General features: G+C 41.4%; 4 protein-coding genes across 9 annotated transcripts; 2 read left to right on the top strand and 2 right to left on the bottom strand.

Moving 5' to 3' along the window:
• Positions 1-46,007: 46,007 nt before the first annotated feature.
• RNF152 (ring finger protein 152) lies at positions 46,008-107,999 on the bottom strand. Of its 6 annotated transcripts, none has more exons than XM_074944978.1 (4): positions 107,154-107,347; positions 106,529-106,652; positions 102,974-103,505; positions 46,008-53,427 (listed from the first exon to the last, which is right to left on the bottom strand). In XM_074944978.1, the coding sequence occupies exon 4, from the start codon at positions 53,252-53,254 to the stop codon at positions 52,643-52,645; it is 612 nt and encodes a 203-aa protein (XP_074801079.1). In that variant the 5' UTR covers positions 53,255-53,427; positions 102,974-103,505; positions 106,529-106,652; positions 107,154-107,347; the 3' UTR covers positions 46,008-52,642. The 6 variants fall into 6 exon arrangements, with proteins under 6 accessions (XP_074801079.1, XP_074801080.1, XP_074801076.1 ...); XM_074944979.1 differs by lacking the exon at positions 102,974-103,505 and adding an exon at positions 85,050-85,082; XM_074944975.1 differs by lacking the exons at positions 102,974-103,505; positions 107,154-107,347 and adding an exon at positions 107,764-107,999.
• Positions 108,000-188,827: 80,828 nt separating this feature from the next.
• Positions 188,828-334,369, bottom strand: PIGN (phosphatidylinositol glycan anchor biosynthesis class N). Its single transcript, XM_074944973.1, has 30 exons — positions 334,289-334,369; positions 308,608-308,867; positions 306,108-306,229; positions 303,156-303,254; positions 295,497-295,603; positions 290,596-290,720; positions 285,857-285,987; positions 281,332-281,448; positions 268,681-268,721; positions 265,913-265,972; positions 262,362-262,454; positions 260,672-260,727; positions 252,661-252,741; positions 242,478-242,556; positions 236,797-236,976; positions 231,924-232,063; positions 230,883-230,982; positions 230,670-230,762; positions 228,930-229,021; positions 225,316-225,427; positions 219,674-219,782; positions 216,539-216,641; positions 215,418-215,520; positions 213,127-213,213; positions 209,867-209,922; positions 209,273-209,348; positions 207,703-207,776; positions 204,031-204,073; positions 200,719-200,771; positions 188,828-189,479 (listed from the first exon to the last, which is right to left on the bottom strand). The coding sequence occupies exons 2-30, from the start codon at positions 308,832-308,834 to the stop codon at positions 189,356-189,358; spliced, it is 2,883 nt and encodes a 960-aa protein (XP_074801074.1). The 5' UTR covers positions 308,835-308,867; positions 334,289-334,369; the 3' UTR covers positions 188,828-189,355.
• Positions 334,370-335,044: 675 nt separating this feature from the next.
• Positions 335,045-455,139, top strand: RELCH (RAB11 binding and LisH domain, coiled-coil and HEAT repeat containing). The gene is made up of 29 exons (XM_074944972.1): positions 335,045-335,537; positions 350,834-350,923; positions 368,325-368,396; positions 368,507-368,562; positions 368,677-368,790; positions 372,229-372,429; positions 372,525-372,616; positions 374,530-374,835; positions 381,990-382,065; positions 382,418-382,513; positions 391,787-391,899; positions 397,084-397,174; positions 401,347-401,418; positions 406,345-406,485; positions 407,347-407,511; positions 408,283-408,430; positions 411,752-411,908; positions 412,480-412,603; positions 413,869-413,917; positions 414,854-414,933; positions 418,775-418,881; positions 419,460-419,559; positions 427,577-427,659; positions 428,691-428,754; positions 430,580-430,718; positions 431,334-431,450; positions 432,283-432,371; positions 440,429-440,499; positions 453,163-455,139. Exons 1-29 carry the CDS (start codon positions 335,045-335,047, stop codon positions 453,281-453,283), a joined length of 3,627 nt encoding a protein of 1,208 aa, XP_074801073.1. The 3' UTR covers positions 453,284-455,139.
• A 15,343-nt stretch (positions 455,140-470,482) lies between these two features.
• On the top strand, positions 470,483-510,394 carry TNFRSF11A (TNF receptor superfamily member 11a). The gene is made up of 10 exons (XM_074944971.1): positions 470,483-470,723; positions 487,932-488,013; positions 488,821-488,946; positions 489,899-490,042; positions 491,383-491,476; positions 493,826-493,920; positions 494,841-494,948; positions 496,897-496,949; positions 498,543-499,386; positions 506,589-510,394. Exons 1-10 carry the CDS (start codon positions 470,664-470,666, stop codon positions 506,999-507,001), a joined length of 2,019 nt encoding a protein of 672 aa, XP_074801072.1. The 5' UTR covers positions 470,483-470,663; the 3' UTR covers positions 507,002-510,394.
• Positions 510,395-517,568: the final 7,174 nt, after the last annotated feature.

Genomic DNA, 517,568 nt, shown 5'->3' with positions numbered 1-517,568 from the left:
CGCCAGGGTCCCTTTTCAACTGGGCGTTCCGGTCGAAAACTGAACACCTAGTCACCCTAGTTAGAGGTCTGAATTCAGAGTAAAGGCAGAAAGATATTTTCAGCTCCTCTAACTTAATGGCAGCTCATAATCCTCATAGTTGCATGCACATCTCTTGCCTCCCAATTTACCCTCTCCCACCCTCAACCTGGAAGGTTTCAAGGGGCACAACACAGGGCCATTTACAGCAACTCTACCTTGTATATGCACTGAGGGATTCCTTGAGTCAGCTGCAGGACACTAATGGCACCTTTAAATGATATAGTGCATAGCTGGTCCAGAGCAAGGACAAAATATATCCTTCAGTCTGTCTGTGTGCCTCCCCACTGCATTGCAATATCCACTAAGCTCTGACAGCACAGTCCAAACACTCTGCCATGTGCTGTTCATAGGACAGCAGAGGGCCGGGGAAGAGGAAGAAGAGATGAAGATGGGGGAAGGGAAGGAGGGAGCAGCTACCTCAGAATTCTGAATTCTGTACACCTGCAAAAAATTGTATTAGTGCATTTATGTACAGTAGTAATACCCTGAAGGACTTTAGTCCAAAATCCTTTCACAAACATTAAACTTCACAGCACCCCTGTGTGGGGATACTGAGGTACAGTCTTCAAGATCCCATTTCAGCTAAGTACTTAGGCACATATGTAACTTTAAGCACAGGAGTAATCCCACTGAACTCTATGGTGTCAAGTATCAGGGGGTAGCTGTGTTAGTCTGTATCCACAAAAACAACAAGGAGTCCGGTGCACTTTAAAGACTAACAGATTTATTTGGGCATAAGCTTTTGTGGGTAAAAAACCACTTCTTCAGATGCATGGAGTGAAAATACAGACGCAATCTGTACAGAAAACGATCCCTCACTCTCTCAGACTTTGGGAGACAGGCCAGCCCTCGCTTACAGACAGCCCCCCAAGCTGAAGCAAATACTCACCAGCAACTACACATCACACCACAGAAACACTAACCCAGGAACCAATCCCTGTAGCAAACCTCGTTGCCTACTCTGTCCCCATATCTACTCTAGTGACACCATCAGAGGCCCCAGCCGTATCAGCTACGCCATCAGAGGCTCATTCACTTGCACGTCTACTAATGTTATATATGCCATCATGTAACAGCAATGCCCCTCTGCCATGTACATTGGCCAAACCGGACAGTCCCTGCGTAAAAGAATAAATGGACACAAATCAGACATCAGGAATGGTAACAAAAAAAAGCCAGTAGGAGAACACTTCAATCTTCCTGGACATTCTATAACAGATTTAAAAGGAGCTATACTTGAACAAAAGAACGTCCGAAACAGACTTCAAAGAGAAACAGCAGAACTAAAATTCATTTGCAAATTTAACACCATTAATTTGAGCCTGAATAGGGCTGGGAGTGGCTGGTTCACTACAAAAGCAGCTTTACCTCTCCTGGAATTGACACCTCCTCATCTATTATTGAGAGTGGACTACATCCACCCTGATCGAATTGGCCCTGTCAACACGGGTTCTCCACTTGTGAGGTAACTCCCTTCTTTTCATTTGTCAGTATAATAATGCACCTGAAGAAGTGGTTTTTTACCCACGAAAGCTTACGCCCAAATAAATCTGTTAGTCTTTAAGGTGCCACTGGATTCCTTGTTGTTTTTACTGAACTCTATGAGACTACTCCTGTGCTTAAAGTTACAAGCATGACTGAATCTGTCTAACATACTCCTATTACCAGAATATCCATTACCATAATATCTCAGCATCTCCAATCTTTAAAGTATTTTTCAGCACAACACCCCTATAAAGTAGGGTATATTTACCCCATTTTACAGATGGGGAACCAAGATGGAGAGGCTAAGTGACTGGCCAAGGGGATACTAGAAGTCTGTGGCAAAGAAGGGAACTGAATCTAAATCTCTGAAGTCCCAGTTTAGCTCCCTGACTACTAGATCATCCCCAATCATAGGCGGAGTAATTTGCCCAGGGTCATACAGCAATTAGTAGCGGAGACAGGAACAGAAACCAGGAGCATCCCAACCTACCTGCTCAGTAACATTTCATTTAACACAGTTCAGTCTGAAGTAAATAAGTAACTATTCTTCCCACTAATTACAAATTTACTTGCTTTGGAAAACATATTTTGTGGTACCTACTGTTTTTCATATTTTATTTCAAACAGGATTACTCAAAAGCATGTGCATTTGTGTTGGTTGTAGCCTAGTAACCATCAAAACTTCACAGAAAAACTACTTTCATGTCCCCTAACTCCTCATTGAGATCTGACTGCTAACTGTCTTCTGAGGGGTGTTTTATTATGATGATGATCGAATGTCTATAAAACAGAAAATGAAAGTCACCTGTATTTTAGGAACTTGTATGACCCTATCAGCATAACGTAACTCTGAAATTTGTATATTTAAACAAAAAAAAACAAAACAAAACAAACAAACGATCTATGACGTTGATGGGCAGACCCCTGTGCAGATCACTACAGGAATCAATGAGGCTCTGAGAGTGAAGGGATCTGGACTCCTGGACCTCTTTAGAGGTTTGCCACCCACAAACATTCAAAAATTATGAGCTGGGGCTTTAAGAAAATATCAAATAGCATGAGATGTGAATAAATTCCTGCGAGATGGCAACACTGTGACATTGCAGGATCAGAGCCTATGTAACCTTGCACTGTGATGTGACAAACAAAATCTTTATTGTTTTCATAAATGTGACTTTTACATTTTAAAAAAGTGCCTTGAATACTTATCTTATTGCACAGCTTCTCCTGCTGTCTGCAAATAACTAACCATTTTTAAAATTAATTATTCAGGTTAGTCATTTCCCTGCCACAAAGGGATATTTTTTCTCAAATGGCACTAACCCCTACAGACTTTTAAACAAAGCAAGAAATCCTATTTTATTTGATTCACTTTGAGATGACATGAAAACCACTTCAATATTACATACTGAACAAACACAAAGAAAACCTCACCCAATGGAAAATGGCAAGCAAGGCAGTGCCAGTCTCATTTGCCTCCCAGTGTCAGACAGAAAACTCAGCGTGGCAGTGCCATCAGCACCAGGGACATATGTCTAATTAAAAGGTTTTTTTTTTTATTTAACATACAGCTAGCTTAGCAGAATTCTAAATATAGATACGGTCATAGATGAGTGAGCTAGGGTATAAATGGAAATGGCCAAAGGCAAAACAACTGTTAAAGTAGCAGGATTAGAACAAATCAACATTTTATTCCCTTTCTATTAATAAAACTTCTCTGCAGATAAATCACTGATTAAACAATGAAGGTATTAGATTAGACTGCATAATTAATGGAGAAGTGAAATGCACACAACAGCCTGTTGTCCCTGTGCACTTTGGGAAACATTCTGCTGGTTTGAATGCAGATGAATAAATGGCTGAGCATATGCGTCGATGGGAGGGCTTTGGCTTCCTTGGCCATGGGATTCTGATTTTGGAAGGAGAGAGAGGTCCACCTGACCAAGAAGTGGAGGAGGGGTTTCAACTAAGTTCAAAGCAAACAGGTAACTAAAGTACAGAGGTAAGCATAAATAAGGTGAATTTAACAGAGGGCTAGAAGTTGGTGGAGGAGCGGTTAAATCATAGGGTCACAGAAGCAATAAGACGGAAAAATCACTGGGGGAATCTGCTCAACAACTTGGATGTCGATACACAAATGCAAGGAGTATGGGGAATAAAAAGGAAGTATTAGTAGATAAGCTCAATTATGACAAATTAGACAATTGGCTTCACAGAGACTTAAGGGGGCTAAATCTTGTGACTGGAATATTGGTATAGAGGAATATAGCTTGTGCAGGAAGAACAGGTAAAGTAAGAAGGGGGGAGATGTTGCATAAGGCATATATACAGTTAGGGTGACCAGATGTCCCAATTTTATAGGGACAGTCCTGATATTCAGGGCTTTTTCTTATATAGGCGCCTATTACCCCCCACCCCCTGTCCCAATTTTTCACATATGCTATCTGGTCACCCTATATACAGTCACGTGTTCTGAGGTGCAGAAGGAGGCAGACCAGTTCAAAGTCCCTGGGTAAAGATAAAATGGGGAAAACTATACGATGATGCCATGGCAGGGGTCTATTATAGACCACCAAATCAGGAAGAGGAGGTGGATAAAGCATTTTGAGAAAAAATAACAAAAATATCCAAAACACAAGACCTGGTAATAATGGGGGACTCTAACTATCCAGACATCTGTTGGAAAAGTAAAGTGGCAAAATATAAGTTCTTGGAATATGTTGGAGACAACTTTTTATTTTAGCAAGTGGAGGAAGTAGCAGGGGACTCAGCCATTTTAGACTTGATTCTGACCAACAGAGAGGAACGGGTTACAAAGGTGAAGGTGAAAGGCAGTTTAGGTTAAAGTCATCATGAAATTATAGAGTTCATGATTCTAAGGAAAGGAAGGAGTGAGAGCAGCATAATATAGACAATGGACTTAAAAGGCAGAGTTTAACGAACGCAGAGAACTGGTAGGTAAGGTCCCAGGGGAAGGAAATCCAAGAGACTTGCAGGAGAGCTGGCAGCTTCTCAAGACAATATTAAAGGCACAACTGCAAACTATTCCAGTGTGAAGGTAAGATAGGGAGAATAGTAAGAAGCCAATATGGCTCCATCAGGAACTCTTTAATGACCTGGAAAATCAGAAAGGTATCCTACAAAAAGTGGAAACATGGATGAATTGCTAAGGAAGAGTACAAAAGAATAGTTGTATGCAGTGTTGTTGTAGCCATGTTGGTCCCAGGATATTAGAGAGACAAGGTGGACCAACTTTTCTTGGTGAGAGAGAGAGAAACTTTTGAGTTTACACAGAGCTCTTCTTCAGGTCTGGAAAATGTACCCAGAGTGTCACAGCTAAATACAAAGTGGAACAGGTAGTTGAGCACATATTTCAAGGCCCCATTCAAGGTGAAGTGGCTTGTTAACATACCTGTTGTCCTAGGACAAAAAGGGGGATCAGCTGGTTATAGGTTGTTGTAATAAGCCACCTTGTCTCTCTAATATTCTGGGATGAACATGGCTACAACAACACTGCATACAACTATTCTTCTTCTTTACTGGGATCATGATTTTTAGTTTCTGGCAAAGTTATGAATTTAAGCTCCCAGGCTCATCTTTTGAAAGTGTTGTGAGGATGAGGACTGACAGGGCCAGATATAAAGTGATCACTTTGTGAAAAGTGTTCACCCACAGGTGATAGGGTGTTTTTGTCTTATCATTCCCGTGTGAATTCATTCGAGAGCAGAGTAATTGTCTAGTTTCACCCACATAGTATTTATTGGGGGCATTTAGTGGTGTACCTCATCCAGAGCACATGTTGTAATAGGCATGTGTGTTATGAGGAGCAGCTGTGGAGATATGTCTGTAGGTTTTGCACCTGTTGTTCTGGTAGGGTCTGGTGCTGCTCTGAGTTGGTGCTAGGAGTTGTTATAAAGAGGATGGTGATCAATTGTGCTTTACCTTCGGTGGATATGAAGTAATGGGCTTAATCTGCAGAAAAGGAGATTTAGGTTAGATATTAGAAAAACCATTCTAACTATAAGGATAGCTTCCAAGGGAGGTTGTGGAATCCCCATCACTGGAGGTTTTTAAGAACAGGTTAGACAAATATCTGTCAAGGACGAGCTAGATATACATAGTCTTGCCTCAGTGCAGGGAGCTTGATTAGATGACCTCTCGAGGTCCCTTCCAGCCCTACTGTGACATTCTGTACCTCAGGGGAACACCTTACACCCCATGTTCATCCTTATGATTGTGTGGTAGCCAATGCAAAGTTTGTCATGTCAGGTGTCTTCAGAAGGCTCATGATGCACTAAGCATTGTTGTTATAGTAATGTTATAGGTTGTGATTTCAAGTATATAGTTATGAGGCTGACAATGTGTCCTCATGTTTTAAAGCAAGCCCAGGCAAAAACTCTCCAAGAACAGAGGGGCAGTTCACACCTCATCAGGGCATGTATGGGACAAACCCAGCCCAGTCTCACAGGAACAGAGGACACTGGCCTAGGCAGTAACAAAGGATCTGTTGGACTCTTGAGTGAGTCACCCTCCTTCCTTTGGTCAGTTTGGGACAGCGATGAGGTAATGCTCACCTGACTCTGAAGGGGGGAGGCAAAGCCAAGAGGGAAGAAAGGATATGATAAAAGGGAGAGAGATTTGCCATGCACCCTCTCTCTCTTCCATCTCCATCTCCAGACATCACCACCAAGCAACTGAAGCACTGATCAAAGGGGAGAGCCTGGGTGAAGGGCAACCAGCCTGCCTGTGGTGAGAAGCATCTAAGTTTGTAAGGGCACTGAAAGTGTTAAGATCAGCTTAGAATACGTTTTGCTTTTATTTTACTTGACCAAATCTGACTTCTTGTGCTTTGACTTATAATCACTTAAAATCTATCTTTGTAGTTAATACATTTGTTTGTTTATTCTACCTGAAGCAGTGTGTTTGGTTTGAAGCATGTCAGAGACTCCCTTTGGGATAACAAGCCTGCTGCATATCAATTTCTTTGTTAAATTGACGAACTCATATAGGCTTGCAGCATCCAGTGGGCATAACTGGACATTGCAAGATGGAGGTTCCTAGGGTTGTGTCTGGGCCCAGAGATATTGGCTAGTGTCACTCGGTTGTACAATCCAAGGAGCAGCTTACATGCCAGAGGCTGTGCATGAACAGCCCAGGAGTGGGGGTTCTCACAGCAGAGCAGGGTAAGGCTGGCTCCTAGAGTCGAGGATTAGAGGGACCTAGCAGATCACCGCTCCAGATAACACCAGAGGGGCATGTCACATCTACATTTCTAAGAGTCTATTAATCTAGCAGCCACGCCAGAGCCACCCAATTCCTGAGTAACAGCTGTGTCCTGATATTGATGATACATGAAGAGTACATGACTAAAATCTTGGCTGCAGTACTGATACGTTGTAAATCTCATGAAACAAGTGTGTCTGAGGGGTACTTTGTACAGGAAAAATTATCTAAGTTACCAGTGAAATTGGATGATGATAGTCATATGTTGAAGCTAATCAGTGTCCATAAACATATGCCCTCTGTGGTATATATTTTTGTCTTTAACTGTAAGATGTCTGCCTGCTTGTCTGCTAGTGGCAGAACTGTGAAGAAATTGATGATGGAGCAGCTTACAGAATGGAAGACAGTCTGCTCTCTCCCCTCGGGACTTTATAAACATTCTTTCTTTCTTTGTTGTTTTTCTTTCTTAATCTGAAATAGAAACCCCACATACATGGTACACATTTTGCTCCTTGGAGGGGGCTAACATTTCATGTGCATGTGACAGTGACCTGCACTGCCAGGATAGTGGACTAGGTAATCTAATAGATTGTTTCTATCTCAATCATTCTGAGACTGGAAGGATAGCCACATGGCTAAAGTCATAGACTTGAACTTTGGAAATGTGGGTTCAGTTTCCAGTCCTATCCCAAATTTTCTACCTGATCTTGGGCATCATACTACAGCTTTCCCCGCTGCCCCTCCCATCTGTAAAATGGGGACAATTATATTTCCTTTTCTCTATCTTTGAACAGTACATAGCACAATGGGTATAAAAGTAAGCTGTCAAACATGTAGCTTAAGTCTGTTAATATGTGCCCAGCATCTAGCACGGACTATGATTAGGGCCCCTATACACTATGGTAGTACAAGTTAGCACCTCTTGGGTGGGGTCTGTGCTAAGTGAGCAAACCTCTTCAAAAGGCATTTTCAGGTCAAGAAAATATTTAATCATTAGTTTCAAAATATGCAATGTCCTACAATCTAAGCAGCACATTTTAAACACGGGGATATGCAAATAAATCCAACATTTGCATGTGTGTTTGAGCCTGTGTAGGGGATTCAGTGTCTTATACAGAGCATTGAGAACCCGATATGTTTACTAAAGAATCCAACATAAGCCCTGAAAAAAGCAGACATACTGCAGTGCCTGCAGAATATGTGCAACTGGAAGATATGAGAGATTGCAGAATACTTAAATAGGTGCCTCTCAACTTCTGAAATGCCTGAGCAGCAGAGCTTCCATAACTGAATTATACATGTATTTCATTACATGTGAGCACACTTTAAAATGGAATAAGATTTAAAAAAAAGAGATTGCAACGGGCAGTTTTTTCAAATCAGAAGGAAAAGCAGAGGGTGTCACCCAACCACTGAAAATCTAAAGATTTGCCATTCAACACATTTCTAATTGTTGTCATGCCTATATGCTCCTTTGACTATAGCAATAAAAATGAATGGTGCTCACCTTTGTGGTGATGGAGGGTTTCCTTCCCTTCCTTATGCTCTAGGGGCCTGGCAAGACCTATAGAATAAATAGAGATAAATACCACTCCAGGGATGGACAGCACACTTGGTGAATCAGGAAGGGGTCTGAAGTGTCTTTACATAATCACCAGATAGGGTCTCAGGGCTTAAATACATTTTTATATACTTTTTATACATTTCTATACACTTCTATATACATTTTTATATACTTTGCTCTGATTTTAGTTCTGCTGTGGAAAGAATTTAATTTAAATGGCATTTCATCACAGCAAATTTGCTATTACTACCTGGAGCCCATAGTTAATTAATGGCCATTATCTATAACCTTTCCATTTACTTTACGGTGAGTTCTTTGTCTTTCTAAATTAGATTCTCACCCCCATTGCTGGGGCCAAGGAAGGCAGCATAAGTTAGACCCCATAGCAGCTTCTCTTCTTCAGGGGTGGCAGAGTGGGAAAGCGGGAAGCACATATATTGTCTTAAATGCACATTGGCTCTGATATTTTCAGCCTGGCACAATTTATAGACAATTTGCACTGCCAAATGGAAAGAAATTGGTTGACAGTCTGCATATTGACTTTTAAGGAACGCAACACCTGATCCGGTCTCCCAAGTCATTCACAAGCACAGTTGAGACCAGCATTTCATTACTAGTGTCAGAATTATAGTGAGTGACAACTAGAAAACCTTGTTATGTATTTCAGCAAGATTGCAGCTAAGCTTTGATTAATATTATTTGCTTTTAAAATGCTTTTGATATTATAGCCCAGAATTTATAGAGAGGTATTTTTCTACAAGATGCTTCCCCCCACTTTAATAATTTATGTTTTGTTTTGTCTTGGTTTCTGCCAGATGAAAGATTTTCCATAACTTTGTGAAAATTCTGAAGCAATTTTTATGCACACAGTGATCAAAGTTGGACTGCTGGATTGATGCAATTAGCTGCTCATTAAAAGCCATGGGGCTGATGTATTCCCATTGATTTGACTAACCTGATATTTTGTGCATTATAAAACTAAAAATACTTATAAGTCACATAATATCATCTAGCAATTTACAATATTCTTCAAGTTCACATTGTACTTGAACATGTTCCATGTAGGTCCAGCACGTATGTACTATGCCACTCTATATATGGAATAAGATATGCATCTAAGGCAATTTCATGGCATTTGTGGAATTCAAATAATTTGTGTTGGAGTCTGGCACCTTCTGCTCTTTTTGCTGCTGCTGCTCCTTGCCTTTCAGTTTGGTTATGTTTTCCACAAGGTTTCAAACGATAACATGATCTTTACGGTCTCTTACCATTAATGTACAGCATGTGTTTAGTAAGTTCATTTATTCTCTCTGCTGTGTGGTTCAATTTCCTTATCATGTACAGAAGCTGCCCCAAAATAATTCTATTACCCATTTCAGCAACCGCATTTCCAAGCTTATAATAAGATGGTTTTACTTCTATGGTTGGTGTTGAAAAAAAAAAAAGGAAATAAAGGAGTCATTTGAAAACTAACCAAGCCAGTGAACTCTTTATTTTCTTCAAACTTGGCTTGCTTGGTTGATCTCACTGAGATATTTTAAGTCATATACAGATATAAGGCTTAACTTTCAGCCTCAATTCTGCACTTCCTGACTTGAATTTTTGATTCCACAGCCTTCATATTTAATTTTGACTTTTGAATGCTTTTTTACCCAACCTTAATGTTGTCATTAGTTACTTTCTTTTAAAGCCTTGCTTGTTTAATGAAAAGAATAAAAAGTAGAATGTGCAAATTCATTAATCTCAATCTATTTAGTATGACGACTTTCAAACAGGATCATTCTTAACAAAGGCCTGCCCTGACATATCCACGTTTAGGTCAGCAGAGAGTTTAGATCAATCATAGCTAAAGACCTTCAGAGTTCCCCAGTATTCTAAGCTGCTCTAGGGTTTTTCATTTCAAAATTATTAAAACAAAACAGACAATTCTACTTTCTCCATGAAATTTTCCATTTTCAAATCTTAACCACTGAACCGATTTTCTTTAGACTTCTGGGCTTGTTCTTTATCTCTTAATTACTTCTGTAAAACAATCCAAGTTTGAAAAAAATCATTTCTACCACTTTTTAGTTAGAATTTTGCCCGCACAAAATTTCTGATGTATACCTCTGAGCAGGGAGGGATGGTTATTTTAATATCTATTTCCAGAACAAGTCAATTGATTTTTATTAGAATTTCATTTCCACCACTCAAAAAAATGGCCTATGGACCAAGACCAAATGTGGAAAAAATTAACAACCAAGTAGGTTGCTTGAGAAAGTTATGAGCCACTGAAGAAGAAAAGTTAGAATGGGAGTTGGAACTACTATGCCTCCTCCTCATTTGCATAGGAAGTAATTCAGGGAAGTCCCATGGCATGTATTGTACTGGAAGTCAGAGAAGATGACCACAGCAGTCCTTCTGGGTTTTATAATCTTATATTGTGGTGAAAACAAAAGTTATTCATCTCCACAACCCCCCTGGGCAGTAGGTAAGTATTACTGACCCTGTTTCACAGCTAGGGAAACTAAGGCAGAAAACTTAAATGACTTGCCCAAGGCAATCAATATCAGAATGAGGACTGGAATGTTCAAGCCCTTTGCTTTCAATCCCATGCTTAGAGCACTAGATAATGTTACATCTCTTGCCACTTGAGCAGCCCCCTGGCAACATACACGGTGTCCACTGGCTGCTCAGCGGAAGAGCCACAGCTGAGTTGTAATCATTGGCAGGTAGCCATGGAGGAGCTTGCGGTATTTCTAAGTCCAATGATAATAGCCCAGGCTGTACTCACTCACTCTCACAACTGTGAATTGCTCTGAGGTCCCTTCAGCTGCCAAGGGACCTGTAGCCATGGGTTTTACAAATTTTAGGGGCCTGCCTTGATTATCTGTGAGTGAGGGGATTCAAAGTGGATGACTAGGCAGTGATTTTTCTGAAGAATCACACCTGCAAATTTTCAATTTTCCAGATAGCTTTTTCTTTTGTGGAGAAAGCCTCAAAAATGTGAAAAGACCTATCAATTTTCTTTTTGAAATGAACACTGAAGTTAGCTGTGACATGTTCAGAGTCCCAAAACTCAAGCAGGGCCCAGCTTTGTGGTTTCGAAAGGCCATTTCTACCTAGGATAAATAACAAAGAAAGGCCTACTTATATGCAAGGGAAAACACAACTAATGGATTTCAACTGTATATATGTTACACTTTTATTACCTAAACAACAAAACTCTTGTTTCTCTTTTGAGTAGCACAAACCAATTTGAATTAATCAAGACTTAGAGGTCTCTTCTTTGACCAGCTCTTGCATGGACCACTTCCTAATGTTAATGGAATTATACATGCATGCAGTGAGAGGGAGTCTAGATATCTGAGATGTTGGGACAGATCCTCAGCTGGTGTAAATTGATATCTCTCCTTTGATGTCAACAGGGTAATGTTGATTTACATCAGATGAGGATCCAGCCCTTTACCTGAAGGTGAAAGCATGGCCTAGTGGAGAGGGCACTGACCTTAACTCAGACACCTGGGTTCTACTCCCTGCTCTGCCATTGGCCTGCTAGGTGACCTCAAGCCAGTCCACTTCCTCTCTCGGTGCCTCAGTTTTCCCATCTGTAAAATGAGGATAATGATACTGACCTCCTTTGTAATACATTATGAGAGCCTCATGAAAAGCACTAACTACAAGCTAGTTATCTTCACTACCTCTATTGGGACATCCACAAAGTAGGATCTAAAAAGGTCTTGAAAGATTAATCTTCTTAATGAAAGAATGGGCTTTCTTTGTCGCAGCTCTTATCTGCTTTGCCTTACATCTGCCTTTGTCTACATCTGGTAAATTTTCCAAGTGCTCTCTGTGTATTGGCCCTTGCATCCAGGAACTTGAAGCTGCTTTTTTTATATCTGAAAGTGCTGGGCATTACTGCTCAAATGGCAGGTGAAATATAAACAAAAATCAAACCATGATGAAAATTGTGCTATTTATCCTGAAGCTATCACTAAAGCACAGGAGAGCATGTTACTGCCAGACTACACACAGCAAAGTGCAGAGATTATAAAGAGAATTAAGTGGCTACCTATGAATATGAATCATATCTTGATGGAAATAAAGCAGAGGGAGCTTCATGCCGGGAAATATTCCATGAATGAGTCCAATGTAGTCATTCTGTATGATAAAGGAGGTGCCAGTTTGTAATTCATAAGGCTCTTCAGTTCTGAGAGCCTTAAATATTGAGCCAGAAAAGGCTTCGTTAAGGGTCCTACAAGTCTTACTCAGGCAAAATAAAATGGAGTTTTGCCCAAGTAAAGAGTTCAGGATGCCGCCATAAGAAGGAAATATTGCTCACTCCTCAAGAAGAGAGGGCCTTAGAGACCAAGGAGCCAGTGTAATTCAGTGGTATGAGTAGCACAGGACTTCTGGAACTTGTGCAGGCATTAGCGCCTCTGTCATATGCTCCACCATGGAGAAGGTTAGGAAGGAGACCATGGAGGGAAAGACGATATTGTCCCCACTGACCCAAGTCCAAGTACACAAGCTGGTGCAGAGGGGGGTTTACACATAAAGCAATAACACACTGAGAGACAGACAGACTGTGTGTGTGTGTGTGTGTGTGTGTGTGTGGAGAGTGTGTGTGTGTGTGCTCCTACCTTCTAGCACCACAGAAATTGCTCGGACTCCACTGGTTGTCTATCCTCCCCATGCTACTTATTTACGTTCCCTCCACCAACACCTTTAACAATCCCGTGCAGCAATACTGTGTTTTCGGCCCTTTGCCTAGGGCCTGTGAGGAGCAGAGGTCTCCCTTCTCCAAGATCTCTGTAGTTTGGGCTCAAATATCCCTGTTCCTCTCTCCCCTCACTTCCTTCCTGTGCCCTCCTTATCAGTCTTGAGTTGGCTCTTTAGCTCACCCTCCACACACACACACACACACACACACACACACAAACAAACAAACACACACCCACCCCTGATTAGATAATTAACTTCAATTCCCCCTTAGAAGGCTAATTGGGATAATGGATTGGTGTCAGAGGGATCAGAGTGGAGCCTCACCTTTTAACTGCCAATACTCTGGGCAAGTCTACACTACCAAATTAAGTCAACCTAAGTTATGTAGACATTCAGGCAGCACAGTAATTGAATCGGTTTTACACGTCCACACTACGCTCCTTGTGTCAGCAGTGCACATCCTCACCAGGAGTACTTGCACTGATTTAACTGCCAGTGTGGGGCATTTGGGGGATGGTTTCTGAAAGGTAGCAACAGTCAACTTAAGCAATGACGTGCCTACACAGACACAGCATCGGCCTTACTCACGGAGTTGGAGTTATTAAGTCGGTGTAGTGGGCGACTTACATGGGTGGGTGCTACATTTTAGTGTAGATGCTTACAGAGTTAGGTCAACATAAACTGCCTTACATCAGCCTAACTCTGAAGTGTAGGCCAGGCCTCTGTCTCACATCTCTCCTCCTTGCCTAGCTGTGAAGCTGTTCCTTCCCCACGCACTCCCTTCTTAAAGGGGGCATTAGGCTCTTTGTGCTCACGCTTGCCCTACAGGGTGGCTGTCCATCCTGCACCCACAGAAGTCACATTTCATGGGTGGGGAACATCTGCATAACTTTCTTTCTTTCTGGTGGCAAGTGTACCAGGGATTCGCTGGCTCTTGTCTCCACAATAAGGATACTCTTTTCCCCTAAGCCTCGTTCTGAATTACCATTTCCTCCACTCCCTGTTCCTAGGGAGGTCCCATTTTCCTCCTGGCTTGTTTCCTTTGGTCTAGGATTTTCTGATTCTTTTATTTCGTGTCCCATTTCCTCATTGCCTGTTGAGGCAGTTTTCTGCCACAGGGGACCCCTGTTTTCCTCTTACAAGGGAAGGGGCTCTAGTCTGTCCTACCACTGACTGGATGAGGTAGCCTACTGACAACTCCTACCCACTTCCATTTGAACTTACCCATAGAGGTACAGGGGATCTCAGCCATTGAGCAGAATCTCCTTTCTCCATGAATACCCTCCACCTCTAACCTCCCACCTGGCAGCATTCACTGAGGCGTCACCAAATCCTTCCAGATAAATGAGCATCCAAGACAGTATCCACAAATCTCCTCTGGAGCTTCCACCCCACTTTTACAAGGATGGTGGACATTTTCTTGTTCTGCCCATTCCCTTTAGTTGCAATATACCTGCAGAATTCTGTGAACCCACATTCCATGACAGGACAGTCTTGCTTTATGTGCTGCAGATGCCCACATTGGTAGCAAACCACTCCTCGGTTCCCTGAAAGAGTTCCTCTCATTTCCTGTTCCCTCCCCCACCTCCTGTTGCCCATGTAATCAAGGTATCTTCCCTTTTTCACTAAGTCCATTCCCTGAAATGGCTGGACTTCTTTCTTGGGAAAGTCCACTTCCACAAACTCTTTTGCATGTTTAACCGCTGCCTCCAGGGTCATTGGCTAATGCCTCCAGACCCAAACATGCATTTCTGGGGAGGCTCTGGAGAAATTGTACCAATAATATGCCATCTGTTATTTCCACCCTGACTTTGGGTGCCTGGCCTTAGACAGTGAGTAGCCCAGTCAGTTAATTTTTGTGTAAGTGCACTGGGCCACACCCCTCCAGTCCATCAAGTGGCCCAAAATTTCTGACTTAATTTTTCCTCTGAGAAGCCTACCCACTCCAGAATGGCTGCCTCTACCACATCCTAGTCCTGGGTCCTCACTTAGGGCCAGATAGCCCAGGTGGCCTATCCCTGACAAATAGGGTTCCACTTGGATGGTACACATCACAGACCTTATCCCATCTGGTTTGGATTGGTACCCTCTAAAGGGTCACTAAAAAATGCATCAGGGTCTTCCGCTGGGCCCATCTTGCACAGGCTAACCCCCAGGGTTCTTCCACCATTCTCCATTGTGGAACTCACCAGATTCTGTACCAGCTGCTGCTGGACCGGCGTCTGTTCCTTTATGAATTCTTGTAGGCTCTTCTGCTGTTCACCCTGCCATACGAGGAATGCTGTCTTTCCACACGATGGGTGTGACGTTGCATCCCATAATGCTTTATAGAAATATGCTTATGAATGTAAATATGACATAACTGGAATATGCTTTATGCTACATACGCCATGTAACATATCTTTGCAAAGGTTATGTTCTACTGCATGTATTCATCCTATCTGTATGCATGTACCATTTTTATATCTGAAGTTAGGAGTGTTGGCTCTATGCTTGTATTTAAAGTGTTTGCTGCAGAAAGCACCTAAGGTAGATTTGGTCAACATAGTGTAAAGGGGTTATTCAAGTAATTGGGAGTACTTGGCTAACAATGGACCTTGATAGACACCAATCCACATCTGAGCTTTCCTGGGAATGTTCGGGCTAACATGTGGGCAATGGCTCGGCCTGTAGAGAACTAAGTCATGCAGGGCATGTGACTTGCCCATGTGACTCCAAAACTGCATCTTGTAGCTGTGATTCTACACAGGGGGAGAGAGGGGTTTCCACCCACAAGAGAGAGACTATATAAGCCCCTGGAAACCCCAGTCTTCAGCTGGCTCAAGAGATAGCCTCTCCACCCCCAAAGAGATTCCAGAAAGAAACTGGAACAAAGGACAGTAACTACAGGGGTGTGAGTGATTGCAGGACCCAGACCAGGAGAAAGTCTAGTCTGTAAAAGAAGCTTATTGGGACATCTCTGAGGGTGAGATTTACCTGCATTTAGTTTCTTACTATAGTAAGCTTAGAGTTGAATGTTTTTGTTTTATTTTGCTTGGTAATTTATTTTGCTCTCTCTGTCATTACTTGGAACCACTTAAATCTACTTTTTATATTTAATAAAATCACTTTGTACTTATTAATTAACCCAGAGCAAACAATTAATTCCTAGGGGAGCAAACAGCTATGCATCTCTCTATCAGTGTTATAGAGGGTGTACAATTTATGAGTTTACCCTGTATAAGCTTTATACAGAGTAAAATGGATTTATTTGGATTTTGGATCCCATTGGGAACTGGGTACCTGGGTGTTGGAGACCGGAACACTTCTTAAGCTGTTTTCAGTTAAGCCTGCAGCTTTGGCAGGATGTGGTTCAAACCTGGGTGTCTGGCACAACCAGGCAAAGTACTAAAGTCCCAAGCTGCCAGGGAAAACCGGCTCAGAAGTACAGTAGTTCCAGCACATCAGGTGGCAGTTCCCAAGGGGGTTTCTGTGACCGTCACAATGGGACTCCTGGAACAATTGCATGGTCTTTTGTATTTCCTTTTGTTGTTCTACTAACCATTGCAGAGTCTGCTACATTGCCTGGACACCAAATATTCACACCTGCTCCACCCCATCTGGTTCTCTGTCACCTCTGATGGGGGAATCAATCCCAGAAACGCCCCATGTAACAGGGCGGCACTCTGCCCCTGCTCTCTTTTGTCATAGAAATCTGCTCAGACTCTGCCAGTTAGGTAGCAATGTTGTACAGTTTATTTATGTTTCCTCCACCCACACCTTTACAGTCCTATGCAGCAATGCTATTCACAACATCTCGAGGAGCAAAGCTCTCCCTTCCCTGAGATCTCATTCAGTCTAGGTTCAGCTAGCCCTGTTACTCTCCTCACCTCATTTCCTTCCTGTGCCCTTCTTATCAGTCATGATCTGATGGGCTAATTGGCTCTTTAGCTCACTCAGCCCTAGCCCCACCTGATTTGATAATTAACTTCAATCACCCTTATTGGGGGGAATTGATTGATGTCAGAGTGATCAGAGTGCAAGCTCACGTGTTATCTCCCAGCACTCTGTCACAGTTTGTGTATAAAATAATTAAACCCTTTTAAATGGATATACTATGTATTAGTTCTAAACACCATGCTTCTAAACATTAGGAAGGAATCAATTACTTTGTCTGCATTTATAAGCTGAAGTATTTGAGTTTATATATAAACCCATAGATCGAGATCCTTAGTTTTTACAAATCAGCATGGTTCATTGATGCCACTGGCTGAGGGCGAGGCCCTTTCATTGTATACTGAATTCAGACAGAATTCAATGAGAAAATTAATTCCAAATAAAAATGAATAGCCAATGGAGGAATACACCTACACCTATTGGAGATGTATTTCTAGTGCACTAAAAAGGTTATATATATATATATATATATATATATATATATATATATATATATATATATATATACACACACACACACACCTGGAAAAAATAAATTTGAGAAGACAGAATAGCAAAATTCAAGATCCAGGTCTGTATTTGAACCCCAGGAAAGCTGAAGGACCCCACCCAGGCTCTAGGATTTCAGTTTAGCCCATTGTACTGGCAGGGAGAAGGACAGCCCAGTGGTTAGGGTACAGCCTAAGATTTGAAGTACATGGGTTCAGTTCCCTGATCTGCCCTGATTCCCTTGTGGGAGCGAGTCTCCAAGCCTCAATAGACAGACTTGTGCTAGCTTGTATTGAGCTAGTGTGCTAAACATAATGATGGGACGTTACTGCTCAGGCTAGCCTCCCAAGTTCTGACCCACAGGATCAGGTGGACTTTGAGAACCCAAACTACAGCATCCACACTGCTATTTTTAGTACACTAGCTTGAGCCAAACTAGCACAAGTCTGACTACTTGACCTGGGAGGCTCTTTCCCAGCTGCAGAGTAGACTTACCCTTAATGACCTCGGGCAAGTGTAGCGAGGTACATGCTGGGCCCCTCTACTTTTGGCCCCTATTGCCCTCTCCAATCAGTCAGGAATGCCTCGGCTTGATGCAACACCAGTGTTCTTTATTTACAGTTGTTTTCCTGCCACCACTTTCCATCTATGTACAGGGTCTGCAGCCAACTTTGCCAAGAGCAGGCCTGGCCAACAATAGACCAGGTGGCTTCCTACCTCTCTCTGTGCCTGGCCTTTCTCTTCCTCCTCCTCTCTAGCTTCCTCCCACCTTGGTAGCCCCTGGCTAATGAGGCTGGCAGGTGCTGCCTGTTACCAGGTAGGCACAGGGCTATCCAACAAGCCCCAATCCATTCCCCTTGATTGGGGCTGGAATGGCAGGAACTGATAAAGTGCTTCTCACTCAGCACCCTGTCACAGCAAATCACTTCAACTGATGGGGCAAAATGGGGATAATAACTCCCTACCTCAAAGGGGTGCTCTGAGAATACATCTCTTTAAAAGGATTGGGAGACGCCCAAATAAGTATGTTCCTAGGATGGATAGATGGCAGCATTAATCCAGGTCCTCCCCAGTCCTGCAGTTTTGTGAGTACTGGCTGAAAGCGGGGACTCACTGACAGTTCAGCTCCATCCAGTCTACAGGGCCAGGGAGCCAGGACGGAGGCACTCAGCCTCTATACCAATCTGCTTGATGTCCTGAAAGTGCAGTTTGTCCTGAAATGTGCTGATTGGCTTGGGGAAGTACACAAACTTTTCAAGTCTGTGTTTTTAACGATATTGGGTAGTAACTGAAGTACTATAGTTTTTTTTTTTCCTGTTGAGTAACGGCAGTGTATGTGAATAGGAAATGAATGATCTACTCATTTTTTATGTTGTCTGTCTATATTTTTTTCCAAATTTAAGCATGCAATAGTAAGATGAAATGGGCAGTGTTAGTCATATGGGGATGATAGTAAGTGACCCAAGTGCATATTAAATTTCAGTTGGATCATATGGGGTTGGAGACAGAGCTAAGGGGAAGTAAAACCTTCGGTTTGCAAGGAGAAGCTAGCTTCTTTCTTATCTACAAAGCAGCTACTACCGCTGTGTAGTCAGAATTTGAAATTGCTTGTGCAATTAACCTCAAACTTTCAACAAAAAAATTTCCTCAGGGCTACATATAAAAAAGTTTATACATAATGGAGCTTCCACCCCCACCTCCCCTAGAATATCATAGGGGAGGTAATTATTCGGTTTATAATGGAAAGTGTCTTACAATCTTAAATAGAGAGACTCTGCTGTGACTCCATAATATTTTTAAAAGATTTTTTCCATTGAATTAGCCATTAAACAGCAGCAGTCCATATTTTTTCTGTCCCCCCACATGCTTTTTGTAAGTTGTTCATTTTCCACAATAGCTAATCAGCAGCATGCATGTTATATAAGCCTATCCACAAGCTTGTTTTACACTGTTTTCTGAAGTCATTAAAGACTCAATATGTATTTTATTGTTAATATTGAATCTCTATCCTATGTACAAGTTAAGTAAGAATAAATAGTAATTATTCCTTACATTTATGTGGCATTATTAATCTCAAACAGTCTCAACATGCTTTGTATCATAGCCAAACCACATTCAAATCAATAGGAATCTTTCCATTGACTTCGGTGGACTTTGGATCAGGGCCTGTGATAAACGAAGATGGGGGGGGGGGGGGGGGAAGCTCCCTTTTATGGACCCAGCCAGCTAGCTATAAAATCCCCTTAGCAGCTGTTCTCTACTTGCTTTACCTGTAAAGGGTTAAAAGTCCCACTGTGATGCATAGGTAAAAGGCAGTGAGTGCGCACCTAGCCAATGGGAAGGCTAGAACTTTTTAAAATTGAAACAAGACTCCCCTTTTGTCTGTCTGTCGTTGTTCTCAGGGAGAAGCAAACACAATGCAACTATGCTGTAAGATGCTTGGGGCCAGGTATGAAAACTCATCGGTCTCATACCTAGAAACTACTCATTTGAAACACCAGATATGTAAGTAGATCAGGAAGTGTCTAGGAAGACACGATTGGGTTTATCTCCTTTTATTTCTTTATGGCTTGTGGACTCCTCTGTGCTAACCCCAAATGCTTTTGTTATGCTTGTAACCTTGTAAGTTATTCTTGATGATTAATCCTTTTTTTTTTTAAACTAGCAATAGCCTGAGTTTCCAGATGTATTTTTTTTGTTTTTAATAAAATTTACATTTTTTTAAGAACAGGATGGGGGTTTTGTATCTTAAGAGGTTTGTGCACATGTTGTTTAATTAGCTGGTAGTAACAGCAGATTTCCTTTATTTTTCTTTCTCAGTTCTTCCCCAGAGTGGGTGTGTGTATGTGAAAGGGCTTAAGGGTACCCCCACAGGAAGGAATTCCCAAGTGCACCTTCCTGGGTTCTCAAAGGGGTTTTGTACTTGGGTGGTGGCAGCATCTATCCATCCAAGGTCAGAGAAAAGCTGTAACCTTGGGAGTTTAATACAAGCCTGGAGTTGCAAGTATTAATTTTGAGAGTCCTTGTGGGCCCCCACCTTTTACACTCCAAGTCCTAGAGTGTGGAATCAGCCTTGACAGGGCCTTTGTCAGGATCCCTTACCCAATACTGAAATTCAGACATCTGAGATGGAAAACAGCCCTAGTACTTAGTTTTATGGTAGGGATAAGAAAAAAAATTGCTTCTCTAATTGAATCTACAAGGCACAATTTAGACAGGACAGTGTCCGAGTATACATATGAATTTCTATTTTCTGGAAAAGGAGACATGAGAGAGAGAGAGAGAGAGAGAATGAATGTATGTATGTGTGTGTGTGTCTATATATTTTATATATATATATATATATATATATATAAATAAAATTTACATACAAAAAAAAAACTGTGTTCAAGGATCATGATTAAGGACTTGTCTACACACAAACCACTATAGCGGCAACACTGCAGCTGCGCTGCTGTAGCACTTCAGTGAAGATGCTACTTATGCCAACGGGAGGGCTTCTCCAATCTGCGTAGGTACTGCTGGCTGCACTGGGGGCCAAGGAGTAGGTTGGTTTAACTGTCACTCAAGGGTGTGGATTTTTCATACCCCTGAGTGATGTAGTTATACTGATGTAATTTCCAAGTGAAGACCAGGCCACAGGATGCAGTCAAGCCCTCCAAAGTTAAGAAATGCCAGAATTATGGTTTCCTGTACAACCTTTAATTCATCCCCCTTGTACATATGCATTCCAATATTACTTTAATTATTCTGATAGTCTTTAATTACATGATCAGCTGCTACTTTTAACACAGAATCCGTCTCAGTCAGTGCACAGAACAGAACTGCTCTGAGTAGGAATCAGGGTTTGTGTAGCAAAGGAGACTTTCTGTAGAACTACTGCGTCAACTGTTATAGAAATTGGAAGGCTTATAGTGAGTAAGTCAGGGCATTGCAGAAAGAGAGGATATGTAGCAACCTGCGTGAAGTTTGGCAGGAGGCGCACAGGTTGTAAGAGAGAAGAGTTTGGAGGAGGTCCCAGGAAGTCAGTCTGTATGCACATGGCTAGAATGCTAACTGCGGTTGCATATTTCTGTAAATAGTTCTCTTCATAAAGAGCCAGTTTAGTTTTACTAGCATGGAGTCATTGTGTGATTACCTAGCACATGGTACATGAGACAGAATGGTCCCATAGTTAAAGCAATTGAACTGAGAGGTGAACAGAGGAGAGTCCAACAGAGGGAGTTTGCCTGGGAACTATGGTGAACACTGCATTAAGGGGGCTGTGTTGTCAGCTGGTGGGGTGAATATCTGAATATGGCTGCTGTGACCATTTGTTTGACAGTGTGTCTGTTTGAAGCTAGCTTGAAAAGTGTGACTGTGTGGTTGTTCCAGATGGGCCTTGAGTGGTTGATTAGAGGGAAGGCTTTGAGCCAGGGCAACTGCTTTGAGTCAGCAGCCTTATAAAAAGGCAGCCAGTTGTGAACCAAGTGAGCGGCCAACCAAGGAGAGGCTAACACAGGGAGTTTGCCAGGGTGGAGTTCCCACAGAGGTTTTTTGTTGTTGTTTTTGCCTTTCAGGCTTCTATGAGCAGTAAATACAAAATCTGAAGAGGCTCTTAGAAGGAAGACCATATGGACAGTGAGCGATCAACTGTTGTGACCTATACAGGATGTGCCATGTTTGTCTTTCTCCCAGAGGATACGAAGTGACTTTGTCTATATGAAGTGCAAGCTGATCTCGATATTGGAAGAGAAGGTTAAAGAACTAGAGACCCAAGTATCAACCCTGTGTTGGAGAAAAAGACTTCTTTCTGGATAGAAGTCAGTGTTTGGTACTGCAGGCACAGCATGCTGAAGAATCAGAGAGGGAAATGCAGAATGGGAAAGAAAATTGGTAGTATATGACTTCCAGAAGGAGAAAGAGGAGAACCCATGTACCCCCAATGCAGATGGAGGTAAGAAACCGTTCAAGCTCTTTGCACACATACTACAGCAGAGAATGGTTTCGAAGGGATCAGAAGGAGATCCCATCAACCAGAAGGCATGGGATGCATTGTCCTAGGGATGGGGGTTCCATGACCACCACTCCCAAGAGGAGACGGGTGGTGGTCGTGGTTGGGGACTCCTTCCTAAGGGGGACAGTCATCCATTGGACATCCAGACTGGGAAACTCGAGAAGCGTGCTGCTTCCCTGGAGTTAGAATTCAGGATGTGAGGGACTCTATGCCAAGACTGATCAAGACCTCAGACCGCTACCCTACCCCTTCCTGCTTCTCCACGTGGGCGCCAATGATGCTGCCAAGAATGACCTTGAGCAGATCACTGCAGACTATGTGGCTCTCAGAAGGATAAAAGAGTTTGAGGTGTAAGTCATGTTCTCATCCATCCTCCCTGTTGAAGGAAAGTGCCCAGGGAGGAACCATTGAATTGTGGAAGTAAATGCATGGCTACGCAGGTGGTGTTGGAGAGAGGGCTTTGGATTCTTCGACCATGGGATGTTCTTCCTGGAAGAAGGATTGCTAGGAAGAGATGGGATCCACCTAATGAAGAGTGGGAAAAGCATCTTCGCAGGACAGGCTTGCTAACCTAGTGAGGAGCGCTTTAAACTAGGTTCACTGGGGGATGGAGACCTAAGCCCTGAGGTAAATGAGATACTGGGAGGAAACAAGGAGGAGGGTGCAACAGGGGAGGCCACCTGATTCATACTGAGAAAGCAGGGCAATCGGCTAGTTATTTTAGGTGCCTGTCCACGAACGCAAGAAACCTGGGAAACAAGTAGGAAGAATTGGAAGTCCTGGCACAGTCAAGGAACTATGATGTGATTGGAATAACAGACTTGGCGGGGTAACTCACATGACTGGAGCACTGTCCTGGATCCATATAAACTGTTCAGGAAGGAAACGCAAGGGAGAAAAGGTGGAGGAGTTCTACTGTAAGTAAGAGAGTAGTATGATTGCTCAGATCTCCAGAATGAAATTGGAGAAAAGCCTGTTGAGAGTCTTTGGGTTAAGTTTAGAGGCGAGAGCAACAAGGTTGATGTCATGGTGGGCATCTGCTATAGACCACCAGACCAGGAGGAGGTAGACAAGGCTTTCTTCAGACAACTAATAGAAGTTTCCAGATCACAGGCCCTGGTTCTCATGGGGGACTTCAATCACCCTGACATCTGCTGGGAGAGCAATACAGCAGTGCACAGACAATCCAGGAAGTTTTTGGAGAGTGTTGCAGACAACTTCCTGTTGCAAGTGCTGGAGGAACCAACTAGGGGCTGTGCTCCTCTTGACCTGCTGATCACAAACAGGGAAGAATTGGTAGGGGAAGTAGAAGTGGGTGGCACCCTGGGCAGCAGTGATCATGAGATGAGTTCAGCAGCCTGACTAAAGTAAGAAAGGAGAGTAACAGAATACTGATCCTGGACTTCAGAAAAGCAGACTGAGTCCATCAGGGAACTGATGGGCAGGATCCCCTGGGAGGCTAATATGAGGGGGAAAGGAGTCCAGGAGAGCTGGTTGTATTTTAAAGAAGCCTTATTGAGGGTACAGGAACAAACCATCCTGATGTGCAGAACGAATAGCAATAGCAAATATAAATATGGCAGGTGACCAGCCTGGTTTAATAGAGAAATCTTCAGGGAGCTTAAACACAAAAAGGAAGCTTACAAGAAGTGGAAACTTGGACAGATGACTAGGGAGGAGTATAAATATATTGCTTGAGCATGCTGGGGTGTAATCAGGAAGGCCAAAGCACAACTGGAGTTGCCACTAACAAGGGATATCAAGGGTAACAAGAAGGGTTTCTGCAGGTATATTAGCAAGAAGGAGGTGGTCAGGGAAAGTATGGGACCCTTACTGAATGGGGGAGGAAACCTAGTAATGGATGATGTAGAAAAAGCTAAAGTACTCAATGCTTTTGCTTCGGTCTTCACAGACAAGATCAGCTCCCAGACTACTGCACTGGGCAGCACAGTATGGGGAGGAGGTGAGCAGCCCTCAGTGGTGGAAGAACAGGTTAAGGACTACTTAGAAAAGCTGGGCATGCACAAGTCCATGGGACCAGATGCAATGCATCCGAGGGTGCTGAGGGAGTTGGCTGATGTGATTGCAGAGCCATTGGCCATTATCTTTGAAAACTCATGGTGATTGGGGGAGGTCCCGGACGATTGGAAAAAAAGCAAATATAGTGCCCATATTTTTAAAAGGGAAGAAGGAGAATTCTGGGGAACAGACCAGTCAGCCTCACCTCAGTCCCTAGAAAAATCATGGAGCAGGTCCTCAAGGAATCCATTTTGAAGCACTTGGAAGAGAGGAAGGTGTTCAGGAACAGTCAACATGGATTCACCAAGGGCAAGTCATGCCTGACCAACCTGATTGCCTTCTATGATGAAGTAACTGGACCTGTGGATATGTGGAAAGCAGTGGATGTGATATACCTTGACTTTAGCAAGGCTTTTGATATGGTCTCCCACAGTATTCTTGCCAGCAAGTTAAAAAAGCATGGATGGATGAACAGACTATAAGGTGGATAGAAAGCTGGCTAGATCGTCAGGCTCAACAGGTAGTGATCAACGGCTCGATGTCTAGTTGGCAGCCAGTATTAAGCGGAGTGCCCCAGGGGTCGGTCCTGGAGCCGGTTTTGTTCAACATCTTTATTAGTGATCTGGATGATGGGATGGATTGCACCCTCAACAAGTTTGCAGAGGACACTAAGCTTTGGGGGGGAGAGGTAGATATGCTGGAGGGTAGGAATAGGGTCCAGAGTTGGAGGATTGGGCCAAAAGAAATCCGATGAGATTCAACAAAGACAAGTGCAGAGTCCTGCACTTAGGACAGAAGAATCCCATGTACTGCTACAGGCTGGGAACTAACTGGCTAAGTGGCAGTTCTGCAGAAAAGGACCTGGGGATTACAGAGGAGAAGAAGTTGGATATAATTCTAAGTCTAAATACTAAACACATTCTTATAAGACTAATACCTGTTTTGAGCAAAACTAACATACAGGTGCAGTGGTCTAGTCCAACTGTGAGTTAGTCAGTTCTTAGCTAATGCCTGCAATCTTGGGAAGAGCTGGCACCTGGCACAGAGTATGGTTCTTGGGTTTGTTTTCTGTTACTGTTTTTTTCCTGTGTGTATATTAAACTGGTTTTATTACCTATTCAGCACATGATTAGTTCAACTTGTAGGGTTGGATAGGGCAGGAGTCCCGGGGGGCCCCAATCAGGGGGTGAGAAGCAGGGAGGGGTGGTGGCCGGGCCATGCCTCGCCATTTGGGGAGACACAGCCTCCCCTAACCAGCCCTCCATACGATTTCCAAAACCCAGTGTGGCCCTCAGCCCAAAAAGTTTGCCTGCCCCTGCCCTAAAACAACTCAGACCGCTACACTGCCACCTCACTGCCACTCTTTTCAGAGCGGCATCTAGCTCTCTTTGACTAGGTCTGTAGCTCCTCCATCTAGTTACCCTTTATGTACTACCAGCCCTTATCTTTAGCTCCTCTCCCAGGTTGGTTAGTAATAGTGCTGCTATGGAATGCCAGCTTCTTCTCAGGGTCATCTGTATTCAGTTCTAGTTCCCTTCTTTGTCAATGTTTCTCCACATGCCTAGCTCTTCTTCCCCACTTTCTTCACATGCTCCACCCCACGTTGCTCCAGTTCCCCCTGCCCAGAAAGTCTCTCACACTTGCCACTATCCCTAAGATCCCCCTTCAGGAAACCCTCTTCTACTAGTTACTCTACACCTTCACCTCTGGATCTAAAGTAATTGGATATCACCTATTGGTGAATATAGCCCTGTACCAAATAATGGTAATGCAAAAGTTCTATGAGAGTTACACTTTTTTAAAGTAAAACTCTAATATAGAAGTCAGGTTTCATTGTATAGGACATATTTCAGAACAGAAATTGCTGCATTATATTCATTAGTCACAAGACACTGACATCTAAAGTGTAGCGCTCCAGATCATAGTATTTTGGAATTGTGAGTGATAGTAAGCGTGTCAGTCATGGAAAAAAGCTACAAATTGTTAAGCATTGTTTAACATAAAACCTGGGTCTGTGTGACAGGAACGCTGACTTATCTCCAAAGCCAGTGATAACATTCACATCTGTAATAGAAATACTTCATTTAAATGATGTGACAGTAACAGCAGTTACAGGCAGCATGACAACCCAGTGCCCAGAGTTTCAATTCTGGGCTCTGGGCCCAAAGGAAAGGGTCCTGAATGCTAAAATAGGCAAAGAATATATGTCAGTTTTTTGTCCAATATGCATGATTTATAAGAGGAAGGCTGGTCAAATAGTCAAAATAATCCTACCCTGATTGATGAATCCATTTGTGATTAAAGTTCACCAGGATTCCTGGTATCATGCTATTTGTTATTTGCAATTATTGAAACAATTGGAAGTCTTGTGAAAGCTTGATGAATTTACCATATGTGGATGATTGTTCAAAAATCCATGCATTGCTTGTTATTGAATATTTGTTACACAGGTGTTATTCTACCTAAAATATTTCCGTCACGCAATCAAGGAGCACAAACAACATCATGTGGCTTACATCAGGTGCCCTACCAGACAATACAAATAGTCAGAGAACAGCTTGTGAACAACCCACAATCTGAAAATTAGTAAAAAAATATGAAGAACGATTACACTAGAAGGAAATTAGGATAGATTCACTAACTGTTAACTAACCAGAAAAACAGGGCTAGACTCCTCACAAGTGTAGCCATGACAGATAGTAAATGTCTCCTGAGCGTTGAGCAATACTGGAGATCTGGAAGAATGTCAACACGGCTTAACACTGTATACAGCCAATCAAATGAATTGTACAAATAACTGCTTCCCAATTGGCTGTGCTGAGTTCCTTGAAAGCTATAGTTTCACTCCTTACAAGGAAATAGGGTTTTTAGGCTTCTTACTTAATCAACTGATTTTTAGAAGTTAATTATAGGGGGAAACCTGCTACTTTCTGCCATTAGCTGACATGCTGTCCTAGCTACCTGACCAATTCCAATAATGAATTGGTGTAAGAATGCATACAGTAACCTATTGTTTTGCTGAAAATCAACATTTAATATGTCTTAAGATAAAGCTTCACCCTTGACGATATTTCTCAAGTCAATAAATCTTGATTTAGAGCTCACTTATAGTGGTATAAAGTAGAAAAGGACTCCAAAGTCAATGGAGCAAAACTATAGAATAACTGACAGCAGAATCAGGTGCAATCTCTGCTTATTACTTTGATGACCAAGCTTCTCCTGTTCTTACGTTTCTGTCAGTGATAATGGGAGTGTATAGCAACCATATCTATTGATGGGAGTTGCTTTTAAAGGCTTGGAAGTTTTGTTTGAATAAGCACCGCCTAAAGTTTAGATGTTTATAAGCCTGATCCTGCAGTTTTACCATTAATTTGGATGGACGCAGGGCCGAGCCCTCTCTGAATGAGCACGAAAATTCTGAACCCCTTGAATCGGCAAAATTCTCAAGTTTTCTGATATTTAGTGTGTCCAATTGTGCTGGAAATACTTTAATAGCCTGTGTACTGATGCTTCAGCAGAGGCAGAAATGCTGAAATACTGCAAGCAAACTGATACAAGACTTTAGTTACATTTTAAAAAGAGAGCTTGGATCCAGATAAAAATGTAGGGAACTTTGGATTTTATCTGAATGAGTTCACCCATCTCTTCTGATGTCTGAAAGCTACAAGTACATTTGATTTTTGTTGCTGCTGTAATTATTCTTTTGAATATTTCACTCAAGAAATTAAAAATTGGAACCAACATGTTCCATACACCACAGGAAGGAATGAAAGGATATCAATGAGAGCATCTGAGTCTGCAGCCAAGCCCCTCAGAACCAAGCTCTTGCTGTGATCTAATGTATTTATTGACTTTGTTAAACAGGACGAAACTATTCAAATATAAAAGCTCATTTATAATGTCATCCCCAGATCAGCCTTCATCAAACAGTGCAAAGCCAGGGCACTTTTCTGTTCAGTGAATCACGTAGTGGGTTTTGAATATGGAATGTGAATAAGCTCATTATGGAGGGGAAAGCAATGGGCAGGAGTGCCAACAAATGGAGAATGTGGTTTGAAAAATGAGATTGGTTGTGGATCCGGTGTAAGGACAGAATAGAGCTCTAAGAGGAAGCACTGGGAGAGTGAATGCTTAGGAGTATTAAAAACAAACCAAAAAAAAGTGATCACTTGGCAAAGAAGAATTTATTTTCTACAACATGCCAAGGTTACCACCTGAATGGCAGTCTGTGTACCCTGCATACTTGACACGCACCATTTCACAAACTCAGGGTTGGTAAGCTATCAGTATGTAGAATGCTACACTCTTTGGCCAAGATTTTCACAGGTTGTAGTAGGGACCTCCATTTTTGGAGGCCCAACATGATATACCTTAAAGGGGCCTGATTTTCAGTGACTGGAGCACTTAGGATTTTCTGAAAATTGGGTCCCTTTCATGCGTCTCAAGCTGAGCCCCCTCAGAACAGTTGTCACTTTAGAAAATCTTGGCCACAATATACTGCGATTACAACCAGATATTAATCAAGCCATAAAACTCCTAAAGCTAACAGCTTTGTTATGTGAATAAACATACCTACTATATAGCCAATAAACAGCAACCTCATTACAGCAAGGAAAGTTATTTTTGTTTTAGAACTAAGCCCATCATCCAACATTAAAGGCATAGGACTAGATGTTCATAACTGTACATGCAATTGCAGCCATTATGCACACAAACTGCTATTGTGCTTGCAATTGTGGGAGTTTTGCCATTGACAGGAACAGGAGTAGAACTGTGCCCTAGCTGCTAATTCTGATAACTTGCTGCTTGAGGGGAATAAAAAGGTATTACCCGAGTAGCTTCACTGATTTGACTTGGGGAGTACAGTGCTTCTCAAGGTGAGCAAGGGTGCCAGAGTCTGGCCCTGAATATTTTGTGATCCATCCACTGAGAGAACAAACAATGGTAAGATTTTCTAATACTACAGAGATCTGGCATCTGGCCAAATCCCATAAAGCTGTCAGTGCAGAAGACTGGCAGATATGGCTGAAAGTCAATACAACGAAGTCAGGCAGGTGAAAAGCTGATAGGAGGGTAACTGTCCACTGGTTCAGAGATGGGAGGGAACGCTAGCATCCCCTGGGTAGGAGGTTAGTTTCTAGGCAGCAGCTTCTCTGCCTCTTTAAAAGCTCGAGGGGCTTGTTTGTTTTTGCAAATGCAGTTTAGTTTTATAATCACTGATCTGCAGAGCAGCATAATACACATGGTTCTTTTATCTGGAGGTAAACGTATTTCACTATGATTTCTGAGTCTGGGGTGGGAGAGGTTTATCAGAGCCTTGAGTTTTTTGAGTGGGGTGTTAACATGATTAGGTCTATGCCAAATTACAAAAGGAATGAAGTTCCAGCACTTGCCAATGACAGAGACCATGCCAAGATTCCCAACAAGTTTAGGTCTGTGTTGGGAGGAGCCATGAAAGCTTGAAGTGAGACCAAATAAGTATTATGGCATAGTGGCATTTTCTGACAACCTGACAGCTTGCTTATAGCAGCCCTCTCTCCATATCCCCAGTGCTCCCTGGGTCCAGGCTTTTTCCTAGAAATGAACACTGCAGCATGCTCCTGCAACCGCTCTCCCAGGTGACTATCCCTCCCCATTTTGGCAAGGGGTGGGGAGGCAGTAGTGGGAGAGAGGAGATTTATAGCTTACAAGTAGTGCCTTTCTGTCCAGGCTAGGGCCATTTTGCACTGATGCTGAGAATGCATGGGCAGGAGAGCTCAGAAATTGCACTTTTCTTCTCACAGGCAGCTGCATGGGAGGGCAAGTCACCACAAGGAAAGGTCACATAGTGCATTGTGGGTGAGGAAGAGCAGCTTTCTTCATTTTTGAAGTAAGAAGCCTGCAGAGGGATTCAAACAGGGAGTGACATGATCAGAGAAGTAGGAGAGGAAAGTTTTTTCAGCAGCAGCAGGATTTTGGAAAGGCTGGAGAGGAAACAGCTAAGATGCACTACAGCAAAATAAAAGATTACATTAATCAAGGAGCGGCCTGCCTGTGGACAAGAGCTTACACATGCACACAGCTTGCAGTGGGTGAAATCTGCTGACAAATTACCATAGACAGACATTCAGTTATATTTGTAAATGAGTTCATTGCTAAATGCTTGCTTTAGTTTGCTTTCCTTGAATACTCCAACACACAAGCTTAATCACGGGAATATTTGCAGAACCAGCACATTTTAAGAGTATATTTGTGGGTGACAAGTGAATTTTGTATCTGTATTCAAAACCAGAACCCTAATTTTCATCTAACCAGGGGGTATACAAACATTATGTGACCAACTATATATGCCAATCAAAGCTAATCGCAGTCTGGGTTTCTAAACATCAAATACATACAACTAGCTATTTGTAAACAATGTCTAGACTGGAAATTGAGCAAGTAATCACAAATACATCTGAAAACAAATTGTGGTGTTCAAAGATACTACATGATAGAAGCGTTAACCTTATTATGTTAGATTAAAGGTTTTTTGTGAGATGAAATTTTTGTATCCTCATGAACACACATTCTTTGCCAGTGAAGTTTCCCAGAGAATGTTACAACGAATTTTACAACGTGCTTTGTTATAAATATTATCAGTTTGAACATAGCTTGCTGGGAATGCGAAGGAACACACGACATTCTTTTTGTAATAAGCAGTAACATTTGGATAAACTAGGCTGTAACTGTTAACAACATAGGCTTATCTAATGTCTGATATAATACCTCTCTCTTCCTTGCTGTCAGATTAAAACTGTGCAATCATAAGGAAAGAATAGTCCATTAAGGCTGATACCTATATTACTAAAGGGAATAACAAAACTGTGTTTGGCTGAAGTTTTTTTTGTTTGTTTGTTTTTGTTACTTTTTACCTGTGTAATCACCAAATATTAAAATACGCTCACAGGTGATGTGATCCAGTTCAGTTCATTAATATACAGTTTGATTTTGCAGCTTATCATATACAGTCCATATCCCAAAATGCTTTACAATATTGAATAATGCATGACAATACTTTAAGCAGGTTTTAAGCAGTTCATTCAGAATTCACCCATGTATCCTCCAGTGGCCTACAGTCAGTCTTTATTTAAAAGCAAAACCTGAGCAAGTTTAAAGTCAGTATTTTAGGATAATTCCTGCAACAGATCTAAGATTTAGGTTGTTTTTTTGCTTTTGCCTATGCTACATTTTAAAGAGAATAAATCTCATTGAGATGTCACATCCCAGAAATCAAAGGCAAGTTAGCTGGTGTGGGGGGGACCACATATTTGTAATTACTTCACTTTACAGACAAAATGTGTTGCCAGGTAGTGATGCTTCTCAGGGCACCCAGGGTTGAGAGTCACCTTGTTACCACCTATCTCCAGCACAAGGCAGTCTTGCCTGTACTAGCTGGGTGTTAGCTCCCTAACTTAGAGTGACTCATACTCTATCCTCTGGGCTACACCAGCCGTGTCTTTGCCTTGCAAATTGATAACAGATGCACCCTGCCCCTTCCAAAGCATCCCTGTGTGGTCCCTGATCACTGGATACACACAGAGATCCTCTCTTGCCAAAGGAACCATGTACTTTAGACCACTGCTCCTGTGACGTACACAACACGTAGTTCATTTAACAAAAAGGAAACTTAAGAAAATTGAGATTCAAATACAAACCAGTGAGAAAGATGGGGACAAATGGTTTCATATAAAACATAACTCGTTCTAAAGCCTGAACTTAACTGACAAGTTATCCTCCTGCCTATAAAAAGTTTCTCACCCAAATTTCTCTTCAGTGTTTTCCACCAACCCTGGTGAAACCGCTTCTCATAAGATCAAGCCTGCTGTCTGCTTGTTCTCATAGACTGAAGGAATACCAAGGGGATCAGCTGTAGCCCAGATACAGTTCCAAAAGTTCATTGCCTTTCCCCTAAACAGGATAATTCCTGCTGTTTACTAGTTCTTGTTAATTTCCTCTCTTTGAAGATTTCATGCGCCTTCATTTGCATTAAACTCACACTTTTGAATGGATGACCATTGTGAACCATAAAATTCTCAATCTGTATATGACCAGGAAGAGTATATATGCCGGCCTGTGGATTGCCTTTTGGTGAGCTGTTTTACCTTGCAGACCTAGAGAACATATTTTTTAGTACATCTACATAACTCTTCATATATTTTCCATACAAATATCTTACAATGATTATGATGACCAGTGTGACAGAGGCTTTCATTAGAGACATTACATGACATTCTTTTGGTGAAACCAGGGAAACTCTGTGTCTGTGTTGCACTCTGACTGTTGACTTCAAGAGGTCCTTGGAGCACACGTGTTTGCATTCCCTCTAGAGATGCCATTTCCAAACTTTGGAGAGAAGAGCAAATGAAAACATCCTGTCAAGGTGGGGGTCAGATTAATCCAGAGCTGACCCAGGCAGAAGAGCAGCAATTAAATCAGGAAAAGCTGCATGATCCTGGAATGATCTGAGTAGAGGTACAAATTGGAACCAGAAGGATGAGAGACATTTGGATAAACTGCTATAGGAAAATCAGTGAAGGATCAGATGATCACAGAAGGCGAACATCCTATCTAGGGTGGAGGATGTTGCGGAGAGAGTAGATTGGTTAGTAGAGGGTGTGGCCGACAGTGGGGGTTGAAGTTAAAGTGGCCATGGGGGAGGGAAGTTAAAGAAAGGGTGAACTGTAGGGAGCCAAAGCAGTGCTGGTAGAGGAATTAAGAGACAGGACTAGGCTCAAGATGGCATTAGTCAAGAGGTGCAGGGATTCAGTACTGACAGAGTAGGATGAAGGCTGAGGGGAGATGCCGAGGCAGAAGAATAGGGAGCTGCCACCCCAACAATGGGGAATGCTTTAATCCAAGACAGTTTCAGTGTGCTACGACAGTGGTGTCACCTATGCAAGAAACTGATTGTTGAATTTTTATTTTATTTTAATTTTTTAATTTTTTTAAGAGCTACACTGATTTACATCAGCTGATGATCTGGTGCAATTTTTAAAATTTCAACAGGTCCCTTTAAATTGTCCCCGGGGTGGTTTGGCTTAAAGAGTTGTGTTTGCTTCATAACATGTTTTTCTTGTTCTAGTTTCCCCTGGAAAAGTAATTCCAAACTAAGCCATTGCAAATTTGCTTTTTTGCCTTGATATGTTAATACTTCTAGCCTCACTGAAGACAATAATAGCTTAACGACTTAAGTGTTGAACTCCATCCAGTTTGCTTTTATTGTACTATGTTACTCAGACCTTATCCCTCCCTGTTTAAATTTCCTTTTTATCAATATTTGAATACAAACACACAAAAAACAGAAGACAGAAATGGGCAATTATTTGGAAACCATAATCTCAGGGTATTAATGGTATAAAATGCTTAATTTTAGATAAGAGCTTGGCATCATGTATTAATCCACTAACAAATGGCCCAGTTCAGTCACGCTTGTGCCAAGTTGTGTTTTACTCTGTAATTAGTTTCAGTGGTTTAAATAGATCTCCTTATACAGCAACCTGTTCAGTATGAATGAGGGTGGCAGAATTGGGCCTTAAATGATTTATCCACCACCATATGCTTATCGGCTACACAGCAATCTGCCAGTTGCTCCGACTCTTATTGGTAGAAGTGACTACAACCAGTTAAAAGTGATATATTGTTGCCATTAATGTTCTAGCCTGCACCTGCAATCCATTAATTAGTCAGGACACACTACTTTGCTGAAGGGCATCGTGGGACCTGTTTGTGTAAAACAAATAGTTGTAGTAATGAATAAAATCACCTATGATTTTTATTTTTGCAAACATTCTAAATCAGTGTGTTTCTGGATTTACTTCTAACCTTCAGAAGAAGGAAGGGCCATGCGCTCTAGTGGTTGGAACGAAGAGCTGGGATTTGGGGGGCTTCATTCCATGTAGATATGGGCTTCTGGTCCTCCCAGATAAAGTTTTTTTTCCCTCCTGCTGATAATAGCCCAGCTTAATTGATTAGTCTTGTTATAGTGTGTATGGCAACATGCATTTTCTCATTTCTGTGTATATACATCTTCCTACTGTATTTTCCACTGCATGCATCTGATGAAGTGGGTTTTAGCCCACGAAAGATTATGCCCAAATAAATTTGTTAGTCTCTAAGGTGCCACAAGTCCTCCTCATTCTTTTTGCTGATACAGACTAACATGGCTACCGCTCTGAAAAGTAACCTTAGAGAATTTTTAGCTGAATTTTCCATCCCAGATTCTCAAGCTGCAAAATGGTTATAGTCTTACTTATCTCATAAGGGTGTTGTAAGGCTTGAATTCATCCGTGTCTGTTGAAAGTTTTGATATCCTCAACTCTAGGTAAAAGATAGCAAAGAAGTGCAAAGTGTTACTGTATTGTATGTGAGCAGAACATTCACTAGCACTGCCAAATATGGCAGATATATTTGGGAATAGTCGTGCTTGGAATAATACCACCATTTTACTCACAAGGAAGTTACACCAGTGATTAATTTGGTCCATTCTGGTTTGTAATCAATCCCCCATCCACACACACCATCACAGACACATAAATTAGCTCTCTCAATTGCTGGACAGTACCAACATGTAACAGGAGAGGGAGAGAAGCAACCACAGACTCTAAAACTAAATAACCTCTGATCATCATCATGTAAGCAATAATGCATGACATCTAAAACCAGCCCAGGGATTCCATTTGAATAATATTGACACTAAAGCAAATCTGTTTTATGTTCTCTCTTGCAATCATCCCAGCCTGTTCGCAGCTATGCAACTAAACTGTGCAGTGTGCCTCCCCCCGCCCTGCTTCTGGCACTGTAGAGAATATCTCACAGGAACAAAAAGATTAAAACAGTGACTGCTGAGCCTAAAATATCAACAAAACATTGCAATCCTAATGCGTCTACCACAAAGGCAGTTTGCAAGCATCAACATTCAAAGGAGCCTGGACAAATCTTCCCAACATCAGTAACAAACAGCAAAACAGAAACTCAAGTGAAATGAGAAGCAGACACTTCTCTAAGGACATTTAAAAAAAAAAAATCATCCAGCATAGGAAGCGAGGAACAATGGGCAGCATGAGGAAGCATGCTCAGTTATTAATACACAAAGCAATTCACCCATTTGGGTAAGGCTTAAGCATTCAGTAGATAATACAGTAGACAGCTGGGAGTAGATCACTCCTTCCAAATCAGTAGGAAGAGAAACTTTTGAAAAGCTATCAATGTGGCCACAGTGACAAATTTACTCATGATGAAAACAGTGATTGGCTGGACCACTTAACTCACTGGAAATTCACTTGGGGGCCTGACTTGCAAAGGTGGTTCCAACGCCACAACTCCATCTGAAGTCTATGGGAGAAGCTGATGCTCAGCAGCTCTGAAACCCTGCATTGCCACTCACTTAGGGCCTAGTTCTGAGGCCCTTGCTCATGCTGGCTAGTACTTACTATCCCAAATCAGTGGGATGACTCATGTGGCAAGGCACAACTCATCCTGAGTAAGAATACTGGAATCCAGACCCCAGTGTTTTCATTCTGGATGTGTTGACACTGCAAATCACCAGCAAGTGCCTTTCAAAAGACATTCACTCAGGTTTTTGTGAGCCAGTTAATGGACGGCTGTGCACTTTGGGGCAGATTTGCAAAGGCATTTAGGCATGTAAAGATGCAAATATGAGTCTACTGGGATTTACAAAAGCACCTAACCCGTTTAGATGCTTTTTGTGAATCCCATTAGGTGTTTATTTGCATTTTTAGGAGCCCAAATACCTTTGAAAATCCATCCCTTAATCATGTGTTCAAGTGGAACCTAGAGAGGTAAAGTGCTGCAGTTGAAATGCCATACCTTTTACAACCTTGAGCCCCACCACAATTTCACACCAATCCAGCACACAGCAATAACTCCACTTCCTTCAGTGAAGATACTCCTGACTTACACTTGGGCAACTGAGAAAAATTCAGACCTCTAACAAAGACCCATTTCGTTTTCTTACCTAGTCGATTGTTTTCACTGGCCTTTCATTTATCTATACTGGTTGCATTTTATTTGCCTAGGACCTGGATTCTCTTTTCAATTGATCATATGGTTATACCTTATTTCATTCAATTCAATTTGACAGAGAGGCAGCATGATCTAGTGGGCAGGCCCCTGAAGTGAGAACCGGAACACCTGGATTCTCTTCCCACCTCTGACAGTGACCTACTGGGTGATGGCAGGCAAGTCATTTCACCTCTGTACGCATCAGTTTCTCTTCCTACCCTTTTGTCTATTTAGATTGTAACTTCTGGGGGAAGGGATAGTGTCTCACTATGCATTTGTACCTTGCCAGCACAATTTGGAGTATGAATTTTGGCATGATGCAGTATAAAAGGCTTCTCCACATTAATACAGTATATCACGGTCATGAGCCTGAAGCAAATCTCACTGATGCTAGATTTACACCAAATTCCATTCACTGTAGTGGAACTTTTTCTGATTTATGCCAATGTAAGCGAGTTCAGAATCAAGCCAGGTGTGTCTAGGTCAAATGTCACAGTGGTAACGGGCCCTGAGTCTCCCGTCAGAGAAATTTCTTTTCAGTAGAGATATATTAAAAATAATGTGATGGAAGCACTGAGGTTGTGTTTTAACTTGACCTTCCCCCTGCTACAGTCAAGCTAAAATATGTTTTTAGTTTAGTGTTCCAGAATTTGCAATAATTAAAAAGTTTTAGCTTCCAAATGCCCCATATCCCATCCATTGATTGCACAGGAAAAGGAATGCTTCCTACCTACCAATCAGGCATGAGTGACAGCTCATTGGAGCCCATTTGCTTTGGTAGCAAAGCTTCCCTTCTTAACACTCTTCAAAAGGTTACTTTTCCTTCACAACTTTCCTAGAGATTTACATTTTCTGTTTGATACATCATATTAGATTGGGCAAGCCATGTTTAATTATGTGAAGTTGCTGAATGCAAAGTGACACACAAAAGCTGTCATGACAGCGTTACAGCAGCAATTCAACCTCTGTACATGAAAGCAAAACTCATCCTTAACTATGGAATTGCAGCTGGTGTCTACATAAAAATGCCAAATGGGAGGGGGGGTGGATTAATGTTGCAAATGACAGTTAAAAAAATCATTTTTGTTCTTATCTACTGAAATCTCACTCATTTGAAATTTAGAAACTTTTCAAATCTCTACAATGCTTTTCTATACATGCTAGGCCAGCTCCTCAGCTGTTGTATATTGGCAGAGCTGCCCTGAAGTCACTGGAGTTACCCCCCCATTTACACCAACAGAGGATCCACTAATTTCAAAAAATGTATAGTGAATGAATGTGTAATATGAAGAGACTCCTTCTACGTGGTCAGGAGTTTGGCATTTGCACCTGAATCAAATATGGGTTAGGTAGCACTTAGTTGCATGGAGGTTACCCATGAAAGGCAAAGGAACGGGAATTGCATTTTGTTGGAGAGATTTCCATATCTTTCTTTTACGAATGCATAAAGAAGGCTTTCTTTGGCCTATCTGATGGTCCACTTGAAAGTCACCTCCACATACATAAAACTTGGCTGAGGATCACAGTTCTTTTATTATTCTACAAAGCTATTAAAATGCTCAGTGAAACTAATAAGTGAGAATCCTGGCCAATTTTTTTTTTATTATTATTTAAGAACACACATGCACACACACACCCCCCAGTCTATTCAAAATCATTTTAAAGAACTTTAATCATACCAAATGTGTCAGAGCTGTTCTCAACATTTCCACATATACAAAGGACAAGACGCCAGAGGTCAACATACAAAAATACCATATATTAAAATTGGGACCAGTGGGAGAAAACCAAAACCTCATGGACTTTCTAGACACCATCTAGGACAGGAGGAGCAAGGAAAGAATGGTTTTTAAAACATTCAGCAGCTTGATATCCCCTCTGAAAAGTCAATATTTGGCAGAATTTTGACGAGACAGCCCTACAGCTCATATCCGAAGGGCTATTTAGCCCTTTAAAACAAAGTTTGAGCTAAATTATACACATTATTGCAAATGAACCGTGTCAAGGACTTTAACTACTGAGCAATATCAACCTACCATTTGATTAGATTATTATTAACCTACAGGGGGAGGTGGGGAGAGAGTTGGAAAGGGCAAGGGAACATACCTACTTAGCATAATACAAGGAGAGAAGCTGGTGCTGCAGCTATAGACGAGCCATGGCAATACCCTGGGTGCCTCCAGGCTAAAATCAACCTTCACAACATCTCATGGACCAATTAACAAGACTGAAAGTGATTTGAAAATGTATTGGAGGGGGTAGGGATAAGAAATAAGGAGTTGCAAAATATAACTGAGTGAGGCTTCTTACTTTGATTTTAATTGAAACCAAGCACATTTGTCTTTACAAAAATTATATATCACGGCCAGTCTAAAGACTTAGAAGTCTTTGTACTGGCACTGAGAGTTACTTCAGCTGTCATGATGCTGGATTGTTTTGTTTACAGCTCCTGAAACTTGTCTGTACTGATCAGGACAAGTATCCTCACTCCTTCCTGAGGAATTTGCCAATACACCAATCTTTGCTAATAAGGTTAGTTCAAAATGCAAAGGAACTCCAGCCAGGACTACTGGATTTCTGAGACCACTTAGTTTACAGTTTGCTTGAAACACTCCTGGAGGCTGGAGCTATTCGCAACAGAGTAGCTGAAGCAATAGGATCTGAAATCAATTGCAAGTTACTTGGACTAATGTTGGAATGCTGACAATTGACTTCCCTAGAGCACATATCTATGTGAACTTACTCCATCATTACTCTTTTCAATGTGCTTCCCATACACCCTGGTAGACTACTGGCTTCTGTTTTGATTGTCCCTTGGAAAGGTCAGCTCTTGTATGTAGGGGAGTCACCTGGCTGGATCCCACAGCTGCTCCCTTTGAATTTTCCAGCAAGTACTCCACATCTGCAGATCTCACCACTTTACTTCCAGGGCTTAACACACACGCACGCCAGTCAGGTTTAGTTTCTGCAACAGGAACCCTGCTGGCACTCATTTGAAGCACAGATGAAAAACAGGGCAACCACTGCTTTCCTGTGACAATATTTAAATAGCCATAGAACAGATGGTGCAAACATGACCTGCATTAACAGCTTTACTCTTCTTTGTAGCTCTTGTTGGACAAAGAAGAAAACAAGTTAAACCAAGGAGGGGAAAAGGGGAGGGGTTAGAAGCCACCACAAAACATTATGTAAGCGGCACAATAACCTAAGACTGCTCAGAAAAAGCAGCAGCATTTGACAGGTATTCTGCCTATTTCTGGGCTACTTTTTCCATGTCACATGAAGATGTATAAAGGAAAGCGGTCCCTCATTTCTTGGAATATTGAGGTATAAGGAATAGGTCTAACTACTTGAAAACCTGGAAGAGGAAGCTTATGGCAAGGTTCTCACATTTCTCTTAAGTGCTTCCCTGGAATAATTTTTATGGTAACCACTAGGCAACAAAGCATAAGACTGCAAAGATGTTATCTCAGATGTATTTGACTATCCCAGCTATGGTAGAACCTATAGTATGTCCTTACAGATTGATTCTAGAGAGAAGGAAAAATTGTAGTAAGAAAGTTCATACTTCATTTCAGCACAACAATGGGCCAAATCTTTTTGTTTGTTTTTTTAACCACAGGTAAGAAGTCCAGTTGAGCCAAATCCTGTAGAAGTGAATTAAGGCTCATCTACACAGGGACTCAGGAAAATTAATCCTATTTAACTATGGGTGTGAATTTAAAAGGGATAGGATAAATTGCATTAAACCCCTGTGTGGACACATTCATTTGGAATTTAAATGGTCTTAATTCAATTTAGCTTGGTTCACGTTCCTGAGTGTCCGAGTATAAAGTCATTTATATAAAATGTCTTTTCCTCAGGCAAAATCCAGGTCACTAAACTGAAGCAAAGATTTAACAGTCTTTTCAAGAGACAAGGAATTTATTCACAAACCTGGCTGATCTGCAATGAGTAGCCATCTATCGATAAAGATTTATAAAATGATAGCTACCTTTACATATATTACACAGCATATAGATTCTCATTAGCTGAGCCAATCAAATGGCATAATGAAGCAAAAGGCCTGATTACTGTTGTGACACAGGTGAGACTCAGGACTAACACCACAAAAATCATTACAAAGGCTCAAAGACGATAAAAGCTAAGTTGTCCTGTGCCATAAAAACTTTCCTACCTTTCAATAAGCATTTTAAATTTAATTGGCAACATATGAGATTTTATTAAGATTTTTGGTGTCACAGTTTCCAGCTGTTACAGTATTTATGATGATTTATGATTTACAGTATTTACAGGATTTATGATTTACAGTATTTATGATTTATGATGCAAACAGAAGCACACATGTACACCTGAAACTCATCAAGGACTGTGTAAAGGAGCAGACTCACCCCTGGAGCACCTCCTGCTGGTCATTGGGAATTAGCTCTTTTCCAGCCTGGAGTGCCCTCTACAGGCCAGTGATCCACAAAACTCTAGCCCCCATGTCCCTGACAGACCCCTGTGCCCCTTTCCCTGGGGTTCTGCCCCCTGGCAGTACCCCCACACTCTGCCTCTGGCTCTCCCCTTCCTGGGGAACCCCCAACTCACTATCCCCACCTTGCCTCCCTCTGGGCTACTGCCAGTCATCACCAAGCCCCCGCTCCCTGGGGCAGACTGCAGTGTAAAGAGCACTCATCATAGGCAAGGCATTTGGACCTGTTGCCTTCCTCTGCCTCCCAGTACCTCTATGGGCCTTGGAGCAGGCCTTACAGCTTGGGAAGTTGCCAGCCTGGAGCACCCTGCTCAGCCTGCTCCTTCCCCAGCCCTGCTTCACTCCCAGTACCCAGGCAGACCCTGCTCTCTCCTACCCCAGAGAAAGACTCCTTGGGTCTCTGGCTCACAGCCTTTTTATACAGGCCAGCTGGGGCCTGATTGGGGTGTGGCCCAGCTGCGGCTGCTTCCCCAATCCGCCATCCCCAACCACAGCCCTCTCCAGGGCTGCTTTTAATCCCTTCTATTTTAGAAGCAGGGTAGCCACCCCGCTACAGACTGAAAATCCAAATCATGAATTTCTATTTGTTTACCCCCCAAAAAAATTTAAATTAATTACAACACTTTTACCACTGATGCACTGGCTTTAAAAAAATTCAGTTCGTTTTCAAATTACAGTTCCTATACTGTCTTACTTTTGAAAAACCAAATGTGAAAATAATATCTTGTTTTCTTTTTGTTTGTTTTTAGAAAAATCAGGGTCATTTCAAGGGTGAAATACTGCAATTTATCCATTTAAATAGATGATGAGACTGGTGATGGAAATAGCAGACTGATAAAAAATACAACTTTTTAAGTGTGTTGGTGAGGTTCCATGTTCTGTAGTACATTGCTTCCACTGGTTAGCCTTATTATCATTCAGAATGCTGCAGCATAAAGGTGTGGCACTTATTTATGAGTAATTTATCATCAGAGAGGCAAATTTACAAAGAAATCCAGGGCCTAAACACAGGTCAGAAAACGAGAAAGGAGACTGCATTCATGTAATGAGGAAGAATATTTTTTGTGCGTGCTGTTTCTATTGTGAAAGATACAATCAGAAGGACCCAAACCAAAAAAAAAAGCCAGATGGATCAAACATCACTAGCAACAAATACAGACAGTATCTGGTTGTTTTGTTTTGTTTTTAAATTATCCGTTAATCTTGACAGTATTCCACAAGATACTTGACCTGCCTGGGTGACTGACCAAAGACACTAAATGTTGCAATAATTTGTATACCACAATATTACTAGTGGTCACATTTTACAGCCCTTATCTCCCTGCTAAATCCAGACATGCAGCAGGCCTGTCTTGTCTTGTCTAACCCAGATGGGAAAAAACAAAAAGCTTGCAGCTTCAGTGTAGTTAACTAGTTTAGCAACTATCAGCATTAAGCGGAGACTCAGCTATATCAACCTATAGGTTTAGTAAGTGCCTTAGCTCATCTCAGCAGGAAAAAGTCATTAGAATCTCCAGAGTTTTGTTATTTTTCTCACTTAAGATTTTTCTGTGAGTTGAGCAATCTACAGCAGTGGTTCTCAAAGTCGGTCCACCGCTTGTTCAGGGAAGGCCCCTGCCGGGCCAGACTGGCTTGTTTACCTGCCGTGTCCGCAAGTTCGGCCGATTGCGGCTCCCACTGGCTACGGTTCGCCGCTCCAGGCCAATGGGGGCTGCTGGAAGCGGCGCGGGCGAATGGATGTGCTGGCTGCCCTTCCCGCAGCCCCCGTTGGCCTGGAGCCACCATCGGCCGAACCTGCGGACGCGGCAGGTAAACAAACCGGTCCGGCCCGCAAGGGGCTTTCCCTGAACAAGCGGTGGACCGGCTTTGAGAACCACTGCTCTACAGGATGCGTATAGTGGGCAATTAAACATAGAACTTACAGGAAATTAAAAAATCTTTAGGTATGTTAGTACAAGCTTCTATATTCAAAGGTTTGAAAATAGTGCTGGTTGGAACCCAGAATTCCCATTTGATGGGAAAACCCCAAAAAATCATTTTTTAAAATTCTGTTCTGCATCAGAACAAAAACTCACAATTTCAAAGTTTTCCATGGAATCCAGGGGAGTCTGAGATTTTAGTTTAAAAAAAAAAATCAAAAATTCTATCTGGACTTACTCAAAACAAAATTAGTGAGGTTCCCTAAGCTGCCCAGAGCAGTCTGTCAAGAAGCTGGGGAAGCCTAAAAACCAGGCTATCAGAGTCCTGGTTTTGCAGCAGCCCATGAAGCAGGCAAGCTGGATGGAAACCAATGGACAGGTTCCTGAAAAACATTTTAATTTTGACGAATCAGTATTTTCTGGTAGAAAAATGTCTGATCAGAAAATTTCCAACTAGTTCTACTCAAAAACAGCTGTACTATGGGATTTACAGTCACAGAAGCATCTGCCTGTTAATCCTACTTTTAAGTTGCAAAATAAAGTTTCTTCAAGGCAAAGCTACTTTTCATATGCTTTTGAAAATTATTCAAAAGACTGAGCATGATTCAAGAAAGCACCTAAGCCCATGCTTAAATCCATCCCTATGCAGAAAGCACTAAAGCATGTACTGAATTTTAAGCATGTCCCTAAATCCATTTGATTGGCTTAACTCAATGCATAAGAGCTTTCTCAGATAGGGATGTTTTCCTGACTCAGAGCCCAACTGTTTAAAGAAATAGATTTCTTAAGCAAATTTTAGAATTTGAGAAGCATTCATGTCCATTATACCAAATTATTTAAATGTGAAACTATACATAAGCAGTTCAGCAGGTAGATTGACTCAGATGCTTTGAGAACTGGGCATTCCTTTCCCGTAGTGGAAATTGGAGCCTTACTACTATGGGACAAGTTGATTTTAAAAATGAACTAACATCAACCTATCAGCTCCACTTTCTTAAATTCCATATCATCTTTCTCTGGAGTGGAACCACAAACTTTCTCCCCCCAAAAATAATAATTTATCACATTTATTCCATCAACAGAGGTAAAAGGACTAGCTACAACATTTGTATGTTACTGAAAACTGACCCATGATCTCAGAGATATGAAATAAACAGAATCTAGTTATTCATAGTAATAGGACAATCAATTTCCAATTCTTTAGGGACTACATACAACTTAGATTTGGAACTGAGAAGTGAAATTTGAATCTGAAGTCAAGCAACCTGACAAGTTGGACAAGTTCTCAGATATTGATCGGTTTCAGAGTAACATCCGTGTTAGTCTGTATTCGCAAAAAGAAAAGGTGTACTTGTGGCACCTTAGAGACTAACCAATTTATTTGAGCATAAGCTTTCGTGAGCTACAACTCACTTCATCGGATGCATTCAGTGGAAAAGTAAGCAGGCTACCTTAAAGTCTAGGGAAGAAGCTAAGCCACGATTCAGAGGGGATAGGATAATAGTCTTGAAAAGTGAAAACACCAAGGAAGGAGATGAATTATTTAGTGCAATAGAGAAATTAAAATACTCTCCCAAGGGTAATGGTGGAGGCCACATCACTCGGGACTTTTAAGAATAGACTGGGCAAAACACTTGAAAATGCACCATCAAGAACAATTTTGCAGGGCTGGAGATGGGCTGAAAGACAGCGTCTTCTCCATCTTTAACTTCTGTGGTGCTGCCTCTATAACCATGAAAATGATTGAAGTTAGAGCAGTGCAAAAGTTTCATAATGAAGCCAGATGACGCTTACCTGTTTTGCCTAACAAAAACCTGCAACTCAGGCCAGTTGTGCTAATACGTGCAAACTGGGGCCACGTTTAGACTGAACCAAGGATAATTTATAGTTACTGGTGGGAACCAGACAGAGCTTAATAGTTTCACATGGTTTTGATCCATGAGTAGATAAAACTCTGAGTGAATTTGGCTTTGAGATTTTGGGCTCATGTGAACCTCAAAAAATTGAGGTGACACTCGGGGAGCTGAACACACATAAACTAAAGCCAGAAAGGACTATGTTAGCATAGCTAACCCCCAAGAACAGACATGAAAGTTGCTATATTACAACAGAAAAACTTCAAATCCAGACTCCAGCGAGAAACTGTTGAATTGGAATTCATTTGCAAATTGGATACAATTAACTTAGGCTTGAATAGAGACTGGGAGTGGCTAAGTCATTATGCAAGGCCTCTAGAAAGTTTCCAGTATCCTCTGAATCAGGGGGCTCAGAAAAGAGCGTGCTGATATAAAGCTGAGAGAGCTCTGTATGCTACAGAAGAGAGAACTGGCCCAGATGCTTGGAAACAGCTGTTGGTTTCAACTCCATCTGTATAGAACTGGATTGCTTCAGTTCTTGGGGGTTAGCTATGCTAACATAGTCCTTTCTGGCTTTAGTTTATGTGTGTTCAGCTCCCCGAGTGTCACCTCAATTTTTTGAGGTTCACATGAGCCCAAAATCTCAAAGCCAAATTCACTCAGAGTTTTATCTACTCATGGATCAAAACCATGTGAAACTATTAAGCTCTGTCTGGTTCCCACCTGTAACTATAAATTATCCTTGGTTCAGTCTAAACGTGGCCCCAGTTTGCACGTATTAGCACAACTGGCCTGAGTTGCAGGTTTTTGTTAGGCAAAACAGGTAAGCGTCATCTGGCTTCATTATGAAACTTTTGCACTGCTCTAACTTCAATCATTTTCATGGTTATAGAGGCAGCACCGCAGAGTTAAAGATGGAGAAGACGCTGTCTTTCAGCCCATCTCCAGCCCTGCAAAATTGTTCTTGATGGTGCATTTTCAAGTGTTTTGCCCAGTCTATTCTTAAAAGTCCCGAGTGATGTGGCCTCCACCATTACCCTTGGAAGAGTATTTTAATTTCTCTATTGCACTAAATAATTCATCTCCTTCCTTGGTGTTTTCACTTTTCAAGACTATTATCCTATCCCCTCTGAATCGTGGCTTAGCTTCTTCCCTAGACTTTAAGGTAGCCTGCTTACTTTTCCACTGAATGCATCCGATGAAGTGAGCTGTAGCTCACGAAAGCTTATGCTCAAATAAATTGGTTAGTCTCTAAGGTACTCCTCACTTGCCACAAGTACTCCTTTTCTTTTTGCAGATATTGATCGAGACTCAGATCCCTCTTTAATGGGTCCCACCACAGAAATTCAGAACCATTCAGTGCATGCAACTGCGGATAGGTGATGGAAATTTTCAAGACTGATGCAATGACATAAGACACGCTTTATAATTCTTAAAATAGGCAGGTAAATACTCTTGGGCAAGTAACTACTCGACTTTCTCAATTGCCTTATTTACATCAAATTGAAAAACAAAACAGAAAAACCCAACCCTCTTATATCATCCTAATTTTTTCTTACATACAAATGTGAAGTACAGCAATACTGCCTTTGTCTTCAACTAAACAACTTCTTAAATCAAACAGGCGTGACAGTGACATTAACATGGAATGCCTAAAGAGCTTTGTGGAGTTTTTCTGGGCTTTTCTTGCCAATTTTGTCAGTGAAGTTTATTTTTGCACTGGGATATGACCATCTCCTTTCCATACATTTGGCCTTCAATAGAAGCATGCTTGTAACTCATGCTATTCCCAGGATTTAAGGGCTTCTCAGAACCTTAGACCAGCCCATGCACTTTGCAAGTTTCTTAATTAGGCAGAAAACTTAACTTCCAAAATACTCAGCCTCAAAACTCAAAGGGGTCCAAGATCTGAATTAACCAAAATTTCAAGTTGCCTGGCCAAACCATTCTTGAGCTATGTTATAACAAACCATCCAACTCCCAGGCATCAGAAATAACTAATCTAATTCTTCTCAAATTTGCCGGATAAATGTCTCCACTCACTGCAAATACCCAGTTCTAAGACACTGCCTAATCATCCCTCCATTCAATTTTGCCCCTCCTCCACATCTCTTCATCCCAATCAGTTCAATTCATGACACTTCCAGCTCCCTGCTAATTTCATGAGCCTCTATCCAGGCCCAAATACCCTTTCCTCTTGCTCATTTGACGAACCCCTAATAACTCTCAAATCTAACCTTCCAGCCCTGCTCATTTCAGGGCTTCTCATCCCACCTCAGGCAGAAGCCTCTGTACAGTGCCCAGGCAAGCAGCAGTTCAGAGGCTCCTCACCTGAACGCCAGGAGGGCAGTCCCAACAGGATCCAGGAACTACAGTGTTTGGGGAGAGGGGCAGTTGAGGGGGCAGCAGCCAGGGCACAGGTTAAGAGGCAGCTTATCACAAGGAACTGAGGAAAAGGTGTGGACTCCTCCACAATGAAGAAGCTGCCTCGGGGGTACGACATCCCCAATATAACCATATAGCATTCGTCCATTCTTGGTTACTTATAATCCACTCAATCCTAGGTAACAGAGATAATCTTCTGAGCCTTGCTGTGTGAGTGCTATGGGTTTGGTATAAATAGTTTCTTCCAGCTGTGAATCCTCTCTAATGCCTGCTTCTGGTATTTGGGAAAATACTTAGTGAAAATTCAGCTAATGTTTAGATCTAAAATAAAGAGATATTTACTGAAGCATTAATTGAATGCTGTAAAAATGCATTCCCTGGACATTTATGGGGCTTCAAATTTCAACTGCTTAGACAACACGTAAGTGCTCATTTGCTAAAGATGCTAAGGGCAGGTTGAGAAATGGCAGCTAACGTTCAGAAGCGTGAAACAAGCTGTGTAGTTTGCGTTGGGTCAATACTGGCATGCAAAATGTTAAAGTGACAGAAAGAAAGAAGAACAATCCCAGCTGTCAGGTCTAAGGACACTGTAAAGGAAAGGAAAGATCATTAATATGCTGTAATTCCATTGCAGCATTCCAGTAGAATCTTGCCCTGCTAAATACTCAAACATAAAGGTCTTTGCTTTAACTGTATATAAAGCCTTCTTATAGCCTCCTGGGTGATGTTTGGATTCATTTGTCATCATGCATTCCCCCACAAAAGAAAGAAAACCCCAAATTTAAACCCACATGCCCTGGGCAGCTGGCAAGAGGAAACATTTTAAAGCCAGCATTAGACTAACTATATTTACTAGACATATGGATGTCTCCTGTACGAATTACTGTGTTGTAATACAGCTTGAATTCACAGAAGTGTGTTTAGATCTGGGATTTTTGATTCTGGCCAATCACTGAGGAACAGGTCACAATGTTACCTTAGTGCAATAGGTATTAACACAAAAAAAAAAAAAAATCAAGATAAAGTAGATTCAAATCATGTATCAGTCACAAGTGAAAATAAACTGTTTGGTCTCATCCTCACCCTGTTTGCTTATTTTGCTGTGAATTTGTTACATGTATAATCTCCATTCAGTAAAAGCCTCATGCCTGTAATACTAGCGGGGGAAGGGGGTTGGCTGATCTGGATTAAGGAGCACTGGCATGATCTTTTTTTGGCTGGGGGAGTGGACGGGGGGAGGTGACACATACCTGCCTGAACAATACATGCTCAGGCTAATGCCAGTAATATCTCACTTGTGTAAGGAGTAAATTCACTCACAAATTTTAAATCACTTGAACCAGAAGAGAAAATCTTTGTAGCTCTGTGGTCATCAGATGTAATTTCTACTCAAAAATCAACTATTTAACAACAACAACAACAACAAAACCACTACCCCCCAACACGCACACACACACACACACACACATTTTAAAAATGTGCCACAGCCCATGCTTTAAAAATTTGTCTTGAGGAAGGCAGCCAAATGCTAGCTTTGGTTACACCAGTGTAAATACAGAATAATTCCACTGAGTACTCACTGTGCTGTTCATTTTAAGGTGAAGGACTAGAGAAACCATAATTCACTTGATGTATTCATTCTATTCCTGCTAATATTTTATTCATACCAACCTTCATTAATAAAGATGAAACTTTAGGCTCACAATTGCTCCCTGTTTACAAAACCACCCATGCTTTTTCCATATCATTTAAGCACAAACACTTAATACACAATTTTCTAAAAAGTCGCACATACCAAAATTGCTTATTTTGAATTTGTAAAATTCACTGAACAAACTTTCACAAAGTGTACCCTATTTCTGTCTCCCAGCAAAGCACAAGCTAAAAACTGAAGCTGAGACCTTTAAAATAAAAGAAGCTGTACTCTCCATTAAACAAACAAATAATACACCTTCATAAAGGGTATTTGTTCAAAAATGCAGGTGCATAAATAACTTCAGACAAGATTTAGTATAAATAATGTTTGCTCAGCTAGTACTTATGCCATAAAAAAAAAAAAGTTTGTCTTCCTTTTTCAAGAACTGAGTAGTGATCAAAAGAGTTGCTGATATACAAGGATTAAGAACCTACCCAGGAGCTGATCATTTTGGCATGAAATTGGTGCAGAAGAGGGATATTATGTGAGTTTAAATGTTTTTCCTGGGAATAATTTTTCTAGCACGTTTTGCAAAGTTATAGCCATAGATAGCTGTCTCCTTTCTGAATGCCAGGTATGGGACTGAGGAATATAAAATGGAATAGAGCACACTGCATTTTAAAGTATGAATATTAACCTAATTGAGAAATGGTCTAACACTGTCTATTGCAATATACTACAGCTCATCAGCATAAAGCTATGTGATCTAACATGATATGAAGGTTGCAAAATTTAAATGAGTCGCACTGCCTAAAGCAAAGAAGAATGTTCCCCCATAAAATTATATTTTTGAATAGGCGCTAACCCACAAAAAATCTTGAGGTTTTATTTATTGCACTCACACAAAGACTGTAAAACAGGCAAATGTCGGAATCAGAAATTAGGTCAGCCGTGCATTTCAGCAGGCTCTTAACAGTACAAGAAACTCACACTAACAAAACAATGCACTGTGTTAAGTAATACAATATGGCGTTCTGGTCAGATGATGCCTACATCATTAATACCAGATTAAACCCCATATTTGCCTGTTGAGTAATGTGTTATACGGTGTAGCATTTTAACCTAATTTCTGGTTTATCCTTCCAACTACACTCTTCATGTGGGGAAGTAAAACCAGCACCTTTTAGGAGAGACATTATTTGAAAAGATCAAGAGAACCTGCTTTGTCAAGAGCTTCGGTTAGGCATTTTATGGTCATTCCAATGTTAATATTATTAGTATTGTACTCTCAGGGCCTTCTACTCTACTGTCTTGCACCTTGTCTAGTCATTTACACTTGTGCTCAGTGAGTGCAAAATCGGTGTCAAGTAGCTGATCTAGTAGCATGTCACGCCCACGCCCCCCTCACGTGCCACGAGGGTAGATGATTACAAGGGGCGAGGCAGTAGAGCACTATGTCCTCTAACTGTACACTAGCATGGAGCCTTACGAAGGCAGAAATATTAGCGGGCTACAGTTCCATTACATGCTAACATGTAACATGGATGGAAATTGAGTTTTCCTTACAAGACGATGCTGCAGATTAACAATTTTAATACCGCATGCGTTTGGAATTAATATTCCTTTCTATTACACCCCACTTTCACTGATGTCCAGGAGCTGAATGTTTATAACAAGAGTTTGTAAACCAGGTTCTCTGCATATTGCATATGGTTCTGCATGTGCTTTTCTTAGTGGAAAAATAGGAGGTATCAAATGTGTCACCTCTGGGGTATTTTCTTTGTTATGCCCACGCAAATTACAGTAGATAAAAGCAGGCACAGTGCACCAGGAGCTTTATCTTCACGTGTAACCTTACATATACTAACTATATATGCCATTCTTTAGAAAACAGACATGGGGGGAGGGAGAGAGGAGAGAATCTAGCACAAAGGAAGATATGTGCTCTGTATTGTATTTTCGAACGAGAATGGTGTTCATAATGAGCCAATTTTTCCTCAGTTGCACTGGTGCAACACGACGGACTTCTTTCATGTGCCTAACTCAGTTGGAACAAGGTTCTCCAGTGTTATTACACGGGACTGAACTATCTCAAATTAACTATTAGAAAGCATATTAGTAATAGATTAGAGGTCATTGTTCACTGTGCTTACACCTGTGTAATTGTCCATTCTTCATACTAACAATACAAATCAGGCAAACCAATAGTTTTTTTCTGCCACAAGTCCCACTCTGACCCTTAAAAAAATAAAAAAATCAAACAAATCCAGACTTTCAGCCAGATTCTGATACCCTTACTCATGCTGAATACCTTACTCCACAAGAAGTCCCACAAAAGGTGATGAACCTTCTTATTAACTGAGGTGTTAGCATAAGTATCCTAATCTGGCCCTTTATGAGCAATGAACTGCAGTCATGTGGGATTTGTAATATCAACATGCAGTAAAAAATATATCATTTTCTCTTGGTAGTTTCATATTTGGCCCTAAGAGGAATCAAGGTTTATACTACTGAAAGGAGGCACAGGGCCTGATTATGATCTCACACAGGTTTTACACCAGTCTGACTCCAGGGGGTTAGGAGAGGCAGCATGGTCAAGTGGCCTGGGTTCTGTTCCCAGCTCTGCCACTGACCTCATCTGTGACCTTGGGTAAGTCCCTTTCCCCTCTCAACCTGTTTTCCATCATTGGTCTGTCCTATCTATCTAGAGCATGAACCCTTTCTGATGAGAGCTGTCTCTTGCTAGATATTTGTACAATGCTTGGCACAATGAGACCTCGATTTCTGTTTGGTCATCTAGGCATCCATAGAGTTACTGTCAATAATGACACAGCTACAACTATGACTGAACATGGAGGCGAGGCTGGTCCCAAATTCTAAAAAGTAATTTGCTATCCAGTCCTTGCAGGAAGAATGTCCAGCACTTCTATGACCCATCCCTTCACTAATCCCCAGGCAGGCCAGAGCCTTGAGAAGCCCGCCTGACAGACCAGAGGTGAAACAGCATGTCCACTGTTTACACTTCAAAGCCATACTTCATGACAGGGCTTACACAGCAAAAAAAAAGTGTGCTGCACTTTTAGGTAGCCCTACTTCTTCACTTTCTTGCTCCTCTGCTTGGATCTTGCTTTAACAAAACACTTGGAAAGGACACTTCACTACAGGTGGAAACAAAATGAAAGTATATGACAAAACACACATCACATATGAAACACAATCGCTTGTAAAATGTTTCCTTTTAAAAACTATTATGCAACTTTCAAACTTATTTTAATTAATGTGCAATTTAAAGTATATAAAAAGCCTTACCAACTAAATGAATTTTTCTTTTATACAGTTCCCCTTCACCCCCCATTAAAAAGAATATGTATGGACTGGCACTGGAATATCTTTACTGAGTCTTACACTGATTCTCATGTTCAATTCTACTTATACATATAGCATTTTGATTTTAATCTACTGCATTTAAAGACAGAGTGATCGTATCATATACTTTTACAGTATAACCAGCTAAATAGATGTCTTTAGTCTCATAAAATGATAAAAATCATTAGAAGTTACAGTCCATTTGATCAAAGAGGATGGTGACACATGCAGTCTTCCTCAATGCTGTTACCATCAGATGCTCATTATGATTTTCTCTGTACTCTGCTGAGAGGTCTCACATTTCGCATTTTAGGATTGCCTTCAGACTGTCAAACAGCTGTCTGGTGTCAAGCGTTCTGTAGTAATTGGTCAATGTTGCAGTGCATCATCTCACTCAAGCCTGTCATCACCACCACCTTCCCAACCCCTAAATTATCCCATCGGAGTATTCTGGGAACAGACCCTTTTCAGCCGCAGGAAATCACAGTGAAACGCTTGGAAATGCAAGACATATTGTGGAGGACAATACCAAGGAGAAAAACCAAGACACACGCCACCAAGATCACAGTGCAAACACCTGACCAGGTGGAGCTTTTCACAACGCCCCTCCTGTCTTGCTCCTCCTCTCCGACTTCCTGTGGGATCCCTCCTTGCAGGGGCTGCTGCTCAGCTGGGATTGTCATCACAGTGACTGACTTTTGCTGACTACCTGGCAGGAGGCGACAGCCAATGTCTCCTGGCAACAGCGCTCTCTCCTTGGAGATGGGCAAGGGCAACATGTAGCACCCATTGCTAGGAAGTTTGATGAAGACTGGAGTGTGCTCTGAAGTATGGGGAATTGCAATCACAGCAATCACCTCTGGGTCATCGGGCAGCTGGGATACAGAAAATCCCGGTGGCAGTTTAGTGATACCTCGGCACCAGGGACATCTCAGGTCCTTCTGGCTTGTTCTCATCTGCTGAAGGCAAACAGAACAGCAGGTATGCTTACAGTCCAGCAACTTGGGCCTCCGTCTGGGGCTGTAATAATTGAAACAAATTTGACATTCCAGCAGAGAGTCCTGGGACAGTGTCTCCATTGTAGCACTAATGGAGAAAACACCCAAGTATCTTACAGAGTCTTGCTGTATAGTCCAAAATCTGAAGCCTGGTGTAGTTCCTCTCTTCCTGCGACTTCTTCCTTTTATCTCACCAGTGAAGGACGATGGTTAGGCAGTTTGTAGATGAGTATCTGACTTTAATCTTTTGGTATCTGAGCAAAACAGAAAATTCAAATGAACCAGGTTAATTGGGAAGACCAAACAAAATGCAGAGAAAAAAAACAACAGATTTTAAAGTGCAGGAGAATAGAATCTGCATCTCTTAAGATGATTAATAACTAGTGTCCTTTTTTAGATCCAAATTTTCAGGTCAGTCTTTACTGGGCTTCCATTTTTGTAGCTACATGTAACCACCAACACAATTTTGCAACGGCAGTTTATGCCTGCAAAAATGGAGGCTAGAGTCTGAAACCCTGCCGCTTAACCCATCTTTCACTTAACACATTTTTAGAATTTCCCAATTCTAAACATTTCTGCACCGTAATAATCATTTCCATTTAAGCTTTTAAACCCTTAAGAATTTTTAGCTTTTCCATCCACGACTAAGTCTGTACATGAGATAAGAAATGCAAATGCTTAAAAAGAATAAGTTTTTCTAGGCACCTAAATTATGCCAGTAAAACATATGCATGAATGAGCAAACAACTAATTTCACTGGTGTGACCCTAAAAACCCCTCAGTGCCAACTGACAAAGGGATCACTGTTCTGTAACAGTAACTCTTGACAGGCCTGACAAACTCACTACACCTAACACATTGCTTTCATAGCACTTACCGAAAAAGGGTCAAGTGAGGTTTCTAATAAGAGCTTATGTCATACTGATACTCATAATCATTGTGAGATGTACTTACAGATTATATTTAAGGAGTTGTGTGTGTATGTACTGAAAATATGTTTTAGAGACTGTGTCCCAGGCTGGGTAGGCCAACAGGTTTTTGCCAGACAAAGAGATGTATCTCCCTTAGTAGATTACGCATTGTAAGCCAACACAGTGAGAGCCCCATTTTGCATACAACATGGAGCCAGCACACCAGGGAATGAACCATAGGGGATCATCCTGACTCTGCGAGCAACACAATGAATTCTGGAGTATATAAGGAGCGGGGGAGGGGGAATGACATTTTGTTATCCTTCACTGAAGAAGCAAAAAGTACAGCACTTTCTGCATGCATGAAATGGAGGATCCCAGCCAGGTTGTCTGAAGAAGCTGGGGAATTGCTTTAGGTGAGATAAACTACTTTAGACAAAGGTTTTAGCCTGATATAGTTAAATTTAGGCTCTAAGAAACATGTTATACTTTTGTTTTATATGTAATCATTTGTGTTTCCATCATTGTCTTTATTCACTCCTCTTAAGTCTTAGCCTTTGAAAATAAACTTATGATTGTTTTCACTGTAAACACACCTCAGTGCTGTGATGTTATATTGGAGCTGATATTCATTCAGTTGAATCAAATAAGCTGGTGTGTGCACTGTTTCTCTGGGGACATCTTAGGTGGTAATTTCTGTGAGTGTCCTGTGACAGGGGCTGGACTTTACAAGAGAACACTTCAAAGGGGATTGGGGTGCACCTCCTATTAACCTTGCAAGGCAAAGCAAGAGCTGAAAGAGCCCTCAGGACATTGTTTGGGTTGCTAACAAACTGGTGGTGTCAGGGAGTGGACATCCAGTTAAGCACAAGCAAATCTTCCTCTCATTGAGGCAGGAGGATAACAAGGTAACTCTCCTGGGCACCCCAAGAAAGCATCCCAACTGAGAAATGCATATTTATGTGCAAATAAAAGGGAACTACCTGCTTTTCAGTAACATTAATTCTTTGTATAGCTACAAGAATACTTTGTGGGCAGAGCTGGAGTTCTTTCCTTTGAAAATTTAGCCCAATAACATCAATTGAAATTGAGCTCAAGACTGTAAGCAGAATATGACCCAAGGATGGCAAAAAGCCATTAAGTTGTGTATAGTGATATAGTAATGCACTATATTAACATATTAAAGAACTAATATTTATTAATACTGTTCTCCAGCATTAATAATTGTACTAGTTCTATGTACTTTTCAAGATGATTCTTTGATGTTTCCACCTATTTCTTAGTTCAGTATTTTAAAGATCATTTATTTCCTTCACTATTGTTCCATGGGGTTTTTGTTTGCCTATGATTTCGCAGGGATTGTGAGGCATGGGGTGGGGACATTATATTTTTCATAGATTTAATCCCAGAAGGGACCACTGTGAGCATGTAATCTACTATAAAATACAGGCCCTCGGACTTCCCTGAATTAATTCCTATTTGAATGAGAGCATGTCTTTTAGAAAAACATCAACTCTTGATTTTAAAATTGCCAGTGATAGAGAATCCACCACATCCCTCAGTAAGATGCTCCAATGGTTAATTACCCTCACTGTTAAATAACTGTACCTTATTTCCAATCTGAATTTGTCTTGCTTCCTTTCCCCAAAGGCCTCAAAATGTGATCACAGATTTATTTTGACAGACCAGCTGGAACATGCAGTTAGTCTAATTCCAGGAGAAGATTGCTTAGGAACATCTAAGAATGGGTTAAATATTAGCCTCTGTCATCTAACCCATTGGCCTCTACTGAAGTAGAGCTCCTGACATCATTTTGGAGGTGCAACATTTGACATAATGGCAGCACACTGAGTAATTTTGCCTCAAAATATACTGAAGCCCCACAACACTCATTCCTTCTGCCATAGCTCAATTTTAAAAAGTAAGTCATCACCTGTAGTCAGAATTAAACAGGAAAACAGCTACCACCCGTTTGGCTCACTGTGTGTTGGTGAGGACGGAAGGTAAATCACATGAGATCTTACAAAACTTATGTACCATTTCAGTTTAATGAATGTGTCAACAGTTAAGTGTTCCAACTGAGAGCTTCTTTGGCATGGGATTACCATCTATCTCCATGCTTCCTAAATCAGACAAAAGGTGCTGAGTTATTCAACATGAACAGCTGGTCCAAAGGTTTAGTCAGGCTGGACTCTTCCCAGAGCAGGGGTTCGCACAGCCTGTGGAGCCAGTCAGGTCTCATATGAGGGCATTGCTGACTTCAGCAGCAGTCAAAAATGTTGTTTTATCATTAGTTGCTCCGATTATCAAGTGACAGCCAAGAAAAAGTTGCTGACAGAGAAGAGCCAGTAAAGACTGTCAGAGTATCCATAGGGCTCTGAAGGAGAGGGGGAACATGACAATGAAATCAGACATACAGACAGAAGCAACTGGAATTATGATTAATAACCCTGAATGGTGCAGATCTGACAGCAAGCTCTGCAGGGCTGAGAGACAACTAGTAATATTAATAAAAACTAATGGGGTAAAAAATCCACAAGCACCAAAACAGAAGTGTCAGAAAGGTGCAGAAGCAGATGAGAACCAGAGAGGAATACGTAAAGCAGATGAATCCTGCAATGGGAGATCAAAGTGAAATGGAAGAATGGACGGCTGAGAACGTGACAGAATGTCCCCCCACACACAAACACACCCCAAGAATTCAGGCTGATATCTGGAATAGGTAACAGTTTTTAAGATTTGAGAAAGGATGTGTGATTAGAGAGCAATAGAAGAGGAAAAGCTCTGAAGATGCTACAATAAATAATTGCAGTTTGCCAGGCTTGACATCTGCTCAGCTAGTGCGATGTCAGAGACCTAGGCTGGTCTCCAGACCATCGTTCCTTGGGTCAACAGGAAGTTAGAAATGATAAGGCACCAACTTCCTGTTTCCAGACAAGCAATAAGGAGGGTCTAGCATTTCCCGCTCTTTTTGCAGCCAGTTGCAGTGTGGGATGATGGTATTGCACAAGATAGAGGTAAAATTCATAAGGTGTATGTTGCAGCTAGTGCAGTATATCTGGAGGAACTTGATAAGAGAACATGGAATAGGAATGGCAGATCAGAAGAAAATGAGGCTTACTGCAGTGAAAGATCTGCAAGAACCATAGTTAGACTGGCCCAGAATTGACCCCAGCAACAGGATCAGGTGGATCTTTGGGTCCACTGCAAAAAAATGAAGAGATTAAAAAGTCTCGTGTCTGCAATGAGATTTGGTCAATCGGTAGAGAATACAATAGTATTTCTTTGCCTGTTAACATAATAATCCTGTCATGTAAGCATGATATCAATGAAATTGGGCCACTGAAGTCAAGGACAGTTTTCCATTAATTTTTTCAATGGATTTTGGCTCAGGCCTACAGTTAAGAATTATTTTCATGCACAGTTCATAGCTTAGTCAAAGTTCTAAATTATATTAACTTTAAAACCTGTGAAAAATAAATTAAAAAAAATACTTGTAGAATGAAATACAATATGCAGAAGATTAAATATAACAACACATTTCAAAGGCTGATTTATGGGCATGGATATGCCACTGACAGCTTCAAACTTTGGACAGATTTATGCATGCACATATATACCATACAGCAAGGTTAATATCAAACTTTTAGCAAGGGAGCATATTATAGCAGTTCACCTTTATGAAGGAAGGTTCATTATGTAAACTCCCCAAACACAGTAAGCATTCTTTGAAAGCATTACAGAGTATGTATGATTTATGATGAAGAGAGTTCCATTAATTTCAGGTGCCCTAAGGCTAGAAAGCAGATATGGGGGAACAGCCTTTTCTCAACAGGGGAACTAATTGCTAGAATCATCTGCCCTCAGATATGAAAGGAAGTGTCTGTTGGAGTCTCTTCAATTTAGAAAAGACGGAAAAATTATATATTAAAAAGTTTGGCAATGTTTTCACATTTGTGCATGTTTCAAATAATGTTATATTATAGCTTTGCTGTTGTTGTGCATGCTCGGTGTTTACTATCTGATTTCCTCAGATCTTATTTATGTAACTAAGTAACTGAGAGCATCACAAACATTAATGAATTTATTCCTCCCAGCACCTTCGTTAGTGAGTATTATCCCCTTCAACACCCAGGGAATGGAGGCACAAAGAAAAGAAGCAATTTGCTCAAGGTCACATAGTAAACCTGCAGGAGTAACAAATGCAACCTGGATTTCTTGAGTCTGAGTCCAATGCCTTCCCCACACCACCACCCTTCAACTCATGAACCATGTCTCAGACAGAGGTGGCAAAGTTACAAATAGAATCTTTGGGGCCAGATTCTGAGTTGCAATCTGGAAGCACAAATAAGCTGGAAGCAGATGGATTTTCCCAACCACAAGATTCCCTGAGCATGGGGGAGTCCCCAGCTGAAAGGGAACCCATATAGCACACCGGGCATTTTCCATTGCTTCCAGTGCACACATGAGCTTTCCCATTGACTTTGAAGTCAGGGTGAGCCTGTGAGCTGGTACTTTACAAAACCTGCCCTGAAACACAGTTCACACATGATACAGAATCCTGTGGTTTGGTTTTATGAGCAAATAAATTAACAATGAGACAATAAAGTTTATCATACCTTGTCCCTAGACGTGGCTACTCCCAGGGTTGCTCCCTCCAGATCACTCAAGCCCACACCCGAGATCCTCCCTCTCTGCATAGTTATTCACTCTTTTGTAGAGTGAGTATAAAGAGGACGCAAAATGTGCTATTCTGATTTGGTGTCATTTTACACTTAATAGGCCAGATTCTTGGCTGTTTAATTGTCATAGCTCTATTGACTTCTACTGAGCTATGACAATTTAAACAAGTTGAGGCTCTGGCCCAATTTCCACAAGTGTATATGACTTCGCTAGGTGGAAGGTACTGAAAAACCAAGCCCACTGAAACTGTAGTACATGAGACTGGACATTTCTAAGGGCTAGCTACATCCTGGCTTTTGCTCCAGATGATTGGTGCTGAAGAAATTTTGGCAAATATGCAAAAAATTTCCCCCTGCATGGGGTGACTGGAGTAGAAGCTGACCAGAACAGTAGGCATGGCCAGCAGAAAAGGGGCATGGTGGAACATCTATCCTAGCCAGTGTAAAGCTCTCTGAAGTTGCTCTACTTTGCCAGTAACCGGGGGCAGGGGCCTGAGGGTAGCTTGAAAGTGTAGCTCAGACATAGCCCAAGGTCTGGGCCTAGAAGTTTCCCTTGTGGAGAAAAAATGAGACAAAAACAAACTCTGATGTTTACAGCTGCAGTCAGGATAGCTCAGTGATTTGAGCATTGGCCTGCTAAACCCAGAGTTGTGAGTTCAATCCTTGAGGGGGGGCCATTTAGGGATCTGGGGCAAAAATTGGGGATTGGTCCTGCTTTGAGCAGGGGGTTGGACTAGATGACCTCCTGAGGTCCCTTCCAACCCTGATATTCTATGATGCAATTTTTTCTATTTGCCCTCACTGACCTTTTTCCTCCTTCCTTTTATCTGCGAGCCTAGAGAAACTCTCAAAATGTTCACATTCCCTGGTTCCAAGAGTTCATTTTGGTTAGTCATCACTGAGAGTAAGCAGCACTATTCTAACAGCAACAGTACTAGACACCTGTTACATTCCTGTTCACCAAAACATTGATATGCTTATGCCCATGGAGTCAAAACACCACAATTATTGCTGGATGGAAATTGTCAGACAAAATATTGTCAGAAAATGCCAGTGTATCCAAATCAAAACATTCCACGAGAGCGTGCAGATTCTGAGGAAATTCCAACAGAAAACAGGCAGGTTTCCTGCCAGTTCACTCACTAAACTTCTCAGCAGCCTGGTGAACTGCTGGGGAGCCCCAATTCCCAGGCTCCCAGCTCCTTGGCTGCTTGGGTTCCCAGGCTCCTCAACAGCCCTTCCCGCCATCAGACTTAGGGCTTCCTTCCCCCTCAGGAGCAGCACGGGCAGACGGAAACCTGGGACAGGTAGCAGTGGCACCAGTGTGTTGCCAAACTGGAATATTTCCTTCTGTGCAAAATTCCAAGGTCTGAGGTTCTGTTCCAATTCAAAACGAAACAAAATCTCAAATCCTTGCAATTTCGCTCAGGACGGATATTGAATTTTTCAGCCAGCTCGAAGTAAACCCATACGGTTTTGTTATCATTCTCCGTCCTTTGTTGTCGTATCTTAATTATGTCCTAATCACTCCAAAAAACACAGGAGAGAAGAAAATCATCTCCCCCACAGAATCAGAAATTCACTTGATAATTCTGGTTAATTTTAATAGGAATGATTGGGAGTGGAAGGGTGTGAATTTATTCCACAATCATCAGAAGTAATTTTGGTCAAGACATCAGGAGTAGGTGACCAATAAGAAATATTTGGAAGCTGTTCGAAATATACTGCCACAGTCCTGCAGTCGGAGATTTGTCTGAATAAGGACTGTAGGATTTGGTTATTTTGTGCTCTAAGTTACAGCTTTTGATTCCAATGCAATATCTTCTTCAAGGAGCTTTTCATGTACACCACTAGAAGGCTGTAGCACTGAAAGCGCGAAGGCTGTTTACTGCAAGACTCTCTATTGTTTCAGAACAAGAAAAAGACATACCCACAAATAAAGCAGCCTCTCTCACCTGTGCTTTAGAGAACCTTATTAGTTAGATGACAGTTCCCTCTCCCATTAGAGCTCTGTGCTTTGTCTGACATTGACGGAGTCTTTCTGATACCAGAAGAGAAACTTAATTAAATGCGCGCTCTCTCTCTCTATCTCTCTCTCACACACACACACATTTTGGTATTTTACTTACAAATACCAGTCCACGCCCCAATAAATCTAAAAGGGAGAGCTCTAATTTAAAATAAATCTATGACACACATGTACCTCACCAATATAGGTCAGTGGGTGGTTGAGCTGGAATCAGCTTGAATTAATGTATAAGACAGTCAGTCTAATACATAAGAGAATTCTCCAGCTCTGGGGTTATTGAATGACTTATACTAAAACTAGGTCAAATCCTACCTGCAAATAAGCCCAAACAATGGAGCAAAGAAGGGATTCAACGCTAACGTAAAAAGAAAAGGAGGACTTGTGGCACCTTAGAGACTAACAAATTTATTTGAGCATAAGCTTTCGTGAGCTACAGCTCACTTCATCGGATGCATTCAGTGGAAAATACAGTGGGGAGATTTATATACATAGAGAACATGAAACAATGGGTGTTACCATACACACTGTAACCAGAGTGATCACTTAATGTGAGCTATGACCAGCAGGAGAGCAGGGGGGAAAAAACCTTTTGTAGTGATAATCACGGTGGGCCATTTCCAGCAGTTGACAAGAACGTCTGAGGAACAGTGGGCGGTTGCGGGGGGGGACATGGGGAAATAGTTTTACTTTGTGTAATGACCCATCCACTCCCAGTCTCTATTCAAGCCTAAGTTAATTGTACCCAGTTTGCAAATTAATTCCAATTCAGCCGTTTCTCGTTGGAGTCTGTTTTTGAAGTTTTTTTGTTGAAGTATTGCCACTTTTAGGTCTGTAATCGAGTGACCAGAGAGATTGAAGTGTTCTCCAGCTGGTTTTTGAATGTTATAATTCTTGACGTCTGATTTGTGTCCATTTATTCTTTTACGTAGAGACGGTCCAGTTTGACCAGTATACATGGCAGAGGGGCATTGCTGGCACATGATGGCATATATCACATTGGTAATGTGCAGGTGAACGAGCCTCTGATAGTGTGGCTGATGTGATTAGGTCCTATGATGGTGTCCCCTGAATAGATATGTGGACACAGTTGGCAACGGGCTTTGTTGCAAGGATAGGTTCCTGGGTTAGTGGTTCTGTTGTGTGGTTGCTGGTGAGTATTTGCTTCAGGTTGGGGGGTTGTCTGTAAGCAAGGACTGGCCTGTCTCCCAAGATCTGTGAGAGTGATGGGTCATCCTTCAGGATAGGTTGTAGATCCTTGATGATGCATTGGAGAGGTTTTAGTTGGGGGCTGAAGGTGATGGAGAAGTCACCTACTACAGGACAGGCCCAACAAAGAAAATAACAGAACGCCATTAGCCATCACCTTCAGCCCCTTAGGTACAATTTCACAGGTACCTAAGGAAACAATGCTTTTCAAATGAGAGTTTTAATGTGGCAGTTCTACCCTGTTTTCCTGTCACTTAGACTACTACACTTGCTTTCACTCACACAAAGCATGATTTCCTGAGGAAGTGATTGGTTCATGTCGTTATTCTGGTGTATTTGTTTTCTTCAACTGATAGGAAATGAAGCAATAGGACTAGGGGCACAAAAGAAATACATTTTTCCCCACCCAGCTGATAAACACATTAGATAGTACCATGATAAGAGCATACTGAGTTATAGATTTCATGACGATAGTTAAAAGAATTCTCTCTCTTTAGATCATAACTAAATGAAATCATTTATCAGTAGGAGTTTTTCTTTTTAATGTATTTTTCCCCCCTTTTTCTTCTGCTTTTGTGTGAACTTAGTGCTTGTGAACTGTATTGAGAGCCCGAGAGATCAAAGTCCTCTTTTTACCCAGAGAACAGATGTAGCATGAGCTATAACCCTCTAGGAGTTTGTCTTTAAAAGAAAATTATATATAGTTAGGGCCCTACGAAATTCAGGGTCCATTTTGATCAATTTCAAATCATAGGATTTTAAAAATCATAAATTTCATGGTTTCAGCTATTTAAATTTGAAATTTCAGGGTGTTGTAACTGTAGGGATCCTGACCCAAAAAGGAGTTGGGGGGGTGTTGCAAGATTATTATATGGGAGTTGCGGTACGGCTGTCCTTACTTCTGTGCTACTGCTGGCGGCGGCGCTGCCTTCAGAGCTGGGCGGCTGGAGAGCAGCGGCTGCTGGCCGGGAGCCCAGCTCTGAAGGTAGAACCACCGACAGCAGCAGCACGGAAGTAAAGATGGCATGGTAGGGTATGGCCACCCTTACTTCTGTGCTGCTGCCTGCAGAGCTGGGCCCTCATTAAGTGGGCGCCACTCTCCGGCCTCCCAGCTCTGAAAGTGGCAGCACAGAAGTAAGGGTGGCATGGTATTGGCATTGCCACCCTTACTTCTCCGCTGCTGCTGGCTGGGCGCTACCTTCAGAGCTGGGTGCCTAGCCAACAGCTGCCGCTCTCTGGCCACCCAGCTCTGAAAGTGGCAGCACAGAAGCGAGGGTGGCAATACTGTGACCCCCCCACCCCTAAAATAACCGTGCGACCCCCCCTGCAACTCCCTTTTGGGTCAGGACCCCCAGTTTGAGAAACACTGGTCTCCCCATGAAATCTGTATAGTATAGGGTAAAAGCACACAAAAGACCAGATTTCATAGGAGGAGACCAGATTTCACAGTCCGTGACGAGTTTTTCATGGCCATGAATTTGGTAGAGCCCGTATATAGTTAACTAACATGAAATCTTAAGGTTGTACTCTAACATGGTCTAATTTTCTAGTGCAGACAAGCCCGGGCAGTGAGTTAGTACTTCACTCTCCATGCCTTTTAAGTCCCTAACACCTCTACTAATATTGCCAGCTAATACCAACTGCCGTGGTGGCTCTTGTGATGTACAAACTAGCTTTCTGCAAATTGGACTGAGATCAGCAAACTTGTTTCCCGCTGGACAGCAATTGCCTGGTAACAACTTTTGGCACTTGATATTATTAATACTCTGCTCACTTTCTAATTTAGGGTTCAGTCCAACTCCTGCTGAAAAAAATAAGAATCTTTCCCTGGATTTCAATGAGAGATGGCGCAAGCCCTTGCTGAATAAGTATTTACTATCTCCAATTTCTGAGTGATCCGTTATCCAGATTTCTAAAACCATCTCTCCCCCAGTAAAACCCCTTTAAAAAGCTCTCGTGGTATATACCACATATACGAATTTATTTCACATTTTACAACCAAAAGGTGCCTACCCTGGCTATTGACATTCTATAAGGTCCCAATTCAGCCACATCCTTAAGCACATGCCTACCTTTAAGCATACAAGTAATCCTAGTGAAATTTGTGGGACAACTCACAAAGTTGCTCAAAGTTAGGCACCTGTGTAAGCACCCTGCTGAGCTGGGGCCCAGAAGCATGATCAATTAGTACAACAGTAATACCCAGTAATCACAGAAGAGATAGATTAATAGATACTAAGGTCAGAAGGGACAATTATGATCATCTAGTCCGACCTCCTGCACAACGCAGGCCACAGAATCTCACCCACCCACTCCTGCGAAAAACCTCTTACCGATGTCTGAGCTATTGAAGTCCTCAAATCGTGGTTTAAAGACTTCAAGGAGCAGAGAATCCTCCAGCAAGTGACCCGTGCCCCATGCTACAGAGGAAGGTGAAAAACCACCAGGGCCTCTTCCAATATTCCACTCTCTCCCACAGACCTGTGCCCCTCTGAAAACATGCACCCCAAGGCAACTGCACCTTCCCCAAAAAAGCTGGAGCTAATAGGGTGGACTTTGCATCGTGCCCCACAATTTAGCCATTTCAGAGCAAAGAGAGGGGAATGAATGCCAAAACTGAGAGGCCCTCCCAGAAAATCCCAACACAGTTTGATCCAAAGTCGACTGAAAGACTTCCATTGACTTCAGTGGGCTTTGGATCTGGCCCAAACAGATGGGGGGAGACCTCTAGCTCCAAGCATCTCCACTGATCTGCAACTGAAGCGGCGTCACATGTGAAGAAAGGCATCTCTCAAGTATGCAATATAGCACTCTCCTGTTTGTGGCCATGACTAAAGGCTAAAGACTGTTGGAGACAAGCCTGCCATGTGCATAGTATCACCATTCCACTGTCAGGAAAGAGAAAGATAAATTAGATACCTGAAGGCTAAGCTCAGAGCTGCAAGCTCTGACAATCATGTTTGAAGAAAGCCAGGCATTCTGAAGTTCAAATTCTAAGGAGCACTAAGATAAACAATCCCTGTAGGCATCACTGTAAACCTACAGTTGCACGGCTTCCTGGATACTGTATTCGATTCCAACATTCATTCATTTGCTTTAGCCCACAGATGCTTTAGCTGCAAGGCATTTACCAGAACTGCCAATGTTCTCCAAGTCGTATCTCATTCTCTACAGAGAGTTTCAAAGTTCAGGATAGATGATGCTCACTGTATTTCTTTCAATCAGATGCAATCAATGCTTGGCTGCTTTCAAAATCTCCTGGTCTGATATATTTAATTTGGCTATATTTACCCAACTTCACTGGATTTATACTGTTTGTGAGAGGGACATGGCATGAGTGAAAATATTGAGAAAAGGTTGTATTATGCCTGATTGCTGCAGGAATCCTAAAACAAACTAATTCCCTTACCTCTTGTTTTGGGGCCTAATCCTGCAGTGTTGACAGATTGGCAATTTACCAGCACAGGACTGGGTTCTTGGCTAGCCTGAATAGTATAGCAAAGGAAGTAATGGATTTAGAAAACATAGCAAAAACAGATCCTTTACCCCCAAAGATCCAATGTGCCCCAATTTACCAATTTTACTTTAAACTACCACTCCTGGAAACCACACAGCACTTGTGAGTACTTAGCTAAACAAACTTACTTTTGATTTATTTTAAGAAAGGGTAAAGATTTAACTAGAAATGAGAGAAAGTGGTGGAAACAAATGGTTACAATATAAAACAAAATAATAACACACACACACCTGGGTCTATACTTATTAATAGCTGCCTTTCCTAACTAACAAAGTAGGTTCCTCCCTCCCCCCCAAAAACGCTTCATCTGTTGAAGAGTTGGCTGGTTTCACAAGAAAAAGGATCCAAACATTCATGAAAACACCGCTACTCTACAAGGGTTTGTGAATGGATCCAGAAGATCTCTCCCTCCTCTGTGTGATACTGAGTCTTTTTTCCCTAGTCGTATTCAAAGTGATCCTCTGTTTTGTAATGTTCCTTTTTTACTTGCAAGTGGTGTCGATTGTTAGCAGTTGCCTCTGGTGATTTTTCATTGAAAGTCTAAGGGCTGGTCTACACTAGGAACTTACATTGGTATAGCTACAGCTCTGGGGGGGTGGGGAGGGTATGTGAAAAATCCACACTCCTAGGAGAGACATAGCTATACCAACCTAACCCCTGGGGTAGACAGCACTAGGTCAGTGGAAGAATTCTTCTGTCAACCTAGCTACTGCCTCTTCGGGAGGCTGAGCACCTACACCAGTGGAAGAACCCCTCAGGTCAGCATAGATAGTGTCTACACTGAAGCACTACAGCTGCACCTCTGTAGCATTTTAAGTATACACTTAGCACTGTGCAAGGCTAAACAATTGAGCCTTGATTTGCATCACTAGCTAAACAGGGTGGGATGACAAATCCTTCCTGCCTGAATGTGCCATCACCAAGACACATTATTATCCCCCAGTGATTAATTTTTATTCCCAGTCCATAAAGCATACTTTCATATACAAAAAGAAAAGGAGTACTTGTGGCACCTTAGAGACTAACCAATTTATTTGAGCATAAGCTCTAAGGAGCCACAAGTACTCCTTTTCTTTTTGCGAATACAGACTAACACGGCTGCTACTCTGAAACCTTTCATATACAAATACATTATTCCTCAAATAGTATCCATACATTCATCGCACAATGATTAGGAATCTCAGCAAGTTATGAGCTTTCTGTAGATACGTTATATGTTACTCTCTATGGAGAAATATCCTGTAAGATGTGTTTGGTGTGATGAGTTTGTCAGGTCTGAGACGAGGGTAGTTTGCAAAGAACAGGAGACCCTTCTCTTAGGAGCATCTGTGTTGGAATCATCCCCATCAGTTTATTTGCTACAACTTTCACCTGATGTAAACTTGCTATTGTTTTCTTTAGATCTGTCAGGTCCCAGAGATATGAGATCCAACTAGAGAGGGCACAAAATTCCAGGCTATGAGCATCACAAGTGAAAAATGATTAGTTCATGAAGTCAACTGAAGTGGTCTTAAGAAGTAAAGAGTGATCTCTGTCCTCGAACTGGTTCGTGTGCCTTTAACAGTTACAGGTAAAGCCCAGGCTGGCATTTGGTGCCTAAACTTGGATTGTAGCAGTATGCCTGTCTGGAGCAATACGGGTGAGGCCTTTTTTTTTACCCATAATCAAAGCATTATATACAGAAAATGATCCTTGCTTTAAATAGCATTTAAAAGTTGAAGGCCCTTCAAGCAGGCTTTGCAAACACGTGTGGGAGTGTAGGAACTCAGCCAGTATTCGTGATCTGAAGCTGAAAGCTGCTCCTAATAAATCCATACTATTGCGTTAAAGAACTGGGTCAACACATTTTCACTCTTATGCTAATAAGTGATGCAGTCAATGCAGGGGCGTCCTGGGAGTACTAACACAACAAAAGAGGAAGAGACAGAGGGCGTCCATACATACAGTGCTGCAGCTGTACCAATAGAGCTGAGCCACTGCAGCACATCTGGTGAAGACGCTCTCTGTTGACAGGAGAGAGCTCTCCTGCCAACACAGTAGCTGTGCACATGAGCACTTATGTCAGTGTAACTTATGTCTCTGAGGGGGGTGAAATATTCATACCCCTGAGCAACATAGGTTTTACCGATGTAGGCTGTAGTGTGAAATAGCCAGAATGTGTCCACACACACATGCCCATGGAGCATATACAACAAAGTCTTGTCCTTGTAGCACAATATGATTAACTGCAGCACAAAGTGTTTATGGCTTAACAGACAATGCTGAGATCTAACAGTTACCACAACCAAGTCGTAAGATTAAAGTGACTTTTCAGTGTGGCTGGGTAAAATAATCTTAAAGGTGAGCTGTGGAGAACAAAAACCCTCCATTTTGTACCCTTTTTAGGGTACAGGGGCAAAGGGGAATCTTTATACATCATGAAAGAGCAAAAAGGAAAAAAAAAAACCCCATACCTTTTAAAATCTTCTTTATAGGTTGCCTAGTAAAAGAAGTAATCAACCATATAATTTACTGGTGATGTCTGCAACTAACTCATAACAGTTATATAGATTGGAGCAGGAGGGGAGAGAAAAGGTTATCTAAAAATGAAAACCCAAGTAGCTTTGACTTGCCAGTGCCTTAGTGTCTGTGGAAATCTTCTTACTACATGGCAAAGCAACTGTCATATCCAACCAGTATTACAATTATAATTAACAATTATAAAGGGTGAAATCCTGCACAAATCCTACCAGTAGTTATTTAGAAACTAAAGTGATGGGTGCCTAACAAACAAACACGTGGCCAGATCCCATTGTCGTCTATATAGGTTCTTATACTGCACTCATCACCATAGTATCTGAGTGCCTTCCAATAGTGCAGGGAGCTTAGGTGGTATAAATTCATGTAGCACCTCTGAAGTAAAAGGCTCTATCTACACTGATTTTACACTAGCTAAGCTCCTGGCTTACAGACAGAAGCTCAGCCGGGTAGAATGAAGTTACAGACACCATTCCTCCCCACAGCCACAACATCTGCCTGACCCAGCTGAAATATTTCTGTTACAGAATTAGAGTTCCGTAGTGAATTTAACTGCGTTCTAGTCAGACAGGTTGCCAGGCCATATCGATTATTAGCCAGCTTTATTGTTAACTGGTTGAAATTTTCAGAGTTTTATTTTTTGCTATGAAATTTTTTGTCAACTTTTTGAACTTCAGAAGAAATAAAAAATCAAGTATGAACTTTCTGTGAAAGATTCAACTTGGTTTTAAACTAGCTACTGAGCTGGCCAAACTAGTTTGAATTTCAAATTGTCAACACAAAAAATATATTGAATTTTGATGGGAAAAAATGAGGTCTTGTGGGGGAAAATGTGCCATATTTCAGCTATTTCTATTACTGATCCATGATCTATATATTCCTTCAGTAGTAAGCTTTGGTGGCCAGGGACCATCTTTATGTTCTGTGTTTGTACAGCATCTAGCAAAATGAGGTTCTAGTTTGTAACTGGGGATCCTAACTGATACTGTGATACAAATAAAAAATAATAATCTATATTGATCATTATGACAACTATTACTCTGATCTGTGATTTTAAAGGGTGATTTCTTGTCCTGTGGAGGAATAGTTATGAGGGGTGGGGGGGAATGAGGATCTATAAATAACATGTCTGTATAGATGTAAACAGCTAATAAAGTGCCAATTGATGAGACTCAGGAATAAGTACCATTGTTCTGGGGTTTTGCAGGACCATTAACACTTCTTGTTCGGCACTGCAAATGGTTTGCTCTGATGTCTTTACATCAGCTCTAACCAGGCACCACACTGGGAGCAGAAAGCCAATCAGTACCAGTCATGCTTCTTTCTATCACGTCATCAGGCCGACGAAGGGTAGGATGGCTCCACTGCATTCCCACTGCTAGGTGCATTGTACTTTTCCTTTTCAAAGGAGCAATGGGTGCCCACAGCTGGCATATGATGTTAACCACAGCCAAAGTGCTAGCCAGCTAGTCATGCTCTGATTGGCTTGGGGGCAGCATACTAGGCAGGGTCCACCCCACCACTCCTTTGAAAGGTAGGTAGAGAGCCTGACCGGCTGCTTGTGCTTGGAAAGTCAGTGCTTCCTACAATCTCTTCCACTCACCAATCTCCTATATTTCCCCCAAACCAAGTGCCGAGCAAGATGTAGCCCAAAGAATGTTATTTTCTTTCCTGCTTAAGAAGAAGAAGTCAGTCAATTTCCCTTCCCACTTGATCTTTAGTAATACCGCACACACATACACCACTTTCCTTGCCTGTATGGTTCCGATGTCTCTCTGGAGACAGCTCATCAAACTCCTGATAAAGATTACCATCTTCCACTGAACCCCCCACAGGCATGCTTCCAATAGCAGATTCAATCAAGCTGACAATCCTTCCAATTAAAACCTGGCTGTCAGTGGCAGTCTTTACATGGTAAGTTTGACAACTGAAAGGGGAAAAAAACCCAACTCAGAAGGCTCTGCTTCACCCTCACTCTTTATTACTCTCAATCCAACCACAGTCAAACCAACTGTGCTGTGCTGCTGTAAGGTCTGTAGTGCAGACATAGCCCTAGTTGTGCTACTCGCTTAGAAAACAAGATTAAAACCATGAGATGCAAGAATCAATTATTTTGTTCAGATGTCATACGCAGTAGTTAACATTTAGCGAGGTGATGAATTTTGCCCACGGGAGAAAGACATGGTCTTATCATTCCATCCACTGCTGGGGGAAATTTGTGATATAAAGCATTAAAGCTCATGCAATTTGATGGAACTGCATTTTATACACACCTAGGTCATGTGATACTTCAGCTGAAATATAAACTGGCAAGAACCGTTCTGTGAAGAGTTAATTGCCCTTTCCCTCCATTACAGTTGAGTAGATCACCAACGCTTTTCCCCCATCCAAATTGACTCCAGATCATAAGTCAAGACAAAACTTTAAAGTTTAAAATCACCTTTGGGTGTAAACTGAACTAAGGACAAGAACAATGCTGACGAGGATTTTACTCTGATTTTACAATGTTGAAGAACTACCAAACAGACAAATGTGGTTTTCATTGCTTGTTATGACATTTTTTGCATCTATAATACTAAAGCTTTTTCATAACCAAGCAATGAAAATCACATTTGTCCATTTTAGTATGTCTTCAACATTGTGTACTGAAAGAGTAAAACACATTAAAGTCCCCATCCAGCCCAATGTTTGTGTTGTGTACAAATATGTTTGCTGCAATATATGATTTTAGAGTCTAACTTAAGTCCACAAACAAAGAAACAGCAATGGAATGCCGTTCTTGCTTACTCTGGCTTCCTATCAACTAGCCTGATGCAGATTTGTGCAAAAAAAAAAAATATTCACATGCAGTAAAGCAAGTAATAAGAAATGTAATTATAATCCACATCCATCTTCATGCTGGAAAAATGCAAGAAACTAACTGGCTGGTGATCATCATGAGACATAAATATTTCCAAGTTATGAAGTTACTGCTTTAAGGTCTTGTTCTGATCTCTTTTTCCCCATGGATCATCTGTGTTGCTTGATGTGTGTGTTCTTTTCATGATATGCCACCCACCTGACATGAAACTAGTATAGAGACATCTCCTTTCAATCCCCAAAGCACTCCTATGGAACAAATTTCCTTCTCTAATGAGCAACTTCTCTTGATATGCCAGACCGCAGCTGGTAGGACTCTTGAAAATCTATAGAACAAGACGTAAGTAACATCCTGAAACTCCTGATTGCCTTAGAGGGATACTTTAGAGTTGCATCCCAGCATTTGGGAAATGTTCACTCACAACCTGTTTCCCCATCTATTTCATACATAGTCATCTTTTATGATTAAGACATCAATCCAAGTCAATGCTCTACGTCAGTCCCTATTCTGCATCCGATATATAGGCATAAACATAAAGAGGAAATGAGAATAATGTACCAGGCTGCAAGAGGTCAGCTTCCCAAACAAAATGCCGTGATGTATCTTGAGTTCTTGGCTTCTGGAGTCTCCAGTGCTGCAATACAATACCACGTAGACAATATGTTCTCTTTTTATTGGATAGAAGCATGGTCCCCATGTCTAAAGTGACTCTAAAAAGTGCAGTGTTGAGATTCCATGTTTACTATCTCCCAATTACGTCCAGGCTACAAGGTGGCGTTTCTAATGACTACTCCCACCAGCCCAACTTGGGTTCTGTAAGTAAAGAAAGGTTCTTTCTACCTCAGGCCAGTTCCTTGTGAATGGGTATCCATCACAAATGGCACTAATTGGCTGTATTAGCAGAGAGGAAGTGGATTGAATAGGTGTGGCGATCAAACTGCTTTTCACCCTGAGGCACATTAACAAGGCAGCATGTGGGAAATGCACTACCACTGTGGGCACTGCAGTGGTTATACAGATAAATAAAGGGATTCACTTTTCTTGCAAGCACTTCCTTCACATTAAACCATAGGGGAGACAATATTTATTTTAGTGGGAGGAATGAAGGAATGCTAACAGGCCAAAAGTTTCCTTCTTCAAGCTGATCATTTCAGCAAATTATATTCTCTTTGAGCCTGATATTCAGATTTGGAATATGCAATTTTGGGCTTGCATTTAAAAAAGTGTGTCCTCAAAACAGATAGTTAGAAGTCTAAATGATACCATTTCTAACCACATATATCTGGAGCAAAACCAAAGGCCTGTTTGAAGCCCTGTTTTAAAAGTCCATCCATAATTTTTTTCCTACCCCTATTTCTCACCACAAAACCCCCTGCAGTATATGAAAAAGGTCATTGACATGTACGTGGATTTGTTGATAGAAAAATGGTATTGTGCCTTGTTTAAATTACACAAAAGAAACAAGCAGAATAAGGTTTTAAGGAAGCAAATTTAAAGCTACACATCACAGCTATTTTCTTATTTAAAAATTGTACCTTCTAGAGTATTGCATCCTCACCATCTCAGTTTTATTTGAAAAAGAAAATTTTATCACCTTATTAAAGGACAAAGTTGTAGATCCCTGTTGCCTTGGTAGATTGGCTGGTACTTTTCCTTTTATGTTTTGTTCTTTTTCTAAATCTACATAGCATAAAGGGATAACATTTTTACTCAGACATGGGGCCAGATCCTCCCTGCCTCCTAGAAGAGAGTAGGACCAGATGCAGGCACTCAAAATATCATGAGGCTGGTTACAAAAACCACAGGACCTTAAAAATTAATAAACAGTTTTTAATCCTTCTTTAATCTACCTTCTGGTTTTTGAGCATTTGGGTGCATGTTTTCAAGCTTTTCTCTGTAACCATTAGGGTTAGAAACTTGTGTTTGTTTTAAGTGAAAGCTGAGAGCCTCACACAACTCCAGGACCTGGAGCTTTAAGACGCTCACCAAATATTGAAACACTGCCTTTCTGAAGATTTATGCTAGTTAGGGGCAACTTTAATCCCTATGATGTATACCAACAAAGGCTCCTAGGGAGGGATACAAAGATTTAGCAAATCCTCAACCACCCTTCACCAGTCAGCACGATCCATGTTCAGGGCTGTGCCAGCTGCGAGTCACTTGTCAGAGGATATTTTGCATTGCAGCAACTCTCCCTCAGTGGAATTTGCACTGTCAGGACAGATTCTGGATAAATTTAACCCACTGACTAATGTTCCTTCTTCAACCTGTAGAGCTTCTGAAGTCAGTACATTGAACCATGGATTGAATCAGAAGAGAGATGACAAGAGTTTAGATTAAGAGATTTTAGGAGGAAAATAGGGAACTTTCCTTATTTTTTCTAAACCATTTTTAATCACTGGCATAAAATCCTCTTGAAACTCACATTCCCTTATCAAAATCCTTTTTCTCCAGCATCCCTGCACGTTACTCAGCTAGTTCATGAGTATTACAATGCTGTCAAAATTACTTTATTTTATGTAGAAAAATAATTTTACAATTTATTTATATGACTTACATATCTACACACACTTTGGAAATAGGTCGGTGGAGGGAAGTAATTAAATCATACCAAACTTGAGGTCTACCAGTTTTGACTGTGTTCCTTTAAATAAGAAACAGATTTTTTCAAATTCACTGGAGACAGTTAAGGCTCAGTTCTGAAATGATTTGTTGGTGTCAGTAGTCCCTACCCAGCCAAAGGTTCCACTGACATCATCAGCATCATTTTCCTGGAGTAACAGTTTTCAGGGTGGGACTCAGGGCCAGATTTTGCCTGAGGGTAGCATTTTATAGCATGAGTAGTCTCCCTTATGCTTAGTATTTTTTTCCATTGAAATCAGTGGGAGTACTCATGGAATAAGATACTATTGCATGGAAGGAGTGTGGCAAACTCTGGCCCTTACTTTGTAATCTAGCCCTGGATTAATTAGCCACCTTTGATATTATCAGTCTGTTATATACGACATTTGGAGGCAAATGTCCCTCTTCCTGTGTATCAGATCGCCTTCCTCTCCTTCAAATCCCACCTCCCAACACACTTCTTCCACTCAACTTTCCAAAAATGGCTACCACTGGATTCTTGGAGCATCTCTAAATCTTCCCAGAATGGTCTATATTGTACGTCTGATCGATTTAAAATGCTCTCTGAACTAGTATTATTTATTGTTTCTATAGAAGTCACAAAGATAAAGAGAGTGCCAGCTTCAAAGAGTTTATAATCTAAAAGACAGAGAGAAAACATTGGGAAATTGATAGAAGGGAATAAAAGGATGGTGTTTTCTCTGTACTCAGTACCTATAGAAGAGCATCAGCTCCTTTGGAGTCTGTCTTATATCCTTGGTTCTATGCAGTGTAGTTGCAGACATGTAGGTCCCAGGATATCAAAATACTACAATCCTGAAACCCCACTTCTGGTCTTCAGACAACTCCCCAATCTCTCCAAGCTCATCATCAGAAACAAGCTCCCCAAAGACCAGGACACATCAACTCAAAGCAGCACCAGATCCTGACAGAACAACAGATACAAAACCTGCAGACATATCTCCACTGCTACAATAATCAATGCCCCACCCCACTCCCAAACACACAACACACCTTTCAAGATTTATGGGTCCTACATGTGGTGCACCTCATCCAGTGCACTAAATGCCCAATAACTATGTGGGTGAAACCAGTCAATCACTTAATTCTTGAATGAACTCACACAGGAAAATGATAAAAGACAAAAACACCCTATCACCTGTGGGTGAACACTTTTCACAAAGCCACCACTCTATAGCTGACCTATCAGTCCTCATCCTCAAAGGGAACCTGCACAACACTTTCAAAAGACAAGCCTGGGAACTTAAATTCCTAACTCTGCTAGACACCAAAAATCATGGACAGAACAGAGACACTGGATTTATGGCTTATTACAACTACCTGTAACCCATTAACCCCCCCCCTCTTTTTTTTTTGTCCTATGACTGCAGTGATGTTACTGGGCCACTCTACCTTGAATGGCCTTTTACAATATGTGCTAATTACTTATGCTAAATAATCTGTTCCACCTTGCCTTTTGCTGTGATGCTGAGAGAACCTTTCCCAGACGTAAAGAAGAGCTCTGTGGGGCTTGAAAGCTTGTGTCTCTCACCAAGAAAAGATACTACCTCATCCACCTGGTCTCTCTTTATTTTTTGGTGCATGCTCAATATACAGCATAGTTTCAAAACTGTCAGCATGATTAATAGAAAAATTAATCTGGGAGTGATATTACTCCTTCAACAATTTCTCACCAACTCATTATTACTGAATGTTTATTATCTTCTAGACATACTTCACTAACTTCACAAACTGACAGGTCCTGCTCATTAGCCTTCGTGTCTTGCACTCCTCAGTCAGTGTAACCCCAAGCGTCTATTTAAAAATCTAATCTGTTTCAAAAAGGTAGAATTGTATGAAATGTACTTTACATCTTAGAATTGTATGAAATGTACTTTACATCTTGTTTCTTTTCCTACTCCATTTTCTTGCCCTGCTACAGAAATGGTGCTTGTTTATACCATAGAAGCACCCACTCCTGGTACTGAGATATCCCCTTTTAAGGCAGGCCAAGTTTTCATCTTCACGTTCCTTACCCTGACCTTATAACAAATTCCAGAGTTCTGCAGTTACATTAACTATTCTAGGCCAAGCCAGCTAAAACCAGGCATTTTGCTGCCAAGCAAACTAAACCAATACACAAGAGCTGGTCAAAAAATTCAGTCAAAACTGTTTTTTGGTAGAAAATTGAGTTTTCAACTAAAACAATTTTTTGTGAAAAGTATCTGCTTTCTGAGGAAAATTCTCACTTTTTATCAAAAAACTAAATATCAGAAATCCAAAATTTGGAAATGTTGATGTGGTACCTCAGGGGAGTTGTAGTTTGGGTACCTCATACTCCCATTCTGCTCTACAGATTGGGTTTCCCAGCTAGACTATATCTCCCGTGATACATCAAGCAATTGGACTTTTATGACACACCATGGTGGATCAAAAAGGAGGAGAAACAGTGATGAATCATGGAAGATGTAGTCCAGCCAGGGAGCCTGGCCTATGGGGGCATGAGGCACCTCAATTACAACTCCCATGAGGCAATGTGATAGCATTTCCAAATAGAATTTTTTCAGTTTTAGATAAGTTTTTTTTGCTGAAATTCTTAAACTTTTTTTGTGAACGTTTTTGAAGAATACATTTTTTCCTAGTTTTGTCAAAGTTTTCCATTGGGGGAAAATGGTTTTCTGATCAGCTCTGTGGCAAACCAACTGTACTTTAGTCCAACAGCAAAATTACTCACCCCACTCCCTCAACCTCCCAAAAAATTCCTTCTTTAGGAATGTTCCTGAAGTGGCAAAGCAATGCCCTGTTCTGTCTACTATGGGCTGTGCCCTTGTGGTACAATCCAGCCCTTTGTTTAAAAAAATCCAAAACCCCTCACTGCCAAAAGGCCCAATTCTGAGGTCTTTACCCAGGCAAAACTTCTATTGACTTCAGTTGGGTTACACCAGCGTGGCTGAGAGCAGAGTTTGGCCTATAACTTTAAAATTATCTTAAATTGCTTGACACAGAGGTGAACCAAGCAGAATTAAATGGGGTTCAGGTGTTCTGGATGCCAAAGAAGGCCCATTTCTCAAGTTACTAACATCTCTTTCCAGAACTAGAACATATGTGAGCTCATGGGTTGATGTTTGGCAGTGAAATCAAAACACAGTGCCTTGTTAAAGAGAGAAAAAAGTAGTCCCTTTTTGTAATCTTCTGATACCAGTGCCACCTCCCTAAAGTGAAAAGACTCAAACAGGCAACTAGACCGTGGGCTTGTCTACCCTTACATTTTATAGTGCTCCAACTTGCTGACTCAGGGGTGTGAAAAGTCACCTCCCTGAGCGCAGCAAGTCTGAGCGCTTTAAAGTGCTAGTGTAGACAGGCTCTGAGTGCTGAGAGCAGTGCTCCAAGCTAATCCCCTCATGAAGGTCTCACACTTCAAAGCACTGCTGCAGGAGCGTTCCCACGACAGTGCTTTGAAGTTTCCAGTGTAGCCATGCTCACAAACATTTCAAACACAGACCCCCACCCCCACTTCTTTTTTTGTTACTTCCAATGGGCTTGTCTACACTGGCAAGTTTTGTCGCCAAAAACTGCCTTTTGGCAACAAAACAGCAAGAGTATTCACTCCAATGGGACTTTAGTCATGAAAAACGCCCAGTTTTGGCGACAAAAAACTTCCACCCCTAGGAGAGACTTTTGTCTTTTCCCTCCCTTTATTGTTAACAAAGAGCCAGTGTAGACACTGCTGATTGTTTTGTCAACAGAACTGGCTTCCTCCAGTATCCCACAATTCCTGCCCTGATTGCTCTGCTCAGTGTTTTGATCTCTGCTGCCCTACAGGCATGCGCCCCTCCCCTTTCAAAGCTCTGGAAAGTATCTGTGGGCTGCTCCAACAAACAAAGAGCACATCATTGGAATGCTCCTGTTCTGCCCAGCACTAGGAACACAGCAGCTGCTGCAGGGGTTGGGGGACAGACGGCTGCGCTACTTTGCGGTTCCCCAGCATGGAGAGCTCATAGAGCTACTCATGATGCTGCTCTCGGCAGCTAAGGGGGCTGTGGGAGAATTGAGGGAATCCCAAGATGCGCGGCGATCAGTTCTTCCTTCCCACAACACTGCACTGTGGGATACATACCCACGGTGCATTGCTCACCCTCTCAGTGATGGTGTCCCTGATGTGGACATGATCTGTCGACAGAGGGAGCAAGTGTGAACCCCATTGGCGATTTTTGTTTTGTCGACGTTTGGATGTCGACATAAGTTTTTGTGAACAAAACTTAGTAGTGTAGACAAGCCCTATGACTGGAGGGGTGTTAATGGGCCACTTCACCTTGTGCTTATGCTAAACAATCCATTCCATCTTGTATTTAGCTGTGACACTGAGTATTTCCTAGACTTGAAGAAAAGCTCTGTGTAAACTCAAAAGCTTGTTTCTCTCACCAACAGAAGTTGGTCCACTAAAACATATTACCTCATCCACTTGTCTCACAAACATTTCAGATTGATTAGAACTCTCATTTTTTCAGCATAGTTCAATACAATGAATTCTTGTAATGTTGACTATGAACTATTCTGAAGGTTGCTTTGTCCTTTTCTTACATACATATATGACTCTAGACTGAGAAAAAATGTGGGTTTTGAATAATCAGGTATTCAAGTAATGAGTAATGAAGGTCTTCAGGTAGTCTTCTCGTAGCAATGGTCCATATGAATTATGATATTGCCCAAGGTCATTAACTTACAAAGCATCACTGATTTTTTTTCTCTCATACAAAACCTTTCCAACTGTCACAATCAAAAACCGGAAATAATATATTTGCTGCAATGCTTTGGCCCCATCTGCATTAGGAAAAGTCCATTCTGGCTGATCCCGTTTTCGGAAATACATTCAGTCTAACACAGGGTTAATTCTCAGGGGACCGGGATTTCCCAAACTCCTTGCCACAGAAGGCTTCAGTTGAGCTAGGCAGCAGAGGGATAAGGTCTTAAAGCTAGGGCAGCCCTGCTGGAAAGTATCATTACAGCTGCCCAGGCTGAGGGAGTCTTCACTAGCTTTGATGGGCATTTACATAGTTTTCATATTTATACTCAATGAATGGCACACATTCAGTGAGATCTACCCTACGCCTCAGTGAGATCTCCTCCCTTCAGGATAACTTCCCAGAAGGGTTTCCATTTGCTGTAAGGTTGGCCTGAAGAGAGTAGGGTTACTTAGCCATTCAAGTTAGTCTGATTAATGACTGGAGTTTTTCTTTAAGTAAGGTAGTTATTGAAATAGATGTGTTTTGTCTGGTTTTCCCCACAGCAGCTATGCTGTTGTGACAGACAGTATTCAGTCTGACCCGCATGAATTTTATCTGCAGTATAAATATTGATGATCTTAATAACTGGGGTTCTGTATATATGCTCCTTACAGATATAAATTTCTCTGTCTAGACTTCCTGCAAAGTGCTCACTTTCTTTTGTATGGTAATGAAGTATTTCTAAAGGTGTCATTTAAAGTTGTTAGCCCTGCACAAGAATGAGTAAGAGCAGCCTCGGGGGAGGGAGAGTGAACAGGACACCAGCTTGGACTGTGAGTCCCAGAGAATACTGACTTGCTTGGAAATGAGGCAGCCAAGCTGGTATTCAGAAAGCAATGTGTTTTATTTTGCTAACATGAGACATCATACAAGAGAAATCACTATCTTGGGCCTACTAATGAATACTAATGAAGAATACTAAGGATACTAATGAAAAACCAATGACATGTAAGGCCAAATTCAGGCAGGGTGTAAGCAAGTCTGTTACACCCACTTAAGGCATTATCCACAAAGGAAATTTTTACTGGCTGTACGGGTATAACCAGTGGTGAGCTGGAGCCGGTTCACGTGAACCAGTTATTAAATTTTGAAGCCGGTTTAGAACCGGTTGTTTAAGGGGTGGGCAAACTCCAGTGGCCCTGCAGGACCGTCCTGTCCGGCCTGCCTGAGCTCTCGGCTGGGGAGGCTCCCCTGAGAATCCCTTTTTAATTTTTACTCACCTGGCGGCACTCCGGGTCTTCGGCGGCGGGCCCCTCACTCACTCTGGGTCTTCGGCAGCAGGTCCTTCAGGGTCGCCGAAGACCCGGAGCAACTGAAGGACCTGCCGCCAAAGTGCCGCCGAAGACCCAGACCTGGAGTGAGTGAAGGAACCGGTTCTTCAGCTTTTGGCAGCTCATCACTGGGTATAACTACACTGGTATTGTTATACCAATGTAATCCCCCACGTGAACACTCTTACTTCAGAATAAGAGTAGCTTTTTTTCAGTTTAATTTAAACCGCTTCCCCAACGACAAACTAAAGCCACTGTTATACCAGTGTCCACATTGGGGATTATACCAATAGAACTGTAAGGTTAAATTTATACTTTAACTCTATGGCTCTCAACTTTTCCAGACTACTGTACCCCTTTCACGAGAGATTTGGCTTGCATACCTGTGGTGTTTAGATGCCGCTAGTAATTATTAGAACTGGGAACACTGGCTGTTGGAAGTCTGAAAGGACAGGAAACAGGAAGGAGGGGGGAGGAGTTGAGAGGCTGGGAGAAAGCTACAGAGGGTGCAGCAGCAGCTTAGATTCATAGATACTAAGGTCAGAAGGGACCATTATGATCATCTAGTCTGACCTCCTGCACAACGCAGGCCACAGAATTTCACCCACCCACTCCTGCGAAAAACCTTTCACCTATGTCTGAGCTATTGAAGTCCTCAAATCGTGGTTTAAAGACTTCAAGGAGCAGAGAATCCTCCAGCAAGTGACCCATTCCCCATGCTACAGAGGAAAGCGAAAAACCTCCAGGGCCTCTTCCAATCTGCCCTGGAGGAAAATTCCTTCCCGACCCCAAATATGGCGATCAGCTAAACCCTGAGCATATGGGCAAGATTCACCAGCCAGATACCCAGGAAAGAATTTTCTGTAATAACTCAGATCCCACCTCATCTAACATCCCATCCCTATTTACCATGAATATTTAATTACCAAAACCATGTTATCCCATCATACCATCTCCTCCATAAACTTATCGAGTTTAATCTTAAAACCAGATAGGTCTTTTGCCCCCACTGCTTCCCTTGGAAGGCTATTCCAAAACTTCACTCCTCTGATGGTTAGAAACCTTCATCTAATTTCAAGTCTAAACTTCCTGGTGGCCAGTTTATATCCATTTGTTCTTGTGTCCACATTGGTACTGAGCTTAAATAATTCCTCTCCCTCTCCGGTACTAATCCCTCTGATATATTTATAGAGAGCAATCATATCTCCCCTCAACCTTCTTTTAGTTAGGCTAAACAAGCCAAGCTCCTTGAGTCTCCTTTCATAAGACAAGTTTTCCATTCCTCGGATCATCCTAGTAGCCCTTCTCTGTACCTGTTCCATTTGAATTCATCCTTCTTAAACATGGAGACCAGAACTGCACACAGTATTCCAGGTGAGGTCTCACCAGTGCCTTGTATAATGGTACTAAAACCTCCTTCTCCCTACTGGAAATACCTCTCCTGATGCTGGTAAAGAGGTTTCCACTTTGAAAATAAAGTCCTGTTGAAGCTTGTTAGTACCTTGCCTGGTTGATACAACAGTACCCCAAGTTTCACCTCACTTAAAAACTACTTGCTTACAAAATCAGACATAAAAATACAAGTGTCACAGCACACCATTACTGAAAAATTGCTTACTTTCTCATTTTCACCACTTAATTATAAAATAAATCAATTGGAATATAAATATTGTACTTACATTTCAGTGTATGGTATATAGAGAAGTATAAACAAGTCATTGTCTCTATGAAATATTAGTTTATACTGACTTCGCTAGTGCATTTTATGTAGCCTGTTGTGGAATTAGGCAAATATCTAGATGAGTTGGTGTACCACTGAGAAAATCTTTGGGTACCCCTGCTTGAGAACCACTGCCTTCACTTATACCAGTATAACTTGCCCATGCAGACAAGGCCTAATGCCAAATCTGAATTCTGCCTGTGGACTTCAAAGGCCCACAGTGTATAAGACTTGAAGGCTTCTCCTTATACGGACATACTTTTTTTGGTATATAGGACCTGAAGTATGAACAGGGATAAAGTGATACTTTGGAGTTGTGAGTCAGGAAACTAAAGGCTATTCTATACAGGCAAATTGACCAGAACAGCTATTCTGCAATAGCTCTTCCACAATAGCTCCCTGTGTGGACATTCTTATTCTGGAATGAGAGCGTCCACACAGGAAGCTATTCTGGATTAGCTACTGCACTTCAAATTCATACCTTATTCTGGAATAATTTAACGTGTATTTAACATAATTTAAACCCCTAAGATTTTTCTGCCATGTGAGATTTTGAGGTAAATTATATGACAGAGTTTAAGTTATATTTATTATAATATGTATTCCTAGGATATCCATTCACCGTAGTATCTTGGCAGCAGTGCTTTATAACTGGCTGTGGTTTTAGATTATTTATATTATTTTCTCTCCAATATCTGTAGCACTTAAAAAATCATTCACCATTAACTGAATTGCACACAGGACCACTCAGGGAGGATGCCAGGGTATAGGAGGTGGCATAAGAAAAGACAGTGGGTGTAGTAATATCTTTCTTGGATCAATTTCTATTGGTGAGAGAGACAAGCTTTCAAGCTACACAGAGCTACTTCTTTCAAATAGCTTGAAATCTTATCTCTTTCGCTAATAGAAATTGGTCCAATTAAAAAAAAAATTACCCCCTCTCCCCCGGTCTCTCTTCCGACACCAACATGGCTACAACAGCACTGCAAACAAAAAACACAGTGCCAGTTATGGGGGCAGAAGACCAGGGAATCAATAATGTGAGTGCAATAGGTACTGGCAGGGCTTGAGGAAGGGGTTAAGAGCATTTAGGGATGAGATGTAGGCAGGGCAGAACTTTGCAGGGCCTTGAAAATGAGAGTCAGAAGTTTGTGTTTGTTGTAAATAGAACCCTGGAATCCTGCTTTCCATTCTCCTGATCAAACAACTACACAACCTTTCCTACTGACCAATACTGTCTCGTTATTTCCTTGTACTCTTCCATCTGTCTATATCCATCTGTTTTCTCTCTCACCTTATGCATAGACTGTAAACTCCTTGAGGCAGGAACCGTCTTTTTGTTCAGTGTTTGCATAGCACTTAGCACAATGGGGTCCTGGCCTACAGTGCTAGCTACAGTGGCTACAAATAATAAAAATATCCAATAAGCCATTCTGCAGTTGTATGTGTGTGTGTGTGTGTGTGTGTGTGTGTCCATATTTATATACAGATACTCAACATTCACTATACTTAGTACTGGTGTGCCACATTGTATCAGCATGGCATCCAATATTAAACTATCAAAGGTTCTGGTACAGCCCTCATCATCATAGCAATGTGCACAATTAATTTCCCTTCAAGCTTTCTGTAGCTGCTTTTCTTCTTCCATGATTTATATGGCACTATGGGATTTAATATGTTACAATCTTTAATGACAACTACTGTATATCTGAAACTTGACAGAAATTGCTGCTGGTAGAAAATTAAATGCTGAACTCTTTCCAGTAATTTGGAGCATTCCTAAATGTAACACTAATCCATGCAATATATTCTAATTACAACAACAGGTCCATTAAAAAAAATCTTCCACCTGACCTGTTAGTCTGTCTGTTGTGCTGAAACATTTTGGAAACCATCTGAAACAGAATCCTAGAGAATACTTTGCCATCAGTGCTGAATTACGTTGCATCGAGAAATCTGAATCTCTATTATTACAACCAATTACAAAACACCTTAATTTAGGATGACCAGGTGTCCGGTTTTCGACCGAACGCCTGGTCAAAAAGGAATCCTGGAGGCTCTGGTCAGCACCACTGACCGGGCCGTTGACTGTCCAGTTGGTGGCACCACACAGCGGGGCAGGCAGGCTCCCTGCTAGCCGCTGTGCTGTGCGACTCCCAGGAAGCAGCCAGCACGTCCGGCTCCTAGGCCCAGGGCGGGTCTTTGTGCTGCCCCGCTCCCCGCCCTCAGGCGCAGCTCCCATTGGCCGGGGCAAGGCAGGGCAGGGGACAAACTAGCGCACCTAGCAGGCAGCTGTTGAGGGGTTGTGGCACGCGCCTCTCCCACTGCTGCTGGCCCCCTTCTCCTCCTTGCGCTCCTCCTGTGGCTGGGCTTGAGCTGCGGCACGTGCCCTGCGGTGAACCGCAGTCTGTCGCCCCATTGCCCGCACCCAGGAGTTGGAGATATGTATCCCTGTCTCCGAGTGCTGGGAATGGGGCTGTATTCCCATCCCCCTCACTGCATCCTTCCCCATCCCAACCCCCTTCACCTCCATCCCTCCCCGTCCCAACTACATGCCCCTCACTGCAGCCCTCCCCTGTCCCATCCCACTCAAACCTCCACATCTGCCCATTCCAGCCCTGTACCTCTTACAGCGCACTCCCACTCATCCTCTCCACCTCCCAGAGCCACCACGCCCATGTCCCTCACCCCCCACAGCCCTGCAACCCATTCACTTCAATACACTGCTGCACCCCCATTATGTCCCTATAACCCCTGTGCCCCCCCACATCCTCATGCACCTGTAGCCTTCTGCTGCCCCTTGCATCCCCATCCACCCCACATACCCCTCCTCTCTCCTTCACTGCCCCCTCTCACCTCCACCATGCTCTCGTCCTTGGCCTCTTTCCCTACCCATCCTCTCTCTTCCACCCCCACATTTTCCCCTCCAGCCCACCCTCCTCCCTTCCCAGTTGGGTGTGTCTGTGTAGGCAATGTGTGCATGTATGCATTGTATGTGTGTAAGAGACTGTGTGTCTTTGTGTAGAGAGGTGTGTGTATTGATGCATGTGAATAAAATTTGCAGCCTAACTCTTTGACTTTTGTTCCTTTTGCTAGCTTGCACACAAAAAAATGTATGACATAAAATATGTGTGTATTCATTTTATAACAAGTTTAAAATGAAAGAAAGAAAGAAAGAAAGAAAGAAAGAAAGAAAGAAAGAAAGAAAGAAAGAAAGAAAAAGAAATTATTTCTTAAAAAGTGAATGTTGTTGACAAGTAAATTGCAGAAGAGCCAATGTATCATACATTTCTCCCCACCTTTGACTATCTAGATCATAAACTCTCTTTTTATGTGTATGTCCAGCACCTACCACCCTGGAGCCCTGGACTTAGTTGGGGTCTCTAGGCACTAAACAATAATTGTAATAATAAATATTGTGGAAGTATGTTTTAGTGCAAGCCAGATGTGTACACATGAATACACATGTATATCTGCATGTAGGTGTGGGAGTCAGTTTTTACAGATTTATTTATATAAGTATATGGACAGGTGTGAATTTATGTGGTTGTGCTCTATGGATTTGTATTTGGGCTTCAGGAGTGGGCCTTTAATGGATCCGTTGCTGCTGTGATAATGTGTGTGGTCCTAATTCCACACATAAAGTTACAATAAGTTTAGTGAACAAAACACATGGAGCTGGTTACGAAAAATGGGAAGAGGATAGGGAAAGAATCATAAAAAACTTTGTGAAAATGTCATTTTTTTAAAAAATTACCCTTTTGACTCTTTTGCTGCCAGCTCCAGCGTCCTGTAACAAATAAAACCTGAAATTAGCATAATACATCTGTCAAAACAATAAATATGCCTGTTTGGGCCTTACGGTGAAAATGAGCGTATGAGCAAGGGTGGGAGAGAGCAAGCAACAGAGGGCGGGGGGGATAGATGAGGAGGGGCGGGCTGTCAGGTAGGGGTGGGGCCTCAGGGAAGGGGTGGGGCAATGGGCGGGGCAAGGGTGTTCAGTTTTCTGGAATTAGAAAGTTGGCAACCCTTCCTTGATTTAAAAAAAGAATCAAAGAAGAGACAATCTTGTGGCTTCTACTCAAGAGCCAATTTTCCAAAGTGGCCTCTAAGAGCTTGTCCACACTTACAGAGCTGCACCGCTGTAGCACTTAATGAAGACGCTGCCTATGACAAGGGGAGAGCATGTCCGGTCGGTGTAGGTACTCCACTCCCCGAGAGGCGGTAGGACAGGAGAAGCCCTCTGGTCAACATAGTGCTGTCTACACCGGGAGTTTGGTCAGTATAACTGCAAGGTACCTTTACGAAAATAAGTTTGTAGCGTATACCATGGCTGTGTCTACATGCGCATTTTCCAGATCTATGTCATTTGCATGCATTTGTTGAAATGTTCTCATGCATCCAAAAAAACCTGGCATTTGTAAATTCAAATATTGTTTAGTTAGGCACCGAAGACCTGGTCTACACCTAAAACTTAGTTTGACATAGCTCTGGCACTCAGCTGTGTGAAAAATCCACACCCCTGAGCACCACAGCTATGCTGACCTCATAGCTAGGTCAAAAGAAGCACTCTTCCATCAAACTAGCTGCCATCGCTCAGGGAGGCGGAACAGAACCGCTTCTTCCAGCTTTCCATCAGTGGAGAGTTCTTCTCATAAAGTGAATTCTCCACCAAACTATCCCTGGCCCTTTTAAGGCCTCTTTGCTTACACAGACCAGTAAATCCAGTCCCAGAGTGAGTGAAAGTGTGGACACAGAATATTCTACTCTAATCAAATCCAGTTACATTATGTTCTCTTGAATGGAGATATGGGGTACCAAATGCATTGTACAGTAACTCAGAAAGGCCTAGTAACCAACTCCTATTTAAAATTCCAACCAATCTTTCTGCAATTCTGCTACGTTCACAAAATGCTGTTTCTTCTAGCTCATCGTTGCAAAAACTCCCAGTACTTCCATCACTGAGGAAGTTGAAAAATTGGGAAATTTACAAGTTTACAACAGAAGGGAGACTACTTAAGAGAGTCTCTCTCAGTAAAAAGAAAAGGAGTACTTGTGGCACCTTAGAGACTAACCAATTTATTTGAGCATGAGCTTTCGTGAGCTACAGCTCACTTCAATTGGTTAGTCTCTAAGGTGCCACAAGTACTCCTTTTCTTTTTGCGAATACAGACTAACACGGCTGTTACTCTGAAATCTCTCAGTAAATAAACCTGTGATGTTTTCTGTTCAGAGATAAGTTTAACAGCTTCCTATTGTGCACAATGTGGAAGCATTGCTTCTTTCATTTCATCCGCGGGTTATTTAAATAGTTCTAGGGTGGGCTAAAAGGTTTATCCTTTCGCTAATATTTAGCTTTCTTGACAATCTTTACTTTGGTAATGTTTTCCTACGATCCAAAGATTAAACATAACTGCATTACACGGGGGGAAAAAAATCCATATTCACTGGATGCCCTTGCTTTTCAGAAAAAGCTGACCCCTGACTGACTTAGTTTAAAAACAACAAAAAACCCACTAAAACAAAAACCACCCAATTTATGTAAATACATGTTTTATGAGTAGGAATAAGGAAGAAAACTGATGGCTTATAGTGAAGCAAATCAGTTTAGTACTGCCATTTTAACTACTTCTCCGTAAAGCATTAAGGAGCAATTCTGATCTTACTCCACTGTAAAACTGGTGTAAGTAACTCCACTTGTGTAACTCGAGTCCCTCCTATTTACACCAGTGTGAGAGAAGAATCAGATGAATAGCACCTCAGAAATAGCCTTTCGCTTATTTCAGTGTTGTGAACGCTGTCGCTTGCAAGTTTCCATCTACATGGAGAGTTTTGAATGGATGATACTGATATACCTAGCTGTTTGGGGCCAAGTTGTACCACTAGTCGCCTGCTGAGCGAAGATCGTAAAGCAGACTAGCAAGAATCAGATGAAGACAAGAAAGAAGTGAGGGCATTACAGAGTGCTGCAGAAGGCTAATTTTATTAGGGTCAGAGTAGAATCTTCTTGGGCTAGGCTTTCTAGTTTAAAAAGTTCTCTTTATTTTAAGAGCAGTGGTTCTCAAACTTTTGTACTGGTGACCCCTTTCACATAGCAAGCCTCTGAGTATGACCCCCTTATAAATTAAAAACACTTTTAAATATATTTAATACCATTATAAATGCTGGAGGCAAAGCAGGGTTTGGGGTGGAGGCTGACAGCTCACGACCCCTCATGTAATAACCTCCCGACCCCCAGTTTGAGAACCCCTGTTTAAGAGGTATGTTTACTTATACAAAGCTTCACAATTTCTATTCAATTCAGAATTATACAAGTGTTCATAGATGGTATCCTTGACCTAAATGCTTGCATACGTTTTCTGGAGTCCTTTTTAAGTACAAAAAAGACACGGTCTTTTTACCACTGCATGTTGTCCTCTCCTAGTCAGTTTGAGAATTGCATCTCAAGAGTATCTAAAATATTGTACAAGTGACTGCAGATCTTCAACAACAGTGTCTGGCTATTGCCTCAGTCATATCCTGCCAGCTTGCTTTGGAAGTAACCCGATCTATTTTCTTTGCGTATGGACAAAGTTGTGTATCATTAGAAACTGCAGATTTATGATACTCTACCCACGCTGAAAGATTAGCATATTGTAAATTTTAATGCCTTTGAAGTTACCACTGTAAAAATTACAGGGCAAATTAGAGCAATCCTGTTAGCACTAATTCACAATCTTTTAGCCAGATAAGCATTACTAAACAGATATCAGAACTAGAAACAACGTGAAATGAAACTTTTAAACACATATACAGAAAATATGCCTATTAGTACATTTGTACGATCATTTAAAAGAATATCGCACTTGATTCTTTATTCCATCCAGGCCCGCCGACAGAAATTCCAGGCCCCAGGGCCAGGGCTGTCCCTGGGGGGGACAGAAGTAACAAATCAGTCACTTCTGGGACCATCTATGCTGGCCTGTGGGGGTCCCCCAAAAGTGCAGGGCCCGGAGCGGTCTCGCGCGCCTAGGTGCCCTGAGGCCCACCGGGCCATTTAAAAGGGCATGGGGCTCCTGGCTGCCACAGCTACTGTGACAGCAGCCAGGGACCCCGGACCCTTTTAAATCGCCCGGTCCCCTGGGAAATTGCCCTCTTTGCCCTCCTTGTCGGTGGGCTTGATTCCATCAGACCAGTTTTACACCAGTGTAATTTCCCTGAAGCCAATGGTGATACACATGTAAAAGCCAGGGTAAGAAAGTGGAGAAGCAAGCCCATTGTTTAAACCACATCAGAAGTTACTCATGATGAGAGCTGGTCAAAAAAAAACCCAGAACAAAGTTTGAGAACATTTTTGAAAATTTAAACGTTTCATGAAAGTTTTACTGAAAATGTTTGGATTTTGATATTTCCTGCTTCCCCCTTCATTCTCCCCACCCCCAATTTTGCCATCAAAAAGGATGCAAAAGGGGGCAGAAAGAGCAGAAAAAAAATAAAACAAGTGGCAAATTTCAACAAAAAAATTGGGTGGGTGGGGAATATGAAGTTTTCATTTTCAGCAAAGGCCAATTTCATCTGAAAAATTTTAGCCAGCTGCATCCATAACAAATATTGGAAAGCATCAGTCCTGGAGCAAAGAACTTGGCTGTAAGTATGGCATACATCAGCTTTCCTTTTAAATTTCACATATAAAATAAGAATATAAAAGTCACGGAAATCCATTCAACATTGAAGATGATCTCACTTTGCATTTCTCCTACAGGCAGGGGCCACACTCCATTGCCAATCAACAGGGATGCTAATAACGTATGAGTCTCAAATCACCTTACTCTCATTATGCTGTAGATTCCATTCTATGCAACTGTTGACAAAAGTCTACTAAACATGTCCATTTATCTTAGAGCCAAGATAAGTTCCAAATGCAATGACAGATGATGGGCCCTTTCCATGCCTTCATGTCCGCACGAAACAAAGAAAAACTGTACAGTGCTTAGATATTATCTTAGAAACATTATGACGAAATGAAATGGGAGTTGTTTCAGATATAAGAAAATAGCTTTGTGTCTCTCACATTGTATCTTTAATAAGCTGTGTGGCCTAGTACACTGGTTCTCAACCAGGAGTACGCGTACCCCTGTGCTTATACAAAGGTCTTCAAGGCGGTACATCAACCCATCTAGATATTTGCCTAGTTTTATAACAGGCTACGTAAAAAGCACTAGTGAAGTCTGTACAAGCAATTTCATACAGACAATGACTTGTTTATACAGCTCTATGTACTATACACTGACATGTAAGTCAACAGGAGCTGCAGGTGAAGAGCGCCTTTGAAAATCCAGCCATTGACTTTAAATGGGGATTGCTGTAGCAAGAGTAAGAAAATACATTTCAAGTGCTTGAGAAATAATATAGTTAAATTTATTAAAAGTAGATTCCCTGTTAGAAGAGAGTGAACAGCTCACAACTTCCTATCCCATTGATATACTATGTTATGGAAATACAGCAGCCACCATTAAAAGTTAACATTTTCTTACAGGTATCACAGCTATTTCCTTCACTAGTTATATGGAGAACGGTAGTGTCGTGAATGCCACGGCTGGCAAATTTTGACGTTCTAATGGCTATCATTGTATAATGGAACTCCTTCTATCAGCAATACCATCTGTGGCCAAATACCACATCTGGCAAGTAACAACATACTGCAACACCTTAACATTTCTGTATGTAAACAGTATATTTCCAAGAAAGACACTGAGAATATTGTCAAAGTAAACAGTACAAAGATTTTCACCATCTAGGACATCAGAAGGCAGGAGTGATTTGCCACTCATTTTCAGTGCTTACTGTTTACAGTAACTCCTCACTTAAAGTCGTCCCACTTAATGTTGTTACGTTGCTGATCAATTAGGGAACGTGCTCGTTTAAAGTTGTGCAATGTTCCCTTATAACGTTTGGCAGCCGCCTGCTTTGTCCACTGCTCGCAGGAAGAGCAGCCCGTTGCAGCTAGCTGGTGGGGGCTTGGAACCAGGGTGGACCGACAGTCCCCCTGTCAGCTGCCCACTCCCCTAAGTTCCCTGTGCAGCAGCCACTCAGCAGGCTATCAATTGCGGGCAGTTCAGCTGTCCCTCCCCCCACTGAAATGTGCTGCTCTTGCCCTCTGCCTTGGAGCTGCTCCCCAAGCCTCTTGCTTGCTGTGCAGGGGGGAGAAAGGGGGAGACTAATGTCAGCATGTCCCCCTGCTCCTGCACCCCGCTTACCCCTTCTCCATATACAGCAGGGTGGGGGGACGGAGAGAGACAGAGAGAGCTTGGGGCAGCAGCTGCTGTCTCAACTTCCTGATCGACTTAAGAAGACAATGTACTTAAGAGTAGGGTCAGCGTACTTAAAGGGGCAATGTACATCTCTCTCTCTCCGCCACTCACAGGGTATGTCTCTCTGTCTCTGTCTGCTATGCTGTCTCCCCTCCCTCCATTTGTGCTGCCTTGTAGAGTGTGAGGCTACATTAACAACCCTTAAGGGCTCAGCCAAAAGCTAGTTCATCATTTAGCAGTAAGGCATTCCCTGGGAAATATCCCACCCACCCTCTTCCACCCTCTAACTTCACCACCTCAACCAAGCTTCACAATCATCACCACTGCATATTAATTCTTATGGGGAAATTGGATTCACTTAACATCGTTTCGCTTAAAGTCGCATTTTTCAGGAACATAACTACAACATTAAGCGAGGAGTTACTGTACTCGACTAGAAGCTTCTGTAACTCAGAGAGACCATGCTACACTCTGCCATCTGTCCCCCATCTTAAAAAACAAACAAACTTAATTTTGGAAATGTTCAGATAACCAGCTAAGACCAGAATGGGAAATACAGAAGGAGAAACTAGAACTAAAATACAGCAAGTGAGTCTGTTCCAACCAGCTTGATCTATAAGCACAGAAGGTGGAAACCTTTCAAGAAAACCTATTCTTACAGAATTTCCAGACCAGTTGCACAGAGACAATGTTTCAAAGCTGATTTGCCATCATCATGTGGCATGCAACCACATATCGCAACTAAGTGAGACCAAGAGTATCAGAGAGGAGAAAATAGATGGGCACGAAAACCCTCTTATTTTGGGGGGAGACGGAAGGGGCCAATTGCGCAATCTGTGTCAATATCCCTACAAGAAATGCTTATCTGTGCTGTACCTTATGAGCAAGACCACTGAAAAATCCTGAATGCAATTAAAACATTTATGTTTATCTTCCCTCTGCAATTTTATAATCCTCTCATCCACCAGTTTAGAAAGAATATTAATACTGGCAATGGCTGCTCCCAACCTGTTCTGCTGAGCCTGCTTTTCCAAGCTGTCCCAGCCTTTCAGCACCAAGCCATACCTGCTGAGAGGAGAGGGGACTCTTTGGTTCAGAGTAAAGAATGGAGAGAGGACAAAGTCAAGCACAGCACTGGAGTTAATCTACAACAGGGCAGATCCTGATTCAATGGAGCCGTGACAATTTACGCCACCCCAGGACTTGTCCAAAGATGTTCAACTCAAGAAAGAAAAAGGAAAAAACCAAGAGACACAAATGATACCAAACTGTCAGCATTAGAGATACACTAAAGTCAAACGATTCAAACCTGGATCTGACCTTACACCAAATTCAACGTGGTCAGGCATGCAGCTTTGGTTCAAGCCCATCAAATATTTAGAATGTCAAAAAGTTTTAAAGCTCCTGTTGGTAATTCTCTCTTACTCAAATTCATGGAGTTACAATGCTGAAGTACTGCTCTTAGCATGACATCATATGAGCATCATAAAAATACATGGCAAATTGATTTATGCAAGCTTAAACACCTGTTTCATTATTTTTATAAGTGTGTGCAGCTTGTTGAGTCAAAAAATGTTCAAGACATTCAGTTCTATGGGGCTCGATATTCTATGATATAATCTACATGTTTTACATCAGTCATGGTCCTAAATTAAGCCAAAACGCCTCAGCCATACAGGACTAGTTAAAATGCAGGGTTTTAGTGTGATTATTCCATTTGTGGCCTAGCTAGTCTTTTCTAATGGTGGTGATTTTTTTTCCATCCGCATCTCCTCATGCATCTCTATACTCTGAAACAACAATGCACAAAGAGAAAACCAGCTGTTATGTCGACTTGATGAGAATCAGAAATTTCCATTTCCCTTCCTCCCAATTCATTGTGGGGTTTATAATTGCTTTTGTTTACAACAAAAGCATCAGCAACTAAGTCAATCAAGGATTGAAATTTAGACAGAAGAACACCTCACAGCTTGTTCTGAAAGAAGCAAATGTGGCTCGTTTACAAAACAATGTGCGCTCCAATAAGTTGTTGGCGCTTCATTCAGCTGGAAACAAAATACTCAGTCCATGGGATATGCACAACATTGGTAGGGTTATCACTTTTTTTTACTCAGGCCAATACCAAATAAAAGGAATTTCAGCACCTTGCCCCAATCTGTCTCACTCTCCAGCTAGACTCTCCAGCTAGGTCTATACTACACAGTTTAACACCTCTGAAAGATAAAGTTTTGTCGTTCAATTGCCAGTGTAGACATAGCCAGAGCCTATTTTAAACAAATCACAGCCATAAAGGTGGCATGTTTAACTAGGTTCCACTGTAGAACTGGGTATGTGAGACTGAATACTGGAAGGAAAGAAACTTTAGAAAAAAGGGTAGAGCACAAAATATTCTTTAGGTATAAGCCATTTTTACAGAGTTGGTCTAAAGCTGTATGACAGGTTTCAGAGTAGCAGCCGTGTTAGTCTGTATTCGCAAAAAGAAAAGGAGTACTTGTGGCACCTTAGAGACTAACCAATTTATTTGAGCATAAGCTTTTGTGAGCTACAGCTCACTTCATCGGATGCATAAAGTGGAAAATGCAATGAGGATGTTTTATACACACAGACCATGAAAAAAAAGAGTGGGGGGGGGGAGAGAAAACCTTTTGAAGTGATAAACACCCATTTTTTCATGGTCTGTGTGTATAAAACATCCTCACTGCATTTTCCACTTTATGCATCCAATGAAGTGAGCTGTAGCTCATGAAAACTTATGCTCAAATAAATTGGTTAGTCTCTAAGGTGCCACAAGTACTCCTTTTCTTAAAGCTGTGTGGTCATTTTTATCCATTGCTTGATCTCATAGAAAATCTCAGTAGAGATGGCCCTAAAATATGAAGCAATGGGTATCAAAACCCACAAAGATTTTGGTTTAAAGCAGCACGAAATTCAGATCAGGATTTGAGTTCAGGTTCCACACAAACCCCAAGGAGCATCTTCAAGGGACCTTCAAGGCCATCTCTGTTGACAGATATTTCACATTATAGGCGAAGCTGGTAGCGCCACCTCCAGTTAAGGTTTCCCAACACTTCCATTTTCAGTAACTTATAAACTTTGTTAAATTTTTAACTGTTCAGGTTAAAATTTTCCATGCTGGCTGTCTGCCACAGGCTGAATTTTTGAGGAAAGTTGTACCCAAAATGGTTCTTCCATTTCTGAGAATGTGCTTAGGGGAAAATAGGTCATTTTGTCCATGTCAAAAAAATTCTTACAATCCTTTTGTTCTGCGGTTGTAAAACCCCCTTTTCCAAATTCAGCCAGGAACATTGCAGCTAACATATGCTCACTTCTTGGAATTTTGCAGCTAAATTCCCCAAAGATTCCTTTTGTACTGGGTATGCACCGTCCCCACAGAGCAACTCAGCATGCTCCATCCTGGGGCTGCAGTAACTGAGCAGGACTTTCCTAGTTGCTGCAGGTTACTGTGAAACCAGATGTTGGAACACAGTAGGGAGATTCTCTTCGGTGCTCTTAATCCCCTCCTGCCAACCCCACGCAGCAAGAGAGGAAATCTACCTACCATATTGACATGCAGAGGGCTGGGAATTGTGATGGAGGACAGGGTGAGTAGGCGCTGGGATGGTGGTAAGAACAGGAATCAGTGGGGTGGAAAGATGGGAAGGAGCAGAGGAGGTGGATAGGAATAGGGATGGAGCCATTGTTGAGAGTTTGGATTGTAACAGAGCACATGGAGGACAGAAGCAGAAGCGACTATAACCACTGAATATTCCCCTCCAGAGCCTGGAATGGAACCCAAGATTCTTGTGTGTGTCTCTCATCACCCACCTCTAGTGACTGCTCCACATACAGGATAACAACCTACTACTACCAGTTACTCCATTAGCTCATGTGGGAGAAGTCTGCTATGGATCTAAAGGTCTGAACCCTGCTTGTGGCCCAGATGGAATATTATTTTTTCCAGGGTGTTTTGTTTTGTTTTGGTTTTTTTTTTTGGGGGGGGGGGCAGTGGAGTTAAGAAATTATATTAAAAAACCCTATGTTAAAAGAATGCTAAGGTTGCACAGTCAAGCATTCAGAGGTTAGGAAATACCAGAATTAAGGTTTCCTGTTCCACTTTAGTTCAGCCCCCTTGTGTGTATGCATTGTGATGCAGTCTTTAATTACTTGATCATAAACTATTTTTTCCAAAGGCTGAACCTGCTCTGGGGATGAATCAGGATTGTGCCGTAAAAGACAATGTTGACAATGTTCCTTGCAGAAGTTGAAAGTCATGGAGCGAATGCGGCAAGGAAATGCAGGAAAAGAAAGGATGATCTCCTGGAATGTCACCCCAAGAATCAGATTCTGTCCCTGCCTTTGCCACAGAGTTTCTATGTCTTAAACAAAAATTTTCACAGGTGGTTACTAATTGTGTGTTCCTCATTTTCTGAGAGCCGAGACACCTGGAGCCAGATTTGCCAAAATGCTGAATGCTCAGAGCTGCCATTGAAGTTGATTGGAGCTGTACTACAAAACATATGAAGTGCTATGTAATGCTAAGTACTCTAAAATGGTCAGGCTCTAGGCATCTTAAATTGGGTAACCAAAATTAGTGAACTCTTAACAAATTTAGCCTTAATCCCCAGCTGTAAAAATGGGGACAGTAATACCTCTTATTGTCACAGAGCTGTTATGATGAATTTATCAGTGTGTGTGAAGCACCATATACTATGGTGAATTCCCATAACAAAATCAACAAGGAGTCCGGTGGCACCCTAAACACTAACAGATTTATTTGGGCATAAGCTTTCGTTTATTTTGGGCATAAGCACTTCTTCACCCACAAAAGCTTATGTTCAAATAAATCTGTTAGTCTTTAAGGTGCCACCGGACTCCTCGTTGTTTTTGTGGATACAGACTAACACGGCTACCCCCTGATACTTGAAAATCCAGAACAGTATTAATAATTTTATATTCAGGGCTAAGTGTGGATGATGTGGCATAAATAAGGTTTTGGGCCACACATTAAATGTAGAGGATAAAAACAAATATTAAATAACTACCCATTCACTGAATGAGGCAGGAGTCCTGTGGTAAAAAAAATGAATTGCCATGTAACTTAAGATGGTGTCAGAATGCACAAAGCGGCTGAATTAAGATAGCACAGAGACCTTAATTCTGGCATTCCCTAACTTCTGAGTTCATGACTTTGTAACCTGAATCTTATGCTCAAATAAATTGGTTAGTCTCTAAGGTGCCACAAGTCCTCCTTTTCTTTTTGCGGATACAGCCTAACACAGCTGCTTGGTTTGGGGGGGGGGGAGAGGGGGAGAGGGGGAGGGGGTGAGAAAACCTGGATTTGTGCTGGAAATGGCCCAACTTGATTATCATACACATTGTAAGGAGAGTGATCACTTTAGATAAGCTATTACCAGCAGGACAGTGGGGTGGGGGGAGGTATTTTTTCATGCTTTGTGTGTATATAAAAAGATCTTCTACACTTTCCACAGTATGCATCCGATGAAGTGAGCTGTAGCTCACGAAAGCTTATGCTCAAATAAATTGGTTAGTCTCTAAGGTACCACAAGTCCTCCTTTTCTTTTTGCGAATACAGACTAACACGGCTGTTACTCTGAACTCTGAAACCTGACATTTAAATATAATGTAATTACAAACTCAATTACATCATTAATAATGTGTGGAATAACTAACACTGTGCTTCCAGGGTGATTGTCATTCACAGCCATATGCTGTATGTATCATTCTTTTTCTTCCACTGGGATGCAGAAAGAGGTATTTTAATTATCCTTTAACTTTATTTTCATATACAGAAATGCTATTTTTTTTCTAATGAGTAAGCCAAGATTGAGTAAAAAATCAATTATATTTAAATCGGTAATAGCAGATTGATATTCAAAAATCAGATTTTAAAATCAGAGTTTGCAGTTTTATAGCACCTGTAGAGGAGCATCTCAAATCACTTTACAACCAGGGGTAGGTGTCATTATCCGCCTTTTACAGAGATGGAAACTGAAACAAAGAGATCTGAGGTGTCTTGCCCAAGATTAGAGTGGGACCTCGTAGGGAGTAGAATCCAAATGCCCCACAGAGCAGCCCTATATTTAACCCACTGCGCCATGCTACCTCCCATATTTAGACTTGTTTAAATATAATTATTCCCTTTAACTAGCAATTTATAGTCATATGACATGGAAAATACAAGTACAAGCAAATGTAATGGGTGTGCACATTTATCTGAATAAAAATAATTTGTTATGCTGGTTTTTAAAAGTAAATTAAACAGTGGACGGAGGACTTCAGGCAAGCTGCCAATGTGGCCTCCAGAGCTGCAGCAGTTGGGTCATACGACTTCAAAAGGGAAAAGAAGCAACAGCAACAGCCTAACTCATTTTATTTGTAGCTGATCTGAGCTGGCAAAAGACACAGCATCTACTGGAATATTCACTGTATATTACTTTTTTTTTTAAAGGATCAAATTTATCAGTCACTATTCAGAATATAATGTTTAAAAAAATCACTTAGATAATAAGGCAAAAATATTAGTTAACACAGTGGTTCTCAACCAGGGGTACATGTACCACTGGGGGTGTGCAGAGGTCTTCCAGGGAATATAACAACTCTTCTAGATATTTACCTAGTTTTACAATAGGCTACATAAAAAGCACTAGCAAAGTCAGTACAAACTAAAATTTCATATAGACAATGACTTGTTTATACTGTTCTCTATACTATACACTGAAATGTAAGTACAGTATTTAGATTCCAGTCGACTTATTTTATAATGATATGGTAAAAATGAGAAAGTAAGCAATGTTTCAGTAACAGTGTGCTGTGACACTTTTGTATTTTTATGTCTGATTTTTGTAAGCAAGGAGTTTTTAAGTGAGGTGTAACTTGCAGTACACAAGACAAATCAGACTCCTGAAAGGAATACAGTGGTCTGAAAGGTTGAGAGCCACTGATCTAACAGGTGTAGTCAGCAATTGTTGCACGCTATACAAGCTCTTTTGCCCTAGCAAGGTAAACTTAATTCCCATCATGCCTCATCATCTGAGAGCAGAGCTTGCAACTACTGGGGTTACTGAATAAATCATCATCTTGCTTTCAGCCAGTGGGATCCTGTTGAACGTTCCAAGCACTCGAACCTTGCCATCGTTTTATGATTTAGTCATTTTTTAAGTTCAATTGTGGAGAAGTAACTTGATCAGAGCACTGCAGTGTTTGCTGTTTTGGTATCAGACTCACACAGCTTTGTGTAGAATGTACTGTGCAGAGCAATATGGTATTAATAGCGCTACATTTATTTATAATGATAACAAGAACATCGAGTTACAATAACAAAGAATTAAAAACAGCAAGAGTTTTGGAAGGGATAGAAGAAATCTGATTTCAAGGCATACGCCAGTCTCTAATAGATTAGGGTTAGGAAGGAGCTTTCCCTGTGGGCAGGTTATCCCATGCCTGCCTACTTCAGGATTTCTTGCACCTTCCTCTGATGCATCTGGTACGAGCCACTGTCAGGGAAATAACTACATAGAACATTGGTCTGGTCCACTGTGGCAATTCCTGTGTTCCTATGTATAATATAAATACACTAGATGAGAGTATCCATGGTATTAGTACACAATAAAGAAGTGAAATAAACTAGTAGTTTTCCCACCTCCCACAGGGTACCATACACTTCCCAAATCCCCTACACGCATACATGTGTGACCCACTGGTCAACGTGTCCCTCTCTGTGCCCAATCCACAGAAGATGTGAGTCGCTTCCAGCTTGACAGCCTAACTCTTTAGGTCAAGCTGAAGAAACTCATACTCTAGCTGTGGAGGACCCCAGTTCAATCCCTGGGGTCAAGGTGGCATCTATCAAATAAGTAGGGGCTCTCAGCAGTATGAATCCTAGATGAGCTCCACTTATGTGACAGCTGCTATCTTGACACAGATGATTGAACCAGAGACATCCAAATCTCAAAGTCTGAGTTTAAAGCTGTAGCTGGGGCTGTAACAAACATATTTTCTGTGAATTGGAGTACAGACAGAGGATCATAATACACCCTAATCCATGGGTTCCACATACACCCCAGGTTTGCCTCTAGAGTCCCAGCACACTTACATCCTACTCCTAGGTCTGAAAGAATCCCTCACTTTCAGCTTAGCCTAACGCCATGTGTACACTTGAAAAGGTTTACCAGCATATCTACCAATATAACTATATTGGCAAGCCCTCCCAGTGGGCACAGCTTACCCCAGGGGAAAAGTACTTTTGTCAGTATATCTTATACCCGTCCCCCAAACAAAGTAAGCCATACCAGCAAAAGCACATTTATGGCAGTATTACTGTGTCTACCCTAGGGCTTTTGTCAATATAGAAACATCACCCTAAAATAAACAAACAAACACACAAACAAACCACCACCCTGACATTGCCATACCAGCAAAGGTTTCTAGTGTAGACTTGGTCTAAGATAATGCTGTGGGAAGAAGGGGGTGGGTGGGAGGAACCATGTTCTCCCACATTTCCAACTTTGAGAGAACATTTGGAGCTTAATCCCATCTTCCCAGAACATCCCAGATTGCCATTGAAATCAGAGGCCAACATCTGTAAAACATCCATGTGGCCAAAGCACCTGATGCACACATGGGTTGGCACACACCAACACCCTTGCACAAATCCAACCCCAACTTATACATGCACTTTTTCACAAACACTTTTCCTTGTGCATCCAAAATACCAAGGCCTAAGTTGGGAAAGTCGGTTCTGGACTGAGATGGTTTGCCTGCCACCTTTCACAAAAATTTTAGGAAATTGAACTCTATTTAAACCATAATTTAGATAAAATTTGGGAATCAGATTGGCCGATGAAGATTCCATGTCCTGTAATTATCTTCCAGTTAGCGATCTCTATAACAGTCTCTTCCCTGATAAGGTCTCTTCACCATATATCATGCTTTTCAAATTAATTTTATACCTCTTATGATTTCTTCTCGGCTATTTTAATGACCCTGGGGTAGCTAGTAGGAAGGGACAAATTACAAATTCATTAACAGTACTTTGAAGAGCAAAAAGGCCAGGTCAGGAGCTAAGTATTATTACTCAGCTTTAACTATGAAAGCTGCTATTGCGTCTCTATAATACATTTTTGTATCATCAGTTCCTCAGAAGTTTTAGGCAGGGAGCTGATCTTATCCCAGAAACTTTCTCTTCCTTTTTCCCCCTGCTGTTCTCTAGGGAGGCTTTATGAAGCCATTTCTGTTCTATGCCATGCCTGCTCTCTGTTAACTTCACTCAAAGAAACTCTAGTGAGACAGGACTCAATTCCTCACAAAACATTCAGGGCTTGGCTACACTTGCGAGTTACAGTGCAATAAAGGAGCTCTGGGCGCCCTAGCTCACTCCCCGTCCACACTGGCAAGGCACGTAGAGCGCTCTGACTCTGTGGCTACAGCGCTGCTGGTACTCCACCTCGGCGAGTGGAATAACGTTTGCTGCGCCACCGCTGGAGCGCCTCAGCACCAGTGTGGACACCCTGGTCTCTTAGTACGCTCTGATCGGCCTCCAGAAGTGTCCCACAATGCCCGTTCTAGCCACTCTGGTCATCACTTTGAACTCTACTGCCCTTCCCTCAGGTGACCAACCATCAGACCTGCCCTTTAAATTCTCTGGGAATTTTGAAAATCCCCTTCCTGTTTGCTCAGCCAGGCGTGGAGTGCTCTCAGCGAATCTTTCCAGGTGATCAGGCCTCCACGCGCCAGGCGATCCCAAGTCTGGAGCAATGGGGAGGAGCTGGACCTCATCAGTGTTTCGGGGGAGGAAGCTGTCCAGTCCCAGCTGTGCTCCAGCCACAGGAATTACAGTATCTTTGGGCAGATATCAAGGGCCATGCTAGGAAGGGGCCACAACCGGGATGCACTACAGTGCAGGGTTAAAGTGAAGGAACTGCGGAATGCCTACCGCAAAGCCCACGAGGCAAACAGCCGCTCTGGTGCTGCTCCCGCCACCTGCCATTTCTACAAAGAGCTGGACGTGATACTTGGGGCGACCCCACCTCCCTGCCAAGTACCACCATGGACACCTCAGAGGCCAGTGCAACAAGGCAGGAGGAGGAGGAGGAGGAGGAGCAGCAGCAAAGCGGGAGCGAGGGTGCTCACCCCAGAATCGCTAGATGCATGCAGCCAGGAGCTGCTCTCAAGCCAGGAGGAAGGTAGCCAGTCGCAGCAGCCAGTGCTTGGGGAAGGACAAACACCAGAGGAGGTGCCCAGTAAGCGGCTTTTATTTTGGGAAGGAAGTTATTCCGTGTGGGCTCTTGGGGCGAGGAGGTTATGGCTGCATGCATGCCTACATGCGGAATAGGGTATTGATGTGCTCTCTCACATCACGGTAATTGGCCTCAGTGATCTCTTCAAAGGTCTCAGCCAGAACTTGGGCAATGCACTTGCACAGATTTTTCAGGAGAGCCACTGTTGTCCCCATCCCAGTAAGGCTAACTTGTCCACGCCACTGTGCCGTGAGGGGCAAGGGGACTATTGCTACACACACGCAAGCTGCATATGGGCCAGGGCAGAAGCCGCATTTCAGTAGAAGACCCTCCCTTGATTCCCTGGTCACCCTCAGCAGCGAGATATCTTCCAGGATGAACTCCTGTGGAAAATGTGGGGACAGTGTTCAGTACAGGGGCCCCCTGCAGCTGTTTGCTCTCCCCAAGGCACAGAAACCCAGAGGACAGTACAGCCATAAAACAATCAGTCACGCTTGACTCTGTGCTTACTCACCATTTTGGGGCTCCCGTGCATTATGTGCGCTCGCTTTGGGACAGGCAAATTATACTATTGTGTAGACCGTGCTTGCCTTTGAATATGGCGGAATCATTGCTCTGTCTGGTGTGAACAATGCTGCCTCTGTTAAGTGTTGCATTTTGCCTTTACAGATGCAACCTTGAGATCTCAGCCGTCCATGTTATCAACAGCCGAGAGGCTGCAAAGAATCGGGAAGAGACCATGTAGAAGCAAAGAGGGCATGCTGCATGAAGTCATGCAGCACTCCCTTAATGAAAATCAAAAAGTGCAGGAGTGGTGGGACAGTGAAAGGAGGGTCCGCCAGCAGAATGCGGATCGCCAGCACCAAAGCACAGAGCAGCTGATAAGCATCATGAAGCACCAAGCGGACTTGATCCAGGCGCTCATAGCCATGCAGGTGGAGCACTACTGTGCCCGCCCCCCCGCAGCCCTTGTCCCAAAACTCTTTCCCTTGTGCCACCATGCCACCTCCAAACCACTTTCCCCAACATCTGGGTTCTTACCGCCACCCACTGCCTCCAACACCTGTAGCTTTACCACACAGCCCTGAAAACTACGACCCTTATCCACTGCACTCAACCCCCATCACCATGCAGTATAGCCATCCTGAAGTGCTGCACGCATTGCACAGCACTCCAGACAGGACATACGCAAATCTGTGACTGTACCATTCTCCACCTCACCCACCCCCTTGTCCTTTGTGTTTCCCAAGCAGTTGTGTTGTGTTTTTTTTTCAATAAATTGATTTTTTTGGCTTTGAAAACATTCTTTATTATTGCATAACGTAAAAGAAACCTTAGCCCAGGAAAGCAACAGGCACTGCAAGTCAGTGTATCATACATAGCAAACACAGATTCCTACCACACTTCACTCCCGTGCAGGGCACCACACCAGACATTACTGTTGGCTTTCAGACTCAAATTGCTCCCTCAAGGCATCCCTAATCCTTGCAGCCGCACACTGGGCCCCTCTAATAGCCCTGCTCTCTGGCTGTTCAAATTCAGACTCCAGGTGTTGAACCTCCGAGTTCCATGCCTGAGTGAATCTTTCACCCTTCCCTTCACAAATGTTATGGAGGGTACAGCACGCGGATATAATTGCGGGGATGCTGTTATCGGCCAGGTCCAACTTCCCATGCAGAGAGCACCAGCGATCCTTTAAACGGCCAAAAGCACACTCCACAGTCATTCTGCACCAGCTCACCCTGTTGTTGAACTGCTCCTTGCTGCTGTCAAGGCTCCCTGTGTAGAGTTTCATGAGCCACAGCATCCAAGGATCACAATGGGCATTTCAACTTCCCCTACCGTGATCTTCTGGTCTGGGAAAAAAGTCCCAGCTTGCAGCTTCCTGAACAGGCCAGTGTTCCGAAAGATGCATGTGTCATGCACCTTTCTGGGCCAGCCTGCGTTAAGGTCAATGAAACGCCCATGGTGATCCACAAGTGCCTGAAGAACCATAGAGAAATAGCCCTTCCAATTAACATACTCGGAGGCTAGGTGGGCTGGTGCCAGAATTGGAATATGCGTGCCATCTATCACCCCTCCGCAGTTAGGGAAACCCATTTGTGCAAAGCCAGCCATAATGTCATGCACGTTACCCGGAGTCATGGTTCTTCTGAGCAGGATGCGATTAATGGCCCTGCAAACTTGCATCAACACAATTCCAACGGTCAACTTCCCCACTCCAAACTGGTTAGCAACCAATCGGTAGCTGTCTGGAGTTGCCAGCTTCCAGATTGCAATAGCCACCCGCTTCTCCACCGTCAGGGCAGCTCTCAATCTCGTGTCCTTGCGCCGCAGGGTGGGGGCGAGCTCAGCACACAGTCCCATGGAAGTGGCTTTTCTCATCCGAAAGTTCTGCAGCCACTGCTCGTCATCCCAGACTTGCATGACGATGTGATCCCACCACTCAGTGCTTGTTTCCTGAGCCCAAAAACAGCGTTCCACAATGGTGAGCATGTCCGTGCATGCCACAAGCAAACTTGAGTCGTTTGCATTACTCGAGTCGATATCATCGTCGGAGTCCTCACTGTCACTTTGGATCTTAAGGAATAACTCAACTGCCAAAAGTGACGCACTGGCGAGACTCGTCAGCATACTCCTCAGCACTTCGGGCTCCATTCCCGCAGACTGAAAGGGAAGACAGACCGCGCAGTACAAAGACTGTTGAAAGATGGCGCCAAATGTGGATGGAAGCAAAGGGAATGCTGGGGTGCGAATCAATGCATCACGGCGCGTTGGGACAGGACCCAGAATGCCCTGCACTCCCCGCCCCCTTCCCACAAGCCACAGCGCCAGAATAGGAAGAGGTGCTGTGTGGGATAGCTGACCACAATGCACCGCTCCCAATGCCACTGCAAGTGCTGCAAATGTGGCCACACCAGTGCGCTGTCAGCTGTCAGTGTGGACAGACTGCAGCGCTTTCCCTGCTGCACTCTATGAAGGCAGGTTTAACTCACAGTGCTCTACATCTGCAAGTGTAGCCATGCCCTCGGTGTGGAACCTTCCTCGGGTCTATATCTTCTGCGGCTTTTTTGGTATTGTTTAGATCTGACCCCCAACCTGCATACCTAACCCACTGATGGAGTTTTCACCCCATAGAACTCTTAGTGCTTGCTCTCAGTTCTGGTGCAGTGAGTGGGTGCCTTGGAAACCATGGCTGGCAATCAGAGTCACAAGCATTTTTTTTTTTTAAATCACCTGTTTAAAATGTTAGATCCTGGATAATCAACTTAAGAAGATGAAAGCTGAGAAGGTTTTTAATGCTGTTTTCTTTGACAGAAGATTGTGCAACACAGTCACATCCGTTTCAAAGGCTTCCACTCCCCTCCTCACAGAGCTGAGCAGCAGAACAGCGATTTGTATAGAAAATGGCATCAGCAAAGAAGGCAGGCAACTTTTGATAGGCTCAAAAACAGCTGTGGAATTTCTGTAGAGGATCTATATACTGTGGAGGGGGAAAGGTCCAGGCTCAGATCTAGTCTGCAACCCACACGATAGCAGCAGCTAGAGGTAGAATCTTAAAAACAGTACAGAATTTGAGTTGTGCTGGGATCCCATGTTTCTGAAAATACTCCTCATGTTCTGCCAAAAGCAAAATCAAAGGGCCCTACTCTGCAACCCTTACTCAAGTTGGCTGCTAAATAAATGGTTTTGTTTGCTTGTTTTAAATAAGTGTCAGTTATCCCCGTGTCACAGATGGAGGGCCCGGTCCTGAAAGCATTCTCTATTACTATTTAATGTTTATATTACAATAGTGCCAGAAACCCTAATCAGTATCAAGGCCCCATTCTGCTAAGCACTGTACTAGTATAGAAATAGATACAGCCCATGCCCAAAGACTTGCAGTCTGTGGTCTTGACCCTGAAAATACATGAGCACAAGATCAATTTTACACAATTTTGTATCTCCCTACCTTCAGTGGGACTATTCACCTGGGTAAAGTCTTAAATGTGCTTAAATGTCTAGTAGATTGGGACTTATGAAAGACCCTGCTGAAACGCCATGCAGAATTACCAGTAGCAGTCCTACATGAAGAGCACTTCCAGGAGCAGGCCTGGGGGAACTGAGACGCAGAGAAGCTAGCAATGTTGAACACACAAGTGAATCAGTGTCAGAGCCAGAATTAGAACACCGAAGTCCATGCCTCCCAGCTCCAGACTCAGCTGGCTAAGCCTTGGATTCTCTTATGATGAGCAGCCTGTTCTATGTTATTACATGATCCATATAATTTACACACACAATGCACAGATTGAAATAATATTTATTATCCTTCATGGCATCAGGATACCTAATCTGGACATTCCAAAGCACTGGCCGATGCTTCCAGGGAAACTATTTGATGTGCAAACCATACTTTTGTCTGGTGTGGCTGAAACAACTTTTCCCGTACAAAATAACGGCCCCCATTTTTCTTGCCAGCTGTACCAAGTGTCACCTTTAAAAATTGACGGACGTTACAGGTGAGGCACTGAACTCTTCATTGAGTTCTTTACTTTTATTGTAAATGAAGGTATGTGTGTGTGGGGCGGAGGGCATTTTCCACATATCTATGCCCTGACAATGTTGTAAATGGCAACAATACAAAACGGTTATAGCTCTGCAGTCCTCAACAGTGGTTCCTTTTATATTTACCTTCTCATTCAAGTTAGCAAAACCATAATTACAATGCTAAGGACAGCATTTTCAAGAGCAGGAGAGGGAAAAAAATGTTGTCATTGTCCCATGAGTTATATATTATTTCAGTCTCAACAGGCACTTCAGAAAGGCCTATGACCTCAACCTGGACATATAGGTTGACAGAAAGACATGTGCATATATTGAGTCTGAAGGTTACAAATATTTTTAAATGGCTTACAGACAACCCCAACACTTGAGCAAATGTCAGTCAGAACAGAATTACTGTGCTCGTTTGAAAAGGAGCAAAACAGAACATGGACCGTATTTCTGAAAGGGAGAAGAAGAGATTTACTGAGAGAACAAGGAGCTGATGATGAATTTCAGCATTTTATAGTTGAATTAAGGGGTCTTATCAAAAGCCTGCTTTCTTTGTTCTCTTTCTTTTGCCACACACACAACTAATAGCTCCCCCAAGAACAACTTATTGCATACAAATCTTTCGCTGTGTTTTAAGCAAAACCACAATTTAATTTTTTAAAAGGCAAACAGTGAATTACTTCCAAGAAAAGTCATGCCAACAAATAGAATAGCTGAAACAAAGCACTTTGGTGCTAGTCCTTGGTAACGTTTGTAGACCATATTTTTGGCAATGCTGCCTTTCCAAAGAGGCAATTTCTAATTCGACAAGAACAAAGCCAAATTCTGTCACCATTAACATATTTAACCTTTTATTCTTTTATTATTATCCGTTAAAAAATAATGCTTAAAACCCATCAAAACGTTTTAATAGGAATGATGGGTTTGAGTTACTGAATATTTTCTCCCCTAACTGGCATTATGAGAAAAATAAAGGAAAAAAGAGATCAGTCTCTAAAGTCATCTGGATTTTTTGCTCAGCAAACCTCACTTAAACAACGTTGATGCAACCACAGACATCACCCAGACAGAGTTCAATACAATCTCCACGCATTGCACTACTCCACAGACATGAGCATTGACAGTTACCGATAGCGAGCGTATTTTTGGTGTATTACCTGAATCTCTCATTGCGTCTCCTTTCTCCCTTTCTGCAGGATGATATCAAGTGGAAAATGTTCAGTGGTTTGCAGGCAGGAGGCGACAACCAGGAAGCACAGTTGTGACAGAGCTTTGTTCTGCCTGCAGTGAATTACACGCAGCAAGGGTTAGACAGCAGCAAATTCTGAAATCAAAGCATCCTTTTAGCCTGGATCTAGAACTATGTTTCAGGGGTGCAAGGAGGCGGGGTGTGACATGCTTCCAGATTCATTCAGACTAGAAATAAAAATAAATGAAAAAAAAAATCGATTCCCTGTCTCCAAGTTCCCCTTTTTTGAAAGCAGCCTCCCCTTTAGCAACTCCCTCAGTGCCGAAAAGGGAAACAAACACCCTGTGGCTATTACATGTGAGAGTTGTTGGGTATAGGAAACAGTTACACAGATAACACATGCACGCACACACCAACGGATCAGCTGGCATTTCAGACATCGCTTTACCATCCCTACCACTGTCCCTCCCCTCTTTCAACAGGCTAAGCCCCTTTTTAAAGCCTCACCCTTCCCGAACGCAGGAAACATGCAAAGCCTACCCCCTCCCCCCAAATTGCAGGGCTTGTCTCCCCCCTAAGCTCCGGCTCCTTGCCTTGCCCTTCCAGCGATCATTTCACCCCTGCCAAGCAGAATCGGCCAGATGAGAAGCCCTAACCCTCTGTCTCTTCTCCTCCTGGAGGCCCCTCCTCGGGAGAAAGGGCTGGAGATAGAAAGTCCAGCTGGCTGGAGATAACAACCCCTCGGTGAAGAAACTATTTCTTTAGGCAAGGCCCGGGGGGCAGGAAGGAAATGCAGCCCCCCGTTCCGCTAGAGACGAGGGGGAAGGTGGTGGGCGGAGGGGCTGGCTTCAGCCAGGGCTCAAGGAGGCATCTGAGGACACCACCGACTCAGCCAGATGGCTGTCACCCCACGCCAGAGCCGGCACTCCCCCGCCCCATCACCCCCCTACCCCGACACACCAGCAGCCCGACCTAGTTCCGCCCGCTGCTGAGCGGGGCGAGAGATTCCCCGCACCCTCCTTTGCAACTCCGCTTGCCAACACACACGCACCCCACACACACACGCTGCAGCCGAAAACCAGAACCAGCCCTGCCCGTGAGTCACGGGGGGTCCCCTCGGAAACCACTAGCCGGCGGCTGCTGGGGAAGGCTCCCTCGCACACACCGGCAGGAAGAAGACGGGGGTGCAAGAAGCACACTGACCTGCTTTTGTTTTATTTCGGGCTGCTCGCCCGGCGACAGAAGCCGCGTCTGCCCCCTCTGCGCCCCTGCCCGCGCCTCTGGCGGTGCCCCGCGCTGCCGGGCCAGCCCCGGGCACCCTGCTGGCGGCGCGCTGGACTCGCAGACGGCCGGGAGCAGCGCTCACCAGGCTGGGGAGGGAAGGGCAGGGGAGCGGCTCTTTGCTTTTGAAACACACTTGGGCTCGCACGCCCGATCGCAGCCTCCTCCCCACAGAGGGAGCGAGCCCCCCTTCCCGCTCCCTCGTCAGTCTCACAGCGGGCACCAACCCGCAGCGGGAGCCCTCCCGGCCTTACCCCACCAGAGGCGGGCACGGCGGGGGCCGAGGAGACTCCGCCCCTAGGGCCCGCCCCCTTTTTTCCCCCCCTGCCCCGGCAGCCTGTGGTTGGCAGCAGCGATCCCCCCCCCCCCCAGGGGTGGCGGGGGAGCGGTCAGGTGTGGCAGCCCCACGGGCAAGAAATTATAATGGTCGCCCTGTGAGCCATTCCTGCCGGGCGATGCCATAATAAAATCCTAGCGTGCTGAGGAGCAATCAAAAGCAAATCACCCATCTCCTAAGACAGGCTTTTATTTTCCCTGGCAGGCAAGTGTGTCTTAAGATCCAAAAGGTACCAGCAGCCTCAGGCGGGCTTGTCTGGCCAGTTGCCGCTGCAGGTTGTGTTTTCCGGCTGTGTGTGGGGGAGGGTGGGGCTGAGCAGCAGCAGCGGGGGAGCCCCGGCCTGGGCAACGGGGTATGTGGGGTGGGGAGCCCGGGCTGGTACTTCTGTCTCCTCTCTCCAAAGCGCTTTGCAGGCCAGGGAGAACTTACCCAGGCTACGGTAAAAGTACAGTACCCTTCAGCACTGCTGCTCTCAAACAACCCCCTGCCTAAAAGCCTGGGGGGAAGAGTCATACAAAGGGAATCCTGGGCCCCACTGTGCAGACGAGAAACAGAGGGGTTAAGAGGCCTGCTTCTGGTCACACAGCAACTGTGTGGCCGAAATAGAAAGAGAACGCAGGGGTTCTTTCTCTGAGTTTGCTTCTCTGGGCAATGCTGCTAGGCAAAGTGCAGGGGAGGAGAATAGAGCGGCCAGAAGGGCTACTATTTATAGGGGCTATTTATAACTTTTTCGCTTGAGGAATTGTAATAACCTGAGGTTTTAAGATATATTTTTATTGCTTTTTAATAGGGAAAGGATGATGGCACTTTCTAAAAAAATACTAGCCAGTGTGTGTTAGGTATTCCCTTCAGTGCCTGATCTACAGAGGGTATGGGTCTGCTCTAGCTCTCAGCTTAAATTAGGCTCTCACATTATAGAGTCTATTGCTTTTCACTTTGGAGGTCGCCAGCCAACATGGCAGTCATCACATCACTGTCGATGTACATTAAAACAACAGAAGAAACAGATACAGGACCCAGTGCTGCTTACTCAGAAAACAATCCTATTTCCACCAATGGCTGAGGACAAATGTGTTCAGATGTCTTGGCATCACACATGAGGTCAGCTAGTGTGAAACAAGAAAGATCCATAAATTATCAGATAATTAATTAAGATAAGTTTCTCCTCTGTCCGTTGAAGAAGTTCAATATTGTGGAATACATTCATCTTCCAAAGACAGAGTTGCTTCTGATGTGATGATGGCAAGTTCCGGGGAATTGGATCTACATACATATTGGTATGACCCCAAGAGCACCCTACTGCCAGAGGTCAAGGGGTTCCCTGGTATGTAGCAGTGAGTCTCAGCTGGCCTGACCAGTCCAGTGCACCCCACGCACTGTCATGATATTTATTTAAGAGGTGTCTTGTAATGTATCATTGGGAGACTAATAACTCACTGATCATTAATATTCTTGTGTGAAGTACATATGGTTCACATGCAACAAACTATAGAGATGTGCTGGAATGGAAATATATTCCTCCAATCTGTTTGGCAGATAGTGCCTAACCCCAGATGGCCCTAAAAAAAATGCTGTTTCACAGACAACGCTGTGTCTCTTATGTAAATTAAGCAAGGTGTGACCAAAGATAATGAAAAGCACATTTACATGCAAAGTAAACAAAGCAAGAAAGTGAGGGAAAATGACTACTGAACAATCTCCATGGGGGATGGAGACTGCACCCTCCAGGAAGCCTTCCTGTCTCCTTTGGCAGGGTCTATGAACTTGGAGAAGATGAAGAGAAGACAAAAGGTCATTTTGTCATCCTTCACCTGAGGAGACAAAGAACCAAGCAATTTGGGCTCCGTGCTGGATCCTGGCTAAAGGCTCACCAGCCATGCTGGAAGAATGACTTTGGTGAGAAAACTACTTTGCATAAATGACGCTAGTTTGTTAAGTGAGATTTTAGTCTTAGAAGTGTATTTTTACTTTTGCTTGTTTGTAACCATTTCTATCCCTAGCCCTTCTACTTGGTATCACCTAAATCTGTGTTCTGTTGTTACTAAGCTTGTTTTACTTTGTGTTAACTTTAGTTAAGCTAACAGGTTAACTGTTACTCTTTAAAGGTTAACTCTTTAAAGCTAACAGGTTAACTGTTACTCTTTAAAGAACCAGCAAACTTGATTAGGTTTTGTGAGTGTTACTAGTGAGAGGGGCTAAGCGCTGCAGGTAAACATTTTTGGGGAGAACCCGCGGCTGGAAGGGTTGTGGAGGTCCCCCCTGAAAGAAACTGGGTGATAGAAGTCAGGGTGAGACCTTTTTGCTCATATGCTGGCTCTTGGTGTCAAGGCTGTGAGCCACAGCTGCCTAGCATTTAAGGCATCCAGAGTTGCAAGGCAGGTGTTGATTGAACCCCTTACTGGCCTGGGGGGGGGAAAGGGTCACATTCAATGTTTGTTTTTGTTTGAAACAAACTCTTCTCTCACCTTAAAATTTTGCTTACAGCGCCACTCTGGAAATGGTGAAAGTGAAGCAGTAGAACCTCGCAAAAAGAAAAGGAGTACTTGTGGCACCTTAGAGACTAACAAATATATTTGAGCATAAGCTTTCGTGAGCTACAGCTCACTTCATCGGATGCATTCAGTGGAAAAGACAGAACCTCGGAAATTTACAAAACGAAACATTCTCACAAAAATCACTTCAGTCTCACTCCGCTCCTCAGCAAGGATTTAATGGCAGAACAAGGTCTCATACAACTTAGACGTCATTACTTTTACTTAGCATATTCTACTGTATGTTCACGAGTATACCATGAAGTTAAACAAATAATTAAAACTAAGCTACAGTTTTTAGACTAAGTGACCAAAGCACATTGTGATTCATTAGGCTTTTGTTTGTTTGCTTTTGGGTTTTTTTTTTCTTCCTTTTTCTTAATTGAATAATTGAGCTTTATGTGGGTGAAGAGTACAGAAGTCAAATAAGCCAAATCCAGCCACCGATCTGGGTTCAGGCTGCAGGGACAATGACATAGCCTTCTCTTCTTTCTCCTCCCTTCCCCATCCTGGCCATAAATGAGCATGAGTCCAGAGTTAGCCTTACTATTTTTGCGAGCACCTCCAAAACCAATTTTGAGCATGCCCTACCCCAAAAACCCAACTGATTCCTGTCCACCTGATTGCACCACTAGGCCCACAGGCAGTCAGGGGGATCGAAGGAAGAACAGCAAGATGGCTATTTGCAGCACTCACAAAGTTAATGGACTTATTTTATTTTATAAGTGTTGGAGTTTGGGGTGGAGCAGGATCTTTAGGATACTGTCATCCTCCTGCATCTGGACAAGTGCCGGTCAGGTGCTTGTGCTGTTCATTGGTATCATAAAATTATAGGGTCCTGGTCCAGGACAGGGGCTCTTTGGCACTGCAGAAATACAAATACGACTAATAATTTTCCAAATAAGTCTGGGATGTCTGCACTGGCAACTATGCTGGTGATGAGTATGTTTGTTTCTCTCTGGAGAATTTCATTAGCCTGAAGGCTGGAGGATTTATTTCACAAACACTGGCTTAATGTCAATTGGGAAGCTTGCTTTCTCTTCGTTCTCAGGGAAAACCATGTACACAACGTGACCCAAGTATTTGCACCACAATAATTCAAGGTTCTCTAAGGGCTGTTCATAAAGCCTTCGAGATATTGGGTTGGTTTTACAATTAAAAAAAGAACCGTATATAGAGTTCACATCAGGAATTTGTGCTACATCCTATTCTTAAAGGGATACTTCAAAGTTGATGGGCACAAAATTTTACACAAATCTATGTAATTGTTTATGTATTAGTTCCCTCCTTTTCTTATTTTAAAAAAACTAATGCCAGCTATGGTATTGTAAACAACCCCACCATAACAAACCAGTGTGGATACAATGGAGGAAAATGGAAACAGATTTCCATCCCTTCTAGCACCCGTTAGCACCTTTGTTAGCAGAGAGGCCAAGCACTGAATGGTTAGAGACTAAACTGTCATCTTACTGGTCGAGATGGTCCCTTGTAGGTCAGGACTGAAATACGGTGGCATTATTATGTTTTTGGTATTGGTATTACAGTAGCAGTTAGAAGACCCAGCTGAGATGGAGGCTCCATCCCGTTAGGAGTTGTACAAACACATAGCTGAAGACAGTACCTGCCCCAAATAGCTTACAGCTGTGGCCCTAATCCTGCACAGACTAATCAATATGTTTAACTGTAATCATCTGACTAGTTCTACTAAAGCTAAAGGGAATACTCACGTGCTTAAAGTTAAGCATTGGAGTGAGTCTTTGCAGGATCAGGGCCTAAGTAGGTAAGAAAGACAAAAGATAGGGGAAAGGAAGTATAATAATTCCCATGGACAATCTTGCACTGCTTCTGTTACCACCTTCGCTTGCCATGAGAATAGGAGGATTTGAGTCTCCAGGGGTGTCAATTAGTACTCTTGAAAAGTTCCCAACAGTTGACTTAAAATAAAGGAAAGGAAATAGATTTCACCTTCAAATGCCTCTGTAGTGTTGTTGGGGGGGGTTATGTTTTTTTCCAGGGGATGTTTGTGTTGGTTGGTTAGTAGGGTTTTTTTAAATGCAGTATTCTGGAAAAGTATTCAGATTTTTAATATGGTGAAAAATACCTTGGCGTGACATAGACCACTTGACTATGTGGTCCCCTGTTCTTTGCAAAAAGCTCTCACCGGAGACAGGGTAAACTCACTACACCAAACTCATCTTACCTTATATATACTCTTTATGGATAAATATCCTGTATCTACAGAAAGCTCCTAACTTGTCAAGACTCATAGTCATTGTGAGATTTATGTACAGATAATATTTAAGGAATAATGTAACTAAATGGAAAGTATGCTTTATGGACTTGGATTAGAAATTAGTCCCTGGGGTGTCATGATAATGGCCCATTCAAGGAAGATGGAGTTGTTACCCCTCCCCACTCAGCTAGCAAGGTAGTGCAAAGTTCTATTGTCTACCCCTGCCACAGTCAATGGAAAACCATCAGACAACGACAATCAAAACCATTTCTTTTCTACAAGAAGGGAGGAGTTCACCCTGGCTGTGAATAGAAGACTGCTGTAATATAATAGGGTATAGGGCAAGGCACTCTGGATCCATTCACAGAAGATGAAGTGAGCTGTAGCTCATGAAAGCTTATGCTCAAATAAATCGGTTAGTCTCTAAGGTGCCACTAGTACTCCTTTTCTATTCACAGAAGAAAACCCCTAGCAGAAGGGTATGCTTTCATGAAGGTTTGTATCCCAAATCTTGAGAAACCTGCCAGCTCTGCAAACTGAACTTTGTGGGATAACCTACTTTATTAGATAGGACAGATAACTATTGATAAGTATACACCCAGGTTTGCATTTTATGAATTTGTTTTGTGTTGTAACCACTTGTTTCCACCACTCTCTCATTTCTAGTTAAATCTTTATTCTTTCTTAAATAAACATTCTTTTGTTTTATTATAAGTGCTCACAAGTGCTGTGTGCTTTACAGGAGCAGCGAGTGATGGTAAAGCTGGTAAATTGGGGCACCCTACACCTTTGGGTCAGAGGATCTGGAACTTCTGTGAGTAGCCAGCTTCAGGGGCTGGGTATCACAGGGGAACAATTCAAAAGGATTCAAGGATTGGGGTGCACCTATTGTTAACCTGCAAGGCGAAGGAAGGGCTGGTATAAACCCAGAGGAGAATGCTTGAGTGGCTGAAGGGCTGGCAGTGTCAGGGAGCTGACATCCAGCTACCACAAGAAAGGCGGTGGTTAATAAGGTGCCTTATAGTCCTGGGTATGCCAAGAATCACCACGCTTGGCAATGACGTCTTAAATACATTGCTAATGCAAATAAAGTAAACTGCAACAAAAAGCAGGATAAGGGTTGTTCCCTTTTGCCTAACACAGTGAGGGCCTGGATTTGTTATTTCATAGCAGCTGTGTGTTCTCCTATTGGATGCTTAACATTCCCATCACATTGGTTTGGCTGAGTGAATTTCCAAATTTTTTTTTTTAATAATTGAACTAATTGTGGATAATAATTTATTCTAAGAAATAAAATCAGGCCGTTTGCTCAAGTATGGTTAGTATTGATAGGGCATGATCCTGCAGGCTGTTACTAACCGAAGTAATACTAACTACCATGAGCTGTCCCAACAATTTTCAGGGCCCTTTTCTGTATGTAACTGACTTTTGTCCATCATGAGCATGCCACTGATCACCACTGGGACCACTCGTATGCACAACATACAGTAGTAAGGCCCCAAGCCAACAAAGCAATTAAGCAGGTCAGTATTGCTAACGCCAAGCTTTCAAAATCAGGAGTCAGGCACTCAAAGATCATGAGACTGGACTGAAAATCACAAGATATTTTAAAAAATAGTAAATTAGGGGTACTTTTTCTTTGCCGTCTGGTTTTTGAGCCATAAGGATGCACTCAGGTTATATGTTCAAGCTTCTCTTGGCAACCATGAGGGCTAGAAAACTGCTTTCTTTTTCTTTTTTCATTTTAATGAAAGCTGAAATTTTGTCATGATCACAGGACTCTAAGAGCTGGGCCAAATACTCACAAGAGAGTGAGCTTGCATATGACATGGTTATTTACTCATTTACTCAGCTAAAGTGCTGAATCAGGGCCTGCAAGTTTGTAGGGTCAGGCCCAAAAATATGGCTGAGGTACGGAGATTTTCTTTCTGCAATAATTCCTCCCCTACTAGCAAAAGCCTTGCTCCTGTAATGAGCGCTGTGTAGGCAGTCCCCAGGTCTTGCATGGTGCCTCATTAAAGGACTGGGCTTAAAATTGTGATAAAAATATAGCCTATGCACCCAAAATTGCTTGTACTGAAATGAAGGATGATATTCCTAAAGACTTCAGTGGAAGCAGACTCAGGCCCCATTGGTTACATATAACTGTCATTTGTACATACTGATACCTTCTGCTAAAAATTATTATGAACATTCTGGCTCATCAAAATATGACAGACACATACACAATCCCTTGGGTTTTTTTTATATCAAACACCTTTTTATTGCGCACTTTAAAAGTATTATGCACTGTGAGCTTTTTTACAGATTGTTAACCTGCAAATGTGCTTGTAAAAAAGCTATGTATTCCCAGTAACTCAGTTTTATAAAGTACCTAGGATCCCCACCCCTGCCTGCAAAAAACCTCTCAAATTTAGGAAGCGTCTTTTCCCATGTGCTAACAGTCCTAGGCTTCATGATGGAGGAAATGTTTATTACTTGAGAGTTACAGGCCCAAAATCTGCATCATATGTAGCCTCCTTAACTGCTGTGGGGTTGAAAGAGGATGAGTACAAAGTCAATGTAGAATCAGCCTCGAATCTCATCTCCCACAGGAATTCATACGTATCCATGCACACAGTAAACCCTCTAAAATAGATATTTATGCCCTGATCCAGCAAAGCATTGAAGCATGTGTTTAACTTTAAGCAAATGAGTAGTGCCACTGAAATCAATGGGGCTGCTCATGTGTTTCAAGTAAGACACATGGGCGAGCCCTCAGCTAAATCAAGGCCTTACTGTGGAAACACCCAGCAGGATGAATAACTACAATCGCACCATTAAAGGGAGTGATGTTCACTCCAGGACAGAGATCCCAAACAAGGCCATATGAACCACTCTAGCCCTGTGTTAAGGGCTTATGTGGGTAGATAGGGCTTCCCACAGAGTGAGTTTTATGGAGAGAACACTAGAGGGATAAAAGCAACTTGACCCAAACAAGTCAGACCATGTGCTGTTAGTCCAGAGGTACAGTTATGGGTGCAAATGCCAATAGAGGTTGGACAAAAAGCCCAATATCATTGCTGACTCCCACAGGTCAGCATTTGCCCCGGGTCTATGCCATCTGTGTAGTCCTAGCTACTGCTTCCACTTCTGCTGCAGGCAACAATGACAGCAACAACAAAAACACATCAAGAAGGGAAAAATGAGTGTCCTGACAGAGCCAGATGTTATACCTTTCTAATCTCCCACTCACCACGTGTGTCACCACCTTGCCATGTGATGTTGAGAAGTACAAGCTGACATGAATCAGAACTGGCTGTTTCCTTATTTTAAGTGTGTCAATATAGAACCCTAACTTTATTCTTTTATAATTAATATTTCCTTGTACACTAGACAAAACACATCTAATGAAGGGTATTTACACACAGGCAAAGCTCAATTACCAAACCTTGATTATTCACAATGCTCTTTCCTCCAAAGCAACACGGTGTTCCTTGATGTACATTAACTATATCGAGAGTCCATCAGTTATACGAACCCTCATTCATCCAAATTAATTCACTGTCCTCCTCTCAGGTAACTGAGGTTTGACTGAATTGCAAAAATAATATACAAACACAACACAAGATCATGACATGGAACTATTTCACCATAATTTACTATACAACAACTTCTCTTACTGTTAACGAGTTATATACAGGAGTACCAATGTGGTGCTGTGCCATGGTACAATGGTAAATAACTGGACATAATTATATTATACGCAAAAAATTACATTAAAGAACACTATTAAGGGTGCAAAATCAGGCACTCAAAAGTTAGGAAATGCCAGAATTAAGGTGCCTCTGCAATCACAATTTGTGCATCTGGATTATGATACAGTTTTTACATCACATGATCACATACTGTTTCTTCACAGGCTCTTGGGTTCCATTCCAGACTCTGGAGGGGAGTGTTCTCTAGTGTGCACAGACCTTTCTGTCCCAGTGTAGTGCCCCCAATCTTGACCCCTTCTGGCGATGGCCCCTCTAATCTGTCCCACTCCCATGTCCCCCTCAGCTCCTCATCAGAGTCCCCCCAAGCCCTTAACTCCTCCGGCTCCTTCTCCCAGTCCTAGTCTTCCCTGCATATGGCCCCTCATTCCTGTTCCAATCTCCTCACTGAGTTAATTGCAGTCTCCCTCCTCCCTTCCCCAGACTTGTGTCTGATCTCAGTCCCCATCCCTCAACTTCCAAACCCCAGTTTCCCTCCCCCGACCCCACAGTCTCCTTGTCCAGCCTGTTCCAGTATCTTTCCTACCCAAGCTCACAATCCTAGTCTTACCCCACACGCTCCTTTACCCAATCTACTATCCTCCTCTTCCAAACCACTCCACACCACCAAGACCCCTGTGCATTTCAGTCAGCTTCCTCCTACACACTGCCTGGTGCCAGCAGGGAGAGCATTTATAGCACAGGTGAGAAACTCTCCCTGCTCTCAATTTTTGGGCTGGCACCCAAGAGTCTCTCCTGGTGGCCAGGAGAAGCAATTGCAGGGAAAGCCCAATTCAGCACCCTCATCCCTAGGTTGCAGCAAGCTCAATGGGATGGAATCTTTGGAGAATTTAGCTGCCAAATTCTAACAGCGCTCTACTGAACACTTGCAAACCGAGACTTTTCAAAGACTTACGACTTGACCAAACGTGGGCATTTTTTCACAGGGATGGCAAGCAGCCCATCGTTGACACCAGCCCCACTCCTGCTAAATTTCAAGTCCCTGCTCCAAAACATTGCAATGCCAGAGCTTCTCAAGGAGAAGGTTGTAAGAAACTTTTTAACATGGGCAAATCAACATATGTTTTCCCTTATTTTCTTCTCAGAAATAATTGAATCATTTTATCTGAAATTAAAAACAAACCGAAAAAACAAAAACAGCCTGAGCCAAACACCAGCATGGAAAATTCCAACCTCACCTGTTAAAAGATGGCAAACTCATAAACAAATGAAAATAGATTCTTGTACTGGCAAGTGTAAGGCAGGCAGTGCTATTGGCAGTGCTTCCAGCTCCACCTATGATAAAAGACAGAGTGAAAAATTCTCCTCTTTAAATGCTAGCACAAGTATATACGTAACTAGTACAGTAGTGTGGATCCACCAATGAGTTAATTATTCACATTACAGGTCCTGAAATGAGGAGATCATACTAAGGAAACAGAAAAACTCTGAACATAGTGCTTTATGATCAAGCAATACTAAGTAATATAAGGCTTTTAATATGCTCTTTTTAGTGCAGTAAACTATATGATAACTGTACATACAAAGCCCAATTCAGCTCCAATGGAAAACTCCCATTGACTTCAAAGGGAGAGACTGGGTAGTATGTTAAGAGAGAAATGTTAAGAGAGAAAATAAACATTTTGTAATACTGAGTGTGGTGTTAGGAGAATGTTTATATTGTACACTTATATACTGAAGTTCTGATCCTGAAAACACTTATGCATATAAGTAAAGTTACTCACAAATAATAGCCCAACTGAAGTCAGTGGGACTACACATGTAAGTAACTTTACTCACATGTCTAAGTGTTTGCCGGATCAGAACCAATAGCTGGAAACATCAGATAATAGTCTAGGGCATGCATGGAAAAATCAGCACACCAGTGTGTTTGCTTTCCTGAGAACATTGTTCCTTGTGGATGCTTCCTGAATATGACATCCTTCATGACAAACACTAGAACTTCAAATGCTCCAGTAGCCCCTGCTTTTAAATTTATTAAATAACAAAGCTGTGTGGAGAATTCCATGGGTCTCTCAGGATATAAAATATGGCCATTTACCTACATGAATATGAAGTAAATATTTTTCTTCTTCAGGCTTCTGGCACTCAGCCCCACACAAGATCAGGCTCTCAGCAAAGGCTATAACATTAGGCTAGTGCTTTGGGTCCACAGGTGTCAGCAGGCATATCTGAAAGAAAGAAAGAAAGAAAGAAAGAATCTTGGACCAAACAACAAGTGTCTGATCTAAATGAGACAAATTACACAATTTTGTGTTGCCCTGTCCACCTCCCACATCTTTTTGATTGAACATCATCTAATGTAGGGTCTGATCTTGTGAGCCTTACTCACACAAGTAGTCTTTACTCATGTAAGAAGTTTCAGGGACTTCAATTAAGTCTAATTTGAAAATAGTGGGACCCTTGTGTGACTACATGTTTTCAGGATCAAGTCCTTTGATTGTCATTTTTTCAAGGCAGGGACTGTGTCTTCTTATATTTCTGTAGACAGTCCATGCACACATATGTTGCTGTGTAGGGAACAGTGATTTGATATTCCCACCCTCCAGAATGTCTCACTTTTACTTGTAAATTTCATTCATAAAACTGGCTAAAGCAAAAAGAGGCTGTACTCCTGACAGTATTTTTTTTAAAAATCACCATTTTCAGGCCTTTTCTTCAAGGAGGATTTTAGGAAACATCCCTCACCGTTGCTGTAGTTCCCATTCAGCAATCTGTGCTAGCAATGCTGGGAGACCTAGTGAAGACCAGCTGATGACATTTTGTCCGGGCTTGCTCTGAGCAGCATTAACTGTCACAATGGTAAAAGTATAGGCAGCCGTTCTACGTAAGAGTCATTACTAGCACAACAGAGCTATATAAGTGCTACGGCAAGGGTGGGAGATTTTTCTAAAATCCCCCATTCCACAGCCATACTGTGTTATTATATACTTTACATGCACTTAAGGAGGATATAAGCTTCCTATTAAGCTGATAAACCCATCACATCTATATTCGCCCTCCTAGGCCTACTCTGCTCCTGTAAATTTTGTACTCATTTTCCAGCAACAGACCCATTTTATCTTGTTTAGCACTGTTGCTGGAAAATAGGCACAAATGTTTCTAGTGTAGATGAGACACAGATGAGTCAAACACTTTATACGCACTTAATGTTAGCCATGTGACATGTCTTTTATGTTAGAAGAATATCAATTTAATTATTGCTATTGTTAAAAGAATATTATGCTATTGTGAAAAGAATGTCAAGGTAAAATCTTTTTTTTCTTACATAATCCCTTCCTCAAGGAATGGCAAAAGATTTAAGGGGAAAATTTTGAAAAACACCTACACATGACTTAAGAGCCTACATCCCATTTTCAAAGTCAAATGGGAGTTGGGTGTCAGGTGTTGAAAAGGGGACTTAGGTTTCTAAATCACTTTGACAGGTTTCAGAGTAGCAGGCGTGTTAGTCTGTATCCGCAAAAAGAAAAGGAGTACTTTTGGCACCTTACAGACTAACAAATTTATTTGAGCATAAGCTTTCGTGAGCTCACTTCAGCTCACTTCATCAGATGCATGCAGTGGAAAATACAGTGGGGAGATTTTATATACACAGAGAACATGAAACAATGGGTGTTACCATACACACTGTAACAAGAGAGTGATCACTTAAGGTGAGCTATTACCAGCAGGAGAGAAAAAAAACCTTTTGTAGTGATAATCAAGGTGGGCCATTTCCAGCAGTTGACAAGAACGTCTGAGGAACAGTAGGGGGCAAAATAAACATGGGGAAAGAGTTTTACTTTGTGTAATGACACATCCACTCCCAGTCTTTATTCAAGGCTAATTTCATGGTGTCCAGTTTCCAAATTAATTCCAATTCAGCAGTCTCTTGTTGCAGTCTGTTTTTGAAGTTTTATTGTTGTAATATTGCGACTTTTAGGTCTGTAAGCGAGTGACCAGGCAGATTGAAGTGTTCTCTGACTGGTTTTTGAATGTTATAATTCTTGACGTCTGATTTGTGTCCATTTATTCTTTTGCGTAGAGACTGTCCGGTTTGGCCAATGTACATGGCAGAGGGGCATTGCTGGCACATGATGGCATATATCACATTGGTAGATGTGCAGGTGAATGAGCCTCTGATAGTGTGGCTGAATAGATACGTGGACACAGTTGGCAACGGCTTTGTTGCAAGGATAGATTCCTGGGTTAGTGTTTTTGTTGTGTGGTGTGTGGTTTCTGGTGAGTATTTGCTTCAGGTTGGGGGGCTGTCTGTAAGCAAGGACTGGCCTGTCTCCCAGGATCTGTCAGAGTGACGGGTCATCCTTCAGGATAGGTTGTAGATCCTTGATGATGCGTTGGAGAGGTTTTAGTTGGGGGTTGAAGGTGACGGCTAGTGGTGTTCTGTTATTTTCTTTGTTGCGCCTGTCCTGTGGTAGGTAACTTCTGGGTACTCGTCTGGCTCTGTCAATTTGTTTCTTCACTTCAGCAGGTGGGTATTGTAGTTGTAAGAATGCTTGATCGAGATTTTGTAGGTGTTTGTCTCTGTCTGAGGAGTTGGAGCAAATGAGGTTGTATCATGGAGCTTGGCTGTAGACAATGGATCGTGTGGTGTGGTCTGGGTAAAAGCTGGCATGTGGGTAAGTATAGCAGTCAGTAGGTTTCCGGTATAGGGTGGTATTTATGTGACAAATGCTTATTAGCACTGTAATGTCCAGGAAGTGGATTTCTTGTGTGGACTGGTCCAGGCTGAGGTTGATGGTGGGATGGAAATTGTTGAAATCATGGTGGAATTCCTCAAGGGCTTCTTTTCCATGGGTCCAGATGTTGAAGATGTCATCAATGTAGCGCAAGTAGAGTAGGGGCATTAGGGGACGAGAGGTGAGGAAGCGTTGTTTTAAGTCAGCCATAAAAATGTTGGCATACTGTGGTGCCATGCGGGTACCCACAGCAGTGCCGCTGATTTGAAGGTATACATTGTCCCCAAATGTGAAATAGTTATGGGTGAGGACAAAAAGTCACAAAGTTCAGCCACCAGGTTTGCCGTGACAATAATGTACTCCTTTTCTAAATCACTTTGGTGCTTTTGAAAATTTTATTGTAAGTCATTGTCTGGACTGATCAGAATGTCCTGTAAGAGGAAGATGTTTTCTTGAAGCATTCCCATGGGTTGGAAAAAGTTAACTAAAGCAGTAGGAAGAGGTTAGCTCTTTGCTCTGGAAAAAGGCTTAATGGCTTGAGTTGCATTCCCAAATTTCCCATTGATTTCACTGGAATCAGAAAAGTTAAATTCTATGAGGCGTTAAATGGGATATTTGGATGTGCAAGTCATGCAGGGCTGGGCCCTAAGGGCCTGATCCAAATCCCATTAAAGTTAATGGAACGATTCCCATTGACTTGAATAGGATTTTGGTCAGGCCATAAATACAGACTGCTACAGACAGATACTACAGGGTAGCATATGCACCGTACATATCAATGACAAGTAAACCCATGGAAGAAGGAATGGGAAACGTCACCATTTCTGACAAGGACTGTGAGTTAATCTGAATCATGGTTGTTTTAGCCAAACAGGGTTGGGTGGTTTTTTTAATATTCAGTACAAGAATATCACTAATAGGCAAGTCTATAAAAGGATAGCTCTGGGGAGCCTACATGTAGGTTATAATGGAGCTGCCAAGTTTCAACCAGAAAGGCTGGAGGGAAGCTGTCCAGGACTAGAGGGGGATTTGGAGAGCACTTTGTTGAAGCCTGAAGTGCTCAAGGATGTTTTGCATATTTATTATCCTCAAAGAAAGCACTTGGCTGCTCCCAGTATGGGAAGGGGTTTGTGTAATGGTAATTGTGCCCTCAGTGGCTGCCAGGGAAATATAATCATCCATTACAGTGGTTGTCAGCCCGCGGGCCACTTGCGGCCCAATCAGCACAGAGATGCAGCCCATGTGACAGCCTCAGGGCCATACAGACATTATATATATTGTGTGGAGGCAGCCCAGATAACACATAGACAGCAATATATGCAGCCCACAATGGTAAATCGGTTGAGAACCACTGAGCCAGAGGAACATGAATAAGTTAAATACTGTTTGCTAACCTATGATGGGTCTTTCTTCTTCCACCTTCCACTTTCATTCTCTCCAAACCACATTCTTGCTGTCACCCTCTCTGCCTATTGTTTTCTATGTTCCATTTGTTATTTTCCCTTCCCTACAAATCTCCCTCTTTTTTCTTTCTTTTCTGTCCTCTCATTCTTTTTGTTGCCTCTTTCCCATTGTCTCTCTCAACTTGTTCATGCCATAATGCATGATTCAGTTACTGCTTGCTTTCAAACTCCATTCTCAACCTCTTTCTCTTCTCCTGGGTACCTCAGTGCTCTTTTCTGCCCTTCTTCATCTCCCTTCCTCTCTCCACCTTCTACTGGGTTCTCTGTTTCTCTTTGAGACATCTTTCCCACCATCTCCAGATCTCTCCCCAACATTTCCCAACCCCACAGCTCCCTTTCAACTTTGGCATCCCATCCCTATCTCGTTTTAACTCCCAAGTTTTTCCACTGCTTATCCTCACACCCTTCCACCCTTCCCTTTGCCTTTGACCCTCTACCACCGCTTGTGTTCCAAAGATAGGCTCCTGTGGTCTAGGCTAGGGGACTTGGCTTGTAGCTAACCTTCCTAAAAGTGGCCAGGTCCTCTCCCCGCCCAATCCAGGCTTCAGGATGGGATCCTAGATCATGAGGGATTTGTCTTTGCCCGCCATATGGGGAATTGAACAGAGAGTTCTGCTGGGGGTTCAGCTGGGAGAGAAATGTTATATCTCTCCTGTCATAGTTCAGGTCAGATATGTTCCAGGACTAATGTGGATACAGAAGTTACTTGATAAGGTATAAATAACCAAGCATATAAAGTATAGAAGTCAATGCATGTTTAGGAAATCCATTCAGGTTCACTTATTTCTTCTAAAATCCTTGGGTCTAAGCCTCAATAAAGGTTGCAGAATCTGGCCTTTTAACATTGTATCACACTGATGCAAAACCTAAACACAGGGGTACATAAAGAGCATATTTGTACCTAACACTTTTTAAACTCAGGATTGAAATGGGGTACAATGACTGCCTTGCATCCTAAGGTTATGAGGGTTGATTTGTTTGTTTTTTGTTGGGTTGGGGTTTTTTTTGTTGTTGGTTTTGTTTTTTGTTTTGTTTTGTTTTGTTTTTTTGAAGTCTTTGAATTGCAATATTTTTAAATTATAGATAATAGGAGATATATATTTTCTACCTGTCAGATTACATTCTTTGGTCTTCTTTGAAAATGTGAGACCTTTTCAAATGTTTCAGGGAAGAAAAGAGTTTGCTCTCTCTTTCATCTAACTGTCTTAAACCTGTGTGTTGCAGTCTTTAAAAAGTGACATTTATTTTGTGTTGTATTAAGTATTGGTGTTGATTTAAGTTTAATCCTCAGCTGTTAACACATTAAAATCCAAGTGGACAAATCCACCCGGTTTCATTCCATTGATCTAAATGGGGTAAATCTGGCCCGAGTAGTTTTGAAGTTGCTCAGCTGCAGCTTTGTTTCAATTTTGTTACGTGACACCATTCTCCATCACTAGGGTTTTTTCTTTTACCTCATACCGCAGAGAATTCTTTCACTGCTGCTGTTAGGGGATTATTTGGCCTGACCTCTTGAAACTACCTTCCTCATCTTTGATGTGTTATAAATACAGCACCCAATTCCAGCCAGGTACAGCCCTATTTGCCTCAAGCTACCTTTTGTTTTACTCGGGAAACTTCTCTGACATATGATGGCAGCTCCAGGAGACTGCCAGGCAGCTGTGGGGAAGTGATAAAATAAACTAGAACCAGACTATAAATCTGAGATAAGTAGGGAATTCAGCTGTCTTGCTCCCACTTCACTGAAAGTAGCCAGTCTGCTCTGCCCTGTTTTTTAACTGTGAAAACAGCTGCAGTTGCAAGTTGCTGCTTGCCAGAGATCCATATTTGTCATACCTGTTCAGACATCCCATAGAACAAGAAAGTGCTGATGGCAGCAGTGCATACCTTCCCCTAGCTCTCACTGTTCAGTCACGGCCACATTTTAGATCCATACTAGTCTCACCAATGATTTTTTTTTGTCACAGGGTTGGAAGTTGCTGGAGTTCACTGATGATAGTCTAGCTGCTGAAGAATGAAAGTAAAAGAGGTTGTCTAAGGAGTGGGGTTTCCTTAGGGTCAGTGTCTTACCTCTGCAGGCCTCTTGCTGTTCTTTAGGTAAGAAACAAGTGCTGCCAAAAATAAACTTCTAGGATTTACAGTCTGTGGCACCTCTCATGTGCCCATCAACCTGCTATCTAGGCAACCGACAACAGACCCTTCTGTTTCCTTTTCATATCCATTTCCAGTTATGAGTTTCAGCTCATGGAGTTTCCTCTATTGATGGGAGCCTCCAATTTTATTTGTCTGTGAAGCACCATGCACGCTTATGGTGTTGAATACATAACAACAGGCCCTCCACTGAGTGATTTGCCCCACCCTCACGCATCAAATAGGCAGGGGACCAGTCACCTAAGCACCCAGATCTTGGGATGCTCATAAAGGTCTACTGCTCCCAGCCCTCTTATCCCCATAAGTGTCTGCAGGAAACATCTGACCCTGTGGCCCCACCAGCCACTCTCATGCTTGGGAGGGTTTCACGCAGAAGAGGAAGTCACCACATAATATTGACAGACTCAGCAAAGATGATATTACTCTGCATAATCTCCATGATGACTGAGGGAACTGATGTCCCATTGAGACGCGGCCCAACCCTTCCAGGTTAATGAAGCCCATTTCCACAGTGCACTCACTGAGAGTTTTCTTGGGACTGGCAGGAAACGGGGGACACTACAGCAGAGTCAGCACTCCCCTTTTTGCTGCCCTGAATATTTTTTTCATCTGTCCCCTCACTTGAAACCTCCAAACTGCAGCAACGCACTGTTGGACAGTAAACCAAAGCGGTGTCCTTCTCCAAAGCAGAAGTCAAACCCACCTCATGGAGTAGCTAGCGAAAGACTAATGTCACTTATTAACCTTCCCATTTCCACAATCCCCTGGGGCACTAGGAGCAAGGGACAATACCAGTGCAGTGTCTTGTGCATAAGCAAATGGCACAGAAAGCGGTTACTTCCTGTACATATATATAAATATACTTCCTATACATATACATATAAATATATATATATTTTTTTAAATGTCCATCCTCTTCTAGGGGTAGTTGGACAGAAGCAGCATCTTACATTGGCTTTCACTAACAACTGCAGGGCTTTGGCACGTTAGTCCACTGTAAATTTACGCAGCTACATTATTTTCACAGTTTATAGTAGTGCATGTTTATAGTAGTCTCAGTTATGAAATATACACAGCAGTTACACATATGGCTTTATTATTTTCAGCACTCAAAGCACAATTAGTAATTTCATCAAGCTAACGCTGTTAAAGCAAATGAGTCACTATATGCTGTATGCTATATGCAGCCACCTACGATTTACAGAGCTGCATAGATTTACATAATAAGGATAGAGAAATTCAAACAGTTGAATTTGGGGCCCTGCTTACAAAATGTTGCCAGAAACATTAGGTGAAATTCTGTGTCACTGCCTCATGTTATAACAGTGGCTCCAGGTCTTAAATTATATCTGGGATGCATCTGGCTCTATTTTTCATTTCTGGGGAGAACCAGAAATGCAGCGTGTCCGCTAGTAAGCAAAATTCTGCTTAATTCTATTTCCAACCTGAAAGAGATTATATAAAACCAAGCTGAGCAGACAGTGAGGGTCTGATTTCCAAGACTTAAGCAGCCTACTCAGATAGACCACTGGTTTCAGTTGGGCTTATGAGACATCTTTGCCCCTAATCCTTGTGTTGAATCATTTGCTGGAACTGTAAATGAGTCTCAAAATCAAGGATCAGTTTCTCACGGAGGGTTTTTATTTTGTTTTTTGCCAAAAAGTTTGTTCCAGGGCATTGCCATGGTCAAAAAGAAAAGAAAAGAAAAATCTGTATAAATGTCACGTTCAAGCTTGCAAACCAAAGACAAACTGAGCCTGATTTCAAGTCATTGATCGTTTACTGTCCTGACCCATCTAGTGTAACGTAAAATGGATTTACAGTGTAAAGCAATAATGGTCTGACCATCAGGAGCAAATGTTTTGCACAGTGCAGAAAATCGAATCTATGGTTCTATGGCCAACTCTGACACTGACTAACTATGTGACCTTGGGCAAATCACTTAAGCCAACATTTTCACACATAGGGGCCCAAACTTAGGCAACTAACTCTATATTTAGCACCTAAATTAGTGGCCTGATATTGAAAGCTATTGAGGAAGCTTCAACAGCTGTTATGCAGGTATTTGATACTTCTGAAAATTAGGCCTCATATTTCGATGTCTAACTTTATGTACCCAAGCGTGAAAATCTTGGCTACCATCTCATCTGCAAAATGGAGATAATGAATCCTACCTCACAGGCATGATGTGAGGCTTAATTATTATTGTCTGTAAAGATCTCTTAGATCCTTGGCTGGAAGGTGCCATAGAAGTGTGAAGTACTTTGACCATTATAGCAGCTTCATTGTGGTTTCATAATTGCTCGTGAGATTATCCTTATCCTCCAACCCCAAAATTGAAATTACAGCTTTCCCTGTTTTAGCGGCAGTTTTGTAACTCTCTTCCATCACTGTGCCATGAAATAACGCCGCCACCCCCAGCACTGAGCACAACTCCTTACGGCCCCTGAATAAACATAACACAAAAATGAAGAAGAGGAAATAGTTATGGATTACGTGGTAGAATTCTTCCACTTTTGGGACTCACTCTCCTTAGCATCTTGCCAAAGCCCAGACTGGCAGCCTTCAAGACACAATGGAAAGTTTATTTGTATGTTTCACTTTCTGGTGATTTTGGGTAGGTTTATTTTACCCTTCCAATATAGTTGACAACACATTGCTAACAGACACAGTGGTAATTTAATGCCACCCACTCGGGCAATTTGTGTTTTAATATTTGTAAGTGGCACTTAGGTGCTAGGACTAAAGGTACTATAGCAACCCATATATAAAACTTGCTTAGAAAGTATGCCCTTTTCACCTTCAGATAGAAATTTCCAATCCTGGGACCAAACCCAGTCTAAGTTCCCTTACATTTGTGCAAAGAATGGCCTGTGATCAGTGTTGGCATTTCGATTTGTGAGGGCCCTCCAGAGTGCTCTTGGTCCTGCTTTAATCCTCCCTTCACCTGTCTTCTCAGAACTTTCCAAAATCTTCTCAAGGGAATTTTAGCTCAGCTTTCTGGCTGGCTGTATTTTAAAATTCATTTTGTCTCATTAAAAGCGATTGCCACATGCCCATTTGATCTCCTTTGTAATGAAACAATGTGATTTATTGCAGAATAGGAATGCAGCCCTTTCAGCTCTATCACAAGCCTCTAGTTATGTTGACAGGTTTTAATGTATTATTACATATAGCTCGGTATGTGGTTTTCTAGGCTTCAGCTGGTCTGTTTCCTTCCTGTTCCTCTATTGACTCATTTCCTCAAATATAATTTCAGTTTGTCATTGCGTTTGAGCCTCAGATAAAACATCATTGGTATCCATTAAAATCCAGAAGTAAGAAAGGCAGTTTACTTTCACAAAACAGAAGTACAAATGATTATTTTTCTGGCAATAAGGACAGGCATGGAGTAGACTATGTTTTCATTTTGGAGACAAATTAATCTTAAGAGTTTTACACTGCCACTCATCACCATAGTATATGAGCCCCTTCCATGTAAAATCAACAGAAACTGTGAAATCCCCAGCAGATTTTGTAGAGTCTCCAGCATTCCTCCCTTTTTAGGGTCACAGGAGGTTTTTAAGAACAAATTGGGCAAACACTTGTCAGGGATGGTCTAGGTTCTTGGTCCTTCCTCAGCGCAGAGGGCTGGACTAGATCACCTCTTGAGGTTCCTTCCAGCCCTACCTTTTTATAAGGGGCAAAGTTCTGCTTGGGGCACGGGGTTTTATTTTGCTGGGGGGGGGGGGCTTAGGAAATTAAAATAGAGGAGAGCTACTTTTCTGAAATGTCCCCATCTTTTCTTCACCTTCCTTACAACCATGTATAATCTAGAGGAGTATGTGTACTGTCCCACTTCAATGCACTATGCTTTATACCCAAGTGGAGGTGAGACTTCAATGCAATTACTCCACTTTTACACTGGTGTAACAGTAGAATTCAGTCCATTTTCAAAGGGACTAAATACCTACAGTCCTAACTCTCAGCACCACAGATGTATTTCAAGGCAAATATGATCATGACCAAATTCTGCATGTTGCACCTCAGGCAGATACTTGCTCTCAGTAAAGTCTGTGGTTACCAATGAAGTGTAAACAGTAAGGATACTGCAAGCATTCTTGATTCAAAACCACTTTGATGCTAGCAGCTTTCTGACTCCCTCTTAACTTTATTCAGAACATGTGCAGGATTAAAGTCATTTTTGTTGAGTGTTTGCCCATGGTTCCCTGTTAGCAAGCATAAAGAGCTAAGTCTAATCAAAAACCTCTATCTATAGGGCTGGGAATACCACCTGGTTGCTTACCTTTGGTCCCTGATTTTTAGCTGGGTCTTATCCCAGCCTCCAGCATCATGGACAGAATTCACTGTGTCTGCAAATGCACCAATTCAGACATCTAACTACCTGATCTGAAGATGCAAGAAAGTGTAGTAATCAGTGAAATAAATAGCAGCTGTTGCAAGTGAAATTAATTAACCTTTATTTACAGCTCCAACAGTGCTCACAGTGCTCTGCCAGTTTGGTGCCCACACTGAATTACAGGTGCAATATTAACTTGTAGGTGCAGTAGTTGGGACCCACATTTCATTGCATGTGCAATGTCAAAATTCCAGCCTTGGTTCTCTGTGAGTTTCAAGTGTTAACTAGCAATTCAGAATGAAGTGAAAGAAAACAGCAGGTTGCATTTTCAGTAGGAGTGAAGGAACTCAAGGAACTTAGGAGTTCTAGTGGCAAAAATACGTCTGAGTTCCACCTGTAGCATTTAGCAAATGCTAGCCCAGAAAGGCCTAGGCTCTAACATGGGTTTGTTTGTTTTTTGCAGGGTCTTACCTAATTTGACATCAGACCCAGATGCTGCCTCCCTTTCCCCTTCTTAACCTTCTAAAGAACTGCACTCAGCCACTTGCAGGTCCCCTTCTTGAGAGGCCGTTAATTAGAAAAACATCACAGTACAAATGTCAACGTAACTCATAACAAGTCTTTCCCCTGCTACGCAGTTTCTTCAGCCCCTTGCTGGGCTCAAGAGTTTCTTCCAAAATCTGCCTGGCATTTCCTCAAGCCTCTTCCTTCTTGACCTTGTTGCTTCTCTTAAGGTGGGTGCTCAGACCCCTCACTACAGGCAGCTCCAGTCAGGCCTTTCCACCTGGCTAGAATGGAAAGCCCCTTCTACAGTCTTCCCTGAGCCTTTCCCCCTGCAAAAGCAAGGAGCCTCTCAACAACTCGATGGATGGAGCAGGCTCTCTCTTCTAGGATGTCCCACCCTGGGAATACTATGAGGTGACCCTTGCCACCTGACCCAACCCAAACCCAAATCCATTACTTGGAGTTGGATAGCTAGGCCCAGACAGGGCTGAAGCCAAATCCTTAGAAGGGCTGGCCCAATGTGTGATGTTTTCCCTGAGCACAAATTCTAACAGGCTTATTTTTACATGCTCACATTTCCTTAGTGAGTGTAGGGACATTTCTGCCCCCTGCTCCAGCCCTCATATGCTGCTCTGGTAGCATAGAGGGGCCACAAAGATGCCACATTTGGCCAAGGGAGAATTCTCTCAGTGCAGCAGCAGCTTAAAGCCACCATATGCAGCCTGTACTACCCTCTTTGCAGCCTCCATGATAGGGAGCATATTGGGCGGTTGGGAGGGAGTGTCAGGGTGGGAAGGTCACTCCAGTACTGAGCATTACAAAGATTTTGGGTTGCTCTGAACTAGGAGCAGCCTGTCGGCAGCCTATGTAAGGCTGCTACAAATTAGAGCAGACTCCAAGACTGCTCTAAGGCCCAGATTCTCAAAGGTTTTTAGGTATCTAATGTTGTAGGAGCAGCAGTGATCCGTATGCTCTGTATGACTATGCACTGTATAACCTCTATGCTCAAAAGGTCTGTTACACTCCCCACTCCCCACCCCTTTTGTCTCCTCTCCCTCTTTGAATACATGTGAAGTGGCTTCCCCTCCCCCCCCTTCCTGGAATGCTTATGGGATGAATGGGCTGCTTCAGAAGAGCTCCAAGGTAGACAAGGTGTCTGGGACTCTAATTAGGGCAGCGATCACACACCCAATACATGGACACTGCATGGACACAACCAGACACGGCCAAGTCATCTCGAGTCGCAGGCCATGAGGAGCAGTCCTTAAAATGGGAAGGAGCCATGTGCTCAGGAGTGCACTCACAAGCTTGTACCTCCCATGAAGGCCCTTTGCCTGGACAGTGGTTCGCCTCGTTGCATTCCATCGTGCCTCGGGAAGACTTACCTTCATCACACTGTCCATTGCTGTGCTGTGGAACACTTACCTTGAAGGATCCTGACATCTCGAGTGCTGTGCCTGTCCTGGGAGCATGAATATGTAAGTGAGTGTGACCTCCCCCCCTTCTTTTGAGCTTAGCTATCAGTATAATTAACACGCTGCTTTCTGCCAAACTCTGGTGGGTCATTAGTCCTCCCCAAGCTTACTAGCTGGCCCAATTTTGGGTAACACCTAACTCCCATTTAAATCAATGGTAGCTAGGTGCCTAAATACCTTTGAGGATGCAGGCCTAAGTTATTACAATGACCACCCAGACCCCAAGCCAGGCCAGAATCCAGACTGTACATAGATGGCTTAAAGGCACCTTTACATCACCTGCCCCTGGCAATGCTTTCTGAGCTGCATCTCTCAGGAGGCGCAGCACAGAATTGGCCTTGGTACATTTCAGATTGTGAGCATCTTGGGAAGAGTTTGGTCACTCTTGGTTGTCTATAAATTACTATGCACATCTTGGCCAAAGCCTGTCCCATTGGCTTCAGCAGGAGTGGGATTAGGTCCCATAAAATTGATTTTTTTAAAAAAGAAACAGCAGATAAATAAAATATATAATGGGCTGCCAACACAGAGCTACTTTGGGCCTTGTCTCACAGAATTCTACAAAGAAAGATTAATAATATTACTTAATTTGGCCTTAGGTTTTCCCCCAGTTTTCACTGGTCCAGCCCCACTTCACTTCAATAAGTGTCGTGCTGGCATAACGGAGAGGGAAATTTGGCTCTTAATGTTTATAGCACTTCTCATCTACAAGGCATTTTACAAACATCCTCACAACATTCCTGTGATTTAAATAAGGTGTTATTACGTTGTCTGCTAGTAGATAAGGAACCAGAGCCAGAGAAGATAAATAACTTGCCCAAGGCCAGAGAGAGTGTCAAAGCCAGGGGTATTCAGGACTTCCTGACTTCCAACATTGTGCTCAGATGGCTAGCTCTCAGCTCACATTCATCCCTTCTGACCCCCACAGTGCCCGGATCCAGAAAGGAATTCTATGAGACCAGACTTGATTGCTAGATGGGAAAAAACAAAAATTGTCCCAAGCCAAAGTGTGGCTACAAACTTTTTGGGAAGAGCTGGAATGCAAACTTTTATCCAGTCTCAATTTTCATGGGTGACTCTTTCTGAACCAAAAAGAAAAGGAGTACTTGTGGCACCTTAGAGACTAACCAATTTATTTGAGCATGAGCTTTCGTGAGCTACAGCTCACTTCATCGGACGCAGCTCCTTGTCCAAAGGAATCGTGGTAGGGAACTTAATAAAGAAAATGATTAATTATTGTCCCTGAATGAGCCATAGTTTGCTAAGGAATTTTGTGATGTTACCAACGCACAATGAATTACAATTGTCTAGCCCAGATATTTTTATAATAATAAAGGTGTCATTTACAGTCCCCATGTCAGCTTTGGAAAGAAAGGGGTGTCCTGCCGCAGTGTTCTTGAGATGTTAAAATATAGTCTGCTTGCTGCTTTTTGTTTGATTCAGTAATATTGGGCCCATTTCTGTTGAACCTGTAAATCAAGACTAACTGCACTGGGGAAAATGAAGTTACCATATACCAGTGTAAATGAGAGCACACTCGGGCCCATTATGTGTAATGGACAGTATTTATCAGACACAACAGCAAACAAATAAAATAATAAAAAGCACAAACCACAAAGAAAAGAAAACCAATAATTTAATGAACTACTCAAACTTCACATTTTTCAAATTAAATATATATGTAAAGACATGTAGGGGGAGCTCCTCAGTTGAACTAAAGCAGCTTAGCTTCAATAGACCTATGCTAGTTTACACCAACTGAGGATCTGGCCTGAAAGTAATGGATGAAATCCTAGCCACAATGATATCACTCAAAACTCCCAAAGACCTCACTGGAGCCAGGATTTCACCCAACATGTTAAAGCCTGAAGGCGCAATTCTGCTCCCCCGTACACAAGCACACACATTGTCAAGTAGCCCATAGACTCGGTGAATCTTCAACAGTCGATTATGCAAGTTATGCAGCAACATGTGCTTCCGCATAGGACAGCAGAACAAGTGTCCTTGATTTGTAATCAGACAGTAAAACTCTGAATAGCAGTTAACAACTGCACTGTTGCTTCATAAACTGAGATAAGATGATATTTATGACACATAATGTACGCCTAAAAATAGTGGCCACCCCAGGTATTTTGTGCTGATAAACAATTGGAAGCAGAAAATGTGCCTTGTTTCGTTTATAACAACCTTGGGCCTCCAAGACTCATAAACACTTTTATTTTTAGGAAAGCTGGAGGGGCGCACTTTAAACCCTTCTTTGTTAGTCTATAAACATCCTGAATCGGCCTCTTTGCCAGAGTATATACAATACTTCTGTAATTAAGCAATTTTACATCTGCTGTAGTGGTTTCCTAGCACTGTTCTCAGGGCAACTGAAAAAAATCACACTGCAACAGATAAATTACATGAGAATTCTGAGAACAATGGGAAGTCAGCAGTTTTAGCACAAGCCTCCCAATCAGTCCCATTGGTTACACTGAGGCAAAACTTGCACCATATAATACATAGTGAGGTATTCACAGTCTTTTAGTGCCCTTGAGCAAGCATAGGCCAGTGGAAAGTCTATAGGATACTGGCCTACAGATTCCATCTCAATCACTGACATACGGTGTGACATAAGACAAATCACTTCAACTTTCTATACCTCAGTTGCCCCATCTAGATAATGCCCATCCATCTTTGCTTTGAGATTCATGGAAGAAAAGACCATGAAAGTAGTATGACTATCATCTCCCCCTGAAGCTTCTGCCTAGCTAGTATCAGCAGAGAGTAGTGTCCCTGGATAGTTGTAGGGCGATAGTGCTTGCAGGAGATCGTGTTTAAAAGAAGAGTATTTTTGGAGGTTGGGGAAAGGAGGAAGCAAACAAGGACATTATTACAACATGACGTTGAAAGGTGCTTACTGCAGTGGCCAGCAGCTGTCACACAACAAAACTGCATTGGGGAAAGCTGTCAACCGAGCCAGTCCTAGCCAGGTCTGAAGGATCTAGCTGAGCAATTGAGATGATGATCTGCAAGGCTGGGGGTTTTAAGATTTTAAGGAAACATCTCCTTGAACGGGATCTATGACAGTTCTGCCTAGTTTCCTCACACAGTAGATGTGGATGGCTGGTGTTAGTTGAAAGCTCTCACGTTCTTTGGCTTCTAATGCCTTGGGGAGAAACATTACATAAAAGACTGGTACTTTCCACATCAAAGGACAACCGAGATTTTTTAAAAATTACTCACAGCTATATTAGGCTAAACGTTTTCATAAGCGAATATCAATTTAAAAACCACTCTGGATCCTTTAACCGTGTTTCAGGAATGGGGGAGCTAGGAATCAAGAAATGGCTTAAATGAAAGCTACATTTTAAAAAAGGGACTGATACAATATATATCTATTACTTAGGGTATTTATTTTTTCCTTTTGAGAGACTTTTTCAGTTACTCTAATGTTCAAGGACCGCTCAGCTTGCAAAAACTAAGTGTCATTTCTGCTTGTCCTCAGAAAATTAAAGAGTTAAGAATTAAAGAGTTTTCATTCAATAACTGTAAAGCACGTCTGTGAATCTGATTTGCTTTTAAATTTCTTAATTAATACAGTGGGCCCAATGTGGTTACTTAAGTAGAATGCACAACCCCCAAATCTGGAAGTTTAATTGGCATTTCGGTATGTAAATCAGGCTTTTATGTACCTATGTGTAGATATGAGCACCCAGATGTGCATTTAGAGCCAAGCTTTTCAAAACTGACAAGATTTGGGGTGCAGTAGTTTTTGGGTACTTGAGACATCTTAAAAGGATCTGGTTTTCAGAGTGTGGATAGTCAATACTTTCTGTAAGCCAGGTCTCTTTAAGGAGGCTCAAGCTGGGCACTGAAAAATTAAGGCCCTTAAAATAACTTGAAAACCATGGCCTGAAAGGACAATTTAAGAGACCACGTTTGAAAATTTGACTCACAAAGAACTCAAACTAAATGGATTAGATATAATGAAAGATACCATGAGGCCAAATTTTGCCCAAAATTTAAATATTGTTCCAATCGTTTAAAAAAAATAGTATAAAGATTCCCTGCAGTATTTTCAACCCAAAAATTGCAGCTTCATACGAGTGCTTGCCAGCCTGAAAGTGAAAAAGGGTAATCAGTTTCTAAACAATTTGTTGCCAATCTTCCACTGGCTGACTCCAAGCTGAGTGAAAAGCAAAATTTAAACAAACTGTAAATGGTGAAAGAGGAATTCAATTTTTTTCTAAATTCCTTCAGTTTTAATATGCTACGGTATTATTAAGAACACAGGAAAGAAATTATTTTTAAAAATAAGCTATTATTTTTAATCTGCCAATGTTCCTTTAAGAATAATTTGTAGTGCTTGTCCAAATGGGTGTGGTTTTAAAAGGCTGCTTCCTGAGCTTTGAATTGTCTCCAGTCTTGAGCAGGACAGGATATAACATATTATTAGCAGGATGCACCAGACCTCAATGAAGTGACACTCTTGCCAAGTCTCTGGGGCAGCTCACACACAGAACAAAATTACTTTCCAAAACAGCTTGAAGCTAACTCAGAGCTCCCACTCCCAAATGCCAAGCAGTTTTCAGTCTTCTCAGTTTCATATATAGAGATCCCATCAATGAACAGAGCACTCCTTCCCTATTAGCAGCTGTTGAGATCACCCTATTCCAGCAGTCTGGAGGGTAAGGCAGAGTAGATCCTTAAAAAGCATATTGTTTGCATGAGGACTTAGGGTATGTCTACCCTACGAAATTAGATTGATTTTATAGAAGTCGGTTTTTAGAAACCGATTTTATACAGTCGATTGCGTATGTCCACACTAAGCATGTTAAGTTGGCGGAGTGCGTCCTCACTACCATGGCTAGCATCGAGTTACAGAGCAGTGCACTGTGGGTAGCTATCCCACAGTTCCCACAGTCTCCGCTGTCCATTGGAATTCTGGGTTAAGCTCCCAATGCCTGATGGGGCAAAAACATTGTCACGGGTGGTTTTGGGTACATGTCATCAGGCCTCCTTCCCTCCCTCCATGAAAGCAATGGCAGACAATCATTTCGTGCCTTTTTTCCTGGGTTACCTGTGCAGTCATCATACAACGGCAAGCATGGAGCCCGCTCAGCTCACCGTCACCATACGTCTCCTAGATGCTGCTGGCAGACACGGTACTGTATTGCTACACAGCAGCAGCTCCTTGCCTTCACAGCAGATGGTGCAGTAGGACTGACAGCCATTATACGTCTCCTGGGTGCTCCTGGCAGACCTTGGTGAGGTCGATCGGGGCACCTGGACATATTTGTCTATTCTCCTCTTAGAGCAAAGAATGGGAGCCAGAGACTCCCGGTCATTCTCGTCTCTAAGTTTTGTCTCATGGAGATTCAGTCCTGCCTGGAATATCATGTGAGCTTGAGGCTTCTGCCTCAGGCTGATTTCCCAGCCAGCAGTACCGCGCAGTCGCACCTACCCCAGCCTACCCCTTGCTCCCATGGCTCATGAAGCCTGGACAGTAGTAAGGAGCAGTTCAACTATAGTCTGAGCAAGTGCAGAATGGTGGTAGAATGTGCCTTTGGATGTTTAAAAGCTTGGTGGCGCTGTTTGCTGACTAAGTCAGACCTCAGCACAACGTAAAAGAATAAATGGACACAAATCAGATGTCAAGAATTATAACATTCATAAACCAGTCGGAGAACACTTCAATCTCTCTGGTCACGCGATTACAGACATGAAAGTTGCGATATTACAACAGAAAAACTTCAAATCCAGACTCCAGCCAGAAACTGCTGAATTGGAATTCATTTGCAAATTGGATACAATTAACTTAGGCTTGAATAGAGACTGGGAGTGGCTAAGTCATTATGCAAGGTAACCTATTTCCCCTTGTTTTTTCCTATTCCCGCCCCCCCCAGACGTTCTTGTTAAACCTGGATTTGTGCTGGAAATGGCCCACCTTGATTATCATACACATTGTAAGGAGAGTGATCACTTTACATAAGCTATTACCAGCAGGAGAGTGGGATGGGGGGAGGGAAAACCTTTTGTAGTGATAATCACTCATTTTTTCATGGTTTGTGTGTATAAAAACGTCTTCTGTACTTTCCACAGTATGCATCCGATGAAGTGAGCTGTAGCTCACGAAAGCTTATGCTCAAATAAATTGGTTAGTCTCTAAGGTGCCACAAGTACTCCTTTTCTTTTTGCAAATATTCCCATTGTTATTGCTGCTTGCTGTGTGCTCCATCATATCTGTGAGAGTAAGGAGGAGAGATTTAAGGCGGGGTGGGAGGTTGAGGCAAATCGCCTGGCATCCGATTTTGAGCAGCCAGACACCAGGGCAATTAGAAGAGCACAGCAAGGCATGTTGTGCATCAGAGAGGCTTTGAAAACCAGTTTCATGACTGGCCAGGCTTTGGTGTGATAGTTGTGTGTGTTTCTCCTTGATGCAAGCCCACCCCCTTTGTTGATTTTAATTCCCTGTAAGCCAACCACCCTCTCCCCTTTGAAATAAAGTAACTATTGTTTTGAAACCATGCATTCATTCTTTATTAATTAAAAAAAAAAGAGAGAAATAACAGACAAAGTAGCCCAGGTGGGGTGCAGGAGGACGGAAGGATAAGGCCATATTGCTTATTGTAGCCACACTAAAAATCAAACTGTTTGAATGACAGCCGTCTGTTGCTTGGGCCATCCTCTGGAGTGGAGTAGCTGGGTGCACGGAGCCTCCGCCCCGCGTTCTTGGGCGTCTGGGTGAGGAGGCTATGGAACATGGGGAGGAGGGTAGGCGGTTATATAGTGGATGCAGCGGGGGTCTGTGCTCTTGTTGGCTTTCCTGCAGCTCCAACAGACGCTTCATCATGTCCGTTTGCTCCCCCAACAGACGCTTCATCATGTCCATTTGCTCCCCCATTAGCCTCAGCATCGCATCCTGCCTCTGCTCTTCACACTCACTTAGTTCTTTCCTGGCCTCTGCCACTGAATGCCTCCATACATTAAGCTGTGTCCTATCAGTGCGGGAGGACTGCATGAGCTCAGAAAACATGTCATCGCAAGTGTTTTTTTTTTTCGCCTTCTAATCTGCAATAACCTCAGGGACGGAGATGATAAGGGGAGCGTAGAAACATTCTACGATTCTGGGGGGACTGCATGGTCACCTGTGCTGCTGAGTTCGCCATGCTGACCAAACACGAAATGAAATTCAAAAATTCCTGGGGCTTTTCCTGTGTACCTGGCTAGTGCATCGGAGTTCAAAGCATTGTCCAGAGTGGTCACAATGGAGCACTCTGGGATAGCTCCCGGAGGCCAATACCATCGATTCGCGTCCACACTACCCCAAATCGACCCAGCAAGGTCTATTTTTAGTGCTACTTCCCTCATTGGGGAGGAGTACAGAAGTCAATTTTAAGAGCCCTTTCGGTCGATGGAATGGGGTTGGTTGTGTGCACGCAGTCATTTTTAAATTGACTTAACACGGCTAAATTCGACCTAACCCCGTAGTGTAGACTAGGCCTTAGACTTGGTCTACACTAGAGTTTACTTCAGTATAATTTACATCACTCAGGGATCTGAATAAGCCACCCCCTGAATAACATAAGATACACTGATCTAAGCACCAGTTTGGACAGTGCTATGTCGGCGGCAGGAGAGCTTCTCCCACAGATATAGCTACTGCCTCTCATGGAGGTGGAGTTATCATGTCAACAAGAGCTCTCTCCCATTAGCATAAAGTGTCTTCAGCAGATGCGCTACAGCTGTGCTGCTGTAGCATTTCTAATGTAGACGAGCCCTAAGCCCTGGTCTACATTACAGAGTTAGGCCGATCCGAGGTGGCTTATGTCTAGGGTTGCCAGGCATCCATTTCTTTACTGGAACGCCCTATCGAAAAGGGACCCTGGTGACGCTGGTCAGCACTGCTGACTGGGCAGCTGAAAGTCTGGTCGGCGGCACAGCAGGGCTAAGGCAGGCTCCCTGCCTGCCCTGGCTCCACGCTGCTCCTGGAAGCGACTGGCATGTCTAGCTCCTAGGTGCAGGGGCGGCTACAGGGGCGCCATGTACTGCCGCCACCTCAAGCATTGGCTGGGAACTGCGGCCAGTGGGAGCTGCGGGGGTGGTGCCTGCAGGCATGGGCAGCACACAGAGCCCCTTGGCTGCCCCTGCACTTAGGAGCTGGTCATGCCAGCTGCTTCTGGGAGCCGCCTGAGGTAAGCACCACCTGGAGCCTGCACTCCCTCCTGCACCCCAACCCCCTGCCCCAGCCCTCATCCCCCAGCCTCCTCCCACATTCCAGACCCCATGGCCCCAGCCCAGAGTCCCCTCCCGCACCATGAACCCCTCATTTTTGGCCCTACCCCAGGGCCCACACCCCCAGCCGAAGCCCTCACCCCTTCCGACACCCAACCCTTTGCCCCAGCCCATTAAAGTGAGTGAGGGTGGGGGACAGCGAACCACAGAGGGAGGATGGAATGGGTGGGGGCGGGACCTCAAAGAAGGGGTGCAGCAGGGGCTGGGCTGCAGGGCAGGGGGTGGGGCAAGGGTGTTCAGTTTTGTGTGATTAGAAAGTTGGCAACCCTACTTACGTCGACCTAATTATGTCAGTGTCTACACTAGAATGCTGCTTCCGCCAAAGTCCCCCATTTCACCAGCATAATAACTCCACCTCCATGAGAGGCATAGCTCTTATATCCATGTAATTAGGGTGATGTTGTGTCCATGGAGACACTGCGTTACATGGTCTGTTGGCTGTCAGCCAGAAGCGGGGCTCACCCAGGGCCCAGCTGACAGCTCTGGCTGTCAGTGCTGGGAGGGGAGAGAGGACCCAGCTGTGAGCCCCACATAGGGCTGACAGCTGAGGCTGTCAGCCGCAGGGCTGCTGGGCTCCAGCTGTCAGTGTCCCCTAGTGCCCCACTTCAGTCAGTGGAAGCGCTCTGTGGTGAGGACGCACACCGCCAACAGAAGGACCAAGTGTGAACGTGAACCACCACTTTAATTACTGCAGTGGCTATACGTTGACTTAAGTCAAGTTAATTTCCGTGAAAGCATTTCTGTGAAAGAATTTCTGAGACAGTGTATATTAAATACACATACACCATATGCTAACTTGCAGAACCTTGTGGTAAACGTGTATCTACAAGATAGGGAAACAATATCTAAGTGATAAATTGCATCAGTATCTATAAAAAGAAAAGGAGTACTTGTGGCACCTTAGAGACCAACCAATTTTTTTGAGCATGAGGTTTCGTGAGCTACAGCTCACTTCATCGGATGCATAAAGTGCCTGTCTTCACATCTGGATATGGGACAATAACTCACGAAAAATTAATGCAACTTGGTCCAAATGCAAAACCCAACTTTTAATCCTCATAATTTACAGGACAAGGTTAGTAGTAGAAGTAAAAGATTCCAAAGTTATTCTATGAATGTCACGAGGGAGGGAAATTAGTCTGAACTGACACACATGTCATTTTTGGTTTGGCAGGGATATGACACCCATTTTTCCCCTGCAAAGATCAATAAAGTTCATAGCAGGCAGTGTTCCTAAGAATTCCTGTGTCCCAGCCGTGCTACTGTAAGCATTTCCATGAGAAGTCATTTTAAATTTGACATTAATTGATTTTCCATACATTTCATTTTACAATTAATAACAGTAACCATTATCTCAAATAAAGGCTATTTTGCATTCGTGCCATTGCGGAGTTAAATCCTTGCACTTTGCACTCACTGTTAGCAGAGTCTCTTCTAAAGTAGAATCTTTTTCTTGCAGTCTGAAAATACGTGGTGCATAAGCCTCCAACTTGGCATCGATGCAGATGCCTAATGCTTGAACTCACTGCAAAATTCTAGGGAAGAGTGCAGATGATGACAAATCAGGATTTAAAAGCCAGATTTTCAAAAAGTATTAGATGCCTAAAGATGCAGGCAGGCACCTGGTGGGATTTTCAAAAGTGCTTTGGTTCTTAACTCCCATTGATTTCCTTTTGCTGTTTGCCATCCACACAGCTAAAACTCTCCTCCAGGCTCTCACATCATCTCACATCTTGATTTCGGCAACATCATTTTCTCTGGAATCCACAAATGCCATCTGGTCCCACCCTCATCCTTTCAGAACGCTGCAGAAAGATCATTTTCCTAGGTCGTTGCTTTGACCATGTCACTCGTCTCTTTGCAGCCCTTCACTGGGTTCCCCCTTCTCTAGCATATCAAATATAAGCCACTTGTCTTCACTTCCAAGGCCCTTCATGGCCTATCCCCATTCTACTTACCATCTGTCATTCAGTATGAAAAGTTGACTCCCACCTCCAGTCAGCCCACTTGGTAAACTTTCAAACAAGCACCTTTGTGCTTTCTCCCATGCTGTCCGCCCCCCCCCCCCCTTGGGAAAAGCTCCCTGTAAACACCTGCAGAACTAACTCATTATCTTCCTTCAAAACCTTCCTAAAAGTTCTCCTTTGCCATGATGCCTACAAAAAAATTGACACTGGTTAGGCAGCTGGTGTGTTGAGACACTGCCTACCATACTGACCAATATTGTCTCTATTCCTCATGCTGCCCTGTTGATTTGTCATCTCTTGAATTGTACTTAAATTGTAGGCTCGTTGCGGGCAGGGATTGTCTTTTTAATTCTGTGTTTGCACAGCTCCTAACACAATGGGGTCCTGATCCAGGACTAGCACTCCTAGGTGCTATGGTAATACAACTAATCATTAATAAAAATAGTAAGCATGCATTATGCTGAACTAAAGTAGAACCTCAGAGTTACAGACACCTCAGGAATGGAGGTTGTTCATAATTCTGAAATGCTCGTAACTCTGAACAAAGCATTATGGTTGTTCTTTCAAAAGCTTATAACTGAACATTGACTAAATACAGCTTTGAAACTTTACTATGCAGAAGAAAAATGCTGCTTTCCCTTTACTTTTTTAATAGTTTACGTTTAACACAGTACTGTATATGCTTTTTTTTTTTTCCCGGAGCTGGGGATCTCTGTTGCTGCCTGATTGCGTATTTCCAGTTCCAAATGAGGTGTGTGGTTGACTGGTCAGTTCATAACTCTGGTGTTCATAACTCTGAAGTTTTACTAGTCTGGAGGTATGCATCCGATGAAGTGAGCTGTAGCTCACAAAAGCTTATGCTCAAATAAATGGTTAGTCTCTAAGGTGCCACAAGTACTCCTTTTCTTTTTGCGAATACAGACTAACACGGCTGTTACTTTGAAACTAGTCTGGAGCTGAGCACAAGCAGTAATGGGAATGAAATGTATTTTGAGGTGTGACCTACAACTGAATGCAAGCCTGCAGAGGTGAAAGGTTAGTGCATTTAAGCCAGTTACCCCCTGTGGGTTTTCACTTTAAATGGTAATTGAGTCAAGTAAGGAAAATAACTGTTTTCCCAGCTGACCTGCTTTTCTGTCTTCAGCCATGGCTCCAATTTTTCTCATCTTACATTAGTCTCTGATTAATTTCTCACATTTTATATTTAAAAAAACACTAACAAGCCCTGGCTTGTACAGGGGAGTTGGATCATCATTATCACCTTCGGCTCTGAAAAGCACTTTACACTCCAGACTCTGCTGCCAGCATAGCTATAATGAGATCACAGGTTTCAAAGTAGCAGCCATGTTAGTCTGTATTCGCAAAAAGAAAAGGAGTACTTGTGGCACCTTAGAGACTAACCAATTTATTTGAGCATAAGCTTTCGTGAGCTACAGGTCACTTCATCGGATCCATAAAGTGGAAAGTACAGTGAGGAGATTTTATACATACACACAGACCATGAAAAAATATACATTGTAAGGAGAGTGATCACTTAAGATGAGCTATTACCAGCAGGAGAGTGGGGTGGGGGGAGAGAAAACCTTTTGAAGTGATAATCAAGGTGGGCTATTTCCAGCACATTTCCAGGAGTTAACAAGAACGTCTGAGGAACAGTGGTGGGAGGGTGGGGGGAAAGAATAAACAAGGGGAAATAGTTTCACTTAGTATAATGACTCAACCACTCCCAGTCTGTATTCAAGCCTAAGTTAATTGTATCCAATTTGCAAATTAATTCCAATTCAGCAGTCTCTCCTTGGAGTCTGTTTTCGAAATTTTTTTGTTGAAGGATAGTCACTTTGAGATCAGAAATCGAGTGTCAAGAGAGATTGAAGTGTTCTCCAACTGGTTTATGAATGTTATAATTCTTGACATCTGATTTGTGTCCATTTATTCTTTTGCGTAGAGACTGTCCAGTTTGACCAAGGTACATGGCAGAGGGGCATTGCTGGCACATGATGGCATATATCACATTGGTAGATGTGCAGGTGAACGAGCCTCTGATAGTGTGGCTGATGTGATTAGGCCCTATGATGGTGTCCCCTGAATAGATATGTGGACACAGTTGGCAACGGGTTTTGTTGCAAGGACAGGTTCCTGGCTTAGTGGTTCTGTTGTGTGGTGTGTGGTTGCTGGTGAGTATTTGCTTCAGGTTGGGGGGCTGTCTGTAGGCAAGGACTGGCCTGTCTCCCAAGATTTGTGAGAGTGTTGGATCATCCTTCAGGATAGGTTATAGATCCTTGATAATGTGTTGGAGAGGTTTTAGTTGGGGGCTGAAGGTGACGGCTAGTGGTGTTCTGTTATTTTCTTTGTTGGGCCTGTCCTGTAGTAGGTGACTTTTGGGTACTCTTCTGGCTCAGTCAATTTGTTTCTTCACTTCAGCAGATGGGTATTGTAGTTGTAAGAATGCTTGATAGAGATCTTGTAGGTGTTTGTCTCTGTCTGAGGGGTTGGAGCAAATGCGGTTGTATCGTAGAGCTTGGCTGTAGACAATGGATCGTGTGGTGTGGTCTGGGTGAAAGCTGGAGGCATGTATGTAGGAATAGCGATCAGTGGATTTCCGGCATAGGGTGGTGTTTATGTGACCATCGCTTATTAGCACTATAGTGTCCAGGAAGTGGATCTCTTGTGTGGACTGGTCCAGGCTGAGGTTGATGGTGGGATGGAAATTGTTGAAATCGTGGTGGAATTCCTCAAGGGCTTCTTTTCCATGGGTCCAGATGATGAAGATGTCATCAATGTAGCGCAAGTAGAGTAGGGGCATTAGGGGACGAGAGGTGAGGAAGCATTGTTCTAAGTCAGCCATAAAAATGTTGGCATACTGTGGGGCCATGCGGGTACCCATAGCAGTGCCGCTGATTTGAAGGTATACATTGTCCCCAAATGTGAAATAGTTATGGGTGAGAACAAAGTCACAAAGTTCAGCCACTAGGTTTGCCATGACATAAAATGTGAAATCCTGGGTGCCCCATCATCTCAGGCATTGGCATCCTGACAGCAGGATTGTCTGGCTATGTAGACTCCCTCCTCAGGCCCTACGCTACCAGCACTCCCAGCTATCTTCGAGACACCACGGACTTCCTGAGGAAACTACAATCCATGGGTGATCTTCCTGAAAACACCATCCTGGCCCCTATGGATGTAGAAGCCCTCTACACCAACATTCCACACAAAGATGGACTAGAAGCCATCAGGACACTATCCCCGATAATGTCCTCACTGTACTTTCCACTTTATACATCCGATGAAGTGAGCTGTAGCTCACGAAAGCTTATGCTCAAATAAATTGGTTAGTCTCTAAGGTGCCACAAGTACTCCTTTTCTTTATAATGAGATGGTCACTTCTCCCCGGTGGAGAGAAAGCCACAGTTTCTGTTGCACAAAGGCACACTTTGGTCTGGTCTACACTTAAAAGTAAGATCAAGATAAGTACAGCAGTCAGGACTGTGAAATATTCACACTCCGGAGTGCTGTGATTAAGCCAACCTTACCCACTGTGAAGTCGCAGTTAGGGTGACTGAAGAATTCTTCTGTTGACCTAGTACTGCCACTCGGGAAGGACCCCTCCCATCAGTGTAGGAAGCATCTATGCTATGGTGCTATAATGCCATAGCTATGACACCATAGCTGTGCCACTGTAGCCCCCATAAGGTAGGTATGACCTTAGGGTGGGTCTCTGCCTAAAACTTAGGTCAACATAGCAATGGTGCTCAGAGGTCTGGATTTTTCACAGCCCTGAGTGCTGTAGCTATGTCAGCCTAGCCCCCAGTGTGGATGCAGCAAGGTGCTTGGACAAGTGGTGGTCCTACAGCAACAGGAAATCCTCTTCCGTCGCCATAGGCTGGATCTGCACTATGAGGCTATGATGGCAGAGTGATGCTGCTGTAGTCCCTGTAGTGTAGACATAGCCTTTGTGCAGAGTGAGAGTGTCCAAATGAGAAGCTGTTGCAGAACAGGTTATTTCCCTGTCATTCCCCAAAGATTCAGAATAAATAACTGAACCTGACCTAAGTTCCCTGTAAGCTGCAGAAGCCTATTAAGCGCTGCACAGGCGCTCAGGGCTGTGGTGGGGAAAGATTCCTCCCCCCAAGCCCTGGACCTGCTGCGGTGGGGAGAGGCACCCCTCCCCGGTCCCAACCCAGCCTGGCCAGGACCGGGTTTATAAGGGGCCCTACCGGCCTGGCACTCCACTTCACTTGCCCTGTGGCCCAGTGGCCGCAGGGCTAGCGCCTCTCTTCTCCGTCCTGTCCCCAACACTCCTTTAGGCCTGCCGGCCCAGGCCATCTCTCCGTCCCCAGTGCTCCCCATCCGCCACTCGCTCCCAGCTGGGGACTCCTCTCTCCGCCCCTGCCCTCCATCACCAGCAGGCAGAAGTCACCATCTGCCTGCCAGTGATGGGGGCGGGGAGCGGAAAGGAGCCCACAGCCGCTGCCACTCCTCCAGGCCGCCAGTGACAGACAGTCCACCACTTTGGGCTCCCCCAGCTGAACCCTCATCCCTGGTCACACCCCAGAGCCCGCACCCCCAGCCGGAGCCTTCCCTTTCTCCCACATCCCAACCCTCTGCCCCACCCCGCCACATGAACTTTGTTATGTCCACCAATATGGACGTGCCCCCCCCTCGACCCCAGCCCAGCCCAGCCCGGACCTGCCGTGGCCAGATGAGAGGCACCTATCCCATGGCCCCAACTCCGGAGCTGCCGCGGCAGGGAGAGGTGCCTCTACCCCCCAGCCTAGGTGCAGCTGCAAGGAGTGAGAGCTGGGGGGGAGTCCTTTCTCCCCACTATGCCCCAGGGCAGTCCCAGAGCCTGCACCCCCAGCCAGAGCCCTCACCCCTTCCCAGACCCCAACCCTCTGCCCTAGCCCTGAGCTCTCATCCCCGGCCCCACCCCAGAGCCTCCCACATCGCCTCATACTGGTGCACATAACAAAATTCATTCTGCATACGCATGGGGAAAAATTAGAGAGAACACTGAACCTGACCTAGCAGAAAGACTGGGGATCTGCCAGACCTGGGATTCTTTTGATGAAATGGGAAGGAGTTTGCAAGGCAGGTCTTAGTGGTCCTAGTAGGTCATGAATTGGATTGAGGGGAGAGGCAATGGATAGTCATGGACCAGAGATGGAAGGAAGAGTCGCATAGGACTGTGGGATAGCTGGGAGGATGGGAAGTGGGGGTAACACACAACCTGGTTGAGATCAGCAAATCTCCATAGGATAAATATGCAAAGGTTAGGATGATTTCTATATTAAATCTTCACCCACTCTCAGACTGACCTTTCACTAATTAATTTTTCCATCAAAGTGTATGCATCCAGGCTGCAATACTGTGGGCTATTAGCCAAAACAGAGAGGAATTACACTGTGGCCTTTTCTGTGCTATAAGTACACCCATGCTTTTGTAACCAGGTCAGGGTAAAAGCTGTTTTAAAAAAAGAGGGTGACGAACAATCACACAAGAAAAGACCAAACATGTTCCCCTATTTTTTCAAGTTACAAGCTGCTGATCAGCTGTGTAGCTGGACCAAAAATGGGGGTGGGGGAATTCTACAAAACTTTCATTGGAAAATGTCCCCATTTTTTCCCAACTCAGTTTGCATGTTCACAACTATCATGTTGCCTAGCTGTGTTTGCAACTGTGCATTCTGGGGGCAACTCCCCCACAATGCTTCAGTAAGGGTCAGCATGTCTGTAACACAGGCGCACAGAGTAGCACCAGCAACATAGGCAGTCAGGAGTGCCCTACCACCCAGGGACTTTGAGAAGAACAGCAGCTCCCAACTGGGTGCCAGAGTAGCCATATATGGATAACAGAACAATTAGGGTGTCCCATCTACTCTGCAAAATAACAGTGTTACAACTTGACAAACATGTGTCAGCCTAGGCTACTGGCAAGGGCAATGCATGGCGTATGTCTACACAGCAATTAAACATCCACAGCTGGCCTGGGTCCGCTGACTCAGGCTCGTGGGGCTTGGGGCTTGGGCTACGGGGCTGTAAAATAGCTGGGTAGATGTTCAAGCTTGGGATTATGGGACCCCACAAGAGCAGAGGATCCCAAAGCCTGGGCTCCAGTCTGAGCCAAAACCTCCAGACAGCAATTTTACAGACCCGCAGCCCAAACCCTGTGAACCTGAGTCAGCTGACCCAGGCCAGTTACAGGTGTTTAATTGCTATGTAGACATAACCATGGTCTGTATATGAACTGCCACAGTTACTAACTGTACAAATGCAAACTAGCTTCACAGCCAACCATGTGTCCCAACTGTTAACAAACTCAGTTAAAAGTTTAGTGTAGACTGGACCAGAGACACCAGTAAAAATTGCTGGCAAAGAAAGACCATAAAGAAACAAACTGAAGGAAAAGTAGGGAATTGGTAGAAGATGTTTCTAGACCAGTGGTGGGCAACCTGCGGCCCATCAGGGTAATCTGATTGAGGGCCGCGAGACATTTTGCTGACGTTGACTGTCCGCAGGCACGGCCCCCCAGCAGCTCCCATTGGCTGGGAACGGCGGACCACAGCCAATGGGAGCTGTGGGGGGCTGTGTCTGTGGACAGTCAACATCAGCAAAATGTCTTGCGGTCTGCAATCAGATTACCCTGATTGGCTGCATGCGGCCCACGGGTTGCCCACCACTGTTCTAGATTGTAGGAGGTAGACTGTAGGACTGTAGTTCTGTAGAATGGGGCCCAAATCCAGGGGACTCTGATTATATTATGGTTATGAACATTAGTGCCAGTAAAGGTGCAGATTTGAGCATATGAAATGAAATGTGAATCCCTGAGGTTAGAGTAAAAGCTCCTATTAAATGTAGCGAGAGATAGAAATCATCCCACCAGACAATTCTTCTTCAGAGTTCCAGACAGGGCATTTCCTTCACTAAATGAAAATCAAAATTAAATTCCTAGAAATCTGTTAGCAATTCTGAGTCAGATGGAAGTATCGCAGAATATGCTCAGCCCCACCAAGAAAGGGCTTGTTTTTCTCCTTAACTTTTTATTTAAACATTTTTCAATAACTGCAGCATATTGTGTGTAACACAAAACATAAGAATGGCCATACTGGGTCAGACCAAAGTTCCATCCAGCCCAGTATCCTGTCTACCGACAGTGGCCAATGCCAGGTGCCCCAGAGGGAGTGAACTTAACAGGTAATGATCAAGTGACCTCTCTCCTGCCATCCATCTCCACCCTCTGACAAACAGAGGCTAGGGAAGAACTTCCTTTTATTTGTTTTAAACCTGCTTCCCATTAATTTCATTTGATGGCCCCTAGTTCTTATATTATGGGAACAAGTAAATAACTTTTCCTTATTCACTTTCTCCACACCACTCATGATTTTATATACCTCTATCATATCCCCCCTTAGTCTCCTCTTTTCCAAGCTGAAAAGTCATGCCCAGGAGTGCATGTTGCATGAGGAACTATGTTTACATTAGGCTCGTGGCAAGGATATCCGTATTCAGCTGAGTATCTCAGGGTATGTCTACGCTACAAAATTAGGTCGAATTTATAGAAGTCGTTTTTTTAGAAATCGGTTTTATATATTCGAGTGTGTGTGTCCCCACAGAAAATGCTCTAAGTGCATTAAGTGCATTAACTCAGCGGAGTGCTTCCACAGTACCGAGGCTAGCGTCGACTTCCGGAGAGTTGCACTGTGGGTAGCTATCCCACAGTTCCCGCAGTCTCCGCTGCCCATTGGAATTCTGGGTTGAGATCCCAATGCCTAATGGGGCTAAAACATTGTCACGGGTGGTTCTGGGTACATATCGTCAGGCCCCCGTTCCCTCCCTCCCTCCGTGAAAGCAAGGGCAGACAATCGTTTCGCGCCTTTTTTCCTGAGTTACCTGTGCAGACGCCATACCACGGCAAGCATGGAGCCCGCTCAGGTAACCGTCACCGTATGTCTCCTGGGTGCTGCCAGACGCGGTACGGCATTGCTACACAGCAGCAGCAACCCATTGCCTTGTGGCAGCAGTTGGTGCAATACGACTGGTAGCCGTCCTCGTCATGTCCGAGGTGCTCCTGGTCACCTGTGTGAGGTCGATCAGGAGCGCCTGGGCAGACATGGGCGCAGGGACTAAATTTGGAGTGACTTGACCAGGTTATTGTCTTTAGTCCTGCAATCAGTCCTATTGAACCATCTTATGGTGAGCAGGCAGGTGATATGGATTGCTAGCAGTCCTATTGCATCATCTTCTGCCAGGCAGGCAAGAGATGAGGATGGCTAGCAGTCCTATTGTACCATCTTCTGCCGAGCAGCCCTGAGATGTGGATGGCATGCAGTCCTTCTGCACCGTCTGCTGCCAGCCAAAGATGTAAAAGATAGATGGAGTGTATCAAAACAAGAAATAGACCAGATTTGTTTTGTACTCATTTGCAACCCCCCTTTCCCCCCGTCTAGGGGACTCATTCCTCTAGGTCACACTGCAGTCACTTACAGAGAAGGTGCAGCGAGGTAAATCTAGCCATGTATCAATCAGAGGCCAGACTAACCTCCTTGTTCCAATAAGAACAATAACTTAGGTGCACCATTTCTTATTGGAACCCTCCGTGAAGTCCTGCCTGAAATACTCCTTGATGTAAAGCCACCCCCTTTGTTGATTTTAACTCCCTGTAAGCCAACCCTGTAAGCCGTGTCGTCAGTCGCCCCTTCCTGCGTCAGAGCAATGGCAAACAATCGTGCATCTGAGTTGAGAGTGCTGTCCAGAGCAGTCACAATGGAGCACTCTGGGATAGCTCCCGGAGGCCAATACCGTCGAATTGTGTCCACAGTACCCCAAATTCGACCCGGCAAGGCCGATTTAAGCGCTAATCCACTTGTCAGGGGTGCAGTAAGGAAATTGATTTTAAGAGCTGTCAAGGTTCCTCCCCCACTTTGAACTCTAGGGTACAGATGTGGGGACCTGCATGAAAAACCTCCTAAGCTTATCTTTACCAGCTTAGGTCAAAACTTCCCCAAGGTACAAAATATTCCACCCTTTTGTCCTTGGATTGGCCGCTACCACCACCAAACAAATACTGGTTACTGGGGAAGAGCTGTTTGGACACGTCTTTCCCCCCAAAATACTTCCCAAAACCTTGCACCCCACTTCCTGGACAAGGTTTGGTAAAAAGCCTCACCAATTTGCCTAGGTGACTACAGACCCAGACCCTTGGATCTTAAGAACAATGAACAATCCTCCCAACACTTGCACCCCCCCCTTTCCAGGGAAATGTTGGATAAAAAGCCTCACCAATTTGCATAGGTGACCACAGACCCAAACCCTTGGATCTGAGAACAATGAAAAAGCATTCAGTTTTCTTACAAAAAGACTTTTAATAGAAATAGAAGTAAATAGAAATAAAAAAAAAATCCCCCCTGTAAAGTCAGGATGGTAGATACCTTACAGGATAATTAGATTCAAAACATAGAGAACCCCTCTAGGCAAAAACCTTAAGTTACAAAAAAGATACACAGACAGAAATAGTTATTCTATTCAGCACAATTCTTTTCTCAGCCATTTAAAGAAATCATAATCTAACACATACCTAGCTTGATTACTTACTAAAAGTTCTAAGGCTTCATTCCTGGTCTATCCCCGGCAAAGACAGAATGTAGACAGACACACATACCCTTTGTTTCTCTCCCTCCTCCCAGCTTTTGAAAGTATCTTGTCTCCTCATTGGTCATTTTGGTCAGGTGCCAGCGAGGTTACCTTTAGCTTCTTAACCCTTTACAGGTGAGAGGAGATTTCCTCTGGCCAGGAGGGATTTTAAAGGGGTTTACCCTTCCCTTTATATTTATGACAAGAGCCCTTTAAGTCGAAATAAAGGGCTTCATCGTGTGGACGGGTGCAGGTTTACATCGATTTAACGCTGCTAAATTCGACCTAAAGTCCTAGTGTAGACCAGGGCTCAGAGTCTCTGTGGATTTAAACAGTCCTTTCTTTCTGGACAGCCTTAGCCAAGGGCTGAGATTGTTTCACCTTTCTGTGACTCAGCTCCTCCAACTGTAAAAAGAGGAGAAGGTTACTAACCGCCTTTTTTAAATGTTTTGAGACATATGAATGCCAAATAATAGCTAACAGCTCTAATTGGGTGAGTCAGAGAACCACTAGCAAATATGCATGGTTTTCACATTATAAACTTATTCAAACATGTGCGAAGCATTAAAATACTTAGGGGCCTACACATATTAGGCTCACGTATGCAGTACAGAGAGGGGAGCAAACTCAGGCATATTAGAAAGCAGCTCCATTGCTTTCTCCCTCTTGAGCCCATCATCCTGGTGCCCTTGCTTAATCCAATGGCTCCATAGCTTACAGAGTGTTGGCAGGCAAGGAACCAGGAAGCAACTCTGCAGCACACGCCACTTGGGTCCAAGCACCTTTCCAATCAGAATTCAATCTGGAAGGTACTGCTGGTTGAACCAGTAGTGAATCCTCTTTTGTGGCTCACACCCCTCTCCCCCAATACCCACTCAAAAAGATTTTGGTGCAGCTGCAGGCAAGAACCTTCAAAAGTACAATGGAGGGAACTACCACAAAAGGTCAAATTTAAGGAAAGGCCATGCATCATTTATCTGCTATCATGTACAGTGCCTAGCACAATGGGGCCCCAATCCCTGATTAGGGCTTCTTGGCAGGTTCAACTACAATGTGAATAACTTGGAAAGTTTCTTAGCTTTGGAAAAGTGCAGAGTTTCTTAGCTCCAACCGGAGACTTTCAGCATGAGGGAAGCATGCACCCTCCTAATCTCTCTGTTTGTGTGGTCTAATGGAGTTATTTACATACTTTTAGAGGAGAGTATAGTGACAGGATCCAGATGCCCTGCTTGACTTCTACAAAGCGGCAAATTAATCCCTGCTTAGACTTCACACAAGTGAGCAGGCCAGAATAACAAGGCGGGCTAGGCCAGTCCAAGATGCAGGAAACCCTAGAAAAAACAGCTATTTGTTAATCAAATCAGAAGGTGGGAATGCCTTTTGGAAAGCAGAGCTCTGTTCTGCTCACAGCACTGGGCTGCATTCCCGAGCTCAAGAGTTCTTCTATTTATGTTCTGGGTCTGTTAGAACATTGTATTTTCTCGTTATGTTTCTTGTGAGTGTTCATGGTGATGGGCATGATTACATAGATAGATAGCCTTTAACCATCATGAATAATGCAATGAAGAAGAGATTTTACCATTTTGTTGTTGAGGCGTTGTCTGCGCTTACATGTGTCCTGTATCATTTGTTAAGGATACCTCTAAACAGGCTACTGTTCCATTACACTCTTCAAAGATGTGTTTGGTTTCTAGCATATATGAAGTTTTAATCGAAGAGCAAAGAAGTGACCAAGGAAAATATTATGCCATGGGGCATCACATCTCTCTGGAGCAAAATCTTCCATGGTCAGATTATGCCACCCTTACTCTTGCTGACTACTCTTGAAATCAATGGGGAAAATTATGACTCTAGATTTATAAGGATGGCAGAATCTGGCCCTTAAGAACAAGAGATCTTTGTAACACACAGAGGACAATGGTTATTGCTAATTTGATAGCACCTTGGAAATAAAAGAGAATGTTAATGATTGTATATAATGATAGTTCCACTCTGGTAAGATTGTAAGGTTCACAGGCTTTTAGTGTGAGGAAAATGAGATCTAGAGCTGAACTAGGTGTTCATTAATTCAACTCATGTATCAGCCAATGGCACTGAAGTTCAAGTGCACATCTTCTGAATGCACTTGAAGCAAGCCAGCCTAATACTTTATTATGCTTTCATTTTTTTCATAACAGTAGTGATGGTAAATTTTGGTCATGTGGAAGTACCAGTCAAACTCTAACACAGAGGCTTTAAAGGCAAGAAGAGAGAAAACAGAAGAAACATGTTCTTGGGAAAGGGCTGATGTATGGATGCCGCTGTGACATGCCATGTAAAAACAGCTGCAAATCTCCATATAGAGGCAAGCTGTTTTATGATGTGTTTATTATACATCTAGACCGATATCTCTTTATACATTTATGGAAAACAAATATTCACATAAAACACCCCTTTGCGAGAGCTGCGTTGGCATTCATTTTGCAAAGGGATTGTCACACTTGGGAAGAGAAAAATACTCAATGAAAAATCATAAAGTGTTAAGATCTGAGTGATCAGCTGAGTGGCCTGACCAGCTCAATAAAATTAATGGCATGTGTACTTGTGTACAGTACAGCATTGTCCTGTGTTAACCCAGCACCTCACGTTAGCAATGTCAAAGCATCTGCCATAGTCCTGTGAACACTGCCACTGCAAGGCCTTTCACGCTGCAGCCTGGAGCTATCTATCATCTGCCAACATGCCAGTCAATGCACATGCAGAGACAATTACTGAGTAGATCGCAGCACTACCATTTCATTAGCCATGCAATAGCATGTACATGAACCGTAAAAGAAATGTACAAATAAAATCAAATACAATCGGATGGCCTGACAAGAGAGACATATGGAATATCAAAACATTTATGGTTTCAATTTCTCTGCTTTCTTTCCTACGTGCCATCGCCATGAAAAGAAATGTGGCCAGAGGGAGTGGCAACGTCTGCCTTCCATTGCCAGATTTGACACTAGGACTAGAACCTTTTTAGTAGGACGCGATCAGACCATTTGCAGTTTGCAGTCAACAAATTAGCAAAGTATTGGTTCTTCGCCAGTACATCGCTGAAACATGCCTAATAATTGGTGATGGAAGATCCTTTCCCTCCCCGTCGCAACATTTTAAATGTCACCCTGGCTTCCTGTTTAGTTGAATCGTGAAGAAAACTAGTAAACATGTTAAGGAATTGTCAGCATTGTGTACATGTAACTTTTCTCTATTCTTTCCAATTTTCTCTACACTTGTTTTACTAATTAGGATTTTATTGGCAGGGAGTGATTGGGGGGAAAAGAAGGTGGAACTGTGCTAGGCCACAGCTGTAAATAGGGACTAACCTGCTAATGAAACTCTGGTTGAGAGAATTCAGAATATTAAGAGCAGCCTGAAGGCCTGGCTGCTAACAGCCCAGAGGGGTTGGTCTGACAGTCAGCTGAATAGAACAGGTCTCCAGCCATGCCCCATGTGACAGATATGGCAATTGCCTGGACCAACCTTATGGAATTCAGTTTAAGTATCCTAGGAGTTCATTGTTTTAAAAATGCAAATGTTTACGTCTTATTGTGGAATTGTATGTAACATCTCTAAGGGCGAGACCTGACTTGGAAAGTGTTATGAGCCTCACAGGACACTTTGAAATGATGTGCTAGACCAACCAACTTAAGTGAGATTCCTAGGAAATACTTGGGGGAGGGGGACAAATTCTCACCTCTGGACCTATTCTTTTGAAACTGTGCCCTGAGCCTTTGTTGATCATCAGAGGCCTGAATGGGATAACAGAGTGACTCATAAATTCATAACTGCTTTGGCTTAGAACAAACACACCCATGAATCTGTAACCACAGGAAAATCCATTAGTGGGATCTGAAAGACGGTTCACTGGCCAGAGCCATTGTGGGAGTTGGGGCAATCTCTGGTAAGCATATTAGCCTGCATGTAGGTTCTTCTATTATGTTTTCTCTGTAATGCTTTCACCTTAAGAATAAACGTGCTAGCTTAGAAAGAGCTGTGTGGTAACATAACTCTGGGTAATTGTGCTGTTTATAGCCTTCAAAGAGTAAGCAAAGCACAGGTGCTGGCCTGTTTAGATGGTCTGCCTTGCTGGGGATCTTACGGTGTAGGCAGAGAACTGTGCAGCCTCGAAAAACCCTAGTAAACAGGAAGTGAGATGCATGTCTCTGCCCAGGAGAGGTGGGAGGAGGCAGCGGGTTGTAGTAGCCATTATACTGACCCAGCACCACCTGATGGAAATCCTCAGGTAGCCAGTTAATTATTATTATTTACATTATGGTAGCACCTAGACAGCCCAACCCAGATTGGGTCCCTGTGGTGCTGAACACTGTACAAACACATGATAATCAGCAGCCCTTCCCCCAAAGAGTCTAAATCAATACACAAGACAGACAATGGGTGGGAGAAAGGAGGTAAAATTGTCCCCACATTAGAAATGGGGAACTGAAGTACAGAGAGAATGTCTAAGGGCATTTATGAAGTCTACGGTAGAGCTACAGCTAGAACCCACATTTCCTGTGGTCCAGTCCTGTGCCTTAACCACAAGACTATCTTTGTTGACTAAGGGTATGTCTACGCTGCACTTAAACACCCGCAGGCGTCCCATGCTAGCTGCCTTGTGGGGCTTGGGCTAAGGGGCTGTTTAATTGCAGTGTAGATGTTCAGGCCTGGGCTAGAGCCCAAGCTCTAGGACCCTGAGAAGTGGGATGGTCCCAGAGCTTAGGCTGCAGCCTAAGCTTGAACTACTACATCCAAACAGCTCCACAGCCCAAGCCCTGTCATGTCAAGTGGCATGGGCAAACTGAGGCTGTCTAACAGCCGTGTAGACGTACTCTTAATTGACTTTCTGGCTACTTTATACTACCAGAGCAAAATTCGTTCGTGCTTCTGGGGATTTTTCTGTAAATTTCCCCAGGGTAGACATGGCCAGAGAGGTCTGATAATACTAGGGAATTCTGGTCAGGTGGCTGAGGTACAATTTAGTTCTCTGATGTTCCAGAAAGTGATCCAAAACCACACAGTGCTTGAAACCTAAACAAAACAAAGATATCACATAAATACCCGATGTGACCCTAGCGGCTACATAACCCCTCGAGATGAAAGGATCTCTGAGCAATACCCTTTTCCATACCACGTACTTTGTGCTTTTAAAAGTGTTTTTATAAACTATTAATGAAGCAAAATCAGTACCTCCTTGCTAATCACATTGCCTCTTATCTTTAGCATACAGGAAATTATTAGCTGCAACTGATGTCTCGCTGGTTTGATTAAATGGAGTGTTTGTTCAAGACATTTTCAGACTAAGTCCAAGTTGCCACTTAAAACTTTTGATTGTATATTCTAGTGTCAAGCAGGAGCGTGATTTCATAGCAGTTTTGTATTGGCAAAATGCTGTTAGTATGGACACAACTTATGCTAGCAAAACTGTGCTTTTGCCGGTGTATCTTTTTCAGCTCCTCCAAGCTATACCAGTCAAAGCATACTTTTGCCAGTGTAATGGTGTCTAGACTAGGGGATTTTGCCATCACAGCTACGTTGGTCACAAATCAAACCTCACTGTCATAGTTATGCTGGCAAAAGTTTGTAGTCTAAACCTGGCCATCGTTTTAGGGAAGCAGGAGTGTTTTCTTTATTCCCCTTCACTGTGGAGAGGCAGTGTATCCAGACAGCCCAGAAGACCCTCTGTGGATAAGAAAAGGCAGTCACCTAGACCATGTAGGTGTCTGAATACCCTATTGGGGGTTGCAGCCACTCAGTGCCCCCTGAAGACAAGAAGGAAGGGAAGGAGAATTAACTCTAGCTACAGGAGGAATGAATGGGAAGGCAGGTAACCAGCTTTCTCCCCACACTAACAATCAGAAGGGTGGCCATGGGGACTTTCCAGAGAAGTGGCAACTGCTAGGGGTGGTGGAAAAGCAAGATTTCTCACATCTGGGAATTTTCACAAGCATAAGCTGAGGTTCATAAACTCATCCAACCTCAAACCCAAGGCTAAGTTCAAGTGAGCCTGAGGCCCTGATGAAATGCTTTGCAGAGCTCTAATATCAATTTTTGTTTCAACGGATTCTTTTCCAAGGCTGAAGCTGGTTCTGCTGCCTGACTCAAGTGCAGGCTTTCAGCTGTATTTACAAATGTATTAGAAGTAAATTGTCTTGCTCGGTTTTTACAAATACCAAGTACCCTTCTGTGGAAGTAAATATACCAATCAAAGTAGTGATCCATATGAGGAGCCTGGGGATTGTTTTCTCTTTTTCATAGTAAGTGGCCAAATAAAGTAACCAAGTTTCTAAATGTGAGAATCGTGGAATTAATAGTTTGCATCTAAACACAAAGAAGAGATTTCAGATAGCACACACAGCTCCTTAATGTAGCAGACCATGGAATAATGAGATCCAATGGTTACAAGCTGGACACACTCGGATTAGAAAAAAGATGCACATTTTTTCCAGTGAGGGTAATTAACAATTGCAACAAATTACCTACAGATGAGAGGGATTCTCCATCACTGGCAGTCTTTAAATCAAGACTGGATGTCTTTCTGAAAGAGATGCTCTAGATCAAACAGGAGTTATTGGCTCAATGAAGAAATTATTAGATGAAATTCTATGGCCTGTGTCATGCAGGAGGTCAGACTACCTCAGGAACCCTGGAATCTGCGTAGAAGTCGGGGGGAGGGGCACCAGTGCCCTGTTCCTCCTCTTCCCCCAGGGCCCCACTACTGCTCCTCCTCTTCCCCCACAAGGTCCCACCACCTGGCCAGGCCGGAAGCCAGGACTGTAAACAAAAGATGGCGGCCTTCCAGCTATTACCGGCCAAGGGGGACACTATACCTGACGTCGCTCCTAGAACAAGTCCCATACGAGTATGAGCTTGGCAGGATGGCTTCATGACACTGCCGTCTTCGCCCTCACATATTCCCCAATTTTATCAGCAGTGAGATTATTTATTTATTTAAATAAGTTATGACAGCACGGTCAGAATTTTACCAGTAGCATCTGGCCAACAAAACGCTGCCTTAGGAGACTGATAGCGGACTTACTTGTAGAAATACTAATTTTACAAGTGCAATTATTGTTTTTTTCTCAGCCCTGGCCTCCCACCTGTCAATAATGAACAATTAGTGAAGGGTAAGGGTAGGGTAAGGGTATTTGTGTAGCCAGATGTGTATATCTTTGTCATATTTGAACGAAAATGTCTGTATGTATTGAGAATCTTCCTTTTCCCATATCTCCTTTATTTATCAACTGATTTTGATAAAATTTGAAATGGAGTCAGTTTTTTCTTTTTTTTTAGCGGCCCTTCATATTGCAAGGCCCTAAGAAGTAGTTTAGTTAGTTTATGCCTTAATCCAGCCCTTCAAACAGGGGAGGCAAATTGGTATAAATATAAAGCTTTACTACACATCCCTCCAAACAGGAATAGCCAAAATGCGATGACTTTCTGGGCACTCTGCAAAAGACACTGATAGGGTTTCTGGAGAAGGCAGAGGATGTGCTTCCTAGATGATGAAGGGGGTAGGTGGCTGGGTGACTAGTCAAGTTCCCGTGGAATTTATTTCCATGCTGCTGAGATTTAATTTTATTTTATTTACTATATGATTAATTATGTCTGGGCACCTAGAGCTTTGGAGGCATCTTTAATATTTTAAATCTAAATAAATATATGAGTATAATTATACCAATATGACAGGAAAAATCTACCATATAGAGAAGTCCTTAGTCTCTCCATGCCTCAGTTCTCCATACTTAAAATAGGGATGGTAGTACTTTCCTACCTCACAGGAGTGTTATGAGATACTCACAGTAATGTGGGTCATATACATACCTGAGAAACCAGTGACATGGGGGCGGGGGAGAGGGGGAGGGAGATATCCAGCTAAGGAGAGGATGGAGAGCAACGTATTTTAATGAGAGTAAACACATGGTTAAAATTCCCCCAAAAGTGTTTAAAATAATTGGTCTCTCCATTCCACTCTATCCCACTCTCGGGCATGGTTATCGCCACTGAATAAATCCTATTTTTGAGAATAAAAATTTGCAGCCCTTTTCTTCCTGCAGTCCAAAACCAGGCTAGAGAAACAATAGCTAAATCTGAGAAAAGTTAGGTCTGCAATATGCTTCTGGCTTTCTGCCATACAGTTCCCTTTAAGTCAAACTAGCTGATTAGTTCTGAGATGCCCATCTCTGTATAATCTCTTTTCCCACTGCCATCAACAAAGGGAATTGCTTTTGTGGTTGCTTGAACCAGAACACCGCTTCTGGGATTTTATCATGCACTCGCCAAGTGCAGAACGGTCAACACAATAGTGCAACATGACAAGAGGTTGAGTCACAGTGCCAAGACAACTTGCACACTTTACATTTTTCTTATTAGGGACGGGTGAGTGATTCTGGGGAGTGGGCAGGGGAGGGAAGTCAGACCATTCAAACCAAGCCTCAAAAGCCTTGGTGTTTTCATATTTCTGTCGAGATACTATTTGAGAGACCTTTGATGATTTGTAGCATTTGCTTAAGCATTGTAAAAAATTTGATGCTTTAATAACACTGCTTGGCCTGTAAAAGCTATTGCAGTGCAGAGGATCACAAAATGCGTGGAGCTTACTTGACTGCAATGTTTACATAAACCTTGGAGTTGACTCAGAACAAAACTCCTTTGCAGTTTGTCCTGGGACAAGCCTTTCTTCCCCAAAATCACAGTGACAAACAGGACCAGCAAAGCAAGTGGCACAATTGGGGCGGCACAATTCCAGGGGCAGCATTCCAGTCATCCCTTTTTTTTATTTTTTTATTTTTTTGGCTTGGGCAGTTGCGCTCTCGGAGCTTGGGGTGGCCAATTTTTTGCTGGGGTCGGCAAAAAACCTAGAGCCGGCCCTGGTGACAAAGGACAACTGATTACATGTGTTTCTTTTTGTTTCCTCAGTATTATGAATCTGGCCTTGTGGTAAATCATGAATGTTTTGAACATGCATTCCACTTTACAACTCTGTGAATGGATATTTTTTGGCATTTCACACTTACAGTTTAGGGCTAGATCTTACCGGAATTTAGGCATGTAAAGAAGCGGAGAGGCATGTAACAGAATATGCAAAATCCCATTTGGCATCAAACGCCTGTGAGATTTAGGTATCTATTTGCCTTTTTAGGTGCATAAATTCCTTTAAAGATCTGGCCTTTAGTGCTCAGTAGGTCAGACCAGGGTAATTTAGAGCTGGAGCCACATTCATCTCTGATGTAACTCCATTGGGCCAAATTCTGTGATGATGTGATTATTCTTCAGTGGGATTGTATGGAGTGTGAATCATTGTAGAATTCGGTCCACTGACTTCATTGCAGTTATCACTGGGATATTTTTGAACACTAGAGTAACCAGGTGTAATGCTAGTCAAAGCTCCTTGGCCAAATTTAGCTGGGACAAACTGGTGTACATCAGTCACTGGGAGTAATCTGGCCAGAAAATGCAGTCTAGTGCAAAAATCTTGTAACTCGCATCAGACTGGCATTCAGTGATTGTGTAAGCCCTGCCATGGACACATAAGAGAGTAATGTAGCAAGCAAGTAATTAACACAAGAGTGTAAACTAAGCTGGCTGGGTGGTGGAAGGCTGCTATATTTTACACCAGCTGTTAGTTCATCTCCCTGCTGCTCCAACCTTTTCCTCCCCTTTAGTGTGAACAGTAAAAATAGTCATTTTGTACACCCACTGAATGCCAAACTTGGCCACTTACACTAGTTTTCCAACCATCTTATCATCCACTTTGTACCATCAGTAACATCACTACTAAATCTGGCCCATCAGCCTTCTGCTATTAGTACCACAGTGCTGATTTCTGGCTGCAGATAATAGCACATTTTCCAGATACATTCAAGATAACTTCTGTTGTCTTTTGTAAAACTCCCTCATGGAGAAGAGGTGGACCAGATCCTGATCTCATTAACACCAGCATAAATGAGAACAGAAGAGCCTGGGAGTATGTTCACATTGCAGCTGTAGGGGGCTTCCCAGTGCAGGTAGACTCACACTAGCTGTCATAAATATAAAGGGAAGGTTTCAGAGTAACAGCCGTGTTAGTCTGTATTCGCAAAAAGAAAAGGAGTACTTGTGGCACCTTAGAGACTAACCAATTTATTTGAGCATAAGCTTTCGTGAGCTACAGCTCACTTCATCGGATGCATACTGTGGAAACTGCAGAAGACATTATATACACAGAGACCATGAAACAATACCTCCTCCCACCCCACTCTCCTGCTGGTAATAGCTTATCTAAAGTGATCATCAAGTTGGGCCATTTCCAGCACAAATCCAGGTTTTCTCACCCTCCGCCCCCCCCCACAAACTCACTCTCCTGCTGGTAATAGCCCATCCAAAGTGACCACTCTCCCTACAATGTGCATGATAATCAAGGTGGGCCATTTCCAGCACAAATCCAGGTTTTCTGACCCCCCCCACACACACACACATAAACTCACTCTCCTGCTGGCAATAGCTCATCCAAACTGACCATTCTCCTTACAATGTGTATGATAATCAAGGTGGGCCATTTCCAGCATAAATCCAAGTTTAACCAGAACGTCTTGGGGGGGGGGTAGGAAAAAACAAGGGGAAATAGGCTACCTTGCATAATGACTTAGCCACTCCCAGTCTCTATTTAAGCCTAAATTAATAGTATCCAATTTGCAAATGAATTCCAATTCAGCAGTTTCTCGCTGGAGTCTGGATTTGAAGTTTTTTTGTTGTAAGATAGCGACCTTCATGTCTGTGATTGCGTGACCAGAGAGATTGAAGTGTTCTCCGACTGGTTTATGAATGTTATAATTCTTGACACCTGATTTGTGTCCATTTATTCTTTTACATAGAGACTGTCCAGTTTGACTAATGTACATGGCAGAGGGGCATTGCTGGCACATGATGGCATATATCACATTGGTGGATGTGCAGGTGAACGAGCCTCTGATAGTGTGGCTGATGTTGTTAGGCCCTGTGATGGTGTCCCCTGAATAGATATGTGGGCACAGTTGGCAACGGGCTTTGTTGCAAGGATAGGTTCCTGGGTTAGTGGTTCTGTTGTGTGGTATGTGGTTGTTGGTGAGTATTTGCTTCAGGTTGGGGGGCTGTCTGTAGGCAAGGACTGGCCTGTCTCCCAAGATTTGTGAGAGTGTTGGGTCATCCTTCAGGATAGGTTGTAGATCCTTAATAATGCGTTGGAGGGGTTTTAGTTGGGGGCTGAAGGTGACGGCTAGTGGCGTTCTGTTATTTTCTTTGTTAGGCCTGTCCTGTAGTAGGTGACTTCTGGGAACTCTTCTGGCTCTATCAATCTGTTTCTTCACTTCCGCAGGTGGGTATTGTAGTTGTAAGAATGCTCGATAGAGATCTTGTAGGTGTTTGTCTCTGTCTGAGGGGTTGGAGCAAATGCGGTTGTATCGCAGAGCTTGGCTGTAGACGATGGATCGTGTGGTGTGGTCAGGGTGAAAGCTGGAGGCATGTAGGTAGGAATAGCGGTCAGTAGGTTTCCGGTATAGGGTGGTGTTTATGTGACCATTGTTTATTAGCACTGTAGTGTCCAGGGTAACCACCTTTCTGTATACAGTGCTATAAAATCCCTCCTGGCCAGAGGCAAAACCCTTTCACCTGTAAAGGGTTAAGAAGCTAAGGTAACCTTGCTGGCACCTGACCCAAAATGACCAATGAGGGGACAAGATACTTTCAAATCTGGAGAGCAGAGGTGCGGGGGGGGGGGGTTATCTGTCTGTGTGATGCTTTTGCAGGGAACAGATCAGAAATGCAAGCCTTACAACTCCTGTAAAGTTAGTAAGTAATCTAGCTAGAAAATGCGTTAGGTTTTCTTTTGTTTAATGGCTCAAGTGAGAGCACTAAAAATAGTGGTGTGGCTGTGCAGCAAGGGTGGCTCTGGCTGCTTGGGCTGACCACCTAAATACATCCCCAGGGGTCGGGCAGATTTGCCAGCCATGCTCCATGGTCACACTGCCATTTACAGAGCGACAGGTTTCAGAGTAGCAGCCGTGTTAGTCTGTATTCGCAAAAAGAAAAGGAGTAGTTGTGGTAACTCCTGCAGAGCTAGCATGTGTCTGTCTCCTGTGCTGGGAAGTACGCTCCCGGCTGCAGTGAAGATATATCCTGTGTTAACTCTTTTACAGCCGCCTTATGCTGGCACAGTTGCATACCGGGGTTGTAGCAAAAACAGAGTCCTTCACACTTAACAAAACAGGAAAATCCCAGTTCACTAATGGCTGGATTGTGGTGTTGCCTGCCACAATCCCCATCTAAAGCTTGGTCTACACTTAAAAATGGATTGCCTTAGCTACTTAGCTCAGGGCTGTGAAAAATATCATGCCCTAAGCACGGAAGTTAGGTCGACCTAACCTCTGGTGTGGACATGGCTAGGTCACCAGAAAGATTTTCCTGGATCGGAGTCTAAACCAGAGAAGCTAATCTGGATGATGAGCCTTTCCGTTTTATTGGCTCTGTTGTAGAAACAATCTACAGAATTAGTTTTAGAAGTGTTACATCTAGGAAAATATGAATTTCAAAGCAGCATTAGCATCTGGAAATCAAATCTTAGCTGCAAATTGGAAATATTATGCCTAGTTGAGAGAACAAACACATATATATTCCCACTGATCTGACAAATACTCTATCGTATTTATCTTCCCATCTCAGCTGAGGGATTTACATACATTATAGAGATGCAGTAGTGTTGGAACCAAAGGTTGTAAGCATTTTCCTTTGTAAAGCCCTATTTCAGTATCTATATCAATTTGCCTCAGAAAATTGGTTTGGCCTGAAATTTGCCAGCTGTATTCTGAAGGGAAAATAGAATATTTTTGCCAGATTTAAAGGAAATGGATGGAACTGCTTTGAGTTGCAGATAATTAAAAAATTGCCCTGATTTGAAATTTTGACTTCTGTCTATAGCTGTTCAAAATGTTTTCATTACAACATTTTTCCAACAAAATACATTTTTCTGCAAAAAATATATACATATTTTGATAAAAAAATTCCCTTTTTTTATTTAAAAATTTTGAAACCAAAATTTATTTTATTTTTGGTAAAAAAAACCTATTTTCAATTTTAAAAAATAAGGTTTTAATTTGATTTTTTATTAAAAAAAAATTGTTCTTTGAAAACCAAAGAAGTTGTTTGTGCTTGTTTGTTTTAACAGAAGCTGAAAATCTGTTCAAAAACTGCTTTTGAGAACTGACATTTTTTGTTTATCAATTTTTTTATTTGGTCGGTTTTGATTTGTTTTAAAAGCTGAAAAAAATGTGCTGAAAATGTAGAAAAAATTCAAAATTTCCTAAGAAATGTAATTTGCATTTTTTGGCTAGCTGTGCTGTTGTCTGTGTTTCCCTAGCTCAAAAATAGCTTTTCACTAGTACTCAGACTTTTCCTGAAATGTGTGTTTGAAAAACACAAACTGTAATTAAGCGAACTTGTTAATCATTTTTGTTGTGGGTAGTTTGGGGCCAATTCCTGCTGTCAATGAGATTTCGGGGCCCATTTGTGATCCCACTGATGTAAATGGAGGGGTTTTGCTATTGACTTTAGTAGGAGCAGGATTTGGCACTATGTGCATGAGACACCATTTTGCCCTTTGTTCACTGGTAGAGTACAAGGATCTTTGTATAACCAACATGTTAGGTTCTGATCTGTAAACACTGAAGTGCATGCTTCATTGTATTCATGAGCAGTCCCATGGATTTCAATGGGACGACTTGCCTGAGTGACATTAGGCACATAAATAGGGCCCAGATTCTGCACAGTCTTACACACATGCTTCGTGTTACACACTATGAGCAGTCTCATTTAAATCAGTGGGATCGCTCATGTGAATAAACATAGATGTTCTTCTCAGTGCGTAAAGCTAAGCCTGCAAGTAAGTCTGTGCGGCAAATGGGAGAGGCCTATGTCTGTAGAGCTCCGCAGGTGCGTCTGGCTCATTCTGAAGACGTGACTGCCTCGCCATAGTTAAGGCTCTCAATATAGAGCCAGAGCCTCACATGGTGTAAATCGGCTTAGCCTCACTGAAATCAATGGAGCTGTATCAGGGGGGAGAGGGATAGCTCAGTGGTTTGAGTTCAATCCTTGAGGGGGCCATTTAGGGATCTGGGGCAAAAATTGGGGATTGGTCCTGCTTTGAGCAGGGGGTTGGACTAGATGATCTCCTGAGGTCCCTTCCAACCCTGATATTCTATGAAGATCTGGCCCTTTAAATTAAACCTGATCTCTTTCTAGCTCAGAGAGGGAGAACTCCAGATGGTTCGGGCTTCCTTTGGAACACAGTCTGAAACTTTTGAACAACCAGACCCAAAACCATTCAAAATCACCCATTTTTGAAATACTTGCAAAGTGTCTAATCTGTCCTTGCGTCCTTTTGTCAGGCCAATAAAACCATATTACGTCACCAAATTCAAAAGATAAGCTGATTTTACTGACTACTCCCAGGCAGTCTCCTTGTGGTTTTCTAACCCTTGTACAGAACAGTGCTTGATAAACACTGATTAGATAGCTAGACCGAAAGATTAGATTAGATTTTCGCATTGACTCATGCGACAGGCAGTTTTCAAGAACAGGAGTTATAATATATAGTTTTTAATTGCCATCATTTGAACACTAGCCACAGCTATCTAATAACCAAAATTGGTACTAAAAATAAAAAGCCAATCGTCTATTACAGCCCCAGGCATCTCTGAACTCATTAATTGACTGATGAAATGATACCAAGGGAAGGTTTTGCACTCTTAGCAACAGATCCTTTCAATGACCAAAGCAAAGATATTACAATGACATGGTATTTGTAGACAACTCATAAATAATAATATCTAGTGCCCATGCAGAGCTTTTCACCAGTAGCTCTCAAAGTGCTTTACAAAGGAGGTCAGTATTTGCTTTCTACAGCTTCAAAGCAGCGAGAGGAATATGGGCATAAGTTTCATTTATGGCTTGGCCAGTACTGCTTGTTTCTTTAATTTCATAATATGGTGATTCCTCCACCCTCTTATTTAATTTTTTTAAACCATCCCTTCATTTACCTTCTAAACAGGAAAAAAAAAGATATAAATAAAGAAAACTTCATAAATCCCCAAAATAAAATTTAAAAAATAATCTTTTGTTTGTAAAACCATATAAGGTTGCTAAGTGACAGTAATGTACTTACCTGTTGCATTATTTACAAACCCCAAGCAGTTAAAATGCAATGAGTAATTAAGGAACATCACAAATCTCTACGGACTATGCAACAAACAAGCTCATAATTCAGATCAGATACAAACAAATGTATATTACATTACAGCAAAATAATCTTAACTCTGACCCCAAATAAATGTTATTCTTTCCTCAGTAATTTCAAAAGACAGAGCACAAAGCCCTCCTGGGGGCAGGGGAAAGCAAACACACACACACAAAAATTATGAGCCAGATCTGCAACTTGTATAAATCAATGTTTCTCTATTGAAGTCAGTGGAGTGCAACTGACTTACATCAGCTGAAGATCTGCCCCTCTATAGCTATACATTAATGATACATATTAATCACCTTTAAATGCACATCATACATGCATACATCATTTTAATATAAATTGACACTGTGATAACTTTTCCTATTAAATTAAATTCACTACATTGTTCTCAAGAAAGAGTAATTGTAACTACCTTACCAGAAAATTCCACTGTCAATTTACAAATCTGCTAATAATTAAGACTGTTGTGTTGTGATTAAAAATGTATTTCTCTGTACTTGATACGAAGAATGTGTTTGTTCATCAAATGGGCAACATAAAATTTATGGACTTCCTTAATCACCCATTTAATTGCTTTTAAGCATTGGGATGCTGTAAATGGTGCCATAGGTAAGTATGCTGTCCTCATGTAGTTTAAAATCAAAACAATAGAGGTTGCTAAGATTTTCTTTGCTTTGGCGTTAAATATTTTACTTCTACTGTCATAGCTCCGCCAATACCTCTTTAATGTGTACCAGGATTAAGGCATGACAGGATGTGTTTTACAGGTTAAATAATAACATGCCTTGGGTGCATTATGGTTGTCTGAATGCCTGCAACCACTTGACACATTAATGGACCACTAAAACAAGCCCTGGACTGTCTTTAAGCTCTCCCAGCTATGACTATTAGATGTTTTAAGTTGTTAAGCAAAACACGCTACATTAATTCTCCTGATGGATTTGCTGCTAGCTTAAGGTGCTATATTGTCAGCCCTGGAGAGGATGCCCTCTATTAACCCACACAAGAACAGGTATAGCCGGGCACCAGCGACATGAGCTTCCCTCCACCTCTTTCCCCAGCATGCCTCAACCTTAAACTTGCAGGGGCTAGTTCTACGGGTGAGAGGGTAGTTCACTCGCCTTCATATTCAAGCCAGGCCATCCTTGCCGGTGAGACAAGGTGGCTGAGGGAATATCTTTTATTGAACCAACTTCTGCTGTGGAGAGAGACAAGCTTCCGAGCTTGCACAGTGCTCTTCTTCAGGTCCTGAAGAGCTCTGTGCAAGTTCAGAAGCTTGTCTCTCTCACCAACAGCAGCTGGTCCAATAAAAGATATTACCTGACCCACTTTCTCTCTCTCATATCCAGGGAACACCACAGCTACAACACTGCATACAACATTGTTGTAGGTGGCAGGCACATCTGCTCCAGACTGTTGCACCCCCTACTGCTTCCCAGCTGGCGGAACCATTTTTGGCACTGAGGTTCTGTGAGAGAATGGTAAGGTCTAGATGATGAAGATGTGTGTGTGTGTGAGAGTGTACTCATAAAAGGGTACAAAAGGCCCCTATCCTTCTGCACAAGAGGTGGTAACCTTGCTGCCATGCTATGCTTGGTGCACAAGGACCAAGGCTGCCTAGTATTGTTAACTGTGCTAGAAAACCCAAGGCGGCAGGATGGTGCAGAGGAGTGGGACACATTGCTCTTTTCCCTCCCCCCACCACCCACGCACTCTCCTCCCAGCGCTTCTAGGATTTCTGCTGGTGTGCTGAACCTCCCTCCCTTTCCCATGCAGGCTGTGTCTGGAAACACTAGCACAGAGCTTAAAACCAGAGGCCAAAATGCTTCCAAATTAGTTTATTCTAACAGAAGCTCAGCTCTGTGAGTGATACACCCAGCAGGGAAGTGAAGCTGGACCTAGTTGCTGAGAGATGCAATTCAGCCATCTGGCCACAGTGCTCAACTGGCTCAGAAAACTTTCTACCTGAATACATCCCCTGACAAGGTGGCCTCCTTCCACAGAGGTGTAATATCCCTGATTTAGCATGTCTAAAGGCTGGAGAGATTCAGGGGATTGCACCCTCAAAGCTGGGAAAGAGGATATTGATTAGGGGTATTTGGATATCTGTTGTAGAAAGGAGAAGCTCATCAAGGTATATATTGCTGGAAATTTCACTCATTTCTTTTGTAAGGGGCTTAAATCTGAGTGTGACCAAAAGGCTCCAGCTGTCAATCAAAACATGGACAGTCAGCTTCTGAAGATATAATGGTTAGTTTAAGCATATCATAGCCCACAACATGCGTAGAAAACCTGGATCAAATTTTTACTTCTTCATTTGCTCAGAACTGTGGGCCCACTTATTAGCAAGCGATAATTCTAGAATAGTAAAAACAAAAGCATGGCTCCAAACCCCATAAAAATTAAAATGTCCCAAATGAATAATCTGTTAAAGAATGTCTAGGATAATATTATGTAAAGGCTGATGTCTGTTATTACCTCAGCATTTGCCCCATATCCTGTCCTCATGCTGATCATTGTAACAGCCTTCATGGCTTTGGGTCAGGAGGAGCTGCCATTCCTGTCAAAAAACATTTCATAATGAATTTGCCATGGGCATTTGACTGATGTGTCAGAAGTGCCCAAAGAAGTATGAAGAAGGTGACACTTTTGCCATTACAGAACAAAGTGCGGATAATAAATATTGCAAATCTGTAAAGGAGACAGCTGTGGAAATGTTTTCCCTTCTGCACTGAGTCTACATTGTTAAAAAACCAAACCAACCAATCAGTGCTTTTGCTGCCATGCTGTGCTTTTCATCTTAGTCTGGCCTAACATTCTTCCAGCACCTTCTGTTGAATTTGCTTAGTCTGCAAGCATTAAATCTATAGTGCCCCTTCACCAAAACCTAGCAAATGTCAGCCATTGGTCCAGCAATGTGTATGAGATCACTGGGGCAAATTGGATTTTATTCCCTGCATTCCACCCACCACGCCCCGTGCCATCCCTTGTTCCTCCTCAGAGAAATCCCCCTTTGCCTAATGTGTCAGCAAAACTGTATTTCAGTGTCAATGCCCCAAAAGAAATTATCACTCAATTAGGAAAGTCACATTTTGTTCCTTACCTGTAAATGGGAATTCTGGGAGAAACACCCTCATCCAATGCTGATGGGCTGCTCTTTTGTCCTTGCAGGTAGACAAGGTGATTTCAAAGATGAGCTGAGTGCAGCATTCTGGAGCATCTTGTAAAAAATCCAATTTACAGGTAAGAGAAAAACATTTCTTTTCCTGTTGAAGCTCCCCTAGTCCAGAAATGAAGTACTCGGTCTAATTCCAGAGGGGAACCTACCTAGTTCATGGGATGAACAGTTGATGTGATGAACAGTTGATAAACTTAGTTGTGCCTGTCTTAAACTACAACACTCAGAACCCCATCACTTGAGAGCCATATCTGAGGAGGTAGTATCATGAACAGGTATGGACTGGATGTCAGATGGTCTGGCAGATTTCCAGTGCTGAGACACTAACTTGGGACTCTGGCTGCCAAGGACTGAGGTGAGGGGGAGAGAACAACAGACAAGAGTGCCCTGACAATGATGGCTGGGGAGACAGACTGTAATTTTTCCAATTTTATTTTGTTTGTTTGTTTTCCTAAAAGGAAAATTACCCCCTTTTTGATCCAAGCAATTAGTCAAAATTCAGGGTCTAGTGGATTGGTTCGATTTGGAATAAGAAATTGATGTTGGAGGCAGGCATTTCTGAAGTGGAATCCTATTTATTTATAAAGAATGTACAAAATCCTGTTTCCCTGAGCAAAGCAGGAATCAAACAACCAGAGGCAATTTCTTTGCTCATGGTTCTTGGCCCTTTTCCAAACAGCACTTAGCCCAAAAGCACTCTCTAGGATTTTCTCAGGGCCACTTTCCCAGTGCTGTGTTCTGACTTTCTGCTCCTTCTCTCTGTGTCCTTTTGTGATGTTTATTAAGGCTTTTCACACCCACACAGACATACCCAGCTCCACGAATCAATGCCCCAGTCCCTGCATTTGCTGTGTCAGTCCCCAGGGAAACCCTCTGGGCTACACGGTTCAGCTTCTACTCCAGTCTTGCCATATAACTATGCTTTGGGTGATGTCTCCTATTCTTTCAGCTATCTGGTGCCATTAAGGAACTTAATGGTTTCTTACAACTGTCTTAAATGAAAGGCAGCAGTTACACCCACCAGCATCAATGAGGTTTCACCCAATCTGTAACAGTAACAAGTCATCCTGGCAATGAGGTGACAATGCTTTGAATGGTTTCAGACTAGCAGCCCTGTTAGTCTGTATTTGCAAAAAGAAAAGGAGTATTTGTGGCTTTGATAGTCTCTAAGGTGCCACAAGTACTCCTTTTCTTAATGCTTTGAATGTTACAATATCTTCACACCAGCTTAAGGTCTTTGCCAGGTGTTCGATGAATTTTCAGAGTCACCTGAAACCCAATGGACTTGTGTGATGTTCCTAATTCCAAGCAGGCTACACTTTAAAATCAAGCACCCCTACTTCTAAAGGATAAGGATATGAAAAGTGAAGGAGTACTTGTGGCACCTTAGAGACTAACCAATTTATTTGAGCTACAGCTCACTTCATCATTTGAGCTTATGCTCAAATAAATTGGTTAGTCTCTAAGGTGCCACAAGTACTCCTTTTCTTTTTGCGGATACAAACTAACACGGCTGTTACTCTGAAACCTGTCGATATGAAAAGTGTTTTGACTTGGTCTCAGTAAGACCAGGGGAAGCAACCATGTATGGACTTGCTGAGCCAAGGTGTTGGTTTTTTTAAAAGATGCCATGTGGCAATAAAAGGTGATAAAATCATAGACCACATGTATAGAATTTGAAGGGCGTAGAAATGCCTTTGAGGAACATACAAGGGGCAGGAAGGATTAAATTGACTTTGTAATTGGAGTGGGTCAGACAATGTCTATCAAAAACCAAATTTTGCTAATATTTTCTCCCCTTTTTCTTAGCAGCAATGCTTATAATGGACACTTTGCAATCCTGTAAATGCTTGCCTACAGACATCAATCCATGATCAAAGTATTATCCTAAAGAACCAAAAGCTGTTGGGATTTTTGCTTGTTTGTTTTTCCTGGGAAATATCAAGAATGTCAATTTCATCTTCACTTTTGTTTTGTTTGTGCTGGAGGACTCTGTGGAGGATTCAGAAAGGCATGGTGGCAGCTTTTGCACTCCATCATTGAATGGCTAGTGGCATTGGATTCTCTCCCAAATTTTTTATTCAAATAGTTACCAAAAATTTTTATTCAAACTGTTACCAAAATTAAATAAAGAGCAAAGAATGTTAAATTAGGAGATTTCAGAAATTTAGTTAGTTTATCAAAGAGAAGGCTAAGAGGTGTCTTGATCACAGTCTATAAGTGGGAAAAGATTTCTGACAGTGGGCTCTTTAATCTTTCAGACAAGGCATAAGATTGACTGGCTGGAAGTTGAAGCTAGTAAACCTCAAACTGAAAATAAAGTGCACATTTTTAAGAGTGAATGTAATTAACCATTGAAACAACTTACCAAGGGACATGGTGGGCTCTCTATCACTTGTTTCAGAGTAGCAGCCGTGTTAGTCTGTATTCACAAAAAGAAAAGGAGTACTTGTGGCACCTTAGAGACTAACCAATTTATCTGAGCATAAGCTTTCGTGAGCTACAGCTCACTTCATCGGATGCATAAAGTAGACAACTTCTATCACTTGAAGTCTTTAAATCAAGATTGAATACCTTTCTAAAAGGTATGTTTTAGCCCAAATAGAAGTTATGGGCTGGATGGAAGAATTACTGGGAGAAATTTTGTGTTAAACAGGAGGTCATATATATATGATCAGACTAGGCTATTCTGGACTTAAAATCAGTGAATAAACAATCTTACTGAAAGAATCACTTCCCCATATAATTAATGAGATTCCACTTGGTATTTATTGTCGTACATTTGCTAATTCACCAGTTGCCTGTACAGTAAATGATGGACAAGACCACAATTTCAAATACAAGAAACAAGTGGGGGAAAGCACAAAACTCCTTCCCCACCTAGGCCTTCTGTGTACGTCAGAAAGCAGCAAAGATAGGCACAAACCCTTATTGCTACCCCCAGCCCTTTACAGATCACCTTTAAATAGAGAGAGAATACAGCCTCTCCATCAGACAGTATCTCCTGCTTCTGTAATCTTCAGTTTGGCTTACTTCCATAACATGAGTTTGGTTCTTTAAGGTTTTTGTTCTTATATGCTGCTAGTGCCACTTTGTTGCATTGTTCCTTATTGAGTGGTTGGGCATTTTTCTACTGAAAAAAAAAATCAATAAATATTTAATTCAACAATACAGCAGGTGTTGAGTAAAATTTATGGCTAATAAAGGTAAAAGGCCTTGCTGTGCTTGTAGGATTTCTAAATAAGAGTCAGTGGGGAAAAAAGGTCCCTTTTGGGCAAACACAACAAAGGAAACTGGGGACCTTATACTTCAAACACAGTATTAATACACAGAAACCTTGGTTAATCCACCATTAAGGTTGAGCATTTAAATGCACAAAAGTCAGAGGAAGGAAGGTTCCAATGGCAACATTAGCTGGGAATTACTGCATTTAGTATTGATTATGCAAGTATATTTATGCAATGATATATATTTGTATTGGTTTTAGAGTAGCAGCCGTGTTAGTCTGTATTCGCAAAAAGAAAAGGAGGACTTGTGGCACCTTAGAGACTAACCAATTTATCTGAGCATAAGCTTTCGTGAGCTACAGCTCACTTCATCGGGTGCATGCAGTGGAAAATACAGTGGGGAGATTTATATACATAGAGAACATGAAACAATGGGTGTTACCATACACACTGTAATGAGAGTGATCACTTAAGGTGAGCTATTACCAGCAGGAGAGCGGGAGAGGGGTGGAACCTTTTGTAGTCATAATCAAGGTGGGCCACCTTAATTACCTTAAGTGATCACTCTCTGGTTACAGTGTGTATGGTAACACTGCAGCCCACAACTCCAGCAGAGGGAAGCCTAACTCTGATACAGCTTCCCAAAGGGACCTTCCCTGAGGGAAGGGATGACCCACCCTAGAGACTACCAGAGAGGGAAGTAGCCAGTGGATCTGGAACATTGGTAACCTGCTCTTACCTATTATGGTTTGGGTTCCCCACCAGGGGAAAGCCTTGGACTAAGCCAGGGGGTGGGTAGATGGATGAGAGGAAGAAGCCAAAGGAGGACAGCCTTAAGTACTCTTGATGGCCAGACTACTGGTAGCCTAAAGGGCCCTAGGCTGAAGCCTGGTGGAGTGGGAGGGGCCAGGCTTGGCAGTCAGGAGCTGCAGCTGTGACCCCCTTGGCAGTCAGGAGCTGCAGCTGTGACCACTAGGCCATGCACCCCAAGTGAGGACCATTACACCTACCTACCTGTCAGTAATCTCCTGGGGAAATATTCTCCAGATTTTCTATTGACCCTTCAGCAACCCAGATCCATGCCCCAGCCATCTGCTCCCTATTCCATTTGTAACTAGGGCTGTCAAGTGATTAAAAAAATTAGTCGTGCTGTTAATCATAAAATACCATTTATTTAAACATTTGTGGATGTTTTCCATATTTTCAAATATTGATTTCAATTACAACACAGAATACAAAGTGTACAGTGATCACTTTATATTTTTTATTACAAATATTTGCACTGTAAAAAAACAAAAGTAGTATTTTTCAATTCATCTAATACAAGTACTGTAGTGCAATCTCTTTATCATGAAAGTTCTACTAACAAATGTAGAATTATGTACAGAAAAAACCCTGCATTCAAAATAAAACAATGTAAAACTTGAGAGCCTACAAGTCCAATCAGTCCTACTTCTTGTTCAACCAATTGCTCAGACAAACAAGTTTGTTTACATTTGCAGAAGATAATGCTGCCTGCCTCTTGTTTACAGTGTCACCTGTAAGTGAGAACAGGCATTTGTATGGCACTGTTGTAGCTGGCGTTGCAAGATATTTACATGCCAGATGCGCTAAAGATTCATATATCCCTTGATGCATTAACCACCGTTCCAGAGGACGTGTCCATGCTGATGATGGGTTCTGCTTGATAACAATCCAAAGCAGTGCAGACCAACACATGTTCATCTTCATCATCTGAGTCTGATGCCACCAGCAGAAGGTTGGTTGTTTTTTGGGGTTTTTTTGGTGGTTCGGGTTCTGTAGTTTCCGCATCAGAGTGTTGCTCTTTTAAGACGTCTGAAAGCATGCTCCACACCTCATCCCTCTCCTATTTTGGAAGGCACTTCAGATTCTTAAATCTTGGGTCAAGTGCTGTAGCTATCTTTAGAAATTTCACATTGGTATCTTCTTTGCATTTTGTCAAATTTGCAGTGAAAGTATTCTTAAAATGAACATCATGTGCTGGGTCATCATCCGAGACTGCCATAACATGAAATATATGGCAGAATGCGAGTAAAACAGAGCTGAAGACATACAGGTCTCCCCCAAGGAGTTCAGTCACAAATCTAATTAATGCATTTTTTTTTTAACAAGAGTCATCAGCATAGAAGCATGTCCTCTGGAACAATGGCTGAAGCACGAAGCGGAATATGAATCTGTAGCACATCTGGCACGTAAATATCTTGCGACGCCAGCCACAACAGTGCCACGCGGAACGCTTGTTCTCACTTTCAGATGACGTTGTAATTTAGAAATGGGCAGCATTATCTCCCATAAATGTAAACAAACTTGTTTCTCTTAGCCATTGCCTGAACAAGAAGTAGGACTGAGTGGATTTGTAGGCGCTAAAGTTTGACATTGTTTTGTTTTTGAGTGCAGTTATGTAACAACAACAAAAAATCTACATTTTTAAGTTGTACTTTCATGATTAAGAGATTGCACAACAGTACTTGTAAGAGGTGAATTGGAAAAATACTGTTTCTTTATCATTTTTACAGTGCAAATATTTGTATTAAAAAATATAAAGTGAGCACTGTACACTTTGTATTCTGTGTTGTAACTGAAATAAATATATTTGAAAATGTAGAAAAACATCCAAAAATATTTAAATTTCAATTGGTATTCTATTGTTTAAGTGCGATTCATCGTGATTACTTTTTTTTTTAGTTAATCGCGTGAGTTAACTGCGATTAATCGACAGCCCTATTTGTAACCATTCATAGTTTTAAAGCATTTTCTCTTTAATGTTTCCAAATGAATGGGCATGGGACTGAGAGGATATGGAAAGATGTGGCATACAACAGCAGAGCCAGGCAAGACTGGAGAGCTGGGAAATCATAGAGGTAAGTTGGGAAATGGGCTGTGGACTCAGTGGGGAGCCCAGTTTCCCAGCCCCTATCCATTCATTTCCCATTTTATCCAAACGACCCTAGTTTTTCAAGGTTCAGGGGAGAGGTTTTGGCCCCCCTCTATAATCATGTAGTTAAGTGCTAGCACTATTTTAACCAAACCAAAGTCCCAAAGATCAGGAAGTCCAGCAAAAAGGTCCTGATTTGGGTCTCTCTCTCTCTTACAAATGTAAACAAAACATGAGATCATTTCAGTGGAATAGTTCCAAACCCTGCCCAGTTAGTTCACACATTGTGAAAGTCACTCTTAGGCCTGCGGCCAGCACAAGGATAGAACACTCTTTTAGAAAATGAACGCTGAAGTTTTCCCCTCCAAATCTCTGGGACCAAGGTACCAAAATAGTGGGCCCACTTTGATTCTGCTGAAGTCAATGACAGAACTTCACTGAGGGCAGGTCTACACTACCGCTTATGCTGGTCTAACTTACATCGCTGAGCGGTGTGTTACAGCGACTTAGGTGCTGTCCAGACCAGCGCTATGTTGGTGGGAGATGCTCTCCTGCAGACATTGCTTCTGCCTCTCACGGAGGTGGCGTAATTATGAGGATGGAAGAGCTCTCCCCAGTCCGCATAGAGAGTTCACTAGACGTGCTACAATGACACAGCTGCACCAATGTACTGCTTCTAGTGTAGATTAGCCCTAAGAGCAGGATGACTCCACTATGGCACAAAGATTGATAAAGAGGGTCAGCTGCCATGTATCCTACTAGACTTTTAAGAAATCTCATTGAGCATCATTTTAGTGTTTCTTCCCCCACAAGATCTTGCTCACCACTGTGTGAGTAATTTTAATGATAAATGTGAAATTCTGAAAGCCTGAGATTCTGGAATGTGGGCTATGGAGAGGTTGGTTGCATCTACTAATAGAGGGGACTAGTCTTCCCATAGTGTGAAATGCAAACGTTGTTTGAGAAATCAGCACTGTAACATAAATAGGGCTTGTTCCACATTCTAATGGTGAAAATGTGACTTCTACCTCAGAAAACACAGGTATAGGTGACAGATGCCAGATCAATAGCCCTTAGGACTGAAGCTGCCTCTCACACAACCTTTTCAAGTTGCTTTCTTGAGGCCTGAACTATAGCCCAGTGAAGGCAATAGAAAGACTTCCACTGATTTCAGTGGGCTGTGGCTCATGGTCTTTGTATGCCAGGAGCGCAAGGCCAGAGGTTGTATATATCCCTTACACAAGTCTAGCCATGCAGATTATAGTTACTCCTTTTGACCTGAGCGGTTAGCCAATATTTAGGGTTTTGTGGGTTGTTGCTGCTCGGAGAAGAAATTAATGATGGACTCAGATAGTTACTTGACATAATCCTGTTTGTTTACTAGGAATATAAAAGTCATGTTGCCCTGAACACAGTAAGAATCACGAGGAGACAGTTTCTTTGCTCATGGTGCCAAGCCCCTTGCCAGCCCTCTGCCCAAAAAGCTCTCTCTCGGCTCTCTGAGATACATTCCCAGTGCTGTTCTGGCTGTCTCTTTGGCTTTTTGGCTGCTTCTGCACGCACGCGCGCACACACACACACACACACACCCCTCCACCAAACAATACCCAGCCTTCTGCACTGGCATTCAGTCCCCAGAGAAACTCCTCTGCTCATATAGCTCACTTTATAACTAGCCTGCCCTGTGGCCCCTATTGTTTCAGCAGCCTTACTCCAAAAAGGAGTGAAAAGTAATGCACACTGAAAAACAAACCCAACTATACATACAAAATGATGAGGTCTAACTTACTTGTTACCCCTCAAGAAAGAGATCGTCAAGTCATGGGTACTTCTTTGAAAACATCTGCTCAAGGCATTGTTGCAGTCCACCAAAAAAAAAAGCTAACAATGTTAAAAAAGGGATAGATAGTAAGAAAAAAAATATAATGCCACTATATAAATCCATGGTCTGTCTACACCTTGAATACTGGGTGCAGTTCTGGTCACCCCCTCTCAAAAAGACATATTAGAATTGGAAAAAGTACAGAGAAGAGCAACAGAAATGATGAGACGTATGGAACAGCCTCCATACGAGAAGAAATGTAAAAAGACGGGGGCTGTTCAGCTTAGAAAAGAGATGACTAAGGGGTGGAGGAGGGCGGGATATGACAGAGGTCTATAAAATCATGAAGGGGGTGGAGAATCAGGGATCACCCAATAAAATCACTAGGCCACAATTTTAAAACAAACAGAAGGAAGTACTTCTTCACACAACACCCAGCCTGTGGAACTCATTGCCAGGAGATGTTGTGAAGGCCAAAAGTATAACCGGGTTCAAAAAAAGAATTAGATAAGTTCATGGAGGATAGGTCTATCAATGGCTCTTGGACAAGTTCAGTGATGCAACCCCATGTTCTGGCTGTCCCTAAATCTCTGACTGCCTGAAGCAGGGACTGGATGAGAGGGGATGGATCACTTGATAATTGCTTGATAACTGTTCTGTTCCTTCCCTCTGAAGCTGACCACGGTCAAAGACAGAATACGGGGCTAGATGGGTCATTGTCTGACCCAGTAGGATCAGTCTTATGAGCTTAACTGCTTCTTACATTTATCCTGAATGAAGAGTGCTATCATGCCCGCCAGTTTCAATGTGGTTTCACCTGATCTCCATCATAACCATAAGGGTTTCTACTAAAATGCCTTTTAACAGAGACCTCAGCAGTGTTAAGGCAAAACTTCCCAAATGCATGGAATATACTGACCGGTTGATATAGAAGTGTATGAAGTCACTGTAAAGGTTTTGCAAGTTTATGAAGATGGGGTATGTATTGTGTGTCTGTTGATGTTGGAGATGGAAGACTTACACTGCAGTGCTCTGTAAGACTCTGTATCAACAGTGTTATAGGCGATATGGAGGTAGAAAGGAATGCACAAATCTTTCCCCTTAACTTCTGATTTCAATGCTTTAAAGTTTTTTGGTGGATGGGATGTGTCCTGCCACAACCTTAACTGTCACTAAATGTAGTTTTTGTTTGGTAATTTCATCTGAAATGTGCCATATGTACTCTAAAGGCAGAGAAGAACACTTCTGCCAGTCTGAAGAAAAATTCTCTCACTATTTTTGAGCTTCAGGAAATGAAAAATGAACTAGATTTGAAATGTTGACTTTTGTCTAATGTTTCTCTCTGTCTCTCTCTCCCCCCCCCAACTCCTCAGCTCAAAAACAGTTTCTTCCATTCCTCAAACCTTCCTTGGTAACACGTGCACCAGCTATAATTGACAAAAATGCCTTGTAATTAAGCAAAGCTATTAACAATATTCTTGACAAATCGTTTGGAGCCAGGCGAGGCCAATTGATGGAGAGAAGGTTCAAGCTACTGCAAATGAAATGACTGGATTTGCAAAGCTCTCAGCAACCCAGCCAATTGTCCAATGAACCTCTACGGTGGAAACAGTGTTTGGCCAACACTGAATTGCATTCTCAACTTTTGTGGTTCCAGGATATAAACATTTATACTAGAAATGGGAAAACTGGTTCAAACTTTAACTGCCTGCTTAGCACTTCAAACCATAGGTTCCATCTTTATGAGTTGCTGGCGGGGGGTGCTTGACCCCCCCCCACTCCACCATAGGCCCCGGCCCCATTCCTCACCCTCCCCCAAGCACGCCCTACCCTCGCTCCTTCCCCAACCCCCCCCCCCCCAGCGCCTTCTGCACGCTGCTAAACAGCTGACCCATGGTGGGCAGGAGGCTCTGGGAGGGAAGGAGGGGAGGGGAGCTGATTGGCAGGGCCACCAGTAGGCAGGAGGTGCTGGGGGGAGGAGAAGGCGCTGAGCCGCAGGGCTGCCAGTGGAACACTCACAGAGTTGGCGCCTATGCCTCAAATATCTTAGCAGAGCAGCCCTTTATAAACAATATTACCGGCTGAAATCTGAGAAATGCTGTGCGTCTGCCACACACATTTCAATCAATAGGAGCGGCAGCTGCTGAGTGCCTTACAAGATCTGACCTGTTATTACTCCTACAGATCACTGCCATCTAGAGCTGGCCAGAGGGAAATTCCTTTTCATTGCAACTTTTGAGGTTTCATCATTTGTTTATATTCCACACTGGGACACTGGTTTGGAAGGTGGGAAGACCACATTGAAGACCCTGCTCTGCCGGGACAGGAACAGACTCTCAAACTTTGTCAAAACAAATTCACCTCTGAAAAGTGTTTTGGCTTCGACAATACACCAAAAATGTTCTGACCAGCTCTCCTGACGTCTGAAACACGATTTAAAATGAGAGTCAAGGCGAGTGAGATGGCATCGTTTCTTGGATAACTTCTGTCAGTTAGAGAAACAAGCTTTTCAGCTACACAGGGATAAAGAGGAGCTCTGTGTTGCTTGAAAGCTTCTCTCTCTCACCAACAGAATTTGGTCCAATAAAAGATATTACCCCCAACCACCCCGTCTCTCTGATATCCTAGGACCGACACGCAGTGAAAACAGAATTTAAAATATACATTTCCAACTTTTGCAAGACATTTTAATTATGGCACACGCTTAACTTCCAGTGCACAAGCAGTCCTTTTAAAATTTACCACAGGCTTAATCCTGTCCCACTGCAAGTCAATGGGACCATCACCATTGACTTCAATGTTGCTTATAGTTAAGCACATGCTTAAGTGCTTTGCTGGATTGTTGCTGAAACACTTAGTCTTTTATAGCAGTCATTAATCATCCTGCTTATGTTCCGGTAGTTATGCTTCTGTGTGCAAAAATATAAATTGCTTTTCTAAAGCTGCATGTACCAAGCACAAATAATGCATTCCCAGCATTTTACATGATTTCTGCAAACATCGTCTTGTAGAGTTTCATATATCAAAATGCAGTTAAAAGTGGCAATAAGCTTGCTTCTTTGTTAGTGAGATGGAATCCACTCAATAACCTTATTTTTAATAGTGAGGAACATACACAAACCTTCAAAATAAGTGCCCAGATAATAATTCCATCTATCTCTACTCTGACTAGGAGAATACATTTTCCTATTAGCAGGCATGTGAGTCTATATTCCATTTTACACACACACAGCTACTTGGAGAATAAAAAATGGATAAGCTGTCCAACACGTGATAAGCATTTCTGAATAACTATGACACAGGTCAATTTATTCTAATGCAGAGAATGAGGGAATTTGCACTTTCTTGTGAAATAATTTTCACAAACCAGTTTCCCCAAAATTTGCAAGTAAAAGCCATCGGTGAGGGAAGATTGTTATCTCTTGTCTCTCATTGAATAAGATTCTTTTATAAAACTTTAGTTTATGTCATGTGAACACAGAAAATACTTTGAGGCATATTCTCCCCTTGCTGTGTCCCTTCTAGTAGTAAGTCATGTTAAAACTAATTGTTGTTGCTTGACTAACCTGTACACCACTTAGAAAAACATGCATTTAAGGTCCAAAAAATAGTCTCACAGCCTAATGGATTCTAAGACCCCACATAAGAATGTAGCTCTTCTGTTCAGTATCCATCGACTCAGATGCTAAAACCTTGCATTAAGATTCAGAGTAATTACTGCTGAGTCATGCTGGCAGGTGGGACCAATAAACTCAAAAACCAGGACAGAAGGAGCTGGGGGATCCAGGCACACAGTAGATCCTGGAGGAACAGTAAAGCTCAGGCTGAGTTGAATATGTTTACTGGTTTTGAGTAATCAATTAAAGCAAACCCTTTGAAACAGGTGAGCTTTGGACAATGACGCATGATCTGTGTGCTCTGCTTAAGTCAGGATAGAAACTGGAGATAGAGCTAGTTTCAGTGAAACCTGGTTTATTTTTAGTTCATAATTTAGTTACTGAATTAAAAAAAAAAGAAACATACATTTCATTCATCTCCCTCCTTCCCTGACCCCCTGTCATTTTCTAAACTGTGACTCGGAAAAAGCCTTAATAGCTAAAATACCATGTCAGTTACACCATTGACCCCCGGGGAGGATTTGGAGGTTTTTTATGACTACAGTACATTAATGCAAATTGGGAAGACAGGAGAAAGATACTGCCTTTGTAAAGCACGTTGCTATAAAAATATATATGGTAGCTAAAGTAAGTATAATTTACCTTCACAATAGATCAACTAAATCCAACAAGCTTCCTATTCAAAATCAGGGGTGGCAAAGGTGGCAAGGAAGGTGCATACAACAAACATGTAAGTAGCTACATCTAACTCTGAGTAGTAACATTTGGTATAGTCAGATCAAGTCTCTCATCTTAACTTGCAAATTGACAGAAAAATATAATGGCAATATTTTAAAAGCAAATCCTGCCCATGGGCTAAATGGAACTCAAACCAGAAACGTCGGCATCAGCTGAAGTTATTCTGCAATCATTTTCTTACGCTATCTCATGTGTCAAAAAGGCAGAGTAACCAGGCCAAGCACAAAAGGCCATATCTATGGAGATAGACAAAGGTTACTCCATGGGAAGCCCAGCTGAGCACTGCACTCAGAATACTTTGTCCTTTAAAATTTGTACACGAGTGATAAGCTAAGTTTAATTAGAGGAAGTTTGGCCTTGGTCAGTAATTTCACAGCCATAAAATGTCAGCAGTTCTGTTTCATAATATTTGCTGCTGAACACATTCTTTGGATTGTCCCAGGAATACTGAGCCTTTGATTCAGATTTGGAGAGGCACTGCTGAGGAGAAGCAAGTGAAGCAAGTTCAGTGAAGAGGCAATCCCCGTAACATACAAACTCTTCGCTTTGTTTCTCTCTCCAAGTAGCTATGGCAGACATGATAGAGCGAGTCTGATCTCATAGACTACTTTAAATCTTATGTGCCTGATTCTCCACTGTCTTGTACCTGGCGTAGTTATTTTTCTGTGCAAAGTGAGTGTAAAAAAAGACCACTTTTGTTTGATAGTATTTTATACCTGGTATGCATTGGTGTAAATCACAGAATCATAGAATATCAGGGTTGGAAGGGACCTCAGGAGGTCATCTAGTCCAACCCCCTGCTCAAAGCAGGACCAATCCCCAATTAAATCATCCCAGCCAGGGCTTTGTCAAGCCTGACCTTAAAAACTTCTAAGGAAGGGGATTCTATCACCTCCCTAGGTAACGCATTCCAGTGTTTCACCACCCTCCTAGTGAAAAAGTTTTTCCTAATATCCAACCTAAACCTCCCCCACTGCAACTTGAGACCATTACTCCTTGTCCTGTCCTCTTCTACCACTGAGAATAGTCTAGAACCATCCTCTCTGGAACCACCTCTCAGGTAGTTGAAAGCAGCTATCAAATCCCCCCTCATTCTTCTCTTCTGAAGACTAAACAATCCCAGTTCCCTCAGCCTCTCCTCATAAGTCATGTGTTCCAGACCCCTAATCATTTTTGTTGCCCTTCGCTGGACTCTCTCCAATTTATCTACATCCTTCTTGTAGTGTGGGGCCCAAAACTGGACACAGTACTCCAGATGAGGCCTCACCAATGTCGAATAGAGGGGAACGATCACGTCCCTCGATCTGCTCGCTATGCCCCTACTTATACATCCCAAAATGCCATTGGCCTTCTTGGCAACAAGGGCACACTGCTGACTCATATCCAGCTTCTCGTCCACTGTCACCCCTAGGTCCTTTTCCGCAGAACTGCTGCCTAGCCATTCGGTCCCTAGTCTGTAGCGGTGCATTGGATTCTTCCGTCCTAAGTGCAGGACCCTGCACTTATCCTTGTTGAACCTCATCAGATTTCTTTTGGCTATATGAGACACAGAGACTATATGAGACACAGAGAGCTGGGCCTATTGACTTTGGTGGAGAACAGAATCAGGATCCATGCTGTATTCAATACATTTTACCATTTAGTTCTGGTTCCAACAGTTTGGGTTTTTTTGATGCTCTCAGGGAATTTGTTGGATAAAATCCAGTCATTGACAGGTCTGGAAGCAGTAACAACACAAGTGAATGCTAAATGCCAAACCTGTATTTCAGCTTTACCTTATGTGCTTTGTGAAAGAAATAAATTGCCATTCACTTTATCTAGAAATTAAACCAACAACAAAAGGTGTGGTTTTATTTATATCCATTTGACATTATCCACCTTTAAAAGGTTAGGAAAAGTAATGGCTGCCAAATGCAAGTCAGGTATGGGCAAGCTAATTTAAAAGGTTATGGGTACAAGATAGTGACCTGCCATACGCTTTTAAGCTGCAAATTCAGTCATATTCAGCACTGATCCACTCTGAAACATAACAAAATACAATGAATGGTAGCTCCAACTGTGTGTCCAGCTACATGGGAATCGAGTACATGTCCTGAGGAATACTGGAAATGCATGCTCGTGGGGGCAAGAAAACTTGACCTGATCCTCTAAACCCTTACTAGCATTTTATGGGAGATGCTGTGGGAATATATGCTGTGTAAAGTCAACGAGACAGTTTGCTACATGCATGCAAAGGGACTTTACTCCATTCCACATGCAATCAGTGCCAGCTGATGCAGGCCCCAGTGCACACTTGGCACATTCTGGAATGCAAACTGAACCCCTTAAAAACCAAGTGGAATTGTGGGAAAAAAGAGGCATGCCCTTGTCCATGCCCACTCCAAATACTAAATCCACGTGAGATGGATTATCCCACTTCTTTGGGCCATGGGAATCTCCTGGGCAGCCATCAAAGGAGAGTCAAAGGACAAAAAGAATGGCTACTTACTTTACTGTTACAGGTTCTTTGAGGTGTGCCCATGTGGATACCACCCTCAGGGCACATGCACACCATATAGGAATGTTCTAACCAGCAGTGTCTCTTGGGGCTGCACCTGTTCCCTGCATGCCCTCATCCCCCCTGCCAAAGACAACAGGTGCAGCAACCTCAGCCGTCACTCAGTGTCTTCGTCAAACATAATCCCAAATAAAAGGACGCTGTAGCAGTGGTGAAGGAGGGTGGTCATGTGATCCACATGGACAGAACATCTTGAGGAACCAGTGTTGCTGCCAGTTAGAGAGATTTCCTCCTTCCTGAATCTTAAACATAGTTCTTACCTCTCTGATGAAACTTCCTTTTGAACCAACATCATCATGCTTTTCTACCACCTATGGCAATTACCTCAGCACAGAGGGTGAGTGAGATTCAGTCTTCAATAGCTGACCCTCCATTCACTGTTTTTCATTAGGACAGAATGACTTTAAGACCTCACCCACAATGTATACAGAAAGTAGTTTCAGACCTTGACCTCAGCCAATATATACTGTTACCAGTGTTTTCCCCTAAGCCTAATTCATCTCTCTGGGAAACAAAACCTCATGCCCTGGTTGTTAGGACAGTGCTATCTTATTACCTGCATAGGATGAAACCATTTAGTAAATCACCCAGGTTATTTATTTGTAGCCTTTGAAGAGAAGTCTAGAGGTCACAAATGGATCTCAGATTGTATCAGGGTCTCTTCTGACTTAATCGAATTGACTCCCCACCTCTCAGATTAAACCTCCTTCAGCTAGAGCTCAGGCAACTTCCAGGGCATCCCTTAGCAGGGTCTCTAGAGCTGAAATTTGTAGGGCAGCTACTTGGAGAGGAGTTCAGACTTTTACCCATCAGTATTTGTCTTGCATCAGCTGCTAGATTGGATGCTGAGCTGTCTTACATTCATTATTTCAGCTGGACCCCTAGCTCCTGCCTCCTTAGCCAGTCACCAAGAGTGGGATCCACATGGACAGATACTCAAAGAGTAACCCCATTTTTCTTGTCAGGTCAGTAGAGCTTCAGACTCAGGCAGCAAGAGTTAAAACATCTTGGTTACTGGTGCAGCTGGGGCTGGTTAACCTACCAGCCCCAGTTGCTATACATTAGATGAGAAAGACGAAAGAATGACCCAGAGTGGAGGAAAGGCTGGGCTCAACTAAGAAAGTGATTTTGTTGGCTGGTTGGACTGCAAATTTGGGAGGACTTTTTATTTTGGACTGTTTATCGCTGGAAAGGAGAGGAACTCGACCCACTGGGGAGGGAGAAAGTACCTTGGCACATAGCCCAGTTGGCAGCATAAAGCTGCGGAGCTGGAGAATTTACACCACCTCAGAACTGAAGTAAATCCAAATGTGCAGGCTAAGACTCCTGCTAGAGCCCCACCATGGGAAGATACATGAATAGCATAGCCAATCAGCTACGGGAACTGCAGTACCGTGCTCTTATGGAGAGTGTACTAGAAAGGGAATTAACATATGGGCAGAGAAATTCAAGAGCTTGGCAGGGAATGGGGAGATGTCAGCTAAGGTCACTGCCATCATCACCCAGCAGAGAATGGCAGATGCAATTAGCCGCTCAGGTCCTTGCAGGGGAATAGTGGTGGAGAAACACACCATGCATGTTGTGGCTGCTCTCCTATGCCCATTGTCCCCCCACTCCACTTCCACACAAAGGAATGCAAATAGCCCCATGTAGAAGCAGATAACATGGAGCCTATAGTCAGAATGCCCCACTGTTCACCTCACAATTCTAGTGTTGTGTGGGTTCCAACTCTCCCCTCCTAGACAGCGACTTCCACCTGCCTAAATGTGTGTGTTTTTGCACACTGACTGGCATTACTATCCCTTTACAGCAGTAGTCTATCAAGTAATAATTATAGCACAGTAGTGTCATTGGGCATAGTGGTGTGTATGACATTTTTATTACCAGCATTATTAACCCCTGGGAGACAGGATAGCTGATTAGTGCTCTAGCCTACTATCTCCCCAGCTGAATTCCCGAAACAATGGATATTAACTGCATCCAGTGTTTTCATCTGGATAGGTGCCAATTTGGCTGTGCCATGCCCAGATGCTATTCTCTACCATGCCTAAAGAAGCTGCTTTCATCATGTTTCGCTTATGTCAGAAGAAAGCAGGAGACATCACTAATGTGTCTCAGGCTCCTGTATCATCTATTTCTGACCCATTTGCTTCACTGCTGCACATGGCTGAGCCGGATGTTAGAGCTGCTGATGTTAGCAAGCATACTCCATGTAAGAGGGCCAGGAGAGGCCCCTGCCTCAGTTTCCTCTTCTACAGGGCCTCCAAATAACTCACTCAATCCAAAGATAATTCAGTCACTCCCCTTCTGGAGGTCCAGTTCATTTAGTCCTCTGGATACATACTAGCTTTCCAGGCCCCAAGCCCAGTTCAGTGTTCCTGTCCCCTTACGTAAGCACGTCCCAACTCTCCTCCCTGAAGCTGGGTTTTATCACACCCAGGCGTTACCTGACTAGAGTTTCTCCTACCTGTGGAGTTGAGTAGTAAAAGCCAGGAGGCTGATCTTCCTGGCCGGAGCCTCTCCCACTCCCTGCAGTTTCCTGAGCTCACCCTGCCTTTGACTGCAGTTTCCTGCTGCCCTCCAGTAGGCCCCATCCAGGCTGTTAACATGGCACAGGTGGGCTGGAGAAGCTTCTTCAGTAACCAAGGTAAGCTGGCCCCAGGCCTCCAGCCCCGAAGGATCAAGCCACCCTGTTACACACGGTAACAATGGCTGTGGAAAGAATGCTGGCCTGGAGATGGAGGCTCTGGTGGGCAAGGTGGTCCAGACGTATATGGAGTGGAAAGCGGGCTGTGGACACAGTTCTCAGGAGGTCATTGTCAGGCTATGTGATGCCTCGGGAGGCCTGGTTTGGGACAATGGTTGTGTGTAGTGCCTCTTCTTAAATAAATAGATTGTTCCCTTGTCTCTCCCTTCAACTGATGTGCTAAGTGGATGTTGTGGGGTAGCCCTCTACAGCAGCGGCTCAACGTAGCGAGGTAGTCGTGTGTGTGGGCTCCCACATCTAGCCATCATCCGCATCATACCTGCTTCTTGTTGTTCTTCGACCCTGCTGTATGAAACAGCTAGCAGTGGTGGGCATTTCAACACATTCCTTGTATACGCAGTCTGGTCCTTGTTGTACATAGGGTGTTGTCTGGGTCATTGGCCAACTGTACTTGCATCCTTGTTTTGATGGTGTGGTAGGGACATGCCTGATGGAGTCACCACATCAGTGGTCATCCCTGGACTGACTCTTCATCCCCAGCATCTTGTTGCTATTGAGTGGCATTTTTGAAGTCATATAAATGACTGCAGGCCCATGGCACCCAACAGGCAAACAGATGTTTGTAGCTGGTTTCTCCCAGCCATCCTTCCTGCAGGGAAGACTAGTTTCTTGAGCCTTAGATGGCTGCATGACCCTAGTCAAGTGCCAGATAGCTGGGGTAGGGTAATGGAACTGCCCCCATGATGAACGTCTGGCATACTCTAGTCTTGGCTGCTAGCACTGTTTGTGGCATACATCTGCTATGGGTCCTGTGAGTTCTGGCTGCAACTCAGAGCTGTGATGTGGTGCTATCCCGTAGTGTGATTTGTCAATGATGCTGTTATGTGTTGGGATTAATAAGAAAATGTGTGTTTATAATCTGTGGGGGTGTCCTATTTGAAGGCCAGTCTATTTGTACTCGGTGTAGACATGCATAATCCCCAGGACCTCCTGTAATGTTTTGTGTGGTTTCAAATATGAAAGCTACTACAATGGCAATATACCTTGCTCTCTGACAGTCGTGTATACAACCCTTGTTTGACTCATACAATAGCAGAGCTCAGTGGGTGATGAAGCCCAGAACTGTATGCGCAGGTTCTGGTTACTTTGTGGCCCTGGGGTTACTGGTTTGAAATCCTGCTCTACCTGTTGGAGGGGGATTGTCACAGGACAGTTCCTATGTGACTCACAGCAGGTTTGGAAGCTAACGGGTGCTATAGAGGGCCCATGATGACAGAGCATGTAGGTGCTTCTGTCTGGTGATGCACTCAGATGTCTCATGGTGACACTTGGTGGTTTGCCTTTGTGTTGGTGTCTTGCATAGCTGTTAACCAGGTGATCATTTTGTGCAGGAGCTGATTGCAAATGTTGGCAGAGGAGGAAACATCTGAGTGGCAGAGTGGACATCATATGCAAAATGAGTATCAACTCAACAACTACCAATGCCAAGCTGCTGCTTCCACCTATTCTCACACATTCACAGCTAGTGAAAGTTGAGGTGACCTCACAGTTACCTGATGCATATTTTCTATGCTGTATAATATCACAAAGCATTGGTCTGTTCACATTTACTTTATTGTGTTTGTCTGTGTAAGACTCTTACGTAAAGGCTGTGCTAGGCCTGGGATAAGAGCCAAGCTTTTGCAGGTGTGTGATACAAACGCTGGAAGATTCATAGATATTAAGGTCAGAAGGGACCATTATGATCATCTAGTCTGACCTCCTGCACAATGCAGACCACCGAATCTCACCCACCCACTCCTGCAATAAACCTCTCACCGATGTCTGAGCTATTGAAGTCCTCAAATTGTGGTTTAAAGACTTCAAGATGAGTTATAGTAAGAGAAAAATACAATAAAGATGGTTGCTGATGTTTTAAACCAGGACTGAATCACTGTTTTTATTACAAAAAATATATTTAAGGAATAAAATTAAGACTATTTTACCCAGCTGATCTCTAAATGCCAATCTGCAAGCACAATCTCAGTCACAGGAAAGTAGAAAATCTCTCAATGGGATTTTGGCACGCCAGTCCATTAACTATTTACATTCCAGAGGTGGACACTGGCTCACAGTAAGGGTGAACATTCAAATAGCAAAAACACTTGTAGCTCTGTCACATGGAATGGCGTTTAGTTCTTCCCCAAAGTTCAATTCTCTTTGTAGTGAGCAGCTGGGCCAGTCCACTCAGCAGCATGATGAAGATAGTGAAAACCATCACAAGGACATAGTGGCTAATGCTGCAACAGAGAATGTTACAGATCAGATAAGACAAAAATATTTTAAACCTTTGTAGTAGAAAACTGAGTTAGTCAAGTAGCCTTGGTAACAATTTTATTACGTAATTATGGGTCCAACCATGTATTTTTAGTAAGGCTTATAGGTGAACAATTCCAAGGAGACGATATAGTGTATTTTTAAGAGAGATGTTTTATCTACATATATGAAATTGGCTACCCTTTGGTTCATATTCCTATTAGTAGTTCATCTACTTCATTTTCATGTTCCTCCAGCACTCTTGGATGATTATACAGCCCTGATGACTCACTGCAATTTAAATTATCACTTTGTTCTGACTCCTTAACTTAACAGAACCTAAATTTTTTTTACTAACCCAGAACTACTCTTTGAAGACATCTCCCCCATTGGCTTGTGTCAGACTTCATCACAGAAGTAGTTTAGCATCTCTCCAGTGTTCTTTTCCTGCACAATCACTCCCTTTGCTCTCAGATAGTCTAGCAGAAATATTAAGCCTCTTGCAGGTTTCATACTTCTGATAGCATTTAAGATTTTTAAAAATTTGTATTTAGGTCCTTGGCTACTTGCCAGGTGAGACCCATGCTCACCTCTTGTACACCTCTAACACACATATGTGTGATAGTATCAGTGCTAGAAATAAGCATGTAAAGGGGAAAATCTGCTGGAAAGGGAATAAAAAGATATTAACTGAAGATATACACTAGTTTTAAAAAGATTTAAGTGGTCCCGACATTAGTTAAGGAATCCACACAGCTGCAAATGTCTGTATTTTTCCAGAGGTCTAGGGCAATTGCTATCAGTCACAGTGAGCAATCTATATCTACATCTTGCCAAAATTTTCAGGAGCTCAGATCTGGGATTTGGGAGTCAGCCTATTAGGGAAACAATGGCCAACTATGAAGCCTGAATCACGAGTCAGAACTTTCCCAATGTTTTGGAACTAGCGTAGTCGAGGGCAAAAGGTGCTGGATTGTGAGCCTGGAGACCTGGGCTTTATTCCTAGCTCTGTTACGAACCTATTTTGTGACGTTGGACAAGCCACTTCACCTTTCTATGTCACCACATCACCTCCCACTTTTTGCCTGTCTTGTCTGTTTAGATTGTAAGATCTTTGGGGCAGGCAGTGTTTTGTAAGTTTGCACAGGGCCTCATGCAATGAGATTGTTATCTCAGTTGGGATCTCCAGATGCTACTGTAATACAAATCAGGTTGGGAGGAACTGTGAATCTGATGTGGCCATCTCCACGTACCTTCCCCAGGATTATAAGCACAGCTCTGTGTATTCCATAGTCATGGAATTTACTGCAGAATCCAGCCCTTGCCACAGCACTATGCTCCAGATGGTTCTTCAGAAAGGGCAGGTTAACTTCAAACTCCATGAAGTCTGAGTTTATTTACAAAAAGGATTCCATGGACCACTTGGAGGTTTAATGATCTGGAATTTTTGCCTGAGGACTCATTTTATTTGACTCTGTAGCAGTGAAAGAGCAGTGAGGCTCATCATCCTGATGCAATCAATCTTTAAGACACTCCCCCTCTCCCCAAAGTTGTGACAACTTCAGTTCAAGACTTGGCATCAATGGGGCATAATTTAGTTCTGTGACGTGTAGAAACACTGGATCTTAACTTGGAAAGCCTCGACACTGACCATAATGGAAGACTAAAATTATTACAAAGGCTTCCATTGAGAAGGAAAGTCTACAAACACGCTGTGAATACCTGCAGGAGTTGTTCTACTCAAAAGTGATCCGACTCCTACCATACCAATTTTTTTCTATTGCATTTCAATTAAATAAGAGATAATAATTGCCACACTTTATATTGCTCAAAATACGTACAAAAGAAAAAAAAAAATCAACTAGCACATATAGCCTAGGACTCAGTGATCATAGTCCAACTGAGCACCCTATTTTACAAGCCTCATAAAACAGCAGATTGGATCTGTGCAAGCTACCAATCGCACATACTGTAATTAAAATACAAGTACTTCCTAAAGTGAAATAAATGGCAACTCACTGAACGCTTAAATTATGTACGAGGAGCCATTTGTCTCATGTTGTTTCTCTGTAAAGAAAATACTCCCCTCCCGCCCCCGTTTTAGCTAAACAGACACTATAGTACATGTTTTACGCTCCTGCTATGCTTCTACAGAGAATGTGTAAGTTCAGAAGCTGATAATGTTAAATTTGCTTTGTCAAAGTGCACAAAGGCATTACTTAACAGCCCGGTCAGCACACTTTGGACTCTGCCATTCACAGGAACATTTGCAATACCCAGATAACATGATTCCCTCTCAGGAGAAATTCCTAACCCTGGCAATCGGGCTGTCTGTATTATATACTTGCTCTAAGTTTCAGTGTAGCAAAAGAAAGTACAGAAATGAAAAACAAAACAATCACACACAAAAAGCAAGAAAACAACTTTTCTCAACATTGTAAACTAAAAGCTGAATCGTAGCCCTACTTGCCTCCATGGTGTGGAGCCTGCCAGCACTGGTGGACTGTATGACCCCCTCCCCACCCCAGATATGGGGGATTACACAAACCCTAAGGGCACAATCCTGCTCAGGGACAGCTATATAGCACTTTAGTGTTGCCAACTATTGTGATTTTATCACAAATCTCAGATGATTTTCTTAAAGCCCTGGCTCCTGGAGTCTTGTGATTACGTGAGAATTTGGGCTTTCACATAAAAGAAAAATGAAAGTTTCTAGCCCTCGCAAAAGCCCATAAAGAAACCCCACATTTATTATTTCAGAAATCATTTTTAAGCCCATTTCAACATTGTGTGGAGCCTGATTCATGATTTCTCAATGCTCGGTGGTGGCAATACTGCACTTATGCAGTCACTTTATTCTTCCCTACTGCTCAAAGACTGGGTCAGAGGCTTTGCCACACCTGGTTGCTAAGAGATGATGTTGCGGAAGCACAGGACATAATTCCCCGAACTAACTGATATGTAGCTAAGGAGAAACACTGCGCACCACAGACTCTCCAGTCACTCCCAGGTGACAGCTCTGAAATAGAAGACAAGGCACAATCTAACTGAAGGATCCCTGTATCCCTGGTGATCAATAGTTAGAGAGCGGGAAGGAGTGACACAGTAATACCCACCTGCCTAAAACATTTTCTACTTTTCATAATATGGGCCCTTGGATGCTGAGTGTATCCAATAACTTGGATACCCCCTTTCTTGCCCAGATGCAGCTTAATCGGGCATTATTACAGGCTTACTGCAGTAAAATAAATGAGCTCAGCACAAGGAATGGGAGGGACTGGGACATAGGGGGCCGCTTGATGGGGCAGAAAGCTCATTTCTTTGAACTTCTGGGCCTCTAGGAAACTCCCTGAGGTCTTGAGAGTGAAGAATAACTTTACCCTCTCCCCCTTTGCTCTGGGATTGACCATCCCCTCCAGCATCAGCTGACTCAGCACAGAGTCAGTTTAGATGGCAATAAGAGGCAAATACATACTATCACTTAGCTGCATACACCAGATCATGACTTGTCTCCAACGGAACTACTGTCACAAAAAACTGATCCTTTTTGGTTTTTTTTGGTTTCTTTCCATCACAAGAGACTGTTAGTTAACACCATCTCTAGGCTACAGATGAAGGACTCTTTCCAAGTTATCTCTGAAATACACACACAACTACTAAATGCAATAGATAAAGTCAAACTACAGTTGCAGGGTATTAGCTGCTTTCTTTTCTCCACAGTGCCAGCCCTTTAAAAGATACCAGAGATTGGTTCCTTCATGCATTTCTAAATAAAGGAAGTGTACGTAGGACTATAGCCACTCCTTGCATGTTGCACTACACTGACTGAATGGCTGTACTTCTTGGCTAAAATATCAGGGATTTGAAAGAGGAAAAAATCATGCCACAAATACAGTGCACATGCCACAAATACAGTGCTCCTAGCCAATTAAAAGCAATGCTAGTCCAATTGTTATCACATAATGGCACTCTGCCAATATATCTGAGCATATCAGCACCTTGTACTGCAGTGATGCAGAGGCAGCTCTGCTTGGAAAATTAGTTTAATGCTGGGATAATGCTGTTATTTTAAAAAAAGAAACAAAAATTTCCAGACTGAAAGGCAGTATTCAAGTGACAGTGAGGAAAGTCTCAGTATCTACATGCTAACGTGCCACACCCATGACTGTGTCTCTGGTTACAATCTATGATTGGTAATAGCTAATACAAAATTACTTCATCTGAGCTCAAGGCCAACACAGGAAAAAAACTGTTGGGTTTTGGACTTCAGGTGAGAGATCCTAGAAGTTAAATGTGTGTGAGGGAATAGTATGCAGTGTTGTATAGTAAAAGGACAGGATCAAGATGGGCCAGTGCTTAGAAAGAAGAGCTGCTCAGACAAAAGGGCTAGGATGGCAATACAGTCATGGCAATGAAAAGAAGGGTAGAGATGTCTGGAGGAAAGGCTTAATGAGAATGGGGCCAAGGACAATATGATGTCAGGAGAGATCTCTCAATAGAAAGCTGAGTGTCTTGGAATGTGACGATCAGGGCTGAAGACCAAGGCTGGGGCTGGGAGAAGTCTAGGTAACAGGAAGGGGCACACAGTTGGCCTGGGAAGTAGAAAGGAGACACTCATCACAACAGGTGCTATCCACCAGTCTGTCTTCTTCTTAATGTCATATAACAGAGGGATGGATAAGGTAAGAGGCGAGAGATAAGCAGGAAAATGAGGAGGGAAACAAAAGGTAGAAGAGGAGAGGATATAGACAAGGAGGAAAAAAGGGAAAAAAGAGAAGAGAAAAATGGAGAAAACCCATCCTGCTCAGAACAGCGTCAGGCAGCCACAGAGAGCATTTTTTCCTCAAAAACAGCTGACTCCAGGATCATGGGTAGCAGGAGAGATAAAGCATAGGTCTTACATAAAAGATACAGAAACTGGAATTTTAATGAAAATAAACCAAATGGATAGAAAGGAGGGATGTCATTTTATTTGTTCATTAAATGTTTCTACAGGACATATTTTTACCGTGTGGATGGGAATGACCCAGGTCCTTACTCCAGACCTTGATTTTGGATTCTAAACCTGCCACAATTTCAGCTTCTGACCTGCTTTGGCCCTTCCACCCACTCACTCCCCACCCCCGAGAGACCCCCATTTCATATGGAATGAATTGCAAAGCCAGTGACTGTCAAATGGTCACCATAAGCTAGTCATGGTCCAAAGTCCACCACAAGGGTGCTGCACTTGGTTCTCTTGTTTCAGAGATCTACTGACAAACAGTCTCCGACTCCTTTCTCCAGTTTCCCATTTAAAAACCTTCATTGTAATAATCAGGTCTAGAGTTTTGAATTTCCATAATTACAGCTACTTTACTATGCATACCAGTGAGTGTAGTACACAGACATCTGCTAGCTATTTTACTGAATTGTTAAAAAAAAAAAAAAAAAAAAAATGAATTCCACTAAAGCAATGGTCTCCAACCTTTTTACACCCAAGATCACTTTTTGAATCTAAGGGCAACCCAGTATCTAGCTCGCTCCCTCCCAGAGGCCCCCCACCCCTTCCCCAAAGCCCCCACCCACTCACTCCTTCCCCCCTCCTCTGTTGCTTGCTCTCCCCCACCCTCACTCACTTTCATAGAGCTGGGGCAGGGGGTTGGGGTTCGGGAGGGGGTGTGGGCCCAAGGGGTTCGCAGTGTGGGAAGGGGCTCTGGGCTGAGCCGGGGCATGGAGTTTGGGTGCAGGAGAGGGCTCTGGCCTGGGCGGAGTGCTGGGGTACAGAAGGGGGGTACAGGGTGCTGGCTTTGGGAGGGGACTCAGGGTGGGGCTTGGGTGCAGGAGCGGGTTTGGAGTGCAGGGCGGGTATGGGGTGCTGGCTCCGGGAAGGGGGTTCAGGGATGGGGGTTGGGGTGCGGTCTCCTGTTGGGCAGCACTTACCTCCGGTGGCTCCTGCTCAGCTGTGGGCACAGCGAGGGTCCCACACTGGCCCCACACTACTCCCGGAAGGGGCCAATGCGCCCCTGTGGCCCCTGTTGGGGTGGGGGGGAGGGAGTCATGTGGCTCCGTGTGCTGCCCCTCTCTGCAAGCAGCTGCCCCCGCAGCTCTCCCAGCCAATGGGAGCTGTGGGGGTCGTGCTTGCAGGCGGGAGCAGCGCGCGCAGGGATACCCCTGTCCCCAGGCCCACGGGGCTGCACTGGCTGCTTCCAGGAGCAGTGTGGGGCCGGGATAGGCAAGGAGCCTGCCTTAGCAGCAGCCACAGTGAGCTGCTAGAGATCGTGATCAACCAGTCAATTGTGATCGACCAGTTGGTGACCACTGCACTAAAGCCACTTCTGCAGCTCTTCCATAGATTAAGGGCATGTCTACACTGTTGCAGGGAGTGTGGGGGGAGTAAAGGAGGGGGATGGTCCCGGAGCTGAATGTCTACACCACAGTTAAACAGCCCCAGAACCTGAGCCCTGAAAATCTGACTCAGCTGACACTGGCCAGCTGTGGGTGTTTCATAGAACCATAGAATATCAGGGTTGGAAGGGACCTCAGGAGGTCATCTTGTCCAACCCCCTGCTCAAAGCAGGACCAATCCTCAATTTTTGCCCCAGATCCCTAAATGGCCCCCTCAAGGATTGAACTCACAACCCTGGGTTTAGCAGGCCAAGGCTCAAACCACTGAGCTATCCCTACCAGTATAGACATATCCTTTGCTCTCCATTGCTCAGGGGTGTGAAAAATCCACATCCCCTGAGTGATGCCGTAAAACCGACCTAGCCCCTGGTGTAGACAGTGCTACCTCGATGGCAGGGGTTCTCCCGTTGACATAGCTACCACCTCTCAGGGCGGTGGAGTACCTAGGCTGATGGGAGAAGCCCACCCGTCAGCATAGGCAGTGTCGTCACTGAACCGCTACAGTGGTGCAGCTGCTCCTCTGCAGCGTTTAAGTGTAGACCTGCCCTTAGCAATGCTCATGGAGACCTAAAACCAGCTTTCTGTGCTGCATCTATGCCTCATGGGTTTTGAACCTGCAGCAGGAGAGTTTAAATTATATCTATTTCTGTAACTTCTGGCAACCCAGTTTTACTATTGTAAAAACAGGGAGTGGCTGGTACAGTGTATCTGTAAAAACGATACATATAAAAAGGGATTTAATGGTTTCTTCTTTTATTCCTGGCTATCCAAATAGTTAGCTATTTGTGCATACTGTAGGTGAATGCCTTTTAAACATTAAGACAGTCTCACTGCAATTCAAAATTAAAAAAATGGAGATGCTCTGTGCTCTCTCTGTAAGGTTGTTATTCAAAATGTAAGAATGTGTCAGAATAAACTTCACATGTGCACACTGCAGACAGACGAGGATTCAAATACATTAAAGGCACAAAAAGGCTGCAGTTTCCTAGAGGCAGAACTTAACAAACAAACAAAAAAAAGTAACGAGGGTTCCAATGCACAGTATGCAGTTTATGAATATCTCAAAGTTCCTCGGGTGTAGGATTTAAATAAGCCTTCTTGTGCAGATCACAGATCCTGGCACAGGAAACGACTCTTAAGAATTCTGAGGGATAGCTTCAAAGTTTTACCTTAGTTTTATACCAATTTAAAAAACAAACAACCCCATGAAATCCTCCTTGCAAAACAAATTCAAGTCACCTTGGATCGGCGTATTAAATGAGAGAACGGAAACTTTCTGAAAGACAGTAAACAAATATGGTAGTTGACAGTTAACTGAGCAGGGGGAATCTGTGAAACTGACAATTTACTGAGAGTTGTGCCATAGACATCAATGTTAAGGTCTGCTGTCACTGAACATCTTCATTAATGATCTGGAAGAAGGGAGTAAAAAACAGCAGCCTCATTAAATTCACAAATGATACTTAATTGGTAGGGGATGCAAACACCAGTGAGGACAGAGACATTGCAGGGTTAGAAATACAGATAGGAGAAAGATAAAATTATCTTGCCATTTGGGAAAATTCCAGCTAATACATATGTAGTTTTTGTGGGTTTCATTAAACCTCAGCTAAACTGTTGTGACCTCCACCCTTCATTTAAGACAGCTGTGAGACACACCTAAGCGGCCTCACCTAAAACAAAGGGGATATATGCCAGCCATCCCAGTAATTTGGACTTTTGTGAGTCAGGGTGTGTGCGAGAGACAGACAGCTTCAGCTGAAGGCCCACAGAGAGGCAGAATGAGATGAGGGGGAAAAAAGCCAAGCACACACAGCCTGAAAGGAATGCGTGTGGCCCTAGAAGCAGCCTAGAGAGATGTTATGGGTCAGAATATTGGCTGAAAGAGTTTGGTGCTATGAGCAAGGAAGTGGTCTCCTGTGTTTGGTTCTTCCTGTGTTTGGAGAAGCAGGGCTTTGGTATTTTGCTTGACGCAGACTCGATCATCAATTTCTTGTCACTCTAGGAACAGCCTACAGGTCTCCAAACTTTAACTAGCTGGTCATATCAAAAGGGGTAACACAACCATAGGTACAAAATGGGGAGAGAGGAGAAACATGGGAAACTGATGTTGGAAAAGACCTGGTGTAATAGTGGCCAGCAAATCAGATATGGATATCGTACTGTTACTGCAATGGAATATGGCAGTAGAAAAGACAAATGCAATTTCAGTCACACACACTTCATCTCTGAACAGGGATGCAATGCTGTAGTCTCTTTCTATAGAACTCTGGTGAGACCACTGCCGGAATACTGGACTCAGTTCAGGATAGTTCCCTTTCCGAGAAATATGGACAAACTGGAGGGAGACTAGGGAAGACAGAATAGTTTGAGGGTGGTGATTTGACTTGTGAATTAAAATTAAAATAATATTCTTGGCAAAACAACAGTGTTGATGGGATTGAAGGGACATAATTACAACTATGTTGATGCTCTCCAAACGTACACATACCATATAAAGGCTACACTTACTCTCTTCCTGGGGTTTGGCTTTATTGGTAACTCAGATAACAGTGACAGAACATGAACCTCACACAAAGCTTTCTCTCCAAGTTTAGGTGTTCCCTAGGGTCTCCCTGAAGGAGTTTCCCTCTGACAGTCATTCCAACCCCCTCCAATACTCCTAGATTGGTTGTATCTGCTGTAGCCTCAGAAGCAATTACTCTGCATTAGAGCTGGTTGGGAAGGGAAAAAAGAAGGGAAATTTTGCAAGCTTTTCTTTGTGCCTGTGCCACAGACAAAGATTACAGGAGGAGCTGGTAATGACCCTTATATAGTTGCCTAACACTTTCCTTTATAAAAGATTCTTTTTTTTAGAAGCACGAGTACCTTATTGTGTGCAAAAGGCCTTTGAAATGTGACAGGGGGTAAAAGCCCTCAGGTTAGAGAAGGGTCTTTTCTTTGTCCCATAAATTTCTATCCAGGTTTTGATGAGATATAAACTATTGAAAATCATGATTTACCTACTCTCACTTGCATTTCTCAGGAAAATTATTGCAGCATCCAAATAATAAGTGAACATCGATGTTCCAAGGCTAGGCTCATGCTACTACCAAAGCAGCTGTAGCGGGAGGGATGGGAAAAAGTGAGGCAAGATTATCCTCCTCCTGCACCCGCCCTGGCATGTGGCCCCTGGGGTCCAACCCTTCTCTGCAATTACCACCTTCTCCTGCTCATGTATTTAGTTTTGTAGTTCAAATGGCAGAGGTCTATGCTCAGTGCTGAAGGTTCAGGGTTCAAAACACCACGGATGATGCATGGTGGGGGGACTGTTTCAGTTGTACATAAGAATTCACCTTTTTTCTTAAAACCCTTAGGAAGTTACATACAAAAAGACTACACTGAAAAAATGTTATTTAGGTTGCAAAGCCAAGCACTCAAAAGTTAGAAAATGCAAAGTTTAAGGTTGCTTGTGCATTCTGCCTCCTTGTGCATATGCTTTATGATACAATCTTTAATTATACAACCTCATATGATCTTTTCCACAGGACTTAACTCACTCACTACACAGGATGTATACACAAAGGGGCAGAATACAGGTTGCATGTAATCAGCTCCCGGACGGCACCCCTCACCTCCTGCACCAAATGTAATGTGGCAGAGCAGAGATTGAGAACATGGAAGTATGATGGTAAAATACTCTTTCCACTATTTAATCTACTGCAATTTACGCACACTGGGAACTTTGGAAATGTGGCTAAGAGCAAAGGCTCAAACAGCCTGAAAATAAGTGGGAGGGGGAGAAGAGTAAATATACTTGACACAGCATGCAAAATATTAATAGGTCACTATTCAACTTTTATTTGAACAAGGGTTTCATGTGATAATTGGCAGGGTTTATAATTCAACATAGTTTCTATTAAAGACAGACTAACAAGCTATTTCCATGATTTACTTAGCAAAAACAACGAGGAGTCCTTGTGGCATCTTAGAGGCTAACAGATTTATTTGGGCATAAGCTTTCGTTCGTCTCTAAGGTGCCACAAAGACTCCTTGTTGTTTTTGCTGACGCAGACTAACACGGCTACCACTCTGAAACCTGTCATGATTTACTTAGGTATTTCTAATACTACTTAGGATGTCTACATCTGAAATTTGTACTCTTAATGAAATACTTCCTTCCATTCTGTGTATGCTGGTTTGTTGTTGCAGGAGTGGCCACAAATAAGGCTCTGTGGCCCCTACGCTGCACTGGAGTCAATGCTGGGGGGGGGATAGATCACAAAACAGGATTGGGGGGCAGGGGAGGGTCTATATTAGTCAGAGCCCTGATTTCTGTGGCAAAAACTGTGACTTACTTTTCTTCCCCATGAAAAGCCGTGGTATTTGTCATCCTTTCCAGCATGACTCCTGCATAAATTTGGATCTATAAATGTACAACGTAGGAGTGGTATGGGGTTTTAAATAGTTGCCAACTATTATTTTTAACAATTTTAATTGTAAAATAAAAGATTTGACTTCTCATAATTTCCAATGATAAACGATAAGAATAATTTAAATATTGTGTGCCATGTCTCTTCTATTTTAAAAAAAAAATCATATTTTTTGCCATGCTAAATCCATGAATTTCCCCACTTTTAGTCATGACAGCCAACCAATATTAAACATGAGTTCTAGGATGATAACATTACTAGGAGTGGGGACAAGGGCAGCAGTGAAACACTTGCTTTGGGAGAGAAGGGCAAGCAGTTGGAAGGAATTACAGGAACACTAACAGATAAATAATAACTGACTAATCTTTGGCACCTACTAACCTGAAGCTATCCTTTTAAGAAAGCAATGGAGGCAGATATACTGTACCTTGTTCCGATGTCCAGCCAGCTTCCATAATCTTTAACCAAAAAGAAGAAGTGCTGTGAAATAAGAAAATAATGTTGTTTAGTATATAAACATTGCACAACTTGAAAGACAAGACTAAAACCAATGTTTTCAGGTTGTTTACTCCAGGTTTCTAAGTTTTCAAGTGGAACAAGGGCAAGACCTCCAGGAATGTTCATTTGGACTAAACTAAACAAACAGCTAAAGAGGAACAAAGGCTGATTAGTTCTATGAAGATGTGCTGTGAAAAGCACAAAGGATTTCTAATAGAGAGCATTCCTCAAGAGAAAAAGCCCCCAAACAACTTTGTTGTTTGGAACAATGGTTCTCAAATTTGGCAGTGACCTCAGAATAGGCTGCACAGCTGTTTTATAGGGACTCTACCACAGAAATCGTGTATGACCTTGGGTAACTCAGTCTCTCTGTGTGCCTCAGTCTTTCATCTGCAAGATGGGAATAATAGTACTTCCCTACCTCACAGGTATGTTGTGAGGATAAATTACACTAACGAGTGCAAGGTGCTCAACTACTATGATAATTGAAGCCATATAACTACATAAAATAGATTTTTTTTAAAATTTGTCCTGATTTACAAAACACACTCATAAAGCAAACTGTTGACTTAATTAGGGTAAGCAGATACTCAGCAGGGAGGACAGTGCAACTCATATAATTTTTCATTTTACATATGCACACATACACACACAAAATGCTCTTCTATTTTTGTTTAATATGTGAAATTATCAATTTTATATGGACTGAATGTCAATATTTTCCCACCTATGGCCATGACTAGCAAATTTAAATAATTAACCATTACTATACATTGCATTGTGGGGGATTTGGGTGAAACAGCAAGAAGGATTCTGGGATGGAGCCTAAAGGGACCTGGGATATAGGGTAATGGAAGAAAAAGTGTGTGTCATGTTGGGGTCACAGGTGAAAATGTTTGAGAAGCTCTGTTTTACAACACAGAGAATGTGTATATTTGTCCGCTGTGTGATACAGAGATACCTCAGTCCCTCTGACTTTCCCCACCCACACCTACTGTGCTGTCACCCTGTTCTCTACCTTTTACCCCTAAGCAAAATAAGACCCTGGAGAAAAATCAAGATCCTCCCAACTTCCTCTGAAGCAACAGAAAAAATCTTGCCCTGCCCCCTTGTTCTTGCTCCCCCTGCCCCACAGAGTGGCTAAGGAGTTTCATCCCAGGGCCTGAGTCACACACCTACCAAGCCCTGGCTGCCTGGTCTCCCCTTTCCCTACCAGGTAGACAGTCCTGTGTGATCTGTCTTTCCCTAATGACTCTCAGGCTAGAGGAGAAGTTAGGATATGGCAGCATGGAGAAGTGGGTTATGTACTATCAGTGAAGGCGGTGCAAGATTCATCAGAAGCAGGGATTTAGGGCAGGTAAGGACTAGCTTTGCCTCCCAGTGACCAGAAACCCTCTTTCCCATCTCCCCCACACAACAATCTTTAGTGACCAGCAAAAAACTTCAGCAATTAGCTGACGTACACCTTAGGTTAAACTAGTTTCTTAAAGATTATTTCAGACAGAAATCAGGGGCAGAAGATTAAAATCAGAGACTCCACCATCTGAAAAGGAGCATTTAAAGCTGGTGGGTTGAGTACAGCAAACCTTTAAAAAAATAAACTCAAAAGCTACTTTAAATTTCTAACAACTGTTCATATTTTAAAACCTTTCATGAGAGAGAACAGAATAATGATTCTCAATACTCTCCTTGAAGCGAGGTATGTGAGGAACTCAATCCATTTAAAGGATCACCCTAAAAATCTGCTGTATTTATACTGTATTTATAATGCAAGTTTAGCAATTAACTCCTTATTCAAATAAATACACCCAACACTTTTGGCTTCTTCTCAGAATTTGGATGCTACCTCTACTAACTGTGTGGTCAAACACCATTCTGAGTATATGCAGACAACTGAACTTGCGCCTGCAAGGTTCACCAAGTAATATCACAAAGAAAAAATTCCACACAGTTAGTGGCTGCATTAAGTGTTTGGTAAGAATAAGAACCATTATGCATTTCACTTTATTTTTGTTTCTATAATCATCTTCTTTGTTTCATATATATACATATAAATACACACAAACACACATCTTTGTTTCATATACAAACACACACACCCCTATAGTCATCTTATATATATATATGAAACAAAGATGACGACTATAGATGTGTATATGTATACACACATACAATTCCTGCATGTCAAAACTCTGTAGTTCATTGCATATGTGTATTTTATTAACATTTTAATTCTTTTCCTACTGAAATTAAATAAATAAAAATAAATAAAAAAACAGTTTATAAAAATCTTTATGTGAAAATTAGATAAAAATACTTCTAGGACCCAGCCTGTTTGTCACTCTAAGATCAAACTAGACATTCTGATGTTTTGTACCTCCTATTTCTCTTATATGGTAAAACCTCTTAAACCACACTGCAATGTGAAATGACATAACACAAACAGCGGGTTTTGTCACTTTGAAGTAAATCTTCCAAAACAGAATGTGGGAAGTGAGAGCAAAAATAGCATAACTCCCTGCCCACTGCTTTGAGCATGTTTACCTTCCAGTCATAATATAATATAGCAATGCACTGCTATTGTTGAAGACACTTTTTAGGGAATTAATTGTGTCACTTTAAATTTGTAAAGGTTTTTTTTAAGATGTCTCTATTTAAATGATTTTGATCATGAATCTACAAGTGGCTGGGGTGAATTTTCCCCACTGCCTCACACAAAGGATACAATTGCTCTACAAAAGATACCTCTCATATATTTTCCAGCCCTCCGCTGATAATTCTGACAACAGGTTTGAAAAATCAGTTCAGTGTGTGACACATTTCTCTCTCTCTCTCTCTCTCTCATTTTTTTTTTTTCTTCTGGCAGCAGGCAAGAAACTGCTGAAAAATTAACTAGACCAGGCACCCAGGTAAATCTGGCATTCCCTTGTGCTCTCATACTGTTAACCTGAACATTTGATTTGAAATACATTAAAAACCAGGAATACTAGCTTTAAAACAGCAGAGTGAAAGAAATGAAGTAAAAAAGAATTATGCCTCTTAAGAAGCATTCCTTACATGACATACAAAGCGTGAAGATGGGGATTTTTATCTGTAAATTACACCAGGATTTTGATTCAATTCACTGCCCTAGTTCTGAAAACTTTGAAGTCTGTAACTAATTCAGATATCTCTTGATTGAATTAGCTGAGCACTCTGCTTCCTTGATCTTATTTGCACAGAATGTCCAATAGTAGCTTACCAAAGCCATAATGTCTGAAATCACAAGAACGAGGAGGAAAAGGCTGCAAAAAAGGAGAGACCATAATTCTTAATTGATAGCCACAGACACAATTACGAAGTTATTAGAATCCGAAGTATAAATATGAATTATTATATATGATATTACTTCTTGCAGTTGGCTTTTTCATTCTTTGAGAGATACGTTTCCAAAGCACTTCGTGGGAAAAGTTAACACACAAAACAGGGCTGATATGCCTAACATGTTTGGAACATATAATTTTATCATGATGCTTTGAAAAGAGACTTATTCATTAATGTAATTACAGTTTTATAATAGGGTACCCCAAAAGTGAGTTATTTGCCAGCAAACCTGAGTGGCCTGTCAAATGATGACTGCTGCTGATATTTTAAAAGAATATTAAAAACAGTTTAAAAATCATAAAAAGAAAAGGAGTACTTGTGGCACCTTAGAGACTAACAAATTTATTTGAGCATAAGCTTTCGTGAGCTACAGCTCTCATCAGATGCATCCGATGAAGTGAGCTGGATGCATCCAATGAAGTGAGCTGTAGCTCACGAAAGCTTATGCTCAAATAAATTTGTTAGTCTCTAAGGTGCCACAAGTATTCCTTTTCTTTTTGCGAATACAGACTAACACGGCTGCTACTCTGAAACCTTTAAAAATCATGGCATTTGTAACCGTGTATACTGTGAATGCACAGTGGGTGACATCCACTCCTTACAGCACAAGTCCTATGCACCACTTCAAACCCTCAGAGTAGGAAGGCTTGGAAGATTCAAGAACAACAAAAGTACTTGTGAGCATAAAATTCTCTTGAATATTCTTCATAAAGAGCTGACCGAATCTGTGCTGACAAACCGGTCTTACTGGGTGGACAGCTGCTAAATGAGATTACGTGAGCCGCTCCTCCAGCACCTTAACTGACCGAGGGTAAAAGTGCTCCAGAAGTTCCCAAAAGCTTTGGGAGAGAGCTCCTAAATCCTCTGAATGCACAAAAACCCAGGAGTGTGAACCTGCAGTATGTAGGATTACTTTTGGAAATGTAAATTTCAGCACGTAAAATGACTAAGAGGGAGGAAGTAGAGCTAATAAAGCTTTTTCATTTTCTTAATATTTTACTCTTTACATTAAGTTTTTGAAGTAGTAGATCACATGAAAGCAGTTATTAATGACTGGCTTGTCAGTTAATGGCATTAGAGCAATGCTGCAAAGAGCTGACCCACTAGCAGGCACATCATTAACTGTAATAGTTTAATGTATACAGCATTATCATTATAAAATATAATCAATTTACAATGTGAAACTTCATTAGAAAACATATATCATAGTGCTCTGCAAGCATCAGCTAGTAGGCCCTAAAAACTGATTTATCCCTTTGAGAAAACTGAGTTTAGTGCTATATTTTCTAGCACTGTCTTGATAAACCAATTATGCTTCATTAGTTAATAAAGATGTGGCAAATTCACTATTTTCTGATTCGTCTACAAGCATCTTTTCCATTGGAAACTTCGTATTGATTTAAATAGCCAGCGATGTCACAATCTTGCAATATCTAGCAAGTGCTCAGCTACGGTACCACATTGATGGGAGATGTAGAAGAGCCCACACAGACAGAATATTCTCATGAAGAGCATGAAGTATGCTTCCTACAGTGAGCAGAGCGATTGAAGGCTATTCATGTGCCTAGCAAAAACCTCGCCTCTTGACAGGTACAAACATTCCTACCTGGAAAGCAGCAAGGATTTCACAAAAGAAGAACAGTGCTAATCTCAGTGCTCTCTTTTCAAAAAGATAAAGTTAAAAGAACGCTATTCCGGTTGCAAGTCAAGCCCCTGGAAGTTAGGAAATGCCAGAATTAAGGTTGCCTGTGGAACTTTAATTCGCCCCCTTTGTGCATATGCATTCTGACGCAGTCTTTAATTACATGATCACAAGCTATTTTTTTCCATAGACCTTATGTCCCATTAAGTAGGGGGATGGACCTATTTGGGATTATTAGGATTGGGTTATAAAGGGGGCTGTTGCATATCAGAAGTTGGAAGGTATATTGTGAATGAAGCAGGGGGTGGCAGAAAGAGCAAGCATGGTCTCATGGTTCAGGCAATTAACTGCAGATCTGGAGAACTGGATTCTCTCCCTTCCACTGGCACCGAGTTCCTGTGTGAGGCTGGGCAAGTCACATAAACCCAACTTTTCACAAGTTGTCACTAACTGCATGTTCTGCATTTTTTGGTGCCCAACCTGAGACTCTGATGTCTGATTTGCAGAAGTGCGAGCACTCACACCTGCAAATTGAGTAAGTGATACCTGTGCTTTGAGTATATAATGATAAGTACTCAGAAAAATCATCTCTTTTTTGTCTCAGACTGAACACTCAAAAGGCGTGGAAATGTTTTACTTTAATAATCGCCATACCTCAGTTCTCCATCTGTAAAATGGGGATAATAATGCCCTCTCACCTTACAGGAGTGTTGCAGAGATTGACTGATTAATGTTTGTGAAGTTACTATATTGATAGGCTCTGCAGAAAAGCCCATGAGGATATTAGTAATTCTCTTTTCAGAGCAAGGTTGGAATAATGCGCAGTAAAAAAAAAGTCCTGGGGCGATAAACTGAACAGGCAGGGTCCTATGGAAAAAATACCATGTGAAATGCATTTAAAGATTATATCAGAATGCATACACACACGGAGGTGATTAAAGTTGCACATGCAACCTTAATTGTGGTATTTTCTAACTTCTGAGGGCTTGATTTTGAAACCTTACTAGTGTTCTTTTAATGTAGCTTTTTGTGTGTAATTCCTTAGGTTTTTAAAAAAGAAAACTGAAAAAACAATAGCTCCATCATATGGAATCGTATTGACACCCAGATGGGTCATTGGCAGGGTTGGAACCTTTAGATCCACCACACAGATCTCTATCACTTGAGCTAATGGAGTAACTGATGGTAGTAGGTTGATATCCTCTATGTTAACCAGCACTAAAGTGGGTGAGACATATGGGTTTCACATATTTGCTGACAGCAGAGGAATGGTGAGACTCAGGAATCTGGGTTTCCATTCCAGGCTCTGGAGGGGAGTGCGCTCTAAATTGCTATGCAAGGGCAGAAAGAAATCCATAATGAAAGTGCCTGGTCAAAGACTTGTTTGAGTGCCTTTTTCAAAAAACGCAATTTGTGGTGAGGTCAGTGCTATGAAGTTTTAATTTAGCTGGCTTGTACATTGTTTATTTAAAAATATATTTGTACTATATGGAGAGATGCAATTTAAAACATGAAATTCTAATTTAAATATTGCTTACTTACTTTTTCTACATTAAGTTTGTTTGTATCTTTTATGTTTTAAATGCAGAAAACGAAATGTTTGATCATTCATACTGGGCCAAACTTTAAAATCCACCATAGGTTTTTACTCATTTGTTACTGAGGCAAACTCCCACTGAAGTTTCAGCCTGTGTAAGCAGTGAGCAAAAAGTGAGCTATGTCATCAGAGGGGCTCATTGGTTAGTTTAGTCTGATACCTGATAAATCCAAATTCTTTCAAAGCAAGTGGACTGATGTACAAATGAAGCCTGATTCTGGGTATTTCACACCCTTACTAATTATACTGTTTAGCTGATTTCCACAATCAAACCCACACCATCTACTGCAGTAATATAACATTTGCTGTACCTTTTAGAAGATAACTGGGTTGTGACTTGAACAGCTTCAAAAGCACATGACACAAGAACAAAAGGGATTACAATCTGTTTAAAACATAAATTACATTATGGTTTAGAGCAACATTTGTAAAACAGCCTATCAGAACACCACTAATGGTCATGGAAACATTTTCCTCCTTTTCAAATTGCTATTATGGGAAGCTTCATTGTAGCACACGTTGTAAAAATAAAATACTGGCAAAGAAAGGGTGATAACTCATTTGGCAGAGAATATACTTAGGAAACTGATATAAAATCTATGGCCATGGCCTACCTGAAGTGAAAAACTATGAGGCACCATGCAACTAAATGATTAAAACATATTAATGATCCTTGTTTCAGCTGATCCAGTCTAGCATTGATGATAAATATTTGAGCAACGCTGTAACACACAGAATTTGCAATATTTTACATGGTAGTTCCTGGAACTTCCAGTGTGAAAGGATGATTTCAGCCCACGCACAAATGCCTGGATGTGGCAAGTACTGAGCCAAAAAAAGAATAAATACTCCACTCACTGTCCTCCAAGAGGACACAACTAAGCCAACCTGCACAACTTAAATAAATAAATAAATAAATAAATTTAAAAAACCCCCTCTCAAATATGTGCACTGTATTTTCTTTTTTTAGAACTGATCCACACTTCTTTAAGGCTAGAAGTACACAAAGAATCCACCTTTTAAAGACTGAACCTGCCATTTCCCAGCTCCTGCCTTACAGCTGTTGGAAAGTACAGGTTGGGATGCAGATGTGGTCACATCTGGGGCAGAAAGGCAGCTTCAGTTCTGCTAATGGTAAATATTGCCCAGCATCCAGCAGGTTTGGATTCAACAAAGCTCTGGAGCAGACTCTGGTTGCTCCTCCAACCAACTTTTCTTCTTGGGAAAAGAGGTGGCGGGGTGAACATATCACTTACATTAGGCGTAATCTAGCAGCAGGTTGTCTGCACTGCTGTCCCTTAGTGCTGTCTAATGATTTCTGCCCTAGATATCATCAGAGAAGCACTCCTAAACCTTATCTTCAAACAGGGAATGACAGCATGGGCAGGGAAATGGGAAATCCAGACTTTAAAAGACTATTTAATTTGTTTATTTTAAAAAATCAGATAGAGTAAAGTTTGCAAAAATGACAACAGTAAAAAAAAAAAAATCAAGACATTTCTATTTAATACAATCTAGATGGATGGAGATAATAAAATATATATTTCCCCGCTTTCATTTGTGTATTATAAACAATGGGAAAACCCTCTATGTTTTAAGTTATTTAACAACATCTTTTCAATGCTTAAAATTCCTATTTAAATATAATAAAATATATTTCTCATGAGTCAGTCATGTATTCTGTATACTGAAGTCAAACACCCTTTACAGGTTTTATTTTCAGAAATTCTGTAGAAACAGATAGTTGCAGACAGGATAAAATGGGTTAATGAATCTCAAAAACATATATATTCTGTAAATTGAAAAAGAATTCCTGCATGCATGATGTATTACTCATTAATCCATTCTTTGAGAGAACTGCACAAAGATGCAATCACTAACCTTCCACACCAGCAAGCTTCCCATTATAAACGGATTGAACACAGTCAGGAAGCAATAGACAGAAGCAGGGTCAAAACTAGAGAACCATGAAAATAATAAAATAAAAATTATTAAAATGTATCTTTGCAAACAGTATTTTCTATAAAAAAGCAGAACATTTCATTTTCCCTGCTCATGAGATGTTTTAGATTTTGTTCAAAATATGAGCATGAAAGCCACTATTGTTCAAGTACTATTGTCCAAGCCCAAGTACAGTGTTACTTAGAAAAAACTGAGATACATAGGCTTTCTCTGTGACTATTTACAGCCCAATTCTTCAAGGTGCAGAGCTCTTCCTCAGGACTGAGTGCTCTCAACACCGACTAACAACAACTAAAAGTAGGAGTTAAGGCAATTCGGTATCTTGCAGGACTGGTCCCTTACACCAAATACCATAGAAAATAATACTTAAATACAACCACCACTAGATTATTACACTATTCTTATTATTTTGCTTATGTTGGACTGTTTTGTTAGGCGTGTGGTATTTGAGTATTTTTTGCACTGTCTTCTCTTTTGCACTCAACTTCTCTCAACAGCATTAATAAGATTTACCTGTTAACAGAAGCTATATTTCCAGTACCAAAAAAAGCCGTCATGATGAAGAAAACCTAAATATAGCTAAGGAAAATCCAACACAAAAGTTACATAAAAGATCAAATAAAAACAACATGCTGAAAATTTTGTTTTAAATATCTGTCAATCCAGCACTATGAGAACATCATTTACTATTGTTATAGTTTTACATTACTTTTAAAAGTATGAAATCAGATATCCTTGCCTGACTGAATTTTCAGATCCTGACTTTAAGCCAATTCTGATAGAGGGGAGCCCATGTGAAAATCAGGTTAATGACCGGTCTGCCCCAAAACCTGTCTGAGAGACCTAGGGACTCAGCTTTTTTTCTTGTTCAACTTGTGGAGTGGATACACTTCTTCATAACAATACAGTCACACATTCAAACATATGCACTTGTGTACATTTTAATGTGAGCGCGGTCCATCTATCAACCTATACACATTTGTCTTTGTCGGGGAATTAGCTGTGGTTGTTGGTCTTAAAAATAAGACTAAATATTGCCAGCCTACCCTCCCACACTCTAATTGTCCAAACAACAAAGCTCATCCATTATCCCATTGCTGCCCCTTATCTGCCCTTCTTCCTTGCTGCACATTCCACAAATATAGAGACAAGAGAGGAGGGGACAAAACCCTGATCTGATGGAACCTGTGTATCTAAAAGGGTCTAAAGCATATTCTTTTCACAAAGGTAAAACCTAGCTGCTATACAACCCCATGGAAGGGGGAGGATGGAAGGCTCCTACCTCCCCTCAGTGGTGAGGCCAAGGGCCTATATTAGTCTCTCATACCTCTTTAATCTGGCCACAGTTCCAGCAACCCCTCCCCCTACTGTGAAGTGGGAAGGTAATGAAAAGGGACTCCTGCCTCCAGAGTTTCCTGGGGGAGAAGGCAGGGCTGGCATGGCCTCTCCTGACCTTTTCATTCCTGTCATGGAGTATTTAAATATCTCAGTATAAAAGGTTCAATATTAACTATTCAATAGGGTCTTCAAGAATTTGCAAGCAAATTTTTGAAAGGAATATGTGAGCACAAATAAAGAAATTCCTAGCATCTACCTCCCAACAGAATCACACTGTTTCAGGTTTACTAATCTAACAGTCTAACAATATTGTAAAATTCTTCCAGGTCAGATTTATAACAGCTACAATTCTCTAATAAAACAGGAAACAGCCCAATGGGCTGGGTTGCCACCTAATCAAGATGCTAAGCATATGCAATCTGAATCTCCTTCTGGAAGATCAGGCTAACAAAGGCCTAAGGCTCCTCAATATAGGCCAACTCTCAAGCCCTAATTGGGAATCTTGGCATGTTCTTTTAATTTAAAATAGTTTCATGGTAGCAATATTACAGTTCAAGTTAAGAAGTCATTTCCTTCTTCACCACTATATAGTCATTAATAATATTCTAAACTGAAAAAAACAAAAAACCTTTTGAGCTGAAATTCATTGTACTTGTTCTTAATAAAAAGGTAAACATTTTATTGAAACTGAACAAAATATATTCAGTTCCTTTAGTGTGCCCAAGGAAATACTACATTTGAGCTTTAAAAACTGTTCAATTTTTTTTTTTTTGCTTAATCAAAGAAAAACTGATTTTTAAATTTTCAAATATTGCATGAGGCCAGTGCTAAATACCCCATTAATTCTGTGAAATTTTAAATGTTTTGTTAAGAAATAGAAAAGCTGTAAATGAAAAAGATAAGCTTACTGTACAATAAATAAAGTTGCTTTTAAGGTACCCACCTAAATCATATTCAGGTTCAGGATGCTCTCTGAACCCAGAAAACCATTTGCTCACTCTTTCCTTAGCTCTGATTTTCCTCCAGAAGGATAGCATCAGACCTCCTGGACTTTCTTCTGGGCCCCTGAGGTTCTACAACAGTGGCGCTCAAGAGCTGTACACAAGTTATGCATGGGGCGTACCACTGGCAGCGGAGAGGAGGAGCAGCACTGGCCGCCCCACTGCTACATAGGTTTGGTCCTGCCAGTCCTCCAGTGTGACAGGGGAGCTGCGGGGCCAAACCAGAGCAGTGTTGTGAGCCCCCCGTGCATGGAGGCCACAACACTCAGTTTTGGCCCCATAGCCCCTTTGTCACAACAGAGGAGCTACAGGGCCAAATCTGAGTGGGCACACTGGGCAAGGGGGCCGCCAACACCACCCCTCCTCACGGTGGCCTGCCCAGACTTGCCCCACTTCCAGCAGCCCATGGCCCTCTCAGAGATAGGAAGTGATACTACATTTTGCGGGTCAAGCTGGAAGGCGGGGGTTGAGCATTTGGTAGCAAGGTGCAGATTCAGCAGCTGCAGCAGGGATGGCTCCACAGGGATTGATGGTGTGTACAATGGGAAACATTTATTTTGGGGCACTCCATTCTACGAATTCAAACTTTGTATGCTTTGGGATTTTGGTTCACCCTGCTCAGACTGGTGCCTACTACGAAAGCACTGTGTACTCCGTAGAGCACAAACCAAAAGCTCAGGAGACAGGCTGCCAAACTTGCCAGGTTCCTTCTTATGTTATAAAACATATGGGAGGTCCTAACTCTCTCTTTCCTCCTCCCTCAGCCCGACCCACTACGATAAACCTATTTCCCCACTGACCCCATGCTAATTCTTCCTAGAAAACCCTCTAATCTTTCTTGTAATTCACAAACTCACTACCCTGGCTGCCAAATCTCCCTTACCTACCCTCAGCCCAGTGACAATCGTATCACTCTCTCCCAGCTACCCAGCTTTCATGATAAAAAAAGAGGAAGGGGATTATTAGAAACAATTTAGTTTTAGGAATGTTTAGTGTCTGAAGGATCCAGCCCTATGTTTGCTTATCATCCCATCCACGAGGGTCAACTTGTGTCCTATAATATTTTAATGTTAAATAAATAAATAAAATATAATATAATATAATATAAAAACAGGAATAATTTTAGCATAACCTTTCTCAAGGGACAAAGAAAGGAGTTCCAGGTGGGCACAGTTTGAACCGGCTTGTGCATCAGCAGATCAACCAAAAGATTAGCCTGGTATTTAGAACAAAGGCCTTTAAAAGAAATCCTTCTTTTACAAGAAAAGACCTTCTAAAAATCTTTAAAAGAGGCTGTTTGTGTATGAATTCAGCAGTAACCCAAGCAAATACAGTACATTCTGAAATTCACCATTGTGCCACTGGCCAATCTTTACACTGGAAGCTAAATTACTGTGTCATAATCACTGCTTTCCAAACAAGGCAAAAGGATACAAAGAAAAAAGACCTGCGGATGTCATCCAGGTGGAGTTGCCGAAACTGAGTTATATCAGTAGAGCAGGAGAAGTTGAGAACAGCAAGCTGTGAAGACAGCAAGAAAAAATCAATACATGATGTCAGGTGGTTCACTTTGATACTAAGAATATATTTTAGTGGATTTTGTGAGGAATTAACTCACTTCCCCATCAACAAACAGATCCATTTGTGATGAAGCTTGTAAACTTTTCCTATACTTTAATGAGTCTGCCAGAAAGATATTGTATAAGTAGAGTGATCGTTGATCAAATGAACCCAGCAGAGCTTCTGATGCTGTCTTCGGTAAGAAACAACTCCCCTACCTTTGGTTTACTATTTTGATCCGTTTTCTTTTCCCCTGTCCCAAGTGGTGGTGTTTTTTTAAAAATACATTTTCACTGCCCACAAAAACAGGTAGATAAAGATCTCCTACTATAAAGACTGCAATTATCCTCAAGGTGAGGTATGGTGTGAATGAGGATACTGAAAGATTCTTCAGCTTCTCTACTCTGCTCTGGACATGACAACTCTTGACCCTGGGGAGAAATTGTCTTCAGAGTTTAAGACAGCAATGAACTTCTTTTCATTGGAAAAAGCAAAATCCCATGTGGTGGATCTGAAATACAGACCACATATTGCTTAAAAATAGTCTCACATCAGCAGAGACCTGAGTGGATTCCTAAATGCAGGACTTTTTGGCAGACATTAAAGTGGGGCTCTTGAGGTGTAGTGTAGTACAGCGGTTCTTGTTTTTGTTTGTTTGTTTGAAGAAGACTAGAAAAATAAAGTGAAAGATTTCTTCTCACTGAAAGCAAGACAAAGGTCACAATATGTAAAGGAAAAATGATAACGCTACCGAATCACAGCCTCAAGCTTACATATATTCTTTTCATTCATAGTCGATTCATATGGTCTCATAAGCAGAACCCAAACCATGCATCTTTCACATTGTGCTTGGATTTCTACTATTTAAGATTTAAGGAAACAGGCCCATGTGATACATATAAGCCTCACCTTGTTAAGTTATGTAAACAAATGACAATATTCACCATTTGCATTTCTAATGCTCTGCCTTGTATCAATAAATGTTGTATCTGAAGTTTTAAAATTGCATCCCTGCAGGTAAAAAAAAATACAATAATTGCCAGATCAGCACTTGTGAATGCTTCTGCCTCAATTTTACCCCCTGACTTTTCTCCCTGACTAAGGCATTATTCATCTCTGAAATCTGCTATCCCAGTTTGTAGCTCAACATGGTATCAATATGCCACTGGGTTGACTACATATAAACTACAAAAGCAGTGAAGGCTCAGAACTGTAGCTTCCCCTCTACGTAACTCTGGCAAATTCCAAAGCATCCTTGCCATTGATTCTCTATAATTATCATCAATGACGATGGATTCCTGGGAAATAGGGAGGGCATGGTATTATATCTCCTGCCCAGCTCAGAATGGCTGGAGAGCTCTATAATAGGCATTTTGGTTCTAACCAATTCAAGGGCACAACAGCAGCTTAGACTAAGAGTGGAATCGCGATGTGATCATGGGTTCAGAGCATCACTGACATAATAAATCTCAAAGACAAGGAAATTATATTGATACATAGTGTAAATCCCTTCTGAGGGAAAATCCAAGAATTTGCTAGCATAAATTCAGTTAGCGGCACCCTGTCTGCCTGATCAGAAATAAAAGACCACACTGATAAGAAAGACAGGCAGGCAGAAATTAAATGACTCTACAGATATTTCCTTTGGGTAATTTCAGAAATCAAATGACTATTTCTTTTCAGCCTCCATCACCAATACTCCTGTGCTAGTCATTTTATTTATTTAGAATTTCCCATCTTTAAAACAGACAGTAACGTTATACTTATCCTGGGAAGGACTTTCACTCCTTATTTTGAATTAGCATTAAACTCAATGGTCCCATCTCTAACCTACAGAATATACTGCTTCAGTCACATTGATTTCCTGTGGTCTTAGAAATAGCTCTAATATGGAATATAGCAAATAAAATATTTTATAAATCTCTTTTACATTTTCTTATGAGATGGGCACCTGATATAGGCTTTCCATACTCAAAGAATATGTACTTGAGCTTTGCTACAAACTATTCAACAGAAACTACTGAAGATATTTTAAAAATCTAGTGTGCCTGGAAGAAAAACCATGATGAAACTGAACTACAGCCATCACTGGGCAATCACTTCATACTTTTCTAGTGGAGCAGTTTTTTGATAATGAATCAAGAGTAACTGTCTTGAAATGCTACCTTTGTTTTAAGTGAATCGCCATAGTGCTGTAATGCTTCTTTTTCCATGTATATCCAAGCAAACATCAACCCAGACAATACCAGTGGAAAGAGAGCTTCATATCTGAATAAAATGATTAACATAATATTACATATATACATACAATCATAAGCATAACGTATTCAATTATACAAATAATGCATGTACTTTGAGATTGACTCCCTGTTAATCTGAACTATATCATGTCAGAGACCTATAAAATACTTTAATTTTGTCTGAGGGGAATGTGCGGTGGGAATTTAAAGTTGCTGGGGTCGACTGGCTGGAGATCAATCGACGTGCAGTAAGATGGGAGGAAGACGTTAATTTGCTTTGGACAGTTTGTGTTTTGCAACTTCTATGTTATTATGTTTTTAAATGTATGTCAGGGCTTCAGATGGGCACCCTTTGGTATGGACTTTCTTTAGAAAGAAATTGAAACAACATAAATAGAAAAACATTTCTCTTCTTTTTAAAGGTTTGGATGGTATCTCTGTTGTTCACTAAGGCTCTAGAATGCTCAAACTGTCTTAAAAGCTACCCTCCACTACCTAGTAACTCTGATCCTTTATAGGTGCAAGTGAGTTTTTGAGCACCCTGAATTGTTGAGATTCCATCTAGGGGCACAAGGACTATTTCTAACTTCAATCCAGAATTGTTTAGAGGATGTGCCACAACTTTCTCTACACTAGAGAAGGTTTAACCACCGTCCTTTTTATAAGGAGGCGTGACATTACACGAACGTTGTTTTTTGCTCCTTTGTTTTGTAGTTGTAGGATTTAGGGCTGTCTACACACAAACTTGCAACAAAATAACAAAAGATGTAAATTAAATCCAATTTAGTTATTTTGGTCCAACTTTGTACGTATACACATCCTACAACCCACTGCCTGAGGGGTGTTGGAGATATAAAGTGCATGCAATCTAAGAGAATTATCAGACATTTTATGTAGTTCATTCAAAAGGTAAAATGTGGATTTTACTAGGGAACAAACTTTCCACCTTTATAAGAACATTCAGAGATTTAGTAACTTTTTCACATTCAACACTTAAATGTTTTATTAGAACAAGATGCACCAAGCTGTAATTAAAAAGGAAGTACCCTGTGCTGAGGAGCAAGTAGGGTGACATCAAAGAGAGAAGTATGCTAAGCAGTCGCTGGAAGAAAAACGTGGGACTCAGTAATGGCACAAACAAGGATGAGGCTGTAACAGACAGAGAACCATATGTCATTAACACAAGAATAAGAGATGTATTATCCTATTTACACTACAAAGACAAAATGTCACAGCTTTCAAATATTATGCATGGAGGTTCAAGCCAGATCATATTTGCCCTGGTTTGTTTTCTGGAGTTACTTTTGCTAAAGTAATTTATCATTTAAATTATTTAGTTTTTCTTAACATTTACTAAAGTAACTCTGTATTCTCTATCATATTAATTGTTGAAGATATTGTCAAATTTTGAAAATGCTATTGAAAACATTTTATATATGAAATAATATCAATTTTCAGTGTTGAATGAGCAAAAATTGGAATATTTAAAGAAGCTACTGGTGGCAGATGGGAAACCGTAATGAACAAGCTTCTCCCTTTTTGGGAGCTGGGTTAATACCAAAATTATTTCACTAGTGAATCAAGTGACTTTCTTCAACCGAGTGTCGAGTCCACTTTCAGCTTTGCATCATCACTTATGGGATTCTACGCATAAGGCAGGTTCTGAACAGGAAGAAAGAGCAGGGGCACTGCAGGTCAGGACTGCAGTAAGGAAGTGAGCATAGCACCTGCCCTCATTTTGCCCCTCTCATGTGATTACTCCCATTCATGATTTTACAATGTTAGGAGAGATTCCTTTCCCTACCATGGATGGTACTGAATGATTGCTTGGCAGACTATGGTTTTTATCACATCTCTGAAGCATCAAATCAAGTATTATCATTGATGGTGTGACAATGAGAGTTCAGACACTCCCAAGGGGAGAACTGAAAAATTGAAACCCCAGAATAAGTAGTTACACCAACTGACTGAATACGGTGTTATTGTACTATAAAACTATACCAAGTAGGGTCTTTTATGAAAAGCTTGTAATTTGCTGAAGTTAACCGTCATTATGAGATCCATATACAGGTTATGGTTATGAATGTATGTGTATATATAGAAAATTGTAATTGTGGTGCAACTTCAGCATATGTTGACTGAGACAATTGCTAGGCGCTTGAATCCAGTCTCTTCTGGTTGAGGAGGTAGTTCTTCACTGCCTACCTCCCCAACCAGAAGAGACTGGATTCAAGTGCCCAGCCATTGTCCAGCCAAAAAAAAGCAAAACAAATAGGAACAGCTTGAATCTCAAGGCTTGTCTACACTATCTACGCTGACAGGAGGGCGCCTCCCATTGGCTTACGTAATACACCTCCCTGAGAGGCGGCAGCTAGGTCAATGAAATAATTATTCCATCAACGTAGTGTTGCCTATAGAGGGACTTAGGTCAGTTTAACTATGCCGCTCAGAGATGTGGATTATTCACAATATTATGGTTCTGCTGAAATATTCAACACATCTGTAGTACAGGATATGGAAGAATTTTTGTACAATTAGCTTTACTTTTGTCATATACCCACCCACTCCACAATCATCATCCTCTAGGCACATGAGCGGAAGCAATTTCTAGCATGTCTTACCTTGTAATTCTGATCATCTACCCTCCTTTACCCAACTCGCTTCCAATTTAAAAATATTGTTCTCTCACTTGCTACTGTGGGTAAAATTCACACACAAAAGGGAAAACTAGCTAAAACTCCAGTCCTGCACTGAGATCGGTGCAGGTGGACCCCAATGACTTCAAAGGTTTTCTTCACTGGTGGTGATTTGCCCACACAAAACTCACTACAGAATTGGGGCCTAATTTACAATACAAGATAAACAGGAGAAAGGATGATAGTATTGTAAAATGCTCAAAAGAAAATTGAAAAGAATGAGAAAAGCATGTTTTCCCTAATAATGTTCAGTTGTACTAATCTAATTAGGTATTACTGTAGACTATTATGACAGGTTTCAGAGTAACAGGTTTCAGAGTCCTTTTCTTTTTGTAGACTATTAGGTACATAATGTTCAGACAGAAGCATGATTGTTAAAATTGAAAGTGTCTCTTTAAGATATAGCAATTCCACCAGTATAAAAATGCATACAGCATGTAAAACATCAAGTAACCAGATAACAAAGGTCAAAACACTAGTAATAAACAAAGGTTACATTTTTGGTTTTGAGTTTTAGCAGAAAATTGATATCAAGCCTTAAATGGGATATATTTACTTCTGAAACAAATCCCTACATTCCTAGATTACTATAGTCGTGGATAAAGATAATTTTTGAGTCAGCCTCTACAGAACATCTACAAATGCCTAAAATCCATTGGGAGATTACTACAGAGATTATTTTTATAACAGAAAGACTGATGGTTTCATGTTACTATATTTCACAGTATCAATAAGTACAACTGCTTATGGTAATCATAGGTTCTTAATGTTAGGATCATATGAAAATCCACAGAGTTCTATGTTGTTTGCTCCTTTAATAATGATATTAAGCCTTTAACAGATGTTTAACATATACTACTATCAGACCACAAATATTTTCTGAGGCAGTTTTGAACAGTTCTACCACACGCTCACGGATGCACCTAATTGTCTTTGCTGTTATGTTTCAGTAAAAATTGAAACCACAGCTGATGCAAATAATTTTCCTGAAACGACATTGTACCACTTTGCTTTATTAACTGTTTTGCATGTAAACTGTCTTAGATTGCTTTTCCCTGGCTACAAGTAAAAAAAAAAAAAAAAAAAAAAAAAAAAAAAAAAATCTGTGTAATTAATTTTTAAAAAAGGCATACAGAGCTCTGCAAAACTTTCATAAAATAAAAATTACTTATAACTCAAGGTTTTCCACATTTCATTATGAACTTAAACATGAGCCATTTTTGTAGAACATTTTATTGTTTCATATTTCCCAGAGAAAATGTAACCAATTTTTAAAATAAAAACATGCCTAGATTTTGAGCAAGAATTACTTTTGAGCTACATAAATTTAAAGTATGGTGTTGTCAAAATTAGTTATGAAACAAAATTTAAAAAACTGTACAAAATTACATGAAAAAAGTTAGTGCAAAGATCATGGGAAAAAAATCTCTTCTCCTTTTCCTGAAAGTTATCTGTAAACTGGATCTGGATAGAAGGTCTCCTTACCTAGTATTGTCCAACTAATGATTTGATTAATTACAGGGAGTCCCTGCTTATGATGAAGACTGTTGTGGGTACTGTTCACAACATATGTTGAAAGTGCTATGTTCAGCATCTAAAAGGAAAAAAAAAAATTCAGACTAATAAAAACAGACAGTTAATCTGGTGGGTTCTCCTAAACTAAATGAAGACTATGTAAACGGTTGTTTCACACTTGCATAACTGCCTCGCCCAGATCAAACTGAATCATTATAAGAAAAGGGAGGAGGGAGCATATAAGAGCAAGACAGATTTAAATATGAAATATTAAAATAAAGATTTATAACAACAGAGGTACCTTTTGTGTTCTTATCTTTACAGATCTGAGAAGTACTTACAGTGGATCATCAAGCAAGAATATTTAGCACATTGTTTTATACTCAGTTCTAATGAGTCCTTAACGTTTGTCCTTACCTCTGCCCTATAAATCTTCGGCTTTCATTCTATTTACAAGAAAAATGGCTCTACTTATCTCTTGCATTCAAAGTCTACTAAGCCATCAGTTTCCCCTGTTGACATTTAGTTTTACTTGGGTGTATATAAAAAGCTGTACAAGTGGTGGAGGAGTCCTGCCGTGCTGAAGGTGGGATTCATTTTTAATCTACTCCCCCCCAGCACCACCAGCAAAAATCAGGATGGGAAATGCAAAGAGAGAAGGAACTACTAGGATACAAGAGGTTAATTTCTTGAACTGTCTATTCTTTAAAGATTGGTGTCCTTTGATTTGCTGTCAGATAGCTATAAAATAACACAAGAAAACTCCTCTATGACCTAACTAAAGATGGCTGTGTTACTTTGGAGCAAGACAACAATGAATCAAAGAAATCATTCCAACTAGAATTTCATTTATTATTATATAGTAGCAATATTGTGGTAGTGCTAAAAGGCAAAATCAGGTTCAGCAACACAGTGCTAGGCGTTTTACAAACAATATGGGATTTAAATGATATTAAGACAAGTGAAAGAGAGACAGGGTGACCAGACAGCAAGTGTGAAAAATCGGGACGGGGGAGTGGAAGGTAAAAGGAGCCTATATAAGAAAAAGAACCAAAAATCAGGATTGTCCCTATAAAATTGGGACATCTGGTCACCCTAAAGAGAGATGCTAATTATTAGGTCACAGTATTGCTTATTGTTCCTTGCCGAATGTACTCTTTGAATATCTGCCATTCACAAGCCATACACAGTGACATCTAGTGGTAATTGCAAAAATTTCATGCTTCATAATAGGGAATTTTTATGCCCTGATTTTCATAAGTGCAGAACATCTGCAGGACCTATTTACTTCCATCATTTTTAAATCAGGCCATAAGAGTATACAAGAGATATTTCTGCATACCTCTGTACTGGCTAGTAATAAGTGGTAGACCTCAAAAGGCTCAGAGGATCATCTCAGTCAAGCATCCATTGGAAAACATTTGCAGGATTTAGAGCAGCTTGATAACCTCCCTTCCCTTTAATATTCTTCTTGGAAAATAATTTTGTGCCCTAGGGATCTGGCTGCCTTTCAGCTATGCCCTACTCACTGGTGAAATCAAATCATACCCACTAAGGGATAATCCCCAGAGAGTACACTTCACACCTCTGTAGTGACCTGAGCAAGTGAGTAAACCTGCCAAAATGGTGTCAAAGTGGCATCAAAGCTTCTGGGAATACCTAATTCTGGAGACATAAAAGAGTTCAGGCTCGTTGCAGCTTTCATTAGAAAAAAAAAGTTTCCAGCACTTGTGAAGACAACTTTGAAAATGTAAACCCAGAGCTAGAGTTGAAAAGCTTGTCCTTGATTTTTCCTAAAGCTCACAGGTTATTCATGATCCCAGCCCCTACAGCTGCTCAGGGCTGGCCTTTGGGGTCTGTGAAAAACACAGCCACAGATCTCAGCTTCTGAGAGGATACCAGACCAATTCAGGGGTAAAGAAGTTAGTACCTGAGCTACTACTATTGGTGCCCCCTCCCAGTCAGCAACTGAGGCAGTTTGTCTGCTAAGCAACCAACATGATCTATAGCCACAAGGAAAGAGAATGGTGCAAAAGAGACCGAGGAGTAAGCCTAAGACTGGCAGCCAAGAATTCCTGTGTTCTAAGCCAGCATTGACAATGACTTCTATTGTGGCCTTAATCAAGTCACAGTCTTCGTTCATTTCCCCATCTGTAAAATGAGATTAATAGTTTACCCTTTTCACAGGGAATGTGATACCTTCACATCCACATGAAAATCAGGTCTCTTAGGAGCCATAACTGAGCCCCATGTTAGTAACAAATGGACAAAACAGCTTCCTGTACTACACTGGCTTCTGTATACAAATCTGCTGTGACACCTCTGTGATTAATTTAAACTAATGTGCACTCCAGTTAGAGAATTTTAAGAGATTCACTAAACACTGTATAGTTGGCAAACAATAAGCATCCCACATTTTTTCCCATTCCTGAAGTCTTATGATTATCCATTTTTTAAACACAAAACCGTATTAAAAAAAAGACAATACTCTAATCTCTATATTGAACAAAGTGCAACTAAAAATGAAATTTATGGTCTAACACCATCAACAGCAAACCCTTGTTTGCAGTTTTTATCTTTATAGGGAGTAATTAGTACTTTATAGCTCAAATGAACAGTGAATTGTGTCAAGCCGGAGAATTAGGTCTAAAACTGAAGTCAATCCAGGAATAGGGCTCAGGAGTTGAACAAAGGGTCTATCTTTGAGAATTATCCTGCTGCCAGAGGGGAAGGAGTGGGCTGACAGCAAGGATGCTGCTGGAGATAAAATACATGCTGTCACTGTTTTTACCTACCCTGAGACTCCTGCTGCCAGATTGCAGAAAAGCTGATAGCAGCTTCCCCCAGTGAACCTATTGACATAGGTGGCACCAAGCCTCCACATGGATCTTTCCTGCTGAAGTAGAGAAGTGGGCCACCAAGGCCTGTCTGCCACCCCACCACACCAAAGATCCTAGCTGACAAAAGGTCGAGCAGTTCACCAGTGGACTCCTTATCCCTCAAAAATCCATGCTGTTTGCAGGCATGGAAGGCTACAAGTGCCTAAGCTCACAGCACCTCAAAAATCTAAATGGTAAGGGAAAAAAATGTGCCATAAGACAAAGCCAGACTGCAGGGTCCTACATCAAAGTGCCAACCTAAACAGAGGAAGGGAAATGGTCACAGTGGCAGCATCTGCAGTAAACAGTGGACTAAGAAGATAGGATGTACTGGAACGGGAAACGAGTGGGAAGATATTTGAATCTCCAGTCCCCCACCTTAATAAAGAAGGTTGATCCCCTAAGATTTCTTCAGTCTGGGCACTCTCTACCCAAATGCCATAATTCATGAAAGTATACAAGAATCATGAAGTTCCAAAACTCATCCACTAAGGCTGGGTATCCTTCTGACAAAGAAAGGGCAACTAACCGGATGTAATAAGCCTTGATCCTCTCCAGATATGTTACCTCAGCTTTCAAGATGCTAGTCCTGATCCATTTGGGCAAGTCAGTTCTATGACATACTGTAATGATTGGTTCCTATGTAGAAAAGCTTTAAAGGTCCTACAGAAGTATAAATTATGCCCAATCTTTCATTTGGGTTATGGCACACACTGGGAGGGAAGACATCCTCATTCAGATGAAATTTCAAAACAACCTGCAGCAGTAAGCTCAAGCAAATAAAAAGATCTGCCATGCCCTTGTGGACAGCATTATAGGGTTCCTGGCATGAAAGAGCAGTTGTCTTAACCAAATGACAGGCAGAAGTAATCACCACAGGAAATTTTAAGTCAGTTGAAGTCAAAAGACTCAAAATGGGGTGCACATAGCCTCTAGCTCCTGTTCTTTCAGCAAAACTGTCACCTAAGAGAAAGAGGCAAAGGATGAGTGACAGGATTTAGGGCACCCAGACTAGGAAAACAGGACCAGGAGAGGAGAAGCTGTTGTCTCTGACAGATCCACCTGAACAGAAGCAGGAACATGCTCCAAGAAGCTGGAAGCTACTATTGAGCTTGTACAGTTTGGAGACGATATAGGAAGAGGTACTTTGGAGCCCAGAGTGACGGAGGTGTGTCTTCAAGATTCTGTGCAGAGGGGTGAACAGGTAAAGCTGTTTCTCATCTTCCAGGAACACTAGCAGTCTTCTGAAATCCTTTTTCCTTTTGAGCGCCTACAGCTTCATAGCAACTAATGCATTTTTAACAATGAAGAAAGATTTGTGAAAGTCTGTGCAAGGCCTCTGCAATCTGCTTTTCCAAATCCAAATCTGAATTAATCTCTCCTTTCTCACACTCTGAGGAAGAATGAAGGGATGAGAACCATGGACTTGTCCCTCCTGCCTTTGGAGAGAGACTGGGGAGATTTTGAAGTAAGATCTAATGGAGACTACTGATTAGTTATCAATGAAAGGAAGGAACCACTACTCAAGGGGCGACTTGGGGAGCTCCTGAAGGTCTTCACTGAACAACCAGACAAAAGTTGCTGATGCAATCAAGTGTTCTGGGAGTGGGTAGAATTTCCTGAATTCTCTTATCTGGCTCACACGTGGTCTGGCGTTTTCTTTCCCTTCTAACTCCAGGTCCGCTTGTATACAGGATCCTCCACTAGCCCAAATGAACTACCCTATAAGGCGGCATTTCCAGTGACTGGGGTATTACAGCACTTGTTTTGAGACATGCCACTGAGCGATCCACTGCCTGCCAAATGACAATTATGAGAATTTTAAATGTTTAAATATGGAACTACAAAAAGTAGCCCTAGAAATTCACACACTTCTTTTCATGGCATTGAGCCAAAGAGGCAAAAAATGTTACCTTTGTACACATAAGCACCACATATTTTAAAGAGGCATTTTAGGCACCTGATTTTTTGGTGTTTTTTAATCTGTACTGTTCAGTCTTCAAGCTTAACTCCATGATGTACTGAACGCATTGTTTAGGTCAGTAAGAAATTTCAACAACTTAAAATCATTCATAAGGCTTAAAAAAAACTATTAGAACTTAAGTCGGAGGTGGGGTGGGGAACAAATGCTGTAATAGGTTTAAAATGAAGACAACAGATGCGCAAAATTTCAAAATCCTTCCTGTAATTTATAATTAACATATATTGTGAAAGAAATACCCACCAATTTCAGAAAGCCATAGGTAATTCTCAACTTTGGCCATGATTAAAGAAATGGTTTTAACCAGCAGAAAAGAACTAGATTACAGATTCATGCTATTCTTCAAGTTCAAATCAGAAATCAAAAAGATAAACCCTTAGGACCATACTGTGTCCTTGGATCAGCGAATGCAGTTTACACAAAGGTCACTGGAATTTACACATGTGGATTGAGGGTAAGACATTGACCTTGAAGAGGAAGGCATATAAACGTATGCAAATGTGTGTGTGTGTGCGTATCTATACATACGCATCAATACACATATACAGAGAATGAGTATCTGATACTGCAAACATTACCATATTTAAAAGTACTTACTACCATAAATAAAAAAGTAGTCAATTGGATAACTCCTGATAATAAACAGAACCTCTTGATGCAGTTTGCAGAACTGGGTCCTTAGACAGTACATACAAATATACATATAAAGATTATTTTGCAACATTCAAATGTATTGAAAATTAGCAACTGACCTGAAAAAGGAGTATTGTCAGATCTTTCTTAGGCACATATTTATTTCTGCTTTTACAAAGAGATGCCAGGGAGAAGGAAGAGATCAGGAGAATCACCAAACCTGCTACTGTTCTGTTAAACAAACAAACGAAACAATCATTAAAATGTCCCTCTTTATAAAATTCTCATAAGAATGATTTTCCCATAGGATTTTTCTCACAGGAATGAAACTAGTCATGTTACAAAATTACAGCTAGAAACATTCAGAAAGCATCTACAACCCATCTTTGGGAAACCAGAGCTAAGGGGTTAAAATTAATGATGTGACAGATGTTTTTTGAAGGCTTGTCATCCATAAACATTCACTGTGGCCTTCTTTTTTCTCTATCCTAGGTCTTTGTTTTGTTTATGTGTCTTGTTCATCATGTTAACATAACACTCATCATTCTTCGCTTCCTTTGAACTACTTTCTTTGCAATCTAGGAGTTGAATTACAAAGATCTGTGATTTAAAGTAATTTGCTTCAAGGTTTTTTGGGTCACATTAAGAAATTGCATTTAAATGATAATATAAATTAGTGGTAATACAACAGTCTGATTCTGATAGAAAGAATGTCACTATTCATCATATGAGAATTTCTTTTTTCTTAAAAGATGGTTTCAACTCACTTGAATAGAATAATCTAAGTTTTGTTTTATTTTACTGTTATAAAAATGAATGAAAATTAAAAGAGCTTGACTGACAACAGTGACAACTGAAGTTCTCCATTTAGTCATAAATGTAGTTAAGTTTAACATCCTTGTAAGGGGCAAAATACCAAAGAAACCAACCACAGTAGTATTTAACTTCCAAAAGGGGAATGATGAAAAAATGAGGGGGCTAGTTAAACAGAAATTAAAAGGAACAGTCTCAAGAATGAAATGCCTGCAAGTTGAATGGAAACTTTTAAAAATCATCATAATACAGGCTCAAACTATATGTACATCCCAAATGAAAAAAAAAACAACAGTAAGAGGACTAAAAAACCCACCACCATGGATAAACAAATACCACCACAGCTAAACAACAGAGTAAAAGAGGCAGTCAGAGGCAAAAAAAGACATCCTTTAAAAATTGGAAGTCGAATCCTACTGAAGAAAATAGAAAGGAGCATAAACACTGGCAAGTCAAATGTAAAAGTATATTTAGTCAGGCCAAAAAAAAAAAAAAAAAAAGGATTTGAAGAGCAACAAGAAAAAGACACAAAATCTAACAGCAAAATTTTAAGTACATCAGAAGCAGGAAGCCTGCCAAACAATCAGTGGGGCCACTGGACGATCAAGGTGCTACAGGAGTACTCAATGAGGACAAGGCCATTGTGGAGAAGCTAAATGAAGTCTTTGCATTGGTGTTCACAGAAGAGGATGTGCGGAAGTTTCCCACACCTGAGCCATTCGTTTTAGGTGGCAAATCTGAGGAACTGTCCCAGATTGAGGTGTAAATAGAGGAGGTTTTGGAACACAGTGATAAATTAAACAGTAGTAAATCACCAGGAAACACCCAAGAGTTCTGAAGGAATCAGTTAGGAAACAGCAGAACTTACAACTGTAGTATATAACCTATTGCTTAAATCAGCTTAAGTCAGACTGGTGGATGGCTAATGTGACACCAATATTTAAAAAAGGCTCCAGGGATGATCCTGGAAATTACAGGCCAGTAAGACTAACTTCAGTAACAGGCAAATTGGTTGACACTACAGTAAAGAATAGAATTATCAGACATATAGATCAACATGATACAAAACCGCTTTTGTAAGTGGAAATCATGCCTCACCAATCTACTAGAATTCTTTGAAGGAGGGGGTCAACAAACGTGTCCAAGGGTGATCCAGTAGGTACAGTGTACTTGGACTTTCAGAAAGCCTTTGACAAGGTCCCCAGCAAAGGCAAAGTAAGCAATTATGGGATAAGGGGGATGGGGCCACTGAATTGCCATCATGTAATGACTTTCAGGTACTGATAATAACCAATATTGAAATTACACGAGGGCTACCTAGTTTGAGTTTTCAAATTACTGAAGGAAACTTGATCTTGGATTTAGGGCTGCAGTGGTCCTAGCCTTAGAACATGTGCATTTTGCTCACAGAGGTGGATCTCACCGAAGCTCTGGTTTATTTATCTTTGTAGTTTCTCTTCCATTCCTTCCCTTAGCTTCATGTGCTCCCAGATGCCACATATATTTTCAAAATCCAAAAAACCCAAGACAACATTTAGACAAGCACAAAACATTTCAGAGCTGTAAAGAAGAACTGGAGGAGGGGGACCAAAAGGATACCCAGCAAGTGCCAGTTGCATTAGGGATCACTTGCAATGAAAAAGCAGGGAGAGAAGAAAAGCGGAGTGACTGGAGGAGCAGAGTAGTGGATAGAATCCAATGTGCATTTAAAAAAAAAAGAATGAACTAGATTGGATTGGAGGAAATGTATGCTTACATATGCAGCCAAAAGATGCTAATAAGGAGTGAAAAATCCTCATAGATATTCCTAAAATGCCTACCACAATGCCAAAAGTTGAGTGGGTGGGCAGTAGATGGATCAAAAATCTGGTAGGATGGACTAAAACTGAATGAGCAGTGTTGGAATTACGTTTGGGAAAAGCATCAATACCTCTGAAAATATTTAGGATCATAGCTCTTCCCCCACCTTCCAAACATCATGCTGCTTATCCAGGTATCAGAGCTCTAACGGCATCTCTTACTCAAGCACAGTGACATCATGCTAAGATGACTCCACTAGGCACAATGTGTCGAGCAGGGAAAGAAGTGTTGTGTCAAGTTCAAATCAAGCATTTTCTTTCTCTGCATTAAGTTCTATACTACATCTAACCAAACCATGCTGGGCCAATCAGTGGGACTGGCAAGTAGATTGGTGAGAGGTGATGCCTGCAAGATTAAGTGGTAGATGGCAATGAGAATGGAGTGGATGATGGAGATAGAAGTGCACAAGAAAAAACTGACAATGGCACAGTGGGGGAAGAGACAAAGGAAAGAAGAGGAGGAAACGAACAATATGGGAAGGAGAAGCCAAAGAGAGAATCAAGGAGGAAAGGAAATAAGAAAACAACAAAGAAAAGCTAGATACACAGACTAAAAGAGAAAAAAAAAAATCCATCCCATTAATGTGAGTACTTCATTAGCTACAGACTTTTATTCAATGACAAATTACTTAAAATTAGATATGGGAATTAAAAAAGATAATGTCAAAACAAATTGTTTTTGGATAAATGCTTTTTCAAGTTTGTCAATGCTATTTACCATGTTTGCACCCAAATGAATATCCTCCTTTAATTAATTCCTGTATTTTCACATACTAGTTGCACTTTTTATTAAGTGAGAAAAGCTTCTCTCTACATGAAATTACAGAACACTGTGCTAAGCAAATGGATGTATCTTTCTTTGAAGTAGTGCAGGAAAATTAAAAGTCTATTCTCATTCACATTAATGAATAACTAAGGCATCTATGATCACATTGTTTAAATTCAATATCTGCCTCAGCTGGTTTTCAATAATACAGTTGTTCACCTATGACAAAACTCAGCCTAAATTTGTGAATATTAAATGGAAAAATAAAGAGCTTTAATCAAAAAAATGTTCTTACACCAGAGAAATATTAGGCTCTCTTCCTACAACAGGCATCAAGGGAAACATTGCCAAGAGTAAACATAATAGAGTCCAGCTCAATGTTGTTACCTAAAACAAAGAAACAAACAACAGCATCTTTGGAAATCATGCCTGCAGACAAAATTGACTACACAAAGAAAACATTTCTGTATTTGCTATACTGAGCTAATAATATATCATTTGACCCTGATTCAGGGAAGCATTTAAATAATTTCTAAAGTCCTACTGAAATCAAGAGAAAAATAAAGTAAAAGTGTGTTTAAGTGCTTTCTCGAATTGGGGCCTTTGAATGCATCTGATGAAGTGAGCTGTAGCTCACGAAAGCTTATGCTCAAATAAATTTGTTAGTCTCTAAGGTGCCACAAGTACTCCTTTTCTTTTTGAGAACATCTATAACTTTATGGAAATGAGTGAAATGCAAGAGGAGATCCCAATAAAACTAATATGATCACAGATGTTCTACACAGGTTTGCCGTCCCACGCCAATGGGGGCTGCGGGAAGCGGTGCAGGCCTGGCCGCCACGTCCTGCAGCCCCCATTGGCCTGGAGTGGCAAACCATGGCCAGTGGGAGCTGCAATCGGCTGAACTTGCGGATGCTGCAGGTAAACAAACCATCCCAGCCCGCCAGCGGCTTTCCCTAATGTGCCAAAGGTTGCCGATCCCTGTTCTACACTATAACTACTCAGAAGAACAAGTAATCATTAATTGTCTTAAATACAATTAAAAATTATGAACAGTCAAATAGAAAGCTGCCACCTGGGCAGTTTTATAATGCAGAGCAAGACTCAGGAATCTCTCTCATTTGAATACAAGAGAAAACAAGGATTTTTCAGGTTGTCATAATACATTTTAAAATTTAAAATTTGCAGTGTTTCTTGGATTAAAAAGGTTTCTGAATAAAGTAACAGTGATGGCGGACATCGAAAGCTGCAGCTTTCCCATGCATTCAAGTGGAAACTGTGCCACCTGACTCCCACCCTACAGCACCAGACTAGAGTTTTTGCTGGGAAACATTAGCACAATGGCAAGTTCAGAGGTGAGACGAGGCACACTATTTGGTTACCGAGATTGTGAAACAGCAACAGATTATTATAACAGCTATTTTAAACATTAATTTTCAAGAAATATTTGTATTTATTAAATAGCTACATGCCTACAGTATTGTGGCTAATCATTGTAAGCTTCCTCTAAAGACCTCAATGTTTATAAAACTGTTACATTTTAGTAAAATATCTGTGCATGTTTCATGACTATTTTCGTGGGATTTTATCCCAAGCACTTATAATTATTACATCATAGAATACAACAACTGAACACTGGTAACACTGAAGCTAGCCTGAAAACAGGATGGCAGCATGCCACAGCTAACTGGGACACTAGACTTCAGCAGAAAACTTGGATTTCCCAACCAATTTGTTGGCCCATTACAGTAACTACCAAAAGCAGTGCAGATACACTACAGTCAAGATAAGCTTTCAGTCAAGTGTCATGGCAGCACTGGTCGGTCAGCTTGGCCTGTAAAACTGTAACATCAATAGATCTGGGAAACGTGGCATTATCTTGCCCTGCTTGATGTCAGCCATTATAGTGATAACAGGAAGTGCATTACAGGAACAAGAATTAGGAGACCACAGTCCAAAAGAGGAGACCAACCATTTACTAAAAGGTAACCAATTACCAATCAATTTAATGCCTTTTGGCAAAGCATTACTGTACCTTTGCTTGAGCCCACAGTCGTGTGATCAATGGCCAGACAGCAAAGGCAATGAGACCAACAGTAAGTGTAGAGCGGTAGAAAAAGCTGAAAACCTAGTAAAAAATTTCAATAAGAAAATGAAAAACAAAACTTTAATAAAAGCAACATTTCCTCAAGCAAATAAAAAGCTAGCAATGAGGTCCTTTACAAATACATAGTAATTAAGTACTTACTAATATTTCAATTCCCAGAGCACCAGCTCCTAAGAATCCAATAGACTGACCCAGAGGAAATACCAAGAGCAATGACACAAGGTCTTGAATAACTCTGAATCTGTTTAGGAAGATAGCACAGGATAATCATTATCTTTAGTTAAACAAATTAGACAGGATCACTGCCATAAATTAGGAGGTTTAAGAGTGTAAGTGCTCAGAAGCAGCTCTCATTTTTTTAACTTTACACACTATTTTAAAACCATCAGAACTACCTTCATCTGTATGGACTACTGAGTTTAAGAATATTTACATTAAGTTCAGCATCCACTGAAACTGACAACAAAATTCAAGAGCGTTGACAAAAAATATGCCTGGTTAGCTTTATTAGTGTCTAATTAAACAGGTCATTACTAAAAGCCAACAGGAGCTTGTCCAGTTTTCTTTGAATAATACAAAAATGTATTTGTCAGGCAGGTAACGGCAGGTAACCAATATGTCAGGCAGGTAACGGCAACCGCAAACTTACAAATATTTCCATAATCGAGAGCATTTTTTCAGCACAGGCCAGAACCACCAACCAATTTTGCAGAATTAGACCTGATTCTGAATGGTGCTGGTGTTCAGCACATTGGAGGATCGGACTTAGTTTGAAAATCACTGAAAATTATTTTGTCCAACTTATGAAATCAGTTTCTACAAATTCCTCTCCAACACATCAGAAACTTGCTCCAGAGGCTATACTCTAGAGGCAGCTTCTCCCACACCCTGCAATGTTATTTTGTTTTTGAGAGTATAAGACCATTTTTACTGGTCAAAAAAATTTCCAAGTAGAAGAGGTATCTACTAGAAGGGCCAAATATAGCTGTCAGTTTGGAAACCCCACTCCAACTGCTAGGGAGAGATAAACAAGAATATCCTAGAATGTCCTGGAAAATGAATACTTCATAAAAGGAAGAAAAACATTTCTCAATGATTTTGCATAATTTGATTGTCAACAAAGGGGGGGGGCATAGAAGAGGAGCGAGAGGAGTTTATGAAACAGCTTGATTCTTTACTTACTCTTTCACAACTGCATACCATATTGGTACCGGTAACAGACAATATATGTAATATGTCCATGGACAGGTTTGAATCAGCAGGAAAAAAGCTATTAATACTCCAGTAGCTGCAAAACCATACAAGAGGAGAACAGTAGATGCCTGAAATGCAAATGATTTATATAAACATTCCTGAAACAATACTCTAATATTTCAAACTCCAGAATACTGTTTCCCAGTTATCTGATGCACAGTACATTAAACACTATTCCAAGAAAGCAGCTACACTAATGTACAAGGCAGCTCATCAGCTCAATGTATACTGTTTCCAGGCAGAAAAATATTTAGGAGTGGCATTTAGACATGTAGGGCTAAATTTTCAAGCAAAAGGACTTACAGTAAAGTGCACGTGAAAAAATGAGTGTGCACAAACTGGTACATACAACACTGATCTGTGCATGCACAACGTACTTAAATATCAAAGGGAGTTACAATTACTCAATATTTTGGAAAATAAGGACACTCCTATTTAGGTGTCTAAATATGCATTTAGAAAAATAAATTTTAGCACCCAAGTTTGCATAACATTTACTACGTCCAAAGGTTTCAACGTAAAATTCCATGTGCACATTTGTTTCTTTTGTGTAAGAAATTAGTAGGAGAAAAAACTTCAGTTATCGAACTGGAATAAAATTCTTTAATTGCTATTGAAAAATCCAACACTCTTTTCAGGAACTATGAACTGATTCTCCACAGCCTTTTCTTATGTGAGTAAGGTTTTCCTGTGTAAGGCAGGTCTGCAAGAAGAGGCTTCAAGTTTGCATTTATTTGTTGAAATTAATTTATTTGATATTAATCCTCTTTTTTCTAAACCTTTTTGGATTTTGATGTTCATACAAGAAATCAAGGGACATGGCTATTTTTATTTGTATTGTGAAAGCTCCTAGAAGCCCTAGCCCCATTGCGCTAGCAACTGCAGAAACTCATCACAAAAAAGATGAGCCCTGCCCCGAAGAGCTTAAAATCTAAGTATAAGACTATAGACAAGAGGTAGCTATAAGTAACTATTGTTTAAAAGCTTCTACACACAGCTAGCCCTGTTAATGATTTAAAAACAATTGGGCTTTGCCAAAGAATTTATAACCTAAAGAGAATATTCCTTTTAGTATGTAAGAGAGAATGCAGATTGTTCTATCGTGCTTATTTATTGCGGAATAAAGTGCCTGTACGAAAGAGGAATTTCAGAAAATATAAAACTCTGATGTACACTTAGAAATGGATGAAATTTTCTAAACTGGTAGGTTACACTTGAAATAGCACTAGTGTACATCATCACTTCTATGTCTACAAAGAAGAACATTAAATAAGCATTTTCCTTTCTTGTCACAGCTTTTATTTACACTGATTCAGGAACGACTCAGTGTAGTCTGGGAACATTCTGACATTTGAAAGGTTAAAGTTTTATTAAATATTTTTGTTCTGAAGCCCATTACAACTTGACATAACATACAAAAGCCTTAGGATCCAAGGGCAGTCTTTGGTACATTATATGCTGACAAAGCCTAAAAAAACCCCAATGACCCTATCTATTGTTTTTCTTCTATAAGTTGTGTCAACTTCTTTGAGGAGTAAAAATATATAGTGGGATATGCAAACGTATTAAACGTGTAGGGGAGAGGAGTCCAGGTAGCTAATGTAAAACATTCATTCCTCTTCTTTCCCCTGTAGTTGACATAAAACTGTCTCTCTCTAAGCTGATGGGAAGTATCAGATCTAAATGACTTTTAAAAATAGAATTTCTGGCATGTTATGTCATATTAAATTTGGATAAGATATGTCACATTGAAAACTGACCTAATGCAACTCATTCTATCACAAATGTTAAAATAGATCTTTTGGCTCCACTACTTGGTTCCAAATTGCAGGTGAAAGGAGATTTACATTTTTGGTGGATGTTTAAAAATAGGAAAAACTGATAAACCTAGAATTCGTCCTAAATTAAACAACACATTGTTTTAAGGGGAAGTGTTTTCGTGAGGAGCATGAAAAGCCACACACAGTTTTAGGAGATGATTAATGTAAATAGTCCTATTAGCCAGCCAGAGTCTAGAACCAGCTCCATAAAACTGTGATATGGGTAGCTTATTTGCCCATTATAATCTAGTTACACAGAACAATTTCTTCATGTAGCTTGGATACTAGCCATAAAGCTAATGACTTTATGGAGGAAAGCAGAGCTCTCACCATCAACCACTAATTGTATGTCTGAACTGAAAGAAATGGTTCTACTGGAAAAAGCTGGTTACTACAATATGTGAAAATCTGCAGACTATGGAAACAAAAGGCTCTTTAATTTCTTTTACAAGAATAATTAAATATAAAACTTGATTTTATTCTATGGACCCCATAAATATACGGTGACAAAGTTCCTCCTCTGCCTTGGTGGGTCCTGCACTTATTGGCGGATTTGCTCACCTCAGAGGTTCACAGCAGCCCTCAGTTTGGCCACTTTCATGGCTCAAATCTGCCGTTCACTCAGGTAGTCTCATCACTGGCCAGCATGGGGAAAAGGAAGAAGAACAATCCCTGCAGTCTCTGATAATCCACCTAGTGGATCGGGGAACAGACCAAGACCTTCCCCTCTGGTGGAGCCCACAGTCCAGGTCAACTCCTCCGGTATCAAGTAGGGAGTTGGGGGGATGGGGGGAACCCGGGCCCGCCCTCTACTTGGGGTTCCAGCCCAGGGCCCTGTGGATTGCAGCTGTCTACAGTGGCTCCTGAAACAGCTGTGTGACAGCTACAACTCCCTGGGCTACTTCCCCATGGCCTCCTCCCAACACCTTCTTTATTCTCACCACAGGACCTTCCTCCTGAAGTCTGATAATGCTTATACTTCTCAGTCTTCCAGTAGTATGCCTTCTCACTCTCAGCTTCTTGCACCTCTTGCTCCCAGCTCCTCGCACGCACCACAAACTGAAGTGAGCTCCTTTTTAAACCCAGGTGCCCTCTTAGCCTGCCTTAGTTGATTTTAGCAGATTCTTGATTGGCTGCAGGTGTTCTAATCAGCCTGTCTGCCTTAACTGTTTCCAGAAAGTTTCTGATTGTTCTGGAACTTTTCTTGTTACCTGACTCAGGGAAAAGGGACCTACTTAACCTGAGGCTAATATATCTGCCTTCTATCACTCTCCTGTAGCCATCTGGCCCGACCCTGTCACAATGGTAACTATGAATACCAATTTTCAATTCTAAAACAATTTTACACTGATTAAAAAAAGAAAATACAATGTTTTTGTTTAAAGAGCTATTACTATTCTGAATTTGCTTATAGCCAGTGTTTTTGAATATCTTGAGTATCTTTCTCAGATACTTGATAACAAAAAACCTTTTTTGAAGTTATGTAGTATTGTATTTCTCAATATTTTTCCATTTTGTTTGATCATTTTTATTAAATGCTAAGAATATCTCATTTCAGTCCACAGACAGTAAAAGGTCTGGGTTTTTTCACTATAGGAATTTTCTCACAGTAATTTACTAGAAGTAGTAAAGATGCTAATTGAGCACGGATCCTCATTTACATTAAAAAATGAAACAAGCCTTTTTATTCTGAAATAAATATTGAAAGATTTTTTTGAAGGTGTTAACCTTCTTTTAGTAAAAATTTTCTGTTCATCTTTTCAGATTAAAGATCTTTTCTTTTCCTGATGACTGAATGAAAAAGATGATTTCCTAAGCATCTGTACTTGGTGGCAATGAAAGTCATTCTTGTTTATTTCTAAATGTACTTTCTGTATCTCTGATGCACTGCAAATCAGGAGTGAGAGTGCAAGTCAAAAAGAGAGGGCTGATCTGTGAAACAACAACTAAAGTCTTTTAGTGGATCAGGTTATATGCTTTGCAAATGCCAAAATGGAATTGTTCAGCTTCAGAAAAATCTAATTTTAAATTGCCACAGAGGGGTAAAAAAGAAATTAAATGTAAGATGATTTTCTTTTTGCCTTTATTAGAAAGAAAATATATATATATAATAGAAGTCTAAAGTCTGGATTAACAATCACAAGATATTTTAATGTTAAATAATTAGAATTAAGGGTGAATATATATTTACACAGCTATGTTCTTCTGATGTTAAGCCAATATGAAAAAAGGGAGAAGTTAATTTATATTCTCCTACCTCATACAGCATTACCAGCAAAATGGCTATCATTAGCATTAAATTAGAAAGGCCAATATTAGGGAGAATTAAGCCTTCATTTCCAAATACATTGCCCAATACTGTACATGGAAAGAAACGTGTCAGAGTGTGGTTTCAGAATGTGACTGAGCAAAATACAAGCAGTTTTCCTTTAATACATCTACACTACATTTCTAATGCATTGTCATGAACGACAAGCAGTGGGAAATACCGAAAACACAGTCAGAGAACCTATGACTGAAATTCATCTCAGTAAAATTATAATAAAAAAGAACAAAAGAAACCTGGTAAAGAGGAGGGAAAAGAGCAGTGTCATGAAAAAGCTAACAGAGTCTCCACTGATGTGTAGACTGACCTGGTTAAATATGGATACATGGTCTGTATTTCTTGACTTTAATGAATCAATGTACAACACAGTTGCAGTGAACTACAAACCTATTGCAACTAGAAGCAATGGGATCTGTCCAGGTTGCCTCCTCATACATTACACAATGGCCCATCTTTTCAGATGTCCTGAACCGTACCTGAAGGTTGGTGAGGGAGATTTCCCTCAAACTACAAGTAGTTTCTGCTGGCAAGGATCTTTTACTCCAGCTTTGCTTGTGGGGGTACCAGTTGATCTACTGTTTTTGTACAAATGATACTATGTATGTATAAATTGCTAATTAACCAGCCAGCAACATCACTGCATATTTCAACCTACCTTATTATCCTGGGTACTCCTAGTCAGACTAGTATGTGTCTTGACAATCAGCAAAATCACATAAGATGTCCAGCCCACAAAACCCATGACAACACTTATGCCCAAGAACAATCTGTCGTAAGTATGGTAATATGACAGTCCTTCCAAAGCAAGGCTAATCAGGGTTTTGCAAAGAGATACCTTCAGAGAAAAATAGAATATATATATATATATATATCACAACAATTTACAATATAATCAGGTAGAACATACTCATAAAATAAATTTACCAAGAAAACATATAGCAAAGAAAAGTTGCTTACCTTACAGTAACTGGAATTCTTTGAGATGTGTTGTCCATATATTCTAATCTTGCTGCACATGCACCCCATACACTAGACATTGGAGTCTTTTGGCCATCAGTATCCACTGGGACCGTGCATAAGCCCTAGGTGTTCTGCTCCCATACAGAGAGCATAAAGGACAGTGTGGACCCAACTGCCATTCTGTTCCTTCATCACCACAGAATCCAGATGTTTCAGAATTCTGTTGGGTGGGTGGGTGGTGGTAGGGGAACAGGTTATGGAATATATATGGACAACACACCTTGAACTCCAGCTACTGTCAGTTAAGTAAGTTTTCTTTCCTCAAGTGCTTGTCCACAAATGTTCCACTCTTGGTGACCTACAAGCAGTAACCTGATGTAAAGAGGACGATGCACAGAATCTACTTAAAGATTGCAGCACAGATCTGCCAAAAGAAGCATCAGACTTCAGTGCTTCCAGGGAATAATGTCTAGGAAAAGTATGAACTGAATCCCAAGTAGCTGCCCTGCAGATGTCTGAAATGGGAATGATTTGCAATGAAGCTGCGCAAACCATAGTGGAGTGATTCCTAATCTGAGAGGAAGGATCTAACCTAGCTAGCTCATAACAGACCCTAATACATCCCAATACCCAATTGGATAGTTTCTGGGCTGATACCACTCTTCCTTTTATTCGGTCAGTAAATGCCATAAGTAGCTTTGAGGAGACACTGAGGGATTTGGTCAAACACCCCTTGATTAGAATGTAGCTTATGGAAAAATACTGGTAAATTAATCATTTGGTTCAAACGGAACTTTGGGTAAGAACTTGGGATGGTGTGTGAGTGATACCTTATCCTTATGAAATATCATACTAGAAGAGCCTGCCATTTGAGTTTGCATTTCACCAGTTCTTCTAGTTGATGTGAATGCTACTGAAAAAGGACTTTCCATATATAAATAACAGTGAACAGCTTGCCAGAGGTTCAAATGGAGGGCTCATTAAGCCTTCAAGAACACATTATGGTCCCATGAAGTTCCCTTACCAATGGAAAAACATGAATAAAGCCCTGAAGAAACTTAACTATAGTGCAGTAGGAAAACACCATGGGCTCTGGAGGTTGTGGTCATATGCAGAAATGATTGCTAGATGCACGTAAAGCTAACAGATAGCTCTGAATTCTTCAGAAAAAGCTAGTAAGTCCAAGACAGGAGGGATGCAGGAGTTAATGTAACTATCATTATTCACACCATAACCTGAATCTCTTCTATTTAGCAGCATATGTTAATGTGGTGGAATCTTTTCTATTTTGGATCAAGATGTTCTGGACATCTGAGGAACATGAGCTCTCTGACATCGAGCCAATAGCCAAGTGGTGAGGTGGAGGGAGATTGGATTTGAATGTAAGACATTCCCACTATCTATTAAATCCAGTAGAAGATTTGAGTCCCTTTGAGATTTACCATGACGACAATGAGACTTCTCTTGAGTCCATTAGACCCTGTGCCTGATGATGCCCAGATGTGCTCCTCAACCCAGAAGGGACATATTCATCACAAAAATCTTGGTTGAGAAAGGCAAAGAAAAAGGTACTCCTCTGCACACCTGGTTAAGATCTTACCATAAATTTATTAATGTTAGAATGTCGTGAGGGATTAGTAGAGTCGTGTCCATGTAGTGTTTGCTAGGCATGTATATCAACTTTCGCCAGCCAGTAGTATCACACACTGTGTGATGAATGTGCAAGTGGCCATGTGCCCAAGAAGTCTTACCCAATTCCTTACAGTAGTATGAGGATGCTTTTGAAAATAAATGATGAGATTGGACGTGGCTTCAAATCTGTCTTGGGACACACAAGCTCTGGCTATTGTGGAGTCTAATAGTGATGACTGCTAGATCCTTGGTAAATACCATTGGCACTGCAGAAAGACCACAAGACAGTACTCTGTACGGATAATAGTTCTGTCCCATCTGAAGTCTTGAATATTTATAAGGGGATGCTGGAAGTATGGAGATTGGAAGTAGGCATCTTGCAGATCAAGAACCTCAAACCAGTCTAGTGAATCTAGTGATGGAATTGGGGAGGCTACCGATTACTATTCTGAATTGTTGGTTGAAGATAATGAGCCTTCTCAAATTCCAAACTAGTCGCCATCCTGACTTTTTCTTCAGTATTAGCAAGTAATTAGAATAAAAACCCTACACCCTGAATTTTAGCTAAACAACTTCTATTGCTCAGAGAGACAGAAAGGACTCCCCTTCCGGATATAACAGTGTCTCATGAGCACAGCCCCTTAAAAGGGAAGGAGAAGGGGGCAGGGATAGGCATAGTATGCATCTGTAGTGAATATCTGACTGAGACTATTTCAAGGACCCAGCAGCCCAAGGTTATCAGGTTCAGCTGAAAAATTGTAGATGATTCCTAAGTGCAGGAAAAGAAGGGTGTAGATTCAATAGACTGACAGTAGAAAGACTTCACCAATTTGTCAAAGTGATTATTTTGACACAGACACAGAATGGGATGAAGCCACAGCGGAGGAAGAAGGTCTTCTTTTCTTAAAAACTCTTTGTTGTAGGTGCAAAGGCTCTTTTTTGGAAAAAGATATCAGATGATGGTCTCTGTCTAGCATAAGTGCGTGGTCTTCCCTGTTTTCCTTCAGAAGCCAGTATATAAACTCCAAGAGAGAGGGGAGTGTGGCCCAGGAGTCCTTCAATAAGAGAAGAGCCTTGTCAGGTTTTTGTACTAAAGAGACCCAGGCCCTTAAAGGGAAGATCTTCCATGATCAATGCATCTCTCTCTATATATGCCAGAATTTGGGACGCAGGATAACAACAGATATCACCATGGATCAAGAGACAGTATCACGAGCATTCAGAGTTGCCTGAGACGACATTCTGGCAATCAAAGATTGTCTCAGAGATCAAAAATTTGAACTCCTCTCTTTTCTCTCGAGGAGTTTGTTAATAAATTCTGAATTTTTTTGCATGCAGTGTTGTTGTAGCCGTGTTGGTCCTATGATATTACAGAGACACAGTGGGTGAGGTAATATCTTTTACTGGACCAATTTCTGTTGGTAGGAGAGAGAAGTTTTTGAGCTTACACAATTTATTGTAATTTAAGAAGTCATATCATGCCAGTACCGCCTGATAATCAACAATTGAGAATTGCAGGCTGCAGACAAATAATTTATGTATGAACAAATCAAGCTGCTTAGGTTCTTTATGTCCAAGAATCATCCTTGGTTGTTACTGTCTGCTCTTTTTGTAAGGAACCACAACCACTAGCTAGCCAGATACTGGATGAGTGTAGATAGTCTTTCCTGGTGGACAGCACCTAGTACCTCTTATCAGCTACTAGAGAGAGGTCAGAGTTATGGTTACTGGTGTTTGCCAGATATACTTTGTCAGCTGTAAAAGGACTTTGGTGATGGGAAGTGCCAAAAGCTCAGGCACAGAGCCATGAAGGACATTCAAGAGCTTATGTAAGGTCTTTTGTACCTCCTCTCCCTGTGCTGGTATCTCAAGAGAACTGGCTATATGTCTGAGCAGATCTTGGAAACTTTTGTAGTCATCCAGGTAAAACAGGAGCAATTCCTCAGCTGCAGATGAAGACGACATAGCAGGGGATGAGGTTTTTATCCTAGAAGGTAGTGCAGAAGTGTGACGCCTTGTGTGGTGAAGACCCCAGGTGGGCCAATAAGGCCATTTTGGAACATTATGTGGAAAAGGGCCCGGGTGCCAGGACATATGCCTACACCTATACCTATGCGATCTAGCCATGTAACAAGCCCTCAACTTTCTTTCAGACTCATAAAACTCAAAAAAGGACCCTCAGAGAATATGTACGGGATCCCTCCCCACTGTGATGGGAGTCCAGCTTGGAGTCTTCTTTGATTAAGAGCAGTGAGGTGTTTTGGACCTCATTTGGACCTGGGAAATCTAAAAGGGGATGTTCCCCCTGCTCTTCCCAGGGGAGCAATATTCCTCTCTCTGAAAATCTGACTTTTTCAGTCCTATGCAAGTCTGAAGTTAGGCCAGCCTTTGATGAGGCCTGGGAGCTAATGGAACCAGAACTCAAAGGGGCACTTTCTGGACTGAGATGGAACTTGTCCAGAGTGGTTTGCCCCACCTGGTTTAGAGGTCAGCTGCCTAAAGTAGTCTAATAAAACCATTAGGCATGCCTCTCTCACTTTCAAAGTTCTTTTAGAAAAGGACCTGAAGACAGAGCATTTGTTGGAGATGTGAGCTTCGCAAGACAAAAAAGGCAACTGGTGTGACCATCACTGGTTGCCTCTCAAGAGGGGCAACACTTAAAGGTGACTTAGGATAAGACATCCATAAGGCCTGGTACAGGGAAGAAGTTCCATATCAGAGTAAAATAAAAACAAAGTTGGTAAACGACCAAAACTATAAAATCTTGCTGACGGACAAACTATCCTAATTAAAACTACTCCTAAGCACACTAACATATATAAATGTTTACAAAAGGACTGAAAAATATTGCAGAGACCAGACACTGAGGAGCTCCATCTCACAGCTAGGGTCATCAGAAGGAACTGAATGATGGTTAGACCTGGACTGCCGTTTATGCCCTTGATATGGGACCATGAGGATACGCAAGGAATATGCATGGCCCCAGTGGACACTGATGGTCCAAAGAGTCCAATCTCAATGGTTTGCACACCAAGAGTAGAATAAAACATAAAATAAGCACTCTGTGTAAACTTGTTATAACCTGGGTCTTCCTTATACCAGTTAAATCTACAGACTATGGTGAAGTTAAAATAAAACAGTTGGCTCAGGTGAGGGGGGGAAAAAGACAAACCAACAGGGATTTTTGATCAGAACATGGCCCCATAGATTCTTTTTTCTAGAAATGCCGCTGGTTCAGTGTGTGACCTTGGGCAAATCCCTTAACTTTGCTGTAAAGTACCCATCTGTAAATGACATTTACCTACTGAATCTCACAGGCGTGGTTGAAATCCTTGATTGAAAGGTACTATGCTTATTTTTTCATATCAGAGCACAATAAATCCACCACCCTTCATAAAACACTGAGCCAAATTCATCCACATGTAACTGCACTGGCTTCAAAAGAGTTATACCATGAATAAATGTGGTTCGTTTGGTCAGAAACATCAGCAAAAATTAAAAAATATGAAAAAAAATTGTCACGTTTCATATGCATCAAAATTATTGTTTAGAATTGAATGAATGGAAGTGTGAGGCTATGGAGACTTACAATAGGATTAATTTTGTGTTAGTAAAAGATGAGTCAGTAAATGGAAAAAAAAATCTGGTGGCTACTTAAATGGAAAATAGAAAAAAGACGATGGAAGTCCAAGATTTAGCCTAAGTTTTCAAAGATTTATTACTGTATCGTGATGATTCACTTACCGCCTCATGATATTTTTCCTGATGAATATAAGATCTTGCTTTTCTCAAAATGTTCATCTGTTCAGTATCTGAAAGCAACCTATATCAAAAATACAAAAGGTCCTTTTAAAAAACATGGTGCTTTTTTGGTGGGAGGGATCGGGAGCATGGAGGAAAAGAATGTATCTAATTTAGGAACCTTAACGTAGACTCACTGGGCACTCTGTTAAAAGTGTACCATATATCCCCAAAAAACTGAGCAATTGAATCACAGGACATCATGAGCCATTTCTCTACCTGCATCCTCATAAATTAGTAAATTATGTTGACACTGAATTCATTTTGAGAATCTGTATTAAAAACATTTTCTTAATTTAGAACTTCTACCTAAATGTATGGGTGGAAATTCCCTGCACCATTTGTAACACATGCATTATTACTGTTCCTGGCCGGGAGCATTGCCAAAAAACAAACAAACAAACAAACAAAAAAAGAAGTCAGCCACACTTCTACTGGCTGTATGGATGCTACAGACACATCTTTAAATGGCAAGCCCTTTGAGGCAGGTATTGTTACTTTTCTATGTTTAAATAGTGTTCATCATAATGGGGCCTGAATCCCAATTGGGGCCCTTTGTGCTCTATGCGAATAATAAATAATATTATGACTAGGAACCTTTTCCTTGAGGAACTAGCATTTATCTTCACTCAGAATCATAATGATCCTCTAATGGACCCTAAAAACTGCAGGTGAAATACTGACTCCATTAAAGTCAATGGCAAAACTCTCATTGATTTCTGTGGAGCCAGGACTCCACCCTAGTCTTCCTGAGAATTTTCCTGTCACAACAAGTGACACAATACAAAAGAAAGAACAGAATGGGATGGAGCAGAGTAAGGCCTAGCTCATTTTTTTCAGGGTGGAGCACTGCAATGGATTGGAGAGCTTACATGCCTGATCACTGAGCTGCCCCCAAGTTTTATTACTTAATGAACTTCCTAGTGTTTTCTGCCACTGCTGCTTCATGAGTCCAGTGTTAGCGGTATCCCAAAATGTACTACGCACAACAAAAGTAAACACAGAATCTCTGCAGGTTCCCCAGAAGCAGAAAAACCAGCACTCCAGCTATGACTGGCTACAGAAAATCTAAGGAGCGGAACAGAAAAGTAGCTACGAGGATGGAGAATGATAAATGGTTTGACTGCTACAGATGCAGTCCAGTCAGGTCAGGATCCATAGTAGAGGATCTAAGGAAGACCAGCTATATGGGTGAAAATTAACAGAATCAGGTAGTGAGAATGGAGAATATTGGGGAGAGGAGGAGAAAGAGAAAGAAGTGGTTGTTGCGGACAATGAGTTGATTTAATGTCCTTATAAGGTCTGTTTTGAAATCTCGGGAAATGAACAGAGAACCACTTCAGTGCTTTACACACTTTCAAAAAATGCTCCTCTGAAAGTGCACCATACTGCTTTGTAGGCCACTGATACTTTACAGAAAAAAACAAAATAGTCACCACATCATTGCCACTGAGCATGCACCAATTTTGGTGCTCACAGGATTAAAATAGCCAGGTTTTAAACTGTAACATCAGTACACTCAAAAGACCTGAGCAATGTCTATGAAAGAACACAATAGGAGTTGTATTCATTACACAGTCTTTTCCAATATCTGTCATATTCTAAGATTTCTTGTTTGTTCTGAGAGGGGATTAGGAAGAACAGGGCAGGACCTATTTATGGGATAAATAAGAGAAAGAAAAGAAAAGTTTATCTTCACATTTGGTTAAGATTTAGCAATCTGGAATGAATACTGAACACCTTTTCTCATGACTCGTGGTATACGTCTAATAAATTCTCATATGATATGCACTGTCATTTATTTTTATACCTATGCTACTTTCTGCCTATTTTATCCATGTCATCTTCAACTTCAAAATTGAATAAGTTAAAAAAGCATTCTTTAAATCTTTATTTTTATCTTTCACTGTAGATCATCTCATAGAGTCATTTAGCCTCTAATTATTCTTTAATTCTCAGTGAATAACATTATTATTAATGAAATTGCTACCGTCTTTGCCTTTTTTACTTGCTTCATGGATGACAGCTCCCAGGATCTTCCGCATATGGAATGGATACAATAGAATAAATGGAGCTTTCAAGCAGTACAGTTTTTGTAAGTCAGTGCAGAATGCAATTATTTTGTAGAACAAGGGTAACATTCATAAATGCATTGTTAATTTTAATAGGCTGACTATAAAAACATACCCTAAATGTTACCCCACTTCTGCACAAATGCTTTTATAAGACACCAAACTTTGTTTACTGAAGTGCCAACGAAGAGGTGTCAAATAAATTCAGAGACACTTTGAATTAGGTGAAGTCCTGCAACTGATTGACTGGCTGCTGGTGCACCCATCCATATGCACGTGTGGAGCTCCATCTGCTTAAATGAAACTCTGCAAGAGTGCAGGGTGGCAATCACATGCAGTCAGTTGAAGAATCAGGGCTGTGAGAAGCAAGGGAAATAAATATAATGAATCCTAAGGAGAAATCTACACAGGGGCAGTAAGTTACTAAAAACCTAACAACATAAGGAAAGGACTTTAGATAAGGAACTCATTCAGGACAAAAAAATAGTAATGGAATGAAGACAAGGGGATCAGGTTTGGGCAGGACTGCGGTTCACAGATGAATAATTACTATGATTAGTTTTAACAGAGCTTAATATGGGGTCGGCAACCTATGGCACGCGTGCCAAAAGACGGCATGCGAGCCAATTTTTAATGGCACGCTGCTGTCTGCCGGAACCCGGCAGACAGCAGCGTACCATTTAAATTCCTGCCCGGCCCGCTCTTTTCCGCTCACCGCTCTCTCCTTGCAGGGCAGGCAAGCTTCCCCCTCCCCCTGCCTCTTCCCCCAGCGTGCTGGGTTCCTGCCCCTCCTTCTCTCCCTCCCTGCGGCCGATCAGCTGGTGGTTCTTGCTACGGAGGGGGAGAGGGAAAAGCGGAGCTGCAGCATGCTCTCTGCTCCGGGGACCTTGGGGAGGGGGGGTGGAATCAGGGCATGTCCCCCTGAGCCCCCTGCCGTGAGCCGCTCAGGGCAGGGGGCTGGGAGCACCTCCACGACCCCAGCCCACACCCCCCAGCCCTCTGCCCTGATCCTGAACCCCCCACACCCCTCAGCCCTGACCCCTGCACCCTCCTCACACACCCCCAGCCGTCTGCCCTGAACCCTCCTCACACACACCCAGCCCTCTGCCCTCACCGCCGCACCCCCCACACACCCCAGCCCCATGCCCTGACCCCTGCACCGCCTCAAAACTCCAGCCCTGACTCCGGCACCCCCCACACATACCCAGCCCTCCAGCCCTGACTCCTGCACCCTCCTCACACACCCCCAGCCCCCTGCCCTGAGGACCAAAGGGGAGCTCCTGTGCACACACACACACCCCACATTCCCACCTGCACCCCTCACACCAAATGGGAGCTGCCCAGATAAGCACTCCACACCCAAACCTCCTGCCCCAACCCTGAGCCCCCGTCCCTCATTCTAGCTCCTGGCCAGACCCTGCAAGCCAACCTGCTCCTTCACCCCCAGCCCTGGTCTCAGTGCACTCCCACCCTCATCTCAGTGGAGAGAGAGGAAGAGAATGGCTAGAACCAGGGAGAAGGTAGACCGGGCCGGGACCCCAGACTGGCAGCGGGCTGAGTGGGGCTGGCAGCCGGGACGGATGGACCCCCAGACCGGCAGCAGACTGAGCGGCAGCGGGCTGAGCCGCTCAGCCCACTACTGGTCTGGGGTCCTGGCCGCCAGCCCCGCTCAGCCCACTGCCGGTCTGGGGTTCTGGCTGCTGGCCCCTTGCCAGCCGGGATCCCGCCACAGGCCCCACTCAGCCCGCTGCTGGCCTAGGTGAATGGAACCCCAGGCCGGCAACAAGCCGGCGGTATAAGATCAACATTTTAATTTAATTTTAAATGAAGCTTCTTAAACATTTTGAAAACCTTGTTTACATACGACAATAGTTTAGTTATATAATATATAGACTTATAGAGCGAAACCTTCTAAAAAACGTTAAAAGGTATTATTGACACGTGAAACCTTAAATTAAAGTGAATAAATGAAGACTCGGCACACCACTTCTAAAAGGTTGCCGACCCCTGGCTTAATACATGCCGGATTTCAGTCTAAAAGAACAAATAGCACAGAATCATGTAATCTCATGAGATTTCCACCATTTGGAGCCAAAGTTCATGGGAAATGCTGAGATTTAAGCAATATCTGAACATGAACTGGATAATAAGTCAATTTGATTTTGGATCTGACTAGAAACCAAAACCACGAGATGGATTCAGATCTGGGGATTCAAAGCCACATATCCCCCCAGTCCCAGCCCTGACATTTTAAGGGGTTCAGAATCCAAAACAAGCACATTTATTTTGGCCACAATCTGAATCTCAAGTTATCCCCACACACTTAGTATGTAATGGGTCACACATATGCTGTAATGACAGTGTATACTGCATGCTTTTATTGTTTGCTTTCCCCTTTTATTACACATTTACAAGTAATTATTTTAATATTATTCAAATAGCTTATAAAGTAACTAGTTTTGCAAAAACATTGAGCACTTGAAAAAAAAGTAAAAGTTAAAATATATAGCTTAGTGTACTGGGCCTAGCTACCAACACCAAGCCTGTATCCTTCACAAGCTAAGACAAATAGAGGGGATAGTAGATCAGTTATATTTTGAAAATTAATCTATCCAAAAGGTTAAATTAACACAGAAGAAAATAGTTTTTTCATTCTTTCCCATGAATTAACAAAAACTGAACATGCAAAGAGAATGAGGACAGTGGATTCATTGTTTCCTCCACTCTTCTCCAATATTTTTGGGAAGAATGAAACCTGTAAAATAAAGCAAAAATGCCTATCACAACTTCCTATAGCACAGAACTCTGAGGCTTAAACTCATGAAAATAAGAGTTCACAGGTCATTATTGTACATATGTAATAATATACAGTCTTGAAAGAGTTGAGATTTTGTTCCCCTGAAAAGGTTCAAAAACAAACACATACAAATTCACAAATAACCAAGAAATAGATTTCTACTTCAAGGAGGACAGATAACAGTTTCATCTATGTATAAACATAATTAATTATGTAACAAAACAATTGGGCTAACTGTGCAATTACTTGTAAACTGTCCCTAAAGAGATGTTAGCTGCTCTTGCCATAAGTACACCTGACAAATTTAATATTTCCATCACATCATTCATACCTCACATAAAACAATGGTGCTTGACAGCATTAATACACTGCTGTGATGAAATGAAGCTACTGTTATCTCAAGGGGACTCTGTCTGGCCAGTCAGTGATTCCTATCTATCAACACTGTTCAGAGGAAACCATCTCTAACAGCATAATTCCATTTATTTAGGACATTGCAATCAAGCTATGAAATAAAATCCCGGAAAAGTAGACACTCACAGTACATCTGGATACACCATTGCTAGTATGTTTATTTTATTACGCATGTTTGTGCATTTATTTATATCAACATTATTGTACAATTAGGCTAAAAAATAAAACCCTATAATCCAGTACTAAAGCAATGATATTAAAAGGACCCTGAATTTAACAATGAATGACAAGATAGGCTCATAGACTAGGAAAAGAGGTTAGAAGAATGGTTTCCTTTGCAGCACTTGTATTGCTGATACTGGGGGTATGTCTTCACTGCATAGTTAATCAAAGTGGTCGGCACCCAGTTTGGGCTAGCCCAGGTGTGAGAGTCCCCACAGCAAAGGCCTCCTTGGGTTACTGTGTCTTACTGTCTCTGCACTCACCCATACGTGTCTGCATATCCCAGGACTCTGTGCGGAGATGCTCTAGGATTCTTTCCCAGTCAACTGTGTCAACTGCAGGAGAACCTGTCTTTCTTTCAGTGGGAACCGTGGAAAGGTCAGTGGAAGATCAGCATTTGAGTGATTTTCCCTGCATCCTCAGTGAAAAGTGGGTAGGTCCCAGCTCGAGTTAATCTGAAGCCTGGGCTCTAATTTATATCTCCAATCCCTTTGCACCTTGAGTATCTCTATAAAGGCATCTGACTATGGAAGGAATTAACAGTGTAGATATAAACTAGCTTATTTTTGTCACTGCATCATTTATTTTAATGATGTACGCCGGATGCTGTACAAGTTTGGTGTGAGCAGGATGGAATACATGATATAAAACCCTGACATGTTTCCACCGGGAGCAGATGATCTTCATAAAAGGATAAAATCGCAAATGATGCTACACAGTCATAAGATTATTCAGTGAACTGAGGAAAACCTGGTGAAATAAATATTTCAAAATCAAAGTCAGGAACAACAATGCTTATTTTCAATCAAACTTCTTGTACAGTACAATTCTTGTTGTATGGTGCTTACAGAGGCAATGATCAGAGAAAAAAATTCCATTTATGAAAACTGTGGACTTCACAAAATTCTCTCTCTATATTAATTTTAATAATTTATTCAGAATCTAATATTTTGATATTTAAAAATGCAATTACAGGCCTTCGAGATATCTGTGACTATTTAAATGGATGCAGAGTTGTTTTGTTAAATCTGTGTGAAACACTAACTTCATGAGATGTGGGAACCTCCCTCGCTCATGTTCATGGCATGTTGTTAACCTTGCTGATTAATCATCATGGATCCTGACCACTGACTCCTGGAATCTGTGCAGTTCTTGTTGCTGTAAATCAACCAGTCCAGCTGTAATGTTATACTCAAATAGCTCTGCAACTCAGTGCTTCATTTTACTAACACTTTACAAGTAATGTTGACTATAGCAGACACTGTGAAGCAAAGTAACAAGCAGATTAACACCTGGAGTAACAAAAGAATAGGCATTTAAAATTTCTGTTTTAAACTCCTGCTATTCTATTTCATAGACCACAGTGGTGTGAAAGTAGGGGGAAAGTACTTTCAGCGGCCAACAAGACCCCAAGAGCATCTCTATATTGTTCTCTCTAAAGAGAGAGAACAGTAGGACATAAATGAAACTCCATAAAATGGTCTGCCAGATAATGGTATAATCCTGGACTTTCAAATTCTAGAAATTACATTTGGCTTTTCATTTCCCATAAATCAGTGTCCCTGATGCAGCATATTCATGTATTCAGAAGTAAATGCCTCAGGAGACTTATGAAAGTCCCTTGGATAGCTAAGGTAAGTAGGGTGACCAGATAGCAAGTGTAAAAAATTGGGACAAGGGGTGGGAGGTAATAGCTGTCCTTATAAGAAAAAGCCCCAAAATCGGGACTGTCCCTATAAAATCAGGATATCTGGTCACCCTAAAGATAAGAGACAGAAAAATGTGCAGGCATGTTAAACAACCTACTGCCAACACGCTGATCAGAAAGAGACAAATAAGATGGTTGGGCTACATATTTGCATATTTTGTATGCAAACCAGTATCACAAGAGTTAATGTCAACTGGAGGCCAGGAGGAAGAAAAACACTCTGTGAAGCAACTCCTCTGGCCAACTCAGAAACAGAATTGAGAAACTCCAGTGGAAGATGGATCTAGCTATTTTTAGCGTGAAGAATACTAGACAGGATGTGGGACCCTTGAGGGTGCAAGACGCTTAATGGGGGAGTGGAGAAAGATCCTTGCATGATGGAAAATGCATTTAAAAAAATCTAATTTAGTATTACCAAAGATCATGTGCTGGCTGGTTCATTAAATACAATGGCTATACCACTTAATGAACCAATCCTTGCTCACTATAAAATGAAGAAGTAAGCAAACGGCATATTTATAAAGTTATACTGGGGATACATTATCTAATACATTATCTCTTTAGCTCATTCTCAACCTTACTTTTTCCCCTATTTTATTGTAAATACAATTGTGTCACATTTCTCTGTGCTAGGCCAAAGCAATTCCCAGTGAGCTTTTCCTGTAAAACTTAAAAGCTGCTACAAGTGCTATTGAAACTAGAAAACAACAGGAAGCCTGATTTGTAAGAGGGATTGTTTCATCCCCCGGTTAAAGGCTTCGATTCAATATTAACTTTTAAAACACTGCTTAACTGTGAGCTTTATGAACAGTGTATTAAATAAAACAGATATTGACTGACATTTTTAGCTGTGGTTTATGCACATTATAACCCACTCACTCATTTTTTTCAACCCAAGAGGTAATCACTCTCACTTTCAAGAGTAACTTTTATCAATATATTTAGTTAAGCCTTTTTGTCTCTCAGGGCAATATGGGAGTCTACACAAATAGATACACAGATGTTCTCAAAACCTGGAAAACAGTGAAGAACTGCCAACCTACTTCTGCAAAGACAGCAGGATAAAGCTGAGCACAGAGAGGCAAGCTAAAATCTGGGTCCCCACTTTTTAACAGGGTGAAGAAGAGGCCACACAAACAGAATACTAGCTCTCTTTCCAGAGATAGCTGACAATGGAGAAGCACCCTCCCCGCCACCTACAAGACTATGAAGAGGACACCAGCTGACTCCCCTGATAAACTAAACTATTTGCATCCCAAAGCCTTCAGATAAATGGGTTTGGACTGTAAATTTTTATTGCACTGTAAAATGAGATGCAAACAGAAGAGGAACAGTTCCTGCATTAAAAACTCTTCCCTCTACTACAGTAGCCCCTTACTCCCTCCTGTTTCTTTCTGACACCCCAGAATTCTTCAGATCGGCTGTCACAGTGCATTATGGGAAGTACCATCTGTACTGGCATTTTCTGAATTAAGAACCACCACAAGATCCACTTTGTTAATACTAGAATGCTTCAAAGACGGCACCAGGGCTCTGGTACCTCCGGGGACACAATCTCAGATTAAAACGATAGAAAAAAGTCACCCCGTTTTCTTTGCACCAACTGTCAATTTTGCAAGCATATCTTACTACACCAGTTTTGAAAGAACATCAGACAAAAGGGAGACAAGGCAGTTTTACATCTTCAGCTGTCAGAGCAAGAGTAAAGACAGAATAAATGTGTCTGTGTATATGGCATTTCTTTGAAGTTCCCAGATTACTTCAAAGATGCACTCCACATTATAAAATCCCCATTTTCTTTTCTGTAACCATGGCAAATAATGCATAATTCTGCAGAAAGACTTGTCTTGTGTGATCTAACATTTTCTAGGTTAAAATCTGGCATATATTTAAGAGTGTTACATTTTAAACTAATACTGAAAAACAAAGACAGAGGGCTAGATTTTCAGGGTGGTGCATGGTAAGGTATAGACACAATTCTCATTGAACTATAGTTGTGGATTGAACCCTGCATGCACTACACTAAAGGTGTACCAGATTACTGATCTATGGTTAAAAAAAAAAAAAAGATCTCTTTGGTATAACTAGGTTTAAGATGCCAACAAATTCAGTTATCTGAAGATTATCGTATCAGATGTGAAAATATCTCATATGCAACAAGATATATGCTTACTGTTAAATAGTACAAAATATCTGAGTTATTTCCCAATGAAGAATCCTATATACCTCGCCCACCTTGTGTCTCTAATATCCTGGAACTGACATGGGCTACAACCACACTGTAATGAGATAGACTGTTTCCCCGGACATCAATTTTTACCTGCTTGCAAATCCTGGGATTTATTTTACTATTTGTCCTCTCTTACTCTTCCTTTTATTTTTAGTATCTGGCACCTTGCTTCCTTCCTTTCTTATGTGCAAAAGTCAAAAGGTCAGAATTTGGAAGCATGTGCATAACAGTAAAGTCTCCTGTTTTGCTAAGCAAACAGCTTTTGAAGATTTTTATTCTGGGGTGGGAGGGATGAGGAAAAAACCCCCTACCTAACAAAATGGATCTTTTCTTCCTGTGGCCTTCTAGGAGTCTGAGAAAATAATCAAAGGGATTTTCCAGTAGCATGAGCCACACAATGATTTTGCACACAAGTGAGAGACTCTATCAATAACATGATTCATTCTTGTGGAAGCAGGTCATGGTCTTGTTCAATCTGCAGTAGACTTGTAATTGGCAAGTAAGTACTTCCTGAGTTTCACACTTGTAACAGAGTCTCATAACTAGACTCAAGGCATGATTTTGTTCAGATTTGATCCTCCGTAAAGGTTTCTGCCAGACTTTCAGGTGTGAACAATATTGTAGCACTTGGAGCCAGATGCTTCCTTATAAATAGCTAGGGCTGTCTGAGAGTTCTAACTCACCTCAATCTGGGCATGCAGACACCACTCAAGTTATGATGGCAGTGCAGAGTGGTCACATCTGTCCTCCACAACATTTGACTGCTGAATCAAACAAAAAAAGTGGAATTGGGATCCACATGCAAAAGGGCCGAGTTATAATCTTCCCTGTTATCCTCTGAACATCATGCTAGCCACAATTTTCCTAGACAATAGACTACTTGTTGAAATTAGAAGACTTTTGCTTCAGTTCAATGTAATCTCTATTGCCAAAAGTTAATGTAAATAGGAGTAAATTTCATTGAGTTTGGACTCCGTGTCAACATTATGTGATTAAAGGGTCTTAAAGCTCCCAACACTTTCATATTATTATATTCAGCAACACATAATATATCAGAGTTTGGCAACCTTTGGCCCGCAGCCCGCCAGGGTAAGCCCCGTGGCAGGCCGGACCGGTTTGTTTACCTGCCGTGTCCACAGATTTGGCTGATCACAGCTCCCACGGGCCGCAGTTCGCCGCTCCAGGCCAATGGGGGCTGCGGGAAACGGAGCAAGCTGAGGGATGTGCTGGCCGCTGCTTCCCACAACCGGCCCGCCAGGGGGCTTACCTTGGCGGGCAGCGGGCCAAAGGTTGCCAATCCCTGGAATATATCAAAGACTCTAGCTTTGAAGCATGAAATCTGGAGTTGACATACAAATTTCCCAGGGCACTTTGTAACAAAATATCTGGAAAGTAGAGCTGGTTGGAAAAAAGGTTTCTTTTTCCATAAAAAGTTTGACAAAAATAAAACAAAACAAAAAAAGTTTTCGTTGAGAAGTCAAAATTTTCAGATGCTTTCTTTAAACTTTTCAATTTATCAAAAACTAAATTTTCTGTCAACAGTTTCAAAAGAAAATTTTTGACTAGTCCAACTGGAAATACAGAATTTCTTAAGCAGAAATTTCTGATTCAGATCTGTTCCAGAATTTCTGAAAATTCAGTTATATGGAAAACTTTAAAAAGATTTCAAATCCATGTTCCTTGTGGTATGGGTCTAATATAAACACCCATCCAATTACTTCCTGTAAAAGTGATTTTAAATAATTTTACAAGGACTTATTAAAGAACTTTCTATACAGACTTTTAACTTGCTTAAAATATACATTAAAATGAATAATATTCTAAAAATGGAATAATATTAACATTTTGGATTTCTACAATATCTTTCAGAGGCTCTCAAAGCACTTTACAAACATTAGTTAATAATGCCTCACAAAAGCCCTGTAAATTAGGTGGAAGTAGATTATTTAATTGGTGTGCGCTCTTTTTCTGTATTGCAATTTTTTGATTTCTAGCATCAGAAAAAAAAGTGCAATTAACTCCTTTGTACAAATTCACCATCCATCACTGAATAGTGGGGGAAGGGAATTATTCTTACCTTAATGAGAAGGACAGTTGTGCCTGGAGGGAATGCAAACACAGAACCCTGCTTATCTGCAACAGCAGACAAGAGCAATCATAGATTAGCACAATCTGTGTGTAAATCCTACATTAACTCCCTACTTACATCTCCAAATACTGTATATTTTCAATTAATTTTGAGTCATTGGGATGCAGTTGTACCGTTTCCAGTTACAATATACTAATAATTTCTTACACCAAATGCATTGGGACACATTCGTCTGTGGGACAGAATAGAGGTCAAACCGTCCCAGCTTTGCTATTGCTAACTCTAGTCCTGTAGACAGAAGTGAAAGTAAGCCGGTACACCCCAGTATGGCGTACCGGCAAGAGCCGGTGCGCCGTATCGGGGTGGATCGGCTTTCCCAGGCGCAACTTAAAGGGCCTGTGGCTCCCAGCAGCGGCTGGAGCCCCCGGCCCTTTAAATTGCTGCCAGAGCCCCAGCAGGCAGGGCTGGGATGGCAATTTAAAGGGCCCGGGGTGGTAGCAGCAGCTGGAGCCCCGTCCCCGGAGCCCTGCGGAAGCAGCGGCGGGGCTCCGGGGACGATTTAAAGGGCCCAGGGCCCTTGAAACCACTGCCAGAGCCCCCGGCTGCCGCTGTTACCCCGGGGTGGGGGGGAGGGGGGAAGGAGGCACTTGCCGGTACAGGGTGGGCCGGGGCTGGCTCTGACTCTCCCAGCCCCGCCCCTTCCACCCGAGGCTCCACCCCTTCCGGGGGCCAGAGCCAGCCCCAGCCCAGCCCCATACTGGTAAGTCCCTAGACTTACTTTCACCCCTGCCTGTAGACTAGGCTGCACAGAGGTTTTGGGGGGCTTTGGGCAAAATCTGAAACCAAGGCAACCCACCTTATTCACCCTAAAACTAAGGCCCAAAGAGGGGGTGGTGGTTGCCTGCCCTGCACTCACCCCATATTGGCTGTGACACTGGCAGACCAGGTCATGCTAAAGTGTATTCAGGTCAATTCATTTGTGTATTAGTATTGACCAAATTGACTGTTGAAGATAGAAGAGTGTATTTGACTTCATAAAAGTCACAAAGACTTCATAAAACTACTGGGAAGTTACTTGCATTGTTTTCACTTGTCTGTGACCTTTTATAATGCAGCAGCGAACATTTACATTGTGTATATCCCTTTAACTACATAACCCATCAGAGAAGCCTTGTGGAATGCTAATGAAGGACTTTAACAGAAAAATGCTAATTCCAAAACAAGTAGCTACTGTGTCTGATGACCAGAGGTCAAAAACTCGAAGAGCCTTCCTCAGTCACCATAATTAAAGAAAAAGCTCATGTTCGTAGAGACCACGGTCAGTTTTTTTTTCTGTCCAAAGAAGCTATAAATATGGATTCAAGGAAAGATCCTTCATCTCTGGACTGTCTGGACTCTTACAGGAAAGTGTACCAACGCAAAGCAGAAATCCCTAGAAACTATCTGGGTACCCTGAAAAGACTTCTGGGAAACTGGCAGTTTACTACATCACTGGCATCATTTGGAATTGCAAACTGTTATTCATCTGTACATATATTTTACCTGCTTTAACCTCTCAATAACTGCTCTTGGGACTGGGAGCAACCTGATGTGGTATGATTTTTGGTTAAGTGACCATTATCACAAAGTTCAGTTCGTCTGGGTGGCAAGGTAGACTGGAGAGTCTAAGGGGACTGTGTGTGACTCCATGGTGAGACTGGTATAGTGATCCAGGAGTTCACACTTGTTGCTGACTTGATAAAATCTAATTATAGAACATACCACCAGCTTGGGGTATATGCCATGTCTTCTGACAGTCTCCCCTGTGGTAGGCATTCACAGTTGTGAGCCACTCCAGACAGTGTGACAGTGGAGGTTTCTGTCCTGCAGGGCTGGGCCCAGGTCCCCTCTCTGAGCATTGTGACCATGGTTGCCAAACCTGAGAGGTGCTGCAACCCTGTGTGCCAGGTCACAATGCCACTCACTCAAATTCCATGGATTGAGGGTCCTCTCAAATGGGGGGCCTGGAACAAACTGCCCCTTTTGCCCTCCCCTCTGGGCAGCTTTGCCTGTAAAAGGTAGTTAGTGGAAAATGAATTGCACAAACACAATTTCCAAAAATAGGAGGAAATATAAATAAACATAAAATGTTAAGTGATTTTTTTCAGCTCCAAGGATTTTTTTCTTCTAGTATAGAATATTAACATAGCAGTAAAATGTACTCTCTTTTTGTGAAATCTTATCCAATTTAAATAATTATGAAACAAGAAGTACTGTGTCGTCAACTATTGATAATATATACACGGCAAGACAATAGTCATGCTGCCTTTTGGGGCCTCGTTCCTGAAAGATGCTGAGTAGAGGGTCTCTAATCCAATCAAGCACTTAAGCACATGTTTAACTTTAAGCCAGGAAGTCAATGAGGCTACTCATCTGGTTAGTGTTTAGCATGTGCTTTGCCAGATCAGAGCCAAAGTGATGAGCACCCTGCAGAATCAAGCCCTGGTGTCAAGTAACCTGCCTAACAGTAAGTTTCCAGGTGGACGACTCTTGGAAATTTAGGACTGTTATGAGAGTTGGGTAGTGATTCTGGTCAGGCTTTTCACTCTCCTCTCCCAGAATTAAGTTGGAAAGACCATCAGACTGTCGATGAGTGCACTCATCTTCAGTACTTCAGCAAGACAAGAATATTTATCTTTAATATAGTAAAGATGAAAGATTAAAAAGATTCATACCACAAACTGTCATGTGCTAGTCCAAAACCTTTCACCATGCAGGCTATTTGCATGCTAATTTGCACATTTATGGCATTTTGTTTGTTTATTTTTAATACACACAGGAGCCCTAGAAAGTTATCTATGATTAGAATTTATTACTGAATCAGCTGAACCAGATACTATTAAAGAGAATCTCAAGAAATCAATTGTTTGTTCTGTTTAATGTTACTTGGGCAACAGACTATACAACAAAATTACTACAGGCTCATATTAAGTTTAAAGAACATTTTCCCCAGCCACCCTGCAGAGAAACCTCACTGGTTTCTGGGCTTACCCTCCATGACAGGGTGAGGGGCTCAGCTATGCAGGGGACTTGGAGCAGAGCCACTACTCCTATGGATCGAGAGGAACCAGTTGAGGTGGTTTGGGCACCTGATAAGGATGTCCTCCGGGAGGCCGACCCAGACACTTTGGAGGGGTTATATCTCCTGGCTGGCCTGGGAATGCTGGGGAATCCCCAGGGGGACCTGGAATCTGTTGCAGAGGAAAGGGAGGTCTGGGTCCTCCCTACTCTCCATGCTGCCACCACAACTCTCACCAGGAAAAGCAGCATAAAAGAAAAAGAAGAAGAACAGGAAGAACATCATCCTCCCTCCTCCCCCCCATTTGTTAAATTATAAATATCTCTGGGATTTCCACTTACATTGATTGAAACTCAAAAACCAAAACAGATACAAAACACTTATCTATCATTAAATGAACAGCATTTATATCTTCCTAACAGTACATTCAGCAATAACGTAAGATAAAAGTATCATAATACAGAACTGGACAGGTCCTTCTGGAAAAAAACAGGAAACAAAGGAAATATCCTCATGGCAGATTCAGACCGAAATAAAAACCTGAATGCCCCTACATCCCATATGGCATTTTTGTTCCACATGGATTCACAAATACTTTGATAACAAAACTGTCATTTCTAATCAGAGTTTTGATTAAAACTTTTTAATATGCTTTTGAGACTATCTGACTGGGGTCTGAGAGCTTAAAGATCCTGAATCTTTCCCTTTGAGGAAGCTGTGGTATAAAATACCACAGCAAAAATCTCTGTCCACAAAGACAGGAATCTTATTTAGCAAATTTAATCTACAACACAAAAAGAGATATTTAAAGCTCTTAGGATTTTACAGACTCCAGTTAAGTCAGTCTCATTTCCTGAAGGAAAGGCAGCTGCTCCAAATGACAAAACGTTTTTGGAGCACTCCAAGAACTGAATACAGAACTAATTATTACTGAGGACAAACTCATGGGCCTAATTCAAGACTGAAATCCTTTGGGGAAGAAAGTAGCTTGAACTGAGTATACAGTCAGACTAGCCCCAATGCAAATTATTGTCAGAAGCACAAACAACCTACAGTAACTCCTCGCTTACCGTTGTAGTTATGTTCCTGAAAAATGCTACTTTAAGTGAAACGATGTTAAGTGAATCCAATTTCCCCATAAGAATTAATGTAAATGGGGGGGTTAGGTTCCAGGGAAATTTTTTTAGATAGACAGATAGGCAGACAGATAGACAGACACAGTATAAGTTTTAAACAAACAAGTTAATACTGTACACAGCAATGATGATTGTGAAGTTTGGTTGAGGTGGTGGAGTCAGAGGGTGGGATATTTCCCAGGGAATGCCTTGCTCCTAAATGATGAACTAGCACTCGGCTGAGCCCTCAAGGGTTAACACATTGTTGTTAATGTAACCTCACACTCTCTACAAGGAAGCACAAATGGAGGGAGGAGACTCAGTAGATGCATGGCAGTGGCTGCAAACATTTCCTGTGGAAACCGAACATGATGATGAACCCACGCTATCCCACTGAAGCGCACCACTCCCTCCACTTTCCAAAGTGCCGGGGTGGGGGGGCACGGCGGTGCATGTGTGTGTGAGAAAGACACACACACTGTGTGTGTGTGTGTGTGTGTGTGTGAGACAGACAGACAGACATGCATTGCCCCTTTAAGTATGCTGACCCCACTCTAAATACACTGCCTTTTTAAGTAGATCAGCCAGTTGAGACAGCAGCTGCTGTCGGCAAGCTCTTGCCATCCTGAGCCGCCCTGTCATGTCCCCCCTGCTCTGTGGAGATGAGGTACAGGAGCAGGGGGAGGGGGACACCCTGACATCAGTACCCCTCTTCCCCCTAACCTCCTGCACAGCAAACAGGAGGCTCCCAGGAGCAACTCCAACAGGGTTTAAAAGAGAACTGGATAAATTCATGGAGGTTAAGTCCATTAATGGCTATTAGCCAGGATGGGCAAGGAATGGTGTCCCTAACCTCTGTTTGTCAGAGAGTGGAGATGGATGGCAGGAGAGAGATCACTTGATCATTATCTGTTAGGTTCACTCCCTCTGGGGCACCTGGCATTGGCCACTGTTGGTAGACAGGATACTGGGCTAGATGGATCTTTGGTTTGACCCAGTAGGGCCATTCTTATGTTCAAAGCAGGAGCAGCACACGGCTGTGGGGGGAGGGACAGCTGAACTGCCCGGCAATTGATAGCCCGCTGGGCAGCTGCTGCACAGGGAACTTAGGGGAGCTGATGGGGGGCTGCTGGCCCACTCTGGTTCCAAGCCCCCACCAGCTAGCTGCAACGGGCTGCTCTTCCTGCAAGCAGGTTTTGAGAAAGCGGGGCATAACTGTTGTGTACTGCAGGTCCCCTTCTATGTATGGCCCAAAGTCTAATACATCCACACAATGGGCAAATTCCTTCTTAGTTCAGCTGTGACATACATACACCCAACTGTCATAAGAAAAGGAGCATATCATATCTCACTGTCTTTTACCTATAAAAGCTAAAATTCCACTCCACTTCAGTGGAATTATCAGATATCTTCTAATCAATTGAAATTTCCACTCAATTTATGTCTGCATACCTGTGCATTGTCAATGGAATGTTGGGAGACTGTTAGCATTAATAATTTAAGAATGAGACTTTCTTAGTTTTAATAATTTCAGAATGATATATTTTGTGCATGAATTTTGTCTGTTTTAAAAACTTTTAAAATATATTTTGTGCATTAATTTTGTCTGTTTTAAAAACTTTTAAAACTCTGCCAATCCAAATCCAATTTTCATGAGACAGGTATGCCTTTTAAATTTAAAATTTCCCAATACCTTTCGCTGAGGCTGAACAGCTGTTTAAAAAAACCCCACAAATATTTATTCTTAGCAGGAAATCTTCATTTCCCCTACTCATTCCATGCTTAAAAATGGCTCAATCACTTCTGATTAAACTTCCGGGGGGGAGGGGGGGGGGAGGGAAAGGGATAGAGGAGAGGACTGCTCCCTGAGATTCACACCAAATTTCATTCAAGACCATTATTAGTAACTGAAATTCACTTTTGTAATGGAAATGTTCAAGCAACTGTATTTGAAGATACACTACAATCGATGTATAGATATGTTTTGTTCATAAAAGGGAGCAAACCTGGAAAAAAACACACATTTTGTACACTCCTGCAATCCTAAGAATGTCTCTAATCTATTATTTAATACTCAACCATACCATAGACAGAAAAAGTTATCTTAATGTATGTGCTTGGATTGAAAATATATTTTAAAATCTGATGTTATTTTAAGTATGATTAAAAGTTATGTGTTTAAATTCTTCCAAAATATAAATTCTAAGGAAAAACTCCACTCTCATAAGCATGCACAGCTCTCATTCATATCTGAGGGCAAGATTTGAAGATTCTCACAGTACATTTGAAAGAGAGACTGCATCTCTGTGCGTTAGTGCTTGTCTGTTATCCCATAAATACTTATCAAATACTTATAATTGAAATACTTATCAAAGTGAAAAATAAAATAATTTTTATTCAGGTAAAATATAAAAAATTTAAAATGCACTTACTGAAAAGGTACAAATAGAAATGATAATGTAGTTTCCTTCTTCTGAGTCATCTTAACCTGCAAACAAATTATGAAAGCAATGAACATAAAAGCCGTAACTAGAAATTAATGTTTAGGTTGATATATGAAAGGTTCTTAATGCTGTAAAAAAGCAACAACGGTCAAATTTTTACCACAATGGATGGGGTTTTGGGTTTTCTACTCTTGTAAATAGTTAAGAGTTCCTTATAACTCCTTGCACAGTGCTGAAAGAGTACCCCTAAAGATTCAATTGACAAGCAAATGTGAGCCACCTACCAGAAATTCTCTCAGTAGGACTTCCACGATGTACAAGGTGAGAAAAAATAATCATTGTTTACTGGGTGGTTCCACTTTGAGCAGAGTCAAAGCTAAACACAATCAAGGAATCAAATCAATGATTTGATCATACCAAAGCACCGGTGTTGACTCCAACAGACAAGAACTAATGCACCGCTGTAAAGATGTGAAATGATGCTATTGGACTTCTCAAACTGGATGTGCACAAAAATGGAAGGCTCGGATGCAATCGTGGCCATTCAGCATGGAAGACCTTGAAAATATCTTTCAGGCTTCCTGCACCAGTTTGACCTGGGGCCTAATGGATGCATACAAGATGCAAAGGAATTTCTAGTATACTGCTCCCAGGATCTGACAGCTTCAAGCAACAATCTCTAACATATCTCACATCTATTCAAGACAAAATCTTCCCCAGGAAATACAAGTAGTGGTCAGGTCTGTCCATCACAGGAAACTTATGGTCAATGGACCCACTTGGCATCTCTTTAAGCTGCTGAGCTACTTCCCATTATTTTTGAGTTATCTTATTTTTCCTTCAAACACACACAATCTATGCCCCTAAAAGACTTCAAAAATAAGCTAGCAAGCAGGAAATTTATCACTAGAAAAAAACAGGATAAAAGTTACTCAAAGCCAAGAACCAGAAACAACTTTGGGAGGGTAGATAAGAACACCCTATTAACTAAAGAGGCGAATGTACCTGCAAAAAAGGTGACGAACACCATAAATACTATAGAAATAATGGTGTTGTGGAAAGAAAGAAAAAGACTGGTTGAAACACTTACTGGTCATTATGCTTCATGAGCAGACAGGTACTTATTACCTTCTGATTAAGTTGTTTATTGGCCCTGAACTTTGAGCTTGGAATGTTCCAACCCCAGTTGCATAGAAAACAGATTCCCCACTCATGATCGATAGCAACCTCCTTATCTTTTCAGATATCACAATTAAATTTAGGGTCAATTTCTGCCCTCACATAAGTAAGCACTGCTCTCATTAACTTCAATTTGAGCTGCATACACACACCCAAGGTCCAGCTGGACTCTTAGAAATTAAATTCTCTACACCAGTATAATGCACAATAATCATTACTGAACTTCATTTATGCTCAGGACAATAAAAAGAATAAATTATTCAAAAAAGTTAAAGTTTTTCTTAAATTTAAAGAAGAAATTTCCAATCTCACATAGATCTGCTTTTTATCTATTTCATATCATATAGTATGTACATGTGATTTCCCTTTACTCTGACTTCCAATATGCCATCATCAAAATGTTATCTTAGATGTGTATACTATACTGTAGTACCTTTTAAATAGAGTGGCATGAAATATTTTTCATTTCAAATTTTTTCTTGAATGTTAATTTACTTACCTTAAACTGCTCAAGAATCTGAACAGCATTTGTAAACATGCTCTCAGCTTTGAAATGAGCACTATTATTCAAATAGTCCAAAGGCAGAATTCCCTGCAAACATTAAACATGAATTAACACGATTCATATTTGGTCAAATAATCCAAAACTAGACAAAACAAAGTAAAACGAGTTACAATTACTCAAATATCTATTGTTATAAAATACAACAAATACTCTTCTTATAATTATTCCTCTGTATCAGACCTAATCAATATAAGAAGTATAGTATAAGATCCATCTTTCTCAAACCTCACAGAAAAAAAATTCTGAACAGAAGAACATATATTTTATATTATGTAATTTTTATGCAACAAATTAACAAGCCAATAAAGCTGAAGAAGTGAAGCTTAAAAGTAACTAAAGACAAAGGATGATCTTTTGGCAGAGAACTGTGATGCAGAAGATCTCGGGGACAATCCTGCTTCCAATCAAGTCAAAGAAAGCTTTCACCAACTTCCTTGATTTTAGGATTGAGCCCCTGGGGGCTATTACTGGTTGGCCACATATTTGAAGTGGAACATCAAGTAAGTCACTTAACCTCTGTGCCTCAATTTCTCCATTTGTAAAATAAGACAGCACTTGCACAGAGATCGTCATTCAAAGATCTCTAAGCACTTTACAAAGATGCATAGATATATCATAGAATCATAGAATATCTGAGTTGAAAGGGACCTCTGGAGGTCACCTAGCCCAACCCCCTGCCCAGAGCAGGACCAATCCCCAACTAAATCATCCCAGCCAGGGCTTTGTCAAGCCTGACCTTAAAAACTTCTAAGGAAGGGGATTCCACCACCTCCCTAGGTAATGCATTCCAGTGTTTCACCACCCTCCTAGTGAAAAAGTTTTTCTTAATATCCAACCTAAATCTCTCCCACTGCATCTTGAGACCATTACTCCTTGTCCTGTCATCTGCTATCACTGAGAATAGTCTAGATCCATCCTCTTTGGATCCACCTTTCAGGTAGTTAAAAGCAGCTATCAAATCCCCCCTCATTCTTCTCTTCTGTAGACTAAACAATCCCAGTTCCCTCAGCCTCTCCTCATAAGTCATGTGTTCCAGACCCCTAATCATTTTTGTTGCCCTTCGCTGAACTCTCTCCAATTTTTCCACATCCTTCTTGTAGTGTGGGGCCCAAAACTGGACACAGTACTCCAGATGAGGCCTCACCAATGTCGAATAGAGGGGATCGATCACGTCCGTCGATCTGCTGGCAATGCCCCTACTTATACACCCCAAAATGCCATTGGCCTTCTTGGCAACAAGGGCACACTGTTGACTCATATCCAGCTTCTTATCCACTGTTACCCCTAGGTCCTTCTCTGCAGAACTGCTGCCTAGCCATTCGGTCCCTAGTCTGTAGCGGTGCATTGGATTCTTCCGTCCTAAGTGCAGGACTCTGCACTTGTCCTTGTTGAACCTCATCAGATTTCTTTTGGCCCAATCCTCCAATTTGTCTAGGTCCCTCTGTATCCTATCCCTACCCTCCAGCGTATCTACCACTCCTCCCAGTTTAGTGTCATCCGCAAACTTGTTGAGGGTGCAATCCACACCACCCTCCAGATCATTAATGAAGATATTGAACAAAACCGGCCCCAGGACCGACCCTTGGGGCACTCCGCTAGATACCGGCTGCCAGCTAGACATATCATTATCTCTATTTTACAATTTGGGAAAGTGACATACAAAAAAGATCCCCCCCCCCCCTCCTTTTTTAAGCCCTATGTTCAATGTGTATATTTTACAGTAAATATGTTGTGTGTTTTTGCATCTTCATATGAAATCTCTCCAAAAGACAAAAGTCCAATTTTTAACTAGTGAGCAGAACCTTTTGTTACACTAATACGAAGTAAGTATTTTTTGAATTATTACAAGTTCTGGGCCCATTAATATTCTCTCTTTGTTCTTCTCCTTTCTTAATCAATCCATGTACCATCTACACTATGACAGGTTTCAGAGTAACAGCCGTGTTAGTCTGTATTCGTAAAAAGAAAAAAGAAAAGGAGTACTTGTGGCACCTTAGAGACTAACCAGTTTATTTGAGCATGAGCTTTCGTGAGCTACAGCTCACTTCATCGGAAACAATATGCTATGCATCCGATGAAGTGAGCTGTAGCTCACAAAAGCTCATGCTCAAATAAACTGGTTAGTCTCTAAGGTGCCACAAGTACTCCTTTTCTTTTTTCCATCTACACTATGTTTTCAAAATGTATCTGTTTCCCTCTAAAGGTTCAGATTTTTTCCTGTGCCAAGATCAATTTAGTGCAAGAGAATGGAGCCAGGCTGGAAGGGAACTGTTATTGCTCCCTAAAGGCTTGTCTACACAGGGAAATTCACCAGCATAGCTTATTTTTGTAGAATAAAGTCATTTTTATTCCCACACAGAGCGTTCACCTGGGGGAGGAAGGGGAACATAGCTACTGCAGAATAGTTATTCCAGTATACCTATGCGGTCAATTTCCCCATGAAGAAAGCCCTAATTCTCAGCCTTGTGACTCTCCAGCCCCAGCCACAGCATAAGTTAAAGAATCCCATATGAATGTGCTTTCTAACCTACAACATCAGCCGGTAATGGTCTTCAGAGATGTTCCAGTGACACCCTCTACTTGGGTTTAGAGGAAGAGTGGCATAGGAACTGATTAAGCTAGCTTTACACCATCAAAAAACTCTCCCAGCACTAGGGAGAGTTTCAGCTGACCACATATGGAAATGGACCAGAAGACAGAATCTGTCCAAAGTGTCCAGAAAAGTTTTTTACCTTTTTTTTTAATATACGTGTTTGCTTTTTTCCCCTCTTAACTTTTGTTATGTACTGTATATGCATATGTGAGGTAAGCAATATAAAAGCAAATTAAAGCTTTAGTTGTTAACTAGGGCTAAATAAAGAAAGTTTGTTCTGTTATATGAGACAGCCATTGACCGACAGCAATAAGGAATACAAATAGATAAATTGAAAGGTTAAAAAAGGAGATCTATCCCAAATAAGAAATCAAATAATCAACCAACCTAATGAAATAAAATATCATCTCAAAATATCTCAGTAAACTAACTAATTAGATTAAAAATAACATTAAACTTCAGAAACTTTTTTTTTTTTTTTTTAGTTTCAGCTCTTACAATTAAAAATAAAGAAAAAGAACGATAGCTCATACCCTATTGTTTCTTTACAGAAAATTAACAGAGTATTTGCATGGTTTAAGTAAAAAGGTGGCTATTTAATTAATACTTTCAGAATTACAGGTTACAATGGATCAACTACTTTCATCATTTAAAATATGTTACACATTACAAAATAATATTTAAAAGGCAGATTGTATCTGCTTAGGCCTTAATGCTGCCAGTACTTATGCTTAATTTTACATCCTTGACTAGTCCCCATTAACTATGGCAATGTTAGTTAACATTAACTAGTCCCCATTAACATTGCAAAATTATCTTTTTTTTCCCATCTCCCCCCCCCCAGAACATGCAGCCTTTTTTAAAGTAAAACTCATGTTTTTGTATTTCTTACCACAGAATTAAGGGGAAAAGGAACACCAATAAGGGAAGCCATCAGCGGCGCTATATCAGCCTGTGAAAGCAAAAATGTTCTCAGTTGAGCATGCTTTAAAATGTTTAAAGTGTTCATAAATTTAGATTAATTTTAAGAATATACCTGTATTTTGAAATGTGAATAGTATCATATCTGTTAGAATCTATCACAGCATTAAAGCACTCCAGCAAAGTAATATTTTTCAATGTTTAAAATAATGCTCTTGATTCTGAATGGAATTTGAGTTTTCAGATCGAGTTTTAATGTTTTATCAAATTAAACCCATTTGATAATTCAACAGATTTATTAAAATTTCACATTTAAAAAATAAATTCACTTTTAAAAGTGCATTAAAAACCCTACCTTTTTTTTTAAATTCAAAATTCAATATCTCCTTCACTGTGTTTTATTAGAGAATTTTATCTTTTTTTTTTTCCATTATTTTCATCAAGGTAAGAATTATTTTCTTCATACTTTTTTTAAAGTGGCACACTAAGTATAATATATATAAAAAGCAATTCTTAATCCCTTGTTATTAGAATGTCAGCCATTGACCAACTTTTACTATTTAGACTAGGTTCCGATACCCTTAGTCATGTTGAGTTCCCTCTTATTCCATCATCCAGATCTTAGTCAGAGGTGAAAGTAAGCCGGTGAACCGTACTGGGGTGGCCCAGCTTCCCCAGGGGGCAATTTAAAGGGCCTGGGGCTCCCAGCAGTGGCTGGAGCCCCAGGCCCTTTAAATTGCCTTCAGAGCCCCGGTGCTGGAGCCCTGGGGTAGCGGCTGCGGGGCTCCGGCGGCTATTTAAAGGGCCCGGGGCTCCCCTGTGTCTACTGCCCCGGCCCTTTAAATAGCCGCCAGAGCCCCGCCGCCGCTACTCCAGGGCTCCGGGGGCTATTTAAAGGGCGGGGCTCCAGCTGCCTCTGCCGCCCCGGTCCTTTAAATAGCCGCTGGAGCCCCGCTGCTTCCCCAGGGCTCCAGTGGCTAATTAAAGGACCAGGGCAGTAGAAGCAGGGGAGCTCTGGGCCCTTTAAATTGCCCCTGGAGGCCCAGGCTTCTGCTGCTACCCCGGTGGGGGAGGGAGGGAGGAGGAGGAGCAGAAGGGGGGGCACTTAGCTTAAAGGGTGGGCTGTGGCTAGCTCTGACTTCCTCAGCCCCACCCCTTCCATCCTAGGCCCCGCCCCTTCCACTCGACTTATTTTCACCCCTGATCTTAGTATTTTTATCATTTCTATTTTCCTTAACATAAAAAGACTAGAAATCAATTTCCTTAGCTACACTGTGTAAATCTGGAGTAACTCCACTGAAATAAATGGAGTTACTTCAGATTTACCTACGCACCAGAAGAGAATCTGAGTCACTACTTGTAGAAGGCAAAACACTCAAAGTCATATTGTACCATTGATTTTTAAGCAAAACTCCTCACTGGAATTTCTAGTAAGGAGTTCTGCTTAAAATGAATACACAGCAAACGATAACATACTATTTGCCACAGACAAAACTAACTTTATGTTTCCAAGTCAATTATCAAGTACACACTGAAACTGAGGACTCCTTTCTACACTTATGTGGAAAGAAGATTTCACAATGCTTACAGACCTAAAGACTTGTATTCCTTTTCAAACGTGCTTGCCATGGCCCTGCTTTCAGTAGTTTCTACTCTAAACCCTCTTTTTTTGGTTGCTCATAAGGTTCTAAAACTTTCACCTTCTAGGCTGAATTTCCCATCCTTGGCCCCTTTCCTGAAGGTGATTTATTTTAGTTGAAGCAAAGCTGTTGCTGAGTTCCCGAAAAGTTAAACAAGTAAATAAATAAAAATAACTCTTCACTGTGTTTTTTTTTCCATTACAACGAATTTCTTGCTATATAATTTATTCGCTATATTGCCAAAACAGCTGGGGACAGAGTAATAAAATTCATCATGAAAATAGACCTCACTGAGACATGCCTTTCAGTACTCCAGTGAAAAGTGGTTTTGATTTGACCAAGACAGCAGCATTTGAAAATTACATGCAGCACAGGCACTGAAACGGGCAGGTTTTGAAGGCCACACTGCAGAGTCAGGCATGGCAAACTTCTTTGTACAGTGCAGGTGATCATGGGCTGAGGCACTTACCACATAACATCTTGCTTCAGTCCCTGAGCATCTTTGTAAGGTGGGCAGGGAATGAGCTACAGGCTCAGCTCCAGCAGAACCTGCAAGGTTCACAACGGTTGGGGAGGACTGCCATGCACTTCTTAAGAACCCCTTTCTAAAGCCCTTAGACGTTATGCAAATTCTATATGAGTAGAGGAGAGGGATTCCATACCACAGACCTTTTAAGGTGCATGAGACAGGGCATGCAAGTGCTATGGAATTTACATAAATTATTGCCAATGTTTTTAAAGTTTGCCTGTGTCAGTATAATCACACAGGTCTTGTACTCTTTCGAAAACAGTATGATGTGATCGTGTCCTTAAAAACTGCATTGTAATACATACAGAGAAAGGGAAAGTTGCACATAATGGTTGCACTAATTGATGCAGATGACAGCTGTGAGTGTCTGAGGGTGGAATTTTTCCCAGACATGTAGTTTCTGAGGGCAGTGGCCTATGTCATTTAATATGTAAGTGGCAAACTCTGGGAAAATATTATGTTAGCACAATCGCTTATTCTTTCATAAATTCCTTTATAAATCTGGTGTGGGAAATTACATTAATTCAAAGAGGAAAGTTAATGAGCTTTTGAGTAGGATACATTTAGTACCTGGTTGACATCCAGCCTCTTCCAATTCTCCAGTTTCCATTCTAAAAGCAATAACAGAGCACATGAGCAGCTGATCCAGGCAGATTTTAGAGCAGTGATACTCAGACTGAGGCTCACAAGCGGCTCGTTAATGGGTCTCCTGCAGGTCTTTGCAACACATGATATTAAAACACCGTGTGATTTAAATTATTAACCAGTCTAAGTTGTTAACCAATCAGGATACTTTTACTATGCTATTAACCAATTGTAGTTGATAAAGTAATAATACTTGGTCAGTCACTTTGCTGTGAGAATAATATAATTAAATATTTCTACTGTCATACTGTTTAAATATGGATATATAGTACTATAGTAAATGAAGCTATCAATTCACACGACTGTGGCTCTTTTGGGTAATGTTGATGGCTAATTTGGCTCCTGAATCACTGACATCGGTGTATCACCATTTTAGAGAAATAATTAATTTGACTCAATGAGTTTCCAGTACTTTATGTAAGGATTCTTTCCTCCTAAGAGAGACTTATACTTTGGCTTCAGTGCACAGGTCCAAGGGGGAGAACAGGCAGAAAGAACAAAATGAATTTCTTTCAGCTTAAATTTTCTTTCATCCATAAGGAAAAATCACTGGCTATACTTGTGATCTTAGTCATCTGGAAGGAAATCCCCCCCCCCTCCTCAAACCTATATATCTGTATAACAGGGACAAAGATGCATAACTTCCTGAGACAACTAAAGGATTCAAAGTGAGATTTGGAAACGGGGTATCTCTATCTCACAGGCAGCTCTGAAAACGTAAACCTCTAACCCCCAAAAGCACCTCCTTAGCTCACGGGCACTGAGGGGTAGATTCAGTATTACAGGAACTCCTCACTTAATGTTATAGTTATGTTCCTGAAAAACACAACTTTAAGCAAAATGATGTTAAGTGAATCCAATTTCCCCATAAGACTTAATGTAAACGAGTGGGTTAGGTTCCAGGGAAATTTTTTTCACCAGACAAAAGACTATATTATATATATACACATACACACACACAGTATAAGTTTTAAACGAACAATTTTATACTGGTACACAGTGATGATGATTTTGAAGCTTGGTTGAGGTGGAGGAGTCAGAGGGTGGGATATTTCCCAAGGAATGCCTTACTGCTAAATGATGAACTACAATTGGCTGAGCCCTCAAGGGTTAACTCTCACACTCTACAAGGCAGCAGGAAAGGAAGGAGGGCAGACAGAGACAGACACACACACCCTGTGTGTGTTTGAGAGACAGAGATGCGCATTTCCCCTTTAAATATGAAGAGTGGGGTCAGAAGTACACTGCCTTCTTAATTTGATCAGCAAGCTGAGACAGATCACAGCTGCAGCTGATGCCTAAGGCAGCATCTCCCTCCCTCCGTGTGTCCCCCCCTGCTCTATGGAAGACGGGGTAAGCGGGGTGCAGGAGCACAGGGGAGGGGGACATCCTGACATTAGCCCCCCTCTTCTTCCCCTCCCCCCCACACAGCAAGCAGGAGTCTAGGGGAGCAGCTCCAAGGCAGAGGGCAGGAGCAGCACATGGCAGTGGAGGGAGGGACAGCTGAACTGCCGGCAATTTATAGCCTGCTGAGCAGCTGCTGTACACGGAACTTAGGGGAGCGGGAAGCTGATAGGGGGGCTGCCAGTCCACCCTGGTTCCAACCACCCACCAGCTAGCTGCAACGGGCTGCTCTTCCTGCGAGCAGTGGACAAAGCAGGCGGCTGCCAAACGAGTTAGAAGGGAGCATTGGAAAAACTTAAACGAGCATGTTCCCTAATTGATCAGCAACGTAACAACGAAACAACGTTAACAGGGATGACTTTAAGTGAGGAGTTCCTGTATTTGTGGCAGACAGCCAGACCAGGCTCAGAAAAATCCTATTGTTTAACAGCCCAAGACATACCAAAATGCTGGTCTGGACAAAGTCAGATTTAATTATTTACTGCTAGCCAATTAAGGTGCTGACCTCATATAAAGGGCTCTTTTTCCACCTGGCCCCAAACAGCCTCCAGTCTACTGTATGTACATTTTCCTCTTTAGAAACCAACATCAAACTGGGAGGGGGTTGGGGGCCATTTTAAAACTTAAGTTAGTAGTTTATTTTTTCATAACTGCCTCTGTTTCTAATTTTTGAATTAGTCCTCCTAGTGGTGATGTCATGAGCAGAGGAGAATAGGCAGTTTACCCATCTTTTTGCACAAGCCTTCCCACAGTAACAGAAGGAGAAGTAGGGGAAAGTGACAGGGGTTGAAAAGAGCTGTTGACTGCGACTAGCATTTTAAGCACAATGCCATGTACCCAGTCAAAGCAGGTCTCAGACAAGGTCTCAGACAGGGTGTTAAAATGCCAGTGGCAGCCTCTCTTTACTAGGGAGCTGAACTTATGGTAGCAATAGGGGGAAAACCACTTTAAGTTCCCTCAGTATAGATAAAGCCTGAATAGATCAGATAATGTCCTCCATCTGCAAATGCATCTTCCACTGACATAAATGGATACCACACAGAGATCAAAGGCAAAATTCTGTCTGCTACATCAGATGAGTTAGACAGAATCAGTTCACCTTCACAATATTTTCTATTTAATAAAGTTTGTAACTAATATGGTTCTTCATAAATGAAAGCGTAAATCAATCAAATTTATTACAATAATCAGAGAAGCGCTGATATAACATAATGAACAGTTCTAGCTCAGTCTGTTATTATTAAAATAAATATTAAAAATCCTAGTCATTCCCCTGTCTGGGCCTCCCGATGTCGCCTATGTACTCTATTTTCTTTAGACTATAAATTGCCTGGGGCAGCTGTATTCTGGGTCTTGTACTGTGCCAAGCTTATTCTCATTGCTTAATTTGAGTGATTAGATTCAGGGGTCTGATTATTGGTGTATGTTTTTTGAGTGTATGTTTTCTCTCTGCTCTCAACTCACATACAACAGCTATATAGCTTAACAGTAAGAAACATATTTACAGTTAGTTCCCCTGGTAACACATGAAGTTCATTATCAGTATTAGTCATGTATTCATAGTGATATACTTATATCAGAATAAACTGAATTCATCTCCATGAGAATCTCACCTATATTTCTGTTCCCTGTTCTGTAATAGAACAATTTTGTTTACTCATAATAAGACAACAATAGTGTAGAGACGACACAAAACTGATGGGTTGACTACTCACACTGCAGCTCATGGAGGCTGCTCCGTTAGAAACTTTTGAAGCTATGAATGCAGCACTTTCCCAGGAAAATGCTTCCAAAAATACAAGACTATTTATCTCTCTCTCATAGTTTTTCATGGCACCCATAATTAGTTAGATCCAAGAGCTGCTGGGACACTGGAGGGTACCTGCAGAACTGCCCATGGTAGGGTTGGACTCACAGGGGCACAAAAGAGAAACATCTTGAGAAAAACACCCTCCATCTAACTGCAGACCGTGCCTTTTTTGATCTTATCTGCCATTTCAGGCGGATAAAGCATGGGCTCTATATAAGATGCCCATAGTAATTTTCTTGCTGTTGGATAGGGCTTACTGGTGGACAGTACACAAACACTCTTACCCTGCTCTCCAGATTCCTAGATGAGGTCTGCTGGGCAGTCAGCCACAAAGGGAATGGAGGGAAAGTAGTGTCAAAATATAAAAAAAAAAAAATGTGGGGGCAGGAAGTTTGCTAAGGCCCATCCAATCCAAAGGAAAAACCTTCTATAATATCCCGTAGATAAGGCACAGAAACAATGTGCAGAAACAGTGAGCCTGAGCTCGCTATATAAGGGGAAACTCTGGTTCCAGAAGCTTCTAGAAGAGCAGCCTCCAGAAGCTGCAATAGGCAAGGACAACCCATCAATTCTAAGTCTCCTTGGAATGGTAAAATCTGTATGCGAGAACAAAATTCTGCTCCTACTGAACTCAATGCCAAAACTCGAATTGACTTCATTGGGAGCAGGCCCTAAATCTGTGCAACATTCTCACCAAGGAATCAGAAAACAACTTTTCAGAAAGAAGAGAATTATACAGGAGTCATTATGATGGCTAAATGGATAATGCTATGCGTTGCACAAAGCAGACACTGATATAGGTTTCAGAGTAGCAGCCGTGTTAGTCTGTATCCGCAAAAAGAACAGGAGTACTTGTGGCACCTTAGAGACTAATCAATTTATTTGAGCATAAGTTTTCGTGGGCTACAGCTCACTTCATCAGATGTACAGAATGGAACATATAGTAAGAAGATATACATATACATATATATATATATATATATATACACACACACACACACACACATACAGAGAACATGAAAAAGTGGAGTAAGAGCCTAATTAATTAAGATGAGCTATTATCAGCAGGAGAAAAAAAACTTTTGTAGTGATAATCAAGATGGCCCATTTAGACAGTTGACAAGAAGGTGTGAGGATACTTAACATGGGGAAATAGATTCAGTATGTGTAATGACCCAGTCACTCCCAGTCTCTATTCAAACTCAAGTTAATGGTATCTAGTTTTCATATTAATTCAAGCTCAGCAGTTTCTTGTTGGAGTCTGATTTTGAAGCTTTTCTGTTGCAAAATTGCCACCTTTAAATCTATTACTGAGTGGCCAGAGAGGTTGAAGTGTTCTCCTACCGGTTTTTGAATGTTATGATTCCTGATATCAGATTTGTGTCCATTTATTCTTTTGCGAAGAGACTGTCCGGTTTGTCCAATGTACATGGAAGAGGGACATTGCTGGCACATGATGGCATATATCACATTGGTAGATGTGCAGGTGAACGAGCCCCTGATGGCGTGGCTAATGTGATTAGGCCCTATGATGGTGTCACTTGAATAAATAAGTGGACACAGTTGGCATCGGGCTTTGCTGCAAGGATAGGTTCCTGGGTTAGTGTTTTTGTTGTGTGGTGTGTGGTTGCTAGAGAGTATTTGCTTCAGGTTGGGGGGGCTGTCTGTAACCGAGGACTGGCCTGTCTCCCAAGATCTGAGAGAGTGAGGGATCATTTTTCAGGATAGGTTGTAGATCTTTGATGAGGCGCTCAAGAGGTTTTAGTTGGGGGCTGAAGGTGACAGCTAGTGGTGTTCTGTTATTTACTTTGCTGGGCCTGTCCTGTAGTAGGTGACTTCTGGGTACTCTTCTGGCTCTGTCAAGCTGTTTTTTCACTTCAGCAGGTGGGTACTGTAGTTTTAAGAATGCTTGATAGAGATCTTGTAGGTGTTTGTCTCTGTCTGAGGGATTGGAGCAAATGCAGTTGTATCTTAGAGCTTGGCTGTAGACAATGGACCGTGTGACGTGTCCTGGATGGAAGCTGGAGGCATGTAGGTAAGTATAGCGGTCAGTCAGTTTCTGGTATAGGGTGGTGTTTATGTGACCATCGCTTATTAGCGCAGAAGGGTCCAGGAAATGGACCGCTTGTGTGGATTGGTGTAGGCTGAGGTTGATGGTGGGATGGAAATTGTTGAAATCATGGTGGAATTCCTCAAGGGCTTCTTTTCCATGGGTCCAGATGATGAAGGTGTCAACAATGTAGCGCAAGTAGAGTAGGGGCATTAGGGGACGAGAGCTGAGGAAGCATTGCTCTAAGTCAGCCATAAAAACGTTGGCATACTGAGGGGCCATGCGGGTACCCCTAGCAGTGCCGCTGACTTGAAGGTATATATTGTCCCCAAATGTGAAATAGTTGTGGGTGAGGACAAAGTCACAAAGATCTTTTTCTCCTGCTGATAATAGCTCATCTTAATTAATTAGCCTCCTACTCCACTTTTTCATGTTCTCTGTATGTGTGTGTATATATATAGATAGATATATGTATCCTCTTACTATATGTTCCATTCTGTGCATCCGATGAAGTGGGCTGTAGCCCATGAAAGCTTATGCTCAAATAAATTTGTTAGTCTCTATGGTGCCACAAGTACTCCTGTTCTTTTTACTGGTACAGGTGTGCTGTCAAACTGTTCTTTTACTGATATAGGTGTGCTGTCAAACTGTATTACTGGCTTAGCAAGAATCTGATCAGCCTTTAGGGGAGGCAACATACAGGTGAAATGACTGATAAGGAGAAGGCTGTCATCTCAGAGCAAGCAGTGTGCCTTCTAGCCGTATGAGGAGAACACCAGTCACTCCATACCAAATTGGATAGGGTAACTCTCTGTTGCAGCCACTGCCTCAGGTAACATCCACCCTTGATGGGGGTGATGGAACAACGAAAAACTCACTAAACCGCCAAGGAACTGTTTGTATAAACAGAGAATAAAACATTTGCAGGCATTAGAAGCAATTGTGTTGTCTCCTATGGATTCTTGTATATCTGAAAAATCCAAAAGGATTGTAAGCAGTTGCATGACATTAAGCCTGTGCACCGATGTATGCGATCTTTAAAAAAAAACAAACACAAAAATATCAAAATGTTCTAAAAAAATACAAGGATTTTAGATTTTCTCATTTTCTTTATGCAACCTTCTTAAACTTTTTTGTTTTTGGAGGGTGGGAAAGAAAGCGGGCAAGAGAACTGTTAAATTCACAGAGATCTTCAGGTAAATCTTTCCTTTCACATAACATAACAACTTTATTAAAACCATATCACTGGGTATAATAGCTTAGTGGTGTAGCAGAGATGCTTTGTATGAACTTACAGGAGAGCAGGGTTTCATTTTACACTTTTATTCTTTACTTCGCAGCCTACCACGAGTTGCTGTGTAATGCTGTCGAAGCAGAACACTGAGTCACAAGAACGAGTTCTTATCACTCAACAATGATTATTTATGGCAACTAAGTAAATTAACAAAAACAAGGAGGAGTCCTTGTGGCACCTTAGAGACTAACAAATGTATTTGGGCATAAGCTTTCATGCTCTAAAACCCACTTCATCAGATGCATGGAGTGGAAAATACAGTAGAGAGGTATAAATACACAGCATTTGAAAAGATGAGAGTTGCCTTACCAAGTAGGAGGTCAGTGCTAACGAACCAATTCAATTAAGGTGGAAGTGGACTATTCTCAACAGTTAACAAGCAGGGATGGAAATCACTTTTGTAGTGCTAATGAGGCTTTTGTAGTGCTAATGTAATCAAGGTGGCCCATTTTGAAAAGTTAACAAGAAGGTGTGAGTATCAACAGGGGGAAATTAGTTTTTGTAGTCACCCATCCACTCCCAGTCTTTATTCAGGCCTAATTTGATGGTGTCCAGTTTGCAAATTATTTCCAGTTCTGCAGTTTCTCACTGGAATCTGTTTTTGAAGTTGTTTTTGTTGAAGAATTGCCACTTTTAAGTCTATTATTGAGTGCTCAGGGAGACTGAAGCGTTCTCCCTTCTGGTTTTTGAATATTATAATTCTTGATGTCAGATTTCTGTCCATTTATTCTTTTGCATAGACACTCTCTGGTTTGGCCAATGTACATGGCCACTTCCACCTTAACTGAATTGGCTCGTTAGCACTGACCCCCCACTTGGTAAGGCAACTCCCATCTTTTCATATGCTCTCTACGGTATTTTCCACTCTGTGCATCTGATGAAGTGGGTTTTAGCCCATGAAAGCTTATGCCAAAATACATTTGTTAGTCTCTAAGGTGCCACAAGGACTCCTCGTCGTTTTTGCTGATACAGACTACCACAACTACCACTCTGAAAACTGTCACTAAGTAAATGCTGCTCTGAAAGCGACCCATCCAGTGTTCTTTGGTTAGGAGATTAGTGACTACAATGCAAGCCGTTCAATGAGGGAGCGTTTGAAGAAGTGTTTCAGGGGACTGAACCATAAATGTGGAGGAAACCCCTCAGATGAGAGAACAAAATATTCCCCATAGTCAATAACCATTGTCTTTCCTCCTTCCATAGTGGGTGTCTATTTAAATACCCAATTCACCCACAGTCTATTTACATGCTCAAACACTTCCATCAGAATTTCAGTTAAAATACAGATGAAATTGAAAAGAATCTGAGAACTAGATCAGGCAAAACTGGGATAGCAGATGACCAGTTTTACAAACTGGTCTTTTACAGTAAAAATTTATGTTTTTAGGGCTATACATTTTGTACTTAGAAGTAGTAAGTGTCCTTGGAGTTTCTCAGAAAGACAGGATAGGTGAGGTAATATGTTGAACCAGCTTCTGTTCGTACAAGGTACAAGCTTTCGAGCTACACACCATTCCTTTACAGATCTGGGATACATTGATTTGTTTCCCCAGACCTGAAGAGGAGCTCTGTGTAGCTGATACGCTTGTACCTTCCATCAACAGAAGCTGGTCCAATAAGAGAAGGTTGCTCATCCTGTGCAGTAACTGTGGTTCTTCAAGATGTGTCCCCCCATGGGTGCTCCACGCTAGGTGCACATGCACCCCACATGCTTCAGATCAGAGATTTTAAGTAGCACTATCCATTCAGCTTGCATTCGCGAGCCCTGCAGCCTCATGCCCTGTACTATGGCTCTACAGAGCTGCATGAGTGAACTGCCATCAGTTTCTTCTAGACCACAGAGCTCCACTGTAAAGAACTCTGAAGCACGAGGAGGAGGAGGGCTAGTAGTGGAACATCCACAGAGGAACTCATTTCCAAGAACCACAGCTACTGCACAGGCTGAGTAATCTTCTCTTCTTATCTGAGTAGCATCTCTATAGGTGCTCCACTCTAGGTGACTACCAAGCAGTACCCTCTACAGGGGTGTGGGACTTAGATGTTGAGTCAAAGATTGAAAATAGTACAGTAGAGCTAAACATGGCACCAGACGGTGAGGCATGAAAATATATGAATGGAGGTCCAAGTCACTGCTCTACATATTTCCATGCCAGGGACGTTCTTAAGAAAGGCTATTGAAATAGAGAGAGATCTCATGGAGTGAGATAATACTCTAGAAGGTGGTTAGAGATCATGAGACTGATAGCAGTAGGTAATGCAGCCACATATCCATCTGGAGAGTCTTTGCTTGGAAATTGGAGATTCCTTAGTTCTGTCCACAATGGAGAAACAATCTGGGAGTTTTTCTAAAGGGCTTAGTCCTATCTGTATAAAAGGCTAATTCCCTCCCGACATCAAGTGTATGTAATACCACAACTCCTTTATTCTGGTGTGTCTTAGAGAAGAAAACTGGAAGATAAACCAACCTATCTATGTGGAAGTCCAAGGATACCTTTGGTAAGAACTTAGGATGTGGTCGCAGTGTGACCTTATCCTTAAAACAAGACTAAGGGGAGAGGGAGGTAAGAGCCCCTGTCTCTCCAAATCTTCAAGCAGAAGTAAGGCTACTAGAAAAGTTGTTTTCATAGACAAGTGCAGAAGGAAGCAGGTAGCCATAGTTCAAAGTGGGGCCTGATAAGGCATCTGAGTGCCAAGTTGAGGTCCCATGCTGGTTCAGGGAATCTGATTTGTGAAAAAAAGGTTCTCCAGTCCCTTGAGAAACCTCCTTGCTGTAGGATGAGTGAAGATGGAGAAATCATCTACTGCATGATGGAAAGCCATAACAGCTGCCAAGTGCACTCTAACAGACCTTAGAGACAACCATGTCATTTTTATCTCTAGTATTTAATCCAATATAACTGATAACAGAGAGGATGTAGATGAAAGATGTCTTAGGTCACACCAGTGACTGAATCCTATCCACTTTTGCACATAGGTACCACAAGTGAATTGTTTCCTACTACATAACAACACTGTCTTTACATCCAAAGAACAGGTTGTTTCTAACCCTGCATACCATCTATCAGCCATGCCTTAAGTCAAAGAACCTTGAGGTTGGGGTGAAAGATTTGACTGGCATTCTGAGACAAGATGGGGAATGGTCTGGTTGACAAAAGATCAAGCTGGATGAGGTAAGGGAACCATGTTTATGCCACATCGGAACTACTAGAATAACCCTGGCCTTGTCTTTTCTTATCTTGATCAGCACCTTGGCCATCAGGGAGAATTGGGGGAAATGCATACAGCAGGCCTGAACTCCAACAAATTTGAAAGGCATCCCCCAAGGAGTGGTGACGCGCTCTGCCTCTCAAGCAGACCAGGGAGCACTTCTTGTTCTTAGCTGTGGCAAAGAGGTCTATTTGTGGGATGCCCCAATACTGAAATATGCGGTGGAGTATAATGGGATCTATCTCCCATTTACGATCTTCCAAGAACCACCTGTTGAGGGCAGTTGCTGTGATGTTTTGTATGCCTGGAAGGTAAGCTGCGGAGATATTGATCTGGTTTTGTGTGCACCAATTCCAGAGCCTCACTGCTTTGGCACAGAGGGAGTGTGATCTTGCTTGGTTGATGATGGTTGGTATAAAGCATGGATGACATGCTGTCCATCATGATCTTCACATATTTGCCCCGATCAGCAGAAGGAAATGGAGACGGGCATTTGACTGCTCTGAGTTCCACCTAGTGGATGTGCAGAGTGGACTCGAGAGGAGATCACCTGCCTTGAACAGTGTGAGTTTCTAGGTGGGTTTCCCATCCCAATAAGGATGCATGACATTGGAGCATTGGACATGGATGAGCAAAGGAGACCTCCCGAACAAACACTGTGAGTATCCTTCCACCAGTCGAGGGAGTTTTTCATGACCAAAGGCATCAAGACTAGTTTGTTCAAACTGTGTTTGGTTGGCGAATAAACAGTTCTATGTCACTGACTGGGATAGCCTTTTGGCACAAAAGGCAGCATTTAAAACCAGGAGAACTGGGCATGACCTCCCAGCATTTAAGTTCCCCTGAGGGGAGAAAAAAAAAAATAGGCACAAGGACAACAGTCCCTATCATAAAAGTATAAATAAAATCTCTTCTTTTTTTCAAATATTTTTTCCATTTTTAATTTTTTTAACATTTATAAAATTAGTACAACTAACACAAAGTAAACATTAAGAACTACCACTAAGTAACTAGTAAGATACAAGAAAGAAAAAATACAGCTGAGGTAAGCTCAACTCCGACACTGCTGAGACTCCGTCTTAGGCTGAGGCAGTTGAGAAGGAACTGCGGGTGATTTGCCCATGTAACCTTATATAGCCACCATGCAAGGCATGAGGCTGCAGAGAATGCATGCACAGACCAAATGGATACTGCTACCTAAAATATCTGATCTGAGGCACATGAGGCACCTAGAGTGGAGCACTCTCGAAGAAGAAGAAAAGATTACCTCACCTACCTTGTTTCTCTCTTATCCTGGGACCAACATGGCTACAACTACACAGAAAACTACACCTTGACATTTCTGGCAGTTCAACCTTCATGACCTAGCCCTCAAAGTCAGCCATTTTTGCTTACTGTCAATATATTTATTTTGTGGCTTATTTTCAAACCTACTGGAGATGCACTAATTACTAATGTAATTTTGTGCAAATACTTGATCCTAAAAAGTGAAATGTTGGCATCATCTATACCCAGAGTAGTCAAATTTATTTAGTCTCTCACATCATTACTCTTCTTAAGCATATGGCAGAATGAAAACCTCAGGACTGCTCATTTTTGCATCTTTACTCCCATCTCTAATGTAGCCGGACAAAGAATATAGCAACATAGAAACTTGCTACCCCATTGATCCTGAGCAATCTTAGACCCTCAGGAGGTCTTGAGAAATGAAACAAGTACAAAAATGGAGCACAAGAGAAGAAAGAAAGGCAAGCCAAGTGCATGATGTAATATCTCAAAACATGCATGGCAACACAGAACCCCAATGACGTTTCAGTAGTCCAGTACATTAATATACCATGTATTTAGAATATTAAATATGAACTCTATATTAGCACTTTGCAAGCACTGCATAATTTTTCTGAAATAAAAAAAAAAATTTAAAGGGAAAAAAAGAAAACATAAGGAAGGGTCAAGGCAGTGCTTTCTTTTACTCCAAAAGCACAACTACCTTAAGTTCCACTACAGCCACAGAAAGGAAAATGAAACAGAAGAGCCCCCAATTTGCAGAAGAGGAGTGTGGGAGGAAAGCAGTATTTCCATGGCACATCCACTTCTTCAACAGAGAATACGGAAGTCTCTCTGTGCAAGAGACATGCATTTGGGGCTCAGGAGATTTGGAAACCGTGGGCTGTTGTCAGGAAGGGCTAAAGCCAGGAATATAGCCCACTGTATTTTGTTCACCTGGAAACCTGCATGATTACCCAATCAGTATTTTATGAAGGCAGCTCCACCCTTTTAAGAAACTCTTTGGGGATGGGGAGTATATTCAGGCCATCTGCAAAAAACAAGACCATGGCAGCATGACTACTGCTATGCTATGGTGGGGCTACAAGAAAGTTTGGAATCAATGTAAAAGTATTTGGCTTCTGTGCAGATAAATTAACCTCAGAGGCATCCTCAGAACCATGCTTCATCTGGGACATCCAAAGTTTCTGGGACTTGAACATCCTTCTCACACCTGTTGGGAAGCCCTTGATATGCTGATTGGAAGGTAACTCTGCAAGTGGGATTTTAGTCATGAGACAAGCCTTCCACAACCATCACCACATACTCCCCCAACCACCCCTTTTTCTTGTAATGTCGAATACAAGATACTCTGGGGCAAATTCTGCCTTTGTTTTCTTGCTTACAAACCTTACTGCTCCATAACTTCAATGCAGTTTAAATCGGATAGATGTGAGGTTCAAATATTGCCCTTTCCCTTGAAAAGTAGTGCAACAAAACAAAAAGTAATTTCTTTTAATGTAATTTGGTGATTTGTTTACATACCTTTTAAAAATGTATCTTCAAAGAACTGGGATGCGACTTTCTGTGGATAATTCACTCCAGCTCCCCAAGCAATCAATGGTGTTAAAGTCTCTGAGGGATGGCCAGCTCCATGAGAGCCTACAGATATGACAAACCAAACACACAATGACTTGATAAGCAAAGCAAATAGTGCTCTCACAGAGCCAAGTTTAAATTTCTGACTAGAAAAAATATCCTGTCTATATTCTTCAGGCAGGCTACACTAGCACCACTTGTTACTTTACTGGAATGACAAGAGACATTTTAGAAACCTTTCTTTTAAAGTGTGCACTTATGTAGTGCCACCCATTTGAGAATCACAAAGCAATTTACAAACATTGGCTAACTTCAGCTTCACCACACCCTCTGAAATAGATATTTTTCCGCATTTTAAAATATGTGGAAACCAAGGCACAAGGAAATTCCAGTCAAAAATTTCAAATTTGAGTGCCCAAAGTTAAGCATTTAGGCTCCAAACCTTTGAAAACATATACATGTACCTAACTTGCATGCGCCAATGAAACCAAAGGGATTACTCAGGTGTGTAAAGTTAAACTTGTCTATAAATTTGGGCAAAGGGTCTTAGGCACCTAAATAAGTGACTTGATTTTCAAAAGTGACTTTATAAAGTATCTGCAGCCTCCACTGTCCGTCTCCAGTGGTGAAAGGTGCCCACTGAATAAGCTGGGGAACCATAGGTGCCCTATCCTGTTCCCAGTGTACCTTACAAAATGCATTCTACAAGGTGTGCGTGTGCGCGCGTGTGTATGAGAAGGGTTTGAAAGAATATCAAATTTAATTATGTAATTAAAGATGAAATCTTTATACGCTCCAGAGATAGAGTTGAGGTTGCGTGTGTGACAACTGGTAGGGTACAAATGAAAGGCTGAAGTTTGCTAACTAACTCTACTTTCTTTTAAGCCGCTTCAAGCCTAAGAACCTGCAGATCTGGGAAGGATTTGTGGATTTAAGCCTCTACACACAAAGTTCTCCCACTTCTCTCTGTTTTGATGACTGGATCAGAGCCAATCAGTGAAATTGCTAATCCAAGAAGGATGGCAGCTTGGGTACAAAGGAAACTAGCTCTGAGAAAGAAGGGCAGAAGTGCAGGAGCAGGGAAGAATAGATGCTGCTTATCTGCATGGGCTCACTAAGGGAGATCTTTTCCCCTACCTGAACTTGTTTAGATTTTTTTCTCATAGTGCAGGTCTTGGCAGAGAGCAGACTAGCAGAGGTTCGAAAACTCCTCTCTCTGCTGCTGTCCCCAATGAACCGCAAACTGTTTTCTAGCAGTGAGAAGATTGGCTCTTAATGGAAGCATGATTATCCAGCAGAGAAGTCAGGTTGGCGTCAGGTGCTAAGACTACCCTTCTGAAACCCTCGGTGTATCCCAAATCCATTGTTCAGCAAAGCAGAAGGCTGCTAAACACATCCCCCTGGGAACTACTCTGGGAAAATCTGCCCCAACCACTGCGTTCCCTTCCAATGCAAGAACTTCTTTTCTTTCTGAGTTCATATGCAGGAGCCTTTTGAAGTTGCTGCAGCAGCTGCTCAGTTTCTACAACTACTATAAGGACTTGGGATGTACCACTAGGGTTTGGAAGTCCCCAGACCCAAACATCAAACGGTTTCCAAGAAGACCTTCTCCCCCCCAGACAATGGCCTGGACAAAGGGAGAAGGAAAAAATTTCCAGTGGAAAAAATAAAGAAATATTTTTCAGGGGAAAGAATTCCTTGAAAAAGTCCTCGCACAGAGAGCAGAAGAGGCAACATTTGCTCTTCTCTGTAGAGCACAATGACTGGGATAGAATCAGATGGGAGTTTTCAGTTTCAAAAAGGGAGCTCTGCCTCCATTCATCAGGCATGAGTTAGGACCTCTCTCCAGTGTAGTGAATCCATCACAGGAGAAAAGTAAATTTTAGGGTGCATTTTTTTTGTTTTAAACTGACCCATGAATGTGTGCCACTGCCTTACTGAGTAGCCACATGACATTCATTCTTATTATCCCTTTCCTCTCACCTAGCTCTTTGCCCCTTATGTCTGTGTCTCTGACCATCATTCCTTGTGTCATGTCAAAATTAGACCATACGCTCTTTGTGGCAAGAACTGTGTCTTTACTTGTTTTTGTCAGGTGCCTAACACATGTTGAATGGACTCAAAATAAATAATAGCACAACTGTTAGCATAAAGAAGTAGGGGTGGAAGTGACTTCGAGAGGTCATCTAGTGCTGTGCCAGGACCAAATATATCTAGATCATCCTCAACATGTATTTGTCCAATCTGTTCTTAAAAACCTCTGAGAATGAGGATTCCATAACCTCCCTTGGCAACCTATTCCAGTGTTCACTATCCTTATAGTTAAGGAGTTTTCTTCTAATAGCTAACCTAAATCTCCCTTGCTCCAAATTAAGCCGATTACTTCTGGTCCTACCTTCACAGGACACAGAGAACAATTAATCGCCATTCTTTTTATAAACAGTCTTTAACATATCAGGTCCCTCCACCCCAGTCTTCTTTTATCAAAGCTAAATATGCTCTTTTTTTTGTTTTTGTTTTTTAACATTTCATCAGCAGGTCAGTTTTTCTCAACCTTTTATCATTTTTGTTGCTCTCCTCTGGACTCCCTCCAGTTTGTCCACATCTTTCTTAAAGCGTGGCACCCAAAGTTGGACACAACAACACTCCAACTGAAGCCTCAACATTGCCGAGTGCAGCAAAACAATTACCTCCCATGTTGTACATACAACACTTTCCTTTTAATACACCCCAGAAAGATATTAGCCTTTTTTGCCACTGCACCACATGGTTGGCTCATTTCAAGTTTCTTCCTTTCCTTCTACTTTCAAAGGCGTTGCGTCGTGATCAATAACCTCCAAGCTAAAGAGAGCTACCTGCAGAATCCCTAAATATTTTTCCAGGATTCCAGATGCACTTTTCACAAAGCTCGTTAATTTTCAGCTTGTGAAACAAAAATCAAAAATATGCATTAACAAAAAAGCTAAGTCAGGCTTAGGAAGATGATAGTGACACCCAAAGTCTTTCTATTGTGGTGAATGCTGCCCGTAAGAACAAAGAGGAAAAATGTATTCTAAAATTCAAATGTGCCAACATAAATGTCATCTACTCAACAATAAAATGTAATATTCAAACAGACCTTTGTTCTGCATATGAGCAAATGATAATTGGACTGATTGCTTTCAAAGATAGGCATAAATAAACTCTTATCCTCTCTGATGGATTATTAGGGAATAAACAAGTCCTGTTATTCCATCTCTGAACAGTTTGTAGTTTTATGCAAAAGGCATTAATCAACTCTGTATTTTACTCCTGAACTGTACCTGAAACATCAATGATTCACAATGCCTCATGCTAATAATTATAAATATACTGCTATTCAAAACAAATAGCTTCCAAGGATGCTGGGCAGGAAAGTCTCCATGGCTTACCACCCATTAGAACAGAATCTTCCTTCAAGAGGATTAACCTTACCTCAGAATTACAGAACGCTAATGGTAACCATTTATTCTGCCATACTTCCAATTGGACACACATAGGACTGGCCTAGTGAATGCTCAAGTAAACCCACATTCTGCATCCCCAAAGATGCAGAAATATATAACACCATGAGTTATTGCAGTTATTTGCCACATAGTGCCAGCTTGATACACAAACCCCACTTGTAAAATATTTGGCAACAAAAATACAACATAGTACTCAATTTGATTACATCGCTGAAACCAGTTGCAATCTCTTTCCCCTTGAAGTCTGACTGTCACCATAGTGGTACATTTGATCCTGGTCCACAAAAAGAAAGACTAAAGTTTCTCTGAATCTCATATGTCTTACACTACAGCACAACTGCTGCCAAGACCTCAGACTATAGTAAAATGTACCTCTTTTTTGGTAGCTGACATGATTATTTTATGGTAATTAATTTTGTTGGGGGAGGAAGTCATAATTTGTCAGTCTTTAAGAGAGCATCTAGCCAAGCTTTTTCACATGTAAGATGAACATGCCCTTTGGTGTAACTGATAACAACATGTATTAAAAGGACTTTTACCACACAAAATATTTTAAGTAGAAAATGTGAAGTGATCAAAGAACATATGCATTAACATAGCTTTTTGTATGCAACTGGAAATTAACACTAGGTGTGTCCCCTTGTGTTTTAATGGGGGTTCAGCTAGTCTTAACATAGCTTTAATTAGCTGCACAGGACAGTTTTTGACCTTTATGAAAAGGACGGAGACTCATTTAAATGGAAACTCCACTACAGTAAACTTTCTCTCTCCATGAGTCCTGAACTCCATCACTCCAGAATCTTCTCCTCCTCAGCCAAAGTTGCAGTGAGTCATTTGGCCCCATACAAAATCAAGCACCTGGCAGAGTGGAAGCAGCAGAGCTTTCATAGTGAGTGAAGCCCCCAAACCTGCTCATATTCTAAATAATCAGGAATTTGCCAATAATCTCAACTGCTAAGTAACTTTAGAGATTTAAAAAGTATCACCCCAATCTGTCATTCCATGGTCAGAAGTTAAGATAAAGGCAGTTTTTCCATCATTTCCATAAAAATCCTCAAGCATTGAAACAATGTCGTTTATGCCATCGTCAACTTTTCTGATATTGTCCTTGTATTCCCTATAACAAGGAAAGAAAAATATATTATTTGATTTACTATGAACTTTGAATTACAGATGGCAGAATACAGTGTATATGGTAGATTACTCATTGTCATTAAGGCAAGCCTCTTGATTAGAGCCAACTTCATGATTTACATGGCCTCAAGCTGTCAAAGGGAATCTAGAGGTGTCTCTTGCTTTCTCTAGAGCTGATACCGGGGGGCAGTTGAGTTGACCTGCTGCAGTGTGGTGTGGAGGGTTCTTGTACTGTTTGTGTCTATTTAAGGTCAAACTGGCCTTTGATAGCGGACTCTGGAATTTAGTAATCTGCAGTAACTAAGTAGGTGGATAAGTGTGACATTTCTCAGGTGCCCAGGACTGAGAGTCATTTTTTTATCCCCTACCTCTAGCGAGATATAGCCTTGCCCAATGGCTGGGTGTTAGCTCTCTAACACCACCAGCCTGTTAGTCATTCAAGCACTCGCCTCTGGCCAATGCCAGCCCTGTCTTCACCTTGCATGTTAACAGCAGGTGCACCCCAGTCCCTGAGTCCCTTTGAAGAGTTCTCCTGTGATATCCAGCCTGACACTGACTACTCTCAGAAATCTCAGAACCTTCACCCCCAAAGAAGCAGTGTATCCCAGTTTACTGGTTTTACCTTAAACCACCACTCCCGTAAATCACATGGCACTTGTGAGCACTTATAATAAAACAAAATTAGGTTTATTTAAGAAAGAATAGAGAGTCAACTATAAACAAAAAAGAGTGGTGGAAACAAATGGTTACAATACAAAAGCATAAAATGCAAACCTGGGTCTACATTTATTAATAGTTACCTCTCCTATCTAATAAAGTAGGTTGTTATCCCCCGACCCCAAGTTCAGTCTGTTGCAGAGCCAGTTGGCTTCACAGGAACTAGGATCCAAACTTTCATGAAAACATCCCCAGGCCACAAGATTTTTCCTCAGTGCATGGATACAGAGTGCCTCTCCCCACTCTGTGTTATGCCGAAACAGTCTTTTGTCTCTATGCATAGACAGGGCAATCTTTTTTTTTTTTTAAACCTCCATGTGGTTTTGATTGTTTGAAGTTATCTCTGACAGTTTTCCATTGATAGGCTTGGGATGGAGCAAGGCTAGATAATTGAACATTGCAATACATTACCGGTTAACCAGGGAGAAGTAACAATTCCCTCCTGCTTGAATGGGCCATCACTGAGAAATATTATCCCCTGGTGACTAACTTCTAGATACAAGATTATAAAGTGTGCTTTCAGTATAGTTACATTATTCCTTAAACATTACTGTTTGCCTTGTGAAATATCAGTTGAAAACTCAATCTGCAGAATATTATTGTCCTGGCACAATGTGTGTATCAACACTGCATGTAAAGTTATAAGATTTTACTGTATAACATTGCTGTTACATGCTCCAGAGTTAGAAAAGCAGGCCCAAACCAGTTTTCAAAGACAAAGACACACTGGCACCCTAGCCAGGTGTTAATGAACCATCATCTGTTCAAAGAGCCATTCTCTGGCATAGAGAAGGCATGAACAAGAAATGTACATTTTATCACAAGGACGACTCAAACCTTACGTCCACAAGAGACTGTTTGTCACCATGACTCAGCAAAGATGTTTCTAGCACAAGAAACTAAATTATTAAGAGGGGAGAAAAATGCTTGACCTCACTGTCCTTCATCTCTGCTCATGACATCAATGACTCTCAAAGAACTGAACTTGGGAGGGGAGAGGCTGGAGTGCTGGCTGGGAGGCTTTTCAGCCAGTACAGACTGCTATAAGCTTATGGTGAGGAAAACCTTCTGCTTTTAAGTTCACTTAGCTTGTTAAGTTAGGCATTTAGCTTGCATTTTATCTTGTATTTCTTTTGTAACCAATCCTGACCTTTATGCCTCATTAATTGTAGTCACTTTAAATTTAAATTTAGTTAATCAACTTGTTTCACTGTTTTATCTAACCAGTGAGTTTTGATTAAAGTGTGTGGGAAACTCCATTTGGGATAACAAGGCTGGTGCATATAATTTTCCACTGATGAAATGACGGACTTTATATGTGCTTGCATTGTTCAGCAAGATGCTGGCCAATACAAGATGCACATTTCTGGGGGGAAATCTTGGACTAGAGAATCTGCTGGTGTTCTTCTGCAGTTTAATTCATGAGTGGCTAGCTAGTAGCACTCAATACTGTGCAGCTGGAAGCATGTTTCATGCTGGAGCCTGTGTGTTACTGACCAAGAGTGGCTGTTTACCAGGAAAGCAATGTAAAAGGCATCCCAAGTTGGAGAGCTGAGAACAGCTATTCAGCAATCCAGATTGTATTTGGGGAATGTTACAAATAACCATAGATACATCTCACAATGATTATTAGTCTTGACAAGTTACGAGCTTTCTGTAGGTACCTTACATGTTACTCCTTATGGATAAACACCCTGCAAGACATGTGTTTGGTGCAGTACCTTTGTCCAATCTGAGATAATAGTTTGCAAAGAACAGTAAAACATTTGGCAAGTGGTCTCCATGTCACAATAATTTAAAAGTGAACTGCAAACCTTTAAAGATTAAAAGTTTTAAAAGAGCCCAATGTATTAACACAGCAATTGTAGACTTAAAAGTGAAAATTTTAAAACTCTTTTTTAAGTTACTATACATATCAATAATTGATTTCATGACGTAGTGCTTGTCTTGAGATTTTGATGAACCTGGATTCTGTGGGCCCCAAACACCCTTGTGTGTCTGATGGTGGGCCATAAATCAGGAATTTTTAAGGGGGGAAAGCCACAATGACTAGTTTATCACCAACCAATCAATTCACATTTTTCTAAAAGGCTAGAAAGTATATCTTTTTAAAATAAAGACAGAGAGGAGCCCTGACACTTCCATTTAGAAGGCTCACAGTCATGTGCTTTGCCTGCTTCAAAGGTTAGCCCCAATTCCTTGCACTGTCTCAGGTGAAAAAGGGAAATAGAACTCAAGAGGAAAATGAATGGGATTGTCATGAATTTTGTTTCAAAATGTTTTTGTAATGATGTACGGCCTTAAAATTTTTTCTTTTTTCAATTGCCATCCAAAAAACTTGGCAGTTCACCTACAATAAGGCTGCAATATCAGACTTGTTATTTCTGGAATTCCTGTTTACTGTGGAATTAAGATGGACTCTGAACTTCATTTTGGGCAAAAGGAAAAACAAATAATCTGCCAGGTATTCTTTTGATTAGGTGTATAATTAATAAGTTTGCTACTGCCCTTGATAATTAGAATTAAGAGATATATGCTGTGACCCTAAGAACCCCTCAATGCCAACTAGGCAACTCCATAACAGCAACTCCTAACAAGCCTAACAAATTCACTACAACTAGCACACCACTTTCAAGGTATTTACCCAAGAAGATGATATGTGAGATCTTAAATGAAAGCCGGTGTCAAACTGGTTATGAATATTGTTGTAAGATGTACGTACAGATGATATTTCAGGAGCTGTATATGTACTGAAAATATACATTTTGAAGTTTGTCACCAACCAAAGAGAAAAACAGGGTTCTTCCAGATAGGAGATAAGATGTGTATCTCCCTGTCAAATGTAAATTAAGCATTGTAAGCCAACACAATGAAAGCCTTATTTACATATGGAGTCAACAGGAAAGGAGCACATCAGAGAATGAACCACCTGGGGTTGCCTCGTCTCTGGGGCAGACAACGACTTTGGGAAATATAAGTGGAAAGCAAAAAGACATCCCTTTATCCTGCACTAGAGGAAGTAATCAAGACAGTGTGATTACATTATTGAAACAGGATCCCAACTTGTCCTAGTTATAAGCACTATAAAAGACACTTGGGTGAGACAGACTTCCTTAGACAGAAGATTAGCTTCTTAAATTTAATCTCTAGAAAGTGTGTTATTTTATATGTAATATTTCTGTTTCCATTATCATTACTCTCTCTCTTTCTTAAATCTTAACCTTTGATGATAAACTTCTTATTGTTTTCACTAGAAATCTATTTCAGTGCTTTGATGTTAAATAGGACCTGATTTGGAGTTGAATCATCCAAGCAGGTGTGTACTGTTCCCTTGGGGATAGGCAACCCGGTATTTCTGAGAGGGTTCAGTGGATAAGAGGCTGAATACTACAGGGGAATGCTTCAAAGGGCCTAGGGACTAGGGTGCAGCTATTGTTAATCTGTAGGACAAAGACAGAGCTGGCATAGCCCAGAGAAGATTGTTTAGGTGCTAACAGACTGGAGGTGTCAGGGAGCCAGCAAATCTCCCTCTTGCTGGAGGTGGGGAGGAACAAGGTGACTCTCAGTCCTTGGCTGCCTGAGAACAGTCAATTATGCCAATATATTTGTATATGCTACTGTAGCTATATGCAAATTAATGAAAATTTGCTATGTTAATGTAACCTTATAAGATTTTAAACTAACAGAATTCAAGAAATTTAGATTTTAATTTTTCATGGCAATTTCAAACTTTGCCCCTTGTACAATCTCATCAAAACTGCAAGCATTTTATCTGGATTGGTAAATATTGTTGCAGAGAAAAAGCTGACTTAGGACAAAAAAATGTTGTGTGTTAAACACTAACAAGCAAGTTATATTTAGTGTGTCAAATTACCTGGAGTTTGGCCGATGAGCATGTCCATTTGTGTCTATCCCTAGCAAATGCAGGAATAGAACTACTTTTTCTTCATTTACTTTAGAGAACAATGTTTGATTACTTCCAGCAGCTTGGAAGAAGTTCTATAGGGAAGAAACCATCAAAGGGTTATTCTGAGAACCATGGAAAAAAAAGGAGACACAGCCTATTAAAATGCCGATTTTATTTAATGTTTATATCAGAGGAGTTGTATTGTGCAAAACTATGAAACAGCAAATTAATTACTGTGTTATTCTGCTTATCTGAAGATAATATTCCAGTAAAATTTTCACTGCCGGGGCTCACCTAGAGCAAGACAGGCAGAAATCTTCCAGTTCTTAAGCTTTTACGGTCCCTATGAGCAGTGATAGCAGGTAGGATTGTGAGCCATCTTTTCCTTCTTTCTTTTGCATTGGTGGTCACACACTATCCCTGAGCTTAACTGCTGCTTTGTTACTTTCCACTTATTTCTTAATATGAAGTGGGAAACCAGGCATCCCAAATAAGAGTGAGAAATAGAAAACTAAGATTCTTCCTAAATGACCATTATTATTAAAGTAAATATTGGTGTTAGCTGTCAGATGACCATTATTTTTGCATTCTACATGCAAACACAAACAAGTAACATCCCAAACACAAGAAAAATTCTAGGGAGTGGGATGATTTGGGTTCTACTACTTTGGAAACAGGTTTTGCAGGACCGACATACCAAAATATGGTTCATCTCCAGAGACCAAATCAAAGCAACAGTGTTTTGTAAATGTATGGAGTGTGGAACATGCATCTGCCTTGCATATGTCTGAACAGAAACTTTCCTGAGGCATGAGCTGGAGGTCACTCTGTCTCAGAACAAATGAGCCTTGGCATGGCCATCTGGTTTTACGCCAGCCATGTTACAGTAATGTGAAATGCAATCGGACAGCCATTTTAACGTGATCCTCTTAGTGACACTGCACTGCCACCCTCATGTTTTTGCTGCCTTCAGATTTGTGTTCTGAAGACAGCAGCTGCAGAGTTTTCTGAAGCTGGAGGTGACTCCCAGAGGTGATGAGTCTGATCTCCCCCTGCTGCTGGAGCAGTGAAATTGACAAGAAAGCTGCTCACAGCTCTGGCTGTCACCCCATGGTCTCCCGGCTTCAAGTTGGTCTGCCTTTGGGTTCCCGGCTCCCCGTTCCCAGGTGGGCTGCTGTCTGGGCTCCCTACACCCCACTCAAAACTGGTTGCTACCTGGGCTCCCTGCTCTAAGCCGGGCTGCCTCCTGGGCTCTCAGCTCCCACTGGAAGGCAGGTTGTGCCTGCCCAGTTCCCTCAGGGCTCCCTGCTCCCCACAGGGTTGCTGCCTGGGCTCCCACCACAGGCAGTCCGGCTGCACCAAGGCTCCCGGCTCCCTGCTGGAAGCCCTTAAATTGGCAGGGGTTTGAAGTGCAAGGCAGCCAGAAATAAGGCTGGTGGAAGCCAGAGTGAGACCTTGTGCTTGTAGGCAGGCTATTGCTGTCAGGGCTCTGAACAAAAGCTGCATAGCATAAAAACACCCAGGATTACAGGGCAAGCAGTGACAGAACCCATTACTGGTCTGGATGGTCCCCAAAATATCACATCCAGTCATTTAAATCTGCATATAAGTGGCATTATTATATAGTCTGCTCCTAAGTCCTTATTCAAGAAAACTATAATTGAAGTCACTGGGTATTTAAAACATGAAACACGCAATAATATAGATTGAATAGGAACTCTGTAACTGATGGAATGCTCAGTTTGACTGCTTTCTGCAAACAAATTTTTGCAGGGGTCCACCTGCACATTTTTGATTGCAGGATCAGAACTCTTGCAAGGACTTCCAGACCACAGCCGGACTACCGGTGTTATTTTTGAATGTAGGAAAGAGTAAGCCTGCTTTTTACATTTTAAAAAAAATATCAGTGAGGTAAATTTAAGTTTCAAATTCCTGAAATTAAAAATTTTTTTAAAAAGTGGATCATGTTTCAAGGCAAATCCTTTTGAGGCCTAATTAGCCAGAATGCCATCTGAAATGAGGGAAATACAGACCTGTGGTTTTCTCTTTCGCTAGATGAGTTCACATTAAATTTTAAAAATCTCACTTTCCCTGTATAATTCAAGATGTCCATGTAGTAATTTATTCTGATAGTCAGTGAAAGTCCGATGGGGGTGGGGGGGGGAAAAAAACACCAGCAAATACTGGTTTATAATAAAAAACAGTTACCAACAATTTTCTGGACACTCCTTTCTGCAACTTGGCAGTCACCTCATTGACATTCAATCAATCTAATAATATGGAACAGGTCAGAGAAGAGGAGCCATACAGTTTTGAAGAAGTGTTAATTTTTCAGATTTAAATTTTCACATGCATGCATAAGTAAGAGAAGGGAAAGTGTGTTGAGTGTGGTAATAATGAAGTGTAATAGGAGCAGAAGGAAGACTTATTTTACAAGTTCTGGGGTGGGCACTCCATCTGGCTTTGTGCATACATTACATGACATTGCATAGTCCGAAATCAATGCAGGGTTACATACAGGTGTGTTACAACAGAGATAGGCAACAGTTAACATTTCACAATTTTGCAAAAAAGTGGGTAAGAATTTTAAATTCTGGTTCAGCTTCTGAATGATTTATTAATACATTAGTTGCACATATTAATAAAATATATAATGTTATCAAATGGATAGTAAAACTATGACAGTAACAGAACTTCCCATAAGTCATAACTACGTGGATTTTGTTGAAAGGGTGTAGATGCCTGTTTAATATAGAATGTAAAATTTCAAGCACCATAGCTCTATTAAAGTTTCTCAAGTTTTTCTAAATTAATGAATTTCTAATTGAAACTTTGATAATTTGTTCATTGATTTTTCCTATCAATGTTTTCATTTGAGAGCCAGAATACTGTAGATTTGTAATATGCTTTTCTTTTTTAAAAATTAAATCAGCTGGTGATCAGAAAAAGTAAAAATTCTTCTAATTAAGGAGAACAGAAAAGGAATTAAGTGATTAATTTAACTTTAACCTACAATGAATGAATTTACATTGAAATACCCATCTGTTAAGTATTCAGGAAAGTGATGTGAACAATGGAAATAAATTAATCCACCCACCGTGAAATAGGCAGATACCTCGTTATCGTGTAAAATATGTTGAATATTTGAATGATCAGTTAGAATCACTCCTGCATTTTTAGTAGTTTAAGGTTGTGTGTCACCTGTCATTACAAAAGATATACTGTAGATATGCACTAGGAAACACAGAAGTTATAGATCTACTCTGTCATTTAGTCCATCACCCTTGTCGGTGTAAGACTGCTCCTTGCAGTAAACTTTCTAGTGCTTTATCTAAAGCCAGTTTTTAAAAACACTGAGGCTGCATCTACACTACAGCCGGGATAGATGCTCAGAGATTGATCCACCGGCAGTTGATTGAGCGTGTCTAGTGAAGACCCACCAAATCGACAGCAGATCATTCTCCAGTCAACCCCTGTGCTCTACCCCCGATGAGAAGAGTAAAGTATGTCGACGAGAGAGGGGTTTGAAAATAGTTATAACAATAAATTTACATGGCAAGCTAAACTGATATAAGCCAATTTAAGAGTCTCCAAAGACAAAAGGTACAACAATTTAACTAAATCATTTAAAAATTATCACACTTTAAGTTAAACCAGTTCACTTGTGTGTTTAGACTAGGTCATGGAGATTGGAAATGACACAAGTCATTGCACTGTGTGTGCGCGCACGGACTGGGAGCGCCTAGCATCACTCACTCTAGATTTCCCCAAAGACAGAAAGGAGGGGCAGTGTGAACTCATAGTATTACCTTCCCTCTACACCAACCAGCAGAAGAAGGCCACCCTAGGGGGAATTACAACTACATTATTTACAATGAAGGCTCACAAGTATCCTTAAATATCTACATTAAACCACACAAGATCAACTAAGTATGACCGTAAGTTAGAGTGTATTTTTAAGATGTTAAATTGTGGTTGACTTTTATTATTGACTTTGTAGATTAGTTCTAATAGTTTTCCATCTCTGAAACTGGATGACCACCTGAGGAATACTAGTACTTTTTTGCCCCATATATAAAGTTCAACATTGAATATTTTGAGAAGAAAATAATGTTATTGCATCAGAAAGTTGTAAAGATAATTTGATCTTTGTTAAAATGAACTAATGTCATAGCATTTTGCTCTTGTTTTTCCTCAAGCAGAAACTGACATATTATAGTCTAGACTGTAGCTTTGATGGTCATGATAATTGGGGAATTCAAAATATGCCTATCCCTTGAACAGATATCTCCACTAGTATATTAAAATATGTATGAGTGGATACCTCATGATACTATGATGAATGACACTACACACTTATGCTGGATAAAAAGAACCCTAATAAGAGTATTAGCAAAGAGATCAGAATTTCCTGGCTCTCCCACACCAAAATGCTTTAGTATGGATATGATACCCTAAAATAAAATACAAACCACAACCACAGATCCTTCACAAAGTTGATAGAAGTTCTCAGTAATGGGTCCCAGATTGCTTTTAAAAATTATGGCTTTATTTTAGGAAGTCATTCAACAGCTTAAAACATTTTCTATGGAAGAACAAGCAAACCTTGGTATGAAAGAGTGTAGTGGAGAGTGTTCAAAAACACTTTTAGTAGGGTTCAAACAATAAATATTTTACTACTATCAATTGTAACAGTGGTAGTATTTGGTTCAAGGAACCAGTACTGTATATTAATTATCTCCAAATTCCAGGTCAGACATGAAACCTAAGACCTTATTACAAACCCAGAGGCAAGTATTTTCTTCTATTGCCAAGTTGCAACCTGTGTCTATAATGCATAAGTGATATGAAACGAAATATTTATTCACCTTAACATGGTCAAAAACCCAAGTGTCTAGTTTAGTTGCATCTTGTGCTCCAAAGTCTTCCTTTTCTGCAGTGTAACAGTATGTATAAACGTGATCCCCACTGGCACCTACAAAAACAATACAGATGCAATATTGGGTGGAAGCAAGAAAATTAAACTTCTGTTTCCTTAATAAAAAAATATACAGATTGCATGTTAAAATACAGGACATGAGGGAGCAAAATATTGATAAACCCATACAAAGACAAGAAAAGAGATTAGAAAGAAGAGATGCCTCTTGAATAATCTTAATTCTCTCCTCATTTTATGTTCTATTGTTTCTTGAGTTGTATAACTATTCTCTTATCAGCCAGTGTTTTGATAATATCAATGTCAGAGATGTCTTTATGCCTTTTTTTAATCAATGTTATCCCTTCAGTTCCTGGAAGGAAATAATGTTTGGAAAAGCAAAAAGTGAGTGAAATACAATCCAATTTTATCAAAATGAAATGGGGGGTATAGAATCTATTTAGAACAAGAATTTGGAAAAGGGCTTGTTTACCTGAACACTTAGTTCATGGCAAGCCTAGAGTATAAATCTACCCCACACTAGCCTGCCATGCACTAAACAGTATGCCTATACGTGGAGATGGGGATATGATTCCCAACTCCAGGAGACTAAGGAAGTGAATTACACTAAACAGAATTAAGGACATTTTACTTCTGAATGAGAGTGTGTCCACACAGGGTTTAATGCAGTTAATTAATCCACTTCAAATTCACATCTTTAGTTGATTTGGATTAATTTTCCTGAGCACCCTATCTAGACAGCCCCTAAGAGGACGATTTTTTCACATAAATAATAAATGCTTGATGCCGTATTTGAATTTAGATTTTCAGATCAAAGAGATTCTACTGTACTGGTTCTATCACTCTGACACAGATTAATAACTGGAAATTAAGAAAAGATATACCCAAAGGCCACTAAAATGCCATTTTACCACAGATATTGCAACATGGTGGTCAAGAGGTCAAAGTGCAGATCATTAGTCTGGAATTGGTGATCAAAGATGCAAAAATCAAATATAAAAAATCTTTACCTCTAACTTTGAAAAACTAAGACTTCTAACTTCCAGATATTAAACCTAATGTGAAACCAAGTGAGAAATGCCATATCATCGAGACTTTAATAAACGAAGTAACGACACTCAGATTTAAACAGAAAAAAAAATGGGTAAAGAAAGCTCAAGGAAAGATGCAAATTAGTTACTTCCAATCAGCTCAGGAGGGCAACCACATTACTGTAATATGCAAGAATAATTTAGGAATGGATTGAGACCTGCATAATCTTCAAAATCTATATCTTTAAAAATTAGGTCTGATGTATAAAGGCAGGCGTCACTTTAATGAATGAGAATTTTCAGAAAAATGCAAACGTGCAACACCGTGTCCACTGACGTGGAAAAATATAGTATCTGGACAAGACAATCTCATTTTGTACACATTAAAGACTATATCATGCTGTCTTGTGAAACAGAGAAAAGAGAAAACACATCAAAGTACTGAATTTCTGAAGTCCTGATGAGATCTGAAATCAGGTGGAACTTATACAAATTCTGCAGTCTGGCTGAGCTGTTGAAGTCACAGGGCTCCAAGCAAGGCTATTTCTATTATTTCTGTATAAACTCCCAACAGGGAAATGTTTTTCTGTCAGTTCATAGCAACATAGAATCCAACTGATTTGTTGGTTGTTCAATTATATAGTGCAATTTCCAGGCTTGTGGGTGAACAAACATACCAAGCTCAAGAGCAAACATTTACCTGGATTATACTAAAGCCTAGCTGAAGTGTTACAAAAACTTCAATACCATTAAAGGATTTTAGGACAGGAACCTGAAAGATGTAGCCCTTCATGTGTCATCCCTGTTTTACAATGGGGTTTATTTAAAAATCCGGAACACATACTATAGTTTGCTGACTTGCTGTCAGAATAGTGAGTAGAATCCTCCAAGGCACTTTTAAAAATCTGTTTAGTACTGTCAATGGAGTTGAACTGAGTGGATAAAGTATACCAAAAAAGGAGGCAGAGCTCATCAGCTTTGGTGGCTATTGCAACTGGCCTTATTGATATCATAGGATGATGCATTGTTATACCATCTTCTGGTGATGGGATACAACAAGGAGAAGAAATTGGGGATCAGTCTGAAACAAATTCCTGTCCCTGAGAAGTGCCAGAGCCGGGAAACCAAAATTAAGTATGTGCAGTGTATGGGCTGATTAGGGTGGGGAATGGTAGGAGTGTACCCCTAATTTCTACCTGGATGAAGAATTTGTATTAATGTAAAAAAAATAACAGAGGGTGCAATGGGTCCTTCTATGGAAAATTTTGAAACACTTCACTGCATTTTAGATTACATTATGACACTTCAAAAGAGACATGAAAAATATCTACTGTGTATTAAGTATCTATCTTTGGAGACGGAACTGACAGGAGAGGGAAAGCCTCCTTTTCCCTCTATACCGCCGGAGGAGAGGAGGTGGCAGATATCAGCACCTCCCACATCAGATTTCCCTGTCAGATGTGTCTTCTCTCCAACAGATTGCAACCTCATGGTAGGGACCAGAGTCATATTCAAAGACTGCAGAAGGGATATGCAAGGTCAGCATCTTAGAGGGTGATGCATGTCAGTCTTCAAGCTGAGAACTGTGTATCTGGTTCCGCTAGTCATTAATAGCAGATTCATTAGGCATCACATGCTGTTAAAACAGTATGTCAGGCACGCTATATGGTGAACCGGCAAAGGGTAGGACCCTTCAAGAAAAAAGAGCAGTTACTCACATAGTAAGTATGCTCCTTTGAGGTGCTTGCTTTCATGGATTGTGTGTCAGTGATGCAACTTGGAACTTTTGAACAACAGTGTTTGCTGAGGATGCCCCAAATGCGGCCTGTCTGTATCTCTGAACCCCACAACCATAGTTCTAGTTAGCAGCATTAGAATTCTTAGCCACATCTAGTCTCCATCAAGGCTCCAATGAGTTGTTCACATATTATTGCAGACCTACCTAAGCATGGACAAAGCCAAATATAACATTATGTCTCCTGAAAAGTAGAGCTCCTAGCTCTGCTACTGCGGCAGTTTGTCTGTCTGACGAATTCCCCATGGTTCACCAGTGGAAGCACCACTCTAACATCTATGTCAGAGGGGGACTCACAATAGTAAACTTTAGTATGTGCCCAGGAATGAGGAACTCGTAGGGAGGAGGCACAGAAAGGATGAAGGCAAAAGGCAGTTAGGAACTGTAGCGAGGTGGTGTGGTTCCTGCCACCCCAGAGAGGGATGAGACTCTCCGGACACCAAAGTGGATGTAGTCAGCAAATCCTGCACCCACCCCCCAGAGGTCAAGGCGCAGGACAGGAAGTATAAAAGCACAACCCCAGAGCTCACTAGAGGAGCAGCCGCCAGAGAGGCCAGACGCCTGCGGCCTAGCTCCCGGTTGGGAGACCCCGGCAACTGGTGGCGGACCCGAAGTCTGGCCTGCCCAACCAACGCCAGACACTGAACAGAGCCTGGAGGAGCTGTGATGCCTACCCCTCGCCAGTTACCCAGAGGAGCTGCCAAGCCTACCCCTCGCCAGTTAGCCAGAGGAGCCCATGGTGCTTGACCCCCCCCGGAGGACACCGTCCAGACCCAGGTACCTCTAGAGGGGGAGTTAGGAAGTAGCCCGGGGACAGCCTACCCTAGTTTGGCTGCAGCACTGCCAGAGCCTATGTCAGTGTGTTGCAGCCAGGATCCCCACTGATGCAGCAGTGGGTCTTCTGCCACTGCTAGGGCCCCAGGCTGGGACACAGTGGAGTGGGAGGGCCTGCGTCCCCCTGCCACCCAACTTGTGGGTGGCAGTCTCCCCCTCTCCCAAGTCCCTGGGCTGGCTGTTCACCTGCCTTTGCTCAGTCCCTGTCTAAGGGCCTGAGCCATTGACTCTCTGCTGCCCTGCCCTGACACAGGGCCTGGGCCTGCCAAGTATAACTGTTTGCTCAGCCCCTGCCTGAGGGCGTGAGCCATTGACTCACTACTGCCCGCCGACTGCAGGCCAGGCGTGAATAACTGTTTGTGTTTGCCTCTACTGCTGCCACGGCGAGAGACTCCCGCAACCAGGCTAATTCCCCATCAACAACTGGAAGGAAGTACCAAGGTGGTGTGGTTCTCCGCCGCCCCGGAGAGGGACGAGTCCCAGCCAAACCCCTCTACAGGAAGAAAGGCTGTCTGTGATGGAATGTGAACCAAGGGAGCCTGGGCAGCAGAGAGCAGCTAGCATCCGCTAACAAAAGTAGCTGATGAATCTGAGCAGTTGGGTTTTCTTGGCTAAAGCAGTAATGATGGACTGGGGGGAAAAAAACCCTGTTTTTCTATTTAAGTCCAAAATTTGAAAAGTGGTCTGTGACTGATATGTACTGAAAATGGGTGAACTTGAAGTTTGGGGCTCACAAGGACTGTGGTGGTTTAGCTAGTTTCAAGGCCAAATTTAAAACGGACCATTTTTAAAATCTTTCCTTGGCAAAAATTAATATATATTTGACACTAAAATATTGTAGAAACTTCAATTATCCTCTGAAAAATTAGTGTTAAATTCAAAGACTAAATGCATTCATTAAAGAAAGAGATAGATTTTAATTCTGCTTAAACTGTATCTGCAAATATATTGTACATTAAAGTATGGAACTGCTACTGTGACCAATGGAAAATAAAAGACTAAATCACCTTGGTCAAAAATCTTTCAGAAAATCAGATTTCTAAGGATCAGTATTTTGGTATTTAAGAAAAACAACAATTAAAACCCATTATTTTAGTTGGGGACAAAGAATCTATTATGTTTTAGGTTTCTCTACTGAAACATATAATAAATCCTTTACTCTAATACACTTTTCTGACAAGACAAGGAACTGTCCTGAGAAACTATATTTAAACATTGTTTCAGATAGAGCCATGCTAGCTAGTATTTTTCCCCTGGTTAGTTTAGACTGGAATATACAACCGTTGTGTAGAAGTTACATTGAAATTTGGATGATTTATTCAAATGTTTGAAAAAGTCAAGGATAACTAATTCAATTATGGAAACTATAATTTTACTCATTGATGATTATCAGACAGCAGGCTTTTCATGTGAGTGTTCTGACTACTTAGCTATAAAGCTGTCAACAACTGGTATAAAGCAGTGGTTAGAATCATAGAATATCAGGGTTGGAAGGGACCTCAGGAGGCCATCTAGTCCAACCCCCTGCTCAAAGCAGGACCAATCCCCAATTTTTGCCCCAGATCCCTAAATAGCCCCCTCAAGGATTGAACTCACAACCCTAGGTTTAGCAGGCCAATGCTCATACCACTGAGCTATCCCTCCCCCCAAAGAAACCTGGTGCTCCAGGTGAGGTTTGAACTCACAACTGCAGCATCAATCTACACAACACTGCTCTATAAATACTTTGCGCTAACCTATTGCGCCACTGCAACCCCTAGTTCCCATTGGCCTGGAGCAGCGAACCGTGGCCACTGGGAGCCGCGATCAGCCGAACCTGCAGATGTGGCAGGTAAACAAACCGGTCCGGCCCGCCAGGGCCTTTCCCTGAACAAGCAGCAGATCGGCTTTGAGAACCACTGGTATAAAGGACCATAGTTTGTTATTTTATATTGTTAGCATATAAAACAAACCTTTATAGTAAGCATTTACTTTGCGAAAATAAATACCTCCACTAATATATAAAGGTGAATTAACTCCTCCTTAGAAACTACTTATTTCAATGCATGTCCCAGAGTTGTATATGCTCCTTAATTACTTCAATGTCAGATTGTACCACAAGTTTCTCAAGTGGTATGGTAATTAGCCATTTACCTTCTTTCTCAAACAAAGCTAGTGAAAGATAGCACAGTACACTAAAACTGAATTCCACAAATCCTTTCCCAAGAACACATGGCTGCAAAAATGTAAACAATCTGCCAGTGGGCTGGATGCCACATTCTCTTCCCATCCCCCACAAACCCAAGCTTCAAGCAGAGGTCCTGGGAAAGATAGATTACCCAGAAGAGATATTTTGCAGCTAATCATAAAACTGTTTTTCAGATTAACGCAGAAGTGGAAAAAAGGAGGGGAGGGGGAACAAATTATTCTCTTTTAATCCAATCACTGAAAATAATGGGGTTCAGGCAAAGTACAGTTACTGTCATGAAATATATTTAAAACAATTCTCTCAATTCTAAAATTATCTAGGGGGAGGAAGTCCTGGAGTTTATCATATTCTGGTTCATGGATTTCAAATTTAGCTTCAACAGTAGAACGTACATTCTTCTTGCAGGGCTGGGGGGGTTCCTCCACATCCTTTTCACAGTCTCTAGGATCCCCAATTTGTCCCCTGTTTATATGCCCTACTCTAAATCCCCAGAGCATAGCCACCATCTTTCTGATCAGGACCGGACAGAATTTCCTTTAGAAGTCCCTTAATTGGCTGACATGTCTGCACATTGGGAGATGGGATTTACTATACGTTTTCTCACTCCTATTTCAGATGAGTAAAATATAAGTGGGAATACAGTATATTGAAATGCAAACAATATCTAGGACCAAGCACACTGCTTCCTGTGTACTCCCAGCCTTTACCAACCCAGGGATTGAGAGATCAGCACTAGTAATCTAATCCTGAGCTCAAAGATAGCATCACAACACTCCATGTTTGCATTTCCATATACTGTATTCCCACTTATATTTTAGTAATCTAAAATAGGAGTGAGAAAACGTATAGTAAATCCCATCTCCATTTAATATGTACAACAGGCACAGGAACAACAAAATGAGGACAACTCAGTTTCTTAATGAAAGTCACAGCTATGTCAAATTTAACAGTAATTTTTAAATTACAGAAGTTTCAGAATTGCAACAGCATATGCAATTTTAATACCACACACACTGGACCTAAGAAACTACAGTTGGGGCTAAATTGCACTATTTCGGCACAGCCCTACACTGGAGACAGTGTGAAGCCAGGAAGATCTTGATCTGGGGTGGTGCAGCCTGCTCCCCAGATAAGCCCAACACTTTATCGGCTGGTATGGATGTGGGAGGAAACAAATCCACCATCCTCTTTGGGGCAATTAAAAAAAAAAAAAAACAGCTGCACACATAGAAAATAGCCTCGGTACTCATTCAGCACAGAGTTGGTTACTGCTTCTTTCCCTTGCATGGCATATCCAAGGATAGATAAGATTGGGAAAGCATCAGAATAGACCATAAACAGTAGTGAGAAGTTATGCTCTATTTAAAGCTTGTTTTCTTTTCTGGTCGGTGATGAGGAATTTTTCCACCCCACTCCCAAATTAACAGGCTTCTTGCTAGAAAAGACGTGTTAGCATTCTCTGTGTTAATAAAGTCACAACCACCATAAGGCATTGATAGAGAATTTGATTTACCTATTGCAAAAGACCAGGACTTATCCTACTCCTCTATGTAGTATTTCTGTAAGGTTTTTTTTTTATAATTTGTATGTAAAATGTAATTCATAATACAAACAAACAAAGCCCTACAGAAATTCTAACTACTGGTAAATCCTGCAAATACCTCTCTGACTAGTCTTTTAAACCATATCATAACCACCAATGTAGTGTTTATCAGCTAATAATGTGCACAAATTTAAGCTTACCTTTAGCAAACATAGGTAAAATATCTGGACTTCCCCAGCTCCAAGTATATTTACTTTCATTGAAAACTGAATCAAATTCCACTGGGTTCTCCTTCCATCCTGTCAAAACAAACATTAATGTTAAAGGGTTGTTCAGGTGTAACAGAAAGCCTGATCTGGCCCATTGTCTAAAGATTAATAGTACTAAAAATAGAGAACATTTTTTAAGTTTTTATTATAATATTTAATAGTAAATGCTAGAGTTAAGATTACATTTGACTTCCATTTTAACCCCATTTGCTTATGCTCATAACTCTGGCGGGAAAAAACCTTTTTTGGCTGATGATCTTCACAGTTGATCTCGTGTCAATGGTTTTAGTAAGTCTAAGCAAAAACTGTCCACTCTTTTTTCCATGAAGCAAGGATGGCAAACAAGATTACTTATTTTTTTTCCAAAGTAAGATAATTTAAAGACTTTATTTTGTGCATGCATAATTCAAAATTGGTTGAACTTTACTAGTACCCATGGAAAAGTAACCTCCAGGCCAATACCTGTATTAATAAGAGAGTTATAAGTGATTGAAAGTTTGGTCTTCTCCATGTGTAGTACAAAGATTCCACTAGGTTTAGACTCAAATATTACCTATAAGACTGGAGAGTAACGTGAATATCTGATAGTTTTCCAGTCATGCTGTAAGGTTCATTTGTTGCCCAGGCATTTAAAGAGAGGGGGAATTGAGGGAGAAAGGAGAGGGGTTACCTCCTGTTGGAGCACTAAGAGGCTGTGCGTAATTTCATTCACCTTTAATGGAACAAGCAATCTATTTGTTATATGAGTTAATGACTGGAGATTAATTTTAAAAATTGTCAGGGCACTTAGAGCACTGGCTGGATGCTTGTTAGTTAAATTAACATCTTCTAATAAATTTAAAAGAATAAATAAATAAAACAAAACATAATCTAGTTGTTTTATAGTTATATGAATGAGCTTGATTTGCACAGCTGTGTACTGGTCTATCTACATAACTATGGAAGTACAAAGTGAAAGCTCTGCAATAAATACTTTGGGGATAAATCCCACGTCGGCCCAATAGGGATGGATTACAAAACTCTCTTTTGAACAGCACTGAAAAAACACTGCCAGCACTCAAAAATTAATAGTAGCCTTATTTATTTCTAGCTTCTATAAATGTCTGTGACACAATCAAAGGGACACAGGAAAGAATTAAGGAATGAAGCAGTTTGTGCTCCTCTGATACTGGAAACTAAATATTATTTGTCTTTTTGGTATATCTCCACCAATCTGGGGAGACATAATTGGAATTTCCCCGCCCATACCCTCAGCTCTTATTTTTATAAAGTAAAAAAACACAGCTCTTGTCAAAAGAGCTAGACTGATAGCCTTGAAGACTGAAGCCCTCAGTACATGTAATTTAGCACTCAGTACATGTAAAGCAGTCAGAGGAAGCTCATGCTTAACCCTTGCTATCCTGCCAATGTACCTCAACCCTGTTCTGGATGGACAAGTTTATTCACCATGTCCATTCAATGATTGGCCTTTCTGCTGAGACTGCATCCAAGCTTGGCCAGTTGTGAATAAGGACACCCATTCATTAGGATCAGGACTAAGACCATCAACTAATTATATTTAGGCAGAGGTTCAAATGAATAAATAAACAATCAATCATTTTTAAAAGACCAGTCTTTATAATAGGTTTGCCATCTGGCTCGCCTTGAGGGCCAGCGGCCTCCCATATTCTGTGTTCCTGTCCCTTGACCTCTGGCCCCAATCTCTAGATTTCTAGTGAGTAAATTTCTCCCTGTGAGACACATCACCACTGAATCTAGAAGGAGCCACTTTGTGGTGAAACAGATTAGTGATAAGTGTTACAGCAGTGATGAGTCCACTAAGTCATCTCTATCTGAGGAGCTCAGTTAGCACTCCCAAAAGCCAGGTCTCAGGAATGACATCTATACTTTGCTCTCGTACTGGAAAAGCCAAATCATACTTACTTATAGGCTGATCACATATCACTTCTGTCTTTGTATTTGAATTTTAATTCTTTAAAAAGCTCTCTAGTACAATAATTAACCCTAAAGCAGGAATAAAAATATACAAATCCTATTTTCACAAATATTAATAGTGGAAAATTCTTAAAAAACAAATTCATGTTTTTCAGTCTATTATGCAGATTACGGCCCACATCCGGCCCACAGGACCGTCCTGCCCGGCCCTTTAGCTCCCGGCCAGGGAGGCGAGCCCCCGGCCCCTCCCCTGCTGTCCCCCCATCCCCGCAGCTTCACATCGCCATGCCGCCAGTGCTCTGGCCCGCTGCTCCTCCCGGGCAGCGTGGAGGCATGGCTGGCTCTGGCAGGGCAGCGGGGCTGAGAGCTCCTGCTGCTCTGAGCAGCATGGGAAGGGGGCAGAGAGCGGGGTTGGATAAGGGGCAGGGAGTTCCAGGGGGGCAGTCAGGGGACAGGGAGCAGGTGGCGGTTGGATGGGATGGAAGTTCTGGGGGGGGGGGCGGTCAGGGAACAGAGGGCGTTGGATAGGCATGGGAGTCCTGGGGGGCCTGTCGGGGTAGGGGGTGGAAAGGGGGCGGGGCAGTCAGGGGACAGGGAGCAGGGGGGTTGGATGGGGGTGGGGTCCCGGGGGAGCAGTTTGGGGTGGCAGGTCCTGGGAGGGGGTGGTCAGGGGAAAAAGGAGCAGGGGTCGCTGGATAGGGCAATCAATCAGAGGGGCAGGAAGTGGGAGGGGGCAAATAGGGGGTGGGAGCCAGGCTGTTTGGGGAGGCAAAGCCTTCCCTACCTGGCCCTCCATACAGTTTTGCAACCCCGACATGGCCCTCGGGCCAAAAAGTTTGTCCACCCCGATGTAAACATTTAGTGATCAATTTTTTACCTTACTATAGCACCAAAAGATCTTATTTGGAGGATGACGTCAAATTTGTTGGAATCCTGGGGCTTGCATACCTTTAGCAACTGCACTGACATCTTCATAAAATCCAGCTATCAGTGCCACATGTCCTGGTCTAGATTCTGTTGGAACATGAGTATGAGATACTCCCCAGCTGCCTTTGTATTCTATGATATTCCTGAAAAGAAAATACAAGTAATTACTTCACAAGACTGTGTGTGCGCATGTGCAGAGTAGTTTGTAGAAGAAGAAAAAGTGATGACTAGATGCTGTTGGCATTAAATTCAAAACTCTCAGATTTAGTCTTGAACTGTAACTGTTAAACTAGAAAGTAGTTACCATAAGATAACTAACACCCACCAGGCATAATTACCACATTAGTTAGCCACCATCATGAAGATAGGAGGTTAATTGGTGTTATCATATATTTCAAGTTAATACATTATTTTATTTCTACTTTTTTTCTAATAGGGGTTATTCATTTTTTTCTAGTAAAGTTAGTTATCCTTTTTTTTCCTCTCTCAGAATTTTTTTTCTAGTTTTTACTTTCTCTGTTCCTTCATTAAACCTGTAAATTTCCAGATTAGGTTTTTTCTCCTCCTCAATAAATAAAATATAGCCAATTATATGTAGTTCTTGTGATAGTGTCCTTTTTCTGGGCTAAATTTCAGAATTGAGAGGGGTCACCAAAGAGGGGCAGGGAAGGGAGGTAAAATGGAATGATCCGATTTTATAACCTCTAACACTCATTAGTTGGATGTAATCTTTTCCCATGAAGATTGAAAGTGGGAGAAAAGTCCCCAAAGGGAGAGAGGCAGGTAAAATGGTGCAGCTGGGGAACCGAGAAGCGGGGTTGTTCCAGACCCTTGACCAAACCATCAAAACTGATATTTTGATTATTACTGTTGAGTAGTCAAAGTGAATATAGTGGATGGTATCTCTTTGAAACCTTGTTTTCTTCTTTTGAGGCAGCTCAGTAGGTCTCTGGAAACCAGACAACTGGAGAGGGTGGGGTCTCTGAGCCATCTGGGATCTACTATATCTTTGTTTAATTACAGGCATAAAAATCTCATACTATTGCAAAGTAGGCCAGGAGTCCTTTAATGTGTGCAATGTTTCATTGGTTGTATCAGCAAAGACTTTCAGAAAAGGGGAGGTTCTGGACAGTATTTTGGTGCTCCCTAGAGATCCTAGAGCTAGGATGCCCATGATTGCCATGGAGATGGAATACACTGCAGTGTCAGTTGCTTCTAGGGAGGCCTGTAATGATGTTTTAGCCAGAAACTAACCTTCGGCTATTATGGCCTGGATCTGTTTGCAATGTTCGGCCAGAAGGCATTCAATAAACCTGGTGAACTTGGAGTAGTGTGATTGTATTTCATCATAAGAGCATGCTAATTTGCAATCCTAAACTGTACGGTTGCTGAGGAGTAACTCTTATGGCCAAAAAAGTCAAGGCGTTTTTTGTCCTTGTCATACTGGGTAGATTAAATGTGGTGCTGTCTGCCCCATTAATTTACTGCTTTAACAACCAGGGAGTTAGGAGAAGGATGTGAAAATAAAATTTCACAGTTCTTGGCTGGAACATACTAATTCTTAATGACACATTTGCACGTGAGTGATACCGTTAGCAGGGTCTGCCAGATGGTCTTGGCAGAATCCAAGAGGGCCTCATAAATGGACAAAGCCACTCAAGCAGAAGGTGTCACATGCAAAATGTCCAATCACTTGTGCTGCGACTCTAGGACTTCCTCTAGGAGGGTTTGCAATTAGTCCGCAACACATTTCATTAGCTCCTGAAACTGTTTGAAGTCATTGGTCACAGAAGGTGGAGGAGGCACAACAACTTTATCTGGGAAAGATGAGGAGATACTAGTTTACAGCACAGCAGCCTCCTTGTCTGCTCTGGCCTCTTGCTCCTCAAAGTTTTCCTCTGATTGCTGAGGTAGTGAAGAAGGAACAGATGGAAGAGGGGACCGCCTCCCCAGTGGTCCTGACCAGAAAGGCTGGGAGCCCGAGAACTGCTGTCAGTAGGCAGCTAAGGACCCCAATATGGTCACTAAGGAGGATCATAGGGTCTAGGAGATGGCTTCCACTGCCTGAGGAGAAGCCTGGGTTTGTCTCTCACATGAATCGTCCCTATCCTTGAAGGCAACACAGAAGGAGCCCCTATTTTGGTAGGTAGGGGAATCTTGCACAGAAATATGGGAATCTGAAGAGATATCCTCCACATCATCCAAAGGGGGAGCTCTTTGGTGAGGAGTCAGGTGCTACCAGGGAGCGAGGTAACACTACATCAATTTAAATTCAGTTCATGTTTTAATAATTTTCTTCACAATCATGAAGGTTGAATTTGTATTCATTTATTTTTGTGGAACATAATTCGGCAACAAACTGCTCAGCCCTGGAATCACAGAGGACCTGGGTATAAACTGCCACTATTTCTGAGGCTGTTTCTCTTCTCCCTAAGAGGAGGCAATATGGTAAAATGTTTAACGGTTAACTTGCACCATGACTTAACACTTCTTTCCTAAAAATTTTATCAGACACACTTACCTAAGGTAAGGTGCTCGAGGAGTACCATTATCATCTATTTCATACAGTGTATCTGCCCGCAAGCCATCAGCAACAAAAAGCACTAGTCGCTTTGCAGGTGGTGGTAATGGAGTAAGCTGAGGAGTCATGCCATGAACCAAAGGAGAGGTGAAGTAGATGTCAAAAATTGAGGCCAAGAACACACAATGCACAAGGAGACCAGCCATTATGAAGATCAGCATATTCATGGTGACACGTAGTTCCTAAAGCAAAGTTCAACACTGAGAGAGGGAAAAAAATACAGGAAGTGAGTTTAGTCAGTCAAATGAAACTTATTATGATCGATACTTATTATGGAAAGGCAATAACCTCACCATAGTTAGAGATGCAAGCAGCTTTCATTATAAATCCCTACTATACAGTCTGCTCCGCTCTCCCAATAATTTTAGCCTGAACATTGCCATGTACTCTAAAAGCAAAGAAGAATGTTTCAAAATGTTTTCAAGTTACAGGTCATTAAAAAGCTTCCCTGGTTTGAAATATTGTCTTTTCCTCAATAAATAGATAAAAAGTTTATTGTCCCAGTCAAAACTGCTAGTTACTATTCCTTCACGATTTTCAGATAGTTACTAAGTCTTGGAAATTCATTTGTGGTCTGTAGTTTGAGATCCAATGATTTCAGTGGAAACTGCAGAAGACATTATATACACAGAGACCATGAAACAATACCTCCTCCCACCCCACTCTCCTGCTGGTAATAGCTTATCTAAAGTGATCATTCTCCTTACAGTGTGTATGATGATCAAGCTGGGCCATTTCCAGCACAAATCTGGGTACTGTGCATGGGAGCGCAGCGGGGCTGGGAAAGGGGCTCGGGTTGCCAGCCGGCAGAGGGAGGGTAGCGGAGCAGGGCTCGCGCGACCCCGCGCTGAGTCCATTGTTGCAGAGCCTGGCTGCGCTACCTCTGGATCACAATGGATATTACAAGGGGAAACTTGGATGAAATTTCAAGGCCTGCATCTAGCTCAAGAGCGCACCCTACTAACACGGCTGTTACTCTGAAACCTGTCATTATGCAAGGCACTGCATTTAGCCGTATGGAGTGGAAATCTATCAACTGCATGAAAAAACTTGTACAGATACAGACAGACATCATCTTCCTTTCCAAATGCAAACAGATGGACATCGTACCAAAAGGACTGAAGGTACAAAATCCATTACAATCTACATACCACACAGACTATGCTGACAGCTTGTGCCACATGCTCTCAAAGAAACTGCGGAACCACCTGATCAACATCCTCTACAGCAAACAGGGAAAGATTAAGAATGAGCTCTCAGAAATGGATACTCTCATAAAAAGCCAATCTTCCACACAAACTTCCTCGTGGCTGGAATTTACAAAAACTAGACACTACAACGCACACTTTGCTTCTCTACAAAAGAAAAAGGACACTAAACTTTCTAAACTACTACATGCTACAAGGGGCCACAACAATGGTTCCCTCAACCCACCCAGCAATATTGTTAACCTATCCAACTATACTCTCAGCCCAGCAGAAGCAGCTCTCTTATCTCGGGGCCTCTCCTTCTGCCCCTCCACCCCCACGAACATGATACAGTTCTGTGGTGACCTAGAATCCTATTTTCGACGTCTCCGACTCAAGGAATATTTCCAACATACCTCTGAACAACATACTAATCCACAGAGGCCTCCCGACCAACACTACAAAAAGAAGGATTCTAGGTGGACTCCTCCTGAAGGTCAAAACAGCAGACTGGACTTCTACATAGAGTGCTTCCGCCGACGTGCACGGGCTGAAATTGTGGAAAAGCAGCATCACTTGCCCCATAACCTCAGCCGTGCAGAACACAATGCCATCCACAGCCTCAGAAACAACTCTGACATCATAATCAAAAAGGCTGACAAAGGAGGTGCTGTTGTCATCATGAATAGGTCGGAATATGAACAAGAGGCTGCTCGGCAGCTCTCCAACACCGCTTTCTACAAGCCATTACCCTATGATCCCACTGAGAATTACCAAAAGAAACTACAGCATTTGCTCAAGAAACTTCCTGAAAAAGCACAAGATCAAATCCGCACGGACACACCCCTGGAACCCCAACCTGGGATATTCTATCTACTACCCAAGATCCATAAACCTGGAAATCCTGGGCACCCCATCATCCCAGGCATTGGCACCCTGACAGCAGGATTGTCTGGCTATGTAGACTCCCTCCTCAGGCCCTACGCTACCAGCACTCCCAGCTACCTTCGAGACACCACTGACTTCCTGAGGAAACTACAATCCATCGGTGATCTTCCTGATAACACCATCCTGGCCACTATGGATGTAGAAGCCCTCTACACCAACATTCCACACAAAGATGGACTACAAGCCGTCAAGAACACTATCCCCGATAATGTCACGGCTAACCTGGTGGCTGAACTTTGTGACTTTGTCCTTACCCATAACTATTTTACATTTGGGGACAATGTATACCTTCAGATCAGCAGCACTGCTATGGGTACCCGCATGGCCCCACAGTATGCCAACATTTTTATGGCTGATTTAGAACAACGCTTCCTCACCTCTCGTCCCCTAATGCCCCTACTCTACTTGCGCTATATTGATGACATCTTCATCATCTGGACCCATGGAAAAGAAGCCCTTGAGGAATTCCACCATGATTTCAACAATTTCCATCCCACCATCAACCTCAGCCTGGTCCAGTCCACAGAAGAGATCCACTTCCTGGACACTATAGTGCTAATAAACAATGGTCACATAAATACCACCCTATACCAGAAACCTACTGACCGCTATTCCTACCTACATGCCTCCAGCTTTCACCCTGACCACACCACACGAACCATCGTCTACAGCCAAGCTCTGCGACACAACCGCATTTGCTCCAACCCCTCAGACAGAGACAAACACCTACAAGATCTCTATCAAGCATTCTTACAACTACAATACCCACCTGTGGAAGTGAAGAAACAGATTGATAAAGCCAGAAGAGTTCCCAGAAGTCACCTACTACAGGACAGGCCTAACAAAGAAAATAACAGAACGCCACTAGCCGTCACCTTCAGCCCCCAACTAAAACCCCTCCAACGCATTATTAAGGATCTACAACCTATCCTGAAGGATGACCCAACACTCTCACAAATCTTGGGAGACAGGCCAGTCCTTGCCTACAGACAGCCCCCCAGCTTGAAGCAAATACTCACCAACAACCACATACCACACAACAGAACCACTAACCCAGGAACCTATCCTTGCAACAAAGCCCGTTGCCAACTGTGCCCACATATCTATTCAGGGGACACCATCACAGGGCCTAATAACATCAGCCACACTATCAGAGGCTTGTTCACCTGCACATCCACCAATGTGATATATGCCACCATGTGCCAGCAATGCCCCTCTGCCATGTACATTGGTCAAACTGGACAGTCTCTACGTAAAAGAATAAATGGACACAAATCAGATGTCAAGAATTATAACATTCATAAACCAGTCGGAGAACACTTCAATCTCTCTGGTCACGCAATTACAGACATGAAGGTCGCTATCTTACAACAAAAAAACTTCAAATCCAGACTCCAGCGAGAAACTGCTGAATTGGAATTCATTTGCAAATTGGATACTATTAATTTAGGCTTAAATAGAGACTGGGAGTAGCTAAGTCATTATGCAAGGTAGCCTATTTCCCCTTGTTTTTTCCTACCGCCCCCCCCCCCCCCCCAGACGTTCTGGTTAAACTTGGATTTGTGCTGGAAATGGCCCACCTTGATTATCATGCACATTGTAGGGAGAGTGGTCACTTTGGATAAGCTATTATCAGCAGGAGAGTGAGTTTGTGTGTGTGGTTTTTTGAAAAAAAGGGGGGGGGGTGAGAAAACCTGGATTTGTGCTGGAAATGGCCCAACTTGATTATCATACACATTGTAAAGAGAGTGGTCACTTTGGATGGGCTATTACCAGCAGGAGAGTGAGTTTGTGTGTGGGGGGCGGAGGGTGAGAAAACCTGGATTTGTGCTGGAAATGGCCCAACTTGATTATCATACACATTGTAAGGAGAGTGATCACTTTAGATAAGCTATTACCAGCAGGAGAGTGGGGTGGGAGGAGGTATTGTTTCATGGTCTCTGTGTATATAATGTCTTCTGCAGCTTCCACAGTATGCATCCGATGAAGTGAGCTGTAGCTCACGAAAGCTTATGCTCAAATAAATTGGTTAGTCTCTAAGGTGCCACAAGTACTCCTTTTCTTTTTGCGAATACAGACTAACACGGCTGTTACTCTGAAACCAATGATTTCAGTGGGAGTGCCAAGCCAAGCCAGCTCCCGTTAATTTCATTCGGGGTCTTTTTCCATTTACTTCAGTGATATCAGGATCAGATGCTACATATGTCTGCTCTCTATTGGCTGGTTGTTTGAACATGCTGACCTTTGTTAGGGAACTGCAGTTTATAAAAGACAAATTATCCCTACAGTAAATAGCTATCAGAAGTCTTCCTTTGGCAGATTAATTACTGGCAACTGTTAAGCAGGTGGGGCTCATTATACTCCACCAAAATATACAAAAAGTTAGAGTAGCCTGTACAACTGGGCTAATAACGCTAACTAACCTTTGAACAGTGCTTTGAGATCTACAGATAATAAAGCATTGTGTCGGTGCCAAACATTATTAGTCACATATTTTAGATGAAGTACCTCAAGCACAAAGAAGTTCAGTGCCTCCCAACCAAGTCACTGTGACCTTAGCTGTGGACCCAGAGACTTACTCTTGAGTTGGACATTTTATGCGTTTTTTTTTTTTAATACACATTTTTATTAATGTTTGGAGTTAAAGTAAACTGACGTGCACAAGTATGCATTGTTAGAAACATGAAGATGAATATTTTGTAGGTGCACACAAACCTTATCCAAAGGCCTGATCCAAAGCCTACTTAAGTCAACAGAAACGTTGCCCTCCCTCTCCATCCACCACCTCATCAACAGAAGGGGGATGTTGACCCTGAACAGCAGGAGATATGACACAGTGCCCAGAAGGGGATGATGCTGCAAGAACACATGCTTGGCAAGATTAGGGCTGGCCCTTTCCCTTTCTCAGGTCCTTTGCCTTTCCATTAGCTGCAGCAACAATGCTGGCCACATACCCCACCACCACCACCTATTTATACTCTCCCTGGCTTTTCAAAAGCTTTCCACCCTCCCTCCCCTTAGGGTATGTCTTTTCTCGAGCTGGAGATGTCATTTCCAGCTTGAGCAAACATATGTGCACTAACTTCGATAACACTAGTGCACTAAAAATAGAAGTGTAGCTGCAGCAGTGCGAGTGGCAGGATGGACTCGCAGCCCAAGCAAGTACCCACCATCCCAAGAAGCGTTGTGCTCAGGGCAGGTAGTTCATTCCACTGCCTGTCCCGTCGTAGCTGCATTTCTATTTTTAGCACAGTGGCTTAATCAAAGCTAGCTCAGGTAGACATACACACATTGGAAATTATATTTCCAGCTTGAGTGCAGGCGTACCCTAACTGTTCTGCAGAGGCTGCATTTTCAGGACCAAAATCAAGATTGTGACATTGCACCCTATAATGCTTTATGGGAATAGACTTATGAATGTATATATGACAAAACTGGAATATGTTTTATGCTACATATGCCATCTAACATATCTCGGCAAAGGTTATGATCTACTGAATATATTCATCCTATTTGCATGCATGTGTCATTTTTGTACTCAAAGTTATGAATATTGGCTGTATGCTTGTTTAATTTTAAATAGCCTCAGTGAAGCAGTTGGTCAGCTTCCTGAGAAAAAAGACTATTCTCAGTAAGTGCCCAAACAAGAAGCCCTTAAGCCAACAATGAACTTGGAGATGCCAATCCACATCTGAGCTTTCCCAGGAATGTGGCTTGGCTGGTAAGGAACTTAGTCATGCATGGACATGTGACTTGCCCATGTGACTCCAAAACTCCATTTTGTAGCTAGATTCTACACAGGGGGAGGGAAGGGTGTCCACCCACAAGAGAAAGTGTATTTAAACCCCTGGGAGACCCCTCCATTTTGTTTTCAGCTGGCTCAAGAGATAGCCTCTCCACCCCAAAAGGATACCTGAAATAAACTGGAACAAAGGACAGTAACCACGGGTGGGGGTAGGGGTGAGTGATTGCTGGACCCAGACTAGAAGGAGACTAGTCTGTAAAAGGAAGCTTATCGAAACACCTCTGAGGGTGAGGTTTTATCTGTATTCAGTTTTCTTACTGTATTAGTCATAGACTTGCGTATTTTATTTTATTTTGCTTGGTAATCACTTTGTTCTGTCTGCTATTACTTGGAACCACTTAAATCCTACTTTCTGTATTTAATAAAATCACTTTTTACTTATTAATTAACCCAGAGTATGTATTAATACCTGGAAGGCAAACAGCTGTACATATCTTTCTATCAGTGTTATTGAGGATGAACAATTTATGAGTTTACCCTGTATAAGCTTTATACAGGGTAAAACGGATTAATTTGGGGTTTGGACCCCATTGGGAGTTGGGCATCTGAGTGTTAAAGACAGGAACACTTCTTAAGCTGCTTTCAGTTAAGCTTGCAGTTTGTGGGATGTGGTTCAGACCTGGGTCTGTGTTTGTGGCCGGCAAGCATGTCTGGCACAACCAGACAGGGCTCTGGAGTCCCAAGCTGGCAGGGAAAGCAGGGGCAGAAGTAGTCTTGGCACATCAGTTGGCAGCCTCCAGGGGGTTTCTGTGATCCAACCCATCACAAAGGTAACAAAATAAAGCATTAAAGAGAGAAAAGAAATCCAGGGATCATAATTAAGGTTGCTGTGTTGTGATTAAATAAGCAATTCTTTTAACTAAACAAAACAAAACAGTTTAGTTCTTATTGTGTAGGCAATATAAGATTTAGAATATTTATTACTATCCATTTCCGTCCTTTTAAGTGCTTGGGTTTTGTGTATGATTCAAGAAATAAATGCATTAGTTACTTAACAACTGTTTCTTTTAATGATGATCTTGGTACTGGAATATTTTAAAAGGAAACACTTGTTTAACTACAAACACGATATACCAAAAATTTTTTCTCAGGGTATGTCCACACTGCAATTAGATACCCATGGCTGGCCTGTGCCAGCTGACTCGGACTCACTGGGCTGAGGCTAAGGAGCTGTTTAACTGCTGTGTAGACATTCAGGCTTGGTCTGGAGCCCGGGCTCTAGGACCCTGCAAGGTGGGAGGGTCCCAGAGCTTGAGCTGTTTTTAATTGCAGCATAGACATATCCTTAGGGAGTGGTTCCCAAACTCTGGGGCGCGCCCCACTAGGGGGGCACAGAGGAACATTCAACGAAGCAGGCGGTGGGGCCTGGGATAGCCGCCATAGGGAGCAAACACCACCCAGCTCTGCTCCGATCCTAGCTGCAGCTCTCGGGGAGGTGGGATTCAGACAGCTTCCATTACCGGTAAAGGGGGGTGCGACAGGAAAGGTTTGTACACCACTGCCTTAGGGGTTTGTCTATACAGGGACACCAGAACGGTAAAAACAAGTTAACTAAAGATGTAGTTAGAGCACATTAAAGCACAGATATAAACAGTGAAACATCAAATTGAGTACAGGGCCTCACTTCGCTTGACTAATTAAACTCTGTCCTGCCCTCCCATCCCAAATTTTATATTATTTAAATTGATGTGTTTAAATCCTAGTGCGCAGATTCCACAGTGATGGGGCAGAGTAGAAGAAGTTAAATCAAATAGAATGCTGTTGTAGTTAAGACTAGTAAACATTTCATTACCACATTATGGTTTTCAGCACAAGATGACACATTCTTTCCTTAAAGTTCTTTTCATGCATTGGCCCCAGGTTAGTGGGTCTGACAATCACTGTGTAACTTTACCATTGTCTGGTCAGATTACTTTAATCCACAGAATTAATTCAAATGAAATTCTTTTAATTTATAACCACAGTTTAAATTACATTAGCTCAGACTATACCTTTAGGCACAACACATCCAATTACTCATCACTCTCAGAAGCCTTAGATAGGCAGCTCTCAGTGCAGTTGTTCATACCACTTCTCTCATTGATTCACTTCCTGCTTCTAGTCTGCTCCAATTTACCCTCTACCTCTCGAGTCGCAGTGCTGTATATTATCACTTTAAAATAAAGGTATCAAAGCAACCCTTCATATTACAGTTGACTGGACATATATTTTACACCTTAGGGAAAAATTATGATGCACTTGGACAAATTCAAGAAAGCTCTTAAAATAGTGCTTAATTTGACTTCAATGAGATTTAAGCATGTACTTAAGTACCCTTCCAGAATCAGGATGTTTTCCTTAATCTGGTCTTTTTTCATAACTAGCAGGAAGTTGTATTAGGGCTCATACAACGATGCACTTATGTGCATAGACAAGGCCCTAGTTATTCAAAGTCAAAGGACACAAATCTTTTAAGAACAGTCAGCTTGTTACTCACCATGAGCAGTAATTGAGGTTCTTCAAGATGGCTGTCCCTGTGGGTGCTCCACTTGAGGTGAATCTACATCCCTGCATCTGTGATTGGAGAATTTCAGTAGTAGTGCCTGGATGGGTCACACATGTACTGTCGCCGTCTCGCAACGCCTCTGGCAGTTACATAGCACATAGACCAAACCCCCCTCAGTTCCTTCTCTACTGCAGAATCCCTAGCAGGAAACACCAAAGTAGAGGGGCAGAAGGTGGGTAGTGGAGCACCCACAGGGACAACCATCTCAAAGAACCTCAGTTACTGCACAAGGGGAGTAACCATCTCTTCTTCTTCTTCAAGGAGTGTCACAATGGGTGCTCCACTTTCAGTGACTGTAGAGCAATGCTCCTCATTGGAAGAAAGGGGCTTCGGAGTTGCATTTGTGACAGATGATAAAACCGTAAGTCCCCAGAGAGCATATGATGTTAAGTCCTGCTCTACTGTGTAGTGCTCTGTGAACGTGTGGGCTGACGCCCAGGTTGCTGCTTTGCAGATGTCTGTGATGGGTACATTGTTGAGGAAGGCTATTGACAAAGAAAGTGATCTGGTGGAGTGTGTGCGGGTCCTCAGTAGGGGTGGTAGGTGTTCGCAGTAGCAAAGGTCAATGCACCCAGAGATCAATTTTGAGTGCCTTTGCTTGGATATGGCAGCTCCTTTAGATCTTTCCGTGATAGAATGAAATAACTTTGATGACTTTCTGAAGGGTTTAGTCCTGTAAATGTAAAAACCTAGTGCCCTTCTGACATCCATGCTGTGAAACACCGATTTTTGTTTGTTCCCACGAGGTTTTGGGAAGAACGTCAGGAGATGGATGGGCTGGTTCAAGTAGAATGAAGAAGCTATTTTGGGTAAAAATTTTGGATGTGGCCTTATCTAATATTGTGTATGCAGGGTGTGACATGAGAGCCCCAAGTTCTTCTACTCATCATGCGAATGGGATAGTGATGAAAAAGGCCACCTTCATCGAGAGGTGTAGAAGTGAATATGTCGCCAAGGGCTCAAACAAGGGACCAGTAAAGCACTGAAGCACTAGATTAAGGTCCCATGGCTCATATTTCGTGATAAAGGTTATGAATACCTTTGAGGAATCGTTTAGTGGTAGGGCAGGTAAAGGCTGAGAACTTGTCAGCTTTGTGATGGAAAGCTGTGAGCTCACTGATAGACCCGATTTCTTAAATTCCAGTATATAATCTAATACCATTGGTAAAGGAGAGGTAGTCACCACTGTTTGTCTATTCTGGCACCATATGTGGAATCTCTTCCGTTTGTGCAGGTAAGTATGTCATGTAGTAGACCTTCTACTATTTAATAGTATGGTCCTTACCTCCTCCAAACAGGTCACTTCTTTGCCTTGGAACCATGGAGAAACCATGCCTTCAGGTGGAGTATTTCCAGGTTCGGGTGGCAGACCTGGCCTGCATCCTGAGACAAGAGATGTGGAAGGAGAGGAAGAGTGCATGCTAAAAGCTTACTAGAGTTTACCTGGGACTCCAACACTAGGTTCAGAGCACAACCTTTAGCCAGGGGGCACTTGCAGCAGGCAGGTGCCACCCCGTTGTAAGAACTGAAAGAAAAGCAGGATCACACCCGACCAGAAAGGGGGCGCCCATCAGAGGTGGGTGCCACCCCATTGTAAAAAACTAAGTGATTGCAGGCCCACATCGGCCAGAATGGGGGGCACTCATGAGAGGTGAGTGCTGATGCCATTGCACAACCCTACTCCTAAGGTCTGTGAAAGTAAAGGAAAGGACTTTTGACAGAAAGATTTATTACTGCTCCAGAATAGAGCATTTTTGGTAGGATGAGTAAAGTTTTTGAGAGCTCTCATATGATGCAAGATTCAAACATCCTACCGCCCAGCTTGCAATTGGGAATGGGAAAGGCCCCTTCCCCTCCATACTCCCTAGGTATTAAAAACAAACACACCAAAAAGCCATATGGCTGTGCTATAGGTCTGTCAGTTTCCGCACCTGTAGTCACACAGCTATAAAATCTCTATTAACTCTTATGGATTGTATAACAGTTTGTTTTTGTTTTGGTTTTTTTTTTTTGGGGGGGGGGGGGGAGGAAGAGAGACAGAGTCCAAATAATCAAGACTAGAGGCAATCATCTTATTTGCATGAGGTCTCCTCTTTCCTGGAAGTTCCATAACTTGCTGACAAGAACATTTCCTCTCTTCAGCTTTTTTGGTTTGAGCTGCAGGCTAGCATTTCCTCTCTCAAGTTGTCTGCCCGTTATAGAAGCTATAGCCACAGCCTTGTGCTGAATCAGGTTCTTTAAGATTAATGGTAAGGTTGGCATAAGTAAGTAAATGCAGATCTAGTTTCCCCACAGCCATCAACATCTACTGTTGTAGTTCTTTGAAATTTTCTCAGAACATTACGGATGCTTATTTTGCCCAATTTAAAAAGAGCACAGTGTAAGTCTTTGGAAAAAATAATGTAATATTTTCTGTTTTCAAATATGTGGTGACACATACACAAAACTCTATTAATACGAATATGCTATGTTGGTGGGAGGATATTTTTAAAAGGTAATAAAATGTCAAGACAAAGATCAGAATACTTTAGTCATCTCTTTTGGAAGGAGCATGCTCCACTGAGCATTCTATGCCTGTTGTGTAAAATTAAGAGGCTCTATTTGAAATGAATTTTCAATAAATATCAGTGGCTTTGGTAAGTATCTTTAAAGGAACAAAATAAAATTGGCAAGACTGTCTGCTATTTTTCTGGATGACAGATACATTTTTCAGATAAACATGATTACATAATATTTAATTTAGATTGTCTAAAAGGGTAGCTGTACAATTTGTCCACACATAAAAATGATCTAATCTATCTAGGTAGGAGCAGAGGGAGGGAGTGGTAAACTCTGGTGTAGAGGGGGTGAGGTTTTACATGGCACTGGGACATTACATAAATATTTAAACACGAAATTGGTTCTCAAATCCAGCACGCTGCTTCTTTTTGATAACTTAGACATCAAAATTTCATACTATTCAAAAATGCAATTCATTGACTTTTAAAGGTCACACAATATATGCCTATTGACAGTAACACTGAATTTATATGACTGAAAACACACTTACCAATCAAATTCAAATTAACCTTCTCTAGGATCTGTATGCAGAACCCAAACATATTAAATTGAAATTTGTCATCTTAACTACACAGTACAGAATTACACTATGAATAATATTGGGATGATGATCAAGCCCCTTTTCCCCTCCTTTTCAGAAACCTGATTTTCTTTTTGAATTGAGGCATAATACACAGCTCTTTGTCACACAATGAAACTGCAAATATAGTATTTCCACTTGCTTTTACATTTAAATATGCTTTTGTGACTCAGACCATCTGCTTTAAATTATTTTATGTTCAACATTTTCATTGAATATTTTGTACATTACAATAACAAATGACAACTCTTTTTAATTGTAAATGTGGTTCAGCAATGCACAGCTAAACCCGAGGCAAAAAGCTCACAGAGAATTAAATATTCTGTTTAATATCACTCTGATTATCAAGATAACTCTATATCACTAACTCCTATGCAAAATCTCCAAGGGATAAACATGATCATCAGCCATTCTACCTTGTAGGTCATGAAATATCAGAGATGTCTTATGCCTTGAACTCCTGGATTTCTATAAACCATTTACCTATAGCAGTGGTTCTCAGCCAGGGATCTGGGGTCCCCTAAGGGACCGTGAGCAGGCTTCAGAGGGGCCACCAAGCCGGGCCAGTGTTAGACTTGCTGGGACCCAGGGCAGAAAGCTGAAGCTCCCAGCGCTGCCACCTGGGGCTGAAGCCGAAGCCTGAGCAACTTTACCTTTGTGGGGATCCCCTGTGGTGTGGGGCCCTGGGCACTTGCGCTGCTTGCTACACCCTAATGCTGCTCCTGGCTTTTATATGCAGAAAAACAGTTGTGGCACTGGCAGGCCTTGGAGTTTTTATACCATGTTGGGGGGGGCCTCAGAAAGAAAAAAGTTAAGAACCCCTGCCTTATAGGACAGGGGTTGCAGATCTCCTACCCATATAGCTGAGAATAATGCTAAAAGGAAGACAATTTTGAGGTTATGAAAATGTATGGGTACCTCCCTTGAGAGGGAAGGATTACATTAAAAGTGAAAGACTACATTCCAGCATTACTGAAGGAACCAAGCGCGTCACCCTTAAGTGACCTTCACTTACTACTTGGAAAAAATGAACTATTAGAAGGAACCTGTGACACTGCACCCTATAGTCGTTATAGTAATATTTTTATACTATGGTTATGGCATAATTATTATGCGTTTTGTACAAGATAGGTCATGTGAGGTGTCATTGGAAAAGTTATGATTTGCTGACTATGATTATCCTATTTGTATGCATGTATCATTTTTGTATCTGAAGTTATAAATACTGACTATGTAGCTGTACTTCAAATGTAGTTATACCTGGGTAACACCCACTAAATATCAGGCTGTAAAGGGCCTATTCAGGGTAATGGGCCATTAAAAAGAACAACAGGCCTTAGGAGAAGCTTATCCCCCACTGGGTGAGCCTTGCTGAGAACCCTCTAGACAGCATGTAAGTAATGGCTGCTATGACTCTACAAGGACATGTGACCAGGCCACATGATCCTGGACTCCATCTTGGGATGTCAGTATTTTTCCACAAACTGGTCTGGGAACCAAACTTTGAAACAAAGGGTTCCTGCCCTATGCTAAAGTGGGGGGAGGGATAGCTCAGTGGTTTGAGCATTGGCCTGCTAAACCCAGGGTTGTGAGTTCAATCCTTGAGGGGGCCATTTAGGGATCTGGGGCAAAAATTGGGGATTGGTCCTGCTTTGAGCAGGGGGTTGGATTGGTTGACCTCCTGAGGTCCCTTCCAACCCTGATATTCTATGATTCTATATAAGGCAGGGAGTGACATCATCTGTGGTTCTTCACTCCCCACACAAGAAGACATCTGGAAACACCTGAGGAACAAAGACTGAACTGGGGGAAGTGCTGGACCCAGGCTAAAGGGATTTCTAGCCTGTGTAAGAAAGACCTGGGGATTCCAAGCTGTAAAGTAAGTGCAGCTTGTCCCATAAGAATCTGCAGCCCACCTGTATCATCAGCCAGGGTGAGAATTTGCTAGTTCATATCCTATCTTTCTAATATCTTAGACTTTGTTTGCATTTTGTTTATTTACTAGGTAATCTGCTTTATCTGTTTGCTATCACTTACAATCTATCTTTTATAGTTAATAAACTTATTTTATGTTTTTATCCAAACCAATGAGCTTTGACTGGAGTGCTTAGGGAAAATCTCTGCTTGGTTACCACAAGTGTGCATTGTTCACACTGAGGAAGAGGCACACTGGGTATTAAACCCATATATTAGCCAGATTTGACAAGGACAGGATGGTACTTCTCTGGGGTCCTAGGCTGGAAAGCTGGTGGTTAGAGAGTCTGTTTGTAACTGCAGCTGAGTGTGTCCCTACCTGTGTGAATGCTGGTGAAAGTGCAGGCTGGAGGGCTTTACAGCTTGTCACAGCAGCACAGTGTGAGAGGGAGCCCAGGCTGGTGGGTCAGAGGGCTCAGTGGTACCCCAGTTCACAATGGCACCCGTCACAGAACGTATCATATGAGACACTGCCTCAATCTGCACACAATTAAAGCTGCTGCCTGAATCAGAAGAGAACTATCCCCGAGATCCTTACCTACATTCTTACAACAGGACAAAGATTCTCCATAACTGATAAAAGACATGGGATTGAAAAAGCATGGAATTCATCAAGCCAGAGCAGCTTTGCTGTCTCAAATGAGAGCTATCAGACAACCTAGATCTCCAAGCCTTGCAGACATTTTAAATATGTTACAAGCCACTTCAGTCAGCTCTTCATTATTACTACCCAAGCTATCTCATCCAGCCCGCCCGCCCACAAATCAACAAGATATTGTGAAGTGCATGAGTGCTGCAGTCTGATTTTTGGTCTCCTTTTTTCTGCGCAGTGCAGCATGTGGTAGTCCCAAGCCATACAGAAAGGCGGCAGCTGGAAAAGAAGCAAGCCCACTCACAAAGTGAAAGAATGCAGGTGGCACAGCTCCTTCCTTATAGACCAGAGTGGATTGGGGGAGAAGCCAAAATATTCTTTTGAATGACACAGCAAATGTGAATGTAGAGTATGAAGGGAGCAGAATGGAAATAGAGTGACCCCAAGTGGCAAACAAGAGTATGGTGAACTTGCATCAGATCCATCTTGTAACAGAAGGTAGAACTAAAAACATCAAAGTGACTGCACATCCCACCTTGCAATCATTTAAGAATTACTCTAAATAAATACAGGAAAGAAAGTTACTATCTACGGAAGAGAGCATTGGTTAAAATGTGTTCCATAGGAGCTAATACGTAAGAGAGGAAAGCTTTAAAACAGAGTTTAAATACAATCTACGTCCAATTTTAAACTCCTTTTCTTATTAATATCCATTTTGCTTATTAACGAAGATGAGTATTTAAATAAGTGATTTCTTCTTCTTAGCCTATTCTTTCTACTTAATCAATCTTGAACTGATGTTACAATGGTGATATTGTAACATCAGTCATCTTCAATATCCCATTCATTCGCTAACAACTTCAATAACAGCAAGGGAAATACAGAAAATAGCAACTAAGTAAACTGCTGTTTGTGTCTTCCTTCAAGTTTACTTCAATGTCAAAATTGCTCTAAATTTAATTCTCCCAGAAAGGAGGAAGAGAGTAATATTTACAAAATGCATACCACCACTTTTGATAAACATAAATAGGATCAGTCCAAATTTGCCTGGGAGGGAAGAGAGGAAGAGGGTTTTTCTTTTGTTTGCTGAACACAGATAAATAGATAAATACAATATTACAGCTTTCCACAGTGATTTCGCCCTTCATTTTTTACTCAAAAAGCAGTACCTTCATGGGGGAATGGAGGGAAACAGTGCAAAGCATCTTTTTTGAATAATGTTCCCCATGAATTTCATTTATATAACTGTGCCTTTCATAAACATGTGCATGTGAAGGACAGCTTGTTGCTCTCCAAGGTCCTAGGACTCGCTTTGGTCTCTCCGAATGTGAGTCACTGTCCCGATAGTGAGCTTTAAACAAACTGAAGTGATTCATTTCTTCTGGCTTTGTAAGATACCATAATTTAGGACCTAATCTAAGAGTATCTGGTATTTTTGAAAGCTGGGCTACTCTTTTTATTAGTCCATCATCTTGTACAAATTTCTGGATCCTACAAAGGTACCTAGTAGTTTTTGTGCTCTACAAATATGATAGGTTTATCAAAGACATTTTACTCCTGAGGGAATTCTGCACCAAAAATATAACATAAAATTCTGAACAAAATTCAAAAATTAAAAATCATGCACACAATATTTTAAAATTCTGCAAATTTTATTTGTCTATAAATAAATGCGGCTCTAGCATGGCAGTGGGGAGCACAGGCCACTGGCTGTATTGAGGTGGGAGATCACCCTGAAGCCCCAGGGTACAGGGACTCGACAGTGAGGCTGCACCTGACCCAGTGCAAGGGCTGGGCCTGCTCCAGTAACACCCTGGGGGCCCTGTCCCTCTACACCAGGTGCAGCAGTTGTGGGTGGGCAGGCAGGCTCAGCCCAGCAGGATCCAGGTGTGGAGGGGCTTAGTGCAGGGGGATCCGGGTGTGGGGTGAGAGGTTTCTGTGTGCGGCAATTTGGGTTCAGGGGGCTCAGTGGGAGATCTGGATGCACAGGGGCTCATTGGGGGGTTCCGGGTGCACGGGCAATGGGACTCTGCAGGGGATCCAGGTGAAGATGGTTGGGGCTCAGTGGGAGGTTCTGGGTGTGGGGAGATAGGGCTTGGCGGGGGGGGGGGGGTGTCTGGGTGTGTGGGGACTCGGTAGGGGGGTCTGGGTGCTGGGAGAGTAGGGCTTGATGAGGGGGTCGGGGTCCAAGTGCAGCTACTTGGGGATCAGAGGGGTGGGGGCCTGGGTGTGGGGGGCTCATTGGAGGCGTCCAGGTGTAGGGGGGTAGGGTTTGTCAGGGTGACGGTTCGGTGGGCCTGCTTATCTAGGGAGCCCCATCTGCTGCTGAGGAGACGCCACATGCCAGGCTCCCATTCCCCGACCCCCCCTTCCCCCAATTCCCCTATACCCTTTTCTTCTCCTTCCCCCTCTGCCTACTCTCACGTTCCCCTCCCCTATTCCACTCCCCTTCCTTCCCCACTGCCTATTCCTCCTTCCCCACTGCCTATTCCTCCTACCCCCTCATCCCCCTTTCCTCATTTCCCCCACCCCCACTTACCCAGCCCCACCACCAGCACTCACTGTTGCACAGAAAACAGGAAGCATACAGAAAGGGAGCACAACTGGCACTAGGACCCAGGAGGCGGCGTTCAGCTGCAGAGTCAGCAGAGTTGAGACAAGGCCTCCTTCAGCTGGACAGCTCTGCGCTTGCAGAAATGAGGGGGTCAGTGGCATGTAACCCCATGTGCCCCCCATGCCTCGTCTCTGTTTGGGGGTGTCATAAACATACAGCTAAGGGTGGCCTAGAATTCCTCCTTACCTGTAGGGGTTAAGAAGCTCAAATAGCCTGGTTGGCACCTGACCAACAGGACCAATGGGGGAAGAAGATACTTTCAAATCTAGGGACGGGGGAAGGTTTTGTTTGTGCTCTTTGTTTTGTGTAGGGGTTTCTCTTTTGGGACTGAGAAGGGCCAGACAGAAATCCATCTTCTCCAACCCATCCCAATCCAAGTCTCCAATATTGCAACCAGTATAGGTAAGCCAGGCAAGGTGGATTAGTTTATCTTTTGTTTTTCTTGTGAATTTTCCCTGTGCTACGAAGGAGGTTTATTCCTGTTTTCTGTAACTTTAAGGTTTTGCCCAGAGGGGAATCCTCTGTGTTTTGAATCTGAATACCCTGTAAAGTATTTTCCATCCTGATTTTACAGAGATGATTTTTACCTTTTTTTTTTTTTTTTTTTTTTTTTTAAATAAAGTCCTTCTTTTAAGAACCTGACTGATTTTTCCATTATTCCAAGACCCAGGGGCTTGGGTCTTTGATCATTTTGTAACCAATTGGTTAGGATATTATTCTCAAGCCTCCCCAGGAAAGGGGGTGTACGGGCTTGGAGGAATTGCTGGGGGAAGAGGAACTCCAAGTGGTCTTTTTCCCTGGTTCTTTGCTAAATCACTTGGTGGTGGCAGCGTTACTTAAACCCAAGGTACAAGGGAGAATTTGTGCCTGGGGAGTTTTTAACCTCAGCTGGTAGAAATAAGCTTAGGGGGTCTTTCATGTGGGTCCCCACGTCTGTACCCTAGAGTTCAGAGTGGGGAGGGAACCCTGACAGGGTGGGGGAACAATCCCCCCCAAAAAACTGAGCCCATGGTCGTTCCTCCTGCACGTGGCTTCCCTTTGCTTCCCAGCAGTTTTCTGCAGGGAAGCACAGGAATTCTGCCAGGGGGCTGTTTTCTGCGGGCGCGCAGTCACTCAGAATCCCCCCGGAGTAAAGTTGGACAACAGACAGAACTCTAGACTGATTCAAATGGAAACTCTTGTCTTCAGAACAAACCTTGATACACTCTTAAGCACAGCCTTGTTTGGAAGAAACTGCAAGATATGTATAAAGAGAGCCTTAAATTCAACAACTCACCAAGCAAAACAAATGTTACTAGGAACTCCAGAACGAAGGTTGCAAAATACGAGGGGAAAAAATGGGGGGTGGTTTATACTAGCTCCAAGAAAGTGTTAAAATTCCATGCTGGCAGAAGAACATTAATCTCATTCTGAATCAAGGAGAATGCTTTGAAGATTCTTAAACTGTTTTAATGCAAAGAAATGGTCTTCACTTTGTCTCCTTGGATAGTAGTAATAACTGCTGACTGCACTTTTTATAAATGCTGATACAAACAGTTTTCTAGCTTTGCGTAAACCCTAAAGCCTGAATATCAACTATTTAAGCCTGAAAGTTTCCTTCACATTAGAATAAATCTTTGTTTTCTCAATATAACAGTCAGTTCTCACATGGTGACTAATGTTCCTCATCATTTACCAGCTGTGAAATGATAAGCCCGCCTGGATTGAAATGCTGCAAAGCTTATATTAGCAGGCTTTAGAACTAGTCCAGACTGCATTTCCATTATAGACAGATATAGAGATTATTAACCTGCTGTTTCTTATAGGGAGTCCATGCAGCAAAAAAAAAAAAAAAAAAAATCAGTTTACACTATCTGATGAAACAATGAAAAACACAGCTGTACTTTCACAGGGCAGCCCAAGTGGTTAAAAGTTAGATCTTGTTAGCAAGTTCCCAGAACTAATGAAATACACTAATATATTCCATAAATAAGAAATTAGTAAAGCCCTGCATGGATACAAAATTTGTATCACATCTGATCCATGATCAGCAAAAATGGTCCATGGATATCCGCAGATTTGCAGGGCTCTAGTTATTGGAAGCTACCAACCAGCTGTGCTACTCGACACCTTTGTAAGCTGTTAACCGACAGTGAAACTTACCAATGGGTTTTGAAAGTTTCACTTTGCAGCTGTGGCACAGAGTACACACTGTGGAAAGCAGTTGGAAAAATTTGGCAGAGGTAACAGGGCAGACGTACAAACCTGAAGAATGTAGGGGGAAAAAGAGAACAGACCAGAAAGGGGAATATTGCTCCAATTTTTATAATAAGAATACTAATTAGAAAGAATTAATAAAAATTACTTTCAGTTTCCTGCTTCCTAGGCCAGCAGTAACCGTAATCATTCTATAGCCAGACCCAGCCTTTGCATTTTTGGATGAACAGATGAGGCAATATTTGAGCGGCTCACTTATAAACATGATCTCCTGGCCTCAGTCATCACATAACTATACACCTGGCTAGCATTAAGATTATGGAGAAAGTTGATTATTCACTTCTTTGTAGCACTCCCTATACTTAACTAACTTCTCCTGTGGTAGAGAAGCAGTACCCTATTGTTCATGCCAGGGTTTGTATCATAGTTGTCAACATTTATAAGTGTTTCAAGTGAAATTCTCCAAAATATTTAGGAGCTGGGGAGCACTAGGTCTCGATATTGCAGGGTTACAGGCACACAATGTTGGCTTGTTCCCAAATTTCCATAAAATATTATTGAGTAACCATGAATACACCTGTTTAACTGACTTTTCTTCCCCGTCAGTACACCACATACACCATTTCCCCAAAATTATATAGTGATACTTGAAAAGAGAGGAATATTTTACTATGGGATAGAGGTTAATTTTGTACTCCACAGCAGTTTTTAGCTCATGGGGTTAAATTCAATGCTTAGCATAAGCAGATGCATCTCTGCTGATTTTAGTGGAGTTATATCAATTTACAGCAGAGCTGAATTTGCTTTCCAGTAGTTAGCCAACAAGTCTAAAATGCAGGTTAAAACTGCAGCGTGCATTGAAGGCCACTAGAAGATGCTGCAAGTTGAGACTATTTTTTCTTTTCAATTTTCACTTTAAAAGCAAACAGTCACTATAACAAACTTTGAATACATTCATTAGAAATCAACTCACTTAACTCTGCAGTGTAGTATAAACAAGCAGCATAAAACTTCTGCAACAGTAAATTGTATATTGATTAAAACATGCTAAAACTAGATTTAAAAGCAAACACATTCTGACTAAATACGTCCCAGGATTCCCAATTTCAGTAAAAGAACTCCCTCACATCAATTCATGTCCTCATTGTCAGGGCCCTCTTAGACCTAAAGTCACTATTTTTAAAATGGAATTTTCAGTATGCGGTCTTTTTTGCAATATTAAGTTGCATTATTTTCTGGTCATTTAAACGCTGCAAACATGTGCCCTCCAATAAAGGTATTTAAAAATTATGAATATTTATTGTATTAAGCATATTGGATTCTGTGTGTGTGTTAGAAGCCATTATTTTAAGTAAATATCTTCAGTAGACACTTCAGTTTTTTTACATTGCAGAAAGAGGGTATGGACTGACAGTATGCTACCATATTCTTAGAAAACTATTTTCCTTGTTATTAAATACATTTCAAAATACCCTAGGGATGGGAAATTAAGTTAATTCTGGACTAATCTAATCTGCACAAACCATAATTTGCAATCATTCAAAAACAGCCATATCTTCTTCTCAGCAAAGACTTAATACGGTAGACAAGTGCTGTAATGAAGTCTTTTATTACTAAGACTTCAGGCCCAATCTTACACCCACAGCAGAGCAAAAATCCTATTGAGCTACCTTTACAAAACAGAATACAGAATATTTGCTAGTATAGTATGAAATACAAACAGGGCTTCATATTCGAGAAAACATGCAAGGAACCAAATTACCAGTGCTATATTGTATATCTATTAAGTTGAAATTTAAGTCAGCACTCCTCATGGAATAAGAGTGCCTGTTTGTATGCAGGTTTGCAATTTGGGGGTCGTTAGATCCTTGGATGCTCTGGTACTATCTGAGCCCAAGAGCACTTTATTCACTAATGTCTAGCAAAGGAAGCGAGCTTTTATTTTGTATGTGGAACTTGCTAGTTAACCATGCCTTTTGTCACCTCTAGCTTAGACTTCTCTAATGTAACTCACATCGAGCTGCATTTTAAAAGCATTCAGAAGGTTGAATTAGCCTCTTTCAACACACTAAGCAATGCTTTTTGCAGACAGAACTTTATAATGCTGAGCCATAGTTAAGTGTCGTTTCTGAGTAGCTTCCAAGGGGAGTCTCAAATGTTGATTTTGACTTTACAAAGACCTAAACATATTGGGACCTGACTAATCTATGGCATGTCTACAATATGGAAATGTTTATTCCTGTTAGTCTGCAGGAGTTAAAACAGCTATAGGAGAGTGAGCTGGCCTCCACTATTAATTGTGTATCGACACAAGCGTTTATTACTTTCCCATCAATTATACTGTAGTCAATAAAAAGGAGTACTTGTGGCACCTTAGAGACTAAAATTTATTTGAGCATAAGCTTTCGTGAGCTACAGCTCACTTCATCAGATGCATTCAGTGGAAAATACAGTGGGGAGATTTTATATACACAGAGAATATGAAACAATGGGTGTTACCATACACACTGTAACGAGAGTGATCAGGTAAGGTGAGCTATTACCAGCCGGAGAGGGGGAAGCAAAAAACAAAACAAAACCTTTTGTAGTGATAATCAAGGTGGGCCATTTCCAGCAGCTGACAAGAACGTGTGAGGAACAGTGGGGGGTGGAGGCAGGGGGAATAAATATGGGGAAACAGTTTTACTTTGTGTAATGACACATCCACTCCCAGTCTTTATTCAAGCCTAATTTCCACAGTGTCCAGTTTGCAAATTAATTCCAATTCAGCAGTCTCTCACTAGAGTCTGTTTTTGAAGTTTTTTTGTTGAAGAATTGCCACTTTTAGGTCTGTAATCGAGTGACCAAAGAGATTGAAGTGTTCTCCGACTGGTTTTTGAACGTTATAATTCTTGACGTCTGATTTGTGACCATTTATTCTTTTACGTAGAGACTGGCCAATGTACATGGCAGAGGGGCATTGCTGGCACATGATGGCATATATCACATTGGTAGATGTGCAGGTGAATGAGCCTCTGATAGCGTGGCTGATATGATTAGGCCCTATGATGGTGTCCCCTGAGTAGATATGTAAACACAGTTGGCAACGGGCTTTCTTGCAAGGATAGGTTCCTGGGTTAGTGGTTCTGTTGTGTGGTTTGTGGTTGCTAGAGAGAGTATTTGCTTCAGGTTGGGGGGCTGTCTGTAAGCAAGGACTGGCCTGTCTCCCAAGATCTGTGAGAGTGATGGGTCGTCCTTCAGGATAGGTTGTAGATCCCTGATGATGCGCTAGAGGAGTTTTAGCTGGGGGCTGAAGGTGATGGCTAGTGGTGTTCTGTTATTTTCTTTGTTGGGCCTGTCCTGTGGTAGGTGACTTCTGGGTACACTTCTGGCTCTGTCAAGCTGTTTCTTCACTTCAGCAGGTGGGTATTGTAGTTGTAAGAACGCTTGATAGAGATCTTGTAGGTGTTTGTCTCTGTCTGAGGGGTTGGAGCAAATGCGGTTGTATCGTAGAGCTTCGCTGTAGACAATGGATCGTGTGGTGTAGTCTGGATGAAAGCTGCAGACATGCAGGTAGGCACAGCAGTCAGTAGGTTTCCGGTATAGGGTGGTGTTTATGTGACCATCACTTATTAGCACCATAGTGTCCAGGAAGTGGATCTCTTGTGTGGACTGGTCCAGGCTGAGGCTGATAGTGGGATGGAAATTGTTGAAATCATGGTGGAATTCCTCAAGAGCTTCTTTTCCAGGGGTCCAGATGATGACGATGTCATTAATGTAGGGCAAGTAGAGTAGGGGCATTAAGGGACGAGAGCTGAGGAAGCGTTGTTCTAAGTCAGCCATAAAAATGTTGGCATACTGTGGTGCCATGCGGGTACCCATAGCAGTGCCGCTGATTTGAAGGTATACATTGTCCCCAAATGTGAAATAGGTACGGGTGAGGACAAAGTTCAGCAACCAAGTTTGCCGTGACATTATTGGGGATACTGTTCCTGATGGCTTGTAGTCCATCTTTGTGTGGAATGTTGGTGTAGAGGACTTCAACATCCAGATTGGTTAGGACGGTGTTTTCAGGAAGATCACTGATGGATTGTAGTTTCCTCAGGAAGTCAGTGGTATCTCGAAGATGGCTAGGAATGCTGGTAGCGTAGGGCCTGAGGAGGGAGTCCTTGAGGAATTCCACCATGATTTCAACAATTTCCATCCCACCATCAACCTCAGCCAGAACCAGTCCACACAAGAGATCCACTTCCTGGACACTACAGTGCTAATAAGCAATGGTCACATAAACATCACCCTATACCGGAAAGCTACTGATTGCTACACTTACCCATATGCGTCCAGCTTTCATCCAGACCACACCACACGATCCATTGTCTACAGCCAAGCTCTACAATACAACCGCATTTGCTCCAACCCCTCAGACAGAGACAAACACCTACAAGATCTCTATCAAGCATTCTTACAACTACAATACCCACCTGCGGAAGTGAAGAAACAGCTTGACAGAGCCAGAAGAGTACCCAGAAGTCACCTACCACAGGACAGGCCCAACAAAGAAAATAACAGAACACCACTAGCCATCACCTTCAGCCCCCAACTAAAACTCCTCTAGCGCATCATCAGGGATCTACAACCTATCCTGAAGGACAAGTCATCACTCTCACAGATCTTGGGAGACAGGCCAGTCCTGCTTACAGACAGCCCCCCAACCTGAAGCAAATACTCACCAGCAACCACACAACAGAACCACTAACCCAGAAACCTATCATTGCAACAAAGCCCGTTGCCAACTGTGCCCATGTATCTATTCAGCGGACACCATCATAGGGCCTAATCACATCAGCCACACTATCAGAGGCTCGTTCACCTGCACATCTACCAATGTGATATATGCCATCATGTGCCAGCAATGCCCCTCTGCCATGTACATTGGCCAAACCGGACAGTCTCTACGTAAAAGAATAAATGGACACAAATCAGATGTCAAGAATTATAACATTCATAAACCAGTCAGCGAACACTTCAATCTCTCTGGTCACTCGATTACAGACCTAAAAGCGGCAAGTCTTCAACAAAAAACCTTCAAAAACAGATTCCAACGAGAGACTGCTGAAATGAAATTAATTTGCAAACTGGACACTGTGGAAATTAGGCTTGAATAAAGACTGGGAATGGATGTGTCATTACATAAAGTAAAATGATTTCCCCATGTTTATTCCCCTTCCCCCCCCCACTGTTCCTCACAGGTTCTTGTCAACTGCTAGAAATGGCCCACCTTGATTATCACTACAAAAGGTTTTGTTTTGTTTTTTGCTTCCCCCTCTCCGGCTGGTAATAGCTCACCTTACCTGATCACTCTCCTTACAGTGTGCATGGTAACACCATTGTTTCATATTCTCTGCGCATATAAAATCTCCTCACTGTATTTTCCACTGCATGCACCCGATGAAGTGAGCTGTAGCTCACGAAAGCTTATGCTCAAATAAATTTGTTAGTCTCTACGGTGCCACAAGTACTCTTTTTCTTTTTGCGGATACAGACTAACATGGCTGCTACTCTGAAAACCGTAGTCAATGCAGCTGCACAGGCATCACATAGCACACATTTGGGTCTGGAGAGATCTTTATTACTGGTGATACATAAAATAGAAAGAACCCAGCTAGACTCACTGATTTTTTTGTAGGAAAGGAAGATGGGGGGAAAAACAGCTCTGGTAAGCAGGACACATTTCAGCTTGAAGTCATTGAGAAAAACAACATGTAAGCACACTGCAGCAATTTAGCTCAAATTGCCACTTTGCTTTGGCCCTCCAGCTAGTTCTCACTGTAACCCAGGGAGCAACACTCCACCTGCTCAGGATAGTTATTGATTTCTGGCCATTTGTAGTATTGTTGGAGCTGTGCTGGTCCCAGAATACTAAATTTGTTAGTCTCTCAGGTGCCACAAGTACTCCTGTTCTTTTTAAAGAGAGAAGGTGAATGAGCTAGTATCTGCTAGTGAAAGAGACAAGCTTTCAAGCTTCACAGACAGGAAGCGCTCCACATAGCTCAAAACCTTCTCTCTCTCTCTCTCACCAACAGAAGTTGGTCGAATAAAAAATGTTACTTGACCCACCTTGGCTCTTACTTATCATTGGTCATTCTAACCTCGCCCCCCATCACCGCTGCATCACAGGGCTGATCGCGGGGGTGGGGGGGAGAGAGTTGCTGCATAGGCAGCCCTCATGCCGGGTTATGTCTGGCTGCCATGCGAGACTCTGGGGCTCGTGTTCAGCGGGCCCCCCCGCGCCGAGGCAGCAGGGAGGGAGTCCCCGCGGTCGCTCCCTGGCTGCCCCCACGGGGTCGTCACCACTGAGAGACAATAAACCGGGACACTGGGGATGAGCCCGCGCCCGCAAACCTGGCGAAGCGCAGGGAGCAGCCGCGCAGCCGCCCCCCGGCAGTCCCCGCCCCTCCCGCACCTGCTAGCGACCGAGCCAACCCCCACCCCGGCTCCGCCCCACCTGGCCGAGCACGAGCCGCCCCGCAGAGCGCGCCGGAGGCTCCAGCAGCGCGGCAGCGCAGGAATCCCAGCCGCCCCGGCGCCCCACACCCAACCCCAGCAGCGAACTGCGCAAGCGCCGCCTCCGCGGCTACTTACTAGCTCACACGGGCCGTCAGCGCCGGCACCAACGTTCGCCCCACGCTTCCGTTCCGGCCTCGCGGACACTCTCGCGAGACCTCGCAGCCTATCGCCCCGCCCCTAGCTTGTCTCTCGTCCTAGCCACTGATCCCGGCTGTCACCACCCACCCACTTCCGCCTCCAGGCTACGTCCCTTCCACTTGCAAAAGAGGTCAGCCCCCCATCACGTGCTTCCACGGGCCAGGCCCCGCCCCTTTACCAATCTATGTCAGCCCTTCGCACGCTGTAAGCCCCTCTTAACATAAACTCCGCCCATGTCCCTCCTATTTCCTTATGGCTCCAGCCTCTCCCGTGTGTCCGTCACCCGTAAGCCCCGCCCCTTCTGCCCTAAACCTCGCCCTTCTCAGGCTTCTGCTCAGGCCCCGCCTCTTCCTCTTCTTGTCTGTGGGAGGATTTTGTTGCACTTGACAGGGGAAGGGGGCGGAGCCTCCGAATCCGGCCCCGGCCCCGGCCGTTGCCTGCGGTTGGACGGGGAAATCTCGCGAGAGTGGTCACCCGGAAGCCGGCAGGGGAGGGAGGCAGGAAGAGAGTCACGGCTGCACCCTTGCTAGTGGCGGCGGCGGCGCCCGTAGTAGCGGCTGGGGTGGCGCGCCCGGGGCTGGTCCCGGCGCCGCGGGGCTGGAGAGGCGGCGCCGCAGCAGCAGGGGCCAGGGCGTGTTGCTGGGCCGGCCAGGCGGGCGGGAGGCGGCTGCGCGGCCTGTGTCGCGCTGTAAGATGGCGGCGGCGGGCGGAGGCAGCAGCGTGAACCCGTTCCTCAGCGACTCCGAGGAAGATGAGGCGGAGGAGCCGAGAGCCGGCGGCAACAGCGATCCAGGCCCGGGAGGCCCGCTCTCCCCGCAGCAGGAGGAGGAGGCGGCGACGGCTGTGGGCGGTCCGGGGGCGCTGCCGGGTCTGCGGGCGGCAGCCCCCGGGGAGGCCGGCTGGGGCGGGCCCGGCGCCGGAGAGCCCCCCCGGGTGCCCGTGGACGCGCTGGCGGCGCAGCTGCTGCGGGACCAGTTCCTGCTGACGGCGCTGGAGCTGCACACGGAGCTGCTGGAGAGCGGCCGCGAGCTGCCCCGCCTGCGCGACTATTTCTCCAACCCGGGCAACTTCGAGCGGCAGAGCGGCACCCCGCCCGCGGGGGGAGCCCCGGGCCTGTGGGGAGCTGCCTGCGCGGCGCCGGGGGGAGTGGCGGCCAGCGGCAAGGAGCCCGGTCCCGGGCAGCTCAGTAAGTGATCCTCGCTTGCCACAGGGAAGAAGGGGCGTGTGCCCTGCCGGCGTCTCTACGAGGCGGGAGTTGGCGGTGCGAGGCGTGCGATGGGGGCCTAGGGGGAGAGATGTCTGGTGGCTGGACCTAGGTGTGTCTGGGTGTGTGTGCGGGGGACGGGGGTGTAGTGGGGGCTGCTATGGGCGTGGGTACAAGGGCTGGTTGTTGCGCTGCAGGTGCAGACTGGGATCGTGAGGGGTTGCTACTAGTGCAGCAGTGTTAAAGCCCGGCTGTTGTATTTTCTAGTGAAATGTCAGCAGGACTCAGTAGAAAATTTCTAACCATGTTACCTTAGAAGTCATCTTGTTTTGAGTTGTGTGTGATTAAATTTTAAGGCAATTCTTGTGGAGAGAGAGGTAGGCATTTCTGCTTTAATCCTGGCCTATTCTCACGTTTGTTTGACACATCAGTCAGATCACACATTCATGGTTCCACTGGGAGTGAGTTTTTCTTGTGGTTGGGAATAAGAAGAAATATATTTTGGCTTATGACTGACGATCCTAAAGTCTATAATTTCCAATATGAGCTGTCAAAGTTGACTATTAAAAGGTCAGTGTATTGACCCTGGCAACATAAAAAGCAACATTCTGAATGCCCTAATATTTTTATTAAGTTTCACAGGACTTAGCTGTTGAACCACAGAGTACAATGACTTCCATAATTAATGCTAGCAGATTTAGAGAGCACCAGCTGTCTATGTCCTGTCATCTCTCTAAAATGTTTTGGAGGGAAATGTGTATCATCAGTGTTGGTGGGTTTGTTTGGGATTTTTTTTTTTTTTTTTTTTTTTTTTTTTGGAGTAAGGCAGGCAAAGATAGTGTTTGGGAAGTTGTCATAGACCTTACTGCTGCTAAGTATCACTGACAGCCTTTATTTATGGATGAACAGATGACAATATGCTTGCATTATTTACAAAAAATACCTGCTTTCCATAAAGACTCTCATGGTGATGACATGGGGTCTAAAACACAAGTCTTAAGCTAGGTAAAAGATTAGATTAATTCTATAAGAAGAAATGGTTTTCTCTTTTTCAATCCTTTGACTTTTAATTTGTGATTTACTGAAATCTTTATATTAAATGGAAGGGATGAAAGAGTTTGTGGTTAATAGAAACTTGGATGATATGTACATATGCTCTAGTTTTATTTCAAAAGAATATCCATCTTGTGTGTAAGATGCCTCCCAAATAATGGGACACCTTCATAAATAACATTACTGGCACAAAGCCATGCTATAGACTTAAACTTTGGAAATGGCTTTTGGGGTTTCATTTAATATCTTCAGCCACCCAAAAATCCACACCCCAGGAGCTTGTACTGCTTCTTATTGTAGGAAGCAGACTAATACATGATTATATCTAAAATTATATCATCGCACCCCAGTTATTGTAGTATTGCTTTTCAATATTATTTTTGAAATATTTAAGACATTATAATTTGCTTTCAAAGAGTAAGAACTGCAGTACTATATTCCTTCTTGACAAGATTAGTGGGTTTTGCAAAGACTTGTACTTCAGGGCCACATACTAGCTTGGATGCGAAATTCACTTCCATCTGATTAAAAAGTGCCCATTTTAGAAGTCTGTCTATAGTCAGATTACTTGATTGATTGAATATTCTCATTGCTTTGTTAACATGAAATCTGGGTACTGTTGGAGATGGAATACTAGACTAGATGGACCATAAATCTGATCCAGAGAGTTAAGCAGGGGCAACTTCCACTAGTGACATACAGGGACAACAAGATGATGAGAAGCCTAGCCCTACCCTGTAACTCTCAAGTATGGGGTTTCTGCCAGGATGTGAAAAGAGAATTCTAGGCCATATCTACAGCTGTGCTGTTGTAACGCCGTAGCATACATTGACTGAAGGGGATTTTTTCCATCGAAGTAGACTATGTCTGCACTTAAGACGCTACAGCTGCACCACTATGGCACTTCAGTGTAAACACTTACCTCAGTGACAGGAGGGTTTCTTCTGTCACTATAGGTAATCCACGTCCCGCCCGAGAGGCAGTAGCTAGATTGATGGAAGAATTCTTCCATTGCCCTAACACAGTCTACACTAGAGATTAGGTCGGTTTAACTATGTTTCCTGCGGTGTGGATTTTTCACACCTCTCAGACACAGCTATGTCAACAGCATAGACCAGCCAGAGTTAATTCACCTTCAAGGTGCGGTAGTGAGACCACTGGAAGAATTCTTCCATTGACCTAGCTGCATCCACACTGGGGGTTAGGTTGACTTAAGTGCTCAGGACACACAATTCTTTATGGCCCTTAACAATGTAATCAGATCTAAACTTCTAAGTTTAGACTAGGTGGCTTCATTTGCAGAAGATCTTAGTTAGAGCGGAGCCAAGTATGGGTGGGTAGCAACTTTAGATTTCCTTTCCTGGGCTTTAGTGCTTTGGAGGATGCTGAAAAAGACTGGAAAGAGAACAATAGAGTTTTGAGCTATTTTAAGAAAGTCCTCTAATGCCTCTAGCCATGCCTACAATAAAAAGTTAGGTTGACACAGCTACATTGCTCAATTAGCCTAAACCCCTGCGTAAACAGCATTAGGTCAGTGGAAGAATTCTTCTGTTGACCCAGCTACCACCTCTTAATGAGGTAGATTAACTAGAGGGATGGGAGAACCTTGAAGCACTAAAGAGGTAGCTGTTTAAGTGTAGACATAGCCTTAGTGTTGATGTAGAAATTGAGGGCATGTCTACACTTCAGACGTTGCATCAGCACAGCTGCACCTCTGTAGCACTTTAATGAACACACTCTAAACCAATGGTTCTCAACCCGCGGGCCGCTTGTGGCCTGATCAGCACACAGCTGTGGCCCATGTGGCGTCGTCAGGGCAGTACAGGTAGTATATGTATTGTGTGGATGTGGACCACGTAACTTCACACAGAGCCGCATATGCGGCCCACAGTAGTAAATAGGTTGAGAACCACTACTCTAAGCCAACGGGAGAGAATGCTTCTGTTGGCGTAGCTAATCCACCTCCTTAAGAGGCAGTAGCTATTTCGATAGGAGAAGCTCTCTGACCAATAGAGCACTGTACACAAGGGGTTACGTCACTATAACTACGTAACTCAGGGTGTGGATTTTTCAAACCCCTGAGCGACGTAGGTATACTGATATAGGTCTGTAGTGTAGACTACAGAGTCGCTAAAGCTATGTCTACGATACAGCTGCACGTCTACGGTGCTACAGGTTTGCTGCTCGAGTGCCATACTGAAGACCCTTGCTACAGCAATGGAAGGGGATTTTCCATTCAATAGTTAACCTAGCTACTGCCTCTCAGAGTGGTGGATTGAAAGAATTCTTCCATTGGCTTAGCAACGTCTACCCTGGGGGTTACGGCAGCTTAATTAGGTCTCTCAGGGGTCTGAGGTTTTTCACACCCAGGTGACATAGCTAGGTCAATCTAAATTTTAGTTGTAGACCAGGCCTAAATCACTCATGTTTAGTGATCCATTGAAAAATATGTTACAGCTTGGCCAAATTTATTAGAGTTAAAAAGGTACTTTGCTTATGCACTAATTTTTAAATTGTAACTGGATATATTTTACCAACCCTCAAATGTTCAACTCATATTATGCAAGTTAAGTGAATTTTTCATTCTGTTGCAATCTCAGTGTTTTTTTGGTGACATGACTGAGTACATAAGAAAGTTGACTGGAATTTCTCAATGTGCAGAGTCATTTCTTCTGCAGTCTGTGAGGCTTTGTATGAGTGAGGCAAGGCTTTATAATATGCATGTATACAGAATAAGATTGAGGGCCTCAGTAATCATTTACTCACGGGACAAATGCATCCATTTAATGACCCAAAGATTAAGTATGCAATGGAATTTGGTTTTTTTCATGTTTCTTTTCATAATTAAGGAATTCTTCAGCTCAGAATAGCCCAGTCAACCTTATATGGAAGTCTACTGTTAAGATAATCATTTTAACTTTTTTAGTGCAAAATAGCAGCTGGAAAATACAGCTAGTAAGTAGCTTGTGGCCAGTATCCCGTCCGTTGTTCACCAGCAAGTACTTTACAAACCACAGGTAGCCTATGGAGCAAAGTTCAGGATATTAGTTCAATGGAATAGGTCCTTTAATAATGACCATAAAAAAGATGGTAACTTCTGAGTTTTCAAAAACTCTTTCTCTGGTTTCACCTGAAACTGGTCAAATAGAACTCCTGAAGACCATTAATATTCAAATGGTTGACGTTTTATATATTTCTGCTATAGTGTTCTCTCTGTTATCAGGCAGCAACAATGCCTTAGGATGCAGCTGTAAACACAGAAACGATGGTATTATTAGAAATGCAGATACAGGCATTCTTTGCAACAACCCTGCCCCTTCCCAGTTTGTTAATGAAGATACCTGCATGAATGTAAAAAGTTTCATTACCCTTTACAGTCCTCTGATTGGTTTTCAAGCTGTGTAACAGTGCTCGCACCCAAGGAAACTTAAAGTAATTTTGCACCGAGTCTCCTCTGCAGAAGCACTGCAATATCAATTGAGGCATACTGAGTTTACATAAAAAGAAAAGGAGTACTTGTGGCACCTTAGAGACTAACAAGTACTTAGGTGCCACAAGTACTCCTTTTCTTTTTGCGAATACAGACTAACACGGCTGCTACTCTGAAACCTGAGTTTACATAAAATTCCATTTCCGATTCCTGAATCTTGTTTTCCACCCCGACAAACTTTTGGTGGCTCCTTTGAGGAGGCATGTTACGCACTGACAGCCTTAACACTGTACTTTGGGAACAGCAGGTCAAGAAATATTGACTGTGTGGAAAAACTGTGCCCTTCAGTGATGTGTTTGATGCATTCTTTCAACAAAGAGCCCAGAGAGCAGTCAGCCTGTAATGTTTGAACCAGCTGGAATACTAAAAACTACCGGCAGGTTTCTTACGGTCATGGTTATGCAAAACTGCCAGATCTTTACAGTTTTAAATTTAAATAAGGGATTTTTTTTCTGCTCCTACTCCCCTAAATTGAAATTTGTGTTTTCCAACATTCAATTCGGATTATGGCAATATTATGAGTTATGTTGTTAAATCTACTAACAAAGAAATACAAGATGTTAACACCAATTCCATTCAGTAAATTCTTTAAACTGCTTTTTCAACTGTTGTGAAATACTGTTTCAACACTCAAGGTCTACGGTCCAGGGACTGCACCAGGATAGCTATGATGCTATAGTTATGCCAATATAACCCTGTAGTGTAGATGCAACATACTCTGATGGAGGGATTTTTTTCCATTCATGTGGAATCACCAGTTCCCCAATTCTGTAACTGGGTTGACAGAATCATCCTTCCCTTGACCTAGCTGAGCCTACATTGGCAGTTCGGTAGGCATAGCTACACTGCTCAAGGGCATGGAATTTTCACAGTAGTTGGAATTATTAATATCTGAAATTATTAATATTGATATTTGAAACCACCAAACACTAATGTAACCATAAATTCCTTTATTAAATCCAGAGGCCAAATGATATTTATACAGTTGTTCTAAACATGCCTAAAAAGTATGTCTAATAAGCAATCTACTAAATCCAAACAGTAACAAAAGAATTATAAGCATTTGAATAAGATACTTACAAATAGGCTAAACCTGCGGGTGCTTTAGACCCATATTGCTTGGCTCCAACATGGTCAGGCAGATATCAGCAATGAACCCTTTAAGGGTTTACTTCTTATACCCTTTAACAAACAAGTGATGTCATTGCCAATGACTGTCTTCAGCTAAAAAAACAATTTAAATCAGTTCACCCTTTTTTCCAGTCTTAATCCAGATAAGATTTACAAACTCCTTTGGCTCTTCCTCCTTATCTCTTCCCCTCCTTCCTGATAACCAACAGTTTTTCTTTGCACCTGAGTTTACACAGGTTTTAACGTTAGTGTGTGGTTTGGGGAAGGGCTGTGTTGGCTCATTTTAAAACAGATTCTTTGTTTTAATTTAAAACCATCTGCAGTCACCCCATCAGTCACAGGCCTTCTTTTTCAAAACTTCCCCCTATTTCATTAGTTATTTTTTGAACCAGATATCCTCCCTATTTCATTCTTTTCAACCTTATAACACATTCTTTTCAAGGCCTTCCTTCGACTTCAGAGGTGGGCAAACTATGTCCCGGTCCCTGAGCTCCTGGCCAGGGAGGCTGTCCCCCAGCCCCTCCCCCGCTGTCCCCCTGCAGCTATGCCACTGCAACTGCATGGCTTGCGTCCGCCCACCTGCAAGGCTCTCCAATAAGCCTATCCTGCCTCTCTGAGCAGCATGGTAAGGGGGTGGGGGGGTTGGATAAGGGGCAGGAGGTCCGGGGGCAGTCAGGGGACAGGGGGTGGTTGGATGGGGTGGAGGTTCAGGGGGAGGAGGCGGTCAGGGAGCAGGGAGGATTGGATAGGGGATGGGATCCTGTGGGGGCAGTTAGGGATGGGGGTCCCGGGAGGGGGTGGTCAGGGGACAAGGAGTGTGGGGGGGTTGGATGGGTCAGGGGTCCTGGGGAGCAGTCAGGGGGCGGGGGTATGGATAGGGGTCGGGGCAGTCAGAGGACAGGGAGCAGGGGGGGTTGGATGGGGTTGGGGTCCTGGGGAACGTTCAGGGGTGGGGGGGTCCTGGAGGGGCAGTCAGGGGGCGGATAGGGGGTGGGGGCCAGGCTGTTTGCGGAGGCACAGCCTTCCCTACCTGGCCCTCCATATCGTTTCGCAACCCCGATGTGACCCTCAGGCCAAAAAGTTTGCCAACCCCTGTTCTACTTGCTAGTCAAGTCAAACTTTCTTTACAACGCACATATATTTTCTTAACCAATAAGCTAACTTTACTTCTTTAATTTTATACTTATCGTACAATGTCCCTGACTGACATAGCTGTATCCAACTAAATTTTATGATTGGACCTTAGCCTCTGAACTCCAAATGACTGGTACTGAAAATGATGAAAGAAAGCAAGAAAGGTTTGAATATGCTGTAAGAAGAAAGGAGTGATTTTCTGGACACTTACTAGTAACAGTTCTGAAACCTAAATCGTAGGCAAAGTGATTGAGGCGAGTACATAATTGTGATCATTGCTCTGTTGTGCTAGGCATTGTACAAATATGTAGTAAAAAGTTTCTTCTCCAAAGACTTAACAGTCTAAAGTTAAGCTGTAGAAAGTGGGTGTAACAGTCAAAGCAAAAAGTAAGGAGCAGATGAAGGTAACAATGATGGGCACTTGTCATTGCATCAGCTACCTATATGCAGTTTTTGATGATTGTCAGCTTTTTTGATAAAAGTGGGAGTGTGCTAATAAAATTTGCAGATGACACAAAGTTGGGACGTATTGCAAACATGGAGGAGGACTGGCATATCATACAAGAAGATTTGGACAATTTTGTAAAGTGGAGTAATAGAAATGGGATGAAATTTAATAGTGCAAAGTCCTGCATTTAGGGATTAACAACAAGAATTTTTTGCTATAATCTGGGGATATATCCAGTGACAAAGGAGGAGAAAAACCTGAGTGTATTGGTTGATCAGAGGATGACTAAGCTGCCAGTGTGATCTAGCCATGAAAAAAGGCTAATGCAGTGCTAGGATGCATCAGGAGAGGTATTTCCAGTTGACATAGGGAAGTGTTAGTACCATTATACACAGCACTGCTGAGACCACACCTGGAATACTGTGTGCAGTTCTTGTCTCCCATGTTTAAGAAAGATTAATTCAAACTGGAATAGGTGCAGAGAAGGGCTACTAGGATGATCTGGGGAATGGAAAACCTACCTTATGAGAGGAGACTCAAGGAGTGTGGCTTCTTTAGCCTAACCAAAAGAAGGCTGAGGGGAGATATGATGGCTCATAAATACCAGGGAGGGAGAGGAGGTATTTAAATTAAGTACCAATGTGGACACAAGAACAAATGGATATAAACTGGCCATCACCAAGTTTAGGCTTGAAATTAGGTGAAGGTTTCCAACCATCAGAAGGGTGAAGTTCTGGAACAGCCTTCAAAGGGGTATAGTTGGGGCAAAAAGCCTAAGATTCAAGACTGAGCTTGATAAGTTTACAGAGGAGATGACATGATGGGACTGCCCACATAGCTGATCTGCGACTGCTAGCAGCAAATATCTCCAAGGGCTGGTGAGAGGACACTAGATGGAGAGGGCTCTGAGTTACTGCAGAGAATTATTTCCCAGGTGTCTGGCTGATGGGTCTTGCCTACATGCTCAGGGTCTAACTGATTGCCATATTTGGGGTTGAGAAGGAATTCTCCCCGGATCAGACTGGCAGAGACCCTGGGGTTTTTTCACTGTCCTCTGTAGCATGGGAAATGGGTCAATTGCAGGTTTGGATTCTTTGTAATGTAAAGTCTTTAAATCATGATTTGAGGACTTCAGTAACTCAGCCAGAGGTTATGGGTCTATTACAGAAGTGAGTGGGTGAGATTCTCTAGCCTGCAATATGCAGGAGGTCAGACTAGATGATCATGATGGTCCCTTCTGACCTTAAAGCCTATGAGTCTAACTGGCATTTTCCTATAGAGATTGTGGCTTTATTGACTCATTTGGGGAGGGTATTTCATTCATAAAGGGCAGCATGGAAAAAAGTGAAAAGGTGCTTGTTGGAGAAGTGGACAAATGGGGACTTGAGTTTAGCATTATTGGCAGAGCAGAGGGAGTTGCAAACAGTGTAATAAAATAAAATAGATAAATAAGGGGCGGAGTTAAGAAGGGCAGAGTGTTTTAAAAGGTGAGGATAAAAGTCTTGAATTTGATGCTGTTAAAGAAAGGGAGGCATTTCAGAACAGTCTCAGCATCATTTTGAATGGACCTGCAGAGTGTTTGAGGATCAGGAGGGCCTGGAAGTGGGTGAGGCTTAAGGGTATGTCTACACTGCAGTGTAAGCCCAGAGTTCAAATTCAAGCTTAAGCCTAAACCGCTCTTCTGTTTATACACAAATACAGGTTCAAGCCTGAATCGAGACTGGACCTGGGGTTCAAACCCCTATTGCTTTGCAGTGTAGATGTAGCCCACTGGACTCTTGCTCTGGGAGTCCTCCAGAAGTCCCATGGGCCACCTTTCTTTGTCCTCTGAACAGTCAAGTTTGATAGACAGTCAAGTTTTCCCACACTGTGCTACAAACCAAGGACTAGAGTGGCCAAATTTTAGCAGGGTGCTAGGGTATGTGTATGGTTGCACTTGGACCCACACAATGCAGTGTAGATGCTGGAGCACGAGGTAGGGATCCAGGTTCAACAATCCCTAACCTGGGGTTACAGATGAGTGTAGATACTCATGCCCTAGGTTAACAAACCCAGGATCTGCTAACTTGAGTTCTCCTGACCCTGGGCTTACATTGCAGCATAGACATACCTTAAGAGGGCAAATTCAGAGATAGAAGCTAAGTTATGAACCTAAGTGACTATTATACTAGTGGTGGGAAAACATTGTCAAAACCTGTCAAGTTTAAATTGATGTAAATTTACAATGAGATGACTGAAAGACTAGGGTTTTGGGGATGGGGTTGGAGGTAGGATTGCCAACTTGGTAATGTTTAAAAATCAGACACTCCAGCAGGTGTGCCTGAACCTCCCCTGCCCAGCCTCTTCCCCCACAAAGCCCTGCTCCTGCCCCACCTCTTTGCCCCTCCTCCCCAAGCCTCTGTCCTGCCTCTTCCCCTGAGGCCGCCCTCCTTGGTCACTTGCTGCTTTTCCTCTTCCACCTCCTCACCCTGCATGGGTTAGGAGGGACTTGTCTGAGGAGCCAGGGCTGGATGCTGCAGCCACCAGACGAAGGTACGAGGTGGCCCCAGCTGAGTAGAGACTGGAACAGGTGATGACCCGGCACCTCCCCTGCTTGCAGTAACCAGACTTTAGGTGTCCAATCAGTAGATCTGATCAGACACTGTCAGGTCCCCTTTTCGACCGGACTTTCTGGTCAAAAACTGGGCACCTGTCCACGCTAGTTGTAGGAGAGGAATTTGAGGTAACAGTTGTATAAGACATTCCAGTGAGTTTAGAGAAAGTAGGAGAAGGGGCAGGTGGGGTCAAGGATAGTTTTCTATGATGGCATGATGACAATGTGATTATATTTAAGGGGAAGGAATCTGAGGGCATTTTTAAGAAGAAATAAGGGAGAAGGTGTGGTAGAGGGAGGTGACATAGGATCTTGTCAGTCTTCTCTTAAAATATGATTGGGGATTTGAAGATTTTTAGAAAATGTCAAATGGGCATCTAGGATTTAGACGGGGGTCAGTGAACATGGAGGAGCAGTGCTGCTTGACCAGGAAGATGTCCTCTCCTTCAGTTCTGCCAAACTTGTTGTGGATGCTATCCATGTATTATTATTTCTATTGATCTCAGTACTTTATCCACAGATCTTCAGGAGCCTTTTTGTATGTTTTACTAAGTGAAAGATTTTAATATCAAAAAGGGTTATTTTGCAGTATTTGAACTTGTTAAAGTAAAAAACATAAAGTGGTAAATTACGAATTGTTGAAAGGTAAACTAAACATAAAGACATAAAAATTAATAGAAATAATGCAATTACTACTTATAATAAAGTTATTCTACTTAGAATAACCATTGACTTTTCACTTTAAGGAATATATAGAATAGTGTATCATGAATTGTGTGTGAGGAGCGGGGAGGAGGGGCCTGGTGAAAGAGTAAAGCATGGTTGACAGATGCCTGGTCTTTTGCAACACAGAAAAAAATGCCTACATTGGGAACTCCACACTCATAACAAGTACGTTTATCCACAGATCCAAAAAACTCACCTCACTTCAAGCATTGATTCTTATGCTGTGAAGAATTAAATCTCTGACAGCAATTAGATGGAATTCTGAAACATAGCAGCTTCAAAAGGTGATCTGTTGCAGTGAAAAGAGTCATAGGTAACTACATGTTCCTTTTGGCTGTGTGGCAAGGTTACAGCTAGACATATTTACTTGCGCTGCCTTTTGTTTCATGGCAAAATCTGAAAGAGACTTGACAAATAAACCCGAAAAGCAACGTACAGGCTTACATTTTGCTACATGTACTATCTGATTTGCTTCTCTCCCTACCTCTTACTCTTGGGAGCAACTGTAACATTTTTTACTGTTGCCCCACATATCCCAGAATGCCCATCTGGGGAAGTAATGCTGACTCTGTATGCCTAGTACTTTGGGGCTGCCTGGTTTAAAAAACTACATTGCAGCATCAAATTGAGGCTTCTGCACAGTACACCTCAGTTACATCCAGGCAAGGCCAGGTTGGTTCATGTCATCGTTGGTCATCTCTGTGCCTGAGCAGCTAATAATTTTTATAACTACAGAAGGAGAGACAGAAAAGAAAAGAGTGGAGATGGTGGCAGCTGTGTTGGGCATAACATGAAGAGACTTGGAAGAGACGTGCCTGCTCACCAAACCATCGCATGTGGGTTGCCACAGTAAAAGATTAGGAACTACTGGGATGAAAGTACTAGCATTATTTCAAGGCAGAAATATTGCTCCCTTTTTGAGCACTTATGTGAAATTTCATAAGAAGTAAAACTTTGAGAAAGTTGGAAACTAATGACATACTTGCCTAGACATTTTCCAGAATGAGGAGAACTATTTGTGCCATTATTTTTCTCTTTCCAAAACAAAGCTTTGTGTAGTGACACCGTACTTGCACTGCTCTTGGGTGCAATAGAAGGAGCAGATCAGCGTTTTATAGCCAGGCATGAAAAAATTCTTCGTGTATATATTTCTAAATGTTACATTATTTTGGCCAACTGATTAAAAAGTGCGTGTTGGGGACAACTCAGTCTCCAGTATTCAGTTACATCATTAGTATGAATTTTTATATTTTAAAGGGAAGGGAGCTAAAATAATCTTTTTGGATATCATATTTGTTAAAAGAACGGAAATGTTTTGTAAAATTGTTAAGTTGTGATTTATAGCCTGACAAACAACTCAGTGCAGGAGAGTTCTGAGTTTAATGGCCCTAAGACATCTGTTGTGCTTACAATAGAAAATATGTTCTTTCTAACTGCCAGACCTGCAAACACAGTGTGCCTTCTGCATCAAGCTGTGCTGTCTCCGGCGTGTGCATCAATAGTTATAAAAATTCTGCTCTGTGTTTCACTGGGATTGCTCAAAGTTTGGCTCTGTAATTAGAATTTAGATAACAATTCTGTTTGTGCCAGAATAGAATTCAGTTTGCATTCTCAAAGGTGTTTTGTCTCTGCAGTGCTAAAGAATATGAAGTACTAGAAACTTACATAAAAACTTTGCATCTTTAAAGGATGTAGTATTGGAGCTGTGTTGGTCCCAGGATGCTAGGGAGACAAGGTTGGTGCAGTAATATCTTTTTGAACCAGCTTCTGTTGGTGAGAGAGATCAGCTTTTGAGCTTACATGGAGCTCTTTCTCAGGTCACCTGAAGCTCACAAGCTTGTCTCTCTCACCAACCAACAGAAGTTGGTCCAATAAAAGATATTACCTCACCCACTTTCTCTGATCTTTAACGTAAGAAGTTATTACTGAGTACACACCAGTTTAGTTTTCTTTAATATGAAGATTGTTTAGAGCAGGGACTTTTTTCTTATTTGTCTGCTGCTGTACTTTAAAGTTGGTTGAATTGAAGCCTGCTCACCCTAGACTTCAACTGTTAGACTGTGTAACAAATTAGGCCTAGAACATGCTCTCTCTCTGGCATACACTTTCCTTTTACAACTCACTCCTAACATACTTGTCAATCCTGTCAGTGTGAATTTGTAGGTGAAGTAGATCATCTTAAAAAATGGTGACGGAATGTAATCACCTTCCGAGACCAAACACTTTGTGGTTAGAGTTGTACTGGTCAAATGGTAAGCTTCTTGGACAGTCTCTCTTCTCTGTGCTATTCACATTGTCTACTCAGAATAGACTGTGACTAGTTATTTAGCAGGCAGCAATAAACCAGTGTTGCTTTCGCTGTTGCCTCTCCAGAACAGGATGCTGGTGTGAGCTACTACCTACAATCATACAAAGTTATTTTTCATTATTGCTGTGGGGTATTTTGGTTCTGACTTTGCCCCATATACATCAGGATTTAAACCAAACTGTCCTTAGGAAACTACTAGTTCACATTATCTGAAACTTCTAGAACATTTTACATGGGATGATGTTGCTTGTTTGTGGAGTATTGTCATCTGCTGTAAAGGTTTTAGTACTTGGCAGACCACATTTTATGTTCCATCCCTATGGATGGAACATGTCCTCTTTAAAATATAACCATCTATCTATCTAATCTATAATTGGTATCATGGGTAACCATTAGTTCTGTTTACTCTTGTCCATAATCATTAAAACATGCCAAAAATAATAAGAAAAAATATATTTCTGATCAATGCATTTAATCTAATCTGTAGTTGCCATCATGGACTAGTATCATTTGACCAGTTTGAAAGAAACCCATGGCTCTTGAAAACCCTTCATAGAATTCCAGCCTGTTATTAGATGGCTTGCTAACTTTCACTGCTTCTCTAATAGCTCAAAAATTTAATTTCTTCTGAAGATTTCTGAGGGTTTCTCTTCATCTGCTTCTGTTCTGAAAGTTTTGGCTCAGTGACAATCTAAAATTAATAGTGTATCTTCTAGTCTTGCAAGTCTTGCTCACTGACCTTGTGTAACAGAATGTCCTAGACAGGACAAAACTGATTTGGCAGTTGCAAAATAAGGTAGGTTCATTGGAAGCTCAGTAACAAGTTAGCATTTATACCATGTTTTTTACCTATATTGCTGAAACATCCATAGAACTTACCATTTTCAGTTAATGGAGATGTTAAATGACACAAGTTGAAAAATATTGAACACTTCTAAGTACAGCTATCTAAGGTTTCTCAATTTTGTTTTCACAATTGTCTTTTTGAAATTTCTGTCTACATTTAAAGCCTGTTTTGAGTCTTCCTTTTGGGAAGAGGGACTTAGTTTTCTTCACATAAGTCTAGTGTTTAATTTACATTGTGTAATGCAGATATCTCTTCCACTTGCTATTTAATGTGGCCAGACAAATTTAAGATGAGCTAGATTACTTTGTCTATAATGTTAGTTATTTGTGAAAATTATATACATACTTTGTGAGAGTTATCTGTGATATGTGCCTCTTCCACTCCCATTATATGGTTTGAGTGAAACCCCATTGAAGCTTTTTCTTCAGTTTTGTATTTGTGCAGAGGCAAGGATAGAATTTTCCAGAGCAGCATTCAACTGGTTTACCATGCTACAAGCCTTTCTCTTCTTCTGGTCCCAGTCTCATTCACTACACATTCCAACTTCTGCAACAAATGAAGCTGGGGTCCTGGTTGGGGGCAGGGGGAAATAGAATGTGATCATGTGTGTATGCATTACGATACAGTCTTTAATTACAAGGGGGCTGAATTAAGAATGCATAGGCAACCTTCAGTTTGTCACTTCCTAACTTTTCAGTGCTTGACTTTGGAACCTTCATGTTCTTTTAACAGTTTTGGTATGTAACTATAAATTTGTGCCTTTAGGCTGCAAATATACAGTAAGCATATAGAAAGAAAATGGCTTTTCTAAACTTCTTGGGCAAAATGCGCACACTAATCTTTATAAAAAGTTTCCTACTGCAGAAATTTTTTAAACTTTTTGCCCCCATTCCCTTATGGTGGTTTTGCTGTTGCCTGTTAGGGCTTGTCCACACAGAGCAGCGATGAGCATTATAGAGAAGCATTTCTTCTGATTGCAGTATGTCTGTTGAACTGTCTTAAAACATTACATGTAACGGGGAATAAAGTAAAGGATTCTGGCAGCCAAAAACCTGCATCTCCATAGCAATTAAAATTTCTAATGCGAACCGAGCTGGTATTCTTGAAATCCATTACAAAGTAAGTAGACCATATGTATAACAGCAAAAGGATATAAACAAAAAAACTCTGTGGCACCTGACAGAAAAAGGATTGCTGTGTAGCCAACAGACAATGTTTTCTCCTCACATACTTTAATGAATGCAAGAATGTTACATTTTTTCCCCCTCACTGTTGCATGTTTCTGTATAGTCAGGATAGTCTTGCTACCGGGCTCTCATTTTAAAAAAAAAAAAAAAAAAAGCTCTTAAATATCTTGTTTCTCTATTATACTACTTTTTTAAAAAGTGTAAAGGTTTAAAAACATAAAATTTTAATCATACACAACAATTGAGTAACCATCTATTTCAAAATTATTAAAACCCAAAGAAATCTATTTTTTGTTCATTAAACTGTTGCAATTTTTAGGACTTTTTACAAACGGTTAAATTCCTGTTTCACCTCTTGTAGATCGAGCTGGAAGCATTAGTACCCTTGATTCTTTAGACTTTGCAAGATACTCTGATGATGGAAACAGGGAGACAGATGAACGCGTAGCAGGTGAGTAGGATTTTGTGTGGGATGGGAGTCCTAGAATACTAGGGTTACCATATGGCTTCATGAGGTTTTTTTTGGGCAGCAACATTTATAAATTGCATCTTTCCTCTCCAGGAACATGTTAAAGATTGTACTGGATTGTAGTTTTGCTACATCAGGTTTATTCCAAATCATCTTTCAGTTAGCTCAGCTGAAGTGCTGCTGTTAAGTAATTTTAGGAATGAAGAGGAGCAAAATATATCCCTCTTAATGCCCTGTACACATAATACATGAGATTTTATGCTGTACTGCGATCTCCTCGATGTATTGTTTGCCACAACCACAGGGGTACTTGAAGATTGTTGAAACCTGCAGTATGAGAGCAACCATTGCTTACTGACTATTCCTGCGTTAATTTGTCGCTGACAGGTAACCAATAAGTGACTAGACAGTTAATGCCAATTTAACCCCAGTAAGGATGCTGGCCATAAATTCCCCGTTTTTGTTTTTGTTTTGCTTTTTGTTCCCAGACAACTGGCATACATGAAAATTTCATTCTTCTACTATCCAGTCACTAAGTGTGGTGGTAAGAAAAGGGACTGTGTAAAAAATGGCAGCTCTTTTCTTTAAACAGATCTGCTCTTCCCAAGTATTTGGTATCTGTTTGCATTAAGTGACAAATATCTTCTCCTGTTAACAGTGCAGAGCCAATATAACATTGGGAGACTGTGCTGGATTATTTTTGGTCTTGCACAAAACCACCCTTTTAATTATGTTCTAGTTGCAAAATCTTTATTGGTGATGCATGAGCCAGGAAAAAAAAAAACCTAGATTTTCAGATTTCAATATTTTCAGTGCCAGCAGGTAAAAAAATGCGTTTACTTGTAAAATAAGATAACAAATCACTGAGGCACACTTGTCACGGAGCCTTGGGCGATGCTCTGGAACTGCTCCCTACAAAGCCAGTCAGGACTCTGGAGGAGCCTCCTCTCGGTGAGCAGACTGTCTTCAGGGCAAAAAGCTCACACAACTTCTGATCTCGGAGCATTCAGCATCCTCTGCCCCTCCGTACGCTTCCCACAGCGAGTCTGCCCAGGCGGGGTCCTGGGAAGCCAGAGGGTCCTGTACCCCAACTTCGCAGTCAGATGTGACTCTTAGCCAACCAGTAAAACAGAGGTTTGTGAGATGACAGGAACACAGTCTAAAACAGAGCTTGTTGGTCCAGGGAGCAGGACCCCTCAGCCGGGCCAATTTTGGGGGGCAGTGAGCCAGACAACCACGTCTGCACTTCACTCCACGTCCCCAGCCAGCCCCAACTGACTCACCCTCCAGCCCCTCCTCCTTTGGGCTTTGTCCCTTTTCTGGGTCAGGAGGTCACCTGATTCCTTTGTTCTCCAACCCCTTTAGCTATCACCTTGCAGGGGGGAAGGGCCCAGACCATCAGTTGCCAGGAGATGGCCCAGACCATCAGTCGGCCATTAATATACACTGGCCCTTTGCTCTGCAACAATTACACCCCCATTACCCCACCCCCTAGAGACTTAAGAAATGCATAGGGGAAACTGAGGCACCCCTACGGTATTCAGAGGAAACATTAAGAATAGTCCCACTTCATCTCATCTCTCCCTCTCTTTGAGTCCAAACTGAGTGAGGTCACTTCAGCCGGTGACCTGGGGAAGTTCGAACCCACCAACATTCCCATGGATGCCCCATCATCTCTCCCATTCCTTGGTGGGAGTTACATCAGGCCCTTCCAGTTTTACACCCTTCCTGTTTCACGCCCTCCCTTAGGTCGGGTGTGCTCGATGGCACTCGCAGGCCACATTTGGGAAGGTTTATGCGGCCCGTGCCCTTTTTCCACCCCAAAACCCCTGGGGTTCAAACTGGGATCGGGTCTTCTCCCAGCACTCCAGTCTGGAGGGCTGCGATTCAGGTTCTCTTGGTTAAGAGCCCCCATCTTGACCTTGGCCACTCTCTGTCCATGTTTCTCTGTCACCCGCCGCTCAGCATCAGCCCCTTTCATTGGATGCAGCCACGTCAGGGCAGAGGGGTCAGTGTACGCCGCAAAGCACCGCCCAAATAGATATGGCTGCAGCTTTTTAAGGGCCTGCCCGTGGCCAGGTATTTCTTCTTTATGGCCATGTAATTTTGCTCCCGGGGCAGCAGCTTTTTGCTTGGGCACCCAGTGGGGTGTCTCCCCCCTCTTAGCATCAACCTGCATTAGCACCGTGCCCAGCCAGCCGATGAAGTGAGCTGTAGATCACAAAAGCTTATGCTCAAATAAATTTGTTAGCCTCTAAGGTGCCACAAGTACTCCTTTTCTTTTTACTGAAAAGGGCTTGGCACTGTCTGGGTTTACTGGATTTACCAGGCCTTGGATTAGAGCCTCCTTCAGTGCACAGAGAGCCCTCTGGCACTGCTTGGTCCAGACCACCTTGTCTGGCTTCTCCTTCTTACATAGCTCAGTGATGGGAGTAGCTAGGGAGCTAAAGTGGGGTACAGACCCCCAGTAGTACCCCACCATCCAGATAAAGGCTTGGACCTGTTTCTCGTTCTGGAGAACAGGCCAATCTCTGATCCTCATCACCAGCCCGTTGGACTGAGGGTGATATGCAGAGGTCCAAGTGGGCCAGACCCCACATTTCTCCCACAAGCCCCAGAGCAGGGCTGACATGACATTGGACTCCAGGTCTGTAAGGACCTCGCTGGGGACCCCCTCTCTGCTGAAGATGGTCAGCAGCATGTCTGCCACGGTGTCTGCCTCGGTAGAGGACAGAGCCACTGTCTCTGGGTAGCGGGTGGCGAAATCCATCACCAACAGGATGTATTTCTTCCCTGCATGGATCGCCTTCCTGAGGGGCCCCACTATGTCCATAGCCAGCTTATGGAAAGGTTCCTCTATGATGGGCAGGGGTCTCAAGGGAGCTTCACTCTTATCCCGGGCCTTCCCCACCGCCTGGCAGGGGTCGCAACACCTGCAGTACTGCTGGGCTGCGTCACGGACTCCGGGCCATAAAAAGTTCTGCAGCCGCCGCTGCCTGGGGCGCTGGATTCCCTGGTATCCTGAGAGAGGGACATTATGGGCCAGATACAATAGCTGGCGGTGATACTTCTGGGGCACCATCAGCTGCCTCCTGATTCCCCACAGTTCTGCTTCCCCTTGGGGAGCCCATTCCCAGTACAGGAATCCCTTCTCCCACAGGAATCTTTCCTTGCAGCCTTCCCCAAGGGGGTTTGCAGCACTGTGGCCAGCAAGTTCCCTCAGCTCCTGCAAGGAGGGATCCTTCTGCAGCTCTGTCTGGAATTCAGCTGCTGAGGAAGGGAGTGGGACCTGTTCCCTCTCGCTGGCTGGGCCTGGGGTCACAGCCCTGCTGAGCTGTCCCTGGTCGCTCCCTCCCTGCCGTGGACTCACTTCCCAGTCCTGCCCTGCCTGTGGGTCCCTCCACTCAGCTGGGGTCTCAGCTCCCCCTTTGCTCAGCACTGCCCTGGCTGTCCCAGTGGGGGCAGGCAGCGAGCTCTCTGCTCTCCTTACAGTATCGCAGCCAGCAGGGGGCAGGGAAAGCTTTGTCCCACGCAGCCCCAGGGGTTTGGTTACAGGCAGCCTAGCAGCTCCTCCCCCTGCCAGCCAGGTCATCTGCATTTTCACTGACCATTTCCGTCTCAGCTGATTGGTTCCCTGTATTCAAATTCAAACCCTTGGCCATTACAGGAGCAGGGCCTGGATCCTGTCCCAAAGAGAGACAGTCACCCCCCAACAGGGTCTCACTGCTGATATCCTGGAGAACCCCAACGACCATCCAGCCCAACCCCTCCTGTGTCTGCACAGGGATCTGGGCCATAGGCAGGGTGAGGGGCTTCATCCCTGCGACCTTCACCCAGGTCACACAGCCCTTCAGCATCTGGTGGGGCTGCACCATCCAGGGCCTGACAACAGTTCTCTCTGTCCCAGGATCTCGCCACCCCAGGATTGTCTCCCCACTGACCATCACCTTCTGCTCCCACTGGGGATCCGAGGGGCTTGAACCCAGGAGACTCCACACAGACATAAAGGTTGGGGTCAGGAGTGGAAGCCTGTCCACCACCCCACCCATCAGGCTGACAGAGTCTAAGGCCTTGGGACCCAGCAAGGGAGCTAGACACCGGGGCTTTTCCGCAGAGTCTCCCTGGTTCAAATCACCAGCCTGCTCAAAGGTAGTGTGGTGGGCATCCACATTTCCCCCCGCCCCCTCCTGAACCAGGGGCAGCAATTTAGTATCGAGGTTCCCTGCGGAACTGGCACCCCGGGGTCTATTTCCACTCACCCCTGGGAAGTCCCCTGCGGAACTGGCACCCCGGGGTCTATCTCCACTCACTCCTGGGAAGTCCCCTATGTCTCTCTGCTCCACCATCGTCCATTCATGCTGCTGCTGCTTCTGCAGCTCTTTCTTGGGCTCTCGCTATCTCTCACAGTCCTCTTGCTCTCTTGGACTTGGCTCCAATCCCATCCGTCTCCGATCTCCCAATGGTGAACCAATCGTGAAGACCCCCGTCTGGTCAGGGACAGGAGTCTTGGGGATGCCTGGCTACTGCTCCAGCTGCTCCCAGATCCTGCTGTAGCCCCATTTGGGTCAGGAATCCGCTCCTTAGAGCAGTAATCATCCTCCAGCTGCACGATTAACTGTGCTTTGGTGAACTTTCCAATGCGCAACCCTCTCTTTTTGCACAGGGTTACAATGTCCTTCTTAAGGAGATGGTGATAGGCCATCACTCCGCTGTTCCCAAGTTGTTGTGGACTCAGAGGCCTGTGTACTCTCAGCCCCCCACGATTTCCAGGGAGAACCCTTAGTGTGTCAGCCCTTCTCGAGGTTACCACCTCTTTGCCAGGTTCGAGCTGGTCCTTGTCAATCCCCCTTCGTTTTACTGTTACCCAGTCACTTACTGCAGGAAGCACCATCCACGAGGTGCAGTATATCCCAGTTGTCACGGAGTCCCCGGGCGATGCTCTGGAACTGCTTCCTACGAAGCCAGTCAGGACTCTGGGTGAGCAGACTGTCTTGTCTTCAGGGCAAAAAGCTCACACAGCTTCCACCTTCCTGGGTCTGACCTCGGAGCATTCAGCAACCTCTGCCCCTCCGTACGCTTCCCACGGTGAGTCCGCCCAGGCGGGGTCCTGGGAAGCCAGAGGGTCCTGCACCCCAGCTTCGCAGTCAGATGTGACTCTTAGCCAGCCAGTAAAACAGAGGTTTGTGAGATGACAGGAACACGGTCTAAAACAGAGCTTGTCAGTCCAGGGAGCAGGACCCCTCAGCCAGGTCCATTTTGGGGGGCAGTGAGCCAGACAACCACGTCTGCACTTCACTCCACATCCCCAGCCAGCCCCAACTGACTCACCCTCGAGCCCCTCCTCCTCTGGGCTTTGTCCCTTTTCTGGGTCAGGAGGTCACCTGATTCCTTTGTTCTCCAACCCCTTTAGCTATCACCTTGCAGGGGGGAAGGGCCCAGACCATCAGTTGCCAGGAGACAGAGTGTCAGCCATTAACGTACACTGGCCCTTTCCTCTGCAACAATTACACCCCCAATTACCCCACCCCCTAGAGACTTAAGAAATGCATAGGGGAAACTGAGGCACCCCTACAGCATTCAGAGGAAACATTAAGAACAGACCCACTTCATCACATCATTGTACCCAACTATTATATGTGCATCACCTTTCAGAGTATAAGCCTCATTTTAAGATAATGGTGAAGCCTAAAATACATTCTTAAAATGCAGTTTTCTCCTGTAGTCTATCACTAGATCATTTTCTTGTTACTGTTATATAAACTATACAATAGTACGGAATTAATCTGACCTACCCTCTAAAAGCTGGATTTCAGCAGATGAGCTATTTAATGAAGACTAGCTGGCCATAGCAGCCTTATGAAATTAAGTATCTGTGTTTTATCTACCAGGTACTTTCCATCAGCTTAGCCTACATCCAGGCCAGATAAGCATTATCTAAATCAAAAACATATATATGAGAGATTTGTCTTTGCTCCCAACCTCAACTGTAATGCGTTTCTTTGATATCTGCTCTTTTCTGTGAATCACAAGATATTGGATGAGGGAAGCAACAGGAAATGGCAAGGATAGCTGCCACTTTTTAAGGATGTTTCTCTATCTTTTGTTTGCAATCAAGAGGGGTCTAGAAGTAGGTCTAGCTGCAGTTATGTGATCATAGAGCTTGATTTTGTGATAGATGGTTGCTTTACAATAGAAATCAGAATAATATTCAGATTACTCCCAGTTCCAAAGGACACTTACCCTGAGTCAGTTGTACTCAGATCTCAAACCAAGGACAATGCTTATCGCCAATCCTTTAACACACAAACTAAAGGTTTATTTAACTAGGAAAAAGAAATGAGTTATTTACAAAGTTAAAGCTGGTGCACAATACACACATAAATGAGTTAGTCACCTTTCAAAAGGTGACTGTAACTTCTGTTGTAAGCAGATTCTGTATACCTATAGGGCTAACACAGCCAAAACAGGTTGGGGCTCCTTGGTTATCCTTAGAAATTCTTGCCCCTCAGAGTTCAAGCAGCATAGGAAGAATTTCTCCTTAACAGGCATTTTAATTCCTTTCCACAGCATTCAAGCTGTGACCGGCTGAAGGCTTGGACGCACACCCTCTTCAGGGCTGTGGGGGAAGCAATCAATGAAATCTTTTGTCCGATGTCTGTAGACCTTCTTTTGTGGGGAGGAGATAACACCTCTTGTGGTGAACTAGTATTTCACACTTGGTAATGCTTCTCCCCTGACCGGATTTACAGTTTCAGAGCAAACATTTTTACAGTTAAGCACAAACACTGTTACCTTATAGAATGGGTTACAGGTACGATAAGCAAGATTACTATATGCAGCAATTTACAAACATTTCATAAAGTCTAAACACGCAACACAGTGTTATCAGTCTAATACCTATTTTAGCAATAATCATACACGGGTAGGTCAGACTGGTTTCCAGCTATTCATTTGGTAGTATTAACTTGAGACCTAGGGACCCTGGCATGAGCTGGCACTGGTCTGCCAGTGTCACAGTGTGCTGTTCAGAAGATAACTGAAACTGGTGCAGAATTTGGCAACCAACTTGTTGAATGAGCATATTGTACTGGCCAGCCAATTAAAAATGCTGGTTTATCTGTCTGATGGCCATACTTTGCCACATACACACTACAAGTTTCAGTTTCTATTATACATTTAGAATTGTCTTCCTCCTCAGAGTGTGTTTCAAATAAAGTACTCCAGATAGCCCTGACAGTTGTAGCTGGTGGGGTTTTTTGAATGAGGAAATTGAATGGATAAAGTTCTTTTTTTCCCCAGACCCTTCTGTTGAGAGAACTACCATGGACTTTGCCTAGTTTTATCATATGCTCCAGAAATCACAAGTTGCATAAGAGCTACCTGAGGAGAGCAAGGAAAATTTACCCCAATCAGAGCATTAGCAAAAAACTGTTTTAAGGCGGAGATAAGGTTACGTGATGGTATATTGTCCCCTTGCAAAACACTGAGTTGAGTAAAACTTAAACTTCTGAAAACCATCATATGCACAGATAAGGTTGCTCATGCAGCCTTAACTCTGCCCTTTTTCAGCAATGCCCCATTAATTCAAAATACCTTTATTCTGATACCTCCCCACAGTTGCTGAAATGTACAAGCTCTTCACCACCTCCTACAACCCACTCACTCTCACCCCCAGAATTCCAGCTAATACTTTTCAAGGACAAAGGTGAGGGGTGGAGAGAAGGGGGAAGGTTGACCATGCCACCCTCTCTGCCCTCTGCAAGCAACTTCTCAATATGCATATATTCACACTGGCTCTTGGCACTGTAAGTATCAGGAGGTTACAGATCCTGACATACTTGCACATTTAGTCAACTCCCCAGAAAGATTACCATGCCTGTACAATTTAAGAACCACTTCACAGCCTTTTGCAACTCCCTTACACTTCTTCACTACACTATCTCAACCTTCAGTTTCACTTAATAATCATTAAAGCATTAGGTCATCTCATATTCCATCTCACTGCAGACAATATCCTTTGTAATAAAAGCTCTGTGCCCTGCTCCTGACAAAACCTATGCAGTTCTGCAGAGAAATGATACCTGCTGCATCCTGAAGGTACACATGCACCTCTTCCCTTTCCTCACAAACATGATAATGGAAAACCTAGGTCTCCGATCACAATCACAACTGTCATGCACTCCAAGTAATCTACAGATCTTGCGAATACACCTCTACCAAGCAGAGCTAACTACCGCCTCTGTCATTCAGTATAGCTACACCAGGGGTGGGCAAACTATGGCCCGGGGCCCGCATCCGACCCTTCAGACGTTTTATTCTGGCCCTTAAGCTTCCTACGAGGAGCAGGGTCCGAGGCTTGCCCTGCTCCGCATGTACCATGGCTCCGCGTGGCTCCCGGAAGCAGCGGCATGTCCCCCCTCCAGCTCCTATGCATAGGGGCAGGCGGGGGCGCCACATGCTTCCCCTGCTCCATGCACTTCCCCTGCAGCTCCCATTGGCCAGGAACCATGAGCGTTCATGGCCCACCATACAATTTCCATACCCAGATGTGGCCCTCAGGCCAAAAAGTTTGCCAACTCCTGAGCTACACACTCACTTTATCTGGAGTGCATGCAGATAATAAATGCTTAGACAGCTGTCATATCCCAACCTGCTACTGAGAGTATCCTTCATACTAAAACCCCAGTAGTCTGCTAATTATATAATGTACACAAGTCTGCACTGAAATGATGCATTCTGCATCCTGAAGGTGCACATGTAGCTTTCACCTTTGCTCAAACACATTGGAGGTTGCGAAATATAGATCTCATAGTCTAATCAGAGCTTTGTTACACGTGTCAAAGTAATTCACTCAAGTCCTCCTATCACAAATACATCTTTACCAAGTAAGCCCAACTACTGCCTCTACTACATAGTGTAGATACATCTAGTGCCTAACACACTAACTGCACATGGAGTTTATCCAGATAATTCCCATTGGCTAGTGCCAGATCCAGGGGATTAGAGGGAAGGTAGCATAGTCAGCCTTCTACCCCACCCCCCCATTTCTCCTTTTAATAGTGTCACCTGGAATCCTGGGGGTGAGAGTGAATGGATTGTAATAGGAGGTGAAGAGTTTGTATGTTTCAGCAACTGTGAGGTTGGCAGAATAAAGGTGTGTGTTTGAGTTCAGATGAATGAGTTCAGGTGACGGAGTTCAGATGAACATAGTCTTAAATACTGTTCACAATTTGGGTTCCCCCAAAGACTTAGTGGGTGCCAGGTTGTCACCATGCCTCAGTGGGTCACAGCTGAGGATGCCAAATTCAGGACAAACTGCTAAGAGATAGGGCAGACTCACCCCAAACTGGTGGTTATTCTGTCCTTAGATTATACCAAGCCAGTAACAAAAGTAAATTTCGGTATCACAACACTGGTTAACAAGAAGTGAAAAATGCAGTCTCCTTAGGCAGCCTAGCCCTTGGCTCATCACCCAGACACTGGACTTCATGATAAGTGGCTATTGAAGACCAATTCCATCATATATAAGGTCCTTCCAGTTCCAGGAGATCAGCCACTTATAACTCAGACCTTACTCAGTAATCATGCTGATGCCAATCCTTTAGTAACTAAAATCTACAGGTTTAATAATAAAAGAAAAGGAGAGTTATAAATGATTAATAGATCATATAAATACAAGTGATTGCAAAGTTCTTATATCAGGTTTGAAGCAGTGATTGAATTGCTGCTAGCCTGCCAAAGTGTCTCTGAAGTTACTCAGATGTATTGAGTGATCAGCAGTCCTTGTTTAAAGCTTCCTTGTTAGAAATCTAGTCCAGAGAAATGAAGCAGGAAATGAAGACAAAATGGAGATATCTCAGGGGTCCTTTTTTTTTTTTTTATCATCTACCATGTACATGGAATTTTACTGTCCCAAACAAAGCCCACAGCCCCTGTTTGTGGAAAGTTACTGGCCCAAGATGGAGTCCAGAGTTACTGGAACATATCACATGCCCTTACATAATTTACTGAACCACAGAGGGTGGCCATTGGTCCCTCAAAGCCTGAGGCATCCTTAGGAAGAGCCATCTGGGCTGGGTGAGTTTCTTCTATGGTCCATTGTGAGAGCTGAGTGTCTTTGATAGGCTATCAATACATAGCCTTCTGGCCCTAATGTAAATTCAGTCTTGTGGGTGTTACCCAAGAATACAACACGTTTAAGATACCAGTACATAGCCAATATATATAACTTCAGATACAAAGATGATACATGTATATAAACAGGGTAATCATACTTAGTAAATCATAACTTTTCCATTGACACCTTACATGACATACTTTGTACAAGTTTTGTAGCAATTGCATAACACTGGTAATATCAATTATATAAATGGTCATCATCATACAGCATCATACAGGTAAAACTCGATAGATTGAGACCATTTTGATGCACATCACATCCATAGTTTGATCTCTGGTGCGGCACAAAAAAACCCCTAGAAACTTTTTGGAAAATGGCTATTTTTTTCTAGGCTTATATCACTGCTGTCCCTAGTTCAAATGAACCCAAATTTGGATCGCTAACCATACCTTGAACCCTCCTGAGCACATGAAATTACAAAGAAATCTGAGTAAGCATATGGATTTTAGAGGGTTCAGCGAGGTCAACTTTTAAACAGAAGTCTTGATGCAACCTTAACTATAGTGGTGCTAACACGCCACTATAATACTGCGTCAGTCGTTTTTGATGTGGAGTGATGCAAGGAACCTTAATTACAGAAAATTTGATAGGACTCCAATCTAGAAAGGCTACTCCAAATCAAGGTAAAAATTAAGGTTTGTTTTAACATAGCAAGGGGCATTTTTGAAATAACTGAAAGCAGATGAGATTTTTTAGGCCTTCCTTGTAACTTGGTATCAATGTAACAGATCTCATTCCTTATAAATGTGGTAGTTCATAGTCCATTTCTGTAACAAGTAATAAACTAGTGACACAATTTTGCATGACATTACTATGTCAGTGGTGAGGTGTACAAGGTATTTTTGTCTTAAAAAGTGACAAGAATTTTGGATCAGGTGCAAGTTTCAATACTGCTTCTTTGGAGCTAGGACCATTTAAAGTTTTCAAAAAGATCCAGTGAGTTTGAATCCTAGTTTAGCTAAAGGCAGCACAAATCTCTTTCCCCTGCTGCTGTGTGAATGATCCACCCAAATGATAAACTAACTGACTGTACAGTGTGCAGTGTTCTTGTATTTGTGTAGATCCCAGGATATTAGACACACAAAGTAGGTAAGGTAATATCTTTTATTGGACCAACTTCTGTTGGTGACAGAGACAAGCTGTGCACAGTGATGCACAGTTCTGTCAGAAATGTACAGAATAAACTAAAAAAGAAAATTATTTTCAATCTTTTATAGTAGTCTTTAAGTGTTATTCCAACATAGGGGAGAACTGTTTCCAGCATTGGACTTTTTTTTTTCTTTTTTAAATTTTCAGTATCCCTTTTAAACAAATAAAATCTGAGCTACAATTGTTGCTCTTAAAGTACCTCTTAGTTGTGAAGACTGTTTTTAAATTTAAATTAAAGCTGTTTTTAAATTTGCAAAATAAACTTGACTAACTTAATCCCTCTTCCTTATTCTTCTCTTGTTTTCTCTCACTTTTTCTCCTCTTGTCTAAGGAGACACTTTGATATCATAGTGCTCTTAAGAGTTTGAATTTCAGTCTTTTGGGAAGAAGTGAGGACATAATCTAATATAGAAGGCTCCTTTTTATAATAGTTCATCCTAGCTCTTGGAATTAACTACTTTTTCATACTACTATCCTCCCCTTTAAAGATTTCTCTAGACAGAACACATAATTTCTGATTTTATTGTTGCGCCACTTGAAAGCAGTAAGAAAGATAGAAAGCCATTGTATTCATCAGTAGCTAAAATAAACTGGTCCTGATTTGCTTGGAAAATCAGAATTGTGCCATGGCTAGTCACTATTAGAACCCACTTTACTATATTCAAAGAAGTGGCAAAAATTTGATACCTGCCAAACGGAAGTCCTTGTATTGCTCTTCTTGCCATAATATAGAGCACTCTCCTTATTTTCAGACTTCTTATTGTAATAGTTCAAGGCATCTGTTTATATTTGTGTATTCCAGATCTAAGTATTGATGTTCAGTCTTCATTTGTGAATTGTGTAAGCAGAAAAGAAAATGGACTTACGCATTTCAGATTTGCCAGTCCATTTGATCCCATCTGTAGTTAAAATGGCTGTGGGGGGTGAGAGGGAGTCTCATATGAGCTTATATGGGGAATCTGATGAGGAGGACCTGTACTATGATTGAATTTTTTCATCTTCATCTCTTTGAGGGGAAAAAGATGTAAGACATGAAAATTCATCAGCCCTAATATGTGGATATAGTTGACAAACCAAACTGCAACTTAAAAAAAAAATCCATTTTGCTGCTTAAACCCCTGGTATAATACATCAAGACCTGGGTATCAGAAATTACCTGTATACATATGTAAGCAATCCAAAAAGAGTGATCCAAAATTCATTTGTCATTAAAGCTTGTGGTATTAGGTGAAAATTGCCAAAAGTTGACCCATTTTGCTGGAAAATTGATTCAACTGGATACTTGATTTTTCTTTCACCTAAAATCATGGTTTATTTTAAGTGCTGTGTTAATTGAAAAAAATTAATAAAAGTTAATGTTGAAGAGATGATGGGGTTTAATATTCCTCCTCTTAACATTCATTATGGTAAAATAAGCTAATGAAAATGGGTTTAATTCCTACAGACGAATAAAGAATACAAACTTGCAATCAAAAACCTATAGCATCCTGTATTAATAGAATGGCATGTAAGAACTGAGGCTTCTGCTCCATCTTAAATTCACTCTGTGGTATAGAAATATTGTAGTGATTTGGAATTATGTTAATTGGACTTTGAAAAATGTATCCAATAACTACTAAACTATACCTACTAGAGCTCTAGGTCTGGCAATTTTAGGCATGTGATGCCCTGACTTGTGTAATTAATGAATATGAACTAACTCAAAAAATCAATCCCCACTGTCAAATCTGTCAGTTCCATTCTTCCCTCCCCTATCACTCTTTTTTTCTGTCTGGTTCTTCCTTCCTCCCCACATCTATAGGGTTGTTCCAGTAAAACTCATTACCACAGACGAAATGGTAAACAGTCTGTTCCACCTTGTATTTAGCTGTGACACTCTGAGTATCTTTCCCCTCTCCTGAAGAAGAGCTCCATATAGCTTGAAAGCTTGTCTCTTTCAGCGACAGAAGTTGGTCTGATAAAAGATATAACCTCACCCACCTTCTCTTTCTCTCTAATATCCTGGGACCAATGTAGCTACAATAACACTGCAAACACATAGTGACTTCAGAAGATACAGTATGAAAGGAATAGAGACACTTGCCTACATAGTAATTGCCTTTACACTGTCAATTGTGAAGTACTATGGAAAAAGGCTGACAAACTCTGGTTCAGAGATATAATATGACAAATTTCACTGAAGTAACGGGAATTGTACTACTTACAAGCATGTGTTTGGTCCAGTGGCTCTCCAAGAATCAGGTACCAAGCTGGTTATATTTCAGATATGTATTGCAACTACTTTATTTTCTTCATCCAGAGAGAAGATTTCTAACATAGCATAGCCCTGCATTCCTTCTGCCTGTCCCCCTATCCTGTCAGAAGTAGTCTATGAGTGTTACTTGCAGAGTGTTTTAAACTTGAGTTCTCAGCCTTAAGGTCAAGAGTCTCAAGTGTCTAATGATTTTGAGATTCTTAAAGAAGCCTGGTTTTTAAGAAAATGTTGAGCCAACCCACCCTGAAAATCAAGCCTCTTAACGGTGTCTCAGATTAGTCACCCACAAATTGAGGCACTGAAAATGATAGTTTTTAAAAATCTTGACCCTAGACCTTTAGTCACTTATTTGGAAGGTTCAACTTCACTAATGCAGGCTCAGTGCTTTCCTAAGGCAATGAAGGCAATCTGAGCTCTTCTTCCTTGTAGAAGGAGCAAGCAACCCCAGGCTCTTGAAGCAAATTCTGCCTGGGCAGTTTTGCCTTCCTTACTTGGAAGGCAAATAGACAACAGAAACTATTGAATTTTAGGGCATGGTGAAAAGTTCAATGATACCCTCTTGTAGAGAGATTAGCTACATTCTGGGCTCCCGCTTCTGAACCTCTGCTTTCCTCACAGAGGTGGGAGGAAACTCAATTTCTTCCTTAAGAGAGCTGTCTCACACCAAACACTTAGACTTTATCTGGATTGCTCTTGATAAGTCTTCCCTCCAAGTTCCCTAATGGGCTGTACCTGTTAGCTGGTTCATCAAGCCTGACGCTTAAAGCAGTCCAATGGACTGAGTCCACTGGAGGTATTTATACTCGCTGCCCTTAGATCAGAAGGGAATTAAACTCCCCGACAGCAAGGTACTGATACCATACAGTGGTCAATATTTGCTAAGTTAACAGGTAATGGTATGATACTGCAATTTTTCTCTTAAATAGAGTTTAAAAGATCTCCCCATCTAGAACTATCAGCATATATTGACATTAGTGCTGGCCACTGTTGTATAATAAAGAATGCAGTAACAAGACATCATGAAATATAACTGCTTGTTGAAATATGCATAGTTGTGTCTCTCAAATAAAAAGTTAATTCTGAATGATATTTTTAAAGATTAATCAATATTCTGGACTAACATTTTACAAATCATGAACAGTAAGAAAAAGCAAATGCTGACAAATGTACGCTTTTTGCCTTAACAACAAAAAAATAAAAAATTTGGGTTGCTGAAGACTGAAATTTTGTCAGTCTGGTGGGAGCAAAAATAGCTGAGTTATGCACAATAAAAAAATGAGGTCTGAGACTTAACAGGGTCAGTTTTATTTTGTGCCATATAATGTGGCCGTTTGACATACTGTAGAGCTAGTGCTCCTCAGATATTTGTCTTATTTAAAATCTTAAGCCGTTTAAAGAGAAACATGCAGCAGAGTAACCCATTTTGGTGGGAACAAGCAGGTAAAGTCATAATGGTTGTGTTTTATTCCTTCAGGATCATTGCAATTGTTCACTAAAATTTTAATTCTTGCCGTCTGACATGGGTTTGTCTGACATGGGTTTTTTTGGCTTTCTATGCCTTCAGTCATATGTCTTTCTTATTTCTGCTTCAGTTTTCCTCATTGGGATTCCTGAGTTTCTCCAGTTTGTTTTTTTTACCAGTACTCTTTTACATTATATCATTCTGGTGCAGGGCACTTCTGATCTGCAATTGTTCTGTAATTTATTTTTTATCATTTATAATATTTTAAAGAGATCTAAAAATATGAATACATGCTCACTTTTTGTTAAATGATTATTTTATCTGAAATCAATCAGTTACATGGTTTTTATATTTTTCAAAATTGAATAAATCAACACATTACTATTTAGAATCTAACTATAAACTTGTGTGATATTCATATGTTTAAGCAAATGCTAAAAATGATTAGTTTTATATAAAAGTGTAATTTTCTGTAAAAACGTTTTCTAACTTGGTTGCACAGAAATGTTTGCAGATCAGCATTGCTGACTACTAAAGAGATCTTTTACATACTTTCTCATCAGATCCTCAGTTGTGCTTTTGTACTGCTGCAGTAAAATTCTGTGCATCAGACAAGTTACTTTCATATAGTAAATGTGATGTACTGTAGTTACTACTTCAGTTTTGATGGATAAATGCAAACTGAGTGAATCTTTTTTCCATGCACTCATTTATAGTCAAGAGGCTCTTGTTAATGACAGTCCAACAGGAAAGTGAATTATTTGTACACTTTTGTCCAGAACTGAATAATACATCTTACAAACAAGAGCCAATTAAATGAAACACTGAGTTCATGGCATTGTCATCTAAAATAGTCTTTCAGAATACTCCAGTAAAGTGTTTCCAGGCAATGATTGTGTAAAGAATATATTAAACGTATTCTTATTTGACAGAGTTAAAGCATCATTAGCTTCACATCGGTATTAAAATTAAACTAGTTTAGACAATCTCAGCTGTCCAAAGTAGTTTTAGCTAACACTTAAGTATATAGTTTTGTCACTTATAGTTAAATACTGAACTACTTCATTTTCTCTAGGCAACTGAATATTTGGTATTTAAGTATAATTGCCTACATTTGGTATTCAGACTAATGCACATACTGTATACCTGGCTGAGTTGAATCAGTAAGGTGTCTGGACGCTGGTAACTCCCTAAATAGGTTCCCTCAAAATGTTTAAATGTAAATGGCTATGAAACGGAAAGTCGTTAAATCCTTTTACAGCGATTCATAGTATATTTTAAATTGGCAGCCACTGTATACCTGACCCTGATTAAATTGGCAGCCACTGTATACCTGACACTGTACTCACATTTAAAAAATACTTGTTAGAGTAAACTTTATTGGAACATTGTTAGGATAATTCGTAATGGAGACGTTGAACAGCTAAATTTTATTATACTCTTTGGATCTCCAATTTTGAACTTGAGTTCAATTGACCAGTTTTAGAACTGTAGTATAAGTAAAGACTTTCAGAGGAAAGATTGCTTATGAGTAAGTGTACTGTAAGCTTCCTCTGAGGACTCTAATGAGATATATAGGTCTTCCTTTTAGCTATGCATATCTAAATGTATTTGACTTGTTGCAGAAGCTTCACTGAGTCTTGTTAAAGTGAAAGATCCAAGTCTACTTCTAGAAAATAACAGAAAACTCATAGGAATTGTAACAAAAAACCTTGTAAATGATATTTTGGTAACTGTCTCGTAGCAAAAAATACAGTGGGATTCAAACTTTGAGATGTTTCCATGGCATTCATTCAAAGTAGCAAAATAGTGTGTCGTTTCTTTATTATAAAACAACCTTAAATAGTTTAAAAGGACAATAATATCATGGCATTCTAAATGTTTTCAGCTTTGCCACACAAACTGCTTCCACTAGCTCTAACACTAGCTTTTTAAAAAACTTCTCCCCTTTGTTTTATCCCAAAAGATCACAGTATATTGGTTACTAGGATTTGGAGAGGGTAAGGGTGGAAGCATCACAACATTTTCCTCAATTTAAAGCAAAGTTAAGATACATATTATAGTAATTTTATTAAAAACCTACAGCGATTCCTTGTCAGACAGCTTGAACTTCCAGCTTTGTTAACAGTTAGACCACTATGATTATGGAAAATGTTCACCAGTTTGCTTTCAGGCCAACTCTGCTGCATGTATCCATGAGTTCCTTAAAGACTGCATGTTTTCTGTTCAATACAAACTGTATATTTTTTTTACACCCATCCTTGCTTTTTATATTTTATTTTTGTTTCCCTTTCCTTGGTTGGATGCCTGTGTGTGTTTAATCCAAATCCCTGTCCAGTCCTGGAGTTTGAACTACGGAAAGCCAAGGAGACCATTCAGGCCCTCCGAGCCAACCTGACTCAGGCTGCAGGTGGTGTACATAAACCTTTTCTTTAGTCTTTCTACTTTGACAATGTAGAAGTAGCTGAGCTCTTTCCAGATGAAAGAGTAAATTTTATGTTAATTTTTTTTTTTTGGCAGAAAATGAAGTTCCTTTGCAGGAACGAAAAAATTATAAATCAAGTCCTGAAATTCAGGTAGGTGGTTGACAGAAATTGAGTTAATAACTTTAATTCATATACATCTGTAGCATAGCAACCATAAAGAAGGTGAGCATAAGATTTACAGTTTTCATTTTTTCTTTTTTCCAGGAGCCAATCAAACCTCTTGAGAAAAGAGCTCTAAACTTCCTAGTCAATGAATTTTTATTAAAGAATAGTTACAAGCTTACTTCAATAACCTTTTCAGATGAAAGTGATGATCAGGTAAAGTTTGGTTAATCTTTTTGATAAAAATGTTTGCCTCCACTTCCTATGTTCAAATCTGGGTTTTTTTAAATTTGTTTTTGAGGTCAGAGTAGTTCTTGAAATGAGCTCTGGTTTTGCAAACTCTTACACATACACTAAATTATATGCATTTGAGTAATCCCAGTGGAGTTAGTGGGACTACTAACATGCATAAAATTAAGCAAGTTCATAAATATTTTGCTGGTTCGAGCCATAAATTGAAAGTACAGGAGCACTAAGTAATGCATCAGAATAGGCTCTGTTTGCAAAACATGTAAATAAGGGGTTGGAGAGCACTTAAAAATGGGTAGAACTATATCAACTCGTATTAACTAAAAAAATGCATCATTCGCTAATCAGCAGTGTTCAGATTAACTTTTTACAAGTAATTAAGATTTTACTTCAAATTTCATAGCCTTGTTTTGGTCATGTACAGTCAGTCATTGGTCTACTTCTAGTAGTTGTAGAAGAACCAATGATTTGATTATTTCAGAGCATTTTATAATCTGGTAATCCCATTATCCAGTTGTAATTTGTAAATGCAAAACTACCATATATTTTTCCGGTATGCTGACATTCTCACACAATGTCACTCTTAAAAGGTGTGTTGAAGAATTTAGTTGTAAAATTTTGAACATTATCTTCTTCTGAAAACCTTCAATTGATTATAAAGTTTTTATTACCAATAACCATTTTATGTATCAATTTCATGTGTATTCTAATTACAGCATATAGAGAGTGAAATGAGAAATTAATTTTCTAAACAATTTATCGTGCATTTGTCATCAGACGTAAATATATGGAGAAAAAATAGCTTGAGGGTAACTATTGCAAGTTTGTGTAGTGATTCCCTCAGTTTAGCTTCTTTAGAAAAGTTTGATTATCTGCTCATTTCTGGGTTAATGTTGACAGTCCCCGAGACTTACAACCAACATGCAGGGAAAGAGTTCAGCTCTTCTACTTGCTTAATACTTCCCAGCCAATCACCCCCTCAATAATGGAGTTATGAACCACAATGGAAGCTTTACCAGTAGGGGAAAAAACAATGTTTTTTTCAAAAATTCAACTTCATTTTACATGCCATGGAACAAATACCAAGAAAATGATCAAGAATATTCTGCTTGCTACTTTGAAGTGAGTAAATAGAAATCCAAATGAATTTTATCAGTATGTTTTAAATAAGGTAAAGCAAGCAATCCTTCCTCAGCATAAAATATTGTGCAGCAGTTTTCATAAATTTATACAATACCTATTTCTCAGTCAAACTGTGTACAATATTAACTCTCAGAATTTACTCTGTTTTTAAGGTTCAATAAAAATAAAGTAAGGGATGGGAATTACTATCACATAGTATTGGATAATATTTTGTAAATCCATATAACAGTGGACAAAATGCACATCTTTATGGAAAAACTTAAATGCTACCACATATTACATGAAAATTTCTGTAATACTGAAATAGTGTAAAACAGAACTGTTTATCTCTCTAAAAGAATTCTTTGAGGCTCTCCATTAAGTGTGGTGTCCTTAACGTGCATTTCTGCTCTTCAGATTGACTCCATAAAAATTAAATTGTTGGGTTGCACATGTCTCACATTATATACCAAATGTGTTCAGTTTACAGGAGAAAAAATTTCTAATGGCCAGCCCTTCAAACTCAACCCATTCTCTGACAGTCAAGTTGGATTCTCTGATTCTCATGCATAATCAGCAATAACAGAAACTGTGGGCCAAATTCTGCCCTCAAAGGCAGAGAGTGGAAAAAATAAATCCTAGATCTCTAATATAAAACAAGAAATGTGTGCCTGAAGAACAGTGGGAAAGAATTGTACAAAAATGTCAGCATTTAATACCTTTGAAAATGTTCTTTAAGAGTATCTATGCACATCTGCTAGGAGCATGCTTCTCAGTATGTTTAGACAGACATACACGAGTCCCATTCAAGTTAGCAGCCTAAAAGTAGCAATGCAGCCACTGTGGCATAGTTGGCAGCTTAAGCTAGCTACAGGTGTCCATACTCGGGCTTAGACAGATTTGAGTTTGGGTGGCTACCTCAAGCTGTCACGGCAGCAGCCACACTGCTGTTTTTAGCACACCAGCTCAAACAGAGCTTTTGCATGCTCATCTCCCTACCCTGGGGAGCACAATCCCAGCTGCTGAGTAGACAAACCCAAAGTGACACAATACTTGAATAATCAAATGTATTTTAATGTCTTACACATGTTCTTCTCTTTTCTTATGTTAGTTATTTTGAGCAAACTTAATAGTGGAGATAGAAATAATGCAGACTAGTCAAACGAGAAAATAGAGAACTTTAGGTGATAGTCTAAAAAGATAAAATGGTCTCCAGGTTTTGAAATGTACACAGTTACTGCGATTTGATGCCCAACATGTGTGGCGTGTAATGGAGACTGATGGAGGCTACGCTTCCCCAAACCTCATGCTGGGGGGGAGGGGCAGTTGTGGATTTGGGGCCCTGGAAAAATTTCCCCCTCCTTCCTCAGTTCTGGGGCTGGAGGAGCTCTCACTTCCCACAGCAGACCCGGAGCCGTGGCACAGAGCTTTTCCAGTCTCAGGACTGCAGTAGGGATAGGGAAGGAGTGAGCAGGGGGTGGGGCTGCGGTGGGTGTGGTGGGGGAAAAGAAGAGGTGGAGTGGTGGTGGAACTGGTTTGGAGCTCCAGCCATGGCCAAGAGCTCGACCCAACCAGGGCCTTCGGGGAGCTGAGAGCAGCAAGTGGGGGTGGGGCCTTGGCCGAAACAGGTGGGGCAGGGAGCCTCCTAGCCTCCCCAAGGGAAAGCCTCACCTGCCACCCATGGTACCCAATAGTGAATGGGAATATGCACTCAAATAACCAGTTATGTAAGTAATGGATTATTTGTGCACACATTTTTTGTGACTTTGCATTTTTGAAAATTTAGGCCCCTGTATTACAGATAGATAGATAGATAGATAGATTTTATTGTGTCTGTGAGATGGAATTTATTTTATTTATTTATCTGTTTAAACTTTGAGGGGAAAAAAGACTCCTGCATCAGTAGTACAAATACCCTTCCACCTGCTGCCTGCTTTATGCTAAAAATTTGCTTGACTGGCATACCTGATAAAACCCACACAACTTATGAAAGAAACAACTACAAAATTGCCAGATGTGCATTTTGGAAGGCTTCCTAATGCAGATCTTAGAAGTTTATTTGGGGAGATACTACTTTCTGCCCTGGAGCAGCAACTTTGACTTCTTCTGTTTTTCCCTTCAGTTGGGTATAAGCAGCTCACCTTGCATTCTCCAAAATACCCATGACATTTTGGCATGTGTCTTGTTCTTATGCAGGTATATACATGTAATGAAGTGAATAAAAATTCAAGAATAAAAAGAAATCTGCCATAGACTTCTGACTCTGCTTTTAATCTTTTCAAGGATTTTGAACTGTGGGATGATGTAGGATTGAACATTCCAAAGCCTCCAGACTTGTTACAACTCTATCGTGACTTCGGAAACCATCAAGTAACTGCAAGAGATGTTGTGGATGTAGCAGTTGGTGTTGAAGAGGATGAGACAGAGGTTACCACTCCTACACTAGGGAGTGTTCCTATATTTGGAGCATCACAGTCAATAGAAGTAAGATTATACTTTAAACACTTATGTAGGTTTATTATGTACTGTCATAAGTGGAATTTGCTAAATTGTTTTCATTATTTTTATCTTGCATTTAGCAATGCTTAATAGTGCAAAAATTAGAAGATCAAATTAATGCATTAAACAGTGAGAAATGGTCTTTGATGGAACAAATCCGAAGACTTGAGAGGTATGTATTTTTGATTTTGCAGCGTTTTACATAAGAATATATGTAAAATATTTAAAACAAAAAACCTCACTAGTTGTTCATAGGGATTGTCTCTAGAACTGACAGAATCTTACCTTTAATATATGGAATTCTGTTAGAACCAATAGAATATTTCAAATGTATAGAGCTTTTTAAGGGCTCCCGTTACATACAGGTTGAACCTCTCTAATCCGGCACTCTCTGCTCCGGCAACATCCGTGGTCTGGCATAATTTTATTTTATGTTTTTTATGCTTTATCTACTTATTTCCTTGTGCCAATACAGTAAAATTCTGTAACAACACTAACACTTTGTTATGAAGAGAGCTGGTAAGCCTTGGCTAGGCGGCATTGCAAGCCTTTTTCCATTTAGTCGCCTCGGCGAGATAAAAATAAAAAGAGACCTGCTCGCTACAATATTGACCTCCCATGGTTCAGCAAATTCACTTGTTTGGCACCAGTCAGGTCCCGAGGCTGCCAGACTAGAGAGGTTCAGCCTATGTAGTAATTTATCATGTGCATTTATCAATCACGGTTGACTTAAATATAGATATATAAGGAATCTTATTTAAATTAGGGATGTAAATGACATTTTAAAAAAGTAACCATTTAAATTATTACAATTGTATCAGTTAAATGTTTAACCGTTGACGAGTTCACAACATAAGCACGGGAACTAGAGGTGTGGGGGGTGCTGCAGCACCCCCACGTTTTAAATGGGGTACCAGCTGCCGGCCCCACACATTAGACATTTAAACACACTGAATACATTACCGGTAAGACTGATGCTTATCGGTTAACCGGTTAATATCTTACATCCTTAATTTAAATATGTTTAAACAGTGAAACTAAAATGAACTTAAATACTTTTTGCTCTTCACTGTTGAACTGTTTGTGTTTGCATTTCTCTCTGAGTGGAAAATGAAAATCTGTAGAAGTCTGTTTCACTTCTGTCATCAATTTCTTTTGGTTTCCAAGTGCTGCAGTACTTGTGTTGCAAACACTGCTGAGGGGATGTTCATTTTAACAACTTTCTCCTTTTGAAATAAATAAAACCAAAGTATTAGTCTTGCACCAGCTTTTAAGTATCCCTTAAGTTACACAATAAGATTTCTTCAGAGTATGTATCTATATATACAAAAAGTGAATACCTCTCAGGTATTTTGTCAAAGTGTATAGGTACCATTTCAGGCCAGGTGAAAGTATATTAAATATTGAACTCTGAAAATTAATTCGGAGCCAAAACATCTTAAATATTAACTCCATACAGACTTGTGCTTCTTGACACTTTGTGTTTGTTCAATTCTTTGGGTTCAGCCCAAAACATACAAAGCTGAATCTTTCTACCCTTTCATTTTTAAGATCTTTCTGGCAACACCATTTCATTTTTCTTTACCAAAAAAGAGTACATCTACACTGCAAAAAAAACCCACCACCACTGTGGCAGTGAGTCTCAGAGGCCACGTCAACTGACTCAGGCTTGTGACTAAAAATAGCAGTGTAGACATTCTCACTCAGGCTGGACCCCTGGTTCTGAGAGGCATTCCCCTCACCAGGGGGACGCATTTCCCTAGCCCAAGCGGGAACATCTGCACTGGTATTTGAGCCCTGTAGCACAAGCCTGAGTCAGTTGGTCTGGGCTCTGAAACTTGGGTGGTGATGTTTGTTTGTTTGTTCTCTGCAGTAGATGTACCCTGTGAAAGGAGCAGAGCATAGTATGTCAGAGTGTTCACCGACACATCTCGTATGATACAAGATGAGACATTACTGAAGTTGTAAAAAAGAATTGACGTAGCATGTTCATTTACACCACAATATTTTCATATTTCAGTTGCCTGATTCAGATCTTCTTTTGAAAAGCTGCAAACAATGTAACATTTGTTTTTCTTCTTTTAGTGAAATAGACTTCCTCAAGAATGAAAACTTTGCTGTTCCAGTGGTTTGTGACTTAGTCCACTCCTCTTTAGACCAAGTGCCTCTCTCAGTTCCAGAGGACAATGGACGTTACTTAGATATCAAGAGTTCAGACAATGACAGTAAACATGGGAAAACTGAGGAACTAAGCCTTTCCATATCAGCTGAAGCAGATTCAAAGACACCTAAAGATGATACACTAAATTCTCTCCCTAGCAAAGAGAGAGAGAAATTGCCCTCTTGTGCTCTGTCAAATAAAGCTGCAATACACTTTGATAAACCTAATAGGTTAGTGATAAAAGTTTTAAACTGAAATGCTTTTTTTCACAGTAGGGAGATTTTTTTTTTTCTAAAAGCACAGTGCTACAGAGTTTAGTTCTTTTCTACCTCTTGCGTCCTAATTTCCAGTCTTTAATCCCTTCATTTAAGTATAATAGATGGCTTTTACAAATTTCTCTAAATTCTTTTGTATTTTGGGAAGGGTGTGAGTTCATTGAGTACATTTGTACTCAAGATGTTAAATTACACATTTTCAATTTTAAAACTAAATATTAAGAATTTTTTTTTTTTTTACTTCTGTCCACTCCTAAGTTCAGAATTGTAGGGAGAAAACACTGATATCAAAACAATGAATGAGGGGAAGGGGATGTTACTATTTTTTCCCTATGTTCCATCTCTTTTTAAAATCTATTCTGTTCTTCCTCCAGTGAGATGGAGGAGTTTGGTATTTAGGCATTGTTTAGAAAAATGCGTACTAATATAACTAAAGATGTTAACTCTATAATTACAATTTAAATGTCAGAAATATATGCATTTTACTGTCTTATCCTTTTAGGAAGGATGTCCTTAAAAGTCCAGTGACATTCAGCTGTTGGAGATTTGAGACTTGGATCTTATCACTAGAAACGTAGTATTAAAATGCAACCTTAGAGCACTATTCACTTATGTGAGATTAAATAAGACTTTACAGTCAGCATATACGCAGACACATTGTGTCAGCTGGTAATGGGTAAAACCTGGTTCCAGTCTGGCTTATTCATGACCATCTGATATTAAATTAGGCTATTGATATAATATGCATCACAGAAACTTGGTGGAACAATGATAACCAATAAGACACTGTAATAGCCGGGTACAAAATATATACAAATGACAGAGTAGGTCATGCTGGTCGGAGACGGCACTATATGTGAAAGAAAGCATAGAGTCAAGTATTGTAAAAATCTTAAATTAGTCAAACTGTATCACAGAATCTCCATGGATAGAAATTCCGTGCTTGAATAAGAGCATAGCAGTAGGAATATACTACTGACCACTTGACCAGAGTGGGGATGGTGATTGTGGAATGCTCAGGGACATTACAAAAACAGAAAAATCAGTAGTAATGGGGGATTTCAACTATCCCCATATTGACTGGGTACATCACTTCAGGGGTGAGATGCAGAGATAAAATTTCTAGCCACTAGGTAAAATTTCTAATGACTGCTTATTGGAACAGCTAGTCCTGGAACTCAGAAGGAGAGAGGAAATTCTTGATTTTATTCCTAAATGGAGCACAGGATCTGGTCCAAGAGGTGAATATAGCTGAACTGCTCAGTAATAGCGAACATAATGTGATAAAATTTAACTTTTTTTTTAGGGGGTGAAATGTGAAAGAAACCCACCATAGTAGTATTTAATTTCCAAAGGGGGAACTACACAAAGATGAGGAGGCTAGTTAAATGGAAATTTAAAAGGAAACAATCAAGAGTGAAATACCTGCAAGCTGCATGGAAACTTTTAAAAGAGGCTCAAGCTGTATGCATACCCAAAACCAAACCAAAAAAAAAAAAAAAAATAGAGAACCAGAAAAATGCCCCCGTGGGTAAACAGAGTAAAAGAAGCTGATTGAGGCTTTAAAAATTGAAAGTCAGATCATAGTGAGGAAAATTGAAAGGAGCATAAACTCTGGCTAGTAGAGTATAAAAGTATACTTAGGCAGGCCAAAAAGAATTAGAAGAGCAACTAGCAAAAGACGCACAAACTAACGACAACAAAAATTGTAAGTACGTCAGAAGCAGGAAGTCTGCCATACAGTCAGGTTGGCAAGGCAAGGTCATTGTAGAAAAGCTAAATTAATTCTTTGCATTGGTCTTCACTGCAGAGGATGTGGGGGAAATTGCTACACCTGAGTCATTCTTTTTAGCTGACATTTAAGGAACTGTGCCAGATTGAGGTGTTGTAAAGGAGGTTTTGGAACAGATTGATAAGTTTAAATACTAGTAAATCACCAGGACCAGATGGCATTCACCCAAGAGTCCTGAAGGAACTGAGATACGGAATTACAGAACTATTAACTGTGATATGTAACCTGTCTCTTAAATCCGCCTCTCTGCCAGATGACTGGAAGACAGCTAGTGGAAAGCCAACTTTTAAAGTTTCCAGAGGCAACTTTTCTGAGCTATAGTCCTAGTTTCTTTGACCAAGATCTTCAATCTCATAGTCATCTCAGAAAAAGTATCCTTATCACGCTGATATTTTTGAGCATTGTAGTGGTTGGGAGAAAGAAAGAAACATGCATATAACCAATAAGAATATTGTAGTCCAAAAATGCTTAGTAAAGGAGTTTGTACAACTTCTAAAGTTATTGTTCTCATACAGAAACAGCTCTGAGTAAGATTGCCTTATGAGTTATTTCAGCTCAAAATTTTCCAACCAAAACATTTTCATACTGAAAAATGCTGAAAGCCAATTTTTTTCAAGGGAAACTGTTTTCAGTTGTAAAAAGAAAAGGAGTACTTGTGGCACCTTAGAGACTAACCAGTTTATTTGAGCATGAGCTTTCGTGAGCTACAGCTCACTTCATCGGATGCATAACATATCGTGGAAACTGCAGAAGACATTATATACACACAGAGACCATGAAACAAAACTTCCTCCCACCCCACTCTCCTGCTGGTAACAGCTTATCTAAAGTGATCATCAAGGAGGGCCATTTCCAGCACAAATCCAGGTTTTTCTCACCCTTCCCCTCCCCCCCCCCCCCCCCCCCCCACAGACACACATACAAACTCACTCACCTGCTGGTAATAGCCCATCCCTCTTTGAAACCTCTCTTTATAATGCGCATGATAATCAAGGTGGGTCATTTCCAGCACTAATCCAGGTTTTCTCACCCCCACTTGCATCCGATGAAGTGAGCTGTAGCTCACGAAAGCTCATGCTCAAATAAACTGGTTAGTCTCTAAGGTGCCACAAGTACTCCTTTTCTTTTTTCTTTTTACGAATACAGACTAACACGGCTGTTACTCTGAAACCTGTTTTCAGTTGTATCTGTCTATTTAATGGAAAATTTCAAAACTGATATTTTCATTTGAAAAACAACACTTTTGGAATTCTGCTTTTGTTCTGTACTTTTTTTCCTCTTGCCACAGAATGCAGTAGAAATTTTCTAGGTGTTTTTCCCTTTTTTCTGAGAGTGAATATGGCTGGGAAGTTTTTTCCCCAAAAACTTCCTCAGCTGTTGAGACGTTACTGGCAGCAGGGGAAATTAATCTGTAGTTTTCCTACTCTAACTTCTCAAAAGTTGTCAACATTCTGAAAAGTTGGAGTGAAGAAAGAGAAATGAAAATGTAGGTGGGGAACTCTGGACATTGTCTTATTGCAGCTTACCAAAAATGAAAGCAAAAAGAGGCAGAACTCACTTTTTTTAAACACTTCACTTTTTCTTGCAAAAAACAAATTCATTGTGAATCCTGTAAAATGGAAATAACTTCCATTTTTTGAAAAATTGCTGCTTCATATTTTGACTAGCCTCTAGTATTTTTCTTGAATATCCAATCTATTCATTCTTCAAAATGTAAGATTAATAAATTACTATAAAGTTCTAGTAAGAATAATCTTAACTTGCAGAAATTAAAATGCTTTTAAATGCTAGGTTTTAGATACAAACACGCATTATTTTAAATAAAGTTTTGAATGTGGAGTTCAATTCAGAATACACTTACGTGCATCCAATGGAAAACTTAAACCTGAAGGCATGTTTTTTCTTTCTAGGGAACAAAAGTAAATCACTAGCAATGGTAAGGGTAGCAAATTAACTTTAAAGCTAGAAACTAGAATACCTGCTCCTACTTTAGAAGAACTTTAGCTTCCTTGGTCTGTCATCTTTCAATCTGAATAAATACAGATGGATAGAGATGGTTTGTAGTCCTAATTTAGGCCGTGGTTCTGAAGAACTTTAGTCAGGCAGAGCCCTGAATCCACACAGAGTCCTACTGACTTCAGTGGTCTTCCTGAGCAGAGCCTATTGCAGGAACAGGCCCTAAAATCAAACTTGATTTTGCACTCAACAGAATAATTTATACTTAAAGGTAATATTTAATCCTCTCTTGGCAAAAGCAGAATGGACAGTTTTTAAAAGAAAGTTGGCTGGCAATTTCAGCTGAACATCAGTCAGTCTTTTAAAGGTGTTAAAAATATCGTATGGAATTAGATTTCAAAGAGCAGTTTTATAAATGTTGAGTTTAAACAGTAATTATCCAGAGTATTAACCCTAAAGGTTAAATATAGGTTTGCCAAAAGCTAGGATACATTGAAAACATGCTAGCTTCAAATCTTGTTACTTAGTAACTTATCTTTACATAGATGAAGTTAAAGGAATAGTCATTGCCTACTGTTAAAGGAATAGTTTTATTGTTTACAATAGGTTGCTATTCAGTGTTCTGAGAATTCCGTCATACAGTGGTGGCTGGATCTGTTCTAACAATTAGTCTAAATTAGTTTGAAATCTACTCCTCCTAACTAAGCAATTGTCAGATCAGAAGAATTAGATATTATTCTCCTGATCGTTCTTTCACTGCTAGTGTGTGGAAATTGCTAACTGTATTGATTTTGGAAGGAATTTCAGTTGCTGATTAAAAAAAATCCTTAAGTTCTTGAAGTCCACTACCCCTTTTTTGAAATGTCATTGACAATGTGTTATGGTTATCTAAATATCTTATATACTCTGTGGTGCTGTAAACCAAGGATGGTTGTCAATCCTTACATTCTATCAGGTATTCTGATGGACTGTATAATTAAACAATCTGTGGAATACTTAACAGGTTTTTAAAAATGATGCAGGCAATACAAGGAGGCTTCCAGTGTCCCTAGACTTCAGGAAAGTAAATACTCACATTCCAGATCAGGAAATATCAAAGAAGATAAATCAGTGGGAACACTTTAATTACAAAGCTCTACTTTCTGGGTTCGTGGTTTCTCAAAAGGTGTTCATATGTCTTCATAATTCTCATGGCAGTCCTAATGGATGGTGATAGCTATTTGCCATTTTCTTAATCATTCTCTGATCAGAGAAAGTTCAGAAGAGCAAGTCAAGTCTAAGAAGGCCCATTATTATTTTTTAGTTTCATAGATTCATAATTCCAAACAATGCTAAAAAAAGGTCAGTGATACGGCGTCAGTTTTATTCACTCATTGGCCAAGAAGGCCGTGGCTTTTAGACCTAGATCTTTTATCAAAACCTCATTCTCCCACTTGTCTAATGAGAAATTTCCCAACCAAAAGCTTAAGCCTGCATCCTGTTCCCATAGGATGTCCTCTATGACTGACTAAAACTAACAAATTATTGGAAAAAAAACCTGAAAGCTCTTCTAGTATCAAGGAAAATTGTATTAAAGTCACGTATGCCACAGTATGTATTATATTAAAATATCTGTGCAAGATAAAGCTCATTCTAAGATTTTACAGATCCTGGCGTTTCTTCAGGATAGTCTCTCTTAAGCAAACTCAAAGTACAAGCTTCAGCTTGATCAAGAGTGATAGGAGTAAGTGGGGCAGGTTTTCTTTTGTCAGCCCTATAGCATAAAATCTTGTAAAGCAGTTTCTCTAAACCCACATCTAGTCCCTATGCCCATGCTAAATCCTAAACTGTGTACAGCAAACCAAATATGCATAGTCGTTCTCAGTGCTTCTTGTCTTTTGAAGATGCTTACCAAATTGCCATCACTTTAATTACAGAAGAATTTCTAAATTTGGTGAGTTATCCACCAAACAGTTACAGTTTTCATAAGAAAAAGCAATCCGCTGAACCAATAAATTGTTAATACAAAAAAAAAAATGGGGTGGAAGATGTATAATTTGAGACATAGCTCAAACTGAATGTAGGGGTGAGCACTTAGAATAGATTAGCAACTAGAAAATATAAGACCTTATTTCTGTTTATATTCTATTCAGGTGAAAAGTGCTTGGGTAGGCATAAACTAGTTTGCCAAAATGCTAAATCTCGGAATAATTCAAAGCAAGATGAAGTTCAGCTGTAAGGCACCAGTACTCTCTGCCAGATAACCACTAGACCCAAGAAGGTATAGGCTTCTTACAAAGAAACCTTGATGGCAACAACTTAATCCTGTGTTCATACTTCTCTGATGTACAAGTTACACCTCCAGTGCATTTGGCTGAAAACAGGAGCACACTTTAGTGTCCCGCTTATCCTCGGCCTTATAGTACAGAAATGTGTCTAAATTAGAGGTGCTTTTCCTTCCAGTATAATCACATATTGTTGACTTCAGGATTATTGGACAAATATATGCTTAAATAAATGTATGTTTACCAGATTTCAGTTCTCTAAAATTGATTGATATCCATCAATTTTAAGTTTTTATACAGGATGGGATATTTCTTTTGTTGACAATTTGTGGCATATCTTATCTTCATGCTCTAGGGGAAAATATTGTTCATTTTAAATTCTTCCCTTTAAAAGTTGCTTTTAGCACAGAATTAGTAGGAAATTTACTGGCTGGCTTGGAAATTCTGGCTGGCTTTTCCAGATTACTTGAGTTTAGTGTCAAGGGTTATAATTGACTTCTCTGGTGTTGGCATTATTCGTATAGTAAGATGGAAAGTATCTCTGAGGCTTGTTGGATAGGAATATGCACAAGAAAATTAACTGAGGCAGAAATAGTACTTTTCCCTTGCCATTTGGCAGTTTGCAAAGATTGTATTTTTTTTCTAGCGCTGCTGGAGTTAACATAACTTCATTTTCTTCACTCATGAAGAATCATATTTTTTTGAATATGAATCATATTTTGAATCATATTTTTGAATCATATTTTTGTCTGTACAACATCATCATTCTCTATCTTCAAGAATGTGAGCCCTGTGGGAATAACTTGTGAATTAGAAAAATTGCATTTTTAATCCAATCCAAAATGGCAGTTAGTTTAAACAAAAAAACAAAAACTAGGGGTTTGCTAATGTTAAAATCTAGCTCAAATATGACTTCAAACAAGTTGAAGTTGCCCATATGCAACACAGAAAACATGCTTCTCAGATGTCACTATATATATATATATATATATATATATATATATATATATAATGACTAAAACTGAATGAATAACTAGGATTCCATCAATGTCAACTCTGATCTATTCTTTTCTTTTCTCCTAACAAAATTATTTCAGGAAGTTGTCACCAGCTTTCCATCAAGCACTACTATCTTTCTGTCGGATGTCAGCAGAGAGTCGTTTGGGATCAGAGGTATATTTCCCTTATCGTAAACAGAATACCCTTTTTTAATCTTCACTGACTGACTATCATTAACCAACCAATACCTCTAGCTTTTCACAAGACTTCATATACATATAAATTTCATAATAATCCTGTGCCCAAGTTAAGAAACAAGGCGTATGATTTGGTGAAATTTAAAGAGATTCTAATTTTGAGGTGTATTTATGTTCAATCACTAGTGATTATTTTTTATCGTTCTTGGAAAGTGTAGTCTCTGCTAAAAAATGTTTTAATAAATGAAAAAGTTTGCATTTCAGACTAACACAGCTGTTACTCTGAAACATTTCAGTCGCTGCGTCTCATAACAATAATTGGATTTTAGGTGTCTCGGATTGCAGATAGTGAAAAAAGTGTGATGTTAATGCTGGGACGTTGCCTGCCACACATTGTTCCTAATGTGCTGCTTGCAAAACGAGAGGTGAGAATCCAGAAATGTTTTCTATTTATTATTTTCACCATGTTGCCATTTTGTTCATTTTGAAGTTGTAGTGTTTTTATTTTTTTAAAGTCTGTTACTTGCAATCATATTCTTACTTTTGTGCATGCATCTCTGCTCCTAGAGAATGGTTTCACACCTCTGTCAGGTGAGTTCAGTAAAACTGCATGGTGTTTCATAATATTTCCTTTTATGCTTAAGACACCCATGAGCATTCTGCAAGGCTTAACTGTTACTGTAGGTCCATCTGTTTGTCACTAACTTTGATGTTTTATATTAGATAGGCCTATTATTAATGAGTATTCTTTCTGAAGCAGTTGGGATTCAAGTCTACTGATATTACAGTATGGGATTACTTAGTCTATCAAAAGATAGCAAGGATTAACTCAAGTTCATTTGGAACGTTAAATACTTTAATAGAATAAACATTTCAATTTATTATTCAACAATTTAACTTTATGTGGAAGAAATTACTGTTCAATCTTTTTCAAGATTAAACTAATCTTCCATATACTTTGTTTAAATTTGTAATAATAATTTAAAATTAAATGAAGATGTACTATTAATCTTGACTATAAATAGACTTGGGGTTCTACATATTCATGGATACTGTGGCAAACTCAAATAGAGTAAAGGAAGATAGACAACCCTGATGTGGATGTTTGCTTTATGACTTCATTGTAAATGTTACACATAATCATAACTACAAAAAAGTCAAGCAATAGATGGTCAGTTTGATTTTTTAATACTTGGAGATAAGGTTTAGTCTTTTTTAAAATATGAGGGAGAATGTTCACTATTCCAGTAATGGCATTCAGTTTTAGCCCTTATCTATGGGACCTACAGTATGGTAGGTTTATAATAATGCATTTGGCTTAAACCCATAAAAGGCTTTATCGAAAAATCCTTAAATCAAGAAATTTGTACTGATCCTTGAATGACATACGTTTCTGTAAATTGAGTGGTTTTCTGTAATTGATACAGTGCAATACCAACATGCATGGCATCTGAAAGTTTCAGAAAAATTATCCCAGGAAAGTCTTTTTATTGAATATTCTGTATAATGATGCTTCTGTTAAAATACCATTGCAAAATCAGTCTTTGGAATGTGCCAGGATCAGTGCTTAATTTCTGATGTTTGCAGTTCTGCTTGGCAGGTACTCCAGCTTCTTTTCACAGCTTGTAGCATAAGCGGTGTAATGCGTTAATATTTTTCTGACCTGTTTAGCCTATTTCCTACCTACTTTATTCTTGCAAAATCTAAAGGAATAAATCATTAAATGTATTCTTGCATTAAGAAAAATCACTTCAGAGTGCTTCTGTTTCAGTATGGTAGAAGACTTTAGAAGAAAACTGTAACTATATTGCATGGAGAGTTTATGCTGTATATTTCATTAAAACTTTTGCTGTCATAGGTATTAAGACAATAGTTTCTTCAGCGCAGCATTCTCTGAGCTAGGATTGGAATCTAGAGGAAAGATTAATATAGATTAACATCAATAGATTTATGAATATTAATATTATAGTAGTGGCCAGAGGCCCTAAATGGAATCAGGGTCCTGTTGTACTACACACTTTGCAAGCAAAGATAGATATTGTCCCTGTCCAAAATAAAAATTGACCATTTAAAAAGGTTTACGAATAAAATTTATGAATGTTTGACAATGAGTTTGTTATAACCACAACCATGTTTAAAGTATACAGTAATATTAATTTTGGCATTTTTAGTGTCTTATGCTTCCTGGTATCTACTGAAGGCCCAAAATATCAAATTGAAAATTAGTACTTTATTCTGTTTTGCAAAAATTGAGTTCTTGTTGGCTAATTTGGCGATGTTTAGGTACGTATTCAAGTTTAGCAAAACTTTAGAAGTCATTTCAAGGCATACCTTTAAGAAGCCCACTTAAATCTTTGTAGTAAAATGAGGTCTTGATTTTATTCCATCAGCTTGGGTTAGAAGTGCCTAAGGGTAGCAACAGTTGCTTGCTGGGCAATCACTTAGCAGTGACCTAATGGTTAAGATATGACGTAATATTGATAGTTTCAGAAAATTATCTGTGCTGCTTTGGTGGCTATGATTTAGGCTCTTGTGGCAAGTAAGATAAAGAGGAAGGGGAAAATTAAGGGAGTCTTGAGCATTCTGGGTTGGTAGCTGACATCACCGAAATTTATGTTTTAAATCATTTTTTAAAAGATGAGCTCAACTAGATAATAAAAACAGAAGTTTAAAAACTGATAAAATACTTGAACACCATTCAAATGAATGAAACTTTGCATTTTGATATTTTGCAAATTGCTATTCATATTTTTTTTCAATTGCGAATTTCCAGATAAGTTTCAAATACAGGTAATTGCTTGAAAATACACTCGTCTTGCATTGCACTCAGGCACAAAGTATTGTTAGCCAGATGCTGATTGGGCTGAGATGTAATGTTTAGGATGTCAAGATTTCATTCTGCAAGGACCTCTGAGCAGGTATAGGGCCTGCCACATGGCATTCCTTGCAGGAACTGGGCCTGAAATAATCTGTGTTTGGAGATATTTCTTGGATTGGCTTTATTAATTTTAATGCAACATTTAAGCTGGTTAGCAGCTGTTCAACTGCATTGATATTTGGCTAGCAGTAATACCACAAAATGAGATTTCTTTGACTAAGTCATAACTAGGGAACAGCGATATCTCTCTAAACCCTTGAGTAAGAAAGTACTTAATGCAGATTTAGTCAAAACTCAAAATTTTTTTCACCCTTTACAAGACATAAATATAAATAGTTCCCTGTGTTGAACTGTGGCACTGATCATGACATTGCTGTGTGTATGCTCTCCCATTGACTGCAGTGGGAGTTCTCTGAGCAGAGTGCAGACAGGAGAAAGCCCTCTGGCTGTAGCATCAGGATCTTACTGCTCTTAAACTTTTTAATTAAAAATGAATAAGCTGTACTTGAACCTTCATACCTTTAAATTAGCAGACTGCATTGTTTTATTAACTGTAGGTTAACTTCAAAGATTTTGGTGGTCTGTAAGTCTATGTACATAAAATTTGTACAGAATTGAGGGAAAGGGATATAGCTCATTACCTTTCCAAGAAAACAGAAGACTCATCACTGACTTTTTTACCCTTATCTCTTAAAAACAAACATTTTTAATTCAAATCACCAAACCTCTGTGCCCAACTTTTCTTAAATCATTCTCTTCAAACCAGGTTTCATGTAACCTACAGAGGGCAGCAAAAACAGTTATACAGACAGTGCAGTCAATGATTTATTGAATCTTCTCACATTTTCTTACAGCATGTTGCTGTCTTGTGTGAAGTTGATTTCTGAAGAATACAACTCTGGTGTTGCTAATTATTTTTTCTTTATGAAAATGGGGAGGAAATGCAATGCTAAGATCTTACACAACAACCAATGTAGAAGAGGTGCCAGTCTTGACAATCTGGGAAAATAACATAAAATATGCTGTATATTTTAAAAAGATTTGCATGAAGATGTAGAAACTGCTATTTACAGATGTGTTGAGACACTTTTTCATTCTCAGCCTTTTTCAGGCACTTAATTCCAAAAACAAAACTCATATGGGCTGAGATGTTGTTGCTATCTTTTTCAAGCTAATTTCTGTGTTTTGGAAGTCTGATTAAAATATTGGTATTGTTTTAAAACTTTCAAAATGTGGTATAAAAATCTAAGCATCTAAATAAGTGGCTAGATTTTCAGATACAATACACTAACCTGACCATCTGGCCACTTATTTTGATTCATAAATATAGCTGTGGGTGCCTAACTTTGGGTTCCCAAATCTGAAATTAAAATTTTGGAGTAGTTTAAATAACAGAAAATAGTCAAATGTGCCCAGATGCTGACTTAATTATAGGTATCTGGAAATACGTGTATTGATATTTATGTAACATATTTGAGTTTGTTTTAGTATAGTATCAGGTTGTCAAACTCCCAGCCTGTAGACTGGTTCTTCTCTGCTTAATGTACTTGCCTCCCTCATCCCCTAATATCACCCTGTAAATATGATCAAATATAACTGTCTTAGACCGAAATAGCTTTGAGAGGTCTGAAGCATCCCAGTTCATTTCAACGTCATGTTAACTCTGAAACTTGTTCCTTTAATGGGGTTATCTTTTCTTTTTGAAATGTATATATTCATAAATAAATCTGAGCAAAGTTGAATTTTGCTCGCTTAGTTACCACAGCTGTATGCATAAACGACACATAAAGGATGTAAATAAGTGGTCATAAGTATCCTATATCAGTTTTTCCCCCCACTCACTCTTTAATTATGCAAACCTCCTAGTGGCATCCCTGACAGATTTCAGGTGGATTAGTGGATCATGTTACCAGCCCACGAGCCATAATTAGGAATGTAATAATTTGACATACCTCCCCCCATGTTGAATGTGTGATTAAATGGTGGCATTCATCGAAAAAATAATACAAAGGTGTAGAGATAGAAATATATGTGAAACACTAGCATGGGATAGCAGTAGTGTCGCATACACTGCAATTGGTTATTACAATCAAGCAGGTTTTATTTCCTCTACCCCTTTTTTGGAGGAGTTTCAGCAAAGAAGTTGCATACAACATCATTTGAGAATGTAAACATACATGAGTAGAGAAATCTAAAAAATATGGTTCCCATCCTATCCTGAGGTAAAAACACTGAAGACAAGGCACGTTAGTTTTACCATGAGGTAAACTAGGCAAGGTCAATCACTGGTGGGATTATCGCATTGACCTCAACTAGTTTACTTGGTGATAAAACTAATGTGCCTTGACTTCACTGTGTTTTTTACTTTGGAATAGCTCATGCGCATAGGTTATCCTCTGGTAAAAACTCACCGTTTCTTAGCATTGAAGACCAGGCCTCTGACATGTGATTTTACATTTCCAGTTGCATTCATCATGTCACCTGTGTTGGGAGTTGGGCAGTGACAGTGTGCTCAGCAATCTAAAGGGAGAAGTGTCTCACTTCTGAAAACCACCTCTTCTGGTAGTGTTGACTGGCATCAATAAAAGTTTAATCCAGTCCTCTTTAGCCAGAGATAGTGCAGAAAGGAGGGACTTATCAGGGCTGAACAGGGGCATTGAGGACCCCAAGTATAGAGCAGATGAAGAAAGTAAGAAAAATATTTGAAAATCACTATCTTCTCACATTTTATCTTTTCAACACAAGTGGTATTTCTTCCTGAGGAAGGCAAAAGATTATTTTTAATAACACTGGAAGTCCCTCTCCTTGAATGCTAGGCACTATATATAGGCTCCATAGTGCTAAACAACTTTCTCTAACGTTTTTTGTTGAAATTAGTAGCCTGGGAACTTGGCTTTGTGTGTTTCCTGCTTGGAAAATGTAACATTTTCTAAAACATTTACTGTGCCATTGTTGCAAATCAAAAATCTTAGATGCTTATGGTCTTTACTGAATAAATATGCATCCAAAACATAAGAGCTAGTAATAGAAAGAAGTTTCTGTCTGTAGGATAACCACTCCTGTACAACTGTTTTCTCCCTTCTCTTTTCTGATTGACTGGAGAAGAATCAGCCATTTTTCAAGACTTTGAGAGACTTGACTTGTCCTGTGCTATCCACATGCAGCAACTATTTAACTCCTCACATCCCCCACAGGAAATCACCTCTTAGCTCCACTTGTACCCTCCCACTCGTCTCCCTTCATTAATTATATGGGAAAACACGATAGGACACCACTACTCAAGAAGATTTCTCACTGTTTCTCCACTCCCCTTAATAGAAGGAAGTATAGAAGCACTGATTCAACGATGCAGAGAACGCTCGATTCTCCCATAGTATGCACGAAAGAATGTGACCAATGGACAAGGAAACACAACTAATTCCATCTGCTATAATAACCAGCTTTCTGCAAGGTAAAGAATTAGCCTTGTATCTGCCCCATGTCAATGGTTTTAGGTTCCTCATCAGTCTTCCATACAAGAGAAAGTTAATATCTAGGTGTATATTAATCTAGGTTTGATCCTGTGATACCCATTGAGTTTATAAATGATCATTTTTATCAAATTTTTCAGTTAATTTAAAAAAAAATTTTTTTTAAAGGAAGCTTTAGGCAGAGATTTTTCTCCAGGCGCTTTAGATCAGCCAGAAGAGTGGAAACTCCACAGATCTTCATCTATCCAAAAGACCATCATAACAGTAAAGATCCAGCATGCTAAAAACCCTATTTCTCCTTTCTCAATAGTTTTTAAATAAAACTAAATATTCTTCTACACAGATCAAGGAAAGCTGAAGAATTAATGGGCAGAATATCAAGATAACATTGGCATATGGCAGACTGCAGGAAAATGAGACCAGAATATTTTTTTAAATATATAAAGGTCTTTCCAATACACAGTACCCATTGTAGGGAAATTGTATCCTACATACTACAAAATCTGATCAAATTTTATTGTCTTGAAGAGATCTCAAATTTCTGTATAGTGGTAGATACGCTGGAGGGTAGGCATAGGACAACAGAGGGACCTAGACAAATTAAAGGATTGGGCCAAAAGAAATCTGATGAGGTTCAACAAAGACAAGTGCAGAGTACTGCACTTAGGACAGAAGAATCCCATGCACTGCTACAGACTAGGGACCAAGTAGCTAGGCAGCAGTTCTGCAGAACAGGACTTAGGGGTTACAGTGGATGAGAAGCTGGATATGAGTCAACAGTGTGCCCTTGTTGCCAAGAAGGCTAACAGCATTTTGGGCTGTATAAATAGGAGCATTGCCAGCAGATCGAGGGACGTGATCATTCCCCTCTATTCAGCATTGGTGAGGCTTCATCTGGAGTACTGTGTCTAGTTTTGGGCCCCACACTCAAGAAGGATGTGGAAAAATTGGAAACAATATAGTGGAGGGCAACAAAAATGATTAGGGGGCTGGAGCACATGACTTATGAGGAGAAGCTGAGGGGACTGGGATTATTTAGTCTGCAGAAGAGAAGAATGAGGGGGGATTTGATAGCTGTTTCCAGCTATTTGAAAGGGGGTTCCAAAGAGGATGAATCTAGACTGTTCTCAGTGGTAGCAGATGACAGAACAAGGAGTAATGGTCTCAAGTTGCAGTGGGGTAGGTTTAGGTTGGATATTAGGAAAAACATTTCCCTCTAGGAGGGTGGTGAAGCACTGGAATGGATTACTTAGGGAGGTGGTGGAATCTCCTTCCTTAGATATTTTTAAGGTCAGGCTTGACAAAGCCCTGGCTGGGATGATTTAGTTGGGGATTGGTCCTGCTTTGAGCAGGGTTTGGACTAGATGACATCCTGAGGTCCCTTCCAACCCTGATATTCTATGATTTTATTAATACGAGCTAACACTTTTTGAAGAAGGGGGAATATGACAGCCATCATGGTAAAATCTGTTCGTTTTTTGTAATACAATTTTAGAATCCGCTGCATCAAGAAATCAGACGCTTATTTTTCCTTTGTGCAGTACAAAACAAAAATATACAACGAACCCTTTAAAAAAAAAAAAAGACTATCAGATTTTTAAATGCGGCAAAATCCCAGAGTCTTTCGTATATAAAATAAAATCTAGCATTCAGAGTTCTAGAAGGGAATAAATCTTTGAAGGAAGAAAGTTACAAAGGGTATAGCACAACAGCTAATTAAATAAAAGGTAACTTTAACAAAGTGCACACATTTCTGTCTTGGGCTATAAAAAGTACCTGGTCACATCATTATCTACCCCCACTCTCCTTTGGATTTTGCAAGAGTAGATGAGACACTCCCATGTCCCCTCCAGTCTGTAATGAATAAGAACCTGTTTTACTTATGGTTTTCCAAGCTGTACCTCATTTGGGATAAATTTTACCTGTAGTTACCTCAGTTATGTGTATTTAATGTATATACGTGTCTCGTTGAAATCCTCAGGTGAAAAGCTGCATAAGTGCAAAACATTTTTATTAAATCTGCCTCAAAAATCAAACTGCAAAGATAGCTCTTCCATTGGCAGGAATTGGCCAATTTGTACAACACTCATAATTTTATAATAAAATCTACTATCAATAGAGAATCTGAAAAATCAAGAAAAGTAAGCTTGTATCACTGAAATGTTATCCTTTCCATCATATCTCTAGTCCATCAGTATCATTTACTGAATTAGAAAAAGTTCCCATTCAAAAAGTCTGATCAAGCAGAAACTCAAGTCTCCATGCAAAGTTACCAGAGCAGCAGTGTCTTCCAATTTCTGTTCTTTATTCTAGCTTGCTCTTCATTGCTTGTTAATCTAAAAACTGCTAAATGAGCACACCAAAGGGGGAAAATGAATTACTTGCATGTTGCGAGCCCTTTTCATTTTTAATGATGTTATCTCAGCAGACCCTTCTTTCTCTGTCTACCCTGCCATGAAGTTTCTCTCCCTAACCTTCATTTTGAATTAGGTGGTAGTTGTGCTGTTATCAAGTGGGGGCCTAAGATGATTGAGGTCAAGGAAAGGGATTTCCAGTCCATATTTTTAAAAATTGTTTCCTCTGAGAATGAATATCATCAGATTTTGAGGGAGGGGGGGAAGGCTGTTTACAGTAGTAGGAACCTCTTTCCTTTCCTCAAAATCTGATGATATTCATTCTCAGAGGAAACATTCTCAAACAGAAGTTTGTTTCTGTGGGAATTTTATTGCTCTGGGAAGAGAATTCAATTTCAAATTTTTCCTTTTTATTGAAAAATCCCCTTTTTAAAAGCATACCGTACTTCATATAAATACCATAGGGGCCTGTTTGTGCAAATTCTTGCACCACGTATTGCTCTGACACTTTGATTCAAATGTACAATCAAAATTATGTGAATGGGACACTCTTTTTCTCTTTAAATCCATGTTGACACAATTAGCCTCTCAGAATGAGCTTTGTGTAAGCTTTAAAACTTTTTAACCAACATATTTTGTTCAATTGATTAAAAGTTCCTGCAGAAAATGTAAATTAAACTTTAATCATCACTGTCCTAAAATTATTAATAGAGGTGAGCTGCAAATATTAATACTAATAACCTTGGTAGGGTTTTAAATTTTATGTGCTGAATTCTTGAAATCATGAAAAGGAGGCATTTAGCACATAATTTTCTTAGGTTTTTTAGCATTTTCAGGTCACTTTATAAGAGAGAGACTTCAATTAAAATGTCTTCTGTTTCTGTTTTGCTGTTGTGTGGCTAGATATATCATTTCACTTTCTTCTGCCATTAATGACTATTTGCCCAAAGCATTTTTACTTTGTTTGGTTTTTCCTCCACCCACAATTTTTTTTAGGAATTGATTCCACTCATACTGTGTACAGCCTGCCTCCATCCTGAACCCAAAGAGAGAGATCAGCTCCTACACATACTGTTCAATTTGATCAAACGACCAGATGATGAACAAAGGTGTGTGTGTGTTGGGCCGGGCCGAGGGGTACTTTTTCTTATGACAGAGAAGCAGGTTTAATGGAAACTGGATACTCTTACACAGCTATTGATTGATTTTCATTCAGTTCACATTGTATTAACAAACTAATGTGGACTTTGGGACTTTCCATTTCTATGATTTGCACTTCCGTGTGTAATTTATAGTTACTGAAATGTAAGAATACACTCTGCAAACTTCAGTGTAATATTTCAGTTCCTTTAAGAAAAAAGGTGAACTGAAATGTTTTTTTAAATAAGCTTAAGATCATAAATCTAAGACTTGTGTAGATATATTGATATGCCAGTCTTTTAAAACTAGTTCCCTCATCACTCACCTGTCAAGACCCCTAGGTCCTTAGTTTCTCTCCAATATGTAATTACTTCACTGACACCTAAAGTAGTGTTAGGAAAGCAGTTCCTGCTCTTCAGGGATCAGTGATGTCAGCTGTTGCAAGAAAATTGCAGAAAACTTAGGGTCTAAAGTCTGGTTTTGGCAGGTAAGACTTTTTCACTTAATGTTGAAACTGTTTGTAGTTTTTAGCTTTACATATGTGTTGTGTTAATGATTTAGGATCTCATATAATGTAAGTTAAAAAAAAAAAAAAAAACCTTTAGTTCTCCATTAAGCAGTACTCAGGAAGTATTGCTTTGTGTTCCCTTTTACTCTCTCTTGTTAAGATTATCCTTAAGGTTGAAAGACAGTACTCTGGCTGGTGTGTTTCCTTCTTTAATAATGGAAAGATTTTTTCATAACCATTTGTCTGGAACATTTCTCTTCCCTTTTTTTTTTTCTTTTCATTAAGAAGACCTACTCTAAAGCATTTTGAACTGTCATTGCTTTGTGCTGTCTTCTCCTGAGTCAGGTATAAAGAATTTATTTTCTATGTGTTTACTTAAATATTTTCTCTGCCATCACAACATTCTCATGTAACAAAGGAGTTTTAGCTATATCAGTTGTTCACATGATATATATTAGTGTCTACGAGCAGTTGATAGTGAGATGTTTCTCTGTCCACAAAACCTGGAAATTGCTACCTACATCATAGGGTCTCCGAAAGCCTGTATTGTAAAGGGTGAGTCCTTGTTCCTTTTCAGGATCTTCAGGCTTGTGAATTTCACCTCCAAAATATTCAGTGCTCTATACGAAAAAGTTTTGGATGTCCCAATACAATTTGTGTTGCTAACATTATTCTGTACTTTTTTAATATATAGAACTGCACAATTTTGTTGTAAGATTTTAGTCATTTGTGATCCAAATATTGCAGTTTTATCAAGCTGAGTTTCTGGGAGCCTCTTTACAGCTGTAATTAGACATCTGATTTCCAGCTAATAAAAGTGAAGTGAACCAACAATATTTTGCTTAAACTTTCACATTCAGCCCTTTACTATAAAATATGGGATGATATCTGAAAATTTCAGGTGTCAATTTTCCAGCAGAAAATATCAGAAAAATATTTCCGCAATACCATCCAACAAAGTTCATATCTTATAAGTAAAGTTAGTAAACATTCTAATATTCCTCTGATTAGCTGATCTCTGTGTTCAAACTTCAGTTGTCTAGTTAAATCCAAATTTTACATCCCTAGAATCCTAACAAATGTATGAACCTAAATCAAAATAAGATTCTGAGTACAAGCAGGAAAGTGTTTCTTCTTCAACACTGACTGCACAGTCAACATTTTACCCAAATTTTATTTATATTATGTGTTAACGGTGTACAACCACTTGTCAGGAGGATCATGCAAGTGGAAATAGTCAAAACCATTCAGACATAATGATTTGAAATGGTAGTGTCAGTCTGCTCTGTTAGGTATAGTGTTCATATGCTACTCAAGATCAACCACTGTGTAGAGACCTACAGTATACAATATCTCAGATGGGTAATGGATGGACTTTCATAAGTGCCTTGGGGGGTCGGGGGATTGGTGTATCAGTTCAGCAGGTTTAGTTCCATTTTTTTCTTTACATAAAAACATAAGGTGAAATGTGACATTGACATGCTATAGTGTGATCCCATTTGTCATTGAACTATTAATAGCTAGTTGAACATTGGTGAATTATACTTATTACACACTAACTATATAGTGTAATAGACAGAGGATTTAATTACATATGCTTGACTCTGTACACACTATCCATGGGTAGTAAACACATTAGCCCATAAGCATTTTGCCACCAATTTCTATGTATTCATCATATGTACAAACATGAAAGAGCTTGTTTTAGTTTATTATTAAGAGCAGTGAGGCTATATATACAAGAGTGTATAGGTTTTACCAAATATTTAATAAATATCTGTATGGAAACTATTTCAGACTTCCATTTCTTGACAATTTTAAAGTTGTTTTTGGGTGCCTTTCATATTAACTTCAAAGACAGTTTCAGGAAACTCCAAAAAGTGTTCATATTTCCATGTTCCCTTTTGAAGTGTGCATTAAAACTCAGTTTCCAACCTCATAAGAGACTTTTGGATCCTGAGCTAACTTGGTTGCAAGGTTAGGAGGGCACAGAATTGTTTTCAGGTCAACAGTTGAGTTAAAAACATCAAATAACCCTTCCTAGTATTGACACAATTCCAGCACAAAGACGTGCTGTATTCAAGTTCTATCACAACTGCATAATTGGATACTGCAGTGAAACTTTTCATCAGTATACTCTCTTTTTATGTTGAGGGGCAGCTGAGCTGTCCAAGCTGAAAAAAGAACCAACTGCAGACACTTGCAAGCTACCTTACTATTTTGTCATATCTCACAATTTTAAGATTCTTTGGGGAAGATCACTATTGCATCTCTCCTAGAGATGAGTTTTGACTAGCTTGATTCTTATTTAATAATTCCCTTTCCTTTTATCCCCTTCCTTAACTTTAAAGGTCTGTTGTTTGTAGTAGAGACTAAAGAAGAAAACCAGTTCACTCTGACAATAGGTTTTTCCCACCATTCCTTACACCTTCCTTAATACGTAACATTCCCTTTGTGAAATCATTCTGATGTGGGTGTATCCCTCCTTTTCAGAGGACTGGGTGATGGATTAGTGTGTAGGTGAGAAATAACCAGCAGAAGCCCTGCCTTTCAACCTTAAGGACATATTGTGAACTGCATTAAGAATGTGTAGGCATGACAATAATTAACATCATAAATTGATGTATTCTTGATTTGTTTCAGTAAATGTGTAAATTCACAAGTAGATTGGTAAACTTACTGGAGGGATGGTATTATATTCATTCTATGCTAAGGTGTTAAAATGTACACATTTATTTTGGCTGCTGACATGGCTAGTAGAACGTAACATTCTATTAAGAGCAGCTATGAATGTAATCATTACGTTACTTGCAAAGTTATTTAAACCCCAGTCTTATCAACTCATGCAAAAATAGGCAAAGTTGTAGCAAGATAGATGTCTATTAAGTAGAAGTTGGAATGTCACAAGTGCTAGCAAAGGAGAATCCACAGGTGCTTGTGACTTGACCCTCTTGTGTGTTCTGGATTCAGACCTCAAAAATACCTCCTTACAGATGTCTTACCATGGTTCTGTCTCTTGAGTCTCTGTCCACGCCTCCTCTTAAAGGGTAAGGAGGCACATACACACTCTGCTTGGATTCTGGTTTCGTATGTACATCTTTAGAAGAGGAGACGATGTTTTAAACCACAGTTAAACTTGAACTCAAATATTGGAAAACATTGCATTGAGGCTCTGGTATTCCCAAGTGGTTTTTGAAGAATTTTCCTATCCTCCTGCTTGCATGGTGCCTCATGAGCTAGCTTTTTATTTTAAAATTGGTCTTTTTGGATGTAGATGTAGCCATTCAACTGGTAATCAAGAGCCATGGGAAGGAGGTAAAACTTGGTCAAACCTTTTGCAGTAAAAACTTGAAATATATAACATTTTTGCAGCTCGGGGAGGAATAGTTTTGCTTTCGTAAACTGGGTGTATGGATAGAATCCCTAAAGAAATTCAGATTTCTTTAAGTTTTTAAACTAAAGTGATTGCATAGTCTGATTAAATTCTCTAACGGGTCACAGTTTTGTCAGCCTTTTACAAACTTGAGTATGTCTGAAGATTTCAGATACCTTTCTGACTGAGTAATAGGATCATTCTTTTAAAAGCCCATGTGACCAAATTTGTGTCAAAAGCAGTAGATTAAATAAAACCTTCTTAACTTTAGATTTACTTTATTTGAGCTGACCATTTTCAGAAAACACTAACAAATACTTCTGTTACAAACAGTGTTTCCATGTTTTCCATGAACAGCCTTAATCCATAGTCTGGCATATTATACCATCACAACAGTAAAATATTAACATTCTCTACTTTCAAAATTAGACAAAACAATTACTTTGCAAATGTTTAAATTCTTGAAACATAGAATTCCAGACTTCCAAGTTATAATTACTCTTACCAGCCTTCTGACAAGAATTGAGTCCACATATTATGAACGAGAATTTTATCCACCTAAAAAAAAGTGTTTGTGTATATGTATATATCATGAAACCACTTCTCAAGGAAAATTCAATTACTGCTATTAACAAGGTTCATCAAGCATTTAAGGCACAAAATGTTATGTAGTAGTGCACTTTTTTTACTAATGCATTGATATTCTAACAGTATTAGAAAACTAACAAATAGTAAGGGGGCTTAATTATTGATGATGTATATCTGAGAATAGATATCCTCTAAATCATAGGTTCTCAGCCTTTTCTTTCTGAGGCCCCCTTTAACATGCTATGAAAATTCCATAGCCCACGTGTGCCACAAGAACTGTTTTTTCTGCATATAAAAGCCAGGGCTGGCATTAGGGAGTAGCAAACAGGGTAGTGCCTGGAGCCCACACCACAAAGGGTCCCTTTGAAGCTACATTACTCAGATTTTGGCTTCAGCCCCGGATGACAGGGCTCTGGGCTTCAGACCCATGCAGTGGGGCTTCAGCTTTCCGCTCTGGGTCCCAGCAAGTCTAAGGCTGGCCCTGCTTGAGGGACCCCCTGAAGCCTGCTCGCAGGCCCCCAGTCAGCCCCAGATCCATGGATGAGAACCACTGCTCTAAATAATCCTTTCAGCCTATTATATCTTCTTTTCCTAAAAAGCAGATATAAAATGGAGGCATAAAATATTTATTGTAGGAAAACATTAGGGAAATGTAAACAAGTTAAAGATTTTGATGTTTTTCAGACAGATGATATTGACTGGTTGTGTGGCATTTGCTCGACATGTTGGACCAACACGTGTAGAAGCTGAACTCTTACCACAGTGTTGGGAACAGGTAACTGAATATTTCATGCTTACAACAGTAGAGTTTCTGCAGTTTACTAAGGATTTGTTTTAAACCTGCTTATTATGCAGATTTAAAACACAAACAAGGAAGTATTTCTTCACACAGTGCAGTCATCCTGTGGAACTCATTGTCAGGGGATGTTGTGAAGGCCAGAAGTATAACAGGGTTAAAAAAAAAATTAGATAAGTTCATGGAGGATAGGTCCATCAGTGACTGTTAGCCAAGATGGTCAGGGAAGCAGCCCCATTCTCTGGGTGTTCCTAAACCTCTGACTGCTACAAGTTGGGACTAGACAAGAGGGGATGGATCACTCGATAATTGCCCTGTTCTGTTCATTCCTGAAGCGTCTGGCACTGGCCACTGTTGGAAAACAGAACACTAGGGTAAATGGATCATTGGACTCACCCAGTGTGGCCCATTTTTATGTTCTGAAAATATTTTTGATGTATGGAGACACTTCCATCTTATTTGATAACATATTTTTGTGCAGCATTGATAGTGCAAGAGCCAAGAAAAAGGAAGCCAGCCAAAGAGAATTAGGGGATTCTAGTTATCTGTAATATACTACATAAAAAAACTTATTAAAATGCCAATTATGCTTTGTAGGACAGGCATTACAGGGAATAGGAACTTGCATTTCAAGTATGTAAATGATCATTTCCAGTATATGATTCTCTAAATTCCATACCTTAAATATTAGTTGGAAGAATATTTCGATCAATTTTGGTCAATGATGTGTCATCTGATACCCCGAGAGTGTTCATTATAATTACAAATCTCTAATATTTAAGAGCTTAGCAATCCTAGCTGAAGTGTAACAGAACAATTTTAGTATTAAAGTAGATATGAAGCTGGGAAAAAAAGCTTTTAAAGGGAATTAATGAGATGTATTTTCTTCAGGTATGTTGGTGTAGGTCCTACTGTAGGTGCAGATGTGCCTCATGAGCCCAAGCTCTAATTTTTTTGAATAGCAGTGTCTGAGGACTGCACATACACAGTGTGATTCCTTGTGCTCCTGCATGAAGGCATAAAAGGTGGCATAGCTCAGTTCCCTCTTACCACCATGGCAGGAAGATGAAATCCAGCAAGTCCCTAACCCTCTGACTCTCTTCAGAGACTCTTAAACCAGTTCTTTTCCAACCTATTGGGTGACAAAAATCTTAGTTTCAGTCTGTTGATTCCGCTATACATCTTCCTGTAGAGCGGCATGAGGCACTTTGTGCCAAGCACCATATCTCATGGCAGAATACATGAAACCTCAGGTTTCAAACTCTGTCCATCCTGCAACAGACTGATCCCAATCAAAGATGTCAAAGCCAGTGACTCTCCTGCCTAAGAGAGAGCAGCATCTTGGACATGTGCTCTATATTTAAGTTCTTCTCTGTCAGGACCTGCAAGTCCAATGACTCTCTGCTTAAGCTACATCTGCTTGAAACAGTCCATGCAGGTGACTTTGGAGTGACAGTTACGATCAGAGCAAGACCAGATAAATGACCATTGGCTAGCACTCCCTGGAGCACACATCATGGTGTGGGTTCAGGCAGTGGAAGGGAAGGCCAAGAGGGTACTGGCAGAGTTGGCAGAGACTGCCTCAGTGTTGACTGTCCAAGTACAGGCTACTCTAGCTCCTATACCAACTGCCTCAAAACCAGCACCTCAGTCATTAAACTTGGTACCGACACCCGCTCCTAAATGGGACACCAACTCAGTCAGACCAAGCTAAATAACTCCAAGACCAAAGGGAAATCCCAGAGGGAGAAAATGAGACATCACTCCAACAAGAGCAAAGCTTCAAGCAGTCAGTCAGGACGAGAGACCCAGCACCAATCCCAGTATTCGTTCCCATGACTGGGCTGAGCAAGGAGCTGGGATATGTAATAGAGGTGTCTGTATCGTCTCTAAAGATGTTCCTGGTATGCTACCTTTTAAAGAAGGGATACTATTCTTTGCCATTGCTGACTAATTCCTTGTCTCCAACATCAAGCAAAATCACTCTATCTTGCCATCAGAGAATGTTGCAAGGAAGGATATCAGGGAGCCCCATTAAGAGTGCCAGTGCAGGAGTGGTACCTGGCTAACCAGTTTCACTATGCCAATACACTTTTATAGCATGCTACATAGACCCCAGTGGTCTTATTGGAAACTGTCCACCCATGTGTCCGAGCAGATTAGCCTCCCCCATTTCTGGGAAAAGGAGGAAATCACGTGCTCTGATGGCACCATACACCAAAACCAGACATGGATCCGTACCCATAGGAACAGGAGATGATAGAGGGACAATGACACTCGCCATCCTCTCCCAACGAATCCTCTTCACTGGATGCAGTAATAGCACCAGCAGCAACAGAAGACTTTAAAGACTTCCAGGACCTCCTGTCTCAAATTGCGGAGACGCTGGACGTTAAGACTACATTCATGCAAGGAAAGTCTCACAAGCTCCTTGGTGTCCTGAGTGTGCTGACACAAGCCAGGATTGCCCTCCTAAATAATGAAGGAATCTGAGAACTGTCAAATGAGACTTCAGAGGCACCGGCCACTCTTCTTCCTGCCTCCAAGTGCTTGGAGAAAAAGTATCAGATGCCCCCAAAAGGATTTGAGCACTTTCACATTCATCCAACCCAGGGCCCTTGGAAGCAAGATATGTTCTTCAATCTCATTGCTGCTCCAGTGCCAAACTATCGTAGAGCAAATATTCTCATGTTGGGGGATGATGGCAGTACACCTGTTCAACACTGATGTCAAAGCCAAGTGCCAGAACTTTTGTTCCACATGGGGCATGAGGCCGGATGCATTCCTTCAGCAGTGGTCCCACGGACATTTTATATGCCATTCCACTTGATTCCCTTAATCCCCAGGCCAATCTCCAAATTCAAAAGGAACAAAGACATGATTATTCTCATGGCTTAATACTGGCCAAGGCAGTTTTGGCTGACAGACCTACTACAAATGTCCGTCCCATCTTCAGACTACCTGGGCCTGATCTTGCACCACCACAGCCAGTTCTGTGACCTGAAGTCATTGCATGGTTGTTGGCTGGTTGAGTACCACAGATAGTGACAGTCCTCTACAGATTCAGGAAACCCTGATACAGAACATGAAAATATCTACCAGAAGAATGTATTCATCTAAATGGAAGAAGTTCTGTATGTTAGCAAGCTAACATGGTCTAGACTCAGTCCATACCACGATACAAAAGATCCTCAACTACATTTTTGCACCTAAAACAGACCGAGCTCTAGTTCAGCTCTATTAAGGTCCGCACTGCAGGAGTTACACACTTATCCACCTGTCAAAGATAGTACTCTTTCCTAGATGTACATTTAATTTTCCTGAGGCTCCTTGAGCCTCCATTTGAGCCTCTCACAGAATGCATCTTACAATCCCTCATTCTGAAGACTGTCTTACTAGCGGCAATCGTTTTGGCCGGGAGAGTGATTGTGCTTCAGGCTCTTGGGGCCGAACCCCTGTGTGACATTACATAGGAGCAAGGTAGTGCTGAGACCTCACATAAAGTTCAGCCCTAAGATTCTCTCAGAATTTCATCTAAACCAGTCAATTAATCTGCCTGTCTTCTTCCCAAAGCTGCACTTTGCCCCAGGAAGGAAGAAACTGTGCACACTAAATGTATCCAGGACTTTTGCTTTATTACATCAACAGAACTAACCCATTCATATTGTTACCCTGTTTCTTTCTAGCTATAGTTAGGCACTCTAAAGATCAAGCTATCTCTTCACCAAAAAAATAAATATTTATATATATATTTTATGTTACCAGCTGACTGGTGTACTTTTCCCAACAAACTTCAAGGCGCACTGTGCCAGAGTGCAAGCAAGATTCTCCACCTGCTTCAAAAATCTGCCAGTATCAGAAATCTATAAGGTAACAGTGTGGAGTAATCCGCTGACCCTTATCAAACACTAAGCCTTGGACTTAGCTGCTAAATCAGCTATCAGGTTTGAGAGAGAGGTACTATAATCACTGTTTGGTTGATACTGCTGATATTCTTCATTTCCCAGCCCTATTGGACACTGCTATTCAAAAACATCTGATATTGCGTACCTGAGGCTCATGTGTGCTTATAGTGCGGGATCCATACTGAGAACATCTTGAAGAACCACAGTTACTATAGAATAAGTAAACCTTCTATTTCTCTTCACCAGATCAATCACAAATACCCAGAGAGACGATTACTAGTGGCAGAGTCCTGTGGAGCTCTAGCACCTTATCTTCCTGTAAGTATTTGTATTTACTGCTAACTCTTTGTTCAGTAGAAAGTAAGAGGAAAACATATAGCAGGGGTGGCCAAACAATCTTCAGAAGTTTGAGAGATGGCCAAGCATGCCAGGGCTTGGGGTTTCAGTTCCGCTCCTGCGGAACCCTGAGACTCCTCTCTCCATGGGACAGAAGCCCCTAGACCCATCACCCCACTGCAGGGTAGGAGTCCCGACTTCCCCTCCCCACCCAGTCTGATAGGCAGAGAATGGAAGGGGGGATGGGGGAGCTTCACGAGCCTCAGTTTAATTGTAAAAGAGCAGCATGTGGCTCACGAGCCACGGTTTGGCCACCTCTGAACAAATGGCTTTGGCTGTTACCCTATCACTTACCACTTTCACATTCAAAGGGGGAAAATATCTTGAGGGATGATGTTGGTTGTAACATTATATATTCTTCTTTGAGTATAGAAGTGCTCCACTAGAGGTGCTCCACTTCAGGTGTGCTCACACCACTTGCACCTTTAATTGGAGATTTTTGGTTGCCATGCCCATTTGGCCCATGCATGAGCCCTGCACTTCCTCGTGCCCTGCTGTGAGGCTCTGTGGGGCTGCATGGGCAAATCACCCACATTTCCTTCTCAGCTGCCTTGGCCTGAGCCAGTGTTAGTGTGCCTTACTGTTCAAACCTGACAACTTTGTCTAGTTATCTTTCTTTATTATTTATCTTATTTTATGAAGTGGTTATGGGGGATTTTCTTTTGTTCCCATTCCCCTTTTCAGGGGGACCTTATCCTGTTGAGATAACCATTGCCCTGGTGTATGCCAGGCTCTCTGAGCTTCAAATGGCATGTCTCTTGCTGGGAGGCTGTCTGGGTCAGTGACATGCATTCCCATTGTATCTGCTGTTTGAGAAAGTCTTATATCCTGCAAAAGTGCTCCATTTGCTCCGCTTTTAAAGGCAGGGCAACGTAGAATCAGTCGTTAAAATCCTGACTCTTAATGATGGAGCGTTTCCTCCAGTTGGCCTCATATCCAGACCAGGAGACACCTCCCTACCCCTTTGGGCATCAGTCTCTGAGTGAACACAATGCCCCCTCAACTTCGGTACATTCACCTGGGTCTACCAGAGGTAAATCCATGAAGACCCATAGAAAGAGGAGCCAAGAAAAAAAGAAAACCCACCTCGGTCCCTGTGAAGTAAGACTGCCACAGAGACCTCTGGGTACAGCTGAGGCGCAAGATGCTGTTGGTACCAACATTTTGTCCAGAGCTTCAGGCTCCTCTGAGAATAAGGGCAACAAACATGCCTCGGTACCAAGACTTTCGGCGTCACAGAAGCAGAACACTGCAACAAGAGAACCTAAGCATTCCAGTTCTAAGAGAACAGTGCCCACAACTCCTTCTGTACTGTTTGTATCAAAATTGACCCCCTAAAACTGCATTGTGCCAGGAAGATGCTACGCTTCTCATACAGTCTCGATGCCTCTTTAGGCATCCTCATCAGTACCAACTAATTTTAGCTAGAAGGAACTTTCCAGATCAACTTATACCCTCGGTACTGATAGTGGAACAGGGTCCCATTCTCCACGCCCACCTGGTACCACAGGAGTTCGAATTCTTTAAGTACTTACTTGTTTCAGAGAAATTGGAGTCTCCCTTGTTAATGGGTTACAAAAGATTGTCAGTACCGAGACAGCCATAGTCTCCAAGGTAGACCTTTCCCCACTACTGCTTGATTCTCCAACGCCTTCAGTGAGTGCTGGGGCTCCCTACCTTAATGAGGAGGAATTATCCTCCAATTCAAATGCCTCAGTCCAAGATTCCTCTACTCTTCAGATAAGGGAACTCCTTCCTGACACTTTTGAAAAGAGCAAGACGTTGCATCAAAGACAGACCTGTGTTCCCACAACCTGGTTAGAGCACCAATGATGCAACCCCAATGCCTTTTGGACCCCCCAGTGGCGATACCGTGATTCTTGGACTGCATATTAACAGCAGTTTTCTCTTGCCCCTAATCTTTCTTGTGGGGACAACAGAGGGAGATGCTCCCCTGCTCCAAATGGTCCTCCTCCACTACCTCAGGCACAAGAGTCCTTTGAGGAGCTGGAGGCCAGGGCAGATAAAGAGGACAGTCTTCAAATATTTCTTCATCTTCCCAAGATTAGGTGATTCCTCCCCCACCTGTCTATGGCTGATGACTTCAGACACTTCCGGGAGTTAATGAACCGCTCTACTGATCCTCTTTTGGAAGAGGTCGGGGATTCGCAGCATAAGTTCCTGGATATTCTTCAGCTGACTCCCTCTACCTGAGTTGCCCTGCTGTTAATGAGGCCCTGTTGGATCCTGCCAAATCCATCTGATGGAGCCCTGCGACGATACCACCAGTATGTAAATGGGCCAATACGAAATGTTATGTTCTTGCTAAAGACTCGAATTTTTGTTCACCCATCTAGCACCAAACTTCGTGGTTGTGTAGGCAGTGAATAGGCATGGCAGACAACACCATGGAAAGACCACACCATGTAATAAAGACCAAAAACGTCTTTATCTATTTAGCAGAAAGACATACTCATCTGCGACTCTTTAATTTAGGATAGCCGACTATCAAGCTTTCATGACAAAGTACAGTCATTAAAATTGTGCCAAATTCACCACCTTTCTTGATCATCTGCTGGCTGATTAGCGTGAGCAGCTTCAGGCTCTGATTAACAAGGTTCAGCTGTTAGCAAGAACAGAGGTTCTCAAACTGTGGTCCACGAGCTCCATTCAGGTGTTCTGTGGATAGTTCCCTCTAAGGTGCACGCCTGGGTGGCCACACACAAGAGAATGAAGGGCCACCCACCTAATTAGTGGCCGCAGAGGCGTGGCTCCACTAATTAGGTGCCTGGACCCTGGAGAAGACGCACATGTAAAGTGAGGTGGTGGCCTTGGGGGAAATAGAGGGTCGGTGGGAGGGGGCAGTGGGGTAAGAAGAGGGGGTGGAGATTATTTGGGATGTGCAGGGCTGTGGCGGCCAGAGAAAGAGGCAAGAGCTCCAGGGCTGCGGCTGCCAGGGAGTGATGGCCCTGCTTCACAACCCAGCTCGGTGGCTGCCGCGGCAGGAGACCCCCTGCCCCTTCCCATCCCCAGCTTGGGGACTGCCATGGTGGGAGAGAGAGGGAGAGACCCCCCCGTCCCCTTTCCCAGATCCAGATCGGGGGCTGTCACAGCAGGGGAGAGAGGGCACATCCATTGCATTAGAAAGGTAAGACTACTGTTATGAAAACATGAGTTACGTGCTTTTATTTGTAGAACAAAAAAAGTTTACTACTACTTTTTTTTATATAGTGCTTTTATCCAAAGCGCTTTCCAATAGTTAGCTAACGGTACAAACAGAATTTGGAAAGATCATTAAGTGGTCCACTGAGACTCTCAGCAATTTTCAAGTGGTCTGCGAAAAAAAAACGTTTGAGAACCACTGAGCTAGAACATTGTTACAGGTCTCGTTGGATTCAGCCAACGCTACCACTTGATCCATCTCAACAATAGTGGTCATGCGAAAGGCATTCTGACTCCAGCTGTCTGGATTCCCAAGGCAGGTCGAAAACACGGTTGAGGTTCTTCCCCCTTTGATGGGCTAAAGCTATTCACTGAATCCACTGATGAGTCCTTGCATACTCTTAAGGATTCCAGAGCCACATTAAGATCCCTTCAGATTTACACACCTTCAAACAGTTAGTGGATCCCAGACAACAGTGATCCTGTCCCAGTTCATTCTCAGAATTCCAGAGATGTTATGAACTGCCCAGGAAGAAATCAAGGTTCCAGAGAAAGAGACCACCTGCTTCCTCTGCATCTGCTTCTGAAAACTTTTATAGTTTAAGCATCAGTTTTGATGTGCTGGTCTTGGGCCTGGAACACCACAAAACCAAGCTGCATCTACACCATTCTGTGTACCTTCTGCCATTTGGAAACACTCTCTTCTACTTCCTGCCACATGTGGGAGAATCACATCAGGCAAATGATGCTGGAGGTTATGAGTTCAGGGTATGCAATCCATTTTACCTCCCTCTCCATACCTACCCTGACAGATTAAAATAACCAAAATTCTCACTGTCTTCAGGACAAAATGCAAAACCCATCTCTATGATTTACTTTCAGTGGGACATAAGTAAATGTTTAAGTGCTTTCCTGAATATAGACTCTTTTCTGAAGCAAGACCTATATCAATTGATTCTGATAAAAGAATTCCTCCATTAGAGGAGAAGTGATTACTACTGTAGTAAGAAGTCTTACTTCTGTAACTTATTTTCTGTAAGTGGCTCAGATACCATAATGATCATGGTAGAAATATCAAGAAAGTAAGTGTTCTTATTCGATGTGAAGGGAAGAACTATTCTATCTCAGATGCTACTACATGTTAATTGTTGGCGAATACTTTTTTTAATGTTGACCAATGTTTTAGGTTAAAATCTAAGGGTTTTTTAATCTGACATCCAACTGCCTGGCTAAACCATGTTATAGCACAATTTAGATGCTGAACTTTTTTTGTAGCCAAAATTGCTTTCATCAGACCAGTATGGTAAAGGCTAAGAGTTATCAACATTCAGTAAAGTTGTATCACTTTCCAGGATATGATTTGTATTATTTCTAGATGTGTCGTCAGAAAAGTCAGCAAGAAGTTATTACGTGCTTTCCATGTTTTCACAATATATGATTCTCATGGGTAGTTAGAGGACTTGGGTTCTATGCTTAGTTTCACGGTAGACTTTATAGTGGAACTTGTGGAAGTTGCTGGTACTCTGTCTCTATGTAGCATCCCCATCAGTAAAAATGACAATAATACTTTACTTAAACACAAGAGTATTGTGAGAATAAATTTCATTGTTTGGAAGTTACTATATATGTGCAAAGTATTTACTCAATTTACATATTTAGCAGATATATCTTTCTCTTTATATTTAGAAAGAGATTCGTAGTTCATTGGTGCTTTCCATGCTGCAACAGATGCTAATGGAAGATAAGGCAGATCTGGTACGAGAAGCTGTGATCAAAAGCCTGGGTATCATCATGGGATACATAGATGATCCAGGCAAATACCAACAGGTATCATTCAGGGCTAAAGTCCATATGTATATAATGCATGTTACGATGCATCCATGCTTCAGACACTTTTGAATATAGTATTTTTCATGTAAATTACTCACAATTAGTCACTGTGACCAAAAAAGGAGGAAAAGTTACATATCCCGTTATCTGTAGTACCTCAGGGATGAGCTTCGTATAGGGTACTTTCTTCAACTTGTCCTTCTGTTTTTCACATTGAAGAGCAGTTACACCTCAGCCCCAGTACTTACTTGCATAAACCTGTAGGGACAGTGCCTAAGCATCATATGTTAAGGCTCTAATACAACTTTTTAATCTCTTGCAGTTATAATCCCTTTTTGTGGCATCATAATTTACCTAGCGAAGTTTCGAAATGAAATACTGAAAATATATAGCACAGCGTGTACAGAAAATATATAGTGTAGTATTTATATTATATAATAGGAGCAGGATATTTTCAGAATAGAATGTTTTCCAGTTGTACTTTAAGTTGGTGTTTAAAGTCTGTTCGTATCCATCTTCTTATGTGACTGTCTTTTCACCTAGCTAACTTCACCCTTGCCAATGTTTGGTAATTTAGCTTATATTCACTATTTTTTTTTAAAGAGTAAACTAAAGGAGGGAAGAAAATTACTTGTTTGAGGGTTACTGATATGTATCAGTTTTGTAGGTCATCCATATACTACAGTGACAAGTACTTTTTATATCAGTTTAATAACTCTAAAATAACAGATAGTAATCTAACCCTTCTAAATGCACATTTCCTCACTGCTTGAGATATATTCTATTTTTTGTAATCTGCATTTTGAAAAACGATATACACACAACAGTTGTAATATGTGCTTTACTGTGTTCTGCCAGGGTTTCGAACTGCTGCTTTCAGCTTTGGGAGATCCCTCAGAACGAGTAGTTAGTGCAACACATCAGGTATTTTTACCCGCCTATGCTGCCTGGACTACAGAACTGGGAAATTTACAGTCGCATCTTATACCTACACTGCTTAATAAGATTGAAAAGTTACTCAGGGTAGGTGTTCAATTCATACATCTCTAATTAGATTTCTTTCTATGTATCTTTATCTGATATGCACACTTAATTTTCATATCACTTAAAAAAAAAAATACAAGTTCCTACAGTGGTTTGTGGGGAGAATTTTTCAGGAGATTTTTATGTTGGGATTTCATAGCTTTTGCTCTTAAGAAAAAATAATTAGATTGTGCTTCAGACCTTGTAGTCAACATGCCTAAATTTAATGGAAATGGTAGGAAACAAACATTTAAATGGACTGAAGTAGTCAAAATGGATAGTACTAAAACAAAATGAAAACATTGTCAAGAAATAAATGCAAAATAGAAAGGCCTCATTCTTATCTCAAAAGTGCAGATCATTTATTTTCGAATTCTTGACCGATGGGTGGGTTTGTGAATTCTTGTCCAGCACCTGTATGAAAGTTGCATTCTTGAACTATTAATCTTGATCCTTCAGAATATAAGAATGATCATGGAACCTAACCACTTTCAGAACTAATACAAAACTTACTTATTTTTATTTAATTCTACTGTTTTTTCTAACACACAAAGAGGTAGACGCACACACAAGAATTGTGAAGTCATTAATCTTGCTCTTGCAGGTATGGAAGGAGTGTGCAAGGTGTGTTTCTGTTGAGCGTTCTTGAGAGAGACTAAAATACTGTGGTGATAGGGGATCGATAATTGCCATTATCTAATTGACATTTAATTGACATTAAACCAACAAAAAATACGAAAACCCTTAAAAAACCTCATACTTGTATTTCAGGAAGGAGATCATGGGCTGGATGAACATAAGCTACACATGTATCTTTCTGCTTTGCAGTCCTTGATTCCTTCACTGTTTTCACTGGTACTACAGAATGCACCTTTCACAAGCAAAGCTAAGCTCCAGGGTGAAGTGCCACCAATAGAAGGTATCTAATTCATTAAATACTATGAAAACTTTCTCTAGAATCCAATTGATCAATCTAACATCAATCAATAATAAATACATAGAAAAAAGCTAGAAACTCTATAGGGTCAGGTGAAATGGTCTCAAATTGCAGTGGGGGAGATTAAGGTTGGATATGAGGAAAAACTTTTTCACTAGGAGGGTGGTGAAACACTGGAATGCGTTACCTAGGGAGGTGGTGGAATCTCCTTCCTTAGAAGTTTTTAAGGTCAGGCTTGACAAAGCCCTGGCTGGGATGATTTAATTGGGGATCGGTCCTGCTTTGAGCAGGGGTTGGACTAGATGACCTCCTGAGGTCCCTTCCAACCCTGATATTCTATGATTCTATGAAACTATATTTTAGTTGAAATATATGAGTCTGTAGAGTTCTTATGTAGAACAGTGGAAATTGTAATGTAAACTTCGTAGCTTTATATAACCCACTGTATGTTTAGCATTGTGGTTTTAGGTTTCCAAACCCAGGAACCTTTTTTTAATCTCAAACTTTTTCATGTGCTGTCACTGCAAATCTATTTTAGTAGTACATCTCTGGAGTTGCCTGAAGTTCCCTTAATGTAACCAAGCCAATGGAGAGACTTATTTGCTCCCAGCACTAACTTGTAAAGCTTTGCCATGTCCTTTTTCTCTTTGTTCCTCTCTCTCTTTTTTTTGGTGAAACTACATTTTTTTCCCCCATTTTACTTAAGAGTTCAGATAGCAACAGTAAGCTAGTATGTTCAAAGAAACAGGAAAATCTTAATGAACTACAGAGATTGTCAATAGAAAAAGAGTCCAAAAGGTTAGCCATTTGTCTAATAACACAATATTTCAGGTTTCAGAAGTAGCAGCCGTGTTAGTCTGTATTCGCAAAAAGAAAAGGAGGACTTGTGGCACCTTAGAGACTAACAAATTTATTTGAGCATCCGATGAAGTGAGCTGTAGCTCACGAAAGCTTATGCTCAAATAAATTTGTTAGCCTCTAAGGTGCCACAAGTCCTCCTTTTCTTTTTCAGTTTTTCAGGGAGATTGTAATGGGGGTCAGAGGCGCCTGCTGTTGAGCTGTACAGCTTAGGGCTAAGCCAGCCCTGATTACAAGATGCGCCTCACCTGAGATGAATCAGATGATTCTAACTTAAAAGGCAGCAGGGTGTGGTTGAGAGTATCAGAGACTGCCGGAGGCAGGAAGCCTAGAGAAAGGTCAAGAAACAGAAGCCTGAGAATCTATAGCTGGCTTGAAGAAGCCGCTGCAGAGAGTAAGATGGGCTTCTGCAGAGATAATGAACTGTGACCCAGATAAGGAGAAGGGGGCTGGGAATCCCTCACCCCTAACTATGGGGAGTGACAGGTTTCAGAGTAGCAACCATCTTAGTCTGTATTCGCAAAAAGAAAAGGAGGACCTATGGCACCTTAGAGACTAACAAATTTATTTGAGCATAAGCTTTCGTGAGCTACAGCATCCGATGAAGTGAGCTGTAGCTCACGAAAGCTTATGCTCAGATAAATTTGTTAGTCTCTAAGGTGCCATAGGTCCTCCTTTTCTTTTTATGGAGTGAGACACTGGACTGGGGTTGAGGCCTGGTGGGAAGTGTTCCTAGAGTTCGTTTGAGAATCCCTGTGAAGCACAAAATGGTGTGGGACACTGCAAAGGCACCCCAATCACAAGTAGGGATTAGGAGATAGTACACACCTACCGTGCTATGAGGATGATTTTTCAGCTGCTAGTTTCTTTATATGGTTTTCCTTCACTTATCCCAAATTAATACTTTTTTCCCCTCTCACCTGTGTAAACCAATTACATAATGTAATCAGAAGCTGTCTGCATTTCATGCCTGTTTAAGTAGGCAATTTTTAAACATAAAAGGTTTAACAAGCAACCATAAAATACTTCTTGCATGGGCTTTCTGATGATCACTCTCAAGAATAGCACATAGCCAGTAATATATAGGGAAATACATCTTAACTGCTTTAAAGTCGTCTTTTGTTTCATTGGTTTCTCTGAGTCAGGAGGTACAATAATGTAAGTGGTACATTTTTCACACTGAAATAGTAGTAGAGGATAATAGTGCAGGACCTTCTCCACTTATTGCATACCTACACAATGTCTAAACAGGCACTGAATAGACTGGACTGTAGATACACTATAATCAGCCCTCCGAGGCTGTAAAATATTTTTACATTACATTAATCTTTTTAGGCTTTACTGGCAATACTGGCTCTATAGGAAACTTGGGGATGCTGTACATAATCCATAACCCTACACAAACAGTAATGTGCTGTGTGTACATACAAAGGATGTATGAATATTTTAGATTTTAAAAATTCTAAAAGTTAACTGATATGTACATTAACGTATAACTGTTAAACTTTTACTGCCATCAGTGACTCAGATGAACACTTACCCTAAGTCACTCCTGTCTATGCCTAGAATACTGTAAAGTTTCAGAATTTAGGTAGAGTGACAATTTCTCCATTATTAGAGACACAAGGTAGGTGAGCTCGAAAGCTTGTCTCTCTCACCAATAGAAGTTAAGAGATCCAGTGGTCCAATAAGAGATAATACTTCATCCACCTTCTCTCTAATATCCTGGGACCAACATGGCTACAACAACACTGCATACATAAAGGAAAAATCTCATGTATGCAATTTCCATTGATCTAGTAACTTCTGATGGAATCACAAGTATGTTCTTTTTGAGTGAATTCAGCAATGGAGGACATCATGTCCTTATAGTTGAACTATTTTGCAGGGTACAGTTATATACATGTTCAGGAGGATTTGAGAGTATAAAAACAAAATTAGGTTAATATAATCCATAACCATTATGTTAAAAATATTGTCTTAGGTTCATAAGCTTGCCTCCAGAATTCTCCTTAGCCTTCTTTTTATGTTTTGTAAATTGATGAATTTTAGCCTCAGAAGAAGTTTAGTGATCAAAAACATAGAATTCCCTTCAGATTAATATGGAAAGAAGGAAATAGTCTTGTGATTTAAAGCATAGTACAGGGAATCAGGAGACCCAGTTTTCTATTTCTTGCTCCTCCACAGAGTTGCTATGAGATCTTTGGAGAATCTCCTAGTCTCTCTACTTCCTACCTCTCTACCTCTGTTTCCCCATCTGTAAAATCCCCACCTACCTTTATGACTTAGACTTGACCTATTTATTTCTATAAAGCACTTTGATAGCTTAGATGGAACATGCTGTAGAAGTTCAAATTAATAATTACTCTTTTTAATTATGGACATCACGTCAAGGTTATCTTTTGCTCTTTTTTTAACACATGGTTTTGTCTTCTGCTGTTACAGTGACTAGATTCCCTCGGCCTGTGTCACCTCTTCAGGATGTAGCTACTATCATTGGAAGCCGTGAGCAGCTAGCTGTGCTGCTGCAGCTTTATGATTACCAACTGGAACTTGAGGGTACCACAGGCTGGGAGACTTTGCTATGGGTTGTCAATCAACTGTGAGTGTATCTGTTTTTCCTGCCCTCCTGATACAAAACTTTCATGCCTTCTAAATAGTTATTCGTGAAAAGTTCAGGTTCTTTTCATTATCTTAATATTTAATTGTCATTTTTGTTTACTTTGCAAACCTAAAAACCCGAGAATTCCATTCTTTCTGATTTGTTCAGGAAAAAATATGGCCTTTAATGTGTTCATAGATTAATAGTATTTGTACCAAAAAGTTATGATTTCCTCTTTGTGCTGATCTAGAAATACATCATTATGTAAGTGAGTGAGGATTCTGTTATTTTAAGACGCTTGCAGAATATCGTATTCCACAATAAAAGGGTGTAGTTGAAACTCAAGTGCCAAACACTCCTAGGGGATGGTATTCCACTATCCCAAACAAAGAGAATTATAGAAGGGATTACTTCAACTGTTAATGTTATTGTGTTAGTGGGATTAGAATTGGCAATGATCAGGAAGGTCAGTGATGATGTACAATGTGCAGTCAGTTTGTAGGGTGAAGTGAAATCACAGAGAAGGAAACGTGCAGAGTAACTTCTAATGTGCTGCTACTTCCTCTTTTAGGTTACCACAGCTTATAGAAATAGTTGGCAAAATCAATGTTGCCTCAACTGCCTGTGTCCATGAATTCTCCAGGTTTTTCTGGCGGCTTTGCAGGACATTTGGGAAAATTTTCACAAACACTAAGGTAATAGAATTCTTCTTGTATCTAGCTTAGATTCATTAAATATAGAAATACTTAATATACAGGATCATATTTACATGATGTGCTTACAGGAGAGATGAGTTATAATATTTCATTCCAGGGTCAAAAATCACTGTCACATTTTCACTTGCCAGTCTTAAACCGGCTCTTGGCCACATTCTGTCTTTCTCTCCACTTATCTTGGATTCCATTTGTGTCTCTCACCTTTCATGATGTCTCTTTATTCGTACTACAGGCAGGGATTCTGTTCCCAGACTGCCATCCTACCCAACTGGAAATGGGGAGGAGCCCATTGACACACTACTTACTCTTCCTTGGTGGACACATTGGGCTGGAGACTCTGGCCTAATTTCAATGAAATATGACATCAGTTTCCCTTTAGTGTATATAGTATGTTAGACAATACATTTTGTGTGCCAAATCTTATTCACATATATCTGCATGTCCTTCATTCATTCATATTTGATTGTTGATTTAAAATAAGTATTCTCCTCGTTCAACATGTTTAAGGAATGCAAGGCAAGATCTATTGTAAATCAATAAAGAATAATATTTTAAAGGATTATAATTACTCAGTAAAATTTTAGAGATATGTGAAGATCAGCTGAAAAAATAATTGTCCATTTTGAAAATATTTTAGAGTAAATGTCTGCACTGAATTTATTTCTGTCTTTTAAAGGAGTATTTACAAAGACTGACACAAGTATTTTGGAGCCGTAAGAAGTGTCTCCATAGAGAAGGCTAATTCCACATTCTAGTCTAAGGTCACTTTTGGACATGAGCCCTAAACTTATAAAGCCTTTTGGTATAAATTGTCATCACAGGCTGGGGGAGAAAATTTTGGGGAAGTTTCAGGGAAATCCGTCAATATACTTGTGTTGGGTTGTAAAACCTGTAAATCCCTTTTCTCCCCTCCTCCTCCCCCTGCCACTGCTTTTGCAGTAAGCATAATTTTTGTGGTACTGTGCAGTTCAAATAGAGCCTGGTTCTGCCCATTGCTGAGTGCCTTCTGCCTTCAAAGTCAACTATTGATGGTGTTTACCCCCTCATTCAGTATCAGATGCTCAGTATAAGGCTTGGTTTCATGAGATCACACTTCCCTTGAGTTTTGAGAAAACTTGGGGAAACTTTCAAAGTATTCTGTCAGTGTCTCCAACATTTTCATTTCTCTGGTCTTTACATGCTTTTATAAATAAACTGACACTTGTTACAGATTTTCTTAAAATGGGTACCCATCTATTCTGTAGGTAAAACCACAGTTCCAAGAAATCTTAAGACTGTCTGAAGAAAACATTGGTGAGTAGCACATGCATTTTTATTAACATGAATAAAAATCAACCTCATCCTGAACTGAGGAAAAATTGTAAACTATTTGTTTCTGGAATCGGTCTATGAAAGTGATTAAAATAAAAAAAAAAAAATCTGTAATCAGAAGTTAGTTTGAAAGTAAAATTCATTTTAAATTGACATGGCTGCTTTAATTATGTTTTTAAAATGAAAATAAATATTTGCATAATACTGTCTATTTTAATTGAAAGGCCAAAGGAAACTGATTGCTCAGTGCTTTTGAAAATCAGGCCACTTATTTAGGTGACCAAATAAGGATTTAAGCATAATTTTAGGCACCCATTTTTTAACATCTTGGCGTGAGTCTGTAGCCAGAACTGTCTAATGTATTTTGACCTGTTTGAACACTCTTGTGCATCTTAAAATAAATTGTTAATGCTGCTACTGAGCTACATGCCAAAACTTCCCACAGTTACTAACACCAGTTCAGCTGCACCACTCTTGGTAACATTGAGTTACCTAGCATAGATGGCTCATGGACTCCAGCAGCTGTTTTGAGCACCATTTTAATTAGTTGTGCCTTATTTAATTGGTCCATTGTTGAAAATGCCTGCTGGGACCAGAGAGCCATCTACGCTAAGGCTCCCAGTGGTGCGGCTGAACTGGCATGAGCAATGGGAGGAATTTTCAATAAATTACCTAGTGTACGAATTGTTTGCAGTAGCAACTGTATCTCTCCATTTTTTTCTTCTGTCAAGCCTAGAATGTTGCTTAAACATAGATCTCAAATGTAGTACTCTTTGTACCCTGTCAAAATGTTGAACATGTAAACTTAATGAATCACTCTTAAAGGTGAACATGCTGTAATATTGTCCAAAAGTAATTAATTGCAAGATAAGGAATTCTGTTTTAAATTTTTCTGATACATTATATCAATGACTTTAGATTCCACAGCAGGGAATGGGGTACTAACAAAAGCCACAGTTCCCATCTATGCAACAGGCGTCCTTACATGCTATATTCAGGTAAGTGTGATTTTTTTTTTTTAATTTAGTATTCAAATGTAGAACTCCCTGTACAGCCCTTTGAATAAATTACTGTATGTAAATTAAACTTCAAACTGTAAAAGAGGATGGACAGATTACCATGATAAATATCTTAGAGAATTTCTGATATAAAAAGCAAAAGCCCAGTAATTTGTAGTAGCATCTGAATAAAGATTGGTTTATAATTGGGTAACTGTGATATTTTTGTTTGGTGTTGGTAAATGAAGAAATTTTGATTTCTTATAGCTTTTTTTCAGCTGCTTTATGATGTATAAAAGAATTGAAAGGTTTTTTTTCAAAATAAGGAGGATTGTTTTTCTTTTAACCTTCAAAATTTGGGTTTTTTCTGTCCTTGAAAACTTCAGGGTGACTGTGGCCACGTCTGCACAGGGGAAACTTGCCCAAAATAAATTTCAGTCTGTGTTATAACAGTTTCAGATGAACGGATATTATTAGCATTGATTGAGAGCTCTAGCATACACAAGACTCTCAAATAGACTTTGTATACAGTCCTTTAGTCAATTTTGAAATCCGGTCTATTCAAAACAGTTGTAAAAACAGGTCCAGTTGAGGGAGGTTTTTTTCTACATTCGAGGTCCCACCAGTACAAATATTAAGTCAGCTAAACCAGTGGCTAAAGCTGTGGATAGGGGGGTTGTAAATTTTCCCAGTGTAGAAGAGGCTTGGATGTCTGGGTTTATGACCGATACCATGGGAGAAAGTAAAATTTGAATGAGCAGATAAACTAGAATTCTTCTAGGTATTTTGTTGACTTCTATTTAACTAAAATATTTGAGCAGAAAGATCTCTTGTTAAGGATTACATCCCTTCATTCTAAGGGCTAAGAACTCTCCTAATACATATGTGGGTCATCCATAAAAAGGACTCTAGCAAAACTGCAAGGACCATATTTGATGCTCTTAAGCTTGAAATCAGGTACAGAAATTCTTCAGAGAAAGAACCCTTTCAGACTTTGGTTTCCTTATTATGTATAAATAAAGAGGGCACATTTTCTTATCCTTTACAGATCACCTTTAAAGACCCCAATAGGGGTTTTTCTAAGTTTTATGAATTGGAAACTCAGTGAATGAGATCTGCTCCAGCAGCGTCCTTGATTTATCATGACTTGTGCATTTTTTCCATTATTGTGGGACTATTTTCTATTGATTGATTATTGGATGACTTGGTCTCTCATTTTTCACTGAGTTCTCCCATATGAAGAAAAAGTAGTTAATTACAAATGTAAAATCTTTACAGCATATGACAATGTGCTTTTACAGTGTTAAGATGAATAAAATGACTCTCAGACATCATGGGATCACAAGGCAAACGTACATTTATTAGGAGGATGCTTAACTTTAATGTTATGTAGTACCATCTTTAATCTAGTCTAAACAGGTTTACTGTCTGTCAAGTTTTAAATGCAAAAATGTCAGCAAACTGATTCAAATTAGCAGATTTCTATTATCCAAGTACTCCAGAGAATTATTTAGTTGATTTAGTTTGGAATGTTGCTGCCGGTAAAAATTTGGGCAGTTCCAAATATATAAGGAAGCCATGGTCTTCAGAAATGTTATATAGGTGGAGCTGGTAATAACCATCTATTATTAAAGTTGCCCAACATTTCCCATTATAAGACTGTGTTTTCAGTTGCTTATAACTGCCAACTTTTAACTGTTTGGGCTTATATTTCTCATTTTGAGTGTCTGCCTCAGAATTTTTTTTCTTTTAAATTTCAGCTAAAACATTCAGACATTTCCAAGAATGAAAGTAGGAGAAAAGACATTGTTTTGCCCATGTGAGAGGGAAAAAAAAAATCTGACATTTTATTTGAAAAGCTCTAGCACCCCTGGCTTTGAGGCAAGGACTTGAAATTTGGCAGTGGGGTAACCTTTGTCAAGGATGTGGCTTTTGCCCTTCCTGTGAAAATTTGGCCAAGGTATAATCCTTTGAAACATCTCAGTTTGCACATGCTTAGTAGAAGCTTCTTTGCTTTTAGTGATGGTAAGCAACTGTTTTAAACCAAACTCTTCACAGGTGGGCACTAATTTTGTTTCTCACTTTCTGGATGGCTGTCTTAAGACTGGGGGGAGGGCTCTGATTTGCAGGAGAGCTGAGCACTGACAGCTGCAACTGAAGTCAGTGGAAGCTCTTCTTTGAATATATGAAGTACTATAGAATACTAAGTACGCTGAAAAATCAGGTCCTAGGTGTTTCAGTTGGGCAGCTAAATTAGTGGCGACTTTTGACTTTAATCTGTATTCATCAGCTCCCCATAAGGGTATTGGGAAGACTGATCAGTGAATGTTTATGAAACACTCAGGTATTACAGGGATGAGCACCATAGAAAAGTGCATTAGCAAATTAATAATTCTGTCTTCAGAGCAAGGTTTAAATAATATGCAGTAAATAAGGCTTGGGGCCATACATAGAATAGTGAGAAGAAAACAAAATATTGAATAGCTTCTCATTAATTGATCAACATCCATTCGGTGCACTGCATGAGACAGGGTTCCTGTGGCAAAAATATAGTCTCTGACACACTATACCAGAATGCATATGGGAGCCAAATTAAGCAAGGTTAATTCTGGTCTTTCCACTTTTCAAAGCTTGATTTTTCAACCGTGTGTGTGTGTGCGTGCGTGTGCGTGTGTGTGTGTAATAATGAAATTGTACACTGAGTGGTACAAGTTTGCCAGGCAGTCAAACATCCCTGATGTGTAGTTAGAGCACTTACAACTGCTTAACCCAGAGCATATTAATTTTGCTTTTTTAATGAAAAGGCAATTTAAGAGTAACTCAAATCTTAATAGAAACTGTTTTAAATTAAAAATGAATCTATGGTCTACAAAATTAGAAAAACTTTGTACATGGAAGATGTGAAACATTTTAGATTTTATTGAACAGATTTGAGATTGACTTCGCCTTTAAATTTTTTCTAAAGTAGTGTAAAGAAAGCCATTTAACATTTTGCCATGTCTCTCTCGTTCCCCACTTCCCAATTAAAAAAAGGTTAACATTTTGCAATCCTCATTTTACATCTTAATTTAGAATTTATTCAATTGGAAATATATAGTCGTGTATTGCAAAAACAATAAGTCTCTTCAGTCTTCATTCAGCCTGGAATTCTCAAAGACACTTTATAAAATTAAAAGGTAATGTTACCTTGGTTAGGAGTATGGATAGCTGTAATCAGTATCCTCCAAGCAATTTTAAACAAATTTAGGGCAAATGCAATTGACAGATATGTCAGATTATGAAATGCAAACCATCCAGTCAGAGGGTAGGGCAATGGCAACGGTCCAAGCCCTAGAAAGAGGGCACCCTCAATGCACCCTTCATCTGCTTATCGTTTATCTGAACTCTCCAAACCTCTTATATTCTACCCATTGCTATTTAAGGCATGCTTTTGTCATGTACTTAATATGCTAAATGGTCCATAATAGTATTGACCAATCCTGGAACAACATACAAGTGTGTATGCGTGCACCACCACAGAGTCTGAAGGAAAAACATTCATTACATATACTTTTGAACGGATACGGGTACGTGGACAATAAAAAATATTTCAGAAACTATGAAATATGCTTGGATAGTGTTCTTTAAACTATTTAATTGGGTTTGTTTTGTTAAAATAATATTGGTTTTATCTTGGATATGAATATTAGATTGTATAATAAAATATTTAAATGTTAGACATGTCAGTTAAAATTATTTTCCCTTATCTATTCTGTGATGCTCTTGCCTTTAAGGTTACTTAAATCTTTAAGTCATAGCATAACTTATAAAACTAAAATTAATGTTGCATACTTTCTTTTAGGAAGAAGACCGCAAACTGTTAGTTGGATTCTTAGAAGATGTAATGACTATGCTTTCACTATCACATGCTCCTCTTGATAGCCTGAAGGCTTCTTTTGTGGAACTGGGGTAAAGTACATAACATGGAATTGATTTTAAATGGTTTAATATTTACAAAAATTTTCATAATGTACTTTCAGCTATAAGTATAATTGCAACAAAAGGTCAGGTGAATTATGCATATAAATCAGCTTTACTTGATTAACTTAAAGTTAAACAGTGGTAAACCCAATATCTACTGTAAAATTAAGCCAGAATGTATTCTATATTTGAACATTTCAATAAATGTTTTGTTCGCACCTTATGTATCTTGAAAGCTTCTCTGCCTCACCAACGGAAGTTGGTCCAGTAAGATATTACCTCACCTACTTTGTGTCTCTAATAAATTTTTTTGTCACTGTAAATCATTCAGAACAAAAAGTGGCTTTCCTGAAATTTGTTTTGAAAGGATCAGTTGCATGATACAGCCCATTTCCCCACCCCCATCAGTAAAACTGATTTTAAAAAAGTCTCGCTCAAATGAATGTTTTTGAAGTTTAAGTGTTTTAAAGAATGCACATTTCTACATGCCTTTGAGGACTGCCTTTGCAGTTTGTAATCAGACCCACTCTACACATAGTGTTAGCTTGACTTTTATTTTCTTCTAGCGCAAACCCAGCATACCATGAACTGCTGTTAACTGTACTGTGGTATGGAGTTGTCCATACTTCAGCTCTTGTTCGGTGCACAGCTGCTAGAATGTTTGAGGTAAGTGAGTATCAAAACTCTGTTACACAGAGCCTGAAATTGCAGTGTGTTTAAAATAAGTATATTCATCTCAGTATCTGAAAATGTATGTATTGTGTTCTACATCTAAAAATGTCTCTGAATAGGTTGTGTACTGTGTGATGGAGCAGCAAGTTATTACGTTGTACAATTTTGGTTCTGCATCTGTTGCATATTCAAGTTAATTGAACAATGTTGATGCTTTATCAACTGCTTGCAAGACATTTTTATAGTAATTTGTGAACTCATCTTTGTTCTGCTACTGACTTCAGTGTTACATTTGATCTTTGCATGCTGAACAATGTTGATTGGATATGAGAAATCATTTCAGGACTGAACTCTGTGTTCAAACCAGTTTTATTTACCTTGTCAAATTTGGAAATGTGCTTGCGTAAATTTGTATGTAAGATTTGCATGCGCATCTTGAACTTGTTGATCCATTTGTTCTTTTTTCACCTTGAACGCACTTAATTCATTGATGGCATAATTCACAGATTAACTGTATTCATAACCTTATTCCTATACTTTGTCTCAGTCTTTAATAAGGCTAAAAAGGATCTTAGGGATAATGGTAGCATGACAAATGGGAATGAGGATATGGAGGCAGATATTACCATATCTGAGGTAGAAGCGAAACTCGAACAGCTTAATGGGGCTAAATCAGGGGGCCCAGATAATCTTCCTCCAAGAATATTAAAGGAATTGGCACATGAAATTGCAAGCCCATTAGCAAGAATTTTTAATGAATCTGTAAATTCAGGGGTTGTACCGTATGATTGGAGAATTACTAACATATCTCCTATTTTTAAGAAAGGAAAAAAAGGTGATCTGGCTAACTACAGGCCTGTTAGTTTGACATCTGTACTATGCAAGGTCTTGGAAAAAATTTTGAAGGAGAAAGTAGTTAAGGACATTGAGGTCAATGGTAAATGGGACAAAATACAACATGGTTTTACAAAAGGCAGATCGTGCCAAACCAACCTGATCTCCTTCTTTGAGAAAGTAACAGATTTTTTTAGACAAAGGGAGCACAGTGGATCTAATTTACCTAGATTTCAGTAAGGCGTTTGATACCGTGCCACATGGGGAATTATTAGTTAAATTGGAAAAGATGGGGATCAATATGAAAATTGAAAGGTGGATAAGGAATTGTTTAACAGGGAGACTACAGTGGGTCCTACTGAAAGGTGAACTGTCAGGCTGGAGGGAGGTTACTAGTGGAGTTCCTCAGGGATCAGTTTTGGGACCAATCTTATTTAATCTTTTTATTACTGACCTCGGCACAAAAAGTGGGTGTGCGCTAATAAAGTTTGCGGATGATACAAAGCTGGGAGGTATTGCTAATTTAGAGAGAGACCGGGATATCATACAAGAAGATTTGGATGACCTTGTAAACTGGAGTAATAGTAATAGGATGAAATTTAATAGTGAGAAGTGTAAGGTCATGCATTTAGGGATTAATAACAAGAATTTTAGTTATAAGCTGGGGACGCATCAATTAGAAGTAACGGAGGAGGAGAAGGACCTTGGAGTATTGGTTGATCATAGGATGACTATGAGCCGCCAATGTGATATGGCCGTGAAAAAAGCTAATGCGGTCTTGGGATGCATCAGGCGAGGTATTTCCAGTAGAGATAAGGAGGTTTTAGTACCGTTATACAAGGCACTTGTGAGACCTCACCTAGAATACTGTGTGCAGTTCTGGTCTCCCATGAAGGATGAATTCAAACTGGAACAGGTACAGAGAAGGGCTACTAGGATGATCCGAGGAATGGAAAACTTGTCTTATGAAAGGAGACTCAAGGAGCTCGGCCTGTTTAGCCTAACTAAAAGAAGGTTGAGGAGAGATATGATTGCTCTCTATAAATATATCAGAGGGATAAATACCAGAGTGGGAGAGGAATTATTTAAGCTCAGTACTGATGTGGACACAAGAACAAATGGATATAAACTGGCCAATGGGAAGTTTAGACTTGAAATTAGACGAAGGTTTCTAACCACCAGAGGAGTGAAGTTTTGGAATAGTCTTCCAAGGGAAGCAGTGGGGGCAAAAGACCTATCTGGCTTTAAGATTAGACTCGATAAGTTTATGGAGGAGATGGTATGATGGGATAACATGATTTTGGTAATTAATTGATCTTTAAATATTCATGGTATATAGGCCCAATGGCCTGTGATGGGATTTAGATGGGGTGGAATCTGAGTTACTACAGAAAACTCTTTCCTGGGTATCTGGCTGGTGAATCTTGCCCACATGCTCAGGGTTTAGCTGATCGCCATATTTGGGGTTGGGAAGGAATTTTCCTCCAGGGCAGATTGGAAGAGGCCCTGGAGGTTTTTTTGCCTTCCTCTGTAGCACGGGGCACGGGTCCTCTCTGCTCCTTGAAGTCTTTAAACCATGATTTGAGGACTTCAATAGCTCAGACACAGGTGAGAGGTTTTTCGCAGGAGTAGGTGGGTGAGATTCTGTGGCCTGCGTTGTGCAGGAGGTCAGACTAGATGATCATAATGGTCCCTTCTGACCTTAATATCTATGAATCTATACTCGCTTCAGAATTGTATTACAAGCCAATTTCTGTCATTGCCTGACATTGAGAGAAAAGTCAATAGTATTCATAATACATTGCTTTATAGTTTTATATTTGTCACAAGAAAATATAGAGTAACTCTGTGAGCTCTCCCCATCTCTGTTTTCATACTGTGAAAATTTATAGACATTCTATAGAACCACTAAGTTTGCCTGAATTTGTTTACTATCTCCTTAGCCATCAAATCTAAAAATATCAGAAGTAGAGAAATACAGTAGGCTGTCCCAATATCTTTCCTCAGTTGCTTGAAGTACAAGGACTTTTGTGCTTCTCACACCTGAAAAGTGTATTTATCTCTTTTATAATTGCACTAATTCCTTATGCATGAGACTCTGGTACTTCGTGTGTCATTGCAGTATATAGGGCTCCATGTGAGTGCAGGGATCTGCACACTTGATCCAGGTGCAGGATCAGAGCCTAAATCTGCTCTAAGTAGCAAAGAATTAATTAAATCATAGGCATGTTTTAATATAAATAGCTCATCACCAACCAATCTATTGCTTCTATTAATATTTTCCCCCGCTTTAGTAAAAGGCAAGTAGTACATGAAATATTTTTCTTTGGGGTCATATTTTGTCCTCAACTATATCCCTGCTATTCCATTTGGTTGTAAATGTATTGTACTGAGTGGAGTGGCATCTACAGCACCTAGAGCAGTGCGCTCACAACTGTGGTTGGGACCCACCCTTTATGTCAGGGGCGGGCAAGCTTTATGGCTTGAGGGCCACATCGGGTTTCCGAAACTGTGCCTCCCCAAACAGACAGGCGTGGCCCGGTCCCCATCCCCTATGTGACCACCCCTGCTTCTCGCCCCCTCATGGCACCCCCGGGACTCCTGCCCCATCCAACCCCCCCTTCCCATGACCGCCCCTGGATCCCCCGCCCCTGACTGCCCCCCCCGCCACCCCATCCAACCCCCCCTCCTTGCTGAGTGCCCCCCCAGAACCCCTGCGCCCATTCAACCTCCCTGTTCCCTGCCCTCTGACCGCCCTGCCCCCTATCCACGCCCCCGACCGCGCTGCCTGGAGCACTGGTGGCTGGCAGCGCTACAGCTGCGCCTCCCAGAGCACCGGGACAGGCAGCCGCCCCGCCCTGCTGGAGCCAGCCACGCCACCGCGCAGCACAGAGCACCGGGTCAGGCCACGGCTCTGCAGCTGCGCTGCCCGGCAAGAGCTTGCAGCCCCGCCACCCAGAGCATTGCGCCGGCGGCACAGTGAGCTGAGGCTGCTTGGGAGGGGGAACAGCATGGGAGGGGCCGGGGGCTAGCCTCCCAGGCCAGGAGCTTAGGGGCCGGGCAGGAGGGTCCTGTGGGCCAGATGTGGCCCACAGGCTGTAGTTTGCCCACCTCTGCTCTATGTGCTATTGTCATAAAGATGTTTTAGAACTCAACAGGATCCTAAGCCAGCAAATAGTCCTAAAGGGGAAGCAGCAAGCAGTGTGGTTCTGGCACTGGATTGGGGGTCAAAAGATCTGCCTATGCAACCTTAATTAAATCACTTGATCAGTTCGTGCCTCAGTTTCCCCCTCTGTAAAATGGTGATACAGATAGTCTCAAATGTTATCAAACCATTCTGCTTGGCTTACCTTTTGGAATATTAGAGCCTCACTCCTCTTTGCTTGCTGGAGGCCCTTGGCAACATCTTTGAAGGACCTCAGTCATAATGGCTGTGGCCTGAACTGTAATGTTTCTTCCCATCCCCAAATGAGGGGCAAAATAAGTGGGTTTTGAACAGTCTATATTGTCTGATAGTAAAACAAATTATAGTAGGGGAAAAAACTTTCTCCTGAATTGCAGGGCATATGCTGTTGCAGACATTTTCCTTAAACATAAAAAAAACCCTGATTTTTAAATATCACCATTTCCTAAATGTCAGTAGCATGTAAGTAGACATTCCACTCTCACATAAACATTTGGGGTGAGATCTTCATCCTTGCTCTGATACCTTTACTCTGTGTAGGAGGGCTGGAGTGGGGTAAATGGATCCTCAAAGCCCTGACTCTGGCCGCTGAAGGATTCCCTTGGCACAGGCACTGCGGAAAACAGTAAGGTGCCTTCTGAGGACCCTGTCTCAAAACCTGGTTTTCCAGAAGGAGAGCAGGTTTACAGGGGCCAGACCACTTCATACAGCATTGCTGAGGTTCTGAGCAGTCCTGTGTCCCATGGGGCAGCCCTTGAAGGCTGCTGTAACTTGGACAGGCCTCTAGGATTGTCTAAATTACATCGAGGGCCCCCACAGCAGTCGAGGATTGAGAGGTACAAAGGTGACCTAAAGCCACCTTAACATCCACCCCACTCTCCTTGGACTGAGAGTTCTGTGTTGCACCTCTGTAGACTTAGTATGTGTAGACAGCTACAATAAGTAGGTCTATAAAGGAATTAAAATACAGAGTAAAAATAAAAATATTGTGTTAGTCTCACTGTGTAAATTTATATGCTGAATATTATCTGGCTTCCCCCTTTCTGCTGTTTCTGTGCTTTTAATTGTTAACATCTTGTCAGTACTTCCCAGTTTTGAGTGTTAACCCAAATTTGACTTGCGCTGGTTTGAACACTATTCATGCATAGTTGGGTTGTGAGCTTTGTTGGTCTGTATGATAGGTTCTAGTTCAGGAACGGTTATAATTCAAATATAAATCATAAAAGAGAGCCTCTTTTTACCTTCAGGTCAAAAATATATTTTACTATATTTTAATGGAAGTGTTGCTCAAATTGTGATGGAACTGAGATCATTATCTCTTCACTAATAATGTCAATCCCAAGCTTTCTTGATGTAATTAGTACATTTCCTCAAGACCTTTTTAAAAAAAAAAAAAAAAAAAAAAAGCTGCAGTGGGTAAAAAAAATTCAGGTTTTATATTTGCTCACAAATTATAGGAATTAAAAGTAAAAAGTGTACATTGTATGTTTATTAAATGGGAAAATGGTCATCTAATCACTGAACAAAAGTAGGCTAATCTTAATTCAACAAACAGTGGCCATTTCCTTAATGGCAATTTAAAGAGCTGTACTTAAGATGAGCATTTCAGCGATTTTTTTTCAGCTGACCTCACAGTAAATAAGCATGGAAATAATTAGTATGTAATGTAATTATGTAGTTGGTAACCTCTTTTTTTGTGCTTTGGGGAATTTTTTTTAGTGTTGAAAATCAAATCAAATTTTAGATTAAAGAAACACAATGTTCAGACCAAATGAAGAATAACCAGTGCACAAAGTTGTGGGATTTTGCCTATTTAGTTTGCTCTGAGTGTAATGCGTGCAAATTATCCTGAATTCCTTTTGGACTCAAAGCCCTTCACCCACACTGTTTAATAGATCTGTAAAATGCTCAAAAATATAGGACCCAGGCTTTGTTTTATTACTGCTGCAGATCCTTGGAAAGCCAATTTTCTCTGACTATTTCACCGCTGACTTCAGAGTTGGACCAAGTGGGATTCTGAAAAGTAGCCATATCTGTCCAGAGAAATATTTTTAACAGGGATTAATTTATAATTTTGAAAATGGGGAGAATTTGGGGAACGTCCCCAGGGGGGATTATAGAAATTGAGAGGTCGGAGGGGATTGTGGGCATAGCAAACCAATATTGCAGTGACCTAGTCTGTTCCCTGCATCATCATCAGCCTATAAAAGTTGAACAAAAAAACATTGCTAGTTCAGCTTGCCTTCTGGGTTTTTCACTGTGATCAACTTTCTCCTCTGTGCTACAGTATATATTGGTGGAGCCCAGTGTACTGGGAGCATAATTCCAAGTAGTAACTTAGTAGGTACTCTTCTAGTTGGGCTAAAAATAAAACTCATTAGAAAAGATGCAGTGTCTCCTGACTTTCAAAATAAAGTTTAGGTGTCTGTTTCTGGAAGCTTTAATTTTTAACACTTTGAGCCCCGCGCCCCGGTGCTCCTGCCGGGGAAATGGGGTCGGGACACGGGGGCTAGCCCTACTCCGCCTGCCTGGTGCTCTAGCCAGGGGGTGGGGCGCGCCAAGCTCCTGTGTCGCAAGCCCCCATGGAAGTATCGGGCAGAGCATGGCCAAGCCCCCGCTCTTTGACCCAGCTCCCCGGCTGGAGCACCGGGCGGGCAAAGCCTCTGTGTCCTGACTCCGCACCCTGGCTGGAGCACCGGGCAGACCGGCGTAAGCCCCTGCACCCCGACCCAGCTCCTGGGCTGGAGTAATGGGCGGGCAGAGCAGGTTAGGATCTGGGGGCACCCATTTTTCTAGGGGTCCTCAATTGGCCAGGGCCCCGGGCATGGGCCCTGTTGGCTCAGTGGCTAATGTGCCACTGGAAGTAGCACATAAAATAAAATTGTGGGTTTTCTTAGGTGGGGCACAAGATAGAAGAAAGTCCACAATATTTCCATCTTTTAAATGATGCAAATAAAACACCCATTTGGGTAATCATTGAAGAAAGTTTGGGATTTGTCATTTATGAAACACTTTTACAGAGGCTGCTGTTTGCTACTTGGCAAAATTAAACTCTGCTGAGCAAGCAGCATTGGTTATTTCTGAAAAAGGAAATGGGGTATATTCACATGCCCTTTAATGTGACCTTTTAAATTGAAAAGACTTCCAGATATTTATGGGCACAGGAAAAAGTATTCATACACAACACTTTCAAATTTGGGATTTATTGCAATAAGTAAATCTATAGTTTTCGTATTGGGAAGTATTTGAAAATCTGATAGTTACAGATTATCAGATTTTTTTACTTGCCTGGACCAGCAAGGATGGGTTGAGGATGTTTGGGATGTTTCACATGCGCTGCTTGATGGCTCTGATATCTAAAGTATTCCAAAAATATTATGAGGTAAGCCTAGTGGCATCTGAGAAGGTGCTTGTTATGCCAAGTTACAAAATGTACAGTTTTAACAGTAGTGGTCCTACAGCTTCAGTTTAGTGTTGGAAAATTGCATGCATTCAGTCTGGCAAAGCAGTTCATTTTGCACCTGCCAGTCATATATTAGCAGCAAAATATAATCCCCTTGACTTGGAACTGTATTCAGGTATGCTTGAATTTCAAAATTCAAATTTGCATCACTTTGGTATTTCAAATGACTTGCAGTCTAACAAGTAAATTACAAGTTAGACTGTTTGTTTCCTTTAGTGGTTATTTGAGTTTCCAAATAGCAAAAAATCTGGAAAATATATAGACCAAGACACTTTGTTTGAACAGCCTCCATCAGGTTTGAACTGACTGCCAGGCCACCTGAGCTTTCTTCATGCCCTCTGCATATATAAAGCACTAGTGTAGCTGTATTTGCTTAGCTTCTAATTTTGGTTTGCTTTTTGTGTTTTTCTTTCTCTCTCCTCTCTCTCTCTCTCTCTCTCTCTCTCGGTTGTGCCACTCTTCTTCCCATGATACTGTGCTCGCTCTTTCCGTGCATCACCTGTGATACCCCCCCTGCTCTGACCACTCAGCTGTTGGTGAAGGGGGTACATGAAACTCTGGTAGCTCAGAGAGTTGTTCCTGCTCTCATTACTCTCTCCAGTGACCCTGAAATGTAAGTTTACTGCTTGCCTTATACATTAAGCATCCCTCTGAATACTTGTCAAGAAATAACCATCAGTTTTCTGTAATATTCCAGTGACAAAAGCTTTCTAATAGAAAAAAGCATGTTGCATTTAAGATGAGCCTCTTTCAGTTGCAGGTAAAAACTAGATTGACTGCCGTATCTAAAAGTGAAAATTATTTTGGCAATAACTAGAAGATAGTAAAATTACAGAAAAGTATTTTTAAATTGAAAATTGTTACATGTACATTAATTCTCTTAAATAAATAATTGTTTGAATATTAATGTTTTAATATATTTGCAGTCAACACCTGCAGATTTCAATTATCAGCCTTACTGCAGTAAATCAAATGTGGCGAATGTTCCTTATAGTGCTACCACTGTTAGCTTGGGGAAAATACATGGACAAGACTCAAAATATTGAAATGCAAAATAATCTGTTAGCACTACCATAATCTCTGATAAGTAACTGTAGAAGTTCAGTGCCTGTGTACACATTTCAAGGGCCAGCATACTGATGTGATATTTCTTCCAAGATGAGGAGGGATGCTTTTGCTGATATCACTAATAGGTTGTTACCAGTAAGTGCCAGAGCATGAACAAAGAGTTTTGACCATTTTAATGTCTTGTGTGAGTGACTAAACCAACAAAGGCCCGTGAGTCTGCCTGCCCATCCTCAGTCACAGCTAACCCAGTTCTCCTTCCAGTTTACCAAACCATTTTTTATTGCATGTTGACTGGTTTACAGCTGACTCTTCGAGGCATGAGTGAAGCCTTAGTTGACAAGCGGGTTGCTCCGGCCCTTGTTACCTTGTCCAGTGATCCTGAATTGTGAGTTTCAGACTGAGACCTTGAGTTAATCAAGTCTTTTGAGCATTTTTCCTCATCTGCTTATTTTTTTTATTTTGTCGGTGCTAGAAACTAATATATCTTAAAGTACTAACTTTGAATTTGCATTACTTTTTATTCTATTCATTCTTAAGGTTAAACACAGCTTAAAGATTTTTTTTCTCTTCTTATAGCTCTGTAAGGATAGCCACAATTCCTGCTTTTGGTACCATCATGGAAACAGTTACACAGAGAGAGGTAGGAATATTGCATATCATAAACAAACTGAACTATTAGCAGTGGTCAAACTATTGCTCAATCATATAGCAGATGGTTGAGTTTGACAAGTATAGTAACTTACTGCCAAACTGTGAGCAAGAGATACTACTTATAAATTAAGTTTCTCTCACAGTAATGTTTAAGAAAATCTGCAAGTTTCCTACCTTTTGCAAAACAATAGATTTACTATTAGAAGAAATTCTTGTTTCAAACACAAAACTCTGTCTTACAAAAGGAGGGAAGCAGAAGCTAGCTAATTATTCTGTGTTAGACTTCAGGATTTTCTACAGTGATGCTCTTTGTGAAGACATTTCTCATTATGGCACAGAAATCCAAAATATCAGCCTGATAGGAGTTAACTGTGAAGTTGGGAATCAATGATAGTTTTATTCTGAGTTTTAGGAGATTCTAAAAGAGAACTTTAGAATAATAGTACATAGGGGTATTGGATGTTTTGATGGATTGATAATAAGGCATTAGGGCATTTTCCTGAGTGAACTCCCTTCAGTTGTAATCAGAGAAGTATAAATATTACATTTATTTACCCTGTGTTTACAAGACCAAGCATAATTTAGAACGTAAAAGTGGATTTAACAAAAAAGAAAATAGCTGACAAATTAGCTAAGAGATGTTGGTAATCCAGCACTAAAGTCATGCACAAAAAATAAATAAGTGGTTTTTATTTAACTTTAAAATGCTAATTAGAATCCTTTAAGTAGCCAACAGTTAAATCTATTTGAGGAGTACATTATTTGCTCCTATTGTTTTTTTTGGTGTTAAATTGATAGATTAAAAAATTATGGTGAATATGATTAACAGTTTCATAGTTTTACAAAAGTTAGGAGTATCTGCCAGCAGGAGGATGTATACTTCATTTTGCTTAGTGTGTGTACAATAAGAGGTAAAAAAAAGCGCACACAACTTTCTGCAGAGCTTGCATTCTTCCTGTAATTTCAACATGTTCTTAAATCCTAAAATAATATGTTTGAGGAAATGTGAATAAGAAGTCAGTGATGACTCACAAGTACAGTTTTTGGAAGATGGATAAGTAGCAACTTCGTAGTTTGGATTTCATGTTACATATTGCATTTAGCTAAAAAGTCCTTGGTTAACTATCTGAAATAAGTATATTAATTGCTCCCATTATAAAACTCTCTCTTTGTAACATAGAGGTTATATGTCATCCAGAAACCTACCATAGAAGACCTCTTACCAGGAGAATGTTGCTTTACTTTTTATCTGAATGCTTTTAAATGCTATTCAGTCCTTTCAAGTTTGAGTGCAGAAAAATTTTCCAGTTTGTACATAATATTTATCTGTTTTGATAATGTAAAATGCTTTTTAATTTTTTTCTGGTCTTTTTTGTCCATCCATGTGCTCTCTTTAATTTCATTAATTATTTGTAAAGTAGTTCCCTCTGCCCACATCCCTTCCCTCCATTTCTCACCAGGCTATTTCTGATATTTAAAATATTGATAGGGCATTTAATACTTCAGTTCTAACTAAATAAAAAAATGAAAATAATTGGGAGTAAGGAAACATAATAATGGAGCCTTTGGGCAAATCTGTATATGGAACAATTCCCTTAATCAAGTAAGACATTGTGATAGCATCCTAAAAGGCAGGACACAGAAAAGGAGTTTAAAATATGCTGTAATAGAGAAGAATACTAGATTAACAACAAAAAAAAATCAATATTGTAAGCAATTCTGAAAATGGATAGAAAACAGAAATATACTCTAAGTGACTGAAGTTTTCTGACACCTTTTTTGTTAACTTTTACTTTTTTTGGTGAATATTTAAGCTACTGGAAAGAGTAAAAATGCAGTTGGCTTCTTTCTTGGAAGATCCTCAGTATCAAGACCAACATTCTTTACACACAGAGATCATAAAAACGTTTGGAAGAGTCGGACCTAATGCTGAGCCGAGATTTAGAGATGAATGTAAGCTGCAACTTAAGTGAATGTTCCTTACCTAAAAATAACTTCATAAGTTGGTTACTGTTTTTTAAATAGAGTAACATTGATAGAGAGCATTAGCAGAATGTGAAAAATAATATTGAATCAATTCATGCTGAGAAATGTTTTCTATAAATTTACAACTCTTCATATTCCACAGATATATATAATGTGAGCAGTGTTTTTAATACCTGTGTTTTTTTTAATTCAAGAGCCAATATTCTGCCATTTTCTTTGAAATACATTTGCAACATAGTAATTGAAACCCCACTAGCAGTCCCACTGGAAGCCATCATTTTACCGGCTGTTACCACACCTTGGTTGCTGAGATATTTCAGATATTATTTTCCATCACAGATACCTCTTTAACAACTGTTGACAAATACTTTTTCAAGAGGCTATAGTACATTGTATTTTTCTCCTTAACAACTTAGTCTGGTGCCATTCCTGTTGCATAAAAGGAGGGTGGAAATTGCTTATAATTTTATCATAAAGCCTGCTGCAAAAAAAGAAACTTCTTCGCAAGTTAGTGTTTATGGGAGAAAAGTCTGTGAAAGTCCATGTAAAATAATACTTTGACTCAAATATTTACTCTTCCAGTTGTTATTCCGCACTTACACAAGTTAGCCTTGGTCAACAACCAGCAGTCTGTGGATTCAAAGAGACTGGACATTGCAACCCATCTGTTTGAAGCCTATAGTGCTCTTTCTTGTTGTTGTATCCTTGTGTGGTTATGTTTTTAACTGTTAATTGTTTTCATCCTTTTGCTTTTTAATATTTGGGAATTACAAAATAGCTTGCTCCCTTGGAGTAGTAATAATAGTATGTGAGTTTCTCAATAATCTAAAAAGCAGATATTCACAATAGATAGAACTGAAATTTATTCTTTTTAAATCTGCTTTTGGGGTAGGGAAGAACCCTAAAGAGAATTGTGTAGATATATCATGCTTCAATTCCTTCCATCCTCAATTCCCCTTCATTTAGCATCCTTTTGACATAATGATAGTAGTGACATAGATTGATTCAGGTACTTTTCCATATGTATATTTACCATTACTTCCCTTTGTCATACCTGTTACAAAAATAACATAGGGAATAAAAACAGTTTTTGATAGCAGTGGACTATTCCAGTTAAATTCCAGACACTGAAACTGTTTTATTTTTGTGTTGTGTCATGTTTGTTTAATGAACGTGTTACAGTAAAACATGTCATAGCAAAAATATTTTAAGCCCTGTCTCGGCTCCATTCTTTTTCCCTCACCCTACCTTCTTCTGAACCTGGTGCTACCTACCTGTGGTTATCCAGGATCAGGCCCTAAATTTTTTTACATTTAATTCTTCTGTAATTTATTATTCTCATTTTGACTCTGTTTTGGGTCACTTAATATCAAATTGCTAAAATTAACCAAGACCTGTGAAACACTTCACAACAATTAGAATAAATGTTAATATATCTTTAAGTAATTTGTTTGCGTATTGCCCTGGGATAAAACCATGTAACATCAAATGATGATTATTTTTTTAAATGCCTTAACTGCTTTCCTGCTAGTCATTTCAGAGGATTTAATGGTCAATCACTTTTTGCCTGGACTCAGGTGTTTACGAACTGACATGGAACATCTCTCGCCAGAGCATGAGGTGAGCAACTGAAGTTACCATTCTGGTTTGAGGTACAGGTGGCAATAGATAGATGAGATGTTTAATCTTTAGCCTTAAGTAGTTAGCATTACAGTAGTCAGTAGTGACTATTGGTTCAAATGTATATCATAGCATAGTTTTCTTGTTAGAAAAAAATTAATGTCCTCTTGATATGTGTAAACTGAAAGGATTTTTTAAAAACGATTTTCTAAAATTGGAGTAAATCTTCCAGTACAAAAAAATTGAAGAAGATTTTCAGCACAAACTGATTTATTTTTCCTGATGAAAGTGGGAGAAGAAAACGCTGTTCCTACCACGTGCCATTTCTTAAACAGTCAAAAAAGATATACTAAAACCAGGAGCCACAACACATTTTAGAAACAAACTCAATAGAAGGGAGATATTTGGAAAGCAGTAATGCTGAAAGGATCCAGCAAATGAGACATGTTTGTAGGGCAATATGGCAGCAAAAAGACTTGCAAAATTTTGAAATGCAGCTCTGGAAACTCCCTTATTTGGCAATAGTGTTCATTTCTGCAGTTCATTACCCAAAACATTGATAAATTGGAGGGAGTTCACAGGAAAGCAGTGGAAATGATCAGGTGGCTATGTGGGCTGACTTGAGAAAAGGCTTTAAAATAAATGTAACTTGGCTAAAAGAGAACTATACACACATTTAAACAAATAATACAAGTACGTAGGGACAAAATTAGAAAGGCCAAGGCACAAAATGAGACTAAAAAAGCTAGAGACATGAAGGAAAGAAGCCAGAGGAAAACGAAGGACCGGGTAGGCACATTAATGAGGGGGGGACAACGATAACAGAAAATGTGGAAATGGCCAAAAAGGTAAGTAGCGATTGGACGTCTAACATAGTGAATGCCAGCGAAAATGAGATAAGATCAGAGGCTAAGAACAAGTTAAAAATTACTTAGACAAGTTAGATGTTTTCTAGTTACCAGGGCCTGATTAAATACATCCAAGAAGCTGACTGAGAAGATATCTGAGCCATTAGCAATTATCTTTGAAAAGTCATGGAAGAGAGATTCCAGAGGACTGGAAAAGGGCAAGTATAGTGCCCAGCTATTAAAAGGGAAATAAGGGCAACCCAGGGAATTAGGACCAGTCAGCTTACCTTGAGTACCTGGAAAGTTAATGGAGCAAATAATTAAGCAATCAATTTGCAAACACCTAGTAGATAATAAGGTGATAAGTAACAGTCAATATGGATTTGTCAAGAACAAATCATGTCAAACCAAACTAATAGCTTTCTTTGACAAGGAAACAAGCCTTGTGGATGGGGGTAAGTGGTAGATGTTGTATATCTTGGCTTTAGTAAGGGTTTTGATACTGTCGTGCATGACCTCTTCATTAACAAACTAGGGAAATAAAACCCTAATGGAGCTACTGTAAGGTGCATGCATAATTGGTTGGAAAAGCATCCTCAGAGAGTAGTTGTCAGTGGTTCACAGTCAAGCAGGAAGGGCATACAGTAACTCCTCACTTAAAGTCATCCCGGTTAATGTTGTTTCGTTGCTGATCAGTTAGAGAACATGCTTGTTTAAAGTTGTGCAATGCTCCGTTATAACGTTGTTTGGCAGCCGCCTGCTTTGTCCACTGCTTGCAGGAAGAGCAGCCCATTGCAGCTAGCTGGTGGAGGCTTGGAACCAGGGTGGACCAGCAGCCCCCCATCAGCTCCCCACTCCCCTAAGTTCCCTGTTCAGCAGCCGCCCAGCAGACTATCAATTGCCGGCAGTTCAGCTGTCCCTCCCCCCACTGCCATGTGCTGCTCCTGCCCTCTGCCTTGGAGCTACTCCCCGAGCCTCCTGCTTGTTGTGCAGGGGGTGGGGGGAAGAGGTGGGGCTAATGTCCGGGTGTCCCCCTGCTTCTGCACCCCGCTTACCCAGTCTTCCATAGAGCAGGGGGAACACACGACAGGGCTCAGGATGGAGGGAGCTTCCTGGCAGCAGTGGCGGTCTCAGCTTGCTGATTAACTTAACAAGGCAGTGTACTTAAGAGTGGGGTCAGCGTACTTAAAGGGGAAATGCGCATCTCTCTCTCTCTCTCTCTCTCACACTCACACACACACACACACACGGTGTGTGTCTCTGTCTGCCATGCTGTCTCCCCTCCCTCGATACTGCCTTGTAGAGTGTGAGGCTACATTAAGAACAATGAGTCAACCCTTGAGGGCTCAGCCAACTGCTAGTTCATCATTTAGCAGTAAGGCATTCCCTGCGAAATATCCCACCCTCTGACTTCACCGTCTCAACCAAGCTTCACAATCATCATTGCTGTGTACAATATTAAATTGTTTGTTTAAAACTTAGACTGTGTGTGTGTGTGTGTGTGTGTATTTATATATATAGAGAGAGATAAAATAGTCTTTTGTCTGGGGGAAAAAAAATGTTCCTGGAACCTAACCTCCCCCATTTACATTAATTCCTATGGGAAAATTGGATTAGCTTAACACTGTTTTGCTTAAAGTCGCATTTTCAAGAACATAACTACAACGTTAAGTGAGGAGTTACTATATCAAGTGAGATCCCACAAAATCAGTCCTGGGTCCAGTTCTGTTCAGTATCTTCATCAGTGATTTAGATAATGGCATAGAGAGTACACTTATAAGTTTGCAGATGACTCCAGACTCGGGGGGGGGGGGGGGGGTTTGCAAGTGCTTTGGAGGATAGGATTAAAATTCAAAATGATCTGGACAAACTGGAGAAATGGTCTGAAGTAAATAGGATGAAATGCAATAAGGACAAATGCAAAGTACTCCATTTAGGAAAGAATGATCAATTGCACACATACAAAATGGGAAATGACTTCATAGGAAGGAGTACTGCAGAAAGGGATCTTGGGGGTCATAGTGGATCACAAGCTAAATGTGTCAACAGTGTAACACCACTGCAAAACAAAAAAGTGAACATTCTGGGGTGTATTAGCAGGAGTGTTGTAGGCAAGACACGAGAAGTAATTCTTCCGTTCAACTCTCTACTGAGTAGGCCTTAACTGGAATATTGTGTCCAGTTCTGGCTGCCATATTTCAAGAAAGATGTGGACAAATTGGAGAAAGTCCGGAGAAGAGCAACAAAAATGATTAAAGGTCTAGAAAACATGACCTATAAGGGAAGACTGAAAAAATTGGGTCTGTTTAGTCTGGAGAAGAGAAGACTGAGAGGGGACTTAACAGTTTTCAAGTACATAAAAAGTTGTTACAAAATGGAGGAGGGATAAAAATTGTTCTTTTTAACCTGTGAGGATAGGTCAAGAAGCAATGGGCTTAAATTGCAATAGAATTCAACCCTGGGGTAATCCCATGAGACTCTATTCTGTAGGAGTTTTAGGCCTGCTCTTTAATACTTAATAATATAAACCCTGCTTCTGGCTGTGTTTATATTTTAATAAACTTTGGTGTATCTTTTTCTGATTTTGGTTAATGGTTAATAAAATGTGTATCTTGTATAAGAAAATAGAATTAGAGGTGAAGAATATTAAAATGGGGGACTTTCTAGCCTTAGAAGGAAAGAATCTGACTTCGGAAGGGTGAGTCAGGAGTGACAGTAATAATCTGAACATCAGTCAGAGGTGACAAGAATTGCACTTCCCTTACCCCAAGTGCTCTTGGAAAGGATCTGACATGGGTCAGTCAGTGTATGCACGGAAGAGTTGAATGATTTTGTGTCTACAAAAAGTAAAGATAAATTAAAAAGCTGCAGCAGATGAAAGTTGTGTCTAGTTTCATTTCCTCTCAACCATTTTATCATATTCAGTAATGGCTTATATTATCTGAAAAAGTAACTTTTTGAGGAACATATCTAGGATTAAGGTAAAAGATTGTGTGTTGCCATCATTGCATGTAGTGGAACCAATTAGTTTTGTTTAGGTTTATGTATTAGTTTACATAATGTGTAAGGTTTAGGGCTTTGCTAGGTTGAATAAGACGGCTTTAAATTGAAGCTAAAGAACTTGTGTACGCAAATTTGGTTCTCATGATCTGGAAAAGACTGAAGAATTTAGATTCATATTAGTATGTCATAACTTGGAGCAGTTCGATCTTGAGACCTGTTCGTCAATGACTTGGCTTTCTATCAACTGTGGCCATGTTGTCCAACATACCACTTCAGACACCAGTGTGATCTTTTGGATCACAAGGGCATGTCTTTGACAATAGTACATTTATCTTTCGCTCTTCCTTGGCTCATTGGTCTGCAAGAGAGTTGCTTTTGTCTGCTAGATGAAGTCACAAGCTCCAAAGTCAGCGCACATTGGTATATCGTTAAGATCTCCAAGAAACAGGGTTTCTAAAATCGGTTGTCATGCTCCATCCTATGGCAGATGTTTGCCTTGATGGATAATATCAAATGCCTTATTTTTCATGGATGAACACAGATCTGGTCTTTCCTCTAGTGTAGCCTCTGATCCCATGTTAGTAGACCCGCATACTCACCCAGTCTTCCCCAAAATCTTTCAAATTTCCCTAGGCATAATTAGACTTCCTGAGTTTGTTGTTATTGAGTTATTATCTGGATTGGACAGAACCATTTGGCTAACATCAGATTGCTTGTGACATTTAGGAACAAGTTCAGGAGTGAATCGCTCTCTGTTCAAATTGTCTAAAAGGCTTGTATTCAATCCTGTGTCGTTATGCCAGATGATCTGTGGGCCAGTTCCACTTGATTTTAGGCAGCATCTGAGAAATGTCTCTGACTCTGAAATTCCTAAAGCTGCCACATGACACTATATTTACATTTTTATTTCTTCCCTACTTGTTTTGGGAAAGAAGTCCTCTACTTAAGACAACTAAATATTGAAAAATGTAATAAGTGCTCGTATACAAATGCAAGAAGTCTAAATACTAAGATTGGTAAACTTGAGTGCCTGAGGATATTGCTATGATAGGCATTACAGAAACTAGATGGAATGATGATAATCAATGGGACATGGTAATACTAGGGTACAAAATATATCAGTATGATAGAGTAGGTCACACTGGTGTGTGGTGCTACTATTTGTCAAAGAAAGCGTAGGGTCAACTATAGAAAAAATCTTAAATAAATCAAACAGTACCACAGAATCTCTATGGATAGAAATTCCATGCTTGAATAATAAGAGTATAGCAGTAGGAATATTCTTGCAACCACTTGACCAGGATGGTGATGGTGAAATGCTCAGGGAGATTAGAGAGATTACAAAAACAGCTGAAATCCCCAATTACTGGATTTTCTATCCCCATATTGACATCTTACCTCATGATTGGATGCAGAGATAAAATTTCAAGAAACGGTTGACTGCTGGTTGGAGCAGCTAGTCCTGGAACCCACAAGGGGAGAAGCAATTCTTGATTGAGTCCTAAGAGGAGTACAGGATCTGGTCCAAGAGATGAATATAGCTGAACCGCTCGGTAATCATGTAAATAAATTTAACATCCTTGGGAGGGCGGGGGGAATTCCAAAGAATCCCACCACAGTAGCATTTAACTTCAAAAAGGGGAACTACACAACAATAAGGAGGCTCGTTAAACAGAAGTTAAAAGGAACAGTCACAAGAGTGAAATGGCTGCAAGCTGCATGAAAACTTTTTTAAAAACACCATAATAGAGGCTCAAACTTTATGTATACCCCAAATTAAAAAAAAAAGGGGGGGGGGAGGGGGAACCAAAAGTGGTGCCACCATGGCTAAACAGAGTAAAAGAGGCAGATAGAGATAAAATGATATCTTTTAAAAATTGGAAGTGAAATCCTACTGAAGGAAATAAAAAGGAATATAAACTCTGGCAAGTCAAGTGTACAAGTATGCTTAGGCAGACCAAACAAGAATTGGAAGAGCAGCAAGCAAAAGACACAAACTAACATTAAAAAAAAAAAATTAAGTGCATCAGAAGCAGGAAGCCTGCAAAACAGCTAGTGGGGCCACTGGCGATGGATGCTAAAGGGGCACTCCAGGGAAACAAGGCTGTTGTGGAGAAGCTAAACAAATTCTTTTCAGTCTTCACTGCATCGGATGTGAAAAGCCATTCTTAGCAGGTGGCGTATCTGAGGAATTGTCCCAGATTGAGGTGTCAATAGAGGGTAAATTGCCTTGTTCTGTTCATTCCCTTTGAAGCATCTGGCATCTGTCAAGACAGGATACTAGGCCAGATGGACCAATGGTCCAACCCAGTATCTGTTCTTATGTTATGTAAGTAATCAGCTCTCTACCATGGGGTTAGTTATGAATCAATCTCTTGAGAAGGGATCTGCAGAGGTGTTTTACCTATAAAGTCATAAAATGTTTAGGTCCTTGCTGCATTAACCCATACCTATCTTAGCCAATACCATGGCAACTGTGGTTATTCAAAGTATTAAGGCTGGAGAAAGTGGGACGAGGCTACTGATCAGGTATTTAGTGAGGGGTTCCTTATTCTGGAAAGCATATGGAGCCCTGGCTAGGTGCTCTTTTATATATCTGTAGATCCGAATACATTTAAGATTTTGTTCTTTTACTTATATAACTTATAACTGGTACAGTTTAGAAATTTTAATACACTTTTGATCAAGATAGGAAGCCTGCTTACCTTTTAATTGGAGTTCTGAGTATATTGCCTCTGCATGTTCATACTTTCATATTTAGTAGTCCTCCAACACTAGTATGTTCAAAATAATTGAAGTCAACCAGAACCTCAGTCCCGCAGATAACTTCACACCACAGTTGAAGACTGGACTTATGTGTGCATATGGCCCCAATGATTGTTCCTTTCCTAATGGTGCCAAGACTTCTGACACTCAGGTGTATGCTCCCAATGGTGTGGATCTGCTGAGATAACATGGCTCTGAGAACTTCAGTACATTTTGTGTCTATCTCCAGCTCTGTTCTATCCTTAAACACTCTGTGAGACTGCCAGCAAGGATATTGGTAGCGATGGTGACTCTTTTGATGCAGGCACCTTATTGCTGCATATTTTACCATTCATCCTTTAGGAAGGGATGAATGATTTCATCAGGCTTTGGCTATATCTGAGGCTTTATGATTAACTCAATAACCAAGAAGTGAATCAAGGAAAGTCCTTGGCTTTCTGCCAAGCCATGAGCCAGTGAAAGCTTCAGGTGATTAGTTTTGTGCACTAGATATAAGATACGTTTTTAATGTCAATCCATGCATTATTACTGATTTACATAACTGTTCCAACTGCAGTTTTTCTCTTTTGTTAAAGACAATACCTTAGTGTTTCAGCTTTCATTTTTATTATCTGTGACAAATGTGTTGTGTGCTTTATTCCAGAACACAGGATCTCTGCTAAAACTGACTCCTTTTCAATCAGCCACATTCAATGCCTAACGTTTGCATGTACGCGCGCGCACACACACAGACACAAATTAAGAATGTTTCCTCACTTTAGAAATACAGAAACATCAGACTGCTTTTTTCACATTCAGTCTTAAAGATTATGTGTAAACCTGTAAAATAAGAATTTTTAAAGGAGGTGCCCACAGGCCTCAATTTATAGCAACACTTGCAGAGACTATTGTAATGATGCACCAGCTTACAATAACACTTCCTTTCTATAAAAGAAAAGTAGCACAGGATACCATCTCAACTTTTGTCATCTTTACTTTGGTACACAATACCTGTAACGATAACTTTAAGGGTTAACACTATAAGCCAAAACCGAGCAGGCAGATGCAAATTAATTATCAAGATAAATCTGTAAAGAACAGAAATGTAAGTTTTTTATAAATGTACGTTGAAAAATGAAGTAAAGCTATGGTCTAAGATGAAAAATTAGAGTGGTTGTGCTTTGATTCATTACAAGAAAGGCATCTTTGAACACAGTAACGATCTAAATAAAAATGTCTTCCTTGAAACATTCTAAATAGTCTTGATGCTTGTAACCATAGAACAGTGTCATTAGTTATTTGCATTTTAAAGGCACTTGAAAATGTAATGCACCCTTTAAAATTCTAGCTCTTTCTTAGCTTGTGCTAGAATTAGAGGGGGTTTGGTTTAGTTTTAACCAGAAATATTAACATTAGAAGAACATACCTTTCAAATCCTGTTTTCCTCTTTGGTGGTTTTAGGTTATTTTAAGCTCCATGATAAAGGAGTGTGAACAGAAAGTGGAAAACAAGACTGTCCAAGAACCACAAGGGTAAGGCATCCACTGCTTTTTGGGGAAGGGGGAGCAGCCTTTTTTTATTTTTTTGTTTTAAATAATGGTCAAAGAATTTTGTGGGTGTCTTCCTGAGTGCTGTGCCGTTCTCTAGTCCAAGGCTTGCACCTGTGAATCCTGTTTTGACATAATCTATATTTAGAAGCAGATTTCAGGAACTTTGTCCAAACTCAGTTTGTGGTTGTTGCTGTATCCAGTATAAAATGTAGGGCAGTGCACTTTCATCTACTTGGTGGAAATGAAGTTCTTGTTTTCGCATGTTGTTTTGTTCTTATGCTTCTGACCCATCAGAAGCAATAATTGAAATATTGTCCTGTGTCTAATAAGACATAGATGCTAACTGGCTACTGGAAGAAATACTTTTGGACACAGTAAATGACTATTTTCAGGACTGAATAACTTTTTCAGCATAGTAAATGAGACCCTTTAAGTCAGGGATGGGCAAACTTTTTGGCCCGAGGGCCACATCTGGGTATGGAAATTGTATGGCGGGCCATGAATGCTCATGAAATTGGGGGTTGGGGTGTGGGAGGGCTCTGACTGGAGGTGCGGGCTCTGGGGTGTGGCCAGAAATGAGGAGTTCAGGGTGCAGGAGGGGGCTCTGGGCTGGGAAAGAGGGGTGGGGGCTCTGGGCTAGGGCAGGGGGTTCGGGTGCAGGGGGGAGGGCTCTAGCTGGGGCTGTGGGCTCTGGGGTGGGGCTGGGGTTGGGGGTGCAGGAGGTTGCTCCGGGCTGGGATGGAGGGGTTCGGAGGGCGGGAGAGGGATCAGGGCTGGGGAAGGAGGTTGGGGTGCAGGAGGGAGTCAGGGGTGCAGGCTCCAGGCGGCTCTTACCTCAAGCAGCTCCCAGAAGCAGCAACGTGTCCCCCACTCCAGCTCCTACACGGAGGCATGACCAGGCGACTCTGCACGCTGCCCTGTCCACAGGCGCCACCCCTGCAGCTCCCATTGGCTGCAGTTCCCATCCAGTGGGAGCTGAGGGGCAGCATCCAGCGCCTCCTGGCTGCCCCTACATGTAGGAGCCAGAGAGAGGACATGCCGCTGCTTTTGGGAGCCACGTGGAACAGGGCAAACCCCTGACCCCACTCTCCGGCTGGACCACCAGAGCAGGGCAAGCTCTGAACCCTGCTGCCCGGCAAGAACTTAAGGGCCGGATTAAAATGTCTGGAGGGCCTGATGCGGCCCCCGAGCCATAGTTTGCCCACCCCTGCTTTCAATTGTGGGAATTCAGCAGCATTGGCTGGAAAGGCTTATAAAAAGAGAAAATCATCAAATGGCAAAGAAAGAGATTTGGGAGTCAGTTCCCAGCTCTGACACTGATTTTCAGTGTGACTCTGGGCAAGTCACTTAAACTCTCTCTCTCTCCTTATCTGTAAAATATTGGTAAAACTACTTATCAAGGTAACAAGGCTTGATTCTCAAATCACTTTGAAAATTAGGAAAGACGGAGTTTGTAAATATATGTTGTTGAATAGAACTATTTTTGATGTGGAGGAGAATAGGCTTCAAACACATCTGGTATAGCCCCTTGAACATGGCTATTAGTGCTTACGATATTGTGCACTGTCTGTAGCTGATAGTGAATAGATCATATAAGAAGAATTGAACAAATCTTGCAGAGGTTAGCATCAGACCAACACTTGAAGGTACACTTGAAGACTTGACTTTGAGTCCACCGAGACTTTAAACAATGCCTAGGTTCTAAGCCAACTTTTTTCTCAGTACTGGTCGTAGTATATGAAAAGTGAATTGATTCTGGCTAGTCATATATCAGGGGGTAGCCGTGTTAGTCTGTATCCACAAAAACAACAAGGAGTCCGGTGGCACCTTAAAGACTAACAGATTTATTTGGGCATAGTGGGTTTTTTACCCACGAAAGCTTATGCCCAAATAAATGTTAGTTTTTAAAGTGCCACCAGACTTCTTGTTGTTTTCGTGGCTAGTCATAGATACCTCTTATGAGGGAGAATAAATTCAAAGACTTTATAATCTTTGCAGAAAGAAAGCAGCATTTAAAATTTTGTACCTTTTTTGCTCTCTTAACAATATGGCTAAAGATATCAGAGATCATATTGGGCTAGTAACTAGTATATTTTCTAGGCTCAAACCTGCCATGTGCCATGCTACATTAGTAAACGGAAACCAAGGAAGTAGCCTTTCAGAGCTTTATTTCACTGTGCACTCTTCACCTTTCATTGTACTCCTTCACTACCTCCATCTCTTCGCATTCCTCTGGGTGAAATCGGCAGAATTGGGGGAGAGAGAGGACCAGGCATGAAATGAAATAATTCAAAGTACAGTCGTTCTTCAGTGATCTTAATGTTCATTTGCTCGTGAAAAGTAGCAGAGGGTGGAGGAGCAACACAATAGGCAACAAAGCAGCAAGGGAGGGAGAGGGAAGTAGCCATTATTCTGCTTTGGTGACAAAGCACTGGTTATTGTGGTTAAAGCCTCAGGCACGTTCTCCTTTTTCAGGAAAAGTAGTAGAAAACCAGACAGGAGGAACAGGGGAAAGCAATCAGAGTGAAGGGCTAGGAGGCGCAGAGCAACACAACAAAAAAATAGATCAGAGAAAAGATAAGGAAGGCAGAGGTGACACAAACTTTGACCGTAGAAGAATGAGAAACTGAAAAGACAAAGGATAAAAGTGGACACGTTCAGAGATATCCCTGGTGTCTTTTTGGGTAGGACTAGGAGGAGAAGCTGTGGGCCTGGCTGTAAAGCATTTTTAATAGTAGCTGTTTGCTGGTGATTCACTCCTAGAATCTGTGCACCATTATAAGCGTTGGTTGCAGCACCTGTGATAAGAGGGCTTAGCTTGGCCCCAGCACAGTCTGCCACAGTACCTCCTTAGTAGAGTTTGAAAACCATCAACATGAAAACCCCCATTCAGCCAGTCCTAACTTCATTTCACAATGATAAGCACCTGTTTTGCAAATGAGCACTCTTTACCAGGGTTTTCTCTTCACTCTGTGCCCTCTGTACCTTTTAGCTTGCGCCAGCAGCAGCCACAAAGGGCAGTTAGAGCACAACATTTTGGTGTGCTGTGCAACTCTCACTCCTGCAGACTGTGCTGTGACGCAGTGTAAACATAACCTAGGTTCCTTTGGGAAGGTGAGAGAGTTGGCCTTAAGTCAAAAGCAACTCTCTTCACTTAGAAGCATTGATGGGCTGCTCTTTTTAATTGAACAGAGGAGTTACTTTGGGGGATGATGATGTGTTCTCTTCTATTAAGTATCTCTCTAAGCGTACAGGGTTGGTTTTGAATAAGACATACTGTTTTTTCTCTCTCTGGAGCTTTAGTCTAATGGTTGTTTTAGATTAACTGCAGTCTTAAAAACAAATTAGTAAAGAGCACCGTAGTAGCAAAAAACTTGAATCAAAATATAACATTTTACAACTGAAGAAAACATTTTGATACCACATTGAGTACTTCCTGTGCAGTGTGGATACAAATATAAGTATTACGTGTGCATCAGTGACGCTGCATCCAATTAATTTCCCTCTTGAATGCTAACTACTGAGAAGTAAGATTGAAAAAGAGAAGTCTTCACAACGTGTCACGCTTGTTTCCTTTGTTTAACCTTCCCTTTTTTGTATCTTTTCAGTATTAGATTTTTGTTGCAATATTTTTTCAAAAACGTGTCGAAATTTGATAGAAAATATTTTATGACTTAAGATATGTCCACACAAACTTCTCTGTCCTCCTAAAGCCAAATCAAAACTTGGTCATTTTATTAGAAACTTTAGATACCCTTTAAGTGGTTTGTTTTTTTTTAAATACATTTAAATCCTTTATAAAAATGTAGCCAAAAGACAATCAAGTTACCAGTGTTTAGGAACATGATGCAAGGACTACACTATCCAAATACATTTACAAAAAATAAAATTAATCAAAATCAGTTGTAGACATTTATTTACTATAGCTCACCATATTTTCACCTCTTATATTAGAAATGTTGATTAGAGAGATTCTGAGATCACAAAAGGAATATGCTTTTGTGATATAAAAACAAAACATGTCAAGTATTGTAACTCCTAAAGCTGTTTATAGACAGTTTTTCTTAAACTCATTTTTATATATGACAAAAGAGTTTGATCTTAAATAACCAACTTACTTTTAAAAAGTGATTTTACAAAGTGCACAGTAATATGAACGGATTTTCTGAATATTTTGGCCCGAAGCCTCACCATAAATTGAAGGGAGTACTGTATAGCATGTAATACATGTAGACATCAGTCAACTTAATGTTTAAACACTATTTTTCTGTGTCATGAATTATATTTTTATGAGAAAACAGAAGAACTGTTGCATGGCTGCATCATTTAATAACATAAACTACTGGCTTTTAAGCTGTTACGATTAAAAAAAACCTCTCAAACCTTTCAACCGAATTATAAGATATCTCACCTGATCAACATGTTTATTAACTATTTAAACTTGGTAATCCTGGACATGTTTCATAGACATACTTGTTTTTAAATGTTTCCACCTGTCTGGGTTATACTGTTGTAAAAATGTTATCTGTGAAAATCTGAACTTTAATGTTCCCGATTCTGAATTTGTTCTAAGTTCTAAAGTATTCCAGAAACTGACATTTTCTTTAGCTGTGACACTGAGTGTGTTCCCAGATGTGAAGAGCTCTGTGTAAGCTCGAAAGCTTGTCTCTCTTACCAACAGAAGATATTACATCACGCACTTTGTGTCTCTAAAGTTCTGATGTTTCCCTAAACCTCTGTCATACGAGACCTTCAGAATGAAAATAAAATGTCTTTCAATGCGTATTGATTAGTTCACTGTGTAGCATTGGGCCCGATATCCCTCAGTTTAAGACTGGTTTTCTTTTGCTGTCTCCAAGCCCAGGCTTTCTTCCTTTTGTGAAGTTAGCCCAGTGCATTTCCTTTCACTGTTAATGCATGGAATAACTACTTTCCCTTCTAAAACAGCTTTTTCTGGGACAGACTTGAATAACATAGGTTGAAGTGACTTCTAGCTCCTGAATAGCTGGTATTAAGTAAAAGTTTTGATTCTTTATATAATCATTATCCCCTTCTTTGATAGTCAAATCAAAGGGATATTGATTATGAAATCCAGCTTGCATCTTGACAATACAGTTTTCTTAGAGCAGCTAAGCTAAAAGCAAAGTATGCTACCAGTAGTTCCCAGACTCATCTGCAGATTGCTGCTGATCCACAGAGCTGACTGGTCACATGGCTCTCCATGTTTTCAGACTGCCAGATATCATTAAATGACAATTTAAAATATATTAAATACTTCCCTAATATTAAAGTTTGAGACTATAGACCAGGGGTGGGCAAACTTTTTGGCCTGAGGGCCACATTGGGGTTCCAAAACTGTATGGAGGGCCAGGTAGGGAAGGCTGTGTCTCCCCAAACAGCCTGGCCTCTGCCCCCTCCCACTTCCCATCCCCTGACTATGCCCTCAGAACCCCGAACCTATGCAACCCCCCCTGTTCCTTCTCCCCTGACCGCCCCCTCCGGGACCCCCCCACCCCTAACCGCACCCCCGGGACCCCACCCCCATCCAATCCCTCCTGCTCCCTGTTCCCTCACTGTCCCGACCCCTATCCACACCCCCACCCCCTGGCAGGCCCCCCCAGGACTTCTATGCCTATCCAACCCCCTGTTCCCCATCCCTTGACGGCCCCACCCCCACCCCCCAGAACCTCGGCCCCATCCAACTGCCCCTGTCTCCTGACTGCCCCCCGGAACCTCCTGCCCCTTATACAACCCTGCTCCCCACCCCCTTACCATGCGGTGGAGAGCAGCATGTCTGGCAGCTGTGCCGCCTGGCTGGAGCCTACCCTGTCGCCGCGCTGCCCGGCAGGAGCTCGTAGTCCCGCCTCCCAGAGCGTTGGCGGCATGGCGAGCTGAGGCTGCGAGGGAGGGGGGACAGCGTGGGAGGGGCCGGGAGCTCAAGGGCCAGGCAGGATGGTCCCGCGGGCTGTAGGTTGCCCACCTCTGCTATAGACTGTTGCCAAAGAGATCTTTTTATGATAACTTTTCACTTTTGCAAGGTTATAAATCATGAAATTATGCTAAATTCACTTAATCAGTGTCAGATGAGCACAATATATGCAGAGCCGTTATATAAGAAGGTGATTTTTGTCATATGGTGACTAAAGAGAGAGATATTGTGAGCCCAGGTTTCACACTTATGTTCTTAAATGGACATCTAGACATCCAAATACAGATTTAGGGGCTCAGATGCAGAATTGGACATTGGGAAATGTTAAGTTTATAGAATAATATTAAATAGAATAAAGTTTAAGAATAATATTGAGACATTTGATTTGTTGTTTCATTTTATGGCAAATAAGTTTTTCAAAGTATTCCTACAGCATATGGTCTTACAGTAGTATATAGAGGCCCTAGCCATGGGTCAAGACCCTAGTGTAGCAGGCACTGTACAAACATATAAGGCAATCTCTGTCCCAGCACTTAATCTAGGATAATGGCAAGACTCAATAGCTAGAAGAAAAAAGATCAAAAGAAAAGACAGGGTTGATAGGATGCTGCAGTAGTAACATGAACATGTTATGTATAATAAACTAGCTCTTATGGCGTAAGTGATACTTTTATCATTTAAAAATGCATTTCTGTATTCAAGCAAGTGAGGATGAGATGTAAAGTACTTGCATGGTTTTATTTTTTTGTTTATGGAGATAGAATAGAACATGATGTCTTCTCTTTGAGTGCCCCTGTGCTTCAGGTAAAGAATATTCTTCTTCAAATGATGGTTCCTATATGTATCCCAATCATGGGTGCACATATGTGCCAGAAGGTTTTCTTAGCAGTCTCCGTTAACCTGCATGTGCATCATGTCTCCCCTCATATTCCTAGCTGAGGGTATAATAGGCTGTGCGGGTCAACGCCTCTCCACTTCCCTCTTACTGCTCCATGGAGTCAGAACCCCTGTTCCTTCACACTGTTAGTTTTTTAACTAGAGAATGGCTTCACTAGTTCGATTATCTTTCTTGTACTTGTGCTTCTGTTTTGTTTTTTGGTGGGTAGCATAGATAGTTGTATATAGTTGTTATAGTTAGTGATAGCGAAACCCCATCTGGGGTAAGCTTTCCCTTCCCCCACCCTCCTGGGACTGCTCCATGCTCCGGGGTTTAAAAACTGTTTCTTGTCCGTGCTCATTCTCCATGAGCAACGAGCACCAGCAGTGTCTGTATTGTCTCAGGGAGGCTCACATTGCAGCTCGTTGCACGATTTGTAAATCTTTCCCAACTCAGACTGAGGAGTTCCGCCTCCAAAAATATCTAATGGAGGAAGCCATGAGGCCACATGCTCACTCGGATCCAGAACTGTTGGTGCCGTGTCCGTCACCACTGGCGGTGAGTACTCCTCCCAGCACTCCACTGGCAGTCAAGGAGAAGCCCAGGCACGAGCATAAGAAGCACTCTCATGGGCATAAGAGCAGGTCCCTGTCAAGGGCTGCTCCTAAGTGCATCGTTTCCTCCCCAAACCAGGTCGGGTGAGATGTCGCATATTGACTCAGTCACACTGGTGTCCAAGCTTCCATGGTTGGAGGGATGGAGGGACCGACGGTCATCCCTATACCTGCCCACCCGGAGCAGTCACCGGCACGCACACCACCCATCCTGCTGCCACCTCCATACCAGCCAGAGCCACAGAAAACATGACTTCTGAGGGAAGATTGAAAAAATTGGGTTTGTTTAGTCTGGAAAAGAGAAGACTGAGAGGGGACATGATAGTTTTCAAGTACATAAAAGGTTGTTACAAGGAGGAGGGAGAAAAATTGTTGTTCTTAACCTCTGAGGATAGGACTAGAAGCAATGGGCTTAAATTGTAGCAAGGGAGGTTTAGGTTGGACATTAGGAAAAACTTCCTAAGCTCTGGAATAAATCGCTAAGGAGGTTGTGGAATCTCCATCGTTGGAGATGTTTCAGAGCAGTTTAGAGAAACACACCTCTCAGGAATGGTCTAGATAATATTTAGTCCTGCCATGAGTGCAGGAGACTGGACTAGATGACCTCTCAAGATAACTTCTAGTGCTATGATTCCTCATTGGGCCTGGTTTGCTACTATTTACATGAAAGACACCTACTTCCACATCAACATTCACCCGACCCACCAGAAATTTCTCCATTTCCAGGTGGGACGCTACCTCTACCACTTCCAAGTCCTCCCTTTCAGCATAGCAGTGGCTCCATGAGTCTTCACGAAGGTCTTCACTGTCGCGGGCAGCCCAAATGGGCCGCCTCAGCTACTTTGTATACCCCTACCTGGACTGCTGGCTCCTTGTCGCGCTATCCCGACAAGAACTCATCTCTGCCATCCTTGCCCTTCGCACTCTCCTGACCACTCTAGGTATCTGCCTCAACGAGGAGAAATCCATGCTCATACCTACACAATCAACTTTATTGGGGCGTGGCTTGACTCAATTGCGGCATGGGCCTTCCTTCTAGCAGACTGCTTCACAACGCTGACAGCCATAGTTGCAGAACTGCACCACAACCCACACACCATGGTCCACCCTTGCCTTTCCCTCCTGGGACATATAGCAGCCTTTATATCCAGGACACTACATGCACATCTACACATACGTTGCCTCCAATTCTAGATCCTCTCCATCTACAGACCCCACATGGACCATTTGGAGGCCAGAGTCACTATTGTCCAGGCGGTTCTGACCTTGCTTAGATGGTGGACCAACTCTTCCAAGGTCGTGGTCGGTACCCCCTTCACCTCTCCCATCCTGCAGGCCACCATCACAACAGAAGTCTCCTTGGTGTTCAGGGGGTCCGTCTAGACCATCACACAACCCAGGGTGTCTGGACACCAAAAGAGGCCAGAATGCACATAAATGTGCTCAAACTGAGGGCAGTCCATTTTGCGTGCTAGGTGTTTCTTCTTTTCATTCAATCCCACCACATTCAAGTATGTCCGACACCATAGCAGCGGTAGTGTACATCAACAAGAAGGATGGCACGAAGTCTCCCTCTCTCTGTTCAGAGTCCACCATCCACCTTTGGAACCAGTGCATCAAACACCATGTGAAGCTCCAAGCCATGTAGCTCCCGGGCACGCAAAATTCCCTGGCCAGCATGCTCAGCAGGACTCTCTACTTCAACCATGAGTGGAAATAGGACAATGCCACTCTTCACTACCTCTTCCTCAAATGGGGCACCCCAAGCTGGGATCTCTTTGCCACTCACGAGAACTGCAAGTTGCCCCTTTATTGTTCCAGGGGAGCCATGGGGGAGGACTCGCAGGGTGACACTTCTTCTCCTGCCCTGGACAGGTGACCTCTGCTATGCCTCCCCCCATTCCCATCCACCCATAATGCAAGGTCCAATGGGACTGAGCTACCATAATACTCATAGCTCCATTCTGACCCAATCAGTTTTGGTTCACAGACCTCCTCAGACTCCCTACCTGAATACTGCTCCGCTTCAGAACACTCACAGATCTCCTCACACAAGATCGGTGCCGAGTCCAGCATCCCAACCTGGTCCCTCTTCACTTTGCAGCCTGGTTTTTGCTTGAGGATCGGGATAGACAACGCTTGCTCCACCTTGGTGCGACGCATCCTTACCCAAAGCAAGAGGGCATCCACCAGAGCCTGCTACCAAGTTAAATGGAGACGATTCATCTCATGGTTTCACCGCTGTCACCGTCTATAGAGTACAATCTCCATAACTATCATTCTCAATTACCTCCTCAAGCTTGAGATGTCAGGCCTTGCCTCAGTTCTATACAGATCTACCTGGTAGCCCTTAGTGCCTTTCTCTCCCAATGGAGGGGGTTCCTCTGTGTTTATGCACCCTACCACCATCTGCTTTATGAAAGGTCTCCTCAATACCTTCCCACCAGTACTCTGGTCCACATCCCGGTGGGACTTCAATCTCGTTCTCTCTGTCCTCACTAGAGCACCCTTCAAGCCAGTGGCAATGTGCTCCCTCTCACATCTCTCCATGAAAGGCATGTTCTTAGTGGCCATTACCTCAGCTAAATGGGTCAGCAAACTGGCAATCAGGATGGTTGACCCCCTCCCCCCCCCACACACACACACACACTGTATTCCACAAGGATAAAGTTTCCTTACGGCTACACCCTAAGTTCCTGCCAAAAGTGGTGTCAGAGTTCCATCTTAATCAGTGCATCCACCTCCCTGTTTTCTGTCCCAAACCACACGCCTCCCATGCACACAGGATGCTGCATTCCCTCAAAGTCAGCCATGTGTTGGTGTTTTGCCTCTACAGAACCCACGCCTTTCACGCATCGGCCAAAATGTTTGAAACCATTGCCAACCAGTCCATGGGTCAAGCTTTCTCCTCCCAGCGAATCTCCAAATGGATCTCTGGGTGCATCCATGAATGCTACACACTATCCGATGTACTGCCACCTGATAGTTACAGTGCACTCTACACGAATGCACGCCGTCACATTGGTCTGTCTTGTGGACATCTCATGGCCAGACGTCTGTTGAGCAGCAGCGTGGCACTCAGTACACATGTTCATATACCACTACGCCATTGTCCAAGGGGCTGCTGTGGACGCTGCAGTGGGCTGTGCCATACTGCAGACTGCATTTCCTCATACAGCCTCGCACCCACCTCCACACTAATCACTCTCGCTACTCACCCGTGTTTGGAATACCTATAGGGACCATCACTTGGAGAAGAGGAGGAGGTTACTTACCTGTAACTGGAGATTCTTCCAGATGTGTGGTCTCTATTTGTATTCCAATACCTGCCCTCCATCCTCTCTGCTGCGAACTGGTCTATTCAGGAGTAAGAGGGATCACTGGAGAGGCGTCAACCCGCACAGCTGATTATACCCTCAGCTGAAAGCACAAGGGGACGCACATGTGGGTCATCTGACACTGCTAAGAAAACCTTCCGGCGCATGGCACACATGTGCCCCCACATTCGGAATACCAATAGGACCACACATCTTGAAGAACCTTCAGTTACAGGTACGTAACTTCCTTTTTGGCTTATGGGAGAACAATTTATAACTAATTTTCACTTACTTGACCTGCCTTGACATCCTGGCAGGTTTGAAATGTTGGTGCTGTGTCTTGATGTCAGGAAATTCGTTTTTATGGACTTGGATGCTGTAAGCACTTCGATAATTATCAAATAGTCAGAGTCCCTGCTGAGCTTTATAAGGAGGACTCCATTTTAATTTTAGTAAAACTTGGTGCTGCATTATGTTGACAGAAAGTTTGCCTTGACATTTTAACCACAAATGTCTTGGTGTAGTACAGGAAGTGCAGCACATTTATTAGTACTTCTGCCTTTTGTGATACTAATTTATAGGAATGATCTGCCTTGTGACACAGTTCTACTGTAGTGACTGTTATCTCTTTACCGAGAAGTTGAACACTCCAGTTCATTACAAATTCCAGAGGAGTGTCTGTGTGACTGTATGGCTTTTTAAAACCTATTGCCACACATTCAGGTTTCTTACCTTCAGTAGTTTTGGCTTTATTGCTTTTCTGAGTCTGATTTGATGTGGTCTTCCAAATCTATAGTACTTGGACAAATGAAGGCTTAAAGTTTATATTTCCAACTAGACAGTGACGGAGTGGATGCTTCACAAAGGCATTCATCCTTGAGAAGTAATCATCAAATTATTAAGCTAACATTATCATGAGAACTTCTAAAGATATTCAAAAGAATATGTAATGGCATTTTAAAGTGCTTCAGTAGGACTCTGTTTGAAGGACCTCTAGGGCTACGTTTTCCTGGAACTATGAATGTGGAAAACTACCATTTGGGTTGAAAGAACAGGAGGACTTGTGGCACCTTAGAGACTAACAAATTTATCTGAGCATAAGCTTTCGTGAGCTATGGCTCACTTCATCAGATGCATGCAGTGGAAAATACAGTAGGAAGATTGTATATACACAGAGAACATGAAACAATGGGTGTTGCCATACACACTGTAACGAGAGTGATCAGTTAAGGTGAGCTATTAGTAACAGGAGAGAAAAAAAACCTTTTGTCATGATAATCAAGATGGGCCATTTCCAGCAGTTGACAAGAACGTGTGAGAAACAGTTGGGGGGGAGAACATGGGGAAACAGTTTTACTTTGTGTAATGACACATCCACTCCCAGTCTTTATTCAAGCCTAATTTAATGGTGTCCCGTTTGCAAATTAAATTAGGCTTGAATAAAGACTGGGAGTGGATGTGTCATTACACAAAAGCTTATGCCCATGAAAGCTTATGTTCAAGGTTAGTCTCTAAGGTGGTTGGTCTCTAAGGTGCCACAAGTACTCCTGTTCTTTTTGCGGATACAGACTAACACGGCTGCTACTCTGAAACCTGTCATTTGGGTTGAGTGTGCTATTGGACCCTGAGGTGCACCAGTAATATAGAAGCTTTGCTGGTGCTTGAGACACACTACCACTGTGGAGGCTGGAAGGAAATTGTTGTTTGTCTGGTATGTAGGCTTGTCAACCAAGTGTGTCCTTGGGTGTGGCTTTTTCATAGCTATTCATAACAGCCTAGTCTTTCATGATTTTTAAACCATGAATGTGCTGATAAGACACTTACGTTGCCTATTAAACAGCAAACCACAGCATTCTTTGGAGTTTTTTAGTTCTCTTATGTACCTCATTTCTTAACTCTCTTTCCTAGCTCAATGTCAATTGCTGCAAGCCTTGTGAGTGAAGATACAAAGACCAAGTTTTTGAACAAAATGGGCCAGCTGACTACATCAGGTGCCATGTTGGCTAACGTGTTTCAGAGGAAGAAGTGAAATTTGGAAAAGAAATTCAAAGAAACACTAAGATGGACCTCATGCAGACTGGTTCCTTGTACTTGAAGTTCTTGCCTTTTTATTTCCCCTGTCTGATGTTCTTGTAGTATAATTTTATTCTAACCTCCAAAGATATTTGCACTGCTTTTGAATATCGCTGTGTATCTGTTAATTTTGGGGTTAACTGTGGTTGATATAAAACTGAATTCATAGTCTGTACCAAGTCCCTGTTCTGTGTTCTTGTCTTTCCAGCATTTTTTATATAGTGAAAGGTATTTTTTATTTTATTTTCTGACAAGATATCAGCAAAGTATTATACACGGAGCTATTACAATGGTACTTAAAATAATGTAAATTTGAAGTCATTGTCATAAAGTAATAAAAGTGGAGATTACTTATGTATTTAAATTATGAAAAAGTAGTGCAGAATTTTTTATGTTTCTAAAATGACAAGGAAGAGCCACCAGCACAAGTCTCTGCTTTTTGGATTGTGTTTTTGTAAGTACTGTACGTCTCCAGTCTGGAGGAATTGGAGCACATAATGTATAGAACTACTTGCACTACATTGATCCACGGGAAACTCTCAGCATTTCAGATACTTCAGTGCATATTCTGTAAGTAGTTTATCAGATTCTCCAGATAAACCTCTTCTGTCTGTTGAGGGGTTTTTTGTTTGTTTTTTCACTTTAACTGAAGCACTTTAACTATTAGTCTACCTACTGAAAGGCACATGCCCTGATGAAAGAAAGTAAACTGATGCTCAAGATAAATCTGACCAAGTAGTCAAGCTAAAAGGGTCTGACTCTTCCAGGGTCTTGTAAGATCCTCGGGTCAGAGCCAATACACTGCACTAGAGACGTCTACAGACAGAACAACCATACGCAAAAGAGCAATCTCCTCTTCCCCTCGCTGCACAGTAGTGTGCAGGCTGATGGCTAAAAGCAGTAATTAGACTGGTTAGCTTATCTAACCCTCAGTTCAGACTTTGGAAGAAAATATTTTAAATAATAAATTAATGAGAATTTGTGACATACAAAATGTCTCTAAAATATTCTCAAGTAGATTATGTACGTGTTTATAAAATCCATATACCTATTTTTAGAGAATAAAAGCAATCTTTAAAAGCAGTGTCTTTAACAATTATTAGGGTTTTTTTTTTATCCCTTTGACAAACATTGACAAAAAAGCATCTTCACAAATTCCAAGTCTGTCCTTGCTCTTATGGACACTTTCACTGTATTTTGGTTAATGTAAGCGTCTGAATGTAAACTAAAGTGCACATGTCAAACAAAAATTCTAAATGGAAAAAGTGAGCGATTCTCTGAAAGGGTGACAATACCATTAGAATTTGACGTATTAACTTTTTTTGGCAATTGGGGAAGTGAAAGGAATGGATAGATAACAAAAGGATAGATTTCTGAAAGAGAATGTGAATGTAGTGCTCCCCAGGCACATAGCTAATACTCGCTACTAATAGTCCTAACTACTTTGTATCTTTGCCTAATGGCACTGGATGCACATTGCCCAACATACTTGCAAAGTGAGAGCCTGCTACACCCATATCACAACAATCCTTTTTACACTGTACGAGAGGCCTTTTAACAGGCAGCTGAGTTCCTTCCCATAGCTTGTTACCATGAAATAACTATGCTCTTACACACTATCTGACTGTGAAATGATGAAGACGTTCCTGAAGAATTGGAAGTGGCTAACTTTCCTGTCAATTGTTCTGTTATAAATAAAGAGTTTTGCATACGAGCCTTGTATGTTTATTTCTAAGCATCACAAAGAAAGATTGCTATACCCAAATGGCTGCAAGGAAATCTCCTCAGTTTCCCTCCAATTTCTGTTTTTTTTATACATACGTATTGTGGTGTGTGCAATTTTGTGTGTGTGTGTGTGCGCCTACCTACAGGCATGTGTACATTATTAGTTTACCTGATCTACAAAGTATGCCTGGCACAGATGTGGGCCTCATCTTGGAAAGACAGGAGATGGAAAGTCACACAGGAGTTGCTTTCCCATAGCAAAGCTCCACATTTGGAGAGACTGGAAAGGAATGGGGCACAGCTTGCAAGGTCCATCAAAGTCCTGAATGCTTCATGAGGTCCCAAGGACCCTTGTCAATTTATGTTTTACATCTAAGCAAATTCTAAGACTCGGCATCCGTGTGCAACCATACTGGTGTAATTGGAGTCAAATGGAATGTTCGTGAATCATGAGAAATTACAGCCCTCCATATACAATCGACTCAAGCATTGAGTAGTATTTTTATGGACTCTGGATGGATGATTGTAAGTAGGCTGGAGTCTGGGCAGTACCGATACAATTAAGGGCGAAGAATTGAAGTTTTGTGACCACAGAGATAAGTCCGTGTGTGGTGGATGGGTATGCCTGTCAGGGCAGTGCTGTGGGTGCACACTTGAGATGTTTAAACTTGTCTGTAATTACACACCCACACACAAACGTGTTGAAAACATTCAAAGGTGCACAGTCAAACATTGAAAAGTTACGAAATACCAAAATTAAGGTTGCCTGTGCATCCTCAAATCAGCCACGTGCATATGCATTCTGGTAGTGTTTAATTATATGATCACACACTATTTCTTCCACAGGTACCCTGTCTCAGTCAGTGCACTGAAGGGACATTGCTCTCAATTAAGGCGCAACTATTCTGTATTTTATTTTCTCGTTCTGTGATGGAATGCCTTATTTACTGCACACTATTCAAACACTGCTCTGAATAAAGACTTAATTTCCACGTTTTTTTCCTGTGGCGCTCATTACTACCGTATCTGAGTGCATCACAAACATAATACATTTATTTTCACAACACCTGTGTGAGACGAATGGGGTATTACCCTCATGTTATAGACAGGAGGCACAGAGAGGTCAAAAGTATACAAGATTTTTCAAAATATACAGCATTATATAGCACTTTTTATATGTTCAAAGCACAGCTCCCATTGACTTCAGTTGCAGCTGTGAATGTTCATCATTTCTGCAAATCAGACCCTGGGATCAGGCACCCAGAAAATGAGGAACACACAATTAGTGACCACAAGTGAAAAGTTTGGTTTAAGTTGTGTGACCAGACAGCAACTGTGAAAAATCAGGAGAGAGGGTGGGGGGTAATAGGAGCCTATATAAGAAAAAGACTCAAAAATCAGGACATCTGGTCACCCTAGGTTTAAGTGACTTGTTTAGCATCAAATCGGAACTCTGTGTCACAACCAGATATAGAAAATAATTCTTTATGGCAGCATTTAACTGCCTTAATCATGAGACTGTCAGTTCTCTGCCTATAATCCCCTGCCTCATTCACTACACCTTCCAACTTCTGCAACATACCAGGTAGAAGTTCTATAGATAAATCTCCATTACTGCAAGTTCTGATTCATCTCCAGAGCAGATTTATCCTGTGCACTGAATGAGGCAGGAATCCTGTGGAAAATGTAGGATGTGATCATGTAATTAAAGACTATCAGAATGTGTATGCACAAAGGGGCAGAATTAAGGTTGCAGAGGCAGCCTTAATTCTGGCATTTCCTAGTTTTTTCAGTGCTTGACTTTGCATCCTTAATGTTCTCTTAAAGTATTTGTGTGTATGTAATTTCCTAGGGATTTAGAAAAACAACCTGAAAAATAGAAATCCCATAATGTGCTATTATATTGACACCCCCCTGGGTCATCAGCAGGGTTGGGAACTTCAGATTCTTCACACATATCTTTGCCACATGAGCTAACAGTAACTGATAGAGTAGTAGGATGTCATCTTCTATGTCAGTGATACTCAGACCTCAGTGGTTCAAACGCCAAATTAGCGATCAACATTACCCAAAAAAGCCACAGTAGCATGAATTCATTGTTTCATTTAAAATATATATAATAGCTTTGGTTAATAATTAAATCACAAAGTGTTTCAATATTATGTGCTATAAAGAGCCACAGGAGACACATTAAAGAGACACTTTTGGCTCCCAAGCCTCAGTTCTGAGTATCACTGCTCTATTTAGACTAGCATTAGAGGTGAATGGAATGCTTTGTCAGTGGGTTTCAGATATTTGCTGACAAAGTAATGGTGAGACTTGACTCTTGGGTTCCAAGGCCTCATACTGCCTCTGGTAAAAACTTCCTTGGAATGTCTAAATATTATAGGTACCTTTTCCAAACCAAGTATGTGTAATTCTATATGAGATCTGATTCTGACAAATAAAATGATCACAGAACTAAAAATCTGTGGTTGTCAAGGTGCAGCTGATCATGACCTAATTATATTTGTTTTGTGCTAACCAAATAGGTCTGTTACTAGACAGGGATGGTAAAATAGTCAATGTAGAAAAGTCAAAAGCATTCAAAAATATGTACTCTTTATTTGTATCATTGCAATGCTAATTGAAATAATTGCTATTCCAGCAGCAAGAGAGGAGGTTAAATAGCAACTGCTAACAAATGCTTTAAATCTTCAGGGCCAGATAACTTGCACCCAAGAGTTTTAAAATAATTGACCAAGGAGCTCTCTGACTCATTGATGTTGATATTTAACAAATTGTGGGATACAGAGGAAGTTCCAGACTGCAGGAAAAAATGAATGTGCCAATATTTTAAAAGGATTAATGGGATGACCTGTGTATCTATAGGCTGGTTAGCTTGATATCAATCCTGAGCAAAATCCTGGGAAGTCTGATGTGGAATGGAAGCAGTAAAGATTTAAAGGTTTGTTTTTATTGTTCATTTGTAAAACACCTAGCAACCCTAAAAGGACCCCATTGTGTTAGGAGCTGTACAAACAGAACAAAAAGTCCACGTCCCAAAGAGCTTGCATAATTAATGCCAATCAACATGGTTCAATGGAAGTAGGCTTTGTGGAACTTGATGTGGGTTTTTAAGATAACAAAGGTAACTGGTGCCATAATATACCTGGAGTTCTGTAAGGTATTTAACTTAGTACTGCATAACATTCTGATTTAAAAACTAGCACTATACAGAATCAGTTCAGTGCATATTAAATCGATTAACTGTCTGGCTGATCTAAAAAAAAAATTGTAAATAACGAATCATCATCCAATCATCATCAGTCCCCTCCACTCATGGCAGGACTAAGTATTATCTAGACCAGTGGTCTCTAACCTTTTTACACACACGATCACTTTTTGAATCTAAGGGCAACTCATGATTTACCCTGCCCCTCCCCTGAGGCCCACGCTGCTCACTCTATCCCCCCTCTCTCCATTGCTCACTCTATCCCCCCTCTCTCCATTGCTCACTCTTCCCCCACCCTCACTCACTTTCACTAGGCTGGGGCAGGGGATTGGGGTTCAGGAGGGGGTGTGGGCTCTGGGCTGGGGCCAAGGGGTTCCCAATGTGGAAAGAGGCTCTGGACTGAGCCTGGGTGCAGGAGGGGGTGAGGGGTGCAAGCTCTAGGAGGGAGTTTGGCTGCAGGAGGGGCAGAGTGTTGGGGTGCAGGAGGGGGTACAGGGATGGGGGTGAGGTGTGGCTTACTTACCTCCAGTGGCTCCCGGTCGACGGCAGGTGCAGCGAGTCTTAAGGCAGACTCCCTGCCTACCAGCCAATGGGAGCTGCATGATCATATAATTAAACAGTGTGTGATCATATAATTAAACACTATCAGAATGCATATGCATGTGGCTGATTTAAGGATGCACAGGCAACCTTAATTTTGGCAATTCCTAACTTTTCAATGTTTGACTGTGCACCTTTGAATGTTTTCAACACGTTTGTGTGTGGGTGTGTAATTATAGACAAGTTTAAACATCTCAAGTGTGCACCCACAGCACTGCCCTGACAGGCATACCCATCCACCACACACGGACTTATCTCTGTGGTCACAAAACTTCAATTCTTCGCCCTTAATTGTATCGGTATTGCCCAGACTCCAGCCTACTTACAATCATCCATACAGAGTCCATAAAAATACTACTTAATGCTTGAGTTGATTGTATATGGAGGGCTGTAATTTCTCATGATTCACGAACATTCCATTTGACTCCAATTACACCAGTATGGTTGCACACGGATCCCGAGTCTTAGAATTTGCTTAGATGTAATTTGCTTGCAGGCAGGAGCAGCGCGCAGAGGGAGATTCGGGGCCATGGGGCTGCAGTGGCCATTTCTGGGAGCAGTGTGGGGCCGGGATAAGCAGGGAGTCTGCCTTAATGGCAGCCACACTACGCTGCTGCCGGAAATCACGATCAACAGGGAGATCCTCTAGGATCGACCAATCGATCGCGATAGACCGGTTGGTGACCACTGATCTAAACCATTCCTGACAGGTCTTTGTCTAACCTGCTCTTAAAAATCTCCAGTGATGGAGATTCCACGACCTCCCTAGGCAATTTATTCCAGTGCTTAGCCACCCTGACAATTAGGAAGTTTTTCCTATAGTCCAACTTGAACCTCCCTTGCTGCAATTTAAGCCCACTGTTTCTTGTCCTATCCTCGGAGGTTAAGAAGAACAATTCGTCTTCCTCCTCCTTGTAACAACCTTTTATGTACTTGAGTACAGCTCTAGGCTTTTCTGTATTCTCCCCACCACTACACGCTACATATTACCACTGCTACCAGTTGGTGGGGTGGGAGGGGTGCTCCCCTGTTATTAAAGCTCTAAAGGAGCTGTGCTGCCAGAGGAGGTGTGGTGGCACAGCGCCTTTTGTATGGATGGCCCTGACTTCCTATGCACCCCTTGTCATCTGCTAGGTTTGTAGCTAGAACCTGCAGCCTCTTCCACTAAGGGGAAAATCTCACCTCCTGGCAGGATAGTATGGGGGAATCTCCAAGAGGGAGACCCTCCCAGAAGATTTCTTCCAACATTTGTAATGTGAGAGGAAGCAAACTGGCCCATACATGTATAACAAGAAAAAACCTCAAGTCCCTTGCATAGGCAGATGCCTATTAATACTATCACTATAAATACTTTCCTGAATACAACATTGTCACAATATATTTGAGCTCTTCTACTACAAGAAATCGAGTTGGATCCCTAGGTCCTGGCACCTGCTGTGTTCCAGAGTCAGGAGAAGAAAATCTTTGATTTCCAAAGACAGGTATTCCATAAACTCCATTGGGAGCTAGAATGGAGCCAACAATAGAATGGCATTTCCATAGCATTTCTGGTTAGTGTATCTTAAATTACTATTATATGTTAAACATTAGCCAAATACAAAAGATGAGTGTTGCCTGAAGCATAATATTGTGCATTAAAGCTGGAGGTGAACCGTATTTGCTGACCAGCTGCGAGGAGCTCGTGGTCCCAGCCATTAATGTCTAGTAAATAGCCTGCAATGAGATAATTGCTGTTATAAACTGGAAGTGGGGAGAAATAGGTGAAGATTTTGAAACAATAGGGTTTTCATTGAATAGGGTATCCCTAGAGAATAAATGTTCTGCACTACTTAGTCAAAATATGTGACTCATCTTAATATTCACTGTTGGTTTTGTTTTGTTTTTTTTTCTTTTTCATTTTTACTACTCAGTTGATGTTAGATCATAATTTTAATGTTATTCTTTGTATGTAATTGATTGAGAAAACTAAGGAGTATGGGGGCCAGCACAGACCACTGGGTGGCTTTGGAGAATGAGTAAAGGGACGTGTAGCTTTCATTGTGGCAGGTTGTTGCTCTAGACCAGCCCAGTTGAAATAACTGTAACCACCGAAAATCTAGTGTCAAATGAGTTAGTCATCTCAGTCTTCTTTCTTGTTGAATCCATATTGAAAAAAATCACTATCACAAACAGGCTCAATACCACATGGGCATGGAAACTGATCTACCCTCACATCTTGAAAAAGTCTAACCCCCAGATCAGAACTGAGGTATATTAGCTGGGCACTATAACAGAGCTTCCATTATTGTATCCAGTGCTGTTCTTGTTCTTGTTGAATAAAGAATTTCAGCCTCCAAACTTTTTTTGTCATCAATTTTGGTCTCCAAGATCAAGTTGGTACCTCTTAGGAACACTAAAAATGTTAAAAGTTAAAAATTAACCAACAATTAACTTTTCCTACCAGGAATACTTGGGTATTGTTATAGCCTCAATGTTCTGAGTGCTAAGTTATCAGTTATGCATGCCGATATGTTTTCTTTAAATAAATACTTCACATGTTAGCAGCAAATGATTGCAAGAATTTATGTCTTTAAGAGGGCTGCAAACATCATTTTATTGACACAGTTAACTCTAATATGTTCTTGTGATGTTGTTGAAAACATGTCAAGTGTAAGCCACCCTATGAATAATTTACAAACTCTTGTTATAAAAATTACTCTAATGGTAATGAAAAATATCTGTTCTGTTTAAAATTGGAAGGAGAGACAAGGTGGGTGAGGTAATTTCTTTTATCTGGACCAACTTCTGTTGGTCAAAAACACAAACTTTCAAGCTACACAGAGATCTTTGAGAATGTAATAGGCTGGGAATAACATGGATACACTAACACTCCAAACCAAAATCCTAAAGTAAATTGGACAGAGCAACATTTACTTCAAAAGGAAAAAATCTTTTCAAGTTGTTCTTCTTGTGACACCTCAATATTCACCACTGTCATGTAATTAGGATATGTTTTGTACAAAGTACGCCTTTTGAGGTATCATTCTAAAAGTCTTGGCCTGCTAGACAGTTATATCTCATTGGATTGTATGTACTATTGTCATATGTGAAGTTATGAAGTTTGGCGGTGTGTGTGTTACTGAAACATGTTGAGGTTGGGAACACCCACAAGCAGCCTTTCGGGTTCAACAGTAAAAAGGCCAAACAATGTTAATGGCTTATTGAGGAAATGCACACAAGCACAAGGATTGCCCTAGGAACTGTGTACAACAGAAACCTCTCAGAAATAGCACTACACAATGGGAACTGTTTGACCCAGGTCACAGCAAAAGAGCTTTCTAGCAAGTGGGAAGAAGATATAAAAGGGGGGAAATGACATCCTGAGGGGACCTCACTCTCCCTACAACAACACACCTGGGAACACCTGAGGAACAAGGACTGAACAGGGGGGAAGCGATGGTCCCAGGCTAAGGGATTTCTAGCCTGTGTATGAAAACCCAGGAAACCCACGCTGCAAAGCCAAGACAGCTTGTGCCTGAAGAATCTGCCATCCTGTTTATCACTCAGGGTGAGAATTTGCTAATTCATAACCTATCTATCTAGTGGGTTAAGATCAGTTTGCAGTTTTGTTTATTTACTCGGTAATCTGCTTTGATCTGTTTGCTATCATGTATAATCACTTAATCTATCCTTTTGTAGTTAATAAACATATTTTATGTTTTAATCCAAACCAGTGTGTGTTTGACTAACGGGTCTGGGGAAAATTTCATCTTGGTTACCACAAGTGTGCATAGTCCTCTTCACATTGAGGGAGAAGCGAACTGGGTGTTAAACCCATATACTGGCCAGAATTGACCAGGGCAGAGACTCCCTGCCCTGAAGAGTTTATAGTCTCAAAACCCTCCAATTCTGCAAAGATTACACATGCAGGAATGGTATCTAAAGAGCCATGACGGAAGTATAATGCCCATTTTACAGATGGACAACAGAGGGATTAAGTGATATTCCCAAAATGACAGTATATTTGTGACAGAGCTGGGAATTGAATCCTGAGCTCTAGAATCTCATTGCAGAGCCTTAATTACAGGACCATCTTTATCTTCACTTTTATGCTAACAATTTTTTGATGAGAAAAAGAAAAATGGCACATTTTGCCCACAGATTAATCATTCCTTACCAAAACTCCTTGAAAATAGCAGCCATGTTTTCCTCTAATATTGAGATTTCATTTTCAGCTCCTTTAAAAGCTTTTAATACTGTGTTTACTGTTGTGCTCCTAGATTTAAACTATTCGTGTCAGTGTATAATTTTTATTTCTCCCTCTCTCTATCTCGCCTCTTCAAGATGAAAGATGGTAAAGAGAGGGTAACCTGAATGGTTGAAGTGATCAGCTGTTAAAATGTTTCATAAATTAGATTTCATGGTATGACAGATCTCACAAAGGAAAAGGTTTTGATAACAGGGACCATGCTTCTGCCATATCCTTGGTGAACAAAGTGCTAACCCAACTCCCTTCTTGGGGGCTAGGTTTGATACTGGGAGATGCTTGTGAACCATATTTCGTGGTGATTTCTAGCCTCTATACTTCACTTGTGATGTCCTTTATTGGTATGTGCATTTGCTGCATGTGCCTCTAGTCTGTTTATCCCATAAAATTTATATTAAAAGCTGGTATTGGTATTCTCAAAAAAAAGTGGGGGGGGCTCTATTAATAAAATTTGAAAAAATGTGAATACTTGAAAATAACATTCCAGCTTTTTTGATAAAGGGAAAGGAAGAAGCGATTAAAGATTTACAAAACTATAACTTACCTGACATCTGTTTCTTCCCACTTTCAAGTAAGAAAGCTGTCGTTTGTTGTGGTTAGTCTTTTTTCAGATTCCCAGCGTCAGCATAATGGCATCTGTCATAAATAAAGGGAAGGGTAGCCACCTTTCTGTATACACTGCTATAAAATCCCTCCTGGCCAGAGGCAACATCCTGTTACCTGTAAAGGGTTAAGAAGCTCAGCTAACCTGGCTGGCACTTGACCCAAAGGACCAATAAGGGAACAAGATATTTTCAAATCTTGGCGGTGGGGGAGAAAGGCTTTTGTTTGTGCTCTTTGTTTACATTTTGTTCTCTCTTGGGACTGAGAGAGGCCAGACAGAAATCCATCTTCTCCAACCCATCCTAATCCAAGTCTCTAATATTGCAACCAGTATAGGTAAGCCAGGTAAGGCAGATTAGTTTAATTTTTGTTTTATGTGAATTTTCCCTGTATTAAGAGGGAGGTTTATTTTGTTTTCTATAACTTTAAGGTTTTGCCCAGAGCGGGATCTTCTGTGTTTTGAATCTGAATACCCTGTAAAGTACTTTCCATCCTGATTTTACAGAGGTGATTCTTTTACCTTTTCTTTAATTAAAATTCTTCTTTTAAGAACCTGATTGATTTTTCATTGTTCCTAAGATCCAAAGGTTTGGGTCTGTGTTCACCTGTACCAATTGGTGAGGATTCTTATCAAGGAAAGGGGGTGTAGGGCTTGGGGGGGATATTTTGGGGGAAGACATCTCCAAGTGGTCTCTTTCCCTGTTCTTTGTTTTAAACGCTTGGTGGTGGCAGCATACTGTTCAAGGACAAGGCAAAGTTTGTACCTTGGGGAAGTTTTTAACCTAAGCTGGTAAGAATACGCTTAGGGAGTCTTTCATGCAGGTCTCCACATGTCTACCCTAGAGTTCAGAGTGGGGAAGGAACCCTGACAGCATCCTTTGAAACTAGAACTATTTACCCGCATTTATAGTTCATTAGAGAGAGAATTTTATATTTAAAAAATAGAATATTAGCGCTACATTAGACTGCAACATAATATATACTCACAATGAGGCAGAGTTAAAGTTGTGCATTCAACTTTACCTTTAGCATTTCATGATTTTCTAACCTTAACCATGCAATCTTAACACAGTACTTAATAGTTCTAAGACATGCGTCTTTGGGGGGAGGCAAAAGCAGAAGCCATTTCACTGTACAGTCAGTTGTGAAGGCATGCCTAGAGCTGGGCTTTTTCTGTGGAAATTTTCAACAACAATTAAACAGTTAATTTTGGTGTGAAAACGCAACAGAAATTTTCTATTCAGAAGGGCTACCACAGTGCCTTAAGGGAGGGTCCAGTTCAGATGCCTCATGTCCAATTCTCCTGTGTGTGCTTAATTCCCGGGCCAGACTACATTTCCCATGATGCACCACAGTCTCATCTTTTACCATAATGCATGAAGGGAGTCCCATAGCAACTGTGGATCACTGGAGATGTAGGCTGTCTGAGGCATCCAGACTATAATGGAGAATAGAGGCATGCGACATCATGGCAGCATTTCTGAATTGAAGTTTTGATTTGGGGGTATTTGGGTTTTTTGACAAAATTTTCTCCAGAAAGTGGACATTTTTTAAAAATTGTATAGTTGTGAACCCTATTTTCTGTCAAACAGTTTTGGTGTAAAACTTTTGACCAGCCGTACCTAGAACATCTATGGCTAACATTATCATTTAAGCTTTGACAAAACTTCCTACTATACATTTGCCAGTTCTTATTTTTCAGACCTTCATAATTGGATTTCCAAGGCTCTACTGCACTATACAGTCAGTAAGAAGACACCAAGTGATTCACTGGGGTTTGGATCAGTTTCATAGCATGTAAATCAGAAACAAATGCCTTCACTCAAGCTTTCAAGAAATAATTGACCTTCACATGGAGACAAAAGTTGCAGGCATGAAGTGGAAATTTCACCCCCAAAGATGAATGTTTCAGGAGGAAACAAGCATCTGTGCAGAGGAATTATAATAGAAACTGTTTTGCAATTCTGGGCATCCTAAAGTCCTTCTGGCTTTCTCCTGTAAATCTGTAGCCTGAATCAGCAGTTAGTAATAAACAGTGCTTACAGTTTCAGTATTGTGCATGCAAGTAAAAAGAGGAAGGAACTTAACCGATTGTTCTATTTAAGAGCATAGGCGTGGGAAGCAGGGGTGTGGGGGGTGCTGCAGCACCCGCAGGTTTTATGTGGAGTCCTGGCTGGTGGCCCCGCTCCGGGCTGCAGGGGGTGTTTTGCATCCCGGCTGCTGGCCCCGCACCCTGAGGTCCGAGCTGCCACGCCCAGCCACACACGCAGGGACCCGCATCCTGGCTGCCAGCCCCACACCCAGGGGTCCGCGCTTCCAGCCCCATGCCTGGGGATCCCAGCTGCCGGCCCCGCACATGTGGAGGCCCGGCTGCTGGTCCCGCACACGGGGCTCTGCTACTGGCCCCGTGCCTGGCCCCAGCCATGGCCCCAGCCTCGACCCTTATCCCTGTCTGTGTCTTCCCCTCCGGGAGACATGGCCCTGCTCCTGGCCTCAGCTCAGGGGGGACCAAGGTAAAAAGTTTGGGAATAGTTTTGCTGGCTTTCAGCACCCCACCATAAAAAGCGTTCCAGTGCCACTGTTTAAGAGCAGCATTTCTGTGTATCTTAAATATGATCATTTAAAAATACCCATACAATGCAGAAGACTGAGGATTTCCAGCATGAGGAGTGTGCACAGCTTCTTCAGAAGAATTTTCACCCATTACTGTGATTCTGTTCTGTTAGTACCATTCCAGAATACTTTCCATACAAATAAGCCATTCTTAGTGATCAGCTACCTCTTTTACCAACTTTATAACCCAGACCCCAACAGGGTCTGAATGAATGCTTCCCTGACAGCTAGCTGGGAGGGGGAGAGACTTTGGGTGTGTTTATGTAAATACAGTTTTCTTCTGCTCTACTTATATATTTAGCAGATACAGCGATGTCAAAGTGATCAACTTTGGCTGGTGTTGGGTACAAATCACCTTAGTATTGAAGGCAGGGGTAGTGAAATACAGTTACCAATGTTGTAATTATTATAGGAATACAGGAAAGCAGGACTGTGCTTAACCTGTCACAAATGAGGGGGCCACCCTCAGTTGAAAGTACCTTGTTAAGCCAGGGGCTCGAATGTCAGAGCCTTGTGAAAATAAGAGGGGTGGGGACAGGCAGCCGGTGGAGAGGCGCAGTGAGGAGCCAAATGGTAAGAGTGGCCTGTGAGTGGCCAGCAGGGTGGTTGGCAAAGAGGGGTAGCAAGTGAGTGCCCAAGCAGCAGAGCGAGTAAAGTGTCACTTTACCCAACCGGGGGGGAGGTAAACTCTGCAGATGCACCTCTGAGCTCTGGGTCTGCACTGACCAAGGACAGGAACTGTGAGTGGGGTGCAGAGAAGGGTCAGGCATGTGAAAGGGACTTTTGGGTTGCTGTACTTAAGAACCTGAGTGGAAAAGGACGCTGCTCAACTTACTTGGGTCTTTTACTCATAGTTTATGTTTATGAACCCTGTTTGTGGTGTTTCCCAAATTAATGCTGAGTTACTGCCCCTCTTTTTATTAAAAGTTTCTTTTCTATGCTCAGACTCTGTGCTTGCGAGTGGGGAAGTATTGCCTCTCAGAGGTTCCCAGGTGTGGTGTGTTACCCAGGTTACTGGGTCGGGGCTTGATCCGGTTCTGTGTTGTATCAATGGAAAGGAACCCCTAGATATTGAACCCGTCTCTGGCTGCTGCTGGCTCCACCTGGCAGAAGAGTTACAAATGCATTACTTTGTAAAGCTCCTGTGTGTGTGCTTGGCAAAGTACAAACACAGATGGAGAATATGTCCCTGTCCCAACACACTCCTGAACTCATCATCGGCAATCTCTCAGTTTGAGGATGTTCTCTACCATGGATTTACATATGGGTCCTGAGATTCATAGATATTAAGGTCAGAAGGGACCATTATGATCATCTAGTCTGACCCCCTGCACAATGCAGGCCACAGAATCTCACCCACCCACTACTGCAATAAACCTCTCACCTATGTCTGAGCTATTGAAGTCCTCAAATCATGGTTTAAAGACTTCAAGGTGCAGAGAATCTTCCAGCAAGTGACCCGTGCCCCATGCTACAGAGGAAGGCAAAAACCCCCAGGGCCTCTTCCAATCTGCCCTGGAGGAAAATTCCTTCCCGACCCCAAATATGGTGATCAGCTGAACCCTGAGCATGTGGGCAAGATTCACCAGCCAGATACCTCAGGATTCAGGAGTCTGATCCTGGAACCCCATATCTTCCCCCAGAACATTTCCTGGCAGGTTAGCTGCCTGCTGAAAGAAAGTTCTTTCTTTTTCTTTCTCTCTTTTCAAGGGCAAGGTGCTGCTCCTCGAAGCGGGCCACTGCCTGATGGAGAATGTACTGCCATTGAGGTCAGTTCGTGGCTTGCTCCTCCCAGCTTGCGATGTCCATATCAGTTTTCTTGAAATTCGCTTTCAATGTGTCTTTGTAGCGTTTTCTCTGACCACCACAGAGTCTCTGACGAGGGGTGAGCTGAGAGTAAAGGGTTTGTTTTGGGAGGCGATAATCTGGGATCCACACACAATGTCCAGCCCAGTGGAGTTGATGCATAAGAATCATTGCTTCAATGCTGGTGACATTGGCTTCTGTAAGGATGCTGGGATTAGTGCAGCAATCTTCCCACTTGATGCGAAGGATGTTCCAGAGGCATCATTAGTGGTACCTCTCCAGACTCTAGAGGGGCTGTCAGTAGGTCACCCAGGATCCAGTGCACAAGTGCTTCCTTTGGGAGACTGCTCCGACGCGTTTTCATGGACTATGACCTAAGGAAGGATGCTAAGATTCAGGTCTATAAGACAGTTGTCATCCCTACACTTCTCTATGGATGTGAAACCTGGGTGACTCTTGAACTAGACTGTGTGAAAGGGTGCAGTGTACACCCAAATTCTATTCTCTTTTAGAATCAGATATCATGTCACTGAAAATGCAGGGGATGTATAATATGTACATGCACACAGAGAGATGGTGTATCAAGAGTTCAGTAGGCTCAAAAAAGGATTTAAAAGATAGATAATGACACCACCCACAGTTACATTAGCTAGCATTTTAACAAATATGAGGGATATTTAAAGCATGGGCCAAGCACTAAATGATAAGTTTAGAAAGAAACTGTCTCCATAAGTGGGTGTGATTGTGCCCTACAGGGTTTCTTGCACCTTCCTCTGAGGCATGTGGAACTGGTGGTTACTGGTGACATTGGACAAGATGGAGCAATGGTCTGATCTGGTATAACAATTCCAGTGTACCTAGTGACCAGGCCTAGCATCTTAGGTGGCAATTTTATTACAGCCCAAGTATTGAACGGGCTGGGAAAGTGAGCTGCTTTCTCACCCCAGAATTAGCTTCACCTGGCACAGGATGGAGGCACAAGGGTAAGAATCATACCCTGCTGCTGCCTTTGCTATACTGACAGATGTATGGGAGAGCAAAGGTGGGTGAGGTAAATAGTTCTGTGTAGCTCAAAAGCTTGTCTGTCACCAACAGAAGTTGGTCCAATAAAACATATTGCCTCACCCACCTTGTCTCTCTTGTGTATATAATGCAGAAAGAGCAGACTTTGCTCTCTAGATGTGTCGAGCCAGCCCTTTTTACAAGCACTGAAATGTAAAAGTAAATTCAAGATTCCTGGGATTAGCAGGGAGGGGAGTGACCCTAAATCATAAGAAATCGCTATTGTTTAGAGAGGAATACCAATGTATTTATGTCGCCACTTGCACTGTTGTTGCTATGTGCCTTTGGGTGCTGAGGTTGTGTGATTTCAGAAGAAAGCTGTGTCATGCATGAAGCCTTTCTCCGGATTAGAACGCTGTGAGGAAAAACCTAATGGCCCATTTTCTCCTCACACCCAGGGCTGTTTGAAAGGGTAATTCATCTGTGGAGGAAACAAAGAATAGTGGCACAAGCAAAGAGCACCGTTTCCCTTTGTGTCTGATCTTTTGTAGGTGTGGAATAACCTATAAAGCTATGTTTCTTCTGGTCATGGGCCAAATCTAAATACCCAAGAAAAAGAGCAACTTCCTGATTAGATCATCTTAGAAACTCGTTCCCCACCTCCACCTGCCCTGGTGCAGCGCATATACACAGAAAGACAGCACAGCTGAAGATGCTTCCCACTGGTTTAAGGAGTTTGTTGTTGATAAAGAGGAGAGGGGAGTTGCAGTGTAGTGGATTTAATGCCTATCTGGTATAATTTTCACAGAGCCAGAGGCAAAGGGCAGGAATTTGCTGGGTCCACTGAGGGCAAGTTGCAGGAGGCAGTGTGAGGGGGAGTAGAAGGGCAGTTTCAGGAAGTAGTGGAAGGGAAGGGTCATCAGGAAATTTCTGGATGGGGGGTGGGGGCCGGAGGCACTGGGAAAGAACAGGGCAGTAGGACTTTGCCAGAGGTAGTCGAAGGAAGGGGACAGCAGGTTGCTTGAGAGATTGAAAGGAAAGGAGCATCAGGAAACTTCAGGATCAAGCAGGATGCAGTGAAAGGGAGGAAGCAAGCAGGAGGTTGCAAGAAGCAATGGGAGGAGAGAAATTATAAGATAGAACAAGAGGGAAGCAGGGCTCGAGCAGTAGGCAGTGGAGTGGACTTGGGGAGGGAGCACTATCACCAGGAGGAAGGACCACAGGCTTCATGACTAAACTTCTTCTAACAGGGGGGCGGGGAGAGGAAAGGGAGGGACAAGAAAGAAAAAAAAACCTGCATGTCAAGTCCTGAGGAAATGCTGTGGGGACTGCAGCCAGACTTTTTTTTTTTTTTTTTTTTGGTATGTTTGTTTTCTCCCCTCATGTAACTGAGAGGAAGGAAAGGAAGAAAGAGAAGTAACTAACTCAAATGTGGCTGGGGCTAGGGGATTTGGTTTGGAGGATCTAATTTCTGGGGCAGTGACAGCAAAAGAAACAGGAAAGGCAGGCAGAGACAGACACACGGACATGTCCATCTCAGCCGCAGGCTGTTGGCTAGTTCTCTGCCTTTTCATCGCTGACAAACAGGTAAGGCTCTATTACCAAGTCGATGTAAAATGTGAGGGGGAGTGAGCATTTGACCTGTGCAGAGGTTCTTTATTCTGAAAAGAGCTGTATGTAGGGTTTGGTTTCTCATAGCTACTGTTGCTGAAGGAAGAAGGATTAACAGAAGTTTCCCCTGCCTTTTTTCTTAGTTTGGCTGCTTAGTTGTTTTTTTGACTTGCCCTGTCTCGCAAGCCTCCAACTCCTCCCTCCTTTAAAAACAAAACCCCAAAACTAATTCAGAAGATCTGTAGGAAACCTGCCTGCTTCTGTCCGGTGCAGTGTGTGAGAAAATATTTGCAGAGGGGTTGTGGAGGCTTATAATTTGCATGTAGCGAAAAACAAGATAAACTCCACCCAACTGAACAGAGTTTACTCAAAAGAGACTGCTAACACTTGACCGGAGTTTTGTATTCTATAGGATCATAGTATATAGACATGGAACAAATCTGTAAGGCCAGTCAGTCCGTCGCCCACCACTGAAGGATTGTTCCCCTATGGTATCTTTACTATCTATCTAAGGTACCTACATGGCCCTTATTACTATACTATCTGAGGGCTTCACAAGCTTTAATAGTTTTATCTTCCCAACACCCCTGTGAAGTATGGACGAGCCCCTTTCACAGTTTGGGACCGGAGGCACAGGGAAATTAAATGAGCTGCCTAAGGTGATGCACCAAGTTTGTTATATAGCAGGGAATTGACCCCCGGTCCAGGCTAGCACCCCAACCCTGGGGACATCCTTTCTATTTAAAACAGACACTATTCACAGTGTCTGTGATAGACTAAGTGGGATTCGAATCTGTGACCACGTGCATACAAAGCATAACACTTGCCACAGCTCTATTAGCGTTCAGTCTAACATACTCTTAGGTGTTCCCAGTGGTGGAACTTCCATCTTTTCACTTAAGGAGAGCGTGCCACAGCCAAGGAGCCTTATTCATATCATAGAGTGATCAGAATTTTTCCCATATAGCTTACATTTTCATGATGTCACTGTTATTCCCACTTATACCTCTGTGCAGCACTCTAAATTATTCCTCTTTTTCCTTGGTGTTTAGACCTTTCAAATATTGGTAGACTGTGATCATGTCCCAACTTCAGCATCACTTAGGCAAAGCTATAATTATATATACATATAGCGTTTCCTCCATAAGTCAGTTCCTGCCGCTTCTGAATCAATTTTGTTACTCTGATCTGAACTCCTTATATTTGTCAATATTTTATTACCTATTATTTTAAGTATAATTTTCTTAGAATTGCAGTCTTGACCGGAGTCCCGGTCTGGGACTGGGGCTTCTGCTGTGCTAGGCACTGTATAAACACAGAACAAAAAGATGATCCCTGTCCCAAAGAGCTTACAATCTAATGATTTAATGGAGAATACTAGGTGCTCGCTGGCATTTCAACTCTGATACTTCTGAATAGGCAGCCCAAACTGCATTGGCTGCTTTATATATAGATAGATAGATAGATAGAAGCCATGCATAATTTCCTGCCTACCCTCACACCTTAGGTATCTTTCAGAATTGCTGCTAAGTTTCTTCCTCCTTTTGCATGTGTGCATCAGCCTGCACTTTTGAGAGATCAATCTATTTTACTGTTTTCTGACCATGTTTCTAATCTCTCTAGCTCCTATTGTATTATTTTTCTGTCCCGATGGATGTTCAGAACATCTGCCAATATGGTATCATTTTCAAATCTCATTGATGTTCCTCTCCCGATCATTCACAAAGAAATTTTGTTTTCCCCTCAAGTGATTTATTTTTGAGGAGATTGTTTCCTGTAGCCTGGTATTTATCTGTTGCTTAGTTGAACCCAGGAAATGCACCTAATTTGGGGTCCTATGCTGTAAGTCCCTACTTGCTCCATATCCCCAAAATGAACATTCAATGTGTTCCCCCCTCCCCCAGATTTGTTTCCCCCACCAAATTTAAGACACACAAAAAATAAGAGGAGGATGCTTTGGCACTGATTTTATAACACGTAACGCTTTCTGTTGCACTTAAGCATGTGCTTTACTCTAAGAATGCTAGTGGCTGCTTTGTCAGCTAGTTCACAACCTTCCATGGCCAAAATGTTGGATAACAAAGATCCAAAATGATACGAGTCTCAGGAAAAGCTGTAGTGTGGGAAAGCTTAATATTCTGTGATGCTTATTTTGTTTAGTCATTCATTTTTATAACCTGTGTACACTATTTGGCATTTTCTGACAGAAATAATTGACAATAATAGAAGTGGTTTGTCTGACATACCAGTAACTTTTTGTCCATAATCAATGACACTCCTCTTAACTGGGAGCAGCTGAGAGACGTTAATATTTCAAACTTTTATCATGCTTTCCATCTGAAGATCACAAAACCTGTGGAAACATAAATTAAGACTTTTATAACCCCTAAGAGGTAAGCAGCATCTTTATTTTCACAGATGGGGAAATGGGCAACGAGAATTTGTGATTTGCCCAAATTCACACCAAAGATCTGTGACAAAGCTGGGAACAAAACCCAGACCACCTCCCTCCCAGTCTTGTGGTTTAACCATGAGACAATTTTTCCAAGACATTTGCCTTATACTGTGTCAGAATATACAGTACCTTCCTTCCTCACACATGATCAGTGCAGCTTGTTTGTGGAATTTTATATAAAATTAATATTTTTCCTTTATTTGCTTGATACTTGTAAAATGCCTCAGTCAGATAAGGGAACAAAGATTGTGGGAATATGTATTTGTCAGTATTATACAGTTTAACTGCCAGGCCTCCTTTCTTGAGTGTCAATGAACTGGTTTCTCCCCCTAAACCATACATAATACTGTGTCTGCCCATGTGGAGTGCTTGTTCAGTCCAGGCAATCAGAATTTTTAGGGCTTTAGAGAAGTTTTTAAATGTTTTTGCCCAAAATGTAGACTCTCTCCCCATCTCAACGCCCCACCCCAAAAAACCCTGTTACGGAAAAAGCCGTAATAAAATAAAGCAAAGCTGCCATGAGCCTCAGTCAAAAACTTTGGATTCTTTGCCATTCAAATTACAGATATACACTACACGCTATTTTGGTTAAATTAATTGGTTGGTACTTTCAGGAAAGGGCACTGGCAGGGAAAGCAGAGAGATTTCACTTGCTTTGCAGTTTCCCAGGTGAGGGGTGTGTGATAAATCTAAACTAACTCTCCGTAGTGTCTCACATAAAGGAGATAATTGTGTGGCATATGCGGCTAAAACCTTTACATCAACATGAAGTGTAATTGTTGGACAGCCACAGTAAGTGTAGAGTAATGTATGATTACTGGATTTTCCATCCGTACTTTGAAACACTCTATCAACTCTCCATTAATATTAAGCTTCCTCTGCCCCACCCCCACGCAACCAAACCTGCTTACCCCAAACTTTACAAGTTAATAAAATACAGATCATTCTAATAATTGCAACATGTCATGAAAATATACTGGATCTTGTAGCTGGGGTGGGGGGCAAGATTTTTTTCACCATATATCAATTGAAGCACAATTCAAACACAGTAATTCCAGCTGAGCCATAGTGATGATACATCTACTAGTGTTGCACTGGTACTACCACCTTCAATCATTCACTAGCTCAAAAGCGAGAAAATTCCAAGAATAGCTCTGCTAAAACAAATAGTTGAAGATATGAAGAATTCACACTCTGAATTCACACACTGTCACACAAAACAGGATGGATTGATTGAAATCAAAGTGATTTAAATCACCAATATAATCATGATTTCAATCAGCAAGCAGAAAACTTTGATTTAGATCATTGATTTTAATTATGTTTTGCATTTATACTTTAGTTATTTTCCCTGAAGAAAGATTATTTGTTGGTAACCATTAAAACATGTTGATTTGCAATGAAATATAAACTTTACACTAAATTTGATGCTGCTGCTTTTTTTGCTAACCAATAGGATACACTATATCTGTACATATTTATTTAAGCAATTATATAGCTTAATTTACACATTAGATTCTTCATTTTTTATTCTGTTAGAAAATTATGAATTTGTTCCATTTCTTATTTACTAGATGATTAATTTTTTACTTGTAATTTGTATTAAGCTCTATTTGGATGGAAATTCAAATTCAATTAAAAATTCACAAAAACAGCATTTTATTTGTTTTTTAAATTAAATAAACTACCTTAAATAAGTAAAAAAGTTTATCAAAACATGTTTTGCATTTAAAACTGATTTATTAAAGAAAGGAAGTATTATCTGTACTTAATGAATTGAACTGATTGTTTCTGGTCACTATGTCCATCAAGATTTTTAGAATTAGTAGATTTCATCCTCTCACAACTCTTCACTATTTTTTATTATTAGATTGGAAGAAGAAAAACTTTTTCTACTCCTATTGGTTTCTTAACTTTGAATGAACTAGTCATTGAATTGAACTAGTTGAATAAACTGAAATGAAGAAAATATTCTCTCTGCACCTGCAGAAAAAGCTACTGTTATCAAAAGATGGTTTAGCACTGTAATACTTAAGTCTAATCCAGGTTACTGGGCTCAATACAGGGATAATGGATAGGGGTTTAATGCCTGTGTTGTGCAGGAGGTCAGACTAGATGATATGATGGTCTCTTCTGGTGTTAAATTCTGACTCTGATACTTAGGAGCAGACAGACTAAACCCACGGAAAAAAACACAGAAATTGGGCTTGTTTTTGGCTTAATTGGCTTGTGAGTTGCTTGTTGGCTAGTAGCTTGTTACTTCTTTTTTTGATCGGCTCCTGGCAAGCAAGGGCAAGCAGGGGCAAGGAGCAAGGAGCAAGTAGGGGCAAGGTGGGGAGAGAGTCAAGGGTGCACAGTGGGCCTACCACAGTCCCAGACTGCACTCCAGGAGGGATCTAGTCACATAGAGTGTTGGGTTTCTTAGGGATTGGCTTGTTTTGGATTAGCTTTATTTTTGGTTTATTGTGAAAGTCGCGGTGCTTACTTACCGCATGAAAGTTGGCAACTGTACTTAGGAGTCCCAGTCACAGACCAAGACCTCATTTGTACAGGCTAGGCACTGTACAACACAGAACAAAAGATGGTCCTTGCCCCAGAGCACTTACAATCCAACTATAAGACACGAGACAGCAGATGGAGACAGACAGGCAGACAGGTGAGGGAGCATAAGGAAACAATGAGACACTGGGCCATCTCATGCCATGTCTAGGATGATTGTTCTTTTTCTGTCTGTACTGAACTGTGGTCAGACACATGGTTCATCATTTTCTTCAGCAGTACTATATTACTTGGAGATTATACTTTGTCTTTTACTGGAACCTTGGTTTGTCAAGTGGCACGGGATAATATGCTGGATACTACTGCTCACATTCAATTTTAATTATGCTCAGCCTGGTATGGGTTCCTTGGAAAAGTTAGTGCACAGAGAATGGTTAGTTATTTAAAATGGAAGAGCACAAATAGTGAGAGAAGCAAATATTTGAGTGCAATTCATGAGGTATAAAACTAAAGAGCAGTTTAGATAAATTGCACTATGGATTTAGGCCTTAGTTCATACAATAAATTAATCTGTTTACAGTAAGTAAGTGCAGTACTATCCTATTTTATGACTTACCTACAGTTAGTAGAAAGTGCAAAGTTCAGGGACTCACATTGTAGAACAAAGACTTTCATGAGATACAGCAGCAATTCCTGAAAATCGCAGGGTTTGCTGTGGCATAGAGCCCAATAATGTAGCATAGTATACTTTTAGTTAATGTTGTTTCTAGTCCAGTAGTTTTCAACTGTGGGTCTGCGGACCCCTGTAGGTCCACAGACTATGTCTAAGATTTCCAAAGGTGTCTGCACCTCTATCTGAGATTTTTTTAGGGATCCACAAATGAAAAAAGGCTGAAAACCACTGGTCTGGGGTGTCTCCATTGCACTGCAGGAGGTTGCATGAAGTTTCAAAGCAGGGGAATACTAACCTCCGGTTTTCTCCTAGTTCACTTTCCCCTACATTTAGGGTCTATTTGTGACATGTCTTTACTGATAATGGGAACTCAGAGGACCCAGATCAGAGGAGTGATGTTGATTTACAGCAGCTGAGGAGCTGATCCATAATATCCTTATATTGTGACCACTTTGCTTGCATATTGCACCCCTTTCCAGTATTTCTTTTCTGTCTGTAAGCTCTTCAGGGTGGGGACTTTGCCTTCCTTTGTGTTTGCACAGCACTTAGGACATGTGGATGCAACTGAAACCAAATAGAAGTTAGTAATAATAGGACAGGGCCTTAACTTGCTCCCACTGAACTCAATGGGAGTGCTGTCATCAGTTCAAACTGGAGCAGTTTGGGGCCCTGAAGGGAAGCGTGCAAATTCTACTCAGTGTTGAAGGCCATTTCTCCCAAACACTTTTTCACATGCTGTAATTCCCAACACATCTCACTTTCACTCCCCACGTCCCTCTCTGAGGGAGCCCTATTTAGATACTGCCCAATAACTAATACATGATTCTATTCTCTGTCAACATTCTGGGCAAATGGATGAGCCTGTCTTTCATGGTTTTTTTTTTAAACATTTGTTTAACAGCAGTAGGCAAAGTTCATTTATGACGGGAGCCTTGCTTGGTTTCCAGCAAACAGGGAGTTAATCTCCTCACCTCCCTCCAGTTCAGATCTCACACAGATGGGGCGGGGCGGGAGGCAGCAGTGACGCTGGGCTAGGAAGTGAACACCTGGTCCAGCTCTCAAAGCCAAGCCAGGCAGCTGCAGCTCCTGGTGGCTTTATTCACTTCCAAAGTGAATTAAGCTAAACTGAATTAAGGCCACTTTTAATTCTGAATAACATCATCCACACACAGGGATTTAATGAGGTTTAACTAATCCCCTTCAAAGTCACATCTTTAGTTAATTTGAATTAACTTTCCTGGATGGCCCCATGTAGACAAGCCATAAGATTCAAGTATAGCTATGGAAAAAGACCTTACTGCAATAAAAGAGTTTTTTTCTTGCAAGATTAGCTAGCTTAACCCACCCTACCAGTTTCAGATACTTGATCAGCAGAAAGAAAATGATGTAATTTGCCCTCACTACTTTGTGGCAAAATAAATAAGTAAATAAATAGGATCTATTCATGAACAGCAAAGAATTACATTTGTGACTGCAGGTTGGTACAGAATTTATTTAGGTATGGCAAACTGTATCTTGCATGTTTTATGTTCTTCAGTATCTTCTAGTATTGTTGGAATAACGGTTTTAGAGCTCAGGACTTAAATCTGCCTGATAAATCATTTTTAAGGTAATGGAATATGTGGTAAAACTGACACACGAAGAGTGTGATCCAAAACCCACTGAAGTCAATGGGAATCTTTTCATTGACTTTATGGGTCTTTGGATCATGCCCTTAGTAAATAGCAAATGGCAGACTTGGTTCTTTAGGATGACTACTAAGGAATGAAGGCCCAGATTCTCAAAGATATTTGGGCTCCTAACTCCCATTAAATCAATGGGAGTTTGGCACCTAAATACTTTTTGGGCTAAAGTTACCAATGAGCTCAGTATTGCTGTTCTGACTTTACTCTTATAAAGGCAGCAGGGTTGGGCTCTCTGCTGCCTGTTACTCTGACAGGGAAGAAGTTATAGACCTGATCACGTAATTCTTACCTAGATGATCAAACTGTGTGGTTTATTTCAAGACTGGATCCCCTGAGAGTGTGAAGAGCACCCATTTTATAAAGCCATCTACCAAAGGAATGGCTGCATCCCTGAAAATACCCATGTTACCGCTGCCCAAAGAAGCATGCCCAAATGATCCACCATAGAATTCCAAATATTAGAAGGCAGGAAGAGGCAAAAGGCAACAAGCCTTAGCAACCAGCTCCTCAGATGCATACGCACTCATTCTACCCTTGGGTTCCAACAGGAGTTGTGTGAGGGTAAGCTTGCAGGATTATACATTAAGCTCTTGTTGTCTAGTGTATTACACTGCACTCTGGTAGCCTATTGAGCAAAAGGTTATATGCCACTATACTTACCACCATTCACTTAAAAACACATACTTGTCTTTATTGTTAATGTTAGCTTTTCTTTTCTTTTTGTGTGTATATTTTATTTTCCATAAACAAATAAAATATATCTTTGCTTTTTGTACATAACCAACACTCCCAAATAACATCTGTTAAATTTTCTGTGTGTATACATAGATTTATAGACTTTAAGGACAGAAGAAACCACTATGATCATTTAGTCTGACATCCATTTCAACATAGACGTTGAGTTCTACTCAGCAATGCCTGCATCAAGCCCATAACTTTCGGTTGATTAAGTAAGCAAAAAATAACACCTATACTGTACATATATAAAACAGAGCAGGAGCCTATCACAGTAGATGATGACTCTATGGAGCCTCTTTAAGGTGAACACCAGTGTCTTAGGGATCAGGTTATTCACTCTAAATTGTATGTTAATTATAAACTGAAAGAAGAAAACATAGAGCTTCAGTTCTTTTGTTTATACTTTTTTTTTATTTTAAATAGGTTTGCCCATGCAGGCTTTACAAGATATTGGCTTTGGGAGTTTCATTTCTCTGTTGCTTTGCTGTAGAAGCATACTAGTAAAATTGTGATTTATTTTTTTTAACCCCCTGCTTTTATAATCTGTAGATTTTTTAAAAAATATTTTTGACAGATAATTGCAAGCAGTCTGATTAAAAGTAAATCATTTTAAAAAGAAAAAATGCTTACAGGTAGCATGGTCTAGTGCCTGGTTCCCAAACTTTATTAGTTCAGATACCACCCTCTTAAAAAATTGCAAGTCTCTCCTTTTTGTATGTATTTATTTTAGGCCTTGTTAGCCTTAACCTAAGGATTTCTGGACTCTGGGGTAAAATAAATGCCTAAGGAAACCTAAAAAATTGATTATAACTAGGGCTGGCTAGTGTGAGTCTCTCTGTCTAATTTGGACCAGAAATGCTGCTCTGGACCTGAGAAAACTTCCCAATGAATGTTTGCTTGAAACTGATACTTTTCCATATAAAGTATTGGGGTCATGGAATCAGCATTTTCCACTGAAAAAACACTTCATGAAGAGGTTCCTGTCCAGCTGTAATTATAACTTCCTTTTTAAACATCTCTAGAATTTTAGACAGCGCATTATAAAGAAACACAATGAATCAGCCATTATTATTTGTCTTCTGTGTTACTTAATTGTTTCTTGTCATTTGAGTACGTCACAAATGATATCCTGATATATTCTGATATGTGCTGGAGAACTACGTTCAGTAGCCTGACTTTTTAACTCATCTAATTTAAGTGAGAAGTTCTTTATATGGATCGCTGTTGAATATGAGCCAAAGTTTACTTTGCTTCCCTTTTATAAAAATTAAATGAAGAGAAACACAAAACATTTGAAGTAGCAATTGGATAAAACAAATAAAGTGCCATTAAAAAGAAGGGGTGGTGGGGGCCAGTTTCTTTTTGTAACTGTGATTTGTCCTGTCCGTGATTGTAATTTTTGGATTCTGTTTTGAATTTTTTTTTATTTAAATAAAAATGAGCACAAAGGGATGGGTGACTCTGGCTGCGTGCGTGTGTAGTGGGGAGAGGAGTCTTAGCTGGAGCAGGGGGGGCCTTGCCCTCTACCTGAGCATCGGGCAGCTCCAGCCTGGGCTGAAGAGGTGAGAGGGCCTCAAATGGAACCTCCACAGCTGTTCTGGCTCTCCTTAGTCCTGTAGCTAGGCTGACCAGATCGCAAGTGTGAAAAATTGGGACGGGGGTGGGAGGGTAATAGGTGCCTATAGAAAACAACCCCAAATATCAGGACTGTCCCTATAAAACTGGGCCATCTGGCCGTCCTACCTGTAGCCAAGCTTTTATCCACTGGACCTGACTAATCACTGCCCACCTACCAACTTCACTGCAGAGACAGGAGAGAATTCCCCATGTACCCCCTCCCTCCAGCCCTACAGGGGCCAGGTTGCAGCGTCTGTGAGGCAGGGAGTACAGAGGGAGCTCCGGGGGGGGCTTTGATTTTGTGGTTCCCAGAGGCTACAGGTTTTGCAGTCGCTCTGAACTGGCCCTATGTGCCTGTCTCTCTTTGGACAAGAGGAGCTTTGGTGGCATGAGATGAAACTTCACAACTTGAGTTGTGTGGCTCAGCACAAGCAGCGAGCTAGGCCCAGCAGAAAGCCAGCCGGCTGTGCGCTGGATGAGAGAGTGCAGCACCCAGTGACAGCCGCAGCATCTAACACACTACTAAATAACACTACTATGTCACTGCGGTTGGTGAGAATTAGTCACCATTATGGCTGAAAGCAGCCAAGAGAGTGCATTTTTGCTTCTGGGGCATACTCCAGTACGTGCGACATCCATCCGTTTGAAACTGAAAGGTTTGTTATTGGGTTTGAAGAGTTTTTGGCATAGGATCCCCTTCTCTAGTGAATAGGGCACTAGACAGAGGACCCAGGAGACCCGGGTTCTATACACAGCTTTGCCCTTACAGTGCTGTGTTATTTCATAAGTCACTTCAACTCTCTTTCCTTTCCACTATTTGTTTGTCTTATCTATGTAAACATTAGGTTTTTCAGGGCAGGTCTATGTCTGTATATAGTGCACCCCCATAATGCAGCATGATCTCACCTAGGGGTTCTGGGCACTACTGTAGGCAAAGTAATAACATTTAGACTCCCTAAACAACCCAATGAATCAAGATAAGCATTAAATATATATATACATGTGTTTTGTGTATTGACACCTGTCTGATTGTTATCTGATGATAATCATATGGTGGATGAATGTTACTCATATGAAGGGGAGTTTTTAATTCCACTGAGGAGCTAAAGGACGGTTAGTTAATTCACAGAAACTGTAGCCATCTCAACAGTGATCAATCTACTGTTTGTTTTAGCTAATCTAACCTACCAAGGTTCTTATCTGCCCTCCCCCATCATTATAAGATATGTTTGTTCAGTGCCACCACTTCTGCTCTTTTTTGCACAGTATGCCTAACAGAAATAACTCTGGAGGGTTTGTGATTAGTTTATGGTTCTTCCTGTTGATAGAGTTCTGTCATTGGTCAGGTAATCCCTCATAACTGGATTTGCTGTCTGTTGTTAAAAAGAGCCCACAGGAAAAATTACAGTATGCAATACACTCATTGGGGAACTAGACTTTTTCAGTGCATCTCTCCATTACCTGTCAACAATTTATAGATATTTTTTAAATTTTCCTTATTAATGATTGTTTTTACCCTATGTTCTTTCTTACCACTTTGGGTCTGGAAGGTTTAAAGAACTAGCAAGTTTCCAAGGATTCATTTGTAAGAGTGAAATAGCATTCAGTCTTCATTCCGCCTTTGCATTTCCTGACTCTGTTTTACCATCTGATGGTGGTTATGTGATGTGGTTTACTGGTCACTGGAAAGTTGACATCACAAAAACCATTTTGTTCACAATCTGAATTACAGCCCTTCAAGTGAACAGCTGGAACTGCCCAGAGTCATCTATGTGCTTTGTGACTGGATTTTTATCAGCAGTCAATTAAGATTGTGTGGAAGGATGTGTGTCTGTCTAACTTGGATTATGCCTTTTCAGTATAAATCTTTCTCCTTTTAATCTCTATGATGTAAAAATATAATTGAGGTCTTCTGTAAATAATAAGATAGTATTTCCCCAGATGGTGTTGCTGAGTGGTCCTTGAATCAGGAAAGTGGCAGAGATGACCAGTAGCCCTACTAAATTACCAATGCTTTTAAGCCTCCTCCAACAAAATAATATTTTTGGCTAGTGAATCACTAGTTGGAATTACTCAAGCAGATCAGTCTCCAAGAGGAATAGGAAACCTGAGGCTGTATTGTGCCATCTGTATTAAGGTAGAGTTCCCCATTGATTTCATATTAGGGCTTCATGATTTGAGTCAGCATATTACTATAGTTCAGCCATACATGACTTGGATGCTGATTTAAAAAAAAACCAAACATTTATCATCAGTTTCGGAGTCCTAGCAGCAGGGGGGTTTTGGTTCTTTTGTGTTTTTTTGTGAGACAGCAAGAGATTTATGCTGCTGTGGTGCAGCTTAGGACTGTTGCCGAAGGAAGACAGGAACTGTTAAGCAACATTAGCAATGTAGCAAAAAGGACGGAAGATACAAAACTTTTAAATGTGAAGGGATGGCTTCTTGTCTCTGAAGAGGGGAGAAATGTATTTTTTAAACAGAAGAAACTATTGCAGAGCCAGTCCCAGCTGGAAAACAAGATGGCTGGTTTAAATGGCTATTGGTCTGACGTCACTGGGCAAATCCTGATCCTCTGGGTGAAGACACTCATGCCCAAAGAACAGTAGAATACACCAGAGTTCTGCTTATTGGACAACTGAGGGTCGGACAATCAAACAGTTTCTCCTGCTTTTAATGTCACTATCAATACCAAGCTCATGAGTTTAAAAATCAGCTGATGTTGTGTGAGGCAGGATACAACGTGGGTCACGCTTCTACATTAGGTCTGCATTCCAAAAAGAAGTAAAAATGTGATTTGGTCAGTAAAATGGTCAGCTATGATTTGAAGACCCTTTGGGAGCAGATATATTGAGTAAGAAGGTGCCATTTTTAAATAGTTACCCACCATCTATAACTACACTTTCAACAAATGTTAGCTTCACAAATCTGAGAATATCCCAAACAATCCACAGTGAGCCTCAGGTTTTTGAAAGAAATGACATTTTAAAAAAATACTGGAAACCCCCTAGCTTGTTCTTCCAGATTTTTTTCTTTTGAAGTAAAGGGGCCCATGCAATTCTATCCTCTCTCTCTCTCTTTCTGATATGTCTGTCTGAATATTCATTTGAGCGAGAAAGTAATTTTAGCACCTATGACACACAATTTCTGCTGCCATCAGATTGCTCAACAGCACTAAAAATAAATATTTCTTTAAGCCTGAAGGCAGGAATTTGAATTCTGTGAGTCCCCCCTTCAAAAGCACCTGTGTGTGCTTTTAAAAGTCTGACTAACACAGTTCAGCTTTATACCCGTGATTCATTAAAGCAAAAGTTCTTAGAGCCTGCAAGCACTCATTCACATGCTTACCTTTGAACACATCCATTCTCCCAGTGAAGTCAATGCGACTACTCATGTGTGCTGAAGTGCTTTGCAGAATCAGGGCCTTATGAAAACCAGAGGGAAATGTTTTTAATTCTACGTGCTGTCCATCATTGGAGGTGGACACAGTTCTGAGATGTATATTTGACCAGGCGGACTGGATTACATTTAAGGACTACAGCAAAAAACTTGTGTTTATCCTATAATTAAAAACATGAAAAATGTTTTAAAAATATGACTGTTCTCTGAAATGTTAATTTTCATATATCCATAAGGTCCAGTGAAAAGATTCACCAATACTGAGACTGGCAAAGAAATGACTGGTTTCAGAGTAGCAGCCGTGTTAGTCTGTATTCGCAAACAGAAAAGGAGTACTTGTGGCACCTTAGAGACTAACAAATTTATTTGAGCTGTAGCTCACGAAAGCTTATGCTCAAATAAATGTTAGTCTCTAAGATGCCACAAGTACTCCTTTTCTTTTTAAAGAAATGACTGAGTTTGCTGAATTTATTTCAGATTAGGTTTCCAGATTGTTTTTATTCATTTTTTATTTGATATTTGTAAGATTATGTACAATCACCTGTGGAAATTTGACCCTCTTTCTACACATACCAATACTGTGTATATTATCAAAATAATCAGAATTTATATGTACAGAATTATTACTGGCAGAGAGAAAAGATGGCCCGGTGATTGCTTGGGACTCCAGACACCTGGGTTCAGTTCCCCATTCTGCCACAGACTACTTGTGTGACTTTGGGAAAGTAACTTGGTCTCTCTGTACCCCTTCCCCAAGCTGTAAAAAGGGATAATCACACCTCCCTACCTATGGATGTTATGAGGATAAATCCATTAAAACTGTGAGGTGGTCAGGTACTACACCGATAGGGCCATATAAGTAAAGTAGCTAGATTCCCGCAGGCAAAAAAAGCTTATGTGCAGGTTGGTGCTCAGGTACAATCCTTCTGCAGACCCTTCCATGAGTAGCTCCATTGTCTGCACTTTGATTGCTTACAAAAGGTACCCCTTACAAATACAGATTTGCAATATCCAACCCATTTAAAAAAAAAAAAAAAAAAAGGTTCTAACCCCCCAGTTTGACAGGGAAGACTTCTATACAAAGTCTTCTGTCAGTTTGAAAGTATAGCTGCCTCACAAATAGAAGTTTTCCTTACCTGGAGATAGCAAGGACTAAGACTTCCCAAACACAATCTAAAATAAAAGCTCCTTTCCCCAGCTGCACTCATTTAGCTTTTTATCTTCTCTTGCACCCCAAATTAAATGCTCTATGGCAGTGGTTCTCAAAGCCGGTCCGCCGCTTGTTCAGGGAAAGCCCCTGCCAGGCCGGAGCGGTTTGTTTACCTGCCATGTCCTCAGGTTTGGCCAATCGCGGCTCCCACTGGCCGCGGTTCGCCACTCCAGGCCAATAGGGGCTGCGGGAAGGGCGGCCAGCACATTCCTTGGCCCACCCCGCCTCCCGCAGCCCCCATGGGCCTGGAGCGGCGAACCGCGGCCAGTGGGAGCTGCGATCGGCCGAACCTGCGGACGCGGCAGGTAAACAAACCGGTCCGGCCCGCTAGGGGCTTTCCCTGCACAAGCAGTGGACTGGCTTTGAGAACCACTGGCCTATGGCATAATCTGATACCGATCCAGAGTCCCTTCCAGCCTAGGACAAAGTTCACACTCACACCCCATTATGTGGCTAGGTTTCCATTTGATTTGAAGTGCATGTAAGAAATTTGGCGTGATTTTACTGTTTACCTCACTGGAAGTGTAAATAAGAGAAGACAACAGCAAGGCTTTTTAAATACTAGGACACCACCATAGAAAGGAGTGTTGATTGTCACAATGCGTGTATATAGATAAATAGCTGTGGTGAGAATATACTGTAAATGTAACAATAGCACCTGTGTTATGTATAGGTCCCCTGTTTTAGAACAGGTAACTAAATAACCAGCTCTTCCTGTTGATTCCAAATATAAGAGGAACCACTGAAGAGTTATCTGTATAGGCTGCCTGTCCATTCATGCTGTTTTATTTTAAAAAATGATTCCCCTCCCTTTGGCTCTATGTTCTAAAATAAATTTCCATATCCTTCCTTAAAATTAAAGACTTTGTCCTTGTTTAGCATTTCAGTAATTTTAAGTCTCCCATCAAAAGAGGAACTTTCAAACTGGAACAAACAAGGAAGAAAAGAACTTTTTGCACAAAACCCAAGTGACTCGACCAGTTGTATGCCACGTTCACAGATGGTTGTGAATAAGAATTTATTCATCACAGCCTTCATCTCTTGCACGATCCTGCAGTGAAGTCACAATCCTTAGCTGGTGATAGCTTGGCCTTTTACCACATACAACCATTTTAACGTAATGCCAGAAATTCAATAGATTGCAAGAACATGCTAGAACATTGTCCACAAGATAGTTAACCGCACTGTCATTCAGCCACTAGGCTGGCCAGGCCTGTTTTACTACATTCATGGGTCTAGCTAACACCTTGCCAGGAACGTACACAGCCCTGAATGCTAATTATTCAAGCGGAAAGTATCATGGGGGTGCAAATAGTAAGAACTATAATTATTATTATTCATTTATATTGCGGTAGGAGCTCTGGTCATGGCCCAGGACCCATTTGTGCTAGGCGCTGTACAAACAGAACAGAAAAGATTATTTCTGCCCCAAAGAGCTTACAATCTAAGTAAAACCTCAGAGACAACAGGGGAGCACAAGGGAACAATGAGACAAAAGAACTATGTTTGCAGGACTGGACCCTTAATTTGCCTCAGGATTATTATTATTTATTATTGATGGCATCAGACACTAGTGGCATTCAGCCCCATACAAGCATACACAAAGACATTGTCTTTGACCTAAGGATCTTACAGTCCAATTCAGATGCAGCTCATACAGTTTAAAGACACAGAAATAATGCCCTAGAGCATGGTTCAAACTCAAAACAAGTGGGTCATATGGAAATAAGTGTCCTTTCAGCAAAAGAAGGACAAAATCTGGCACAAAAGGAAAGACCCACAAGGTCAGATGGTGCAAGGTCAGAGTGGGAGAAGGATATCAAAGCACCGGAGACTAGAAAGGAGGAAAGGGAACAAAAGGAGGAAACAAAAGGAGAGACGTGAGGAATGGAACCTGATATAAATTTCACTCTAGCTGTGCACGTGGTGCTTTTATAACATGCTATATATCGAAAGAATTACATTGCCAGCAGCAGGAATGCCAACATGCTTTCCTCAAAGAAATATTCCAGTGCTCTATAAACAATATTTCAGCAGCTACATCCAAGTACAATGAAGAATCAATCACTATAAATAAGGTTTTTGAAATGTCTTAAACATTATAAAAGCAATAATTAACAAAGGGATGGCTGCCTTACTCTCGGGTGGCAAAGGTAGGAGTGAGTTGTGCAAGTCATTCTCTGTGCTGATAAAAACAAGATACCCACACTGCTGTGTACTCTCTATATGCGTCTTACATGACACATTTTTTTATGGATGCTAGAATTTTTGCTTAATTTCATTGTAATTAAGGCTCCTCTGAAGCCACGTTGTGTATCTCAGTGGGAAGCTGGGAACTTCTCCTTTTCAGTGGTTTAAATCACTGGTTTCTGGCTCTCCGCCAGGTTGCCAAATGTTGGACTTTAAACCTGTCACTGGTACAGTATTAAACCTTGCTAGACCTGAGTCTTGGGCTGGGTTCATTTTGGTGGAGAAAGAGGAAGTATTTCTGTTCGGTTGCTTTTTATTTGTTTGTTTGCTTTTTGTTTATTAAAATAATGCTTATTTGAAGCTGTTCATGGGGTTCAAATGTGAGAATACAGTGCTGGGGGAGATGGGTTACTGGGTAAGAGAAGAGGTCAAAAATGCATGATAAATTGCACAATCATGTTACAATATTTATTTCTCACATGGCTGTCAAGCTCTGCATGAGTAGATATTATCAAGTTTATTACTTAATTTGTCTGCAAAGGACTTTTGATAATGAAACGTACATTGTCCGTGCTGCGTAATATTGACTATTTTGCAATGTGAAGTGTTGTAACTAATTAGTGGAGCTTTCCTTCCACTTATCAGAAGCATGAGTAGGATTTTTCTAAAACTATTCCATGAATAACTCTTAAGGTATTGTTTTTCTCGTTCTGTTTCCCAGTTATCACTACAAATCTCTCCAGCCTGTGAGAGTGAGAAACACTATGAGTATTCTGGACGGTGCTGCACAAAGTGTGAGCCAGGTAAATATATTCTAGTGCTCTTATTTTTTAAAAATGAAAATCTTCTTTATGATATTAGTATGGGGTCACTAAGTCATTTTGCCTTTTTTAGTCCATGAGTAGGCCCTCTCAGAGGCCCAGAGCGGCCTGGGCCACTTCCAGCTTTTGAGTCCCCTAGCCATAATAAAAATAAAAAATGATGACACATGAAAACAAAATACGGCACCAAAAAAAGAGTGAGACATAATTTGAATATATATATATATATATATATATATATATATATTTTAACAAATGCTTTTCTGGTCCGATAGGGATGCACAAAAAACAAGTTGCGAAACTTATCAAATGCCAAAAAATTAACAAGTGTCTAAATTTGAAGCCCCCTTTGAGCTTGAGGCCTAGGCCAAATGGATCTCCTGGCTCCCCCTCTGATTGGCCCTGTCCATGAGTCTATTTGCACAACTCCTAGCAAAGCTTTAAGAATATGCATAATTGAAAGCATGTGCATAGTCCCCAGCCTATATCACTGACTTCAACAAAAGATGCACAAGATACCTGGTTTGTTTGAGATTTTTCAGTGCTGGAGACACACAGTGATATGACTCTCACTGATTTCAGTGACACTATTCATGTGCTTAAAGTCACTCAGGTGCTTAAATGCCTTGCTAAATTGAGGCCAGAGTGAGGAACTGGGATGACAATAGGCAAAAACCTTCCTAAATTCAGTGGCATCAGTCGAGTAACACATGGGCTAAATTTGGTCTATTATCTTTAGAGAGCATCAGTGACTGATAAGTGACCGTGGTTTTTTTCCTCTTTGTTCAGGAAAGTACATATCTGCCAAATGCACTGCCACTTCTGAGACTGTGTGCAAGTCTTGCGGCCCAAACGAATATATGGATGTCTGGAATGAAGAAGACAAATGTTTACTACACAAAATATGTGATGAGGGTGAGTTGTTCATACTGAGGCATTTCGTACCTTTGAGTCCAAACAATTGAAGTGCGAGGATGGGTGAGTAGAACAGGGGTAGTCAATAGGCAGACTACGGCGCAAATCCCGACCACCAAACACTTTTGAACACACCCTGAAATCTTTTTATTTACTACTTATTATCATTATTGGGTTTTTTTTAATTATTTTCTCTAGAGTCTGGACCTTGACTATACATTGATCAAGAAATTTGGACCTTGACAAAAATAATTGACTATCCCTGATCTAGAACTTATGATCGGGGGGAGGGATAGCTCAGTGGTTTGAGCATTGGCCTGCTAAACCCAGGATTGTGAGTTCAATCCTTCAGGGGGCCATTTAGGGATCTGGGACAAAAATTGGGGATTGGTCCTGCACTGAGCAAGGGGTAGGACTAGATGACCTCCTCAGGTCCCTTCCAACCCTGATATTCTATGATTTAGTTCACCAAAATAATAATTGAGAGAGGGATTTTCAAAGGACCTTAAGAGAGTTAGATGCATGCCCAACTCCCAGTAAATTTCAATCCCCCAAGGCTCTTTTGAAAATCTCAGCCATAATCCTTATGCCACCACTCGTGAATCTTCAATGCAGTGCACTAGGGTATTATGGGTGAGCACATAGAGATTCTTCCTCCCACTCCTTCCCAGCATAAGGTGTACACAATTCTTGAGTCTGTTTGTTTCCCCAGTGTAAAGGCTTAATTCAGCTCCAACTGAAGTCAATAAAAATGATGTCACTTTATGATTCTAAACAGTGAGGCTTCTCATACAAACCAGGTGTCTACCATGCTCTTCAAATATTAATGTGATGCCTAACAAGAATAATTCTGCATCTGACACACAAGCAGTATGGACATGGGGGAGTGAGGCTGGCCATCCCAAATCATGTTGAAGGAGAGATTTTTACTTTCATCTGCTTTCTCACTTAGGGAAAGGTTTAATAGAAGTGAATCCAGGAAATAGCACGTTCCAGCGACAATGTGCATGTACACTGGGATACCACTGTAACGAAGACTGTGATTACTGTCTGCGAAATACAAAATGTGCTCTAGGGTTTGGCGTTCAGCATCCTGGTAAGATATGTAGAGTGGACATCTAGAGGAATGGAGTCCCAGCCTTTAAAGAGAGGGTTGATTGGGATCTCAGGCCAATGTGAGTGGGAGAGGTGTGTTGTAGGTATAATAACTGATCGTACAACTGTCACGATCTGTTTACGTTTTGAAGGCTGCCTTTCATACAGTCAGAGATTCCAAGATCAGAGGGACCATTGTGATCATCTCTTGTAACCTCCTGCATAACACAGGCCATAGAACTTCCCCAAAATAAGGAAGAGACTTGAGAATTTTTATTTTGACTAAAATCTCTTAGTTGAGGTGGACCTGGCAAGTTTTATCATGAATTCTATAATTGTCATGGGAGACTTCACTGCACTCTGAACACTAAGGAATTTGACTCTGATTAACTTTAAAAATTGTAACTCCAATATTCACAAAAGCATCCCCACACATGTGCTCTCATTGTGATCTCAGTGTTCAGGTTAAGTTGAACTGAATGAACCATGCTAAGTTCAATTTTATAGCATTAGGCAAAGGTAAAAATTATGAACACGTTTTGAAATTAACATAGTAGTAGTTATGTATGTATTACAACTCAAGCAGTTTCATGGATTTACTTCAGATGTGACAAAAACAAATCACCTCTGACATCAGACTAGCTTTGAAATTTCAGGCTAAAAGGAAGTGGGTTGGTTGGTTTGTTCGTTTGCTTTTCGGGAGTGGAAATCAGAGGGGGTCAAAATCAGGTTTATACTGGACATTGGTAAGAAAGGAAACCATTCCAAGTGGCGGGAACAACGTAAAAATGGTACAGGACTGACTGCTAGAGAAGTAAGTGCTGCATCTGGACTCAACACAATGATTTCTTCTCCACAATAGTTGGTACTGTGAACACCCATCATAATTATGGAGTCCCCACTGTGGCTCTGTAACAGTGGTGGTATAAGTTACTGACATAACGTAACTGCATTAACACAAGACATTCCACTGAATGCATCCGATGAAGTGAGCTGTAGCTCACGAAAGCTTATGCTCAACTAAATTGGTTAGTCTCTAAGGTGCCACTAGTACTCCTTTTCTTTTAACACAAGACTGGTAGTTACAATGGAGTTAGCTCCTCACACTGTTTTTTCACCAGAGCTGTGCAAATAGCTCCTGTCATTTCTTTGTTTCTCGTTTTGACTCTATACAGACCTCATTTACCACTACTTTCTGCTCAGATTTAACTCCAGTTGCCTCCTTTAATATAATGTAAGATCTCCCTCATCATGGAAGAATTTTCAGGGGGGAAAAATCTTCTCCAAGTCTGAGGTGAAATTACAGTTGCTCAGTTATGCTGTTTGTTTCCTCTACCACAGTGCAACGAGACAAGGATACGGTGTGTGCACCATGCCGTTGGGGGTACTTTTCAGACATCTTTTCATCCACCGATGAGTGTAAATCCTGGACCAAGTAAGTGCACCTCTCCTATAACATAACTGTGAGATAACCACAAAGCTGTAAGAGGCCTGGACAAATTGATTTTTCAGCTGAAGAATGGAACATTCAACGGACTGTCAGGGAGCTTCTCTCTTTGTAGCACACTGATCAGCAGCTTTGCCAGAGCAGATTTAAATATGGGAATTCTCACATCAGAGCTTGATCCTCACCAGGGAAAAGCAAGGGAAGTGAATTGCAACAAAACTGTTGAGCTAGAGCATTCTGTTCAGTTCGTGCCCCTCTTCTTGCCCTTGGTCACTTTTTATACATTTCTCACCTTGGTCCTGATTCAGCTCTTTCTTCCCTCTTGTCCTTGCCACTTCCTTGTGCCTGTGATGGCTTTTTTGAGAGCACTTTTTTCTGTCTGACAGGGGGTTGTTTCATGGAGGAGGAGTTTTCTGTCTCTATTTTTCTTTCGCTTGCACTCTCTCTTTCTTTCTCTTCTCTCTTGTTTCCTAATTCTGCTTTTCTCTCTCTTTGTCTCCTCTGTTCCTCATTTCTCCTCCTGTTTTCATCTGTTTTGATCTAATAAGGACATGAACACACACAAGCTATGATAAGAAATGGATGTTCGTTTCCTGTCACCTGACATGAATCTAGGTCATAAAGACCAACGCTATCACACAGCAGGAGCAGTGTCCACTGACTACAGTGGCTACTGTTATACCTCCTGTGAGTTGTCTGGCCCATCCTTCCTTCTCTGCAGCCTTCTGTCTGTTCTCTGTCTTTTTTTCCCCATTCATTCCTCGTTCTCTTCTTCAGATTTAACCTCTCAAAAAGATGAAGCAGTTCAGCTGCACATTGCATCACCTGCATTCCCAATACCCTCTTCTCTGTGCCTGTGGGTTTGGTAGACATAAAGTAATTCAGTGGGTGGCCCCTTGCTGGGATATGCTACTCAATTAAGCAAAATATAATATAACAAAGAGACTTGCTTTACGATAACAGGGACCAAACTAGTGAAGATGCTATGTGTTTAAAATATAAATTAGAAATACAAATTTAAAACTATAGAGCAAATAGGGCAGCCTTTCATAATGACCACAATACGAAGTGAAAGCAGATAATGCCCTTTAGATGGATATGTATGTGATCATACCATTACATAACACACACTGCAATACATACAAAAAAACCCCTACATTAAAAGAATTATGTTTTAGATTGCAAAGTGTAGCACCCAAAAGATAGGAAATGCCAGATTTGCATTTGTCTGTGCATCCTTAATTCTGTCCCCCTTGTTCATCTAACCTGTGCACTGAGTGAGGCCTGGATCCTGTGGAAAATATAGTATGTGATCATGCAATTAAAGAGGGTATCATAATTCATGTGCACAAGGGGGCTGAATTAATGCTCCACAGGCAAATGTAAATCTGGCATTTCCTACCTTTTGAGTGTTTGACTTTGCACCCTAAGTAAGGCTCTTGTAATCTAATTTTTAAATATGTAATTTCCTAATTTTTAAAAAAGAAAAATAACTAATTCTGCTATGTACAACTGTAATGATCCCTCATAGCATGTTATCAACAGCCTTTGAACCCTGAACCTTCAACACTGACTGCTACTACTTGAGTTACAGGACTAACTCTATTAGCGAGCAGCAGGAGAAGGCTATTCTCACAGAGGGGGGAATCGGCCACTGACACCAAGTACTGAGTCCAGGAGTGGTCAGGGGAAGCCTGGCCTAGCCTGACTCTCTCTCTCTTTCCCCTTCCCCTGCCCCAGAAGTAGGGGGCTTGTGCCGCAGGTGGTGCTCAAGAGGGGGGAAATGGGCTGCTGAGGCTATGTGCTGGGAGGAGCCTGGCCTCAGTTCTCCTACTCCCACTCCTCCTGGCCCTGGGTACTGGAAAGGGAGTTGGGATACCGGAGCCATGCACCAAGTCCAGTGTGTAGAGTCAAAAGTGGTGAGCCTACATTGGCTTTCACCCCTTCCCATCACTATAGCTGCTCCAGCAGCTCCCACATGTTCCCAGTGCAGGATCACGTTGAGGCTGGGGCCTGGCACTTTAGAATCTTCCTTTTATTTTGGCAAGCTGACACAATTTTCCTGAGGAACACAAGCCGAGGAAAAGCCATAGTGGCTGTTAACAGTTTATAAATCTACAAAACCTCAATAGAATTTTATGGGACAAAGAAAATCTTTATGTTGAGGGCTTTCTGCCTGCCAAATTTCAAAGGAAAACAATGGAGGTGGTAGAGATTATTAAAAATTAAAGGCTCTGAGAATCTCTTATAATGGAAAGTGTTAGGCAACCTAAATGTAGGTGTCATTGCCAGCTCTCTACATGATCATCCAGCATTTTTTTTTCTTTATTTTTGTAGCTGCACAGCTCTGGGAACTGCAGAAGGAGCTCCTGGGACTGATCGGTCAGATGCAGTTTGCGTGGAGCCTACGATGTCTGTACAACCACAAGATGGTATATTTCATCATACATAATTATCCATCAGAAAGTATAGGGTAGGATTTTCAAAAGGGCTCAGTGCTGGCATAACTCTGTTCCCACTGAAGCTGGCTTTAAAGGAAGCAGTTGGGCCAATTCTGAGCCTTTTTTGAAAATCCGCCTCAAAATATTTTGGTATTAAAGATTATTTTATGCCATTCTGAATTGAAGCTCCTTGTGAGAAATCACAACTACAGCCTATGTTCAGTACTGTATACAGCTTTATACTTTTTATTGAAATTACGTACCAGATGAGATTGTTGTTATAATACCCATTAACTACCACCACAGTTGCAGTTCTGACTTTTTTTTTTGCATTCTTCTCATTTTTAACTATTTTTAAAAAAAGCGACAACTTCTGTCTGTGCACTGTTGCTAGTGATGGATACGGTGTCAGTCAAAGGCAGCCCTTGATGTCTGATAATGAGGCCCATTGCCCTTTTTATCTTTAATGTGGATGTGCTGCCCCAGCGAGACTACGTGTTTCAGCATGCAGTGAGCCATCATGCTCTGAACCGAAGGCTGTCTGGCATGCTGGGGCCTGTGTAGCTCATAGAGACTACTTTCAGAGCCTTTTCAAGCAAATCAAGTATAGCTCTTGGGCTCCTGGCAGCTTACACATGAACCCTCCAACTCAGCAAAATTTGGGCATGCCTGTATTGGTCTGTCTTCAGCATTTAAATCAGTAGTTCTTTTAAAGATAGTATTGTAAAGCATGGGCTTGATCAGGCTCCTTGTTACTCAACATAATGTGTTATAAAGCTATTGGGGTTATTTTAGAAATCTAAGTTCCAATGGAAACATCTTACTGCATCCAAGTAAGAAAAGTAAGCAAGGATCGTATCATTGCTAAGTATAAGCTGCACACTGATGTGATTTTTCTTTTCATCCTACAGAAACAAACAAGATCTTGTATGTTCTGACTGTTCCAGTCCTCTTTGTGATATTAACCAGCATTATCATACTTATTGTATGTTACAAAAATAAGGGGAAAGCACTGACAGGTACATTATGGCTAATGATTTTTAGGAATTCAACTTAATGTGAAATCTATATTTTTATGGGTAGAGGTTTAAACTGTGTGATTTGAATTTAGTGGGACTCATCAGGTTAAAAACACATGCATTGGTTGGAAAATTATATGCTCTACAGTTTATGTATTTTAGCTGGCACAAAGCAGGACTTTGGATTCCTTTTCTCTAGTACAGAAATGTATTAGGCTTATCGCTCTGGTACCCTGTCAAATCAGGTATTGTGCAGTAACTGGTTTGTCAAAATTAGATCTTAGCTAATGTACAGTCCAGTAGAGTGCTGTTTATGCATGCAAGGCATGTATTGTGTGGCCTGCATGCCTGACAGCTGTGCTTTATCCAACTGGCAGCCGGTGGACCAGATCTGCCCCCAGGACTATTCTGTTCAGACCCCATGGAGGATTCAATTTTGTAAAACAAAATGGTGTCTTCTGCACAATGTAACCTCACACACACCATACGTGCGAGGTCACACTGAATGGAAGATGCAATTTTGGGCTGCCTTACAAACTGTCACGGCATGCCACTGGTACAATCACATATCTGAGAATGTGATCAAGCCTATTGTTTGGACTAGGTCAACATTTTGGTACACTATTTCTGTAATAGTGGAGAAATGTGATTTTCATGTATTATCAACGGCATTAAATATTATTAACATGGGGGAAATGCTGCAGCGATTGCTGCATGGACGTTGATGCATCTGCAGAAACTCATTTTAACCTCTATGCATTAGTTGATTTGAGCAAACTGTTATTACTCCTTTTGCATTTACTTCCTCCTCATGGAAATCTTTTTCTCATCTGTCCTTTTCCCCTTTCATTTCCTCAGCCCCACCTGCCTGGGTTTTTTGTGCCATTCTTCTCCTGCATTGTTTAAATAAACTTTTAACTAGTGTTTTATAAGTTGGCTACCACTTCCACACTAAATTCCTGTCACCCTAAGGGTAACCAAACATTTTCGATTCAGCGGAGGTTATAGTGGAATCCTCTTAATCTGGATTTCCATCACTCTGCAGCCCCTTCCAGTGAGTGGCCTTTCATGCCCTGTAAGAGAAATTCCAGACTGACAGATGATACCAATTAAATAGCAATACTGCTGTCTGGGCTCTGCAGAGCCCCATCAGGTTAGTGCCTCCTCCCAGTTTCTGCAGGCCAGTATCTACAGTGGAGTGTATACTAGGTGTGTGTACTTGGCCAGAATGGAACAAACTAATGGCCAAGACCAGGCAGTGGCTACCTACTTGATATATGTTCCAGTTGTTTTACAAACACGGAGAACCAGCATGATATTAAAAAGCACACACGGCCTAGCACCACAAAATCCCCATAAACGATCATTATTGTCCCCATAAAGCCGCAGTCACTGTTATAAAGCCTCACTGAGTTTAAACCTTTTCCTTCAGAGATGTTTTAATTTAGTACATTTCCCAATTAAACACATTCCGATTAAGCGGAAGAGACTATATTCGAAACTGCCATCCTGTGGTGGTTTCGGGGTGTGTATGCGGGCGCGGGAGGGGGTTCCCCCTTTGGTCTCCTCATTGCTATTTGGGCCATTCATGTGACACCTCTTGAAATAGACTAACCAATTGTATGGTTGCAACTGGGTCGATCTGAGGCCAGTCATAACTCGTTGACATGTGACCAGGAATAAAGTCCCATTTGATGTGGAACATAGCTTAACCACATTCTATTTTAGGACCTTATAGACATTTGTTCCATAAGGATGTATCCAATTCAAGTTATAATGAATGCTCAGCTAGACAGCCGCTTGGTCTTTTGAGCAGAGTCAATAAAAACAATCTGGACAGTTAGGTTTAATTTAATGTAGGAGATTATGGATAACTATATTATTTGATCTGTGATTGATTTAAGAAAGCCTGCTAAACACTATAGCTATTATTTTGTTTCCCCTACAGCAGATCTACAGCACTGGGCTAATGAAGTATGCAGCCAAATAAAAGGGACGAAGGTAAACTCTAATGTTCTAAAGTTTTCACTGTGGTTATGCTTCGTTAATTCCTTTCCTGACCCCTATGGCAGCCTCGACACTTAATACAGACAAATGAGTCCACAGATTTCTCTCCCACCATTCAGTAACTATTGTACCACCCAAGGAAAGACACTAGTAGGTGATCAGGTAGTTGCAACAAAGGACAGAGAACTGATAGCATTCTGGCTTTAATTCCTGTAGACAATGAGCCAAGTTTTGCTCTAAGTTACACGAGTGTAACTCCTATGAGGGTGACACTCAAGGTAAACTGACAGCAGAATTGGGCCCATTGAATCTGTGAATTCAAATGGCATACCATTTGAATTCTTTCCCCCCACCCTACATAGCTAGAAGATAAGGACCTCTCTTTGCATTCTTCATAAATAGCTATTCTTTTCCATTTCTGAACGCTAGGGACTATTTGCCTTCTATTCCTTTTTATTTTAAGCCTTTGGTGTCTTTTCTAAGAAGTGCTCAGTTAATTGTTTGTTGTTCTAATGTACTATGGCTTTTTAATCATTGGGTAATCCCAGAAAAATTCCTGTAAAGGCCATTTTTACGCTCCTTGTAGAAAGTAGTCAAATGAAAAAATGGAGGGAATTTGTGGGAAGGGTCACTGAACATATAAGGCCTGAGTCTTCTCTGACTTCAGTCTAAATCAGGAGTGACTCCATTCATGTCAGAGGACTGGAAGGTGTGTAAAACTGGTGTAAGTAAGAGAAGAATCAGCCCTTCCTTTATAAAAATGAAGGAGAGTATTTAAGGTCAAATCCTCTGCTGAGGAAAATGGTCACTGCTACATTGACTTCAGTGGAGTTTCACACAAAGAAGAGAATTTGGCCCTTAGAATTTAGAGGATTTCAAATCTAGTATAGGTTAGATCTGGGCATCAAACTTTAAAGAACAGCCCATTGTTGAGAGGAAAACCTCTTGTGCTTTAAAGTGTAGCGTTGCTCTGAAAAGAGACTGTAAAAATGGCATCATGGATTTCCGTGTTTATTGTCTCAACAATTTCCAGGTCACACGTGCTCAGTTCACAAGTAAATGTTTTTTGAACTCTCTGCCTTGCAAGCTCACCCTGAGTCCTGTAAGCCAACCTGGATTCTTCCTTCTTCGTGCATCACCATCATTAATAAAGCTTCTGCCCTCAGTGTTGTCTGTACAAACCTCATTGCCTTCAATGGGCTTGCTCAGGTGTGACTGATTGGACCTTAGTAACAATTCTGTCAATGAGACAGATGGAAGAATAGAATCTAACTCACTCTTTCTTAGCTGTTTTGGCTCTTTAGAGCCAACAGGAGCAATAACCAGTTAAAAATTTATTTTTGTCACTCACGGGAGCAGATTTGACTCTGAATACCCACAAGGAGCAGACCTGTCCAGTAAGATCCTTGTGACATATCCAAGCAGAACTACATTTTATGGGTCAAAAATGTAGGGGGTGCTGCTCTAAGTCAGCAACTAACAATGCAAGAATATTAAATTCTCTAAATATCATTTCTGCTCTTCTAAGAAAAATAATATTCTGATGACCTGCTTATTAAACATTTTTTTCTTTTGGATTTTGTTTAGGAATCCCCCAGAGAGCCATTTGTTAATACAAACATGGTGAACACTGCGAGTCCTCAGCCTTCTGAAGGAATATGTTTGCTAGCCCTTGATTACTATGTTTTTTCTGAAGACATGGGTTGCCCAAATGGGCACACTCTCTATGGAAAAGGCAGCCCAGATACAATCCACTATGAATTGGGAGAGAACATCCCAACATTGTCTTTAGCAACAGAGTCTGAGGATGACCACTTCAGGCAGATTCCCATGGAAGATGAATATGTAGATAGAGCTCCCCATGCCCATGGTTATTTACATTTATTGAGTCGGCCTGACAGTAAATCCGTGTCACCATTTTCAGAGCCACTGGAGGTGGGGGAGAATGATAGCTTAAGTCAGTGCTTCACAGGAACTGAGAGCATGGTGGATTTAGCAGGCTCCTATAGCTCTGATCCTTCATGCGGAATGGACTGCATCCATGCCTCCTCAGACAAATACCTACAGAAATCTTGCCATTGCACCTGTAGTCATATGAAGGACACGGAGAGAAAGGACACAGATCGCTTCCCAGTGAACCCTGAGTCAGTGAACAACTGCGTGGGCTGTGGGGTTTCCTCTAGGGAATCTCCTAGGAAGTGGAGTGAACCCCTTTGTGCAGCGGTTGACTATACCACAGCCTCACCGGAAAATGGACTTTATCCACAGTGCACCTGTGGCTTGGACTTTCCTTCTGCGGGTCAGAGTACTTTAGCAAGCGATCCTGGCACTGAAGATGCTCCCTCTGAAGGTACTGACACAAAGTACCAGAACACAAGCAGAAGCACTTCTGGGGCAAATTGTAGCAATTCAGACCTCCCACAAGCATCAGGTAAGCAATCCCTCCAGCAGGCTCGCTCTACATACTATCATATAGGATTATCCTTCGTACTTTCCCAGTATTCTTTTACTTTGAATCTCAGTGGAGGGCATGGTTTGGAGGAAGGAGAGATTAATAAAATGAAGCTTTTTTTTTTTTTCTTTTATTTGCCTTGCAGCTACTTTCAATGACCAGGATAAAAAAGCGAGGACATTTGTTTTCCGTTGGACTCTGGAAATGGTCTAGACCCAATGAGGTTTCATGCTGGTGCCAGTGGTTATTCTCCACCCAGCAAGAAAACCTCCATCCTCTGGCTCCCACTACAGAGCCCAGACAGTTTATGCTGTTGTCTAAATATTTTGATGGTGGAATAAAGTGAATTCATTGCACTTATGTCTCACATCATGAAGTTCTCAGTTAAACACCAATCAGAAGCATTAAGTTTTCAGTTAAACCCCATTATAACTGACAAATAAAGACAGGCCCAATTTTCGGTTTCTTTAACTCTTTCTCTTTATTATTTTTAACATGTCAAAATGAACTTTAAAATAATTTGATGCACACTGTTGTTCTGCCCACACACTCTCTTCTGTCTTCTTAATAATTCTGGAACCCAGTTATTTAGTATATTCTTAAATATCCAAATGACAAACAAGAAAAAAAAAAGGAATAGAATGACTTAGGGGCTAACACCTGTCCCCCAGTAGTGACCCTTTCTGAACGGATTCCTTAAGAACCACTACACACTCCTGCTTCAAATTTCTCTTCAGTACCCACATCTAGGATGAACAGATTAGTAAGTACTGTATAAAAAATCAGGATGGGGGTGGAAGGGGTGATAGGCACTTATATAAGACAACGTCCCTATAAAATCATGACATCTGGTCACCCTACCCACATCTGCTACAATGATACAAGAAATCATCTATTTATGTTGGCTCTGAGTGGCAGATGTTGTTCAGTTGATCCATTTACATTATTTTTGGTCGGGAAGTGTAGACAGAAGCTATATATGTATATTTCTGTCTTCCCACCTTTCATGTGTCACTAGTAGTTTTGGACTGTAATCTCTTTAGGGCAGCAACCCTGTCTTTATATATGCTTTTGTGATGCCTAGCAGAATGGGACCTTGGTCTTGATGGTCTGGGTACTATGGTTATACAAATATTAATAATAGGCAATCACCCTTCTATAAATGCATATTATACCTTAGAGTAGTGTCCTGGAGGCATTCATGTCAACCTGCCAAGGCCCAAATGTGGGCTGTAATGTGTCAGAGCCCAAAAATATGTTATCCACATGGGAGACTTAAAATACTGCAGGATTCATTCCTCTGGTATAAATGACTCATTCTGTTACACATGATTTGCTTGGAAAGTAGGTTCCTTTGGGGCTAAAATGAGGGACATCTGAGGTATGCCTAGAGGTAAAGTCCTTTTTGACACTAGCAGAGTGTTAGTCCTCTCTTTAAATCCGACAGTAGAATGAAGAGAGCAATATTCGGGAGCAGAAGGGAAGGGGAGATTAGGGATTGGGGAGCAGGGGGAAAGCGGAGTTTGGACTGACACGTGAATGAAAGTATGTCTAATCTGGTCTGCTGTTTAATTCTCTCGATGTAGTTTTAATTGCATCAGCACCACTGGGTGTCTTCCCATACTATAGTGCTACCTGGTGAAACCTGAGCATGCATACTGTGTTATTTATTTACCAGAAGCGACATATGACTGCTGTTCAATTCTAAAATAGTAATTTTTAATTAATCAGACTCAAAATGCACAGTTCATGTGTTCTTTTTCTGCTTATGGAATGGCAGTGTTCCGAGGGGAATATCGATGTGTGCATGTGAACTGGAATACGGCTTAGTAAATGGTTCCATTCTGAGTCATGCTTCAGAACTAGCTGTGGATGTATAAGAAGCATTCATGAAATCCTCTGTGAAGTGCTAGGACAGAAAAAGACACACAACACGCATTTTGTAACTGTCTCTCTGTCAAGGTTCCTCCCCCACTCTGAACTCTAGGGTACAGATGTGGGGACCTGCATGAAAACCTCCTAAGCTTACTTTTACCAGCTTAGGTTAAAACTTCCCCAAGGTACAAATTAATTTTATCCTTTGTCCTTGGAATAACCACTGCCACCACCAAACTCTAACTGGGTTTACTGGGAAACGTAGTTTGGACACATCTTTCCCCCCAAAATCCTCCCAACCCTTGCACCCCACTTCCTGGGAAAGGTTTGGTAAAAATCCTCACCAATTTGCATAGGTGACCACAGACCCAAACCCTTGGATCTGAGAACAATGAAAAAGCATTCAGTTTTCTTACAAGAAGACTTTTAATAGAAATAGAAGTAAATAGAAGTAAAGAAATCACCCCTGTAAAATCAGGAGGGTAGATACCTTACAGGGTAATTAGATTCAAAACATAGAGAATCCCTCTAGGCAAAACCTTAAGTTACAAAAAAGACACACAGACAGAAATAGTCATTCTATTCAGCACAATTCTTTGCTCAGCCATTTAAAGAAATCATAATCTAACACATACCTAGCTAGATTACTTACTAAAGTTCTAAGACTCCATTCCTGGTCTATCCCCAGCAAAAGCAGCATATCGACAGAGAGACACAGACCCTTTGTTTCTCTCCCTCCTCCCAGCTTTTGAAAGTATCTTGTCTCCTCATTGGTCATTTTGGTCAGGTGCCAGCGAGGTTACCTTTAGCTTCTTAACCCTTTACAGGTGAGAGGATTTTTCCTCTGGCCAGGAGGGATTTTAAAGGGGTTTACCCTTCCCTTTATATTTATGACAGTCTCAATATAAATTGACATAGTGGAACCACAGAGGTTAGTGAACAGGGGCAGCACCGCCTCTTCCTGGTGTGGGGGCTGAGGTGGGGTAGACAGAAAATTCCAGGGCTGCCCTATACATCTTGTAGGCGCACACACTTATTTGTTTAACAATACGCACTTAAACATGTATATTATCTATGTTCTCCTCAAAAGGAGAACAAAAATATATACAGACAGATCAGTTTTAAACTACATCTCTGGCAGCTCACTGGTGCAACATTTATTCACAGAAAATCAATAGGAAAAAAACGAAGCCAATAAATAAATAAGCTAACACTAATAATATTAACAATAAACACGCAAACTTCTGGGGAAAATTACTGGTTAAATAATACTGATAGCTAATTTCTTTAAATCAGAGACTATACTGTATTATATTTTTAAGTTAGCCATTTGCACACGCAAAAAAACCAAAACAACAACGTGCATGCACTACGATTTGAAACAAGATAAATAACAACCAACCAAAACTAAGTACACCTCTTTTCCCTTAGCTGATCGAGCCCATATTTCTATTCCAGCCAAATCAAAACCCAATCAAATACATACAAGCAGAAAATTAAAAACATTTTAAAGATTTTTTTTTTTTGGAGGGGGGTTCACTCTTGCTCTAACTGTTGAGCACCCGCATGAGTCACAGTCTTTGTAAAAGTAACAAAAGCAATTCGGTTCTTAACTAAACAAACTGCCAATTAATACAAAAATAGCACAAAATAAATAAAGCACTACCAATAAAGCACAAAAACAGCATTTGACAGGCAGCAAAAATCAAGATGTAATTTCTTAAACATACATTGTGGGGCAAGTGTTTCTCAAGGTTTCCAATAAACCAGTGAAAAACTGACATACATTATGAAACAAAAAAACGCATGTACGAAGACTGAGCTACTACTTACCGCAGAGAAGACATTTCACTTGAGGACCATCCATCCATTGTTGTGATTTTCAGCAAAGGAATCGGTAGCATCGTCAGGGCTGGCCTTAGGGGTGGGCGACTGCCCAGGGCGCCATAGTCGAGGGGGCGCCTTGGTCAGGGGAGCTCAATGGTCAACATCCCCCCACGCATATAGTCAGTCCAAGGCTCCTTTAGCCTCCAAGAACTGGGCCCGGACCTGGGAGGGGCACAGCTGGGGGCTCTCCAGCTGGAGGGTTTTACATTTGTGTCGGGCTGCAGCTGCTAGTCCTATATAGGCTTGTGGGGGACAGGACTTCCTCTGCAAGAGCCACTCCTGAGGCCGGGTCAGATCTACTTCTGGGAACCTCCCCTGGCTGTAGGAAACTTTGCAACCCCACACTTCCTGCCACCATTGCGCCCCAGTCATGGGGGGAGGGGTCACTGTAGGGGGAGCTGCCCCCTCCCCCCTATTTGCCTGGTGCCATTTTCCCTCAGGCCAGCCCTGAACATCATCAGCATTCCGAGCTGGGTGGCTGGCAGCAGCGGCTGCTGGCTGGGTGCCCAGCTCTGAAGGCGGTGCCGCCGCCAGCAACAGCGCAGAACTGCAGAAGTAAAGGTGGCATGAGATGGCATTGCCATCCTTACTTCTGCGCTACTGCTGGCAGCGGTGCTGCCTTCAGAGCTGGGCTGATGATGAGCAGCCACAGCTCTCTGGCTGCCCAGCTCTGAAGGCAGTGTTGCCACCAATAGCAGCGGAGAAGTAAGTGTGGTAATACCATACCATGCCACCCTTGCTTACCATAACATTTGACCATTGCGCTGGGAGGAGTAGCTCTGGGGCTAAGGCAAATTTTGGGGTGGACATAGCTCCAACAACCGCCCCTCTTGCCCCCAGCACTGCCCCTGTTTGAGAGTTTGTGGCCTGTCAGCTTTGTGAAATAGAACTGGCTTCAAAATGGGGGGAAATTGACACAAAAATTCCAAGGAAAAATGTGTCTCTTTTACTAATCAATATTCAAAATTTAAATGAAAAATGTTGAACTGCCCTATCATGAAAGACTTTGGGCATGTAAATATAAATCTGCAAACCAAAGTGTTCAGTTACACGGGTCTGAGCCTTCAGGTGCCAATTCGTAATGCTCCAAATTTCAGAGGAATTGAAACCTGTAGTGTTTGTTCATGCCCATCTCTAGTATTGACTATAAATAGAACTTTTAGAAGCCCTTTATGAACCTAGGACACGGAATTTGAGGGGACCGCCTGGGTCATCAAGTCCAGTCCCCTGCTATCACAGGCAAGCCCCCTCTGGAGGATTAAGGGCTGAATGCTACAAAGGAGTTTGGCTCCTAACTTTCTATTTAGGCTCCTAACTTCTGTTGATTTCAATAAAAGTTAGGAGCCTAACTTCTTCAGAGCATTCACCCCTGAGTGACTCAAGAATTAGGAATGGGATTCAGAGTCTTTTACTTCTAAGTTCAAATCCCGTCCAAGTCAGTAGCAACCAACAGTCATTAGCACGTGAAAGCTGCTTGGTGGCTTGTGCAAACTGAGCTTGTGGCCACCTTCCAGTTCTCAGTAACAAAAAAATTGTAATTGTAACAAAAACACCAAACCCCATAATCCTGATTGGTTTCTCTACCAAGACTGCCAGTTGCTGCCAAAGGACTGAATGCTTGTGGAGAGTGTCCCTCAGATCCAGGTTTTATGTACATTTGGTAGAGCAAAGTGGACAGCTTTCATTACCACTCTCTGGAGAAAGAGGATTTCAGTATTCACCTCTTCTATCAACCTGGCCTCTTTAACAAGCAGTTAAGAATCCCATATCGCATTCCGCTAAGCATTAACTGACTTCTATTTAACTTTCATGTAGTTTAGCTAAAATTGCTGTTCTACCAATAAATACTGGAGAATGTTCATGAAGTACTTTGGATGTAGGAAGCACTACGGAAATGCTAAGGGTTATTAGTCTAACCACAAATCCAGCATTTGTGACATCAGCATCATGTTGACGGCAGGGAATTGTGACACCTGGATTGGGCCTTCACCGAAGAAACAGCTCAGGCAGGAAATAAGGCAATGCTTAAAGGAGAGAACTTTTAGTCACACATGGTAATCAACGATAATTGGAAAGAAATAAAGAAGTAGTGTAGTGGGTTTTAGTTAAAGTAAATAATATTGCTAAAGTGAGCCTTTTAAAAAAAGAAGTCCAAGTGCCGCCAAACTGTGTTATAGATGTACTCCTGTCAGAATTCATCATCATTTACTGGAATTCAGTCATGGCATACAAACATGACTGTTTACTGAGAACACCAGGTTGCTCTGGGCTAGGCCATGGCTAATAAAGAGTGATTGTACGTGGTTTCCTCTTTAACATTAATGAATAACTGCAGTGACGGGGTTATAAAAATTGCTGATTTTAAAGTATTAAAAAATGCCAATAAAACATCATGAATTTCTAAAAATCTCTAGAAGCTGTCCATAAAAACTGATTAAGTAATCTGTAGTAGGAAGAATACATCTTAGAGAGAGAGCACTAATAATACTCAGCTAAAACTGTTTTTATTGTTTTGTTTGTTTGAACTGAGGGAAAGTTAACTCTTCCCAGCATTTCCCATAATTCTTGTATGAATTTTGAAATTTCAGGGCTTCATCCTGCTCTTATTGAAGTTAATGGCAAAATTATTAATTATCTTCAATGACAGCAGGATCGGGCTCGTAGTGTAAACTCACCTATGGCTGCCATGCACACCTCATGGCCAAACCTTTTAAAAGAGGTTTCTATTATCATTCTAGTAGGATTTTGTGATACAGGCCCTGATCCTGCAATGTGCTCAACATGGGTGGATCCCTGTGCCCATGCAGAGCCCCATTAAAGTCACTGAGCATATTGCAGGATCTGGGTCACAGAGTATAATCTCATGTGCTCCTAGGATTGCCCCATCCGTACACTCTACACTATTGGTCTCTAGAAAGTCTGTTATCCATGGCTCGGTAATAACCTTTTTAAGTCTTTCAAATTTTATTTAGTTAAACTTACTGCATAGTCTGCATAATAATTTCAATCATTTGAAAATCACTATGGTGACTGGTAATCTATGAATATCTAAGACATAGATATATATTCAGAGAGACAGACAATGAGCATTTTACACACACATTATGTGTGGAGCATTTTCCAGTATGATCTGGGTTTGTGTACTTGAGAGCAAATTCAGGATCCTGAAGGGTTTGCTGCAGGTAGCTGGAGGGGGAGAGTATATAGCAAAAGATCTCTCTCTTGCCTCCAGGTGATGAGTTTTAAAGGGAGAAATTTTCCTATTATCCCAGCCAGACACACTTGGATGACAGGTTTGGTGCTGGGAGGGAAAATAACAGGAATCAAATTCACTCAGCTAAATATTCATCTCATGATACAAAATTCTGACAGAAAATATTAATCACGCATATATGCTTTTCCCCCCTCCCTTTCCCTAGGAAATGTGACTGGAAACAGTAACTCTACATTTATATCAAGTGGACAAGTAATGAATTTTAAGGGCGACATAATTGTTGTCTATGTTAGTCAAAACTCCCAAGAGGGGACAACAGCTACTGGAACAGCTGATGAGAATGTGGGGAGTCCAGTGCAAGAGGAAAACCTGAACCGCTGTGAGACTTTTGCAGGCAACACCCAACATTACAAAGAAAAATATGCTGATGCTAATCCAGCCTGCCCTGCAGAGAACGAAGGACTAAATAGCACAGGGGAATATGAGAGAAGGCCAGGGCCTGTGGTTCAAGAAGAGAACCAAGACAGCCAGGACAGGAAGTGGTGCTACAGTGGGGCCTTTCAACCTGTGCAAGAGGAGGGAAAGCCAGGACAATTTTCAGAGAAAGCATTGCACTGATGGGAATCAACAGCTGTTTGCTCACTCTTAGTATTTGACTGAAACACCATTAATACTGAGGGACTGTATATCAGCCAGTGAATGGCATTAATTGTCTACAGGGTTGTGTTAGCTGCTCAGAGGTCAGGTTGCCATGACTGGTTCATTGGATCTGAGACCTTTATTATTCCTGGTGTCTCTTGGGGACTTCATCAAATGGAACCGACAATTAATTCCTCGACAAATGCCTGTGATGCTATCACCGTGGAAATTATTAGTGGAGACAGACACAAGTGTAAAGCTGCTATCATTGCAGAAATATCTGATGGGAAGGAAATCTACTTCCCTACAATTGTACAGATTGTTCAAGACTCGCTGTCCATCCCCTTATCCTTGGGACACAAAGTGGAAGACTTTAATTAATTTAGATTGTAAACTCTTTGGGACAGGGTCTGTGTGTGTAGACAACACTTAGCACATTGTGAATGCTATTAGAGTACAAATACTAATTATGATTAATATTCAGAAGGTAGACCATAAGTATTGACCAATATTTTTCCCTAATGACATCCAGGCAAGAATTTGGGGAAAGATTAAGCCAAGACTTTGTGCATGGCCTTTCTCTTTCTCTATTCCCTTGCATTTGCCATGAGAACCTTCCATCTAGATTTAATTCTGCCTTATCACCTTGAGTGTCACTGTGTAATGATCCTATTGGCCTCATGTGAAGATGAACTATGCACTTCCATGATCCACATGATCACAGATCTCTTGATTAGAGTGAGAATCACTTGTCCACCAGGAGGAGCATCTTTTACTTGAAGACTTCTTGTTAGGAAGGCTCTTCTTCTGAAAAGCTCTAAAGCCACCAGCCTGCTGTGTAGCTGCTCCAGTTTGCAATAACATTTCTGTAGGTGAAGACCACCTAAAATCCTGTAAGCAGGCAGTTTATTGAATGTCACATCATCATTAGATGCCCATTCATAGATAAAAAGAAAGGGGGGTAGCCACCTTGCACATTGCTTGCACGACGGTGGAGATCACACATTTTTCAGCCCTCTTTTAAAAAAATAATTTAAAAAAAAACCTATGTGAGAAAATTCTAGTTTAGAGATCTGGGTTGGCTGAATTCTGCAGAGAAGGAGAATTTCTCCACTCAGTCCTTGGCAAATTAGCTGCTTTGAGGCTTGAAACACACACATCCCTTCTTGAACCACTGTCTTTTCCCTTCTCTCTGTTACCACTCTTTCCATTGTTTGTGTGTGCCGCAATGGAAGGGAGAGGGCTAGAAAGAGGGGGGTGAAATCATGGCTCTAATGACGTAAATGGGAGCTTTACCATTGATTTCAGTGGCACCGTGATTTCACCAGAAGAATCCAACAATCTCTTCTAATAAAGGGTGAAAGAGCTTCAAACATAAGTATGAAAAATGGGTGTGTCACCCTGGGTGCTGTTATGACTCCATTATGGGAAGTTTAACATGCCAGAAAGTACAATGCTTTTCCCTGTTCCAGACTGAACCCAAAGTGAAGTATCCACTCCATGATTACCAACATTCTTCTGTGCTGCTTGGGTTCCCTGCCTTGCTGCTCAGTCACTGACCCTAAAGTAATTTCTGCATCTATGTCATTTTGTTTGTAAGCACTCTGGGGCAGGCACTGTTGTTCACTATGTGTTTGTACAATGGGGCCTAACATATTACGATCCCAAAGTTGATTGGTGCTCTGGCTGCTATTGTAATACAAATAATTGATGATAATAAATTCCTAAAGATCTTTTTCAGCAAAAGCAGGCTTTTATTACATTACATGGAGGAAATTAAATGACATCATTATATCCTCCAATGTCATTTTGCCAAAAACTCAAATGTGAATATAAAAATCCTCTCACTAGTATGCCTAGGCATTATGTGACTTTTGTTGTTTGGTTGTCACCCTGTCCCCTGGTGATTCCCACAGGGACAGCACTGGGTAACCTGTGGAACTGTATATTGACAGTGGGCACAGTCATACCTTAAGAAAGGAAGAAAAGAAAAGAAATCTCAGCTTTTTAGATCTCAGCTCATTAGTATTCACACCTTTATGCTCATCTGTAGTTCAAGGCAGTGTGAGAGTAAAAAATGGGGCTCTTAATTTTAAAAGTTGATATTTTTGTCTGTGTCATCTCAGACAATTCCTTCTTGTGAGTCGAATATGTATTATAAACTGAATGGAATGCTGAGTGAAGACTCTAGATATCTGATTGGCTAAGATGCAGAGCATTTATCTGAGTAACCATGCAGATTTTAGAGCACTTAGAAGAGTGGAGCTTTAAAAAGAAAGCTGGTCTAAACCTTAACTATAATAGACTTAGCATTCCACTATAATTCTCTAGCAGTGCACTGTAGATAGCAGTTGAAACTTTATCATCAACTAAAAAAAAATCAATGCACCTATTTTTTAATCTTATAAAAGCAATAACAACCTATCCCCCTGGTATTTCCAGGGGAGGTAAAGCTGTCCAGCACAGTCTAGTGACATACATAGAGAATCAGGAGTCAGGGTTTCTGGATTCTATGCCCAGCTCTGCCATGGACCTACTCTTTTGACTAGGAGCAATTCACTTAACCACCCTGTGCTTCAATTTAACCATCTGACAAACAGGGATACTACTACTCACCTAACTCGTGTGAGTGTTGGAAGGCTTAAACAATTCATATATGTAAAGCACTTTGAGATCCTCAAACGAAAGGTGCTATATAAGTGCAAAATATTGTTACTGATGGAGTCAACTGCATCTTGGACCATTAAGCCTCCCAGTTGATAATTAAGATCTAGGAAATGTCATCTGCTGAGACAATTATAACTTCAATATGCCACTCCTTTTTCAGTGCAGTAACACTGAGAGGTAGTGAATGGATCAGTGCTTTATTGAACTACTTTGCTGCATCCTAAGCCATACCTCAGATTGCCATAAAAGTCTCTCAGCCCCATCTACAGTATGAAAGCAGGTTTCAGAGAGCAGCCATGTTAGTCTGTATCCTCAAAAGGAAAAGGAGTACTTGTGAAAGCAGCCATCCTTAGGACCAAGTTATCACATGGTTCCCTCTTGTGGTATAGATAGAACTTTACCGCTACAGCTCTGGACATGGTGAGCTCCTATCTACACTACAAGAAGAAACTATATTTTAACCATCTCAGGGTCAATTGTGTTATAATTGGGTCTCTCACGTGACTGTTTTCATAATGCAGGTGTGCTCTAAATTCACTGATTGTGTGAAGCTCTAATCTGAACTCCTGCTTCACTCTTTTTTACAGGGAAGGCTTTTGGTTGCTGAGAGAAACTAAATAACCTCTTTGTCCATAGATATGATTTAACAAAAGGTGTGTCTTCCCCCAATACCTATTATAATGCAAGAAAAGATAAGATAATAAAAAGGGTAGTTTTGCAAAAGTAGCGATGAGTATATTTCACTGGTGGGATTTTCAAAGTCACCCAGGAATGTAGACATTCAATTCCCATTTATTTCTAAAGTAGCCTATGTAGCCTCTATCCCTATGATGCTACCTATTACATCTTTCACCTTGAAGGATTCTGACATGCATTGCAAATTATGTACCTATTCAGTGCTCCTGGGCTGGGAGTGCACCAGCAATTCAACATACAACATTGGGCAGGGGAGGGAAATTTTTGGCCATGGACACTAGGACAAACCCCTCCCCCTCTGAAAAATGTCATGGGGTCACAGAGCCTGTCCACCCTATAGTGGCCTTGAATCAACAATGCTACACCCTTGGACAGAGACTGACTATGGTGTCATGAGCGGTTGTGGCATCTCTGAAGGGAGCATCCTTAATATAAAGTCATTTTTACTTATCAGTTGAGTTCCTATAGTGTGCTCTTCAACACAGTATCTGAGCAACTAAGCTGCTCTCCATGCTACAAGACAGACCCACGTTTTAACCATTTTGGGGGACATCCTTGTTGTAACCAGCTCCCCAGCAGTTATTCTTGTGCTGTACACCACCACCACCATTCATTCACACAGAATGAACGCCATCCATCTTCTCAACGCCATCCAAAACAAACAGAATTCAGAGCTGCTTTACACAGAGCCAAAATCCATGGTAAAATTAATACAAAATCTTTGCATGAGAAAGTTGCTTCAAGAACACATACTACATGTTATTAATCTGGTATTTGACAAAAATACTGGTGACACATTTCTTGGCAGTCTGATAAAATAGGAAGTGTGAGGAATTTCACAACAAGAGCAGGTCACCTGTTGAGTAAACACTACAGAATTTGCAAAAAGAAAAGGAGGACTTGTGGCACCTTAGAGACTAACAAATTTATTTGAGCATAAGCTTTCGTGAGCTACAGCTCACTTCATCGGATGCATGCAGTGAAAAATACAGTGGGGAGATTTTATATACACAGAGAACATGAAACAATGGGTGTTACCATACACACTGTAAGGAGAGTGATCAGGTAAGGTGAGCTATTACCAGCAGGAGAGGGGAAAAAAAAAAAACCTTTTGTAGTGATAATCAAGATGGGCCATTTCCAGCAGTTAACAAGAACGAGAAGGGGGGGAATAAACATGGGGAAATAGTTTTACTTTGTATAATGACACATCCACTCCCAGTATTTATTCAAGCCTAATTCAATGGTGTCCAGTTTGCAAATTAATTCCAATTCAGCAGTTTCTTGTTGGAGTCTGTTTTTGAAGTTTTTGTTGTTGTAATATTGTGTCTTTTAGGTCTGTAATTGAGTGACCAGAGAGACTGAAGTGTACTCCGACTGGTTTTTGAATGTTATAATTCTTGACTTCTGATTTGTATCCATTTATTCTTTTACGTAGAGACTGTCCGGTTTGGCCAATGTACATGGAAGAGGGGCGTTGCTGGCACATGATGGCATACATCACATTGGTAGATGTGCAGGTGAACGAGCCTTTGATAGTGTGGCTGATGTGATTAGGCCCTATGATGGTGTCCCCTGAATAGATATGTGGACACAGTGGGCAACGGGCTTTGTTGCAAGGATAGGTTCCTGGGTTAGTGTTTTTGTTGTATGGCGTGTGGTTGCTGCTGAGTATTTGCTTCAGGTTGGGGGGCTGTCTGTAAGCAAGGACTGGCCTGTCTCCCAAGATCTGTGAGAGTGATGGGTCGTCCTTCAGGATAGGTTGTAGATCCTTGATGATGCATTGGAGAGGTTTTAGTTGAGGGCTGAAGATGATGGCTAGTGGATGACTACAGAATTTGCCACCCATCAGCAATTGGTGCAGCTAATAGAGGAAGAAGTACTTAGCTCAAAGTGGGCAAATGGTGGGAAAGACAGAGTTTAGTTCCTTTTCAGGAGTTATTCAAGACAGCTGCCTTCTATTTATATCCACTATGGTCCCAGTCCTGCAGCTTGAGGTTTATGAATGAAAAGTGCTATGTGACAGCTAAATATTATTATTTAAAAGGGGTTCTCCACATAATGCAGTGGCAGAAACAAGATTTTGCTAAAGTATTTTTAAATATCTGCTGTACAACTTGATTGCTTTTGTGTTTCCTTTTTTTTTTAAATTGATGGACAGCACTCCTTCATGCCACTGTTTTGATATCTTACAGTATGCATTTATTTTTATTTATTTGCCAGAGATTGGTGAAGGACAGGCTTGTCCAAATTTGGGGATAATATGTATTTCTAAACTACATAAAAGGAGCTCATAGGCTGATAAACACTTCAGAAATGCATGGAATAATAACCACACCGCAAATAATGGCATTGCATGATAGAACTGCTGCTAAAATCTCCACTACATGATTGAGATCCCTGAATTCTATTACTGCATCTATTAATTAAATAAAATAAAACAAGTTTATATCTTGCTACCGCACGCAGCTTTGCTGTGTATGCAAAACCAAAATCAACATTTCTCAAAGCACAGTTTAGTCGCCTGTTTTTATTCATTGGGAACACGGCGCACTGCAAATTAAAAGGGGAAGAATGCTGCAGAAGCACAGCTGCACAAATGAATAATCACGCAGCACCTACTGTTACATGAATTAAATCCCTTATGTTGCTCCTTTACACGACACACACACACAGCTCTGCACTGCTTTATTTTTACTAGAATGTGCCTGTTAGCGGGAACCCAATGGAGTTGTAATGGACTCATCACCTTACATACGTAAGCAGGAGTTCAAAAGTAAATGATTACAGCAAAAGTAATTAGTTCTCAGGATTACTTTTGTAATCAACATCTGATTACTTTTCAAGTGAAAATTAACACTCATTTCTTTCTTACTTTTCTTAGGAAACTTGTCGTTCCCTTCTCAAGTGTGAATACAGAGGTCATAGTGGTATGTGGTGACTGATTCACTCACCCATCTGAGATAAAATTAAGTGATCTGTAATCTGATGTTGCTATGAGAAAATAATCAGGTTACTTTTTGTTCCATTTATCAGTGATATGAGAGAGATTTTTTTCAGTCTTTAACAGTCTTGTGTAGTTGTGTCTGCAGGAAATTAGAATAGTACCTACATGAGTGTTCAAGGCGTCTCTTCTTCACCCTCATTGTAATCCCTACCAGAACCACAATGCCTTTTCTTGCTCTATGAGCACAAAGGCGGCTCTGGTCCAGCAAGCTACTAATGACACAATCCTAAGAGAGCTTGGTGCCCTGACCCCAGCCTCCTCCATGCTGGGAGAAAGAGCTCAGTGTGACAAAATGACTCCAGAAGCCTCTTGCTCAGTGGTGTATCTCCACACTGGCAATTACAGAGGGGTATACTGCACGGCTACAACAGAGCACCACATGGTTTTCTACCAAGCTACAGAAAGAGAGAGATTTCATACTTCACCTCTCCTCCTCAATTTCCCTGTCTGTAAAATAGGGATTGTGATAAGTATAAGTGATGGTCAAAAAAAAAAAAGTAAATACATTTCATGAAAAATTTCAAAACACTTTTTTGAAAAATTTTAAAAATATTTCAAAACATTTGTTTTCTTTCAGTGGGAATAAAACACACTTGCTCTAACTGCTGTTTTTTTTCTCCTTCTTTCCACTTGAAAAATTGAAAAGTGAGAAAAAATGTTTTTCTCCGCTTTCTCTCCCTTTTTTGTCCACCCACCTTTTTTTCCTCATTGGAAAGAGGGGGGCAGGGGAGAATAAGAAAGTGAGAAAGACAAAGATTTTCCCCACCAAAACTAAACAAAAATTCAAAACTTTTCATTTGTAAATTTTTCAAAAATCCACAAGAACACAAATTGTCTCCCAGCATTCTTTGTCAAAAAAAGAAGTTGACCAGCTCTGATATTTACAGTCATTTGTAAAGCACTTTGAGGTCTATAAATGAAGGGTGGAGATATGAATTTATTATTACTTTATTCCAATATGTATATTCATAACAAGCATCTGCTAGGTATAGCAACTTGTTCTCCTTATCCACTGAGGACAGGACAAGAAGTAGTGGGCTTAAATTGCAGCAAGGGAGTGTTAGATTAGACATTAGGAAAAACTTCCTAACTGTCAGGGTAATTAAGCACTGGAGCGTCCTGTGGAGGCGGTGGAATCTCTGTCACTGAAGGTTTTTAAGAACAGGTTTGGCAAACACCTGTAAGGGCTGGTCTAGATAATACTTATTCCTGCCCCAGTGCAGGGGACTGGACTAGGTGACCTCTCGAGGTCCCTTCCAGTCCTCCATTTCTATTATTTCTATGAACTATCTTCACTCTCTGTTGCTCAATAGTACTTCAGCACTCTCTGCTGCAATGTGAATACAACATGTGCAATATCATTAGGTGAGCATATTTCCCAAAGTGAAAACAGGATACCATATGGGGCTGGCCCAAGGGTGGCACTCCCCCCTTCCCCCCCCCCCAGGACTGGCCTGAGGGTGCCCCCCTGCCCTAGACCCCCTGAGCATTCCTCCACGCACCCCTAGGAGGGGTGCACCCGACATTTTTGGCAAAACTGGGCATTTGTCCAGTTTGTTTTTGCCAACTAATCATCAGTTGGCAAGAGCAAACTTTACAAATGTCCAGTTTTGCTTGGCCAAAACAGGATGTATGGACATCCTAAATATCATATACTTCTTATGAGTTGGGCATAAATGCAACCAGTGCACCTCACTTCCCACTGCAGCTTATCATTTATATGGCCACATTTCAAAATAAAGTGTATTACACTGCCAGCCTCATGTACCATATACTCTCTCCGCTCACCCTCCGTTCAGTTTCCCAGTTGCAACCAGGTCCACTAGGTGGAGCCAGATGGGAACTTGTGCATGGGTGATTTCTTATTTCATAATACTTTTTAACAACATATAAACTTTAAAAATAAATAAATACGTTCATTACAGAAAACGGAAGGTTGCTGCTCTGCCTCAGCATAGAACTTTGACCTGCTGCGCATGGCATCTGAACGGCACCTATTACGCATTTTCAACAAATATTTAGCCCAGGATAACCTCGTCTTTCTGTCCATAGCACAAAAATTCTCAGCAAGTGGTCAGACTAGATGATCACATTGGTTCCTTCTGGCCTTGAATCCTACAAGTCTCCTGTAGCCTCCCCAGCACTGATATTGTCTAAAGCTGTACAAAATGCAGTCTTTATATCTTCCTTAGCCTTTGTTCTGAGCACATGCTAAAAATTTAAAACGCACACCTCTTCAAAAGATCAAGGTATCTGCGGCCACAAAGTCTGAAGAAGCTGTATAAATACACTAGCTGAGATCTTTCAAAGCAGTCTAAGGAATTTAGACATAGTGGAAGATGTGTCTAAATCCCTTTGGCTGCTTTGAAATTTCTCAACCACTGAGCCTAAACAACTGACAAAGGAAACCCAGCTGCACTGTAACTGGAGGGAATAATAATTTACAAACTGATGCTGATGGCCTTAAAGTAAGGTAGTCAGCCAAAGCAATTACTGCCAGTGGGGCCTTGGATTGTGTGCACAAAATGGGCATAATAATTCTTCTTTATCCTTCTGCACTCTCAGGTGCATGGAGTGTCCACCAGTTTGTGTCATTTATTTTCATCTTGTGCTGGTCTGTTCAGGCTTCCAAGCATTATGTTGATGGATATAGCTTCTTTCTAAATTCTACATAATGATAATTATGTAGAATTATCCACATAATTCTACATAATAAGATTCTACATAATGTTTTTGAGGTAGTCCTCTTTTTCTCTTTCCAGATGGTGTCTTGCCATGGAAGTTGTGTATGTGGCATCATTAAAGCTTGTCCTAAATATAGCTATCATCGTCATCTTGCCATATTTGATGCTTTAAGTTGGTGTGCTCTAGTGAAAATTTTCCGTGTTGTAATGAACTTTTTCTAGTGAACTCTGAAAATCTTCTGATGGCATTTACTTTGGAATGAGTTGATCTTCTTATCAATTGCTGTTATGGATGTCCATGACTGTGCTCTGTAACAGAGGACAGATATGATGCTAGTGTTAAATTCTAGTTTTGTATCAGTGCTGATCATGCTACTTTCCAAATCTTTTCAAGTTTATGAAAGTTGTTTGCTGCTTTTGCTATCCATTGCTTGATATCTAGCATGGTATGACCATCATTGCACATCTCGCTGCCCAGATAATGTTCTTCTCATGTTTCTCCGTCTTCTCTGATGGCTGCTTTTGAAACATTGACCGACATATATTTTGTCTTCCCCTTGTTGAAGAACAAACCAACTTGTTTTTCTGTGTCTGCCAAAAGCTGGGTCTTTTCTTCCATTAAGTGATGTGCTGAACTGGGCAACACTATGCCACCAGCAAAAACAAGGTCATCCAATTGTACTTTATCATTTGCCCATAATATTTCTCAGTTGCCTTCTGCAGTTAATTTCCTCTTAACAGTGTCAACGACCCGTCAAACAATTCTAATGATTTTGATGGTATTCTGTAGCATGCCATAATTTTCCAGAGACTTCCCTGGAAATCTATAAAAGTTATCACAAGAGGTGCTTGCCACTCTGCATTTTATTCGATAATATGCCTGTAAGATCAACAATATGCAGATGATCTCAGCAGTCTAAACCCTCTGTGTGCCTCTCAAAGTTGGAAATCTTTTTGTTTCTTGGTATGTTCCAGGATGATGTTGAACATAATATTCCCAGGCACTGAGAATAATGTGATTCCTCTCCAGTTACTGAAGTTGGCGTGGTCACTCTTCTTTGGGATTTTACTATAAGATCTCTCTTCCACTGGATTGGGTTCTTTTCTTCATTCGATATTCTATTCAAGTAACTCTGGATGGATGTTTCGTCACTTGCTCCCCAGTAATATTACCCTCTCTGGCTGTTTTCCCATTTTTGAGTTTATTGATGGCTTTTCTAGCTTCTTCCACTACAGTATCTCCTAAATCAATCTTAAGTTCTTCAATTAACTCCATTAGAACACTGAACCTATTCTTTAGTTCAAGCTGAAAAGCAATTTTTGTGCTTGGATCTTTTAATTGTTCACTATTAATGCACAGTCTCTGACATTCTTCATCCTCTTTAACTTCATCTTCAGTTTAGCAATACAAAGATTATGCCCACCTCTGCACCCTTGTACACACACACATGTGCCAACGAGCTATGAAATTTTCTTGCAATGTAGACGTGAT

This window comes from Natator depressus, chromosome 2 (assembly GCF_965152275.1).
Source record: "Natator depressus isolate rNatDep1 chromosome 2, rNatDep2.hap1, whole genome shotgun sequence".
Classification (NCBI taxonomy): Eukaryota; Metazoa; Chordata; order Testudines; family Cheloniidae; genus Natator; species Natator depressus.
Note: the sequence above shows the minus strand (reverse complement) of the source record. Positions and strands in the feature narration are given on the sequence as shown.

Excerpts from the sequence above, each read along its gene's own strand:
- PIGN (XM_074944973.1), bottom strand. The coding sequence starts at position 308,834 with ATGAATATGCTGATCTTCATAATGGCTGGTCTCCTTGTGCATTGTGTG. Across the intron at positions 209,923-213,126 it reads TCCGCAGGTCTTTTTTCTTT|GTTTTCTTCATCATGACGGC; the intron begins GTATCCTTTTGC and ends AGCTATATTTAG. Across the intron at positions 200,772-204,030 it reads TTTCAGACATTATGGCTTTG|CACTTCTTCTTTTTGGTTAA; the intron begins GTAAGCTACTAT and ends CTTATTTCACAG.
- RELCH (XM_074944972.1), top strand. The coding sequence starts at position 335,045 with ATGGCGGCGGCGGGCGGAGGCAGCAGCGTGAACCCGTTCCTCAGCGAC. Across the intron at positions 427,660-428,690 it reads CTCTCCAGTGACCCTGAAAT|CTCTGTAAGGATAGCCACAA; the intron begins GTAAGTTTACTG and ends CTCTTCTTATAG. Across the intron at positions 430,719-431,333 it reads GCCGAGATTTAGAGATGAAT|TTGTTATTCCGCACTTACAC; the intron begins GTAAGCTGCAAC and ends TTACTCTTCCAG.
- TNFRSF11A (XM_074944971.1), top strand. The coding sequence starts at position 470,664 with ATGTCCATCTCAGCCGCAGGCTGTTGGCTAGTTCTCTGCCTTTTCATC. Across the intron at positions 496,950-498,542 it reads GCCAAATAAAAGGGACGAAG|GAATCCCCCAGAGAGCCATT; the intron begins GTAAACTCTAAT and ends GATTTTGTTTAG. Across the intron at positions 499,387-506,588 it reads AGACCTCCCACAAGCATCAG|GAAATGTGACTGGAAACAGT; the intron begins GTAAGCAATCCC and ends CCCTTTCCCTAG.
- RNF152 (XM_074944975.1), bottom strand. The coding sequence starts at position 53,254 with ATGGAGACACTGTCCCAGGACTCTCTGCTGGAATGTCAAATTTGTTTC.